We start from the raw sequence: 484,297 nt of genomic DNA on the forward strand, positions 1-484,297 counted from the left end.
CTGGAGAGAAAAACCTGTGACAGAAACACAGGTTAAGCTTTGAGCATTTGTAAAAGCTAATTTCTCTACAACTGAAGTGTAACCTTGAGAGGAGATGTGTGGATAATTGAGTGACAAATGCACATTTATTGCTGGTGCACACACACCCTGACCTGAACTTCACAGCATTCCTGGTGCCTCATTTTCCCCTTCCACTACATCAGGAAGACTAATTTCTCCCTTCTCTGCAGGCTGCTGGAGGGTTAATTAGTCACTGGCTGCTTAGTTCTTGGTTGAGGTGAAGTAAGACAAATTTATGATTAATAATGCTCCATTGGCAAAGAGCTTAGCGGGAATCAAAGAAGGATTAGACATTTATATGAGCACACAGACTATCAGCTGCTACATTAAGTCTGATGGAAAGCCAGAGAGGAGAGGAACTTTCAGACAGGGCCAAAGACCCAACAGAGTTTTCCTTGAGATTTGGGAAAGATTTTCCTCTTTCAGAGCAAGAAAGAGCCTAGCTATACATTCAGACGATTTGGAGCCTTCCCAAAAGGTAGGATTGAGCAAATCTGTCAATCTCAGTTTCCCATTTTTCCAGACTTAAATTCAACCCTCCACATTTTCACATCAGTTTGTGGTGGTGTTGTTGTTGTTTTAAAAAAAACCTCATGAAAATTCATCAGCATTTTAGTGTGAATTTCTCCTAATACGCACGTTTCTGTGCAATTTTGCATAATATAAACATTTTTGTAAAAATTTCTCAAATAAAATGCATTTTTTGTCTGTTATTTGCACTGCTACATGTATTTTATGCACACTTTACAGCAGTGTGTGCATTTTTGTACACTTTGGCTGGAGGACTGCATTGCAAATTTTGGAAATTGTACATTTCAAAGAATGGCTGTATTTCATTCCTCACACTGTTTCAGGAAGTGTGGATTAGGAAGGTTTGAATTAAATGGAATTCCTCTCACTCCCCTCAGTTCCTAGCAGAAGAACCGGTTCGTGGTTTTAGAATAAGCAATCCCAGTTCCTTGCATGTTTGTAGGTCCTTAAGCTTCAGCTGACACAGGCTTGGATACGCTTTACAAAAAAAGAGAAGGAAAAGGAAAAGGGTTCACATCCTTAAATTTCACATGGTTCGGGAGCAGAGTTTTCTCTGGGACAAGGCTCTGAAAAATGTGGCTATCCAAAATGGAAGAAAAGTAGAGAAGTAATGGAACATAATGAATAAAAATTCATTTGCCCAAAAGGAAATGGGATTGGGAGAGAGAAGAAGAAGAAAGTAAACTCAGGCACCAGTTCCAGGGGCAGAATTATTGTAATGACCAGCTGGCGTGGAAAGGGCTCAAGGAGAGGAGGAACCAAAAGCTGTTGGTCTCTCAGTTGAGCTGATGGCGAAGCTCTGCAGTCCCACCTCTCCCTCTGCTGCTGCCTGATGGAATGGCTGCTGATACAAGGTGGCAGTTGCCAGAGAAACCTGATGAAGCTGGTCTCTCAGCAAAGCTGATGGAAGGGTCTTGAAGTCTCATTTCTCACCCTCTCCGGTAGCCTGGTAGAATGGCTGCTGATGGATGACTGGGGAGGGAGGAGCCTGAGGGAGATGGTCTCTCAGCAGAACTGATGACTACGTCCCGGTGTGCTCCCTGCATTCACATGAGTTTATTCCATACCCTACCTTAATTTCTGCATTGTGTTTGAGTTGTCACACAATGTAAAAGCCTCTTCTAGACTACTCACAGAATACAGGGCATGTTCAGTGCTCATGTCCATGTTCTCTGATGCCAGAAGAACAAAAATCATTTGCATCCCCCTTAATTGGGATTACTCCTAGGAAATTGCAGGAGTAACATGATGAAAATTGGAGTGGTATAATGGCATTCAATTATTTCCTGTGAGTTTCATGGGGTGGGGGGACTCTTGGGGAAGCTGAGTGCGGAAAGGATTTGGGAGTAGTGATGTTGTCCAGTGATATGGGTCATTGAGTCACACTGTGCCTGCTGGTGTGAATGAAATTTAGCACCCATATCTGTATACAGGGGTGCCAATTTGAATGAAATATTGTGGGGGCCAGGTAAACCCTGTCCCACATCACTGATCACAAGACGTGGCACATGAACACCATTTGAATGGCAATGCCAATCAACTGGAGGGGGTGGCTCCCAATAATAATAATAATAATAATAATAATAATAATAATAATAATTTAGTATTTATACCCCGCCCATCTGGCTGGGCTTCCCCAGCCACTCTGGACAGCTTCCAACCAAATATTAAAATACAGTAATACATCAAACATTAAAAGCTTCCCTCCACAGGGCTGCCTTCAGATGTCTTCTAAAAGTTTGGTAGTTGTTGTTCTCTTTGACATCTGGTGGGAGGGCATTCCACAGGGCGGGCGCCACTACCGAGAAGGACTTCTGCCTGGTTCCCTGTAAATATTTTATTGGGGGGCCCAAGAGGACCTTGGCCCTTAGGAAATGGCTCTGATGCTGGTATATCAGTCAGAGACCAGAGTTCCCAGTAAAGAGGGATTGTTAAACCGCTCTGGCAACTGTAGCTCAGGGTGGGGTGTGTGGAGATACTTAACAAGTCTCAGCACCCTTAACAAACCACAGCTCCCATAATTCTTTGTGGGGAGTGGCATCATAGTGCTTTAAATATTTATGTGGCCACAGTTCCATAATGGTAATGCATAGTGAAAAGACCATTAGAAAATAGACAGGAGCACTAGCAGTATAAGAAGGGAAACTAACATAATATTTCCATCTGAATGCATGCCCCATCTCTCTCACACACACCTACAGCCTCATGGAAAGTGAGATGAACTGGGTTTTTTTTTTTTTAAAAAAAAAATAATATTTATTAAAGATTTTCAAATATAACAAAAAAGAAAAGCATCCAAATTTAAGGCCTTATTTTCAATATCATCTTTCCAGGACTTCCCCTCCCCACCCCCTCTTATATTCCAATTCTTTCAAATAGATTCAGCAAATTCTTACCCCAAATTTTAAAATTATTATCATTAACCCAATTTAAAAAATATTTTCCCATCCCCTAAAATCGACCTGTTCCCTTCCACGAGTTCCCCTCTTTAATATAAAATACAGATTAACATAAAAAAAATAGAAAAAAGAATAAAATGCAATTTAACACCCTTTGGATTCCAAATTTCCCTCCCCCCTTTCCCGGTTGCATCCCCAATGTCCGTCAATATCTACTGTCTCCTGGAGCTCCCACATCTAAGCCATAATCCTTCACCAGTCCGCTTTGCCGTCTTTTTAATAGTCTTTACCGTCTTTTAATCATCTTTAATTTCGAATGTCCAATCTTGGAAGGGGTCTATCTTCCAACTTTGTCCAGTTCTTGTTATTCTTGTTGTTCTTGTTGTTCTCTCTTCTCCTCTTTTTTTTTTTTCCCCCCTGCTCTCCTGCACAAATGTTCTAATTCCAAAAAGCTTGTAATTCCTCTACAGAGGCTTTGTTATTCAGGAACACAACATTACGTCAAGTCCCTTCCATTCTTCAATAGATAAATCTATTGTCTCCTTTAGTGTGTAGACCTCTGTAGACAAAATAGTGTTCCATTTCTGCAGTTTCCCAGGAGATAAAAAGTCTGATTCAAATTCCATGCCAGCAATACTTGTAATAACCCACAGCTCCTCTAGAGGGATTATAGTAACTCAGTTTCATTCCCGATCACACCCACCAGTCAAAGTAACTTATTATTCCTTGTTTTAAACAGTTTATATCCAATTTATAACAAATGTAACCAGCAAAGTCCTCGTAACAAAGTTCTCTTTTTGTTCTTCAGTTTGGCAGCTCCTTTGACAGCTGTCAAAACCTCTATTTCTCCTCTCCAGGCGCTCTCACGGATCGCTCCCGGGGTTTCCGGGGGGGGGGGGTTGTATTTTAATTCACATTCCACTTTTCTCCTCCAGCCCAGCTTATAGTTTTCCATCGCGAAATTAATAACTTTATCAAAAAAAAAGGTTGCACTCGATCTTAGTTGTCAGGTCCTTTGCTTTAGCTCCTCTACAACAGGGGGGAGGCTGACTTCCTTTTTGTACCTCCCCCGCTCGCTCCGAATTTAAGAAAAAAATTATTCCCCTTTTTAATCCAAGTTCCAATTACTCACGGGTTATTCTTTTAAGTCCAGATTTTCAATGGAAGGAGTCAGCGCTCTCCGCCAAATGGCATGCGGCTTCACTCGGCAGGGGAAGCGGAGGACTCACAGCACCCCCCCCCCTGTCACCCGCTCCGCAGCCTTTAAAAAGGCTCCTTCGCGTGGTCGGGGGGGGCGCAAACGGTGCCCGCCGAGTCACCATGCCCATGGGTTTCAGCGCCCATGGTTTTTGAGGGTCCCCGCGTCGCTGGCGCGGTAGAACCCAGCCCCTGCCGAGCAGGCTCCCTCCGGAGCTCGGAGGGAGTCTGCCATTCGGCGATGGCGCCAACCCGGAAGGAAGAGATGAACTGGGTTTTGTTTGGGTAGCAGGTAACCATGTGAAGGCTTGCTCTTGCTCCTTCATGCCCCTTTCCCTCCTTTCTAGCACTGCTCAACCAAGCACAATTCAAATATATTTATTCAGAAGAAACCAATTTGAGGAGATCATCAAAACATGTTTGCATCAACCTTGGGGCACCACCAGTCTAGTCCTGGTGATCAGGGGATATCAGCTCTCGATCTGCAACCCAGAGATCTATGAAAAAATCATGAGCTTCTTTGCTTCTCTTTCAAAACTTTCTTCAATAGATCTCGGAGGACAGCTTGATTTGTAGGTTACCAGTGAGCCCTAAAGCTAAAAATTCTTTTTTTAAAAAATGAAGTGCTTTTTCTTTGCTTAAAATTAAAAGTGAGCCAAAATGACTCACCGTTTCTCATTTTCAGCTGCACAGAAAAAGCCCCCACTCTTGACAGTTTATTCAGGCCTCCATTTGAAAGTGTTCCCATGTTCATCTGAATTGCCCTTCCTTGCCCTCATTATGCAGCCATGCCCGACTGCCTATATATTGTTTTAACGTGACCTGCGTGAATCCCGATTGGTTAGGGCCGCAATGTGACTAATCCATGGAAAAGGATGGAGAAGCTGCCAGAGGCAGGAGGAACTGAGTACTGTAGCTTTGAGACTCTGATTTAACTAGGAGAATTCGTAATTCCAGAATATAAGCGGGCTCAGAGTGCTGTAAGGTCTCTATGCAGTGAGTGTGCCTATGATAAGCTCCTTACTGGCAGGAGTAACAAGTGGGGTCAGCTGTTTTGGTGGCATCCCTTTAGGAGCTGACCGACTTTGAGGTGTTCAGTGACATGTGTGGGACATCTCTCTGAGAGTCCACACCTTCCAAGAGACATAGACACCTTTCTTTAAGTATGTTATGTTCACGACCAAAATCAGGATCTACTTATAGCAACCACACAATATTCTCAGTGGAGAGGTTACATTACATTGAATGTTGAATGCTGGGTAAGTGTTTAATGGTTATTGTATTTGTATTGGTTTAAAAACCAATACTACTACTACTACTATTACTACTACTAATAATAGAAAATGTTGCCCATCTGATCTGGGTTTCCCCAGACACTCTGCGTGGCTTTTCAACAGAACCTTAAAAACAGAATAAAACTTCATACATTAAAAACTTCCCTAATCAGGGCTGCCTTCAGATGTCTTATAAAAGTAGGATAGTTGTTTATTTGCTTGACATTTGATGGGAGGGTGTTCCACAGGGTGGGCACCACCACTGAGAAGGCTCTCTGCCTGGTTCCCTGTAACCTCACTTTTTGCAATGAGGGAACTGCCAGAAGGCCCTCAAAGCTGTATCCCAGTGCCCAGGCTAAACGATGGGGGTGGAGACGCTCCTTCAGGTATACTGAAGGTATACTCAGGTATACTAGGCTTGGAAATGTAGTGGGAGCCAATGTAGAACCTTCCCCAGGATGTAGCTCCTGTCTTGATCACTGGCCCCGTTCTTCCACCTCCAACATTTCTCTAGGCTCAGATTTCATCTCCCTCATCCCACTTGGAGCCTCCCTGGGGTGTGTCTATCTTCAGCTCCTTGATCTCTCCTCCACCCCTTGGAACCCACCCATCCCTTCCTTGACATCTCCATGGGGCTCATTTAGGGGGAAGAGAGAACCTTTGAAGCATCCTTCCCACAAACTAAAAGTGGGGTGTGGGCCTCGAAGGCTCACCCACATGCAAACCTATTCCAACTCTCCAGAACTCCCTTCTGACATTTAACAGGAGATTTGGTGCGCTTGTCCCTGTATTATGCCTTGACTGTCAATTCACTTTTGCAACATTAGCATACAACTACCTTATTTATTCACCGAGAAGAAGTGATGGCCAATTTGTGTCATTATTAGAATGTATATTTGAATATATTACGTAGAAACCAATTAGATAATGGGAGCCCAGGAGAAAAAGAGCGGAGAGGGGAAGGGTGGGTTTTTTGGGGGGGTTTTCTTTTCTTTTTTGCATTATGATGATTTTTTAAAAAGCCAGAGAAGCTCAGTCATATAATGGCTCTGAACATAACAAATGCGGCATGCAGTCAAAAGGGATGTCCTACGTGCTTCGCTAGGACTGGCATTGTGAAGCTGCCCACGTTAAGTACTGGTTAATGTGCACTTAACATAAAGTATTATCTGAAAGGGATATTCAGGAAGATGACACCGGCATAATGCAGAAAGATTGATTATTTGAGAATGGCATACTTCACAAGCATTATGATAACAAGACATTTCTCTCTCCCTGAGAGTCTGCTAGTGAGAACTGAATGAGAAAAGAGAGAAGGTTGAAATGCGTCTGGCAGCCCAACACAGCTTGGAGGGTTTTCAATTAAAGGCAGCAACAGGGAGCCTGTGACCCACAAGGTGTTGCAGGACTCCAGCTCCCATCAGCCCCAGCCAGGATGGCCGATGGTTATGGAAGATGGGAGTTGTAGTACGCAACATTTGAAGGGCCGCAGGTGCTTCACTCCTGTTTTAAGAACTGCATTGAAGAGAGATTCCACAGCTGGGAGCAGCAATGCTTCTGAATACAAGTTACTGGAAACCACAGGCAGGGAGAGGGCTCTTGTGCTCAGATTCTGCTTGCAGCCCCTCCCCCACAAAAAACACACAACTCACAACAATATAGTTGTAAGGAGATAGTGCAGCTGTCACAACCCACTTTAGATCAGACCATAGCCTGGTAGTGGATCTCAACTCTATCAGTTGAAGTCCAGTGACCTGGACCCTCTTTTCCAGGGATGTCCCTGATTTAGAGAAGCTGCCCCAGTTTCTGATTTGATCCCAGAATGCGCCACTTCTCCTTTGGATGTCCCCATTTTCATTGGAGGGTACTGGAGTCTCCACCCCTGGGCCATCTGAAGGCAATCCTGGGGATGTTTTTATTATGTTTTCATATATGTTGGATTTTGAATTATGGTGCTGGAGGAGACTCTTGAGAGTCCCATGGACTGCAAGAAGATCAAACCTATCCATTCTGAAGGAAATCAGCCCGGAGTGCTCACTGGAAGGACAGATCCTGAAGCTGAGGCTCCAATACTTTGGCCACCTCCTGAGAAGAGAAGACTCCCTGGAAAAGAGCCTGATGTTGGGAAAGATGGAGGGCACAAGGAGAAGGGGACGACAGAGGACAAGATGGTTGGATAGTGTTCTCGAAGCTACCAGCATGAGTTTGACCAAACTGCGGGAGGCAGTGGAAGACAGGAGTGCCTGGTGTGCTCTGGTCCATGGGGTCACAAAGAGTCGGACACGACTAAACGACTAAACAACAACATATGTTGGAAGCTACTCAGAGGGGGTGGAGCAACCCAGTAAGATGTGTTGGGTATGAATAGTAAAATTATCGTTATGGAATGGGATGTCCCTATTTTCATCAGAGAATTGGAGGGCATGGTGATCTAGAACATCTCCACTGTATTACCCTCCATATCTTAGTCTGAGAGGGGCATCCATCTTTTGGAAAGTATGTTCTTCAAGTCACATTTCACTTGGGCTGTCTTTCTGGCTACACGTTTCTTTTTCTGGCTGCACAAAGCTGCACACAGCAGAAAGAGCTCAGCAAGAGAGGGGAGAACTGAGACTTGCAACAAGTTAAAGCAGCTGCCTTGTTGCCTGATCGAAGACAGTTCTCCATTGCTCTCCTGCTTGCTTATTGATGGGCACTCAGGCAGGGCTTGGCCTGCAGATTGGCAAAGCATCCAGCTGACACCAGTATTGGAGATATCGTTATATATTATAGATCAAGCCTTCGGGGAGGTCGACCAAACAGTTGAATTTTAATAGGAGGAAATTCAAAGATGAACTTGCTGGAGGTGGCCCCGGTACATGGCGTCCAGTCCAGATTCAAAAGAAGCCCTTGGGCAAGATGCCACTTTTTCCATGTCATAGTCATCATTTTTTCCTTTCCTTTTGGGACCAAGCCACACCATTGTCCAGAAGGAAAGGCTGCTCTCCTCCCCTTTGCTTTTCTCACTTGGAGGAGGCAACAGCAAGTAAGGGCAAAGACAGTGGTGCTCTGAGGTTCAACAGCGGGGTAACCTCAAGACTGGATTACTGCAATGCATTCTATGTGGGCCCCCCCTTGAGCCAAGTTGAGAAGCTCCAACTGGTGTGGAATGAGATGGCCAGATTGATGAAGGGGGCATCTGGCTGACAACATGTGTCATTGTTGTTACAACATCTGCACTGGCTGCCCATCTACTAACAAGACAGGTTCAAGGTCCTTGTATTAATTGAACAACTGAGAGGTACTGTGATGGCCTGGGATTCGGAGTCAGATGCTGAGCCTGAGGAATCCCAGCCTGCACAAGATTCCCTGCCTCCAGAACCAGCTGAGCCAGGGTTGGGTCATGAGTCCTCACCTGTGCTGGATCCTCATCACTTGGTCTTTCCAGTTGTTGAGAGTTAATCCCTTTGGGATCTGCTGCTGACATAAGGATATGTATGAAGACACTGTAAGGCTGTGATGCTTCACACCAGGCAGGTTCTAGAGATCTATGGCCCTCCAGATGTTGTTGGTTGCCATCTCCAATCAGCCTTGGACAACATGAGATGATGGGAGTTCTTACCCAGCAATGTCTGAAGGACCCCTGATTCCTCACCTCTGCTATAGAGACTCAGGCTCATAGATTTATGCAATTGTAGAGTTGTAAGGGACCCCCAGGGGTCATCTAATTCAACCCCCTGCAATGGAGGTATCTCAGCTAAAGCATCAATGACAGGTGTCTATCCAACCTCTGCTTAAAAACCTCCAGGGAAGAAGAGTCCACAATCACCTGAGGGAGACTGTTCCACTGTCAAACAGCTCTTCCTATCAGAAAATTCTTGCTGATGTTTAGTCAGAATATCCTTTCTTGCCTGGGAGTAAGCACCATTGGACACAGTAATAGGTAAAAATAGATAAAAGGTAAAGGACCCCTGGACGGTTAAGTCCAGGCAAAGGCAGTTATGGGGTGTGGCACTCATCTCGCTGAGGAAGCCAGTGTTTGCTCACATATAGCTTTCCAGATCATGTGGCCAGCATGACTAAATCACTACTGGCACACAGAGGACTGTGACGGAAGCCAGAGTGCACAGAAACACCGTTTACCTTCCCGCCGCAGTGGTACCTATTTATCTACTTGCACTGTGTGCTTTTGAACGGCGAGGTGGCAGAAGTTGGGACAGAGCAACGGGATCTCACTCTGTTGTGGGGATTCGAACCGCTGACCTTCCGATCAGCAAGCCCAAGAAGCTCAGTGGTTTAGACCACAGCGTCACCGGCTCCCTTGCACACAGTAATGCCTCCAAGTAAACATGGAGAAGATGATACTGCCATTTGACATAGCTAGATCCTAACACCCCTGATTCAAACAGACGCAAGCAGTTTCTTGTAAGTGCCTCAGAACCTTTCCCCAAACCCAGCTTCGTGCGCGCACACACAAAATCTTGCCAACCCAGTGTCCCTAAATGAATGCTATGGTAGCCATGTATCTAATTCAGATCTCTGCTCACTTGACCCAGAACACACAGCTTCAGAGTTACATCTGGGGAAGGTAGGAGGATTAACTGCCCTATAACCCAATAGAGGAAGTGTGTGTGTGTTTGTGTGTTTGTGTGTGTGTCTTTGCCCTCTTTTCTTTCTAAAATCTGCAATCTGGCTGGGTCCCCTTTCCCCTACTTTGTCCCCCAGGCCACCTCCACCAGCACAGTCCTACCAACTGCGCCACTGTTCTGCCGGCACACACTGTTAAGTCACCGTTATAAATCCTCTTTGCCATTTCATTCAGTTCAAAGCTCCCTCTTACCAGCTTCAGTCCTTAATCTTGTGCTCCATAAATCAATCAGCTGGGGAGCTGGGCGGAATATCGAATTAGGTACTTTTGACTCGGCACTCCTGCTTCTGTTGAGCCTTGGCTGCAAGATGAGAAGGCAGGGAGGGCACCTAGCATCACCACACCAAAAAGGTGCCCACATTTGTGTGTATCAGAAGTGCGTGTGGTGTCCAGGTGTGTGCATGTCAGAGGTAAGGTCAATTATATTAGAAGGTTTTATTTGCCCCAGGAGCAAGTTCCCTAAGTTGATTTGCTGAGCCTAATTAACTCTCTCTGTTCTCTTGAGGCTTGCACTATTGATAACTGAAAGGCACTTAGTCACCCTCCATCTAAAATCTATCCCACCGTGTGCCCCCCCCCCATCCCTGAGGTGTTGGGGACGTGGCATTGCTCCAACCCATGAATGCCATATTTGATTTGGTCTAAGGAGCTAAGATGCAGGGCTTGACACTCGCTTCAATGATAGATCCTTCCCAAAAAGGAAAGTGCACCTTTGGTAGCCATTAAACAGACACTTTGTTTAACTACGTGGCAAGGTGTTTTATTATGCTCGCTCTAGGGTTTTCTTTGAATCAGGGAGAACAGATTGGGTACTGTGATTGGAGCTAAAAGCAAATGTTGATCTATATATGGTGAATGAGAAAGCCGTTGGTGCAAAGCTGACACTGCCCATTTCAATAAAGAACTAACTAACTGGCAAAGGATGAGACCAACCATAAAATGATAGCTTTCATCCCTACCTATCTGACCATTCTTTGTTTATTTCCAAGGTTAATAATAATAATAATAATAATAATAATAATAATAATAATAATTTTATTATTTGCACCCCACCCATTTGACTGGGTTGCCCCAGCTGGGTGGCTTCCAGCATATATAAAAGAGTAATAAAACATTGCACATTAAAAACTTCCCTATACAGGGCTGCCTTCAGATATCTTCTAAAGGTTGTATAGTTACTTATCTCCTTAGCATCTGATAGGAGGGTGCCATTACCGAGAAGGCCCTCTGCCTAGTTCCCTGTAACCTCACTTCTTGCAATGAGGGAACTGCCAGAAGACCCTCGGAGCCAGACCTCAGTGTCTAGGCTGAACAACGGGTATATATATATATACAGGTTGCAGGTTCTGATCCCCATATGGGAATGCCTGCATATTCCTGCATTGCAGGGGGTTGGACAAGATGTTCCTCAGGGTCCCTTCCAACTCTACAGTTCTATGATTCTTGCATTTATTATATAATTACAGCTTGCCCTTTTCTTTTCTTTTTTGCATAGTACATTCAAGGTGCCTGATCGGCAGACTTTACATAACAAAAGACAACACCCGAAATTTACAGAAATCATTAAGACAAGCGGAAACAGATAGCAGCATCCGCATGGCAAAATCTCAGCTGATCAAATCTATATAAAACAGAGGTATTGAACCTCAGGCTGGTGAGCTGAGACCCGAAACCTAGCCATAGGCAACGCAGGAATGAAATCAAGAGGTAGAGATGTAGCTCAGTGGTAGAGCACCTGCTTGTCATGCACAAACCCCCATGATCTGCTCCTGGAAAGCCCCTGCCAGTCAGTGTAGACAATACTGAATTAGATGGACCAGCTGTCCTGACTTGGCATAAGACAGCTTCCTGTGTGCCTATGAGCCATGCTTGACCCATGCTGAGGTTGTTGGAGTGCAACAGAAGAGCTGATTGACCGCCATCCCTGGGGGGAAGCCCCGCACGACCAAGCCACGCTCTCAACTCTGCAACACCCGGGGACCTTCTTGGGTCTCCTCTTGGCACTCAGCTGCGTCTCTTCCTGGTGGGGCACCTTTGACTTTACTCCCGCAGTCTCCTTGCCCCCAGCTCTCATGTCAGTCCAGCTTCCTATCCCTCGCTGGTGACAGTCATTCGAAGCGCAGAGTCGGTCTCTCTCTCTCCTTCTCCTTTTTGTCTAAAGGTTCCCTTTGCAATAACTCTCCTTTATTTCAAAGCACTTAAACACCCGGCTCTGTAAATCCCTATTACCCCAGCTCAGAGAGTGCTCTTTAAGTACTGCTTTGAATTAAGGTTCTCAAATATGCATTCAATTTCCCTTTTAAAGGGGTAGTTAACGTAGGTTACATAAATAGCTATTATTAAATACGTGCGCTGAAGATTAGCCACTGCTGAGAGTAATGGATATGTGTCTAACTAGTATGATATATACCGCATTTCCCTATTACATAGCTGTTGGATGTACGTCCGCTTAGAACCCTGAATGGGAGTTTGCAGGGAATGAGGGAGGGTATTAAATGACTTGAGGCTCTTTCGCCTGCGTGCAGAACAGCCTCAGGTAGGATCATGCATTGCAGCCCCCCATCACTTCCCCAGACACAGGGCTAGGTCTTTATTTTAAATGCTCTCCAGTCCTTATACCTGGCCAGGGATGTTGCTCCTGGGTGTTCTACCCAGAAGTGTTGTGTTGCGAACCTCTTAGCACCTGAGATTTCTTTGAAGGAGGAAACTTGAAACAAATAGAAAAGTCTCTCAAAGTAATCTTGAACAACACAGTCCTATATATGTTTGTTGCATTCAGCAGGGCTTACTCCCTATTAAATGCATTTAGGATTGCAGCCTTGGAATGTTCTCTCTCCTCTTTAATTTAATTCCCACTTTTCCATCAAGTAGTTCTGCGCGACTCCCTCCTTTTTATCTCCACAGCAACCATGTGAGGTAGACTGCATTTTTATATGGCTGAATGGAACCTCCTTGGAGAACTGAACCAGAGAAGCTATCTATGAACTTTCTTAAATCCTATGAGAACTGAAACACAAACACCTTACAAAATTCACATTTCTCTCAATTCCACAGTGCAGTTCTCCAGCCAGGTAATCTCTACCCACAAAATCATACACTGGGGGTAAAGCGTCCATACATTAGCTCAAACAATACACAGAAAGCATTATTTTAGGGGAAATAACTTTGTAAAAATGTGTAAGGTAAAGGTAAAGGGACCCCTGACCATTAGGTTCAGTCGTGACCGACTCTGGGGTTACGGCGCTCATCTCGCTTTATTGGCCGAGGGAGCCAGCATTTGTCCGCAGACAGCTTCCAGGTCATGTGGCCAGCATGACTAAGCTGTTTACCTTCCTGCTGGAGGGGTACCTATTTATCTACTTGCACTTCGACGTGCTTTCGAACTGCTAGGTTGTCAGGAGCAGGGACCGAGCAATGGGAGCTCACCCTGTCACGGGGATTCGAACCGCCGAGCTTCTGACCGGCAAGTCCTCGGCTCTATGCCAAATTGCACACACAAGAGTGTACATTGGGAGGAAATTGCACTAAAATGCTGATGGATTTACATGAGAACATTTAAAAAGAGAAAATCACAAACTGAAGTGGAAATGTGGATAGATGAATTTAAGATGGGGGGGGTGAGAAACAGAGAAACTGAAATCAACAGAGTTGCCCATCCCTACTTTATTGTCAGCCCCATTGAACTGAGTGAGAGCTACTTCTGGGTAAACACGTCCAGGATTGCATTGTACGACCGAAATCAACTCATTAATAAGATATTTGTTGGTTTTAGTGCTGGCTTTTATTGGTTCTTCGCTCCTTTATGAGAGTTTTATGCTGGTCTCTTGTTGATCTTTGAACTGCCATCATTTCTTTTGTACTGGCTGTTTTAGCTCTGAATGTATTTTGCATTTAGTTGCCTTTGAATTTGTGAGCTGTCCCAGAGCATGTGGCTAATTGGACAGCATATAAATGATAATCAATAACAATAACAATTGTCCCACAACCAGAATAAGGACTCAGTAAAAGGAACAGGTTGAAGGCTATATTTATTAAAATGCAACGAGGAATAATTTGCACCAAACTCACACAACAAATGTGTGCAAGTAAAACCCCACACAGACAATGGGGAAATATCACACTTGCAGCTCAGGTATAAATCTCCCCAGATCAGCTCCATCACCCAAGTTGGTGCGATATGAAGGCAAATACAATCTCCCATAAAGGGAATCCATGGGTTTGTGAACTGAACAGGGCTACTCACCTGCACTCTACAGCATTCAGCAGGTGGCACATGCCAGATATTGAGTGCACAGACCAAACCATCCCACAACTCACCTGATCAACAATAGGGTTAGTGAAGTGCCCTCCACCTAGCAGTTAGCAAAGTCACTTAAAATAACACAGAGGCCATAGAGAAAAGTCCTGAAAACACTTTACTGAACAAAAAACAGTCTTTGAGGAGAAAGGAACAGAGAGGTTATGACTACTGCAGACTTTGTACAAAGCAGGGAGACACTCAACCAAACATACAGAAGAAAGCTCCCTCCAAACTACATAGCCAATCAGACTTACCATAGTTGCCACTGTGTCTGGTTGCTATGTAAGACTTCCATCGATCCATCCCCATCTTAGCTAGTTGACTTTAACACTAACAGGATTAACCTTTCAGTTTCAAACTGGGTGATCCGCACTGTTGCTCTTCCAACACCAGCATGGCCCTGGGTACTGACCATGCTCTACACCAGGCATAGGCAAACTCGGCCCTCCAGATGTTTTGGGACTACAACTCCCATCATCCCTGACCACTGGTCCTGTTAGCTAGGGATGAGGGGAGTTGTGGTCCCAAAACATCTGGAGGGCCGAGTTTGCCTATGCCTGCTCTACACCACTTACCTGCCCTGACTGAATGTCAATATACAACAGCCAAATCAAAAACCAAACCCACCACAAGCCTATGGAAATCAGAGCAGTATGAAGCAGGTGAAAAAAGGTGTGTGCAAAGCCAATCAGAATGCACCCCCAAAATTCCTACCTAGCCCTGGATGTTGTTGTTGTTTAGTCATTTAGTCGTGTCCGACTCTTCATGACCCCATGGACCAGAGCACACCAGGCACTCCTGTCTTCCACTGCCTCCCGCAGTTTGGTCAGACTCATGTTTGTGGCTTCGAGAACACTGTCCAACCATCTCGTCCTCTGTCGTCCCCTTCTCCTTGTGCCCTCCATCTTTCCCAGGATCAGGATCTTTTCCAGGGAGTCTTCTCTTCTCATGAGGTGGCCAAAGTATTGGAGTCTCAGCTTCATGATCTGTCCTTCCAGTGACCACTTAGGGCTGGTTTCCTTAAGAATGGATGCGTTTGATCTTCTTGCAGTCCATGGGACTCTCAAGAGTCTCCTCCAGCACCATAATTCAAAAGCATCAATTCTTCGGCGATCAGCCTTCTTTATGGTCCAGCTCTCACTTCCATACATCACTACTGGGAAAACCATGGCTTTAACTATACGGACAACCCCACAAAGGGAGTGGGGACAGGATATTGAAGAGAGAAGAAGAATGGAGCGCTCATAGGAGGGGCCACCTTTTATGGGCAGCCTGCTCCCTCAAAGGCAGCCCCAGATTTGGGGCACTGTGGCTGGTTCCCCCAAACAGGGCATCAAGCCAAGAGGGTGCAAAACTGAGAAGATCCATAATTGAGAAGATCCATTTTGGGACACCAATTTTTGGCCTCACTCAGGGTGCCATATTATGAATGATTGCCAAAATCCACCACTGCTGAGGCTATCAACCAATGTCTCCCACATGAATGTAGCCCCCACCTCTTTGCTTTGGGTGCCTCTCCTTCATTGGGATGGAACAATGGTGTGGCCCATGGGGATGGAAGGCAAGATAGTCAACAACCAGGATGGAACTTCCATTTCATCAGCTGCTTGTGTGGGGAGTCCAGCCCTGCTTTCTGTAAGTATTGTCCATATAAGCAGATCCAGCCATGTCTCTCCACCTACTGAGCTAGACAGACCTGCATTGCAGGGGGTGGGACTAGATGACACTTTGGGTCCCTTCCAAATCTATAATTCTTTGACCAATGGTCTGACTCAGTATAACACAGCTTCCTGTGTTCCTATGTGGTGGGGAAATAGCATTCAAACCTAAGTATTTCATGTTGATTATTTTTTTTTAATAATATTTTTATTCATTTTCCACAAAAGAGAAAAAAAAACAAAAAAACATTTTTATACAATCAATTCACATTTTATCACACATTCATCTCTTTTTTTGACTTCCCTCAGCTCCTCTGCCGATCTTTCATTTGCATCAATATTATTAACGCACTTCTTAACTTAGTATTGCCTTTAGATATCTCCTTCCCTCCTCTTATTTTCTTTTTAACAATATTCCTCTGTTTTTCACAGAGTCTCTTGAAAACCAACAAACGTTATCTGTTTATCACATATGCCTTTCAGATAATCTGTAAATCTTCCCCAGTCCTCGATGAACTTTTGGTCTCGTTGATACCGAATCTTCCCTGTTAGTTTGTCCAGTTCTGCATAATCAGTCAACTTCAGTCTCCATTCTTCCACCATCGGTAATTCTTCCTGTTTCCATTTTTGGGCCAGAGGTATTCTTGCTGCTGTAACTGCGTATTGAAAAAGTTTACAATCTCTCACTTATCTCATTTCCTACCAATCCCAATAAGAAGGCCTCCGGTTTCTTAATAAACGTATATTTCAACATCTTTTTCAATTCATTATATATCATTTCCCAGAAGCCTCTCACCTTTTTACACTCCCACCACATATGATAGAATGTCCCTTCTTTTTCTTTACATTTCCAACACTTATTACATGTTTTGTACATTTTAGCTAGTTTTACTGGCGTTATATACCATCTATATACCATTTTCATCACATTTTCCTTTAACGCAGTACATGCCATAAATTTAGTCTTTCATTCCATAATTTTGACCATTCATCATATTGTATATTATAACCAAAATCTCTGGCCCAGTGTATCATTACCGATTTAACCTCTCACATCTTTTGTATACCACTCCAGCAACATTTTATACATTTTAGACAAATTTTTATACTCATTATTCAATATCTCTAGTTGAAATTTTGATTCTTTTTCTCCATATCCATATATTTTACAGTCTTTTTTAAACATTTCACAGACCTGATAGTAATGCAACCAATCATAGACAAATTCTTCTTCATAGCGTTTCATTTTCCATTTCCCCCCTTCTTTAACTGTCAATTCTCCATGTGTTATCCACCTCCCCCTCATATTGATCTTTTTTACGCTCATCACTTCTAAGGGTGAAATCCAGTGGGGGAGTTTAAATTCCAACAAATTTTTATACCTGTCCCATACATTTATTAACGACCTTCGGAAGATGTGGTTTTCAAACCCTTTATGAATTTTCTTCTTTTCATACCATATATAGGCGTGCCAACCAAATCTATTATCAAACCCTTCCAGATCCAACAATTCTGCATTTTCTAATTTAATCCACTCCTTTAACCAGCGTAAGCAAGATGTTTCATAATATAGTTTCAAATCTGGCAGGGCGAAGCCACCTCTTTCCTTCGCATCTGTTAGTAACTTAAACTTATTTCATGTTGATTATTAGGATTTTTTTAAATCATAGATTAATGTGGAGATGGACTAGACCAGTGCTTTTTTTTCTAAAACAATGTTTAGGGGTACTCTCATTTTGACTCCATGAAATCACCATTTTATAGTTCAGATCAGGGGAAATAAATACAGTAAATGGACAAAAGTACAAAGATTCACAAAATGTTTAAGAGCATGCATCCCCCTGCATCCCCCCAGGAAAAAAAGCACTGGACTTGACCAAACTAATAAACGAATGAACATTCTCAAGAGTAGCCTGAATCAGAAACAGATCAATCAGCCCATCACCACCAAAAGCATCCCTGATAGACTCTTAGGTGCCGCTTGGACTCTGAAAGTTTGGTTTGACGTTCCCTTTTCTTTCTTAGCTTTGCTTTTTGCACTCTCTGAATCCTTAGCTATTCTTTCTCCTCTCGCCTTCTCAATCTTCTATCTTTGGCAGCCTTTAGACTCTCCGGAGGGTAGCGGTAGCAGGGAGTAGGGTACTAATGGGCTTGCCGATTCCTGACTACAAGCATATCACAGCAAAGGCATTCTCTGTGCTTTGACGAAGTCTCCCACCAGTTTTGTGCTGTCTTTTTCAATGAGGTTGGGGAAATGAGAGACGCGCGCGTGCACACACACACACACACACACTTGCACACAAAGCATAAGACTAAAAAAAGGATGTGAGATGAAAATAACTCGCCGAGCCGCATCCCATGTGTTGGGAAAGATCAAGCGCTAATGATGATTCTCGTGTGTCGGTGACAGTTGTGTCTGTTGCGTGTATATATGTTTTTAACTGTGAGACCACATGGGAAGCTCTTTATGCAGCCAGGGTGTCTTTGACAGCCGCTGTGAACACATTGGATTCTAACTGCTGGCAAAAAGACTCATCCCATTAAAAGCTGTCGATAAAGGGAAGGGAAATGACAACGGGGCTTGGAAGGGGAGCCAGGCAGCAGGAGGAGACGGGAGCTGCCACTGCCAATGTCATTACTAGGAATGAGAAGGAGCTTTTGCATAAAGGCACCATGTGTTTCTATTAGCAGCAGCAGGAAGGAGCCTCTCTGCATTGGCTGTGCTTATGCCATAGAAGGAAAGGAGAGAGAGAGAGAGAGAGAGAGAGAGAGAGAGAGAGAGAGAGACTTATAATGTGACACAGATGAAAAAGGCATGATGGGCTTGTCTGGCACTGCAAGATTCGGCCCCAGAAGTGTGGGTCAGAGTGTAAGGTTGGGGGAGCAATTAGTTTCCTTTTGCATTCACACTTCCCGAAACAATTCAAGAACCAAAATGCAACCATCCTTTGAAACGCTCCAAATTTTGCAATGCAGCCAAGTCGCATGCAGAAAAACCTAAATGCTGGCGTAAAGAGTCCAAAAAGTTGAAATTACAGTGGTACCTCGGTTTACATATGCTTCAGGTTACATACGCTTCAGGTTACAGACTCCGCTAACCCAGAAATAGTACCTCAGGTTAATAACTTTGCTTCAAGATGAGAACAGAAATCACGAGGCAGCGGCACGATAGCAGCGGGAGGCGCCATTAGGTAAAGTGGTGCTTCAGGTTAAGAACAGTTTCAGGTTAAGAACAGACCTCTGGAACAAATTAAGAGATGCCTGGCACATACATTATGCAGCTTCCAGAGAGTGCTGAGGATTTTACTCTGGTTTTTGATTCTGGCGACACTGTGATTGTAAGCTGTTTAAAACTGTTTGTGGTTCGAGGACCCGACCCCCGCAATGTGAAAAATGTGAAATGAATACGCAAGGACACGTGATATAAGGTTGATGGGCAAGAAAAAGGCCACAACTTTATTGATTACAGCAGTGAAAAGGTATTGGCTTAGGCATTGGGTGTCTAAAACAAGGAGGGTTTATTCACCAGTAGGTGGAGCCTGTTGATGCTAATCCAACTATAGGCTCTCCCCTGATGTCACCGAGGGTCGTGCCACGGCCTCCCGCCAAGCAGGTATCGGACAGAGTACACGACCGCCGGATTCCTTTAACGGAATACCCAAAAATTGAAGGCATAGGCGATGGCCACACCTAGCCCTTCGACACACCACAACACATTATTCCAATGCCTAACCTACCCACCAATACCACAAAAGTTGTGACGATTGCTACGAGGTAGGTGAAAAAACCCAAAAGCCTAATGCCAAATGGAAAAATTCCTACCAGGCCCCCTGGGCGACCAGGGCGACCAACCTAAGGTCCATAGCAAGGCCAATGAACTAAGACCCTGAGCTCAAAGGGAGTGGAGGGTGGGTGACTCACGACGAGACGACGGAGAAGAATGAGGCCGGGGAAAGGCTGGCGCCGCAGCAAAAGGCTGCTGGAAACGCCCCCTCGGAGGCACCTGGTTGGGAGCCTGCTGAGGGGCATGGGCGCCAGCCAGGTGATAGGATGAGGCAGGGGGCTAATGCCCTCTGCTAGGGGCGGAGCTTGGGCTCCCACCCACAACCACTTCCCTCTCTTCCAGGGAGGAGAGTCTTTGTAACATTGTGTTTTAATTGTTGTAATCTTCCCTGGGACTTGGGGTGAAGGATGGGATAATGATGGTGATGGTGATATAAATGTGACGTAATCTTGATAAGATCTTTATTGGCACTGGCTGGCTAATTACTTTATGGCCCCAATTAGCCCCAGCATAATGCGGTCCGGCACGCTTCCCAGCCAAGCTGCTCTCACCTTCTTCTCTCCGGTTTCGCCTTGCAGAGTAAAAACACAGCGGATCAAAACCGTTGCAGTCTGCTTCAGATCCAAACACACCAAGCACTGTGTATGTCCAAATTCATCAGTTCTTTATTGCAGCAAATATTTACAGCTCAGCATTTCTCAGATTCTCCTGGACTGCTAGCATTCATGGCGTCCTTCTCTCTCAGAGACACAGAGAGAACAACAAGTAGAGCTCCTCCCTCCTTCTAAAACGTCAGAATGGGAGGCACAACTCAGAACACAATTAACCCAGTAAGTTCTGAACCCCAACACCCCCTCTTGTCGAGCATTCTGACAAGACCTGTGGATGTACCTTTGCAGACCTCTGTGAGATCAATCCCTTCCCCAATGCCTTGCGCCCTCTCCTGGCGTTCCTGTCAGGCATCTGTGGAACATCCTCACAACTCTCAGATTCGCACTGTGCGAAACTTACCCACGCACCTGTGGCCTGATACCTCTCAGGTGGAATTCCCTTCGTTGTGCGACTGGACCGCCTGGGCACAAACTCAGGCACTTCCTCTGACTCACTGTGGTCAGCAGGTGTGTCCTTTGCATCCTGGGATTCCCCCTCTGACTTAACGCGTCTTCGAACCTTTGGAATTACCCTCACAGGAGAACTAGGCTCACTCTTGGGCTCCCTTTTTACAACTTGTGGAGATGCCCCATCCTGCTCCTGACTTTGGTCAGTGAGCTGATCGTCATCAGCAGACTCAGCCCCTGGCTCTCCTTCCTCCTCATCAGAACCTTCCTGCTCTGAATCGGAAAGACATTCTGAAAGAATATCGCGTCTGGCAGGGGTCTTTGACCTTTCCTCCTGCTTACAGAACTCAGCGTGTTTACTGATCAGCAGCTTACTCTGATCACCTGACGGATATGCAAACCTCCATGCACGAGCCGTTGGCTCATACCCACAGAAGATCATTTTCTGGAACTTAGGTTCACCTGGCCCTCGCAAAGCTTCAGGCACCGGCAGCGAGGCCGTTGATCCGAACGCACGGAGGAAGTGAACCTGCGGTTTCCTCCCGTGAAGCATGAAAAACGGTGTGTCTCCTACCACTGAATTGTAGGACCGATTCCAGGTGAAGCTCACATATTTAACTGCCTCCATCCAAAACTTTGGAGATAACCCAGAATCTGACAGCATCACCTGTGCAGCCTTAACCAGAGCCTCACTTCTTAGCTCTGCCACCCCCCTCTGTTGAGGAGAAGTCACTGTGTGACTTATCCCTTTCTTGTGAAAGAACTTCTGCAAAGCAGACCCAGTAAACTGTGAACCTCTGTCACTAGCAATTTCCCTGACTCTGGTGGAGAACCTTAGTTCCACCTCCTCAATCCAACGTCTAATCAGCTGTGCTGCATCTTCCTTGGATTTGAGACCATGTGTCCAGGTGTTCTGCGAAAAATCATCCTGCAGTGTCAGCAGAAACCTGGCCCCTCCCAAACTTGGTTCCTTCATGGGACCCAACAGATCTATGTGCACAAGATCAAAAGGTTTTGTGGTTACCCTCTCCACCCTGGGGTAACTGCACCCTCTTACCTTTGCCTGTCTGCAAGCCTGACAATCTAGGACTCTTGCACATTCCTCAATTCTACAGCCTTTGGAAACCTCAGGTAGCACCTGTAGTTCTTCAAGACAAGCATGCGCTGTCTTCTTATGCCACGCACACGAACATGAAACATGAGTGGGAACTGTAGCACGCAGGGCTTGTGCTTTCTCAACCTTCCCCTCACCCTCCAGAGACGTTTTAAGAATGAAGAGATCATTCTCCCCCTTTGCAACTCTGACCAGTTGCTTCCCTCCTTTGGAGATTGTACAAACATCGTGTTCAAAGCAAACCTGAAACCCCTTTTTCAACAAATCAGGCACAGATAAAATACAGTGTTGCACTCCTGGCACAATGCAAACTTCCATCTGCTCCTGCAAAACAGAAAACAATACATTTGCAATATTATTCACACTTTTCTTTTCCCCACTTGCAAACTGAACAGTTTTCCCAGCCGGAATTGCCTTGCAATTCCACATCTCGACTGCAGGGGTCTCTGGGATCAGGTTGCAGTTAGCTGCTGAGTCGATTAGAAAGCGAAAATCAGTGTGTCTCTCAGAGCTGTCCTCAAACAAAGCCATACTGGCCACAAACGTCCCGCTGCCCCCTCTCTCTGGGCTTTTGCAGCAGTTCTCTCTGGTTGTCTTGGCAACCAACTCCCCCTTGCTCAGGGCCTTGGCAGCTTCCGTAGAAGTAGCCTCCTCCGTTGCCTTGGAGACCGGACTGGCCTCTGCGTTCCCACGCGACTCTTTAGGCCTTATCTTCACTTTGTCCAGGTGGCCGACCTTGAAGCGTCTAGCTCTCCGGAGCTCTTCATGACTTGCCCAGGGCCCTGGCCTCCTGCTGAAGTTTCACACAAACTTCTCAGCACCTCCCAGGCAGCCCTTGCTGACTTTACGCCCTCCAAACTGGGCAAAAGTGATGCGTGTACGCATGCTTTTAGCATAGCAAGCTCTCTTTGCATTCTCTGCTGGCTATCTTCAGGCAACGCAGCCTCAAAGCCTGTAATGTCTGTCAGGGGAAGTGGCTCTTTCTGGCTTACATCCCAAAGCCCAGTAACCAGAAACCAACCCCTTACTCTTCTGGACCAGGTTGCCCAACTTCTTAAAGTGAGCTTCTCAAGCGGAACGTCCTCAACGACCTGGCTGTCTGCCATTCTCTCCTCTTTCCCGGGGCCCCAGCTGCTGTACTCACGTTTCACCAGTCAGCCCTCCGGCACCCGATTCCTCAGCTGCCTTCCCAGCTCTCTGCCTCAGCAACTCTTGCCTCTCTGCATCAGGCAAAACACAGAACGCAGACCTCCACTCTGCTTCAGTAGCGTCTTCCAGCTATTGCCAAGCAGACTTCAAACTTCAAAGCTCACCGGCAGACTCACAGCAACAGTTTTATTAGCGGTAATTAGGTCCTCCATAACCTGTGACGTAATCTTGATAAGATCTTTATTGGCACTGGCTGGCTAATTACTTTATGGCCCCAATTAGCCCCAGCATAATGCGGTCCGGCACGCTTCCCAGCCAAGCTGCTCTCACCTTCTTCTCTCCGGTTTCGCCTTGCAGAGTAAAAACACAGCGGATCAAAACCGTTGCAGTCTGCTTCAGATCCAAACACACCAAGCACTGTGTATGTCCAAATTCATCAGTTCTTTATTGCAGCAAATATTTACAGCTCAGCATTTCTCAGATTCTCCTGGACTGCTAGCATTCATGGCGTCCTTCTCTCTCAGAGACACAGAGAGAACAACAAGTAGAGCTCCTCCCTCCTTCTAAAACGTCAGAATGGGAGGCACAACTCAGAACACAATTAACCCAGTAAGTTCTGAACCCCAACAATAAATTGTTCTTCCAAAAAATGTGCATATTAGGCAAAATGCATATGGATAGGTGTATATTAGGAGAAATTCACACTAAAATGTTGGTTCATTTTCATGACCACTTTTTTTTAAAAAAAAAAATCATGATATGGAAAAGTGAATAACTGAAATTTAGATTGCAAAAATGAGAAACAATGAGAACCCGCAATTGACACATTCGCCTCTTCCTATCTGAATTGCAGTTCTAAAACACCTAATCTCACAAGATCCAAGACTTTATGATGAGGGAATCTGGGGTCGCTTCCAGACTATCAGTATTTTTGCAGGAGGGATTCATGTGCATACTGGACCTTTGGGTTTGCACCAAGAAGTGCTCCGTCATATGGGCAGTGGCAGAACAAGTCCACTTTTAAAGAACGAACAGTTTTTGCAGTTTGGAAAGTGATGAGGAAATGCATTGAAAAGTCTGGGTGAACAAATGATTAATGGAAAGATCACACAAGCAAATCAGTATGAATGAGTATTGTTGTATAGCCTCCCCGCAAACAAATCAAAATGAATGCTCAGCAAAGATGAGATATACTCTATCCTTCATGTAAGCTATGTGCAAGAAAATACAGGTTAATTCTGAATAAATAGGTGGTCTGGAGGAGCCTTGGCTTGTTCCCTTCCTCATCCCAAGTAACCCCTAAAAGGGTAATTGTCTCTTCTGGAGGAAAAAAAAATACTTGTTGCAGGAAAGGGAAGGTTGTGTTATGCACCTGTGATATTGGCTTGCATCAAAGATGCTCTTGGCTTTTCCCAAAGCTCAGGTTGTGGTGTGAACAGTCCTTAAGTGCCTTGAGGGTTGTGTCCAGAATAATTATCATCTGTTTCTTTGGTGGCTCTCCTAAGACTTTTTCTTCTTCTCCTTCTCCTTGCAAATGAGAGGCCAGCAATGTTAGCTGTAAACTTTTGCTGACAGCGCTCGGGTAATTTGCAAACCTCTAGGCATGCCAATACCTGTTCAGCTTACTTGCAGGTAAATTGATACACAGGAGAGTCCCGGAGACACTCTCTCAGGATGAAGAATCCATAGGCTCATTAAAACGGTGATGCAACAATACAGTCAAGTTGCACTGCGCGGGGAGCTCCAGCCCTTTGAAATGAATAAGCAATTTCTTTGTGGCAGAAGACACACATCTCTTAGCAATGTAGCATTATCACATCCTCTCGCAAGACAAGCTGTACTAATGCAGAAAGAGGGTACAGTGTTTGGGGACACAAAGAAGGAATGGAAAGTGGTCTCTCGCCCCCCCCCCCCAGGGAAGAAGAACTTGTCAAAGGGGGAATGCATCTGGTCTAGTGATTAATTGGTCTGATTTGGGGTAAGGGGTCAGCAAACTTTTTCAGTCCACTGTCCCTCAGACCTTGTTGGGGGTTGGACTATATTTTTTTTTGGGGGGGGGGATGATGCAAGAGCGCCATGAGCCCCGGTGGCTGCTTACCTGTGTCTTGTGAGTGGCAGGGGCTGGCAATGGCAGCGGAGGGATGATGAGCAGCGTGCGATATGGCTCCGGAGAGGGGCTTCTTAAAATGGCGGCTGCTCGAGCGCTGCTGCTGCTGCTGGCACCAACAAAGCCCAGCCCCCTTCCTCCTCTAGTCAGGGCAGGGAGAAGCCAGGAGGAGGGAGGGAGGAGGTGCCACGACTGTCATGTGAGAGAGAGGGAGGGGGAGGGAAAGAACACTGGCGATCCACACGGCGATTCCCAGACCGTCCGTGAGCCGGATCCAGAAGGCAATTTGGCCTGATCTGGTCCGCGGGCCTTAGTTTGCCTAGCCATGATATACACCTATCTGCCAATGTAGCCCAGGGTTGCCTGTACTGACTAGCAGGAAGGAGAGTTCCCCCCACCTCACCTTCTACCTTGATCCTTTCACGTCATAGATGGAGGACATGTGGAACATAAGAAGAAGAATGCTAGATCAAGACAAGGGGCATCCTTATTCCTATAGAAAGTCCACAAACAGGGCCTGAGGGCAACAGTGGTCTCCACTCTTCTGATTCCCAGAAACTGATATTCAGAGGCATACTGCTTCAAATTGTGAAGTTAGAGCATAGCCATTATGGCTGGAAGCCATCAATACATTCAGGTGCTGTTGGGCTTCAACTCTCATCATCCCTGAGCATTTGCATCGAGGATCACAGAGCAGTTGACAATACTAAAAGAAGAAAAATACATACCATAGTAACAAGCAATAACAATAACTTATAACTCCCCCTCCTGTTAAAAAGCCATAGATTTTGTTTAATTAGCCAAAGACCTGAGAGAAGAGGAATGCTTTTGCCTAATGCCTAAAAATATGTGATGAAGGTGCCAGGTGAGCCTTCCTGGGGAGAGCATTCCACAAATGGGGAGCCACCACAGAAAAGGCCCTTTCTCATGTTGCCACCCTCCAGACCTCTCTTGGAGGAAGCACACGAAGGAGGGCCTCAGATGATGATTGCAGGAACCAGATCAGTTCATATGGGGAGAGGCAGTCTTCAAGGTATTGTGGGCTTGAACCATTTAAGGCTTTATAGGTCAAAACCAGCACTTTCATTGAATTGGGCGTGGAAGCTAAATGGCAGCCCATGCAGTTGGGCCAGGATAGGTGTCATGCGCTCAAACTGTCTTTGTCCTGGGACTCAGCTTGTTGTTTAGTCATTTAGTCATGTCCGACTCTTCGTGACCCCATGGACCAGGGAGTCTTCTCTTCTCATGAGGTGGCCAAAGTATTGGAGCCTCAGCTTTAGGATCTGTCCTTCCACTGAACACTCAGGGCTGATTTCCTTCAGAATGAATAGGTTTGATCTTCTTGCAGACCATGGGACTCTCAAGCGTCTCCCCCAGCACCATAATTCAAAAGCATCAATTATTTGGTGATCAGTCTTCTTTATGATCCAGCTCTCACTTCTATTCATCACTACTGGGAAAACCATATACGTACCTTTGTCGGCAAGGGGCTCAGCTACATAGCAGCAAATAAAACGTTTTAAAACTGTTGTAAAATGCAATATACAAATGTGACACCAGATGGCGACAGCGAGCTATGCCAAATTCAATGTCTTTTTTCAAAACACATTTTCACAGCGTTTTTATGTGTGTGGATTCCACCCAGGTGAGAAATCTGGCTTCTGAATTCTGCACCAGCTGAAGTTTCAGAACCATCTTCAGAAGCAGCCCCATGTATAACGTTTTGCTGTAATCTAACCTTGAGGTTACCAGAGCATAGATGACAGAAGTTAGGTTACCCCTGTCCAGATAAGGGTGTAGGTGGGAGTTGGAGTCCAACAACTTATGGGGGATGCAGGTTCCCCACCCCCATTTTAACTGAAGATGCCAGGGATTGAACCTAGACCCGCCCTGCGTGCAAATATCTGCTGTACTCCAGAACTACAGTCCACCCCCTGGCCAGTTTTTATGGACAGCAACAAGACTATATATTAATCAGTCTAAGAGAACAGAGGTTTGTGAAGCAAGATACACAGGAGATGCTATAGGAAAGATCAAACCCATCAATGATCAAAGACTGGCAAACTGGAGGTTTAAAGGAGGTTTCCCCCAAAGAGAGAGAGAGGAAGAATTCAAAAGAAATTGTGGGAGTGGGGGGCACTGCAGAAACATATCAATAACATTTCCTTTCCCCACAGAGATGAATGACTATGGAATTAAAACAAGTGCAATGATAATTCCAATAATTACTGGAGCACTTGAAGCAGACGCCAAAAACCACAAAGGAGAAGTTCAATTACATGGTGGAAGTGCAAGAAATTAGTCAATTACTTCCCAATCCCTGTGACATTGGCTTAGTTCTTAGGGAGATGGTAGGGCTCTGGGCTGAATCTCTTCAGACGGCAGGTAGTGGCTCATATGCCTTAATGTTTATCCATATAAAACAGTTCCTTCCATATTTAAAATGATGTGCTTGGAAGATAGCTTGCAGCTTAGCCAATCTCTCTCTCTGGTGGACCAGTTTTATATGTGGAGAGATTTAAATGATTTTTCCCTCCCCCCTCCAAGTGGAAGATATATTAAAGGATGTGGTTCCTACCGCAAGTCTAAAGTTGTTGTTGTCAATGTTGCTTGTTTGTTTTTCCCCCTGTTATCAGCTCAGACACTGGTTTAACACATGTTGTTGTTGTTGTTTAGTCGTTTAGTCGTGTCCGACTCTTCGTGACCCCATGGACCAGAGCACGCCAGGCCCTCCTGTCTTCCACTGCCTCCCGCAGTTTGGTCAGACTCATGTTTGTAGCTTCGAAGACACTATCCAACCATCTCGTCCTCTGTCGTCCCCTTCTCCTTGTGCCCTCCATCTTTCCCAACATGGTTTAACACATAGGTAAAGCTAAAGGTAAAGGATCCCTGGATAGTTAAGTCCAGTCAAAGATGACTATTGGGTTGCGCCACTCATCTTGCTTTCAGGCTAAGGGAGCCGGCATTTGTCCACAAACAGCCTTCCAGGTCATGTGGCCAGCAGGACTAAACCGCTTCTGGTGCAATAGAACACCAGGATGGAAACCAGAGCACACAGAAACACCGTTTTCCTTCCTGCCACAGTGGTACCTATTTATCTACTTGCACTGGCATGCTTTCGAACTGCTAGGTTGGCAGGAGCTGGGACTGAGCAATGGGAGCTCACCCCATTGCGGGGATTCAAACTGCCGACCTACTGATTGGAAAGCCCAAGAGGCTCAGTGGTTTAGACCACAGTGAAACCCTGTCTAAGCCCTGAACAAACATTGCATTTAAGATCTTCAAAAGTCCCAGGTAAAAATAACAATAAATGTGTTATTGAGAAGTTTATGTTAACTGGAGTATTTTGGATTTTCTCTGAACGATCAACACAGTGCCATTGCAAAGAAATCAGAAAGACCTGCAGTGGTCCAAGTCGCTTTTCATTAAAGGAAGCCCTGGTGGTTTCTGCTAAATAGCCTCTCCATCATTGCTGCAGTACTGGGAGTTCTTCCTCACCATAGAGCAAAAAGGTAAAAGTACCCCTGCCCATATGGGCCAGTCTTGACAGACTCTAGGGTTGTGGCGCTCATCTCACTCTAGAGGCTGGGAGCCAGCGCTGTCCGCAGACACTTCCGGGTCACGTGGCCAGCGTGACGAAGCTGCTCTAGCGAACCGGCACCAGAGCAGCACATGGAAACGCCATTTACCTTCCCACTATAAAGCGATACCTATTTATCTACTTGCACTTAAGGGTGCTTTCGAACTGCTAGGTGGGCAGGAGCTGGGACCGAAAGACGGGAGCTCACCCCGCCGCGGGGATTCGAACCGCCAACCTTCTGATCGGCAAGTCCTAGGCACTGAGGTTTTACCCACAGCGCCACCCGCATCCCATAGAGCAAAAAAGTCATACCTAATTAGTCCCTGAAACCTTTGCCATATCTAATTCACCTCTATGTCCTCATTGCTCCCAGTATTATTATTATTATTTCGGGAGGGTGTGGGGAAGAGTAGCAACAGAGATAAGGCAGATAATCAGCATCAATGTAAGATAACCATCAACAAATGCTAAACAGTAGATAGAACTGAAATCCACAAATCTTGAAACTTGGCTTGCCAGCAAAGCTAAGTACCGTTAAAGACATGTTCACTAACCATAACGGAAATAAAGTACAATTTAAGGCAATTAACAAATCTGCAAATAGAGTGTGTTATGTAAGCGTGAAGAAAGTCCTATACAGTGGTACCTTGTGTTAAGAACTTAATTCGTTCTGGAATTCTGTTCTTAACCTGAAACTGTTCTTAACCAGAGGTACCACTTTAGCTAATGGGGCCTCCCGCTGCCACCGCGCCGCCACTGCACAATTTCTGTTCTCATCCTGAAGCAAAGTTCTTAACCCAAGGTACTATTTCCGGGTTAGCAGAGTCTGTAACCTGAAGCGTCTGTAACCTGAAGCATCTGTAACCCGAGGTACCACTGTAGTTGCCTTGCTGGATCCATGAATTAGAAGGGATTCATGCATGCAGCCTAATACAGCCACCCCAAACTCACAACAGTATCATCAACACATAATAGTGCACCAATCAGGGGGGCCAACTTGAATAAGGTAAGGCCACATAACTGATCACATGACTTGGTGCGTGTAACCATTTGAATTGCAATGCCCATCAACTTTGGGGGCGGTGGCCCCCTCAAATATTTTACGGGGGGGGCAAAGACCCCTCAGCCCCTAGGAGTTAGCTCCTATGATGCAAATTCTCCCTCGCAGCCAAATTTCAAGAGAATGTCCATATTTTTTCCTGGCAGCCATTGGGATACTTTAAATTTATATTCCTGCCTCATTTCACCACATGTTCCTTAATATTCTTTACCTTGTTCTGTGTTGCTTTAGCAATAGTATGTTTATTTTTGATAGCATATGATAAGTATTATTGATAATGGGTAATTTCTCAAACTCTATTAAACCTCCTATTTGCTGACGCACACTAAGATACTCCCCTAAAAGCAATCTAATCTGAAAATATTCAAATGAAGGAAGATTTCCCCCATGGAGTCTTCTATGTATTAACAAATATTAATTAACTCCAGGGAAATTACAGTGGGGCATCCTACAGCAAGCATCTTCCAATGATAATTAGATTAAGTCTAAATTTACATTTCCTGGCAAATGTCTCCAGTTTTCTTCACAAGCGGCACATGATTGGCCAGAAACCCTTTGTGACTCCCCCACCACCACTTTCCATGGAAAAATCACATTGTGGTAGCTAATGATGCTGTACTAGCTTTGTCCCTTATCGCTGAGTGTCCCTTCCATCCAGCCCTGTCTTTAATGAGATTTTATTTTTTTTAGACCATACACTCACTAGATAGTCTCTTTCCTATAATTGGACATCTCCCAAAGCACATTTTGTTCACCTTTTTGGAATCCTCCAGGAGGCTGTGCCATAACAGACTTTCAAGTCTGTTCCAACCACATTGATACTCGCAGCAGCAAGCCCTTTTTCTTCAGGCTAGCCAGATCCCTTTACCCTTGTATCCTCTTCTCTTGCCCTCCTTGGATTAGCAAGAACCCTTGCAGGAAGCACAGGCCAGTGGGTGATGCTTGCTGTAGGATTTTTCCATTTTTGAATTTTATTGGGAGGATTTCAAAATTGAGTATATTTAACTCAAGGGTGGTATATGAAGGTAGGCCACTTTCAGCCACCTGATCATCTCTTGAGACTATGGACCCAACTCCTGAAAGTCCATCAATAACAAGAGGCATGCTTCTTGTTAGCTGATAAACAGGGGGACTAGCCACCAACATTTTATGCTTAGATTTTTTGCTGCCTATGTTCCTGTTTTGTGGGAAAATACATTCAAATGTAAGTATTTGAATAATCCTTTTATGTCTAGAATCACTCTCTACGTTTCAATACTGGCATTTCCAAAGTGATCCAATCTCAAACCTGTACCTGGTAAATGGCTTAAACACCCCTGTCCCCCTAGCTGCAAGAATGCTTCTTGTCCAGAGTTGGAAAGACATTTAGAAGACATCTGAAGGCAGCCCTGTTTAGGGAAGTTTTTAATGACTGATGTTTTAATGTATTTTTAATCTCTGTTGGAAGCAGCCCAGAGTGGAAACCCATCCAGATGGGCAGGGTACGAAGAAGAAGAAGAAGAAGAAGAAGAAGAAGAAGAAGAAGAAGAAGAGGAAGAAGAAGAAGAAGAAGAGGAAGAAGAAGAAGAAGAAGAAGAAGAAGAAGAAGAAGAAGAAGAAGAAGAAGAAGAAGATGATACCTACCAGGGTGGACTGGCAGATGAAACTTGAAACTATTGGACTATGCAGAGATGGCAAGGCTAACGCGGAAAATCAGAAATCAGGAGGATCAAAACTTCAACAAAGATTGGGACAAATTTATATCATATTTGAAAGACCACTGCAAACACTCAAACTCCTTGGCAGGTGTTAAATAACTCTTGCAATGATGCATAGATTACGAATACAATGGACAACTGTAAACTAGATGGACTTATAATAGGCAGTTTAAAAAGTTACCTAAAGATCACACGGAGGGGAGGAGGGAAGTCTTGAGATTCAGAAGAATCTTGTGTAATTTTTTTTCTATGGGTGATTCTGAGTGTGAATGAATTTGTAAATACAAATAAAAACTATAAATAAAAAAATAAACACCCCAGTCCCCTATATCAAACACACACAGACTCCAATGAAGCTTGACCCCTTGCTGTCCTTCACAGAGATCAACTACATCCCTTTATGGCCCATAGCCAAGTGAGGAAGGCAAATTGATTGGAGAAGACTTGCCAGTATCCGGACAGGGTTCTGAGGTCTGCTAGACAGACTTTGGGGTGGTGGTGTAAAGAATGTTAATATCCTTTTTAAGGTTCCCACCACTCCACACCCTCTTTCTCTGTGTCCGCAGTTCTGAGCAGCTCCCGTGCTTTGGAGTTTGGATTTGATATCCTGCTTTATCACTACCCTAAGGAGTCTCAAAGTGGCTAACAATCTCCTTTTCCCTTCCTCCCCCACAACAAACACTCTGTGAGGTGAGTGAGGCTGAGACACTTCAGAGAAGTGTGACTGGCCCAAGGTCACCCAGCAGCTGCATCTGGAGGAGCGGGGAAGCGAACCCAGTTCACCAGATTACGAGCCCACCGCTCTTAACCACTACACCACACTGGCTCTCACTTTGTTAGTGTAGATAAATTAATTTTAAAAATCATCATAACTCACTGCAGAAAATGCAAAAGGTCACAAAGATATTCTGGGAGACTTGAGTGAATCAAAACAAATTGTGTCTCCAGCAGCTGGCATTTTGATCGCTCTGTACAAGGCAGTTTTGGTAGGGGAAGGAAGATGTCAAAAGGCAAGGAGATAAGCCATGGGTGCCAGGGTGATGGCTTTCTGTTCTGCTTTCATGGGTTATTGTCTGGGTGATGTTGGATGGGTTGCCAGCATGATTCCAGTGCTTTCTTTGGCCTAGTAGGGGACAACTCAAGAAGTGTGTATGGCACCAGAAGCCTGACATGGCTTGATTTTCAAATCCTCCAAGTGAGATTTGCAGCTTCCAACCTATCCCCAAATGGGTCATGCTGGGTAACCTTCCCTGGGCCACATGCCAGTCAAGTAGGCTAGTTTCTGCACACGCTCCTCTCAATCCTACACCCAGGCAAGCAAGTCACATTATCAGAGTTCAAAGACGCATTCCAGCCAGCCAGAAAAAAACCTCAAGGAGGGTGTGAAACAGGACCATAGATGAGTGTGGCCTGGGGAGAGAAGGTGTGGTGGAGAAGGGGATGAGTCTCGAGGTTTTGGAAGGATGGTGGGATCTCCACTGGAAACCTTCAAGCAGAAGCTGTGGTGAGGGCAAAAACAGAAAAGAGATAAAAATGCAATACACAATAGCAGTAATTGGGGAGGGGAAAGTAGCCAGGACTATGCGGCTTGTGGCCATCAGTCCCATGAAAAGATTGACATCTGACTTAGTCAAAGTTCCTGTGTCGAAAAGAGGAAATCACTGAACTTCAGATGTTTGATTTTTCTTCCTAGTGCTGGGTTTTCTTTTGAAGTAGCATAGCTAGCCGAGAGATCTGCATTTTTTGTATTATTATTTTTTACCCATGTGGCTGTTTGCTGCTTGTCTTCCGTCCTTTTCCCTGAGATGTTTCATCTTGGACATAACAAACTGCTCCCTTTGTTCTGGAGAAGAGGCCTCTCAATTCATCTGATACCCTGATGCTAATTGAGAGTCTCCACGGCTGCTTCTGAGGATGGAGAGCCTGACAGGGGAGGGAGAAAATATTCTCTTTTAAATCCCATCACTTCTCGGTCTTCAAAAGGCACAGCCAGCAGCAGTGCAGAAAAAGAAGAGGATTTTGCCATTGCATTTAACAGCCACAGGGTCAAATCTTTTCAGGGACATGAAATTGCTTCAATGAATAACAAGGCAATGCAGACAAGTTTGTGTGTTGTGTGTGTGTGTGTGTGAGAGAGAGAGAGAGAGAGAGAGAGAGAGATTTGAATAGCATGTAAAAGCCAGCATATTTCATTATTTGCGTTCCATTGCCAATAAAGATGCCTTGCCTGTTTAGAAAAATAAATTTTATTATCTTTAAAAAATAAATATTATTTTTTTAAAAAAGGCAAAATACAGTGGTACCTCTACTTACGTTGCCTTCGGGCAGCGTAATTTCAGGTTATGGACTGCACCGAACCCGGAAATACTAGGACGGGTTACTTCCATGTTTGGCGCTTTGCACATGTGCAGAAGTGCTAAACTGCCCCACACACATGTGCATACACAGCGCTTTGGGATGTGGAAGTTTCATGTTACAGACAGGCCTCCGGAATGGATCCCATCCCTAATACGAGGTACCACTGTACAAACAACATTGAACATACAAGTTCATACAAGGGGGTGGGGGCTAGAATGGATAAGAGAGAAAGGAAGAAAAGGGTGAATAATACCCTAAATCAATTCATGTGATGCACCTTATATAATCGCAATCCAAGGCATCGAGGAATCACCTTATGATAATGTCAATCGGAAGCAAATTATCCTCACTAAGATATTGCTGAAGCCCAGATCCCAGACCCAAACAGGCCAATTCAGGTCAACCTGGGATTTGGCTGGATCAAGATGAGTCTCCCCTGGATCATCACATGTTGAATCGGGTCCACCTGGAGGAATCTAGGGCTGTCAAAAGGGCAACAGCCTGGCAGCAAGAAGAGAGTGCGAGAAAGAGATGTGGCTGCATGCATCTCCTTCCCCTCTTCCCAACCACAGGTATCATAAGGGTTCCAAACTCTGATAAAATGTACAGTTGGGATGGGACAGGCGGGAAGAAGTGGAGTCATGTGTCCACCTCTCTTCCCTCCAGCTCCTGACCACATGACTGTGCGAGGTCCCAGAATTGGGCTGGAATATCCCAGCTCAGATCAAGGTTGCTCTATGATTCATGGTGAACTCACAGAAATTAATGGACTTGACTAACTCGGGTCCATTAATTTAAATGGGTGTACTCTGAGTAGAACTGAGCTGCATGCATCCCTATGTTTTTCAGATGTTGGCTTGTAATCTCTTTAGATAATATAGAGTTGTACTGTAAGTCAAAGTTTCCAATGTTAACTGTTGAAAACTGCTGGTGATGATGATTTGAAATCACATTTTATTTTTCCATGAGGCTGCTCTTTTGAGTAGCTAAGCCTGCAGTGATGCTCCCCACTGCTGGTGCCTAGACCAGGAGTGGGGAACCTCAGGCCCAGGGACCAAATGTATCCTACCCCAACTTTCCAGGTTACACCTAGTCCTCAGTCACACCTCTCTTCCTAGACTCAGTAGACTCAGTAATAGTGCCACTGTATTCTGCTCTGGTCAGACCTCACCTGGAGTACTGTGTCCAGTTCTGGGCACCACAGTTCAAGAAGGACACTGACAAACTGGAACGTGTCCAGAGGAGGGCAACCAAAATGGTCAAAGGCCTGGAAACGATGCCTTATGAGGAATGGCTAAGGGAGCTGGGCATGTTTAGCCTGGAGAAGAGGAGGTTAAGGGGTGATATGATAGCCATGTTCAAATATATAAAAGGATGTCACATAGAGGGAGAAAGGTTGTTTTCTGCTGCTCCAGAGAAGCGGACACAGAACAATGGTTCCAAACTACAAGAAAGAAGATTCCACCTAAACATTAGGAAGAACTTCCTGACAGTAAGAGCTGTTCGACAGTGGAATTTGCTGCCAAGGAGTGTGGTGGAGTCTCCTTCTTTGGAGGTCTTTAAGCAGAGGCTTGACAACCATATGTCAGGAGTGCTCTGATGGTGTTTCCTGCTTGGCAGGGGGTTGGACTCGATGGCCCTTGTGGTCTCTTCCAACTCTATGATTGTATGATTCTATGATTCTATGACTACACCCCTCACCAAATCTCGTTTGCACCCTCTACAATTGGTTTTGCCTGGCTGGAAGGGTTCATTATCTGACCTCTGCTAATGCCTTGCTTGCCTGGATAGTGGATAGAGAGGTATGCATGAGGGTGTACAGAAACTAGTCTAGCGTCCAACAATAAAATGTGCATGCCTTGCTCCACCCCATTTCGGCTCTGGCACAACCTGCCATGTGGCTCTTGGAAGGTTGCCAAGATGGGAATGTTGCTCTCAAACTGAAAAAGATTTCCGACCCCTGCTACACACACTTAGCCATGAGTTAGCCCCATGAAACTCAACGTGTCTTTAGATGTTGGTTGTTGTTGTTGCTGCTGCTGTTTAGTTGTTTAGTTGTGTCTGACTCTTCGTGACCCCATGGACCAGAGCACACCAGGCACTCCTGTCTTCCACTGCCTCCCGCAGTTTGGTCAAACTCATGCTGGTAGCTTCGAGAACACTGTCCAACCATCTCATCCTCTGTCGTCCCCTTCTCCTTGTGCCCTCCATCTTTCCCAACATCAGGGTCTTTTCCAGGGAGTCTTCTCTTCTCATGAGGTGGCCAAAGTATTGGAGTCTCAGCTTCAGGATCTGTCCTTCCAGTGAGCACTCAGGGCTGATTTCCTTCAGAATGGAGAGGTTTGATCTTCTTGCAGTCCATGGAATTCTCAAGAGTCTCCTCCAGCACCATAATTCAAAAGCATCAATTCTTCGGCGATCAGCCTTCTTTATGGCTTTAGATGTTAACCTGCACAAAATCTCTGACGCAAGTGAGTCCAAAATTCCCAGAGGACTTCCATTTCCCCCTATCTCCCCCATTTAGATCCCCCATCTCCAAACACACACCCTGTGACACACACACGCACCAAGCGTGCCACTTTGGAAGGAAGTTGCCATAGTTACTAGTGCCTCACAGCAGTAGACAGAGCTCATTAAAATGATTCGACTGGCTACTCTGTAATCAAGGCATGTGGAGAGGGGGAACAGACCCTATCAGTGCCATACAAGGAAGGGATCAGCCCCCTCTCTTGCCCAAAAGGACCATCACGCCTTCGGTTGTGCCCAGTCATAGGCAGCTTCTGATTTCCAGGCTCATAGCCCCAGGCTCACAATTTGCTACTTTTTGTTTGTTTCGGTTCCTTGACAGAAAGATGCGACCAGAAAGAGAACACTGAAGAACGTGAGTATGAAAGGGGTGGACATGGGAAATGTAGGCATCCCAGGGACCCCAAGGAATTGTGCTCTTTGGGAAGACACCTAAACAGGAAACCGATCTGCTGTCCACATTTCCTAAAGGACATTGGAGAAATGCTTTGCAGGTTCTTGCTTTGGCAAGTTGATATTATGACACAATTTGCCCTAAAACAAATCAACAACATTTAATATTTGTCAGAGCTGCCTCCAGGTCCCAGCTCACAGAGGACCAACGCTAGGCTGTAGTTATGTACAAAAGTCTTTATTGAGATTCAGTCTCCATTTTAAAGCCGCAGCGTGCAGCTCTACGTCCCGACCTTAGACCGGCGAAGTCCTGTCTGAGTCTCCTCCCCCTCCACACCAGTTTAAGACTCTCGCTTTGCTCCACCTCTTCCTAAATTCCTTTCTCCTCTGGGCCCTCCTGCCCGCTAGGGTCTCATCCTTCCTGGACTCCTCTGACGCTGACCCTGACGATTCTTGCCCCTCCTTCCGGCGGGCTTTAGGACCTGGTTCCCTATCCGGGCTACCTTCTGTGCCGCTCGCCTGTACCTTTGAACTTGGCGCGCGCGCCCAGCCTGCAACTTTCCTCTTAACCGTTAACTCGCTCTCCGATGGAGGCGTGGTCCACCCTGACTCATCTTCTCTCGCTGGTGGTGCATATGTGGGCTCTGACACCTGGGACTCCTCCCCCCCACTACGCTCTGGTGGGGAAGCTGGTCCTGATTTGCAACTGCTGCTCTGGGAGTCCCCGCTGGCCCCTTGCTTCTGGGGTGTCCCCCTTGGGTCGCCCCTTGCCCTGCCCATCGGCGCCCCCTTCTGTGAATCTTCCGATTCGCTGGAGAGGCTCATGGAATCTATCGGGCTGCTGTCATATTCTCCTACGCTGCCCTCGGATTGCTCCCCCTCGCTTTCCATCTCCTCTCCTCCCTGCGCTCCCGCTGAGTCCCTGACATCCATCCCCCCCTCGAAGCCCCCCCTTCCCCCTCCCCCTCTTCTGGCGTGGGTTCCGGGTGCTCCAATGCTGTGGGGGTGCATGCCGGATACCGGTTTTCCCCCCTGGCATGCTGCCAGTCCGTGACGGGTACATCGACGTCGCTCTCCTCCGCTTCCATCTCGTTGCCGGCGTGCTCGAAACCAAGATCCTCCCCCAACCCGTCCATGCCCCCTTGTTCCCCCATTTCCTCTGGGTAGTCTGCGTGCCAGGGCCCTCTGAGCAGTCTCCTGCGCCACTCCTCCTCGGGTTGAGTGTCCCACCAATAAGAGCGCTCCGCACCCAAGTCTGAGACCGACCCCTCCGGCGAGGTAGTCTCTGGAACCGTCTCCTCAACCGAGGAGAACCCCTGAAACGTACTGGCTGAGAGTGTGGGGGTGAAAAGATATTCGTCAAAATAATCCTCCGGCATTGGCCTGTGTGGGAAGAGTGCGTGGAACTCGTCTTTGAGGTAGTGCTCCTCCACCGCATAGTACGGCACCCAGCTGTTGGCGCTGGCCGGGGCACCTTCCCTTGCGATGAGATATTCGACTCCCTCTTCCCCCCATCTCGAGTCCAAAATCTCCGTCACCTCGTTGAGTGGCCCCTCCCTCGGCGACCCCCCTGTCATGGGTGCATCTCTAAGCGAACTGGGAGCTGTTCCTGGCTCCTGAAACCTGTGAGGTGCCTTGTAGGGCGTTAGCACCGATCTATGAAAGACCGGGTGCATTCTGGAACCCTCCGGTAGTGTCAAACGGAAAGCCACTGGGTTGATCTGTGCCTCGACTAGGTAAGGGCCCAACTGCTTGTGTCCTAGCTTCTTCTTAGCTAAGGATCTGGCCGGCACTGCCTGGGCCGCTAACGAGACCCAGTCCCCTACCCGTATGTCCTCCCCCACTCTTCTGTGTTTGTCTGCTTGCATCTTGTATACGTGTTTTGCTAGGTCTAACTGTCTACGGAGCTGTTCATGGACCTCCTGTAACTCCTCTGCCAATGCCTCTGCTCCCTGTGGCTCCCCCTCCCCCTCTTTCTCTAAGCCCGGGAAGGTCCTGGGATGTCGCCCGTGGTTGGCAAAAAACGGTGTCACCCCCGTGGACACGTGTTGTGTGTTGTTGTAGGCAAACTCGGCCAGGGGCAGATAGTCCACCCAGGTCGAGGGCTGCTGGTTGGCGTAACATCTCAGGTACTGCTGCATGACGGCGTTGACCCTCTCCGCTTGTCCGTTGGTCTGTGGGTGTCTTGCCGACGCTAGGTTGACCTTGACGTTCAGGATCCCCATCAGCTTCCGCCAGAAACTCGAGATGAACTGGCGCCCCCTGTCAGACAGGATAGACCGTGGCAGGCCGTGTACCTTGAACACGTGGTCTATGAACAGCTTGGCTGTCTGTTCCGCTGTGGCCACCTTCGCGCAAGGAATGAAGTGCGCCATCTTGGTGAACATGTCGACTACCACGAGTACTGCTGTTTTGCCCCTCGAGCTGGGCAGGTCAGTGACAAAGTCCAAGGCTACCCTCTCCCACGGTTCGGACGGGGTCTGTAGCGGTTCTAACAGTCCCGCCGGCGGTCTGTGTACTGGCTTGGCCCTTTGGCAGGTGTCGCACCTCGTGACGTATTCCGCGACTTCTCCCCGCATCTTGGGCCACCAAAAGTCTCTGGCTACTAATTCCACCGTCTTTTCCCTGCCGAAATGTCCGGCGCTGGGTGCGTCGTGTAGCTGTTGCAGTACTGTTGCGCGGAGTTCATCTCCCGGTACGTAGATGGCCCCCTTGCGGAGGAGCAGTCCGTCGCGTATCTGGAACTCGTCGTCCTTTGCCGTGCCGCTGCGCACCTCCTCCATCTTGGAGCGCGCGAAGGAATCTGTTTGCAGCTCGCGCCGTATCGCTTCCAGGTCTATTGTGGCAGAAGCGCATGCCCACGCCTTGGGTGCGAAAATGTGTTTGGCCGCTACCGGTGCTGCTTCCTCCAGATACTGCAGCTTCCTGGATAGCGCATCAGCCATGACGTTGTTGTCTCCGGGGATATATTCTATCCTGAAGTCGAAATCCGCAAAGAACTCCGCCCAGCGGATGTGTCTCTGGTTCAGGAACCGCGCCGTGCGCCAGTACTCCAGGTTCTTATGGTCCGTGCGAACTTGCACCGTGTGTTTGGCTCCGATGAGGAAGTGCCGCCACGCCTTGAATGCTGCATGAATGGCCAGCAACTCTCTGTCCCAGATGGTGTAGTTCTGCTCCGACTTGCTGAGCTTCCTGGAGTAGAAAGCACACGGCCTCCAATCCCCTTGCGGGTCTCGCTGCAACAGGACTGCCCCCACGGCTCTGTCGGAGGCATCCGTCTCCACCCTCATGGGCTTGCTGGGGTTCACATGCAGCAGTTGTTCCTCGGAAGCGAAAAGACGCTTGAGTTTCTGAAAGGACTGCTCCGCCTGGTCCGTCCAGATGAACTTCTTCTTCTTGGAGCTGAGGGTGTCCGTGATGGCCGCCGTCTGCATAGCGAAACCCTTGATGAACTTGCGATAAAAGTTAGCAAAGCCGACAAACCTCTGGACCTCCTTCCGATTGCGCGGGCTCTTCCAGTCCAGTACTGATCGAACCTTGGCGCTGTCCATGGCGATTCCCTTGTCGGACAGCTTGTAGCCCAGGAAATCCACCTCCGTCATGTCGAACTGGCATTTCTCCAGCTTGGCGTAAAGCCTGTGCTCCCGTAGTCTTTGCAGGACTTCCTTGACATCTCTCTCGTGAGCCTCCTGCGATTCCGAGAAGATCAGAATGTCGTCCAGGAAGCAGACGCACTTCTTGTATAGGAGCCCCGCTAACACGTGATGCATGAAGGCTTGGAAGCAGTGGGAGCCATTTTGTAAACCGAAAGGCATAACCCTATACTCATAGGTGCCCAAGGGCGTGAACATGGCCGTCTTCCACTCGTCGCCCTCCCGCATGCGTATAAGATTGTACGCCCCTCGTAGATCCAGCTTGGTGAAGATGCGTCCCTTCCTCACCGTCGCGAGCAAGTCGTCGATCTTGGGCATCGGGAAAGCCGTGGGCTTGGTTTTCGAATTTAAAATTCTGAAATCAACTACAAGCCTCTTCTGGGGCGTGTCTTTTTTCTTCACAAAGAAAACAGGACTGCCCCCCACTGCTTTGGACTCTCGGATGAATCCCCGCTTCAAATTGTGATCTATGAACTCCCTGAGCTCTTGCAGTTCGTCTTCAGACATGGAGTACAGTTTTCCGGTCGGCAGCATTGCCCCCGGCAGGAGGTCAATCTTGCAGTCGTAGGGTCTGTGGGGAGGCAGCTTGTCCGCTTCCTTCTCGCAGAAGACCTCCAAAAACGCCTTGTACTTGTCGGGTACAGCTTGCAGCATGCCCAGTTGTAGCTGTGGGTCATCCTCTTGCCCCTCGTCCTCCTGGTTAGTCATGATGCAATGTTCTGCGCAGTAGGAGGAGCAGAAGGTCAATTTACGCTGGTACCATGCCAATGCCGGGCTGTGCCTGTCCAACCAGCTCATGCCCAACACTATGGGCGTGTCTGACAGTTGGGTGACGTTGAAGCTGATGACTTCGCGGTGATTTCCAATGCGCATCACCATTGGCGGCGTTTGCTGTACCACCTGTCCCCCCAGCAATTCTCTTCCATCGACTGTCACTACTTTCAGGGGCATCGTGGCAGGCAGGAGCACTATGCTATGTTGCTTGATGAAATCCACCCCCATAAAGTCTGCATTGCTACCAGAGTCAATGGTAATAGGCACTTCCATGGTGAGCCCATTGGGAAGCTGGAGTGTTGCGGTGAGCTGCACCACTGGTTTGGGCGGGAGGGGGTCTGTGGGCTGTAAGATTCCTGGGGACTGCTTCACTGATTCGTCTGGCTGGGCCCCAGCGGCTCTGCTTCCAGCCAGACTTCGTCGTTTCCCTGCTGCGGTTCCCTCTGCTGAGCTGCTTCTGTTACTTTTGCTGAGGCTGCATTGTGCTTGTGGAGCCTCTGGGGGCACTCTTTTGCCATATGCTGAGCACTTTCGCAGATGTAACACTTCCTGTTCCCTCTAGGAGGCTTCACCTTGGCTGCTCCTGGTGTGAGGGCTCTGGTCGCTGACTGAGCCTTGGCACCACCTATCTCCATCGGCTCCTCTCCCCCTCCCAGTGGAGGCGTGGATTGAGCGCGCGCTGAGTCCCTGGGAAAGAAGGGAGGTGCCCTTGCTGGCGTGCGTCCCCAACGCCCTTCATCTTTGCTCCAGGGACGTTCTTCCAGCCGCACACCAATCGTCAACGCCTTCTGGACCACTTCTTGAGTGCTCCGTGGCCTCTCCCCCCTTGCGATTTCGTCTTTCACAGCCCCGTTGAGCCCCTCCCAGAACAGGTCCCTGACGGACGCTGAGTCCTTTTCCCATCCCAGCGCGTTGACCAATGCAAAAAAGCGGGAATGATATTGCCTTACAGTGGCTCTGCCTTGTTTCAGACCGTGAATCTCTTTTCTAGCGACATCTACATCTATCTCCGATAAAAAACAATCGTCCATCGCCTTAATGAAGGCTTTTGCGTTTTGGAGGGCTGGATCATTATCTCTCCACATTGCGCAACCACGCTTTAGCTTCTCCATGGAGATGCGTTAGTATGAAGCCTACTTTCGGGACTTCCGGTTTGGAACGCTAGCAGTGAGGGAGCACGGAGAAGTTTCTCCGAACTTCATGGGGTTTTTGAGGGGCAACGCATAGGCACTGCGACCCCAAATCTCAAGGGGGGCCCCCTTGAGAGAAGCGCAACCAGCAGCGTTGGAGTGGTCCAGAAGCTTTCTCGGTTTTCTCTATTTTTGGGGGGGAAGGTCCGGGAAGCGACGGATCGAGAAGCGCGTTCCGGTAAGCTCTGCGAACCTCATGCGGTAATGCCTCTAGCTCCCTTTGAAAAAGCGTCAAACCTCTGCAAATTTAAATCCAGATGCCCTTGGTGGTGTGTGATAAACGTGGGGACTGAAATTTAAAAGATAGAAACCAAGGAGCGAAGGATGTTAAGAGATTAAACAAAAGAGCTCGACCTGTTTTTTCGGATCTAAGATGGCGCTGAAACCGAAATCGGAAGAGTGAAACAATGAATTGCTTTTGCCCGCTGTAGCAACAGAAAAGTGAAAGTCCCTGCCGGCAGCTCAGCGGGGCGAGAAAATAACTGAAAGAAAGTAGCTAAACTAAAGAAAACTTTTAAAGACTTTGTTGCATTTTGGGTGAAGTGAAGAAGTGTGGCGGATATAAGAGGAGGATATAAAGGGTTACCGAAAGACAGAGTTTGGGAGTGGAAGAAACAAGAGGGAGAAGGGGAGAGCGGAGTAAAAGGGTCGAAGTAAATGGCGTTGAATTAAATATATCTCCCCTTTCCACCTGCCCGGTCGGCGGCTCTTTTTTTTTCTATTCCTCCTTCTTTATAGATCTTGTGGTTCTTTGTCTTCGGTTTTTTTTTCTTAACAACGGGAGGGAATATTTGCATAAGACCCACGTCCATATGATCCGCTAGAGCATGTTTTGGAACTATAGTAACCCAGTTGGTCTTTATGTACCCCGTCGGTCCGTAAGGGACCTAATTAAAAATATTATATCTGGAAAAATAACCCGCGCGACGAAGGCTGCTACAGTGCAACAACGCTGCCAGGTTTCAACTGACCCGTGAGCGGATTAATGTTCTCAGGAGAAACAGAAGCCTCACTTACGACCCCTCTCCTTTTGTTGGATTAATAAAAGATAACTGTGACCTGAAGGCTCCAGTAGAGAAGCGCAAAGCTAGGAAACTTGTTTTCTCTTTTCCGTGGACTATTGGCAGACTACAACGGGACCTGAATTATTTGTGGACTATAAAGAGACTTCGAAAGGCTTCAAATCTAAACTCTTCTTTCTTCCTCGACGCACCACTTCTTTTTTGTAATTTTTGAACCCTTTGGCTCCCCGGATCCTTCCCCTGCCCCCCCCTCCGTTTGGTTTTTTTTTTTCCCACTTTCTCTCTTTGTCTCTGCCCTCCCCCTCTCCCCTTTCCAACCTTGACAAGAATATAACCTGGAGAATTTTCTCAACAATCACTCCCAGTACGTGAAAATGGACTAGGCCAAACAAGTGGCTGAAGTCTAACCAAAGGAAGGGAACGTAACCACAACTCTTTCACTTATTTAACTCTGGGTTTTTGTTTTCTCCCTTTGCCTTCCCCACCTTTTCTGATTCTATACCCCCAGGCCATCCCCCCTCCCTACCTCTTTCCCCTACCCCTCTTTTTTTTTCTTAATTAATTTTTTCTTCTTCTTTCTTTTGAGTGCTCCCCTAACACGCAAGTGTAACAACTTCTAGGTGGTAGTGCACTACCAAATAGTGGAGTGGTTAATAAGCCTACAATTTTGCCTAATTGCTGGGAATTAGTTGAGCAGTAGACGAGATATTGTGAGGAAAAAAAACAGGACTTGCGTTTTGAATAAGGCAGTCTTACCTGATTTAAAATACAGCACTCAGAGCCGGCTTAAAGGCAAACCTGTAAAGCATTTGAATCAAATAGACTTGTAGAAGATTGTGCGCCCCTTAGGGGAGAGTCATAAGAAACTAAATTAAAACTTTGTTCATAATTTAAGGGGGTGGAGGAGATGGCGGGAAAGGATGGGAAGAAGTCAATAGGCACACCGATAGAGAGAAAAACCTCACGACAAGAAGAAATTAAAGACCTAGACGTACTATGGCTGAAAATAAAAGAAGAATTTAAACAGAATGAAATCCATATGGAGAAAAAGCTAGGAGAGATGCAGGAGTCGATTGATAAAAAAATAGAAGGTGTGGTTGGAGAATTGTCAAATAAGATAAAAGAGCTAACGACTCGAACAAAGTCCGTAGAAGACTCTAACAAAAAAATGCAAAGAGAGATGAGAGATCAGAGAAAGGAAACTGAGAAAATGAAGGAGAACTTTAAAGATTTGAGTAAGAGTCAGGACCAAGTTCTGGACAATTTAGCATTGATGGAAATGAAACAAAAGCAGGCAAATTTAAAATTTAGAGGAGTAGGGGAGGAAATCAACGAAGACATTAAAGGAAAAATGATTAAAGAACTGGCAAAGTGGCTAACCTTAAAAGAGGAAGAAGTAGCCCAAGCTATAGAAAATGCTTTTAGAATAAAAATAAGATCTAAACAAAACAAATTGAAAAAGGTTCCAGGAGACTGTCTAGTAATCTTTAAATCGATAGAATTGAGAAACATAATACTGCGAGAAAGCTACCAGAAGAAACTGATAATTGATGGAAGACCAATTATTATTTTCAAAGAAATTCCGATCAGACTTCTTCGAAAGAGAGAAGGGTACAAACAGCTAGTCAACATCCTAAAAAGGAATGGTATACAACACAGATGGGAATTCCCAGAAGGGATTTCCTTTTTTTACAAAGAAAAAAGATTCAAGATTACTGAAAGTCAGGAAGTCAGTAAATTCCTACGTAGATATGAGAGAGATCTTGGGAAGACGGAGGAGAGGAGTGGGGGGAGAGGTGGAGGGGTGGAGGAGGGGGATGATGCGGGACTGGGGGTTGTGGGGGGGGAGGGTGGGGGGGAGAGGGGGGGAGAGATAGGAGACGAAGAAGTAGGTGAGGAGGAAGAAGGAACAGAAAGTAAAACCACCCGAATTTAAATCGGAGAAACTTAAATTAGTAATTTACTGACTTAATTGTAGATAAATACGATAATGAATCTTAAAATTCTAACATGGAATGTAAATGGTTTGAATGACAAAACTAAAAGGAATAAAATTGTAAATGTTTTGAAAAAGAAAAAATTGGACGTAATCTGTATTCAAGAGACACATGTAGCCAAAAAGCACAAACACGTATTGTTAAATAAGAATTTAGGAACGGAATTTATAAGCTCCATGACGGAAAAAAAAAGGGGAGTTGTAATATATGTTAACGCAAAATGGGAACCTAAATTGATATATAAAGATAAAGAAGGAAGGATATTAGGGGTGCAAATCAACTTTCAGGGGGAAAAGATTAATGTGGTAAATATATATGCCCCAAATTCTAATAGGCCAGAGTTCTTTAAGAAATTAGAACAAGTCTTGATGAATTTAGAAAACAATAGGACGATATTATTGGGAGATTTCAATGCGGTGCCAACACCAGAGATTGATAGACAAACAGAAAGGGGAAAACGAAACCAAGGGAAATTACCAAAATCATTCCAAGACCTGGAAGAGAATATGGATCTAATAGACATATGGAGACACAAGCACCCAACGGAAAAGCAGTTTACTTTTTTCTCAGAGGTACATAAAAGCTGGGCCAGAATAGATCAAATTTGGACCTCAAGGGAGTTAACCTTAAGAGCTACTAAATGTGAAATCCAACCAAGAACCCTTTCTGACCATAATTCAATAACACTGGAATTAAAGGGCACTTCACAAAGGGGTTTTAGATGGAGGTTAAATGAATACTTGTTAGACAATGATGAGGTTGTAGAAAAAGCTAAAGCCACATTAAAAGAGTATTTTGACTTGAACCTAAATACAGGAACAAATTTAGAAGTGGTATGGGATGCCAGTAAGGCGGTCCTAAGAGGTTTCTTTATCCAACAAAATAGTTATAAGAAGAAAATGAGACAGCAAAAGAAGGAAGAAATCCTTAGACAGATAAGGGAGGCTGAAAAAAAATTAATTGAGAATCCAAAAGATGACCAAAGTATACAAATTATAAAAATATTACAAACACAATATTCGATGTTAACGAATCAAGAAATTGAATGGAAAGTCAAGCAAACGAAACAAAGATATTTCGAATCAGCAAATAAAACTGGAAAACTATTGGCTTGGCAATTGAGGAAAAGGCAAAAGCAAAATGTGATAAATAAAATAAAAGTAGAAGAAGAAGTGATAGAAGACCCAAAAAGGATACAAAAAAATTTTCTTAAATTCTACGAGGGATTATATAAAAAAGGAGAAGAAGACCTAACCCAAATAGAAAGGTATTTGGAGAATTGTAAAGGAAAGGTCATAACGGAAGAAGAAAAATCCCAACTAAATAGACCTATAAATATAGAGGAGATCCAGAACGCGATTAAAAAAATGAAATTAGGGAAAGCACCGGGACCGGATGGTTTATCGGCAAAATATTATAAAGTTTTGGGAGATGAATTGGCAACAACGCTCTGCGAGACCATGAATAATATACTAAGAGGAGGAAAGATTCCTGAGTCCTGGAGGGAGGCTTTTATAACGTTGATTCCAAAACCGGATACAGAAAAATTGAACATTAAGAACTATAGGCCAATATCGCTATTGAATAACGATTATAAAATATACGCAGATATCATGGCAAATAGACTGAAAAAATGTTTAATAAACTTAATCCATAAGGACCAGGCGGGTTTCCTCCCAAATAGGTTCATGAAAGATAATTTGAGACACATTATAAACATAATTGAATATTTGGAGATTAATAATAATATACCTGCGGCATTGATTTTCATAGATGCCGAAAAGGCGTTCGATAATGTCTCTTGGTTGTTCCTAATAAAATCTTTGGAGGTGGCAGGAATAGAGGGTGAATTCTTGAAAGGAATACAGGCAATATACTCAACCCAATTTGCCAAATTGGTAATAAATAATAATCTTACAAACATATTTAAAATCGAGAAGGGTACAAGACAGGGGTGCCCCCTCTCTCCGCTATTATTTATTATAGTATTGGAAGTACTGGCGAACAGAATAAGATCGAAATGAGAGATTCAAGGAATTAAAATAGGAGTGAAGGAATTTAAACTAAGAGCTTATGCGGACGACCTAATGTTGTCTTTAGAAGAACCACAAGGTAGTTTGGGCAAGGCGCTGGAGATCTTAGAAGAATATGGTAAACTATCCGGTTTTAAACTGAATAAACTAAAAACCAAAATGTTGACAAAAAACCTGGGTGCTGAGGAAAGAGAAGAACTAGAGAGAAAACATGGGATAAAGGTGGTAAAAAAAATAAAATACTTAGGAATATGGCTTACACCAAAAAACATAAACTTAATTGAAGATAATTATACAACCACATGGAAGGAAATTAAAAAAGATTTGGATGTTTGGAACAGAGCTAACCTCTCGTGGATGGGCAGGATGGAGACAATAAAAATGAATGTCCTTCCAAGAATGCTGTTCTTGTTTCAAAATATTCCAGTAATTAGGGGGTCAAAATTATTTAAAGATTGGCAGAAAACCCTCTCAAGATTCATTTGGCAGGGAAGGAGGCCAAGGATAAGATTTAAATTACTTACAGACCGAAAGGAGAGAGGGGGACTCGCAGTCCCTAACTTGAAACTATACTACGAGGCCTCCTCCCTATGCTGGGTTAAAGACTGGATAACCTTGGAAAACACTGATTTATTGGATCTTGAAGGTGCAGACAACAGGTTCGGATGGCATGCCTACCTCTGGGCAAATAAAGAGAAGGCTCATAAAGGGTTCTCAAATCACATTATTAGGGGCCCATTATACGAAGTTTGGGAAAAAAATAAAAAACTGTTAGAATGGAGAACGCCCTGGTGGTTGTCCCCAGTAAACATCGTAACTATTAAAAAAATAAATATGGAGGAACAGAAATTAACATATGAAGATTTACTGATAAGATCGGAAGACAGCTGGAAATTAAAGCCATATGAGGAGCTGAAGGGAAAGTTGACAAGCTGGTTACAGTACCATCAAATTAACGCGATTTGGTCAAAAGATAAAAAAATTGGAATGAATGAAAAGAAATCAAAATTTCAAATTGAAATAATAGAAAATAAATTTAAATTATTATCCAAAATGTACAATTTATTACTGGAATGGGACACAAAAGACGAAGAAATTAAGGAGGTTATGGTAAAATGGGCGATAGACCTGGGGCACAACATAGAATATGAAAAATGGTCAAAATTGTGGAAGGAGGGATTAAAATTCACGGCGAGTGTTGCAATCAGAGAAAATCTAGAGAAGATGATATATAGATGGTATATTACATCAGAGAAGCTAAGTAGGATGTACAAAACTGGAAATAAGGCCTGCTGGAAATGTAAAACAAAAGAAGGCAATTTCATACACATGTGGTGGACATGTGAGGAAATAAAAAAATTTTGGGATACGATATATAATGAATTAAAAAAAATATTGAGATATACATTCCCGAAAAAGCCAGAGGCCTTCCTATTAGGTATCATCGGAGAAGAAATTAAGAAAGAAGATAGAGTCTTATTTCAATACTCAACAGCAGCGGCCAGAATGTTAATTGCCCAAAATTGGAAAAACAGAAATATACCAACGATGAGAGATTGGCAAACGAAACTATATAACTTCGTCGAATTAGCTAAAATGACGCAGAGAATTAGAAACCAAAAGAATACAAAGTCAAATAACGACTGGATTAAATTTATGACATATATTGAAGGTAATTATAGTAACCTACCAAATATAGCAGGCTTGTTATGAAACTTTCGATGTATAGATAGATCAAATAACCCAACATCAGCTGTAAAAATGAAACTTTTAAAATTAAGAACCCGAAATCAGGAGGGAAGGAAGTCAGCAAGTATGTGCTATTTATCAGTTTTTTTTTATTTTTTATTTTTTTCATTGCTGTGGTGCTTTTTTTTTTCTTTTCTTTTTTTTTTCTTTTTGTCACTATTTTCTGTTATTTAAGTTAATAAGTATTGGGCTTAATGTAAATTTTTTCTTTTCTGTATTAGTTGTTGTCTAAGATGGTTTTGTTTTTTCTTTATGTGTGTGTGATAAATGAAACTTAATAAAAAAGAATATTAAAAAAAAAAAAAAAGTATGAAGCCTACTTTCTCCTGCTCATCTCTAAAGTCCTTCTCCAGCAACTTTAGCGCAAAAACTACGTCTGCTCTGAAGTTAGGATATTGCTGCAGACTCCCATCGAAATGCGACACCAGGCTCCGCCCTCTCTTCCCGAGCCCGATCCCTTCTGATTTGGCTGCCGGTGGCCCCTGTTTAGTCAACATTTCCAACCTGTTTTGCAGATCCTTGCAGACAGCATCTGATTCCTCTTCTCTCCTCCTTGCCGCTCGTATTTCTGCGTTAAGTTGTACCACGGCTTCTTGCAAAGCTGCCAGTCGTTCTTCTGTAGTCATCTTGTGCTGCTTTTGTGAGCTCGCGAAGCACCAATCTTCGCCCCTCGCTGCGTCCTCTCACGTTGCGAGGTTCTTTGAAATTTGAGACAGGACTTACTGTCAGAGCTGCCTCCAGGTCCCAGCTCACAGAGGACCAACGCTAGGCTGTAGTTATGTACAAAAGTCTTTATTGAGATTCAGTCTCCATTTCAAAGCCGCAGCGTGCAGCTCTACGTCCCGACCTTAGACCGGCGAAGTCCTGTCTGAGTCTCCTCCCCCTCCACACCAGTTTAAGACTCTCGCTTTGCTCCACCTCTTCCTAAATTCCTTTCTCCTCTGGGCCCTCCTGCCCGCTAGGGTCTCATCCTTCCTGGACTCCTCTGACGCTGACCCTGACGATTCTTGCCCCTCCTTCCGGCGGGCTTTAGGACCTGGTTCCCTATCCGGGCTACCTTCTGTGCCGCTCGCCTGTACCTTTGAACTTGGCGCGCGCGCCCAGCCTGCAACTTTCCTCTTAACCGTTAACTCGCTCTCCGATGGAGGCGTGGTCCACCCTGACTCATCTTCTCTCGCTGGTGGTGCATATGTGGGCTCTGACACCTGGGACTCCTCCCCCCCACTACGCTCTGGTGGGGAAGCTGGTCCTGATTTGCAACTGCTGCTCTGGGAGTCCCCGCTGGCCCCTTGCTTCTGGGGTGTCCCCCTTGGGTCGCCCCTTGCCCTGCCCATCGGCGCCCCCTTCTGTGAATCTTCCGATTCGCTGGAGAGGCTCATGGAATCTATCGGGCTGCTGTCATATTCTCCTACGCTGCCCTCGGATTGCTCCCCCTCGCTTTCCATCTCCTCTCCTCCCTGCGCTCCCGCTGAGTCCCTGACAATATTATTTCAATTTGATATTATGGCATGATTTGCCTTAAATCAACAGAATGTAATATTATTTCAAACTTTTGCCAGGTGTGCATTTTTTTAAATTAATTCAAAGTCAGTGCCTGAAATTCTACTGAATTGTTTGGAATCATGCAGAATAGGATTGTGAATTGCAATTGGTCATTGTGGCTCCAATGATAGCATTCAAGTTCAGTGACAGGCTCACAAGAACATAGGAAGCTGTCTTATATAGAGAGCATTTGCTCATTTAGGGTTTGGGACAGAAATCTCTCTTATGTGGAGATGTCAATGACAGAACCTGGCACCTTTGGCATCCAAACACATGTGCTCCACCACTGAACTGTACGCTTTCGGCAACTTCAAGAAAGGACAGATGCTGTCATAGTCCATTTGTGGAGTTTTAGGAGCATCTGGCTGGTCACAGCTGGAAACCAAACTGAAACAAAATGTATGGAAAAGTTCTGTGTAGGATAGTCCTTTTTTTGCATGCTAAGGCCCCGGGACCCGCAGTTCCATAGTGGATAATAAACACACACGGACACAAATATTTAGGTTTATGGGTTCAAATAGGCCACAACTTTATTGGTTACAGTTGTGAGCAGTTTGATTTAGGCACTGGGTGAAGCCAGGCTATATTGCTCCTTCTGCAGGGTGTCCATCTAAGGGTAAACCACCAATAAAGGGAGTCCTATGATTTGATGTAAAATAGGGACACCTCAAGAGGTCCCCACTGGGGTCATGGCATGGCCCTGGCCCATGTCCAGGTATCAGACAAAATCTACACACCCAGATCCCTTTAACAGGATACTTAATGAGGAGGGGCAGGCAGACCATAAAAGATTGCCATGATATTACTTCCCTCTGCTCTCCAGCTTTTCCTTAGGATGCCTGTATTATTATCAGAGAAATATTGGAGGGTATGGAATAGGATGTCCCTATTACCATCGGAGAAAAGCTGGAGGGGATGTCTGTATTTTCACTGGAGAAATATTGGAGGGTATGGCACCACTGAATACACACTGAAAGTCTCAGTCTATGCTTTGCTTTTTTCATTTATATCTCACCTTCCCTCCAAGCACAAAGGGGTGTATATGGTTCCCCATTCCATCCTCACAACAACCTTGTGAGGTAGGCTATGTTGGGATTCACAGGATGATGAGTAAGTCTGCAGGCTTCAACAGGCTGATGCAATACTCTGTGAAGTGCTGGGTCAGAGTGACTCAGCAGGAATGTGATTGGCTATCACCTGTTTTAAAAGGAAAGCCTGTTCAACAGTAATGGTGGTTGTGCTGTGGTCCTGTGCTGCTGTGGTGGAGAGTATTCATTTGCCCTAAGGTGCAGGTACTCTGTATGAACTGCTTTTGTAAATACTTGTGTCAGGGACTCAGCAGGAGCGCAGGGAGGAGAGGAGATGGAAAGCGAGGGGGAGCAATCCGAGGGCAGCGTAGGAGAATATGACAGCAGCCCGATAGATTCCATGAGCCTCTCCAGCGAATCGGAAGATTCACAGAAGGGGGCGCCGATGGGCAGGGCAAGGGGCGACCCAAGGGGGACACCCCAGAAGCAAGGGGCCAGCGGGGACTCCCAGAGCAGCAGTTGCAAATCAGGACCAGCTTCCCCACCAGAGCGTAGTGGGGGGGAGGAGTCCCAGGTGTCAGAGCCCACATATGCACCACCAGCAAGAGAAGATGAGTCAGGGTGGACCACGCCTCCATCGGAGAGCGAGTTAACGGTTAAGAGGAAAGTTGCAGGCTGGGCGCGCGCGCCAAGTTCAAAGGTACAGGCGAGCGGCACAGAAGGTAGCCCGGATAGGGAACCAGGTCCTAAAGCCCGCCGGAAGGAGGGGCAAGAATCGTCAGGGTCAGCGTCAGAGGAGTCCAGGAAGGATGATACCCTAGCGGGCAGGAGGGCCCAGAGGAGAAAGGAATTTAGGAAGAGGTGGAGCAAAGCGAGAGTCTTAAACTGGTGTGGAGGGGGAGGAGACTCAGACAGGACTTCGCCGGTCTAAGGTCGGGACGTAGAGCTGCACGCTGCGGCTTTGAAATGGAGACTGAATCTCAATAAAGACTTTTGTACATAACTACAGCCTAGCGTTGGTCCTCTGTGAGCTGGGACCTGGAGGCAGCTCTGACAACTTGTATATAGCTCACATTAAAAAGACTGCAACAGGGTTATGGGCCCAGCACGCTTCCGCTGCGCAAGAGTACAGGTGGCAGTTATCTAGCCGTGGGTGCTGGAGGTGAGCTGCAGGTATGGAGCAGTCCAGAACTGGCGTGTTGCTGGAGAAGCTGACAGCCACGAACTACAGCACCTGGTCGGTCCGCATGCAACACTTCCTCAAGTGTGAGGGCCTGTGGAAGGTGGTGGAAACTCCACCGCAGCCCCCTGAGGAGGATGAGGACGACGATGAAATGCTAGCACTAGCAGAGGCTCAGCTAGAAAAGGATGAGAAAGCTTTGGCTACGATCATTCTTGGAGTGGGTGACAGCCAGCTAGTCTACGTAGCTGATAAGGTGATGGCAAGTGAGGCGTGGAATGCGCTAAAGGCTGTCCATGTGCGAGAGACAGCTGGCTCACTGATAACATTGACCAGGAGACTGTACCGGTGTCGGAAGAAACCGGGGGACTCCCTGGTGAACCACCTAAAATTCCTAACAGGCTGTTTCCAGGAGCTAGCCTTAAGAGGGAGGCCTGTGAGGGAAGAGGACAAAGTCTTTATAGTCCTGAGTTCCCTTGATGACAGCTATGATATGCTGGTCAATTCCCTCGAGTCTGTAGAGACTGATAAGCTGACTCTGGAATACGTTACTGGACGGTTTATGCAGAGGAGGACAGGCGTGCAGAGCGAAAGATGACCTCAGCCCAGCTGTTGGAGCATCCCAGAGGGAACAACAGCTGAGAAGAGCAGAGGTGTTGGGAGCTGGAGAAACAGCCAGGAGGAGCTGCTGCAGACCAGCCGGTGGTCAACAAAGTAAAAAGGTGTTTTTGCTGCAAGTCCAGTGGACATCTGCTGCAGGACTGCCCGAGAAAACAACAAAAACAGCAGAAGCACAGGAGGCAGCAGAGAGAGTCTACCGCTTGGGTGTCTGCAGATGGTCAAGAAAATGAAGAGCTGTGGGTTCTGGACAGTGGAGCTTCTCAAACCTTTTGTAAAAGAAAAGGATTGCAAACTGATGCTAGGGCTTCAAACAAAAAACATGTAAGTCTTGCTACGGGCCAGAAAGCTAATGTGGTTTGTGAGGGGGAGGTTGTGTTCCCACAGCTGGGACACACATTCAGGAATGTGTTGTGTGTGCCTAGTTTGCAAAACAATCTCCTGAGTATTCCAGACTTGGCAAAAGCAGGCTTTGAAGTAAACTTTGTGGGAGATCAGTGCCAGATAAAGCAAAATGGGGCAGTGTTGGCAAATGCTAACCTTAGAACTAATATGTATGTACTGCAGTGTGAGTCTAAGGTTGTGAATGTGCAAAATGTCCCAACCCATGATATGTGTATTCATCTCCTGCACAGGCGTCTGGCTCATGCTAGCTTTAAGGTGCTGAACAAAACATTGGAGTTGTGTGGGGGGATGAAAAACATTAAAAGTTGTGATAATTACTTAGACTGCAATATCTGCAAGGAGGTTAAAAGCAGGGCTTGCCCAGTAGCAAGAGCAAGCCAGAGAGAAACCAAAAAACCACTGGAGTTGATTCATGCTGATGTAACTGGTCCTTTTCCACCAAGTGTCTCCCATAACAAGTACTGTTTGATCCTAGTGGATGACTATTCTAGATTTGGCTGGGTCTATCCATTAAAGCAAAAGTCTGACGTTGCCCAAACTTTGAAGTTCTGGGTAAGAAGGGTAGAAAGGCAACTTGGCGAAAAGGTGTGCTCTATTCAGACAGACAGGGGAGGAGAGTTTATGGCAAGCTCCCTAAGAAACTGGTTGCGTTCCCAAGGAATTAAACATAGGCTTACCAATGTGGCAACACCTCAGGAGAACGGAGTAGCAGAGCGTAGGGGAGGTGTCTTGCAGACACAAATGAAAGCATTGTTAGCAGATGCAAATCTTCCAATTAAGTACTGGGCTGAGAGTATTAAGACCGTGAATTATATTGGGAATCGCTTGTGGTCAAGGGTACTAGATGACATGCCCTATAAAATTCTCTATAACAAAAGTCCCAGTTTGCAACATTTGAGAATCTTTGGGACAAAGGCGTGGGTTGACATACCTGTAAAGAACTGAAGAAAAGGTGGGAAAAGGGCACAGCAGTTGCTATATCTTGGGTATGAAAGTGGTACGAAAGCCTACCGGTTTGAAGATGATAAAAATCTTTTGAGTTATAGTCGATCAGCCAGCTTTAATGAGCAAAGAAATTGGCCCAAGATACGTGCAAACCTGCTGCCAGAAAAAGTTTTACTGCCGAGCGTACCTGATAAGACAGCTGAAACAAAACTAAGAATTGGCAGCTCTCCCAGAGAAACTGAAAGGGAGGAGGTAAAGGTTGAGCATTTTTCTCTAGGTGCTAGCATGGAGCAGGGGGGGGAAGAAAGTGCAACAGGGACAGGAGGAGGTAAATCTCCAGAATCAATCCACCCCAAAAGCAGTCCTGAAGGTAGCCCAGGGGGTGAGATTAATGAACCAAGGAGGTCTGCAAGAAGTAATAAAGGTCAACCTCCAGACCGTTATGGGTTCCCAGCCACCATAAACCAGGTTTGTGTAACTGAGCCAGAAAACTTTGAAGAAGTGCAAGAGTTACCTACTCTAGAGAAAGAGGCATGGTTAAAGGCAATGCAGGCAGAGTATAACTCTCTGCTAAACAACAATGTGTTTGTACCTACAGAATTGCCTGAAGGTAAAAAGCCCATAAGCTGTAAGTGGGTTTTTAAAGTGAAAAAGCTGGCTGATGGAAGTTGTCAGAGGAAAGCCAGGTTGGTTGCAAGGGGCTTTACACAAAGGAAAATGATACATTATGATGAAGTGTTTGCCCCAACAGCAAAGGCTGAAACAGCAAAATCAGTTTTAGCAATGGCAAGTCTGAGAGGGTTAAAAGTTAATCATTTTGATGTTGCCTCAGCATATTTAAATGCTCCTATTAACACCGAGGTGTATTTACAGCAAATACCAAGTTATGAGCTGGAAAAAGACAGCATGGTGTTAAAGCTGCAAAGGGCACTATACGGTTTACACCAAAGTGCACGTCTATGGCATGAATGCATAGACACAACTTTGAAAAAGATGGGATTCAAACAAAGCCTGGCTAATTCCTGTTTATATTCAGCAATGGTGCAAGGAAGTATTTGTTATTTACTTTTGTATGTTGACGATATCTGTCTAATAACAACTGCACAAAAGCAAGTGTCTTGGTTTATAAACAGTCTAGGTAACAAATCCAAACTGAAGTATTTGGGAGAGATTCAGAATTACTTAGGAGTAGAGTTTCAGAGAAATGAAGAGGGCGTCTACTATCTGAGTCAGAAGGAAAAAATCGAAAAGTTACTGAAGACATATGGGATGGAGAGGGCAAATGAGGTTGACACTCCCATAACTACCCAGTACAAAAATGAACCAGAAGGACAAAAATGTGAGAATGCAACAGTATTTCATTCTCTGTTGGGTTCTCTGTTATATTTAAGTTGTTGGACAAGACCCGACATAACATTGGCAGTGCACATGTTAAGCCAAAGAAGTGCAGACCCGGCTCAGAGAGATTGGGTAGCACTTAAAAGAATCCTAAGGTATCTGAAAGGCACAAAAGATTACAAACTGATGCTGGATACAGGATATGATCAGCAAGTGTATGCATACGCTGATGCCAGCTGGGGGGACAGAGAAAATGGAATACCTTCTGAAATGCCAATCGCTGTGCTAAGTGACAACATGGCTGCACAACAGCTTGCTAACCAACAGAACTTTAAGAGCAAGAGTAAACATATTACTATAAGATACGGAAATGTGAAAAATGCTTTGGAAAGAAATGTGTTAAAGGTACAGCACTATAACACAAAATGTAATGTGGCGGATTTGTATACAAAATGTTTGGATGCTCCTAAATTTCGAGACTTAAGAGAATTATTAGGTCTCAAGCCTTTGACTTAAGGAGGAGTGTTGGGATTCACAGGATGATGAGTAAGTCTGCAGGCTTCAACAGGCTGATGCAATACTCTGTGAAGTGCTGGGTCAGAGTGACTCAGCAGGAATGTGATTGGCTATCACCTGTTTTAAAAGGAAAGCCTGTTCAACAGTAATGGTGGTTGTGGTGTGGTGGAGAGTATTCGTTTGCCCTAAGGTGCAGGTACTCTGTATGAACTGCTTTTGTAAATACTTGTATATAGCTCACATTAAAAAGACTGCGACAGGCTAAGCTGAGAGTCAGAGACTGGATGATTTATTTATTTATTTGAGAACTGAGCAGTGCCTTGTTGGAGGAGCAGGATTTGATTCTTTTCTTTCTTCCTGAAGACAGCAAGCAATTGCCTCCTGCTTTTGATGAAGACCATGCCAATCTACTCTTTAAGGTAATTGGGCATGGGAAGAGATAATAGACATCAACTTACTGGGAGAGGAATGGAGAAGAAATTAGATTCACTTAGCATTTAAAGGCAAAGCAACAAAATCTACACTTTGCAAAAACAATACAGGAACTGAAAATCGACTCTCCTTCAAACACTGGCATGAATTTTGCGATGCAGCTCTCCAGCCAAATAATGTGTACAAAAAGGCATATGTTAAGGTAAAGCATGCATAAAGTGCACACATAGTGAGAATAACATGCCAAAATGCATTATGTTAGGGGAAATTGCTTTGCCAAAACATGTATACAAGGCAAAATTGCATACAAACGTGTGTGTAGTAGGAGATGTTTGCACTGCAGTGCTGATGGATTTTCTTTTTCTATATATAAATAATATTTATTGGTTTTACGTATAATCACACTATGTAACATCGTACCCTCTTGTTTTATCTTTTTGGCTCGGCCAAGCCTAGAGACTTCCCTCCCTCCCGCTGATGGTTTACAAAACTAAACTTTACATCTTTACATTTCGCTTCGTTTCCTATCCTTGTTATATCATTACCTCAGAAATTATATTACTCAACCTGAATAGGTAGCAATTTCACCTTACAGATCTTCAGATAACCCTGCTAATGATGTCAATTGCTTACAGTTGTCTTTCAAATATAATATAAATTTGTTCCAGTCCTTTTGGAATGCTTGGTCTTGCTGGTTCTGGATTCCTCCCATCAGTTTTGCCAGTTCTGCAAAGTCCATCATTTTCATCTGCCACTCTTCTTTTCATGAGGACTTGAAACATGGTTTCCCCATAAACATGTGCAAATGTGGAGAACTGAATTTAAGAGTGGGAGGGGAGGAAGAGAAATTGGATAGAATTGTCCATCCCTACTACAATAGGACCACTGAAATTGAGAGGAGAAGATTGGAAGAAGTGCTCAATGACTGGTGGGCCATGTTAATAGCATACCTTCCAACATTTCTCCAAAATCCTCTTTCATCATCATCATCATCATCATCAATTTATTATTGATACCCCACCCATCTGACTGGACTGCCCCACCCACTCTGGGCAGCTCCCAACATATATTAAAACATAATAAAACCTCAAAAGACTTCCCTCCACAGGGCTGCCTTCAAACGTCTTCTAAAGATTGTATAGTTACAGTAGTACCTTGGGTTACAGATGCTTCAGGTTACATACGCTTCAGGTTACAGACTCCACTAACCCAGAAATAGTGCTTCAGGTTAAGAACTTTGCTTCAGGATGAGAACAGAAATCACGCTCAGGCGGTGCGGCAGCAGCAGGAGGCCCCATTAGCTAAAGTGGTACCTCAGGTTAAAAACTGTTTCGGGTTAAGAACAGAATTAAGTTCTTAACCCGAAGTGCCACTGTACTTATCATATTGGCTCAGGGGGTCACATAACTCCATACCCTCCAACATTTCTCTGGTGAAAATAGGGGTGCCCTAAGGAAAAGAGGGACATTTCAGCATCAAATCAGAAACTGGGACAGCTTCTGTAAATCTGGGACTGTCCCTGGAAAATAGGGGCACTTGAAGGGTCTGTAATAGGGAATTATTAGCTGTAACCCAAAAACTCTTCAGGATGAGAGCTTTGGGCATCTCACCTGTGAGGTCCCCTTGCAAGAAAATCTCAACATTCAGAATCTCTTCTGTCTCCTCTCCTCTGCTGTTGTCTCCTGGGCTCCAGGATGGCCTTGATCTCTGTGTTCGTGCTGAGTAGAGAGCCGTCAAGCTCTGAAGATGATCATTTGCTTCCCATTTACAAATGATTCATCACATTAAAAATAACATCTTTTGGGTGAAGGGATTGCTTTTGGTATTTTTTTTTATGGGGGAAAAATGGTACTTTTGGAATCATTCCAGCTTACCCGCTGAGGCATTTTTCAAAAGTTCCATAATAAGCACTTAGGGAACTGGGCGGCTATTTTAGTCCTTTGAGATTGTTGAGAAGCTGATGGATCAAACTGGCTGCTGACAAGCTAACGGAATGCTCATAGACGCTAAAGCCCATTACAAAACAGGAGCCGGTGGAAATCACAGCGTCGCTTCTCTGAATAAGAGCACGCCAGGATTGAAGGCTCTCAGGGTACAAAGTCTCTGCAGCCAGAATGGGGTGTGTGGTAGGGAGGTGCTGTCTTGTTTTGTGTATGTGTGTCTCTATCTGCTATACCGTGTAGGCACCTTCCTCTATCCTCAGCAGAGAACAACAGAGCTTCTCATCTCATTTTCCCTAAACACCTCTGCTTACATGGATGAGAGTGGCAACACTCTTTGAAGACCTGAAGAGTTGCCATCTAGACGAGGGCAAAGGCTTATTCTCTGCTAGAGGGCAGGGCAAGGTATAATAGGCATGTTTAGAGGACCAGTGTTGTGTAGTGGTTTGAGTGTTGCACTGGAGTCTGAGAAACCAGGATTCAAATCCCCACTTTCACAGCAAGAAGCTACAAGACATAGGTAAAGGTAAAGGTTAAGTCCAGTCAAAGGCAGCACTCATCTCGCTTTCAAGCCAAAGGAGTCAGAGTTTGTCCACAGACAGCTTTCTGGGTCATGTGACCAGCATGACTAAACAGCTTCTGGCACAATGGAACATCGTGAAGGAAACCAGAGCGCATGAAGGATGGTGAAGGAAACCATTTACCTTCCCGCCGGAGTGGTATCTATTTATCTACTTGCACTGGCATGCTTTCGAACTGCTAGGTTGGCAGGAACTGGGACAGAGCAATGGGAGCTCACCCCGTTGTGGGGATTTGAACCGCCGACCTTCCAATCGGCAAGCCCAAGAGGCTCAGTGGTTTAAATCACAGTGCCACCCGTTTCTTTGTACATATGTCCCAGGACATATGCTGTTTTGAAATGAGGTGCTAGGTCCTCCCCAAATCTTTTGAAGGTACAAATAGTATGGAAAGCAGGATCGCCTATAACCACCAAGGCCAGGGCTTTTTTTTTCAGGGGGAACTCACTGGAACTCTGTTCCAGCACCTCTCAGGTGGGTGCCATTGCCATTCTAAAAGAAAGGCGGAGGTGTTCATGGTGAGGTCTGACACCTCTTTTTCTAGAAAAACAGCACTGGCCAAGGCCCTTGTGAGCACAAACGATCAGGAATGCACAATAAAGGAACAGCTGAGAGTCCTAGAAAGCCCATTCAAGGACCTCATGGAGTTTTCAGGAAGAGCAGAATGAAAAGGCTGTGGATTATACCAAGACGGGATTATACAATTGAAGATGACCCTCAGCTCCACCAACCAGCCACCTAACAGGTGAAATAAGTACAAACTCTGCTAAAGTGGAAATATAAATACATTATTTGACCTGCTATGCTGTTCTAAGTATTATGTTCTGAGAGATTTGACACTTTTTACGCATTTAATTATTGAGGTCTGCTTTAAAAATAAAATGATATGCTTTTAGATTCGTGTTTCATCACGTAGACACTGCTACATAGTTCCAACAAATCAAAATCTTAGCAATAATCAGTGCACATAATAAAAAAAAGAATAGAATTTCTCAAGAACCCCAAGAAAGAGGCAGAAAAGAGTCATGGGTTTATGGAAATCTGAGGGGAGAAGGTTTTTTGTGTTTTTGTTTGTTTGTTTGTTTGTTTGTCTGTTTGTTTGTTTTTCAGCCAACAGGCTATAACAATGGACTCATCAAAACCAACAGGAGAATTTAAACCTATGTTAAATATGTTGCTGAATATAGTAAGTGTATTGAACCTGTCTACTAAAATAAAGAGGGAACTAATTTTGGGCTGATTTATATTTTGTTCAATAAAGGTACGTAGAAAATTGTTCCATTTTCCTCTTGATGCCAAACGAAGCAATGTTATATTTTCATGTTTTAAAATCAAGCAAACTGATCTGTAATGTATTTGATCTTTTCCTTTCACTTAAAAGAACATTATTTTTATAGTCTTCTGGAGCTATGGCTAAGGGATAAGCCTTGTTCTACTCTTCCTTGTTGCATCAGAGCCCTGTATTGACACTCATTACTTATGCAATTCCAGTCTCAAGAACATAAGAAGAACCTTCTGGGTTAGACCAAAGTACCATCTGGTCCAGAGTTTTGTTCTCACAGTGGCCAAGCAGATGCCTATGAAAAGCCCACAAGAAAGAAGAGAGCACAACAGCAGTCTCCACATTTGCAATTCCCAGAAACTGGTGTTCAAATGAATATTGCCCCTGAAAGAGGAGGCAGAACTTCGCTGTCATGTGTAGCAGTCATTGATAGACTCACAATCCTCCATGACTTTAACTAATCCTATTTTAAAGCTGTCAAATCTGCTGATGATCATCGCAGCATCATGTGAATTGTATAGTTTGACTATGGGGTGTGTTAGGAAGCATTTTCTTTAGTCTCAAATCTTCCAAACTTTCAGCCTCATTTGAGACCCCTGAGATACAGAATTATGCAAGGAGAAAATGTATCCCTGTCTACTTGGCGTATTGCATAAGAGGGAGGGAGAGCAGGGAGGGAGAAGACATTTCATTTGGTTCGCGTTTTAACGCAAGCCAACTTCATTCCCAAAACTATACACAAACTGAAGCACACCTATCCTTAAAAAATAATAATCACATTGTGCTGTGTTTTTCATTGCTGTTCCACAATCAAAAAGGCAATACGGAGCTCTGATTTGAAGGAATGTGATGTATGAAAGTTTCTGAAGCTAAGCAGGTCTGAGTCTCATCAGTGCTTGGATGGAGAGATCAGTCATGAGCCTTAGGTATAGTACCTTGAGTTCAATAGGGAAAAGGTGGGGTACAAATGCAAAAACAGCCACAAAACCACCCATACATAATTGAATCCTCCAGAAGGAAATTTAGATGAAAATTCTGAATTACTCATCCAAGCTGTAAAGCTCATTAAAAGGTCCTGAACAAGTCTTTACCGTGGGAAAGAGAGATGTGCTCTCCCAAGTCCACATTCCGGGCATGCTCACAGTCCTGTCTCAGCCACAGAGTGGCTGGGTCATGTCCCCTACGGGGAGCTGGCTTCTGGCATCAGGCCAGTTAGCAGACCAACTCTGTGTTACAAAGATGTCTGCAAACGTGACATGAAGACTGGCAACAGTGTCTGGAGACAGGCAGTCAAGTCATGTATCCATAGCAGTGCCCAGAGGAGGAATGACCGCTGGAAGGAGTGCAGAAGGAAGAAAAACCATGGTGCATTTGCAGCAGCACAACCAGATGCCTTCAACTGCCCCAGCTGCAACAACATATGTCTCTCCTGCATCCGTCTCTAGAGCCACAGCAGGAGCTACAACTGTCCAACAGCTTGACCTCATCCCCAAAGGTGCTCCCCTGCAGTGTCTTCTAAGACAGATGGATGCCAGCATATGGATGTAGTGGACAGCATTAGCAAAGTCACTTAAATAATGCAGATGGAGCCCAGAGAGAGAGAGAGAAAATCCTGATAATAATTTACCAAGGAAACTGAATAAAAGCATTGTATTTGTCAGGCCTCGTACAAAGCAGGGAGTCATTCAACCAAATATATAGAGGAAAACTCCCTCAGAACTGTGCAGCCAATCAGAGCATGTGCTACCTCTGCACACCTCATGCCACACAGTTGCTAAGCACCACCCCCACCCATTGCCCTCTTGGCTAGTTCACTTTGACACTAATAGAGGCAACTCTTAATTTATAAATAGAATGATCCCTCCCGCTGCACTTCCAACAGCTAGAATGTCAGATGAGGACCAGGGAGACCCAATGGCAATCACCCAAAACAATGTGTCAGGGTTGTCGTGAGGCTAAAGTGAATGGGTCTTTGGAAGTCCTGTGGATACCAATATTTATGCCTTGAAGAAAGGGTGGCAGCAGTGGCAAAGACAATACATAAACAAATAAAAGATTTAGACAGCTGGGCTGAAGCCGGGTGGGATGCGAAGGTGTGTTGTTGTGAGGCTCAGTTACCTAACACACACAAACTAGCACCTCCACAGACTATAACTAGACTGATATTTATAGCACAACACCTTGAATAGATGCTATCACAACCTGCTCAGATTGAGCAACAGCTGCTACTTTTTCTTTGTGTGCTAGGGGGAAGGACTGTTTTTCCCCCCGACAGGTAAGCGAGTCTATATATATATATATATATATATATATATATATATATATATATATGACATATTTTCTTTGTCTCTGAGTGAAATCTTAGGCTTAGTATTTTGGTTATATTGTTTCCCGAGTCTGCTTGACCTTTGAGCAGTTTCAGACACATGCAAAGCCCCACACACCTGCCCAGCATCACATTCCACTGGTAGAATCTGTTTTGCGACTCCGTAGAGCATAAGACTCTCAGGGTTGAGCATAAGTCTCAGGGTTGTGGGTTCAAACCCTACGTCAGACAAAACATTCCTGCATTGGGGGTTGGACTAGATGATCCTCATTGTCCCTTCCAACTCCACAGTACTATGATTCTATGATTCAGTAGCCCATAAGTATGGTTCCTTCAAAACCTCTTCCAGCCGTAGTCTCCTATCTAGATTTTTGTATTCCAATACCTGGCCATCTTTCCAAAATGCAAATTACCCAGGAACCGTGGTTGTATCATTTTCACCTCAGGCTCACTGTGGTCACATTCACACCATATACGTAATCTTCCCCACTTTCAAGAGCCACTGTTTCTTCCAATGAGTTATGGAAACTGCAGTTTGTTAAGGGTGCTGCGTATTTAGGATACCCTTTATTTCCTGCATAGGACTACAGTTCTCAAAGTGGCTTAACAGTCAATCCCTCTTTCCACTGAACTCTGGAAACTGTAACTTTGGATCCAGCACTGAGGGCCTTCTGGCAGTTCCCTCACTGTGAGAAGTGAGGTTACAGGGAACCAGGCAGAGGACCTTCTTGGTAGTGGCACCCGCCCTGTGGAACGTCAAGGAAATAAGCAACTGTCTGACTTTTAGAAGACACCTGAAGGCAGCCCTGTTTAGGGAAGTTTTTAATGTTTGGTGTTTTATTGTGTTTTCAATATTCTGTTGGGAGCCACTCAGAGTGGCTGGGGAAACCCAGCCAGATGGGCGGAGTATAAATTATCATCATCATCACCATCAGGAAAATGCCAAACAGAACAATGCATAAGATCACATCAAGGTGTGTGCATGTGTGCAATGTTTAAGAATCCACACATGCACATTTCCCTAATTGCAGGATTAATTTGGAGAAATTTTAAATTTATCTGGCTGGTTCCAACTTTAGCCCTGTTGAGCTATTCTGGGTTAAATCAACTTGTGAAGGTGGAGGAAGCAGGAGAAACATGCTAGTTTCATCCTGTTGGTGACCCATGTAGCTACAATGACTGCCAGACACCCTCAAGGGGTAAAGACTGGGGTCTCTCCCAGTCCTTCCTGGGGATTTTGGGAACTGAACTTGAAACCTTCTGCAAGCAAAACAGATACTCTACCACTGAGCTACTGCCAAGACATCCTAGATTGGAGAGCCCAGACTATTTGTGAAGGAGTAGGAACCTATATGAGAACAGCAGGCTCCTTCCTGCCCTCTCTCCTCGCATGTCAATTTAACTCCAAAGATCTGAAGAGGGCTTTTATCATTCTGTTCCAAGAAATCTCTGCCTGGATTTTTCCTAGTTAAAAAGAGCAGCAAGCACTTTTGGACAGGTACGTCTGGAGCAGGAAGAGAGCCAGAACTTTTAAAAACAATTGTATTTATAGACATGATTGCAAAGGGGGCCAGCAGCTCCTAATCTGTCAGTAAATTGTAATGCAGTTTATATTCTTAATTTCATCCATTTGATCTTTGTAACGTTGGGTTTTCAAGAGGAAGCTGTAGAAAGCCAAGGTTAACTTCTTGGCTTGATCCCCTCTCCCACTGCCACAAAGTTTCTCCAATCTACACACAACACACAAGACCCCTTTACATTTGCCACAGAAGAAAATGAAGTAAGGGGTCTTTGCCAGTTCTGCTGATATGCAACATTTGGTTATATTCCCTAAGCTGCAAAACAGTGACCAAAGTTCATATATTAAACATTGCTAAACCCATAGATCTCTTCTACAGATCTAGGTTTATGTGTCCTTTAGGTAGCTCTCTGAACCTGCCTTAATTGATGTGCAGTTCTCCTAGAATCATAATTGTAGAGCTGTAAGGGACCCCAGGGACGTGGGTGGCGCTGTGGGTTAAACCACAGAGCCTAGGGCTTGCCGATCAGAAGGTCAGTGGTTCGAATCCCCACGACGAGGTGAGCTCCCGTTGTTCGGTCCCAGCTCCTGCCCACCTAACAGTTTGAAAGCACGCCAGTGCAAGTACATAAATAGGTACCACTCCGGTGGGAAGGTAAAGGGCATTTCCGTGCACTGCTCTGGTTCAACTGAAGTGGCTTAGTCATGCTGGCCACATGACCTGGAAGCTGTATGCTGGCTCCCTCGGCCAGTAAAGCGAGATGAGCGCCGCAACCCCAGAGTCGGTCACGACTGGACCTAATGGTCAGGGGTCCCTTTACCCTTTACCTTTTAAGGGACCCCAAAGGCCATCTAGTCCAACCCCCTGCAATGCAGGCATCCTGCTCAGAGCTGTCCCTGGGTGGGCTTGAACCACCAACCTTCTAGTGACCTGTAAGTCACAGTGACCCATTGTGCTACAGGGTGCAGTCATCTAATGATATCCTAATGGCAACAGGCTGTAGCTCCATGGGACAACATCTGCTCTGTATGCAGAAGGTCATGGGTTCTATCCCTGGCATCTCCAGGTAGAAATTGGAATATCCCCTGCCTCAAACCCTGGTTGTTTGAGATACGTCTGATCTTTGAATAAAAAGAAACTTTTTAAAAAACCCAAAGCCTTTTGGTTTTGTTTGCTTATTTGTTCATTTTTAGAAAAACAAAAGAGGAGCTCTTCTGGATCAGACCATAGGTCCGGCTAGTCCAACATCCCATTTGCAACAGAGGACAGCTAGGTGCCAACAGCGACAGATTTCTCTTGTTTTTAAATCATTTATTTTCTGTTCCCAACCCTTAATCAAGTTGTTCCCCCACTCAGTCACTGCCCTTCCCATGCTGCGCTTCTATACATCATTGCATCTCTGAAATCCTAGAAGCTTAAATGTACGTTAATGGTGCTATGATAATTAATGATAATCATTAGCATTAATAAATGTGATCGTAATAGAAATAGACTCTTGCCATTTTCAGTTTGTAGAAGAATCTGGGTTTAAATCAGGGGTTGACAGCTCTGCAAGTCACATGTCCAGCCAAGGTCAAGATCTACCTAAAGAGCTCTTTCTAGAAATATACGTATTAGGAGAACTTTGTGTTAAAATTATGATGCATTTTCATGCCTGTATATACAAAAACTGCAAACTGATGTGGAAGTGTGGAGAACCAAACTTCAGGTTGGAAAAATGAGAAACTGAGAGAAACCAAAATTGTTAGACTCCCCAGATTCCTTAGTAGAGATTCAACCAAGATGAGTTTGTGCATATGTAAGGGGGGGCATGAATAAGAGCATGAACTAATTTTGTATTGCCTAGTCCCAGCAGGAATTGTAGTTTTAGCTCAGGAGGCTAGGTTGTGCTTTTTTAAAGAGTTGTGTGGAAGTAATCTTTGGGATGCAGGTGGCATGATACGTGTGATTTACAAGAAGGATAACATAGCATCACTTTGCTGTTTAGCTGCTAGTGTTTGTTAATGATGGTATTAGTACTACCTTGCAGTGCCAAGTATCCTTTTTCATACCAGACACTCTAGGGGTGCCTCCAGAGTGTCATTATTTTGCTGGAGGGACTCAAGTGCCTGCTGGAACTTTGGGTTTGCACAGTTAAGGTGGATTTTTTTCATAGAATTGTAGAGTTGGAAGGAACCCCAGAGGTCATCTAGTCCAACCCCCTGTAATGCAGGAATCTCAGCTAAAGCATCCATGACGGATGGCCATCCAACCTCTGCTTGGAAACCTCCAAGGATGGAGAGTCCTCAACCTCCCAAGAGAGACCATTATTTATTAGCTTAATTTATTGCATTTTTCTCCCACCTTTTCCTCCAATGAACCCAAGGTGGCCTGCCTTGTTCTCTCCCCCCACCATCTCATTGAATCCCCCCCCCACGGCAACCCTGTGAGGTAGGTTAGGCTGAGCGGCAGGAACTTGCCCAAGATCTCCCAGGTTCTTATCTGATGCACAATCAGCACAATGAATCTACTTTCAAAAAAGAGTTGAATAGTCTGCAGTTTGGGCCTCATCTGTGCTACACATTTAAAGCAACATCATGTCGCCTGAAACAGTCCTGTCTTCCCCCAAAGTATTCTGGAACTGTATTTTGCTAAGGGTCCTGGGAATTTTTAGGGGACCCTGATTCCCCTCACAGAGCTGCAATTCCCAGAGTTCCTCAGGGAACGGCAGCATTGTGAGAGGAACAGGAGTCTCCTAACAACTTCCGCCATTGTTAGCAAACTACAGTTCCCAGGATACTTTTTGAAAGCCACAACTGTTTTGGGTGGCATGATAGTGCAGAAGAGCCCTTGGAAAGTGAGGGGAGAATGTGCTGCAAAGCAGGAGATGAATGGGTGACTAATGGGAAGATGTCTAAACGCCCTGTGAGCAAATCAGGATGAATGCTCATTGTCATATAACTGTCCTGCAAGGAAATCTGAATGAATGATCCAGAAAGACTAGATATAATCTAAACTTTGTGCGAGTTTGTGCAAGCAAATCTAGATAGATGCTCAATGAGCAGATCTTCTGAAGGCGTCCTGGCATTTTAACCACCGCCAGAGCTAATGTCCACTTTCCCTGTAAGTTTAATCAGGCTGGAATATTTCCTCACAATGACTGATAGATATGAGGTGAATGATGGGCAGTGGTGGCTTTGTTCTTTAATAGTATTATTTTGCACATAATTAACCGACAAGGCAGCAGATCAGCTGCCTCCACTGGCCTCCTGTCCCTCACACAGTGAATCAAACCCCCAACATCCCTTGTTAGGAGGAACTGGATGAGAAATTAATTGGTGGTAATTTAACTGAAGAGGAACCTCTGACTTGTGGTGACCCAGGGGCAAGGGGCAAGAGGGTTCTTAGGAGAAACTGTTCAACTTAAAATGGGAGCCAATGACTTTGGGAGGTGCAGGAGGAGATTTCCGAAGATGGGGAGTAGTTCAGAATCATAGCGTCATATAATTGTAAGTTGGAAGGGTCATCAAGGCCAACCTCCCTGCAATGCGGGGAATCTCAACTGAAGCATCCATGATGGATGGAATATCGTGTCCCATTCTGGGCACTACAATTTAAGAAGGATGTTGACAAGCTGGAATGTGTGCAGAGGAGGGCAACCAAGATGATCAAGGTTCTGGAGAAAATAATAATAATAATAATAATAATAATAATAATAATAATAATAATAATTTATTTATACCCCACCCATCTGGCCGGGCCTCCCCAGCCACTCTGGGCAGCTTCCAACAAAATATTAAAATACAGCAATGCATCAAACATTAAAAGCTTCCCTAAACAGGGCTGCCTTCAGATGTCTTCTAAAAGTCTGGTAGTTGTTCTTCTCTCTGACATCTGGTGGGAGGGCGTTCCACAGGGCCACTACCAAGAAGGCCCTCTGCCTGGTTCCCTGCAACTTGGCTTCTCACAGTGAGGGAACCGCCAGAAGACCCTCGGTGCTGGACCTCAGTGTCCGGGCAGAAGGATGGGGGTGGAGACGCTCCTTCAAATATACTGGACCAAGCCTGATGAGAAACAGTTGAAGGAGCTGGGAATGTTTAGCCTTGAAAAAAGAAGACTGAGATAGCCACCTTCAAATATCTCAAGAGCTGTCACATGGAAGAGGGAACAAGCTTGTTTTCTTCTGCTCTGGAGCACTCGAACCAATGGCTTCAAGTTTTAAGAAAGGAGATACAGAAGAACTTTCTGACAGGAAGAGCTGTTTGACAGTGGAACGGTCTCCCTTCGGAGGTTGTGGACTGTCCTTCCTTGGAGGCTTTTAAGCAGAGATTGGATGGCCATCTGTCATGGATGCTTTAGCTGAGATTCTTGCATTGCAAGGAGTTTGACTAGATGACCCTTAGGGTCCCTTCCAATTATTCAATTCTATGATTCCATGATTATCTGTATGTGTCTTCCTAGTTTTAACCACAGCAAACATGGGGCATGAATGCCCTTCCTAGGAACACACTGATTGAAAAGCAGGGGATATATCTGGTATATTTAAAAGTCCTTTGGAATGTGCTGATCATGATTCCTAACTGAGAAGCAAACTCCATTTTGTCATGAGCATTGCATTTCTCCTGAACCTTGTCAAATTTATTGAGCAGTCCAGTTAAGATCTAGCCCCTTTCTTCGTGTCTCTGTTTCTTTTCTTATGATGGAACGGCGAAGGGCATTTGCTGGATAGTCTCGGTCACGGGCTTGGCATTGCAACTCATTGCATTGCAGAAAAGGCTTTGTTAAGAGTTAATAATCTTCATCTCCCTTCCCTTTTGTTGCCGGTTGACACACTTTCACTAGTATCCATCAGCTCAGAACTGCTTTACTGGTTGAGTCTGCCTCCCCCTAGCGGGCATTATTAAAATGATGTGTGTACCATTTAAAGCGGGGATGAGGAGACTGTGGTTTTCCAGATGTAGTTGGACTCCAACTCCTGTCAGCCTCAGCCAGCAAGGCCAATTGTCATGGGTGATGGGCACTGAAGCCCATAAAAATCTGGAGGGCCACACACCCCTTATCCCTGATTTAATCTGTTTCGCCAAAGCAAACACAGTGTGCATTTCAGTCTGAATCTGCTGCAAATCATGCAGACTCCAATATGTGTGTGCATATGATTATAACCACAAAAATGGTTTATGGACGAGGAGCATGGACTCTCCCCCTGCCAACCACAGTTGACCTCCCTGCAGGTCCTCTCTCCACCACAAGTGCTTTGCTTCTAACTAGGCAATGGCTGCCTTGGATGGGCAACCTTAGGAAGCTGCCTTCTACGGAGGCAGATAATTGGTCCTTCTAGCTTAGCAGCTCTCTGGGTTTTCAGGCAGGACTGTTTTCCAGCCCTACCTGGAGATATCGGGGATTGAAGCTGGGACTTCCTGCAGGCAAAGCAGATCCTCTATCACTGAGCTATGGCCCTCCCTGTAGTCAAAATTTTGACCTTCCTGATCACAGTTAATCGGTGCATTTCATAGAATCATAGAATTGTAGACTTGGGGTTGGGTGAAGAGCTTCCAGACTCCTCCCTGTGGCTTATAAACCAGAGTACAGATTGGCATAAGCAGTCTTAAATCCATCCTGTTTCAGTATGTTGGAGAGCAATCCAAAGTCCATGGATTTGGGTTTTTCAAGAAAGCAAAATTGCATGCATTGTATGTATTTGGAGTCAGTGTGGTCAGAATGTAGGACTAGGAGAAACCAGAGTTTGAATGCTCAGTCACCTCCTGGCCAAGTTATCATCTCTCAACCCACCCTTCCACTCTCATCTCATGACACACTATTCAGGGCATGGAGGGGGAAAGATGGCAACACCCACTATTGAACACCCAAATTTACACAGCCCATCAACAGTTGATTTAAATTCCTCCCCCACATTCCCCCAAATTTATCAATGGAACATTAAAAAAATACACAAAAGGTGTCAGGGTGTGGCAGTGGGGGTGGGGACCAAGTAAAACAGAGTTGGCCAGCACAGGATGGATCCATGCCCCATAAGGACATAAGAAGGGTCTTCTGGATCAGGCCATTAATGGCCCATCAAGTCCAACATCTTATTCTCACAGTGGCCAACCAGATGCCTGTGGGAAACCTACAAGCAGAATTCAAGCACAACCACACACACACAACTTCCAGCAACTGGCACTCAGATACATTACTGCCTCTGAGCAGGGAGAAAGAGCATTTGCATTCTCTCAAGCAGCCATCAACAGCCCTCTCCTCTATGAATTCATCTAATCCACTTTTAAAGTTGTTGTTGTTTAGTCGTTTGATCGTGTCCGACTCTTTGTGACCCCATGGACCAGAGCACACCAGGCACTCCTGTCTTCCACTGCCTCCCACAGTTTGGTCAAACTCATGCTGGTAGCTTCAAGAACACTATCTAACCATCTCATCCTCTGTCATCCCCTTCTCCTTGTTTTTTCCAGGGAGTTTTCTCTTCTCGTGAGGTGGCCAAAGTATTGGAGCCTCAGCTTCAGGATCTGTCCTTCCAGTGAGCACTCAGGGATGATTTCCTTCAGAATGGATAGGTTTGATCTTCTTGCAGTCCATGGGACTCTCAAGAGTTTCCTCCAGCACCATAATTCAAAAGCATCAATTATTCGGCGATCAGCCTTCTTTATGGTCCAGCTCTCACTTCCATACATCACTACTGGGAAGACCATAGCTTTAACTATATGGACCTTTGTTGACAAGGCAATGTCTCTGCTTTTTAAGATGCTGTCTAGGTTTGTCATTGCTTTTCTCCCAAGTAGCAGGCGTCTTTTAATTTTGTGGCTGCTGTCACCATCTGCAGTGATCCTGGAGCCCAAGAAAGTAAAATCTCTCACTGCCTCCATTTCTTCCCCTTCTATTTGCCAGGAGGTGATGGGACCAGTGGCCATGATCTTCGTTTTTTTGATGTTGAGCTTCAAACCATATTTTGCACTCTCTTCTTTCACCCTCATTAAAAGGTTCTTTAATTCCTCCTCACTTTCTGCCATCAAGGTTGTGTCATCTTCATATCTGAGGTTGTTGATATTTCTTCCAGCAATCTTAATTCCGGCTTGGGTTTCATCCAGCCCAGCCTTTTGCTTGATAAATTCTGCATATAAGTTAAATAAACAGAGAGACAATATACAGCCTTGTCGTACTCCTTTCCCAATTTTGAACCAATCAGTTGTTCCATACCCAGTTCTAACTGTAGCTTCTTGTCCCACATAGAGATTTCTCAGGAGACAGATGAGGTGATCAGGCACTCCCATTTCTTTAAAAACTTGCCATAGTTTGCTGTGGTCGACACAGTCAACGGCTTTTGCATCGCCAACGAAGCAGAAGTAGATGTTTTTTTGGAACTCTCTATCTTTCTCCATAATCCAGCGCATGTTTGCAATTTGGTCTCTGGTTCCTCTGCCCCTTTGCACTTTTAAAGCTGATGCCCATCAATGCCTCCATTGTCTTCCTCCCAGTGCAAGCCTAACCATGCCTCCTCTGAAATACATCTTATTGAAATCACCAGGGCTTAGTCCTAGGTATTTTTTTTCTTTTCGATTTTATTGCATTAGCCATGTGGCCATAGCATAATATACATAGAAAGAACAACATGGAATAGGGGTGGGGAGATAAAAGTTGATGTCGTCCTGGGCAAATACTTTGAAAAAATGGGGATAACAAAAGTAACGGGGGATTTAAAACATCGAGTGACTGAGAATACAAAAACAGATTCGATTGTGCGGCGTATCGATTACATCTGTGATATTAAAGAAGAAGTTGGTGCCGCTTTCCTCTTCATCACACTAAGCAGGAAATTAGCTGTCATCTCGGTAATCCAACAGTCAGAATCCTGCAGAAGAAGGGACACTATCCAAGACTGGATTGGGAGATGACGCTTGTTCACGAGAGGAGTTAGAAACCGAGATCTTTTTTCTGTCCAGTTGGGACAGAAGAGCATTACATGTTCCATAGTCTCCAGAGCCGTGTCATTGCAGGTGCATGTTCTATTTGCGATGGAAACTCTGGAGTAACGACCCAACAGAACCGCTGTAGGAAAACAGTTGAGACGGGCACAGGTAAAGGCCCTTCGCTTAGCCTCCGAAGGAATTGTGAAGCAGTATAGAGGGATCCCTTCAGGGGGTGGAATAGCTAGGGCTAAGCCTGAACACGGCCCTCTTGCATGGGAAGCTGTGTTAGAGAAGTCAAGTTGCTGTAGCTTCATTTTGATTAGAGGTAGGGCTGCCGGACTAATATACTCTAAGTTAAAAACAGTTTTGCGGTTCAAATTGAGAAGAGAGCGGAATTTGAGATTAATTGTAGTTTTCCAAGGAGAATTATGAATATCTCTTAAGATCAGATTGGAGAAACCACCTCTCATTCGAGCATCCGATGCTAGTAGGTTGGAGCTATAGGAAATGGCTCGACTCCATGCTCGTTTTACAATTGAGGGCTGGGCGAACTCAAGTTGTAGGGCTGCACCTGAGACACATCTCAGGACACCGGAAAGAGATCTCAGAAACATGTGAAGTGGGCGATCCAAGTTACCTGATATTGCTGTAGTCCATACTTCGCAGCCATATAATAATTTAGGGACAACTTTGGCATTAAATATTTGAATTGCTGCTGGAAGGTGTTTGCCGCCCTTCTGATGATAAAATCGGACAATGGCATTAGAGGTCGTGGTTGCAGCAAGAGAGGCAGATTGTAGATGGGTGGTCCAGGAGAGATTATAGGTAAATATTAAGCCTAGATATTTAAAGGCTTTTACCTTTTCTAAGTAGCCACCTGTGATCTTAAGCGGCTCCAGCTTGAGTTTACGGGAACGAGTGAAGTGGAGGACTTTCGATTTTTTATAATTAATATTAAGAGCTTCCGCCTTACAATAGGCGATAAATGCATTAACTGCATTTGCTAGGTCCGCAGCTGTTCTGGATAAGATGATGGCATCATCTGCATAGAAAAGGGAAGCAACGGGGTGGCCTGCTAGGTGAGGAGGATACTTAGTTACTAGCTTCAAAGGGGAAAGAGCATCATGGAGATAAAGATTAAACAATAAAGGGGCCAAGAGACAACCTTGTCGGACGCCCCTGGCCGTTGGAAATGAAGTGGTAAGGGAGCCGTTGGGATCAATTCGAACGCGAGCTGTGGTGTTTGAATAAAGGGAAATAATTAGGGAGAGGAGGTGCAGATCAATTCCCAGATGGGCAAGTTTGGACCATAATCTTTGCCTAGGTATTTTTGGATTTAGGATTGCAGCGAGTGTGCCTCTACCTTCACCTTCCTTCCCATAAATGAAGACAGATGGAGATCCACTGCTGTGCTTGACCCAGCAAGTTTTCCGAACAATTTTGCAAGGTTGAGCACACAATGATTAACATTGAGCGCCGTGTGCTCATCCACTCCCCTTAATCTCTCTGTTGTTCTTGTCTTGATACATTATTTTTTTGGCAGCAACCCAGCCAACGCATATGAGATATTGAACTGACCTTACAAGTAGGCAATAAAGCACACATCTTATAAGGAAAGTCTTTTTCCCCTCCCGCCCCGTCTCAAAATCATTCTCACTCTTGAAGAGCTTAGAAACTCAAATCACTCCCCTGACATTAGTATTGTTGGATAGTCACTGCCAGCCAGTGTAGAAACTGCTGGGGTAAATGGACCAATGGTCTTGACTCCATCTATGGCAGCTTCCTACCTTCCCTACAAGAAAAAGTTGGGTGAGTTGAAGAAAGGAAAGGATGCATTTATTATGGACCAAGTGTTTTGAAATTTGTGTTCTTTTATTGCACTATTATAATTCAAATTTTTAAAAGCTTGTTCATTCATTCATTCATTCATTTAAAAATAAGGCCTTCCTTCCAATGTAAGAGAGAAAAGAGGGCATCTTTTCTAAGGTGCAATCTACTGTGAGCATGCTTGTTTTCCTTTAGAAAAGCTTGTTTTACTCACCTGCAAATTTATATAATCAGTTTATTGTTCTTTTTGTTTGCAATTGTATTTAAAAAGTGGGAGTATGGAGCTTTGTGCAGCTGAAAAGGGACATACACTTATTTTAACAACTGTAACAGCGGTAGCGCATTAAAGCTGCAGAGCAAAGTTGTTAATTTGTAGCTTAGCACAGTTGATTGTGGATTTGGGGTTTTTGTGATTTTTGAGTGTATGTATACACACACAAACACACACACTGAATTGGCCTGACCTCCTTTATGAAAGGAATGGCAGAGTACCAAAATCACAAAACAAACAAACAAGCACAAACAAGTCAAATAACTCACTGAAGCTCGTGTGAGGATCTGAGAAAGCCAACTTTGCTGCTGGTTTGGGTATAGCCATACTTGCAAGTAGTAAAAATGATTGAGGGGCTGGAGCAACTGCCATGTAAGGAGAGGTCACAAGATTTGGGGCTTTATAATAGTTTTTTTTAAAGGTGCATAAGGGACAGGCATGAGTGAGGGCCATCCAATGAACCCGAACAATGGAAAGTTCAAGACAGACAGAAAAAATAATAATACTTTGAGCAACACCTTGCTAAACTATGGGTGGTATTCAAATAAGCTTTATGCAGAAAAGACACATTTAAATGAATGAACATGAGTATGAGGGTAGCATCTGAACCAATGGATTCAAGTTACAAGGAAGGAGATTCAGACTAACCATCAGAAAAAACTTTCTGTGAGTAAGATCTGTCTGGAAGTGGAACGGACTCCCTCAGAAGGCAGCAAACCTTCCTTTGAGGTTTTTGAGCAGAGGTTGGCTGGCCATCTGTCATAGATGCTTTTAGCTAAGATTCCTGCAATGCAGGGAGCTGGATTAGAAGATCCTCAGGATCCCTTCCAACTTCACAATTATATGATTCTATGATTAAGTTAGGCCCATTAATTTTAATGGGACTACTCTGAGTAAAACTTCGTTAAATACCGCCCTAGGGAATTCATTCCCAGGAAGTGAAGAGACAGCCTCCAACCTCGATTGCTTTAAAAGAGGATCAGACAAATGCATGGAAGACAAGGCTTATCAATGGCTGCTGGCTGCCTCAGCCCAGGATACCTGAAGGAGCATCTGCACCTTCATCATTCAGCTCAGACACTGAGGTACAGCGCTGAGGGCCTTCTGGCGGTTCCCTCCCTGTGAGAAGCCAAGTTACAGGGAACCAGACAGAGGGCCTTATTGGTAGTGGCACCCGCCCTGTGGAACACCCTCCTATCAGATGTCAAGGAAATCAACAACTATCTGACTTTTAGAAGACATCTAAAGGCAGCCCTGTTTAGGGAGGTTTTTAATGTTTGATGTTTTATCATGTTTTTAATATTCTGTTGGGAGCTGCCCAGAGTGGCTGGGGAAACCCAGCCAGATGGGCGGAGTATAAATAATAAATGGTGATGGTGATGGCTTTGGATGACACCCAGTGTCAAAGTCAATATGCCTCTGGAGACCAACTGCTGGGAATCGCAGGTGAGGAGACTGCTGTTGTGCTCAGGTCTTGCTTGTGGGCTTCCCAAAAACATCTGGTTCGCCATTTTGAGAACAGAATGCTAAACTGAAGGGACCTTTACCCTGATTCAGTACATCTCTTCTGATGTTCTAAGCTGCTACAATCCTTGTGCCCATTCTTTTCCCTACCCACTGACTGCAATAGGAGGACATTTGCAAGACTAGCATAGAAGCCAACTCCTAGGGGTCATGGGGGCTTTGGCCTCCACAATAAATTTTTAAGGGCTCTTGTCAAAGTTGATGGGCATTGCCATTCATATGGTGTGCATGCACCGTATTATGTGATGGATTATGCGGGGTGGGGCTTACCTGGGTCCCCATGATGTTTCATTCAAGTTGGCACCCCTGAAGGCTAGTGTAGCATTAGGACAATACTGTGTGTGTATTGGGGTGAACAAATGGGCTATAGATTCAGCACCACAACATCTATGGGGCACCATTTCTGGAAGAGCTTAAACCAGTATACCAGCGGACCTCAGGCAGTGTGCTTGTTGTTCTTGTTTAGTCATTTAGTCGTGTCTGACTCTTCGTGACCCCATGGACCAGAGCACACCAGGCACTCCTGTCTTCCACTGCCTTCCGCAGTTTGGTCAAACTCATGCTGGTAGCTTCGAGAGCACTGTCCAACCATCTCGTCCTCTGTCGTCCCCTTCTCCTTGTGCCCTCCATCTTTCCCAACATCAGGGTCTTTTCCAGGGAGTCTTCTCTTCTCATGAGGTGGCCAAAGTATTGGAGCCTCAGCTTCAGGATCTGTCCTTCCAGTGAGCACTCAGGGCTGATTTCCTTCAGAATGGAGAGGTTTGATCTTCTTGCAGTGTGCATCTCTCCTTAAAGGCAGTTTCCACCCCCTGTTTCTGCCAGCAGAGCAGCACCTCTGCCCCTCCCTGAGCCCCCTCAGCGGACCTCCAGGTGAGCATCACTTTTCTCTCTCATATACCTTTAATCGAGTGACAGCCCTGCTTGAAATGTCATACAGTTTATTTTCTCGCAGGGAATGCAAAATGTTTTTCTCAAGGTGCAAAAGGTTGAAAAAAATCACTTTCTTTGGCATAATCAAAACCTACTGCCAAAATAATCCCTATAGCAATGGGAGAAAAATGACCTTTTAAAAATATATATATATATAAAAGATCTCTTCCCTTAGCTGTCTATTTATGATTTATTGCAATTAATGCCAGCTAAGTTGGGAATGTGACTCCACTTATCTAAATGGCAGGCATTCATAACATGGATGCAGAGATAGTGTAATAGAATTTGTTTTCTATTCCTGCTCTACACTTATTTCTGATTGCTTGCTGTCATTTATGATGCTCAAGCTTTTTCTTTTGCAAGGACTGTGAGCAACGTTGTGGACATTTCCATGACCTGTCCAGTAGATGGCAATGTTGACCAGATTATTACTATTTTTCTAAAAACCATCCTGCTTTGCCTCAGTTACAATGGTGGGGGGGGGCACTTCCACTGGAGATCAGCCAGCAAAGGCAATTCCTTCTGGCTAGAGTTATTGTTGAAATTTTTACTGCATGGTACTGCAGATCTGAAATAAGACCCCCAAAAGCCTGGTAAGGTAAAGGTAAAGGTACCCCTGCCCGTACGGGCCAGTCTTGACAGACTCTGGGGTTGTGCGCCCATCTCACTTAAGAGGCCAGGGGCCAGCGCTGTCCTGAGACACTTCCGGGTCACGTGGCCAGCGTGACATCGCTGCTCTGGCGAGCCAGAGCCGCACACGGAAACGCCGTTTACCTTCCCGCTGGTAAGCGGTCCCTATTTATCTACTTGCACCCGGAGGTGCTTTCGAACTGCTAGGTTGGCAGGCGCTGGGACCGAGCAGCGGGAGCGCACCCTGCCGCAGGGATTCGAACCGCCGACCTTTCGATCGGCAAGTCCTAGGCGCTGAGGCTTTAACCCACAGCGCCACCTGCGTCCCTATCAAAAGCCTGGTAATGTTTCCTAAATTTTGAAATCTTTCACTGAAGATTCTGCATTGTTATCCAATACATTTTTCAAAAACAATCAAGGCAAGAGTTGTTGCAAGCCATTTTGAGCATGATTTTTGTTGTTGTGGAAAAGTGGCATATAAATAAAAATAATAAATACACATACGTCTGTGCATGCAGCTTGCACGCTTCAGCCCAGCAGCAGTTGTCTGCTAATGATAGGATAGATCCTCCGGAGGCTCTGCGCTCTTCTACTCCCCTCTCCCAATTAACCTCCATCTCCAGGGTTGCTGCCCATGACATTACCAGGAGCCACCCCCAGTTCTCAGGTTTTGGCCCTAAGATCTGCTGTCATGCAGATTCTGGGAGATTCAGGCTTTGCCCGAGTCAGGAAGAAACAGCCTCAGATTGTCATGGGTCAAATCAGGAAGCTCAGAGTTACAGTGTATCAGACTGTCAGTGCTGTAGACTTATCAAGGTTAGGCTCTTGTCCGGAGTCTAGATGCAAAAGTGACATATATAATGTGGTTGTCATATAATGGGGATGTATATCGGGAATATCCCAGGCATAGCCAGAACACAGCAGCTGGAATTGCTGCAAAAATCCAGACATGTGGCAACCCATGTCAGAAGTCTAGATTTTGCAAAATTCACTTAAAAATAGCTCAAAAACATCATCATCATTATTATAACTATTATAATTATTGTGAGGTTTTGCAAAAACAGAAAAGAGGATTTTCACTGGATTTTCACTTTTTGAAATATGGCAACCCTAATATATAAAGACAGAGGCAGAGAGAAAAAAGTTTTATATATAACACTTTTTTCTGTCTTTTGTTGTTGTTGTTTAAAACCCAACCTGAACTCAGGGAGACAAGCCATCGCTTGGAGCAGTGATTTTTATGCAAGTGTGTAACTTTAAAAGAAACTGCACTTTAACACACACACACACACACACACACACACACATACAAAAACAGGAAACAAAATCAAAGGGCAGTTATCCAATAATGAGGCTGTAATTAATTCTGCTAAAGGGAAACAATTACCCTTTCAGTTCTAAATGCATTATAAAAAGGACAGTAATTTGCCGAATGATAAGTGAGGCACGAGGAGAAGAGGGGTAGATAATGTGTTGTTTACAGCAAAGTTCTACGTTCTTTGGTTCTTGATGAACAGCTTGAACTCTTTTCTCGAGAGGCACAGCCAGAGCTGGGCAGATGAGAAGCCTGGGACAAGTATGAAAATGGGCATGTGTGATCCATTTATTTGGAACCGGTTCGGAAAAGGGCAACCTTCAAGGAAAGGTTGCCTTGTTTGGAATTCTTTCGCTTAGAGAAAAGGTGCATAAAGAGATAAAATGATGTTGTTGTTGTTTAGTCATTTAGTCGTGTCAGACTCTTCGTGACCCCATGGACCAGAGCATGCCAGGCACTCCTGTCTTCCACTGCCTCCTGCAGTTTGGTCAAACTCATGCTGGTAGCTTCAAGAACACTATCCAACCATCTCATCCTCTGTCATCCCCTTCTCCTTGTGCCCTCCATCTTTCCCAGCATCAGGGTCTTTTCCAGGGAGTCTTCTCTTCTCATGAGGTGGCCAAAGTATTGGAGCCTCAGCTTCAGGATCTGTCCTTCCAGTGAGCACTCAGGGATGATTTCCTTCAGAATGGATAGGTTTGATCTTCTTGCAGTCCATGGGACTCTCAAGAGTCTCCTCCAGCACCATAATTCAAAAGCATCAATTCTTTGGTGATCAGCCTTCTTTATAGTCCAGCTCTCACTTCCATACATCACTACTGGGAAAACCATAGCTTTAACTATACAGACCTTTATCAGCAAGGTGATGTCTCTGCTTTTTAAGATGCTGTCTAGGTTTGTCATTGCTTTTCTCCCAGGAAGCAGACATCTTTTAATTTCGTGGCTGCTGTCACCATCTGCAGTGATCATGGAGCCCAAGAAAGTAAAATCTCAGTGCCTCCATTTCTTCCCCTTCTATTTGCCAGGAGGTGATGGGACCAGTGGCCATGATCTAGATAGATAGCATGATAGACATTTGCAAAATTAGGCATAGAGGAAGTCGATAGAGAAAAGGTGTCCTCCCCCTCTCATAACACTACTAGACCTTGTGGACTTCCAATGAAGCTGAATGTTGGGAGATTCAGGGTGGATTAAAGAATGTACTTCTGCACACAGTGCCTAGTTAAGCTATGGAACTCACACCCACTTGGATGCGATGATGGCTACTTCAATTCATGGAGGAAAAGGCTGTCCATGGCTACTAGCAACAGTGGCTGTGTTTTATCTCCACGGTCAGTGACATTGTACCTCTAAAAGCCTGTTGACAGGAATTATGGGTATGGTGCTGGAGGAGACTCTTGAGAGTCCCATGGACTGCAAGAAGATCAAACCTCTCCATTCTTAAGGAAATCAGCCCTGAGTGCTCACTGGAAGGACAGATCCTGAAGCTGAGACTCCAATATTTTGGCCACCTCATGAGAAGAGAAAACTCCCTGGAAAAGACCCTGATGTTGGGCACAAGGAGAAGGGGATGACAGAGGATGAGATGGTTGGACAGTGTTCTCGAAGCTACCAGCATGAGTTTGACCAAACTGCGGGAGGCAGTGGAAGACAGGAGTGCCTGGTGTGCTCTGGTCCATGGGGTCACAAAGAGTCGGACATGACTAAATGACTAAAAACAACAACAACAACAACAAAGTGCTGTTGCACTCATGTCCAGTTTGCAGTCTTCCCACAGGCTGGCCACTGTGAGATCAGGATGCTAGGGCAGATGGGCCACTGGCCTGATCCTGCAGGCTTACCTCATACTCTCAGGTTCTTCTTTGAATGTAGAATTCAGAAGAATGCCTGGGATCGTCAGAGGAGCATCAGTTAGCTAACTCTCAAGGGCATGGTTTAAAATTGGTTCAGTATCTACCAATGTTCTTTTAAAACCCAACTCATTATCACTCCTTGTCAGGATGTCTTTGGAAGCATGCTTCCTGAGCTGGCGGTGCCCTCTCTGTTTCCCTAAAGGGATGTAGGAAACTACTTTTTATTGAGTCTGACCATTGATCCATCTAGCTCAGAAGTGGCTGTGCTTCTCTGAGGTTTTGAGTCTTTCCCAGCCCTAACTAGAGAGGCTGGAGATTGAACCCAGGCTCGTCTCCGTGCCAAGTGATGCAAAAGAACAAAGTGATGGGAGGCTGCATCTCACTAAGCCGGAGAATTGGTCCATCTATAGTTCCGTGTCGTCAACGCTGAAAGACAGTGGCTAGTCAGGGTTGTAGGCTGGAACCGCAGAATCATAGAATTGTAGAGTTGGACCAACCCCCTGCAAGGAAGTCTTTTCCAGCCATACCCGGAGATGTTGGGGACTGAACCTGGGACCTTTTGCATGCAAAGCAGGTGCTCTATTGCCAGCTCTGCAGCTCTATTTACCCGCTCCAAAGGAGCAGAGATCTATGAAGCTGCCTTATACTCAATTGGACAATTGGTCCAGTATTGTCAACACTGGCAATGGCTAGTCTGGTGTTTAGGCAGCAGATGCTGGGAACCTTCTGCATTCAAAGCATGCACACTACCACTAAGCAAGAGCCCGTCACTAATAACAACACTGGCTGACCTGTAGCTTGGCAACAGCAGTTTCCCTCAATAATTTTCACCCTGAGGCTCTTTCAGGCAACTGTGAATTGATGACATTCCCCTCCTTCCTCTTCATTTTTTCTCAGTATTGTCACTTAACCGCTCTGCCTTACCAAGCTGTTAATCTTTCACACACATGCTTATGTTAAGAAGCTTAAGCGCCCGACAAACACTTTATTCTCATAAAGATTGAAGGGCCTTGATATAAAACTCGCAGTTCCAGAAAGGGACAAAATTTGCGTATGCAAATAAAAGATGAAGGTCAGGAGCAGGCAGGGAGGCTGTAAATAAAATGTGCCTCCCTTTGTTTTTCAGAGGGCAAGGAGAGGGTTGAGTCTCGGAGACTCAGTTTCTGCAGAAGAATCAAAAGAAACAGGTTTTCCCTAGCTGCTTTACTTCAGACAGCAGGCAGTTGACTGATGCCCTGCAAAAAAGCAAAGTAAAGCATCTCTTCACATCTGGAATGCAAGCATGTTAGGAGGAATGGTTCAGTCTAGCCTTCCTCCTTGCATTATATTTCTCTATGTGAATGTAGGTTTTCTCTGCAGAGGATGGATTATGTATCTCCATTTCATTTCACATTTAATTTGTATATCGCCTTTCTATTTTGTAAGGTGGCTTACAAGCTGAAGAAACAAAGAATGTACACCTTTTAACAATCTAACCCCATACAAAAATGTGGTAACAAAACACAACTTTAAAATAAGCAACTTATATCAAATAAAGTAATATTCAACAATCCATTAGAATAGCGTAGAATATTAAATATCTTCATAAAAAAATTAAACAAAAATCCACTCTTAACAATTACGATAAATATTTTCTAAACTATAATCAATGAAAACAATGGCAAGTCACAGTGCATAAAATAATACTATACAAATTGAGAAGCAGAGAGTGGAGGGTGGGGCAAGGCAGGTGGAAGAAGGCCTTGCCTCATGGACGGCTGGAAGTCTCTCCCTTCTCCAGTCATGGAAGGCTGTTGGCTCCAGTGGGGGCTTCTATGAATGGAAGTGGAAGGGGGAGTTTTGAATTGGTTTGGGTCCCCCCCCAAAAAACCCTTTCTTTCCAAGCCCCTTCTTCCCCACACCATAATCCACACTGTCCTGAAGCAATTCCCAACTCTGGATGGAGAAAACAGGAGTCACATGGAGCAACCGAGGGAAGCAGGATAAGCAATGAGTACCTTCCACTTGATTCTCAGAATCCTGCCTTGGACCAAACACCCCTCTGTGACAGAAGAAGAAGAGGAGGAGGAGGAGGAGTTTGTATTCTATATCCTGCTTTATCACTACCCGAAGGAGTCTCAAAGCGGCTAACATTCTCCTTTCCCTTCCTCCCCCACAACAAACACTCTGTGAGGTGAGTGGAGCTGAGAGACTTCAGAGAAGTGTGACAAGCCCAAGGTCACCCAGCAGCTGCATGTGGAGGAGCGGGGAAGCGAACCCGGTTCACCATATTATGAGTCCACCGCTCTTAACCACTACACAACACTGGCTCTCTTGTTAGGAGAGAAAGGACCCTACAACTCTTTCCATTTCATCTGGACATTTCGACAACGTTGCAAAAAAGGGCAAGCAAAAGAATTGGGTAGACAACAGAGGAAAGTTTTTTTCCCTCTCTAGTAACACTAAAGCATGAGGACATTCAGTGAAACTCATTATTGGAAGATTCAGGACAGATTTTTAAAAATATCACTTCTTCACACAGTGCATAATTAAACCATGGAACTTGCTGTGACAGGAGACAGTAATGGCCACCAACTTGGCGAGCTTTAAAAGAGGATTAGTCCAATTCATGGAGGGCAAAGCTCTCAGTGGCTACTAGACATCATGACTATGTTCTGTCTCCACTGCCTGGGACTCTATGCTTCTGGATAATTGATTCCGACTAACACAAGTGAGGAGAGGGCTATTGTGCTTACTACGTTCTGCTTACTGGCTTCCCATCAACATCTGGTTGGCCACTATGAGAACAGCTTGGCCTGATTCATTAGGGCTCTTCTTGGATCCTTATGATTATTGCTTCTCCAAAATAGAGACTGGTTTGTAGCATATCCCTTCTCATCCTGTAGTTGAAGGTTCCCTCCCTGCTAGAGATGCACAAATTGGTCAGTTTTGGTTCTCTCGGTTTCTCGTTTTTTTCAGTCTTAAATTCAGTTCTCCCCATTTCTGCAGCAGTTTGGAAATTTTAGTTCTTTGTGAAAATTTATCAGCATTTCAATGCAAATTTCTCCTAATAAACACATTTTTGTGCATTTTTTTTTTTTTACTAATATGCACATGTTTGGAACCAATTCCCCCGATATAATACAAGCTCCTTGTATGTACGCTATTTTCACAAATACTCTAACATATGAATTTTTGTACACATTACTTGGCTGGGGAACTGCAAAATTCAGATAAGTGCAAATTTCAAAGGGTGGCTGAATTTGTGTATTGAAGGCATGGCCAAACTTAGCCCTCCAGCTGTTTTGGGACTACAATTCCCATCATCCCTGACCACTGGTCCTGTCACCTAGGGATGATGGGAAGTTGTAGTCCCAAAACAGCTGGAGGGCCAAGTTTGGCCATGCCTGGTGAATTGGAAAGTACAACTACTGGGTAATTTTCCTTAAAATGAAAGCTGAATTTCTCCTCCATCTCTACTCCCTGCACAACCTGTTACATATTGGCCAGAGAGTCTACTTCACTAATTACACACTGTAATCATTTGCCCTTTGATAGCCCTGCCCTCTATTGGTGTTCTAGTGAAGAGAGTATTTGTTCTTTTTGTTTAATGATGTACTGGGGAAAAACCATAATTACCCGACAATGTGTCAGCAGGAACTCAAAACACACCTCTGCAACTACGCTATGTGAAGTGGTAGGTTGTGCAAGAATGGATCTTTGTAGTGAGAGTAATTTTTATCGTTTAACTAAAAGCTATAACAAAAGCATTCCAAGTAGAGCTGGGAATCTAGCTCTTGATTTCCTGGCTGCCCAAGCAAATAAAGAAATAGGCAAAATATATGTGAGAGGGTTCGTGTGCATGCATTCCCATGCATGCACATTAGAGGGGCCCTCTGAATGCCTCTTTAGTGACCTGCTTATCGTTTTTGACTCTTGCTGCAGTATTAGCCTCTTGAAATTGACTACAGGCATCCCCCTAATGTGTGATCGACTTGTGTGCAACTGTGTATACACACAGTGCCAAGAAATAATTAAATAATTCCATTCAATCCCAGAAATGGCGGGAAAGAGCTGGAGAGTCCTCGTGCAATCTCACTTATTTCTATTTAATGAGATTTAAAGGTAAGGGTACCCCTGACAGTTAAGTCCAGTCGCGAATGACTCTGGAGTTGCGGCACTCATCTCGCTTTACAGGCCAAGGGAGCCGGCGTTTGCCCACTTCTGCAGACAGTTTTTCCAGGTCATGTGGCCAGCATGACTAAGCTGCTTCTGTCAAAACCAGAGCAGCACACAGAAATGCCGTTTACCTTCCCGCCGGAGTGGTACCTATTTATCTAATTGCACTTTGATGTACTTTCGAACTGCTAGGTTGGCAGGAGCTAGGACTGAACAACAGGAGCTTACCCCATCACAGGGCATCGAACCGCCAACCTTCTGATCAGCAAGTCCAAATGGTGCAGTGGTTTAAACCACAGCGCCACCCGTGTCCCTAACGAGATTTACACACCACTAGACTGGCCCGTACGGGCAGGGGTACCTTTACCTTTTTAATTGTAAAAATGTCTAAGTGGTTTTACCTAGAACATCCATTAGAATTACCAATGAAATTTAAGGTGCATCAAGAGTTGGGACCAAGAGAGGACTAAAGAGCACAGACAAAGGATGGACCAGATGTCAAGATGTCAAGACCACCCAGTGACACACTGGGCCGTATCACCCAAGCACAGAACTGGTCACCCTTTATCCTCTTTCCTGGCTAAGAGGGTGCAATAGCCACTTTGCGTTGGTGCAGTCAATGCAGAGCAGTAAGGGACTTCATGGAGAAGCTGCCACCTGCAGTTCAGCAGCTCACCACATGGGGAGCTGCACACAGATCCAGTTCCTCCTCTTGTCTTCTTCCCAATATCCCTGACTGCCCTGGGACTGCATAGGAAGTGCTACCATTTCTTGTTCTTAGGTAGTTTTCCAGCATATCCACCCAAGGGGGTAAGGTCATAGCTTAGTGGTAATGCACCTTCATTGTGTGCAAAGGGTCATAGGTTTAATCCCTGGTATCTCCATGCAGAGCTAGGAGAGAACCCTCTCTGAGACAGAGCCACCGCTGGTCAGTGTTGACAATAGGGACTAATGGCCTGACTTTCACAGAGCAGCTTCCTAAGTTCCTGTTTCCAAAAGCGTTTCTCCATGTTCTCTGAGAAAGCTGTAAAGTTGCCTTCTTTCAGTTGCCCAGAAATAGGGTGCAATTCAACCAATTACAACGGGTAGCTTCTGACCTACTTGTTGAAAACAGGCATTAAAGCCTGCAGTTACTGATTTAAAGGGTTATAGCCAGGGAAGGGACACAGTGCATCACTTAACCCTCCCCTCCCTGGGGCTTGCTAAAGCCTGTGGGGAGTTGAGAAAGATCTGGCAAGGTAGCTAAGAGTGTTGGATTACAGAGCAGGTAAAGGCAGATTTGCAATGCAAGAAGCTGCCTTATACCAAATCAATCTGTGTAACCCAGAGGTTTTCAATCTTTTTGAGTCCATGGCTCCCTTGACCATTCCCTCTCCATTCTTTCTGTGGCACCCCTGTGGGGCTCAGGAGCCCAGTTATGTCACCCCTTGCCTGCAGAGCTGGCAGCCTCTCACCCTTTTTTGAACAACCTCCTTTGTGGAGTGTTCCCTCAGCCTCCTCTCCTCTTCCCTCTCCTTGAGAGTCCTTCAGACAGCTGCTGCTGCCATCCCTGGTCTCTGAGCTGCTCTTCCCCCCAGCCCCAAAGAGAGGTGTCTCCCAAAGGCACCGTTCGCCCACAGAGCTTATAGCCAGGGCTGCTGCAATAAACAGTTGTGCAAGCCTTTGGGAGGCAGAGAAATGAGAGGGAAGTTTTTAATATTTAATTATAATATTTAATTATATTTAATTATATTTAATATTGTTTTTAACACTTGTTTGGAAGCCGCCCAGAGTGGCTGGGGAAACTCAGCCAGATGGGCGGGGTATAAATAATAAATAATAAATTATTATTATTATTATTATTATTATTATTATTATTATTATTATCATCAGAGGAGGGAGGAAAGGAAAGAGGCACAGAGACCAGTGTTGCCCGAGACACCCCTGACCATCATTCAAGGCACCCCAGGGTGCCACGGCACACTGGTTGAAAATCACTGGCATAACCCATCCAAGTCCAGTGATGTCTACTCTGATGGTCAGCTACTCTCCAGGCAAGGAGGGGTCTCTTCCATCAACATCTCCCTGGTATTTCCAACTGGAGATAACAGAGACTAAAGTCGAACCAGGGACTTTCTGCATGCAAAGCATAAGCACTTCTACTAAGCTGTGGATGACTGTTCCTAAAACCTCTGCAATTCTAACCCAAGTGAATACGCAACCCCAACACCTTTCCCCCTCATACCTGAGTACACAGGCAACCGCAGCATCTTTTCCAGATTTTACCTGGGCCCAACGACAACCTCGGTTTCTTTTTCAGCACTAACACATAGACAATCCCATTGTCCTTTCCTGCTCAGAGGCCTTTGACCAAATGATGATGATGATGACGACGTTAATATTTACCAGTATATGCCGTCCATCTGTGTGGGTTCCTTAGCCACCCTGGACAGCTTCCAGAAAAACATCAAACACAATAAAACATTAAAAACTTCCCTATACAGAGCTGCCTTAAGATGTTTTTATATAAGATAGTTGCTTATCTGTTTGACATCTGATGGGATGGCAATAAGAATGCAATTCTGTTCATTAAACTTCTCAAAATCCTGAACCAAGTTGGCCAGTCAGTTTAAGAAGAGTAAAAGTAAAGTTTCTCAAAGAAAACATGCACACATACCATTTTTTCTTTAAAAAACCTATTCTATTACAAGCAATACAGAAAATAGAAATACAAGTGTGCAAACATTTGCCTACGGAGGTGGCCAATAAACACAGGGCATGATTACCTCAATTTGCAGAATAAGAAATACGCAGGTTCCTAGGTGGGTAATAGACTCCTGGGTACAATAAAATACACATAGCATCAGTCATGAATAGCATGTACATGTTTAAATCACCACTTTCATTGGCAAAATAAACAGAAGTGGCAATTTGGGAGAAATCTAGCTCCATGCATCTTTTTTTTCCTGAAAAGAAAATTCAGGCAGCACTCACGTGAGGCTTTTGAACCCTGGTCTCTCATGTCCTAGTCCAACACTCTAACCAGAATATAACACTGACTTAGGTGTAACTCTTGGTTGAAGAGCAGTATAAGAATACATAAGAGATGAATCTAAATTAGGGCCTACCAAAAGCTTTCATCCAAAAATATCTCAGTTGCATGGCATTTCTGACCCTGGCTTTCAGACCTTTAATGTACCTCTAATGTACTGGAAGAAGCAAAGATCACAAGTGTCGAAGCAATGATTCTTCAACATCAACTTTGTTGGACTGGTCATGTTGTTCGGGTGCCTGATTATTGTCTTCCAAAGCAACTATTCTATTGTGAACTTAAAAATGGAAAGCGTACTGCCGATGGTCAACAAAAGAGGTTTAAAGACTCTCTCAAGGGAAATCTAAAAAAATGTAGTATAAACACTGACAACTGGGAAACACTGGCCTGCGAGCTCTCCAATTGGAGAACAGCCTTTACCAAAGGTGCCATCGACTTTGAAGACGCTCAAACTCAGAACGAAAAGTGAAAATGTGTTAAGAGGAAGGCATGTTTGGCAAACCGTCGCTGTGATCAACTCCTGCCCAGAAACCTATGTCCCCACAGTGGAAGGACGTGTGGATTCAGAATTGGCCTCCACAGTCACTTATGGACTCACTGCTAAGACTGTGTTCATGGAAGATAATCTTACTCAGCTACGAGTGACCGCCAAAGAATAAGAATGCTAGATCCCTAAACTGGAGCCTCTCTCATCTTTTACAGGGTTCTAATAAATAAATAACTAAATCTTGTTTGAAATGCTGGAGAGCTGCTATCCAACAGTGTAGACAATACTGTCCCTTGTAGATGAATGATCTGATTTGGCATAAGGCTCCTTCTCTATGTTCCTATGACCATGAGAGGGCAGCAGAGAAGCATGTAGCCTGCAGTTTTGTCACTGCCGCATGTTGGTATCCATCAAGATGTGATATTCAGTGACTGCAGAGCAGGGGGTCACCAACTTCTTTGAACCAGTGGGCACATTTTTGGATTTTGAGTGGGTGCTGAAGGTGCCAGGGTCCCATAATGACTACCATGGAGACAGAGTGTCATAACACAAAGAGGCTGATTTGGAGAATGTGGCATGATGCAGAATTAGAGAGGCAACTACCCCAGAGAACCTTATGCCTACTGTGGGGCTATGTCCTGCTGGTCCTGACTATGGAGATCACACACACAATGGTAATAACAGCAAGAAGTGAGATACCAGGGGGAGGGACATGGAATGGGGTTTCCAAGGTTGGACCACTGGGCAGGTGCACTCCACACTGCAATAGTTTGTTGCAGGTTCCATTTGTGCCTTGTGGATTAGGCCATAGCTGTCAACTTTGCCCTTTTCTTGTGAGGAATCCTATTTGGAATAAGGGAATTTCCCTTTAAAAAAGGGAAACGTTGAAAACTATGGATCAGACCCATGTCCTTGCCATCTTGGGGTGGTACTTGTTCCATCATATTCTAGGCAGACAATGGGTGCTCATGTCTAACATGTAAACAGGTGTTGTGACCATACACATAAGACTGATATACGTCTTCACTGCCACCTGCGTAGAATTGGCTGCCCTGCACATCTTGCTTCTTTATTCAAAGCAGCATTAGTATTACTTGGTCGTTGGTTATTATCTGGGGAAGGGATGGGGTTTGTCTTTGCTCCTAACTCTTTGAGAAACATCTTAGCTTTGCAATACTTTGCATGCATCAGCTCCAAGTTCAGTCCTTGGCATCTCTGGGAAAAGATGAGAAACATTCCCATCTGAAATCCCAGAGAGCCACAGCGAGTCAGCCTAGCAGACCACACTGAGCTAGATGGACCAAATAGTCGAATCTGGTATAAGGCAGCTTCCTATTACCTCCATTGAGCATTGCTTCTGAGCCAAGCAGGTTACCCTTTCTATAGCAGCTGCTTTAGAAGCGGTTCTGAGCCTTGATTTCATCCTGGGTGGCTTCTCCTTGTCACCAGGAACATGACGGCTCCGCTAAGGCATACCACAGTCTCTGAGAGCCTGTTTGCCCCTCAGGTTGAAAGCTCTGCTCCTTCCATTGGCAGCCAGCCAGTTGCATGTTACAGTTAATTAAATTATCTGAGCAACTGAAATAGCAGCAATGTTAAAAGGAAGGAGAAAAGAAAGAAAGAAGTGGACCGACTGTCTAGAATCAGCACAGCAGCTGCCCTCCTGAATTTAGCATAGAGCAAAATGTACTGGCCACATCTGGCTCATGGGCCAGAGGTTTTGCACCCTTGTTCTTGATGCCTGTCTCACCTGTTTAAGAATGGTTTGCACAGTAATGATGGATGGGGACTCATACAGAAAGTTCAGCTTGATAGTAGATTTTTAATTTTCAGTGGAAAACCATGGCTAAAGAATAGATAGTGAAAACTGCCCTTGCATTCTGAAAAGCAGGTATGTATGAGTGAGAAAAATACCTTGGGCCCTTCCAGATGACTTATTTTTTGAGGATTCATCCTGGTTTGCTTGCCGGGCATTTACATGTCTTTGGCTGCATCTGCAGTACACATCTATCATACCATTTTAAACTGTCATGGCTTCCCCCAAGGAATCCTGGGAAGTCCTGGAGTTTGTTAAGGTTGCCCTATTCCCCTCAGAGCTGCAATTTTCAGAGGTCACTGGGAAAAGGAATTGTTTAACAGCCACTCAGAATTGTAGCTCTGTGAAAGGAATGAAGTCTCCTAACAGCTCCTTGCACCCTTAACAAACTACAGTCTCCAGGATCATTTGGGGAAGCCACAGTTGTGTAAAGTGGGGTGATATTGCCTTAAATGTATAGTGCAGATGGGTCCTTACCATTAGTCATTTGTTCATCCCACACTCTTCAGTGGACTTTCCAAACCGCAAAAAGTCAGTTTCTTTCTTTTGAAGTGACTTTGTTGAAACCAAGCAGCCTTTCTCAAACCTGGGTCCCCAGATGTTGCTGGACTGCAACTCCCATCATACCTGACCACTGTTCCTGATAGCTAGGAATGATAGGATTTGTAGTCTGACAACATCTGGGGACCCAATGCTGAGAGAGAGGCTGCACTAGAGTAACACAGCCCTTTAATCTACTATAACTGTGCAAAGTTAATATTTTGGTATGCGCTTGAATCCCTTCTGCAAAGCTGTAACTATTGGAAGATGCCCCTGCTTTTTTCAGTCTCCCATGATGCCCAGGACAATATTTCTTGACTGGCGATGGGGGTGTTTTTCCTGTAAATCTCAAAGGAAAGCCAGTGCTTATTGAGACCACCTGACATGTAGCCAAGGAGGACCACTTTGCAGGAAGTTCACACTGTGCACATCCGCTTCTGGAGTAAGTCCATTGTGCTCCGCGCCAAGAACAGAGACACTCTGTGTGAGCCACCCAGCGCCAATCAAACCAAACAGAGACAGTCGTTTTGGAGTGGAAATAACAAAGGCAGGAGCTTGGGAAGCATTTGAATTAAATATTTGGCTTGCAGAACCCCACCCACTTAGTCCTGCAATTCACAAGGCACTCTCGAAACAACTGGGTTCAAGACCACTGCCCCACCTCTTTGTCCTGATCCATGCTGTCATTACTCAGGAAATCTGCAGGGTCAGATCTGCCAAGCTGAAAGACCTATAACATGGGGTGCTTGCTGTTGGCTGTTGCTAACACAGCTTTGCAAACGAAGAAGTGGCATTATCCTGAGCCAGAGTATTGGTCCATCTGGTTCAGCACTGTCTGTACCAGGGGTGAGAAAACCTTTCTGGATGTCAAGACACACCTTAATCTTAATCTCCTCATTCCTGGTGTGACAAATCTGGCAAAATCAACCATTTTATATTTGGGTGTGTTTTAGATTGTATGTCCTTCAGGGTGGAATTTCTTAGTTTAATTATGTACAGAGTCATGCACATTGATGGTGCTGTATAAATAAATGTTAATAATGATATGGATCAGTAGTAGTGGTCGTAGTAGCCCTGCTATTCAAGATTCCAGCCACTCCTGCTAGAAAGAAAGAAAGGAAGGAAGGAAGGAAGGAAGGAAGGAAGGAAGGAAGGAAGGAAGGAAGGACGGACCCATTGGCATCCCATTGTAGGCTTTCTAAATATTTTTTAATTGTTGTAGCCTTGCAAATTAAGGGTTCTCCCAAGCTATCCTGATACTGTACTGTGTCTGCAGTGTTATTCTAACTAGAAAATCAACGGCACTCACACCTGAACATCAGAAATAAAGGGAATGATATCTCACACCTGAAATGTCATCACGTTGCATGTGTATAGAGAGAATTATTTATTGACTCAATGGAATGTGGCACATATACAGGTCCTGGGTAATCTTCCATATGGGCACTGGCTATCCCTAGAGCTGTTCAGCATAATTTCTGCATAATATGCTAGCCGTCCATACTTTGGAATTAAAGGTATCTCTACAATGTATGGTTTTGTGATTAGGGATTGTGGGAGAAATTCAAATTTGTTTGCAGTTAAAGACAAACCTCCTTAATTCACACTTTCCAAAACAATATGGGAACCAAAACAAAGCCATACTTCTGAATTTTTCAAAAGAGGTCAATGTCCAAGAAACAAGTGCAAAAAGTGCACATACATGCATAAACATGTATGTATTTGTGAAAATAATGTACAATCATATTGGGGGAAATGCTCTGCGAAAATGTATATGTTAGGCAAAATTGCAGATGCGTGCATATTAGGTGAAATTTGCACTAAAATGCTAACAGATTTCCATGAGGACTTTTAAAGAAAATCACTCACTCATGTGAAATATGGAAAACTGAATTTAAGATTGGAAAAAATAAAAACGGAAAGATTTTGGAATTGACAAATTTGCTCGTGCATGCTCTTATAATTTACTAGATGTAATTTTGTTGGCTTTCCCTTTTAAAGAAAGGTTTTTTATGAGAGAGAGAGCGCATAACTCCTAGCAGATTCTGTCTGCTCTGCAAAAGTTCACCCATTGTTCACAATATATTCCCTGGTCCAACATAAACAGAGACATTGTGAAAGGCTTTCTTGCCCCAAATAATTATTGTTGCTTTTGAAGTTTCAGTGATTCTTGTCCTCCCCAATGGATGAATCATTATGTTTTGCAATATTTTTTCCTCTTCCAAGCTAACTGGCCCCCCAGCCTGCCACTTCTGCTTTGGAATTCCTGGCCCCCAGCCCCTGTATTCAGCAAATCACAATGGAAAGAATGTCATGAGCTTTTATTTTGACTTACTGGCACTTCCTCCTCTCACCTGTTTACATAGCCGGCTCCCTAAGGAGGGCACCACCGGGGGTCATGGCAGCAGCTCCCTTAAAAGACTCCCTGGCAGAACTTCACTTCCATCCAGAGAAGGTGGTGACCTCCTAATTAAATAGACAGTGCTCTCGCACTCTTTGCTGGCATTTCTCATTGTGGTCCTTCCTTGCCCCAATCACTTCTCCATAGCAGACAAAAAACAAACAAACGCAACAACAAACCCAAAATGCTTCAGTGTTAGAACCTTTGTTCCAGGGGCTAGAATAGTACGCTTGGTCCCACAGCACTTCAGTTGCCTTCAGTTGCCACCATTTATGGTATGTCCAGGACATACTGTAAATTTAGGTTCACTGGCCAAAGTGAATTAAAGCCCTCTGTTGCCCTATCCCTCTTGCAGAGAGGTTTAACAATCAAGTCCCCTTCTTGGGGAACTCTGGGAAATGTGGCTCCACGAGAGGAATACTCTCCTCACAACTCTCAGCAGCTTAACAAACTACAGTTCTCCCACTTCTGTCAGGGGAACAGGATATCCTAACAACTCTTAGCACCCTTAATAAACTACAGCTCCCAGAATTCTCTGGGGGAAAGCCATGGCTGTTTAAAGTGGCATCATAGTGCTTTAACTGTATAGTGCAGATGGGTTCACTGTCATACACAAACAAACATATCTCAAATTGTGTTGTACCTCTGTGTTGGTTTTAATTGGAAGCTGCTTTGGGGGAGTCGATCTTGGCTAACAATCAGACTATGGATGCAATTCATGGCTTAGGCAATGATCCAGCTTCTTCCTGGCCTCAACCCCAGCGACATTATGACCCAGAAAACTCCGAGCCTTGCCCTGATGACCAACAAATCAAGGAAAAAGAATTGCACATTGCCTGCTATCAGTCCCGCACCCTCCACCCCGCAGAGACTGGCCCTCCGATTTGAGAAGCCCTAGAATAAGTGGATTGTGAATGGCAGCCGCTGGCATTCGGTAAAGATTCCATTTAACAAGCTAATCTTGCCCTGAGTGCTAACTGGCACCGGTCCTTTGCCAGCAAGAGATTTTAGATATGCCTGGGATCACGTCTCATTTATTTGGACATATTTGTGGTTTTGATGATATAAATGAAACCAACTGATTCTAGGCTTCCTTTCTTCCTTATCGAGGGAGGTTTGTGGAGTACATGCATGCTCCTGCATGCCAGCCACAGTGAAACCACCGCTGTCACTCCAGAAATCAACAATTCAGCCTGGATCGTGCACTTTTCAGTCTTGCCCCAGTTTCAGTGGAGAAATGTAACATAAACTGTGGAGGTTGCTGTTTCGGGGGGGGGGGGGAGAGAGACACACCACCCTGTGCTGTCTCCCCAAAGGTTAAAGACCTGTACAGGTGCAAGCCAAAAAGCAGGGGGACGTTTTAGGTCTGGAGATAGGGAACATTTTCAACTCGAACGCCACATTCCCTTCTGTACAGCCATAGAAACTAACAAATCACACTACCCATTTCTAAGTCTCAGTATTATTTAGTTTTTATGAATTCCTGGAAAACGTCTGGTGCTTTTCTTGCCACCAAGGCCACTAATTGATGTGGAAATTAGATGAATGACAGTTAAGATTATAAAAATGAGAACCTGAACAGACCCACCTTACAAGCCCGCTGTACAGATTGCTCCTTTGCTTTATTTTCGCTTTTATTTTATTTTTTACAACATACCTTTCCTCCAAAGAGCTGAAGGTGGCATACCTGGCTCTTCCACTCTCCACATTATCCCCACAACAATAATGTGAGATAGGTTAGGCTGAGAGATGGTGAGCTTCAAGGCTGAGTGGGGATTTGAACCCTGCTCTCCCAGGTCCTGGTCCAACACCCTAACCACTGCACCACACTGGCTCTGACATGACCCTGATTGCCATAATCCTAATCTGTAGATGTCACTGCTGTTCCTGCTGCTACGGTTATTGTTGTTAATCATAGTAATTGAGTAGGAGCAGCGGCAGGGCCTGATTCAGGAGGTTATGCACTGGTGACATGTTATTAGTCTGTGAGCCTGTTTTTTTAATCGAAAAGTATTATGTCTTTTACCAGGTCATGTTATCATTTCTCACTGTGGTGGATTGCATTGTGGCTCCACATTTTTATTTAAAATATAGTATCAGTCATCAGCGTGGTTAGAGGAAACCATCACTGTTTGATCACTTGTTCATCACAGCTTTAACAAGGCGTGTGGTTGAACATTACCCCAAATTTTATTATTCCATTAGGTTTATGACTGAAGTCCATTTCCTTATAAGCAAACTGCCCATTGGCAAGACTTTTGATGTGTCTGTTTTTAAGGCCCTACCCTGGTGTTTCCCATGGTTGAGAGAGATTGGGGTCATCTGCATGGGGAAGAACAAAATTAGAACTGGAACCTTTGGGGGGGGGGTCTGCTTTCTGCTGTTGCTTTGTGGTGAGCTTTGTACACCCACCTCCCACCCCAAATCAGTCTCTAATTTTTTTTAACTGCCTCTGCTTCCTCCAAAACAACGGAACTTTTTCCTCCACCCCCGCCAAGAAGGTTGTTAATGAATTCCCTCCCATTTTTATAGCCTGTGGAAGTACATTCTTTGACCTAGTCCCATGAATCCATTTGTTATTATCTCATTTCTCTTTTGTTACAGTTTCATTCACACACACACACACACACACAGTTCGTCTGCTTTCATTTCTGCTTGATTATAATGGGACCCAGCTGAATTTGCGATGCTTATAACTTTGGTGCTTTCCATCCAAATAACATGACATTTTCAGATGTCGTGCTACTTGTTGGAAAAAAAGTGAATACTTTTCCTTCTCTTATCTTCTACTTAATGCATGTGTTACTTTAAAATAGAGCTTTCCAAACTGTGTGTCATGACACATTTATGTGTCGGCTGCAGTGTGTAGTTGTGTCGTGTGAATGCTCCCTGTCCTTCTCCTGGGGCTGGAAAGGGGTTAGTTTAACCTCTGGTTTGTTACTAAAACTGACTTACTGTGTCGTGAAATGATGCAGGTCTTCAAAAGTATGTCACCAACATGCAAGGGCACTGTTTGTTGAGCAATCTAGCCAGCACTCGTTTGCTGCTTCTTTGTTTGAGTTAACACCAACCCTAAAAGCTGAGCCATTTTGTTTGTTGTTCTCTCCAGACCAGATATCTGCTTCTTTCTCTCTCACTTCTCCACTCAGACTGCAATTGTTTCCTGCATGAATAAATCATTTTAACCCCAGAAACTGTAAGTGATGATTCTAATTGAATTCACCCAAGTTGCAAGGGGAGGTCTGCTACCACTACTCCCTTACAGCCTCTGATCTGCCAAGTTTCAGGCAGGTTTAACCAGTCTCCCCAACCTGGTTAAATCTTTGCGTTCTGGGAGTTAGTGGGGCTGGAGCGTCTTCAGCAAAGAAGTGTTGCTGAAGCTGTTGGAGCTGCAGAAGAGCAGCAGGGTCTGGCTCCCCTCTGTCGTCTCTGTTGGGGCCTGCATCCAAACAGCGAATCTCACCGCCCTGCGCTGTGCTGGATCACCTGCCTGCTTCTGCCTCTCCACAATCTCTCAAGCTTCCTGCTTCTAGTACCTCTCATCTTGACCCCTCCTCTGAGTTGTGGCTGGTATCCCACCACCAGGATCTGGGCTCTAAGTCATCTTCTTCTGTGCCCTCTCTGGGGGGCTCTTGGGCAGGTGGTTCCCAACACTCCTCCTCATCCAGCCCACCCATGGCAATGTGGGGAATAAATATCTACATCAGGAAGACAGGATAAGGACCAGCACCTCCTATTTACCACGAGGCTGCTGTAATATAATAATAATATAATAATAATTTATTATTTATACCTCTCCCATCTGGCTGAGTTTCCCCAGACACTCTGGGTGGCTCCCAATTGAGTGTTAAAAACAATACAGCATTAAATATTAAAAACTTCCCTAAACAGGGCTGCCTTCAGATGTCTTTTAAAGACAGGATAGCTGCTTATTTTCTTCACATCTGAAGGGAGTGCATTCCACACGGCGGGCGCCACTACCGAGAAGGCCCTCTGTCTGGTTCCCTGTAACCTCACTTCTCGCAATGAGGGAACCGCCAGAAGGCCCTCGGCGCTGGATCTCAGTGTCTGGGCTGAACGATGGGGGTGGAGACACTCCTTCAGGTATACTGGACCGAGGCCATTTAGGGCTTTAAAGGTCAGCACCAACACTTTGAATTGTGCTCGGAAACGTACTGGGAGCCAATGCAGATCTCTCAGGTGTAAAGGTGGCATAGCGGGTACCAAGGAGGAGGCAGTTCCAGCCTCTAAGAAATGTGCCACAGTCACTGATATCACCATGGCAGCAGCAGCAGGGAGTGAAACATTCATTGGAAGCCAGATTTGCTGTCCCTGTGGATCTTGTTGCCTGAGGCAGTCACCTCACCTTGCCTCATGGGTGGTCCGGCCCAGCTGGGAACTGTAATTTGTTAAGGGTGCTGGGAGTTGTTAGGAAACTCCCTCTTCCCCTTACAGAGCTATATTATTGGTGTGGTCTCTTGACCATGCACAGCCTGCCATTTCAAGGACTGCTGCTGTTGACGTCTCTTTGGAGCCATTAATGACATATTGCACATTATAGGAAGGTGAGGCTTTCTTCCCCACCCCTAGTATAACTTTAACCAAAGGAAAACCACCTCTTGACTTGCAAACATGTGGAGCACATGGCTACTGCAATGTAAATAAATGCAGCCTACAGTGGGCTGTGTAGATTTCAAGTCAACACTGTGTAAAAAATCTAGGCCCAGGACTCGCACAGAGATCCTTAATGTGAGAAAATGGGGGTGTTGCAGTCCTTTCCCAGTCTTTATCTGTGAAATGTTGGCGGGCATGAAAAAACCGAGAGACCTGATTTCCCTCTGCACAGAGCCAGGTTTCGTGTAACATCTTGTCTGGTTTCAGACGTCAGCACCCAGACTAGCCCTGTGAACTGTGCCACAGTTGCAAAGGAGAACAATGAGGGGATCTCCGTGACATGCTCCAATATTGTGCTAGTGCATAACGGTTCATTGATCAAACCCATCTCCCCACCCTTACACATCCAGCCTCATGTTTCCACCATCAATCGGAGTCATCAGACGATGCTCGTTGACCCAAGTGCCTGTAACTGAAGCTGTTTGTGGAGCTGCGATGGCTTCACTTAGGGGAGAGTGAGCAAGGCTACCTAGGCCCTTTGTATGCAAAAATGCATTAGTTCCCAGACTGGCTGAGCCCATAAATGGAGGTGGCATTTTCAAAGGTCAGAGAGAGCTTAGCAAACAAAAGCATCTCTCAGAGGGGGGGGGGGGGGAAACAGGAAGAGAACAAAAATAGCTCTGGAATTTTAGGCGGCTGCACGTCAAGCCAGCAATGACGTTTGACAACAGCTCTCTTGGCAGACAGCAGAGGGATCAAGACTGCTCAGGTGAGATTCCATTTCACTGCATGAAGAACCCTTGGACTCCATCCTTGGAAATGTTATTTAAGAAGGCCCGGGCGGAATTTACAAAGTCATTAGGTAACCCTTCTGCCTGTTTACTATGCAGACAATTTTGGCTCAGCCTTTTTCTCTTGTGGAGCAAAATACACGCAACTACCAGGTATCACCAAAAGTCGATTGGTGGAAGTGACCCACCTTATTAATGGTGTAGAATGCCCAGCATTAAAAATGATTATAGAAAGCTTAGAATTTGGAGAACGGTTTAAGGGATTAATAAATCAATTATATTTGAGGAACAAGGAATATGTCATAGTGAATGATGGTATAACAGAACAAATGACACTAGCCATGTGACAAGACAAGGATGCCCCCTTTCCCCAATCTTATTTGTATTGGAACTCTGGCCAATGCAATTAGAGAAGATGGAACTATAAAAGGAATAAGCAATAAAGGAAAAGAGAAAATAAGCTTATTTGCAGATGACACCTTGCTAACAATTGGAAGTCCATTGGAAAATATGCAGGTAATAGAGGCACATTGGGAAACAATTGGAGATATAACAGGGTTGCAAATTAATTGGTCCAAACCTTATTAAAGCCACAATATTAAATCAATGAATCGGTTGGATGAAGTAACCCAAATGTTGAATAGATTACAAAGGTCATTTTAAGATAATTTCTCTGTCCTCCAAAAAATGTAACCCTCTTTTTTATATTAGATTAACCCCACCTTTCCCCATACTTGGGTGTTGTATCAGGCTCTGGATGAGGAGCAGGGAATCCAGATATTCAGGTGCATCCACATACTGTACCACAATACCAACCAACATGAGAACATGTCATGGAGGAGCTACATCAGTCCAGCCTAATCCTGCTTCCCCATTGGTATTCATGCCCTGTCACTCACTCCAGTTCATCAGGGCAAGTAGTATTTCCCCATCCAGATTAGCCAAAGGTTGTGCTCCCCCCCCCCATGTGCCATGGAGGGGAAACTGGCAATTTGTGCCTGGGGGTGTTGGTAGGATGGCCGGTTTTACATTGCCAAAAAAAAATTGTTTCCATCAGCAAAAAGTGGGGACACTAATTTGCATAAAATTTGCATAAACACTCTAGGTGCAAAGCCTGTCCAGCGAGTGGGGAGATGGGATGTAGCCTGGGGAGAGTCGTAAGGGCCAGACCAAGGGGCCTGGGGGCCATATTCAGACCCCAGGCCTGAAGTAACCCTCCCCTCTATAATAGGATAGTTTTATCACACTGTTTTATTGAACTGATTGTAACAATACTTTGAGATCTGCTGTTAGGGCATGGTTCGTGGCTGAAACAACAAAGTGAAAGTGAACTGAATCCCGGTCTGCGTCAGTTCAACTCCCTTAATCCCAGCGAAGGTATATATTTCCTCTAAACTACTAACCCATTGCTTTCCATCACCCCATGTCATGATTATACAGAAATCCCTTGCCTGTAGCCTCGATTTGCATCACCCCAGAGGAGGACCCCTCAGTACAAGGAGTTACTCTTTAATTATATCACAAATGTCATCGTGGCTGTGGCATGCGGTAGGAAAGACAGGTTCCTGCAAGTTGCCTTCTAATTACTATCCTTCAAGTTAGAGAGTAATCCCAGGGTGAATTACTGCATAATTTGTAGCCTGTAGTGCAAATAGTGCCATCCGACTTCAGTTGGGGAGGCATAGTTTATTCCTGTCCCATGGCTGTTCACAGGCAACATTTATTAAATATGATGTGCACATCAAGGATGAAACAATGTCCTAAAGCTGGAAACAATCTTGTGAAAAAGCAGGAGAAAGAAGCTGGTAACTTGCTAATTGTTGCAAGTACTGAATAATGCACAACATTTTGGGGGGGGGGGGGGGCGGGGAGAAGTTATTTTTGAATACAAAATAACCTTTGCAGAAAATAACTTTAACCACATCAACACCATGCATTTTAAGTACTATTATGCCACTTTAACAGCCATGGCTTCCCCCAAAGAATTCTGGGAACTGTAGTTTGTTAAGGATGTTGATATTTGCTGGGAGACTCATAGTCCCCTCTCAGAGCCACAGTTCCCCAGGGTCGTTTATGAAACTAATCCCTTTTCTTAGGGAACTCTAGAAATTGTAGCTCAGTGAGGGGAACTGGGGTCTCTTAATAATGATCAGCACCCCTAACAAACTACAGTCACTAGGATTGATTGGCAGAAGTCACGACTCTTAAAGTGGTGCAATACTGCTTTAAATGTGTGGTGCAGATGCAACTTTTATCCCAGGTTGTGCTCTGCACAACACAGACCATTAATTTACATAGGAAAACCCTCTGCATCTGTTTCAGAGTGATTTCTGCCACTCATCAACATGATGTTGTCATGGGGAATAGCATATCACTATGAGTTTGTGGGTGCCTTGACTCCCCTAAATTCTTGGGTCTAATGGGTGCTGCCTGTAGTAGATGTTGGAGTTTAATCTATGCTTGGAGAATTATGATGGGCTGCCAGGCGCTGAATTTAGCATTGTCAAAATAGAGGCCAGCCTGACAAGTATGAGTCAATAAGGAGAACAGAGACAAGAGGGGATAAGCCATCAGCAAAGCTCAGGCTAAGTACCAGCCAGCAAATGGGTGGAGCTTCACCCTGGGCTCTGGGTAGTTAGCAGAAGGCAATGCTAGAGTTTTTAGGAGAGGGTTCAAGATTGCACTTGGGAATGATGTAAAATGAAGGAAAGATTTGCAAGCTGAAGGCAGGGGGGAGGGAGTCAGAGCACAATGTGGGCTGGCAGTTTAAATCCAAGGCATCCGCAATGGGAGAAACAGGACCCTCTTGGAATGTAATGCTAGGAAGCCCTCCATCGTATGCTCAGGTTGAATATATATGTAAATAAGCCATATATCATAAAGACACCCAGTCTTTGCTGTTGTTGTCCAAAAGCAAACACAGACTCTGCGTAAGTGCCTGGGACACCCTGGAATCTTGCACTGTTGTGGAGATTGAGAATGGGGTGTAACAATATGAAATGAGAAGTACCGCTGACTGATTCTTCTGAATCAGTCAATAATGAATATTTCTGATGGGTTGATGAGTCAGAAACTGCTGAATATTCATGTGTTGTGTTATGGATTTTTGAAGCTGTCCTACACTGAATGAAACTACTGCCAGGGCCATCCCAGCAACACAGTGGAGAAGAAATGGTATGGGACAGTTAATTGCCCCCCCCCCCCCATCTGGAGTTCCCCCCTCCAGACTGATTCTTCAAGAGGCTTCCACCAACAGGGTTCAAAATATATGCTTGAAGATTTGTATTGAAGATTTGGGGATTTGTAGCGGGGAAATGGTGGCTTGGGAAAAGGTAAAGCTTCTCATTGTCCTTCACTCTCAATCAGGATGTAGGATCTGAAGGCAGCAAGCAGAACTCTGCGATCTGTGATCTGTCTGTGATGTCTGTCTGTGACGACCCTGGGGAACTGTGGCTCTGAGAGGGGACTATGAGTCTCCCAGCAAATATCAACATGCTTAACAAAGTCTGTGATCCTGCTGCTGTGATCCTATTCTCTGGGCCAAGGAGATTCTTTTTAAATTTCCCACCATGTCTGAGAATGATGCTGTGTCAGGGACATTGAAGGGAATAGTTGCAGCTCAGGGGTAGAACATCTGCTTTGCATGCAGAAGATCTCAGGTTCAATCCCTGCCGATCAGTGTAAACCAGTGGTGGAGGGTGCCCATTAGGTGGAGCCAGGTGCAATGGCAGGCAGAGCCAACTCATTCTAGTTTTGCCCTATCTTCCTGCCTACTGAGTTTTGCAAGGGTAACACTGAGGCTAAGGAGGAGGAAACTGACGGACAGTGCCACCTCCTGGTCTATGTGTAAATAAGAAGGCAGGCAGGTAGGACTGGCTGAGAATAGGTAGAGGTTGGTGGGGCAGTGGACAAGCCTCCATGGCTGAAAACTGAGCTAGATGAAACCTTGGCCTGATTCAGTATAAGGTGGCTTCCCATGTTCCTATGAAATTTATATGGTGGATTCCATCCATCTGACACTGATTCTGAACACTGATGCTGCCCATTGATGCCACCATCACCAGGTGAGCCCTGTGAGATAGGAAGAAGGTCAGACTAGGAGTGATGGTGGGAACTTGTAGCCTTCTTGATGTTGTTGGTCTCTATCTCCCATTAACTCCAGTCAGCATGGCCAATGGTGAGGGCTGATGGGAGTTGTAGTCTTACAAGGTCTGGAGGTCCATCCCTGCAGCTGAGGGATCTTTATCGTGGTCCCCCTCAAACCTGCAGGTGTCCCTGATTCCCCTCCCAAATTGGCTTTTCCAGGTAGAAATATGTTGTTGGGCTCCAATTTCCAAAAACATGCATTTGATGCAGTGTGTACTTTGGCCCTTAGACTGTATTATTCTCCATCTGACTCAGTCTTGGCAAGGAAATATCTGCAAACAATTTGTCATAATTCCTATGAAGTCATTTGTTCATTTGGGGGGAGGGGCTTCATAAAGGACAGAGATCACCTTTCTTCTTTCAATTCCTCCCTGATCTGTTGCCCCAAAATTGCCCTGGGGACAGGGGCTAATAATACCACCAAACTTTTATGGCTTCTGTTGCTGTCAGATAATTGTATGGTTGCTATCAGGCATCCCTTATACCAGGTAGCTGTTTTAATGATGGAACACCCCTTCGGATAAATAAAAGCAATATATCTCTTTTATTGCAAGGGAGGGAAATAGTTAGCTTGCCCAAATTACAGCATCGGCAAACAGAAAGATGACGAACTGACTGGCCCAATTGCATATGACATCACCTGCCGCAGAATCGATTGGCTGATGCTGACAATAGGAGTCTTAGATCTTCCATTACTGCTGGTGGAATTTTTATGGGGCTCCGGAATAGGTTGATGACTACATCAGGTATATATGTCTACATAATGAGCTAGTCCCTGTATAGATGTGGGGAAAGTGATCTCAGGAAGGTCTTTTTGGGGAGGGACCATTGCTCAGTGGTAGAGTTCATGCTTTGCGTATAAAATATAGGAAAATAAGATTGTTACCCTTGGTCCATCTACCTTAGTATTGATGGGTAATGGCTCTCATGGGATTCAAAAGAAGGGTTCTCTGCTACCCCTCCCTAAAGATGACAGGGATTCAATCTCTGCCCTTCTGAATGCAAGGCAGATGCTCTACCACTGAGTTTTGGTACCATGTTTGGGTTTTGACAGTTCCCCTAAGCAGAATGACATACCCCATACAGATAGGTAGCCGTGTTGGTCTGCCATAGTCAAAACAAAAAAAATTCCTTCCAGTAGCACCTTAAAGACCAACTAAGTTAGTTCTTGGTATGAGCTTTCGTGTGCATGCACACTTCTTCAGATACACTGAAACAGAAGTTTCCAGACCCTTCTATATAGTGAGAAGGTGGGGACCGGGACATACACCCGGACAACACCATTACTGGCCCCAACAACATCACACATACCATCTCGGGACTATTTAATTGCTCATCGTCTAACATTGTGTATGCCATCAAATGCCGACAGTGTCCTTCAGCTCTCTATATTGGACAAACAGGCCAGACCTTACGCCAAAGAATAAACGGACATAAATCAGACATCAGGAATCACAAGACAGAGAAACCAGTAGGAGAACACTTCAATCTCCCAGGACATTTTATACAAGATCTCAAAGTAGCTGTTTTACTACAAAGGAATTTCAGAAATAGACTGGAAAGAGAAGCTGCTGAATTGCAACTTATCACCAAACTTAAAACCATGGAGAGTCCTGGTCTGAACAAAGACCTTGGATTCTTATCTCATTATACATGACAAAGCCATTTTTCACCTTCTCACCCCTTGCTTTTTCCTGTAAGACCTATTGCAGTCGTTAAGAGTCGTCAACAGGCTCATCACAGCTATCTGCCAATCACCCATTCCCACCACCCTTCTGAGTAATACCCCTCCCCACCTTCTCACTATATAGAAGGGTCTGGAAACTTCTGTTTCAGTGTATCTGAAGAAGTGTGCATGCACACGAAAGCTCATACCAAGAACTAACTTAGTTGGTCTTTAAGGTGCTACTGGAAGGAATTTTTTTTTGTTTTGACATACCCCATAGTCTTCAAACCTGAGACCTTGGCAAGCTGCTGATAGTTGACATAGACTGGCCATCTGCACATCACCATTTATTCTGGCTCCTGTGCACTCCCACTGCTAGTGTTTGAAGCCAAGCGCACATGATGTTAGCCACAATCCATCTGTATCCTGTAGTTTCTTGAAAAACCCTACTTTCCCTCAAACCAGTTTCTGTGCAGTGGAGGCTGTTCCATTGGGGCTAATGGGACAGTACCCTACCAACCTCAGTCTGTCCTCAGCCACCAGCCTTCCTTCTTACGTATAAGCAGTGCAGGGTTTGGTCCTGTCTGTCAGTGTCTACTCCTCCTAATTCTCAGCATTGCCCTTGTAGAGCTCAGCGGGGAAGAGGATGAAGATGAAACTAGAATCACTTGGCACTATGCGCCATCTACTGTTGGGCTCCCTGCCTTCTGCCCTGCCAGTTCCAATGGGCACCAGACACCACTTATTCCACCCTATTAGAAAATGTAAACTGTGGGTAAGATGGAATGCAGATTGTAGACATCTGTTGCTCATGTGCAGATGACAGCAGATGTACAGGTGATGACTTTGTTGAGTAGGAGATGCAGGGGGATGCAGGAGCAGGGAAACAAACCAGGTAATGGTGTGAAGCTTGACTTGAAATGCAGGTGGGGGAAGCAACCTTGCTGCCATTTAGGCTGTTAATGTGTACATTTCCATAATCTGGCCTGCTATAATGTAGCTTCTTCCTAGCCATGTGCACTGTGATCTACTGATAACTACTGGCTAGCTCAGGGATAGGCAAACCCAGCCCTCCAGATGTTTTAGGACTACAACTCCCATCATTCCTGGTCACTGGTCCTGTTAGCTAGGGATCATGGGAGTTGTAGTCCCAAAACATCTGGAGGGCCAAGTTTGCCTATGCCTGGGCTAGCTATTCCATAATAATCTGGCTCACCTCACTGTCTTCAAATATATCATCTGGGTTGTTTTGCTGATGGAATTTCCTCACCTTCTTTGCTACGCAGTTCATTTTTTCCTTGATTTTCCTTTCATTGCAGGGAGTTGTGGTTCACCAACATCTGGGGAGCTACAGGTTCCCCATCCCTGGTGCTGAGAATACTGAGCTAGATAGACCCAATAAAAAAGGTAAAGGGGCCCCTGAGCATTAGGTCCAGTCATGGCCGACTCTGGGGTTGCGGCGCTCATCTCGCTTTATTGGCCAAGGGAGCCAGCATACAGCTTCCGGGTCATGTGGCCAGCCGCTTCTGGCGAAACAGAGCAGCACACAGAAACGCCGTTTACCTTCCCGCCGGAGCGGTACCTATTTATCTACTTGCACTTTGACGTGCTTTCGAACTGCTAGGTTGGCAGGAGCAGGGACCGAGCAACGGGAGCTCACCCTGTTGTGGGGATTCGAACCGCGACCTTCTGATCGGCAAGTCCTAGGCTCTGCGGTTTAACCCACAGCGCCACCCGCGTCCCTCGATACCAATAGTCTGGCATAAAACAGCTTCCTGTGTAATCAGGGATTGTAATAATATAATAAACGGATCAGGCCAATTGCCCATCTAGTCAAGCATCCTGTTCTCACAGTGGCCAATCAGATCATCATCCCCTACGTATGTAGCTGTTTCTTTGCAACTACAAAGGTCAGAAATCTTATTGCTATATTACTACTACTACTAATTTTAACAGTGCTGAGCAAAACCTGACTCATAGCATTTTGAGTAATGCCTTTCTTCTTGTCACTGCCTAGATGAACAGATTATCTGCCTCGCTAGCTCCTGTTGAAGCCCTATTTACCCTGTTTTACCTTCTTCTGGCTTCTCATCACTTTTTATGTTTGCTAAGTCAAGCCACCAAAACATTCTTTTTATGTTTCTCTCCCTCCATGCTTAGCTGAAGGAGATCAGCTAATCTTATGTATCCAAATTAGCATCTTGTTTTCTCAGTTCACCCTCCTCTCCTCTGAAGGCAGCTGGCCCTTGAGTCATTTCCATTTTAGGACCGGCCCGCTGGAGGTGTTTGGCGCTCGAGGCAGAATGATCCTGGCCTTTTCTTAAAAGGAGTTAACGGCACATACCTTAAGGAGGTGGGAACCTCCTTCCTTTTCATATCTACGATGTTGGGGCTACTGCAGAACTGGATGAAGCCATTTATGGAAATGCGTTACTAGGAGGGGGAAATGTCCACATCACTTCTTCTAATAGAGAGCTTAGGTGGTGCATGCCAACAGGATTGCAAACAAAATGGGGCCATGGATGGCACCATGGAGAAGAAGATCAGCAGCTTATGGGGGTTGCTTGTTATTGTAATTTTGTAATTTTGTTTTGTTGACTTGACACCTATAGTCTCCTGGATAAAGGAATGGCTGGCTGGAATCATGAACAGGAGCATTCTTGTTGTGGGGTGAGGAAACAAGTTGGGCCTACGACAATGTTTCGCAGCATAAGTCCCCTTATTGCAAAGTTTTGAAATGTAATGTGTAAGATGCCAGGGTTATGATCTGTTCAAGGCCCCAAACCTTTTAGAAATGGTCAATACGAAAAAATAATTTGCTGAAATTCATGTTGTACTGTTGCCTTAATTATGGTATTTATTGATTTGGGGCTATTACTGCTTGGCTTTTGTATGCCTAGGGCACACAAAGTTATAAAAGGGGGGGGGGACACCCAAAAAAAGAAAAGAAAGAAATCTCAGTTAAGCTGTGAATGTGTACAGCCTCCCGCTACATGATATAATAGAATTAACTGGTAAAAGTTATAATAAACCATAATTCTATAAGCAAACCACTTAGATATCTCCCTAGAAAGCACTTTGCGAAAATATGTTGTGTAGACCTGCACAGTATGTTACTCCATTCTTGGAAATGACTTAATAGATTTGAACAAACACCAGAAAATAAAAAAAAAACCTCTCAGTCTTTTTTTTTTTTTAATGTTCTCACTGGCTGAGCTCATTCTATCTTGGGTGGGGTGGGGCATGGGGAGGAAATTTAGACAGATAAATGAAGTAGAAGGGGCGCTCATGTGCATGGCAGGGGGCTCAGACATGTTCTGCTTTACTGTTCCTACCAGAATAATTTCATTTTTAAAATAGCCAACCTATCTGATGCACTTCCTGCACTGCAAGGCAGGTATTTGGGTTCAGGAGAAGGCAGTGACTGGTTTGGTGGACTAGGTGTCAGGAGCTTGGTATGTATCTTCGGCCAGTGGTACTCAGCCTTGGACTCAGCCAGCTCATCCTGGCTTCAATCTTGGAAGACATTACAGCCCTCTTCTTCTTCCTCCTCCTCCTCCTCCTCCTCCTCCTCCTCCTCCTCCTCCTATTTTGGTGACCACTCATAGCTGAGTAAGATTGTCTTCCATAAACATGGTTTTAAGAGTGAATCCAGTGGAGATCAACAGTGAGTGACTGCGGAGACCAATTCTGGATCCACACGTCCTTCCACAGTGGGGACATAGGTTTCTGGGCGGGAGTTGATCACGGTGAGGGTTTGCCATGCATGCCTTCCTCTTAGCACATTTCTCCCTTTCGTCCTGAGTTCGAGTGTCTTCAAAGCCCACGACACCTTTGGTAAAGGCTGTTCTCCAACTGGAGCATTTGCAGGCCAGTGTTTCCCAGTTGTCAGTGTTTATACTACATTTGTTTAGACTTGCCTTGAGAGGGTCTTTAAACCTCTTTCATTGACCACCAGCATTGCGCTTTCCATTTTAAAGTTTGGAATAGAGTAGTTGCTTTGGAAGGGGATAGTCAGGCATCTGAACAACATGACCATTATTGACCAATCCAATGAAGCTGATGCTGAAGAATCATTTATGTTATATCAAGCACAACGTGCAATTTAGAAAATCTGAAGTGTTGATTTTTAAACCCAGCCGTGCAATCAAATACCATTCTTCTTAGGTGTTAAGATTGGCAGAGAGGGCCCAACTGGTTGTTCTACCATCCTCAGAAGCTCAGGTGGCGATGGCCTGGGAGAGGGAGTTCTCTGTGACAGCCCCTAAGTTGTGGAACTCCCTCCCCATATACTGATGGATCACACCATCTAATCCAGAAGCCCACTCTCAGCAGTGGCCAACCAGATGCCTACAGGAAGCCTGCAAATGGAACCTGAGTGCAACAGCATTTTCCTGACTCTTGACTCCCAGCAACTGTGAGTCAACAGTGTGGAGCCAATGGACCACCCCTGCCACTGCGTTTGTGCAGCACTGATAGCCCCACTGTCTCACTAAGCAGCAGTAACTCTGCTGCCAGGAGATTAGGTAAGCACCATCCATCCATCCATCCATCCATCCATCCATCCATCCATCCATGGCTGCTCTGCAGTATATAAAGCCAGTGCACATGCCCCAGCTCAGTGTAACATCTGGCAACAGTTTAGGTGTCCTCCAGCCTAGGGATGTGTGAATCTGTCACTTTCCGTTCCTTTCAGTTTCTCGCTGTTCCAGCATTAAACCCAGTTCTCCACATTTCCACATCAGTTTGCATCTTTTATCTTTAGGAAAATCCTCATGAAGATTGATTGGCCTTTTGGTACAAACTTCTCCTGGTGTACACATTTTTACAATGCAATTTCCCCAGATGTAATGCATTTTTTCCCATGAACATATGCATCTTCATGCACACTTTATCTTCTCGTGTATGCATTATTGCCTAAAATACTCGGCTGGTGAGCAACTTTGGGGGGGGGGATGGAAAAAGAAAAATCCCAAAGGATGGTGATACTTCCATTCCTGAACTGTCTTGGAAAGTGCAAAATTGAGTCAGTTTCCTCTTCAAGTGAAAACTATTTTGAATTTCCAGTACGATGGGAATTGCTCAAAACAATAAACCGGGGCAAATAGCACAACCATCTATCTGTTCAGTTCTTATTTTGCAGCCTCAAGTTACAGCAACTCGCTATTCCCCAAGGAAATCAAGGGCGTTGCTGGAGTACCGCGAACAGATCTGTAGTCATCTTAAGATGACATACACAACTGGCATCAGAGAGGTGGTGAGGCTTTTTTCCAGTTTGAAATCAAACAAGTAAGATCACTTCCCTCTTTGTCTGTGCTGCTGTGATGGGACTGCCACCCCCCCCCCCCCCCAGGCTCAGCTGCTTGCCAACTGCCGAGAATTATAGTATGGTTTTGCAGGCAGCCCATTAAAAATAATTGGTGTATGGAGAATAGGTGAAACGGAGGGAGGAGAAATTCAAATTTGTTTGCATTTTAATGAGAAACTGCCTAATCCACACTTCTCAAACCAAAATGTGAACCAAAACACAGATACCATTTGAAACTGACACTTTTCTGAAATTTTCAATGCAGTTCTGCAAACAAATAATATGAACAAAAATGAATATTTTTTTGGGGGGGGGGAATGTGCATAAAAGCACATAATGGGGTAACTGTGCCCCTGAAGGACCAGGTGCGCAGCCTGGGAGTCATTTTGGACTCACAGCTGTCCATGGAGGCACAGGTCAAATCCGTGTCCAGGGCAGCTGTTTACCAGCTCCATCTGGTACGTAGGCTGAGACCCTATCTGCCTGCGGACTGTCTCGCCAGAGTGGTGCATGCTCTGGTTATCTCCCGCTTGGACTACTGCAATGCACTCTACGTGGGGCTACCTTTGAAGGTGACTCGGAAACTACAACTAATCCAGAATGCGGCAGCTAGACTGGTGACTGGGAGCGGCCGCCGAGACCATATAACACCGGTCTTGAAAGACCTACATTGGCTCCCAGTATGTTTCCGAGCACAATTCAAAGTGTTGGTGCTGACCTTTAAAGCCCTAAACGGCCTCGGTCCAGTATACCTGAAGGAGCGTCTCCACCCCCATCATTCTGCCCAGACGCTGAGGTCCAGGGCCGAGGGCCTTCTGGCGGTTCCCTCATTGCGAGAAGCAAAGCTACAGGGAACCAGGCAGAGGGCCTTCTCGGTAGTGGCGCCCACCCTGTGGAATGCCCTTCCAGCAGATGTCAAAGCGATAAACAACTACCTGACATTCAGAAGACATCTTAAGGTAGCCCTGTTCAGGGAAGTTTTTAACGTGTGATTTTACTGTATTTTTGGTTTTTATGGAAGCCGCCCAGAGTGGCTGGGAAGGCCCAGCCAGATGGGCGGGATATAAATAATAAATTATTATTATTATTATTATTATTATACCGGTATATCTGTGAAACGTTCATACAGGAATGCATTATATTGCATGACATTGCTTGCAAAAATGTGTATCAAAACTGCAATGCACAAATATGTTTATTTTTGAGAAATCTGCACCAAAATGCTAACGAATTTTCATGGGAAGTTTTTCCTTATAAAAATAAACCATAAAATGCTGTGGAAATGTGGGTAACTGAAATTCAGTTTGGAAAAATTTGAAATTTGGAGAACCAAATTGACAGATTTGTCCATCTGCAAAAGGGCATTATAGATGCATCAGGTCATTGTCAGAAAGGTGGATTCATAGTCCAGGACCTTTCTCTTAGGAATGTTTGGGAAAATAGGATTGGCATAATCATAGAATTATAGAGTTGGGAGGGAACCCAAGGTTCATCTAGTCCATGGATAGGCAAACTAAGGCCCAGGGGCCAGATCCAGCCCAATCGCCTTCTAAATCCTGCCCGCAGATGGTCCTTGAAGCAGCGTGTTTTTACATGAGTAGAATGTGTGCTTTTATTTAAAATGCATCTCTGGGTTATTTGTGGGTCACAGAAATTCGTTCATTTTTTCTTCTTCAAAATATAGTCCGCCCCCCCCCCCACAAGGTCTGAGGGACAATGGACTGGCCCCCTGCTTTAAAAGTTTGCTGATCCCTGATCTAGCCCAACCCCCTGCAATGCAGGAACCTCAACTAAAACACCCATGACAGATGGCCACCCAACCTCTGCTTAAACATCTCCAAGGAAGGAGAGTCCACAACCTGCCGGGGGAGACTGTTCCTCTGCCAAACAGCTCTTACTCTCAGAAAGTTCTTCCAGATATTTAGGCAGAATCTCCTTTCTTATACAGTGGTACCTTGGGTTACATACACTTCAGGTTACATGCGCTTCAGGTTACAGACTCCACTAACCCAGAAATTGTGCTTCAGGTTAAGAACTTTGCTTCAGGATGAGAACAGAAATCGTGCTCCGGCGGCGTGACAGCAGCAGGAGGCCCCATTAGCTAAAGTGGTGCTTCAGGTTAAGTACAGTTTCAGGTTAAGTACAGACCTCCGGAACGAATTAAGTACTTAACCCGAGGTACCACTGTAATTTGATGGCCACCAACTTGGATGACTTTTAAAAAGGATTAGAAATATTCACAGGGATAAGACTATCAATGGCTTCTAGCTATCTCTGCTGTTCCTCCACTGTCTGAAGGCATTGTGCTAGGGATTGCAAGTGAGCAGAGTGCTGCTATGCTGAGCTCCAGTTTTTGAGGTTCCCACTGCTGTTTCGTTTGAGAACAGGCTGCTGGACTAGATAGGCCATTGGCTTGAGCCAGCAGGTTCATCTAATGTTCTTATGTGTTGGAACATCTCAGTAGATTTTTGATAGTTGTGGACATACATACATTGGGCCTTCCATTGACAGAAGATGGTGTTGCTAGATTTACACCTACCGAAATCTGTATTGCCAAACACTATATTTAATGTAGCAGTTCCCTATTAAATGTGGGTGATTGTCAGGATGCTGTCAGAGGCTTCCGGCTGGTTGCCCAGGAAAGCATAAAGACAAGGAAAAGTTTCTTGGCATCCTTTTTTAATTTCCATCTTTACAGAGAGCGGCTATGGAACCCTGCCTCTTGGTTAATGGCATTGTCCTGAGTGAATCTCCACCCCCTTCCCTCCCACTTCCTCATTCATCATCATCATCATCTCTGCTATGAGTGCTGCTACGTGCCCTTTGTCTTTGAGCTCTTTGCTCTCCTACTTTTAAGGCTCACCAGGTTCAGGGAGATGGAGGGTCTGGAATGTTTTCTAAGGACAACATGTCATCTGGGTGTTGTTCTGGCTCTCTTATGATTTCCCAGCTTTCCCCCTCATCTGCCTCTGAGCTGTGACCACCCACAAACCACTGTTGTAAATCTAGACTGTCTTCCTCTTTCTCCACCCTGGTACAGGATGGGGAGGCAGTCTCCACCATTCCTCCTCTGCCCAGTCCCTGACTTTTGCCTTTGTTGCAAGGAGACAACAGATACAGAGATGGGATCACTGGCACCTTGGAAGTGGAGGTCTTTGCCATTCACTACTCCACACTGGGCTAGCTGGATTCTTAACATGGGCCTAACCCTAAAGGGGATCTTGAAATGCAGCCAGAGATCACTGGTACTTTCTGACTCAGAATTCTCTACTGCCAGGTAGATCCCTCTGATGACCTCATGGATGTTTTCTTTCACTCATCGCAATGACTCCACGATTGGGTGAGACAAGAAGCTTTAAAATATACATCAGAGTGAAAAGTCATTTTTATGACTGCGATTACTGGGAATAGCTGCCAAAGCACCTCAGGTGAGAAACTTCCATAAAAACTGACACCCAGCCAACATTGCTGCAGAGAGGAAAGGTGCAAAATGGCTTTATAATGTCCATGATGAGATATTTTGGCTTCACATTAGGACAGTAAGCCCCCAACAGACAAATTAGATAGGACGTTAAATGTTGTGGGTGCCCAAACACGGTGTGGTGTAGGAGAGGGGAAGCTTAACCCTTCTGGTCTACTATGGTCCTAGGGAAAATTGACTCTTAAATCCTCTAGAAGACTGTGGAAGGAAGCTGCCATTGTCATCAATGGAAACTTCAGGGTGGGATGGGCAATTTTTAATTGGCCTTCTGGCGGTTCCTTCCCTGCGAGAAGCCAAGTTACAGGGAAGCAGGCAGAAGGCCTTCTCAGTAGTGGCGCCCGCCCTGTGGAACGCCCTCCCACCAGATGTCAAAGAGAACAACAACTACCAAACTTTTAGAAGACATCTGAAGGCAGCCCTGTTTAGGGAAGCTTTTAATGTTTGATCCATCACTGTATTTTAATATTTGGTTGGAAGCCACCCAGAGTGGCTGGGGAAGCCCAGCCAGATGGGCGGGGTATAAATAATAAATTATTATTATTATTATTATTATTATTATTATTATTATCATCATCATCATCATCATCATCATCATTATTGGACGATGGGGAGAAAAAATAACCCCATCATTCCACTGGCAACTGTAGTTTGGGCAAAACAAACAAGCACACAAACAAGGCATGCTAAATACACTGAGACATTTAATGCCACATTAAATGTGACATTTGCAAGCAAAGAGTTACATGGCCTAATACCCAACATCTCCATGTAGGGCAGGCCTGAAACAATAGACGGCCATTGCCAGCCTGTGTAGAAAATACTGAGCTAGATAAAACATTAGTTCGATTCCATCAAATGAAACTTCCTCGGTTCCCTGTTTTCCTCTTTGTGCCAAGACCTAGCTGAATCTCGCCTCTCTTGACATCAATAACCTGAAACATTTCACTGCATGCCTACACTATTCGTGGCCCATTTATAAGAATCCAGCCTCCAAGCATTGTTGGCCTGCCATAGGTTTGATACACCTCTCTGTTTTTGCAGTTACTTTCGCCATTTCTGTAAACATGCCACATATACAGGAATCTCTCTTTACGAAATGATATGAGTTATTTCCAGCAGTTTTTGGCAGCAAACATGTTTATTTTCCAAATAATTTGAGTAAGTCTTTATATAGAACTTCTGTAGCCATGGCTCTTTTTTTTTCCAAGAAAACATTCTTTTGGATTTATTTCACTAACAGTACACAAGTGTTAATCAGTGGTGGCAGCATCGGGGTGATTGTGTATTATTAGTTTTTGCACCAAAGAGCGAAAAAACAGGGGAGATGTTCTTCTCCAGCCTAAGTAGCACCAGACTGTCCCCTGTCATCACCACTGGGGAGAGACAAAGAGGAAGAAAATGGTGCTGAACAAAAATCCCCACGTCAGGAGTTATGATCAATTGTTATTTATCACCTACCCTTTGTCATGAGGTCCCATGGAGGGTACAACAATTAAAACACTATGTTGAAACCAATTTGAAACAGAATTACAGAATTAAATGTGAAGAAGTCTGGTGAAACTCAAATGGTTTCCCAGTTTCAACAGAGTCCTCTAATTTTCTGCTTAGAGTAAAAAGACCATGCCAGTTTCATCAAGGATTCCAGTATTAATTTCCAATGGCACTTACTTCCAAGTAATTATGCTTAAGAATTTAGCATTTGGCTGCAAATGTATACTCAAGTCTGTTTGAAAATAAAATTTAGGCTAACAACTAATTCACGCTTTTCTAGAAAAAGAGGTGCCAGAGCTCACCATGAACAGCTTCCTCATTCTCTTAGAAAGGCAACAGTGGACCCCAAGAGGTGCTGGAACTGAGTTCAAGTGAGTTCCAGCTGAAAAAAAGCCCTGTCCAGAAGAATATGCAAACTGAAACACAGCTTTTCATTGAAACATGCACTTTTCTGAATTTTGCAACGCAATTCTCCAGCCAATTTATCTACACAAAATGCATGTACTATGAAATAGTGTGCATAAAATGAAAATATTTGTGAAAATAGCATACACTGTATTAGTGAAAATTGCTTTGCAAAAAAATATGTATATTAGGATAAGATCAACAAAGATGCTGCTGATGAACTTTCATGAGGACATAAAAAGAAAAAGAAAACTCACAATTTTTTAGTCTTAGGAAGTTGCTCCTAATGTTAAGCAGTTTTCCTATTAGATGTGGTCTGGAGCAACGTAAATTAAAGGGGAAGGCAGAATGGAGAGAGGTGGAAGGTAAGACGAATGTTGGCCCAGCAGAGGGCAGCGTTGCAGTGTCTACAGACTTAAAGACCACAGTGCTTTGCATCAATATGAATGCATAAAGCTGCCTTGGACCAAGTCAAGCGATTCATCTGAAATTCACTGGACAGAGCCCTCATAAGCAGGGTCCAGGTGGAAATTGTTGAAAAGTTCAGGAAAATCCAGACGTTTGGCGAATGTAATCAAAAATAGCTCAGAAACTCTCTCTCTCTTTTTGAGCCAAAACTCAATAACTTTGGGCAAAACTAAAAAAAAAAGCTCAAGAACTTTTGTGTCCGTATTTTCACCTTTTCAAAGATGGCAACCCTAGTCCTTACCCAGCCTTAGAAGCTGGGGATTGAACCTGCAACCTTTTGCAAGCAAAGCTATGACCCTTCCCCGTCCTTTTGTGATGATGACTTATCAATGCACCAAACATGCACTCCTGTGAACTGATAAAATCACATAAATAAGCAAACTTGGAGGAATTGGAGTTCTTGTTCTCTGGCATGCTTTTCTGGTTTTCTGATGTGGCGTGTTCCTCATGTACAGGAATGTACATCTGCACAACAAAACACTGCATAAAATGAATATGGATGCAATCATCTACAAGGTCACATTAAAAATTGAGGGGGTTGTTTTAATTTAGGCTGTGGTCTTATACATATACACACACACACACACACACACACAGAGGAAGAACAAGCAAATTAACAGAAATAATAGACAAACTGAACAAAGTCCATTTCTGGAATTAGTTTTGTGAAATTCCCATAGTTGAACTGGAAACTGAGGAGGATTTCAACACAGGGGAGAGTGAACCATCGGGAAATAGAATGGGCTAAATCAGGCATATGCAAACTTGGCCCTCCAGATGTTTTGGGATGACAACTCCCATCATCCCTAGCTAACAGGACCAGTGGTCAGGGATGATGGGAGTTGCAGTACCGAAACATCTGGAGGGCTGAGTTTGCCTATGACTGGGCTAAATTCTCCAGGTTAAACAGTACATTAGACTGATGAACATCTGTTGAGGACTGAAACCGGGAAAAGGGTGGGTGGAGTCTGGGAATCCAAAGGGTACATAACTATAACTTGCTTTGTTTTTATTTTGTTTTGCTATTTGTATGGAATTTGGGAAAGCCGTGGAAGGGAAATTTTGGTCGACTTTAGGAAAAATGTTTAAAAATGAGCAACGATGTATAAGTATTGAGGTTTAAGTTTGGTTATAAGGATTTGTTGAATTAATAATTTAAATTGGAATACAGGAAGGCGAGGTGTGAGGAGGTCTGAGAAATAAGTTAAATGAAAATAAGTAATTGAAATTTTATGTGTTCTTTTTTTAATTGTTTTTTTTAAGTTTTGGATTTTTGTATTTCTGTTATTTTTTGTCTAATTTTTGTTTTTGTGTGGTTTTTGAAAATGCTAATAAACATTTATTAAAAAATAAAATAAAATAAATGACTGGGCTAAATTCATACAACCTTACAAAGAAGCACCTCTCTAATTGGTGAAGGGCTGTAGCTCAGTGGTTAAGCATTTGCTTTGCATACAGAAGGTCCATGGTCTAATCCCTAATATCTCCAGGTACAGCTGGAAGAGAATTTTGCTTGGAACTTCAGAGATAATACTGAGCTAGACAGACCAGTATGCAGTGCTGTATTTATGTATAAGCTAAACAAACTATAGCTTAGGGCCCCACTCTCTTGAGGCCCCCCCAAAAAACTAAAGGAAAAAAATTGGATGTATATTTCCAAAATATAAGATAAAAAAACAAATAAAATAAAACCTACATACAGCAACAGTGTTTTGTGTTGTGTAGGCTCCTATGAGGTAAGTAATGTGCCCCGCCTGCTAGCAGGCTCCATGAAATATCACTGGTTTGCTCATTTCTATATATAGGGTGCCTACATTCTGCATGAACTGGTTGCACGGCCACATGTAGCATGCAGCTGCAGACTGCAGTGCAGCACAGTTGAATGTAGGTGAAGCTGTTGTACCTGTTAATAGGTAAAGGTACCCCTGCTCGTACAGGCCAGTCTTGCCAGACTCTAGGGTTGTGCGCTCATCTCACTCTATAGGCCGGGAGCCAGCGCTGTCCGCAGACACTTCCAGGTCATGTGGCCAGCGTGACAAGCTGCATCTGGCGAGCCAGCACAGCACACGGAACGCCATTTACCTTCCTGCTAGTAAGCAGTCCCTATTTATCTACTTGCACTTAGGGGTGCTTTCAAACTGCTAGGTTGGCAGGCATGGGACCGAGCGACGGGAGCGCACCCCGTCGAACCGCCGACCTTTCGATCAGCAAGTCCTAGGCACTCTGGCTTTTACCCACAGCGCCACCCAGTTGTACCTGTTATGTAACATTAAAAAGTGCTTGTAGACTGATGATCAGGCAGCCTACACTAAGGGTATGAATCTTATGCCTACTGATTGATTTCATGTAACAATTACTTTGATAAAATACGTATTTTGTTATGTGCAAATGGCCTTAGATACCTATTAGGTCCATAAATTACAGTATAGCATATATTCAACACAAAATACAGTGACAATCTGTTGTTGACAAAGGACAGCTGGACATATAAAGGGCCCCATTACCTTCAGTAGCTCAGGGCCTCATCAAACCTAAATCCGGCCCTGCCAGTATGGTCCTAACTGTAACCCAGAAAAGCACAATCCTTCCTTCTGCTCCTGATGTTCAAGATGTGTGTGCTGCTGCTGCTTATGTAGCCAAATCTTCCTCCCATCTATGCACAAGAGGGAGGTATCAGCAGGCTTCAAGGAACTCCAAGGTTCTCAGAAATATACAAGTTTGCTGGGGGGGGGGCTAAAGGGAGGAAACTGCCCCCCTCAAACCTATGATTAGGCTGCAAATTCTTTAATCATCCTTGACACACCTCATGCACAGGCAGTATCCTATAGTGTTTCCAACAAAATCAAATCTCTTAGCAAAGCCCAAAGGGGCTAATTTAAAATATTAGTACAGAAGAGTGTTGTGTGTAGGCCTCCCTGAGAAGCTTACACACAAGTTAAGAGGAATACAACATAAGGACACTTTGGCCGAAGGATGGTGGAATTCTGTCATCTTTAGAAACACAGCAGGAAGTGTAAGAGCAGTCCCTAGGGTTTATACTTACAGCGTGGCGTAGTGGTTAGAGTATTGGGCTAGGAGCTGGGAGACCCGAGATAAATAATAAATGTTGAAAATGTAAAGAAAAAGAAGGAACATTTTATCATATGTGGTGGGAATGTAAAAAAGTAAAGAACTTATGGGAAATGATATATAACGAGATGAAAAAGATGTTGAAATATACATTATTTAAAAAACCAGAAGCATTTTTACTTGGTATTATAGGTCAGGACATTAATAGGCAAGATGTTAAATTGCTTTTATATGCAACAACTGTGGCAAGAGTATTATTAGCCAAGAAACGGAAACAAGAAGAAATTCCAACGAAAGAAGAATGGCAGACGAAATTAATGGACTACGCAGAATTGGACAAAATGACAGGAAGGATTCAAAACCTGCAGGACCAGAGATTTACAGAAGATTGGAAGAAGTATATGAATTATTTGAAGAGCAACTGTAATCAACAAATTACGCTAGTAGGACTACAAGAAGTTTTAGTTACAGATAGGTAGCCGTGTTGGTCTGCCATAGTCAAAACAAAATAAAAGAAAAAAATTCCTTCCAGTAGCACCTTAAAGACCAACTAAGTTAGTTCTAGGTATGAGCTTTCGTGTGCATGCACACTTCTTCAGATACACTGAAACAGAAGTCACCAGACCCTTCTATATAGTGATGAGGTGGGGAGGGGTATTACTCAGAAGGGTGGTGAGAATGGGTGATTGGCAGATAGCTGTGATGAGCCTATTGACGACTCTTAACGACTGCAATAGGTCTTACAGGAAAAAGCAAGGGGTGAGAAGGTGAAAAATGGTTTTGTCATGTATAATGAGATAAGAATCCAATGTCTTTGTTCAGACCAGGTCTCTCCATGGTTTTAAGTTTGGTAATAAGTTGCAATTCAGCAGCTTCTCTTTCCAGTCTATTTCTGAAATTCCTTTGTAATAGAACAGCTACTTTGAGATCTTGTATAGAATGTCCTGGGAGATTGAAGTGTTCTCCTACTGGTTTCTCTGTCTTGTGATTCCTGATGTCGGATTTATGTCCATTTATCCTTTGGCGTAAGGTTTGGCCTGTTTGTCCAATATAGAGAGCTGAAGGACACTGTTGGCATTTGATGGCATACACAATGTTAGACGATGAGCAATTAAATAGTCCCGAGATGGTATGTGTGATGTTGTTGGGGCCAGTAATGGTGTTGTCCGGGTGTATGTGGCAGCAAAGTTGGCATCTGGGTTTATTGCAGGCTCTGGTGCCAGTGTCCGTGTTAAGTCTGGTAGTAGTATTATTGTGGGTTAGGAGTTGTTTAAGATTGGGTGGCTGTCTGTAGGCAATGAAAGGTCTTCCTCCCAGAGCTTGAGAAAGAGAACTGTCATTGTCCAGGAGAGGTTGTAGATCTCTGATGATGTGTTGTACTGTTTTAACTTGGGAGCTGTATGTGATGACTAGAGGTGTTCTGTTATTTTCTTTTTTGGGTCTGTCTTGCAGCAAGTTCTCTCTGGGTATCAGTCTGGCTCTGTTGATCTGTTGTCTAACTTCATCTGCTGGGTATTATAGTTCTAAAAAGGTTCGCTGTAGATGCCCCCTGAGGGAAGATCTGATCATTGTCCTTTGTTCCAGTCCATGCTGAATCCATTCCCATATGTAAGTTCTTTGTGATCTTGATTGTCTTCTGTCTAGGACCATCAGGGTTGGCATAGCAACTGGGCAGGGCTCCTGTGGATGGGCTGGGATGGTGAAGGGATTATGGTGCCCTGTATCAAACCTTCCCCATTTTGTAGTCCTTCCTTCATGGAGTAAAATAAAAGTAGAACAGTGCAAATCCGATGCATGGTTGATTTTCTATGAATTTATAACAGAAGTGTAGCGTATGTAGTGTGTGAGTGTGAGTGTGTGTGAAGTTTGTACAAACTGAATGATGGGGGGGTGTTTCCTGCTACACTGTTGAAAATGATATGATAATAAAAAATTATATATCTATCTATCTATCTATCTATCTATATATATATATATATATATCTGGGAGCTTTAACCCCAAAGAGGCAAATGGAGGATTACAACTTGAGGCCTTATATGACTGTAATTAGGAGAAGCCAGTTTTTGAAGATGGGTGCCTGGCCTGATCTGGAAAAGGAAAAGTGGAGAGATCCCTTTATGCAGGGATCAAATGACTTTTGGAATATGAATTTGAGCCAGGAGGAGATTGGAGCTTCGGGGGCCTTTGGACTTTGAAGAACTGTGAAACAAGGTTTGGAATACTTTATGGGTCCTAGCTTTAATTATGGAAACCTGGCAGACTTGTCAAGAAGGAATATAATCATCGTTGGGATGGAGCTCCCCCGAGATCTGCTTTTTAGCACCAAAGTTTATCAAGAAGATCGGCAGAAGGGAAATGAAGAAGAGTTAAGAGCCTCGGCTATCAGATCTCCAGGTTGATGGACGCTGGGAGGTTGATGGAACTGAGGGCAGGGGCTGGGACCGGGGAGGGGAGACGGAGGAAAGAAATTGGGAATTTAAAGTGTATATAAGGATTTTTTAAAAAAAATAATAATAATTAATGAGAAATGGAAAAATCGTGGAATGAAATTTTTATGACCCTAGGGGAAATGTCTTAAGAGATTAAGTTCAATATATTAGTTTTAATGAGAAATAAGATTAAATAAAGTAAAAATGGATGATTAATTGGTGAAAGAAGAGAATGTCAAACTACAGTATATTAAGATAAATTATTAGGATAAAAACAAGGATGAAGGATTTGCTGGAATATCTAACTGAATCAGAATACAAAGAGGGGAGGTGTGAGGAGGTCAAGGAAATAAGTTAAAGAAGGAAAGTTATGTAAAGGTTTGATTTGGGTTTTTTTCTCTCTTTTTTCTTTTTCTCTGGATTCTAGGCATTTTTTTGCTTGTTTTTTGTCTGTTTTCCATTTTTTATCTTTTTCTTTTGATGTGACTTGTTTTTATGTATTGCTTTTTTGGGGGGGTTAATTGGGTGGTTTTTTTGTTGTGACTTATGTAACCTTTAAAATTTTAATAAAAATCTTTTTTTTGAAAAAAAAAGATAATAAAAAATTATTTTGAAGGGGGGAAAAGGAGCTGGGAGACCCGAGTTCAAATCCCTTCTCAACCAGGAAGCTCACCTTGGGCCAGACAGTGTCTCTCAGCCTGACCTACCTCACAGGGTTGTTGTGGGCTTATGAGCAGGGGGAGAACTGTTTACACCAGCTTGAGCTCCTTGGAGGAGAGGTTGGGATATAAATGTAATAAATAAGGGGAAGGGGATATAGCAGGTTTGGGGAACCTTTGGCCCTCCAGATGTTGCTGAACTACGACTCGCACTATGCCTTGCCATTGGCCATGCTTGCTGGGCATGATGGGAGCTGTAGTTCAGCAAATTATGAATGGCCAAAGGTTCCGCACAATGGACTAGAGAAAGGAGTTACTGGCCGGAGTCCCTTATCATCTAGGGTTCAGTCTCCTCATGATAATAATGTAGGGAAAATGATTCACAACTCACCCAACAGCACAGAGCACCTCTGGGTTAAGCTACATCCTTGAAGCAGAAAAAAGCAGAGGCACAGGCACACCCATTTGTGCAACAAGTCCCTCAATGATCCCCTCTCCGCCCTTTTGGCACACAGGAACAAAATTGGTGATTTATGACCAGGAAGGAAATGGGGAAATTCCCATAGATTTCCGCCCTGGCCTAGGAATTGGCCAATGTGAATTTCTTGCTCTGTAATATATGATTCTTGACCCAAGAAGGGATTTCTAGAGCAAAGGAACAAGTGCTGTGACACGAGTCTCTCCTTCTTTACCTGCACAAAAAGATGCAAAGGAAAAGGAAGAGAGGAGGCAGTTCTCCAGCAAAATGATGGGTCCAAAATGCATATGCCAAGATGAAGTGCGCATACTTTAATGCTGATAGTGTACAAAAATACATTATATCACGGGAAACTGCTTTGCAGCAATGTGTATATCTGGGGGGATATTGACACAAAAATGTCTATATAAATTAAAATGCTGATTAATCTTCACAAGGACTACTTTTTAAAGTTGCAAATTGGTGTTGAAATGACCGTAAGATTGGGAAACTGAGAGAAACTGAAATCGACAGATTCACCCATCCCTAATTAAGCAGTACAGTGGTACCTCTGGTTAAGAACTTAATTCGTTCTGGAGGTCCGTTCTTAACCTGAAACTGTTCTTAACCTGAAGCACCACCTTAGCTAATGGGGCCTCCTGCTGCTGCTGTGCCGCTGCTGCACAATTTCTGTTCTCATCCTGAGGTAAAGATCTTAACCCGAGGTACTATTTCTGGGTTAGCGGAGTCTGTAACCTGAAGTGTCTGTAACCTGAAGTGTATGTAACCCGAGGTACCACTGTATATACATCTTGTTAAATAAATAACAAAGAAGTCCTGCTGTCTTATCCAGTTTGATCAGTGGTGGCTGGTGCCAATTGGGACTGGTAGGGTAAAAGGAACAGCTGGTGGAGCAACGATAGGCAGAGCCAAGTAATTTTAGTTTTGCCGGTATCTCTTCCCTGCTGAGTTCTACAAGGGCAACACAGACAGTCTCCTCCTCATACTGTCATTAAGTAAGGTGGCATGCAGATGGGGGCAGGCTGAGGTTGGTGGGGCAACACCTGATTTGCCCCACTGCACCAGTCTCCACAGGGACGTGGGTGGCACTGTGGGTTAAACCACAGAGCCTAGGACTTGCCGATCAGAAGGTCAGTGGTTCGAATCCCTGTGAAGGGGTGAGCTCCCATTGTTTGGTCCCTGCTTCTGCCAACCTAGCAGTTCGAAAGCATGTCAAAGTGCAAGTATATAAATAGGTACCGCTCTGGCAGGAAGGTAAACGGTGTTTCCGTGCACTGCTCTGGTTCGCCAGAAGCGGCTTAGTCATGCTGGCCACATGACCCAGAAGCTGTACGCCAGCTCCCTAGGCCAATAAAGCGAGATGAGTGCCACAACCCCAGAGTTGGTCACGACTGGACCTAATGGTCAGGGGTCCCTTTGCCTTTACCTTTACCAGTCTCAACAGAGTTTGATATCAAAGAGGGGAGAGAATAAAGTGCCAGTGAAACCAGCTGCCGCAGTGCAGAGCAATGGGACTCAAATAGAATAAAAGGCACTGGATGAACACAGCTGCTTTCAGTCTGGATGACGCAAGCACCGGAAGACACACTGTGCCATGGGATGTCCCCTTCTCTGTTTTCTTTTTCAACACACCCCTTCCCCATTCCGATCAGGAGGCACCTCCCAGAAAAAGCAACAAAAAAACAAAGCCTTTTTTTAAAGCAGTTACCCATTATTTTCTCCAACACAATAGAACACTTCTTGGGTTGGAGAGAAAACAATTCGCCTTGTGTGTCACAACTCCTGTGGAGGCGTTCCAGTGCGTCAGTCAGAACCATTAGCATGAAGAATTGCTGGAGAATAAGAAAGGGAAGGGTCATTTTCAAGTAGTAGCAGAGGCCATCCACTCAGTGGGGGCTGGTCCATTAATGGGGATTCCCCTCCCCACCTGACCTCTACCATCACTGGCATCACTGTGGGTTGCCAGGAGAGAGAAGGGGAGGAGCCAAGTGTTGGTGAGGTGGGCATGGTGCGGGCACACAGGCAAGCATCCCAGATTGCCTCCATTTGTACCTTTGAACCTCACTGACCTTCCCAATGTTCTTCTTGTTGTTTAGTCATTTAGTCATGTCCGACTCTTTGTGACCCCCATGGACCAGAGCACACCAGGCACTCCTGTCTTCCACTGCCTCCCGCAGTTTGGTCAAACTCATGCTGGTAGCTTCAAGAACACTGTCCAACCATCTCATCCTCTGTTGTCCCCTTCTCCGTGTGCCCTCCATCTTTCCCAACATCAGGGTCTTCTCCAGGGAGTCTTCTCTTCTCATGAGGTGGCCAAAATATTGGAGCCTCAGCTTCAGGATCTGTCCTTCCAGTGAGCACTCAGGGCTGATTTCCTTAAGAATGGAGAGGTTTGATCTTCTTGCAGTCCATGGGACTCTCAAGAGTCTTCTCCAGCACCAGAATTCAAAAGCATCAATTCTTCGGCGATCAGCCCAATAAGCAGCTGCAATTCTAGTGACAGGAGGTCAGGAAAAGCACCATTACCCCATGCAGCTGTTCACTGCTGAAATTCCTTCTCCTGCACAGCTATGGAAGGTGCAGAAGTCCTGTCTTCTTTTGCACCTCTCCACTTGATTGTTACAACAAAAACTCACAAAACTAAAGAGCAAGAAAATCAAGACAAATCTACAGCCCTACTTCAAAGCATACGCAAGTTAAAATACTAAAACAGCTTGACATTGCCACCACTTTCTGAGCATCTGGGTCGACTTGATTAAACAAGCATGTTTTTACCAGGCACTGAAAAAAGCACAGTGAATGTAATCTCAACAAGCCAGGAGTTCCAAAGTGCATGGGCTGCCACACCAAATGATTGACTTCTTACAAATGTGGAGTGGCTATTTTTCTTTCTTTGAAGATTTTCTTCTGTTACAAAACAAACAAATAAACGAGGAAAAGTACACATGGCGCCTGCAGCTTTCAGAGCCTTTTTCACAGTTCATTTACATTTAGTGTGAGATGCTTGTCACAGACATTGTGCGGTTGGGGAAAAGAGAGGGAAGAGAGAGAAGGAGGGAGAGAGATGGGAGGATGTGGAATGGGTATTATGTGGCACCTGCAGTAGTGCCAATTCTGCTGATTGAAGAGATTGAGTGAGCACCTGAGGGGTAAGGTGAGCTCTTGGTAAGCTGGCCCCAAGTTGTTTAGGACTTTCTATACTAACAGTAACGCCTTGAACTTGGCCCAGTAGCAAATAGGCAGCCAGTGCAGATCTCAGAGCACAGGTGATACATGCTGACAAGGCCTCACTCCTGTCAGCAATCGTGCTGCAGCATTCTGCGCTAACTGCAGCTTCCGAATCAAACGAGAGGGAAGCCCCACTATAGCACTGTTCCAGTCTGAACTTCCGCAGGCCTATTGTAAGCCATTTGCGTCGATCAAGTATATCTTTAACCATAGGACAAACACTCCCCTGCTGCCGAAATCAGTGAAAGACAGCAGATTGTGGAGTAAACAAATAGTGCGTTGAGCCAGCAGAGTCAACCCTTCAATGAAGTACAGTGGTACCTCTGGTTACGAACTTAATTCGTTCCGGAGGTCCGTTCTTAACCTGAAACTGTTCTTAACCTGAAGCACCACTTTAGCTAATGGGGCCTCCCGCTGCTGTTGCTGCGCCACCGCCGCATGATTTCTGTTCTCATCCTGAAGCAAAGTTCTTAAACGGAGGTACTATTTCTGGGTTAGCGGAGTCTGTAACCTGAAGCGTCTGTAACCCGAGGTACCACTGTATTCAGAAGCATTCGGAGTTTGGCCTATTTGGGAGGCTTTATAGCTCCAGCATTGTGGATGCACCCGTGGATGGGCCCAGTGGTGAAGCTGCATGCTCCGGCACCAGGGGTGGAGAGCAGGTGGGGGCGTGGCCGGAGTGCATCCCGGGGGCGTGGCGTGTCACCTGCGGGGGCAGGAGCATGGCATCCGGCGCAATGGGGGTGCATGCGCGTGTCCAGGGGGCAGCTGCGATGGTACCACCCTCCCCGATGGTGCCGGGGGCAGTGCCTCCACCAGTGAATGGGTCCACTTCTACAGTCATGGGTCTCTCCACGCTGGGGATGGGAGCTGCCTTGGGTGAGATCCTGGTCTGGAATGCATGTTTAGAAGCTATTTATGATGCTGGGGGAAGGTTCCTCCCCTACAGGTGCCTGCAGTTCCATCTCGCTCCAGCGCACACCAGTCCTTTGAGGGACAGATTCCAAAGAAACAGGGTGTACAAGCCAGACAGGCAGCCTTTCAAGTCCCTCACTTTCCCCCCTCCCTCCCGAGAGAGCCTTTACGGGAAGAAGACAAGGACTATTTCCCAGTCCCTCCCACATGTTCCCTGCCACTAGCAATTCAGCCCTTCCATAAAGGCAGTCTGCCCATTATTTGATGGCAAATCAAACCTTGGGCAACAGGATCTAACTGGATCTCCCCCCCCCAAAAAAACTTGGCAACTTTTGCATTAGTTGTAGTTATGTGTATGCAGTGACCATCTCCATCTCTAAAATTCTATTATTCTAGCCAAAGTTGTGCACCACTGGCCTCTTGAAATCCCCCATCCCTTTTCTTGGACTGCAGAATTGGAGGTGGGCAAGGCTAGTAGGTAGGAAATGTCCCAACAGCTTCTTCAGGGCGGGACTTACGGTATATTTAGGCAACAGCACAGCTTCTTTCTGTCCCTCTTATCTCCTCCCCTCCCAATCTGGTGCTGTTGAAACTGGTGGAAGCATCATCTTAGTAATCTAATCACCATTCCGCATCCTCCGCAGTTGCCCTGACCTAAGCCACCTAGGACCCATTGGCACTATATGTTTAAAAACAGTGTCCTATCATTTTCATCCTGGGGCATATAATTTGTTACAGGTGCTGGGAGTCGTTAGGAGACCCCCTGATCCCCTCACAGAGCTACAGTTCTTTGAGTGTTTAACAGTCCCTCTTCCCAGTGAACTTTTGAGATTGCAGCTCCATGAGGGGAAATAGGGGTGTCCATGATCACCGCAGATGGTGACAGCAGCCACGAAATTAAAAGATGCCTGCTTCTTGGGAGAAAAGTGATGACAAACCTAGACAGCATCTTAAAAAGTAGAGACATCACCTTGCCAACAAAGGTCTGTATAGTTAAAGCTATGGTTTTCCCAGTAGTGATGTATGGAAGTGAGAGCTGGACCATAAAGAAGGCTGATTGCCGAAGAATTGATGCTTTTGAATTATGGTGCTGGAGGAGACTCTTGAGAGTCCCATGGATGGCAAGAAGATCAAACCTCTCCATTCTTAAGGAAATCAGCCCTGAGTGCTCACTGGAAGGGCAGATCCTGAAGCTGAGACTCCAATACTTTGGCCACCTCATGAGAAGAGAAGACTCCCTGGAAAAGACCCTGATGTTGGGAAAGATGGAGGGCACAAGGAGAAGGGGACGACAGAGGATGAGATGGTTGGACAGTGTTCTCGAAGCTACCAGCATGAGTTTGACCAAACTGCGGGAGGCAGTGGAAGACAGAAGTGCCTGGTGTGCTCTAGTCCATGGGGTCACGAAGAGTCGGACACGACTAAACAACAGTGTTCTTGAAGCTACCAAACTGCGGGAAGCAGTGGAGGACAGGAGTGCCTGGCATGCTTTGGTCCATGGGGTCACGAAGAGTAGGACACCACTAAATGACTAAACAGCAACAAGAACTCTCAGTACCCTTCATGATCCACAGCACCCAAGATGCTTTGGGGAAAGCCATTATTGGTTGCAGTGATGTAATGCAAACAGTATAATTCTGGGGCCTTATGCGTGGGGTGGTGGTGGTAGAATAGTGGCTGCGGCAAAAAAATTGGTGGAGGAATTCCAAATAACATTTTGCAAAGTGGCCTTCCTTTTCTAGGGAATGAGGGTGGGGAGAAGAGAATGCAAATCTTCTCAGAAAGAAACATGTCTCCTGAGAAATCTTGGGTCAACTGAAATTCTGTCACCGTCTATAACCCACATTTCTGATTTGAAAACCAGGTTTCCTACCATCCCTGGTTAAGCAGGTGCTTTTTATCGAAAGCCACAGGACTCTCCAAAACAGAAATTCAGTAAGAGAGAGGCCTTCTTTCTTGCGAAGGAGTAAATAAAAATAAGGTGAAAATTCTCATTGTGACTATAATGTAACTTTTCCATTGCCTGATTCAATAAGAGCACACAACAATTAGGGGGATGAAGATTGAGGAAACATGTTGTGATTAATACTTGTTTCTACTGAAGTTTCCCATGGAGTGGATGGTCACAAAACACACTGAAAACTGCAAGAGTGCAGGGGTAGGGAACCTGTGGCCCTTCAAATCTGGGTTGGACAACAACTCCCATCATCTCTGACCATGGGCCACACTGGCTGAGGGTGAGGGAGCTTAACAACATCTGGAGGGTCACAGCTTCCCCACCCCTTCACTAGTAAGATGACCACTGTGTGGTGTGCAGTGTCCATGCTTATACTCCCATTACATCCCTGACCTGGGGGGGGGGGAGGAGCAGGGGAAACCAGTATGGCCTGATGCAGTAATTGACAGTAACAATGGTGCCAGGCAAACTTCTCTAGGAGCACGCCACACTGTCATCTGTCTAACCTTGGAAGGAGAAGGATCTCAACAGATTATCTTAACTGATGGGCATCTCTGTTTGGGAGAAGACCAATGAGAGCTGCAAGCAGACTAGAAGCAAACCAGCTTCTTCCAGCACTGATGAAATACAATTGCTATGATCAGCAGTCTAGCAACCGTATTGTGAATATCTGAAGTTTCCTTTTATCAAAAAATAAAAGACCATTGGAGACCTTCTTAGGATGCCAAGGAGGTGACTAATTGCATAGACCGAGCAAGCTACTGTGATTTATGTACCCTGTTGGAAATGAATTTATATTGGTCATTTTGGCTTAAATGAATGTGTGACTCCTCTTTCTTCCTCCATCCCCTGACTTTTCACCGGCGAAGCCCATCGAGCTACATTTTTTGGCAGGCAGACAGATGGAAAGATACCTCTTTGCCCTTTTCCCATGCTGAGCAGAACGGATGGAATTTGCTTTAAACTACCAAAGCATTGGTAAGAGACCAGGAGACATGGTGACCTCTGCATTTCTCAAGGAACTAAATTGCCAGTGGCAACCCCACAAAAAGCTATTATCAGTCAGGAATCGCTCCCCTGCATCACATAATCCTGACCCATATCTGCGGCATTACACTCTGTGCCACATTTTTCTGTTTAGCTGACTTCAATCCAGCTGCACACCTTGATGAGTTCAAAGGCCTGACTAGACGATAAAATGCCGCTTTTGGATCACACATTGCTGCATTTTTCATTAGCTGCCTGAAGCACAGTAAGCTCCATGGGGTGTCTGAGCTGGTTTCACATAATCATACAAGGAAAAGTATTCTGCACAGCTCAGCCACGCTAAGGGCTTGTTGTTGTTGTTGTTGTTTAATATAATACACTGCCCATATCAATACACATAGGTCTAGGTTTTGTGCAAATGGAGATACAGTTATACCTTGGGTTACAGATGCTTTAGGTTGCGTTTTTTCAGGTTAGGGACTCGCCAAAACCTGGAAGTACTAGAATGGGTTACTTCCAGGTTTCAGGGGTCGCGCATGCGCAGAAGCGCCAAATCACAACCCACGCATTTGCAGACGCATCGCTACGGGTTGTGAACGTGCATCCTGCACTGATCACATTCACAACCCAAGCGCCCACTGTAGTTTAGAGACGTTGCATTTTTCAAACCATCAAAGCACTGCATTTTCTACTTAGGAAAATACATTTGCATGGCCAGGCAGGGACCCCCGGGTGGAATAATGACTCGTGACAACGTGTTATTGGATTATAATTGGCCACAGCTTTATTAAACTTTCAGATGTAGGAAGACCTTGCCTTAGGCATTGGGCGTTTATCCCTCCCAGTCCCTGGCCAGGGATCTGGGGCACATCAAGGTTAACCAATCTGTCTGGCGATTGGGCTGGCTCTGGAAGACATATGTTTAAGCAGAGAGCCCCCCCCCCATTTCACCGCAACAAAGGGGAGTGCACTGACAACCTTTCAGCATATGGCCAGTGATTCCTCTCAACATAACCCAACCCCTTTAACGGGGAACCCTGGGATCACCGCCATGGGGGGGGCTTCAAACCCTCCCCCCCATTTAGGGAAAATATAGCTCCCTGGTAGGCTCCGCCCCCTTTTATGCTTACAGAAAGGACTGGAGTGAAGATTATTCCTTCTCAGTCCGCTCCCCTGCCTCCGCCTCCCCAGTCACGATTGGTTATTTGAATTGAGGTTTGGCGGGAACCTCAAGGTTCATGACTTGGGGAGGTGGTCCAGGAGCTCTCTGCCGGGAGTCATGGAGGATCAGGGGTACTGCGCATGGGCACACAAAGGGGGCCCTCCGTTTGATGTGGAGAGTGGTCATTCTGAGATAACACAGAAATTGTCCCACCCTTCTTGGATCAGAAGGATTTCACTATGCTGAGTCGTGCTTCTGTACCCTCCAGGATCAATGCTGGTTCTGCTCTTGTACTTGAAGATGACTCCAAAGCTTCGGCCAACACATACAGCCAATGATCACCTTCTGACAAAAGTTGGGAGGCAGAACAAGAAAGTCCAGTCATTAGGCAAAGTGAGGCAGCTGCTTCTGGCAATGGGTGCAGGGGAACAGATTGCAGACAGAGCAGTGTGTACTAGTCTTGCACCCCCTAAAATAGATTGCTGTTCTCAGATTCTGTGGAGAATCCACAAGGCAAAGTGTGGATACAGCACCCCTGCCAGATGTCCACCCAGTACAGGCAAATATATAGGCAAAACAACACTTCAGATATGCCATACATCCAGAGTTTCCCAGACATATCCAGTGTTCATCTCCCCAAAATAATGTCCAGGCAGAATTTCCAAAAATCAGTTAAAAGGTCCAGGAAAATCTGGGTGTATGGCATATTGGAAGTGTTGTTGCTTTGCCTAATTTAATATAGTTTGTGCCCGGGTTTTCACTTTTGGAAATATAGGCAATGCTAACCTAGTAGCTCTGACTGTTAGGAAAAATTCCTCCTGAAGCAACTCTCCTTTTTGACAGAAGCAACTGAGAACAATATAAAAGGAAACATACCACATAGAAGAAGCCAGCTGCCACTCAGGGCCCTCCCCCAATCCATCATGTCATGGAAAGGTACACCGAAACCGATCTCTGCCTCTCCCACCTTCAGATTACAAAACCGATGACAAAATGTATTGCAATGACTCTCTGCTGGTGGTGCCCCATTTGTCAGGTTCGTCTTCACTAGACCAAAGGCGATCGTGGACTTTGTTCCATCTCAACCGCTTTGGCCAGTTTGCATCCAGGGATGGTGGTGAGATTTGGTCCAGCTTTGATTCGGATGCAGACCTACCTGAATCACACTTCCCCAAACAATGTGTGAACAAAAACGCAGCTCTGCTTTGACATTCCTCCTCCTCCATATATAGCATCTAAGTCTCAAAGTGGCTCTCAGATGCAAAGAAACAGGCAACGTTCAAAATTTAAAGCATAAATTAAAATAGAAAAAAATTAAAAACTCAGAGATTTATACCCCAAAATCAGAAAACTACGAACATAAGGAAAGCCGTTTGCGATGCAAAAACTTCCTAGAACAAAATGGTTTTAATCAGGTACATGGAACTCAGCAGGGACAGTGCCTGTCTAATGATCTTTGCAGTTCTCCTACCAAATAATATGCACAAAAAGCAGGGGTGTGTGTGTTTCAGCCAGAACTCACAGGAACTCAGTTCCGGAACCTCTCAGGTGTGTGACATTGTCATGATAAGAGAACAAGGGAGGCATTTATGGTGCGTTCCAGCACCTCTTTTTTATATAGAAAAACAGCACTTACAAAAAGGTATATTTGGGGGGAAAGTGTACACAAATTATATTATATTATATTATATTATATTATATTATATTATATTATATTATATTATATTATATTAATGTTAGGTTAGGTTATGATATGATATGATATGATATGATATGATATGATATGATATGATATGATATGATATGATATTATATTATATTATATTATATTATATTATATTATATTATATTATATTATATTATTATGGAAAATAATATACAAAAATCCTTGGAAGAAAATTGCTTGAAAGCATGTGTATAAGTAAAACACACACACACACACACAAATTAAGCAGCTTAGAATGTTTTTTATATCATTAAATAAATTAGATAAAGCCGCATACAAAAATGTGCAGGTTAGGAGGAATTTGCACTAAAATGCCGGTGAATTTTCACAAGGACATTTTTAAAAATGCAATCCGGTTTGGTAATGTGGAGAAATGAACTTCAGAACCGAAAAGTGAGAAACTGAAATAAACAGTTTTGCCCGTCCCTCCTTGCTTCCAATTCCTCTGACTTTTCTCTCCTTTGACATTCTGTTTAGCAAAGACCTCTGCAGGACCACAAGGGCTCAGCCGCTCAGATGCCAGGCATGCTCCGTTTCCTCTGCTTGCTATGGGTCTTCAGCACAGCTTCCTGGCTGAGCGGCCTGTGCAGCCCCTGAGCCCATAAGTCGTACATGACATGTGCATCCTACTTCAGTGCCAGGCTGGAAATGGGAATCTAGAGGCACAGTCCAGGGCCTTGTGAAATGCTGACGATCTGTACTCTGATAAGAAGGAGAGAATGTGCTTTCTTCTCTAATCTGGCTATTTCCCTGCCAAAAAGCAAACCACTCAAGCAGAGCTCAGCAAAGGTGCAACTGTCTGAAACGAGAGGCAGGTGCCTCCAACACAAACAACATGCGCTGGGACTGAGCGCATGCCTACCAGTGGAGGGAAGGGGGCCATGTGGCGATGATTAAAAGTAGGGACGCATTGCACATTGCAAATTGCACACAGGTGCTGGATATACATTCCTACTTTAGTTCAACCCAGCAGATCAGTGCACACATCTTTGGCCCTGTGTAGATGTTTCCCCAGGGTACAAATTAAGGTATAGATGGGCAGAGGTGGGAACATGTCCACTGGCCCTGCTCCTTAGCTCCTTGGGCTCAAGAGGCAGTGTGATGTAGTGGTTAGAGTGTCAGACCAAGACCCAGGAGACCAGGGGTGGATCTACACACAGGGGGAAACACGCTGTAAATAAGTCAGAAATTAAATTGTTATAACGAAAGGGGGGAACCCCTATGTAAAAATCACATAGAAAAATTGTTTGCTCTCTGGTGCCATCTGGTGTTGCATGTTTATAACACATTCAAAATGTTGTTTTTTGATTAATGTAGCTGAGTCCCAGGGTTCAAATCCATGGTGTCCATTAGATGACCTCAGGGAAGTCACTGTCTCCCAGCATGACCCACCTCACAGGGATATTGCGGGGATTAAATGAAGAGGAAGAGGAAGGAAGGAAGATGCTCATCAAAGACCTGTTTGCAAACTGCCAAGAAAAAAATCTGCTTTTGCTGCAGTATTGTACAGTAGGGTTGCTAGGTCAGGACCATCCCAAAGTCTGAGATTTCAGGGCTGGAGCTTGAGACCCAGAAGTGACCCCTGTTGAAGTCATGGGCAGGGCTGGTGATGTTCCAGTGGTGGCCTCTCATGATTCTTCCTCAGTGCTGTCTCTCACCACTGAGCCCTGGAGATGGAGGTTAATTGGGAGAGGGGAGGAGGACAGACTCACCCAGCAATAATTTGTAACTGGCTCCTGCTGGGCTTAACCTTGCAAGCCACATGCATAGCCTTTTGAATAAAAAGAAAATAAAGGCAGTCTCACCCACCTGGAGATTCAGTGCCTCTCCCTGCCACGTGGAGCAGGTGAGGCAACCTGGAAACTTCAGGTCAGTCGTGGAGATCTGGCAACCCTATTGTTCGGCCACAGGGTACTGAGGAGGCTATTGAGCCTAACCATTCACTTCAGCCCTTTTACTTGTAAAGTAGGGGTGGGAGTCTGTGATCCTTCAGATTTTGTTGGACTCCAACCCCCATCAGGTCTAGCCAGCATGGACTGGATGGGCTTTTGGGCTCATCCAACAGGGCTCTTCTTAGGTTCTTCCTTCTGGTCCTTTATTCTTCATTTCTCACTAAAGCTCATCCAGAAGGTGAAAATGCACATGCACAAATTCTGCTGTGATGACTGGGTCATGCTCAATATCAAGTCCAAGAATCAGCTAGGTCATTTTGAGTTAAGTTCCTTGCATGCCTTAGATTCACCTTTGGCAAGAGTGGCATTTGCAAGCCCACCACAATGCTTTCATCTGCATGCCAGGTACACTGTGGCACAACCTGGTATGCATGATCAAGCTGACTATATACAGGATAAGGGTGCTCTCTTTTCTCCCTCCTCCTTTATAAGGTGCAGAAGTTGTTCGTTGCTGCCCGTTTCAAGCACAGAGCAGAGGAACCCAGAAGTAGCAGCATCCTAGAGAGTCAGATCAGCCTCTTGAATGTTGGTTAGTTTAAGACAGGAACACGACCTTCCAGATCCTGTCAATCTCCAACTCCCAACAGGCCCACCGCCAGCATGGTCAATGCTCAGGGATGCTCACTGGGTGACCTTGGGCCAGTCACTCACTCTCTGTCTAGTCTACCGTACAAAGGTAAAATTAGCATGTTTGCTCCACTCATTTTCCCCATTGGCTCTGCCCACTACTGGTACATGCCTCTTGGAAGGTTTCCCAAAAAGGCACCGATACTGCAACTGCTATGCATATTGTCACATTTGCCAATGGCGTCGACACACAACAAGATTAGGGATGTGCTTTTCTCATCTTTAAAAAATAATATATTAATTATTTTTTTCGTGCTGCAGTTTATCAAAGAACAGTAAAACAAACAAACCCATCACCAACTCACACTCCCCAAGATATGAGATTGCAGATTACCACAAGGCCAATTACCATTAAAATAACACAAATCCAGTCACTTATCCAAATAAACAAACAAATTATAGTTTCACATTACACTAAACAGAAAATTTTATAGTGTGAGGGAGGATCTACAATGACCTCTTTAGCTGTATACAAAATAAAGTTACACCAATCTGTTGCAAGCATGTCCTTCCCTATCAAACCTCTCACAAGATTTAATTTGTTAGTCAATTTTGCTACCATAGCTAACTGCTCTACTTTCTTACACCATGTGGGAATTGATGCTCCTTCCAGAAATTTCCAATACCCTACTAGCCTAAAGGTAAAGGGACCCCTGACCGTTAAGTCCAGTTGCAGATGACATCTCGCTCTATAGGCCGAGGGAGCCTGCTTTTATCCGCAGACAGCTTCTGGGTCATGTGGCCAGCATGACTAAGCTGCTTCTGGTGAACCAGAGCAGTGCACAGAAACATCGTTTACCTTCCCGCCAGAGCGGTACCTATTTATCTACTTGCACTTTGACGTGCTTTCAAACTGCCAGGTTGGCAGGAGCAGGGACCGAGCAACAGGAGCTCACCCCATCACAGTGATTCGAACTGCTGACCATCTGATCGGCAAGCCCTAGGCTCAGTGGTTAAGACTACAGCACCACCCGCGTCCACCCTACTAGCCTAGCTACCAACAATAAATAACTAATATGACATTTGAAATGCAGGTTCATGTTATCTCTCTAGGGAAGGCAGAGTAAGGTCAGCTCTGGTGATTCCATAGTGTTTTGTCCTGCTAGGGCATGAAATTCTCTAAGGACCGACTTCCAAAATGTGGCCTTCTTTTTTGCAGGTCCACCTCATGTGCTGGTGTGACCCAATCCATGTGACCCCCTCCAAGAAATGTGGGGGTGAGTGCAACTGATATGGGCTATTCTGCATTCTGTGTGGGAGTTCTGCTGTGCCTGAAATGGTGTTTGGCGTAGCTGAAGTGATGCCTCACTGCAGTGAAATCTCATGTGGTATTTGTCTTTGTGTTTCCAAAGTACCGTACTTTTCTGTGTATAAGACTATGTTTTTTTATTCAAAAATCATGTTCAAAATTTGGGGTCATCTTATACATGGGTAGTGCATTGTGGGGGCCTGGGATTGGTTGCTGCTGCAAAGGCTGTTGTTGATTAGCTACTGTTGCAGCCATTGGGCGGCCAATTTGCTGCTTTCTTCAGCGATGGGGCAGAGGATCGGTTGATTCATTGACACACACAATTGGCATTGTTAGCCTGGCGGGTGGGTGATTTTTGGCATTTCCCCTAAGAAAAGCTCCCAAAAAAAGCTCAACGACTTTAGTGAATCTCCCCCCCCCCCCAATTTCTAAATTTTGAGTCCCCCCAAATAGGGGGCATGTTATACACGGAAAAGTATGGTGTTATGCTGCTGCCCATGCTACATTCATGGATAGCGACTCATAAGACTCACTAGAGCTTCTTTCGAAATGCACAACTTAATTCCCTCTGCTTAGCAGAGGGACAGGAAGGAAATAAGTAAGATGTTCCTTAGATTGCCCTTAAATTGTAATGTTAGAGATCAAATGCAAATCATAACCGTCTTCCACAGTTTCCTAGTCTCCAAAACCAGAAGACACGTTTGCCATTCCACTGACGTCTGTGCAAGCTTGTCCAAACTAGCAAGTAATTTAAGCAAGTTGAGAATTAAGTGGATTCGCTGTGTTCTAATTTGAGAGGGTTTAAAATTAATTGTGCCCAGACCCAAATTGCGAAGATCAATTAACGTGAGCATATCCCCAACAATATTAGTCATAGGTGTTGTAACTGATTTGGTCAGTTTCCACCCTGCATATCTCAGCCGTGTAAGCTTTTCATAACACAAAACAATGATCAGCCACATTCCATGTGACTTTAGCTAACTGGTTAGACTAGTGTTATGCTGAAATCTGCCCTCTGTTTGTTTTATAAAAAGAGGTGCCCATTTTTAAAAGATGGCCAACTTTATTTACAGTGGTGGCAACCATGAAAATACTGCAGCCATTTATATGTAATAAGCAAGGGTAGCCAAAACCTGGGCAGAGGGGGGAGAGGAGCCTCATTCTGTGCCTTTTAACAAATGTGTAATAAGTAAAAAGATAGAGGTGAGGTTTCCTCTCTCGCTGCATCTCTATCCTGTACAGAAAAAATAAAATAAAATAATGTGAATTTCTGCTTGCTTGGGAGTTGCTTATTGAAGCCACAGCCTGTTGAATGGGTAAAGGCAAAGGTAATAATAATAATAATAATAATAATAATAATAATAATAATTTATTATTTATATCCCGCCCATCTGGCTGGGTTCCCCAGCCACTCTGGGCGGCTTCCAACAGAATAGACTTACCGTTAGGTCTAGTCACAGAGGACTCTGGGATTGCGCTCTCATCTCGCTCTATAGGCTGAGGGAGCCAACGTTTGTCAGCAGACAGTTTCCACATCATGTGGCCAGCATGACTAAGCTGCTTCTGGTGAACCAGAGCAGCGCACGGAAATGCAGTTCACCTTCCTGCCGGAGCAGTACCTATTTATCTACTTGCACTTGACGTGCTTTCGAACTGCTAGGTGGGCAAGAGCAGGGACCGAGCAATGGGAGCTCACCCTGTTGCAGGGATTCGAACCGCCGACCTTCTGAACGGCAAGCCCTAGGCTCTGTGGTTTAGATCACAGCGCCACTCTCACTGTAAGGGTAGTTTGGACCAATTTCTTCAGGACATGCTTATCTCAGGATGGGTCATTTGGTAGGCAGGGCTATTCCACACCCTCTCTGCTCACTTTGAAACTAAAATATATATTTGGGGAAAGGCTGTAGCTTCCCTGTAGAGCACCAGATTTCCTTGTAAAGGATGTTAAGTTCAATGCCTCACATAAAAACCCTGGAAAATCACTGCTGATTAGAGTAAACAGTACAGCACTAGATGGAACACTGGCGTGACTCACAGCAGATATTAGTGGCATGGTAAAATCTATCCAGCGATTTCTCCAAATATATTTTTTCCTGCGAAGGAGGCTTCCATTTTCCTGCTTCTTTCACAGACCCTGATTTTTTTTTAATCTCAAGGGAAGAATTATCTCATGATGTCTTCCTTGGGCTTTGACTGAAATGCAGGCACCTGAGGAGGCTGCAGTGTGCAGTGAGATGATTTGTTGAATGAAAGAAGAGGCACTCAGCAAAGCACACCACAAATCCTGAACCCAACGCAATAGAGTTTCAGCAGAAATTGCCTTCCGCTTTGATATTTTTCTAGTGCATTTTCATTTTTCATTAATGGTTGGGGGAATGGTTGCAGGGAAAGCACAGGATAATTTTTTGGCACAACACTAATATGGCCCCGCCTTTGCCAACATTCTAAAAGCAATCTTAAGACCTTATTTTTTATATCAATCCACATTGTACTAATTGCTGTGATGAATTATTTGTCACTGCTCAGTTTCCAAGGCGGGAAAGAGGTTTCAGTCTGACAGTTCTGCATACTAATGTCTTGGATGCATTTTGTACGCTGCTTGAAAGGCAGTTAATGACTCACCTAATTAAGTAAGTAAATAAATATGTCATCACTTACACATAGCTCTATCTTTGACAGTAGGGTGTCACCAAACCCAAAAATTCATTTGGGGAGGAATTCTAAAACAAACCATCCAAATTGCCTCCCATACTATTTTTATGCCATCCTTAGGGAGCATTCCTATGCACAAAAAGCTGGCATAAAGCAAGGCGGTTTAATTGAAGTTGGCATAGTGTTACACTAGATCCAAAACCTATTCAGCAGTGGGGCTGCTGCTGTACTGCAGAAAACTTTAAAACAGTGTTCTATGTTGTATCACTGGACTATATATATAACCAAACTGAACAGGCACAGGATCCAACCTAAGTCCCCCCTCTCTTGTCCTGTCCCTGACTGTTGCTAAGATTGGTGGAGAAGTTCGGTTTGGTGAGGATTTTGATGCAAAGCCTCATCTGCACATTCCAAAACCACATTCACAATGACACACAGCTATCTTTTGCAATTTAAACTTCTGTGAGTTCTTCTTCAACCAATAATAATAATAATAATAATAATAATAATAATAATAATAATAAATGTATTACTTATACCCCCAGCCAGTCTGGGCGGCTTCCAACAGAATATTAAAACACAAGAAAACAGATATCTTCAGAAATGTGTATATTAGGGGATAGTGTACATAAATATGCCTAAGGGACTGAAAACAACCTAAAATGTACCACATTCATATAAATTGTTTGCCACAAAAATGTACATATTATGAGAAATTTGCACAACAATCCTGATGCATTTCCCTGAGAACTCCTTTTTTTTAAAAAAAGGCAAACTCATGCAGGGATATGGCGAACAGAAGTTAAGACTGGGGGGGGGGGACAGAGAGAAGCTGAAACTGATTTATCCATCCTTAGTTGTTGCTATGACAGCTACATCATCCTGCTCCTCCAAAAATTTAGTGCACAGCATTTTACAGTTTCTGTCCCCAAAAGCTTACAATCTAATTTTTGGCAACTGACAGCATCTCTAGCCCAGGTGTTGTCAGACTACATCTCCCATCATACCTAGCCAATGGCTGTACTGGCTAGAGCTGATGGGAGTTGTAGTTCAACAGCATCTTGAGCGCTCGATCTCAGCTATCCCTGCTTGGTTCCCATCTTTCCTGAAGCATCAGCCAACAATTTGCATGACTTAAGATAAGAAGCAATGCCGGATTTACGTATAGGCTAAACAAACTATAGCTTAGGGCCCCACTCTCTTGGGGGTCCAAAAAAGTTAAAGGAAAAAAACCTAGACGTATATTTCCAAAATATAAGATAAAAAAACAAATAAAATAAAACCTACATACAGCAACAGTATGTTGTGTTGTGTAGGCTCCTATGATGTAAGTAATGGGCCCCGCCTGCTAGCCTGCTCCCTAAAATATCACTGGTTTGCTGATTTCTACATATAGGGTGCCTACATTCTGCATCGACTGGTTGCATGGCAGCATGGGCAAATGGCTTTAGATACCTATTAGGTCCATAAATTACCATGTAGCATATGTTCAACACAAAAAACAGCGACAATTTGTTGTTGACAAAGGACAGCTGGGCATATAAAGGGCCCCATTACCCTGAGTAGCTTAGGGCCTCATCAAACCTAAATCCAGCCCTGATAAGAAGCCATATGGTGGCATTAAACTACATTTTACTCAGAGTAAGGTAAAGGTAAAGGTGACCCCTGACCATTAGGTCCAGTCGTGACCGACTGTAGGGTTGCGGCGCTCATCTTGCTTTATTGGCCGAGGGAGCCAGCGTACAGCTTCCGGGTCATGTGGCCAGCATGACTAAGCCACTTCTGGCAAATCAGAGCAGCGCACGGAAACGCTGTTTACCTTCACACCAGAGCGGTACCTATTTATCTACTTGCACTTTGACGTGCTTTCAAACTGCTAGGTTGGCAGGAGCAGGGACCGAGCAACGGGAGCTCACCCCGTCGTGGGGATTCAAACCACCAACCTTCTGATCGGCAAGCCCAAGGCTCCGTGGTTTAACCCACAGCGCCACCCACGTCCCTTTACTCAGAGTAGGTGTATTGAAATTAATGGACCTAACTTATGTCCAAAGGGTCTACTCTGAGTATAACTTCCCTGAATACCACCCGCAACTATATATTTACCAAAATAGCTATTTCTCATAAGTCCCTTTGTTCCCAACTGCCTTTCTCCCTTTTTGCTGTTCTTGAATAAAGATGTTGTTAATACTTCTCCCTTCAGTGTGATGATTTCCGTGTGATGACAGCAGCCACCTGGGATCTCTGTTGGTGAGATAATTATTTTTTGGATTAATTCCCTTCCTCCATTTTTTTCCTGAGCAATTACCAGCTAAAGTGTCATCCAGATATCAGCACATTTTTATTATTATTTCACCTTGATGGTGGGTGGTTGCAAGAAGCTGCACTTTTCTCTGACATTCCAGAATGCAGAGAGGTTCCTGTACCTGGATCTGGCCCCAGAAATTTGAGAGTGAGCCTATCTTTCAAAGCCTTCAGTTTGATCCTTGGTTTTGCCATGCCAGCAAGTGGCAGCCCTCCAAGTTATTTGAAGATGGCTATGATCTTCTGTTCTCCAAACCAAACACAACCAACTCTTTCAACCGTTCTTCATAAGACTTCGTTTTTCCAGTCTTGTATGCTAACACAATTTCACACCTGTTTGCCATTAAAAAAAAAAGTTATTGTGAAAATGTGTTAGCATTTTAGTGAGAATTTCTCCTAATATCAACATTCTGATATTTTGCCTTATTTTGTCTGATATACACTATTTTGCAAAACATATTCCCCAACTATAAACCATTGTTGTATGTTATTTTCACTATTATAGGAATTTCTGCACACTTTTTCTATACACTTTTCTTTAAAAAAAAATTACTTGGCTGGAGAATAGCATTGTAAAATTCAGTATGAGTTTTGATGAGTGGTTGTGTTTCAATACATGTGTTGTTTTCGAAAGCCCAAATTAGATGGACTCACTTATAAATGTGAACTAAATAAAAAATTTAAAAATCCCTGTATGTGATCATGTTTCCACTGAAGATCTGCCACCACTATATACTGATAGCAAACTCAGATCTCCAAGGTAAGATCTTTATATTGCCCAAATGGTACAGGATTGGGAGAATCCCAACTATGCAAAAGTGTGAGACATCAAAAAAAAAAAAAAAAAAAAAAAAACATGCAGGCAGGTGGACACCCCCCCCCCCAGAAAAAAAAACCACCCTGCCATTGCTGGCTGAGTGTGCTCCTAAGCATTGTTGTTTCTTGAAGAAAAAGCTATTAACTATTGTTATCTGATGCCACTAGTACCTGAAAGTATTATAATGTGAAAAATAAACTTAACCCCACTACCACCACAAAAAAATAAAGTTCAGGTGAAAAGGCAGACTTTGCCTGGGGTCTAAGAGACAGTAAAGATGGCAAATGAGATAGTTCTGCAACATCTAATCCTTGTGCGAAGGAAATGTTCAGTGCCGGATTTACATATAAGCTAAACAATCTACTTTTCAGCACAAAAAAGCGGCAATTTGTTGTTGACAAAGGACAGCTGGACATATAAAGGGCCCTATTACCTTCAGTAGCTTAGGGCCTCATCAAACCTAAATCCAGCCCTGGAGATGTGCATTGTTTGGGGTCTTTTTCTTAGCAAAACCAATGCATTCTGAAAATGCTCGGTGGTTTGGTCATTAGATCCCATAATCTGGGGCTCAGCCCTGCCATTTAGAAGAGGTTCTGGGGCAAGGTGTTGGCAGGTTGTGGTGCACTTTAAATGCCTGCCAGCGGTTCTGGCTTAGCCCGGGGTGGGAAGGAGGACGGAGGCCTAGGGAGAATCCTCAGGTCTTGTGCAAGCGTCACTGAAATGAATAGAGGGTGTGGTGCAGCTGTACTTTGTAGATTGCCACCACCACTGTGGGTAGCGAAACGACACTGAATCTAGGCTTCTAATGCATTCCAGAGAGCTGTATTATCTTTCCAACAAATGGCTGAATCATCTTGTGCACATACAAGTGAGATCTGCGACCAAATGTTGCCATGTGGAGTGTTACTGTCTAGGGTTCCAGCCAGCCAGGCAAAGGGGCCTTTTTCTGTTTTAACTGCTCCTCCTGTTTTGGGGGGATACCTTATTAAAATCTTGCTCGTGTCTGTTGTTAGAGTTGCATTTTTTCAAAAGATGGAAATCACTCAGGAAGATTTGCCAGAAAAGAAACAACAGAGAAAAAAGCCTTAAATCAGGAGCAGGGGGCTCCCCCCCCCATCCAAGGGCTGCATTCCTTTCTATGCAACCTTCCAGGGGCCACATAGTGGTGGGCAGGGCCAGGAGTAAAAGTGGGTGAGGCAAGAAATGTTAATTTACTTGCACGCTGCTTTCTGTCCTCCAGCCAGGAAAGGAAGAAGTGATCACAGTTCAAGGGCACATTTCAACTAGCAGAAGCCCTCAAGGAAGGGCCAAAGAGTTGTGGTTCAAGAGGATGGGAAGAGCCTCAGGGGTCAGGTAGAGACGTCTGGAAAGCACATTAAACCCCTATACCTTAAGTGATGGCCACCAACTCATATGGCTTTAGAATAGGATTAAACAATTGAGGACAAAGCTATCAATTGGCTATTAGTATAAAAAAGAAATAAAACAGATGTTGTTGATCGTGTGTGAGAGAGATACCCAAACACCTCTGTTATTCTACATTTCGGCTCCCAAATGCCGAAAACCCGGAAGTAAATGCTCCAGTTTTTGAGCGTTTTTCAGAACCTGAACGTCCGTCGCAGCTTCCGCTTGAGTGCAAGAAGCTCTTGCAACCAATCAGAAGCCAAGCCTTGGTTGTTGAACATTTTGGAAGCCAAACGGTCTTCCGGATTGGATTATGTTCGACAACCAAGGTTTGATTGTATATATATACAGTGGTACCTCGCAAGACGAATGCCTCGTAAGACGAAAAACTCGCAAAACGAAATAGTTTTTCGTTTTTTGAGTTGCTTCGCAAGATGGATTTCCCTATGGGCTTGCTTTGCAAGACGAAAACGTCTTGCAAGTTTGTTTCCTTTGTCTTGCAAGTTTGTTTCCTTTTTCTTAAAACCGTGCATTCACTTCGAGGAGCAACTCATAGCACGCGGTGTGGTAGCCTTTTTTGAGGTTTTTGAAGACTTTGGTGATTTTTGAAGCTTTTCCAAAGTCCGTGCTTCGCAAGACGAAAAAATCGCAAGACGAAAAAACTCGTGAAATGAATTAATTTCGTCTTGTGAGGCACCACTGTACCAGAATTGCTTTCTAAAAGTTTCTGCTCCCATAAGGCATATAGAGTTTGAATTTCTAAATAGCCTTAAGCATGCCCAACTCTGTTGCATATAGGCCAATGTCTTTATTGAGCAGGTATGTCAAAGAACGTAGGTGCACAAAATCTAAGCTTACTGCCGAGTATGGGTGAGCAACTCTGTCAATTTCATTTCCCCCCTTACTTTTGCATTTTCCTAATTTTGATTTCAGGCCTATCTTTCCACAGAAATTTTTGATTTAAGGGTATTGTGGCCGAGTGGTCTAAGGGGCTGGCTTAAGGCTCCAGTCTCTTCTCGGCTATGGGTTTGAATCCCACCACCGCCAGCGGGTTACTTTTCATTCTCAAATATTCCCAGATAATGTAAGTGAAAGAGATCATGGAAAACTTTCCCAAACCTTCAGAAATTTGTGTTTTTAAAAATGAAAAAAGCTTAATGAAAATTCATCAGCATTTTCTTGCAAATTTCTCCCACTGAACGCATGACGTTTCCACCAATATACACATTTTTTTTTTCAAGTAATCTTCCCTAATATAATGTATATCTGTGTTTTATTTTCACTACATATGGATGCATTCTTATGCTCACTTTCCTCTAGCACATTCTTTTTTGTACACGGAGAACTGCATCACAAAATTCAGAGAAATGTGATATATTTATTCATTTATTTAGCATTCCCCTATATGTGAGATGGGACGCAGGTGGCGCTGTGGGTTAAAGCCTCAGCGCCTAGGGCTTGCCGATCGAAAGGTCGGCGGTTCGAATCCCTGCGGCGGGGTGCGCTCCCGCTGCTCGGTCCCAGCGCCTGCCAACCTAGCAGTTCGAAAGCACCTCCGGGTGCAAGTAGATAAATAGGGACCGCTTACCAGCGGGAAGGTAAACGGCGTTTCCGTGTGCGGCTCTGGCTCTGGCTCTGGCTCTGGCTCTGGCTCTGGCTCTGGCTCTGGCTCTGGCCAGAGCAGCGATGTCACGCTGGCCACGTGACCCGGAAGTGTCTCCGGACAGCGCTGGCCCCTGGCCTCTTAAGTGAGATGAGCGCACAACCCCAGAGTCTGTCAAGACTGGCCCGTACGGGCAGGGGTACCTTTACCTTTACCTATATGTGAGATAAAAACACAAAAATAAGAAAGAGACAGATATATATATATATATATATATATATATATATATATATATATATACTAAATCAATTGTGTCTTGAATTGTTATGTGTCAGGGAACTGCCATCAGCTCAGGGGTGAGAGGGGGAAAGGCGGATGGATTACGGAGAGCCCCCAAAGATCGTGGGAAGCAGCACTTGCTCAGCGGAGAAGCCACGCCTCTAGTGGAGAGGAGATGCAGGGCTCGGAGGAGGCAAGGCGGTGCCAGGACACCTTGCTTGAGCAAAGCGGGGAGGAGGGAGGCCTCCCTTTACCCAAGCCTTCCTTGCGCAGTAGGCTCTCCCACAGTAGTCAAGAAACTACTCTGCTGGGGAAGGTTTAAGGACCGCCCACTCTCAGATTCTGCCAGTTAGTGAGCAAGACATGGAATAGAGGTGCTCTGCCTTTGTAAAGGTTTTAGCACCAATAATAAAGCTTTTGGAAAAGACCAGTGAGGCATCTTCCCTGATCGCTCTCAAGCAACCACCCGATAGCCATAACAGCATGCTTTAAAACAACCCTCTGTCCCAGTTGGAACATTTAAAGCATGAAATAACTCACCTTGGGTATTTTTCTCCAACATGTACAAATCCCAGGGGGTTCCAGTTTAAGATTTGACACCTTTCAAGGTTGCTTTGGCACTGATGAATAAGTTCTTATCTTGTAGAACTAAAATAGGTTTGCTAGCCTTAATATAGCACAGAGTTTTGCCTTCCAAAAGTGGGGAGTTCTGTAGCATTTTATAAAGTCCCCTTTGGACAGAATGTTCAGGAACAAATCCAGAGATATAACAACGTGGTGAAAAGTAATCAACATAAGAAAACAACACCAAAAGCACTTGTTGATTGTTACTCTGGCCTTTTCTTTTCTGCAGCTATAGTGAGAGTCAAGCTGCCCTCTTTTATTTTATTTTTACCCCATTGTTCTGCTCCTGTTTTGAATTGAACACACACACACACAAAGAAGCACAATCACGTGAATCAACAACAAGTAGCATTATGGACATCTGGAAAATCAGGTGTGTGCTCTATCTCATGAATGTCAGGGTGACTTGCAAGATGTTGCTAGAATCCATCTCCCATCAGTCCCAAAACACACGGCCAGTCTTCAAGGATGATAGGAGCTGCAGGACTGCATTGACTATGTTATGGCATTCATTAGCATCATCTCCAACATTTACTAGTTGCTCCTATTTATATTTGATGCCAACAACAAAAAAGAAGTTTATAAAAACTCTCTTTAAGATTGGTACTCAGAGTTTGCTGTGAAAATATTAATAGTATTACAGTGGTACCCTGGTTCTCAAATGCCTTGGTACTCAAACAACTTGGAACCCAAACACTACAAACCCGGAAGTAAGTGTTCTGGTTTGTGAACTTTTTTCGGAAGCCAAACATGCTCCATTTTGAGTGCTATGCTTCCGATTTGAGTGTTATGCTGAGGTCTGTTTGTTCTTGCTGTTTATTTTGAGTTTTGGTGGCTCTTCTTTGTTTTGTTTTTGTGACTGTGTGGAACCCAGTTCAGCTACTGATTGATTGATTGTGTAACTGCGGTACATTGTTTATTGCTTTCATTTTATGGATCAATGGTCTCATTAGATAGTGAAATTCATGCTAAATTGCTGTTTTAGGGGTTGTTTTTAAAAGTCTGGAATGGATTAATCCTTTTTGCATTACTTTCTATGGGAAGCATGCCTTGGTTTTGGAACACTTTGGTTTTGGAACGGACTTCTGGAACAGATTAAGTTTGAGAACCAAGGTAGCACTGTAGTAGTAACAGTATTGAATATACCTCCTCTTTCTTCTAACAGGATCCCAGGATGTCTAACTGTTTGGGTTTTCTTTAAGCTACATTAAAACAAAGTTAAAGCCTTCAGACAAAGGAAAATACATCATATGTAAGGTATCTTGCCAGTCAGAGATAGATTACGTATTAGCCTTTAAGGTGCCACAAGAAGAAAGGAACACAGGAAGCTGCCTTGTACCAAATCAGATCTTTGGTCCATCTTGCTCAATATTATATCACAAAATAATTATTGAAAATGTTAAAACAACAGCTGTGCATTCTTTACAACCACAGGTAATTCAGCACAGAGGAAAGAGAATGCTAACCGTTGGACCCCAGAAAATTATTGCAGATAAGGAGCATAGGAACCCAAGGGTAGAGGGGGATGTGATGGGCAAACCACCCAAAGGGCCAGATATAGAAACTTGAAAGGCTGAATTTGGCCCCCATGACTGTGATTCCACATCCGTATTCCAGTCACTTGGGTATCGGGGGGGAGAAGGGGACTCTGAAATTATACACACACCCTCCTAAAAGGCAATTCTTAGAAGTGCTGCAGTTATCAGAGTGTGGAGTGCAGGACCCTGGAAGCCTAATCTTCCTTGTTTAGTCTCAGCAAATGTGCAGCCGGAAAACATTGCCATCCTGTTTTTCAGGTGGCAGCTGGCAAATAAGAATGAAGGAAAATACCGCAGCCCTCTGACAGACTGTGATTAATTTCCATTGTGCCTGACTTTTCCCTACGCTTTTCTGGAAGAGTGCTGCTCTTGCCTGAATCTCCCAGGCTTCTTTCAGTGCCCTTGAACCTAGGGAAGCTTCTGATAAGTGACTGCTGTGGACCCTTTCGCACCCTTCAAAATGGCAGCTTCTTTGCATAGGTTTTTTTTTTAACTACAGTAGGTATAGCCTGTTATGCATTCTCTAGCTGCTGAATGGCTAACTGCCATTAACAGCCATATCAGGCACACCAACACTAGTAGGCAGAGGTGTCATCAGCCCCCACTATATTCCTTAGCAGGGGGCTCAGCCCTCCCATTATAGAGGGGATAGAGGAGGCTGAACCGTTGAGCGGAGCGCAGCACAACATCAATGGCATGCCCCTCCTAAGTGGGGAAAAGGAGGAACCGTGCTCATAGAAGCTGCATGGTGCTGGGCAAGGCCTCCTCCCTCCTGAGGCATGCATAATACCAGTGATGCGCACGTCACAGGCGAGCGACGCATGAAACCCATGTGACATCACAGGTGTGTGACGTGACACTATGCCCCCTCCCAAATATTTGGCCCAAAGCAGTGCCTCCTGGCCTTACCCTCCACAAATTTATCTAATCCTCTTTTAAGGTCATACAAGTGGTTGGCTGTCACTGCCTCTAGCGGAAGCAAGTTCCTTAGTTGAACTTTGTGCTGCGTGAAGAATGTCTATCTTGTTGTTGTTGTTGTTGTTGTTTAGTCATTTAGTCGTGTCTGACTCTTCATGACCCCATGGACCAGAGCATGCCAGGCACTCCTGTCTTCCACTGCCTCCCACAGTTTGGTCAAACTCATGTTCATAGCTTCGAGAACACTGTCCAACCATCTCTTCCTCTGTTGTCCCCTTCTACTTGTGCCCTCGATCTTTCCCAACATCAGGGTCTTTTCCAAGGAGTCTTCTCTTCTCATGAGGTGGCCAAAGTATTGGAGCCTCAGCTTCAGGATCTGTCCTTCCAGTGAGCACTCCGGGCTGATTTCCATAAGAATGGATAGGTTTGATCTTCTTGCAGTCTATGGGACTCTCAAGAGTCTCTTCCAGCACCATAATTCAAAAGCATCAATTCTTCAGCGATCAGCCTTCTTTATGGTCCTTTAACTATATGGACCTTTGTTGGCAAGGTGATGTCTCTGCTTTTTAAGATGCTGTCTAGGTTTGTCATTGCTTTTCTCCCAAGAAGCAGGCCACTGGATTGATTTGCGCCTCGACTTGGTAAGGCCCTAGCTGCTTGTGTCTGAGCTTCTTCTTAGCTAACGTCCTGGCCGGCACTGCCTGGGCTGCTAACCAGACCCAGTCCCCCACCTGGATGTCTTCCCCAACTCTCCTGTGCCTGTCTGCCTGCATTTTGTAGGCGTGTTTTGCTAGCTCCAAGTGCCTTCGGAGTTGCTCGTGGACCTCCTGTAACTCCGCTGCCAAGGCCTCTGCTCCCCGTGACTCCCCCTCCCCCTTCGTCTCTAACCCCGGGAAGGTTCATGGCTGCTGTCATCATGGAGCCCAAGAAAGTAAAATCTCTCACTTCCTCCATTTCTTCCCCTTCTATTTGCCAGGAGGTGATAGGCCCAGTGGCCATGATCTTTGTTTTTTTTTTTATGTTGAGCTTCAAACCAAGCTCAAACAAGACAGGTAATATCTATCTTTTTTTTCTTTTTTTTTATACATATTTATTAAATTTTTTTGAATACAAATGCATAAATAATAAACAACATTACTTATATCATAACATAATTTCGTCACTTCTTTGGACTCCCTCACGTCTCCCGCTCACACTTACATCGTTACAAAAAAAATTTCCAAGTAAATTACCCACTTGTTTACAATCTTATCTCTGCTCATTTAAATAAAATCTAGCAATTCTCCAAAAAGTTTGTATTTTCCTTAATCTCACTTATCGTCAAATTCAGATCTAATTCAGTGGTGGGCAATTATTTATGATCTAGCATCCTTCTTAACATTCAACCAAATTACAATATTTTTGTAAATAAATCTTAAATTTCCTCCAGTCTTCCTCAACCCTCTCCTCTCCCAGGTCTCGGATTCTACCAGTCATCTCGGCCAGTTGCATATAGTCCATCAGCTGCATCTGCCACTCTTCCAGTGTGGGTAGATCTTGAGTTTTCCAGCTCTTAGCGATGAGTATCCTTGCTGCCGTTGTTGCATACATAAAAAATGTTTGGTCCTTCTTTAGCACCTTCTGGCCGACAATACCCAGAAGGAAGGCCTCTGGTTTCTTAGTGAAGGTATACTTAAATACCTTTTTCAACTCATTATATATCATTTCCCAGAAGGCCTTCACTTTAGGGCAGGTCCACCAGAGGTGAAAGAATGTTCCTTCATGTTCTTTACATTTCCAAATTTATTATCAGACAAATGGTATATTTTGGCAAGTTTAACTGGGGTCATGTACCATCTATATATCATTTTCATTACATTTTCCTTCAGAGCATTACATGCAGTGAAGTTCAGCCCAGTGGTCCACAACCTTTCCTAGTCCTCAAACATAATATTATACCCAATGTCCTGAGCCCACTTTATCATAACCGATTTAACCATTTCGTCTTGTGTATTCCATTTTAACAGCAAGTTATACATTCTTGATAATACCTTAGTCTTTGGTTCTAACAATTCTGTTTCCAACTTCGATTTCTCCACCTGGAACCCTACCTTTTTATCATTTTTAAAGACTTCTTTAATCTGAGCGTAATGTAACCAGTCTCGCACTTTATCCTTCATTTTTTCCAAACTCTGCAATTTCCAATTGTCTCCATCTTTTTCTAATATTTCCCAATATTTTGGCCATTTGGCCTCCATATTGGGTCTTTTTCGGGCCTTAGCTTCCAGAGGTGAAAGCCACCTCGGAGTTTTGTTTTCCAATAAGTCTTTGTATTTTGTCCAGACATTAACAGGTAATATCTATCTTACCTGTCCTGAATCTTCCAACATTCAGCTACACTGAATATGCATGAGTTCTAGTGCATATGACAGAGGAAGAAAAACTTTTCTTTATCCACCTTCTCAATGCCCCCTTGTATAAATTTATATTGTGTCACCTCTTCTCTAATCTAAAAAGTCCCAAATGTGGGAAGGGGAATTGCCCCATCCCTATGGTCATTCTGGTTACCCTCCTCTCAGCCTTTTTCAACTGTGCAATGACCTTTTTAAGGTGAGGTGATCAGAAGTGTACACAGTATCCCAAACACAGCCACACCATAGATTTGCATAATGGCCTTGCGATATCAGCAGTTTTATTATCAATTCCTTTCCGAATGAAAGTAGGGAAATGCCACAGGCAAAATATTTGCGTTGCACAGGAAAGTGCCAAATTCCTCACATGGCTTTGTCATTGTGTCACTGTCTGAGATCTGGCCCCTCCGTGACTCAAGCTGGTGATAGGAAGAAGGGAGGCATAGTGTTAGCTCAGCTGATTATATCAAAGCCCTTGAACCGCGGGCTGCACAGTGCAAAGAGCACCTCCAGGCAAAGGAAACAGAAGTGCATTTTGTTATTCTCCTTTGAAGGAACTGTTTCTATGCAGTCAAGTAAATACTGCTCCCCCCCTTCCTAGATCTCACATTTGAAGTGGGAGTGCAAGAGATCTTTGGGATTTTCCCATGTGATATTCAGACTACTCTTTCCATTTCCACCATCCTCCCTTGTGTCGGCATATCAGGACAGATCATAGAAGGGGGCGAGGTGACCTGTTTTGCCACAAAAACAATGAAAAGTCTCGTGCCACCTTTAAGACTGGCCGATTTATGATGACATAAGCTTTTTGTCGACAGCAGTTCACCTCTCCCTCCTCCACCCCCCCCCCTCTCTCTCTCTCTCTTCATTCAAGGGAAAGGTTTGTTGCAGTGAAAGAATCAGACAGGACATGGTGTACAAATATGACATTTTTAAGAAGAAAGAAATGACTTGTGAAAGGCATAGTTGCAAACTGAGGAGGTAGAACTGCTGCTGGTGGTGTTTAAAAACTCAAAAGGGATTAAATGGTTTTGCTGGTTGTTGTGCTAAAATAATATTACACACACACACACATTCATTCTGGGGGATGTATTGCGTATTAAGGGAGGGGTAGTACCTCTGATGGAGAACATGCCATGCCCCTTCTGGTAGTTTGCCAACCTTTCAATGGTTTACTGTATTTTAATATTTTGTTGGAAGCTGCCCAGAGAGGCTGGGGAAGCCCAGCCAGATGGGCGGGGTATAAATTATTATTATTATTATTATTATTATTATTATTATTATTATTATTATTTCCACCCTGCAACTAGATCAAGCATAGGCAAACTCAGCCCTCCAGATGTTTTGGGACTACAACTCCCATCATCCCTAGCTAACAGGATCAGTGGTCGGGGATGATGGGAATTGTATATATATATATATAAAAAATTTTATTGAGTTTTCACATTTTATAAACACAAACACACACACACAGACAAAGACACATATAAAGTTTCATATCCTTACTTTCCTAACCCCAGTTCTTGACCTCCCCCCACCCACCCCTTCATACATCCTAATTCAATTAAATTAGCTCAGCAAGTTCATATCTCTCATCCTTTACATATTATTATTATTATATATATATTTTTAAAGAAATACTTAATTCTTATTACTTGGCCAAATTTACTTATCCAATTTTCTTATAAATATTAAATCCTTTTCTAAGGTCGACTCAAATTCCTTCCACGAATTTCCCTTTTATCTTAAAAATAGGTCATAATAATCAAACACAAAGGTCATAAACATTTTTTTTTGAAAATTCTTTCCCCCCCCCCGCCCCGGTTTCTGTCCCTTCCCAATGTCCCCATGTCCACAAAAACAGTTTTTAGCCTGGATTCCTCACATCTGAGGCCTTTAAATCTCTGTCAGTCTCTCTCTGCTGATTTTGTTGGTAGCCCTCTTTGTTGGTCCTCAGGTCTCGAAGGAGTTCTAGCTCAGTCTCGGCAGATTTTCTTCCATCCAAAGTGCTTGGTACCAGCTGCTGCGAAAGGTCAGCTAATCTTCCATACTCAAAGAGGAAGCCCCAATCATATTTCTTGCTTCTTTTAAATTCAAATATTCCAAGTGTTCCAGGGGCTTCCTCCCTCCTCTTTCGCATCTTTCGCAGATTTGTAATCCAAAGGTCTTCTTCTTTATGTTCTGACAATGTAGGCTTCTGGTTGGTACTCTCCATCTGTACTGGCCCGGGATGATGGGAATTGTAGTCCCAAAACATCTGGAGGGCTGAGTGTGCCTGTGCCTGAATTAGATATCACCTGTGGCTCCTAGAAGCTGTCAGCATTGGGCAGCAGCCACACCTCAGGAAACAGCTTTGACTGGCAGACTAAGGCGGTTGGGGGTCTCAAACCCTCAGTGAGTTAGCAACTTCCCCCGCATGCAAAGACAGGCTCCAGAGGATTGAGTGGATGAGACCAATAGTGGATCCATCAGTCAAGAGAGTCCATGTGCTGTAGAGGGAAGTGAGGGGCAGATGGGGCTGCTCAACCTGAGAAGGTAGCCCATCTAGGAGAAGGAAAACTCTGGTCCTAAACCTCTGCTGCCTTGCAGGATATCTTTGGGAGAAGAAAGAACTAATAGGTAAACCCTACACAAATTCAGGGTGGAGTCCCTGAAGTGGTTGGATGACGCCTTGTACGCCTATTCCTGGCGACTCCTACAGCCAAGTGGTGCCAAATGTATTACTCTGTTTTGCTTTGGACCATACCAGTAACAGAAGATGGACACATTAACATTAATATACATGACTAAATTAACATTGTCCTTCTGCATCTCTGCCATGAATACATTTTTTCAGCTTCCAAGACAGCCCGATACAAGTTCACATTACTGTCAGTCAAGCATTGTTCAATATTTGAATAACTAAGCAATCCACTCAATGAAAGACAAATTACCCATCAATTCAAATCGTGCTCAGTTAACTAGGCCAAAATGAAAGCAGATATGTACCCAACCTACTAGGAACGCATTCTAAACAAATTCTATATATGCTGCACACACAAAGTAATAGTAGATGTTTTGTTCCAGTTATGAACTAACCAATTCCATTACTGGATATGCTAACAAAGAAACTGAGTAAACCAAAGTCCAAAGTTTATATACACCTTCACCTTGGAATCACCAGGGACATGCCTCCCCTCAGAGCATGCAGTTTGCATCCTCTGCCCATGTGCTAAGACCTGGGGACAGGTGGAGGTGTTGCCGCAGGAACAATTAGATCAGCCCTGGTGTAGAGGCTAATAGGAAAAAGCAAGAGGTTTGCCAGGCAGATCAAAGGGAACTCCACTGCAAGATGCCAATAAGAACAAAGCACAGTCACAGAATGGAAAGGTGGGTATGATACTAAGAAGAAAAATGGGTGGGGCATTAAGTAAAGCAAGTGCCTACTGCTAAGTCAGGCACTTGCTCCTCCCTCCTACCCTGTACTCATCAGATAACATCATTTCTAAGGAAGTTGACTTTAGCCCTTTCAATGCATTAAAGTGCAGTTATCTAATCTTCAGTAGTGGATATACTGGTTGGCATGGAGGCATAGCTGTCAACTTTTCCCTTTTCTTGCGAGGAATCCTATTCGGAATAAGGGAATTTCCCTTTAAGAAAGGGAAACGTTGACAGCTATTCATGGAGGTTAGATGGAAATGAGAACCACCAAAAGTGAAAGCAACTTGCCTGGGACTGTGGGAAGAAAACAACAGCAATGGACAGTTGTTTTCTTCCCACAATCCCAGGCATGTGGCTTTCACTTTTGGTGTTTCTCATTTCCATCTGGCCTCCATGCCAACCAAGTGGATTCCTTCATCCTCTGTCTGGAGCTTTGCTGCTAAACAGAAGATCCAGGATCCCTGATAGGTTGGATGATAACAAGGTACACCACCTTGCTGCATTGGTACAACAGCTTCAATGCTACACTCAAAGCTGTAATCCATAGCAAATGCTGATGATACATGTTTAAAGCCACTAGCTTCACCGTCAAAACCTATCTTCACAGTCATAAGGTTTAGAACAGGGGTCAGCAAACTTTTAAAGCAGGGTGCTAGTCCACTGTCCCTCAGACCTTGTGGGGGGCTGGACTATTTTTTTTGGGGGGGGTGGGAATGATGCAAGAGCACCATAAGCCCCAGTGGCTGCTTACTTGTGTCTTGCGAGTGGCAGGGGCTGGCGGCAGTGGCACGATGAGCAGCACACAGAAGGGCTCCAGAGAGGGGCTGCTTAAAATTGCTGCCACTCAAGCACTGCTGCTGCTGGCACCAACAAAGCCCAGCCCCCTTCCTCCTCTAGGCAGGGCAAGGAGAAGCCAGGAGGAGGGAGGGAGGAGGCGCCGGCGCCGCCGTGTGAGGGAGAGGGAGGGAGAGGGAAAGAACGTGCGCGCTGGTGATCCACGCGGCGATTCCCGGACCGTCCGTGGGCCGGATCCAGAAGGCAATGGGGCCTGATCCAGCCCACGGGCCTTAGTTTGCCAACCCATGCTTTAGAATCAGCACCCCCCCCTTGTCTCCTCTTTTTTCTAAAAATAAAAATAAAAGCTGAGGTTCTCACAACTCTGATTTTTTCTTAATTCAGTGCCCAATCCCATATGTTTTCTATACTTGGAAACAACATATACTTGGATAGAATCAACAAATACTCCACGGCCCTGGGATTCACACTGCATGAACAGCCTCCAGCATTTCTTTGGCAGCGTTCCCCTGAAGTAGTAGCTAGACTTGTTAGCAAATGAGTTCTGATAACATCAATACCAGTGTCACATGGCCCTCAGCCCAAAATGTTGCATCCATTTCAGCAGCACCACTTTGCCCAGACTTGCATTCTCTGGTACAGAAGCCAAAGCAACCAATTCACAATGCAAAAATGTTGCAAGTGACCAGCTTCTTAGAAAGATGTGTTTGTGTGTGTGTAGGCATATTTATAGGCATATTTCTTGCGTGTTAGGCAATTTCGTGCCTGAATAAGAAACTACAACTCAGGAATGGGAAACCTGTGACCCTCCAGAAATTGTTTGACTCCGACTCCCATCAGTCCCAGCCAACATGGTCTATGGTCAGGGATGATGGGAGTTGTAGTCCATCTGGAGGGCATCAGCTTCCTCATCCCTGCTATAACCTGTTGATCTTAAAGTTTCCTATTTGCCAGAAGCAACTAGAATCTTTGTGTGGCTCTCCTTGTGGTCAACAACTGAACCAGAATGCAGAGAGCGCTAGTGCTCAGATTTTGCTTGCAGGTTCCCCATAGGAATCTGGTTGGCCACTGTGAGAACAGGATGCTGGACTAGATGGGCCATTGGCCTGATCCATCAGACTCTTCTTATGTTCACAAGACTTTCCCCAAAGAATGTTGGGAATGGCAGTTTCTTAAGGGGACTGAGGATTGTCTCTCTGTGATGGGGGAACTACAGTTCCTAGGATCCTTTGGGTGAAGCAATGTACCTTATTTGGAAGTCCTTTAAATGTATAGTTGCAGGGACGTGGGTGGCACTGTGGTGTAAACCACTGAGCCTTGGGCTTGCCTGTTGGAAGGTCGGCAGTTCGAATCCCTGCGACGGGGTGAGCTCCTGTTGTTCGGTCCCTGCTCCTGCCAACCTAGCAGTTCAAAAGCACATCAAAGTGCAAATAGATAAATAGGTACCACTCCGGCAGGAAGGTAAATGGCATTTCCATGCCTTGATCTGGTTTCTCCAGAAGCGGCTTAGTCAGGCTGGCCACATGACCCGGAAAAATAATCTGTGGACAAACATCAGCTTCCTCTGCCAGTAAAGCGAGATGAGTGCTGCAACCCCAGAGTCGTTCCTGACTGGACTTAACTGCCAGGGGTCCTTTACCTTTATCTTTTAAATGTATAGTGTAGCTCTGCCCTTGTGGCTAAGGAGGACGAAGCAGGCAAGCAGTGCCACCCCACTCCCAGACTGAATGTAGGTAAGAAGGCTGGCAGGTAAAGGCTGGCCAAGGGCAGACTGAGGTGGGTAGGGCCCCATTTGCTCTAGTCAGGGGCGAGCCCCCTGCCTCAGGCAGCAGAAATGCCCAAGGCAGCACTCCAATGGGTATCCTGTCTGCCCCTCCACCAGCAGCAGGTAAGCTGGACCTACATCAGAGATGACTTTGAACAAGATCGCATCCCTTTTGGATGAGATCTCACCCCAGATTGGTGTGATCCTGCCTGAGATTGGTGCTAACGGCAGCACCACTGTCCCAGCGGCAGATGTGGCATGGTGCTCAGTGGCAAAGTGGCTGGTGGAGGCAGCGGTGGCCAGGCAGCACTTCTCTCAAGTGGTGAAATGGGATGGCCCTAGTGCTAGATGGTAAAGTTCCAAGCCTAAAGGTCAGGCAGCAGCTCCATCAAACAAAAAAACACCATCTCTTGTATTTATTTTCCCCCAAACTGCATGGGGGCAACTTTTCCTCACTGAAGTACTTATTCACACTTTGCTTCACCAGTCTAGTATTTCCACCCCGAGCGATTCATTCTCTGCTTAAAAGTCACTGCAATAAATCACCGCAGGCAGGAGCCAAAATCCTTCCACTGAACTGATTTCAACAATGCCCAGCAGCACACAATTTATACCAACCAGGCATCTAAGTTGAGAAATGGGAGTTCATGGTACGGTTCTCTGGAAAGGAAAAGCTAAGGAGAGAAAACAAGCAAAGTAGCCAAGAAAGTTGCCCAAGGACCTTTCTCTGCCTCCCAGCCCTCATTATTTGCTGTGGCATTTCCCAAGAGAAGTATTCTCCATTCTTGTGCCAGGCTTGCAGTCTTCCCTGCGAAAGGTTGTGCCACCCACAGAGTGTTGGGCTCTGGACGGAGATCTTTCATTGTTGCATCTTCAGGAGGACTGGGACTGCTGGAGGCCTCCAGGGCATCTGGGCTGTGATTCCATATGCAAAGTTACAATTCGAGATCTGGGTCCCAAAATTAAATTTTAAACAAAAGTCCTTCTCTATAGACGTTCCCTTTGCGTATACCCTTCCAATCCCTGAACACTATGGAGGGACTGGGATGGACCTCTCTGAAGGTGTCTAAGAAGACATCTTCAACTTTACGTGATAACAGCATCTCTCAGTTTTAGGTGACAACAGCATAAAATACTTATCTGTCACATTCAGTGCACCGCAAAAAGAAACACAATGTTTAAGAAACCTGCCATACCGTATATCAGTGGCCTCCATCCATCCACCCATTGCTCCTACATTATGACATTCTCTGGGGCGCCCTGGGAAAATAAACTTGCAGCTACCATGAGATTATTAAAAATAATAATAATAAAATTTGTATAGTGTCCTTCATCTACAGATCTCAAGGCGGTTCACAACATTTGCCCATATACTTGCACAGAAAATACTATATCTAGCTGAATAGATCCTTGCAATGCATCCATAATTATCATTATTGTATAATTATAAGATTTTTAGACAGTTGTCTAATCTTAGAAGAGGGCATGGCTCTGAAGGTGCACGGCTGTGACTATCACAAAGAGACCCCGTACTTCTGAATTTGCCTTGCATGAATCCAACAACATCAGGAGGGCCCTCCATTAGAGATGGCTGCTCCAAGGGAAGCCCCTAGAGTTTACTTCTAGCAAAGGACCCAGAAAGGGTTTCTGCTCCTGCTGTGTTGGAATGTCCAAAGAGAACAGGGCAACCATTGAGGCATGCCTGGGTGGACCTTGGCCTTCAATGGTGCCACGTAGCTTTTGTTTTTCCTGAGAATTTCTGCTTATGCGTTGGACTCAAAATAGCTTCAAATTATGTGTGTTGCTTAATACTATACCATAATAGTGAACAGTAGGAACCAGCTAAGTTTTTAACGAAAGTTGTTTGGGGCCCAAAACACAAGTCAGACTGGACAGACTACAGAGCAACTCACAACAGATCAGATGCCAATCCGGAATGGATCTTGTGTCCTGTGCACACCCCTAACTGCTACAATTCCTACTACACAACACAGAAACAGGTTTATTCCTGGCTCCACAAGAACTGGTAGCTGGAGAGCTAAGATTGCTATCAGCTGTCTGGTGCTCAGTTCATGGTGCCAGCAAACATTATGAACTGAGCCAGCGATTACAAAACTTTTGTGGCATCGCTAATGAAAGCTGAACGTGGCAAACCTTGGTCTTATCTAGCAAGGACTTACGTTCACTTTTACAGAGGCTCATTGATAAAAGAATCCCATCAGAAGTCATGACATTGGAGGGGCCTTTCTTTGATCAACTGCTTCTTGGTTGCTGGAGTTGAGAACATTCTGACGAATAGTTCACGTTCTGAATGAGGAAATATTTCTAACTGCAGAATCAGCCACACTCTGTGTTACCCTACTTGACCAGGAGCGGAGAGAGTGGAAGAAGCTGCTTCACCTGCTCATGGATTAATTAATTTTGTACAGGTTACCAGATTGTGGGTCAGGAGTCTATTTCTAGTTCACATTCTAGGCCTGTAAGTGATTTTAGGCTCAGAGTTGGTTCATGGGGGCAGGGAAGCTTTCGGGAGCTGGGCCACGGTGTGTGTGCTGGATTTTAGGATTTATTGCAAAGGGTGGTATCCAGCTAACTTGTTCCATCAGCACAGGAATTTATGCTTGCATGACGGAACTGCCCCTCTTTCCAGTGCATACTCCACAGAGAGTTGAGGGAAAACCTAGAACTGATTTTTGGGGGTGCAATGAGAGAGAGGAGAAGGGAGTTTTGTTGCACAAGAATAACTCCTGGTGCTGATGGAATGAGCCCGAGGGTAATTGCACCTGGAATATCACAGGTCACCCTTCCATTAAATATATATCAAGAGCCTGGTAAATACCAGGGATTGTGGATTCCTCTGAAAAGGTCCTACGGGTTCCTGGATCCACTTTTTCACAGTGCTTGATCTTTTGTGCCAGCTCTGGGCCCTGTTTAATTTGTAACCAGCCCTCATTAGTGTTCCCCCTGTTCCAGTTCCACTCAGCTAGGAGAAAAACAATACTTGCAACTCCCCAGTTGCAATAACAGGGAAGTTATCTTGTGTGAGTGTGTTTTGCATTGAAAATGAAACTGCTTCTCTTGTGTGTGTGTGTTTGTATTTGTTTGTGTGTGTGTGTTTGTTTATATGCTAACTTGGCAAAAGGACCTTTCCCACTTTGCAAACAAAGCCTGCAAGTGCAAACCCAAGCACCCCTGATACAGATACATAGGAATAGATATCATATATAGAACAGATGTCATAAACACTGACTGATAAGGACCTCCCTAAACTCTTATCTTATATAATTCCCTTATGCGAGATAAGGGTTTAAGATGGACCTTATCTGTGTGTATTTAGGAAATCTGTGTGTACAGTGTGTGTATGTGTTGCTGGCATCCGTCTGTCTCAAGTATACACACCAGGCAGGGGTGCCAATTTAAATAAAATATTGGGGGCCCCCGCACCTCGCTTTCCACCTGAAAAAACCCACAGTGTGCTTTTGGGTACCACGTGGGATTGAAACCCCAAAAAAGCACTTGGGGGTGCAAGAGCATGCAAGATCATGGCACCCAAAATGGCCACTGAGATATCATGCAAAAAAAAGGGGATGTCCTGGTTTTTATTTGCGGGGGGTGGGGGGAGGGGAATTGGAAGTTATGCAGGTGGAGACAGAGCAACCCATTGACTGATATGAGGAATGGTTCAAGGAAATGCTGCTCATTCCTCATAGCTGTTCCAGGAATTTATCCCCATAGAGCTGGGAACAATATTATGCATCAAGCTCAGAAGCAGAGCACCTGCTTTTCACGAAGAAGGTCCCAGGTAAGTCTGGAAGAGACTCCTGCCTGAAACCCCACACAGCTGCTGTCAGTCAGTGTCGCTCGACGGACTGAGCTAGATGGACCAATGTTCTGACTTGGTATAAGGCAGCTTTCGTTGTTCCTGTCCTGATTTGGATGCTCTGCTGCACATCCACAGCATGGTATGAGCTTATCTTTTGAATCAAGAACCCAATGCCAGGCCAACAGGTGTCATTCCACTGCCTGTAGGGAAAGAAGTAGTCAGAATCAGCTCACAGCCAAGCTGCCAAAGCAACAACAACATCTCCACGGTGGTCTCCGGGCAAACTGGCACACTTTCAAAGGTGACACAAAAGAAAAGCAGCCATGGCTGAAAGCACTGGGCTGGGCGATGGTGTGTTTCAACTTGTCTGGCCTCTCTTGCTCTCAGCCACCCCTAATCCTGGAATGGCAGATCAGTCACGGTCTCTCAATAGGCAATGTGTTAGGCTTCTCACATCACCAGATAAGGAGAGCCTTATAAACATCTTTTTTCTGTTTGTGGACAACACATCACTGGGAATGTAGAAAACCTACTTTATACCAGGTGGTACTATTTGCCTATCTAACCCAATATCGTCTCTTCCAGGAACTGGGAAGTTATGTCCCTCCAGGTCAGCCTTTCCCAACCTGTGGGTCCCCAGATGTTGTTGAACTACAACTCCCATCACCCCTAGCTAGCAAGGCCAGAGCTCAGGGATGATGGGAGTTGTAGTCCAACAACTAATGGAGGGTCACAGCAACCCCAACCCTGGTCTTCTTTGACTTAACAGCAGCTCTCCCAGATCCCAGGCAGAGGTCTTCCCTATTACCTGCTGCCTAACACTTTTAACTCCAGGTGACAAAGCTTGAAAATGGAAGCTTCAGACCATGCACTGTAACACCAAGATACAGTACCTCCCCAAGTGAATAATAATAATAATAAATTTTTATTTATATCCCGCCCTCCCCAGCCGAAGCTGGGCTCAGGGCAGCTAACAACATGAATGAAGCCAGAAAAGATTGACATCTGCAGTCATCTCACTGGCTGTCCTGTCTACCACACTGTGTCATCATGACCCCTGAATCCAGCAGGAGTCTGGACATGGAGTTGGAGGCTGCAGAAGACCAAATGGGGAGTGCTCAGAACTGAAGATTGGGAGACCCATTGTGTCTCAGCCTGTTGGCCAGGAGCCTGCAGAGGAACTTCCAAAACCACCAAGCCCTGTAGGGGCGGGCACCTTCCCCATAGTCTGTAAAAAAACAGGTGCTTCCCATCACACACCACCAGTCCCTCAGCACAGGAAGAACACTGGGTTGGGGGTCGGTCTATGGAATGGAGAAAGAGTGGCCATATTAAGGCTAGAAGGCTGACTCTTTAAGCCTATGATGTTCTCTACAAGGGGATGGAGCCTGGAGGAGGTAGTCTGGAGACAGAGACTTAAAGGGTCTGAGTCTGCTCCCACTTGTTGTCAGAGCAAGTTGCTCACTTGGAGCTGTCCATGGTGTGATAGCCCTTGACCTGTCTTGTTGATGAATGTTGGATGATTCAGGAGAGACAGAGAATGAGGAACAGAAATGAATAGATTCACCCATTGCAAATTAAAAGTAAAGATTTCCTTTTTTAAAAAACAATCCCACCTAGTTCAAGCTCTGAAGAAAAAGCTTGACATGCAGACTTCTAATTCCATTGTCCCCCCAGAGGGCTTGGCAGGGAAAACACTCCCCAGTTGGGTTTCAGCAGCATTACCTGGAAGGATTGTTAGCTAATTAGTATGGCATGTGTGCTGCTGAACTGATGGAATGTTTTGGAGGCCTTGTTACTCATCCAAGCAACCAAGCACAGAAGGGATGAAAGAACCACCTTTCAGACTCTATGCCCTCCATTGCTTCCAATAGTTTCTTTTGTTTTGCTGTTTCGTTGCTATACATAACACTTCACTGTCTGGGGAAAACACACACATATATTTTTTTTTCCTGATTATGCTCTGTACCATGAGGTAATGCACAATGTACGGATTGCCAAGGTATGAGGTATAATCAGTCTCTTAAGCTTAAGCCAAGAAATAGCATTCTCCATGAAACTGAATATCAATATATGTTTCAAGGCTTTGAGATTAGACCACTGAAGAAGCCCAGAAAACTACCTTGGGAGTGTGCTACCTGCAAGCCCCAATAAAAGGGCCCCATCAGGGGCGAACAGCGGCCTCTTGATTACATGGACTGCCAGGGCGAAACAGGTGCAAAACGCCGGCACCCTGTCTACAACTTCATTATAATAATAATAATAATAAATTTTTATTTGTATCCCACTCTCCCCAGCCAAAGCCAGGCTCAGAGCGGCTAACATCATCTAAATAAGACAATATGCATAATACAATATACAATATGCAAATAAAATAACGTTCAACATTCATTAAAACAATATAGAATAATATTAAATATCAGCATTTCAAAATTAAACAGAAATCTACTCAACAGTTACAACAAGTAATTTCTAAACTCCAATCAATAAAACAACAGCAAACCACAGTGCACAACATAATACAATACAAAATGAGAAGCAGAGACTGGAGGGTGGGGCAAGGCAGGTGGAAGGAGGCCTTGCCTGATGGAGTCTCTCCCCTCACAGTTCTTCCTCCAGGCATAGCTTCCTTATGAAGAATCCCAGGGCCAGGGGGTGGAGCAAGGCAGGTGGAAGGAGGCCTTGCCTGATGAAGTCTCTCCCCTCATCTCATCCATCTACAACTTCATTAGCATCTCTTGGTATTGGGAACAACTTCGAACTTGATCTTTTGTTGGTATCTTCATGAACTTACCTGAAAAGATAAAGAAAACAAAAGACTGAGCTAAGCACTTGAAAAATCCATTGAAATCAGACATTATAAGTTCATCTTAGGTTGGGTAGTTCGTAAGTCTTTATGGCTTTGCATAAGTTTTTGTATTTTTCTCAGAAGATTGATAAAGGATGCATAATTATTTTGGTAATTATTGTGTGTATATTAGTCACCAACATGTTGCATGAGTCGTACTACTAAGGTATGATAGATAGCAGTTCTCAGATTTTTCAACCTTCGGTAAATACTCTTTTGGCCCAGTGGGCTCCCTGAGCATCTTCCATAGGATCAGACCTGGCATCAAGGGGCATCCTTGGGTAGCTACTTGGAAGATACCTGGTGCTGTGCCAAAACCTGACCTCCAATTTCTTGAAGAGTTTCTTCCCCTGCAAATGGGAACACAGGTTGAATTTGGTTCATTTTGCATTTAAAAGTAAGCTGAACCAATTTGTGCTTTCCAAAACAATACAGGAAGCAAAACAAATCCGTCTCCGGAAATTTGCATTCCTCCAAATTTTGAAATGCATTTCTCCAGTCAAGTAATGTGTAGAACAAGAATGCATATACTGTGCCAAAGTGTGCAAAAAACAAACACAACCAGCATATATTTTAGTGAAAATAACATGTAAATGCATACTGTTGGGGAAAGTGCTTTGCAAAAATGTATCTTGGCAGTGGCAGAGAAAGTGACAGAGCACAATGGGCAGGTTAGAAGTGCCAAAATGCAGAAATCTTTCTCAATTACCTGGTACCCCTTCACTGTTTATATGAGTAAACAATATGTTAAATAATTTCCTCCAATTTCACAAAGGCCCTTGTGGTCAGACATATTTCCTAAACATTTCTGGCCACTGGTTTGAAAACAACATAACCCATGCCTGCTTTATTTCACCTTACATTGTGTGTTCTGACTCAGTTGTGAGAGTTTACAATATTGGATGTCCTATCTGTACCAAGTATTGGGGGGGAAATAAGATTGCAATTGGAAAAATGAGATTCGTCCATCATTACTTGCAAAACAGGCTTCTATTTTTTCTGCCTCATTTACAGGGTGCTTTTGGGTTCCTTTTACATTTCTGCAGGTGTGGGATGAAACTTACCTTATCATTGCAAGGTGGTCACAGGTAGCGTGCATGTTTTTTTTTCCATTAAACATTTAACCAGTGCTTTGCTGCCTCTCCTGCTGCCTTTGTTTTCTGATCTAAAGAAGCTACAGGAAAGTGTTACCACCTGACATCTTCCCCTGAGTTTTAATTAAAGAATGGGAAGGCAGGAGGCAAGGGCCTGATGTTGATGTACTTGCTGATTTTGTTTTTCGGGTAAATCCTTCTTTTCACCTTGTTTGAGGGGGAAAAACATTTCTCCACCAATTCCTACAAAATTAAAAAGACTTTACTTTAAAAATAACAAATGACATATGTCAAGCACAAAGCAGGCAGCTTCCCCATCTTCCCATACTTACAGGAAAAAATGCAGCTAAGAACAGGATGGGATGGGTTCTGTGGAAGATGGAATTTCGGTAGGTGCAGCTTGCATGATCAGTTCACCTCGAAATTCCCTCTTCTACACAGGGATGCAGAAGCTTGCCCTCACCTGCATCTCTACACCTTCACCCAGGGGTAAGGTAAAAGGTAGGTAAAGGACCCCTGGACAGTTAAGTCCAGTCAAAATTGACTATGGGGTTGGGGTGCTCCTCTTGCTTTCAGGCCGAGGGAGCCGGCGTTTGTCCTCAGACAGCTTTCTGGGTCATGTGGCCAGCATGACTAAATGGCTTCTGGTGCAACGGGACACCGTGACAGAAACCAAAGCGTACGGAAACACCGTTTACCTTCCTGCCACAATGGTGCCTATTTATCTACTTGCACTGGTGTGCTTTCGAACTGCTAGATTGGCAGGAGCTGGGACAGAGCAACGGGAGCTCTCTCCGTTGCAGGGATTTGAACCGCCAACCTTCCGATCGGCAAGCCCAAGAGACTCAGTGGTTTAGACCACAGCAGCACAGTGCCTGACAGATGTTATTGGACATCCATTATTGGCCATGCTGGCTGGGGCTCATAAGAGGCCCATGGCCCATCTAGTCCAGCATCCTGTTTTCATAGTGGCCACCCATATACCTGTGGGAAACCTTCAAGCAGGACTTGAGGACAAGAGCACTCTGTCCTCCTGTTGTATTTGAATGCATTGCTCGCTTCTGACCATGGAGGCAGAAGCACAGACATCATGGCTTGTAGCCATTGATAGTCTTCTCCTCCATGAATTTGTCCAGTCCACTTTTAAAGCCATCCAAGTTGGTGACCATCACTGCTTCCTATTCCCATAGCAAGTTCCATAGTTTAACTATGCACTGCGTGAAGAAGCACTTTCTTTTATCAGTCCCGAATCTCCCAGCTTGCAGGATGTTCACAAGTTGTAGTGGTATGAGAGAGAAACTTTTCTCTTGCCACTTCCTCCATGCCACGCATCATTTCATAAACTTCTTAACTGCCTTTTCTCTAAACTAATAAATAAATAAATCTCAAATTCAGAAGCTTTTCCTCATAGGGGAGCTCCTCCATCCTCTTGATCATTCTGCTTACCCTTTTCTGAACCTTCCTGAACTTTTTAATACCCATTTTGAGGTGAGGTGGCCAGAACGGTGCACAGTATTCCATATGCGGTCACACCATAGATTTGCACGACGACATTCTGATTTGGGCAGTTCTCAGTTCCTTTCCTAAGGATTCCTTGCATAGATTTTGCCTTCATCACAGCTGCTATGTGCTGGGTCAGCATCTTCATGGAGCTATGACTCCAAAGTCTTGTTCCCAATCCATAGCTGCCAGTTCAGACCCCATGAGCATACAAGTGAGATCTATATCTATATATCAACTATATCTGTCTAATTTGCCCTCCCATGCATTTGTCATTTAACTTTCCTAGTGGGAAACGTTGCCCAAAAACATCTGGAGGACCCCCCCCAAAAGCAACCCTCTTCTAAAACAGAGCATGACTGCTGTTGTGTGGTTTTTAAAAAAGGTAATCTAAAGACTAAGATGGATATATACCGTACTTTTCTGTCTATAAGACGCCCCCATGTATAAGATGCCCCCTATTTTGGGTGACTCAAATTTAAGAAAATGAGGGGAGATGGCACAGAGTTGTGGAGCTTTTTTGTGGAGGATTGCGCAGAGTGGCTCAGCTTTTTTGTGTTGTGGGGGGATTACTCAGGGTTGTTTAGCTTTTTTTTAGGGGGGGTTGCCGAAAATCGCTCCCCCACACGCATCGCAAAACCTGCCTCCTGCCTGTCCCATCTCCAGCAGAAGCTGCCAATCACCTGCCCAACTGTCGGAGCGTCAGCCAATCAACACCCCCCATTGACACAGCAACCAATAGCACGCACAATAGCCGCTGACAGCCTCGGCAGCAACCAATCAAACGTCCACCCTATGCACTACCCATGTATAAGATGGCCCCCACTTTTAGCATGATTTTTAAAGAAAAAAACATAGTCTTATATATGGGAAAGTATGTATAGGTCTCGCTGCAAAAGGCTTTCCATAAGCATCCACCCCATTTGCTACTCTTGGTATTCGCTTGATGCATGAGAATGGCACCAGTTCATTTTGGCTGCTCATTTGTTCCAAAACGAGTGTGCACCCCATCAAACAAAGTTCAGGATGCCAGGGCAGGTGGGGCGTGTGCACGACTGACGCATGCCCTTGGCATTCTAAGCCAACAGCGTTCTCATCATCTCTTTGCATGGGCAAGGTGCTTTATGAGACTCGTTATTACCGAGGCAAATATTACTTTTGGATATTGACTCACTTGATGAGTTGATCAGCGCTTTATTGTAGCCTCCGGTTAGGGCAATCTTTATGACATCCAGGAGAACTTAACCATTAACAGGCTAAGAGGAAGAAGCGCCACAGCAGCTGATGGAGTTTCTGAAGGTCAGAGATAATTCTCTCAATTGCTCGACTTCCCTCCCATCCCCTCCAAACACACCTGTGAACTGGGCTGCAGCGAGATTGTTCAGTTTTAATAATGAACTTTGAGAGATAACTATGGGAGAGGATGGCATTTTAATCGCCATGATGCAATGCAATCCGTCAACTTCTCCTGCCATACAAAAGGGAAATACACTATTAGGGTGAGTTACTGCAGCAGTTACCGGTAATACACACTGCAGGCTCTGTGTTCTTTTGAACAGTTGCTATAACTCACAGGGAGACTATCAAGAAGATCAGGCCCATCTTCTTTGAGGGCCGTTTTGGGGGTCATTTAATGCGAAGTCCAAGGCAGTAGCCAGAAATCTTCTGGTGAGGAGGTAAGAAATCATTGCAGAACAGCCAGAACAAACTAGCCATGATGGCAAGCTTTACTTCCACTGGTGGAGACCGTATGCCTCTGAATTCCAATTGCTGACACTCACAAGTAGGAAGAGTGCTGTAACGCTGAGGTCCTGTTTGCAAGCTTCCTAAGGACATGTGGTTGGCAACTGAGAATGGGATGCTTAGCTAGGTGGGACTTTGGTCTGATCTTAAAAATGCAAATAAGAAAGATATTGGAGTTATTGCATGGCAGGAGAAGGTCGCAGAGATTTCATGAGCCTCTAATAACAAAGATGCATAGAGGAGTGCTTCCAAGCTGCATACCTGCTCTTTTAAAGGCAGCAAAATCCCATCCAGAACCGGAAGGTGGTCTATCTTAAGGAAACAGGAACCACCAACCCACAAAGCCTCTGTCTTCCCATGGTTCAGTCACAAACTTATAAGTTTTTAATGTTATTGACCGACCTGTGTGTTCACTAACAGGGCAGTTATATATATATATATATATATATATATATATATATATATATATGTCTTCTCAGGAAGGAAATCCAGTGAGTTCAGTATGCCTTATTCTTTAGTAGGTGGTTATAGCATTGTAACCTAAAGTTTGTATCATGGACTGTTTGGGTGGGACTGAGAAGCCAAACACCAGTTTCTGGCACCAGTTCCTACAGCACGGCTGGGGGTTTCATTACAGCATTAAGGCCAGAGCCCAAACTGGTCTTGTGAGATGCTGCAGAAGCAAAAGCCATCTGAGTTTCTTCACGATTATTGATTCAGGGGTACTTCTGTGGAAGGCACGAACATGGGAAGCTGCCACGTACCAAGTCAGGTCAATGGTCCATCTAGTTCAGCATGGTCTACACTGATTGGCAGTGGCTCTCCAGAGTTTTGGGCAGGATCTCCCCCAACCCTACCTGGAGACTCTGGGAATTGAACCTGGAACCTTCCACATGCAAGGCAGATGATATACCACTGAGCTATCGCCCTTCCCAAACAAAGCATTCCCCTCCCACATCACTATTTCCACCTATACCATCCCCACCCCATACTGTAAGGCAGGAGGACAGCCAGGCTCCCAGCATCTGAAGACACTTGTAGAATTTGGTCAGCGCCTGGATGGGCGACTCCTGGGGAACCACATGTTCGTCACCTTGGATTCCATGTTGGAAGAAGGGCAGGATAAAAATGCAATTAAATGAACAAACAATCTGCTTTTTTTTCTTTCCATTTATTACAACTTAAAGTTTGTATTTTACAGGGCTTTTTATATTAAAAAAGTTAAAAAAATAAATATATGTACATTTATGTCCAAACATTGGGATGCTACATATTGAGTTTGCATAGACAGAGATGCATTATGGACACAGAACTTTTCACCTGTTGCTTAAATTGCATCGATCTACCACAGCACTGGAAAAGGCTTGACATTGTCCTTTCTGCGAACCATTCCCACTTCCCAAGACAGCAGCAGATCCTTTGAGGCCAAACAAAATCTTCTCGAGTGCAAATACAAAACGGATCTCTTCTTATTTTAGATGCCATCACATTGTGATCTAAAGATTCACATGTGACGTATGCATCAGACTGGCTTCCCAAACCCCTCTTCGCCATAAGATCTGAAGCATATTTTAAGAACAGTATTTTGCTCATGCTCGGGTTACAACACAGACACCCCAGCATCAACAGACAGACTTTAAACCATAACAATAATGTGTTAAGCCTACAGCATCCAGACCGCAAACCCCAATATGCATTTATCTGGAGCACTGATGCGTTTGCATTAATTCAATGTGGGCTTTGTTTGTTTGTTCTCCATGCTTTGTATAACAGAAGCTATAGTGCATGAGGATAGTAAATAAAGTGCCTGGTGCTATAGGCGTAGAGGGGGTTCTACTAGCCAGGGGCTGAATTGCCTTGTTCCCATAGGATCAAGGAAATGCAATGATTATATTTGACTTTAAGCCATGTGGCAGAGGACCTGCATCATTCCAAAAGACACTGTCTACTGAAAGTCTTTATCCTCACCACCAATTGCCAAAATATATATATAGTGATCTGCTCATTGATAAATCTGTGCCCAATCCTGGTCCATTAGACAGACTAAGAGAAGAACTATGCATTTATTTGATTGTTTTGTGGGGCAGGAAATTATGGGATAGTTTTAAGACTGAGTCATATTATAGTCTTATTATATGTACAGGGTTCCATTTTTTGAAAAGTCCCCCGTGCAGAAAGCTAGCACATCAGGGAGAAACTTAGCTCAGATGTGCTACTTCTCCATATGCAGGATTTAATTATTTTTGACAGGAAGAAGCACTAAGCTGCAGCCCAGAGTCCAAAGTTCCAGAAGAATCTACTCTATAGTTTCCCTGAATATTTAGGCAGAACATGTCTCATTCAGAAACCTGGCAGAAAAGGCTTTCCCTTCTCTTGCCGAAACCCGTTTCTTCCTGGCATTGCATTTTCTGCACTTCAAAAAACTTGGGATGAATTCAAACTGGAGGTTTCTTAAAAGCCCAGGATATGACAGCTCTAACTCAAAGGTGGAGAACCAGTGGTCCTCCAGATATTGCTGGACTCTAATTCTCATTGACACCAGCCAATGTGTCCCATGGTCAGGGATGATAGGAACTGTATTCCACCAACATCTGGAGGACCACAGGCTCCCCCATGACATCTATAAGGAGGCCAGTTGTTTCACTGAATACAAAGGAAGTTGCCTCTAATAAAATCTGTGCTTCTTCAGATTTCCAAACAGTTTTGAGAGCACAGTAACAGTTGCCTTACCATGTATTCCACAACCTACCAGTGATATTATCCTCATGTGATCTGAACTGCCAAATCAAGTGACCATGCAGTGTTTATAGACGCCCCCTCTAAGGACGCTATGCTAAAAGTAATCTTGTCAGAAGCATTCTAACCCACCCATAATATATCCATATGATATCGTGGGGGATAAACACCACAACCAAGCCAACTTAGACATGCCAAGATGATTGTGTGTCTGCCTTATAATTCAACCCACCACCACCACTGCCATTTACAGTGCCACTGCAAAGGTTGCGAGATGAGCAGCGACAGAGTAAAGATGGCCCAAACAGTAAATTGGCCATGTAGCCAAGCAATGCTATGACCACTTTAGCACATGAAATTGACCTCTGTTGTGGAACCCCTCAGCCCAAGTTCTACAGTGCACCAACCTGGCTGAGTAACTGGCCCTCACTATGGGCACATCTGTATGACACATTTAAACCAGTTTAAACCATCACAGCTCCAAAGAAGAACCCTCAGGGACTTTGGCTAAAGAAAGCCTTTGTTAGGGGTGTATGGACCTTGATTCTCAGTTCCATGGAGTTCTCCATTCACTGTTCCCACCTCATTGTGTACAAAATTCACTGAAACTCCACTGAGTAGGCTAGATATCTGAGGAGTGTCTGAGCAACTTTCTTCCTCTTTGAGGGCCTTCTGCCAATCCATGAAGAAGACCTCTCTTTTACAGATGGCATTTGATCTGCCAAGTCATTAGTCAGCTCCCTGAAATATTGGCTTTCTCTGCTGTTACTTCTCTCAGTGATCTGTTATTGTTACTTGTATTTTGCTAGTGTTTTATTGTTACTGTATTTTACTGTTATTTGTTGTATTTTTAGGGAAAGGCAAGTTAAAATATTTTTAACACCTAAAATCAGGTGGCTCTCTGGATGTCGCTGGGACTCCAAACCCCATCATCCCTAACCATTAACTCCCAGCAGTTGCTGTGAGTTGGAGTCCAATAGCATTTGGAGGGCCACATCCCTGAAATGAGCAAGCATCCCTGAACTATAAACAAGAAAGCTCCTGCAAACATTTGGGATGTTAATGCTACCTGAGCACAATTTGAGCCACCTCTTCAAGCAGCCCAGAGAAGGTCATGTGAAATTGACAGGCAGGTTGAAACTAACGATCAGTTTCATGCCTATAGTGAAGAGGCTTTTCAAAAGTCAAGTTTTGTGATTCTAACCATTTCAGCATTTGCAGTGTGGAACTTGATAATGCAGGACATGTTGTTTAAACTTGTAGAGTTGTGTTCAAGGTCTTTAAAGAACAGCAGTGGAACTGGGAGGCTCGCACATAGACACACAAATGGTCCGAGAATTCTCTACTCTGTGCAAGTGAAATTGACAGGCAACCAACAACTCCGTAATGAAGTGTATGTGTTGCAAATGCCTGGCCTCTCCACTTCAAGGAACTCAAGCAGCAACACTTAGAAGTTATCTATCTGAGACCTTGGAGAGCCTTCACTCACCAATGGCAGAGGGCTGGATGAAATAATGGCCTGATTCAACTGGAGCAGCTTCATGTGTAGTTCTGTGAAATGGCTAATGAACTCTACCAAAGGCTTAGTTCCCTCACACAGCTATTATTCCTGGGGCTTCTTATGGGGGTGGTGATGGCTAAATTGGTTTAAATGTGCAATGAAGATGTGCTTTTCGACTCCTGCCTCCACCCCTGCTTTGCTGATCCTTTTCTGGTCCTACCCCCTGCCCCCCCCCCCCGCTTTTCTGAGCCATCAACTTCATCAAGGCTTAAGTTACTCGCTGAGAACAAGATTTCAGATTAACTAAGTAGAGCTAAGTTGCTGCAAAGCAGGCTGATCCATCAGGGCAAATGGGACACTGCCCCACCAATCTCAGTATTGATTCCTCCAAGCCCATCTGCTGCCTTTCTTACAACCAGTCCAGAAGGTGACCCTGGCCCTGCCTGCCTGCCCATTCCTCAGCCTCCCTTTTGCCCTTGTAAAACTCAGCAAGGAGGAAGATCGAGACAACAGTAGAATTAGTTGGCTCCCCTCCACCTACTGATGTCTTCCTTGGTGCCTGCCATACCAGTCCCAATGGTCACTAGGCAACATTAAATTGACTTACTGGGGGGGGGGGTTGTTGTTACCAATAACAGACTTTTAGCAAATTCATTACCAGAAATAGGAATGTCTATTCAATGCACGCCTTTCCGTGTCGCGCAGGAGAGTAGAGGCAGATGTGAGCCAGGCAACGACAATGGGAATAAAAGCAGCAGTCGGTAAAACCAGCCAAACTATGTTTAAAGTCAAACGTTGGGAAAAGGAGAAGCAGACTAGACAAGGTCCTGAGGTAGGGGTGTTTGGAAGGATCCACATGTGGCGACGGAGTCCATAACTGCATTTGCCTTCCTCCAAAGTGCTGGCTCTTTACACTGAGATCTGCTATGAGTTCCTGTTGGTATCCAGGAAGAAGATCTCCTCTCTTGTCCCAACAAGCTGGACAGACCTTCCCAAGGTGCAGTAAAAAGGAGAGGCTATTGTCTCTTTAGGATCACCTCTGATGTACCAAGGGGGCTGTGCTACTGCCTGCACTGTTCCTTGCCCCTTTCTCCAACAGCTGTTTCCATGGATTTCTTTCCATCTCTTCCAATGGTCCTCCAATCTTTCATCTTCCCACAGAGTAGGAGATTCTTTGCAATGGCAGGACTCTGCGTGGTGAAGGCGAACAGCACCCCCACCCTTCTTGCTTTGTCTTCCATATGATCTCCCCTCATTTAAGTGCTGCTAGTTTGGAAGTCCTCAGCGAGTCCTGCTGCTTCCAGGTGAACGAGGCATTTGAAAGAGCAAGGCACCCTACAAAGCAGAAGAGATGAAAATGTCAGCACCTCGTCCAATGGCCTCTTGGCATTCTCTCTGGGGAGCTGGCCTTGAACTTGCCGGGCCCAGTCCAGAGAGCCCCTATTGTAGCTTTAAGGCAGGGATAAGGAACCAATGGCCCTCCTGATGTTGTTGCACTGCCAACTCCTGTCAGCCCCAACCAGCACTCCCAGTGGTTAAGGATGATGCGAGTGGTAGACTCCACATCACAGCTTTAAGGCTTGCAAAGAATTGCAAAAATTGCAAACATGTGTGGCTTCTGCTAAGCCCTGAAGCCCTATGATGGGAACACTAATTCCTGGGGAAATTCTGCCTTCTAATGCATTCCTAAAGGCAGAGGAACAACCTTAATTAGGTCTGTTTCTGCCCAGTTTTGTTTTCACACCTATGGAAACATAGCCGAAATTGTAGAAAATGGAGCAAGATATTCCGCTATAAATTATAGGGGTCTCAGTGTTAAATTGGGGAGCGGTCCTCCTTAGTGATGACTGAGCTTCCCTGGACTCTAATCAGACTGACTCAGATTAATCCTAGATGCTTCTCCAAATATAGTTTGTCAACTTAGTCTGAGTCAGTGCAAACCCATTCAGATTCGATCACACCCAGCAGAATCTGATCCCTACCCATCCCAACACAGCTCTTTGGAAAATGACATTTTCCATGTCTATTTGTGCTATGTAGGGTTAGTTTACTCTTCATCTTCCTCCCTGCTGAATTCTACAAGGACAACCCTGAGTCTAAGGAGGAGGCAGTTGGCAGCTGGTGCCAGCTTCTGGGCTGGATGGAAGAAATATAGCAGACAGCCAGAGCTAGCAGAGATCAAAGAGAGTGATAGGACAACGTCCCTGATTTGCTCTTGGAGGTAGAGCATCAGATTTGCATACAGAAAGTCTCAGGTTGAATCCCAAGCAACTCCAACTAGGGCTGGGAGAGACCTCTGCCTGAAACCCCGGAGAGCCACTGCCAGTCAGTGTAGACAATGCTGAAGTGGATGGCCATTGGTCTGCCTCAGTAAAAGGCAGCTTTTTATGTTCTGTGTCCCTCACTTGCCCTAATGGACGAGCCTCTGCTATGTTTACCTCCATGCTTCCCAATGAATGAACCCTGGTAACAGTGATATTGATACGTAGCAAAGAGTGACCAGAAAATTCATCCAAACTACAAGTAACTTTCACAGACAGGAATACAACAGACTACTTTTCCCTTTTATGAGGAAGCACCCCAGAATGGTGTCTGGAATATTTATTGGCTGATATAAATAAGCTAATAGTGGCCATGTTTCTCATTTCTGCACAAAGGTCTCGCAAGACGATACTTTCATTTCAATTGTAATTTCTGTGTTGTGTTTTTAGAAAACAGTGTTTTAAATATGTGTGTGTGTCACCCTTTGTATTATATTGTGTTTTAAACAAGCATTGTGTTTTAACGCTCACGCTTCTATTCTTTGTGTGCTCTGCTTTAGTGTGTCTGTGGCCATATGTATAATAGTTTGATCTGATCTCCCAAACTACAATTGCCTACGGGCTTCAAAGGTGAGGGGAAGCCACAACAGTTGAACATTTGTTTCAATGCATTTTGAAGTCATGCATTTATAGATGTGCCCAAGCATCTCTGAAAGCAGAGTGAGCACAAAATATGAAAAAGAGAGAGAGAGAGAGAGAGAGAGAGAGAGAGGACCTTTACCTGAGAACTTTCAGAAGTTTGTCTTGCGGGGCTTTGCACTACGGCTCTGGAGAAGTTTTACCAGCAGTCCCGTCTTCGTGGTAAGCCGTGGATTTCTGAAATCCCTGCAGAGTTGAAACAAGTTGGTGCATATCTTATGAGATAGTGCTCAAAGGAGTTCAGATAATTATTTTATTTTTGAAAGGCAGCACCCTGCAAACCATGCTAATCATATTCAGAGTGGACCAGTGGTGAGCCGTGGTGAGTAGAAACCAGGACTTGAGAGACCATGGTTGAAATCCCCACTAAACAATGGGGCAAGACTAACTTAGGTCCATTAGTTCCAATAGGTCTACCCTGAATAGAACCTAGCTGGATAACACCCAATATCAGCATTTCTTAAGTTCATTGATGGCCTAGCCACCCTTGAGGCAGCCACCTGTAGGTGAAAAGATTCACAGAGACAGCAGATCTGGCCTCCAAGGAATGCATTGTCCACTACCAATGCCAAAGTGCCAGTCAGTGACAGTTGCGACACCCTCTTTGGAGGCTAGATCTGCCACCTCCTTGGCAGTGTCCCTGCCCCCCCCCCCATACTGTCTCTAATTCCCACCCTTGTTCTCGATGTAGAGCTTTATTCCTCCCTCGTTCCAGATATACATCTTCGCTCACCTCGTCTTCCCTGACAGGTTGGGGTGGGGCGGCAGGAGGGCACCAGTTTAGGGTTAAAAACAGATTTTCTGTTTTGCTTTGTTTGGTTTTTTTATTTTGGCAACTAACCCATTCTCGGAAATTTTTACAGCCAGATTTATTACTCCTAGGTTTTCTAAGAAGACGGTAGAACGACATGGTGACCCTGCTTTCCCTTTCCATGACCTGAACACATCCTTACGTTATGCAACTCTCCATTTACGGCTTATAGACTGAGAAGGTGTGTCTCTGTTGCACAGCAAGGGGTTCAGAGTCTAAAAAGATAGTCGCTCCTTTTTACAAAAAGAAGGCAGGGTCATTCTAAAGGCTGAGAAGGCCTGGGCTGGTTTAGTTAGGGGCTGGCCGTGTTGAGAAAGGATGATAGAGTAGTTGGGCCACTGGCCCAATCCAGCAGCCTCTACTTATGCTCCTGAGGACAGAGAGAGGAAAAGAGGGAGCTGGATCTGTTGCCAAAGAGACTAATTTGCAAAACCTAACCACCCCTCTTCCTAGCCCCACAACACGAAGACAAAAAGTTTCAGCCCAACTCTCCTCTGTAAAGTAACACACATTCTCACTCCTTCCTCTCTCCAGAGTTTGTTTGTGAACAGACACACAGGCCTCTTTTCAGACAATTCATAACCTTTTGCATGTTCAATACTGAGCTTAGCCCTTGGCGGTGAACCCGTAGCTCTCCAGTAAAACTAAGCCATGCTTTAACTATGGTTAACTAAATCATGGTTTGTAACAATCATAGGAGCTAACTCCTGGGGCCAAGGGGTCTTCAGGGCCCTCAATAAAATATTTGAGGGGGTTGGGATCCCTAAAGTTGATGGGCATTCTCATTCAAATGGTGTACATGCACCGTGTCATGTGATCGATTATGTGGGGAGGAGCTTACCTGTCCTCCCCCCAATATTTTATTCAAGTTGGTATCCCTGGTAAGCTAACTGGATAAACTCAGCCCTGTGATATAACTATGGATTATTAACTAAGGATAGAAATGGAGTGAAAGTTGATTCAGTTCACTTTTAAAGGTGAAGGTCACTAATTCAACACCTTCTGAAACAGTATGTGAACCAAAACAATGGTCACCTTTTGAAATTTGCACTTCTCTGAATTTTGCAGTGAAGTTTACCAGAAAAGTAATGTGTACAAAGTATGCATAAAAATGCATAGATTGGTAAAAATGGCATACAAAAGGGGAAATTGCCTTGCCAAAATATGTATTGGGCAAAATTGCACAGATAAAATGTGTTTATTAGGAGAAATGTGCTGGTGAATTTTCATGAGTTTTTTTTTTTAAAAAAAAAATCACTGCAGAAGTATGGGGAAACTTAATCTACAACTGGGAAATATGAAAAACAGAAAGAAGCAAAACTGGCAGATCTATGGTTAACAGATGTGCATTAACTAAGGTCTGTAGTTGCTTTATAAACATTGGCTTACATTAACCATAGTTTAGCATTACATTCAAACCCAAACATCACTGAGTTGAGATCCCCATCATCCCTGATCATTAGCCATGGGAGTTAGAGATAAAAACATACGGAGGCCCCCGAGTTGAGAAAGACTGGTCTAAGGATAGGGACACATCTGAACACTTACCAAGGCTTGCCATGGCAGAAGGTCGCACAGACGCTGTCCTTTGAATGCGAGCACTCGCACCTGCTGAGTGATCTCTTCCGACGCCTTTGTGTATTACCCAGACCGTAGGGCGTGGAGTGGCTGATTAGGAAAAAACAAATTGTTAACTTCTATCCTTTATCAGAAAGGAAGGTTTATGGTGCGGGCCTGGCTGGGAGCCAAGCAAACTTGACAATAACAAGTCTCGTTTGCAGTTGCCATGTGAGTAAAAGCCATGTCATCTCACCCTCCCATTCTCATTCTATCGGCCTTTATTTCCACAGGCAAGCAGTAAGCTGCAAGTGGGTTGATGCCCTTGTTGTCCTTGCCTAACAATATCAAGATTTGGGGATTGCCTTTTTTAGGGAGGAAGGTGCAATGGGACCTCACCAAACAAAGGCTATCAGTGCTATGAGCATGGCTACTCAGAAGTAAGCTCCACTGAGGTCAATGGCACTTACTCCCAGGTAAGGGGGATGTAGGCTTGCAGGCAAAGTCAGGTGCCTATGGTTCCTATTGAAATAAATGTACAAAGTTCATTGGGGATAACTTGAATCCCATTATTTTTAATAGGATCAAAGTGTAATCCAACCCCAAACATCTGCACACCATATTTATATTTATATCCTACTTTTCCTCTCTGGAGCGCAAGAGCGCATACATGGTTCTCTTGCCCCCCCCCCCCAAATGCACACATTTGATCTTCATAACAACCCTGTGATGGTGCCTTGCCTGTGGTCACCAAGCAAGCTCCATTCAGAGTCTCCTCTCTTTTCTCCCTTTACCCATCCCCATTCCTCACAACAACCCTTTGAGGGAGGCTGGGCTTCCTAGGCAGGGGTGGATTTGAACTCGGATCTCTGGCGCTCTAGACACTGTGCCATGTCGGCAGAGAGGCCTCACTGTTCCAGCTGCACAGCAAGGCTTGTTCACATGCTCCATGCAGGCAGAACGTGCATCGGAGGTGTGTTTTTAACAATATAAATATCTCTTGCAAATTATAACAAAAGGCAGAAGATGCTTAAAGACAGGGTTGCTCTGTCATTCTCCGCCATCTAAATACAACCTCCTGTTAGGCTTGTCATGTTTCCTCCGTGAACACGTTTGAGAATGGCATGCTCTTTTTCAGAGTGAGTCGTTACTCAAGACCGCACGTTAGCAGGCATAATTAGAACCACACCTGAGCCCGTCGTCTCTTTGGCTCGGATCTTAAGCTGCTTGCAAGAGAGATTGCTTGAACGCTGCCCAGATCTCTGTTGTATCATGCAAGGGGCAAGTCTCCTTCCCAACCAAATGCAGGATCGAAAGGCCAGCCCACCTCAGCTCTTTAGAAACACCAGCTGGGAAGCAGCTGCCACGTAAAATATATGTGGCTGTTGCAAGAGAGAAGGACGGTGGCTCAGAGGTAAAACACATGCTTTTGGGTGCATACCGCAGGCTCCAGGTTCAATTCCTGGCATCGCCAGGTAGGGTTGGAAATGTCCTCTGCCTGAAACCTTGGAGAGCCAGTCACTTGTCCTGCTCTAGCCAGGGGCGCCTAGGACATTAGGGCAGCAGTCCAGCCCCCCCCCATGCTGAAGTCTAAGAGACAGGACCCCAAGATGCAGCAGGCTTGACCTACCACACTTAGAAGCATGGGACAGATGACCAACTTAAGATGGGAGGAGTGGAGAGAAGCCATAAGACCATTAAGTCCACTGTCTAAAAAGGTAGTCCATCTGCTTTGCATGCAGAAGGTGTTGGCATCAATCTCCTGGAGAGGCTGGGAAAGATTTCTTGCATGAAACCCCAGAGAGCTGCTGCCAGTTTGTGTAGACAGTACTGAGCTAGATGGACCAAGTCAGTGTTAAGGCAGCTTTCTATGTCCCAATGGATCTAACTGTGCCGCTAGCTCAGACCTAGCAATCTTCCCTCTGTGCTGGAGTCCCCTGTCCCCCGTCCCCCCCGCAATACTCACCCTGGTGTGTTGATCCAGATAATATCAAGGTGACAGAAGTAAACACACTCTTTGTCCATCCAGTTGAGGCAGGAGCAGCGCTTGGTCCTCAGGTGCCTGCCGCTGCCCGCTGCCAGGTGAGGCTCTGCCGGAGGAAGGCCCAGGCCTGCCAGAGGAGAAAATGACAGGCAGAGGGATCAGTCCCTGAACTCTCCAGACTGGAAGCACCAGGAATGCAGCATGGTATGTAAACAGAGCAATTAGCCTGCCACCTAGTTGAGAAGAGCATTTCTATTTTAGCCATTTTATAGCCGCCAAGACTTTACAGATTAGGGCTGCGGGGGTTGTAAAAGTGTTCTGCTGTTGCTGACAACGGTTTGCATACTGCAATTCTGAAGAGCTCAGTGAGAAGAAAACCGAAGTCAGGTGAAAACCTCGGAGGAGACCCACAATGAGAGCATACTGGAAGCAAGCACATTGGCAAACTATCAACAGCACCAGCAGTAGCTATTGCTCAGCATATGCCTACAGCACATGACTTAAGGTGATCATGAAATCACAGACTTGGGAGGGACCCCAATGGTCATTGCAATGCAGGAATAACATTTAGAGAATACGTAAGTATTATTTTTACTGCATTAATCAACATCATCATCACCACCACCATCATTGTCCTGGCTCCTTTGCCAACCATAGAACATGTGTACAAATTTTTGACATGCCAAGGATCGATTTTTGCATTCTCCCAAATGCACAGAGCACTCCCTCCCTCCCTCCCTTTCGTTATTTTTGGCAAGCAAGGGGGGAGGAGAATGCACACAAAGAGAGAAAATGCGAGCAAAAACTCTTTCCAAGAAAAGGGGGGAGGGATATGTTACGATTTCGCCACCTCTCTTGGCAAAGTCCTAAGGGAGCTGTTTCGGTCTCGCTCGCTGCTGGCATGTCACAGCGGCAGCGGCAAGGCATCCCTGCAAGGCGGGACAGGTTGACTTCGCTGCCTCTTGCTCTCCAAGCCAATTTGCTCTGGAAGTTGCAAGAACAACAGAGACGGAGCAGGAGCCGCTGTCAGAGATAGAGAGGGCGGACTGCTAAAAGGCAAAAAGGGAAATCTGGGAGCGGGGTTGCAGCCAATGCTAGTCCTACTCAGAGTAGACCCATCGAAGTTAATAGGCATGAGTAACTTAGGTTCACTAATGGGTCTACTTTGAGCAGAACTTGCTGGGCCACAGCCCATAGGGAAGTTGCCTTAGACAGAGTCAGACTACACATCCATCCAGGTCAGTATCATCTACTCTGATTGGCAGCAGGTCCCCAGGGTTTCAGACAGGGGTCTCACCTGGAGATGCTGCGGACTAAGCCTGGGACATTCTGCATGCAAAGCAGATGTTCTGCCACTGAGCTACAGGCAGATGCCCTGTGGAGCTACAATCTATGATCCTGCCTTATAGCGGTTCAGAACATCGGTCCATCCAGCTCAATAGTGCCTCCACTGACCGGCAGCAGCACCTCTCCAGAGTTTAAGGCAGGGAGGGAGCTTTCCCCAGCCCCCTCTCTGGAGATGCCGGGTATAGAACCTGGGATCTTCTGCCCCCCCCCCCCGTCCGCCCCTGCAAATCAGATGCTCTCCCCGCTGAAGCTAGCTTCGTTTGCAAAGTGCGCAGGGGATGCGGATTTTTAAAACCAGTGCAAAAAATTAAAATAACATCAGAACAGCAAAAAAGACGGAGAAGGAGAAAAAAAAATCCTGTTGATTCTCTCACCTTCTTCCAGCAGGACGCAAAGGGTGATTGCAAGGGAAAAGAAACAGGAGGGATTGTTTACCATTGTGGCGAACTTAATCCTTTAACTGGCAGAAAGCTGAGCTCTCTCTGGCCAGAGCTGCAAAGAGGCTCTTCTGAAGCTTCCCGGGCTCCGCTGCAGGTGCTTTATAGCTCCGGTGCCTGGCGCGTCACACAACAGGCACGCGGGCACGCCTCCTGCCTTCTCTCCCCCCCCCCCCCCCGCCCACCTTCCCTTGCCAAGGGACGGGGGCTCCCTCCGCAGTTGGCAAAGCATTGCAGGGCAGCGAGCCAAACAGTCGAGGCAAACGCAGCCACCGCGGTCCCTGCTGCGGAAAGAAGTCTCCGGCTGCCCTGCTGGGGCACGTAACGCGCCCTCAATAAGGCGCAGTGGTGGCAGAGCGTTTGTTTGGCTCGCAGGAAGTCCTGGGTTCTAATTCTTCCTGAAACCCTGGAGAGCCGCTGCCGGCCAGTGTTGACAAGACTGAGTCGGAGAGAAAGCAGCTTCACGTGCTCCTCCTGCCTTGTGGCAGGTTAGACCCAGCTAGTTCAATTTTGCTGACACTGTCCGGCAGTGGTTCCCCAAGGTTTCGGCCTGGTTTCCCCACTGCCCTGCCCTCCCATTGAACCTGGGATTGAACCTGGTGGGTGTTCTAGCACTGAGCCTTTTCTCCCAATGAACGGTGATGCCCTTTGAGGGACTGCTGCTCTATCTTTGAGCAGGAAGAGATGATCACTGTCCTACTGCATGAAGCCTCGTTGCACCCCTGTGAGATCACTTGATCTGAGAATGAGAAGATGGGAGATTCCAAAGGGGTGGGTGGGTATCTGAACCCAAGCAGTGGCCGAGATGGTGCCATGGATGCAAATTGCCTAAAGTCACAATACAGTGCGTGCCCACACAAACACACACAATTGCTGGAGACCACCTTGGCTCTTCATATTGATTGATTGATTGATTGATTGATTGATTGCATTTATACCTTTCTTCTCCAAGGAGCTCAAGGTGGTGCCAAGGTGCAAACTTAAATAAAATATTGGGGGAAAGGTCAGCCCCACGCCACATAATCAATCACAAGATGAGGCACGCACACATAACATTTGAATGGCAATGAGCATCAACTATGGGGCAGCCCCTCAAATATTTTATTGAAGGGGTAGGCAAAGGGACCTTGGCCCTTAGGAGTTGGCTCCTATTGATGGTGTATACATGGTTGTTCTCACACCCCTATTTCATCCCCTCAAACACCCTGCGAGGTAGGTTAGGCTGAGAGGCAGTGACTGGCCCAAGTTCACCTTGGCAGGGCCGGATTTAGGTTTGATGAGGCCCTAAGCTACTGAAGGTAATGGGGCCCTTTATATATCCAGCTGCCCTTTGTCAACAACAAATTGTCGCTGTTTTTTGCGTTGAATATATGCTATGTGGTAATTTATGTACCTAAAAGGTATCTAAAGCCATTTGCACATAACAAATAGGAGCCCACACAACACAAAATGTTGTTGCTGTATGTAGGTTTTATTTTATTTGTTTTTTTATCTTATATTTTGGAAATGTACATCCAGGCTTTTTCCCTTTAATTTTTTTTTGGGGGGGGGCCAAGAGAGTGGGGCCCTAAGCTATAGCTTGCTTAGCTTGTACGTAAATCCGGCACTGCACCTTGGTGAGTTTTATGGTTAAGTGGGGATCTGAACCCTACTCTCCCAGGTCCTAGTCTGATATGCTAACCATTACCCTACACTGGCTCTCTGTGATTTGAACCACAATTCATATTCAGCCAGGGGCCTGGTAACTGGATGAAGGCAGGTGATACTTCAACTTCCAAGCTCTGTTTTGTGGATGATTTTTATCTTTGCATTACTGCATTGAATTTCACCTCTGGGTTTCATTTTAAGATTGCTGGGGGTTGGGGTTGGGTTGTTGTTTTAAGGCTCATCCCATGTCCTGGATTCCCTTAATGCCAAATGCATGCAACCCAGCCGCGGTGACTTATGAGTCATTTTTGCCAAGAATGCACTCTGAACATGCCTATGGGTGGGATCTCCAGTTTTCCCCATGCGAATTTGTGCGAGGTGTAGTCATGCTTATGGATCAAGCTCTCCGCAAAGCTTTTTTTCATGGTGACTGTGGGAAAAACAAGAGATTATCACGCCTGTGGTTTAGGGAATGTCTGCATTCTAAAGGCATATCCATGTAAGAGACTCCCAAGCCACTGGTCCACCTTCTGGCACAAACCCAGAAGTGAATCACAGGAATGAAGGGAGCTGCTTTATACAGAGCCAGACCACTGGTCCATCTAGCTCCATATTGCCTACACTGACTGGCAGCAGCTGCCCAGGATTGCAGGCTGAGGTCTTCCCCCAGTCCAAGCTGGAGATGCCAAGGATCGGATCTGCATGCAAAGCAATGCTCAAACACTGAGCTCCAGCCATCCCTCTTATGTTTTGGATGTGATTCCACACCCCCCCCCCAATTTGGTAAATAGGAAGGAGGGGAACATACAGCAGGAGCGAGGGGTAGCACAGCACTACATACCCACAAGAAGGGCTGTAGCTGAGAGGTAGAGCTCCTGGGTTCAATCCCCAGCATCTCCAGGTAAGGCTGGGAAAGATTCCAGAAAGGCTGGTGAATGGCTGCCCACTGAATTTAACAGCCCTAACGTAAGTTCATTAATTCCAGTGGGCCTACACTGAGTAAAACTTCACTGAATACCACCCTGTGTACCTACTATGAGTTCATCCCACATCCCACATTATCCCACATTTGCTCCAAGCAGCTCAAGTTGAGTCTTTTCCATCCCCCTGCCATTTCAACCTTCAAAAACAACCTTGCAAGGTAGGGTAAACTGAGAGGTAGTGATTGGCCCAAGTTCATAAAATGCACTTCCCAGCTAAGCAGAGGCTTTCTGATATAATAATAATAATAATAATAATAATAATAATAATAATAATAATATAATTTTATTTATACATACATACATACATACATACATACATACATACATACATACATACCCCACCCATCTGGCTGGGTTTCCCCAGCCACTCTGGGCGGTTTCCAACAAAAGATTAAAAATACATTAAAACATCAGTCATTAAAAACTTCCCTAAACAGGGAATATGTTTTTCTGATATGCACAGGATACAACTCACACAAAGTTTCATCATCCAAGGAGTCCTCTCTCTCTCTCTCTCTCTCTCTCTCTCTCTCTCTCTCACACACACACACACACACACCCCTACAAATTTTAATCTGTGTCCATTGTATAATTTGAAAGGCAGCTCCTGCTGGGCTGAATCTTGCTAGCAGTTTGCACAGTTTACTATTATCTTTTGAAAGGCCCTCTCACCCACCTGGGGGTTCAAGCCCTCCACCTGCCACCTGAAGTGGGGGGGGGCAATCAAACCTAGGTCAGGTCAGACCTGGAGGTGTGGCAACTCTACACAGCTGAAGAGTCGCTTGGGTTTGAAGCTCTCCATTTATGAACATAATGTATGTGCACTCACTTTCGTTCCCCTATTATCATACCCACCAGATGTTGTTGAACTTCCACTCCCATCATCCTTGACCATTGGCTATGTTGGCTGGGGCTGGTGGGAGTTGAAGGGTGGCAGTTTGGTCACCCCTGCTCTAACCACTGCACTATGATGTTTCTCTAACCGACAAGAGTGCAACCTACATATTCAACCTTGAACCCTTTGTTGGGATAAATATGGGAAGCATCTGGAACTCTATAACAGCTGTAAACCATAGGAAGGGAGAGGGCTCTTGTGCAGGCTTTTGGGTTTCCCAAAGGCACCTGTTTGGTCACTGTGGACAAAAAGGATGCTGGACTTCTGGCCATTGGCCTGATCCTGCAGGCTCTTCATATATTCTTACGTTAATTTCTTATCCTCATCTGCTTGTAGAAAGCTTATAAATTAGATCAGTCCTTTTTCACACATTCATTCTGATTTATTTCAGCGGGTGGTTATATAACAATGAGCATTCAACCTGTATCCGTTCTGATGTGCTTGTGGAGTGTTTATTTACCTTCCCATTACATACCCTCCAACATTTCTCCGATGAAAAAAAATTGGGACGTCTTCTTTCATCATCATCATCATAAAACATTAAACATTTTTTAAAAAACCCTTCCCTAAACAGGGCTGCCTTCAGATGTCTTCCAAAGGTTGAATAGTTACTTATCTCCTCGGCTCAGGGGGTTGCATGATTCCATACCCTCCAACATTTCTCCGGTGTCCCAGGAGGACAGAGAACTTTTAGTCCACTTTAAACATGCACATGAAAAAGTCCAGTATGCCCCGGAATCCTTCCCACAAAATAGTGACCATGTGGAGGCACCCATAAATACTTGCTTTGCTTATTTGGACTGCAGATTAAATCCACATCCTGGCTGCCAGCTCTGACCCACCGCTTTTCACCTCTGATATCTGGCAAGATCGGCTTTTGCTTTGCTTTGTCTTTGAAGTGAGTGTTGGGGAGAGAAAGTGGGAGCTTTGGGGGACCTGTTTCACCCCGAAAAGTCCTGAGCACCAGTTCTCTGAGAGGGAAGGGAGGGAAAGAATCGAGGAGGAAGGCGGAAATGAAGGAAGAGGCTCAGAATACAAAGGTATCCAGTTAACATCGCATAATCCTCTCCTGCCTGGGAGACCGAAGGCCATGTAGGGGCATGTTCAGTCAGGCTGGTGTAAGGTGGCAAGGCAAGGGAGAGATCACTTACATTTTGTACGAAATAAGGGATATGTGATGATTTCATTTTTGAAATCTTTCAGCTGTGACGGGGCAGCAGAGGAGAGAATGTAAGGGAGGCCTGTCTCTAAGAATGACCAAATTGACAACGTCTTGCACCAGTTGGAAACACCATGCAGATATAAATATTGAAACAAGGCGGGAACGTATGTACACTGGTACTCAAGCTGACAAACCTTTTCATAGCTAAGAATCTTGGAGCGGAGTTCACTGGGTGACTGGTTTTGCCCCATTTTTTTTTCACCCTCTTGACTAAACTTTTCCGCCTGCCCTTTCCTCCAAAGAACTCAGGAGACACACACCTTTCCTTCTCTGAAATCCACATAATGGCCCACATTAGTGAGCTAGCCAATAAAGATACACTGCTGCGTGATTGTAGTGGGCCATTTCCCTTTTGCTGTTTTCTTAATAACATTCACTCACTACACACACACACACACACACACACACACACACACACACACACTTTTTCCCATATGGGCATTTAGCAGGAGATTATTATTGATTTTATTGGTTGATTTTATCCTTCCTCCTCAAGGAGCCCAGGGAAGCAAAGAGATGTGCAATTTAAACACAAAAACAGAGCAAGAGCAACAGCTAAAATAATCTAAAATTTCAATGAAAAACATTTAAAAGGAGCTACAGTGGAGGAGAAAATCTGAAAGCAGAAAAACTGAGCAAGAGACAGGTTTCACCCTTCCCTTCTTGCCAAAGCTGAATTTTAACAAATTTTGAATTTTCTGCATTGATTTTCCTCTACACTGCATCGATAAATCCGTTTGAAGCGACATCCAGCATTGTGAAGCTGCCTTACACTGAGTCACACCATTGCTTCATCTAGTTCAGTCAATGGCCTGCATTGTAAAGCATCCACACTGACCAGCAGTGTCTCTCCTGGGTTTCAGACAGAGAGTTCTCACCAGCCCTACATGGAGATTCTGGAAACTGAACCCAGAACTTTCTGCATGCAAAGCAGATGCTCCATCACTGAGCTATGGCCAGGGCTGGGCCACCTATGAGAAGGACTGAGGCAGCTGCCTTGGTCAGCAGAATCCCAGGGGATTCCCAGGTGCCTTGCCTGCTCTTGTTGCTGCTGCCAGAGAAGCAAGGAGATGTTGTGATGAGGGCTTCCAGAAAGATCTCACAGAACTCTTGCAAGATCTTGCCAGAAGCTGCCATTGTGCAACCCCAGAAAGCAAGGCTTTGGTAGTGGTGGCACCTTGCTTCAGGTGGTGATGGAAGTGCTCCAACAATGAAGGACCATGAAATCCAGCCACCATTTGAAATCATCCCACTCAGATGGCAGTAGCTCTTCCGGTTTCAGACTGAGAGTCTTCCCCTTCACTAACTGGGAAAGTCACTTGAATCCAGGTCTAACGCTCTGACCACTAGACCTTTGAGCATCTTTATTGTTGAAAGGTCTCAAGTCTTTGAGATATGCTCCACTAGCAATCCTTATCCATGGCAGGCTGCTTTGAATGAGTTTCCCTTCCCTTTCACCCAGTGTGACCACCCTGTTTCTTTGAAACATTCTGAGAGAGCTATTTTTAGATAGCTTTTCAACCTGGAGGCCAAAGGAAAAGTCAATGTTCCATTCATACCAGCAGGTGGCACATATGAGGCGCAAGGAGCAGCCATTGATCACAAGCTGATTGCTTTATTCTACTGCAACAAAAACAGATTTTGGGACACCAGATCATGCTCTGCTTCTTGCCTTAAACAGCCCCCTCTATTTATTGATCTCCCAGTACCCTGCAAAAATAGTCAGAAACCTTTCTGGTTTAACAAAGGGATTTTAGTCTTCTGCAGCAAAAAAAAAAAAAAGGGGGGGGGAGAATTGTAGCACCATAAATCTGTTTTTGGTTTGTTTGTTTTAATTGCATTTATATCCCACCTTTTTCTCCAAAGGAACTCAAGATGGTATACGTTGTTCTCCCCCTTTTCATTTAATTATTTTATGATACTACGATTCTACTGCTTCAAGGCACCAGACAAGAGCTATCTGCAGTCAGGACTTTTTTTAAAAAAAGAAAAGCTTAGACTAGCAATTTTGTTATCTGTTTGCCCTGCGTTGTTTGGCTTTTATTGAACCATTGTCATGGCTTCAGCACAAATTGCCCTCAACTTAACATTGTATACTTGCTTATCCTGGCATAAAAATATAACAAGTTCTAAGAGTGCTCTAAATTGTGGGCAAGTATGCAGAGTGGAATGCGATCAGATTTATTTATGTGTCAGTGTGCATGGGTGTGACTTTGTTAGAAAGGAGGAAGAGCCTGTTGCATTGCTACATTTAAAGGGAGTAAATGTGCATGCAAATACAATATCTTACATGCCCTTGCAAATAGAACTTTGAGTTCTACTTCAATAAAGCCTCCCTCCACCAACAGTGTCATAGGTAGAAACTACTACCACACAGTATTGAATTATGGTGCTGGAGGAGACTCTTGAGAGTCCCATGGACTGCAAGAAGATCAAACCTCTCCATTCTTAAGGAAATCAGCCCTGAGTGCTCACTGGAAGGACAGATCGTGAAACTGAGGTTCCAATACTTTGGCTACCTCATGAGAAGAGAAGACTCCCTGGAAAAGACCCTGATGTTAGGAAAGATGGAGGGCACAAGGAGAAGGGGACAACAGAGGACGAGATGGTTGGACAGTGTTCTCGAAGCTACGAACATGAGTTTAACCAAACCACGGGAGGCAGTGGAAGACAGGAGTGCCTGGCGTCCATGGGGTCATGAAGAGTCGGACACGACTAAACGACTAAACAACAACAACACTACTACACAGTATTTGCGTGAAAGGATGTACACTTCTTCGTCTGTACATCTCACTTGCTGTGTGCACCGGTACACCAATTGAACATTCAGTTGCTAATGTCCTCATGTTTACATCTTTCTCCTATGCTTTGAGTGAGCTATCCTTCCATCCTCCCAATCTCCCTTTTTTAAAAGACAAATTTATAAAGCATTAGAAATCCATTCATGAAATCAAATGTTTGTTTGCCCTTTCTTTTTTAAAAAGTAGAATCAATGTAATAGGTAGGGGGGATTCTGATTTGAGGAGATGGAGAGTGCTTAATTGATGTCACTAATTTAAGCCAATCAGTGCTGCACACAGCCAACTTCTACTGCAGTTGTGCCCAAGGACTGACCATGCTAGTTTATTTTGTAGTAAAACTAACAATTAATCTTGTGGCTCCTCATAGAGTTAATGCATCTATTATACCAGGCATAGGCAAACTCGACCCTCCAGATGTTTTGGGACTACAACTCCCATCATCCCTGACCACTGGTCCTATTAGCTAGGGATGATGGGAGTTGTAGTCCCAAAACATCTGGAGGGCCAAGTTTGCCTATGCATGTATTATATCATAAGCTTTCATGAACTAGACTCACTTTGAGAAAGAAGATGGTCTGTCTGAATAAAAAGTAATCAAGTGAGCTTCTACAGTGGGCTCCTGCTTCAGCATATACTTTAAATATTTTTTCAAATGGTGTTAATCTTACTGAATATTTTTGATGGTACAAATGTCAATATATTGTCAAAAGAACGGGAGTTACATATGGTATTCACAGCTCAAATAGTTACTGCATTTCAATGAAAAACAGCTCAAAATCTTACATAGGACTCTTGGTAAAACTCACTCTGGAATATAGCTATAATGAAGGAAATTACATATAATATGACATTTTGACAAGGATTGTTGTTTAGTTGTTTAGTCGTGTCTGACTCTTCATGACCCCATGCACCAGAGCACACCAGGCACTCCTGTCTTCCACTGCCTCCCGCAGTTTGGTCAAACTCATGCTGGTAGCTTCGAGGACACTGTCCAACCATCTCGTCCTCTGTTGTCCCCTTCTCCTTGTGCCCTCCATCTTTCCCAACATCAGGGTCTTTTCCAGGGAGTCTTCTCTTCTCATGAGGTGGCCAAAGCACTGGAGCCTCAGCTTCATGATCTGTCCTTCCAGTGAGCACTCAGGGCTGATTTCCTTAAGAATGGATAGGTTTGATCTTCTTGCAGTCCATGGGACTCTCAAGAGTCTCCTCCAGCACCATAATTCAAAAGCATCAATTCTTTGGCGATCAGCCTTCTTTATGGTCCAGCTCTCACTTCCATACATCACTACTGGGAAAACCATAGCTTTAACTATATGGACCTTTGTTGCCAAGGTGATGTCTCTGCTTTTTAAGATGCTGTCTAGGTTTGCTATATGACTTGGCCTTCCTTTATTACATGAACAACAGAACCATCAAGGCAGTTGTCGTCACAAACCTGAAAAATCTGGAATTATGCTTTCATGACCTGGACTTTGCTACTTAACCCTATGTAACTGCATTTATTTTACATGCTTATTTTATGGGTTTGGGTTTTTTATCTTTTAATTTTTATGTTGTTCACACACGCACCATGAAATGAAATTAAAATGATTCACAAAAGCAAACATAAGTAGGTACATCTGTATGATCCAAGCAGACCACCATTGTCAATAAAATGAAACATGAAGTTGAAGAAACATTGGGTGACTGTGCTGACATGAGTGTGGATGCAATAACCAGCCAACATTTACACAAAGACATGGACAGGACTAGATCTTATGGGCTGAAAATACAGGAAGACACATTCTAGTTGAACATTAAGGGAAAGTTCTTCATGGCAAGAGGGGTTTGACAATTTCATAGACTGACCAGTGGATTGAGCCTATGATCCAGTTCTATGATCCTGCGTTCTTCCGAGAGACAGATCTGGTCTTAATATCTAGGTTTTAACCCCAGTATGTTTTTTTTTAAATAACTGATTTCAAATAATACACACCTCTTAACAAAAAAATATGTGAGGGATATAGTGAAAATACGGCATAAGAATACACAGTCATCAGTCCAAAGTGAAGAATATGATTTACCCAAACCAACCAAAGAAGTCTGGTTGTTTGAAAAAGTTCAGGATTGATTTTTCCTTATTTATGTAATCAATAAAACAGTGCCAGCAAATAAGCCTCTGTATCTCTGTTCCTTAATGAGCCATATTTTATCGGTCGATTTCTCTGTTAGGGCCAGTTGCCAAACTGTTACAGTTTGATTAGGATGCCCCTTTGAAGTCCTTCCAAAACCAGGTTATAATAAGTCTAGTTGCTCACAATCAATAAGCAATAAGGTCTTTGAAGAAGAGATCTGCATACCGACTCTGAACTATATTCAACAAATCTAACTCAGGGGAATGGATGACTTGTTGGTCAGTATATTACAAATCTCTAAAACAATGTCTCCCCAAAACCCAACACTTAGCCCAGTAATAATACATATGCAAGTTCCTGCCAACCTAGCAGTTCAAAAGCACGTCAAAGTGCAAGTAGATAAAGAGGTACCACTCCTGGACCTAATGGTCAGGGGTCCCTTTACCTTTTTAAGTTCCTATTAGTGCTGTATCAACCCTTTCTCCTGTGTGCATGTGTCATTGATATTTTTTGCCATTCTCCAGTGAGGAAAGAAATTCCATTCAATAATTATCAAAGAGAAGATGTTGGTGAAATGAATTGGATGCTGGGCTTTTGATGTGCATCCTTTTGAGGTGGCCAAAGGTAAGCGTCCTTTCTTTCATTCTGCAAATCATCTCAGCCAATGGAGACTGCCACACAATCCTGTCTGCCTTCACCACATGCCTGGAGTGGAGGACAACCACTCCAGGGTAGTGTAAGGTTACCAGATTTTTTTCAAAGAATTCGGGGACACTTTTTTAAAAAAAGAAAAAGAAAAAAAGTTATTTAAAAAGTTTTTTTAAAAAAAATTAAGAAGTAATATCTTCTCTTCTGTGGTCTCCTCTGTCGCGCAGCCTTCCTCTGGGCTCTGGGCTGTTCTCTTGGAGCTCTAGCCACCGTGGAGTTGGCTCGGGTTGGGCCTAGGCTTGGGTTGGGCCGAGGCTCGGCCATGTGTCCTTGCCCTCCTGGTGCTCTCCTACCTCTCCTCCTCAGTGGTGGTGGCGGCAGCGGTGTGGCAAGGTCGGGGCTTCCCTCTTTTTTCTCCTTCCTCTTCCTCTTTCTTCCTTCTCCTTCTCCCCCCCTCCTTCTCCCTGCATTGGCTCCGGGGTTTTTACTGGCCCCGGAGAGCCGCTGGGCAGTCAGCCGGGTGGCCAGGCACTCTCACTCCCAGCTCAATTTGGGTTGCAGGGGGGTCAGTGGTTCCCCCAGTTGATGCGCCGGGTGTCCTCGGTTCCCGCTTGGTGGTGGCAGTGGCAGCAGCAACAGCAACTGCAGTCTCAGCAGTCCATAGCCAGCCTGGTAGCCTGGAAGAAGAGATGCCATCAGTAGCAAAGAACTGAAGTATTTTTTTCTGATTTCCCAAAGGCAGGTGACTTGGGAGGCAGAGCTGCAGCATGCCAGCCAAATGCTCATCTACTGTTCAGCTCAGTCTCAATCACATCTAGGAAACACAGGAAAGAGACACAGTGAGAAAAGATTTGCTGGCAAGGTTGCACCCCAAGATTACGTCTTTCGATGATGTTAAGAAGAAGCAGCCAGTCTGAATCCAACTTTGCCTAAACCAGGGATAGGCGAGTCTGTCGATTTTGACTTCTCATTTTTCCAAAGCAGATGCTCGACTGCTGAGCCACGGTGCTTCGGAGCTGATAGCAAAAGGCACCAGAAAACAGAGCCAATAATAATAATATTTCCAAAAGGTCTATAGTGTTTCTGGACTGCCAAGACCCAACGGGCAACCAGTTCCAACACCGTGGGGCTAGCATGGAGAATGTCCCCTCCCTTGTGCCCACCAGTTTAACTGGTCCTGGTTGCAGGCAAATGATAAGGGTAATTGTTGCTAACCTTGGAGTGTGGGCAGCTTGCTACGGATGTGGGAAGCCCTTCAAACAACTCAGACCCAGATAATCTAAGACTACACTTGCACCAGCAGAGACACTGACCTCTTGTACCGCAGGGTGTGGTATATTTAAATTTCCTGCACCTGGAAAGGCATGAATAACATGCTCTTGTGATAAAAGGGGTGCATGCCAGCACATTCCTTAAGTGCCAAGCGACCCACACGGAACAGGTGGTAAAATATATTAATAAAGGTACACCATTAGAAGCCAAAATTGAGCTGTAGTTGCAGTCCTCAATATTTCTGCTTGCAAGGAAGTGAGTCATGTCCATGGGATTGGGCCGGAAGGTATTTCACACCAATCTTCAGTATAAACTTTTAACTTGCTTGCTTTTCCTTTCCTTTTTTTAAAAAACAATACACATCTTCAGAAATGAAACTTTTCAGGAGCTATTGTTTTTAATGAAGAAAACATGAGTTTTAAGACTGCAATCATATTCAGACTTATGTAGAAGTCAGCCCACTGAACCCAGTAGGGCTTACCTCTGAGTAAACCTAATTAGGAATGGGAGAAAAGGGGATTATTATTACTATTATCTATTGAAGTTATATACTGCCCTATACCCAGAGGTCTCAGGGTGGTTCACAGAATAAAAATCAAAATATAAAACCACAAAATACATAATCAAAATTAAAACAACAACCCAATAACCCCTGCAGTTGTTGCATGACAGCTCTCATTAGCTCTGACCATTGGCCATGCTGCTGAAGTATGGTGTAGTGGTTAGTGTGTTGGACTACGTCCTGGGAGACCAGGGTTCAAGCCTCCACTCAGCCATGAAACTCACTAGTTGACCTTGAGCCAGTGACTTTCTCTCAGCCTAACCTCCCTCACAGGGCTGTTGTGAGGACAAAACAAATAATTCTAACATAAATAATTATGTAACCCAAACTGCAGTGGAAGGGAAACAGCACCGATTGCAATGAATACAGGTTGGAATGGAAACCACTGCTTTCTTGAATCTCTAGTTGCAACAGAGCATTCCAATCTCAGGATTATCACAGGCAGTGGGGTGTGTGTCACAATACTCACTGGTAGGAAGTACCATCACCTCTTTTCTTCGGCAGCCCGTGGCGGCCATTTTGTGATGGCACCTACAACACCCTTATCAGGATATGAATCCTAGCACGCCATTTTATACCCACTTCCCTACAAAAGCACTGAGCATAGGCCAGGGGTGGGGGATCTTTTTTTTAGATCAAGGGCCACATGCTCTTTTGTGCAACCTTCCAGTAGCCATGAATCCCCTGGGTAATCCCAATCCCTGAACTCTCCAATTAGGGCTGGAAATGACTTCCACCAGAAAGCATGGACAGCAAATCAGTATTGTTATAGACCAATCTCTGCTCCAACACCATACAAAGCAGTTTCCTCCATTCTTCTTCAAATTGGATCAGAAATCATCCAAACAATTTCCTCTTTTCCACCACCCTCGGAGCGAGTTCGAAGGGAGAGCTCACATCCTTAGCTTTTATTATCTTTATTGTGGGGACACACACCAACAGCAACAGCAATAAACTTTACGCACGTTGTGGCCTTGAAAGGCAATTTCTATGCAGAGGTGTAGCGTGAGGGAGCCAGGAAGGCCGTGGCCCTAGGTGCCCATTTTTGAGAGGGTGCAATCAGGCACCCCCCTGACAAGCACAGAGCCCTGGCAGCTGAAATGCAGCAGCAGGCCGGTTGGTCTAGTGGGCAGGTGGATGGAGTAGTGGGCAAGAAATCTGTTGGAGAGGGGCTTAGTTTACCCTCCACATGTGCTCCACATGCCCCCCTTTGCTGCGCACCCCCACCCCAGCTGCCCAGTACACAAGGGGGCACAACACTTGCTGTGCCCTGGGCACCGGCAACCCGTGCTATGTTGCTGTGTCTATATACTTCAGGCAACATTTTGCTTCCATAAAATCATAAGAAGCAATGAGATTTTCCCCCCAGTCAACTGAGATTCTGGCCTTGACATAACAGCTGCATGAAGATACAAGGTCCCGGGAGGTGAGGACTGATGGGAAGATTATCTCCCTCTTGTTTTGGGAAAGGCTCTGACTGTACAAACATTTGCTCACCCAAATGAACAAAAACACTCCTTTGTTTCGCCATGCCTTCTCCTTACACAAAGTCTTTCTGCCCGGGACCCGATATGCAAATCCTGCTGGGGCACAGGGCTGACCCTGTGGCTTGCGGTTGGCAACTCTTCTGTACCAACCACGGTCATAGATTCCTATGTGACTCTGGTGTGAGTAAGCAAAGAGGAATGAGCAGAGAACTATTTGTTCTTCGACAACACAGGCGAAATATGAACACGCTGGTCTGACCGAAGAGGAAAACTAGAGCTGCCTCTTTGCATGCAGGAAATACAGAGCCCAGGAAGGGTGGCGAGTGACATCACCCAAACCCTTGGTGAAACAGGAAGGCAGCAGGCAGCTAAAACAATTGATTAGCTAAGGTGTGACTGTACGCCAGCCAAGGGCTGCACACTTCACTTCTGAGCAGTGTCTTCAGCAAGGATCAGCCAGCCTGTGACTTGGCAGGAGGCAAAGCCCAGGCATTGCAAGCAAATAGGCAAAGTTGGTCCAGAAAAGGAGTTGTGCCCCTGCAGGGGGTAGTGGTAGGGGCACCAGAGGGATAAAGGGCATTTCAGTGCACTTAGTGGAGACCCTCCAAGTGTCCCTATTTCCCAGGAACATCCCAGATTTAGAGAAGCCATCCAGTTTTTTATTTGATCCCAGAATATCCCACTTTTCCTTAGGATGTCTCTATTTTCATTGGACATTGGAGGGTATGGAGTTATCTGACTCCTGAGCCATCTGAAGGCAATCCTGTATAGGGAAGTTTTTTTGTTTTTGTTTTTTTAAAAAAAGCTTTTAATGTTTTTATATATGTTGGAAGCTGCCCAGAGTGGCTGGGGCAATCCAGAAATATATGTGGGGTATAAATAGGAAAAATATTGTGGAATGGGATGTCCCTATTTATATTGGAGAAATGTTGGAGGATATGTAATAGTCCCATCTGTTAGCCTTCCGAAAGAGAAATAATGGTCTACTATTTCCAACTTAACCAAGCTTTGTCGCTGAGTATTTTAGGATTCAAGGGATGCAAATGCTCTTGTGTTAGGGATGAGCGAATCTGTCAATTTAAGTTTCTCTCCGTTTCACATTTTTCCATTCATAAATTCAGTCCTCCACATTTATAAATCAATTTGAAATTTGTTTATTCTTTCAAAGTCCTAATGAAAATTCATTGGGATTTTAGTATGAATTTCTCCCAATATATTTGCTTTTAGTGTGTGCCATTTTCTCTAAAGTACATATTTTTGTAAAGCGGTTTCACATAATAGAATTCATCACCCCAATTTTGAACTTTTGATGATGCAATTCCTGAGATGCTCTGAGTACCTTTTGTGAGTTTAATGTAAGGGGGTTGAATCATGGCCAAAGGTTTTTGAGCCCATTCCATGATCAGCAGCCAGCAGTGTGAGATGGTATGCTGAACACTGCCTGCCTGTTCTTACCTGATTGTACCAGGGTGGGAAGGAATGGAGGACTCAAAGTTATGGTGATCAGCATCTTCAGAGAAGGCACCTGCAGATTCCTTCTCTGTTGAGGGGCTAAGAGTCTACCAGTGAAAAGTGTGTTCACCTGGTTCTTTATGGCACCTTCTCTCTGATACCTGGAATGTGCTCCCACATTGTACCTTCTGCTGTGTTTCTTCAGATACCAATCAGTACACTGTGCATCAAGAAGATCTGAAATGGACCATCTGAGGACCAAAAATATTTGGCTATAATGCAGAATGGGAAATGGTTGCAATTGCTGGAAGGGTTCCATTAAAAAGAGCCCCGTATGGATCAAGTTGAAGGTCCATTTAGTCCACAGTGTTATAATACATATGTTGTTGTTGTTGTTGTTGTTGTTGTTGTTGTTGTTGTTTTGCATGCAAAAGTTCCCAGGTTCAATCCTTGGCATATCCAGGTAAGGCTGGGGAAGACCTCAGTCTGAAATTCTGGAGAACCACTGTCAGTCAGTTCTGAGCTAGATGGACCAAGAACCTGACTCATAAGACAGCTTCCTATAGAGGGTGACCAGTGCCGGATTTACTTATAAACTAAACAAGCTATAGCTTAGGGCCCCACTCTCTTGGGGGCCCCAAAAAAATGTAAAGGGAAAAAAACCTGGATGTACATTTCCAAAATATAAGATAAAAAACAAATAAAATAAAACCTACATACAGCAACAGTGTTTTGTGTTGTGTGGGCTCCTGTGATGTAAGTAATGGGCCCTGCCTGCTAGCCTGCTCCCTAAAATATCACTATCACTATTAATATACTTATTCTTAATTGTATTTCACTATTAATATACTTATTCTTAATTGTATTTCAGTTCAACAATTACTTTGATAGAATACATATTTTGTTATGTGCAAATGGCTTTAGCTACCTATTAGGTCCATAAATGACCATATAACAAAAAATAGCAACAATTTGTTGTTGACAAAGGACACCTGGACATATAAAGGGCCCCATAACCTTCAGTAGCTTAGGGCCTCATCAAACCTAAATCTGGCCCTGAGGGTGATACATGTATATAAAAGCATATCACAATGAAAGTAGCATACACAGTAAGAGTTGTTTGACAGTGGAATGGACTACCTTGGAAGGTGGTGGAATCTCCTCCACCGCACAATTTTTAAATGTCACAGAGGGTTGGCCTAGATGACCCTTGGGCTGCTGTTCCAACTCTAAACTTCAATGATTCTACATTATATGAAGGTAAATCACTCTGCAAAAATGTTTATGTTAAGCAAAACTGCATGTAAAAATATGCAGGTCAGGAGAAATTCACCCTAAAATGCAAGTGAGTTTTAAAAAATGCAAACAGAGGTGAAAATTCAGTGAACTGCAGATCAGACAGGAAACCAAAATTGACATATATTTGCATCCCTGCACTTGAGAGCTTCCTCCTATGAATGGATTCCCTACTATTGTTGGATCAGATTAAGTGTATTTGGGGATCTGCATTTAAGGGAAAACAAGAATTCCAGCTTTTGCAAGCTGGCTATATACCGTATTTTTTGCTCTATAAGACTCACTTTTTCCCTCCTAAAAAGTAAGGGGAAATGTGTGTGCGTCTTATGGAGCGAATGCAGGCTGTGCAGCTATCCCAGAAGCCAGAACAGCAAGAGGGATTGCTGCTTTCACTGCACAGCGATCCCTCTTGCTGTTCTGGCTTCCGATATTCAGACTATTTTTTTTCTTGTTTTCCTCCTCCAAAAACTAGATGCGTCTTGTGGTCTGGTGCGCCTTATAGAGCGAAAAATATGGTAGATTGTGCCATACCCCTGTGACCTTTTCCCCTCCACACAAGCTGGGGGAAAGGATTATTACTAATAATTTATTTATTTGTTGTTGCCCTAAACCTGTATCCACACATAATGTGCCAGCAGCACTGTGCTGCTCTTATCATTTAGTTATCTGCTTAATGGGTTTGGCTGAGTAACTCTTCGAGCTTCTGTGGGATGGTGTGTGGAGTTGCCTTGCCACTCACACCCACACAATTACACTAAAAGGCCAAAAAAAATCAGTGGCAGCAAGAAGCCAATAGAATATACACTACCCCTATGCCATCCCTGTTGCTGCCAGATATGGAAGAGGGGGTCTTTGCTCTTCTGTGTCACCTGTGTTACATTTTGAGACAAAAGATCTGATTTAATAAAGTGTTATTTTAAAAAAGAAAGAAAAGGATTGAGAGGGAACTCCAGAAACCGCTGCATGTTTCCCCACCCATGTCTGCTCCCGTATTAGTCATTAAGAGGCCATAGTCCATTTATAGCACCACTTTTATTGACTCCAATTGAGCAAATTGAAAGGAATCTGAGCTATTTCCCTTATCACACACAATTCTTTCGATGAGAGATGCTGGAATGTGCATTGTTGTCCTGTTGGATGGCAAGGAAGCGCCTCCGATTAGTTGGTGGAGGGGCTGAACTTCTAATGGCTGCCACACAGAACACTTGCATTCAACTGTAGGCTGTGAAAGATGGAGATGGAGGCATTGAGTTTTTATTTATTATTATTATTATTATTATTATTATTATTATTATTGGGATAACTGTGCCAATTGCCTTTTGGAACCCTTTAGTATGCAATGTGAGCAGTCTTTGGCTAGTGAATCTGGTTAGAAATTAGCCTTTACAATCACACAGAGAAAGATGCTTGTAAAGACAAAAAAAAAGTGGTTTATTGTAGGAAGTACATCACTTGGGTAGAATTTTTTTTCTAATTCTAGCCTAGCTAGCTGATCTATAGAAGACAAAGGCAGCCATGCTTGCTCCTTTGTTCTCAGGGGATGGCTCCAACAGGACGCAACCAGAGAGCATCAATCTAAACATCAGAGAGAGAGAGAGCACATAGTAATAATAATAATATCGCTGTGGTCTAAACCACAGAGCCTAGGGCTTGCCAATCAGAAGGTCAGCAGTTCGAATCCCTGCGCCGGGGTTGTTCGGTCCAAGCTCCTGCCAACCTAGAAGTTTGAAAGCATGTCAAGTGCAAGTAGATAAATAGGTACCACTACAGCAGGAAGGTAAACGGCGTTTCCGTGCACTGCTCTGGTTTCATGCTGGCCACATGATCCAGAAAAACTGTCTGTGGACAAACGCCGGCTCCCTTGGCCTACAGAGCGAGATGAGCACCGCAATCCCAGAGTCGTCTGCGACTTGACCTAATGGTCAGGGGTACCTTTATCTACACACACAAAAATACACTCACACATATACCCCACCCATCTGGCTGGGTTTCCCTAGCCACTCTGGGCAGCTCCCAACAGAATATTAAAAACACAATAAAACATCAGACAACTTCCCTAAACAGGGCTGCTTTCAGATGTCTTCTAAAAGTCAGATAGTTGTTTATTTCCTTGACATCTGATGGGAGGGTGTTCCACAGGGTGAGTGCCACTACCGAGAAGGCCCTCTGCCTGGTTTCCTGTAACATCACTTCTCGCAAAGAGAGAACTGCCAGAAGGCCCTTGGAGCTGGACCTCAGTGTCTGGGCAGAATGATGGGGGTGGAGACGCTCCTTCAGGTATACTGGGCCAAGGCCATTTAGGGCTTTAAAGGTACATAAAGATACAGAGATAGTCTGGGAATCTGGATGTCCCTAACTCTATCTGCCTTAACCCCAAGAGTCCAACTTTTTTGAGGGCAGGTGTTATTTCCCCAGAGCTTTTGAAGTTGTGTGCCAGGTGGTTGTCTGAATTATTAGCCCTCTTGCTCACAGTGGTGAACAAGACAGGATGACTGGAATGAACATAGGAAGTTGCCTTAAACCAGCTCAGACTGTTGTCCATCTAGCTGCATATTGCCTACACTGACCAGAAGCAACCCTCCAGACTTTCGGGAAAGGAGTCTCTCCTGTCCCTACCTAAAAATATCAGGGAATTCAACCTGGGATCTTCTTCATGCAAACAGATGCTCTACCACTGAGCTATGGCCGTTTGATGAAGGAATGAAGGGGTTGTGGTCTCAATGTCTAAAAAGGTGATAATACAGACCCAAGGAATTTTAGACCAATCTCTTTGCTGTTAGTTGTGAGTAAAGTCACCCATAGCAAACTCACCCATAAGCCCAATATCAACACTCTGTACAGGGAGAATATCAAAACAAGCTCTTCAGTTTTCAAGGGGCAGGAAAAAGAGGTTCATCTTCAGCTACAGACAGAAATTGCAAAGAGATAGTGTCAATGATAGGGGCCATCCCCAAGAAGGCCCTCTCATGAGCTTCTGCCACTCAAATTTTGGAGAGTGGCAGAACCACCAAGAAGGCTTCTGTTGCTGATCTTAATGCCTAGAGTGGTCCATAGGCAAGGAAGCACTCTTTTAAGTATATGCACACACACAAAAATATTTTTACCATCTTATCTAGTACTTCTTATAGTCCAGTCTATCTGTGGAAAAGGCCAATTTTATTACTGCAGTATAGTGATGATGTGGTCCTGTTGTCCTTCTTACAAGAGGGTTTCAGGGGGCTGTTCATCTTTTATTTTATTTTATTTATCCATTTCTTCTGTTCCTTCCCTACCATTGCTGCCACCACACACACAAAGGGCTCTGATAGCATGAAGGTCTTTCCTTTCCTACGAATTTGTATGTTGGTATGTTGACACCGGGTGGCAGCTGGTGACGAGACCGAAAGGAAGGCTCTGATTGGCTGGCAGTGAGTCACGTCCACAGTATGTGTTTCAGCTTCCTCCTAGACCTCAGAGGTTTGGCGATATCGCTGTCAGCGACTCCATTGAGCTGAGGAACTCAAGCAGAATGAGCCGACGGCTTCAAGCCCTGCTGCTCTTTTCTTCCCCTAAAAGGGAAAAGGGAGCCAAAGAGCTGGAAAACGTGATGAAAGCAAACATACAGGTAATGCGCCACAGGTAGATGGATTTTCAGCGACGGAGAGGAAACCCAACAAAGCCAAATATACAATCACAGGTCAGCTTAGGGTGAGATCTTCCAGGCAAGTGTGACCTCACTGGAGGATTATCATAGGTCAACTCTACACCATCCATTTAAAGCACTTTGACAGCCATGGTGTTCCCCAAAAGAATCCTCCAAGCACGCCATTTCCACGAAAAAGAAACTTCAGCAGAGCTGAAATATTAACTTAGAGGAAATGCACTTTTCTGGGGCTTTCCCCCCCATCCGGAACTCATTTCCGGCCACTCTCAGGTGGTCACCATTGCCATTACAGTGGTACCTCGGGTTACATACGCTTCAGGTTACGGACTCTGCTAACCCAAAAATAGTTGTTGTTGTTTAGTCGTTTAGTCGTGTCCGACTCTTCGTGACCCCATGGACCAGAGAACGCCAGGCACTCCTGTCCTCCACTGCCCCCGCAGCTTGGTCAGACTCATGCTGGTAACCTCGAAAACACTATCCAACCATCTCGTCCTCTGTCGCCCCCTTCTCCTTGTGCCCTCCATCTTTCCCAACATCAGGGTCTTCTCCAGGGAGTCTTCTCTTCTCATGAGGTGGCCAAAGTACTGGAGCCTCAGCTTCACAATCTGTCCTTCCAGTGAGCACTCAGGGCTGATTTCCTTCAGAATGGAGAGGTTTGATCTTCTTGCAGTCCATGGGACTCTCAAGAGTCTCCTCCAGCACCATAATTCAAAAGCATCAATTCTTCGGCGATCAGCCTTCTTTATGGTCCAGCTCTCACTTCCATACATCACTACTGGGAAAACCATAGCTTTAACTATACGGACCTTTGTTGGCAAGGTGATGTCTCTACTTCTCAAGATGCTGTCTAGGCCTGTCATTGCCCTTCTCCCAAGAAGCAGGCGTCTTTTAATTTCGTGGCTGCTGTCACCATCTGCAGTGATCATGAAGCCCAAGAAAGTAAAATCTCTCACTGCCTCCATTTCTTCCCCTTCTATTTGCCAGGAGGTGATGGGACCAGTAGCCATGATCTTCGTTTTTTTGATGTTGAGCTTCAGACCATATTTTGCACTCTCCTCTTTCACCCTCAATAAAAGGTTATTTAATTCCTCCTCACTTTCTGCCATCAAGGTTGTGTCATCTGCATATCTGAGGTTGTTGATATTTCTTCCGGCAATCTTAATTCCGGCTAGGGATTCATCCAGCCCAGCCTTTCGCATGATGAATTCTGCATATAAGTTAAATAAGCAGGGAGACAAAATGCAGCCTTGTCGTACTCCTTTCCCAATTTTGAACCAGTCAGTTGTTCCATATCCAGTTCTAACTGTAGCTTCTTGTCCCACATAGAGATTTCTCAGGAGACAGATGAGGTGATCAGGCACTCCCATTTCTTTAAGAACTTGCCATAGTTTGCCATGGTCGACACAGTCAAAGGCTTTTGCATAGTCAATGAAGCAGAAGTAAATGTCTTTCTGGAACTCTCTAGCTTTCTCCATAATCCAGCGCATGTTTGCAATTTGGTCTCTGGTTCCTCTGCCTCTTCTAAATCCAGCTTGCACTTCTGGGAGTTCTCGGTCCACATACTGCTTGAGCCTTCCTTGTAGAATTTTAAGCATAACCTTGCTAGCGTGAGAAATTAGTGCAATTGTGCGATAGTTGGAGCATTCTTTGGCACTGCCCTTCTTTGGGATTGGGATGTAGACTGATCTTCTCCAATCTTCTGGCCACTGCTGAGTTTTCCAAACTTGCTGGCATATTGAGTGTAGCACCTTAACAGCATCATCTTTTAAAATTTTAAATAATTCAGCTGGAATACCATCACTTCCACTGGCCTTGTTATTTGCAGTGCTTTCTAAGGCCCATTTGACTTCACTCTCCAGGATGTCTGGCTCAAGGTCAGCAACCACACTACCTGGGGTATATGAGACATCCGTTTCTTTCTGGTATAATTCCTCTGTGTATGCTTGCCACCTCTTCTTGATGTCTTCTGCTTCTGTTAGGTCCTTTCCACTTTTGTCCTTTATTATGGAAATCTTTGTACGAAATGTTCCTTTCATATCTCCAATTTTCTTGAACAGATCTCTGGTTCTTCCCATTCTATTGCTTTCCTCTATTTCTTTGCATTGCTTGTTTAAGAAGGTCTTCTTGTCTCTCCTTGCTATTCTTTGGAAATCTGCATTCAATTTCCTGTATGTTTCACGATCTCCCTTGCATTTTGCTTGCCTTCTCTCCCCCGCTATTTGTAAGGCCTCATTGGACAGCCACTTTGCTTTCTTGCATTTCCTTTTCATTGGGATGGTTTTCGTTGCTGCCTCCTGTATAATGTTACGAGCCTCCATCCATAGTTCTTCAGGCACTCTGTCCACCAAATCTAAATCCTTAAACCTGTTCCTCACTTCCACTGTGTATTCATAAGGGATTTGACTTAGATTGTATCTTACCGGCCCAGTGGTTTTTCCTACTTTCTTCAGTTTAAGCTTGAATTTTGCTATAAGAAGCTGATGATCTGAGCCACAGTCAGCTCCAGGTCTTGTTTTTGCTGACTGTATAGAGCTTCTCCATCTTTGGCTGCAGAGAATATAATCAATCTGATTTCGATGCTGCCCATCTGGTGATGTCCATGTGTAGAGTCGTCTCTTGTGTTGTTGGAAAAGCGTGTTTGTGATGACCAGCTTGTTCTCTTGACAGAACTCTATTAGTCTTTGCCCTGCTTCGTTTTGATCTCCAAGGCCAAACTTGCCAGTTGTTCCTTTTATCTCTTGACTCCCTACTTTAGCATTCCAATCCCCTATAATGAGAAGAACATCCTTCTTTGGTGTCACTTCTATAAGGTGTTGTAAGTCTTCATAGAATTGGTCAATTTCAGTTTCTTCAGCACCAGTAGTTGGTGCATAAACTTGGATTACTGTGATGTTAAAAGGTCTGCCTTGGATTCGTATCGAGATCATTCTATCATTTTTGAGATTGCACCCCAGTACAGCTTTTGCCACTCTTTTGTTGACTATGAGGGCCACTCCATTTCTTTTACGGGTTTCTTGCCCACAGTAGTAGATATGATGGTCATCTGAACTGAATTCACCCATTCCCGTCCATTTTAGTTCACTGATGCCCAGGATGTCAATATTTATTCTTGCCATCTCATTTTTGACCACCTCCAACTTACCCATGTTCATGGTTCTTACATTCCAGGTTCCTATGCAATATTTTTCTTTACAGCATTGGACTTTGCTTTCGCTTCCAGGCATATCCGCAACTGAGCGTCCTTTCGGCTTTGGCCCAGCCGCTTCTTCAGCTCTGGATCTACTTGTACTTGCCCTCCGCTCTTCCCCAGTAGCATGTTGGACGCCTTCCGACCTGAGGGGCTCATCTTCCAGCGTCATAACTTTTATATGCCTGTTGTCTTTGTCCATGGAGTTTTCTTGGCAGGGATACTGGAGTGGCTTGCCGGTTCCTCCTCCAGGTGGATCACGTTTGGTCAAAACTCTCCACTATGACCTGTTCATCTTGGGTGCCCTGCTCGGCATAGTTCATAGCTTCTCTGAGTTCTTCAAGCCCCTTCGCCACGGCAAGGCAGTGATCCATGAAGTGATCCAAAAATAGTACCTCAGGTTAATAACTTTGCTTCAGGATGAGAACAGAAATTGTGCTTCAGTGGCATGGCAGCAGCGGGAGGCCCCATTAGCTAAAGTGGTGCTTCAGGTTAAGAACAGTTTCAGGTTAAGAACGAATTAAGTTCTTAACCCGAGGTACCACTGTATAAGAGAACAAGGGAGACATTCATGGTGAGTTTCAGTATCTCTTTTTCTAGAAAAATAGCCCTGCACTTATGCAATATTAATGGGAACTGAGTCATAAATGGGATCTCTGATCTAAACAATTACAGCAGTGCCATACCGCTTTAAAAACGCATGGCTTCCCCCAAAGAATTCTGGAAGCTTTTGTTGAGGGTGCTGGGAGTTTTTAGGAGACCCCTATTCCCCTCGCAGAGCTATAATTTCCAAAGTTCCTGGGGGAAAGGGATTGATTGTGAAACCACTCTGGAGACTGTAGCTTTGTGAGGGCACAAACTTGAAACCTAAGAGTAGCCCTTGGTGATGTCATGGGGGGGGGTGAGGCCCAGAGAGTCTTTGCAATAATTTGCAGCCAGCTCTTGCTGGGTTGAAGCTCACAAGAAGCACACCCAGATTGAGCTGGGACACTTAGCCGCTTGAGGGGGGTGGCGAGAAACCCTGCCACCGCTGTTGCCCACTGTGGCAACACCCCTTCACACATTGCCCTATGTCCTCCTCCCCCATGGCTGTGCTAGGGTAAGGTTACCAAATTTTTTTCAAAGAATCCGGGGACTTTTTTTTTTTTTTTTGGAAAATAAAATAAAATAATTTTTTAAAAGTTATTTAAAAATAATAATTAAGAAGTAATTTCTTCTCTTCTGTGGTCTCCTCTGTCACGCGGCTTTCCTCTGGGCCCCAGCCTGCTCTCTTGGAGCGCTAGTTGCCATGGAGTAGACTCGGGCCAGGCCTGGGCTTGGCCACGTTTCCTTGCCCTCCTGGTGCTCTCCTATCTCTCCTCCTCAGCAGTGGTGGCAGTGCAGCAAAGTCGGGGCTCCCCTCTTTTTTCTCCTTCCTCTTTCTCTGTCTTCCTTCTCCTTCTCCTCTCCTCCTTCTCCCTACATTGGCTTTGGGGTATTTCCTGGCCCCGGAGTGCCACTGGGCAGTCAGCCGGGTGGCCGGGCGCTCTCACTCCCGGCTCAATTTGGGTCGCAAGGGGGTCAGCGGTTCCCCCAGTTGATGTGCCAGGCATCCCTGCTTCCCCCTTGGCAGTGGCAGCGGAAGTCTCAGCAGCCCGCAGCCAGCCTGGTAGCGCAGTTGGCTTTGGCTGGCTTCAGGAGCTGCTCACTGCCGTGGCATCCACCATTTTGCCTTGCCAGAAGTCCCCATATGATGTGTCTTATGCCGTTGAACCCATCACACAACATTCATTCCCTACTAATAAATCTGCAACACTTAAAATATAAATCCGGGGACATTAAATGAAATCCGGGCACATTCCGGGGATGGATTTTGTCCAGGGACAGATTTGTAAATCCGGGGACTGTCCCTGGGAAACAGGGACATCTGGTAACCATATGCTAGGGTTGCCGTGCCAATGGGTAGCACACCTAGGGGAGAGGAAGCAGAGGCGGAGGTGTGGGTGAATTTATTTATTTAATTTGTATACCATCCTTCATCCAAAGATCCCAGGGCAGTTCACAACAGGGGGGGGGGGGAATACAAAATGAGAATACAAAATACATTTTTTAAAAAACCAAAGTCAAAACAATCCTGGCTCAGATTAAACCCAGACACAATGTCCTTCTAAAGCATTTCATTGCCAAGCACTTGGTATTTGTCACTCTGGTTGATTAATGATTTCCAGTCTTGTAGGTGGCACTGGAAGTATTATGTATCCTGCTGTTGGATTCTGCAGCAGCTGACTCTGCAAAGGGTTATCAGATTCTCTTTCGTGCTGTGAAGGGATCTGAAACTGCTGCTAGACAGCACCCTCTTGAGGCAAGAGAATGAGCTAAGGAGGCCAGCAATTGCTCATTTCCTTGCATATTAGAGGCAACCACTGCTCAGATTAGGGCATCTACAAACTGTCAATATTTTTTGGGAGGGATTCAAGAGCATCTCAGGAAATACAGGTTTTCCTCCCCTTTGGCAACCTCCGACATTCAAGCCAAATCTTCTCGTTGAAGAACACTAGTCTCAACTCTAGTCCGCAATACTTAATGAGTTGCTGTGACCAAAGTGGCCCAGCAGATGGTGCCAACAGACAGAGCTACAACTCCAAGAATGACCCAATGGTTGTTTTAAATTTGCTGTGACAATTTTATTTCGCTTGTGGTCCAGGACTTCCAGGACCACAACAGGCCATACTTTTGCAAGTCAGAGTTGGGCACAGATGAGTGACAGCATCAGATTCTTCTATCTGCAAAGTACATGAGGATGATCCCACCAGGGATTCTGGAACTTGCACGCGCAATCCCATTCCCGATGGGAATAAGATGCTGAGCTGCAGCAGATGTCAGTGGGACATCGAGATGCAGGGAAGCTTCATGTACATTGGAGGGATGGAGAAACAGGCTATGCATGTTTGAGGCAGGCTGCACAGAGGACCTTTTCCCATTCAAAACCTGCTTGTGTCTTCAAATGTATTGTTAAGAACATTGGGGGGGGGGGAGAGAAACCTCCCCTAAACCAAAGAAATTAATGAATGTCAGATCTAGCGAGTATTTGGGGTATTGAGGGGGGAAGTACAGGGTGCAGAAGTACTCCTGAACTGTGCCAAAGGAAATTCCTGGGTTTAGCTTATGAAAACTATCCTGGCTGGGTTGATTAACTGCAGGCCATTATGAAACAATGTCCAGGAAGCTACACATTAAAGAAGGTGCTCAGGTCTGTGCAAAATAGAGGTTGCCAAGGTGATGGTGAGAGAGAGGGGGGTGACAGGGAAAAGTGTCATTTTATGGGATGCTTGGGTTTGTTTGTGTTTTGCAAAAGATGTGCTGGGAAGGAGGAGAACAAAGCAGAACTGCATATGGTGCTGGCTGGAGGAGGCTGCACTATGAGACTGGGATCCAAAGAAACTTTGAAACCCAAGCTTGCTGAAGCTATGAAATCGACACTCATGGGGTATAATGTTCTGCACCCCCTCCATTGCAGATTTCCAAGTGTATATATGTGTCAACACATCATATTCCACAAGGCCAACGTTGATGCCGAAATCCAGCATCTCCTGAGTTCTGCAAGTGAGGCTTTCTCCCAATTGAAGTGCAGAGTGCTTGAGGACTGGGACATTTGCAGGGAAACCAAAATGCTTGTTTACAAAGTGATAGTACTAGCAATCTACTACTACATGCTTGTGAAACATGGACCACTTATAAACACCATCTCCAACTCCTCGAAAGATTCCATCAACGGTGTCTCCAAAAAATTTTTACAGGCGAACTAATACCACTATACTGGAAAAAGCAAAGATCACCAGTGTTGAAGCAATGGTTCTTCAACATCAACTTTGTTGGACTGGTCATGTTGTGTGGATGCCTGATTATCGTCTTCCAAAGCAACTACTCTATTCCGAACTTAAAAATGGAAAGCGTAATGCTGGTGGTCAACAAAAGAGGTTTAAACACTGTCTTAGGCAAGTTTTTAAAAATGTAGTATAAACACCAACAAGTGAGAAACACTGGCCTGCAAGTGCTCCAATTGGAGAACAGCCTTTACCAAAGGTGTCATGGGCTTTGAAGACACTCGAACTCAGGATGAAAGGGAGAAACGTGCTAAGAGGAAGGCACGTTTGGCAAATCCACACCGTGATCAACTCCCGCCCGGAAACCAATGTCCCCACTGTGGAAGGACGTGTGGATCCAGAACTGGCCTCCACAGTCACTTACGGACTCATTGTTAAAACCGTGTTCATGGAAGACAATCTTACTCGGCTACGAGTGATTGCCAAAGAAGAAGATGATTTCTTAAAGACACTAGCCTCTGCTGTGGCCTGATCTTCTCAATGGAAACACAACCCTGGGGAGTGCCTGGAAGCCCTGGAATCTGGCACCTCTTGTGAAGACTGTGGTGGTGTTTAACAGCATGGCTCACATCCCTAGCACTCGTGTTGTTGAGATTGCATTACTCTGATGCACTGAGTGCTCTTGAATGTAATTTGCCATTGCCATTTGCATCCCAGAAAAAGAAACCATCAGCTCTTTGCAAGCCTGAAACACAAATATCCTGGGCAGCATCTCTGATCATATAATGCCCCCCCCTTCCCAAATTTTTAAGGTGAAACTGAGGATGGAACTGCTTCGGTTTCATCCCCAAGAAGCAGGGTGATTACCAATCATCACACAGCTCCAGGATGCTCTGAGCTTCAGCAAAATATCTGCACGCCTCTCTCCCTGTTATCTTTCCAGAGAGGAGTCTGTGAATGCTGGAAGGAGGAAATGAAAGATAATTCAGTTTATTGGATTTGTCGGCTGTGCAGACTTGAAGTATGCTCAGAGCTCCCCCATGTGGAAAGTCATCAGCATTCATTTTGACCAAGGGAGGAAGTGATCTTCACACCCCCATTGGTGGGACTTGAAATAAATCCTAAAAGTTCACCATGTAAAGTATTAATATGGGTCTCTGGGTTGAGGAACAAGCATAAAGTATGAACTTATGATAAGTGGGACCTGCAACCTGTACGCAATCGAGCTTCCACCCTCCTCCTATTCTCTTGCAGCCCCTAAATCTGTTCTGCCCCTCCAATCCACTGTAATAGATTTGGAGAGGGTGCAAAGTTCTATTGTGCAAATCCTTGTGCTTATGGGATGAGCATGTTGGATGCCAAGGAAACTTTGCAGTGTTTCTGCAGACACCTGAAACCAGGAAACACCCCCTAAATCATTCTAGCAAATAAATGACCACAGAGAGGCTGCTAGTGATATGTTGGGACTTTAAAATTTATTCCAACGTGCTGTTTTTTTAAAAAATAGGCTCAGACTGAATAGACAATCTGAACTGTAGTAAAGGCAATATACGTGTAAAAACTTTTTTTTTCATTCACAGTACAGATGTCATTTACAATAAAGTTCACAAACATCAAATGCTGAGTATTTTTTTCTCTTTTTTTCTTAACATTATGTTCTGTGCTTTTTACCTGCATTTTTTTTTTTTTTGCTTTGCACTCTTATAACCATACAGACATTGCAAGATGCAAGTGTAGAAACTGAATTTAAAATAAAATTACAGGCAAAACTACCAAATTACACTGTACTCTGAGTCTGTACATATTTACAGTACCTTTTTTGGAATGTATTGCCATTTTTTTTAAAGAACATATAGAAACTTTCTAAAGACTATTCCACTTACAGAATACATACACCTTTTAGAAAAAAAGGCAAATATTTATCTTACATGAGACCATGTATATTAAATTTGCGTACACATCATCAATATTATTAATATTTTACATTACATTTACTAAAGTGAGCATAAGTGCCATAATATCTCAATAATGAAAACTTGTTTTATGTCATCGTTAGGACCCAAATTTGGTATTTATTTAAAAACATTTTACCTTTTAAAATTCACAAATACTGTGCAATAACAGGAGGGCGAAAAATCCGTAAGGAACACAGACAATAAAAATCAAGTGTATGTTAGGGTTTGGGAATAAAAGCGAGGAACACATTGGGGGGCGGGGGGAGATTGTAGAAGGGCTAGATCACAATGCTTCATGCTTAGCTCATAAATGGTTTGTCGGTATCAAGAACATATTGCTTGAATGCTTTTTAAAAGCCAATTGCAATGACTTGGCATTGTATTTTTTTTTTAATAAAAAAAATGATGGCCAAAGTTGGCAAAGCCAGACACAGAAAAACAAGAGGTTCTCACCTATGAAGAATCACTGGGCTGAGTTCTGTGAGTGAGGGCATATTAGGGAGATGGAAAAGGTCGCTCTCAATGTTAAAGAGTGCAGAAGCCAAATCAGTTAGGTCACTTTTCCTGGAATATATTGTGGTTCCCGCCATGGTCTCTTCCAGTAAAAAAATAAATAAAATCCAGTTACAATAATCTGGGCAATTTTATCTCAAATGTAGTGGGGATTTCAATTCGGTTTCTGTTATTGTGTTATTTCTTACTTTAAAATAATACAGTCGTGCCTTGGACCCCGAATGCCTTGGTACTCCCATACGTTTTGGCTTTCAAACGCCACAAACCCGGAAGTGAGTGTTCCGGTTTGCAAACGTTCTTTGGAACCCAAGCATCTGACGGGGCTTCCTGCAGCCAATCAGAAGCTGTGCTTTGGTTTCTGAATGTTTTGGAAGTCGAACGGACATCCGGAACAGATTCTGTTCGACTTCCAAGGTACGACTGTAATATTATTATTATTCGGGGCTTTTCTTCAGCCAGAACTTGCCAAAACTCAGTTCCGACACCTCTCAAGGCAGGCACCATTGTCATTACAAGAGAACAAGGTGAGTTCTGGCACCTCTCTTTCTAGAAAAACAGCACTGATAATAATGTCAAAGTCTCGAGAGCCAATCACAAATATAAACAGCAAATGTGCTCTCTTTGGGAAACTCCATTAACTCAGTGGGAAAGTATCTGCTTTGAATGCTGAAGGTCCCAAATTCAATCCTCAACATTTCCAGGTATGGCTGGGAGTTGTCCCCTACCTGGAACCCTGGAGAGCTAGGAAGACAGTACTGAGCTGGATGGACTGATTTGACTCAGTATAAGGCAGCTTTCTATGTTCCTTGAGGTTTCTCATTTTTTGAAGACTATCTTCTTAAATATAAAGGGTGGCGGGGGGGGAGGGGATTCAGTCTAAAATAAAATTAGATTGAGTCATAAATCTGTTAGAAAATGGCCCTTGGAATCACAGGTCAGCAGAAACTGCCATAGGTATTGCAACATAGAATGGTTGATGGATGGAGTATTGGCCATCACTGAACTGAATGTGGCAGCCATGATTTAACCTTGGGAAAGTCCAAGCCAGGCATAGGCAAACTCGGCCCTCCAGATGTTTTGGGACTACAACTCCCATCACGCCTAGCTAACAGGACCATTGGGCGGGGATTATGGGATTTGCAGTCTCAAAACATCTGGAGGGCAGAGTTTGCCTATGCCTGGTCCAAGCATTTATCAGAGCCTTGTGGATACCATAGCCAAGGGATTCATTTGGCTTACATACAATGACTTAAACTGTACTGGCTTGTGGACTATTCAACAGATTTTAAATCCCTGGGATGTCCCATAGAGATGATTCAGAATTAACAGCAAACCATGGTTTTTCAAGATGTCTAAACCCATGCCATCCAACAAACAATGGTTTGCTAGTGGCTTCCACACTGAGATATGAAAGTACTGTTTGAGAGGGTGTTTATTTCTGAACCAACAAACCATAGCTTGGGCCTCTTGTCAAGAGTCTGCTTTTCGGGGGGGGGGGGTAATGGCTATGAATTCTCAGGGAAAGTGAAGGAAAGACAGCAATCCCACAAACCATGGTTTTCCTCTACATCTGGACTAAGTCTCAGAGCAACCGTGTATGGTATTGCACTTTAAGTTGCAGTTAGAGCAAACCATGGTGTGATATTATACCCAAGATGGCTCACTTTCTGAAGTCAATTACAGTTTAACCCAGACTGCTAGGTAGGTGACCAACTGGCCTGAAACTGACATTCCAAATGGCTTTCTGCTACTAATCCTATGCACGCTTATTTGGGAGTAAGTCCCAATGAGCACCGTGGAATTTACTTCTGAGTAAACCTGCATAGGGTTACATAGTAAAAGAAGTAATTAATTACTGATTCTCAGAACACTGGGAAACCAGGAAGGTGCTTAAATATAGAGGAAAAGTCCTTTACAGATTATAAATCTAGGAATAAAGTGCTCCAAAAATAAAAAGTGATCAACTCTCACAGATGCCATCAACATTTCAAAATAATTTTCTTTGTCTCTTTGGGATGAAAAGGGATAAAAATAGGAGAGATGTTGAAGTAACCAAAATACAGAGGTCTTGTCTCAGCCAGTAATAATAACTAAGAAGGTCTGACTTAGCCAATGAATAACAGTACCCAGAATTTGCAAAAAAATAATAATAGTCAAAATAGTTTTGCAAGGGTTTTTCTTTTCTTTTCTTTCTTGTTTTTCCAACTATGCAAAGCTAGATAAAAAAGGAAAGCAATTGCAGAAGTAACCTATGGAAAGTGCAGCCCAATATTTCACATGCTTACTCTGAAGAAAATATCACTATGCTGGGTAAGATTTACTCCCAAGAAAGTGCATATAGGATTGCAGCTTTGGGAAGGGTGGTTTGCAAGGGTGAGGGGTGGGGGAGAGAGATTAAAATTTGATCTCTGAAAAATAAACCTTTCAACAACAGCAAAATAATGAATGGCAGGAAATGTCAGGTCTAGCAACATATTTGACACATGACTGCAGGCTTCTGTTATAGCACCACACCGGGGGAACCACACAGGGACTTTGTGATGGGCTCAGGACTTTACCTTCAGTGGGGCAAGTTAAGTGCTTGAGGCGAAGCACATTCTTAAGGCTTTGCTAGGTCTGCCTGGAGTGCTCAGCACCTTGCAGTTTGAGCCCTTAGTTTGTTTAGCATCTTGCCCTAAGGAGAGCCAGCTCCACCTGGCCAGCCAGTGCAATTGGACAGGCCACCAGGAAATGCCCCAGAGACATTCAGGAGACTTGCGATGGGTGGAAGGAGATTGTTGCATCCATTGGTTTGCTTGCATCACAAAGCTTCTTTGCCGTGTGAGACCTCTGCCAACTGTGGCTTCAATTTATATGGAAATGCAAAAGCTACCCTGGCAAAAAAAAAAAGAGGTCAATTTCTGCATTCGCAACTGCCACCCATTGTGGCATGGTTTCTTCTATGTCCAGCAAAACCACTGGAGAGAGTGGTTGTTACAAAAGGGCAAAAGGTTGCTGCAGGCAGGTACACCGGCATAAATACTCAGGATCTAGGCACTTTGCAGATCCCAACCAGAAAGTGAAAGGAAGAGTTCAAGTAGAGTCCTCTGCAGTGGATGTTGCCATCCAAAGCTACAGAGCTTTGCATGGTGTCTAGTCTGCCAGCCTATTCAAACAGCATTGGGGTCCTGTGCTGTCCTGTCCTTTCTACCCCAGATGCAAATACCCCCCCTAGATGACACTATATTTACATTTGCAGTGCTTGCCTCACAGAGGATTAAGAAAGGTTCGAGAGCAATAGGTAAACATACCCAGAAGGTTATTATTGTTATTAGCTCCGGGTTGTTTGCAGATGTCATCAGAACAGATCCTGTCCAATGCACCCAAAGCAGAGTTCAATCCAAAGGCTGAAAACTGAGCACCAGGTTGCATTTGATCTAGCCTTAAAACAAAACCAGAGCGTGAATGGATAATTGAAGAGCAAATGCCCAGTGAAGGCTCAATACCGAAAACCATTTGGTCCTAAAAGAGCTGCATGACTAGCTGGTTAAGGGGGGGGGGGAGGAGAAAGGAAGGAGGGGATGAGGGGGAAATCAACCACCTGGAATTCAAAGTCATGGCAGAGACAAGGTGCGGCTTTTCGACAATGACCACCGACGTTCTGGTCCAGGCTTTGCTCATTCCATTAAGTTGATGGGTGCCATTCTGAATCTTTTGAAGGTATCATGACCATGATACCAATTTCCATTGGAGCCAGACTTTAACTCAGTGATTGATGTTCATCCCCATGACCTGTTGACAAAGGGGATTGTATTGGACCTTCAATAAAGTCTCGGGTTAGGTACCGGATGCCAGTGCAGACTCTATAAGCAAGATCTTTCCGGACCTTAGCACTGAAAGAGGTATTGGAAGCAGAAGTAAACCAAGGGGGAAACAAAACAGAACACTGTCTGCTGTTAATGGAGTTTTCCAGGGAAATCCCAGCGTCAGTTTGGTCACCTTCACATCATGTCAGTCACAACATCATTTCGACCAAAGAAAATCAAAAGAGCTCCACCAAAACTATTCAACACAACACAAAAATGAAATGATACATTGCAGAAGATTATTCAACTCAAAGCCCCATCCATTCCACGTTATTCAGCTATGCCTTGGCAACAGTTCATGGCTTTCCATGCCTGCTTAAAATAAAAATATTGTTCAGGACATTGTTGTGTGGAGCATGCACATAATAAATGGGAACATCTCAGAAAGGACTGGTCCATTGGTTAAATATTTGTGGAACTGATTCATTTTGCCTAGTTAATTTCAAAAACTGTGTGTACAGACTCGATCCAGAGCAAGACACTCTCCAAATAAGCGAGCTTGCTCTCGATTAGAGTAAACGTCTGCTATTAAATGCAGTGTGTATATATTAAAAGACCTGTATGGCTCTGGCCCTGATCTTTCTATAGGTGACACCAGGTTGGTTAGCCATTGGAGCCACTGCATTCTTCTTCCCCTTTGCTAAAACACCATTCATTGCAACCTATTGCTCTGAAATGCAAACAGCTCAATGGAAATTCACTGGGACCTTTGCATAAAGTAGACTAACATCTGCAGTTATTCCATTAAATGGGGGGGGGGGGAAATAACAGTATGCAAAAAAACAAAACAAAACAAAAGCCCTTAATTACTTCTTTGTGGACTCTATGCAGTTGAATGCATGGCTGATTTGATAGACATAGAACACATCTAGGACTAGTAGCAGTAGTTCAGGGTGGTAACGAGGCAAGAATGAACTCAGCCTTGATTTCTGGGCTGGGTGGGAAATCTGTGGTGCTTCAAATGTTGCTGGACTCCAACTCCCATCACTCCTGACCATTAGCCATGCTGGCTGGGGCTGATGGGAGTTGTAGTCCAGATCAGTAAGCAACTTATTTCTATTTTTCTCTTACAATGTCCAAATGTGTGATAAGAGAAGGTGTTTCCTCCCTCCCAAAACATTCATTTGGGGGGGGGGAGAGAAATTAAAAGTGAAAACAAAAGATCTCCAACTAGAAAGCAGATTTCCAAAGGGCAGGATCCACAGGGATGACAGCCAAGCCACTACCATCTAGCGGCTGGCAAAGGGCACCCCTTGGAGATTGTGCGTATCAGTCAAAGCAGCAGCCAGGTCACGGAATGTCAGTATTAAAGCAAGAATGGTGGTCAGAAAGCAAAGATCTACCATTCCCAGAACATTATTATTTTATTTTTACATTCAATATATTCCTATTTTCTTGCAATTTCTCTTTTTTATTTCCCTTTGTGGGGCAGGGTAGAGGGACCTTTTGCTTATGTGCGTGTCCCTTTTTTAAAAAAAAGTGCTTGGGGGGGTAATTTGTACGGGGGGAGGCACATTCTGAGATTCTTTCTTTGTTTTGGAGAGATTACCTTTTATCACCATCAGGGCCTCCCCATAGAAAACAAGTGCTAGTTTAAGTTACAATCGGAGGGTAAACATTCCTTTCTTCTTCTTCTTCTTCTTCTTCTTCTTCTTCTTCTTCTTCTTCTTCTTCTTCTTCTTCTTTCAGATTAAAGCAGTCACATCTGTCTTTAAAGCACATTTAGAGGCAACCAGAGTAATGCAAATAATAAAAGGAATAATTATAAAACACTTTGCCACATATTAAATAAAGCAAGTAATAAATAAGGGGTACGGTCGTTGTGGGGTGGGGGCAGGTTGTACCTGTCTGTACATGAGAGAGGTGGTGGTTGTCCCCCTCCCCTAAAAAAAATTCAGCCAATCTCTTTGAAGAGGTGTTTGTTTTCCTTTAAAAAGAAAAAGAAAAAGCTTTTCAGTGCATCCACTGGAAATTCTTCTCAACTCTTTCCACATGTCTGCATGTGGTTGAGACAAGACCTCATCGTGGGGAATGGAGACACGCTCTAAGAATAAGCCCCTTTTCCGATAAAAGAAAGCAATAAAACAATAACAATAAATTCATAGCTTCAATTTGTCGGTGCATTTCAAGCAACAACCAAAACACACGCAAACACACACGCAAATGAAAGAAAGACTAGAAAAAGGCACACAATTACGATGGAAATAATAGCAGACTGAAACAGAGAGAGAGAGAGAGAGAACCAGCAACAGTCTCCGTGGGTTTGGTCGTATGCTAGAGCATTGGGTCTTTTCGTTTCTTTTCCTTTAAGCAATGATTATTCGAAAACCAATCGCACTGACAAAGGTTTGTTGATCTTATGGGGAAGCCGGGGTCAAAAGCTGGGAGGGAGGGCTCAAGCACTTCCTGTATTGTGATCCACTTGCCTTTGCAGTAGGCTGAAGCTGACTTGCTCCAAGGGAGGGCTCCTCCTCCTCTGTACCCCTGTGGTGGGGGGAGCTGGCTCTCCAGAGAGGTTCCTTCTCCTGGTGGGAGGCTGGGAGGAGGACTGGCTCGAGGACAAGGGCTCCAGCAGGCAGCCAGTGCTGCTGCTCCTGTCCAGTGTCTGGGTAGGGAAGTCCGAAATCAAAGTGCAGGGCGGTTCCAAGGAGGCAGTTGAGCTGCTACGTGGTTTCTTCCCCTTCTCCCACCGGACGCCTTCCCCGCTGGCCGAAGGCTCATCCTCCGGGCAGGAACCGTCTCGGCTGGGCGTACGGCTTCCCCACTCTGGGCCGCCGGGTTCGGTGCTGGCTGTCACCCCGTGTTCCTCCTCCTGCTGGCGCTCGCTAGTCCTTATTGTCCCTTCCAAGCAGCTGCTGCTATGAAGCGGTGGGGTTGTGGATGAGGAGCGAGCTTCTCGGATGCCTTGCGCCACCTTGCTGGGATCGTTCGCTCGGCTCGATTCAGAGGTGTCACCGCTGGGGGAGAAGTAGCTGGCATGCAGCGACATCACTGATCCATGCCCCAAGCCGGGATGGCCGCTGGGCCTTGCCTGGACCATCTGGATGCCCCCGATTGGGATCATGGGGAAGGGGCTCCGGGGTAGCTGCTGGGAGTGCAATGGGAGGTGGCTAAAGATGTAGTCTTCCACCCGGCTCGGGGCATGGGCGTGCGTGTCGTGGGGCGATTGCAAAGGCCTAACGCAGTGATGCTGAGTGACGCCCGGTGAACTCGCTGGGCTCCTGGATTCTGTCTTCTGTAATGACAGGAGGTATATATTGTGGAATGTGAAACACAAGAGCAGTCAAGTACAACATTCCTAGAGTGAACATGTTTACACATGGGGAGGAATGTTTGTCCAGCCAGCAGGTAAACTTCCTGTTGCCTTCTGAACTGGGACAGACTTCCTCTGCATGTGACTAGAGGTGGGCGTGGCCTCACCTGTGCAGGTAATGACAAAAACACAGGGCTGAGCAGCCATCTGTCTCTCTATGACTACATGCATCAAAGAAGCAACATCTGCTTAGCCAAAGATGCTCTCTTGGCTTCCAGCCAAGAGAGGACAAAGGGACTGTCTCCTTATGAGATAGTTTCCAGGTGTATGTTACTTTTCTAAGCTAAGTCTGCCTACTGGGATCTGTTTGTGAACAGAATGTGAGTAAACTCTTTTTTATACTTTTATGGAAGACTGTGTCGTGTCTTATCTTTTATGAGGGAATAAGGGGAAAATACCAGAACAGTTATTATAGAGGCTTTACCAAGCCTGAGCCTTGCCTTCTTATTTTTAAAGACACTGTCCCCTTCCAAAACACACACACACACACACACACACACGTAAACAGTGGTGATCTCACAGCTGTAACCCTCCTTAGATTTGTGGGTCCAGACTCACTGCTTGGAAGACCAAGGCTGAAGAACTTACCAGTTTAGGTTCTTCATACAGTTCTGTATTCTTGCCGAGGGACCTGTGAGGTAGAGGCACTGAAGACGAGATCCCATGCAGAGTTTTACCCAGGCTTTGAACTTTTTCATCTGCTGCCGACTGGCCATGGGAAGGCAAGTCCTCTCTTCCTGGGGACGGGTACCTCGAAGGTGGCTCTGAATAGCTCTGGGACAACATCTTCTTCAGGGATAAGTATCTGGCTGTAGAGACATCCCTGCTTGGAGACAAATGTCTCACAGGAGACACGCCTCTCTCTGGCGGGAGGTACATTCGTGACGACAGCTCTCTTTTCAGAGATATGTACCTGCTGGGCGAGAGCTCGAGTCTCGGGGACAGACTACGGAGGGTAAACGCCTCTCTCCTCGGAGACATTCGGTGACCAGAGGACCTCCCCCTCGCTGGAGAGAAGCTCCTCAGAGAAGGTGTTTCTCCAGCTGTCGAAAACCTTTTCGGAGACATTTCGTTTTTGGATAACAGGTGCTTCCTAGCCAACATGGAACGGTTGTTGTTGCCACCACTGCCAAAGCCAGAGTCCTTGCTTGGAGACCCCTTCCTCCTCAGAGAGGTGTCTTTGGAGATTGACAAGTCCATCGCTAAGAGCATCTGTGGCCTTGTAACGGGTTCCTTCTCAGCAGAAGAAGCCACGGGTCCACTGGAGGTCAAAACCGGCCGGTGGAGTCTCAAGAAGCTGTGGCAGACGGCAACTTCAGTGCTGTCAGCCGACCATTTCGTTTCTGGCCCCGAGGAGGTGGTCTGGTGACGCCGATCAGCACGCTTGCTAGTGGAGACAACATCTTCCAAGATGGACAGTGCTCTCCTGGTGCCTTTCTCCTGGGCGGAGTGAGAACCTCTTGGAGAATGTCCTGGGAGGGAGATGTTCTTCATTTCTGAAAGCTTCACTGGTGGCTCCTCTTGGCTTTCCTCCTCCTCTTCCTCTTCCTCCTCCTCTTCCTCGTCGTCATTGTCATCATCAGACTCTCCCAAGTCTGAAAACTGGTGTTCTTCAAGTGGCTCAGATCCCTCCTGCCCTTCTGAATCTTGGAAGAGATCTTCACTGGTTCCTAAGGGGAATGGGGGGGGGGGGATACTGCATTAGATCACACAGAATATAGCAAAATCACCCATCCGGAAAAAAATCTTGCATAAGTTCAAAAGTCCTCAAGATCGCTTCTTTGCCATTTGGTCAAATTTTGTTTTATAAAAGGCACCACAGCTGTATGAGAGTGTTTGGATTGAGCATAGAAACCACTCTTTTATAGTGTGGCAACACCTAGACTTTGGAACTCCCTGCTTATTGATATCAGGCAGGTACCTTCAACTGAGCCTTTCCAGCATCCGCTAAAAACACTTTTATTTAGATAAGCCTATCTGGATATCTCGAATGCTGATGTGCATTTTAATCTGTTTTTAGTTTATTGCAGAGGATTACAATGGTACCTCGGGTTAAGTACTTAATTAATTCCGGAGGTCCGTTCTTAACCTGAAATTGTTCTTAACCTGAAGCACCACTAATGGGGCCTCCCGCTGCCGCCGCGCAGCCAGAGCATGATTTCTGTTCTCATCCTGAAGAAAAGTTCTTAACCTGAAGCAATATTTCTGGATTAGCAGAGTCTGTAACCTGAAGCATATGTAACCTGAAGCGTATGTAACCCGAGGTACCACTGTATTGGCAATCCTCACAGAACTCTAGCCCAATGGTTGCCATTAATTTAATTTGAACTGATTTTATAATGAAATGATTTTAGAATGTTGTGTTATTTTATTGTTGTTAGCTGCTCTGAGCCCGGCTTCAGCTGGGGAGGGCAGGATATAAATAAAAAAAATATTATTATTATTATTACTTTTTAATTCTTTTTGTAAACTGCTTTGCATTTTTATTTTTATTTTTACAATCAAGTAGTGTAAGAATTTTAGGAAATAAAAAAACCCCTAAATAACAGAATGCCTTGGGAGGCAGTGGGCTCTCCTTCCCTGGAAGCGTTTAAACAGAGGCTGGACGGCAATCCATCAAAATGATTCAGCATTCTGGTTTGGCAGAGGGAAAAGAGAAACATGCTAGGAAGTCTTTCAGTGTGAGCCACTTGGAAACAAAAGAGAATGGCACAGGAACCCCACTGAGTTCTAAGCCGCTTGCATTCATAAAAATTAAAATAAAAAAGTGTAGTGCAGGAAAACTTCTCAGTGGATTCCCCCACCCACCCCATATTATGTTGTTATTCATTCGTTTTTCACTGACTGTCATGGATGCTTATTCATCTGGGTGACAGATGGATGATTTATGCTCCCATCATCATTACTCCGGGTGTTACTCTTCCACAGAGAGGCACTATTAGAATAACATTGAGCAAAGCTGCTGGGTGGGAATGGTTTCAGCTTTATCAGATAGAAGACGCTACAAGATGGGAGACAAGGGGGATATAAAATGGCCTTTTATGTGCTACAAGAAACAGATTAAATGGACCAACATCTCATTTAAGAGTCTATAAACAAGCTTCCCATTGCAATTTCTTCAGCAGGCAGCAAAATACGGGAGCAGTGGTGCAATTTCCCCGGGTTGATTGGACAGCCTCGTTAGGCGCACTGTTGCATTAGGGATGCAGGAGACATTTATGCAGGGCACATTTGAAAGTGAACTGAGGTCAAACCTGCACCATACGTTTAAAGCCCTCTTTTGCCACCTTAACAGTCATGGAGAATTGTGGGAAATGTAGTTTGCCGAAGGTGCTGGCCTCACAGACTTGCCACTCCCAGCACCCTTAGCAAACTACAGTTCCCATGATTCTCCATGGCTGCAACAGTTGTATAAGGTAAACGTAAAGGGCCCCTGACCATTAGGTCCAGTCGTGGCCGACTCTGGGGTTGCGGCACTCATCTCGCTTTATTGGCCGAGGGAGCTTCTGGGTCATGTGGCCAGCATGACTAAGCTGCTTCTGGTGAACCAGAGCAGCGCACGGAAATGCAGCTTACCTTCCTGCCAGAGTGGTACCTATTTATCTACTTGCACTTTGATGTGCTTTCGAACTGCTAGGTTGGCAGGAGCAGGGACCGAGCAACGGGAACTCACCCCGTCGCGCGGATTTGAGCCACCGACCTTCTGATCAGCAAGTTCTAGGCTCTGTGGTTTCACCCGCGTCCCTGCAACAGTTGTATAAGAGGGTTTAAAATGTACAGCACAAATGTGTCCTGACTTAATTTTCACTTCCTGGGTGACTTACACAGATCAGAATGTAGTTATTCTTTGGGTTTCATATCTGCCTAAATTTTGCAATATAGTTCCCGGCTTAAAAACATATGACAGGGCATTTAAATATTGAATGTTTTAGGAGAAAACACACTTAGAAATATGTTCTTTATGATAAATTACATATTTGATGGTCACACCCTTTAAGACCTAAGTTCAACAGACTTTCTTTAAAGTCATGTTGAATGCAAATTTTCACATTATGAAAAGTAAGAGATTAGTGCAGAAAAGGATGCTCTGAATGAAGACAGGTAAGATTGACATGAAGGGGAAATAGATCAATCTGGCCAACTCTGTCCTCCCCCCCCCCCCATTTTTAAACTCCTTCTTCATGGGCAGCTCGTCGGTACAAGCACGAGTGCCTTTCAGCCAAAAGTGGAAATGAGTTGAGTGTGCGAGTGAGTTGTAATTCTAAAATTACATGTCTTGTTGCATAAAGCGGCAAAGCCCAGACAGCTAAACACATTCCAGTGGACAGAGGCTGCAGCCAACATCAACAGACCAGGGAGGATTCCATTCTGAATACCAGCGGATTCCTGCCACAGACTTGAGATCAGCTCTCACGGTGGAGCTCTGCAGGTGCCTGTGGACTAAGAACGTCCCCTGGACAAGCTCTTTGGAAACAGGGAATGGGAGACCTCAGGCTGCTGCTTAGGGTTCACTCCAGCCACACCGCCCTTCGAAGTGCACAAGGCAGAATTGTGGTGGGGGCTCTGAAAAGTGTTAATCCCTGCCTTGTTTTAAAGAAAGCAGATGCCCTCATGCTCCCCTGAGCATGCTCCCCCTTTCGCAAGCAAATGCCCTGTTGGCTCGAAGCCTCGAATAATTGCTGAGGTGGTGACACACTGCGCCACTTGCAATGTGTCACCATTAGCCGAGCGGGGATGTGGGAAACGATGGGAAGGACCAAGTCCTTGAGAGCAAGACCCACAAAATCTCTCCTGTGTCAGCAGGACTGGATTTAGGTTTGATGAGGCCCTAAGCTACTGAAAGTAATGGGGCTCTTTATATGTCCAGCTGTCCTTTGTCAACAACAAATTGTCATTTTTGTGTGTGTTGAATATATGAATATGAATATATGCTATATGGTAATTTATGGACCTAAAGCCATTTGCACATGCAGAATGTAGGCACCCTATATATAGAAATGAGCAAACCAGTGATATTTTAGGGAACAGGCTAGCAGGCGGGGCCCATTACTTACAACATAGGAGCCTACACAACACAAAACACTGTTGCTGTATGTAGGCTTTATTTTATTTATTTTTTATCTTATCTTTTGGAAATGTACATCCAGTTCTTTTTTCCTTTAATTTTTTTTGGGCCCCCAAGAGAGTGGGGCCCTAAGCTATGGCTTGTTTAGCTTACACATAAATCTGGCACTGTGTGTCGTCGTCCACATTCTACAGCTCTCCACCGCACAGAGCAGCATTTGCAGGTTTTCAACGCACCACTAACGTGACTACGACCAAAAAGAAATGAGGACCAAACCGCAGCTGAAATCCATCTGTCGTGGATGCTTTAGTTTAGATTCCTGCATTGCCAGCATTGCCAGGGGGTCGGGCAAGATGGTCCTTGGAATCCCTTCCAACTCTACTGTTTCTAAGATTCTGTGAAATGGGGATGTGGCCGCTTGGTTTGCCGTTCAGTCTCAGAAAGAAGTCAGGCTAAGAGCAGCGAAGACTTTTCGAGGGGCTCTCAAAGCTAATCAGTTATTCTGAGTAAGTTAGCAGGCTCCGCAACTCCTCCAGCAATCTGACACTGGAGCAGATGTCCGCTGGCTGACACCAGCATGAATGCATCTCCCTTGTGACTGACACGATACTGGACTCAATCCTCTCCCTCCCCCCCCCCCCCCCCGTTTTTTTTTCTTTTGCACGTTCTTTCCTCCCCAGGGTAAAACTCTGGCAAAGCACCATCTATTTCGAATGTGGAACGTTTTCCTTTTTTCATGATGTAAAGCAGCAAGAGAGAGAGAGAGAAGGGGTAGAGGAAAGCCTGGATTTCAAAGAAGGAAAGCTGTACCGTGTCAAGCAAGCGAAAATCACAGTGTCTGCTGTCTTAAGGCTGTAAGTTCATAAAAGCACAGGACATACTCTGATGGGTCAGGCCAAAGGCCCAGTTCCAGTTCAGCATCTCACAGCCAGACAGATGCCCCAGTGAAATCCAGAAGCAGAGCAGACAGTAGCCCTCCCTCAATGTTTTAGGAAGAGTCTAGACAATGCCCCCCGCTGTGGGTTAAACCACAGAGCCTAGGGCTTGCTGATCGGAAGGTCAGCGGTTCGAATCTCCGCGACAGGGTGAGCTCGCTCCCATTGCTCGGTCCCTGCTCCTGCCAACCTAGCAGTTCGAAAGCACATCAAAGTGCAAGTAGATAAATAGGTGAGAAGGTAAATGGCGTTTCCGTGCGCTGCTCTGGTTCGCCAGAAGCGGCTTAGTCATGCTGGCCACATGACCCGGAAGCTGTACGTTGGCTCCCTCGGCCAATAAAGCGAGATGAGTGCCGCAACCCCAGAGTCGGCCACGACTGGACCTAATGGTCAGGGGTCCTTTTACCTTTAGACAATGCCCCCAACATGGGAATTGGTGGTAGTTTCTTCAGTGGTGTAGCAAGGTCAGGTGGTACCCAGTGCGGGAAATTTCTTGTCACACACCACCATTGAAATCTAGTTGTCATTGTCATTGCTGGGAGTTGTTGAGCTTTTTTAAGGGGAGAGGTGGCCAAAATTGTTGAGCTTCTTCTGGGATTCCAGGGTTGAGTCCACATTTGAGGGAGCTTCTGCTTCTCTCCTTCCCACCCCCCTCTGCTCGTTTGCTTGCATGACTCCTTCCCATCCTCTCCCTGCCTGCATGCCTCCTCCAGCAGCCTGGGAGTGCGGGGCTGTCAAAACACTGCAGCTCCCCACCTGCCCCCAACGAGTCATGGGCGGGTGGTGTGCCACAGGTCACCCCCTCGGAGATGACACCCGGGGCACTCCACCCCCACCTCACCCACCTTGCTCCGCCCCTGGGTTTCTTTTGTGAACGTAAGAGCATAAGAACATTCAGCATAGCGACTTTTGAGCTCAGGTGTCATAAGGACGTAAAAAGACCCTGCTGAATCAGGCCAATTGCCCACCTACTCCAGCATTCTGTTCTCACAATGGCCAACCAGAAACTCACAAGCGGGGTTCAAGCACCAGAGCACTCTCCCCTCCTGTGGTCTCCAGCAACTGGTATTCGGAAGCACGACTGCCCCTAGCTGTGGAGGAAGAGCCCAGCCACTGTGGCTATTAGCCATGGATAACTTTCTTCCCCATGAACACCAGCCACCAGGGAGCAGGGGATCAAATCCAGAATGGGACTGCTCATGGGCACAGCCAGGATTTATTGGGGGGCAGGTTTCATATTTAGGGGGCAGAACCTCAGTTAGTTAAGTATTTTTACTGATTTACTTTATTTGGGTGATAGCTACCCTCCCGCCTCCCCTGGCTATGCCCATGGGACTGCTACAATGCACAGGGAGATCTGTTTAACCCTTTCCCTCCTGCAGCAGTCCCAATGAGCCCCTCAGCTGCTTTTTGCATAAAAAAGCTCCAATAGCATGTGATAAAAACAGTAGCTTCTGGCGAAGTGGCGCGGTATTCTTTGCAGCTGCACTGCAGTGAGGAAATGCCCCCTCCCCATCTCGTGTGCCACAGTCCTAATCCTGTTACCACCACCACCGCAGCTGCTATTTAGCAGCGATGCAGAAACATCAACCAGCAACAATATCTATTTCGTATGATGCCGTTTGGCCCAAAGTGATACCATCTACCTGGCAGGGTGGTGAAAAGGGAGTTCCCCAGGCTGCTTTCTGTGGAATGCTGGAAGCAGACAGATTTTATAGTGCAAATGCCACCTAGTTGGCGGACTACATGGCCCCATAGCTAGGTTAGTTGGGTCACTAGTGGGAGGCCATGCCCTCTACCGCTCTGTGCTCAGGTCAGCTGCACAGCATAGTCATCAGGATAATGACTCTCCGAAGGTTATTTGTGGTACTTAGTGCAGGATGCCACACTGAGTACAGCCTCCCTCAAAAATCCAGCTCTCCTAAACTCCACACTCATCGACACTGCCCATTGTTGCAAGTGCCGGGGAGTAGGCAGGCAAATAACAACCACTTCAGAATGGAAAAAAAAAGTATTTTCTGTGTTCAAATCCCTGCTCACTCCTGAAGTGCAATGAGTGACCTTGAGCCAGTCACAGTCTCTCAGCCAAACCTACTTCACAGGTTGTTCTGAGGACAACATGGAGAGGAAGAGGATGGTGTATGCTTTTTGGAGGAAAAGCGAGGTGTAAGATCAATGAAATAAATAAATAAATAAATAAATGACAGCACTCCCAAGTATGAAACTTCACCCCACCTCCATTTTAAAGTTAGACTGGCATCATCTTTCTTAGTTTTCATTGGACCATTAAAACCTGATTTGCTCTCTATGACCTTTGAATGATTTTAAATGTAAATCAATTCTGTTCCATCTGTTTGTCTGTGCCCCCACCCCCATCTGTTGGCCATGAAATTGTTTTTCTCATGCGGTTCTGTGTGTGTGTGCAATGAGTACTATAGTTTTACATCTCATAAAATATATTGGATAGATATATTTATTAGATATTGCAATGGATAAAAGTTATTGGTGGGTTTTAATCCAATTTTGAGTAGTTCTACATTTTTTTACTATACTGTTGTATGACTGATGATGGCCTTTGGCTAAGCAATAAAGATTTGGATTCAATGTTGTTTTTAGGTTAAAGGTTTTTAAATTGTTACGTCACCTTGGGGTCCTTTGGGGGCTGAAAGACGACTCGTAAATAATTTTATAACAGGAACATTTATGTGTAACTCGGTCCTCTTGCTTGACTTCTTAATTTTATACCAGATTTCATCCCCAGAAAGTAACATGAGGTAGTAATAAATGCTCTAGTGAATGCTAGACTGGTTTACGCTGATCACTGGAAATGTAAGACGATACCTTTGAAACAAGTACAGCTGGGAAAATCGTAGGATACTCTTTTATTGGTTAAATGGATGGCATTCTGTAAATCTTCAGACGCACTCAAACACACAGTGAAATATGGAATGCAGCACATGTGCACATATGTGTGTTTCTGTATATCTGCTCACCAGATCCAGCCAAGTCACAAATCAAATTGGGCTAACCTGGGATTCGGTCAGACCAGGTTGAAGCAGCCCCAGATCGTCCCAGGTTGGATGAGTTCCACCTGGAGCAATCCAGGGCGGCCAAAAGAGGGGGCAGGGGTGGTCTAACAGGAAGGGTGAGGAGAAGGCAGCTTCTATGTGGCCCCATCTTTAAAGCTGCATCATGCCACTTTAACCAGTCATGGCTTTCCCCCAAAGAATCCTGGGAAGAGAAATCTGTTAAGAGTGCTGAGAGTTCTTAGAAGACCTCTATTCCCCTCACAGATCTAAAATTCCCAGAGTGGCTCAACAACCCATCTCTCTTCCCAGGGAATTGTAACTCTGGGATGAAAACAAGAGACTCCTAACAACTCTTGGCAACTTTAACTAACTTCAGTTTCCCAAATTCTTTGGAGGAAGCCATGGCTGTTGAAAGTGGTATAATAGTGATTTAAATAGTGTCTCCTGCTCTCCCTCGCCCCTGACTACATATTTAATTTGGGTTTTATGTGCTGGGTGACCTTGGGCCAGTTACTGTCTTTCAGCCTAAGCTGCCTCACAGGGTTGTTTGTGAGAATAAAATGGGAGAGGGGGAAGAAGTATAGGGGCCACCTTGAGCTCCTTGGAGGAACAGTGGGATAAAAATGTGATGATAAAAGAAATACAGTCATACCTCGGGTTACAGATGCTTCAAGTTGCACATTTTCGGGTTGTGCCCACGCCGAACCCGGAAGTACCGGAATGGGTTACTTCCGGGTTTTGGCACTCACGCATGTGCAGAAGCGCTAAATCACACTTTGCGCATGCGCAGAAGCACCAAATCATGACCCGTGCGTGCGCAGATGGGTTGCGAACGTGCCTCCAGCACGGATCATGTTCGCAACCTGATGAATTAATTCAAATCCAATTCTAACTGGCATCAGGAATGTGATATGTAGACAGTAAGAAATGAATGAATGAATCGGTATGAGCTTTACCTTCATCTGCTTCTTGCTCCACCAGCGAAGACACCAACACACCCATCTCCTGACATTTTTTGCTGTGGGCTTTTGACTTCATATGTTTAGTCAGATTCCCTGAAACAAAAAAGAACATACACGTTTGTCGACACGGGCTTCCTTTCTGCATAGGAACCAGTGACATTCTCTGCATTATTTTGCCAGAACTGGAGGCAGGCGCCCACAAACCACACATTATTCTCTCAGCGGGCTGAGCGTAAGGTTAGTCGTTTGCTTCCTTGGGAAGATTAAGGCACAACCTTCACAATGGCTAGCAGTCATGCAACGCAGAAAAGCAGGCAGGCACTTTGCTTTGCAATGTAGGAAAGGAATGCTGGTGGCCTGGCCCATCTTTCTCTCCAGATTTGCCAGAGCATAGACAGCAATCGCACACTGTCAAACAAAAGGCAAAGCCTCCTTGTGGAGATCAAGCAACAAATATGGCCATTCAGTAGCAGTTCAGTTGAGAACAGGAGGCCATAAGCAGAGCCCTGCTGGATCAGGCCCAAGGCCCATCTGGTCCAGAATTCTGTTTCCGCAGCGGCCAAAAGATGTCCCCACAAGCAGAACATGAGCACAAACGATGCTCCCTCAGTAACTGGTACCAGAGGTAATTATGTAGCCTTTATGACTAAGCACCATTGACAAGCTTATCCTCTATGAATTACCCTAATCCCTTTTTAAAGGTGACCATCATTACATTTCGTGGTAGCAAATTCCATAGTTAGCTACGTGCTATGTCAAGTAGTATATTTATTTTTTTGGGGGGGGGAGAGAAGAATTCAGAGGGAAAATAAAGGCTCAAGAGTCAAGCAACAGAGCAGATATTAAGAAGGAAACAATCTCAGCTCAGATTGGTTACTCCACTTTTAATTTAAGACTCATGTTATTATATACAAGCCTTATTTATGCCTGGCTTGTTCTTGCATCCTTGCACACTTTGCATCTTCTGTGCCTGCCCCCCTCCCAAGTTCTGACACAATGGCAAACCAGAGTTTGGTGGCATACCAGCTCAAGGTGCCAAGATGCCCTCAAGTGTTGCCCCCATTCCAAAAAGCCCTCATCCTTTTCACTACCACTGCTGTTGGCTGAATGCCTGTCAGGAGAATGACTGGTGAAAAAGCAGAGGGCAGAGGTACTGCTACCCACCACTTCTCATCCACTATGGGCCAGAGGGTACGTAAACAAATAGGTGACCACAAGAAGTAGGAGGAATCAGGATGATTCCTCTGTACCTTGAGCTATGGCCCTTCCCCAGATCGATGAATCTGCATGGCAGTTCTATTCTTCCTTTGAGGCTGTAGCACTGCTGTGGGTACTTACTGGTCATAATACAATTTGTGCGCAGCTAATACGCAGCTGCTCTAAGGCTCGGATTAGTCTCCAAAAGTGGGGAAGGCAGGCATCAGGATGTAAGAAGAGTCTTGGCGGATCAATATAAAAGTTGGTTCCATCTAGCCCAACCTTTTGTTGTTGTGGAGGACTGCAACCTCAATCTTGGTATGAAGATCAGCCCAGCAAGACACCACAACCCAAGGCTACCTTTGACAGCATGATTCAACCAAGAGAAACCTCATTTAATAATAATAATAATAATAATAATAATAGTAATAATAATTTATACCCCGCCCATCAGGCTGGGTTTCTCTAGCCACTCTGGGCAGCTTACAGCATATCTAAAAACATAATAAACCTCTCTTGCCCTGGTGAAGGCTTGTCAGCTGGAGGTTTGGTGGCTGGGAAAGAGTCATTCTTCTCAGAAATCTGAACCAGAGAAGAATTCATGGGTTTAACGTGTTCCTCTTCTTTGAGGCACACATTATGAACCCCAGAAGTCTGCATCTGATCTCTGACACACCAAGCTTTGTGAGCGCCTGTTACCAGTGATCTTTGCACTGAAAGTCTCCCTGGTTGCACTGATGGCTTCAAATCACACAAGTGACCAGGAAAGGTGTCTATCCTCTGGTAAACAGGAGAATGGAATGTGGCAGCTTTTGACAAGGAAGAGAGAATGCAGGTGCATGAAAGGAGAGAAGTGAAGAGAGAGAGTTAAAGAACAAGAGAATGATAGAATATTTCCTTTCTCTCCCTTACCCTTCTCCCTTCACGCGCCCCCTCTCTCCCCCCTCCACTTCCAGGGACTGAATATAAGAAGTCATGCATGTCCTCAGTGAAACTCCTTCAAGGTTTTGTTAGCTCCTGAGTATGTCTCAGTATCTAGCTTGGTTCTCCAAGTGCACTGTAACAAGATGACATAGCCAAAGCTCTCCTGACTGTTGGCAAAATACCTGCAACCCGAAAAACTGGAACATTACAGTAAGCAAAGGAAACCAGCCAACTGGTCCTTCTGAGACCTGTTTCAGCTCAGCACTAATAAGGATCCCACTTCTCTGGAGGGTGCTTGTACAAAGCCACCATCACAACTGCTTTACTAGGGAAGGAACCACAGCGCAGTGATAGAATGCACACTCAGGGTTTACTATTGTTTACCAATATAGTCATTCCGGTCCATTTGACTGAAATGATAAAGAGGTGGTGTTATGGACTTAGGAGGAGTGGACTCAATTTTCTGGTTTCAGACAAATCCCTCTTTCAGAACTCATCTCTCCATCTTTAAATTGAAAATGTTAATGATCTGCAAGTTATTCTTGCCACTTGTTTTTTCAGATAATTGTTTTCCCCTAATAAATACAGATCACAAGGAAATTTGCATATGAAAAATGTGTTAAGGAGAAAAGATTCACAGGATTCATAGTCATAAAGAAATCATCACGTGAAATTTGGAGTTTGTCCAGTGCTGAATTGCAGTCAAAAATGGGAATAATTGCTCTCTATGAGCACACTGGATGAGCTCAGATGGTGGCTTTGACCACAACATAGAGCATTGACCTCAGCTTAGAAGTCACATTCACACCGTCTGTTTAAAGCACTTTTACCATTGTAACAGCCAGGCTCCTGGGTCCTATACTTTGTTACAGGTGCTGAGGGCAATTTGGAGAACCCTCACAGAGCTATAACACCCTTGAAAAATGATAGTTCCAAGGATTCTTTGGTGGAAGCCATGACTATTAACACAGTATGTATGATGTAGATGTGAGGATATTCTTTTCAAAACAAAATAGTTTTCTCACAATGTCAAATTTCACATTCAAAAAAGGTTCAGGGTCAAAAAAAGGTTCAAGCAACTGTTGCATCTCAACTCTTTTCATCCCCTCTTGGCCACCCATTCACAGCTGCTTCTTTAATAATTTTAAAAACTGAACCCCCGGCTGTGACTAAAATTTGTCCCAGTTCGAGTTCATAATGGACAGTATCATCATTCAAATGGATGCTTGTCATTGAGATCAATCATGCCTCGAAGAGTCCTGAGTCCTGTTCCACTGGCTAACTTTAATTCCATCAGCACACAAACAAAAGCAGGAGGGACTAGAAGCATGCGGCAGCAACATAGTCAAGACATGCCACACAGACACACATAAAGGTCTCCATCATTGCCTGCTTGTCAATGAACATTATTAGCTGCTTAAGCTCTTTTGTCAAGACATCTTTCATGGGACTTAAGCGGTTGCCTTGAGACAGCTAATATGCTTTTGCATCCTTAAACCTCAAAAGCAGCTTAGCGAGCACAGGAAGTGCTTTCCGTTCCTCTCAGAACCAAATGCAAAGGAAGGGAACCTGATAGACATCTTATTTGCAGAGCTGAAAAAGGTCAGTCATGAGGAACGTTGAGGGGAGACATAACCCAAATGCACATCAGTATGCTATCCGTAAGAAGCCAAGCTAGACACATTGGACAATGTCAAGGGAGCCCCTTCTTTTCCCCTTACTTCTCACCAATGACAACACATTATATTAACGGCTTCTTTAAGGTTGATATAAGAGTAGCATAATGATGTCACCTACAAGTCATGGAACCCAACTGTAACCTTAGGCAAAGCATATTTAAATTCATTCTCCTGCAGAGCAGAATGTCACAGAAGGGAAGGAGACTTAGGTTTAACTGAAAATGGCCTTATGTGTTTTCAACTAACCTTTCATAAAGAAGAGGTGAGGAACCTGTGGCCCTCCAAATGTTGTTGGACGGCCCCTTCTGCCACTGATGACCCTTGACCATGCTGACGGGCACTGAGGTCCAACAGAATCTGGAGGGCACCAGGTTCTCCACCCTTGACCAAAGGAAGATAAGTCTGCCAATTTCAGTTTCTCTCTGTTTCTCATTTTTCCAATCTTAATTTCAGTTCCAATTTAAATCTTCAAAAATTAAAAGACGAAAAACCACTGGCATTCTAGTACACATTTTTTGTATGCACATTTGCCTTATATAATGTGTTTATTATATATGTTATTTTCATGAAAATGTGCATTTTGTGCACATTGTCCCCTAGCGGGTGCATTTTAAAGCCCTTTATTGTTGTCACAGAAATTTCAGAATTCAGAAAAGTGTGAATTTTGAAAGGAGAGCTGTGCTTCGGCTCACAGATTGTTTTGGGAAGTGAGAATCACAAAGCCAAATTTCTCTCCAGGCCTGCCATATGGGATTTCCATCATTCTTTCAAAATAAAATTGAAAATAATTTTCTTAGTGATCTTCCGTAGGGGGCATGGCTAGCCAGTCACTTGGGTATTTGAGGAGCCTGTAGAAATTCCTTCTAAATCCGTGATAATCAATATGGTATTAAGGATATCCTGATGTTTCTCACTGTTGCATAGTGGATTGTTCTTCATCCTGGTATGCAGAGGCAAATTCAGATTCCTGCCTGAACATTTGGGTGTTCAGCTGCCATCTCTTTTTTGTGCAATCACATGGGCCCAGGCTACTTGAAAGACCCCATCTCCCTATATGAAACTGCTCAGGTGCTAAGATACTCAGGTGAGTATCTTGGTCCCATCAACATCAGAAAGCACAGTTGGTGGTGACAAAAGATAGCTGCTCTCTGATTGTAGAATTCCCTCCCAGCCTGGCATTCCCGGGGGACTCTGGACTACATCTCCCATCAGCCCCTAGCCAGCACTGAATGGCTAGCTGGGGGATGATGGGAATTGTAGTCCAAAGCCTCTGGAGAGCACCAGGTTGAGGAATCCTGCTTTAACTTTTCTGAAAAGCAACTTGCTTCTTTTGCTATGTGATGATGGGACTTGGGGTGGCCAAAAAGGGAGGCCAGGAAGGGTCTCGATGTTGCCCATTAACAATGACCACCTGGGCAGCCAACTGAGTATGCCCACAGGCAACCTGGTGAAACCTTCCCCTTTATGGTGGTCTATGCTGCATTTCCATTAAAATTATAGGAATTATTTCTACATGTGCATCAAGGCATATAAAATTGGTAGGTGCAACTTCTATGCAAATCTGAGCCCTAATTCTCCTCTTTCTTGGGGATGCATTTTGTTTTGCTTTGATGCCACCTTAGATGGGGCATTACATTAAAATAAGTGATGCCTGAATGAAGCTGTTGGGAGTAGACAGTGACGGGAGCAGGGTTTCTAATCCTACCTAGAGGGGACCCATTGAAATTAATAGACACGGCTAACATAGGCCCATTAATTTCAATGGGTCTACTCTTGAGTAAAACTTCTCTGGATACAACCCACGATTTGGAACGGTCCTTAGAGCACACCTTCTTTCCACTTCTTTTGAGCTCAGCTAATTAAGACCAGCCCAAGCTTTGGGTGGGGGGCAGTTCCCAATATAGCAGTGCACATTTTAACCTTTTACATACACAAGACTACCACCTGAAGAGTACAAAGCTGAGCACTGGGAGGGGGGGGGGGAACCAAAACAGCAAATCAAATAAAATTTCTATGAGATACTTTTTAAAAAAGAAAGAAAGAAAGCAGCTAATTTGCTTTTGGAACTTTCAAACAAACATTTCTAAGGCAGGATTTCTTTTTTAAAAATAGGCCCTTTTTGCAACAGAGATAGAAAAGGGGCAAGGGGGAGATAAAAATGAAAAGACTTGTTTGCTACAGATAAAGGGCATGCACCAGCTACTGTTAAGCACTTAAACCCTATTTATTTCAGGGGCAGAGAATTAAGTATGTGTTTTAACATTATGATTGCAATCCGGGAAGCTTAGAAGTGCTTCGCGGCGGTTAGAGTGCGCCGAAATAATCTTGCAGCTCAGAATAAGCTTTTTACCAGCTTTTGTAACACAGGCCCATTATATTTAATCTTCGCAATCCGCTAAAGATGAATCATATTTTAAATGGTTCCAATTTACCTGAGGGCCTCTCCCCAGCGTGACACACAAATGCATCTAACAGAACTCCAGTAGCTGTTTAAAAGGCACTTTAGGAAGGGGCACTTGTGGGGTGGGTGGGTAGGGAGAAACAACATTTCTCCCCATTTCTTCTCTCCAAACTGCCTCCTCTAGAAGCTGCTTTTCCCTTTAAAAAGAAGAAAAGCCCACTGGGGATTGGTTACAAATCTTTGCGTTTAATTAGGCTTGGAATCTCTATAGCAGAGGCAGGGAAAGCGATCCGGCCAGCGGTCCAGATTTTTATTTCTCCCATGAAGCAGGATTGACAGGTGGGAGGGACCAGCCTCCTACCAATCACCTGATGTTGCAATGATGCAAAGGGACCATTTTTGCCTGCATGGTTTGAAACCCAGCCGTGGGGTTTGCAAAGCACCACACACAGGGTTTGTTTCTGCAAGTGCTGCCAATCAGTTGATTGGCGGTGACTGCAATGTCCATTTGGCCCAGCTGTGTTTCTCCTTGACCCACACCTGGTGCCACATATGATATCAAGTGTAGAGGCAGCGGTGTGTGGCTTGGCCTCACAGACCAGGTTAGGTCTGCAAGCTGCAAGTTCTCTGCCCCTGGTTTATAGCATCGTGCTGTGCTGGAAAGATAGAGGAGAACTGACCTGAAAACCATTCTCCATATCTTGTAGTGTTGGTGCAAATGAATGACAGTCCCCTTTCATGCAAATTCAACCCCAGAGAATGTGGAAATTCAGATACATGCAATTTCCTAGCTGACAATACAGCGGACACACCACATCCCCAAATCTAAGAAACGGGAGGGTTGCACCTCTGACTTTTTTTCCTGGCTACTACAAATCTGCAAGCAAAACTTTGAAGCTGAAACCAATTTCAAAGCCTATTCACAGGTGGCGGCTCTCAAAGCAAGCTGTCAAGCAGGTCGCTATAATAAGATTCAGTGATCCTATCCTACTGATACTCATAAAACTATAATTCTCTGGTTCTTCAGGAGAAGCTAGGGCAATCAAAAAACTATGGTGCCTGTTTAAATTTGTAGTGGAACTAAATTCCCAGGCACCTCTGATGTTTACACCTCCCTCCTTCTGTCAAACTCCGCAAATGAAATCACTACAAAAATGGCAAATTCTCTCCATCAACATGCATTTCTAGGAATTGGATGGTTAAATCTCCTTACCAACTAGACTAGCACTCAGCAATCCATTCTAAGTATGGTTGTGAATGTTCAACAATGCACACACAACAGCCTAGACCTTGACTGTGCTGCTAATTCCTAACAGTCTTTTGCTGGCATGTAAATTGCAAGTCGTATTTGTCAGATTGTAACTTAGTGGCTGATCCGTGATGGTAATAATAAAGATTGATTGACTGAATCGGTAGCATACGTGTGCCCTGAGACAGAAGACAGCACGATAAGCTCTTTGTTAACTGTGTTGAATCACAGTGCAAATCAAAGCATGTAGAGAGGACCCAAATTTGACCCCAAACTCAGTCTTTTTGATTTCCCATTTTTATACAAGACAGTCAGCGAGAGGCAATGAGGCATCAGCTGATCCACATTACATTACTATTCAGATTGTTAAAATGGGTTGAGCTTGACAACGCAGGTAACATGAGTAGATCTTATTAACTCTGCAGCTCTGGGCTTCAAGAAAAATGTGCCTGTGAAAGTGTTGATTTATTTTCCTGACGTTAGTTTTCCAAGCACTATTTCTATCACAGCAATGGCCTGCAATGGTCATTCATTCAATGGCCTAGACTGAGTGTAGGAGCTGTGACTCTGATCCAAAACTCTGTGTCCTTTGATGTGTGCATAAAGATAAATTACCAATAAGAATAACCCCATTCATTTCAAGAGAGGGACTCCATTGATACACGCGTTTGTTTACATTCACAAATTAGAACCCACCATTACAGATGCCAGCAAAGCTTTCAATTTCTGGGTTCATCTTAGAGCTTGAGGGGCTCATAATTTGAGCTTCAAGGGATTTACAAGCCACCGAGTTATTCTCTGGCTCAGATTAAAATCCAAGCCAGGGACTAAATATTGGTTTCCCGCCCCACCTGCCTACACTGCGAACCCTTAATCCATTTCCCCATTTGAAGTCTTATTAGGCAGCACCTTCTGTGCCGTGGAGCATGAGAAGAGAGGAAAAGGGTCGTCTGCCCTTTCTCCCTCCTTCTCTCTAGTGTCATGGAACATAGCTAGGACATCTAGAGGTAGAGGGAAGGGGCAAGCCTTCCTCCTTCCTTCTTCTTGTACAGAACCAGTGTGCCTCCTGTCGGCCAGCAAGTATTTAAGGGGAAAGGTGTTGGGAATTAAGAAGGCTGATGAGAAGAGTATTTGAGGAATCAAGGAGAGATGGCAGGAGGGGGTGGGGAGCCAATTCCAAACATGCAATTGGTTTACTTTGCACATTTCCAAGCTGACAGGAGCAGGGGCAAGATTGCACATCTGTACCCTCTGTTGAAGTGAATGGTGGCAAACTCAGTACTTGTGGGATGGAATACATAAGTAGCAGTCAAATACAACATTCCTTGATTTCCTAGAGTGGACCTGTGGGGGAATGTTTGGTCCACCCAGTCAAGAACTTCCTGTTTCCTCCTGGCTGGGACATACTTCCTTTGCATGTGACTAGAGGGGGCATGACCTTACCGGTCCAGGTAACAAAAGGACAAGGCACACAGCACTCTCCCTCTCTTTGACTTCCTCTGTCGTTGGAGCAGCTTTCTAGCTAGAGATGCTCTGTTGGCTCTCAGCCAACAGACAACACTGGGATTATCCCCATATGGGATAGACCCACATGTATATACTTTGTAACTAAGTCTGCCTTCAGGGATCCAACTGCGAACTGAATGTGAGTAAACTTTGTTTCTATACTTTATACAAGATTGTGGGATATAAGGGAACTTACCAGGAACCTAATAGTGAGGGGCTTACAGAAGCCTGCAACCAGTTATCCATTGTGCGTTTAAAAGGGGAATGTGAAACTCTGCTAAGTAAAGGAAGTTGCTAGCGCAAGTTGGGAAGGATATTAATAAACAATATACCCTCTCCTGCATCCCTGAACATCCCCACAGTTCCCACATCAGAACTCAAGTACCTGAAAGCAAACTAGATCAGAGCACATGGATGCCTTTATGTTTTCTTGCACACGGAAGATGTTGGACAAGGGTGCATATATTTCTGATTTACCCAACAGTTGATGGTGGTGGGGAATATGACGATGGTGCAGCTACCCTGAAATTGTCAGGACTTCCTTCTGCCTAGGCTAGCAGTCTGTTTGTTGACTGGCAATACCTCCCCCAAGGTTTCAGGCAGAAGCTTCTCTCAGTTCTGCTATCTTTCAACAAAGAGCAGCTGGAAATCAAAAAATTGGGACCATCTGCACATAAAGCGCACACTCTACCACTGGGAACATGGTAAAAAAGGAATCTGCCTTATACTGAGTTAGATTGTTGGCCATCAACATTCTCTGCATTGACTGGAAGTGGATCTCTGGAATTTCAGAGAAGAAATCTCTCATGGCCATACCTGGAGATGCAGGGGATTGAACCTGGAAGCTTCTGGAAGCAACACAATACTCTATCACTGAGCCATGGCCCTTCCTTGCTGAGGTATGACTCCTCATAGCTAGAAGTGGGGGTTGAGGATAGAACCAGTGGAAAAGATCCACAGATAATAATGCACACTCAAATTTCCACAACAGCTTCATCCACCCCCATTTGGATTCTGTCCAAATGAAGCTTCTATTTCTTTTTTACTGGAGTCTGTAGCTTTCCCTGATATCCTGGGCAAGGCCTTCTAAGTGTGGTGGAGGACGTCAATGCCAGCTGGCACCCAGAGGCCTCTGCCAAAGCCCAACACAAGAGTTACCTACCAGAACCTGTAACTGATTCCTGCCAGCTCCTCCGCTCTCCCTGCTGAAAATTCACTCCAATTCCACTCGAGGTATAACATCAACACCAGGCCAAATTCCACTTTCTGCAGGATTTGTTTGCAACGCTGAGAACTGCCTGGTGGATGACTCCACTGAATGACTAAGCCGCTATATGGTCATTGCAGCTGGAACAATTCGCAGGAAACATGTCTTGCTTATGTCCCACTGAAAGGAGAACTTTATGTCCCTGAGCATGATGGGGCTTGCACAGTCCACTATGGCTTACAAAGACCACTATGAGCACAATATGCTGGCTGGTGCTATGCTCAGTAAATAATAGTGGGTTGTATGCAATATTAGTCCTAATCAAAGTAGATCCATTGAAATTAATGAACACGGCAAGGCCACATTCACACCATACATTTAAAGCACTATGCTACACAGTCATGGCTTCCCCCAAAGAATTCTGGGAGCTATAGTTTGTTGAAGGTGCTGAGAGTTGTTAGGAGACCCCTTTTCCCCTCACAGAGCTTCAGGTCCCAGAGTGGTTTAACAGTCAATCCCTCTTTCCCAGGGAACTCTGACAATTGAGATTTGCCTTCTAACGAATCTCAGTACTCATAACAAACTACAGCTCCCAGAATTCTTAGGGGGAAGCCATGACTGTTTAAAGTGGCCTGACACTATTTCTAAATGTATGCTATGAAAGCGGCCTGAGTTAGGTCCGTGAATTTTAGCGGGTCTACTCTTCACAAAACTTAAGTTGGCTACCACCCGATAATTCTGACTTTTCCTTTTAAATCCCAGTTGTGTGGGTTGGCCCAATTTCCTACCCTCTGGAGTTGTGACCCTCAGGGTTACAGCCCAGACATGCTGATCTCTGCCAGAAAGATTAGGAAGAACCTCCCTAGCTCAAAAGGAAATGAAAAGTGAGATTGTAACGAAACACTGTGGAGCTGGAAGCTTTAAAATGGGGTGTGTGGGAAGAGACCCAACATTCCCAAGAGCTGGCAATCCCACAGGTTTTGGATTGAAAGCACATTTGTTTTGGGGGGTAAAGTCTCTGGAGGAACAATTTTTGCAGACAAGGGAAGTAAGGGGTGAGGGAGGAGGAAGGCTTTAAGACATGGGTAGGCAAACTAAGGCCCAGGAGCCAGAGCCAGCCCAATCGCCTTCTAAATCTGGCCTGTGGATGGTCCGTGAAGCAGCGTGTTTTACATGAGTAGAATGTGTCCTTTTATTTAAAATGCATCTCTGGGTTATTTGTGGGGTCTGCCTGGTGTTTTCACATGAGTAGAAGGTGTGCTTTTATTTAAAATGCATCTCTGGGTTATTTGTGGGTCATAGGAATTCATTCTCCCCCCCCTTCAAAATATAGTCCGGCCCCCCACAAGGTCTGAGGGACAGTGGACTGGCCTCCTGCTGAAAAAGTCTGCTGACCCCTGCTTTAATAGCACCAGATACACTCAACAGCCCCGAGGGAACTCAGTGGAACCCCCATCACACCCTATTAAACACCTTCACTCTTGAAGCTAGTTGGTTGGTTGATCAATCAATCAATCAATCAATCAATCGTGGAATATATCGGATGGTGATGTGTGTGTGTGTGTGTGTGTGTGTGTTTTAGCCACAATTAAGGCTCAAACCCGCCTTTCTGCCAAAGCACAAGAACGGTTCATACCACACCGCAGGCAAACTCTTGACAGAAGCCATCTGGCAAAAATAGCACGTTACATACTCTTGCTTTAGCATGCTTCAGCCAAGTTAAAGGTTCCTCAAAGGATTGCAAGCATCCTTTCCTGTTACACTGGTGTCGTCCCCCACCCCAGCCCTGCCGAGAATGTCAACTAGCAAGCAAATGTGCTAAGAAGATGAGCGTGGAGCTGGCCGGTGCTTACCTTTGGTTTTAAAAGCAAAGTTACAGTACTTGCAGACATATGGCCTGACGTCTGTGTGCGTGCGAATGTGTTTCTTCAGCATGCTGGGCTTCTTGCAGCGAATTCCACACTCCTCACATACATACTTCCCTCGTCCACGGCCTCGCACATACACATACTCTTCGTTTGATTTGTACCTATGAGCAACAGGGTGTCATGGTAACAGAAATAAAAAAGATTCCCACCTTAAAGACGTAACAAGCCTCCTTTAAAGTTAAACAAAAACCCAGTGCATATCATTCATAGCCACAGACAAAAAAGTCTCGGCTAGCAAATTCACTACATTGTTTAGTCAAGGGAAAATGAAACTCCATGTTGTTGTTGTTGTTTTGTGGGGAGGGAGCATTGAGCATCATGAGCTGCTGGCGTGATGGAGCACTCCTTGATCTATGGCTCTTCCATTCATTTCAATGGGCGGGACAGTGAATGGAGAAATGCTGTTGTGATCAAGTCCTGGTTGCGGGCTTCCCCTATGCATTGGGCTGTTTGGATGCAGTAGGGCTCTTCTTATGTTCTTAATGGAGAGAGCCAATCTTTGGGCAAATTCCTTTCTTTTCCATTTTGGAGAAAGCCAGTGTGGCGTAGCAGTTGTGCAGGGGCAACCAAAGCAGTGTAGGACTCCCATCCTCCCTGACCACTGGTCACACTAATGGCAGCTAGGATCCAACAACTTCTGGAAGGCACCGCATTGACTATCCCTGAATTGGTGTGCCTAGAATCAAAGGGACTGGGTTCAAATCCACACTCAATCATGAAGCTCAGTTATCAAGGAAAAAACCTGCCAGTGGAAGAACCAAATGAGACAACTCAACCTCCGTGGAAGAAGAAGATCAAAAGCATTCTAAATGAATGCTCAAACTGGTCTCCCTGGCAGAATAGGAACAGCATGCCCATGATTGCACAGAGGTCTACAGCACTAAACTACTGCCTTTCACTTTCCTAACAAACACCTGCCACCTCAAATTTCATTTGGCCACATGCAATATAAGAACACTTTCTACTCTAACAGCCACATCACCTTCTGAATAACGCCTAAATGTTAAAGGCATGATGATCTGACACCTACGGCTAGAATAAGGTTACCAGATTTTTTCCCAATGAATCCGGGGGCACTTTTCAACTTCAATGGATTTTGTATGGGGACTGATTTGTAAATCCAGGGACTGTCCCCAAGAAACGGGAATGTCTGGTAACCTTAGGCTGGAAGCGCAAGCAAAACGTATCAGGGAAAGACATCACAGACCTGTAAACATAGTTAGCTTTGAGCTAAGACAGTGTGGGGAACTTCAGGCCCAGGGACTCAACGTGGCCCTCCAGGCACCTCTATCTGGCCCTTGGAACTGTTGCCATGCCCCCTCCCTGGTCCTGTTTCACCCCCAAGTGTTTTTTGCATAGCTGGAATGTGTTCCTGAACTCTGATAATGCTTCTTGCTTGTCTGGGTGGTGGATAGAGCTGTTTGAGTGTTTGTGCTATATAAACAGTGTATATCAACAGCATACACACTGTTTTTACTGTAAGGTTGCTCACAGAATTGTAGAATTGGATAGTTGGAAGGGACCACAAGGGTCTTCTAGTCCAACCCTCTGCGAGGCATGTTACATTCAATGAGCGTACGGTCCACGTAGCTGTGTATACAAACAATTGAGCTGTACAAATCAAAAAGTGTATACTCATACATGCATACTCATACATAACTTGTACCTGAGTTCAGTTTAATCTGAAAATAAGGCTCTTTTGTTTGCCATATAAAGGGGAAACTCACATTTGTTACTCTGCCCACTTTTTCCTCTGATCTTGCCCACCACTGGCACCTGGCCCTCAGAAGCTTGCCTAGGAGGGAATGTGGCCCTCCAGCTGAAAAAAAACGGTTCCCCACTCTTGAGATATACCATGCAATTCAAGTTCTCTTGCCCAAATCATCATTCATACAGGCACATTATATTTTGGCAGTTTTCGTGAAAGGAATGCCACAGCAGTTGATGGCTGCCGTTAGCAAAAAAATATGTGAGCAATTGCTTCCTACCATTTTCCTGCTTTCAATGCAGAGTGAAAAACATCATTTGGCCTCCTTGAATTTAAGAGATCACCACCAACTTTGGCCAACAATCTCAATAGAGTTGGGTGTCCAAATATTTGAAAGAGAATATGCATCTCAGGAGTTGCTCAAACCTTTCCTTTCCCATCCTATCCCATCCTAGCCTTTAAAAAGGAGTGGCACTCCCAACAATCAAATTGAAACACTCATAATTACTAGATGAAATATATTGGCTAATAAAACCAAGTAACCTTCAAAAATCACACCGACAGGGTGGTAGTGGGGAAGTCTCACTCTGTGCTGAGTTTTGGTTTACAAGTGATGTATTTACTAGAGACAAGGAAACAGACAACCAGTAAATGTCAAAGATATGTCAGACACTAGGAGGTAGAGAGAAAGCAGACCCTAAAGCCAATACTTTTCAATAAAGCTAGGTATAATTGCTAGGTATGAATGCAACTCATAATTTGTGGAGGAGTTGTAAATTTATTTCAAATGGAACGTTAGTATAATAGGCGGCTACGAACAAACAAAAACCCAGAGCAAATGTCATCCAGGGCCTAAGGATATTTATTCATTCAATTGTCCCCAGTCTTTCGTCCACCTATGGGGTGGTGGTGTTTCCATGTGCTCTGGTTTCCGTCACGGTGTCCCGTTGTGCCAGAAGCAGCTTAGTCATGCTGGCCACATGACCCAGAAAGCTGTCTGTGGACAAACATTGGCTGCCTTGGCCTGAAAGCGAGATGAGCGCCACACCTCATAGTCAAATTTGACTGGACTTAACCATCCAGGAGTCTTTTACCCACCGATGGAGCAAGCTGATTGGGCGCCTGGGGTGGAGCGTGTGCCCTGTGCCCAGGGGCAGGGCCAGCTGCCTGCAGGGCAGGGCAAGCCAGGGCAGGACTCTCCATGGCGTCTCCGAGGAGTCTGCCTGCCTCCTCCCATTCAGCCAGCCTACAGCTGAGGGGGAGGCGGTGGGCAGACTGTTTGGGGCAGTGCAGAGCCTGCAGGTGCCAAGCCACCATGTTATTCCCAGGAGAGACGTGTGGCTCGGGCACGCTGCAGGCCCCGCCGTGAGTGCCGCCCGCCATTTTGTCACCCCCTCAGTGGTGACACCCAGGGTGGCCCTCGCACACCCACCTTCCTCCACCCTGTCTTTACCTTTACCTATACAGTGGTACCTTGGTTCTCGAACGGCTTAGCTGTCAAACAAATCAGCTCCCAAATGCCGCACACCCAGAAATAAGTGTTCCAGTTTGCGAACGTTTTTCAGAAGCCGAACGTCCAACATGAGTGCAGGAAGCTCCTGCAGCCAATCGGAAGCCGTGCCTTGCTATTCGAACTGTTTCGGGAGTGGAACGGACTCCCGGAATGGATTAAGTTTGAGAACCAAGGTACCACCGTATTCCTCCACAAAGGTGAACCTTTGACACTGGACAGTCTTGCTGCCATTTATTTATATTTTTACACTTAAGGAATCTTCAGAATGGATTTATCCTACGTGTCTGGAAGGTCTTTAACCTTTGCACAGTGCGTCACTCTAGAATGTTTAATGAAAAGCAACGCAGACATTAAAATAAAATAAAATGAATGAATGAGACAGCCGCTGCCTACATCTCAATGAACCTGCTTCAACCATCACGCAAGGCCTCCTGCTCAGGCATTTGCCCCCTGGCAATCAATCATAGGACTCCATTTACAGCTGCCTTGTTCTTGTATTACTGGTAATTACTCTCTGACATGGACCCTTTATGAGCCATGCCTTTGTTATGCCGGAGTCCTGTGTCAGCTCCATTAGTGCTATCAACTGACAACATCTCCTGGCATTGCCGTTGTTTTTTTATCTGGGCCTTACTAAAAAGAGCTGTTCCTTCTCCAGCTCATTTATTCTGTGGTCAGAAAAGTGGGAAAGATGTGTGTGCATGACTAAACAAGGATTAAAGGAAAACAACATTTTAAAAGCACACAATTAGATTTGACTACAGAAGAAAAGGTGGTGTTCGAACCATGTCATGCAGAACTGTTGCTGTACTGAAAAAGAAGAGTTTTGTGTGACTCAGGTGGGGATTATTGCATGAGTCTTCCTGGGTACAATGGTAGTGGTTCTGTCACGATTTCCACTGTTTATTTTACATTGCATTACCTGCTGTATTGTGGAATTGGGGTCTTTTATAATTGAAGTTCTGCCCTCTATGATGTGTCACCCTCTCTGCACACGAGTGCTTCTGTTCCCCCATGATTCACTCATGAAAATGGCAGGAGGAAAGAACCATATGCTGGGATACCGGGCCAATTTTTGGCACGTGAGTGGGAGTGGCATGACACATGGAAACTGTGAGGAAATCACAGCACAAACTCCCACAATTTGTTGGGTTAACAGGGTTGCAAGCATATTTTGTTCGGGGAGAAAGTAACATGAAAATAAGCGTTGGATTCTGCTAGAGTTTCAGAAGTGGCACTTACGTCACGTAAAACATCACATAAAAGGCAAAAATTATAAGGCAAGGAAAAGTCAGGAAAATGAAATAAAGTGCAATCAGAAAGCATCCTCAGTTTGCATGTTAATGCTAAGCCAAACCAAACCATTGCTAAGTGGAAAGGAGGAAGCATGTTGAGGCACATTAAGTTGCTAAGTTTAAATAGAATATATTTAAAGCAGGCTTCCGCAACCTAGAGCCCTCCAAATGTTGCTACATTTAAGGCTACTTAAAAGTGAGCATTTTAAAGTTTACAAACATTAATAATCACAGAGTGGCTGGGGCTACACAGTCAGATGGGTGGGGTACAATTATTATTATTATTATTATTATTATTATTATTATTATTATTGGCATAACAACCCTTAACATTTGTATAGTACTTTTAAGTCTTCAGAATGTTTCACGTGAGTGTCTTACAGCACAGATGGGGAACCTGTTCCACTCAGATGCTGTTGGACTCTGGCTCCTCTCAACCCCAGCATGCATGGCCAATGGTCAAGGATTATGGGAGTTGTAGTCCGTCAACACCAGTAGGGCCTTAAAGCAAACCTGTAAAGCAGGCATAGGCAAACTCCGGCCCTCCAGATGTTTGGGACTACAATTCCCATCATCCCTGACCACTGGTCCTGTTAGCTAGGGAATTGTAGACCCAAACATCTGGAGGGCCGGAGTTTGCCTATGCCTGCTGTAAAGTGAGTTGGTGTTGTGAGTTAGTTAGTTAGTTAGTTAGTTATTTTCTATACTGCCCTATACCCAAAAGTCTCATATAATCCCCAGGCTGCAGATAGCAGCAGCTGTCCTAAGGTCATCTAGTGAGTTTCAAACCAGGGAGGTATTGCTTCATAACTCAGTCTCTTTGGTTGCAATCCTATACTCACTTACCTGGGTGTAAGCTCCATTGAACTCAACAGAGCTTGGATCAGAGTAGACAAGTCTAGGATTGCACTGTTAATCATTATGCAACCCCAGCTGGCCAAGAATAAGAGCATTTGCCGGACAACAGGCCGCAAACTTTCTCCTATCCTCTTTTCTTTTCTTTTTTTTAAACGTGGTTTATTGGTTTTCATGAGAATTTGCTATGTCAAGGAAGATCCTGGCACCCTGCACTCTCATGAACCAGCAGCGATTCTGCAGAAAGGCTGTGGCACAGCTGTGGCTGACTGGGTTCCTGCCAACAGACTGAAAAGCAAGACACAGACATCACATGGGGGGAGGGGGTAAGGAGAGAGAGTTTTAGAAGCAGATCAATCCTGCTCCAGCAAAAATAGCCTAGACTAGGACAATCTTGGCAAAGGTTCAGCTTCATTTGGAAAAAGCCACTGGGGGCATTTTGATACAGCAACACAATGCACAAGGGCGGAGTCTGATCTAGCCAGAGCGAAGTGCTTTGGAGACCCACGGTGAAAAACATAGTTGCATGCCCTGGCCGTGCTTAGGACTCACATACTCTCTGTTCCCCAATTGCTCTGGGCTCTCTGGTTGGAACAAGTTTGGCTTTCCCATGATGTCCAAATATGGCAGAACAGGGTTGGAAAAGGAGGTAACAAACAGAAAGAGGGCATCCTACCTACTTTGGGCTCTGACCCAGCCCATGCCATCTGCTGTTTTGGCCCCACCCACTCCTTGCATGCCACTCCTGATAGACCCCCCCCCCCAGAAATAAGGACAGAGGGAGAGAGAGAGGTGCCCCCCTCACCCTTGCATTAGTTAGTGAGTGGTCTGCTCCCATTTCAACCTGGGGCCCATCTGCATTATACATTTAAAGCAGTACCATCCCACAGCTGTGGCTTCCCCCAAAGAATCCTGGGAGATGTAGTTATTTAACTTGTTAGGACACCCGTTTTCCTCTCAGAGAACCACAGTTCCCAGAAATCCCTGGGAAGAGGGCTTGACTGTTAAGCCACTCTGGGCACTATAGCAAGGAGGAGTTTGGATTTGATATCCCGCTTTATCACTACCCGAAGGAGTCTCAAAGCGGCTAATATTCTCCTTTCCCTTCCTTCCCCACAACAAACACTCTGTGAGGTGAGTGGGGCTGAGAGACTTCAGAGAAGTGTAACTGGCCCAAGGTCACCCAGCAGCTGCATGTGGAGGAGCAGGGAATCGAACCCAGTTCACCAGATTACGAGTCTACCGCTCTTAACCACTACACCACACTGGAAACAGGGGAACAGGGGTCTCTAGACCACCACCTGTAGCTGGAGATGCCAGGGACTGAATTGTGATAACCTCCACATTAGCCTTGGCAGAAAGAGGTAGACACTGAACTAAAATTAACTGGCAATGTGTTCCTCCATTTAGGTGAGAGCCATGCATCACTGGGGCTCACTTATCCCAGTTAGGTAATGAAGAAGCTCTCCCAGGCTTGAATTGGGTTGGATTAAGTTGAGCCATTCTCTCTGCACCACATCACAAAATCAGGCCATTTGGTGTCCTTGGGAATATTACATTTCCCAGGGCTACTTAAGTTGGAACAGAACAGAGGGAGAGACTGCCCTCCCTCTACTTCACACCACCTCTGGAGATGCAAAGTTAAGTGGGCAAGTAGGAAAGGGATATTATTATTATTATTATTATTATTATTATTATTATTATTATTATTACCCCGCCTATCTGGCTGGGTTTCCCCAGCCACTCTGGACAGCTCCCAATAGAATATTAAAAACAAGATAAAACATCAGACATAAAAAACTTCCCTAAACAGGGCTGCCTTCAGATGTCTTCTAAAAGTCATATAGTTGTTTATTTCCTTCACATCTGATGGGAGGACTTTCCACAGGGCGGGCACCACTACTGAGAAGGCCCTCTGCCTGGTTCCCTGCAGCTTCACTTCTCACAGCAAGGGAACCGCCAGAAGGCCCTTGTAGCTGGACCTCATTGTCCAGGCTGAATGATGGGGGTGGAGACGCTCCTTCAGGTATACTAGGCCGTGGCCATTTAGGGCTTTAAAGGTCAGCTCCAACACTTTGAATTGTGCTCGGAAGCATACTGGGAGCCAATGTAGGTCTTTCAGGACCTGTGTTATGTGGTCTCTTGAAGGATCATCAGAGTGTGGAGGGTGAAGATTTGGGGTATGGCTGGCTGGGAGGGAAAGGAGTGCAGTATTTATTGTGTGGACAGGCGGAGTCCCCAGATCCCGAGTGGTCCCCCCCGTCATGTGGAATAACGACTCTAGACAACGTGCTATGGGATTAAATTGGCCACAACTTTATTAAATTTCAAATGTGGGTAGACCTTGGCTCAGGCATTGGGCGTTCTCCCTCCCCAGTCCCCAGCCGGGGACCTAGGGAGCATCAGGGTTATCCAGTGTGTGTGGGGGGGTATGGGCCGGCTCTGGAGAACATATGTTCAAGCAGAGATAGCCGCCCGCATTACGCCGCCGCAGGGGAGAGCAATGACGACCTTTCGGCGTATGGCCAAAGCCTCCCTTCAAAAACCCCTTTAACGGGGAACCCTGGTATCGCCGCTGCAAAGAGGAAGATGGACTAAAGGATTCCGCCCAAGGCCTGATACCGCCAAAGTTGTGACGTTTTGCTACGGGAAAGGCGAAACCTGCCAATGCAGGGAAATTCCTTTCCGGCCCTTTAACAGCGACCTTATCGTAGCAGCGCCCGCATACCTGTGGAGAAAGGTTAACCTGCAAAACCTATGAAGAAAAGTTAACCTGCAAAAGAAGACATTAACTGAGGGTGGGTAGGGTGGGAGAAGCTCTGGAGCCAAGTGAGGATTACCAGGTAGGATCCACCCTCTATTGTGTGGGCAGGTAATCCCTCCCCCTACCTGGCCTGGTTTCCCTGGCAACGCTTCCCCCAGGTGGGATTGGACAACTCACTGGGGTAGGCGGGGACCTCCAGGTATCCCCGTGAGGGAAGGCAAAGCCTATGCTGATGGGGCCACTCCAGATCCAGGGCTGCACGCGTCCACGCAAAGGGCGCCCCCATTTTAAGTGGGGAGCGGTCACTCCAGTAAGTTCCAATTAAAATCTGAGTGAGAAGCGTTGGGGACATAATGCTCACCTCGCCTTTGGGGTGAGCGTCACAAGTTCAAAGGCTTGTATTTCTGAGCCCAAAAATATACAAGTCTCTGCATTATCTCCACTTCTGGTCATTTATTTGAGAGGTAACGGTTGTAAAATGTGCCCTTTCCTCCCCCCCCCCAATTGGCACCACGTTGTTCTTCAGAAACCCAAAAACCATCCTCACCAACATTTACCTAGCTTCCCATTAGACTCAGTTGTTCTCAAGCGACTGCTCTCCGATGCAAATTGGAGCAGGTCATATTCCTGCAGACAGGGAACCCCAGGGCCAGGGAATTTTGCCAGTCTGTCTGTTCCCAGATGCTATACCACACCCACGTGCAAGAGCAGAGCCGCAAGCAGCTGGGAAACCTGACAAAACAGGAATGGAATCCCTTGCAGATCTCGCACGTTGGAAGGGCACGACTGCTGAGTGAGCAGGAAGGCAAGAAACAATTCCCAGGTCAGTGATGGGGAAAAAATGCTTCTGGGGTCTAGCCAGCTGCCCAGTAAGGTCTTAGCGGGGCTGTGAAATTGCCACTTGGAAGCTTTCCCATTCAGCTGCAGGGAGACACATTAACCCAACTCTCACAAAATGAAGCGATGGGGGCAAGCCTTATTGGTGACAAAAAGGTAAAGAAGCAAAAACATTTTTGTTTAGACAAGCTTGCCCAGATATGTAGAATGCAGACATATGTTTTAATGTGCTTTTAGCTTATTGCTAACTTTAATTATTTTAGGATGTTTTAAAAACCTGTTTTTAACCGTTTTTACAGATAATTTTACTGTTTTATTCTCAGTAAAACACACTGAGGGTTGTTGCTGTTGTTTTTACAATCAAGTGCTATATAAATTTAATGAAATTAATACCGATAAATAAACAAATTTACCAATGTGATTCAAAATATGGCAAACAAGGGAGCTGTAGTTTGTTAAAGGTATGGAGGGTTAGAAGATTCCCATTTCTCTCACACAGGTACAATTCCCAGAGTGGAACACAAGGTACTCTGGGAATTGTAGCTCTGTGAAGGGAAAGGGGGTCTCCTGACTACTCTCAGCACCCTTAGCAGACTACAATTCCCAGAATTCTTTGGGGGAAGATATGAATGTTTAAAGTGTCACCATAGTGTTCTAAATGTATGGCACGAATGTGGCCCAAGCTAGGAAAGGCTGTTCTGCACTGATGGGGAAAGGCACTTCCTGCCATTTCAGAAAGTGGTTTTTTCCAGCCCTACCAGGAGATGCTGGGGATTGAACCCAGGACCAAGAACTTCACCACTCAGCTGCTGCTGTTCCTCTCATCCACAGTGGAGAGACGAATGAGAAACTGGTGTAGAGGCAAAACGAGTAGATGATCAACGTCCCCCAAGAACTGCCCTGTGCAGGGCAGATGCCTGTTATCTGCTCATCTTGCATTATGGAACAGCATGCAATCTTGCAATCACCTGATATTCTCTTCCCCAAAATCTGCTCCTTTCCCAGTCACCAAGAGCAGCCACACACACACACAAACACACACAAAGAGTCTGTCATCTGTGCAGAAGGGATTTGCCTTGACAGAAGCATCTGTGGCCTAGCCAGAAGCCAGATGAATGAAGCCACAGTTTGCAAACCAGATTCACAATTCCAGATGGGACTCTTCATGTTAACAGTTTTCAGCTGCCCTAGTGACACAGGCCCAGAGAGGCTGCCTGACGCAGAAGCAACCAGCCACTATCGCTCCTGACGTCTTGCATAACCCAGACATCTTCTGGGTTGTCCAGGGATAAAATGGAACGGCTGTCACCCACGACAAAACACATGCTGGAGAAGAAGACAACCTCCTGCTTGACAGGGGGACAACAACATTATATAATTTCACCAAGAGTAACAAGCCACATTCCAGCAGCTACAGTCTTCTCCCTCCCCTTAACTTCCAATACATCTTTATAATGAGCTAATGGCTCACATTTATTTTTTCCTAAAAATGATTTTGCGAAGGCAACAGTCCTTATGCATTCTTTCCAATGGAAGAACATTAGAGGTCACAGCTAACCTAGTTTCACCACAGGTGCCTTGGGGCTTCCACACTTTCCCCCCTCCCTCCTTGCCTCACCTGCTACGACCCAATCCCTCTTCCTCCTTGTGGCGATCACACAGGGTCCCCAGACGTTTAACGGTTTATTGATCCCTGTGCCACCACTGTGCTCGCTTCCCCGCTGCCACCAACCCGTTACTCTTGGGTACACACTGAGTCCAGACAGTTGTTAAAATTGAACCAAATAAGCAAATAAGCAAGCAACCAAATAAGCAAAGGGACGCAGGTGGCGCTGTGGGTTAAAGCCTCAGCGCCTAGGGCTTGCTGATCGAAAGGTCGGCGGTTCGAATCCCTGCGGCGGGGTGCGCTCCCGCTGCTCGGTCCCAGCGCCTGCCAACCTAGCAGTTCGAAAGCACCTCCGGGTGCAAGTAGATAAATAGGGACCGCTTACCAGCGGGAAGGTAAACGGCGTTTCGGTGTGCGGCTCTGGCTCGCCAGAGCAGCGATGTCACGCTGGCCACGTGACCCGGAAGTGTCTCCGGACAGCGCTGGCCCCTGGCCTCTTAAGTGAGATGGGCGCACAACCCCAGAGTCTGTCAAGACTGGCCCGTACGGGCAGGGGTACCTTTACCTTTACCTTTAAGCAAGTTTAGTTTATAAGTATTAACAAGTTTATGGTTTCTCAGATAATATTCTTGTCAGTTTCTTAACTTTAGTTTCTTTACCAGTCTACACCTTCCTAATACCTTCTGACTGAATATCTCAACTGTTTGACTGACTCCTCTTAACAGATTCTCTCACTCTCTCACATCAGACTAGCCCAACCCACAGACTTATCCTCTCCGTCTCTTCTCTAACTCTAGACTGACTTCTTAACAACTCTAACTCTAACTCCTCCCCTTGGGTTCCTATTGGTTAGTCATTTTACAATTAGTTAACCCTTTCCCTATGAACCCAGTATGATGTCACACACATATGAGGGCAAACGTCACACTCCTTCCCACACCTCTAAGGGATTCCAGAGAAACTGAGTCAGGCTGCTCAAGGCGGCAAACAGTCCCGCTCAGTTTCATTGAGCAAAATCATGGAACTGTGAAGTTGAAAGGGAGGAGGACAGCTCATCTCAAGTGGACTGCCTGCCTCAATTTTTATTTATGCATTATATTCACTATGCCACCTTTCCTCCAAGAAATTACAGGGAATGTACAGGTTCTCCCCACATTCCCGTTTTATCCATACAACAACCCTGCTAGGCAGTGTGAGCTGAGAAGCAGTGACTGGCCCCAGGTTAACCAGAGTCACGGACACGGGGGAATGGTGGGAGGCACCAGGTGGGGAACCCCCAAGGGAAGAACCCCAGGGTTTGTTGGTGGGATGATGATGAGTGGTCAGAGGGAGAAGAGAGAAGCCTGGAAGGAGGAGGTGGTGGGAGCTGTGAAGGTAACAAGGTTTAGTGAGCAAGGAGAGTCTCTGGCAGAGAGAAGTCCAGAATCAGAGGCTGAAGCAGGAGAGGAATGAGGCCAAGAGGCAGAGAGCAATCTGGCTGGTGAAGAAGCCCCCTCCTGATGTGACAAGCTCCCCTCACCCCGGTCATCTCCTCTGCAGACAGCATAGAAATGCAGTGGGCAGTCAGCCACTGCACCCAGTCCTTTCTCGGGCAGCCCACTGGAGCGTTTATGTAAACCTCAACCCCTACATCCCTTCAAAGTTTTCTAAGTTCAAGTGGAAGGCTGGAAGGGCCCCCAATTCATTTGGGGGTCAATGGGTGGAATGCTTGTGCACCTCCACTCCCATCCTGGTTTGGACAAACCATAGTTGGATCAAACCATAGTTCGATTTAAATCATTGTTATCTGCTCTCTTTCCAGGCAAGAGAAGCCCGTCTCATAGCAGTTTACAAATAAATACACTGAAAACACGACTAATTAAGCTAGCTGCATAAAAAAACCCCCACAAATTTATTCCAAATAAATAAATATGATAGTTTTTTTAAAAATCACAGCTTCAGAATGCCAGCATGATTATTCAGTGAAAAGCAGATTGGCACAGCCATGTCCTGAAGGTCCACTTAAAAACAGTCAATGAGGGAGCCAAACACACATCCCATAGGAGGGAGTTCCACCATGATGGTGACACCACTGAAGAGGCCTTGTCTCTTGTGCACATCAACAGGATGGATCTTAATGGCGGGTCGATGAGCAGGACTGTTAATGTTAGGACTGGATATAATTTTTACAGGTGCCAGCAGCCCTTCAAACAACCTGATTCTGGACAATTTGGGGCTCCAAACGTAAGAACCAGCACTTTAAACTGGGCCCACAAATGCATGGGCAACCAGCTGGTATGGGACCAGTGCTACATGCTCTTACTGCTTGACGAACACAAGCAACCAAGAAGCTGCACCCTGCACTGCCTGTAATGTCCAAACTATCATTAAAGGCAGTCCCATGTGGAGTTCGTTGCAATAGTCTTGTCTGGAGATAACCAGGGTCTTCATTTGCCTCCCAACTAAAACTGGAACTCATGGTTGGAAGTGGGGTTGTTGCAAAATGACACACAGAAACACACATTTTTTAAAAAAATAAAATGGTCACCACATTTGTGAGACTTGCACAATTCAAGTAAGCATTAGTGAACAATGGTGGCCAGGGGGTTAGGTGATATTCACTGCCCATCATGGTAAGTTGCATCATGAGTAGTGGCAAAAGGAAAAGACCAGCCAATGGTAAGCACTTCATGGAAAGCGTTTTGCAAAAATTCACATGCACACCAAAATCTTTCTCAAACCCACCCCCCTGCCCCCCTGTCGGATCCCCTTCCAGAGAATTTTTCCACATGGAGGTGTTCTAACCATTACATTTAGAAGCAGCATATGGAAAGCAGAAATCCATCTCCTGGCATGTACAAGACATGGGACTGAATTCAAGACAAGTGAACCTGAGACGGGCGGCACAACAGTTTGGCTTCTTGGAAACCCTGAAAAACCACATAATTCCAGTTATTAAATTGTTTGTTTAAACAAGGATGTCAAAAAAATCCATAAGCCTCAAAAAGCCACGGGTTCCTCCATGCTCTGATGGAAAACATCTGCAAGTGATCTTGTCGCTCTGAAGGGACAGCTACTGCTTTGCAAGCAGGCTGAGGAGATAGCTAACGCTGACCGGTTAAATAATGTGAAGAGCAGAAGAAAGTTGGTGCAAGAATGAAACACAAACCAAAACACTCACCCACCTGGTAAAGAAAGAGGCAATATTCAGAAGCATGAAGTTGGAAGGTACTTTAGAGGTCGTGGTGTCCAAGCCCCTGCTCACTGCAGGACACAACCACAGCATCCATCTACTTAAACAACTCGAGTGAAGGAGAGCCCTCCTATATAAAAATCTGGGAAACCAGGAAGCAGACTGGCAGCAGCATTCTAGAACTTCAAGGAGGGGACATTTCTAGTCCTACCTGAAAATGCCAGAGCTGAATGTGGGACTTTTAGCAAGGACCCCAGATTCAATTCCTGCCAGCTCTGGTAGGAAACATATATTAAGGTGCAGGTCCAAATAAAAAAGAAGACCCGATGCACTGGAGAGCAGTTGCCAGTCAGAACCGATCATACTGAGCTGCTATAAGGCAACTTCTCATGTTGCTATAAGATACCCATCTGTACAGAACAAGCTGCAAATGTTAAAATCTGCAGATGGCCAGGCCTCTTAAGAAATTCCTCGCAGTTCGTTGCAGGGATTGCATCACAGAATCAATAATATGAAAGGTCTCCAATCCCTATGTCTGCCCGGACTTCTGAAACTTCATCTTAATATGGAGGTTTTTTTATTATTCCAGACGCTTGGCCTCCATTAAAATGGACTCATCTATCATGCCTGTGACTCCGGAATGGTAAAGACAGGCTAGAAAACCTCAGGCATACCAATATTCTAAACAGAGAAGTTTATTTCAATTTTATATGGCAGCAAAAAAAGGTCTAGAGCAGCTTCCCCAAACTTTGCACTCGCCAAATGTTCTGGACTACAACTGCAACCAACATACCTCACCATCAGTCACAAAGAGTTGTAGTCCAAAACAATCTTGAAGGTTCTGTGTTGGCTTCCCTTGGTGTATAGGACTGCAGGTTTAATTCTTGAACTTTGGGCCAAGTAGCGTGTTTGTAGGCTACCTCTCTTTCTTCTGCACTGTAACAAAAGGCTTCCAGAGACTCTTAACCCTAACTTCCTAGCCAGGATGGACCTTCTATGAAACTTAGGAAGCTTACGTTTCAGGGCCCTTAATCCCAGAGGGGGCCCAGAAGAAACTTTAGACCACATTGCTTTAAAAAATCTGGAGTTTAGTAGACCCAATCTGAGTAGCACGACTCAAATTGATTGATTTTTGTTGTTGCATACGTTTCAAACATCCCAAAGTTTGAGTGTCAGTAGCACAGATGTTGTAAAGGTGTTGTGATCTGTCATGGAACAACCCCATTGAAGAAGATAACTGTGGTTTCCCAGACCTCGTCGTTGGTCGTGAAGGACCCCCCCCCCCCATGACAGTTTAAGCTTCAGGGCCTCAAAAATGTAGGTCCGCCACTGCTTCCCTGGGAAACTGGTTCACTCCTGGGCTTCAATCCGGGATATGAAACCACATTATAGTACAAGAGTAAGTCATGATTTCCCGGTTCAGATATAATCAGAAACCAAGGCTTAACGAACTCCAGAAGTTTTCCATTGCAGTGAGAAAGAGGAGAGAGGAGAGCATGGGAGCATGATGCTCATTCTCTGTGTAGTACATTAAATCATAGTTTTCTGTTTCATCTGTGGTGGGAAACAGGGGTTCAACAAACAGTGAAAGGGAGATGAGGAGAGCATCTGGGTACTAAACTAAGTCTCAGTCTATTTGATTATATCATGGTTTCCTGGTTAAGATGCAAGGGGAAACCAAGGTTTAATAAACCATAAGGTTTTTATTTAAGGGGGGGGAGAAAGAGAGGAGGATACAATACCCATTCTAAGTCTATTAGATTGAGACTTCTCCATCTGAATCAGCGATTTGCCAGACTCACAAATATATTGTCAGCACAGAACACTTTAATATACAGCACTAGCTTACATTAATTTCTGTTGGTGAGAAGCATCACTTTTTTTTTTAATAGCACAGAACATCTATTTGAAGCATCAATTTGAAGGATCAAATTAGGTAAAATCTCATGAATCTTGGTGATAGCTCGCATCCAGCTGAGTAGTGCTTTATCGATTTGTATTGTCTGCCCACTTATGTCAAGGACAACTGAAATATTTTATCACGATAAAATAAAATAAAAAGTCATTCCATAACAGGCCATCCTTCTAATTTTATGCTGCCTGCTCCATTTTCTGCTATTTTTATTAGGAACAAAAGTTTCACCTAATCCATTTTAAGAGAGGTGGGGGAGAGAAGATAGCTTAGTTCTTCAGGCCACTCTATTGCTTTCCTTGCCAAGCCCATATTTATAAAAAGAATATAACTTACCAGTGTGTCCTTCGTATTAAAGCAAACAATTCTGTGAAGTGTTTCAGACATCAACTCTCTTTAAAAAATAAAATAAATCTCAGAATACTTTCAATTATCAGTCTTTTGGCTGTCTACTCTCTCCCATTTAGACTATGCTTTTACGCACAAAGAGTTTTTAAAAATTGTATAAGTCTTCTGCTATTAAAACAGGAACAGCGAACCTGTAGCCTCACCCTCGGCTGTTGTTGGATCACAAGTCTCACCATTCTTGAGTACTGGAGTCCAACAACATCTGGAGGGCTACAGGTTTTCTAACTCTACCTTAAAAGGTCAACACCTGATGGCAAAAAAATATTGTCAGGGAACATTCTCTCTCTAAGTATGGAGGGCTAAAGTTATTCCAGCTAGCAGCAATTCACATAAGCAAAATTGACTGGTCATTTATTTACTGATCAAGAAACTTTACGGACCACTAACCATTAGCAAATATCACGGCGCTGTACAAAAATAAAAAGACAACACGTAAGAGCGGTTTCCCAAAGGAAATCTGATACTGATCATGAGTCAGCTTATCCTTCTAGGAAAGCCAGTAGAAGAAACAGGAAAGTTTTTAGCATCCAATGAAACGTCTGTGATGTCCGAGGCTGTTGAACTTCAATGGGCAGTGTGTTTTGCAAAGTAGGTGTTATTGCACTGAAGAACTTCGCCTGAGTCACCATTAAATGAAATTCTGGTGTATGTGGTACCACCAGAAGGGCCCCAATAGATGACTGCAGAGAAATAGCTCGCAAAAATTCTTGTCAAATCTCTTAAGCCCACAAAACTATGTTGGACAACTTCTCAGGGTCCTTATTCCTACTGTCTCTTCAATATCTGAGACAGCATATGCAGTTTTCAATTGGTTCCTAAATAAAAACTAGACAGAATTCAAAAGCATTATTGCCTCTGACCATGGAGGCAGAGCACAGCCATCAGAGCTAACAGCCATTGATAGCCTTTGCCTCCATGCATTTGTCTGGTCCTCCATCAGAGTTGGTGGCCATCACTGCATCCTGGGGACTCCAACTCCCACTAGCCCCTGCCAGCACTGCCAATGGTCAAGGGTGATGGGAGCTGAGTCCAGCAACATCTGGAAGGCCACAGGATGCCCCATCCCTGGCCTATTCCGACTGGCAATGGCTAATGGCTCTCAGGTAAAATATCTGTCCCACCATTTGCTACCTGGAAATTAACACACTGGAAATGTATGTCTAATTAACAATTAACAACATAAACAACCTGGGACTTTTTGCAGAGGTAGTTTTAGGGTAGAGTAACCAGTTTGGCCACACTGGGTGCTGGCACCATAGGGGGTGCTGCAACAATTATGTTCAATGGAGCACAAAAGGCGGGAACATCAAATTTTAGCATCTCATAGGGCGTTGCTGAAATTTCAGGGTCCAAAATCTGCCACTGCTTTTCCTTGCATGTGCTCTACCATGAAGCCTTCCCAGTGTGGGTTGATAGTCTTTCCAGCTAACATTGCATATTGAACGGCAGTCATCTTGGTGTTTCAAGTGACTGGGGTGGGGGGTGGGGAAAGGATTTATCTTGCAGCTATTTTTAACTTTTCAATAACTATCACAAGCTCTTCAAAGCACTTTCTGAGAGAGCTGTCTGTCATGTATCATTGCTTGATGCATGCAGCATAAACCGGCTGTGCACAATGGAATGCCTCCATCTGGGTAAGAAATTGGAAAGTAAAGCCTTCATGATATTTGGGAGCAGCTCAGGGGTTGCAAACAGTTTCCAGGGGAGACACACACACAAAAAGAAAGAATAATAATTCAAAAGCACAAAAGGAAAACTCAAGCAATTACTTGTCCAAAAGCAACATTAAAACAAAAAACTACAAACTACAAACCTAAAGTTACACAGAATGACATCAGCGTTGTGCTACAATGTTCCAATATCTTTCCCCCAGACACATTTGGAATAAAACATTCAGGCTGCAACTCTCTCTTCACTCGAATTCAAGCAAAGCTACTACTGGAATCAATGGCACTTTGTAGGCCTGTCAATGTGCAATTGTTTTGAACACAGTCGACCTGAAATCAGGCAGCAAGTTTGGAATTCATTCTTATAGAGAATCCACAGGGCATGGGCTTCTCCCCCGCCTTGGTTTTTACTTCCTGGCCTGAGGATGTAACCTTTCTACCTCTCTCAGACTTAGAGAATGAGTCCCTAATGATATTGCATTAGAACCCTGTTAAGTACTGAGCTTGGATCCTAGAACAATAGGCAGTAGGATCCTAGAAGGCAGCAACCTGATTGGTCTGCAGGAGCCGCCCAATCCGGCTCCAGGAGGAAGTGAATCAGTATCCTGCATTTTGGGGGGGAAAGCACTCACTCACTGTTTACCATGAACTGAAATAAAGAGCATGAAATCAACACTCAACTCCAAGTATATTTCAAACCGGTGAGAAGCCTGCAAACAGGATATGAGCACAACAGCAACACCTGCATTTCCCAACAACTGGCATTCAGAAACATAACCATAGCCATAATGGTTAGTACCCACTGACAACCTCCCTGAATTTATTTAATCCTGTTTTAAAACTATCCAAGTTGGTGGTTCTCCCTGTCTCTTGCGGGAGCAAGTTCCAAGGTTTGTCTATGGGCTGCATAAAAAATACTTGCTTTTATTTTCCCTGAATCTTCCATCATTCAGTTCTAGTATTATAAGAGAGGAAGAAAAACTTCTCTTTATCCACATTCTCCATGTCATGTATAATTTTACAAACTTCTATCTTGTCACCTCTTACTTGCCCTTTCTCAAAACTAATCCTACTTCTTCCACAAGTGGGAGCAACTACAGAATGGGGCCCTTTAATACAGCACAGTCAACTCCTCCAAGGAGGTGGAGTAAACAGACTTGAGCTGTCTTCTTAAGTCTTCAGGGGGTCTCAGATCTTTGCTGAGATCTTCTTCCCACTGCTCAGCCAGTAAGGGGCCACTGGGAGCTGTCCATTGTCCTAGCTTCTTCTTAAAACAACTTGCCTTGCCATTATTTGTCTCAAAGAAACTCAGTATAATGGTTTCCACTTCCCCTGAGAGTGCCCACCCTGAGAAGAACAGGATACCCATCGTGGAAGAAAGGCAGGGTGGAAATCATATAATCATAGAATCATAGAGTTGGAAGAGACCACAAGGGCCATCGAGTCCAACCCCCTGCCAAGCAGGAAACAATGGAATTAATAAAGAGAAAACAAGAATTCTGAAATGAAAAAGCAGACTTTTCCCATTACATGCAAATATGTTATAGCAGGCAGCACCATAGAAGAGGAATTCCCTCCTGTGTATGTGAGAGAAGGAGAAACGCTGCTTCCCAAATGGTTCTTGCTATTTGCAGTTTTTATAAGTACCTGTATTAAAATTATGGTACTTGTATATCTATAAGTATTGTCCAGTTAATCAAGAACACTTTTTAAAACCAATCAAAGTAGGAATGGACAGACCCATGAATGTCCTAGTAAGGCATGGGGATGAGAAAAAGTCTGTCCCCTTCCATTTCCCAGGAAGATATTTAATGGAATTTAATTTTTAAAAAAACAATATGCACAGAAACAGATTTTTTTTAATAAGAACATGTGAGGAGGCCTAAGGGTTATGCACTGTCCCTGGTCCTCCAATAATGTTTCCTTCACTAAACAGGGCATCCAAATGCCCAGGGCCTGGAGCAGCTACCATAGAAGGCAACAACTAGGGGCTAAGAGGACTTTGGTCCCCCCATAAAATATTTGATGGGTCTGCCCCCCAAAGTTGATGGGCATTGCTGTTCCAATGGAGTATGTGCACCACATTATGTGATTGATTATGCAGGGTGGGGCTAACCTCGGTCTCCCCAATAATTTATTCAAGTTGGCACCCCTAGCAGCTGCTGCATAGGGCTTCTTGCCACTGCTTGCTTTAAGAACAAATATGGCAAGGACGCAGTGCCGGTGCGCTGAGCAGGTCTTAATGTAGCTGTGCTCAAAGTGTGCAGCAGCAAGAAGCCCTGGGTAGCCAGAGGCCCTATTTTGAAAAGTTTAAAAGATGAAGACATTTTTAGGAGGCAACGCGCAACTCTTGGTGATCCATGAACTGATCTGACTCATGATCCACCCAGATTCAGTCAGGGGATTCTGCTTTCCTGAATCTGAGCTCAAGAGCTCAGAATCTGAGCTCAATCCTTCCCTATTGCTAATCAAAACTGTTTAATCAATCAAACTGCTTTTATCAGTTACCCATGGCACCCATCTCTCTCTCTCTCTCTCTCTCTCTCTCTCTCTCTCTCTCTCTCTCTCACACACACACACACACACACACACACACACACGAAAGGATTGCTGACCTCTGGCTTGGCTATTCCAAGCAATATCATTGGGGGGGGGTGTTTCTGAGGTACTCCATGCTTCTGATATTGCAACAGTGCCCCAAACAATAGCCTCTTTAAAAATATATGCAGAAAATCAGCATTTGGATGATTTCCCTCCTTCTTCAACAAAAAAAGCTCATCCTGATTTACAAGTGAAGTTTGGGTGTTAAAGCAGAAACCAGTATTGAATTTAAACCATGCGGAGTGTGTGTCCCCCTAACCTTGAGTGGCAGCACCTTTATCTATTGTTTAAGAAGAACATAAGAAGAGTCTTCCTGGATCAGACCAAAGGCCTGTCTAGTCCAGCATCCTGTTTCACACAGTGGCCAACCAGCTGCCTCTGGGAAACCCACAAGCAGAACAGAAAGACAATAGCCCTTGCTTGCTATTGCTCCTTGGGAAACAGTAGCCCTGCTGCCTCTGACCCTAGAGATTTGCATATAGTTATCAAGACAGCTCATTATTCCCCATGAATTTATGTGGTTACCTTTTAAAGCTGTTCAAGTTGGTGGCCATTACACATATTGTGGCAACAAATTCCGTAACTAGGCACAGTAAAAGGAAGCACATCCTTATTGGCTACAGGGAGGTCTTGATATAGCTAAAATTGTGGGGAAGGGCTTAAGGATTTATTTAAGGGTGTCTATATTCTCCATTCCACACCGCTGCAGTTTGAGCACAAATCAAAACTCTTGATAATTCAGAAGAAATGAACACAAAATATTGTGGAGGGGAACATGTGGCCCACCAGATGTTGTCAGACTACAAAGCCTATCATCCCAGACCATTGGCCTTGGTGACTGGGGCTGATGGGAGTTGTAGTCCAACAATATCAGAAGCGCCACAGGTTCCCCACTCTTGGATGATATCTATGGATAAAATTGATAAACTTTGGGACAGATAGGACCCCAATCCAGAGAATAAAAATAATGTGTGGAAACATCTGGACTGTGCAAATGCTCTTAGAAGTTTGCTAGGGGTGGAGGAGGGTTGAGAGGACCTTATCCCAAAGTCTGGATAAAAGATGTGTGATGTCTTGCACAATCCAGTGTGTATGTTTTCGCACAAGTTTGTGTGGAAGCTTGGTGACCACGAGTGCGGTCGGTGATGTGTGATGCTTGCGCTATCTGGGCTGAAGAGCCAATGTGAACAAATGCAATCTGCCTCTAAGGTTTGAGATTATTGTCCTCTCAGCTTCTTCCAATATGATGCTTAAAAGAATTCAGTCCAAACTGAATGCTCTGGGGAAAATTGCCAAGGGACAATGCACCTTCACAACACAGTTCTCCAGAATTTCTATAGGCAAAGGGTTGAATGACAGATACATGTTTTCTGTCCAACTCTTTTGAAACTCAGTGCTTACTCCATTGGCATACAGATAATGAAAGTCAAAGAGAATTTAAAGGCGATGGACAGACTTGGAAAAGGAAACAATGGAAGGCCAGGCCTGATTGACTCCCTGCCGACTTCCATGTGGCATCTTTTACTGACAAGCTGCTTTCAAGAGGACAGCTTTCCATCAGACAGACACAACGGGAGATGGAGTGTGAAGCACAATACTCACCCTCCTTCAAAGATCTTGATCCGGGCTGGCTCCCCTCGTTTGGATATGGGAATGTCGTCTTCTGGTTTTCCTCTTTTCTCCTCTTCCTTTTCAGTTCTCATTTCGTCCTTTCGACCTTTGTTGGGGAGGAGCGAAGGCAGGTGAACCTACCTCGCCAAAGGATGAAAGTAACGGTTTTATTATTCTTCCAAAGGCTTGTTACCAAAGACAGACACATTGGACTAGGCTCTCTCTCTAGAGAGTGGGGGAGGAAACCCAGCAGCCACCCTAACTTCAGTGATAATTAAGTGTAAGATTTAAACCTGCTTTGGAAGGTTCTCATTTTAGACCTGGTGCTACTGGTCTGAGCTGCATGGGGTGGGTGGGAACAAGCAATGGGGCAGAACAATTGCTTTAAAGTTGCATAAAAAGAAGCTGAGGAATGTGGGCTGAGTACTCTGCTTGGCTTGCATGACTCTGTGCATTTTAGGAGTCGTACAGGAGATCACTGGACACAAGAGCGGCTGCGAGTTTTTCTATTGTGCAGTGAGTTCTGCACCTCCCACCTTCACTGTCCAGCCTCAAGACTGAACTCCAGTCCTTCCTCTCCACTCCTTCCCAGATTTCAGGTAGACAGTCTGTCCCCAGCCTCCATGAACATCTTGTATGGATAACTGTTCAAGCATTCATTCAGTGCTTGAAGTGGGAAGGGACAGGGCATTTCTGAACACTTCTGTCATGATAAGCATGCAGGACTAAGACCTGGTAGATCGGGGTTCAGGTCTCCACTCAGGCACTAAACGCACTGGGTGACTCTGGAACAAGTTGTGACCAATGGGTATGGGGCTGAATCATGAACACACACCCCAGCATCTCCCTGGCACTAAGAATCAAAACCTTCTGACCAGTCAAGGCCTGGGAAATCAGGTGGGAGGGTAGAACAGGATCCCCAGTGCCCAGGAATCCCTCGTCAGCTAGATAACTGTTTCTACAGGACAAGGGAAGAAAGGAAGTCAGGTATGAATCTGGTTAAGTTGCTGGGACCGTTCTCCAAAAGCAATCTGGATTTCATTTAAATTTTCGTCCTGGAGCGATGCCTTTAGCATGCTTTGAAGTTAACCAGTCCAGCACACAACCACCCCCTCCCCACAAAAAAAAAACACACCAAACATACCCCAAACATCCCTCTTTGAAGGACCCCCAAGTGGTTCTAAGCATTTGATCTTCTTTTCATCTCATTGGAAAATAGCCCAAACACAGCTTTTTCTCCAGGACAGTCATGTAACGCTATGATTTCTAGCATGTCTTCATAAACAGCAGCTATGTTTACCCCAGACTGATCTGTACCATGTGAAGCTCGGCTTAAGTGGCAGACTGTCTTGGATCTGCTCTAGTGATGAATGAACCTGTCAATTTCAGTTTACCTCCATTTCTCATTTCCCCAAAGTTAAGATGGCAACTTAAGAAACAAAAGATGGCAACTTAAGAAACAAAAAGCGTATATGAAAATTTGTGTGCATTCTAACAAACATTTCTTCTAATATGCACATTTTTGCATGCATCTTTCCAGGAAAATTTCCCACAGTACAATGCAATCTGGCACATTATTGTCACTTATCCAGTTTTGCTCATGCATTTCCCTAATATATCCACTTCTATATTTTAATGGCAGCATCCACGCCAATTCTTACTCACAAAACAGGTGAGGACAAAAGGAAAACCCAATTTCCTTACCTCTGACATTTTGGGGTTCCCGGCGCTTGAGGGCACAAGCCTCCCTGCCTCTGGACGTGGAGCAGCAGACATGGTGTAGGTTTCTTTGCTCACCTTTTGCTTGGAGCGCAGGAGCGAAAGGGCTGCTTTGGTGGACACACCGGGGAGGTTGGGATTATACAAACTAATGCACCAGCCGGCATACACCGAGGACCTTCGGTCAACTTGCTGGATGTGATTTGGCTTTGTGTAATTTAAATAGCACCAACTGACATTAGTAGTTGTATGGAGACTGGGGAACTGAAATACCTTCTTGACATCTGGCCCCTCTTGGGACTTCTTTGAACTTTGGGCAGCCTCAGAACGAAGAGCTGGACTTGGGGAGGTTGTTGCAGGTGGCTCCACAGGCTCTTTCGAATCTTCTTTCTTCACCATCTGCGGGGATTCCTTGCTTTGCAACTGCTTGCCAGCTGGATGCTTTGATTCTTCTTGCCCCTCAGAGCTCGATACCTCAGGCTGTGGAGAGGCTGGCCATAAAGTTCCCTGGACTTCTTCCAACTCAGACTGCTCAGGTGACACGTCCGGGGGCATTTCTGACTTGACTCTCCTCTGGTTGTGCTTCTTCCCTTCCTCTGATGCACTGGGGGCCACCACTGCTTCTGACTTCTCCTCCATCTCAGAGAACTCTTCCTCCTTCACCCTTTTTTGCTGCTGGGTTTCCATCGTGAGTTCCAAGCTTCCGGCCGGAGACAGCATCCGCTTGCTTCCTCCAATGGTCGACGGACTCCCTTCAAGATCCAACAGGCTTTCGGATGGCGAGTCAAGAGGAATGTAGCCTTTCTTTTCCGAGAGTGACAGCGGCAGCCTTAGGTAGGGTGTCTGGAAGATGCTCTTCTGCTCTTCAGTGATCATCTGTGCCAGATCAAGGCCGATTCCATGAACGTTAGCGGTGCAAACCAAAGTACCCTTGGCCTCATACTCGTCAAATCTCGGCAGGATGATAGAAGAGGCGCTGCAGTGTGACTGAGTGACCAGGATCTGAGAAAGGGTTGTATACATTGCGCTTCCATAGGAGGGCATATTCGTCTGAATGCGAACTGGGACCACTAGCGACACGACAGGCTCAGATCGTGCAGGCACCACCAACTGAGAGATGGAGACAGATGCAGAGGGGCTGCTAGGCCGGGCCAAAATATGCAGTCTGCTCTCAGAGCTGTAGTCTGCAAATGGGGAGAAGATGGGACTTCCGGTGGGTGGAGAGAGCCTGGATTTGAGCTGGGGCAAATGGGCACCAATGTCACTTGGCAACTGGAGAGCAAGCTGGGACTGGAGGGGCAGAAAAAAGGCAGAATGGAGTGGTGGGGAGCCTGGGTAGTGCACAGGGACAAGGGATGGGCTCTGCCTGAGGGCCACGTCCCCTGGGTGGGACAGCAGCGGAGGGGCAATGTGAAGCTGGCCTGGGTGCAGCAAAGCGTCTTGCAGCGGGATGGCTGCATTCTCAAAGATGGAGTGCGGTATTTGCGGGATGGAATACTGAGCGGGAAAGAGGTCGGTCATTGTCTGGCTGGAGAAGAGCTCCACCGTCTGTCCTGATGGTGGCAAAATATGTTGGAAGGGCAAGAGAGAAATCTGCGGGGCCATGTACTGTTTCTCGTGGAGCGTCAATTGGGCCGATGGGTGGTGAAACACCTGCAGAGCTTCAGTGTAGGGGTGGGTATATGTGCGCTCAGGGCAGTCTTTTGGCTCACCCTTGTCAGCTGGGTAGCCTCTTTGAGAAGAGGAGGAGGAAGAGGACGGTGGTTGCTGCTGGGGCAAACTTGCAGCTGAAGATTTGCTTGTGGACTGCAGCAGCTCTTCCGTTTCTGCCCCTCCTTTGGAGCCAGAGTCCGGCTCGTGCTCTGGGTGCCCAGCAAGAGACGCCTGCCTCACCAGGAAACATTTCCTCCTCTCCTGTGCTGCTGATGTTGTTGGTGGGCGGGGCAGGGAAGTGGGAGAGGAGGAGCATAAGCTCCCATAGTCAAACGATTTGCTGCGGGTCTCCGACATTGGAGAGGAGGGAGAGACGTTGGGCGTCTGCTCGGAGACGGACCTCCGCATTTCTCGGGTAGGGTGGTGAGGGTGGTGGTGGCCTGGCACTGTTAGCATGTGTGCGCCAAGCCCAATAGGTTTTATGTGGGATTCAGAGGACTGGGAAGCAGCTTCCTCGCGTTCAAATGACGTTGAGCGGCTGGAGGCATGGGAGATGCTGCTCTCCTGACTGGGGCTCCTCACTGACTCAAAGCTGGATTCTCCAGAAGACTGAGCCATTTCTGCAAGCCTCAGCCTCTTCTTTTTGGGTGGCAGTTTCTCTGCAGGAAGCTGGGAGAGAGACTGGCTTCTCTGTGGCCACTGAAACTCCTCCGTCTTCTCCGGCTCTTTAGAGGGAGGTTCGGGCTCTGTCTCTGGCCTGTCTGGCTCTTCTGTGACCAGGATCTCAGGGACTTGGATGTTGGGTTGACGCACAAGCTTTGGCTGCAGGGAATGAGTCGGCCGGCTCTGTTGTGCAGCTGACTGAGAAGTGTATGGCAACGGCAGCTTTTCCTCTCCTTCCAAGCTGCTCAGTTGTTCAATAGAATCCGACTTCTCAAAGGAGCTTGTGTGCTGGATGACAGAGATCTCCTTTGAGGTTGTCCTCCTCTCCTTGACCTCCGTACCAAAAGATGGTTTTGTAGTCCTAGAGTGGAAAGCGACACCGGCGTCAGAGAGCGGCATCGATTTGCTGAGGTCTGCTGGTGACGTCATGGACTCGGAAGTCAGGTTCAAGGCCACATCAGTGGGTTTCAAGCTAGTAAACTGAGCGGCTGCCCCAGAGCTACAGGAAGATGGACTGGTCAACTCAAAAGCCGGGGGGTCCTCATCATCACCGAGGCTCTTTTCCTTACGCCTTTTCCTCAGCGGAGTTAGTTCTAAACTGGTCCCCAGCTTATAATGCATCATCTGCGGCCAAGGATCAGATTCTACGGAACCCTTCTCGGCTTCCAACGAAAAATGAGAACTGGAAGATCGGGGCTTAGAGACCTGCAGTTCCGAACAGTAATACTTCTTGTGGGCTTCGTAATTATCCCGTTTCTTGTATCGAGCGCCGCAAACATTGCACTCGTACATGAACCCTTTTGTTTTCACACCCTTCCTTGACTTTTTGGTGAGCTCGCTCTCCTTGGTTTCTTGTTCCTCGGGAGGTTTGGAAGTGCTTTCTTTGCTCGCCGTGCCCACGTCCTCCGAACCATACTCCACCCCCAATGGAAGTTCGATGGCGGGCTGCCGTTTTAGCATGCGTGGGTGGGAAGACACCTGACCGCGGCTTTGGACCTCCGATTCGGTGATGTGGTCATCAAAAGAATAGCTACCTCTAAAGGTATGGGAGGAGCTGATGGTGCACGCAGCTGAAGGCATAGAGTGGCTTCGTAGGAGAGGCACTGTCTCTGTGGCACTGTGGGAATGCTGGAGTGATAGCAATGATTGTTCAGGCTTCATTTTTTCCATGTGGGGCATCAGTGACTTGGATGAATCAAGTTGGCTACCAGAGCCGGGTTTGATTTCTAACGCAAAGGGCTCTCTGTACGGGCCGGACCTTGGCGATTCAATGCTGCTGCGTCTGGACAATGAACTTCTTCTGGGCTTGACGCTATCTATCTCGCTGGTGTCAACAACGGCTTCGTTAATAGTGATCAGTTTGGTGATATGTTCAATAACCTGCGTTCTGGGCACAGACAAAGGAACTGTGCTGAGTTTCTCCTCGGACGATACCTGGGGAAATTCCTGGGCAGTGGCTGCCGCTAACATAGAAGTCCGTTGGCCAATTCTCCCACATTTGCCAAAAATAATCTCTGCATAAGACTTGGCGTTGGTGTTTGGTGGGCTGATTTGCTGCTCGGCACTCTCTGACCTGGAGAAATAGCCAGATTCTGTGCTCCCTTTGCTGCCAGGGCTAAGGAAAGCCTGCTCCTCGATCACCTTCTTTCTTTCACTCAATCGGAGAGCTAGCTTCTGCTTGATAGTATGCGTTTCCTCCGATTTATGACTTTGGGCATGCTCCGAAGCCGGCTCCACAAATGGGCTGCTTTCTTCCAGAGACTGAGACAGGCTGGAGTGAGAAAATGAGCAGCTCTCTAGGCTAGAGCTCTGGCTTCCCGACCCGTACAACATGGTTTGCTTTCTCCGGGGCGACAGTTCTGCCAAATGGCTCGGCGCGCTCCTGGTCTCCTCCTCCGAGTCGGTGCTTTCACCCTCGGTGGGCTCTTCAAATTCCTCTCCGGCCATCTTCTCCATTTCCAAACCGGAAGGGTACAGCTCGGTCCCAGTCCCCGAGGCGAGACCGGCTTTGATCCGGTGAGCGTGAGACTTCCGATGTTTATACAGATTGCTCTTGGTTTTGAAGGAAAAGCCGCAGGGGACGCAGGGATAGGGCCGCTCCCCTGTGTGCGAACGGATGTGTTTCTGGAGGACGCTGGGCTTGGCGCAAGGCCGGCTACAGTACTGGCAAATGTATTTGCCGGGTTTCTGGGGTTTCTTCTCTTTCTTGTGGCCTTCTTCCGAGGATTTCAAGGAAGCTTGCGAAGCGCGGGGAGTGTAGACCTTTGGAACAGAGGGCATGTCCTCTTCAGGGACGACAGGAGGACAGGACGGCAAGAGCTGGCCAGGGTGAAGCCCAGAGGATGGAAACGAACCGGAGGGACCTGCTCTGGCTGGGTCGACTAGCTGCCACGTCGTGGGGCCTTCAAGGACATGTTCCTGCTTCCGGGGAGGCATGAACGCTGGCGACAGGGGGTGCTGCTGAAGCTGGGAGATGTGCGGAGGGCGTTCAAAAGAGGGGCGTTTGAGCTGGGCTGGCCCTATCTTCTCCTGGGCCTCCTCCCTCGAAAAAGGCTGCTGCGCTGCAACGTCCCGGAGGGGAGAGCCTTGCAAAGGAGCTGAGCTCCCCGGATAGGTAGCGGCGGACGAAACACTGCTTTGGAAAGCCTGTCCTTTGACAAGCCTCCTCCTCGACCCTTCCTCGCCCTTCTTTGTGCTCCTCTGGCTTTGTTCAGGATCCATGACCTTGGAAAGGGAAAGGCGAGGAGGGAGGAGATGGTCTATTTCGGGAAGGTGTCGGCAGGCTTCATGGATAATGAAGGAAGGACTCCTCTGTGTTAGCTCGCCGGCATTTGCTGAGGGGCTGCCAAAGGTGGAGGCCAGAGAAAACGGTTGTTGACTCGAGATTTCAAAGCGTCACTCGCTGCTGTTTGATTCAGGTGGGGGGGGGGAGAAGGAACAGAGGGTGGGGAGGGAACAATGAAAAGGGGGAAAAAAGGTTGGTTGAGGGTCAAGAGAGTTCACACTGGTAAAGCATGACAAACTACTTCAAAGCAGGAAAACTGTCCAAAACCTGTAGTCCAAATATTTTCCTTGTGGATTTTGCAGAGGCTTTAAAGCGGGCCATTTTTATCACCGTTGATGGTGGCAAGCCTTCAAAGAGGAGAAGCAACCCAGAACACTGCCTCGGGTCCTTTTTCTCATGCAAACCTTGGTAAACGTGAGGCTCCCATGCTCATCTCGCAGCCATCTCTCTCCTTGGCTTGGAAAAACAGCACTTGGCAGTCCTCTGTTTCTCTCTGCATGTGTGCCCTGATTCCTTCTTTGCTTTCCTCTTCTTCCACTTTGCTGTTCAGAGACCTCGGGAAACAGACCGATCACAATCCTGCAACGACATTTGCCGAAGAGGTGAAAACACACACAAACACACTATTGCTACCGTTTGCATTCATCGTGTTTTAAAGCAATCCAATATTCAGAGTACATAGAAGGAACGCAGGAAGCTGCCCCCTACCAAGTCAGACCATTGCTCCATCTAGCTCAGTACTGTCTGCACGGACTGGCAGTGGCTCTCTAGAGTTTTCCCCAGCCCTACCTGGAGAGGCCAGTGATTGAACCTGGGACCTTTTGCATGCAGAGCAGGTGCTCTATCACTGAGGGAAAGTCCTTCCCCAATGGAACTGAAGACAACAGAACTCCCTTTTTGCATAAGCAGGCAGTGGATCATGCTTCCTGGCAGCAGTCCTAGGCAGACTTATTGCAGTTAAGTTCTCCCACACACACACACACACACACCATGCACACTTTTATAAAAAAAGTGCTAATGAACATAATCCAGGGCAGTAGATGTATTCCAGAAATCATGCACAGCCAAGATGACCTCAGACTGTAAACAGTCACCTGCATTTGATTACTCAAAATTAACTTTGATTCCGCCCCGCTTCCTGCAGCTGCTGTGAGCTGGACAACTTTATAGGTTAGATATTTGCATTTATTTATTTATTTATTTTAAAGAAAATCCTGTTCTCTCGTGAATGTCAGAAACCTTATCCAACCGAAGGGGCAAATAGGTGCTGCTCTGGGGTCTGCCTAGAAAAGGCAGGGAAATGAACAACATGGAAGGCCTTTAATAACAGAAAATACACAAATGCAGAACGTGTTCTCATTGTCTTTATGATATCACATAAAGTCGATTTTTATGGTATCAGACTTCTGGAGCTGGAGCTTGTACAATTCCAGATAAATATGGTTAGTATAAGGCTGTAGGGTTGGTGTTTATCACACGTGAGGTTTATAAATGTTAACTATGAATCACATAGTTTGAACCCCAATGAAGGTCCCTCCAAGCTGGTCCCTCCAGATCAGGGCTAGGGAACCTCTTCCATCCCAAGGGGCACATCCCCTCATAGGGAACATTTTGAGGGCTGCACGCCAGTAGCTTGCATGGCCACAGGCAAAAGTGGGTATGGCAACAGGTGCGACTTACCTTTGTAAAGTTCTGGCAACGCAAACATCAGAGGTTTCCAGATACATGTACAAACACACCTCTCCATTCTCTACCCAGGCAAGCAAGAGGCATTATCACAGTTCAGCAACATGTTCCAGACAGGCAAAAAGACTTGAGGTGGTTGTGGAGCAGGGCTGGGGAGCTGTGTAGCATGGGAAGAATCCTGAGGGCCAGACAGAGAGGCCTGGAGGGCTGCATTTGCCCCCGAGGTTCCCCACCCAATCTACACCACTGTTTTCTGACCTGTTTGTCCATAGTCGATTTGGGGCAGCTACAGAGGAAGAGGGGCGGGGCCACCACTCAGGGGTGGTCCCCACACTTCATATGCAAAAGATCCCGGGTTCAGTCCTTGGAAACTCCTGTCTAAGGAGTCAAGTGCCCAGTATACCTGAAGGAGCATCTCCACCCTCATCGTTCAGCCTGAGGTCCAGCGCCGAGGGCCTTCTGGCGGTTCCCTCACTGCAAGAAGTGAAGTTACTGGGAACCAGGCAGAGGACCTTCTCAGTAGTGGTACCCTCCCATCAGATGTCAAAGAAATAAACACCTATCTGATGTTTAGAAGACATCTGAAGGCAGCCCTGTTTAGAGAAGTTTTTAATGACTGATGTTTTAATCTTTTGTTGGAAGCTGCCCAGAGTGGCTGGGGAAACCCAGCCAGATGGATGGGGTATGTATGTATAAATTGTTGTTGTTGTTGTTGTTGTTGTTGTTGTTGTTGTTGTTGTTGTTGTTGAAAACCCCCCTAAATGAACTCCTAAAAAACCACTGCCAGCCAAAGAAGGTGAAATATTGGGCTAGTTGGGGAAATAGCCTGACCTGATATGAGGCACCTTCCAATGTGCCTAGAAGGTGATTTCTCATCATTTCTGTGAGTAATTGCTAACCTTCAAACCGTGACGCATTGTAGATAGCAGCGCCATTGTGACGTCTCCAGGCTCATCATTTCTGTGGAAAGAGAAAAACAATTTGCTCCAAGTTTGCTTCACTTTTAACCAACTATGGGGGGGGGGGCGGTTTGCAAACATATGAAGACCCGTGGGCCATTTGATGCAATAAGAGGCAAGCAACATAGCGCTCTTAGGATGCTGCTGGATACCAACTCCCATCAGCCTCAGCAACAGGAGTGCCAATGGACAGGGATCATGGGAGTTGCTGTCCAACAACTTCAGTCTATTGCTCCTGCCACAGATGCTTCTCTTAATAAACATCTGTGGCAACAAGACACTCATTTCAATCAATCAATGGCCAACAGCTGCTTCCACCAACCCAACAATCTGTGACTCAACCAGGGATGGGTGTATCAGTCAATTTCTTGACTCTCACATGAATTCATACTCAAATCTGTTCCATCCTGTTTCCGCATTAATCTGTATATATATATATTTAAAAGCATAGACAAAAAACGGCATTTAAATACGTATTGCTGTTTTGTCTCAAAGCAATCGTGCATTTCTGAAGCCGAGAGCATTTGAGGAATGTGAAACCTGGGGAATTAACTGTGAGTTGTGTCCAATGTTGACATGATTAACTTTCTACCTACTGTCACAGGGGCTGGCCCTGGGCATTCCTATCCTCATGGAAGGTAAGTCTATTGGTTCCCAGCTGCCATAATGGCTATGTTCTATCTCCACCATCAGAGGCTGTATGCCTCTGAATGCAGCTTCTGGGAATCACAGGTTTGGAGAGAGTGTTGTGCTCTCAGGTCCTGCTCACAGGCATCTGATTGGCCATTGTGAGAACAATGGACTAGAAGGCCCTTCAGTTGAGTCCACCAAGACTTTTCTAATGATCGTATGTGCCTGAGGATGTCCTATTGTGCCTGGGGATGGTTCCAAGGCCTGAGCACACACAACTCCCTACTGAAACCTCAGAACCTCCAATTACTAGCTTCACCTTCAAGTTCTCTCCCTGACAGATAGGGCAATGGTTCTCTAGCAAGCCAAAGGTCCTGGGTTTTTAAGACTGGACTGAAAGGGAGTTCTCAATAGAGTTTTCAGCTCAGCCCAAGTAACCACTGATTGCTAGGGTGGTTTTATCTTGTCTTATTTCTACGATGTCATTTTTGTGGTAAACACTGACCATGGAAAATATTGCACATTAAACACACAAGAGCACACACACAAACAAATCCAGGACACTACGGCCTTGATAAAACTCATTGAACGGACTGTAAATATTCCACCAAGGACCCCACCAGCACAAATGAATGCAACAGTGCCTTGATCAACAACATACACACACAAACACTCACACCCCTGCTCCATTTAATGGCAGGAGGGTGAGGAATACTTACAACGAATTTGATTTCTGCAGCTCAAATGGTGTTTGCGCTTTCCTTTATTTATTTTATTACTTCTGAAGGGCTTAATTCAGCCTGCAAAACAACAAAGGTGAATAGCAATCAGAGAAACACATTTAAAAGAAAACACATTTAAATGGAACACACACACACACAAACAAACAAACAAACAAACAAACATACATACAAACAAACGGTAATGGAAACCTTAAAACACAGGCTTGCTCCCAACAAGCTGACTTTTTCCATAGACTTTTTATCATATTTGGTGGGAATGTAGAGAAGTTAAAAATTTTTGAGAAATGATATATAATGAATTGAAAAAGATGTTTAAATTGACATTTGTAAAAAAAACCAGAAGCATTTTTGTTAGGGATTGTAGGACAAGACCTGCCAAGAAAAGTAAATAACTTATTTATGTATGCTGCAACAGTGGCAAGAGTCTTGTTAGCATAAGGATAGAAGAATGAGGAAATCCCAACGAAAGAACTGTGGCCAGAAAAATTGATGAGCTATGCAGAATTAGCCAAATTGACATATAAACTGCGTGAAAAGGACAACTGTGACTTCAAGGAAGAATGGGAACTTTTTACAAACTATCTAAAAAGACAACAAAATGAATTGGACTCTTTGGCAGGGTTTGAATAAACATTCACAAATTTATTAGCTGAACATATGATAGATAAAGTAAGGATATGTACAATTTTATAACATGCAGAAAACAATATATGTAAAGAAATCAGGGAGGGGAGCTGAGGGAAGTCCTTGGTGGGGGGGAGAGAGGGAGGGTTGAGGGGGGGAATAATGTAATTGATTAAGAGGATTGATAAATTGTTATGTGGAAATTGGTTAATAAAAATATTTTTTAAATAAAGCTGACTTTTCCCATAGAGAGATGCTGAACCCAAGCATTGAGTTGACAGTCGCAGAGGTGCACGTGTCTGTGATCAGATGTGTGGCGATGGACCTACCTGCACCAAGTGACCAGGGGAAGCATCACAAAAGAAGTTGGCCTCAAACAGACCTCTAGCTGCAATTAAGCAGGTGGAAATGAATTGCCTTACACTATGTGTCCATCTAGCAGTTCGAAAGCACGTCAAAGTGCAAGTAGATAAATAGGTACCTCTCCGGCGGGAAGGTAAAAGGTGTTTCCGTGTGCTGCTCTGGTTCGCCACAAGCAGCTTAGTCATGCTGGCCACATGACCCGGAAGCTGTACGCCGGCTCCCTCGGCCAATAAAGCGATATGAGCGCCGCAACCCCAGAGTCGGTCACGACTGGACCTAATGGTCAGGGGTCCCTTTACCTTTATGTGTCCATCTAACTTAGTGGGGGGGGGGACTCAGACTGGCAGTCGCTCTCCAAAAGATCTCAGAGAAAAGATCACATGTGGATGGTTCCAAGGTCAATTACAGGTAGGGCTTGGAGAGTTCCCTGCCTGAAGAAGAGCTGCTGCCAGTCAGTGCAGACAACACATAGCTGGATTGACCAAGGATCCAAATAACTATATGGTATGTTTCCAATGTTTCCGATACCTGTTACCTGACCTCTTTAGCTGTAGATTCTGGGGATCAAACCTGAAAACCTTCTGCATCTAAACGGTGCGATCTACTCAACAGGGCTAGGATTCTGTCTCCCTAAACCAAGGAGAGGCAACGTGAGGCCCTCCACCTTATTTCAAAAGTATCTTCAGTCAATCGGTTCAGACGTCTGGCAAGAAGTGGCCCTGCCCACTTTTTATTCTAGCCCCACCCATTCCTGGCTTCAGGCCCCGCCCACCACCAGCATGCATTCTCCATCAGTTTACCCCTCAACACTAAAAGGTGGTTGCCCACTAAAGGTTGCACCAAAGCAGGGGTATCCAACGTAGCTCTAGATGTTGTTGGACTCCAATTCTCATAAACCCCAGCCAGGATGACCAATAGTCAGAGATGATGTAGTCCAACAACATTTTGTGGCCATCCTTGCCCTAAAGGGCTGGAGGGTTGACGCAAGCTAGGGCTGCCTGCCATCTTGAGTTCCTTGGAAGAAAGTTGGGACATGTACATTTAAGAAATAAATTTTAAAACTAATCTAAGCCCTGTGTTGACAACGCAACTCAAAACAAATTTAAAAGAATAATAAAAAGGCAATAAAACAAATTAGTATCTTGAAATCAACAGAAAATATTCAGTGAAAGGGGTATTAGATTGCAATGGGGGTAGCATTTTCTGCATCCTGGGTTAGGTAGCATCTCAAGGTCAGAGAACTGAGACCCAAATCCACTGCAATTTACTTAGCATTCGTTTCTCCCTCTTATCTCTGCATTCCTGGCAAAGGGAAGGTGTTAAGAGAACTTCAGCTGAAGAGAGACCACTTTGTCATTTTAGTGAGGCCATAAAAGGATCTTAGTGGCTGTTTCTGTTTTTACTTTCCCTTTCCTTTTAATTGATTCTGCTTTCCTCCCTTAATGTGACAAAAAAGGCAATAGATTTCAAAGATGGAATGTGAATTAAAAAGTGTCTGCTGCATGGCTTTTATTACCATGACATTCGGCAGTTTGTGATCTTTTTGTTCCATTATTCCACAAGCTGTTTTACTTGGGAGTTTACAGAAGAACTCTTGCCAGTTATGTACCAGCCAGTTCAGATGCCCCTGCTCTTAATGGTCTTCTTCAGGTATTTGGGTGCCATTGGCTCAGTTCAGACATCTTGCCAAACAGGAAGCTTAACTATGGTTTGGTGTGATGTCTGACCTGACAAACCATGGTTGTTGTTGTTGTTGGGGGGTGGAATCTGCCAGCAACAGAATCCATGTCACAGGACCTGCTTGTGGGCCTGATACAGCAGGGCTCTGTGGATGTTTCTAGGTCCAGAGATTCACGGCTGGCTATTTTTCTAAGCAGCCTACAAACAAAGAGTGACTTCGTTTTAACAGTTCAAACTAAGAGGAGGAAGGGAGACCAGAAAACCTGAATTGGCAGTGTATTCATAAAGCGATCTTTAAATAGAGTTTCTGTGCTACCTCTTTATAATGTTGCTTCCCTATTTTGGTACATAGTAGTGACTCAAAGAAGGCAACTTTCTTCCCCCACGAGCTGAAAATTACTATGGCTGCACTTGGGCCAGTGGTGAAATATCACTTCAAACCAAGTGCCTTGGTGCTGAAATCCTATCAAAACAAAACTTCCTTAGCTTATCAGCCCTTGCAGAAAGTAGACAAGATTATTTGAAACGGCCCTTGAAGCATTGTTATTTGCTTTTACAGTTTCAGCAGATGATTTGTTGCTGACATATATCAAATTGAAAGCAATGGCATTTTGCTCCTTTATTTAGAAATATTTATACCTTGGCCTTTTGAACAGAGAACAATAATGCCTCCAAGTTGACCCACAATTTTTTATATATATGAACACGGGAAGCTGCCTTATATCAATGACTCATCCAGATGATCTGTTTATTGAGCATCCATCCTCATTTGCTTGCAGAAAGCTTACGCAGAGGTTAGATTATGTCTGGTCTTTGTTGAGCATTCATCCTGATTTGCGTGAGGGTGTTGAAACGCCTCCCCATTAATTATTTGTTCATTCCCCACTTTTCAGCACAACTGCCTGTCACTTTCCCAATCACAAAAGTCTCATTTTTTTATTTAAAATGGTGTTGTGGTGCTGGGGCAAGTGAGCACTTCAATCGACCTTAACTGTGCAAACCTAATTTTCCGGTGTGTGCTTGAATTGCTCCTGCAAAACCATGGCTGCCTAGATACAACCCAAGTCAACCATTGGTCTATCTCACTCCACTTGTGGAGGAAAGAGGGGCAGGGGGAGCGCACCGCCCCCTGCACCATCGGGGAGGGGGGTACCATCGTGGCCAACCCCTGACACACGCCACACACCTCACCGCGCCCCCAGGACCCACGCCACATCCCTGGGATACACGCCCAGGTAGGCGACATGCCACACCTACGGGATGCGCACCATGCCCCACAGGACACGCCAGCCATTCCCCCGCCTGCTCTCCGCCCCCAGTGCCGGAGCATGCAGCTTCACCACTGTCTCACTCAGTACTGTCTGCTCTGATTGGCAGCATCATTCCAGGGTTTCAGTCAGGGGTCCATCTCAGCTAGTGATGTCAAGAGAATTCCACCCGAAATGGGAGCAGAGATTCCCACAATTAACATCTTCACCCCCATCGTTCTGCCCGGACACTGAGGTCCATCGCCGAGGGCCTTCTGGAGGTGCCCTAACTGGGAGAAGCGAAGTTACAGAGAACTAGGCAGAGGGCCTTCTCGGTAGTGGCACCCGCCCTGTGGAATGCCCTCCCACCAGATGTCAAAGAAATAAACAACTATCTGACTTTTAGAAGACATCTGAAGGCTGTCCCTGTTTAGGGAAATTTTTTTATGTCTGATGTTTTATCGTGTTTTAATATTTTGCTGGACACCACCCAGAGTGGCTGGGGAAACCCAGCCAGATGAGCGGGGTATAAATAATAAGAAGTTGTTGTTGTTGTTGTTGTTGTTGTTGTTGTTGTTGTTGTTGTTGTCGTCGTCGTCGTCGTCGTCGTCATCTGGGGCCAGAACAAAAATCATGTAAGCAAATAATCACTAGTGTTATTTTATTTAGTCTGCAAATATCTCCTAAATAATTATTACATTATTTTCTACGCTGTGCTTGATGTTTCACTTCCATGGAAATGCACTGAAATTAATTGCTTAATTAATTAATTGAGTAAATGTCAGCTGTGGTGGACAGTGAGACAAATAATGTAGGTCTTATCAGAAGCTGAACTATAGTGTAACGGAAGCAGCGCTGATTGTGGTGAACCCAGGATGGGACCGAAATCACTGCCCCTTACACCCTACTCCTAGCCCTACCTGGAGATGCTTGAGGGTTGAACCAGGAACCTCCTGCTTGCATAGCAGATGCTCTGCTGCAGACCTCAGAGTCACTTGCATAAGGACTGTAGCTCAGTGGGACAGCATCTGCTTGGCATGCAGAAGGTTCCACGTTTGATCCCTGGCATTTCCAGGTAGGGCTTGGAAATATCCCATCTGAAATCCTGGAAAGCTTCTTCCAGTCACTGCAGACAAAGCTAGATGGACTAAAAGTCTGAACTTGGGATAAGGCAGCTGTTAAGTTGTGGGTGAACATATCAGATGACACAGCGATTCTTCAAACAGCTCTTGTTTATTCACAGGCCAGAACAGAAATGAACTGAAGGGTTCAGTCAGCCTGCTTATATAGAGCTCCAGTACAACGTAACTGTAACAAATTTCTAAAACTATCCAATCACTGAATGTCACTTTCGATCCCTTATTTGCATAACTATCTACAGTATCTCCCTGCTGGCCCAGGGTGAGAACTTCAGTACATAACAGCAGCTCCCTATGTTTTTTGTCCTCAGCAGGGAGGAGGATGGGGACAAACTTAGAATTAGCTGGCTCTGCCTGTCATTGGTTCTGTTGGCCTCTCTGCCTTCTGCCCTGGTAGGTGGGGATATCGTGATCAGAACTGTGGCGGGGCAAAGGATTAAATCCCCAATCGCCCCACTAAGCCTGGCCAGGATCGAGCCCCTCCTGGGTGCAATTTAGCAAGCAAGCCCAAGGATGTCAAGGCCAATCACAGGCTCATCATCACCGCATGTGGTTTAGTCTCATGTTTGTTCCTTCCTCGGTCCAAGTACCATGCCTCTGAACCAACGCGAGATGGTCTGTAATATTATGCCAACAGAGAGAAGCACATGTAATTCAATTACCGCCTGAAAATGGATTTTAAGTGGTTCTTATGCTTATGAAGCAGCACAATGAATAAATAAGGGGAAATGATTTATCCTCTCTGCAGGAAAAGCACGCAGCCTCCTTTCCACAGTATGCTCAGCTTTGTGAATTCACCAATTAGAGACCTTCATTGGCTTCCATCTTCTCCACACTACTTAGGGGCAAACTACTAAGCAAGGACAGTGAGTAGTGAAAGTGGTCTGATCAACAAATCGAGAGCAAATATGCATATTCTTTTGCCTAAAATAGAAAATCTGCAAGGGGTGGGGATTTTGAGCTGAGAAATGGCAGGTAAGTCACTTAGCCTAGGGCTGCCATACATCCGGACATTACCGGGATTTCCAAGGCGGAATTGACATCCGGGGGGAATTTTCTGGGTAACACTTCTTTATTCATAAATAAATGACATCCGGGAGGAATTTTTGAAAGGCAGTGCTTTGTCCTGGATCTTAGGCAGGTCAATCAAAAAATCAAAAAAAGCTCAACAATTTTGGGGGTTTCCTATTCGGGGTGTCCTGGTTTTTACTTTTTGAAACATGGCAACCCCTACCTGTTTCCACACTCCCATAATTTCTCAGTGTTAAACCCCTCCATGGGATTAAAAATATGGTAAAAGTTCATTTTAGGGATGCGGGTGGTGCTGTGGGTTAAACCACAGAGCCTAGGACTTGTCAATCAGAACGTCGGCAGTTCGAATCCCTGCAACGGGGTGAGCTCCCATTGCTCGGTCCCTGCTCCTGCCAACCTAGCAGTTCGAAAGCATGTCAAAGTGCAAGTAGATAAATAGGTACCGTTCTGGCGGGAAGGTAAACGGTGTTTCCGTGCGCTGCTCTGGTTCGCCAGAAGTGGCTTAGTCATGCTGGCCACATGACCCGGAAGCTGTACGCCGGCTCCCTCGGCCAATAAAGCGAGATGAGTGCCGCAATCCCAGAATTGGCCACGACTGGACCTAATGGTCAGGGGTCCCTTTACCTTTACCTTTAAACGTTCATTTTAAAAACCTGCTTATGTATGTGTGTGTGTGTGTGTGTGTGTGTGAGAGAGACAGAGAGAGAGAGAGAGAGAATTGGAACCCACAAATAACAGGCGGAAACAAGGTTAAACACCTCTCCCACATTCTTTCTCTGCTTAAAATCTCACCATGCTGCTTGTTTCCATTTTTTTCTTTTCAAAATGCCACTAGTGGCTCCTTTACACAGTTGACGCCAGCCCCATGAACATTCACCAGACAAAATGGATCTATCCAGCCACCCATGAGAAAATGTCTCAGAATATCACTCGCTTCCTGTCCCTGACAAATTTCCCTACTACTGCTCATCTGTATATACTTTGCTTTTCATTGCCAATTTGCTTTCCAAAAATAAAAACAAAAACCCTCCCAAATCCCAGTGAGATGGGGCATGTTTATTCCTCCCGTTCACCACCCCCCATATATATATTCCTTTCGTAGACTTAAGGCTGAGTCAGCGACTTGTCAAACTACTTCCTGAGTTCAAAGAAAAGATTGGTCCTGAACCCAAGACTATCTATCCACCTCTCTCTGTCTCCTGAATGTTTCAGCTGACCTTCCAACGGAATCCATTTAATTGTTGACTAGTTTCCGGCATAAAACCCAAGTCAGGATATTCTAAAAGAATTGTTGTTGAGAGAGAACTACACATTTGCCAGTGTCATGTAAGGAGAACCTTCATCAACAGGCCCCAGAAAATGGGACCTGTATAAAACACTGCAATGGAGAATGTTCTTGTTCAAAGTTTCAGCCAGCCATTCCCTTTTCCTACATACTCCATTACATTTCTGCCCACCTCCCAACACATACGGAGTGAAGCAACATTCTGTGCCCACTGAGCACGCTGTTTTGGAGTCCTGGAGCCCTTAAAACATTTGTCATTTTGGGGTAGTTTTCCAAATGTTTAGGTTTCCCCAAACCTGCCGCTTCTGTGAGTGGTTTGCTATGTAAGAATTGGCACTTGGAGAACAGAATTAGCTGTGTGTGTGTGTGTGTGTGTGTGTAAAATTGTCCCACAATCTCCTTCCCTTGCCTAATACCTGTGCATTATTATAGATATTAGACCAGGCATAGGCAAACTCAGCCCTCCAGATGTTTTTGGGACTACAACTCCCATCATCCCTGACCACTGGTCCTGTTAGCTAGGGATGATGGGAGTTGTAGTCCCAAAACATCTGAAGGGCCGAGTTTGCCTGTGCCTGTATTAGACTGTCCTACAGCCATTCATTCCCAACTCTCCATGCTAAAATTTACGCTCTTCCAACATGAGCCAGCTCTCACCTGATACTCACTTGTTACCAGCAGCTCAACAAGCAATTAAACAGCCCTGCCAATTAAGCCTTAGTTCGGGGTTAACTGCTGAACTCCAGTAGTCCATTAGTTGGAGCATTGTCTAAATAGCAGTTCAGATCTGAGAGCCCTGTGGCTCTATGACTAATCCAAATGTCTCTGCCACTTACGGGGCCCATAGCGGCTGAAACCAAGAAAGATGTTTCCTGCTTGGCGCGGCGTGGCAAATACTTCATCTGCAAGATTTAGTGTCTACCTTTAAATAGGCTAAAGGAGTTAAACAGCCCAAAAGGCTTCTGGGTTCCTGTGGAGGATGACTCACAGGAAGGATGGCCAAAATGCATCGCTATAAAATATTAAAGATAATAGGCCTCCCTGCCACAGAGGCAATATCCAACCTAGCTAATAGACCCCAGATCCTCCCACCGATTCCCAGAGTCGTTAATGGCCCTCAGGGTCTATGAGCAGATGTCAACTCTCTCTTACAGGTACCACTTTTTATTCGCTCCAAATTACAGCCTGGCATTTAATTAATTTTTTATTATGGCAATACAGATTGTCCCCCTCCTGCTGTCGTCCTCCTCCTCCTCCTCCGCCAAGGAAGCCAGAGGCTTTGGCCATGACTGCTGTTCCTCTGGAATCAAACCAAGCCAGGCAGAACAATGTCCCTGTCTGGTAAGAATGTCGGAGGAGGAAAATTCTTCTCCTTGAAGTTCAAAAACTGAAAAGTGGTTCAAACAGAGACAGCCATCTGATCAACAACAACTACAACAAATTAAAAACTAGAAGACCCAACAAACAGAAAGATCCTTTTAGCCAACAGAATTTTAATGGGAGAAATGCCATTTTTTTCAAAATGCACTGTTCTGAAAGGTCTCTGCTTGCTGAGAGACCTGGGTTCCTCGTGCTCTCTCTCTCTCACTCTCTCTCTCTCTCTCTCTCTCTCACACACACACACACACACGTAGATTCAAGCCTTCTACCTGCCACTTGCGAGGGACGCGGCTGGCGCTGTGGGTTAAACCACAGAGCCTAGGACTTGCTGATCAGAAGGTCGGTGGTTCGAATCCCTGCGACGGGGTGAGCTCCCGTTAATCGGTCCCTGCTCCTGCCAACCTAGCAGTTCGAAAGCACATCAAAGTGCAAGTAGATAAATAGGTACCGCTCTGGCGGGAAGGTAAACGCCGTTTCTGTGTGCTGCTCTGGTTTGCCAGAAGTGGCTTATGTCATGCTGGCCACATGACTCGGAAGCTGTACGCCGGCTCCCTTGGCCAATAAAGCGAGATGAGCGCCGCAACCCCAGAGTTGGTCACAACTGGACCTAATGGTCAGGGGTCCCTTTACCTTTACCTGCCACTTGCAGTAGGGGTGCAGGCAAACATGGAGACTTAGGTCAGACCTGGACATCTGGCAACCTAGTCTGGAGACTTGGAGAGCTGCCACCAGTCATAAGACCATAAGAAGAGCCTGCTAGGTCAGGGCAGCATCTCATCTATTCTAGTATCCTGTTCTCAAAGTGGCCAACCACTACAGTCAGTGCAGACCAGGGACAGGGAATCTGTGGCCCTCCAGATGTAGCTGGACTTCAACTCCCACCAGCCCCAGCCACCCTGTCTCTACTACTTCCTAGCAATTAGTCAAAATCCTCATTTTTTCTTGAACCCAGTAGAGCAGGCCTTCTCTTCAGGAGCAACAGAATCCAAATGTGCTCCCATCATCTATGCTTACCACCTTTCAAATAATCAAAGATGGCTATCACAACCTCTCTTCTACAGGCTAAACATGCCCAGCTCCTTCAACCTTTCCTCATACGGCTTTCTGGTCACCTGGAAGGAAGTTCAGTAGCAGAGGGACAAGCAGGCTCTGCCAGGACAGATTTTATCAGTCACTTTGATAGGGAATAGATCTCCCACCTGCAGTTGCTTGCTCTAAGACAGGTGAAATAAGGTTATCTGAATGCATGACTCAGCAGTAGAACAGATTGGCTGAGCCATATGAGTCAGCCACCAATTATTCACAGTCATCTTTAGAAACTGTGTTTTAAAATGTGCCTAAAATGTGAAGGACCAATATATATACATTCAGGAAAAATGAGTAGTAGTAGTAGTAGTAGTAATGATGATGGTGATGATGATAGGCAGACTAACTGAAATCCACTCTGAAATTTAGCAGAGATCCCTGGATTAATTGCCCAGTACTTGAATCCATCATTACAGCACCCAAATTTATCATTACAGTACTGGTACTACCATACTGTAATGTGCTGTACTACCAATACTACAGTACTGGTACAGAACTACAGTAGGGACACCCTGATTAATTACCGGTACTTCAATCCATCAGTGCAGTATTTACCACCATCTCTAATCATGTAATTATATGCCACCTTCTCGAATAAATAATGTAGCTCAGATATACCCACCCTGGAAAGCAAATGGGTGTTCTCATATTTGAATATTCCCCACATCAGAATTCCTATCTTGTGGTAACTTAGCACACTGAGAAGATGCAGTTTTCAACGAGTCTATGATCTGAGAGTTTCTGTATTTGAGAAATGAAGTTGTGACATACTGCCTAAGTTGCCCGAAGCTGCAACCAAAGCAAGCAACACACCAAGTATGAGGTCATCCGCCGAGGTCATGACATCATTTGATAACGTTGCTACTGGCAAAACTAAACATACATGCTCAGTCTTGAAACCACTAGAGGGAGCAATCTCATTGCGAAGAGTGAAAACACAGCCCCTGGGGTCCAGGAGAGAGGTCACTTTTACATCAGTGAAATAGTGACCCTACCATGGAACGTATAACTCTGTTACAGATCAAGCAGGGGAAATATGCATCATGCCATTGGTAAATATATGGTTCAGAGCAGAAGCTGGGGTGAGATGAGGTTGTGGCTTATTGCACCCCAGCAAAATCACATGCCACTGAAACCCACCACAGCTAGTGAGAAATATGTGGGTCACTGCAAGTCCGAACCCATTCACTGGAACCTTGCAAAGATCTAGTTTGGCTCGCAAACTGTGCTCTTTCAAACTACACAAATAGCATTAGGCCACATTCAATTCTAAAATGCCTCATCTGTGGTCTGAAGTGCAGACACAGGTTTCCCATCTCATAGACAACTAGGATGGGTACACACCATATGATTAAAGCACCTCACTTCCCCCAAAGAATCATGGGAGCTGTAGTTTGTTAAGGGTGCTGGGGATCATTGCTCTGTGAGGGGCAAACTACAGTTCCCAGGATTCTTGAGAGAGCTGTCATGTGCTTTCAACAGATGGCGTGCACAGCCCCAGCCTTATGCCAAAGCCTCTCCCTGCATTCCGAATAGGCAACATACATTCTGTTCTTATAGAAATCATATGGTAAGGCCCTTTCTTTGACTGCAACACATCAGACTACAGGCAGGGAATTGCATAGTCCCTAAATAAAATATAAACAGAAAGTCTGCGAACACTGAAAATCAGCAAAGTGCAGAGAAGCTAAGCTAACCCCATGTCCCTGAAATGTTAGCTTTCCAGAAGCAGGGACTTTTTCATTTGTGGATGGGTATGGAGACTCGAGTTTCTGTGGTGCCACGGCACTTGGGGTTGTGATATTTCAAGCTACAGTCCCTGCCAGGAAAAAAAAAGCTTCCAGTCAGCCACATGGTTTGTACATAAGCCAGCAAATGGAATATCCCCCGCATACCAAGTGAAATGGTATAATCCCAGGAGGACTTCACCATGTGCTCTTCTCTGCCCATTTTAACTTGCTTTCATTGCAGTACTCCAGGCTGCTACCCTATCGAACCGTACAAGAAGCAACTGGAGTGAGGGCCTTGCAATTAGAGGGAATAAAACATTTCAATGGCTGTGGTCAAATCCAATTAACGGAACTAACCTGTCAATCGTCCTCTTCCCTCGTTTAAATCAAGAAAAGTTCTGTTTCAGATATGGACAGAGCTTTCTATTAAAAAATATAAAAAAACCAACCGCCTAGCGCTAATGTTCCTGTTGGGTGCCACACAATAAATAACAGCAATAAATTGTTAAAACTAAGCATCTGAAAACCATCACGTACATATAGATCTCATCCTCTTTCCTATACCCACATCTCCAGAAGACTGCTTTCAGAAAGGACCCCAAACCAAACATGACCAAAGCTCTTCCTTAGTATCACAGTACCTTTCAGACACTTATGGATTTATTTATTTTTATCTCTGATTACTAACTTTGGGGCAGAGACATTTATTTTAAGAGGAGAGAGATTTCTCCCCCTCTCTCCTCCCTCCCTAACGCATAGGGGTTATCCTGTGAAACTGACTGGCAGAAGATTCAAAGCAAACAAAACGGAGAACTTCTTTTGGGAAGTGAAGTACCTAAGTGGTAGAGCATCTGCTTTTCATATAGAAGGTTCCGAGTTCAATTCCTGGCATTGCCAGGCAGGGCTTAAAAGCAGTGGACTCGTAATCTAGTGAACCGGGTTTGTGTCCCCGCGCCTCCAGATGCAGTTGATGGGTGACCTTGGGCTAGTCACACTTCTCTAAAGTTTCTCAGCCTCACTCACCTCACAGAGTGTTTGTTGTGGAGGAGGAAGGGAAAGGAGATTGTTAGCTGCTTTGAGACTCCTTAAAGGGAGTGAAAGGTGGGATATCAAGTCCAAACTACTCTTCTTCTTAAATGTTATATTCCTCCCTATACCCGCAGGTATACACTACTGGGCTAGATGGACCAAAGGTCTGACTCAATATAAGGCAGCTTGCTATCTTCTGTAGCTGGTTGGCATCCGTCTGTCTTGAAAGACAATGGAGTCTGTCCCCAAGGTCAAAGTCAAACCACTGAGGAATCACAGCACCTGCTGTGGCTGTTGCGTCCCACATTGTTTTTGCTGCATTAGCAAAACCAGTGGCCTCTCCAGGGCACAAGCCTGGTCAGTGTCTGTGGAGGCCCTGGGCTGCCCAGATGACAAGTCCTCAGCCTCGCTGATGTGGTCCAAAGGAAAGCAGAGCAATAAGTTTGTCACTAGCTTGGCAGCAGGAGTTGCAGGAAGGAGACGTACAAGGCTCCACCCAATGATCTTAGGGACTCCTTAGTCTTTTCTTCAGTCTTCTATTCTTATCAGAATAGCAACAAGAACAAGAATAAAAGTCCAACAACATTTCAAAGGTTTTAGGTGGGGGAAAGCTGGTTTCCTGTGACATGCAACGCCAGCCATTGCATATGGCCACCTACCACTCTGAGAAACAGCTGCAGTCATCAAGAGACAGATGGATGTTCACCCGTCTAGATGGATGCTTGCCCGTCTACAGCTGATCTCATCAAAAAGTAGACATTTTTAAAACTCACATAACAAACATCTTCACGCTAAAGTAGAAAATAAAAAAACTAACACCTTGCGTAAAAATAAGACTTTCCCTCTTCTATCAAAATAAAATATAATCTGGCTAATAAACCATCTGTTCAACTCATCAAACGTGCTTTGAATATATGAAGGTAGCTAGCTGTATGGCCTGAATCCCAAACCAGAATTAAGATTGCCAGAAGAAATATCAACAACCTCAGATATGCAGATGACACAACTTTGATGGCAGAAAGTGAGGAGGAATTAAATAACCTCTTAATGAGGGTGAAAGAGGAGAGTGCAAAATATGGTCTCAAGCTCAACATCAAAAAAACTAAGATCATGGCCACTAGTCCCATCACCTCCTGGCAAATAGAAGGGGAAGAAATGGAGGCAGTGAGAGATTTTACTTTCTTGGGCTCCATGTTCACTGCAGATGGTGACAGCAGTCACGAAATTAACGGTCTGCTTCTTGGGAGAAAAGCGATGACAAACCGAGACAGCATCTTAAAAACCAGAGACATCACCTTGCTGACAAAGGTCCATATAATTAAAGCTATGGTTTTCCCAGTAGTGATGTATGGAAGTGATAGCTGGACCATAAAGAAGGCTGATCGCCAAAGAATTGATGCTTTTGAATTATGGTGCTGGAGGAGACTCTTGAGAGTCCTATGGACTGAAGAAGATCAAACCTATCCATTCTGAAGGAAATCAGCCCTGAGTGCTCACTGGAAGGACAGATCCTGAAGCTGAGGCTCCAATACTTTGGCCACCTCATGAGAAGAGAAGACTCCCTGGAAAAGACCCTGATGCTGGGAAAGATGGAGAGAACAAGGAGAAGGGGATGACAGAGGATGAGATGGTTAGACAGCGTTCTCTAAGCTACTAACATGAGCTTGACCAAACTGCGGGAGGCAGTGGAAGACAGGAGTGCCTGGCGTGCTCTGGTCCATGGGGTCACAAAGAGTCGGACACGACTAAACGACTAAACAACAACAACAACAAAGCTGTATGGCCAGTTGAAAACGGGGTGGGAGGCACAAAATCCTGCCTTTGGATACCATTTCCTGACTCCGAAACATAGCTAGCCCCAGTGCTTTGAATTGAAAATGAGCCCAGAAGAAATCAGCGTAAGACAGAAACTTGCTTTATATAGCTGGTTCTGGACAAAGAAAAGAGCAGATGATCTACAGGCAAACCAGCTTCCACAGGGACAGGAGGTGTGGAGGAAAAGAAAAGGTATCCATACACTATACAGGGTGAAACAGAATGGATCCCCTGGGTCTAGGTCCCCCCCCCTCTCTCTCTCTCTCACACACACACAGAGATTTGGGCTTTGAGCTTTTCTTTGTTTGTTACATTCATATACCACTTTTTCTTCCAATAAGCTCAAGGTGGCATACACAATTTTCCTCCTTCCCATTTCCTCCTCACAGCAACCCTGTGAGGTTGGTTGGGTTGAGACAGTGACTGGCCCAAGGTCACCCAGTGAGCTTCACGGCTGAGCGGAGATTTGATCCCTGGCATCTCAAGTCATAGTGCAACACTCTGACCACTGCACCAAATCTACCTCGCAGCCCTTCCGCTTGGAGGCACCTTTGGTGGGCTCCAAGCCCACAACCAGCTTTTGTTGCACAGCCGTACAGACCAGAAGTAAAACAGGCTAAGCATTCCACTGTTTAAAGATAGCTTCTCTGCGTATATGGCCAGGGAGATGGGGTGGATGGAGTGGTGGCAGCTGATTGGGCAGGTGGCAGGGAGCCCAAACAGTAGGTGGTGCCAAAGCCAGTGGCAGGCAGAGCCAACCCATTCCAGTTGTGTCTCCATCCTACTCCCAGCTAAATTCTACAAGGCCACCACCGAAACCGAGGTGGAGGAAGCTGAGATGTAGTGCTGCCGCCTCCTGGACTGGTTGTAAGCAAGACCATTTCTCATTGGCCTAAAAGTCTCCACCAGGATAGAGGAAATGTCCAGTGATGGAAAGAGACCAGGAAGTCCTAGGTTCATAATCCCTGTTCAGTTCAGTTACAGAGGTTTATGGGAGACTTTGAGGCAGTCAATCAGCCCGGCTGAGACTGACTGCCATCTGATTCCTCCTCTTCCTCCTCTTCTAAGACTGTCTTCATCTGTGGCCATCCAACCTGGCTGTATCAGAGAAGCGAAACAAGGACATCCCCTCCAGCAGGTCTGCTGGGACCAACTGCAGCTTGGCTCCTCAACTCCAAGAACACTCTCCATCTGCGGCCATTCCACAAGCTGTGCTGTTTTTATTGTCATTATTTGTATATTTTAACTTTTATCTATGTATATGGTTTTAATTCTATTAATGTTTAATTGTTTTTTAATGATCTTTTTTCTTTTTAGCAATTCTTGTTTTTATCCATAAGCTGCCTGGAGTCTCATCAGGTGGAAAAGGCAGTGTATATAAATAAATATATCATCATCATCATCACTGAGAGCTAGCACAGTGCAATGGTTAGAACATTAGACTAGGACCTGGAAGACCAGGTTTTCACATCCCCACTCAGCCAAAGAGTTCCCTGTGTGATCTTGCCCTAGTCACAGTCTCGCAGCCTGACCTACTACACAAGGTGGTTGTGAGAATGGGGAGGAGGAGAAACACTCATGCCACCATGAGTTCCTTGGAGAAAAGGAGGGATATGAACGTGAAAATAAATAAACAACCAAAATTAACTATTAGGGTCAGTAGATAGCCCTACAACAGTAAACCAGGCAAAGGATAGTGTAATGGACTTTGGCTGGGGAGACCTGGATTTATATTCTTGCTGAGCCATGAATCTTGTTGGTTGACTCTGGGCCGGTCACTACTTGAGCATATAGCCTACCTTGTAGGGCTGTTAGTAAGAGGGCACGGTAGAATGTCCCACACCCAATGTGAGTGCTAATGCTCTGGCAGATGATGCCCTTGCTCCTAGGAAAATATGAAGGATTATAACCAGTGTTGGTGCTACTCAGAGTAGATCCACTGAAGTTATCGGGCATGGCTATGTTGGATTTGTTCATCTCAATGGATCAGTTCTAAGTAGGACCAGGAAAGAATACAAATCCAAAGTCCTGTGTTCTCCCACTTCTCTGCCTTAAGTAAAATGGAACTTGGGAGGCTCTTGTCAATTCTGCGTTGCTCACTTAGCCCCCAGATGATAGCATATATTTCCTTTTGCCTGAAGAGAGAGATGTGTGTGGACTGCGGGACTGGTTTTGTTATTGACAGCTTGACTGGTAAAAAAGAAGAGTTCAAGGGAGGAGGCGTCAAACACCGTACTCTCTACGGGGAACACACTTCCGTGTGGAGTCTGCCGATAATTCGTCACCGGCATACATGGTCCGCTGCTTGTGGGTTTTGATCTGTTCTACACCTGTGGAAGGGGACGCAGGTGGCGCTGTGGGTTAAAGCCTCAGCGCCTAGGACTTGCCGATCGAAAGGTCGGTGGTTCGAATCCCTGCGGCGGGGTGTGCTCCCGCTGCTCGGTCCCAGCGCCTGCCAACCTAGCAGTTCGAAAGCACCTCCGGGTGCAAGTAGATAAATAGGGACCGCTTACCAGCGGGAAGGTAAACGGCATTTCCGTGTGCGGCTCTGGCTCGCCAGAGCAGCGATGTCACACTGGCCACGTGACCCAGAAGTGTCTCCGGACAGCGCTGGCCCCCGGCCTCTTGAGTGAGATGGGCGCACAACCCCAGAGTCTGTCAAGACTGGCCTGTACGGGCAGGGGTACCTTTACCTTTACCTTTTACACCTGTGGAAACCTGCTACAAAGTTAGGAATTGCACAGCAGGGTGGGATGGCATTTGTATTCACCAGAACCTATGTTATTGAAGAGGAGACAGGGTGATTGTAATGTCAAAGAAAGAGAGAGTAAACAGGGTTCCTGGGTAAACATACAGTGATAGACAGGGATGAGAGAAAGAGAGAGGTTGCATAAACCAGACAGGCTCAATAACTGTGTGTTCAGCTCCAAATAATACAGCAGCACCACCCATAGAACCATAGAATTTCAGAGCTGGAAAGGAGCCTGGGGGTCATCTAGACCAACCCCCGGCACTGCAGGAATCTCAGCTAAAGCATCCATGGCAGATGGCCATCCAACCTCTGTTCAAAAACCTCCAAAGAAGGAGAGTTCATTGGATGCTGCCTATGCTGCTTTCAACTCAATCCCCCTTGTGCAAATGCGCAGGTGCAGGATCCCTCTGGAGAATAAAGGTATGTAGTTCTCAGAAGAGGAAGCAGATTCACCTAAGGATAACTGCACATTTGCTAGAGAATATATATGTGCATGGGACGCGGGTGGTGCTGTGGGTAAAACCTCAGTGCCTAGGACTTGCTGATTGTAAGGTCGGCAGTTTGAATCCCCGCAGTGGGGTGAGCTCCCGTCTTTCGGTCCTAGCTCCTGCCCACCTAGCAGTTCAAAAGCACCCCTAAGTGCAAGTAGATAAATAGGAACCGCTTTATAGCAAGAAGGTAAACGGCGTTTCCGTGTGCGGCACTGGTGCTGGTTCGCCAGTTGCAGCTTCGTCACGCTGGCCACGTGACCTGGAAGTGTCTTCGGACGGCGCCGGCTCCCGGCCTCTTGAGCAAGATGAACGCACAACCCTAGAGTCGGTCACGACTGGTCCGTACGGGCAGGGGTACCTTTACCTTACCTTTATATATGTGCATGTGGATGAGTTCCTCCACTTGGAAGAAATAGTAGGGGGAAGTGTTGATGAATATGAGATTGTGTATCCCGTTGATTCTCACATTTTTCTCCTTTTTTTCCTTAGGAGTCCCTCGGACAATCCTCTGTTTTCTGTATGTTCCATGCTTTCAAGACAGCTGCCAGAATTTTGACTGGAGGCAAGTGGAAGGACCATGCAACTCCTAATGTGAGTTCATCAGTACCGACTGCCATGCCAGTAAGTGCCCAAGCTCCTCAAAGGCTAAATCTTGAGCATGCTCCAGAAAGCAGAGAGGGCTTTCTTACAGAGGGACTCTTGCAACTGAGGTGCAGCAATGAAGAGGAGTTGGTTTTTGTGCCCATCCGCCAAACATCAGAGTGAGAGGAAGCAGGTCCTCTGATACTGAATGGCACAGGTGGGTTGATACTTCCAGGAGGAAGTTCTGTAGGTATTTTGGCACCGGAGCTTTAAGGAGAAGAACCCAGACTTTGAACTGAGCTTGGACACGATTTGACATGGCAACCTACACTGATGAGACAATTCTGCAAGATTCCTGTATAAAGTAGCGGGTGGATGAGCTCTAAGGATCCTTTCAGCTCTATAAATTCTTTGATTCTAGAAGGACTTCTGCTAGAAACCCTAGAGCAGGGGTGGGGAACCTCCAGCCCTTGGGCAAAAATGTGACCCACCAGGCATTTGTATTTGGCCAGTGAGGACATTATCCCCAAGCCATGCCCACCTGCAATGTCATATGTGTGGGGCAGGTAGAGACACTGGTGCCAATGAGCTACCCAGAGCCTTAAAGCACACTCCCAATTGTGTCCTGGCAAGAGAAAACAGGTTTTGGCTCTGCCACTCAACAGAGTCAAATTCTGCTGGATTGGCTGTGTGAGCAAGTTCCACACAGGGAACTTAACTCACACAGCTGATGCCTGCAATCACACTTATGTGGTGCTTTGAAGTCCTGACTTTGGGGGTTCAAAGCACCCAATCACCCGGCATCATTGTGGAATTAGGTGAAAGATAGATAGGCGAACAAAACTACCTGTCAAATTTGGGCCTGCAAGGCTAGGATCTGAGAAGGCTCTGGCCTGTGGAGGTAATAAGGGTCTCCACTGTTGCCTTAGAGGAAGCTACTCCCAGACACAGGGGACAGGCTTGGACCAGAGAGAAAACAACCATGGCTGGTAGAAGGCAGTTTCCTACCATCCAGAAGTGCAGAAACTGTGCTAAGTGTGTGTTGCCACTGAATGGGGGGAAATACAGTTCCTGTATGTCTGATAACCCAACAGCATGTGGGGAATGCTTTTTATAGAACCCCAAATATTTACTTCTTCCTATTTTATGCCCATTTCTTTTTGAGAACACAGTGTCTGCGGTGGGAGGCAGGTTTACTTAAGGTTGCCAGGTGAAATGTACCAAACATAACATCTGAGTCCCTCCGGGTCAATTTGCAAGAGGCTTTTGCTCTCTAGGGGAAGCCTCCCATCAGGTCTCTTTCAAAAGTGAATGTGTGAGATGCTAATAACTATGCCAGATCTTCCAGCAGGTTTCCTTTGACTGTGGCTTGTGGAAACAAAGGGAGCAATGCACCCCAGTTCTCACAATGAATAGCTATATCTGAAGGATCAAGGCAGGCAACAGCTGAGAACCAAGCTCACTGGCAAAACCAAATCAGGCCGAGACTGTAACTGCTACCAGTTCCCTTGGAATCCGCAGTCTAGGAATCTGAATATTTATGTTCCAAGCACCTGAGGGAATGGTAGTCACAAGTAGCATGGTGTTAGCAGCACCAGATTTGAGTCTGTGGTGTTCTCTGCCTCATTCCTGCTAGAATCAGCATGACTGGTATTCCAGTGATAATAATGGTTGCACTTTCTAGCTCCCCAGATTTCAGTTTTTTAAGAAGTTAATGTGCATTTTACAAGGGGAGTGTCACTAACCTGTTTGTAACAAAGACCAAAAGCATCTTGAGGAATCTTAAAGATTAACAAAGTTAGTGGAAGTTATGCCAGAATGGCCTTATTAAGCTAAGTTATGCTTTTCTTAAGCTGCCGTTAAACCAGGAACCGTCTAATTAACATAGTTTCCTGCTTCATTTAAACTAGAAAACTATGGCCACTAGCTTTGGAGAAAATAGGATGGCCTCCTACACTATTAAAGGCTGTGTAAAATAAGGAATTTCTGCAGATATATCTATCTTTTAGCACTGCTGAAATGTTTGCTTCGGCACAACAATTAAACATACAACAGTCTAGCAATTTTGTGTAACTGGCCACCCAAGAAATGAGCCTATTAAAGGTTCAGGAGTCCTGTCCTCTTGAACATCTAGTCACCTTGAGAGCAAGGTAGGAAAGTAAAACAATTTCAAACCGTAATTCAGTATCCTGGTGCATTCCAAATATGGTAGTCATAGTTTCCCAGTTTGGATGAAATGTGCAACTGTGATGAATTAGAGACTTTTTGCTCATTGTGGAAGGGCTGAGCATGTGGGCGAGAGGAGGCTTGTGCTATTTATTCATTCTATTTCTATACAGTGGTACCTCAGGTTACATACGCTTCAGGTTACAGACGCTTCAGGTTACAGACTCCGCTAACCCAGAAATAATGCTTCAGGTTAAGAACTTTGCTTCAGGATAAGAACAGAAATCATGCTCCGGTGGCGTGGCAGCAGCAGGAGGCCCCATTAGCTAAAGTGGTGCTTCAGGTTAAGAACAGTTTCAGATTAAGAATGGAATGAATTAAGTACTTAACCCGAGGTACCACTGTATTTGCACCAGTGACTTTGACATGTGAGATAATCCGGCAATTTGAACTGGAATCTGAGACCTAGTAGTTCATTAAAAACAAAACTGTCGTGATCTGTCATGAGACAAGAAGATAACAGTGGCTACCCGGACCTCATGGTTGGTTGTGAGTTCAAGGGAAGACACGGGGCAAGAAATAATAAGCAAATAAGAAACGGCTAAATGTTGGTACATAGTGAAATGTGAAAATGTGAAATTACAAATATAATGTATATGTACTACTATGTAAAGATTTCATATATGTATTGTGACATATAATAATATAATATAATATAATATAATATAATATAATATAATATAATATAATATAATATTAATATATAATATATCAGTTCAAGCTTCAGGGCTCCCAAAATGTAGGTCTGCCACCGCTCAGACTTCTCCAAGTAAGTTGCTAAACAAGGTGTGGGAGGAGAGAAGGAGGGGACACTCCTTTGGTGCTTTCTTTTTTAAAAAAAATCACAGTGTCTTTGCTCACTAAAGATAACTTTTAACATACCGTAAAGTTTACATTCAGCACGAGGGGAGGGGGAAGCTACACGGGGTTCTGCTCCGCACCAGAGTTTTACGTTGTTTATTCATTTCGAGCACGTTGGTCCCACTCTTCAGCCAAAAAGGCTCCCGGAGTGGCTTTTAAATCAAACCAAGCCTGGAACGGTAATTCACCCTCCACACAAATCACTTGATTTAGACTACTATCCAGGAGGTCCAGAAGAAACATTATTTACACGCAGTTTTCCTTTCCTGGGGATTCGTTATTAGTATTCTCTTCCGCATCTATAGAACCGGCTACAGAACTGGGGAAATTCTAATCCTGCGCAAGTGTAAATCCCTCTGGAGAGTTCTGTCTAGACATCGGTTATACAATGCTTAACCTGGTGGAGATTATTTCGGCATTCACATTCCAACCAAATGCACTAGGGTTTGGTTGTAACATTATTTTCCTTTCTTCTTTCCTTCAAAAGAAAGCCTATTTATTTTATTTTATTTTTTTAAAGCAGAAAGCTGGTACAAAATTGTAATCCAGGGACAGGGAACTTTGTTCTGGGCTGAGGGCCACATGATCTCCTGAGCAATGTTCCAAGGGCCACATGCCAGTGGTGGGCAGAGCCAGGAGGAAAAGGGGGCAGAGCAATGTATGCAAATTTCACCATCGCACAGTAGGCTAGTTTCTATACATACTCTTCTCCTCCATCTGGTTCAGCAGGAAGCCTTGACAGAAGCTAAGAACACATTCCAGCCAGACAAAATGACGGGAAACGGTGAAAAGTGTGATCTGAGAAGTGGGGGGCTGGGGGAGTTCTGAGGGCCAGGTAGAGACACTTGGAGGGCCACAATTGGCCCCCTGGGCCTGAGGCTCTCAGCTCCTGCTGTAATCCCTATCATGATTTCAGTAAAGTTGTGAATTGTTATAGCTACTCAAAACCTGAGGAAGCAAATTTTTTTATATACAGTGGTACCTTGGGTTACGAACTTAATTCATTCCGGAGATCCATTCTTAACCCAAAACCGTTCTTAATCTGAGGTGCGCTTTTGCTAATGTGGCCTCCCGCTGCTGCTGCATGATTTCCGTTCTCATCCTGGGGCAAAGTTCGCAACCCGAGGTACTACTTCTGCGTTAGTGGAGTTTGTAACCTAAAGTGTTTGTAACCCAAAGTGTTTGTAACCCGAGGTACCACTGTACAAACAAGTTTTTATTTGGTTTATTATTATTATTATTATTATTATTATTATTATTATTATGGTTTTTTGTTAGTTGCTTTCTTTTTCCCAGGGAAACCGACTTCCAAATTAAGTTATTAAATTGCATATATATACACGCAAAGGAGCAAAATACATACATACAATAAAGACATTGTGATTACCGGTATATTGCACTTTAGTATTTGTCCCTATTTATGCAGTCCTTTTCTTCTAGGAAAAAAGGTGTTGGAACTGTGTACCCTCAGAAAAAAGCACTGTGTTTATGCTATATTTATATTTTATGAATTCAATAAGCATTTTCCATTAACTTCAACTTTTTTTTCATTCTTGTCTACCTTGTCTCACTCTAATCAATTTCATCAGCTTATATACATACATTGTTGCTACCTTCCAAATTTTTGTTAGCCATTCCGTCACTGTCACTAATGACCTATTTCCCAATTTGTGCACCATAAGCATGTGGGCAGCTATTAAAATTCCACATTAACTCCTTATGTTCTATGCCCTAATAAAATTATCAGGAGATCCAACAGCAAAGTGTAAGCTGTTATTAATTATATTATCTTTACTACCTTTCCTCCCAACCCACAAAAAGATTTTAATTACTGCACAGTTCCACCAAATGTGTTCCATATTCACCTGCAAATGTTTACATTGCCATCACAGACGGCATAGATTTTACTCCATCTTTGTGGAGTCATGCACCACTTTCTCTAATGCTAACACAAAGAGATCATGCAAAACAAAAACAAACCATTTCTGTTCTGAAATTGGTTCTACCTGTTATTTTTACTCATTGTAAAAATGTACCCAAATGTGATTTCAAAGTAGTCAGAAGAACACATATTTTAGATAGAACCTGCTTCGGATTTTCCTCCTTGTAATCTGTTTGATCAAAACGTTACAGTACTCTCGCCACCTTGTTTCTTCTTATATTTTATTCTCTATATAACTTGTTTATACTGAGACCATTGTGGGAATGATCATTATTATTTTTTTGCAATGCCCATTATTTACAATATCTTTACATGTAATCAGATCATTACCCAACCAGTGTGTGTTTGTGTGTGTGTGTGTGTGTGTGTGTGTCCAGTAACACCTTAGAGACCAACTAAGTTTGTTCTTGGTATAAGCTTTCGTGTGCATGAAAGTGTGCAACACTAAGGGATGCAGGTGACGCTGTGGGTTAAACTACAGAGCCTAGGACTTGCTGATCAGAAGGTTGGAGGTTCGAATCCCCACGACGGAGTGAGCTCCTGTTGCTCTGTCCCTGCTCCTGCCAACCTAGCAGTTCAAAAGCACGTCAAAGTGCAAGTAGATAAATAGGTACCGCTCCGGTGGGAAGGTAAAGGGTGTTTCCGTGCACTGCTCTGGTTCACCAGAAGCGGCTTAGTCATCCTGGCCACATGACCCGGAAGCTGTACGCCAGCTCCTTCAGCCAATAAAGCGAGATGAGCGCTGCAACCCCAGAGTCAGCCACAACTGGACCTAACGGCCAGGGGTCCCTTTAACCTTTACCTTTGAGGCGCTACTGGACAATTTTTTTATTTATATATATAGTTCGACTGCGTCAGACCAACACAGCTACCTACCTGAACCATTATCCAGCCAATTAGATATTTGGCATCTGGTCAGGGGTGTCAACTTGAATAAAATATTTGGGGGACCTGATAAGTCCCACCGCACATAAACGATCACAAGACACTGCGCATACACACCATTTGAATTGCAGTGTCCATCAACTTTGGGTGGGGACTCGGACCCCCTCAAATATTTTATTGGGGGGGCAGAAGGATATCGGCACCCTATGCCTCCAGTCTTAAAATCTTTGTTAAAAATAAGATGTGAACAAGGATCTATGAGGTGTCAACATTATTTTTAAACCACTCCAACCTTCTAGTACAGCCTCTACGCAAGGATTAGACCAAAAAACTTCCTCACTATTCTGTGACATTATAGTTGGTCCTCCTAAAAGTATATGACCTGAATGCAGATTTTTGGGTTTCCGCCCTCACTCTGCTCTTACAACACGACCCTTGTTGCTTTATGTGTCTATTGTCCATGAGATAATGCTGGCTTGGATTCACCGCTGAAAATGTGACAGCTGAAGATTACTTTTTAAAAAATAAAATAAGAAAAGCTGAGAATTCTGCATTTTGAGAGAGAGGATATGAATGTCCATGCCACGAGCAAATTACAGGAAGCTGTCACGTCACCTATTTTTGTGGGTATCAGTCATTCAAAATGCAGACATGTGCATCTCTCGCACGAGAAATGTGCTGTGCCCAACACACACACACACACACACAGAGAGAGAGAGAGCTCCCAACATTAAGAGATTGATGAATCCCTGCTTTGAAAACTAATGATATGCATAAGCACAGAACGACTTACTCATGCTTCCTAGGTTTTCCACGCATTATTAATGTTCCAAGTTCCTGAAAGGTGTCAGGTGTAGTTTGACATTTCCACACAGTAGCACTTAACAGGGGCGGGGGGGGGCATATTTCACTTTCTAAATCTCTCTCTCCCCCCCCCCAATATTCAAAAGAACTTTACTTTCAGAAACATATAACCGAGAAGAATACATTTACAATCTCCTTTTTTTTGTATTTTAAATTGCTTTATTGAACTTAAAAAAGAGCATAACACAAAATCAAAATTGTCCATAACAAATAGGCTTCCAAGAATTATCAATATCCAAGAAGATCAAACCTATCTATTCTGAAGGAAATCAGCCCTGAGTGCTCACTGGAAGGACAGATCCTGAAGCTGAGGCTCCAATACTTTGGCCACCTCATGAGAAGAGAAGACGCCTTGGAAAAGACCCTGATGTTGGGAAAGATGGAGGGCACAAGGAGAAGGGGATGACAGAGGACGAGATGGTTGGACAGTGTTCTCGAAGCTATGAACATGAGTTTGACCAAACTGCGGGAGGCAGTGGAAGACAGGAGTGCCTGGCGTGCTCTGGTCCATGGGGTCACAAAGAGTCGGACACGACTAAACAACTAAACAACAACAACAAATTACACATTGTCACAGTCTTCTTCTAGTTCCATTAACTTCCCACCAACTCCATCTAACTTTAAATGTATATTTATCTAGTGCACTATTTGTATCTATTTTAAATAATTGCATAGCCGAGATACTGTACTTTCTCAAAGCTTTTCGGTATATAACAAAAGCTTTTAAAAGGCTGCCACAGATTTTATATTGTTGCAATCTTTTATGTAGTTTTTAAATGAACCCCATTTGTTAAAAAATACTTGATCTGCATGGTTTCTTATTCTTCCTGATAGCTTAGCTAATTCTGTGTACTCCATTAATTTTTGTTGCCACTCCAATTTTATATATGGTATATATATGTCATATATGGTAACAGAATTTGGCAAAGATTTAGAAAGTGGCAACAAAAATTTCACTTTCTAAATCTTTGCCAAGTTCTATTACCATATATAATGCTCGTTTTTTCTCTCAATTTCCATATGATGGCAGCCAACGAACTCTAACAATATCCCAAGTGCCACTGAACGTTATACAGTGGTATCTCGGGTTACATTCTCTTCAGAAACAGTGCTTCAGGTTAAGAACTTTGCTTCAGGATGAGAACAGAAATTGTGCTCCGGAGACGCAGCAGCAGAAGGCCCCATTAGCTAAAGTGGTGCTTCAGGTTAAGAACAGTTTCAGGTTAAGTACGGACCTCCAGAATGAATTATGGTATGTACTTAACCTGAGGTTCCACTGTATTTGAAGGCAAGCCCCAAAGACAGGCCAAAGACCTGCCCTGTATTTACTTATGTATTTTAAATATTTTTAAGTTGCCCATCTCCCAGACACAAAATGTTCCATCAAATACCAAAGAAAAGAGGGTCCAAAAATATGTGAACGTTGGTGCAAATCCCATCAGCCCAAACCACATAGCCAATACTGGAGGGCACCAGGTTGGGAAAAACTGTTTTAAGTTTTCCTAGCAGGACGGCACCCCAAATTTTTGATCATTGTAGGCTGTAAATCCTATAATCATTTTTTCTGGGAGCAATCCCCATTGAATTCAATAGGTTGTGCCTAACTAAGTTTTACTCAGAGTAGTCCCATTGAAATTAAAGGGCATGCTTGAGTAGGGTGTGTTGAATTTTTCAACTTTCAAATTCCCCAAAAATTAGGGGTACTAAAAATTTGTACCGTGACTCGGGAATTCTAAAGCTGTTCTGGTTAAAGCAATATAATTTAGTTTTGCTTCGTAAATAAGATGTGTGTAAAACTTCATAGAAACCAATGAAAGTGATCACCAAGTTCTTGCAGTTATATTACATATTAACATCATTCCTATTTAATATTATTAATTATTGAATTTATATACTGCCCTATACCCAAAGGTCTCAGTGCAGTTCACAGAACAAGATCAACATAAAAACCACAATATATATAATCAAAATAAAAACAACAACCCAATAACACACATATTTTATATTACTTGAGAGTTTCAGAAGGTATAATTAAAATTCTTTGATTTTCCGAGGGCAGTTTGTTTGCTTCTTAATCAAACATAGAGACTTACTAAACTAAATGTTGGCCAGTCACAAAAATAATAGCAGCTCTTAATTCCTCGCACCCAAAAACATATTTTTAAAACCCCTCACTGAAGAAATTTGCAAACAATTAAGTTTCACCCCATAAAATGACATGTCCTAATACCTCACTAAATTTCGGTGGGTCTCCTCAGACTAGGACTAGCACGGATACAGCTTCAATCTGCTGCCCACTTACTCAGGTAAAGAACCCCTGACAGTTAAGTCCAGTTGCGAACAACTCTGGGATTGTGGCGCTCATCTCGCTTTACTGGCCGAGGGAGCTGACATTTGTCCACAGACAGTTTTTGCAGGTCATGTGGCCAGCATGACTAAACCGCTTCTGGTAAATCAGAGCAGCACACGGAAACGCCGTTTACCTTCCCGCCAGAGCGGTACCTATTTATCTACTTGCACTTTGATGTGCTTTCGAACTGCTAGGTTGGCAGGAGCAGGGACCGAGCAACGGGAGCTCACCCCGTCATGGGGATTCGAACCGCTGACCTTCCGATCGGCAAGTCCTAGGCTCAGTGGTTTAGACCACAGCGCCACCCGCGTCCCTCCACTTACTCAGAAGGGAGTCCAATTGGACCAAGTGGTGCTTTCTTTTGAGCATAAGATCCACCTGCAACCACTTTCCTTTCTGCACCTTCTTAAGGGAGATCCTTTATAGAGGTGGGATAATTAGTAAGGCACACAATATTCTCTATGCAATCCACGTTTGTGCACACTTATACAGGGTGTGTGTGTGTGTGTGTGTGTGTGTGTGTGTGTGTGTCTATCTTCTGCAAAGAGCTAAAATTATGCTTCCTGTACATGTCATGCCAGTCAATGTAAAAAAAAAAAGATTTGGGGACAGGCATTCATTCAGCCCAGTCAATTGTCAAATATGACTGACAGCGTTCTTGAAGATGTGAGATCAGCACATGCATAACCAGTGTTTAAAAATATACATTTTTCTCTAGTTCAATATTTGTCATCTATGCATTTTGCAGGCGCTACGGTGCCATTGTAAAAGGGTGGCATTAATCAGACAGTGGCTGCCTACACTGCCTACATTTAAAGCCAATTTCCTGCCAAAGAATTTTAGGAAGTGTAGTTTCGTATGGCTGCTGGGAATTATAGCTCTTGGGGGGGGGGGTAAACTATGGTTCTCAGGATTCCTTGGGGGAAGCTATGCACTTCAAATGTGCGGTGTGTACACAGCCTGTGTAGATTATAGATCATTTGTATTTTTCAAAGCCAGTGACGGTTCAATGAGCAGCCACAACAGTCCACACACACACATCTTGGGCTAGCAGCAAGAATCAGAAAGGGCTGTTCCTCACCTCCGAGAAGTTAAAAAGTCTGGCTTGTAACTCAGAACTGTCTCAAATCTTAAACTAAACATACAGGTTGCCAGCGTGGAGAGCCGTTTCAGCACACAGGTATCACAAATGTGCAGAGCTGAGGAATGAACGAGGACACGGAAGCAGAATAGCCTATACTTGGATCCGACCCACGGTTGGAAAACCTTGTGACCTGCCAGGTGCTGCTGGCTTCCAACTCCTACCAGCGTAGCCAAAGCTCAGGGATAATGGGAGCTGCAGTGTGACAGTATATGAAAGGCCTCAGGCATGGTCCAAAGAGAGGAGATGCCTCACCACTCTTTGAATCTTCTCCCAGGGTACTCATTGGACTCTGACGCTACCTCTCTCTCCTCAGCTACAGCTCTCTCCTCCCATGCATACAGGAGCCCTGATGGAGCCGACCAAAGGTCCAACTCTTCCTCAGCATCCTGCTTCTCACAGTGGCCAGCTGGTTGCCTCAGGGAACCCCACAAGAAGGGCATAAAGGCAGTGGCTCTCTCCCACTGTGCAGCAGGTATTTCAGTGGCACACTAACACTGAATCTGCAACAATAAGACTGAAACTACATCTTGTGGCAACGTACTCACAGAATTCATACAAGTTGGAAGGGATCTCAACGTCCAGCCTGCATTCCGATACAGGGAACCCACTACTCCAGCATTCAAAGCATCAGTAAATCCCATACAACACACTGTGTGCCAAAGTACTTTTTATTTCATAGTAAGAACATAGGAAAGTGTCTTATACCACATCAGACAATTGATAGGTCTATCTACTTCAGTATACATGATGGACAGCCAGCGTAGTGCCCTCCATAATTTGTTGGAATACAGTTCCCAACATCCTTGGCCACTGTCTGTGCCAGCTGAGGCTGATGGGAGTTGTAGTCCAACATCACATGGAGGGAACCGTGCTGGCTAACTCTGGTCTGCCCTGAGGGGCTGAGTCTATCCAGGGTTTCTGACAGGGTTTCATTCCCAGTCCTACCTGGAGAAATCAAGGGCTGAACCGGAGACCTTCTGCATGCAAAACAGATGTTCCATCACTGAGCTAGGCACCCTTTCCCCAGTCTGTCTGCAACCCAATTGCCCATCAATTTCATAAGATGGCCCCAATACCACACAGGTTGTTTTTGATACATGCAACTGGCCCGTGGCTTTCTCATTATGTTACAGGAGCTTTCACTGTGCAAGGCAAGAAGATCGCTCCTAGCTGTGACCACAGCATGCTCCTTGTACAGGGACCCCATTTTCTCCTTCCTTCCTTCGTTTCCCAGAAGAGCTGCAGTGTGGCGGCAAAAGCGTTACAGCTAAACAGGACATAAATGTTTTCTGAGGTTGTGTAAAAAGCCCAGCAAGTGGGGGTGGGGAGGGAGGGAGGGAGAAGAAAGGGGGTGGGGAGACAGTGTCCAGTGAACAAGAACAGGTCTCTCTCCTGCACAAGGGGATCCTGGCTTCCAATAATAGAAGACAGAACTAGACATGAGGCAATGCATAAGAAAACAGCTGGTTTGGTTCTGCATTTTCTAGTCTCCAGCAGTGGAAATCTTAATTTCACAAGAAAAGAACACTCTCAGCTTCCTCCCAGCCCCAGGTCGCTTGTCAGCAGGTCCAGAGTTTGCCTTATAAATCACAGCACACTCTTAAGCTTTACATTTCTTCCAGGGGAACCTGACTCCAGTTATGTTCAGTTCTAAAAAGGGATGTTGTTCAGAGGTGGCCCATGGGGACCAGACCCTGGCGGGGTGTATCCAGTGCAAGTCCTACTCTGAGCAGAGCCACTGGAATTAATAGACGTGACGAACTTTGGTCCGTTGATGGCAGCCTCGCTCGGTGACAGAGCATCTGCTTTGCATGCAGAAGGTCCCAGGTTCAATCCCCAGGCATCTCCAGGTAGGGCTGGGAGGGGTTCCTGCCTGAAACCTTGTAGAGCCACTGCCAGTCAGTGTAGACAATACTGAACTAGATGGACCAGGTGTCTGAATCAGTAAAAGGAAGCTTCCTATGTTAATTTCAGTGGGTCTGCTCTGAAAAGAACTTAGCTGAACACCATTACCCATGGTCATACACAGCTAAGCGACTCAAACCCAATTGACAGAAATTAATGGGAATTAACTGAGTCATTTTTGTCTTTGTTTTCTATTATTATTATATTTTGATAAAGTAATAATGATAAATAAATAAGAATAAAAATGTGCACGAGACCATTCTATTATAACTATCCAACCTCCCAAAATTTCAATACCTCTTGCGATGGTTTGACTTCTTTTCGTTTTAACAGTTCAAATTCTACAAAGACCTTCCATATCTCTTCAAAATCATTTCTCCTGCATATTCCCCATCTTACCTTAATGGTACATGTTAATTTATTGTTAATAGCTATATCCCACACCTCTTTATACCATCTTCCATTTTATATTCTGCTTGCCCCTTCCACTTCCTGAATAGACCTTAGCTGAATACCAGCCTCACAGGCAGACCCAGCTAAGGTTTACCCAACCCCAATTGACAGAAATTAAGGGGCATTAACTTAGTCGTGTTCATTCATTTCAGGGAGTCTACTCTGCCCAAAACTTGGTTGTATACCACTCTGGGTCTCTTACCCCAGACCACTGATCTCTTGCCCTTCCCTTCTTTAAAACTTTTTTAAAACTTTACCTGCCGGATGGCTGCTGCCACCCACCATCTTAATTCACCCAGAGAGATCTATGCTTATAAATCAGCACCAGCAGTTTTTGCCCTGTACCTAGCATGGCCTCTGATCCAAAGGCTCGAGGATGGGAAAGCAGATGTGGAAGGGGAGAATGCTTTGCATCCCAACCAACTCTGGCCACGAATTTCCATGCATTTTATCCTCAGTCTGGAACATGCTTGTCAGTTTCAGGTCACATGTCTCGGTAAAGCAGCGCATATTAATTTCCACTGAGCAGGATTAAGCAGCTTAACTCATTACAGCTCATTTAGTGAGGCTTAATGCATTTTTAAAAATTATTTAGCTTTTAAATAACGATAATAATAATAATAAAGGTGCTCCATTCTATTGGCCTTAATCTGCAGCAGAACGTCACACACACCGGGCTGCTGCCACCCGGCCTTAAACATATTAATCAGCTAGCACATCCCTCTGATTTTAATAGAAATTTTTATTTCTAAGAAAACACGCTTAAGACCACCACAGTTTTTGAAATAAATAAATACACAACTTGAAACAAAGACAGGATTTGTCTGTCCCCTCTCAGCTTGGAAATGGAGCAGTTCTCTCACTGTAGCATCTTTTTAAAACGGTGACAAGAGCACCTTCACAAAAGGATCTTTTGCTGTTCTCAAGCACCATAACAACTTTTTGACATTTCTTCAAATTCTCTCTGCCTCTGAAGCTGGAGGCCCCCTGTGGCCACTGCCTGACCCCATCAACGTTCACGAAAATTGTCCAGTTCCTTTTCATACATCATCCACAACAGGACCACAACTAGCCTTAAGAGAAAGAGAGGAAGTTGCAACAACCGTGCCTCCGAATCTACGTGCTTCTTGTCTCTGGTACTAAACTCCATATTCGCCAAGCCTTAGATAAGCTACACACTTGCCATTCCATCTCCACCAACGAGGGGGAAGGTCATAGCTATTTGATCAGTTAGCTGTGACATTTTGATAGGTTGCTTCCTGCTGAAATGGGCAAACCTTTTTGAATATTATTCTATAGGAAAGCAACACAGAAATAATTCGAAAACATAAATGACCCCTGCATTGATTTCCCCTTTAACTGTCCCAAAGCAAACAGGCCTGTGGCCCTCCAGCCACTGCTGAACTACAATTCCCATCACCTGCAACCATTGGCTATGCTGGCCGGGGCTAATGGGAGCCAGAGTGCAGGAACTTCTGGATATCTTCAAGTTCCCCATCCCTTCTGTAAAAATCACTAGGAAGTTAACCGTTGAACTTAGTGGGACTTGCTGCTGAGTAAGCACACATAGGTTGTGTTTCTAAGACACTCCCCTTCATACCCAGACACACTTTAAAAAATAAAATAGGGGTGTTGATCAAGCAGAGAGCAGACCTTACTGGGTCCACACAAACCAAACCTATTTAATCCTGGCCTCGCGTCAAGGCTGGATAGACAAAAGAAAAGGAGCGGGGACAGCCTCCCTCTTCCCTCCGTCCCACAAATCTGGCCCAAATAAATCCCGATCCAGGACACGGATGACCACACACACTCCCCGATGCTCCGTGCCACAGCCCCCAACAGAGACTTTGCATCACATTCAAGACGACCATCCCGCTGCCCCGGCTGCAATTCCTGTCCGAGAGGCCGTGGCTCCCTTCGCCTGCTTTCGAGGGCTGGCGCTTGGCCTTCGCCTGGCAGAAGCTCAAGAGAAACAAGCCCCTTCGGGAAGAACAGGGCACGCGGGGCAGCCGTTTCTGCAGCTAGCTTTAAACAGAAAAGTCGAGTCCCGGTGTCGCATTCAAGGGGAGGGAGTGACCTCATCGGAGAGGAGACGCGCCCGAGTGTTACGGCAACCGGCCTCCGTCGGGGGACGCGGGGCTGCCTCCCCGATCCCTCCGGAGTCGCCACTCCTCCCTCTTTCCCAGCTGACCAGAGTTGATAAGGGAGAAGCACAGCCCATCAGCGCCACCCCCTTCCTCAGCATCTGCTTACCGAGACTTTGCCTCTGCTTCTGCCACTGCCGTCGGATCCCCTCTCCTCGCAGCCGCCTTCTTGCCCATGCCTGCTCTCCAGCTAAGTGAGGAACCCTGAGACGCCGGCGAAGGGGGTGGGGGGAGAGAAATTTCCCTCCGGCGAGCCTCGGCAGAAAAGGGTTATTTTAAAGCTCCTTATTTGGGCAGTGATGTCAAGGGAAGTTGTTCAGGCAGCACCACCCACTTTCCTCTCGCGCGCGTCCCTTCCAGTTTTTCTCTCCTCCTCCTTCGCCCTATTCACTACACATTTGTTTCTTGTGGTCCGGCAGCGGCTTTCGCTACGGGAAAAAAAGGACTCCTTCGATCAGCCCTTGTTGTCCGGTTCTCCTTTTTGCACCCCAAAAGTAACGGTACCCAAAATAAAAAGGAGGGGAAGTGTCCTTTTTTTCTGTGGTGGTTCGTTTACGCGCAGCAGGTGAGCGAAAGGAGGTATGCCGCCGGGGTAAGGCGACTCCAAGAATGAATGAAAAGCAGCAAATCCGTGTTCTGCAGCCAGATGGTCCCAGGCAGGTTTACTCGGAAGCAAGACGCGCTGTGTCAAATGGGGCTTTTTCCCAAGGAGGGTTGTACAGAATTGTAGCTTATGCACAGAGAGGGAGGCGTGGGGATTCTCTTTCACACACAGTCTCTACAAGAGGGAGAACGCCTGTGAGGCAGGCAGCCCATCCGAGAGAAGGGGGTTACTCTGCACATGCTCCGAGTAGGCGGAGCACAAGATCCTGTGGGGAGACACACGCGCGCACCCCTGGAATGTGTCACAGTCACCGTGAGAGGGAGGGGGTGGTGAGGATGCGAGGAGGAGGCACGATTTTCATTATTATTTTTACATGGACGAAGGCCAAATAGCGAGAACCAGCATTTCTTGGCGGATTCGAACTAGGAGCCACATAGGAAGCACGAGTTGACAGCTTCTCACAGACAGACACCGCGCGCTCCAGGGACGGGCTGATGGCTCGGGGAGACGCGTGGTGTTGATTGTCGGACGTGAACGCGGCTCACCCCGGGTTACCTCCTTAAAAGACCAGGAGGAAGGGAAAACTGAACACACACATATATACACCCGGGGGGAGTTTGGCAAGAAGGATCCGACGACGGAGCGCCCCCAAGGCAGGACAGTCACGGCCGATCGCGGTGGTGCCAGATCGCGCCTAGCTCGGGACGACGCCTGCCTGGGCTTCCCCGGTCCGCATCGTCTGAGTCAGCTCCGGCCACAGCTGAGCGCCCGCCTCCTGGGGCCGCCCCTAGGCCGGCCCGTCTCCTGCTTGGCTCTCCTGCGCAGAGCCTCCGACGGCGGTCTGGGCGCACCTGAAACGCCCGCCGACCGGATTTGCTGATCTGCCGTCTGCCCCGGCCTAGCCGCTTCCCAAAGCGCCCCATTCATCACTCTGGGGCACCGGCGGCTCCCCCGCCTCCATTGCTCAGCGCCAGCCCTCGCCGGCTTGACAAAAGTGAATTCAGCTCCGGCCTGGGCTCATTGAGTAAGCGCCGCCCACGGCTTCTCCCCCGCAGCGAGGAGATGAAAGGCGTTCTTGACTCATTTCCCCCTCCCGGCATGACTAACACCCTCCCTCAATGAGGAAACCAGATGAAGCTATTTAAAACACGCTCGCACACAAAGGCCTCTCGAGGGTGCAGGGATTTTGGTGCATGTGCGCCCGCACCACCCAACATGCATGCGCTCCTCGCCAAGGGCCGTGGGGGGTGGGCTAGGTTAAGCGGTGAGTGGCCGAAGGTCGCCTAGAGAGCCCTGTGGTTCGGTGAGGGATCTGAGCACAGCTTTCCCTTCTACTCTGAACAAGAAACAACATGCTGATAGCTGTAAAGGGACCCCTGAGCATTAGGTCCAGTCGTGACCGACTCTGGGGTTGTGGCGCTCATCTCGCTTTATTGGCCAAGGGAGCCAGCGTACAGCTTCCGGGTCATGTGGCCAGCATGACTAAGCTGCTTCTGGCGAACCAGAGCAGCGCACAGAAAGCCGTTTACCTTCCTGCCGGAGTGGTACCTATTTATCTACTCAAACTTTGACGTGCTTTCGAACTGCTAGGTTGACAGGAGCTGGGACAGAGCAACATGAGCTCACCCCATTGTGGGGATTTGAACCGCCAACCTTCTCATCGGCAAGTCCTAGGCTCTGTAGTTTAACCCACACCATAGTGTGGTGTTAAAAGTCTGACCTAGGAATGGGGAGAGGCAGGTTCAAAATCCCCACTCAGCTAGAAACCTCAGGCTGTCCCTGTTTCTCAGAATAATAATCTACCTTGCAGGGGTGTTGCAAGGACAAAACAAGGTGGAATAATGTGCAGCTGACTTGAACTTGATGGGGAGTGTGGGATCCAAAATTAAAAAAAAAAAAAACAAGAAGGGAGGGGCAGAAACAGGTGGGAAACATGTGGCCAACCAGAGGAGGTCACACTACAACTCCCATCATCCCTGGCTATTGAGTCCAACAACATCTGAAGAGATCCAGAAACTGTGCATTCCTAACCCACATCCCTAAACCACTTACCTGAGAGGGAAACACTCTGTACATGCTCAAAGTTACATTTTAATTGTTATGGGGGGGTTGGTGCTTTCCCTGCACCTGAAGTGAATATTCAGGCCCAGAGCAGACCTCAGGAGTCGCATAATGAAGGCATGATGTCCAGAGGGATTGTAATGCCTCCCTGCCATACTGTCGTAAGGCTCACAATATCCATTGCAAGGATTACCACAAAATAATACCCTCATCCGGGCAATTAAAGAGCATTTGAGAGCAGGAAGATCTGAAGGCTGCTTGTAAGCACGTTACCTAAATATGTTCAAAAGCTGCTTGTGGTCAGGAACCCTGTTTGAGTGTCCAGGGTGTGTCTCCCCCCCCCCCCATTTCGGAAATGCTACACAGGAATAACACAGTTCCCTCTAGACTAATGTGGATCACACCTTGGCTAGGGAGTGTTGCACAAGTTTCTGCTTGCCCCTTTGCATGCTCAAACTTAAAATGCCTGAAGAGGGCTAAGCTCTTTTTGGTTCCATTTGTTGCAGTTTTTTGAGGAGGTTGTTCCTGGCTTCTCCTCAGCTTAAACCTCTGGCTCTACTGTAAGGGTCACCAGCCTTTTTGGATCAGTAGGCATATTGTGATTTTTGAGAGGGTGCTGGAGGCTCCAGCCACAAAGCAGGTATGTGTGGCATAATGCAAAATTGCTGTTGGGGTGCAGAGATGTGGCATAATGCAGCATCAGAGTGACAGTCCCCTGCAACAACCTTATGCTTACTGTGAGAAATCAGCTGTGTCCTGCTGGTGAAGATCGCACACAGTGATTTTCTGGTGACTTTACACAGACACACACAGAGATGGAGTTGCTGTCAAATAGCAACAGGGAGTATTCCTCAGTACCAGAAAAAATGCACAAGATGACCACACCATGTTTACTCTCATTGCACAGAAAGCAACTGCATATTTTGTGCCAAAGCTTTCTTAGGTGGGCTAGAAACTTAATTAAAAAGAAAAAAAAGAAAGCTCAGGTTCTGTGGAATCTGCCCAGGTGAGCCACTAAAAGTCTTCATGGGTGCCCTGGCAATCACAGGCTCTGGCTTTTTGACACCTGCTCTAAGGGAAGGGCTGTAGCTCAATGGTAGAACATCTGTTTTGCCTGCAGAACATCCTAGGTTCCAGCACCAACTTCTCTTGGTAGAGCTGGGAATGTCCCCGTGGTGAAGCACTGCCAGTCAGTGAAGATGCTCCTAAGCTAGAGGAACCAATGATTTGACTCAGTATAAGGCCACTTTCTATGGTCCTTGCCTCTGACGCCTACTTACTTGCTTGCTCTTGGTTCCTAGCTCCTGATTTATCTTGGACAGCCACCCATGGCCCATCTCGGACAACACAAAGCTGCCAATTTTCCCTGTCAGAGTTTTAACAATGGGGACCTAAGGTACTTTGGGGAAATCCTTATTCTGGCTGACACACGTATGTGCTAAGAACTTCTGTTCTTGTTCCAGGCATCTTTGTCTTCAGAACATAGAGATTCCTGACAGCAAATTACAGGGCCTTCTCCATTATGGCCCCTTTCACTTGAAATTTCCTGTGAAGGAAAAGCCTATGAACCCCTTCTCTCCAGGACATTGGGAACTTCTGTGACATTTCCCTATTTCTGACTGAAAGGCAGGGAATATTATATCAAAGGTAGGAAACCTCCAGGTGCCGCTGGGACTCCCAACTTCCGTTGGCGCCAGCCTACATGAGCAATGGTCAGGGATGATGAGAGCAGCAGCCCAGGAACCCCTGGCAAGCCAAAGTTTCCCCTTCCCTGGTGTTTTACAGGTATGCAAATTGATTGTTTTTATGGTGTTAGGTAACTGAAAGGCAGTTATCAATAAAGGTAGGACAGACAGTTGCTAGATCTAACTTTTAAAGAAAGGCTCCGTCTTGGAAAACTGTCCCGATGTTTGCCTAGATGCAACCCTCAGCCTAGTCTTGCCATTTCAAGCCAGTCTTTGCCAGAGGCGGAAGGAGTTTGCCTCAAACTTGGAAAGTGCATGTTTACTTAGCAATAGAAAGTTGCCTCAAGCTTGGGACAATTGTTTGCTTTGTGGGGGCCTGGTATGCGCACTCAGCCCCCGCTGCAAACCATACACTCTTTTTTAATGACTCAGCAGGGCACACACCGTTAAGTTGCTCTCTGCAACTGGCATAAAATTTTGGGTGCCCTTTTTAATGTTCCCAACAACAGAGGCACATTTTCAATTGGAACACAAATCCACCCGTCAGCCAGAATTCATCTACTTACATGTTGCACTTTTCAAGCTATTTTTATTTGTTAAACTTATATGCCACCCTTCGTCCAGAGATCCCAGGGCGGTTCACAGAGTTTGGGGAACCCTTGTCTACATCCACTGACAGTCATTTTCCAGAGTTTCAGACAGGGATCTCTCTCAGCCCTATCTGGAAGTGCAGGTAGTGACTAGATGTGGGATATTTTGCATGCAATACTACAGAGCTACTGCCCTTCCCAGAAGGAAAAGGAGGGTGCCTAAAACTTTTGGAGATTGCAAGGTTGGGGAAGGCTGATCTACACTGTTAACTAGCAGCTCTCTGGCATTTCAGACACCCGGTCCTTACCTGGAGATGTCAGGGAATAAACTTGCCTGCTCAGCAGATGCCCCACCACTGAGCTACTGCTATTCAGGAATTATTTGGGCTAATGTCACCAGGCCAGTTGATTTGTCAGCACAGCATGATGCTCTCCTGCCCGATTTGTTTGCAAAAGAAAAAAGAAAAGGAGAGGCTGCAATTGCAGTTGGTTTGGAGGTGTTCCGAAACAAGGGCATCGCTTGTGGGCTGTGGAATGCCTGGCAAACGCTAGAGCGCTGGGAGGGACAGCAAAAAGCCTTGGGAAGTCTTCACACCCGATCTCACGGGACTTTTGCCAGCACAAAAACATGTTTCTAAGCTTGTACAGCCCAGTCCTCCAGGACTATATCGATGCCTGATCATGACGAGCAGCTGCTTCGGATGAGTGTACCATTTAAACAAATATCAGAGGGTTCCTTTCTTTTAGTCTGTGCGAAGACCTGGCAGAGCAGCGTCTCCACTATGCTGGCATAAAGCTGGCATTGAGGGGGAAAGTGGGAAATTCGCCATCAGCACTTAATTTCTAAAATGGAACATGCTGGCGTTCTTTCCCAGAGCCTTTTATTAGCCTGGCAGCAGATATTCCCCCAACAACAAATGGGTGGCAGACAGTCATGGTTGCCCAGAGGTTAAAACAAGACACATTTTATACATTACAAAAATTTCCCACCTTCCCTCCAAGGAGCTCATGAAAGCTTACATGATTCTTTCCCCACTCCTGCCATTTTATTGTCACAACAACCCTGCTAGGTTGGGCTATGAGATGGTGAGTGGTCACCCAGGGAACTTCATGGCTGAGAAGGGATCTGTGCCTTAGTCTTCCCAGTCCTAGTCCAAAGCTCTAACTGCTATAACCACACCAGCTCTGGATTTTGAACGCAATGACATTTGGTTGCAGAGCTGCTACATGTCTATACTCCTTAAGTCCATTTTTTTTTGGGTGATGTGCAAAACAGAGGTGAAAAAACATAAAATAGAAGAATGGTACAATAAGCCATCATGCAAAATGCAAAACAAACCCTAATTACAACAGCCACAGAACAAAACCAAAGTAATGGGGAGGGAGGAAATGAAAGATAATAGAATCATAGAATTGAGTTGGAAGGGACACTGACGATCATCTAATCCGTGGGTAGGCAAACTAAGGCCCGGGGGCTAGATCTGGCCCAATCACCTTCTAAATTGGCCCGTGGACAGTCCGGAAATTAGCATGTTTTTAAATGAGTAGAATGTGTCTTTTTATTTAAAATGCATCTCTGGGTTATTTGTGGGGCATAGGAATTCATTCATTTCCCCCAAAAAATATAGTCCGGCCCCCCCACAAGGTCTGAGGGACAGTGGACCGGCCCCCTGCTGTAAAAGTTTGCTGGCCCCTGATTCTAATCCAATTCCCTGCAGTGCAGAAATATCCAGCAGTCCCGTACGGGGATCAAAGCTGCAACCTTAGCATTATCAGCACCGTGCTCCAACCAACTGAGCTATCCAGGCCGATGTTCTCTACTTCTTTAAATATTTCAAATCTTGCCCTACTTTCCAAAAGTTAAGGCTTTGATCCAAAGGAACACACAACCCAAAAGACGTAAAGGTCTGCATTTGCCACCCCTGACACACAATCAAACTTGTTTTGACACTGGAGAGTATTTCCATAGCAATGATCATAATGCATGCGGCTTTCTCGTGTTCAAAATGGCAAATACAAAATTGACGCGTGGATGCTAGGTTTGCATTTCAAAAATCTAGGGTTTGAGCTGGAGCTCAAGGGGATGAAGCAACTCCCCTATGAAGAATGGTTCAAGCATTTGGAATTTTTGTTTTAGTCGAGGAAAGGTGAGTCAGAGGCAACAAGATAGAGAAGTTCATGGCATAGTGCATGGCATAGAAGTGCATGGCATAGAGAATGTGGAGAGAGGAAAATTTTCCTCCTGCTCTTATAACACAAGAATTCCAGGATGATGCAGGACAGATAAAAGTATTTCTTCACATGGTGCACTGTTAAACTATGGAACAAGCTTCCACAGGAGGCAGTAATAGCCAGCAAGCCTTAAAAGAGGATTAAACAAATTCATGGAAAAGAGGGCTATGGTAGCTACTAGCCAGAAGCGCTCTCCCTCTACAGTTGGAGGCAGTAATGCTTCTGAACAGCAGTTGTTAAAAATCACAGGAGGAGAGCATGCTCTTGTGCTCGGCGCCTGCTTGTGGGTTTCCCACAAGCATCTGGGTGGCCACTGTGAAAACTGGATGCTGGACTAGATGGGCCCAGTGGCATAGCGCGCGTGGGGGGGGTAGTTGCCCTGGGTGCAAAATTCCAACAGCTGTTGCTACCTCAATACAACTGTGCACTTCCATCACTGAGCTCTGTGGAAAAAGGCGAACCAGGAAAACCAGGAAGTGACCTCTACAGACAATGGAACAACTCTTCTTTTCTTATCTCTGTTGCTGTGATCTCATGGGTAACGTGGATGCAGTTAGGCAGTTGAATGTGCATGCATACTCTGTCTGTTTCCCTCCCACACTCTGTGTGGTCCTGGGCACTGGCAACTCACGCTACGCCACTGGATGAGCCATTGGCCTGATCCAACAGGGTTTTTTGTTTTTTTAAAAAATGTTTTATGACACCTGTACCCAAACCTAAGGGACGTGGGTGGTGCTGTGGGTTAAACCACAGAGCCTTGGGCTTGCTCATCAGAAGGTCGGCGGTTCAAATCCCCACAACGGGATGAGTTCCCATTGCTCGGTCCCTGCTCTTGCCAACCTAGCAGTTTGAAAACATGTCAAAGTGTGAATAGATAAATAGGGAAGGTAAATGGCGTTTCCATGTGCTGCTCTGGTTTGCCAGAAGTGGCCTAGTCATGCTGGCCACATGACCCGGAAGCTGTACACTGGCTCCCTTGGCCAATAAAGTGAGATGAGCACCGCAACCCCCCAGTCGGCCACGACTGGACCTAATGGTCAGGGGTCCCTTTACCTTTACCTTTATCTTTACCTTTACCCAAACCTCACAATACTGAATGTTCAGCTTGAAATCTGGGTGGGGCAGGCTGTTCAGGGGTGCAATGCTTTCCTCCAAACCACTGTCCCAGAATTACTCAGTGAATTTCATGGCCAAGCAGGGATTTAAACCCTGGTCTCCCAGGTCACCTAGCCCAACACTGAAAAAACTACCCAAAATTGGCCCTTATTCTTTGGACCTGTACCAGCTTTATACTGAGAATCTTCTGTAATTTGATATCTTTCTCTTGCAAGCAAGCACCACATTCATGCGCGGCCATCAGCACATAGGTCGGGCTCATTAAGAAAAGCTGGGTCAACTCCTACACCCGCCCCACTGCTACAGTTGACCCCAGAGAATACTTTTCTCTCTAATGCAATGCTTTCCCAGCGTCCCTGGAGATGTATTCATGCAGAGAATATTTCTGTGAACGAGCATCTCCATGGATACATACAACCTTGCGCTCGTGGTGGCACATTTTTCAGCAATCACAAGGTTCTGCTCCTAGGAAGTTAAGAAGGAGCCAGCACGCAAACCCTCAGCATGGATGGATGTCCCTAAGGGGACATGCTGCCTGCATTCCGAATCAGCTCTGGCTGGGAAGCAGGCAGGAGAAAGGGGCTACTGGAAAGCAGGAAGCCTGCCTGGAGCAGGAAGTAAAGAGCCTTGAAAATAACATTCCTTGCAGCCAGCGGAGACCTCCGTCATGCTGCTCACACCTCGGGATCAATGAGAGCACTGTGCTGCTTATGGAAGCAAAAGAACCCCACCCACTAGGTCCACAACTCTCAGGAACATATTGACCCTTGCGGATTCAGCAGCAGCTGGTGACAGGGAGTTACAGTTTGGCCCCAGCGTCCAATTCCAACTGTTTCTTCATTGCTCATGTGCCACAGTGTTCACAGGCTGTAATCGCAGCAGGGAAGCCCATATCCCCATCTTTAGAGGTGGAGAGCAGATACTCTGCAGGGAAATGGCGAGGTGGGGGGAATCGTTGACTCTGAGCTCCCAGCCGAAATGAGACAGGATTTCCAGCAGAGCCCATGTCGCATCACCACCCAAGCTTGGGCTTAATTAGGAACACTAACTTAATCAGTATGATATTGTACTTAATTAGAAATAGAGCAGAACATTCCATCTTGAGCTTCAGAATGGAATCGAAAGAAGCCCAAAGGGTGCTTGGAACCTATCTGCAAGTGTGTGTTTGCAGGGAGACACAAGACAGACTTTCTCCAGGACTGCAGTACGCTTCAGATTATGGATTTTCAGATTTTGAATGCTCCCATGCATCAAAAGCTAGCACATCAGGGAGAAAGGTGGATTAGAACCTTTCCCCGGGTATTTATGATTGATTGCTTGACTGTTAGATTTCCTCCAAAGAGCTCAAGGAGGCATGCACACTTCACCCCATTCACTATTCCACCCTACAACAACCCTGTGAGGTCAGTTAGGCTGAGGGACTGGGACTGACCCAAGGTCACCCAGCGAGCTTTATTGTTGAGTGGGGATTCAAATCTCTGGTCTCCCAGGTCCAACACTAGAGTTTTCTCCCCCTCTCCCTCCCTCCCCCCCCTCTCTCTCACACACACAAAGGTTGGCACACACACTTAAAAATGTGGTCCTGCATCATTGTCTGAAGGGGTTGATAAAGTTCTGTGAGGACTCTATCATGCGTTTTTGCTGAGCTTCACTAGGACTCATCTATCTGTCTATCTGTCTGTCTGTCTGTCTGTCTTTTATATAATACTTGTAAAGCACCTATAATTTGATGATGATGATGATGATACATGCTCTACAAATATTAAAAGATAAGCTACTCCCTGCTGGCAGGCTCACCATCAAATAGACATGACACAAAAGGAAAAGTGAATGCAGAGGGAAGAGGAAAAGCAGACATTCAAGCAGCCACTCCTTCGCTAGCCGATCAGCTTGGTCATCTCCCTGTTACCAGGATGGTCTTCCAGGGTGGGCAGGCGACCGTTGGTGCCCTGACACAAGAAAGAATCTAGACCACACCTCTTTTTATCTCTGCAGTCCCAGAGGAACTAGCGGTAAGAGCAGTGTGACCTTCCTTGCAAGACATGAAATCTATACCAGGCAGTGGATTTTTAAAATTAATACCGAGGGTAGGGAAATGATTTTCATCAGGACAACAACATCCCTTCACTCTCAGTATGGCAATTATTACTCTTATTTTTTAAAAGCAAGCAGTCCTCAAGCACGGTGGGGTCCTGATGAAAATCACCCTGCCAATGCTCAGTATTTATTTATTTATTTAAACTGCTGGGACACTGCACATTTAAAGTAACATGGAGTTAGGCCCTGACTGGTATAAGCTCTCAGGTCATATCTATGCTTTAGCCAATAAATGAGTAGATAAAAACTGCTTTGCACGAGACTTGATGGTTCGACCTCAATCTGCATTTCCTGGCATTGTGACAGCATTGTTGCATCGTTCTGATGGCCTGTGGCTGGCTTCAGAAACAAATACTTTTTATCTATTAATAATAAATATAGCACTTAGGCTACAATCCTAAACACACTTTGCAAGTGCCACTGAAGTCGGGGGGGGGGGGGGTAATTATGAGAAAACCTGCACAGGACCAGCCCTAAAAGTATGAATGTATCACTTGTTCTAAGTGGCCAAAACGCATCACTGTCATTAAAACGGATGGCACTTGGCTAACCGATAGAGACTACTGCAATCCTTACCCATGAAAGCACTGAGTTTGATCATCTGGAGTTTTGGAGCACATTGTCAGCAATATGCTGATGACACACAGCTCTGCTTCTCCTTTACATCTGCAGGTCTGGCAGAGGATGTGCTGGACCAGTGGCTTGCCTCGGTAATGGACTGACTGAGAGCCAATAAACTGAAGCTCAGTCCTGATAAGACCAAGGCACTGTTAGCTCCCAGTACATTTCTGAGCACAATTCAAAGTGTTAGTACCAACCTTTAAACCCCTAAACGGCCACAGCCCAGTACACTTGAAGGAGCATCTCCACCCCCATCGTTCTGCCTGGACACTGAGGCCCAGCTCTGAGGGCCTTCTGGTGGTTCCCTCACTGCCAGAAGTGAGGTTACAGGGAACCAGGCAGAGGGCCTTCTCCATAGTGGAACCCACCGTGTGGAACACCCTCTCATCAGATGTCAAAGAAATAACTATATGGCATTTAGAAGACATCTGAAGGCAGCCCTGTTTAGGGAAGTTTTTACTGACTGATGTTTTAATGTATTTTTAATCTTTTGTTGGAAGCTGCCCAGAGTGGCTGGGGAAACCCAGCCAGATGGGCAGGGTAGAAATAATAAGTTGTAGTAGTAGTAGTAGTAGTAGTAGTAGTAGTAGTAGTAGTTTCCTACACCAGATGGCTGGGAGACTGCCTGCTTTTGATGGGGTTACACTCCCTCTTGTATTTCCAGATCCATTGCTATCATTTGAGGCTCAGGTGGCCTCAGTGGCACAGAATGTCCTCCATCAGCTTTGGCTGGTGGCTCAACTGCACCCCTAACTGGGCAGGGATTGCCTAACTTCTGTCATATATTGCTCCTGTAACCTCTAAGGTTGGATTGCTGCAAAATGTTATACCTGGGGAACCTCTGAAGACAAAAATCAAGGCTCCTTTGCATGACCTGTTTATTGAGCATTCATCCCTGATTTGCTTATACAAAGCTTATGCAGTGGTTAGACTACGTCTGGTTTTTATCATTAAGCATTCCTCTCGATTTGCTTGTAGGAGGTTTCGTATGTCTTCCCATTCACCCCACACTTTTTGACGCATTTCACCATCACTTTCCTAACTGCTTAAAGTCTGCTGCTGCTGCTGCTGCTGTTTTTTAAAGTGGATTTGTTATGCTAAGGCAGCAAAGCATTTCAATTCACTTTAATTTTGCAGACCTCAAATTCCAGTAAGCACTTGATTTGCTCCCACAAAATAATGACAGTCTGGAACAACTCCTCATAAAGTCAAGACAGAAAATATGGTATTGGCAGAAAATTGTCCAGAGCCAATGAAATGGCATGGGATATACAGGAAGGGGGTGTTTATAAGCTTTGGATTAACTTAATATAGCATTTCACTATCCACAATGCATGCCTGTCCCTCTCTTCCAAATTGTGATCATGAACTCACTTGCCTTTGCCCGCTAGCTTGGAAGGAAGAAGCTTTCAGAAACTCATGAATTACTGTGCTCATAATTCTGTCCCGTAACAGTGCTCAGAGACAAGGTTATTCAAGTTTGAAATTGAAATGCTACCATATTCCCTTAAAAAAAAAAAAGCAGTTGGGAGAGATCACAAAGTCAAAGGAGTCAAATGCAAAAAAAATGAAATAAAAAATCCATGTGCCAGACTCTCCAGAGGCCAGAAAAAGAAGCAAAGCATCACTGTGGCTGACTGAAAATGCATATTCAATCCATTAGGTACAAGGGGTGACCAAAGGCTCCTGAAGGGAATTGTCTGTTTTCTTCCAGACGTACAGAGAAGCAGGATGTGCATACCAGATTCCAAAGCAAGGAAGTCGTTTTTTACTACTAGGAATCCTCCGCCCCAATACCACCACCACCCGCTTCAGGAATGCAAGGTATGCTAGCTTCTCCTTCCCTCCCCTATAGTCATGGTTGGATGGTGAGAAAACATGCCACAGAGCTGCTTACCTCTTGTCTAAGAAGCATTCCTGCTAGAAACCAGCCTCAGCAATGGACTTAGTGCATTTGCAGAAATGTAAGGATTGCAGACCCTAGATTGTGGGTGAGAAGCTGTAAGCTACTTAAGGGCCACTTTTCCTTCTGGGCATAGAATAGAAATAATAATAATAATAAAAACAGAAAAACAGAAAAATAGAAACAATTAAAAAACACAACGAACCTTCCCATAACTTATCTTTCATTTACTTGTTTCCTTGACCTCCTCGCACCTCCCTTTTTTTGTATTTTAGTTCGGTTAGCTATTTCAGGCCCTTCTGGGCACTTTCAGGGGCCACATACCAATGATGGGTGGGGCAAACATGGTCAGAGCAATCCATGTGATTCTGCCTCTGTACAGAAGGGTACAATCCACCCACACTACAGCCAGGAGTCTTCTATGTACCCACCCTCAAGCTTCTCCACCCAAGAGCTCCATCCAGCTCAAACCATAGCTCAGTTGGCAGAGCATGAGACTCTGAATCTTAGTGTCATGTTTGCGAGCCCCACATTGGGCAAAATATTCCTACACTGCAGGGGGGTTGGACTTGATGATTCTTGTGATGGTGCCTTCCAACTCTATAATTCTATGGAACAATGGATGTTATGATTGTTCAAGGACACATTCCAGCCAGGCAAAAGCACTTGAGGAGCTGGCAAGGGATCTCCATGTTTTCTTCTGGTCCTGTCCATCATTCTCATATGGCCTCCAGAAGGTTGACCAGAAAATAATGTGGTTGGGCTGAAAAAATTCCCTACCCCTGAGATAGATAGATGATAGATTGATATGAGAGAGAGAGAGAGAGAGAGAGAGAGAGAGAGAGAAGAAACTTTAGCAGAGAAGGGAGGCACCACTGCTGCAATCCTTTATAGTCCAAAGTTTGTTCCCTATTCCTTAAGAAACGGATCGTTGCTCAATGAGCTTGATGACTGCAGCTTACAAGTGATGCACTGAAAAAGCTAGTCAGTGAACACCCCCAGAGAACTGCATAAACTCGGACATTTATTGCTGACTCGCCGCCACAACGATTGCTAATCATATCCCTGCTGCTGCTGCTGCTGCTGCTGCAGGGTTTGTACTTGACCCACAGTAATGTTGTGTTAAATTACTGCTAGACGATCACATTTTTATTGCTTTCACCACCCCTGGGATGTTGGAAAGAGGCAGTGCAGAAGGCCTGGGAGTACAGGGGGGCTACTTCTGTCCTCCTAGGCAGGGGAGAAAACAAACAAATATTGAGCGGAGTGGAAAATCCTCCGTACTTCCTTGCATGCAAGGGAATTGCTACCCTTTTGCTTCTCAGCTTGGGAGGAGGAAGCGGAGAGGTGGGTGTCATCCAGAGGAATTTAGCCTCTACTGCAACCCTGATGTTATTAACCTTCAGTGTAAATTATTAGATTTTTAAAGAGGTTTTCAATTATTTTTTTCAAATGTTTTAAAACTTTTAAAATTGCATTCTATCATTGCTGTGCTTGCAATGCTGGGCTCCTCTGGGAAGGACAAGAAATGATAGATGATATATATATATAGAGAGAGAGAGAGAGATTAGATAGATAATAGATAAATGATAGATAGATAGATAGATAGATAGATAGATAGATAGATAGATAGATGATAGGTAGGCAGATGATAGAGATAGATGATAGATAGATAGATAGATAGATAGATAGATAGATGATAGATAGATAGATAGATAGATAGATAGATAGATAGATAGATAGAGATAGATGATAGATATAGATAGATGATGGATAGATGATAGATAGATGATAGATGATAGATAGATAGATGATAGATAGATAGATAGATGATAGATAGATGATAGATAGATAGATAGATAGATAGATAGATAGATGATGGAGAGAGAGAGATTAGATGATAGGTTAGATAGATAGATAGATAGATAGATAGATAGATTGATAGATGATAGATAGATAGATAGATGATAGATATAGATGATAGATAGATAGATGATAGATAGATAGATAGATAGATAGATAGATTTAGATGATATAGATATAGATAGATGATAGATAGATAGATAGATAGATAGATAGATAGATAGATAGATGATATAGATAGATGATGGATAGATAGATAGATAGATAGATAGATAGATGATGGAGAGATAGAGAGATTAGATAGATGATAGATAGATTATGATGATAGATAGATAGATAGATGATAGATAGATATAGATAGATGATAGATAGATAGATGATAGATAGATAGATAGATAGATAGATAGATAGATAGATATAGACAGACAGATAGATATAGATAAATGAGAGAGAGAGAGAAGGAGAGAGAAGGAGGGGGTGGACCATGAGCTGGCAAAGGGTCAGTATGCTGGATTATGACTAAGGAGACCTGGGCTCACATCCCTGATAAGCCATGAAAATCATCGAAGCAGTCACTGTCTGAGCCAACCTTCAGCCCCCAGTGGGCATTGGACTACAAAACCTATCATCCATAGCCAGCTTAGTCAACAGGGAAGATAGGAGTTGTAACAAGATTGAAGAACAGTGGTTTACGATACCTAACAAAGTGGGAATTATCTGCCAGGCCAGACCTGTCCTCCAACACTGGCAAATATCACCTGCTGGCATGTTTTCATCATTCTTTCTGGAAGGGGAGCCCACGAGTTAAGCTTCCCCAAATTCTTCCTCCACTACACCACTGCAGAGCACGTTTCTCATCTTGAACTCTCCAAGGTCCTGCAACTCGAGCCATACCTACAGCTAGCACTGTCCTCAGTTGACCTGTGTAAGGCCAGGACTGAACACACGGGACCTTCTGCATTTGGAGCATGTGCTTTGCCACTGAGCTATGATCTCTGCCTCTTCCAATAACATGACACTAAAAAGAGAGAGAAATGAATATCACAGACACCAAAAGAATGAGACAATGTGCTCAACAAGTTTTGCTCAAAAATTGCTCAGTTGGTCAATCCAAAATGATAATAATCTAACATTGATTGAATTGTTTAAGCAACCTTTAACAATTGATTAATTGTTTAAGCAACCTTTAAAAAGTATAAAAACCTAGAATGTATTGTAATAAAAATTCTAGTGAGTTAGACAACTAAGGAAAAAACCTATGTTGAACGATTATCATTATTATTTACTTATTTTTATACCGCCCTTTTCCTGCAGATCTCAGGGTGGTTCACGACAAACTAGAGGCAGCCACAACGCAACAGGAACAACCAACACCTAAGGCCTAAGATCATACTCCCTGCTTTGTTTCTTACTGAACCAATCCCAAACGTTTGTTTTGTGAAAAGAAACCAATAGAGCAAAATCTTCTTATAGGATGACCACCTCGACCCCTACCTTTAAATAAAGGTAAAGGTAAAGGTACCCCTGACCAACAGGTCCAGTCGTGACCGACTCTGGGGTTGCGCGCTCATCTCGCTCAAGAGGCCAGGAGCCGGCGCTTGTCCAAAGACAGCTTCCGGGTCACGTGGCCAGTGTGACTAAGCTGCAGCTGGCGAGCCAGCACCAGCGCAGCACACAGAAATGCCGTTTACCTTCCCGCTGGAGAGCAGTCCCTATTTATCTACTCGCACTTTGAGGTGCTTTCGAACTGCTAGGTGGGCAGGAGCTGGGACTGAGCAACGGGAGCTCACCCCGTCGCGGGGATTCGAACCACTGACCTTTCAATCAGCAAGTCCTAGGCTCTGTGGTTTAACCCACAGTGCCACCCGCGTCCCCTACCTTTAAATGCTTTCTATCAAATTCTGGTTTTGTATTGCCCTTGGTTTAAAACAAGATACTAATTTATAAGCAGTTGCATCTTCAGTGTCTATGCTTCCGTAAAAGTCTTGAAAAAAAGAGTGTGTGTGAATATGAGAGAGAGAGAGAGAAAGAAATATGAAAGGAAGGAAAGGAAGGAAGGAAGGAAGGAAGGAAGGAAGGAAGGAAGGAAGGAAGGAAGGAATATTTATGTATGCTACCACAGCTGCGAGAATATTTTTAGCCCAGAAATGGAAGCAGCAGGAACTTCCAACATTGGAAGAATGGCAGACTAAAATGATGGAACATGCAGAACTGAGAGTACTATTGGCACAGAAATGGAAACAAGAAGAACTATCGACGAAAGAAGAATGGCAGACGAAATTAATGGACTATGCAGAATTAGATAAGATGACAGGAAAGATTCAAAACCTGTGGGATCAGAGATTCTCAGAGGACTGGAGTAAATATGTGAATTATTTGAAAAGCAATTGTAACCAACAGATTACGCTAGTAGGATTGCAAGACGTTTTGTAAGGAGGACTATGCGAAATATTGCAGAGGAAAGTATGAAGAGAATTATTAGTGAAGGAATATTAAAAGTAATTGTGAAATTAATGAAATGCAGATTAAGTGATAAAGACTGAAAAATCTTCAGATGTGGTTGATGGAAATCCAAAACATTGTATAAGATAATAAAATATGTTATATGATTTGTGGAAATTTTGTGTGTGTGTATATGTATATATATATATATATATATATATATATATATATATACACAGAGAGAGAGAGAGAGAGAGAGAGAGAGAGAGACATATATATGGACTATGCAGAACTGGCAAAGCTGATGGGGAAGATCCGAAACCAGCTTGACGAGCTGTTTGAAAACGACTGGAGTAAATTTATACAATATATGAGAGAACATTGTAAACAGTTGAAAACATTTGCAGGTTTTGAGTTAAAATATTTTGTAATGTTAATTCTTGGAACTTCTTTACAATTCTTAAAGTAAATTGTATAAGTAAAGAAAGAAGATAAATAGATTGATAGAGAAATGCCAAGTTGTAAGTGAATATTTATGAATGCCAGGGAGCGGGGTAGGGGGCAAAGTTACTGGTGATGTTATGATTTTAATGGATTGTAACAAAATAATGTAAACTCAATAAGAATTATTATTAAAAAAGGGAAGAAAGAAAGAAAGAAAGAAAGAAAGAAAGAAAGAAAGTCCTCTGAAGGTGCTAACATTCATATACTTTTTGAATCACACCTCCAACCACTTTCCACTTGTACTCTACACTACTTTCCTTTTGTGGCTAATGTGGGAGTCGTGATGAACCTTAGCCTATGTGGGCTATGACTGCTTATATTGAGCTGTCTAGACACACACAAAAAGTTACAAACCTTCTTCTGGGACCCAGGAAAGCCCAGGAGCTGACAAAATCAGACACTCAAAACGGAAAATATACAGGGTGGCTAGTGTATCAGCGCACTTTCGCTTTGTCCTCCTGAATGTGGCAGAGGTTGCGCATCCCCCACAAGGAAACGCAGCCGCTCAAAACTCTTTTCCTGCCTGCTGAGTCCTTAATTAAAATGGTAATAGGCCATGTTGCTTTACAGAGGCACAGTTACCCACCAGCTGCATCTCACTTTGCACTAACTATTTTTAAAACTTTGGTTTATTTAGGGCAGCATCCAACAATGCGATACATGAGCGCAAGGATCTCTGCATGTGCAATGGAACTTTGAAGCCCCCACCTCATCCCTGGGCATGCCCCACACTATCCCCACATCTGACCCTGAACAGATTTAGGGGGCACGAAGGGGAGGAAGAGAGGGGATTTCCACTGAAATCCCTGTGCTGGGTGGGAAGAGATATGGAATGTTACACATTGGATACAATCCTTACTTAGTACATTTTTTTAAATATATCCTCTCTCTTCCCCCAAAGACCTTAATGCAGCAAAAGGGCCACATTCCTTTCTGGACAACTTTCTGAGGGCCACATGCCAGGGATCATTGGGGGCAGAGGCAGAAAGGCAATGAATTTAAAATTTATTTGTGCAGTCGTCTATTTTCTACTCTTCTAGAATCTTTTTCTAGATCTTCCGTATTTGAAGCTGGCTCTTTGTTAGCCAGTGATCCACATTTTATAGCACATACCTCATTAATACTCCCACAGCCACAGATAGAACCAACAATCCTCCAATCAACCCAGGAGGGAGAGGGGGATTGACAGTTAACGAAACACCATGGGACTGTCCTCCCTGCTTGGGGTGCGGTTGGTTGGGTCTTATCTTCTAGGGATACTTACCCTATCAAACCTCCACCTCTTCCCCATACCATTTTGACCCAGGAGTCCTGGCCCAAGGATGATTTGTTATTGAGGAGATGTTATCCCTCTATTGGGGAGGCTAGTATGGGGTCTGGGATCTCCACTATTGAAGGGCTAGGGAGGAATGGCAGTGGGGCTAGAAATCTCTATCGGCGAAGGGTTTCAAGATGCAGTGATCCTCGAACCCCTTCCAATCTACGCCCCATCCCAAGGGATGAGGGTAGGGAGAGCAAGGATTACCCACCTCCGTCATTAGTGCTGTGCAATGCCAGGTCCATAGGCAACAAAACCGCCACCATGCGTGACTTTTTTGTCTCACAGGGGATTGACCTGGCTTGCGTGACAGAGACCTGGGTACGGGAAGGCGAAGTTAGTCTCCCTACATGAGATAACACTACCAGGTTTCTCTGTCCTCCATCAATCGCGGACTGTGGGTCAGGGGGGGGGGAGGAGCGTTGTTAATCCGGGAGGATTGCTCTTTCAGAGCTTTGCCATCACCGGCGATCTCCGGCATTGAATGTGTTGGTCTCGTGTGGGGCACCAAGGAGAGCTTGGCTGTCTGGCTGGTGTACCGACCACCCAGCACACCGGCAGCCACCCTGTCAGACCTGCTAGAGGTGGTGGCAGGCTGGGCCTTGGAGTTCCCAAGCCTACTGGTTTTGGGAGACTTCAACGTCCATGCCGATGCCACTCCCTCCTCACAGGCTCTGGACCTAGTGACTTCCATGGCAACACTAGGGCTCTCTCAGTTTGTTTTGGGCCCCACTCATCAAGCAGGCCACACGCTGGATCTGATCTTTGGGGCTGGCATAGATGTGATCATGCTCCCCCCTGTGGAAGTGCCATGGTCTGATCACTACGCTCTGAAAGCCAAGATTGACTTCCCGCTCCTCCCCTGCTCGGGTGGTGAACCTATTTGGGCTCGTCCGCGAAAACTGATGGATCCTGATAGATTCCAACAAGCCTTGCGGGACCCTGCTCCTCCTGGCAACTCATTAGATAACCTTGTTGAGGACTGGAATAACCGGCTCTTGGCAGCCATTGATGTGATCACGCCTAAGCGCCCTCTGCGACCCTGTCGAAACTGGGCCCCTTGGTTTACTGAGGAGCTCCGGAAAATGAAGCGGGATCTCAGACGGCTAGAGTGAGTATGGCGACGGACTCGTGACGGAGCCTCAAGAACATCTTATAGGACGCTTATGAAAGCCTATGGGATGGCTATGAAAGCTGCTAAGAAATCTTACTTTGCAGCTTCCATTGCATCCGCTAGCTCTCGCCCGGCACAACTTTTTAGAATAATTAGATCAATAACGTCCTTAGGAGGACTTTTTTGCGGAGAAAGTCCTGTTGTTCTGCCGTGACCTCCCTGCCAATTTAGATACAGTGACTGAACTGGAGGCCCCTCGACTGACTTCAGGTCCAGTGTTGGACCATTTCGATCGAATACTCCCTGCTGATGTGGATACATTCCTTCAAGCTGGTAGGCCCACCACCTGCCTCCTTGATCCGTGCCCATCTTGGCTGATTAGGGAGTGTCCAGATGTTGCACGGACCCCCCTGGTTGAAATTATCAATTTGTCCCTTGACACGGGGACATTCCCAGGGGAACTGAAGGAAGCAGTGGTATGTCCACTCTTAAAGAATACTTCATTAGATCCCTTAGACCTATCCAATTACCGCCCAGTTTCAAATCTTCCACATCTGGGTAAGGTAATTGAGAGAGCGGTTGCTGAACAGCTTGGTAGGTTTCTGGAGGAAACATCGGCTTTAGATCCATTTCAGTCCGGTTTCCGTCCTGGTTTTGGGACCGAGACGGCTCTGGTTGCCCTAACAGACAATCTCCGTAGACAGCTGGATCAAGGCGGGTCAGGACTGGTGATCCTTTTAGATTTGTCAGCAGCCTTTGACATGGTCGATCATGATCTTCTGGACCACCGCCTCGCAGACGTGGGGATACAGGGCATAGCCCGTAACTGGCTGTGCTCTTTTATCTCTGGTTGGGGACAGAGGGTGGCACTAGGGAGGGAAATGTCGTCGCGCCACTCCTTGGTGTGCGGAGTGCCACAGCGCGCAATCCTCTCCTCAATGCTGTTTAACATCTTTATGCGCCCCCTTGCCCAGATTATCCGGAGCTTTGGGCTGGGTTGTCACCAATATGCTGATGACACTCAACTCTATCTGCTGATGGATGGCCACACCGACTCGGCCCCGAACGCACTGACCAGATGCTTGGAAGCTGTGGCTGGATGGTTTCGTGGGAGACGATTGAAACTAAATCCTTCGAAGACAGAGGTCCTATGGCTGGGTCGGGATGGCATGGGGATGAGGGACCAACTCCCTTCTCTTGCGGGTGTCCAATTAGTGCCATTGCCTTCTGTTAAGAGTTTGGGTGTAATCCTTGACGCCTCCCTTTCCATGGAGGTGCAAGTTACAGCAACAGCCAAGGCGACATTTTTCCACCTTCGCTGCATCAAGCAGTTGGTCCCTTACCTTTCCCGCCCCGACCTGGCCACAGTGATCCATGCGACGGTCATCTCCAGGCTTGACTACTGTAATTCGCTCTACATGGGGCTGCCCTTGAAGCTGACCCAGAAACTCCAGAGGGTGCAGAATGCTGCAGCGAGGCTCCTCACGGGGTCTCTGCCATGGGAGCATATTCACCCAGTGCTTTTCAAGCTGCACTGGCTCCCGGTGGAGTACAGGGTCAGATTTAAGGTGCTGCTTTTGACCTTTAAAGCCCTTCACGGCCTAGGACCCTCGTACCTACAAGACCGCCTCTCCCGGTATGCCCCACGGAGAGCCTCAAGGTCCATAAATAGCAACACCCTAGTGGTCCCGGGCCCTAAGGAAGTTAGATTGGCTTCAACCAGAGCCAGGGCCTTTTCAACTCTGGCGGAATGCTCTGCCTCATGAGACCAGGGCCCTGCAGGATCTGATTTCTTTCTGCAGGGCCTGTAAGACAGAGTTGTTCCGCCTGGCGTTTGGCTTGGAGCCAGTTTGATTCCCTCCCTCTCTTTCTTTTCCCTCTCCTCCTGCGATGGGGCTACATTTTAATATTTTAATGTTTCTATATTTTAATGTTGTATTTTAAATTTTGTTTTTAAGTTGTAATCATTTAACTTGTTTTTATTATTGCTTGTAAGCCGCTCTGAGCCCGGCCTTGGCTGGGGAGGGCGGGGTATAAATTATTATTATTATTATTATTATTATTATTATTATTACTACTACTACTACTACTACTACTCAAACACCTCCATCCCTCTCTCTACTCCATCCAGACAGGCAAAGGACTTATCTGAGTTCAAGGCCACGTGGATGACCAGGGGAGGGCCAGAGAGAGGTTTGGTTTTTTTAAAAATAATATTTATTATCATTTCTTGAAGGTACAAATAGCAAAAATACATACATAAAAACGAAAAAGGAAAATGAAAGAAAAAAAGAAGAAAGAAAAAGGAAAAAGAAAAGAAAAAGAAAAAGAGATTCCACCTTTTAAATCCCATTTTCAATAGCTTCTTTTCTGGACTTCCCCATGCCTCCCCTTCTTGTATTCCATTTCCCATATTTGTTCAGCAAGTTTTTACCTTAATATCATCACTTATTTTAGCCATTATTTCAATGTTATATTTACTTTAGTCTAATCAATGACACTTAAACTATATACCTTATTCATATATAAAAAAGATAAGAGAACAGAAGAAATAAAAAAAAAAAAATACTTTTCCTAAGGTTGTCCCTGGTTCCCATCCACGAATTCCCCATTTTATTACTAATGAATGACATAAAAAAAGAAAAAAGGATTTTTACACTGCATAGTGAAAATCAGGCCCCCTTCGGGCTCCCAAGCCCTCCTTTTCCATCCCCGGTTTCAACCCCAAACCTAAATCCGTAAGTCTATCTTTTTAGCCCAGTGCCCTTACGCCCGAGGCTCTCAAGTCCCCTTCAGTCCCTCTCAGCCGGCTTCTTTGGAAATCTTTTATGTTAAATACCCAAACTCGAAAAAGTACTTTCTCAATACTGTCAGTGATTTTTTCAACCAAGTCAAGTTGTTTAAATGTGAAGCTCCGTCTTTGTTTCTTAAGTTCATACATCCCAGCTAGTCCAACTTTCACTCTGGTCGGGTTTGAAATCATCTTGATAAGTCCTCGGCTCTCATTTGTCTTCTGTATCACTTCGGCCGTCCCTTGTTTAACAAGTGTCTTTTCCTCCTCTTCTTTCTTTAGTTTCATTTCTTGTCCAGCTGCCCGTGTTTTGAGTATCAGGCCCTTTTCCATCTCAGTAGCTATATTTTCTGTTAGTTTCGACTTTGAAGGGCTTGTAGACCAAACATGACCTTGCTCATACGTCTCTTGCAGCTTTCTCATGAGAACGACCAGCTCTTGCAGCTCTGCTCGTATTTCCCAACGTATTTCCATCTTGTAGTGTCCGTGAATCCCCTCTAGAGGGATTCTTGTTACTTAGTATTCCTTTCACTTCCGACCCAAAAGTCAATGTTGTTTGTATCAATCTTCCTTTACTTTAAGTTACTTTATATCAAAATAACCGGCTAAAGTTAAAACTTCCAGTTCTTTCCAGACTTTGACAGCTAATCTGACAGTTGTCAAAGGCTTCCTGTAAGTCCACCACAGGCTCTTTCACGAGTTACTCCCGGTCTCTAGAAAAGTGGTACTTAATCAAAACATATAAGCTCTTGCCCTCCAGCACGATAACTTGATCTTTTAAAGTCCGTGGAATTAATATCTTTTATCCAATCACCAAAGATAACCGACGACTCTTCTCACAACCTTAGTTGGCAGATCCTTGCTGTTAGACTGTTTACAATGGGGGTGAGGCGGACTTCCTCTTTTCACCTCCCCCCGCTCGTGCCAGATCCATAAACGAAATAATTTAAAAAGTTCGGTTCCAAATTACTCACGGGTTGTTGTTCTTAAATTTAAGTCCGAATTTTAGACGGAAGAAGTCAGCGCTGTCCGGCAAATGGCTTGTGGCTTCACTCAGCGGGGGAAGCAGAGGACTCACAGCACCACGCCGCTCCCCGGCACCTGTTCCGTAGCCTTTAAAAAGGCTCCTTCGCGGGTCGGGAGGGCGCTAACGGTGCCCGCCGAGTCACCACGTCCCCGGGCATTCGCGCCCACGGTTTTAAAGGGTCCCCGTGTCGCCGGCACGGCAAGACCCAGCCCCCGTTGAGCAGCTTCCCTCCGGAGCTCGGAGGGAATCCGCCATTAGCCGATTGCGCTAACCCGGGCCAGAGAGAGGTTTGGAGGGCCATGTTGGTCTCTGGGCCTGATTTCCCCCAACACTGAGTAAAAAGTAAATGGCTTTGTAGCACCCGCTTTCCTGTATGCGTGCTCACATGCAAACACAAGCATTTAATGTGTCTTGGATTCAGGAAAAGCATAATTTACCCCCTCTTATTCATTTGCTACTTAATCGCTGCCACTTATTTCTCCATAGATCATTCAGACAGCGGTGGGGGGATGTTTTATAGCAAACATAAACCTGCAGCATAGAAGACAGCTTAACAATGTAACTTGATCTCACCACACATGCGATACAGGAACTTTTGCATCAGTGACTTGGTAGAGGGGTATAAAAAAAATTCACTGCTTCTTCTTTGCCAGACAAGGGGTAGAGTGTTATAAGGAGCTAGCTTGCTTGGGATCAAAGAAATGGTTACTAGGGTGTTTGAAAACACACAAAGAAACAATTGTATGATTTACCCCAGGCATAGGCAAACTCGGCCCTCCAGATGTTTTGGGACTACAACTCGCATCATTCCTGACCAATGGTCCTGTTAGCTAGGGACCATGGGAGTTGTAGTCCCAAAACATCTGGAGGGCTGAGTTTGCCTATGCCTGATTTATCCTAACAGTACGCTGATTCTTTGCAATTATTGAGGCTGCAATCCTGAGCACAAAGAGTAAACTGGCTTCTGAGTAAACATGCATAAGGTTGAGCAGCAATGGTTATTTGGGCTAAGTGTACCCAATGTCCTCAACTGTTTCTCATAATGCTTGGTTTCCAGACATTGGTTGCCCTCCTTGCACACATTCCAGCTTATCAACATCCTTCTTAACTTGTGGTGTCCAGAATTGGCCACAATATTCCAGGTGTGATGTGCCCAAGGCAGAATAGAGTGGTGCTATTACTTCCCTTGATCTGGACACTATACCTCTCTCCATGCAGCTTAGAATAGCATTTGCTGTTTTTGCTGGTGCATCACAATGTTGACTTATGACAAGCTTGTGGTCTGCTAGGACCTTAAGATCCTTTTCACATGTGCTACTTACAAGCCAGGTGTCCCCCATCTTATATTTATGCAGCTGCTTCTTCCTGCCTAAGTGCAGAACCTTACATTTGTCCCTACTGAAATTCATTTTGTTAGTTTGGGCCCAGTTCTCCAATCTGTTAAGGTCATATTGAATCCCAATTCTGTCTTCTGTGTTTTGTGTTACCTGCACATTTGATGAGCATCCCCTCAATCCAAGTCATTTATAGAGACGTTGAACAATGATGGGCCCTGAAGCATCCTGCTTGTCACTTTTTTCCAGAGTGATGAAGAACCATTAGTGAGCCCTCTTGGGTTCGGTCAGTCAGCCAGCTACAAATCCACCTAACATTAAGCTCATCCAGCTCAGCTTCTCTGCAAGAACACTCCCAGTCCTACCTGGAAAAGATGGGAATGGAACAAACCTGGGAACTTCTGCATCCATAGCAGACACTTCACCACTGAGCTCTGTCTCTCCCACTACAAACATGTGTCAAGCATTTATGTCAAACAGTCTCTATGATAATTCATGGCAATGTCCCCACACTGAATCTTATGTCAAAACTATTTTGTACCTATTATCCATCTCTGAAGTTTAAGTAGTTCTGGCATTTTCAGACAAAATGTATTTATTTGGATAATTCATACCCCACACTTTCCGTCTCAAAAGAAATACTCAAGGCACCTTACATCCTTCAACAAATACAAAACAAATCCCTTTGATGCAAGCCCATTTGCAAACTGTCCTCCAACTCCCCATAGCAACGTATTTCTTTTTAAAATCCTGCTCTTCTGCTGCAAAAAGACTCCCATAGCAGCTTACAGAGATCTGTGGGGGGTGGGAAGCAGCCACTGTATTCATGCTTACAATTTAAAAGACGTGACATAAAAGGAAAAGTGATTGGGAGGGAGAGGGAAACAGCAAGTTCAGGCACTAGTTCTTTGCTTTTGAAATGACCAGGTTCATGGAAAGGTGGGGGGGGGGGACAGAGAATTGGAGAGGTGGAGCTAAATGTTCCTGGTATTTCAAGCAGAGCCAATGTACCCATTGGAGAGGTCTTCCAGTTACCTCCCTCCCTCCCTCTTTCTCTCCTGCTTCCTGATGGAATGGCTGCTTCCATGCCAGCTACTCTGTCTTTCTTGCTATCTTCCACATTGCCAATCCAAACACTTCAGGAGCCTCACCCTGCCAAACCCTTAAAATCCTCCACTGAGCCATCCCATCCATTTGCACAGACTTGCTTATTTACTAATCCCAACCCTTGCATCTGAGATCGCTAACTTGTGTCTCTTCCCTACCCCAGGAAGGGAGGGGAGTCGGGCGGCAATACTACCTGCATAGCAGCACTGGGGTGGGGTGGGGGGTGACTGAAGCAATGGAGCGCCATCATTCCCCACCCCCTGCAAGTCTCCAGAGTGAAAGCATGGAGCACTGGTGTCAAAGCACATCGCTCTAACCACAATTTGGTTCCATTATGATTTGGTTACGTGATGAAGCCATGTCATTAGGAAGAATTTTCTGGTGGTAAGAGCTGTTTGGCAGAGGAACAGAAGGTGGTGGACTCTCCTGTGGAGGTTTTTAAGCAGAGGCTGCATGGCCATCTGTCAGGGATGCTTTAGCTGAGATTCCTGCATTTCAGGGGGTTGGACTAAATGCCCACTGGTGTCCCTTCCAACTCTACAATTCTATGATCCAATCACCTGGGATTGGCATGAAGCCAAATCCAAGCGTAGGCAATGTTTCTCTGCCCCTACTCACTCTGAAGCCTTGTGGGAGAAATAATGGCACCTGCCATTGGCAAATTCTCCCCATCCTTCCCAACTGTTTGTGGTCGTGCCTCCAAAATCTCACCCTGGCTCATTCAGTGTGGGAGCATTTGGCTTCCACCCAGCAACAGAAAACCAGCAGGAGATACTTTCCCTTTCTCGTTCCTGTATCTCCATGGCAGGAAGTCCCTTCACCTGCAGGATTTCTGTATGCTGTGCAGCTGTCAGGCATAGGGGAGGAAGCGTAAATGACAAACCAAAATGAATAGCGGGGTTTGCACCATCTCCAGTCTCCTCTCAATGATCTCTTTCATTGTTTACCATGAGGCCTTCCAAATCCCAAACCAGGAAGGTAGGAGGGGCTCCAATTAAAACAGGCCGCTTCCAAACACAGTGGGGCAACAGTTTGCCTAGATAGGGGGATGGAACGAATCACCCTCCAGAATCTACAAATCTTCTCCTGCTCCCTGAAATATCTCACATTGCGATGGTTACAGACTTCCCCCTCTCACTTACAAGGGAAGGGCAGGCCAGTAAAAACAGAGCTCCATCCTGGTAGGAAATCATGCATGCATTTTAATGTGCCACCTGCTTATACAACTCACATCGGCACAGCCTTAAATATAAACAGACAGCCTCTTCCTGGCTGTTAGACGGAGCCCTTACCCTACCCTGACTTGTTCTCGGAACACGCCAAAATTACAGCTCCGTGGAGATCGGCATATTTAAGGGTAGGATGCATCTCCCCCTCCCTCCTCCCACCACCACCACATTTATTTATTTTTTAAGAGAGTTTGGAGGATAATAAATAGGGTATTCATCATATGCCGACCCTAAAGATTGTATCTTTGGAGAATATCCTAAAATTAGCACTCAAAGCGCCCTTACGAGCTGAAAGGGAAACAAATGGAGATTCCAGGCTGATCCTCAAGTTACAAACGCAACTCGCGCATGGAGAGGGGGACCCACAAACCTGCATTCAGTTTCGCACAAGAACAGCGTGTTGATGGGGTCTGCAATAAAGCTCAGTCTCCCAAGTCGGACAGAGCTCAGGCCACCCACTAGATTCAATTCACTGTGATAGGCAACTTTACCTAATTTGTACCTTCCAAAAAAAACCACGCAGATTGAAAAACAGACAGGGAGGTTTCAAAGCAGAGGCTGGATGACCATCTGTCTTGAATGCTTTTGCTGAGATTTCCTGCATTGCAGGGGTTGGACTAGATGACCCTCGGGGTCCCTTCCAACTCCACAATTCTATGACATCCTTCAAAATTTGCATTTTCTCAGGATTTTTCCAATGCAGTTATCCGGCCAAGTAAATGCATATAAAATAACGGGATAAAGGGTGCATAAAATGGTTTACATTCACCTGCATTTTACTCAGAGTAGACCGTTTTAAATACCTGGCCCTAAATTCACCATGTCCTTGATTTCTGTGCATGACTGATATTGTTTGTATCTGTCACTGTTACTTAAACTGTGTATTTTATTGCGTTTTTCAGGGAGTTATTTGAGTTTTCAATAAGTTATTGTAGTAACAAGAACAACAAAGTATATACAATAGAAGAAAACATGTTATCAATCATATGTCCATTGTGGGGAGGGGGGAGAATGGAGCATGCATTATAAAGAATTTCTGGCTATCTCCACTCATGGTGTCATGTTCACCTCCTGAACTGGTCTAGTCTATTATTATTATTATTATTATCATTATTAGAGTTGTACCTTGGATCTCGAACGCATTGCAAGTCGCACGTTTTGGCTCCTGAACACTGCAAACCCGCAAACCCGCAAACATTCTTTGGAACCTGAACGCCCAGTGCGGCTTCCATGGCTTCCGATTGGCTACAGGAGCTTCCTGCAGCCAATCGGAAGCTGCGCCAAGGTTTCTGAACGTTTTGGAAGTCGAACGAACTTCCAGAACAGATTCCGTTTGACTTCCGAGATACCACTGTATTATTACACACACACGGTTTGTGGGAAAAATCAAACAACAAAATTAAGCACTACAGTATGTAAAACATCAAGATCCATGGAATAAGCTTCCACTAATTTAATACACTTCCACTCACTCAATTGCTCACACAAATTCCACATGTACTGACACACCCATAGTTCAGTCAATCCACCTCTACACACATCCACCCACACAAACACACCATTCCTCACGTTCAACAATTACCCCGGCCCAGCACTGCCCTAAGTACATACATAGAAAATACCACACCGCAACCCTGGCAGCCTATAAGACTAAAACCAAATTCACTCTGAGACTCCAAGATCATGACCAGTGCATTTAAACAAACTGCTTTCCCTTATTCCATTTTGAAATATTGTTTCGTCTTTAAAAGTTTTATTTCCTAACATTTCTAGCTCGTCTTCCAACAACAAAAACTTACCAAAAGAAAAATTAGCATATGATGCACCAAAATAACAATAAAACCCACAGATAAAGGAGCAATTAAGAGAGAAGATGTACAGCAATTAAGAGAGCTTACAGCACCATTAACGAAAAAGAGGCAAGTGAACAAGCAGAGGAAAGCTGCCACCGTCAAGAAGATCCTGTCTCTAACAGCTATACAGCTAGTCACCAGAGGCAAGAACGTCCAGAGATGGTCCCCTGAGGATGGTGTTAATTGGCGGCAGATTCTCATAGGAGAAGGTGCCCTTACAGAAGCTGGGGGCCCTAAAGATATTTGCAGGTATGTCAATGTCATTAGCTTCACTGCACATCTCGGAAAATGGAAAGTGCTTCATACAGAGAGGACAGGAACCATGTTTTTACAGCGTTGGCATTTGACAGCGCGGGTAACAGGATGCGACACACAGCTCTGATAAAAAGGAGAGAAAGAATCGACTTCAAGACCAAGCAATCTGATGACGAAACATCCTTTAAAAAAAAAAACTCATCTCAGAATAAACAATTTGGCATCATGGAATTTCAGGATCAGTTAAAGCTGTACAAGGCAGAGGCGAGACAAGAAGAGAGCAGTTGCATTTGGACGATCATGTCTCGGTTTAATAAGGCAAAGTGTGAATGAATCTTTTGTGCCTTCGTGGTGTGAGCAAGCAGACCAGAAAGGCTAGAATTAATCATAGTTTCCTGTTACGTCCGAGTTGGGGAACTATGGTTACCAGTTTTAGCAGAAGCCCGGCCATGCTTTGGAATGGGTTCAGCATCCTGGCTTGTTCTGAAGGTGCTAGCCACAGTTTCCAGTGAGATTGAACAGGAAACTATGGCTACTGAAAGACTTCCTGGGTTGGTTATTCATCCCATAAAGGGAGCAGTGACGAGAGTAAATGCTTTTCATATCTCACTTCATTAAGTCAAGATATGACCAGCCAAACCAAGCCAGTGAGTCTCATACAACCAGTGATGTGGGAAGAATTCCCCACCCCCACCAGCTCTTTATTTTTGTTTGGGAAAAATTCTGTTTCATATATTTGTTAATAAAAATGAATGGATGCCAGTTGGGAAATACAGTGTTAGGCAGACCTGGCAGCTTTCGAGTTTTTAGCTTAGCTCATTAAATACAACTAAAATAAACATGTTAAATCAAGGCATCAAAAAAAATTCCAATGCAAATTATCTAGAAAATTCATTGCACTGCAAACAGCGGCAGCACCTCAACACCTAAAGTTTGGATGGGGAACCTGTGGCCCTCCAGATGTTGTTGGACTCCATTAACCATCAGCCCCAGCCAACGTGGCCAATGGTCAGGGATGATGGGAGTTGTAGTCCAACAGGGTTCCCCAGCCATGATCTAAAACAAACAAACAACTCTGCTTCCAGTGCCTGTCTCTTTGTGTGACCCTTAGAGGTCTTTGGCGTGTCCTTGGGCAGAGCATTAGAGCACAATTGCAACCATCTGCTGAATCTCATCCGGAAATAATTTCTCTCAGCATGCATAACAAGCAAACAAATATATTTTCCCTTACTTAGAGGTCTCTTACCTGTGAAGATGCAACCACAAGTCCCCACTGTATATTTCAGCAACAGTCTTTAAGGTGATCAGCAAGAGGAAGATGGTTTTTGAACAAGAGCCTGGTGAAGAAATGAGAAATTGTTTTGAACATGAAAACTATATTGGCCATGATACATGCATCACAGAGAGACACACACAGAAGGAGACCAGGTTCAGAGGTAATAGGAAACTATGGTTTCCTGCTACACAAACAAGTTTGCACAGATTTTCCCAGCCTTCTCCTCATCTGTTGTGGCCAAAAATTAGAGAACAGAAGCATCCATTTCCACTACCAAACAAATCACGGTTCCCTGTTACATCCGAAGTAGGGGGACTGTGGTTTGTTTAAACTGCGGGTAATGAAAACAAGCCAAGTTCACACAGGATTGATTTTACCTACGTATCACTTACCACGTTTTTCCTTGTTATGGCTTTCCAAGTTAATTAATTAAAGAAATATATAAAGAGAATAAGACCTTGGGCTTGCTCAATGGAACTCCCCCCCCCCCCCGGCCACTGCCTCCCCATGATGACACAGAATTCTCTCCAAAGCCGAAAATGTCTGGCGGAGACCCTAAGTGCTTATCTGTTGATGCAGCAAATATTAGGGTCAGTCTGAAAGCATGCCAGAAATTATGAGCCAGCGCCTCCTGGTATGTGGCACCAACCCAGAATTATGAAGTCACACACACGCACATGTGATATAATTAAGGCACATATTGGTATCTCCTCAATAACGTCAGATAAAAGACTTCACACAATGCGTTACTGAGGTCCGAATTTCCACCCACCCCAAGAGATGACAGCTAATACAGGGGATGATGTGGGTCCAACTTTACAGAGGACACAATTCTGTATCTGAAGGACGATTTGAAGGGCTTCCCGATCCAAATCAAGATTAAAGACATAAGAGTAGGGAGCAACAGGGGCCTTAGATATCTGAAAGAACTCCTCCTTCTCTACTGACCCTCTTGTGTGCTGAGACTGGCAAAGGGGACCCTCTTGGTAGTTCCTCCACCCTCAAAACCTCAGGGGGCAGCAAACCAAGAAAGGGCCTTTTCTGTGGTGGCCCCTAAACTGTGGAACACCCTCCCCACAGAGACACCTTCATTGTACAGTTTCTGAAGGACACTGAAGACATGTATCTTCACCTTGGCTATTGACACTTGAGGAGCATATTTTTAGGATCCACCTTATTTTTTATTGTTGTACTTTTTTGGTTGTTGTTTTTTAAAAAAACCTGTTCCTATTATTGTTTTAATGTTGTAACCCACCCCGGGACCTTAAGGTAAAGGGTGGGAAATGAAACAATGGTGATAATAATTGATGTTGCCCATCTGCAGTGAGGAGCACCTGGGCAGCAGAATGAACAGGCTCTCAGCTTACCCAGTCACATTCTTCCCCACTGTGGTGAGGTGTGTTGTCCTTGTAATTCAATCGTGGGTCGGGAACTTGTGGCTCTCCAGATGTTCAGAACTCCAACTCTCCTCATCACTAGGGCCAACAGGAAGGAGGACTCCAACAACATCCAGAGCACCACAAGTCCACCACCCATGATTTAATTTTTTTCTAAATCTGCATCTACATGTGTAAATTAGCTTCTGCATTTCCCCCTCCCTCCCAAAAAAAATCTCATTTTGGGTGATGTATGTCCTCATTTTGGGCAATGCACTAGCGGTCACTCTAGCAGCCAATGAAACTGAAGGGAACAGGGATAATAGAATCATAGGACTATACAGCTGGAAGAGACCTCAAGGGCCATCTGTAATACAAGATGCCCTGAACAGGAACAGGACCAGAGGATAAATCCCAGTCTTTTGGAACCTTAGCACCCCAGCCAAAGTGAATTCATTTATTCATTTTATGCCGACATCAGGGGCAGAGGAAGGGGGGCGGGGGGCGGGCCGCCCCTGGTGTCACCATTGAGGGGGGTGAAAAAATGCCACCCCTGGTGCCCAGTCAGCTTGTTCCACTGCTGGCCGACATACCTAGATTAGTCTCTTTCATTAAAAAAAAAAACCAGACTCTGGTTACTCGCAGTGGCAGCCACCATGGTGCTCTTGTGGTGTTGTTTGACTCCACCTCCCTTTAGGCCCAGCAAGCAGAACCAATGATCAGAGCTGATGGGATGTGCAACAGCCTCTGGAGAGCACACTGTACCTCTTTGGTCTCTGAACAAAGGGGAAATAGAAGCTCTTTAAAAAAATTATAGAGAGAGAAATATTATATCTGGGAGGTTTTTATTTTGGTCTGTTTGTATTTCGAAGGACCCCCTTGAAATTTTAAGGGAGTCATTCTGATTGGTGAGCTTGCAAGATTGCTTTCCAATAGTATCGGGTTGCTGTTATCACTGCCTGCAACATTTGATCCCTCAAGCCCCTGTTGTTCTCCAGCAACAGCCGCATCACATTGGTATACAAGCTGCTGGTCATCGGAGTCTCTGCCTGTGATTTATAATTCATCAGCCTCTGGTGATCTCATACTCCCCCCCTCCCCAGCCCGCTTTTCTGCTCCACATGCATGTATGTAATGAATTTTAACTCCAATAGTTCTAAGGTGCCGGAAAGGAGGAGGGGAGAGGACCACACATGCACGCATTCTCTCTCCCAGACACACATGCACACACAAAATCCCAGTCACTGCAGAATCCCTGCTGTAACGCAGGCTGGTCACTCCAGGCATCAAAACAACAGATGGAGCCCTAGGCATTACCCCTCTGTATGTCTCTCTCTCTCTTTCTTTTTCTTTCTCTCTCCCTCCCTCCACCCCCTGCTTCTCATGAGTAACAAGAGGGGTTTGCAGTCTCCTTTTCATATAATGAGCCCAAGCTTCTGTTTAATTTTATTTTGCTGAGCATTTTGCAAAAAGAACTGAAAGCAGCTGTTTGCATCTTGGATAGCAGAAGAACTTTGCTACCTCTCAAACTGGAAAGCTTCCTTCCTTTCTTTTTCTTTAAAAAAGAAATGATGGTTGTTATGGCAACTAAGGTTTCTATATTTAAATCCAGGTTTTTGCTGGCAAGTGGAGTCAGCAGCACTAGAACAAACAATAAGCCTCCTGGCTATTGTGCCCTGAGGGTTGCCCTCCTGAGACACTGGAAACAGGAGGCCACAAGGATGGTGGCCCAGTGTCATGGCCAGTGGCAAATGGAAGCTGGCTGCCCCTGTTGCCCAAAGTGAGACAGACGAGTCAATTTCTGATGAAAGGAGGAATCATTCTGCTTTCTCCATCCACCTCCCTCCCGCCTTTCCTCCCTCCCTCCCTCTCTCCCTCTCCACAGGCTGCCACAGTACATTACCTCATCTGGGTAACACAAAAGCTGCAGTGCCTGCCCAAACAGATGGCTGGATGGGAAAGCCCTGGCATAATTCTGCCCAGCAGTTCATGATCTTTTCAGTCAATCTCACTGGCTGGCAGGCTTTTCAAGGTCCACTTGCTGAAGGCAGATTGCTGAGGCTTGAGATGGGGAGATCTGAAGACCACCATGGTCAATCGATTGGTTTTTGTCCACAGGCTCTGTTTTCGTACACAGCTGGGGTTGGGACAGCACTGCTAGAGGACCGAGGATAACACCTGAGAAGGCAGCATGGCCTGCATTTCAGTGGCAGAGCAACTGCACTTGCATGCAGAAGCTCCCAGGTTTGTTCCTTGGCATCTCTAGTCGGGCTGAGAATGTCTGAATCTCTGGACAGCCAGAGCCAATCAATGTAAACAATACTGAGCTAGATGGACCAATGGTCTGGCTCAATATAAGGCAGTCTCCTATTCTCCCCTGCCCTCTCACCTGTGTTTTCACAAAGAGAAGGACCTCTCCATCTGAGAGCAGGTAAGTTGTTGCAGGAAGCGGTGATCCTTAAGGACCTAAGCCACTCAGGGCTCTACAAGATCATCACAAAAACACTCTGAATTGCACCTTGGAAGCAACATCTCTGAAGCTGCAATCTGGACCAAGTGAAGCTGGTTAAGACTCCTCAAAGATAAACCCCACAGAGAATTGCGTTGCAGTATTCAAACCTGGATATACAGTGGTACCTCGGGTTAAGTACTTAATTCGTTCCGGAGGTCCGTTCTTAACCTGAAACTGTTCTTAACCTGAAGCACCACTTTAGCTAGTGGGGCCTCCTGCTGCCGCCGCGCCGCCGGAGCACGATTTCTGTTCTCATCCTGAAGCAAAGTTCTTAACCTGAAGCACTATTTCTGGGTTAGCGGAGTCTGTAACCTGAAGCGTATGTAAACTGAAGCGTATGTAACCTGAGGTAAAGGTAAAGGTACCCCTGCCCGTACGGGCCAGTCTTGACAGACTCTGGGGTTGTGCGCCCATCTCACTTAAGAGGCCAGGGGCCAGCGCTGTCCGGAGACACTTCCGGGTCACGTGGCCAGCGTGACATCGCTGCTCTGGCCAGAGCCAGAGCCGCACACAGAAACGCCGTTTACCTTCCCGCTGGTAAGCGGTCCCTATTTATCTACTTGCACCCGGAGGTGCTTTCGAACTGCTAGGTTGGCAGGCGCTGGGACCGAGCAGCGGGAGCGCACCCCGCCACAGGGATTCGAACCGCCGACCTTTCGATCGGCAAGTCCTAGGCGCTGAGGCTTTAACCCACAGCGCCACCTGCGCCCCTTCAACCTGAGGTACCACTGTATAATGAAGGCAAGAGTAGCTAATGTAGAACCTTCCGGATGTCAACAACTTCTGTCATCCCTGGACACTGGCCATTCTGCCTAATGCTGATGGGAGTTGGAGTCTGACAGCATCTGGTGGCGCTACCTGTGGACTGAGGCAGGTGGTACCATTGTCAGGTCTGACTTCCTCAGTAATGTGGAACTCTTCCTAGCAGTACCTGGAGATGCTCTACCACTGTGCCTCTTTCCCACGGTACAACAGAAGTCCAAAGTACATATTTAATTTTGGGCTACCTGGCAGCAGATTTATTTTAAGAACTTACAAATACTAGGATGAGTTGATTTGTGGGGGTGGGAATGAAAAGAGTGCAATGAGAGAGCCTGAAAGGAAGCAAAAAAAGCACAAGGCTATTAGGAGCAATTTCTAGAGAGGTGATTGCCCTGGCATTAAAATCCTATGAGAAGACTAGAAGGAAACCTCACCACTTAAAATGCTTTAACACTAGACCAGAGAAAGCCCTTAGAAAGCATCAGAGGTAGACATTTTGCCGTGGCCCCCGGGACAAAGGCTAGACTTGATCTAATGGCTCTTAACACTGGCATCTTCAGGGAATCTTCAGTCTCCATTTTCACAGAGTGCAGATTATCAGGAGGTTCTCTCATTCTCTCTCTCTCTCTCTTTCTCTCTCTCTCTCTCTCTCTCCATTGTACACTTTAAAAGCACAAGCTGCTTATAAACAAAGCAAAAAAACCCATGCCCTCCAAATCAGCTGATTTGCCTTCCTTCAATTATCAGAGCATTTTGCACAGAGCTCCACATGGAACATTGTGAGCAATATGGAGAAAATGTATAAGCACCATGGAGGAAGCCATAGGTCCTTCTACCTTAAGGTCAGTTCTACTGTTAGGCAGAGTGTTTCCCCGCCCCTCCCCGGAGTGGGAAAAATGAGAAGTCAAATGAATTATGACATGCTTTCTTTTAGCATGATGAACAAAATGTTTAAGATAAGGTGTTCATATATTTACTCCCCCAAAATGATTTCTAAAACTGTGTAACAGGAAGACTTTCTGTAAGGCTACGTACAGGATCAGATCATTCCAATTTCTATACACTGAAGATAAGCAGGTCCTGGCCTGTATGCCGAGAACGCAACTCTCTGTACGCTGAGAACGCAACGTCGAGAACGCAAGATGCATTTCTGCCTCTGGGAGGGCACTGCCACTGTCACATGGGGGGGGGGGAGAGAGATTCAATTATTTGTTTGTGGCAAAAATGAAAATGGTGGGAGGAACCAGCTGGGGAACCATCAAGGGAGGAAGGCTCAGAGCCCAGGGATTGATGGGAAGATAATGAGAGGTCAGAGGGAGAAGACTGGGATGAGGAGGATGAAGAGCCAACAGGGTTTAGTAAGCGGAGAGAGTCTGGGGCAGAGGGAAGTCCAGAAGCAGGAGAGTGGGAGGGGGGTGGTCAAGAGGCAGAGATGAGTCAGGCTGCCGAAGAGGTCCCCTCCCCGCTGGTCTCACAGAACCAGGAGAGGCATGAAGAGGGCAAAGGAGAAGTTAGCAATCACACAGGCACAGTCTCTGATTGCTTGGGGCAAATCCTAGAGAGGAGGGGACTTATGCAGCTGTGGGAAGGTGAGACCTTCAGTCTTCACAACTGCTTCACAGGGGCAAGGCCTACTGAAGAAGAGTTGCTGTGCTCATGAGGCCTTGCACTCCTGTGCAGATCCTCTTTTTTTCTAATAAAGAGTTAATTCTTTGTGTGATTTACTGCTGGCTCACTCCTGCCACTTCCTCACTACAATGAGACATACTGTATTTCGATGATGCTGATGACAGCAGTTTGTTGTTGCTGTTACAGTCGTACCTTGGTTTCCGAACAGCTTAGTTCTCGAACGTTTTGGCTCCCAAACCAGAAAGTGACTGTCCCGGTTTGCAAACTATTTTTGGAAGCCGACTGTCCAATGGGGCTTTTGCAGCTTCCTGCAGCCAATCAGAAGATGCGCTTTGGTTTCCAAACGTTTTGGAAGTTGAACGGACTTCCGGAACGGATTCCGTTCGACTTCCAAGGTAAAGCTGTATTTTGATTGCTTAATTGGAATTCTTATCTACCCTACACCCCAGTGCAGGTTGCAACAATATGAAAAATGCAATGTTAAAACATTTAATTGAAATATTGGGGTGCTGGGATGTTATTTTATTGTTCATTTACTGAAAGAAGCTCTAGCGAGAGAGAAAATCTACCACTCACTGTTAGAAGTAATTATTAGTACAAATTTTAAAATTATGTATGTGGGTGATTTGATACATAATTTTGATATCCAATGTTAGTTCAGGTAGACCCATTGAAATGAACTGACTTAATTAGGTACCTGAGTGTGACTAATATTGGATACTCCCAAAGAATTATAAATTTGCAGCTATCTGTATAATTAACTCGTGGTCATTTTTTAAATTAAATATCCTCCTTTGCCCTCTTTTTCTGGCACTGAGTAAGTGGTCACCCTCAGACTCACCCATGTGGATAGCAGCCAAATTAACTGAGAGCATTATTGTACTGCTTGCGGTAAGCCAATTTAGGGGAAGGAGGAAGAGGGAAAGATTGAAGCCCGGATTAAACTGTGTCTGACTTAGGTTCCACAGGACCTGATTTTTGCTTCTGGGAAAAGTTTGGGCTGCTGTCTGGGCTGATAACAGTACTCAGTACCATGACCAACGGCGAGTTCAGTGCACATTCTGCAGCATTTAATGAAAAACAGGAAAAGGTCAGCCAATTGGGTTTATTTGGTCCGAGACCTCTGAAAGAGCCTATTTTAGTCATGTCATGTCATGTCACACACACACACACACACACACACACATATATATATATATACACACACACATTTATATATAAACACACACATATATAGATACACACACATTAATTTTTTTTAAGGCTCAAATTTAGTTTAAAGTCTTTCATTAAGAAATAAGGCTGGATTTTTCACGTACTTTTAAAACATGGGCTAATTTTCCTTAGGGATGAATAAATCTGCCCATTTCAGTGTCTCTAAATTTCTCATTCTTCTAGTCTTAGGTTCAGTCCTGCATCAGTTTGCAATTCTCTTTTATTTTTAAAAACATTTGCATTTTAATATACATTTTCCCTAGTATGCATATTTTGCAAGCAATTTCCCCTAATAAAATGCAGATTAATGCTATTTTCTAGAACACCTCCCCTTAATATAAGTATTTTGGTATGTATTGCATGACTGGAGAACTGCATCTCAAAATTTGGACAAGTGCACATTTTGAAGTAAAGCTGTATTTTTGTCCCCTGCATTATTTTGCAAAGTGCAAGTTAGGTAGTTCCGCATTAAAGCTCAGGTACTTGAAGCCCTCTGGGTGACCTTGAGCCAGCTGCTACCTGTCAGGGAACTGCAGGCAGCAAGGGAGGAAAGAATTAGAGGATACAGGGAACGACCTCCACTGGTCAGTACAGTACTGAGTCCTCCTCAGAAGACAGAGAAGAGGATAGTGAGTCTGGGGAGGAAGGGGTGCTTCAGAGAGAGGGGGATCCACGTCACAGGGGAAAATGGAAGGGGCTGAGCCGTTGGCTCTGTTGGTCTCGAGGGAGAGGGAAAAGAGAAAGTAGTTAGAGCAACACGTCATGGGAGACAGGTCGCTTTTTTTATTCTGCATGTAATCTTGTCAGAAGGAAATAAAGAAAGGAATTTATGGCTGGCTGCCGGGAGTGTTTCTCTGCTAAGTGCAGCAACGCAGCTAGCATTCAAACAGGACAGGAAAATAGACATTCAAACAGGACAGGAAAATAGGATTCCAGAAAGAGAGGTCAAAACTAGAAACAGAATTGTTGGAACCCAATACTAAGAATTTATCAGAAATGTATAACTTGCTGTTGAAATGGAATACACAGGATGAAACGGTGAAATCAGCTATGATTAAATGGGCACAAGATATTGGTCATGATATTATGTTTGCTGACTGGGAACAGTTATGGACCACCGGTATTAAATTTACTGCATGTAATGCTTTAAAAGAAAATATTATGAAAATGATCTATCGGTGGTACATGACCCCAGTCAAGCTTGCAAAAATTTACCATTTGCCTAATAATAAGTGTTGGAAATGTAATGAGGCTGAAGGCACTTTCTACCACCTTTGGTGGACCTGCCCAAAGGTTAAAGCTTTCTGGGAAATGATCTATAATGAAATTAAGAAGGTCCTTAAGTGGACTTTTCCTAAGAAACCAGAGGCTTTCCTTTTGGGCATGGTTGGCCAAATGGTGTTAAGGAAGGATAGGATTTTCTTTATGTACGCCACTACAGCAGCAAGAATTCTACTGGCAAAGTATTGGAAGACGCAAGAACTACCTACTCTGGAAGAATGGCAAACAAAGGTGATTGACTTTATGGGACTGGCCGAGATGACGGGCAGAATCCGTGACCAGGGGAAAGAGACAGTGGAAGAGGACTGGAAGAAATTTAAAATATATCTTAAAAATAACTGTAAAACTGAGGAATGTTAAGATGTCAGGGGGTAAGAGGTAAAGAATTGCAGCAGTAATAAAAAAAAAACTAAAGGAATCTTTATGAAAGGGAATTAAGATAATTGACCTAAGGGTTGCTAAAGAACCATCAAACAAGGATGCAGGGATGGGGAGGTATGGGGAAGTCAAAAGAAAGAAGGGTATGAAATGATGAGTTTGAAGTTATATTGTTTTGTATTGTTTTTGTTATCTGTTTGAAAAACGAATAAAAATTATTAAAAAAAAAAAAACACAGCTAGCTGGTGCTGACACTACCTCACAACCTAACCTACCTCACAGGGTTGTGGTGGAGATTTAATGAGGAGGGGGAGAAGAGGGTGTGCCACCTTGAGTTCTTTGGGGAGAAAAAGGCAAGATACAAATGCAATAAATAAATACAGTGGTACCTTGGGTTAAGAACTTAATTCGTTCTGGAGGTCTGTTCTTAACCTGAAACTGTTCTTAACCTGAGGTACCACTTTAGCTAATGGGGCCTCCCGCTGCCGCCACACGATTTCTGTTCTCATCCTGAGGTAAAGTTCTTAAACCGAGGTACTATTTCTGGGTTAGCGGAGTCTGTAACCTGAAGCGTCTGTAACCTGAGATACCACTGTAAACAAAAAGTGACCTGAATCAAGATTTCCCCCCATCCCTTCTGTAAATTTATTTTACTTATTAAATTTCTATACCGCCCTTCATCTGAGAAACACAGGGCAGTTTACAATATAAAAAATACAAAATGTAGCTACAAATGAAAACAATAACCCCTACACACACACAGTTTAAAAGGCTATGGGTTGATATTTCATATAAAGCAGTATAAAGCCCCTCAATAACAAACGAAGCATTCAGAGAAAGACACTCTCCACAACTTCCAAAAAGGGCAAACATTCTTAGTTGATCCTTCCCTGCACGTGTAAAAGCAAATCTAATAGTGAAATGAACTATAGCATCCCAATAAGCAAAAATGTCTTTAACTGAAGGGAGTACTCAGACACCCCTTTCCAAACCAAAATGTTCATGGAAACAGATACTACTTTCCCTGCCTTTTTTAAAAGCACGCACACTCACAAGCAAACAGGGCGATGTTGCTGTAAGAAATGGAATACTTCAGTGTCAAGTACATGCCACAATGCTGCCTTATACAGCGGCAATGTGATTAATTAAAATTTACAAGCGTAATCCGCACTCTTAACCGCGTTCCTTGGCTCCGTCCCCTCTAGCCCTGCGCCAATAACATCTTAAAACAAACGACAACCTCAGAGTTGACCTTTGGGAGCTGTGAAGAGCCTCTCTTAAGCTGCTCTGCAACCAGAGAAGGGAAAGGAGTGGTACAATTTCAGGGGGCGGAGGGAACGAAAGCTCGTAAAGACAATAAAACCGGGCTCATAAATCGCATCGGAAAGCTGTATGTCAACAGATGCCAGCAACTGCGGGTGCAGATAGGAGGGAATTTCATATGCAGAAGAGCATTCAAGCACCCCATGTGTGCGCAAAAGATACAAGAAGCTGCCAATTCACACCCTTTGCCCATCTATCCCAGTCATGTCTGCACTGGCCAGCAGCTGCTCTCCTGGTCATCTCAGGCAGGGATCTTTCCCACTGCCTGCTACCTGAACCTTTAAACCGGAGATGTCAGGAATCGAGCCTGGCATCCTCTGCAGTTACAGCATGTGCTCTGTTGCTGTTATTGTTTAGTCGTTTAGTCGTATCCGACTCTTCGTGACCCCGTGGACCAGAGCACGCCAGGAACTCCTGTCTTCCACTGCCTCCTGCAGTTTGGTCAATCTCATGTTCGTAGCTTTGAGAACACTGTCCAGCCATCTCGTCCTCTGTCGTCCCCTTCTCCTGGTGCCCTCCATCTTTCCCAACATCAGGGTCTTTTCCAGGGAGTCTTCTCTTCTCATGAGGTGGCCAAAGTATTGGAGCCTCAGCTTCAGGATCTGTCCTTCCAGTGAGCACTCAGGGCTGATTTCCTTCAGAATGGATAGGTTTGATCTTCTTGCAGTCCATGGGACTCTCAAGAGTCTCCTCCAGCACCATAATTCAAAAGCATCAATTCTTCGGCGATCAGCCTTCTTTACGGTCCAGCTCTCACTTCCATACATTACTACTGAGAAAACCATAGCTTTAGCTATATGGACCTTTGTTGGCAAGGTGAGGTCAAATTTAATAAATAAGAATAACAAGTCCCAAAGGGGTGAGTTGAGAGCCACCCACAGTGATGTAGTGTTTATACAGAGCAGCAGGGAAGCGTTTCCCCATGGTGCCCGGGGTGGGCATGGGGTGCGAAGGATCCTGCTGCACCTGGCCAGTCCTCACTGCCCAAGTGCTTGGAGAGGACGGAAGGAGAAGGATGCGTAGGAAAGAACGCAGCAGCCAGGTGCCCTCTGATTCTAGCCTCGTCTTTGTGAGGTTGGGGTCCTTCTCATTACGCCCTCCCCAGAAGCTTTGCAAGGCTGGAAACTGATTAGATCCCAGCCTAACAAAGGGAGGGCATCCTCCCCCCTCCCACCCAAAATGCACCTGGGGCAATTGCCCCACCTGCATGCATGCATGCACGCACACACACACACTCCAATTCTATGCCCCTGATATAGACTGCTTTAAGCTCTGACGTTTAGGGTGTTCAAAGCAGGGTGTGCCATTAACTTCTTGTGATCCTTACAACAGCCCTGTAAGGCAGGTCACAAGTGATGATTATTATTATTATTATTATTATTATTATTATTATTATTATTATTACTTCTATCCTTGTTACAGACGAGGCCAAGAGAAAAGCCACTTCGCGGGTACTCAGAAGGCAGCGGCAAGTCTTCCTGATTTGTAGCTCAATTCCTTAGCAGCTTCTTGGGGGCAGAAATGGCATTGCTTATCCCCCTGAACTACTTGGTGGTGGATGTATGTAACACAATCCCCCATATTATCCTCCTAATAACCCTGTGGGGTAGGTTAAGTTTCACGGGGATTTAAACCTAATATCGGGGCGATAGTGGGAACTGTACCCCAACCTGGAGGCCCTTGATCAACTCAGCAGACATACAGTGGGGACTTTCAGCTGTAAGGAGCACAAGGGGCGAAAATGAACAAATATTTAAATCTGCTCTGAGTGGCACCTACCCTCCCTGCTCTCCAATTATTAATGCAAGCAACACTGTTGCTATTTATCACCCTGCTGCTATTAAAAGGGTATTGTGTGTTGCAAAGAGCCATTTAAACTCTATTATAACTCCTTTTGATTGACAGCTAAAGTTTAATGAGTGTCGTTGCCTGGGAGGACCAGATGCGAAAGGAAGTTCTAAATAGACCTGTCACAGAGATGTCACATAGCCGCGGTCAGTGCTCAAATACCTGAAGTCTGGTGTTCTTTCTTTTTTCTTTTTTTACTGCTTTCAGTTAGAAATGTTTACTGGAGCCTGGAAGCTGTAATGCTGCCTAGTTTTTATTCTTCGTAATTAATTAGAATGGCCACTCTGCGTGGATTTATCGCTGGGTTCCTCCTCTACAGTGAAGAACAGCAATTATCCCCAAAACTCCAGAGAGTGTCGCCAGGATTATCCAGAGCTGGCTAAACAGATCTATCCTCTTCCAACTTATCTCCCACCATGAAGGTATCGGTTCCCTTTTAATCCAGGATGAGTGAGCCATGCCCTTCCCTATGTTGTAGGACTACTGGCCATACTGAAAGGGGCTGGTGGGAGTCCAACAACCCAAAGAAAAGGGCCATGAGTTGCCCATCCTGGATTTAAATCCATCTAAGCCATCCCACCTTATGGCAGTGAATTCCATAAACCAATTCCATAGCTTCCACTTGACTCGCTGATGGGCACCCGTTCCTGGAAAAAAAACCACCAACCTTATTTAGTGACGCTTTTTAGCGCAATTTAGCATAAATGAACAAGCTGCTCTGTGCCACAGAACAAACGGGTGGGTCTTTCCCCTCACCCTCTTCACCTAGCTGCTATGTAGGGAAACAATATGCCTGAATTCTAGAAGCAGCAAAGAGAAAGACATGCTGGATAGCTAAGTCAGTAGAGCACAAGACTCTTAATCCCAGGGTTGTGGGTTCAAATCCCACGTTGGGCAAGAAGATTCCTGCACTGCAGGGGGCTGGACTAGATGACCCTCGTGGTCCCTTCCAATGCTACAATTCTATAATTCTATGGCTTGCTCTGTGCTGAATGCTGCAGCTCCCCTGGAAACCTAAAGGGAAGCTCCATCCTACACTCAGGTTGTACATGGATGCACAGTCAAACATCGGCTCCTGAACACCTCCGTTTTGGAATGTTTTGGCTCCCGAATGCTGAAAACCCAGAAGTAAATGCTCTGGTTTTCAAGCTTTTTTTGGAAGTTGAACATCCGACACGGCTTTCGCTTGAGTGCAGCAAGCTCCTACAACCAATCGGAAGCCATGCCTTGGTTGTCGAACATTTCAGAAGCTGAATGGACTTCCGGAACGGATTCCGTTTGACAACCGACTATAACTAAAACCTTACATCCTAATGGCACCACAGTCTCTTCTGATCTTCATTCCAAGGAAACCTGACCCTGGGTAAAGCACAGGCATCCCTGGAGCCTCTCAGAGATTGGGGTGGTGCATAGCAAAATAATCTGCTTCTCTCTCACACACACACTGCACTGATTGGCTGGAGCTATTCTGCAAGAATGGAACAGATGGTAAGAAAACAAATGCACCTTATACCTTTTGCAATCATTTCAAGTCAGAGTAGGCTATTTGCTCATCTTTTCACTAAAACATCTAAAGCACTGAGAAAGGATAAACCTGCTCCTTTGACTTTTTTCTCCCTGCTGCCAACCATCACAGAGATCACCATTTGGAAGCTGCAGCTGTATTTGTGGAGGCACTGTTTCTATGCCAAGGGTGCAGGTGCACGAAAGGTGGATTGGCAAGGGTTTCCAACTCCTAGCTATTTTTAAATGGCAATAACGAAATGACTATTCCGCCCCATTCCACCTTGCAAAAAAACCCATACTTAAACAAACTACTGAAATGAAGACTGTTGGGGAAAACAGGTAGCCAGGGATGGATTTGTACATGGAAAGGCTGGTTTCATAATAATAATAATAATAATAATTTATTATTTATACCCCGCCCATCTGGCTGGGCCTCCCCAGCCACTCTGGGCGGCTTCCAAAAGAATATTAAAATACTATGATACATCAAACATTAAAAGCATCCCTGAACAGGGCTGCCTTCAGATGTCTTCTAAAAGTCTGGTAGTTGTTGTTCTCTTTGACATCTGGTGGGAGGGCATTCCACAAGGAGGGCGCCACTACCGAAAAGGCCCTCTGCCTGGTTCCCTGTAACTTGGCTTCTCGCAGTGAGGGAACCGCCAGAAGGCCCTTGGTGCTGGACCTCAGTGTCCGGGTAGAACGATGGGGGTGGAGACGCTCCTTCAGGTATAGTGGGAGCCATCATGACACCAGCAGGTCACAATCTCGTACACTGGCACTTCCAGTTAGAAGGTTCCAGGAGCAAGACCTCTTCCTGTAACTGAGGACAGTCACTATCGGACAACTTTGGGTATGACAGGCAAACAGTCTGAGCTGATATCAGGCAACTCTTGGTGGCCTTTTATTCTGCAAGAGTGCACGCCTAAACCAAAAGTAAAATGTGCAAAGTAACTTGATCGAGCTTATCAGAGAACCCAGCTTGCTGCACATTCTAAAGATTAAACGATTCACTTTAAAACAGAGCCAACCTGTTGCAAAAGCCAATCCCGCTGAGTCACCAATGGTGGCCTTACTCATCCCCTCCTTTCGCTTGCTGACTTCTTTTGTCACCTTACAATGCACTGGACACTTGGCCCCTACCGTTTACCTGCCCCCACTGCTGTGGTGTTCTCTGTATCATCCAACAACCTTGCTCCTTCCCAAGGCAGCCTGGCACTGGGACTGTATTGTACTCTGCCTAACCCGACTGAAACCATGTAGGCAACACAGGGCAGCTAGGGCATGGGTAGGCAAACTAAGGCCTGTGGGCCAGATGTGGCCCAATCGCCGCCTCAGTTCGGCCCACGGCCAGTCCGGGAATCAGTGTGTTTTTACATGAGTAGAATGTGTCCTTTTATTTAAAATGCATCTCAGGGTTATTTGTGGGCCCTGCCTGGTGTTTTTACATGAGTAGAATGTGTGCTTTTATTTAAAATGCATCTCTGGGTTATTTGTGGGGCATAGGAATTCGGTCATTTTTTCCCTTCAAAATATAGTCTGGCCCCCCACAAGGTCTGAGGGACAGTGGACTGGCCCCCTGCTGAAGAAGTTTGCTGACCCCTGAGCTAGGAAGCAAACACTTATGAACTGAAGGCTCAGCCTACACAGGCAATAGATTGGAGTGTTGGTCCTGTGTCAGCACCATGGTCAGCGCACAGTGGGAGACACAACTAGGTTGACAAGTAGGACCTCAACTATGGAGCAGGTATTCATGGTGGCGGCGGTGGGGTGTTAATCTAGTGCTGGTCTGGAGTCTATAGGGCCTTTATCCTGCAGGAACATGTGCATCCCAAGCCCTGTTTCCTGAGAGAAAATCTGCTCTCCCTGAAAGAGGACAAACTGTCTCCTGCTGCCTTTGGGACCTGGTGTGGTGGTGGTAGGAGCTATGTAGTCAACTGTCTCTGAGGACATTGGCAAGGGAACTTCCTTGGGAGCAAGGGATGAAGTCAGCACAGTCCTTTGGGCGTGTTCATCATTATCATCATATGTGACTATCTAGGGTAGACAGCTTGCCTTGATGACTATTTCCTAAAAGAGTGCAGGGAAGTTAATAGTCCCAAGTTTCTGATATGGCAGGGATGGGAAGCCTTTTTCAGACCATGGGCCACATTCCATTCTGGGCAACTTTCCTGGGGCCACGTATCAGGGGTGGGTGGGGCCAGAGGCAAAAGTGGATGGATAGATGTAAATATGACCTTTGTACAGTAAGCTAGTTTCTGAGACTCACATTAGAGGAGGCCTTCACCCAGGATCAGGATGATGATGATGATGATGATGATGGTGCTTATCTATACCACCCTTCATCTGAGGATCACAGGGCAGTTTACAGTGTAAAACCAGGCGAAGCTCTGTGCTGAATAGCAGCAGCTCTCCAGGGTTTCAGACAAGGAACATCACTAGAGATGCTGGGGATCAAACCTGGGACCTTGTGTTTGCAGAGAAGATGCTCTCCCACTGTGCTATGGCCCTGCCCTGCCATAAGATAAGAGGTGGTATAAGGCCAGATTACAATTCAGCACAAACACTTCGCTAATGTGGTTTCCCCTTCCTGCTGGAGATACATTTATGTAATATTAACTTTTGCCTAAGCCCCCTAATTTGCCAGCAATTCGTTGTTCAGAGAATTAAGCTCTCTTTTTTTTAAAAAAAAAAAATGAAAACACAAGAAAAGCTCCGTGACAGGAGGATGAAGGAAGTCTTTGCTATTCACCATCCACCCAGCCACCCACATGCTATCTTAATTCATCAGCAGACAAAGCCAGTTCTTTGTCTTTGCAGCTCCATCTCTGCCATTCATTCATGGTGAGATATCGCTCCGAGTAATCAGAGTCTGCCTATGGTGGGAGGCTGAGGAGGGAAAAGATTGGGGGGCGGGGACACAGAGAAACACATTTAATCGAGCCTTAAGAATGCTTCCTATTATTATTTTTTAAAAGTGAGGAGGGTGGGGTTGTATCAAACAAAGTTCTACTGAAAGAAAACCCACTGAAATTAACAAACTTAAGATAGTCACCTCCCTTCATTTCAGTGGTTCTACCCTGAGTAGGACATTGGATACCACCCAAGGTATTTCTCTCTGTGTGTACCTCTACAGACAAAAATAGGCTCAGTTGAATCAGTAGACTGGATACCTATCCCAGCATTCTTCAATCTTCGGTCCCTGGACTACAACTCCCATCATCCTGGGCCACTGACTACACTGGTTGTGGATGATGGGGTTTGAAGCCCAAGGTTGAATGACACTGTAAAAAGACCTTTTGACCAGTGTTCTTCAACGTTGTGTCCCCAGTTGTTGCTGGGCTACAACTCCCATAATCTCACCTTCCTTTGGCCAGGATTCTTCATATTTACATCACTTTTACAATCCCCATCTACACAGAGCTCTTTCCCTCGCAAGATTTAATGTTTTGCCGTTTGCAATCTTGCAAGGTAGATACTCAAAAATCCCATATTCTGAAAAGGCACTTGTGGCGCAAAACAGGTTAAATCCATTGCACACATTTTATTTCATTGCCCATTTTATGCAAAAATATAGAAGTGAGGGGATCTACCACACTGATTCTTCCAGGGTGACCTTATCTGTTGAATAATTGTAGGAATGACATTGTGGAGAATGTGGCAAGATTTTGGAGTGACGCCATGAAATTACGTTCCCATAAGTCCTAAGTGCCACCTTTGTATCTCACAATATCTGGACAGTTTTATCCTAAAGTGCCTCCTACTATGTTTTGCTACTTGTGTTGTGTTCCAATCCACGTATACGACACACTCTTACCATGCCAATAAAGGAGATTGATTGATTGAACAAACACCCATCACCCCCAGCCACCTTAGTCAATGGTTAGGGATGATTGGAGTTGCAATATAACAATGCCTGAGGACCCAACATTGAAGAACACTCCTTTAGATAATTTTGCCGTAACCTTTCCTAGCCAGTTTGATTCCATTTGTTCAAGTCTCAATGGAGATCAAGGTTTCTTTCCCCACTGCAGGTTAGCGTGGCAAACCTGGGAAGGTTGTGCCATTTCCAAAGCCTGGTGTTGTGAATAGCAGTTGTGCTTAGCTTGAATACACCAGACCTTTGCAGAGAAACATCATTGACATTGAGTTTATGGTGTTCTGACCACACTATTCAATTTCTCCCCTCTATATAAAGATGTATACATCTCTTTGTCAGTGGGGGATAACACTTCATGAATCTGATAAGTGTATATCAGCCTTGTTCATCACACTGTCTCATTCTCCACTGTATCCCCAAAATTGTAGACCCCCAGTGGGTATGTGAAGTTACACCTGTCTTACTTTTCTTGGTCCTCAAATCCATCCACCACTTTGCACTTGCATTAAATCTCATCTGTCACTCTGTCACTCATTCGCATGATTTGGAGAGCTCCTTTTGGAGCCATTCACAGTCTGCCTGGGATTTTACCATCCTGAATAATTCAGTGTCATCTGCAATCTTGGCTACTGGTTTACTGTCATATACTGGACCAGCTTGCAATGGAAGAAATTGGGGCTGAAAGCTTTAAAGAATTGATAGGTGCCATTGCATGAATTAAAGACAGTGTATGAATAACAATGTCCTTAATTGCCAAGGGCCCATCTGCACTATACACTTAAAGCAATATCATACCACTTTAAAGAGCTGCCCCTCTTTAAAGAAAAATCCTGGGAACTGTAGCTTGTGGAGGATGCTAAAAGCTGTTCAAGGGCAGAATCCTGCTTAGCACTGAGTTCAGGCATGCTGAGTTGTGGTGTGACTGAGCCCAGCACCAAACTGGATCTCTCCCCCTTTGTACTGGCTGCTGTGAAGGAAGATAGATCCTCCTCAGCACTGCATTCCTGCTTTGTGTTCCTGCTCTTCAGAGCCTCTCGGAAACCAGCTGGTTGTCTCAGGCTTTGGGAGCTGCTCAAAGCCCCACCCTTACCTGTGTATGATGTCAGGTATAGGTTGGGTGGGTGGGCGTGGCTTGCCCAAAAGGACCTCATGGGCCAAATGGGGGAAGCCTGGAGGGTAAAGTTTGCCACGTGGGCTAGAGGTTCCCGACCCCTTTTTTAAATTTTTTTGTTTTAATTGCTTCACAGAAGGGACACAGGTGGAGCTGTGGGTTAAACCACAGAGCCTAGGACTTGCCGATCAGAAGGTCGGCGGTTCGAATCCCCGTGACAGGGTGAGCTCCCATTGCTCGGTCCCTGCTCCTGCCAACCTAGCAGTTTGAAAGCACGTCCAAGTGCAAGTAGATAAATAGGTACCGCTCTGGCAGGAAGGTAAACGGTGTTTCCGTGCACTGCTCTAGTTCACCAGAAGCGGCTTAGTCATGCTGGCCACATGACCTGGAAGCTGTACGCTGGCTCCCTCGGCCAATAAAGCGAGATGAGTGCCACAACCCCAGAGTTGGCCATGATTGGACCTATTGGTCAGGAGTCCCTTTACCTTTAATTGCTTCACAGGTGGAGTTAAAAGGAGGATCAGGATGTTGCTTCTGTTTTAAGTCCAAAAAAGACCTTTGCTTGTGCACAGGACCAAACAGTTCAGGCAAGGAGAGCTGTATGCATCCCAGTCACAACAGGGGTGCACCAGAGATGGTGATACACGGCTTGGTACAGAGATAATGCTCAAAAGCAGGTAGGTTTTTAATCATGGCTGAACTCCAGCTGAGTGGGAGAAAGGAACCAGCCATGCTGTCATCTTCAGGCCACTTGAAAATATTCCCTTCCACTCTAAGTACATTTGACTGAGGAAAATAAGTAACTCCTGCTGATTTTGAGAAAGACAACTTTCCAAATAAGCGTTCTTAAGCTGAAGAGTGGCAGAGACCATTGTCTGCTTTGACAAAACTGATGATCTCTCTTCATGGGTTTCGTTTTGCCGAGGATAGAGGAGTACCATTTCTTGCTATTATCTCTGCCTATGAAAATAAACTGGTCACTTTATGTGACTTCTTCCTCCTGCCCCTCTTCATTATCATTGCACTGGATGAGCCCCAGCCAGTATGGCCAATGCTCAGAAATGATGGGAGTTGTAGTCCAGCAACTTCAGGAGAGTACCAGGTTGGAGAAGGGTGTTTCAGAGCAACAACTGGGGACCCATGGCCTTCCAAATGTTATAGATAGCTGGCCGTGTTGGTCTGCCATAGTCAAAACAAAATAAAAAAATTCCTTCCAGTAGCACCTTAAAGACCAACTAAGTTAGTTCTAGGTATGAGCTTTCGTGTAGTGTGCATGCACACGAAAGCTCATACCTAGAACTAACTTAGGTGGTCTTTAAGGTGCTACTGGAAGGAATTTTTTTATTTTGTTTTTTCTTCCAAATGTTGTTGGACTCCTGATTCCATCAGCCACAATGATCAGGGATGATGGGAGCTGGAGTCCAATAATAATAATAATAATAATAATAATAATAATAATAATTTATTATTTTTACCCCACCCATCTGGCTTGGCTTCCCCAGCCACTCTGGGCGGCCCCCAACACAATATTAAAAACATGATAAAACATCAAACATTAAAAACTTCCCTAAACAGGGCTGCCTTCAGATGTCTTCTAAAAGTCAGATAGTTGTTTATTTCCTTGACATCTGAGGGGAGGGCGTTCCACAGGGTGGGTGCCACTACCGAGAAGGCCCTCTGCCTGGTTCCCTGTAACCTCACTTCTTGCAGTGAGGGAACCGCCAGAAGGCCCTTGGTGCTGGACCTCAGTGTCCAGGTAGAACAATGGGGGTGGAGACGCTCCTTCAGATATACTGGACCGAGACCATTTAGGGCTTTAAAGGTCAGCACCAACACTTTGAATTGTGCTCGGAAACAGCAAGGGCCCCCCAGTGTGGAATTATATACCCATGAGTATGACTGGTTAAAATCAGTCAACTGAGTAAAAGCTAGATAATCAATTGAATGTCATATATGCAAGTACGTAAGTGCAAAATTAACATTTTAGATCTGTTTCCCCTCTTTCAGCTCAAAGCATAAAGCAAAACGTTCCTAGGGAACGTGATACTACATCTTGATGCAATGGAGGGCAGTGGTTGATGATTATCTGCATCAGCACCAATTGAGAACCTGCAGGTTGTCCCACAGCTGGCTGGGGAGGGGCTTGGCTGATGCTGAGGCAACTAGCCGGGCTTAGCTGATGATCGAAAGTGAACCGGGAATGTGGGGAACCTGAGCAGAGCTCAAAAAACAGCAGGAAGGAGAAAAGCTGGCATGCTGGAGTCTCACTAATTACATGCTGTGCTCTTCACAGAGTCCAGAAAGTCAGCTAAGGCTGGCTTCCTGATCTCTGGAGTCTAGGATGATTGGGACGCAATGGCTCTAAAACATTCAGTGCCCCAAACCTTCATTAGATGCAGGGATCTGGTGTCATGCCGGGTGTTAGAGACTGAGCTAAATTGGGAAGGGCCATAGCTCAGCAGGAGAGCATCTGCTTCGAATGCAAAATGCCCAAGGTTCTCTCACCAGCATCTGCAGGCAATGCTGAGAGTCCTTCTTGTCTGAAACCCTGGAGAGCCACTACCAGTCATTATAGACAATAGTGAGCTAGATGGACCAATTATCTGTCTCAGTAGAAGGAAGCTTCCTATGGTCCTATGAATAAGAACTTCAGAGGAGCCCTGTTGGATCAGAACAATGGCTGATCTAATCCAATGTTCTGTTGTTATTGTTTTGGCAGTGGCCAAGCTGACGCCTTCAGGAATCCTAGAAGGTGGGCATGAAGGTGAAAGCCCTCCCTCATTTTTTTCCTCTCACCGACAGATCATCCTCCATGAATTCATCTAATCCCCTTTTAAAGTCATGCGACCTAGAGATTGCATAGTTTACCCTTCAGAGAGATAGAATTCCTGGTTGCCTTCATGGAACTAGTTTCCAGGATGCTTTGAGGGAACAGATGTGCTTTAAATGTGTGTTCAGTGTGTGCTGTGGATATGACAGCACAATAATAAAATACAGTAATTCAATAATTATTATTCAATAAGTAATTCAATAATTACAGGGACGCGGGTGGCGCTGTGGGTTAAACCACAGAGCCTAGGACTTGCCGATCAGAAGGTTGTGATTCGAATCTCTGCGACGGGGTGAGCTCCCATTGCTCGGTCCCTGCTCCTGCCAACCCAGCAGGCAGGAAGGTAAATGGCATTTCCGTGTGCTGCTTTGGTTCACCAGAAGCGGCTTAGTCATGCTGGCCACATGCCCCGGAAGCTGTACGCCAGCTCCCTTGGCCAATAAAGTGAGATGAGCGCCGCAACCCCAGAGTCGTCCGCGACTGGACGTGATAGTCAGGGGTCCCTTTACCTTTTCCTTTAATTCAATAATAAAATACATTGAAATCACAGAATCACAAAATTGTAGAGTTGGAAAGGACCACGAGGGGGGTGTCCTGGGGAGAGCATTCCATAGACAGGGATGTACTACAGAAAATCCCTGTTGCCGTAGTGCCACTCTCTGGACTTCCCTTGGAGGCAGTACACAGAGAAAGGCCTGTGATGCTAATCTCAGGGTCTAAGCAGGTTCATTTGGGGAGATATTTCCTTTCTTTGTTCCTAACCTGCTAGCGATCAGATTTGTTAGAAGAAAGAGACAAATGTCAGGAAGTACCCAGTGCAGACATCCTCTCTGCCAAGAACTCACTGTGTAGCCTTAGGCAAGCCAGTGGTACCTCGGGTTACATACACTTCAGGTTACATACGCTTCAGATTACAGACTCCGCTAACCCAGAAATAGTGCTTCAGGTTAAGAACTTTGCTGCAGGATAAGAACAGAAATCGGGCTCCGGCAGCGCGGCAGCAGCAGGAGGCCGCATTAGCTAAAGTGGTGCTTCAGGTTAAGAACAGTTTCAGGTTAAGAACAGACCTCCGGAACGAATTAAGTACTTAACCTGAGGTACCACTGTATGGGGATAGTAAAATGACCGTTGTAACCAGACAATACAAGTAAATTGCCCCAAACCCTCTAGAAGGGCTTCCCCCAAATAACCCAAGGAAGTATAGTTGGTTATGGGCTGTGGGAGTTGTTAGGATACCTCTGTTGCCCCCAGAGAGCTACAGTTCCCAGCGTGGTTCAACCATAAATCCCTCTTCAGGGAACTGAAGGTATCATGGGTAATAGAAATGGGATTCTTTATCTGCTATCAAGTTAACTAATCTCCTTTGAAACTCAAGATGAAAGGTATTTTAAAAGCTGTGCCGTTTGGAAACGAATTGTTTCAAAGGAACAGGGAGCTTGTCTCATCTCTCTGAATTCAAACAGGTACTGATTACTATCCGCCCCCCTTAAATTTTAATACTAAGTATTAATCACAATAACTGATACTTCACTGATACCATTCCCTTCAATTAAAAACTTTGTAGGGCACCCTACAAAAATAAATAAATAAATAAATAATAAATCACCACCATCGTCATCACCATCATCTCCCTTCTAATAATAAACTGAGGTGCTGAATGCAAAGGGTAATGTAGCCAAAACATGGACACTAAGAAATGAGAGGGAGCTGTAAGCATGCTCATGGGTGAAGCCTGGGGTTTGCAGAAGTACTACAAAAGGAAATGGGGGGGGACCTGTGTTGGGAAAGGACAAAGCATGTTTGCAGGCCTGGAATGATCAGTGTCTGGTGGGAAGACAGAAAATGGCAAGGGGTGTCCTGGTTGGATGGAATGGCTGCCTAGAACCCTAAACAGGAATAGTCCTTGTAGGATGAAGGATACACATTTGCTGTGAGTCTTGGAAGATCTGCTCCCTGTCTTGTGGGCCTTTTCCACCTGGCCCTGACTGACTCCAGCTACAAAAGCTGTGGCAGTTGAACAGACTCTGGGGTTGATGGTATTGTGTTTGGGGGTGTTGTTTTTGATTTATTTTAATTTTTTGCATCTTTATTTTAGGTCTTCTTGTGATATATGTGGAAATTGTTTGATTTGATGTTGTCAGGCTTCAGGGAATCTCATCCCTCCCGCGGTAGCAGCCAAGAAGCAGATCAACAATAAAAGTTCTTACCAAGTTATTTATTCAATATTCACAGAGAGACATGAAGGAATGTAGTCTCCCCTACATCATGGTGTTGCTCTAAGTAAAGTCCCACTCCCTCCGTCTCTCCTATTCTACATCACCCCTGTGTCAGCTAATCTGAGCTTTCTGCCTCTGAGCTTTCTGCATGCTTGGTCCTGGGAAAGGGGGGTCAGGAATGCTTTCCAGAGACACTGATCTGTCTGCTGTCTCTCCCCTGGTGCTTCTTCTTCCTGCTGCTCCAATATTTCCCAGCTTCTCCCCTCTGCAGCCTCTAAACCATGCCCTTCTGCAAACCACTGTTCTAATTCTATACTGTCCTCCCATTCTCGGGAAGGTTCAGGAGAGGTGGGCAGCCCTCCCCACTCCTCTTCAGTTCAGTCCCTGACAGTTGTGTACTTTCTGATGTTTCATTTATTGTTGGTAGCTACTTTTGTTATGTTTGAAATTATGTACTTTTTTCATGTTTTACGCCGCCTTGAGCACGGTTTTAATTATGGAAAGGTGGCACATAAATAAAATTATGTATGTAAAACCATGCACCTGTGGCAGCAAAACCAGGCACCTTCATTTGCCCCACCTGCAATTAAACATGTCTCTCCCAAATTGGCCTCTACAGCTCCAGCAGGCACTGTAACTCTCCAATGGTTTATCTTTACCCCCAAAGGCACACTCTCAGATCCTCCATGTCCCTATTTTCCAGGGACATTCCAGATTGAGAGAAGCCTCCCCGGTTTCTGATTTGATCCCAGAATGCCCCGCTTTTCCTTAGGAAGTCCCTATTTTCACTGGAGAAACGTTGGATGGTATGGTAGGATGTCCCTAATTTTTATTGGAGAAATGTTGGAGGGTACGGAGTTATCTGACTCCTGAGCTGTCTGAAGGCAATCCTGTATAGGGAAGGTTTTTTTAAACGTTTAATTGTGTTTTTATATATGTTGGAAGCTGCCCAGAGTAGCTGGGACAACCCAGTAAGATGCATGGAGTATAAATAGTAAAGTTATGTTTATGGAATGGGACGTCCCTATTTTCTTTGGAGAAATGTTAGAGGGTATGCACTCTTCCATTGTAGCCCGAGACAGACAGATGCCAACAATACACTGCAACATTTTGTTGCAGGTTCCCCTTGCAAAATATAGAATGAAGAATTTTACTTGGGCGTCCTCAATGCTTATGATTTTCCCCCGCCAAACCAGACTGTCAGTCACCCTCCTGGCTGTTTCTACAACAATCAAACTCAGCCACTAAGAAAATGCGAAATTACATGGTATACATGAAAGCAGCTAACTCTTTCTATGCAACTCCTACCGTCTCCAACTATGAAGTTTGGTTTTTTTCCTGCTTCTGCCTAAGACTGCTTGGACACACAATGCCAGCTTGCATCCCACACTAATTATGGAACATTTTGCACGCTCATGAATTGCATCCTGTAGCACCAGTGCACAAATTGAGGATTCGTTGCAGAAATGGCAGATGGGGGGGGGGTAAGAAATATGCATGAAGCAATTTGACAAGCAGCAAGCCCTGGTGGGCTGAAAATGTGGACTGATTGCTGCTTAGCAGAAAACAATAATTTAGAATAGCAACAATGGAATGGAATGCCTGTGTTTGCAAACGCACTCAACCAGGGCAACCCTTTCCATGCAAGGAATAAAAGGTAAGTACAAATGGAACTGGAGGAAGAATTATTGCCTTCCATTCCAAACCCCAAGAAAGTTGACTGAGCCACATTAAATTTCAGTGAGACTGCGGGGAGAATGAGACTGTACATTTTTAACTTATTTTGGGTTACAGCACGTTCTGGGAATTAAGAACTGTTGGCTCTTTTTAGGATAATTTGCAATCAAAATAAGATCTAACATGTTGATGCCAGCATTCCCAGCAAGGTTGTGTAAAACCCCATGAGGAATGTCACACTCAAACCCCCACTGAAGGAACCATGGATTTTTGCAGATAGTTCCGTTGGCCCAGCGGATTCTCACTAGTTATGTTTGTACAGCTGCCAAACACCTCAGTGTAGGGATGGGGGTGAAATTTGATTCAGTTTGCCTTTAAACCCGCCCCTGAAACCGTATGAGAACTGAAAAACAGTCGTCCATGGACATTCACTTTTCTCCAGATTTTGCAATGTACTTCTCTAACCAAGCCATGTGTCAAAAATGCATATACTGCGGCCAAGTGTCCTTCTAAATGCATATATTAGGGGAAATACAAAAAGGCATTATATAAGAGGAAACTGCTTTGTGTCCTGGCTCCAGTCCCAAAACACGAAAGGAGATGCTTTTACTTGCAAGTAAGGAAAAGGATCTTTGTTAAGGCTGAGCAGCAGAATCAGGAAAAGAGCTATTCCATTCCCAGAGTTCTTTCAGAGTGAAAGGTTACCTGGGATGGGCCTGGTTTAAGAACAGTGGCCAAGAGGCACGAGTTCAAGGTCAATTGCGAGAAGTTCATGACTGCATGAAAGCTGAGAAGCTGTGCCAACCAGTTTTCCATGTCCACCCATCCAGCTTTGCTCACAGTCCGACTGCATAATGGATAGCTGGATAGCTCAGCTGGCTGGCAGCTTCCTATGATCCTAATCTGAAATACTAGGTGCTGAAACCAGGCCTATGTGCCACTGCCCCCAGAGGCTAACACTTTCTGGGTGGTCCTTGTGGGTGGGTGGGTGCGTGGGGCTGAGTTGGGGCATAGGAGCCAATTCCGAGGTGCCACGTTCCCCCAGTAAAATATCTGAGGGGACTGGAGGCCCCAAAAGTTGATGGCAATTGCTATTCAAATGCTGTGTGTGTGCTGCATCTTGTGACTGATTATTACCTGCTCCCCCCCCAAAAAAAAATAATTCATATAAATTGACTCCCCGTTTGAGGGGCCCTGGACATCTGACCCTAGGTCCAGCTTTAGCAACACTACTGATTATTAACCAGCACCAAAATAGCATGCATATATATATATATATATATATATATATATATATATATGCATTTGTGATAAAGCTGGGTCTGTGAAGACAGAAAACGAGGAAGCCTCAGGGCTGATTTTCTGCAGTGTTTTGGCAATATGCATCAGCAACATGGGGGAGGGATTGCAGGGGGGGGGAGAAAGAGAGAGAGAGTGGGAAGGAACTGAATGCTATTGTGCTCCTCTACCAAGACGTAAATGTAGTGGCAAGGGAACTTCTTGAGCCATCTCAACCTCAACTGTTTGCAGCATCTGTGAAAGGGGAATACTCAGGGCCTGTGCCAAAGGCCTGCAGTGAGGACAGACAAGATCAGGACTACAAAGCCTGTTCTATCTGCTCATCTAAATTGCTGGGTTTTAATTTGTAGACAGCAAAGATGAGACATTGTCAGACACTGAGGAGGTGTTGGAACAGGATGATCATTTAAATTGAAATTAGTCATCAGGATGAGATGGTTGCTCTTCAAAGAGGTTGCAAATGGTTTTCAAGTTACCAGCGACAAAACCATGCATCCACTTAAGCAAAGGGGAAATATGAAGGCCACTTCACACTTTTTATCCATAAGTGAACACGGGGGGGGGGGAGAGAAGGATGGAATAGAAGAAGTTGCCTTAAATCAGGTTATTTGTCCCTCTAGCCCAGTACTGCGTACTCTGACTGGCAGTGTCTCAGGCAGAAGTCACTCTTGCCACCTGGCCTTTTTAACTGGAGATCCCAGACTAGAATGTGACTCATTGGACAGCAGCAAGAATTGCACTGGTTGCCCCACCCACTCTTACCTTTGACTCCACCCACTCCACCAGTCAGCTTGACACTGACACCAGGAAAGGTCCTAGAACAGATAATTATGCATGGAAGAAAGGGGGAAGTAGCCAACAGTGGCTTGTCCACACTTCCCCTTGCCCCTTGCCTAGAAAGCATGGTCCCGAGCTGTTTTCCGCTTGACTTGTGCTTTCTAGGGATGGGTCCAAATGGTCTTCTCCTTGCTCCATTCCTTTCCCAAGGAAAACCCGCTCTTTAGTGCTAAATCAGAGCAAAGGTCAATCCGGAGAAAACCCGAGTTGCCGTTTGCTCTGGTTGAGCGCTTAAAGAGTGGCTTACTCGAGGCAAAAGCAGCAGAACAATAGGAAGTGTGGGTGAGGCCCTGGTCCTGTCAAAGTGATTATCAAAGCCATCTCCTTCCTCCTTCCACTTGCCTTTTTCACAAGGTCAAACAGGACCTAAGCACAACAGCACTCTGCCCTGCTCTGGTTTTCAGCAATTGGCATTCAGAAGAATTGCTGTCTCCAACTGTGGAGGCAGAACATAGCCAACATGGGTAGCAATCTTCATCATCCCTCTGCTCCATGAATGTGTCTCATTCTCTTTTAAAGTAATCTAGGTCGGTGCCCATCGCAGCCTCCTGTTGGAGCAAGTTCCCTGGTTTATGGGCTGCATACAAAAGTATTATCTTTTGTCTGTCTTGAATCTTCCAACATTTAGCTTCAGGGCTTTCCATCCAGGTTTTCTTTTCTTTTCTTTTTTTCTGTTGTAATGGCATGAGCCAATTCAGGATACAATACTGGTCTGAAAAGTGGGATGAAATAAAATCCCATCGGAAAATAAACAAAAGTGTCAAGCCCCATCGAGGCCAACAACCAGCACAGCTCCCGCATCAAAGCCTTGCTTCTGATTTGAAGTGGACTAAATGAGGAGGTAGGAGAACCAACCACCTTCCTCCCCTCTCCATCTGCGGGATGAAGCCTCCTTCTCCCTTTGTTCTTTTGCTGCAGACAAGAGATTCTGCCAGGAGGCATTCGCCTCATCTGCTCCTCTCTCTACCATCAGGTGGCTCTTAGGAGTTGTCATTTCATCTAGCAGGAGGCTTCCAAACTCGTTCTGCCAGCATTTGCTACTGCTGGCAACCGTACTTTGCAAATTCCTGTAACAGCCACCTCGGGGTTCCCAGAATCATTTTAAGAGGAGCTCGGCGTTGGCTACATATAAAGCATTTTGGAAAAGTGCTCGGAAAGAGCTGCCTCGGTGGTTATTTCTCTATTTGCAAGCTGGAAGCATATGCCAGTTTCCAATAAGTGCACCCCGTTTTCCTCCCCCAATGTCAGCAGGTGAGTTCCCCCACCCCTTTACTCCAATCATAAATGGGCCAATGGCAGCTGTTATTCCTCCACCAAAAAAGCAGGGGGGGAGACTTGAATTATTATCATTATCATTATTATTAGAATCATCATCAAATATAATAATAAACTCAACCTAGAATCATAATGACATGGTTTATGGCATTTTGTTTCTCTCTGCTTAATGTAACACATTTGTCTTCATCATACATGCCAAAAGGTCCTTGACTCTACGAAACCATCACCCAAGTTGCAAATTCATGGCATTACCAAAGATCACAAATACCAGGTCTGTCGAGAATATGAATTTGTTTAGCAGCTGATAGCCCTGGGGGATATGTAAAATCAAGGAACTTTCCTGCACTCAATTTTCTGCATAGCTCTATTTGATCTATGATCAGTGTCCAGGACTGAGGCAAAAAATAGATTTGGTGTTAAGTAGGGTTGCCATACTTTGAAGAGCAAAAAAGAGGACACATTTGCCAACTTCTACTTTTAACTATAGGTCACTATGACGACTCTACCCAAAAAGAAAGAGGATGTGTCCTGAAAAAAGAGGACATATGGCAACACTAAATTGACATCACAATATACCTCCAGACTAGTGCTTTCATTGTCTTCTTATTCTTCTGAATGCCAACATTTCTTTCTAAAAACATGTGTCCTGCCTTTCGGCCCAAAGAGCCTCAAGGGTTTGACAATAAAAAGACTTGCAAATTTTAAGAAATCACATAATAAGAACAGCCAACTACAGATAACAACAAACAGATAACAACAGCAGCAGCAACAAACTAACAAACAACAGGAACATAGGAAGATACATTATACAGAGTTAGAACATTAATCCATCTAGCTTAGCACTGACTACAGCCAGGGGCTAGCAAACCTTTTCAGCAGGGGGGTAGCTTCTGTAAACCAGGGACTGCCCTTGGAAAACAGGAACACTTGGAGGGTCTGAGACCAGGCATAGGCAAACTCAGCCCTCGGCCTTTTGGGACTACAACTCCCATCATCCCTAGCTAACAGGACCAGTGGTTGGGGATGATGAGAATTGTAGTCCCAAAACATCTGGAGGGCCAAGTTTGCCTATGCCTGGTCTGAGACCACTGGATCCACCTAACACAGCACAGTTGGCAATGCCTCTCCAGGCAGGGATTTCTCCCAGCCCTACAAGAAGATGCCGGGGATCAAAACTGGGACTTCCTGCTTACAAGACAAATCCTCTGCCACTGAGCTAATGGCAGATGCTCTCCATGCAGTCTAACCATCTAGGAAGCTGCCTTTTGCTGGTTCAGATCATTGGTCCATCCAGTTCAATCTTCTACCAGCTCTACTGAAAAAGATTCCAGGCATTGAACCCGGGACATTTTCATGCAACGCAGATGCTCTACCACTGAGCTGCCATCCCTCCCCTGCATGGACTTCCAGTTTGCTGTTGAAGGGCATCATAAATGGAGGCTCTATGCCTTTGGGTAAGGGCAGGCTCTTTCTGAGCCACAAGGAATGACAGCACCTTCCCCAGCTGGGAGCACCTGGCTATATTTAGAGCCATGGCTGCACTTTCCTTCCTAAGCACCGTGTGCAAATCGCTGACAGATGAGAAGACCAAAGGCTCACAGTGCTTTTGAACCACAATCAATTGGGATTAGGTCATTGACCTTTAAACAAGAACAGCGAGATCCATAAGCCACGGGCATGCTCCTGATCAAAGCAGTTGAGTTGGATTAAGATCAACGAGAAGAGGCTTAGCTTAGGGACAAATATGCCGTCCTAACTGGTTGATGGGTACCTAAAATGATACCAAGGGGTAATCATGACGCTGCTTTATAGGAGTTCACATGGTCAAGCCGAGTTTGGAAGCTGGGCGGGGGAAATCTGATGAAAGGTAGGTGAGCACAGAAGGATGAAACAAGAGGCAATTGAAAGTCAAATGAGCACAGGCCTTGTCAAACGGCCTTGACGGCAAGTTATTTGATGGTGGTTAGTATTTACGAGATTATGGCATGATATTCTGGGAGCCTTGACAGATCATTTATCCTTGTAAGTGGACAGAATGGCCTGAAGTGAGCAAACAACAAGGGGGCTTTGTAGCCTTCCAGTGTTTGCAGAGATAAAATGCTGGGGTGTACGAGTCCACTGATCTGCTCCTTTGTTTTTATGGACTAATGTTTGAGGCCAACAGAAGCAGACACAGTGATATTACAGATGGATGGGGACACATTATGCAGAAAAACCTTTGCTGCCTTTTAAAAGTGGATTGGGGGGAAAAAACCAAACATATTATCAAGGGTCAACCTTTTATTCTGATTTTTGTGCCAGGTGCTGTCTAGAGACAGCAACAACTGGAGGCCCCGCAAGTCTTCTTTCCTGATAAGAGGCGAGTGATTACAGGCACACCTCGTTTTATTGTGCTTCTCTTTATTGCGCTTTGCAGATATTGCGCCTTACGAGGATGTGAGCGCAGCTACAGGCAGCCCAGCTGCTTCCAGAGGAGGGTTTTTTCCCTTCCTGCCCCTGCAGCCAGAGGGGCTTGGCTTAATAGATGACAGCATAATGTAAACAAAAATTTTATATGCACTGTGGGGGGGGGAGTGTCTTGCTTTATTGCGAGATTCGCTTTACTGCGGTGGTCTGGATCAGAACCCACAAGATCTCCAAGGTATGCCTGTATAAGCAAAGCAAAGATTTCTAATCTCTAATGCGCAATACAAAAGAAGATTTTGGAAAATCCTGTGCTTCTAAGAAAACCCTACCAAAGAGGTACTAAGGAAATGGGAGCGACATTTCCAAAGTTCACAATTATCTCTCCCTTTTTGGTGCTGCTGGGGATGGGGAATTAATTTCCCCAGCTAGTAATGTTCAGCTGCATCAAGTGGCAAAAAGTGCTACTTTGCTCATAATGCAAAATGAGGTTTTGTGAGATTCATCACATTGCACCATCAGCATTCATTAGACCCGGCGCCCAAGCCCAGCTGCTGGGTAGTTTGTGGAGTTTGACGGCAATCAATGACAGTTTCAGTGAGAGGAAAGGAGCCAACATTAAAGGAGCTTCACACATGCACTTGCAAAGCCAGCTGCTTTGCAGAACAGTTTTTTAAAATGTTTACCCCATGCTCTCAATGAAAAACTGGTTGATTGATGGCAAACAAAACCATAGCATCAAAGAATCAGGAAGGAGTTTGGGTGTCATCTAGTTTAAGTTATTGTCATCAGCATGGGGCATAAATCAAATCCAGTCCCTCATTTATAGGCAAACCTACCTAACCTGCACTTTCTCACTTATGTGAGAACCGGAAAACGTCATGTCTTTGAAATTTGCACTTCTCTGAATTTTGTAGTGCTTATATTAGGGAAATTGAAAACAATGCATTATATAAGGGGAAATTGCTTTGTGTCCTGGCTCCAGTTCCAAAACACAACAGCAGATGTTTTTACTTGTAAGTAAACGAAGGTTCTTTATTGAGACAGCGTAATGCTGCGGACTCAGAAGCAGGGAAAGAGCTATTCAAGTCCCAGAGCTCTCGTAAGGCAAAAAGAAGGCTGGGAATAGGCCCAGTCTAGGAACAATGACCAAGGTGCCTGGATTCAGGGTCAATTAGAAGATGATCAAGATTGCACAACAGCTGAGAAGCTGCCTAAGAAGTAGGGAAATGCACTGTAGTAGGGAAATTTGTCATTGCAAGAAGATGCATGTTAGGAGAAATTGCTTACAAACATGTATGCACTGGGAGAAATTCACACTAAAATTGTTCAACTTTCATAAGTACATTTTAAAAAAATGCAAACTGGTCTAGAAGTGTGGAGAACTGAACTTAAGAACAGAAAAATGAGAAACCGAAACTGACAGATCCACCCGTTCCTATGTTAAATGCAGAGTCTACATCGGTTGGAGGTGGTTGGAGGATAGATGGTGGCTAACAGATTGAGGCTGAATCCTGACAAGTCAGAAGTATTGTTTGGGGGACAGGGGATGGGCAGGTGTGGAGGACTCCCTGGTCCTGAATGGGGTAACTGTGCCCCTGAGGGACAAGGGGAACAGCCTGGGAGTCATTTCAGACTCACAGCTGTCCATGGAGGCGCAGGTCAATTCTGTGTCCAGGGCAGCTGTCTACCAGCTCCATCTGGTACACAGGCTGAGTGCTACATGCTCTGGTTATCTTCTGCTTGAACTACTGTAATGTGCTGTATATGGAGCTACCTTTGAAGGTGACTTGGAAACTACAACTAATCCAGAATATGGCAAGTAGACTGATGAACAGGAGTGGCTGCCGGGACCATATAACCAGTCCTAAAGGATCTTCATTGGCTCCCAGTATGTTTCCAAGCACAATTCCAAGTGTTGGTGCTGACCTTTAAATCCCTAAATGGCCTCGGCCCAGTATACCTGAAGGAGCATCTCCACCCCCATTGCTTAGCCCAGACACTGAAATCCTCCTCCGAGGGTCTTCTGCTGGTTCCCTCACTGCAAGAAGGGAAGTAACAGGGAACCAGGCAAAGGGCCTTCTCAGTAGTGGTACTTCCCTATGGAACACAGTCCCTTCAGATGTCAAGGAGATAAAGAACTGCACAACTTTTAGGAGACATCTGAAGGCAGCTCCTTATCAGGAAATTTTTAATGCTTGATATTTTACTATGTTTTTATATATGCTGTAAGCTGCCCAGAGAGGCTGGAGAAATGCAATCAGATGGGTGGGGTATAAGTAATAAAATTGTTGTTGCTGCTGCTGCTGCTGTTGCTGTTACATTGCAAGATGGAGCCACAGCATCCCTGACAGATGCCCATCCAAGTCTCTGCTTAAATGCCTCCAGCAAAGGACAACCCTCCTCCACTGTCTTGGAATGTCCTCTGCCTGAGACCCTGGGGAGCCACTGCCTGCCAGTGTAGACAACACTGGGCTAGATGGACCAACTCTCTAACCTGTTATAAGTTTCCTTTACGCATGGGTCACAGAATTCATAGGTTCAAATCAGCCCAGTTGATTGGGACTGGAAGGTAAGAACCTCTGGCTAGTGAAATGCTACCAAATAGGCTGGATGAGACTCCACTTTTAAACCAATGAGGATCAAGCACTCTGGTCATTAACATACTGAGAAGCTAACATGCTATTTCACATAGATCTGGCACCATGAGTTCGTATTGTTGGCCGTCTCCTGAGGCCCTCTCCTCAGAGGGGCTCCAATGCTTAGTAGCAGGTCCTTCTCCTCCTTGCCTGGGGTGATAGAAAAAAGTGGAAAGTGAACAAGCAATGACATTGAATACCATGTCCCACTGAGGTCTCTTGCCCTGAAGCCAAAAGAGATTTCAACCAGGGGTCTCTTTTCACCACTTCTATATTTCAGGCTCTAAAGCACATCATTGTCCAACGGGCGGAAGTGACATCAGGTATTGCTGGCTGCCCAAATTCCAAAAAGAACTTTTTTTCTGATGCAATCCAGCAATACATGGCCTTGCAGATGAAGCACAGAGATTTACATTTCCACTCTCGAGCCCTGACACGTGCAGATGCAAAGCAAAAGGGGGGTCCTATTTTGGGGGGGAGGAGCAAAACAAGCCGCATCAGGCTGGCTCAATGACGTGTCAGGGGAGGAAAGGAAAAGGAAGTTGAGCTTGCCTAAAATTAGCAGGCACTCCTGCTCCCCAAGGAGCTTGCTCCAGCCCACGTATTTCACCGCAAGTAGGTGCTGGGCTATAAATAACTTCAGCAAGAAATATTTAACTTCAAATGAGGCACTGAAAACCCCAACAGGATATGGGCATTGTGTGTGGGGAGGGGAGTTCAGAAAATGTGATCTCTTAGCTGACATCACTTGAAAGAAATCTGACATTCAGATACTCTGGAATAGAAGAAAAAGGTACACGTTGCTCAGAAATATGAAGAAGTGAGTCCACCGAAGGGACTCTGCACAGGGGTCTGTTGAGACTGGTGGGGCAGAAAGCAGGGAAGCAAAAAGTTAAGTGGGGCCAGAGACACGACAGGCAGAGCCTAGTCATTCTAGTTTTGTCTCCATCCTTCCCCCTGCTGTGTTCTAGATGGCAACTCAAGAGACCAGGGAGGAGAAGCAGTCAGGAACACCTCCTGGACTGATAATGGTGAGAAGGCAGGCAGGCAGGTGGGAGTTAGCTAAGGGCAGACCGAGGTTTGCTAAAAAAAAAATTAAAAAAATATTTATATGCCGCTAATTCATAAAGAGGGACGCGGGTGGCGCTGTGGGTTAAACCATAGAGCCTAGGGCTTGCCGATCAGAAGGTCGGCAGTTCGAATCCCCATGACGGGGTGAGCTCCCGTTGCTCGGTCCCTGCTCCTGCCAACCTAGCAGTTCGAAAGCACATCAAGTGCAAGTAGATAAATAGGTACCACTCTGGCGGGAAGGTAAACGGCATTTCCGTGCGCTGCTCTGGTTCGCCAGAAGCGGCTTAGTCATGCTGGCCACATGACCCAGAAGCTGTAAGCCGCCGGCTCCCTCAGCCAGTAAAGCGAGATGAGCACCACAACCCCAGATTCGGCCACGACTGGACCTAATGGTCAGGGGTCCCTTTACCTTTATCTTTACCTTTAATTCGTAAAGAATATATGGAAGTGGTTCACAGCTGTGCATGAAACCATGCAATAAACAACCATATCAAAATGCAAAATGTTAAAATCAGAAATTGTGGGAAGATGTATTCTTAGCTGCCTGCATCTGCCTGACAGAACCGGAAAGTTTTCAGCAGGGCGTTTAACGTAAGAAATTTAACAACACTTTGTCCTACCGGTTCCTCGAAAATTTATTTGTGAGCAGTCGTAATCCATTTATGAGCCCGTTTCCACAAAAGTCTTGAAGCAATTTACAATCAATCAATCCAATAAAACAAAATAAAATATGGAGGGAATGGTGATAGTTTAGTCAGTAGAGCATGAAACTCTTATTCTCAGGGATACGGGTTCAAGTCTCACATTGGGCAAAAGATTGCTGCATTGCAGAGGGTTGGATTAGATTACCCTTCCAGATCTACAATTCTGTGATTCTATTATCATTTGCTTTGTTTTATATCCAGGTCTCTGCCCCAGCAGAATTACAATCTGAAATTTGGCACAGGTGAAACAATACAAGGAGGGGAGAGCTAAACAAGGAAGTGGCTGAGTAGTGACTGATATTGCTCATTTTTAAAAACCACCTTCACTCTGTCCCAGAGAACACAATCTGGGTACAAATAAAGGTTTTTGCACGTAGATCTCCTGCACTGAGGGGAAGAAACATTTTAAATAGTATTTAAGAGAGTGGTGACAACAAGATGCTTGCAGCTAAAGATGCTGATGCAAAATCAGCACATGAGGCTTATAACGTGCTATTAATTTTCATTGTGGATATGTAAAATGATTTCCAACCTTCTTGTTTTTGTTGTAATGCCAGAGTTTGTGGGCAGACACCCAGGGTGTATTTTGCTTAAGCTGGTGTACTTTGTTTGTTCCTGTTTGTTTTTATATTTTATTTTTTTGGAGACTTCAACAAAAAATAATATTTTTAAAAAATATTAATAATAATTAAACATTGCATTTTAAATGCATTGTTTGACCTTATGATTTTAAATGGTAATCCGACCAACTGAGTTGTACATACAGGTAGCACTCAAAGAGTGCAATAGAAATCCCTATCTAAATCTGCAGTAAGGAATCCTTGGCCCTCCAATTGTTGCTGAACTACAACTCCCATCAGCCTCAGCAAGCATGGCTAATGGTCATGGATAATGGGAGATGTCCTACGTCTGGAGGTTCCCAACACCTGATTTAAATGAATATTTTTTAAAAAAATTGAAGAGCAAACAAAACAAAATGCCTGGAATGAAGAGCAGCTTAACAGGAAGAATAAAAAAGAGAAGGTGCTTCTTTTGCGCTAAGAATAACCTCCTTGTGTCTTACACCTTCCCCCCCCCCACCCCAACTATGAATATGACCAAAGCAGGAAACCATCTTTTCTTTTTATTTCATTCAAATGACAAAATAGCCACACCATTTTGGTGTTTTCAGACTGTCACTATTTTGGGTGGGAATTCAATCACAAATTCAGGTTGCACAATCAAAGTTCATTTGGAGATCATCTGCAACAAACTTGCTCCTTCCAAAAGACTGAACTATTTGCAATAAGGAAAGTGATGGGGAATCGCACCGGAAAGTGTGGGGTAACATTTGCTTTGAGGCAATGTTTGCTTAACTTCCCTGCATACAAATCAGAACAAATGTTCATTCAATCTCCCTGCAAACAAAACATGGTGAATGCTCAGTAAACCACTCATGTGAGAGGGTCTGCAAATTGTGAAAACTTCCTATCTCAGCGTGCAGACTAAGGTGGCCACACGTCTTCTTTAGAGAGGACAGTCCTCTGTTTGAAGGGCTGTCTGGTCGAAGTTTGGCTTAAAATAAGAAAGAACCCTAAGCAGGGAGAGCACTGGCTTTCAGGTTCCCCAATAACAGTTCACAACACAGGTCACAACTTCCCTTTTAGGGTAAGATACACTTGAAGTGTGGCAATAATTTTTAAATCTGCACCTATACGTGGTTTGAACTCATAAAACTTTTGCACATCGAACTGTTTTGATGGTATTTTTAATATATATATATATAGTACGATGTTTTCATATATGAAATTGCGCCGTTGTTTTTCAACTGATGATGTTTTCGATGTGAAATCACTTCAGGATTATTCTTGAAATAATAAATATTTCAGAGGCCTGGCTTTTCCTGCTTTAAAATGCATAAAGTCTGCAATCCCTGAGTGGGTAAAGGAAGTCAGCATTTAAAACTGGGTTCGCCAGTGAGGTCCTGGGTGATGTCACTGCACAAACACGCAGGAGAAAAATGCATCTCTCGTGAAGGCAGCTTGACACACTGGCTGTCAAAACTTTCCTTCTGCAAACAACTGGACTTGGGGCAGAAAACACTTTTATTTATTTGTACTTAAGCATCTACTTTCAAGCAAGCATGCTGCCCTTCCAGTAATTTGTCCAAGGCGGCTTACAATAAAAACGTGTGTACAAAAAAATAAGAAAAACAAATCAGGAAAACGATCACAGCAGTTTTAATATGGTTTCATTGACTGCTTTAATAATGGATCCTTCAAAGATTGCCTTGAAAAGGAACTTTCATTGATTCATTACATTTTGGGGTCTCTTCCCAGAGATCTATATGGATTTTCCTCTACTTGTTTTGCTCTTCACAACACTCCTGTGAGGTAGGTAAGTTCAAGAGACAGTGGCAGGCCCATGTTCAGTCAGTGAGGTGTGTGGCTGGACAGGAACTTGAAACAAAATCTCCCTGGTATCCTAACCTAGGGGTAGGGAACATGTAGCCTGCTGGATTTTGCGGGACCACAACTCCATCAACCCTGACCGTTGGTTACTCTGGTTGATTCTGATAAGAACACCAGACTAGAGCCCTGCAGGATTTAACCTCCTTCCATCGGGCCTGTAGGACAGAGCTATTCCGCCTGGCTTTTAATTTGAATTCAGCCTAATCTTTTACTTCCCTTCTCTTCCCTCCCCCTCCCCTTTTTATGAAGATCACCCACTCTGAGACCCGACAGCTAATTTTCCCCTGGCCTCCTCGCTGGCCCAAGTAGGACCAATTAAGACAGCTAGCCCTGGGGATTATCTAATTGATTTTTGAATTTTGAATTTTATTGTTATTCGTGTTTTTATACTGTGTTTTATGCTGCTTTTATAATTAAGTGTTTTAAAGTGTTTTAAATTTGTTGTTAACTGTCCTGAGCCTGGTTTTTGAACTGGAAAGAGTGGGGTATAAATAAAAAATTATTATTATTATTATTATTATTATTATTATTATGTAAGAAGAGCATGGGTAGGCAAACTAAGGCCCGGGGGCCGGATCCGGCCCAATCACCTTCTAAATCCAGCCCACAGACGGTCCGGGAATCAGCGTGTTTTTATATGAGTAGAATATGTCCTTTTCTTTAAAATGCATCTCTGGGTTATTTGTGGGGCATAGGAATTTGGTCATATTTTTTTTCTTCAAAATATAGTCTGGCCCACCACATGGTCTGAGGGATGGTGGACCGGCTCCCTGCTGAAAAAGTTTGCCGGCCCCTGAAGAAGAGCCTGCTGCATCAGGCCAATGGCTCATCTTGTCCAGCACCTTGGCTGACAGATGCTTGTGGGAATCTGGCTAGTAGGACCTGAGCACAAGACCCCTTTTTCCTCCTGTGGTTTCCAGGAATTGATATTCAGAGGCCTGTAGAGGCAGAGCAGGAGCCATCATGTCTAATAGACACCAGTAGCCTTATCCTCCATGAATTTCTCTAATCCTCTTCCAAAGTCATCCAAGTTGGCAGCCATCGATGATTAATTTTTTTAAAAAAACCAATCTGGCATACTATAGAAGAACAAATAACAAACAAAGAAATGGATTTTTAGAATGAAAGTCTTTGTTTGATATATTTTAGAATGATAACTTCCACGCAGGGCCAGATTTAGGTTTGATGAGGCCCTAAGCTACTGAAGGTAACGGGGCCCTTTATATGTCCAGCTGTCTTTTGTCAACAACAAACTGTCACTGTTTTTGTGTTGAATATATGCTATATGGTCATTTACGGACCTAATAGGTATCTAAAGCCATTTGCACATAACAAAATATGTGTTTTATCAAAGTAATTGTTGAATTGAAATACAATTAAGAAGTAGTATATTAATTGGGGGGGATTTGGGGGGGGCTCCAAGAGAGTGGGGCCCTAAGCTATAGCTTGTTTAGCTTATACGTAAATCCGGCACTGCTTCTAGGACACTATTTATTCACATAATATGTTACAATAATGTTCCATGTACCGAATCATACTTATTTTATCTTAGCATTTATATATCACATTTACTAATAGAACCTCTGTGTGATTTTAAGAAGAGGAAATTAAACAAAGATTAAGGTTGCCAATAAAAGGCAAAGTTAAAAACAGCTATTTTTAAATAAATCAAAATATCAAGAGTTCATTTAATTCAAACCAACAGTTAAGCTTTAAAAGCTGATTGAAGCACTCAACTTTCCACATGTTTGGATAGGCTTGCCTGTGCAAAAAAAATGTCTTTATCAGGTGCCAAAAAGTACAATGAAGATGTGCTGCCTGAAGTCAAGAGGCAAGGAGTTCCAAAGGTTAGAAGCTGCCATGCTAAAAGAACAATTTCTTACAGGTGCAGAGTGAGTATTGTGTGGCACCTGTAACATTGCCTGTTCTGCAGAACAAATTGGTTGAATAGGCCAAAAATAGGTAAAGGATCCCCTAAGGTATATATCTTATATGGATGTATGGTGTATCTGCTCTCTCCATGATGGCGATGATGCTAAAAGCCTCATTTGTTGCTTGTGGGAACCGAAGATAGGATTTTTCCTCTCTGAGGATCCTTTATTAGCAGTGTTTGCTACCAACCACGGCTGGGGCTAAGGAAGGTTAAGCTGACTGAAGTGTAAAATGCATCCATCATCAGCAGCAAGGGGGAAATAAACCCCACAAAGATGTTCTCTGTTTCAGTATCATGTATTTTCTTATTCCTGTCCTAATTATAACTTTGGCCATGAATGAGGCAGTCAGCTCTTAGCCTCCAGGCAATGATTTGGTGGTTACCGAATATATTTTTGGATGAGAAACTTTAGTTTTGCCAAGTAGTTAAGGGGCTGATTGTGCTTATCTACCAAATCATATCACTTATCAACTTTTTGTGAAATGAAGCCTCAGTGTGCCAGACTGGGAGTGAAAAGAGGTCAACAGTGATGGAAACTGCCATTTTCTGTATCACTATATGTCAGTCTAACTCAGCAGCTCAGTCATCTGAGCATCCAGGACTTCCCTGAGATTTACTTGCAATCAAAATGGAGTTTACCTTTACAAAGTAGGATAGTTTACACACACTTCTTTCTAGCATCCATCTACAAGGAAGAGGCATCATCAGAATTCAAGCACATTATCAGCCAGGTAAGGTAAGGTAAAGGACCCCTGGACAGATAAGTCCACTCAAAGGTGACTATGGGGTTGCGGTGCTCCTCTCGCTTTTCAGGCTGAGGGAGCCAGTGTTTGTCCACAGACAGTTTTCTGGGTTATGTGGCCAGCATGACTAAACCGCTTCAGGCACGCAGAACACAGTGACGGAAACCAGAGCACACAGAAATGTTGTCTACCTTCCCGTCACAGTGGTACCTATTTATCTACTTGCACCGGCATACTTTTGAACTGCTAAGTTTGGCAGGAGCTGGGACAGAGCAACGGGAGCTCACCCTGTCACAGGGATTCGAACCACCGACCTTCTAATTGGCAAGCTCAAGAACAGGGGTAGGAAACCTAAGGCCTGGGGCCTGGATGCGGCCCAATCGCCTTCTCAATCCAGCCCGCGGATGGTCCAGGAATCAGCGTGTTTTTACATGAGTAGAATGTGTGCTTTTATTTAAAATGAATCTCTGGGTTATTTGTGGGGCATTGGAATTCGTTAATTTTTTTACCCAAAATATAGTCTGGCCCGCCACATGGTCTGAGGGACAGTGGACTGGCCCACAACTGAAAAAAGTTGCTGACCCCTGCTCAAGAGGCTCAGTGGTTTAGACCACAGCGTTGCCAGGTGAAAATACTCAAGGACGACACAGAGGAGGACTTGTTGAGTTTCCCAAGGGCCAGGTAAGAGTGGCTTAGAGGGCTGCATTTGGCTGCCTTGACCTGAGGTTCCTCACCTCTGGCTGTGCCAACTCCAGCCATGAATCAGGAATGTCATGATCCAAGGTTCGAGAGCACATGTAGCATGTAGAGTTGTAGAGTTGGAAGGGACCACAAGGGTGAACTAGTGCAACCTTCTGCAATGAAGGAATCTTTTACCCAACACGGGTGTCAAACCAATGACCCTGAGGTCAAGAGTCTCATGATCTACCAACTGAGCTATCCCAGTAGTCACATGCTTTATATATATATATATATATATATATATATATATATATATACACACACACACACACACACACACACACACACACATACACATAACCTGGCTGCTTTCATTTTGGAGAAAAAGCAACCATAGGGCCCCAAGCCCAGAAAATGCTCCTGCTCCTTGAATTGAGTAGGTAGGTAAGTAAGTAATTGGAGAATGTGTTCCCCACTCTTCAGCCAAAAAGGCTCACAGACTGTCTTACATAAGATGAGACAGTCCCTGCCCACAGGCTTATGGTCGGGAAATGCAGAAACACACCAAGAGAGCATATGTGGGGGGGGGGGAGCAGCAAAAAGCAGCCAGAAGGGTGCAATTTTCAGAAGAAAGTGCAGAACGACCATCCCCATGATACAATTAAAATTATTTAACTCAATACATGAAGAGTGCAGTTATTTCATTTTTATTTTAAATGTTGGGTGGTATATCTTCCCCATATTAAGCCACTGAAAATCTTAGAGAGGAGGGAATCCTGGATGGAGGGTGACAAGTTTGAAAGCGGAGACCTTTACAGGAGAGCTCATCCATGTGTTCTTAGGAGGGACCAAACCCATTGCCCCCCCCCCCCGCAAGACAACTACGTATTGAGCAGAACTTTCCCAAAAGTACAGCGGTACCTCTGGTTAACTACTTAATTCGTTCCGGAGGTCCGTTCTTAACCTGAAACTGTTCTTAACCTGAAGCACCACTTTAGCTAATGGGGCCTCCCGCTGCCGCCGTGCCGCTGAAGCACGATTTCTGTTCTCATCCTGAAGCAAAGTTCTTAACCCGAGGTACTATTTCTGGGTTAGCGGAGTCTGTAAGCTAAAGCATATGTAACCTGAAGCGTATGTAACCTGAGGTACCATTGTAGTTGCTTATGGAATTTGGTCTCTGTGAATTCAGATATGAAATTGACGGAATGCACCTCTTACCACGCCAAAAGATGAATTTTCTTACAAGGGTGGAATGAAGCCTGGATACTGTAGCTCAGTTGGTTAGAGTGTGGTGCTGATAATGCCAAGGTTGCAGGTTTGATCCCAGGCATGGGACAGTTGCAAATTCCTACATTGCAGGGGCAGGGGGTTGGATTGCTGATGATTCGCAGGTCCCTTCCAACTGCACACTTGTAACAATGCCAGTCCTGCAGATCCAATTGGTTGTGCTGGCAATGTGCACAGCTCTGATAAAACCATGTGCTGGTAGGGATATTAAAGGCGGAGCTTGTAGGGACACCGAGGGCGGGGCTTCCATCTGTACCCCAACCCACCCATTTTAGCAGCCTCCAGCAAAATGGAAGAGGGCTTGTGTAAAACAGGATACTGGAGTAGATGGGTCTACAGAGACATCCATCAGGACTGTTTTTACACTTCACCCTAGTTATGGCTGCACAGAGATATAAATTGCGAACTAACCACTGAAACTCAAATATATATTATATGCAAAAAAAGGGAGGGGAAGCCAGGTAAAACAACATGTTTGCTTAATTTTTGAAGGGTGGCGGGAAACAGATCATCCTAAAAATATATTTATTGTTAAACCACAAAATTACAACACCTTTCCCTCGCCGTCACCCCACCCAACGTATCTGAAAGCGCTTCCTAGACTTAAGAAGTCCCAATGGCACAGCTCCCAAAATAGAGTGACAGTCAACAAACAAGAAACCACACTGGAGTTGTGATGCAGAAATTTGGTTATAGGAGGAAAGCAGTTGGAGAATCATGACGCAGACTGCCCTTCAGCAGGCAGAAGAACATTTCTGTACAGGTCTTACGGAACTGTTGTATAACCAGCCGAAGCACTGGCTAATGGATCTCTCTGGAGGAAAACATGAACTCATCCTCCGGAGAATGTTAACAGACAATTCCTGTGGGTGTGTTCTGACAGCTGAGAATCATGTTTCTCCCATGCTTCTTGGAGCAGAAGAGAACCTCAACCCCTTAAGAATTAGAAAGCCAAGCTGCTTTCCAGGAGAATGGGAGCCGCAGTTCGGTTGACTTATTTTAACTCCATCACTTAATGGGAGAGTGTCATGAAACAGTTGGCAAATACAGTGGTACCTCTGGTTACGTACTTAATTCATTCCGGAGGTCCGTTCTTAACCTGAAACTGTTCTTAACCTGAAGCACCACTTTAGCTAATGGGGCCTCCCACTGCTGCCACGCCGCCACCACACGATTTCTGTTCTGATCCTGAAGCAAAGTTCTTAACCCAAGGTACTATTTCTGGGTTACCTGAAGCGTATGTAACCTGAAGCATATGTAACCCGAGGTACCACTGTAGTTAAAAAGACTTACAAATTATTCTCCTGCTAGATTTTGGAGATGGCTTAGCATCTCCTACTGCACAGTTTCAGACAGAGCTTGTCCAGCTGCACATGACTTCAGGTGACAAACTGTGGATGTGCGGACTTCCGGGTTAGCGCGATCTGGTTAATGGCGGATTCCCTCCGAGCTCCGGAGGGAATCGGCTCCGCTGGAGAAGGGTTCTACCGCGACGGCGACGCGGGGACCCTCAGAAACCGCAGGCGCTGAAGCCTGCGGACTTGGTGACTCGGCGGGCACCTTAAGCGCCCCCCCGACCCACGAAGAGCCTTTTTAAAGGCTGCGGAGAGGGTACGGGGAGCGGCGTGGTGCTGTGAGTGGACCGCTACTGCAGTGGAGCGAAGCCGCGAGCCATGGCCGGAGACCGCTGACTTTCTTCCCTGAAATTCGGACTTTAATTAATCCGTGAGTAGAATGGAATTGGGACTTTAAAATTTCTACCTTTGAATTCGGTACGATCGGGGGATGTGCTAAAGGGAAGTCCGCACCCCCCCCCCTATTTACAGAAGATTTAAAGCAAGGATCGAAGAACTTAGGTGGAGAGTTTTTTCTTTTTGGTGTTTTTTAAAAGATAATATTTTCATGAGTTTGACAGAAGAAGATTTGCGCTGGAGAGTAAGAGTGGAATTTTAGAAGCTTTTGTCTAAACCCCCCGCCCCCCCAGACCCGGGAGTGTCCTGTATGTGAGCTGGAGAAAAAGGAACAAGGAGTTTGACAGCTGTCAAAGGAGCTGTCAAACGGGCAGTGAAAGTTAAAAATCTTATTATTTAACACCTTTCTGGACTAAATTGGTTATATTTGAATTAAAGTGGTTGGGAACAAAGTAGTGAAATAACAAAGTAACGGACTGTTGGGAAAGGACTATTAAGTAACCAAAATCCCCCTAGGGGAAACATTGAAACACTACAATGGCTGCAGATGGAAAATTACAGGCAGAGATAGAAAGAATGTTTTTTCTCGTGGGAATGTTGCAGGAGCAGACTACGGCTATGAATAAACAACTTATAACCTTGAACTCTAAAATAAGTGACTCTGCTGAATGCACAATGGACTTGACCGGAAAAAAATCTGCAGCTGAATTAGAAGAGATAACTTTGGAACAGGAGGACAGGGAACAAGGAGTGGAGCCAGTACAGATGGAGAGTACCAACCAGAAGCCTACATTGTCAGAACATAAAGAAGAAGACCTTTGGATTACAAATCTGCGAAAGATGCGAAAGAGGAGGGAGGAAGCCCCTGGAACACTTGGAATATTTGAATTTAAAAGAAATAAGAAATATGATTGGGGCTTCCTCTTTGAGTATGGAAGATCAGCTGACCTTTCGCAGCAGCTGGTACCAAGTACTTTGGATGGAAGAAAATCTGATGAGACTGAGCTAGAACTCCTTCGAGACCCGATGACCAACAAAGAGGGCTACCAACAAAATCGGCAGAGAGAGACTGACAGAGACTTGAAGGCCTCAGATGTGAGGAATCCAGGCTAAAAATTGTTTTTGTGGACATTGGGACATTGGGAAGGGACAGAAACCGGGGCGGGGGGGGGGAAGAAAGAATTTTTAAAATGTTTATGACCTTTGTGTTTGATTATTATGACCTATTTTTAAGATAAAAGGGAAATTCGTGGAAGGAATTTGGGTCGACCTTAGAAAAGGATTTAATATTTATAAGAAAATTGGATAAGTAAAATTCGGCCAAGTAATAAGAATCAAGTATTTTTTTAATATATATATATATATATATATATATATATATATATATATATAACAACAATATGTAAAGGATGAGAGATATGAGCTTGCTGAGCTATTTCAATTGAATTAGGATGTATGAGGGGGGGTGGGGGGAGGTCAAGAACTGGGGTTAGGAATGTAAGGACATGAAACTTTATATGTGTTGTCTTTGTCTGTGTGTGTCTGTGTTTATAAAGTGTGAAAACCCAATAAAAATTTTATATAAAAAAACAAACAAACTGTGGATGTGCTTGTACTGCATTTGGGGAGCACATGGATTGAGCTCAGAGGAAACCTATGTTCCACTTTGAAAATGGGGGCGGGGGATTTGCACAGTGGTCAGTCTTTGGTGGCTGAACCTCAGGGCTACAAGGGGCCATTGAAAGGGCCCCACCAGAAGACTTCAAATTTTAAATCACCTCATGTCAGGTGACTGGGCAGCCTGCCTAACTGTCAAAGTACCCCTCGCCCCAAGGAGTAGCTACATCTGCATTTCGGATAATACATGAATCAAACACAGTATTTGTAGAGGAATCAAAGACCAATTACAATTAAGGCTACAAAGTGTAGCCAATTAATCAGAATCACATTAAAAACAATGTAAATTGAATAATCAGTTTTAAAAACAACAACAACCATTCTGCAGAATTTGAGATCGTGTATTGTGATTTCATTACAAGGGGCATTTTTTTATTGTCTTAGCTGCAATATATTCTCTTTGCTGATTAATTAGCCGAACTGTTTCATTGTTTGCACTGCTGGCATCACAGGTTTTGTGATGTTGTGTTATGCACCATTACCCTGGTCAGCAATTACTGCAATAAGCCCTCTTTAAAGAGGATCGCCTAATTTTCACCCACCAGCCAATCTGCGACAAGTAACTGCATCAGTAACAAAATCCACATCTGTCCCCTCAATCACCAAGAACTACAACAGGAGGGAAACAGTTAATCAGCCTTAGTCCCTTCCCCGCCTACCCGTTTTCCACTGATTCACTCTGTTCCACGTTGTATGGGTTGAAACACACACACACACACACATTGTGGAACCCTGTTTAAGGCAGGAGTGGGGTGCTTTTTCCAGGCCAAAGGCCTCATTGCCTTACAAGCAGCTTTCCAGGGGCCGCATGCTGGTGATGGGCGAAAGGTGGGTGGAGCTGTGGAGCCGTACCTCTGACTTCGCACTTTCCAGCCAAGCAAAAAATCAGAAGGTTATAAACACACACTCCCCCATTCACATCTCTTCGCCCAAGCAAGAAGCATTATCACAGTTCCAGGACATATTCCAGCCAGGCAAAAAACACCAGAGAAGTCTGGTGAGAGATGTGGCCTGAGTAGATCCCCAAGGGCAAAACAGAAAGAACTAGAAGGCCATCTCCAGCTGCCAGGTTCCCCACCGCTTGTGCTGAGTGCTAAACTAGCTGTCATGGGGAGAGGAAGTGCTTCCTGCCTGCTTCTCTAATTATTTGATGCTGCATTGCAGGAAACACCACTTTCTGAACCTGGATAGCTCAGTTGGTTAGAGTGTGGTGCTGACAACGCCAAGGTTGCAGGTTCAATCCCCGCATGTGACAGATGCATATTCCTGTATTTCAAGGGACTAGATCAGCCTTTCTCAACCTGTGGGTCCCTAGATGTTGGACTACAACTCCCATCACCCCTAGCTAGCAAGGCCAGAGTTCAGGGATGATGGGAGTTGTAGTCCAACAACATCTGGGGACCCACAGGTTGAGAACTGCTGGACTAGATGATCCTAGGAGTCCCTTCCAACTCTACAATTCTGTGATTCTTTGACTACGCCAATGGCCCATCGAGTCCAGTGTCCTGCTCTCATAGTGGCCAACGAGATGCCTATGGGAAGCAGGCAAACAGCATTTGACTGCAGCAGCACCTTCTTGGTCCTGGTCTCCAGCAACTGCTACTCAGAGTTATTACGCTGCCTCTGATACTGGAATGAGTACATAGCCATAATGACTGGTAGCCACTGATCGCTTTACCCCTCCATGGATCTTTCTATCGGAACATAGGAAGAACATAGGAAGAGCATGTCTTTGTCAAGGACAGAATCAGCTGTGCAGCCCCAGCCCGACCTTCCCAAAGCAGCCAGAAGAACTTGTTGGTAGCCGGCAGTCACTGCTACCTCTTGCTGTTGGAATTAAACCAAGCATTGGCAACTTGAGAACAAGTATCACCATATTAACCATTTAAAGAAAGATGACGTTAAGGGTATGCATGCTTTCCGAACAACTAGGACAAATGGGATACATTTGGTTCAGGTTTTAGTCGTTCAGAAATCAATTCCCAGGGGAATAAATATGGATAGGACTTTAAACAACAACAACAAAAGGACTCCTAATGATAGTATTTGGGAGTGGGCAGAGGAGCTAATCTGTCTCCTATACCACCAGCAGCAACAGAGTTCATTCCGAAGACAATTGTCGGTGGCTGCCATATTTTCTTACCCAGAATGCTCTTGATGGAGTCATTCCAGGACATGTCAGGGACAAAAATGGTGGCAACCAGTGAGCACAGAACAGCTAGATAAATTAGCTCTGGATATAATAGTTACATAAACAAAAATGGAATACAAAAAGGAATTTAATGTGAGCAAAACAAATAATTCATTAAAAATATGCAATTTTAATGGTTGTGTTACAAAAGAAAAGCAGAGTTTGCAAAGAAAAGAAAAAACAAATCAAGTCACAAAAGGGGGGGAAAGAAATGGTTTCACAGTCCTGGTCTAAAAATGGGATGCACAGCATAGCATAAAACAAATGACATAATACATAGATCCGGGGGGGGGGGGATCTATAGACCTCCAGATGCTGTTGGACTCCATTTCCCATCAGCCCCAACTGGCATGGCCAATGGTCAGGGATTAAGGGGGTTGTAGTTCAGCCATATCCAATGGGGCTACAAGTTCACTGGTTCTGATTCAGATGAGCACACTTGATTCTTTTGTCCTAGTCCTGGTTCCCCATTATAACTCCAGTCAGTAACCTCCATCCTAGAAAGAAGGCAGAGATCTAGTTCAAAAGGACTTGCTGCGAATGCTTATGGCGGGTGGGGAGGGAAACGGTTGTGGGCGCCCACTTGCAGACAGGAAGGGTGTAGTGTATGGAATGCACCGCAGGTGCAACATTCAGAAACCCACATATTTTGCAACAAACAGGAAACCATGTAACCAGCATCAAAAATAGAAGACAGTGGCCAGGGGTGGGGGGAGGGGAGAGAGAGAGTGAGAGTGAGAAACAAGCAGTGGCCCAGATTGTTCTGGCTGCATTCCAAGTATTCATCATTCACTTTGGGGCTTCCCCCCACCCACAAACACACACACACACATATAAACCCCAAGTACGTAAAAATTGGATTTTCAGAGGAAAAAGCATCTCTAGAGTTCCTTTGTCACCACGGAAAAAAGTATTTCGAAAGCCATTTCAGGATCCCTCCTTCTCCTCTCCTCCATAACTCTGTGACATGTGCAGCAAACCCAGTTTCTTCACGGCACATAACCTCAGACCTGCGGGGAGGCCACATGTGGCCCTTGACACTTCTCTATCAGGCCCTCGGGACTTTCCCCCAGGCCACCCAACTTCCAAAGCCACCACCCCCCTCACCCAATGTACCCTGCACCATCCTTGAGTGTTTGTTCTTGGGGTGTGGGGGCTTCCCTAGCTGAAATGTGTCCCGGAACTCCTGCTAACCTGGCTGGAGGGTAGAGAAGGGTGTGCAATTGTGTGCAGAAACTACCTGCTGCATAAAACATGACATGAACATTAATTACTCCGGCCACTTTCACCTCTGGCCATGCCCACAATTGGTGTGGGGCCCCCAGAAGCTTGCCTAGAAGCAAATGTGCCCCCCCATCTGAAAAATATTCCCCAGTCCTGAAGTAGACACAGTCGTACCTTGGATCTCGAATGCCTTGGTTCCCGAACAAATCGGCTCCCGGACGATCAAAACCCATGTAAGTAAGTGTTTCCAGTTTTTGAACGGTTTTTGGAAGCCAAACATCCGACGGGGCTTCTGATTGGCTGCAGAAGGTTCCTGCAGCCAATCAGAAGTCATGCTTTGGTTTTTGAACATTTTGGAATTCTAGCGGACTTCCAAAGTAGATTCCCTTTGACTTCCAAGGTACGACTGTAGTTCATAACAGTCGCACCTCCAGCCTGGTGCCACTGTCCCCCACCCCTGCCAAAAAAACCAAACAGGTTTGGCACCCTGGGCAATGACATGATTTGCCTGCCTCTAAATCTCATCCCTGCAGCTGTCATAACATCTGCTCTGAGCCAGTATGTCCGGGATAAGGTGTGTCTGTAATGGACCATGAGGTCATCGTGCCATGTCTAATTTCATCCGTCAGCAAGAGAGAAGTTGCTGGGGGGATGGAGGGGGAATCATCTGGCATGGGTTGCATCTGGGAGTGCAATTAAGCCGCTCTCTTGCCAGATGTGTGGGAGAAATACCCACAAGGCCTCTGGCTACCCTGGGCACAATTCACCCCGCTTTCTCCAAGACCTCGAGGGAAGGATTGGAGAATCCTCTTGTCACTTGGCCGTGTGGTTCGGCAGCTACCAATTTGTTTACTTAATCGGATGCTCTATGATATGGTGGCTGCTGAAAAGTTTCTATTCCAAGTATTCAGACAGTAATTAAACCGGGCGACCCACACAGCCTCAATTACAGCGTGTCTACACAGGGCTCTGTTTACCAGACCAGTTAACCAGCAATTATAGTTCTTTGCATTGAGTATCCCGGCCAGTGAAAAGGGACTTTAAAAATACACCCCGCGTCCAAAGGAGATGGATGGTCTAGGAAGTTTTGAGGGTTTTCCGTCAGCCAAAGGAAAGTCTCTTGGAACCTTGCCCAAAACTGTGTTTCAAAACCGCTTGCAATCTTCACTTTTTAAAAAATGGGCCTTATATTAACTCCCCACAAAATCTAACAAGCTGTGCACATTAGTTTTTAAAGCCCTAAATGACTCAGGCTCCAAATACAGTGGTACCTCGGGTTACATACGCTTCAGGTTACATACACTTCAGGTTACAGAAGAGTTTGGATTTGATATCCCGCTTTATCACTACCCGAAGGAGTCTCAAAGCGGCTAACAATCTCCTTTCCCTTCCTCCCCCACAACAAACACTCTGCGAGGTGAGTGGGGCTGAGAGACTTCAGAGGAGTGTGGCTAGCCCAAGGTCACCCAGCAGCTGCATGTGGAGGAGCGGAGACGCGAACCCAGTTCCCCAGATTATGAGTCTATCGCTCTTAACCACTATACCACACTGGCTCTCCGCCAACCCAGAAATAGTGCTTCAGGTTAAGAACTTTGCTTCAGGATGAGAGCAGAAATTGTGCTCCGGCGTCGCAGCAGCAGCAGGAAGCCCCATTGGCTTAAGTGGTGCTTCAGGTTAAGAACAGTTTCAGGTTAAGTACGGACCTCCGGAACGAATTAAGTACTTAACCTGAGGTACCACTGTATTTGACACTAAGCAGGAGAAAGTTGTGAGGCAGGGCCACGCTTGAGGCTGACTGTAAGTACATAGAAAGACTGGCAGGGGCAGAGCTAGCTGCTGTGGCACTCGGAGCGGCACACATGCTGTGCACCCAGGGGCGGGGCTAGCCACCTGCAGGGGCGGGCCCAGCATCCCAGGGGGGCGGGGCGGCGATGTCACCCCCCTTCAGGGATGACACTCGGAGCAGACCGCATCCACCACACACCCCTTCTTCCGCCAGTGGGTAGGGGCCAGCACCCCATTAGCCAAATGAACAGTCCTCCATCGGTGCCATCTCTGTTTGATCAAAGGTTTTGCTAAACATGCACATACTCCATTTAAGTGCTAAAACTTAAATAAATAAATAAAACCAAATAAATAAATAACCAAATAATAAAGCCAAAAAAGTTGAAAAACATCTTCATGTATGCGACAACGGCCGCGAGAGTTCTGGTAACACAAGGATGGAAGACTGAAGAAACCCCAACTAAAGAATCATGGCAAGAAAAATTGATGGGACTATGCACAACTGGCAAAATTGACATATTGACTGGACTCCTTGGCAGGTTTTGAAAAGACATTCACAATTTTTTTACTGATAATAATTAGCTAAATAGTTTGAAGATCTATAGAACTCTGTAACATGCAGAAAATAGCATTACTGGATAAAGCAAAGACTGGAACTGAGGGAAGTCGGGGGTGGGGTGGGGGAATGGGTTCTGTGGGGGGGAGGGGGAGGGAGGAAAAATGGGGGGGGGGGGAATAGGGATATGTTTTTGGAAAATATGTTTTGTTATAACTTTGAATAATAATAAAAACCAACCAAACCTGCACCTACGTGACCAGCATACAGAACATTTGTAAGGCAGCACCTTACCACAAAAAGGAAAAGGAAAAAGTGTGTGTGAGAGAGAGAGACACACACAGAGCCTTGAGAGGCATATTAGGAGACAACCTTATTTGCAGTCACCCAAGTCCAACAGATCAGCAAACAATTTAATTACACACCAGTATGGTTTGGTTTTATTTTATTTTATTTTTAAAAAATGTTTATTCAGCACTTTTCCTCTAATCTGCTGCGTGTCCCAACCTGCAGTCCATTTAATTACTGTCCCATCCAAAGCCGGGCCATCAAAAACTCAGCAAAATAAAACAGAGAACCTCTTGTGCAGCCTTCTGGTGCGAAGACACAGCCAAAATAGTATGATAATATAAAACAGGAAATCAAAACTTGCTATTGGCAGAGGGCTCAGTGCCTGCTCTAACCTTATCGTAACAGCAAATTGAGGCTGCAATGTATCAGAAGAGAAATTAAGTAAAGGCAGGGTGGGGGGTCACTCGTATTAGTATGTGGTCAGTATCCCAGCATCAAAATAGTACAACTGCTGCCAATCTAGACATTTCACTGTGACAATGCCTTTGTCATGCCGGGATGGAAGGGGGAGAGATGCGAGAGATGCATGTATGAATGGTTGGCTTGTATCCTGCCTTTCCCCCAGAACAGGGACTAGAGGCAGCTCACAAAAATTAAAACAAACACACGTAGCTAAAAACATATAAATGGTCATGGTTAAACTATAGAATTAAAACAATGCAAAAAACCCCAAAGAAATTAAAATGCAGGTAGCAAAACAACAACAACCAAGTACGGCACACTATTTAAGAGCCCTTTCCTTTAACGAAGTCAGTTCCCCAAAGCCTGTTGGAATTATAATATATAATAATAACAATTTATTACTTATACCCCACCCATCTGGCCAGGCCTCCCCAGCCACTCTGGGCGGCTCCCAACAGAACATTAAAAACACGATAAAACATCAAACATTAAAAACTTCCCTAAACAGGGCTGCCTTCAGATGGCTTCGAAAAGTCAGATAGTTATTTATTTCGTTGACATCTGATGGGAGGGTGTTTCACAGGGCAGGCGCCACCACCGAGAAGGCCATCTGCCTAGTTCCCTGCAGCCTCACTTCTCCCATGGAGGGAACTGCCAGAAGGCCCTTGGAGCTGGACCTCAGTGTCCAGGCTGAACGATGGGGGTGGAGCCGCTCCTTCAGGTATACTGGGCTGAGGCCGTTTAGGGCAGGCTTCCTCAACCTCAGCCCTCCGGATGTTTTTGGCCTACAACTCCCATGATCCCTAGCTAGCAGGACCAGTGGTCAGGGATGATAGGAATTGTAGTCTCAAAACATCTGGAGGGCATGGTTGACGAAGCCTGGTTTAGGGCTTTAAAGGTCAAAACCAACACTTTGAATTGTGCTCAGAAACGTACTGGGAGCCAATGAAGGTCTTTCAGAATGGGTGTTATATGGTCTCGGTGGCCACTCCCAATCACCCCAATCACCAGTCTAGCTGCTGCATTCTGGTCTTCATCTGCTAGTGGAATGACAACAGGGAGGGAGCCAGACTAGCCTCCCTAGGAAGGAATTTTCAAAGTCTGGGAGCCGCCACCAAGAAGGCCCTCTCTCCTTTCTCTACCAAGTGTGCTTGTGAGAATGGCAAGGTGAAAGAAGTGCCTTTTCCCCCAAAGAACTCAGAGCCCAGGCAAGTTCCTATAAGAGAATCCAGCAGCCTGGGCCTAAGTTGTCTAGGTCATAACTAGCACTTTGAATTGTGCCTGGAAACAGGCTGGTATAAAACCCTCTGTGGCTTCTGCATGGCTGGGATATAGCATACTGTACAAAAATAAGAGTCACACCCATCATGTGGCCCCATAAGGGTTGCCCACAATGAAATGTGGCCTTTGGGGGCCAAAAGAAAAGCAAGGTTTCCCACTCCTGCTCTAAAGCGAAACTTTGCTAGCAAACATGAGAGTGACAGAACAAAAACCCGCTCGCAAAATGTTTCTTAAATTCAGTCTGCCGAGAACTTGACTCATCCGCTAATAAAGATTTATTATGCCAGCGGCCATCTAGGCCTATCCTGGGCCAAAGGCCCACAGACATGAAAGGCATGTCTCTTACAGAAAATGCCCTGTGGCCGCTTCTCTTCAAAATGTGAGGCACACACCTGGCAAGGGTTTGAGATGCATGTGGATTAGGGGGGGGGGGGAATCTGAGAAAGAGAACACTTCTGGGCACTGCAGCATTTCTGCTCGCCGGTTCGAGTCCAGAAGTCATAAAAGCGGAAAGGACAGCAAGGCAAGATGTGGGAAATGGAGCTGACACTCAGCCAAGACACCGAAGCCACCGTGCCAGCACCCAGACACAAGGCATGGACGGGTGCCAACATTGGAGACAAAGAGAGGCGATTATTTAAATCCCTCACTTCCTTACCTAGTGGAGCATTTTGAACATGGAAGTTCCCACCACAGCTTAAAAAACTGAACACAGACCCCGGAAAGGCCATGTCTTGCGCACTTCCTCAGCATTTTAAATCGGCTCATATACTGCTGAACCTAAAGCAGCTGAGATCACATTAGGAGAAATTTTTCAACAACGGGGATAAAAACAACCTGAAATAGCTGGAAAGAGGTTACTGCTGCTTGTGCCCAGGAGCTGGGATCTGCCTCTGTGGCAATCACACACAGGGGCCCCGGACGTTTGACGGTCTATTGACCCTGTGCTGCCACTGCGATTGCTTTTTCCGCTGCCACCACCCCGTATCTCACGGGGACACACGGAGTCCAGTCAGTTGTTAACATAAACAAATAATCAAGTTTATTTTTAAATGCAGGAACAAGCTTATGGTTACAGTTAATTTTTCTCTTGTCAGTTTCTTATTCTTAGTTCCTAACAACTCCAAACTGATTATTCCAACTATCTATCTGACTCCACCTAACAATTCCTCTCACTCTCTCACAATACAACTCTACCAACCCACACCAAACCTCCCTCTTCCTTCTTCAACTCCCAAAACTCAACCCCTAACTCCCAAACCTCAACTCGACTCAACTGACTTTCAAAACCTCCCACTCTTTTACTCCCCCCTTGCATTCTCACTGGCCAATCGCATCACAACCTATTTTAACTCTTTCCTTATGACCCAGCCTAGGAGGCAAACGCCACAGCCTCCAAGTAAAATTGAAGCCCGTGATGCAAAGGATCTATAGGTGTGACTTGAGCCAGGATTTTTCTTTTTAGTCACCCAGCATCATTGCAACATCAGGTGACAGATAGAGGGAAGTCCCACTCCCCTGTCAAAGAGGGTCATGGGGGGTGGGGAGGTCAGAATCTGCCTGCTAACTGCATCCTGTCCCCCCCCCCCCCCCGCCCGCCCGCCCTGGAAGAAGAGACAAGCAGAATCACAGAGTTACAGAGTTGTACGGACCCCGGGTCATCTAAACCAACCCCCTGAAATGAAGGAATTACAGCTAAAGAACCCCTGGCAGATGGCCATTCAAGCTCTGCTTAAAAACCTCCGGTGAATGAGAAGAGAGTCCTCCACCTTCCAGGGTATTCTGTTCCACAGTCAAACAGCCCTTTCTATTGGGAAGTCCTTCCTAATGTTTTCCCTACATTGCGGCTTTTGCATAGCACAAACACACACACACACACACACACACAATGAGTTGTGATATATCACCACATCAAAAATTATGTAACAAACATCATGATATGGACTTCAAACCAGTTTCGGATGATATTTCGATATATCACCCAGCCCTAATATGAACCAAACTTGTTCATTTTGTAAAAGGATGAATGTGAACTGGAAATAGTTCTTTTTTGGACAAGTTGAACCAGTTCCCTTTTAAAATGATCCTTCCAAGCTCCTGCATCACACAGAAGAATGGTTAGCTACAGCCTTCAATACAGCAAGCTTGTTCTTTGGTTATGTACCTTTATAATTTAAAAAAATCCACAAATTATTTTGGTATACAGTGGTACCTTGCACTGGCGGAGGAAGAGGGGGCGGGGGGAGCACACAACCCCCGGCAGCACAATCCCGGTGGGGTGTCATTGCAGCTGCACCCCCAGCCACACCCCCGGGACACGCGCCACACACCCCAGCCATGCCCCCGCCTGCTCTCTGCCCCCCGGTGCCGGAGCTTGAAGCACCGCCACTGGTACCTTGGTTCTCAAACTTAATCCATTCCAGAAGTCTGTTCCAAAACCAAAGTGTTCCAGAACCAACAACCCCCAAAACAGCAATTTAACATGAATTTTACTATCTAACAAGACCATTGATCCATAAAATGAAGGCAATGATCAATGTACTTTAAAGGTAAAGGTACCCCTGCCCGTACGGGCCAGTCTTGACAGACTCTGGGGTTGTGCGCCCATCTCACTTAAGAGGCCAAGGGCCAGCGCTGTCCGGAGACACTTCCGGGTCACGTGGCCAGCATGACATCGCTGCTCTGGCGAGCCAGAGCCGCACACGGAAACGCCGTTTACCTTCCCGCTGGTAAGCGGTCCCTATTTATCTACTTGCACCCGGAGGTGCTTTCGAACTGCTAGGTTGGCAGGCGCTGGGACCAAGCAGCGGGAGCGCACCCCGCCGCAGGGATTCGAACCGCCGACCTTTCGATCGGCAAGTCCTAGGCGCTGAGGCTTTAACCCACAGCGCCACCTGTGTCCCCTCAATGTACTTTACTATAAAACAAATAAGACAGTATTGTAGATGATAAAAAATAAAATTAAACTTTTTTCTTACTGCACTGATGATAGTCATTGTTTGGATGGGGGGGGGGCTTTCATCCATTTCCGCAGTCCCACAATCCATCACTCAGTAGCTAAACTGAGTTCCACACAAAACAAATGAAACGAAAAAGCCTCAAAAACAAAAACTCAAAATAAATAGCCAAAACAAAAGTGCCAAACTTAATTCATTCTGGAAGTCCGTTTGATTTCCGAAATCTTCAAAACCAAGGCGCAGCTTCTGATTATTGCAGGCGCCCCGGAAACAATAGCTGGCAGCCACACTGGATGTTTGGCTTCCGAAAAATGTTCAAAAACTGGAACACTTACTTCTGGCTTTTGAGAACCAAGGTACCACTGTATTGTTTTCCAAGCATTTCTGCAATAACTGTCAATTTCCTGGGATTAGTTTTCATTTTACCCCCTTTCCCTCCTCATTTTACTTGGGGTACTTTCAAATCTTCTTAGTACCAGACCACTGCTATCTTAAATAAATGTGCCTTTGATCCAGTCTTCCATATCACTAATGATATTGACTAAATTATTCAATAATTAAGTTATTCCTGTAAAAATTTAAAAGCCAAACATAACAGAAAGGTCTTTAAAATTAAAGAGGGAGGGAGGAAGGGAAATGTTCATTGTGGCCATTCGCATATAAAATGATCCTTGGAATAATATTCATTTCCTTCCTCGCTTTCAAAATTAATATTGGATATTACAGCAAGCAAAAGTGAGCACACAGACAAATTGAATTCTTCGAAGTTGAAAGGCAGGACTATGACTTTAATTAACGTACCTTCAAAGTTCATATAGATATAATTAGTTGCCAAGATACATTCTTCACTTTTTCAGAACTACATCTGAACAGTATCTTATGAAGAGAAGAGATGCTCAGTGGCAGAAGCACAAGTGCTACTTTCATGCAAAAAGTTCCCAGGTTTGATCCCTGCTATCTCCAGGTAGAGCTAGGTGGTCCACAGTGTGGGAATGTTCAGGGTGGCAAGAGAGGACGTATTCTTTATTAATATCCTTCCTAACTTGCACTAGCAAGTTTCTTTATGTAGCAGAGTTCACATTCCCCTTTCATACATGCACAGCAGATAGCTGGTTGCAGGCTTGTGTAAGCCTCTCACTATTATATACAATTCAGTATTGAATTGTATATTCCTGGTAAATTCCCTTTAATCCCTCTTAAAAGAATAAAGACACGACAATCTGATTCAAAGTCAATAAAAGAAGTTTACTCACATCAGTTCACAGCTGGACCCCATATGGCGGCATAATCCAGTGCTTCTGCTAGCTGAGAAGCTAGCAGGGCACTCTAAGCTAAGAAGCTGGTCCAACAAAGAAAGAAGCAAAAAGGGGAAAGGTGTGCTGCGTGACTCGTCCTTTTGTTACCTGGACAGGTAAGATCACACCCACCTTTAGTCACATGCAAAGGAAGGATGCTCCAGCCAGGAGGAACAGGAAGTTTCGACTGGCTGGACTAAACATTCCCCTGTGTGTCCACTCTAGCATTACAAGGAATGTTGTACTTGACTGCTCCCAGTTGATTACATCCCACACACAGAACCTCCTCTGTAGTCTGATCCAGTAGGAATTTATACTGCAAAAGAGATCCTCGCACTTCTATTTTTTTGCTTGCTTCTGTCCTGGATCTCACTAACTGAGTTAGAAACTAGAACAAGCTAGGGTCTTCTTTCTTCTTTAAAGGGGGAACCATCTCTCTTCCTGAAGCCATTTTTAAAAAAGCTTGTTTCCTGAAGCTAGTTCCCTCCAGATGTTTTAGACTACAACTTCCATCATTCCTAATCGTTGGCCCCTATGACTGCAGTGGATAGGAGTTGTAGTCCAGAACATCTAGAGGGAACCAGATTAGGAATCTGGCCCTTCAAGGACCCTCCCTAGACCTGCAAAGCTCTGCACATACAATCTATTCCTTAGCTCAGGGATAGCCAACAAGGTACTCCCCAGATGTTGTTGGGACTACAACTCCCATGAGTCCCAGCCAAAGCTCAGGGATGGCATGAGCTGTAATCCAGCAACCTCCGGAGGACACCAGTTGGCTACTCCTGCCCTAGATTAATCCTAGGCCAAATACCCACTAAGGAAAACAGATTCCCAAATGGAAACGATGAGTGATAGATAATATGTTGACATCTGCTCATGTCAGAGAACTGACTCACTGAATTTCCTCTTTTACTGGAATCAGAGGTTATTTATTATCAAATTTTTCATATTAAAAAAATAAGAATCAGCCCTTTTCTTCATCAGTGTTTTGCTCAAAATTGAAAACAGAGTTTCAACAGCAAATATACATCCCTGCAGTAAAGTGGACTGGCTAAAAGTACATCAAGATGAAGAGACAACAAGACATTGCAGCACCAGTTAATTGCACCAAATCAGCTGTTATCCATGTACCAGTTACAGGATTCCTGTAGCATTAATTCCTAAACATGTCCCTTGAGAATAAACATTTCATTGATTTCAGTGGAACGTATTTCCAAGTAAGCATACTTAAGACTTACATCTGCAGTAACAGGATCAGTTCCAAGGCCAATTCAAAATCCTGGGGTTGACCTTTGAAACCCTAAGCACACTGGGTCTGGCAGAACTAAAGAACAGTCTCCTAAACATTTATTAAACTCCTCCCTCCAAGGCCCTGGCTCCAAGTTACATAAGAACCCTGTTCGGTCTAACGAAAGACTCATCTAATCCAACATCCTGCTTCCTACAGTGGTCAGCCAGATGCCTCAGGGAAGCCCATGAGCAGGACATGAACACAACGGTACCCTCCTTCTTATGGCCCTAACAACTGGCATTGAGTCATGGTGCCTCTGATACCACAGTTAGCACATAGCTATAATGACTAGCTTTATCCCTCCATGGATTTGTCTGTAAGAACATAGGAAGAGTGTTTTTGCATCCAGCATCCCATTTCCCATGGTGGGAACTGAGAAGGCCACAAACAAGACATATTGCCCTGCACCATGCTGCCTCTGAACCTGTTGTTGTTTAGTCGTTTAGTCGTGTCCGACTCTTGTGATCCCATGGACCAGAGCATGCCAGGCACTCCTGTCTTCCACTGCCTCCCGCACTTTGGTCAAACTCATGCTGGTAGCTTGAACAACACTGTCCAACCATCTCGTCCTCTGTCATCCCCTTCTCCTTGTGCCCTCCATCAGGGTCTTTTGCAGGGAGTCTTCTCTTCTCATGAGGTGGCCAAAGTATTGGAGCCTCAGCTTCAGGATCTGTCCTTCCAGTGAGCACTCAGGGCTGATTTCCTTAAGAATGGATAGGTTTGATCTTCTTGCAGTCTGTGGGACTCTCAAGAGTCTCCTCCAGCACCATAATTCAAAAGCATCAATTCTTTGGCGATCAGCCTTCTTTATGGTCCAGCTCTCACTTCCATACATCACTACTGGGGAAGCCATAGCTTTAACTATACGGACGATTGTCAGCAAGGTGATGTCTCTGCTTTTTAAGATGCTGTCTAGGTTTGTCATTGCTTTTCTCCCAAGAAGCAGGAGTCTTTTAATTTCGTGGCTGCTGTCACCATCCATATAGCCATCCTGATGAACCATTCCGGATAACTCTATCCTCCGTGAATTTGTCTGATCCCCTGTTAAATCCTTCTAAGCTAGAGATTATCACCATATTTTGTGACAATGAATCCCTTAAACTGGTCGGTTTTACTCCGTGTGAAGAAGCACTGCTTTTTGCCTGTCCTGAATATCCACCCAATCAGCTTCATTGGATGACCCAGAGTTCTAAAATTATGGGGGAGGGGGGGAATGCTTCATCCACATCAAACATTTTCCCCCTCCCTCATAATTCTAGAACTCTGAGTCATCTAATGAAGCTGATTGGATGACCCAGAGTTCTAGATTTATCATACATTCTAAACCTCTGCTGCATTGTGGGAGATCTTTGGGAGAAGAAAGGGCTAAGGAGTAAACCCTGTGCAAATTCAGAGTGGAGTCCCAAAGACAGTTTGATGGCACCTTGTGCCATCTGGCGACTTCTGCAGTCAAGCTGGTGCCAAATGCATTGCTCTGCTTTCCTCTGAACCACATCAGTGAGGCCAAGAAGGAGGAGGGTCTTATCATCTGGGCAACCCTCCATACACACTGTGGCTTGTCTCTCCCCCCCCCCCCCCCGGCGATCACTTCAGTGCTGCTAACACAGCAATTTGACTTCACCCCTGGAGGTGCACTCCATTGCCTCTTGAGACAGGCGGATGTCAACTGTACATCATACGTTTTATTCACCTCTACCATTTCCTTCCCCCCCAAAAAAAAACACCTTTTCAAAGCCCAAACATTGTAACCTTTCTTCATGGGGGTTCACTGTGTGAATGATGGTGAAATATCATCTCGGACAGGACCGGCCTTTTCTACAGTGGCACCAATGCCCTGGAACTTTGTTCCACAAAAGAAGTTCATTTTGCACCAGCAACGTTGGTCTTCTAGTGACAGGAGTAGGCTGTGTAGTTTTGGAGGGCATTTGGAGCCCCCTAGTGTAGAAGGAATTTATTTTGTCTTAACTTTTGGACTAAGCTTCCCCTCCAGCTGTTGGATTTAGCTTTCCTGCTTCCTTCGTCCTTTCTTTCTTTCCATTTTCAGTTGTATTTTCAGTTTCTTTTTATTTTATTTATTGAATTTATATACCGCCCTATACCCGCATGTCTCATTTATACATTTTAAGCTGTCTTGAAAAGCTTCAAGCAGAAATGACAGACATCATGCATAATGAGAGAGAACACGTTGCCTTCCAGATGTTGTTGAACTACAGCTCCCATCAGCCCCAGAAAGTAGTGCCAATAGCCAAGGATGATGGGAGTTGCTGTTCAACATCTTCTGTAGGGTACTGTGTTGAGTACCCTTGATATATATTAATAGTAAATGCATTTCCCTAGGTGCTTTATGACCATGAGTGCAAAAATAGCATCCTGCCGATCAGAAAATCATTCTGCTTCTGAAGTCCAGGGGTAACTGTTGACCTTGATGTAGTCAAAACAGCAACACATGTACAAAAGGGGGGTATCAGTAGGTTGGGGGGAGCCCTAAAGTTTGAAGAAGTACACACACACATATTTATAAACAGAGAGAGAGAGAGAGAGAGAGATAGTAACCTCCCAGCACAAAAAATTCCAATGAGAACTAAGCATGCTCAGTGGACATTCAGTACTGGCTGAGTGTTCTAGGATGGGAATAGAAAACCAGAGGAAAATGGAATGGAGTATCCAGGCACAGGGCATGGCTGATAGGATAGAATCCTGGCCAGGAACACTCCGCAGTGCACTATCCCATCTTTCTTGTTTAAAATTAACACATGCAAACAAACAGAACTGGCTTTAAGTAATTCCGCAGAGGTCAAATCTGCAGGCACACTTCTGTCCCGTTTTTACACTTTTTATGTAGATATGTCTACATTTTCCAAAATAAAATAAATAAATAAATGGTGTGGTTTTTTTTAAAGAAAATATTAAAAAGTTTCATCTCAAGTGTGGTCGTTGAGAACACCCCTGAGTTATATAGTCCCAGCAAGATCTAGAGGGCACCAGGTTGGGGAAGCTGCTCTACAGAGCATCAGTTCTAAGGCAAGCATCACTTCTGTGGGTCTGCAAGCCACTAAAACCACAAAACTCTCAGCATCCCTTGAGTACAGGTTTCTCGAGAGCAGAACAAGCTTGAGCTGTGTAGGACCATGGAGAGCTCCCAGCAAATGTCAGGTGTTGATCTGATAGGATCAAAAGCTTAACTGAACTCTTATGTGCCCAAGTCAGTGCCCATATTGCTATAGTGCAGACTCGTAGTAAGATTGCCAGGAATTTAAAAGGGCAGCAATGTGGAAGTATTGAATAGCCACTGTTGCAGATTTATTGGAGAACAAGCAGTGCTGGTTTGGAGGACAGAATCAGATGAGTTACTAACAAAAGAATTTGGGTATTACGTCAGACATTCCACTGTCCCCCCCCCCAACCTGCCATGGTCGATAGATAAAAAATACCGTAGTGAGGAAGGACTCCAAAGACTTATAACCCAACAACCAAATAGATGTGAATATGGAGTCAGCTATACAGCTGCAAATAAAATGTATAAAATGTGTTGTAAAGTGCAATATACAAATGTGACACTAGATGGCGACAGTGAGCTATGCCAAATTTAATGTATTCATCTAAAGGCTTTTTTTAAAAGCATTTTTACAGCGTTTTTTCTGTGTGTGTAGATTCCACCAAAGTCCTCAGTTTCTGGCAACATTTTGCTCAAGCAGCATTATGTGGATTCTCAACATTTAAAATAGTAGGCCCTTAGCTCTCCTGCCTTACTAATTCATATTGGCATTCCAAAAACTAGCTTTGTTTTTAATGAAGTAATACAGAAACTAGCTTGCAATAAATTCAACATGAAGATCCCAGGACCAGGCTGGCCCTGGCAACAGAAGCCATGAGACTCCATCTTGCTTCTTCCAAGTACCTCCAAAGTCATGAACCTACATACATGCCTGGGGAAAGGGTTGTAGAAGTCATAATAAAGTAATAAGGGGTTGCTGTTGTTTAGTCATTTAGTTGTTTCCGACTCTTGTGACCCCATGGACCAGAGCACGCCAGGCACTTCTGTCTTCCACTGCCTCCCGCAGTTTGGTCAAACTCATGCTGGTAGCTTCGAGAACATTATCCAACCATCTCGTCCTCTGTCGTCCGCTTCTCCTTGTACCCTCCATCTTTCCCAACATCAGGGTCTTTTTCAGGGAGTCTTCTCTTCTCATGAGGTAGCCAAAGTATTGGAGCCTCAGCTTCATGATCTGTCCTTCCAGTGAGCACTCAGGGCTGATTTCCTGAAGAATGGAGAAGTTTGATCTTCTTGCAGTCCATGGGACTCTCAAGAGTCTCCTCCAGCACCATAATTCAAAAGCATTAATTCTTTGGCGATCAACCTTCTTTATGGTCCAGCTCTCACTTCCATATATCACTACTGGGGAAACCATAGCTTTAACTATACGTACTTTTGTTGGCAAGGTGATGTCTCTGCTTTTTAAGATGCTGTCTTAAGGGTTGTAGAAGTTATAAATAAATATGTTGATCTAGTAAGCCTCATGTGATTACTTTCCCCGGAATAATGTTGGAAATGGGGTTTTTTTAAAAGCTTTTGATTTTTATGTCTTCAGTCCAAAGGACCCCACGATAAACTCCACGCTGTTTCTGCTGCCTCCCTTATTTTATTTATTTAAGGCATTTATATATTACCATTCATAAGTGCATAAGAGCCATGCATTCACCCTTCCTGCAGTTCCCAGTAACTGATATTCAGAAGCATTGCTGCTTCTAAGCATGGAGGCAGAGCACAGCTGTCATGGCTAGTAGCCATTGATCGGTTTCTCCTCCATGAATTTATCCACACTTATTTTAAAGCCATCCAAGTTGGTGGCCCTCACTGCTGACAGTGGGAGCAAGTGCCCTAGTTTAATTATGCACTGTGTGGAGAAGTACTTTCTTTTTTATCTACCCTTAATCTTCCAGCGTTCAGTTTCCTTAGATGCTCACAAGTTCTAGAGAGGGGAGAACAGACTGGAAAGTGCAGCTGCTCATCAAGAAAAAATAAATATATATCTCAGATAGAGAGGAAGGAGGGAAAAAACAAGAACAACTTGTGTTCAGGTTTAAAAATTGCATCTCCACCTTCTAGACCCTAAAACTGCACCAGACGTCAAAAATCTCCAGAAGGCAAATTAATAAGCAGCAAATTTATAGCTCTTTAGAACTTTATAGCAACATTAATCAAATTGCTTAACATCGGAATACAGTAAAACACCACACTGAGTTCTCCTAAGCAGTCATTTATGGGAATTGAGACAAAACATAAATGCAGTAAAAAGGATTTTATACAAAGTGGGGTTTTTCCTAGGGCCTGAACTCCCAACTTGTCAGAGGAATATAATACAGTGGTACCTCAAGTTACAAACGCCTCAGATTACAAACGCTTCAGGTTACAAACTCCGCTAACCTGGAAGAGTTACCTTGAGTTGAGAACTTTGCCCCAGGATGAGAATGGAAATCATGTGCCGGTGGTGCAGCGGCAACAAGAGGCCCCATTAGAGAAAGCACACCTCTAGTTAAGAACAGTTTCAGGTTAAGAACGGACCTCTGGAACGAATTAAGTTCGTAACTAGAGGTACCACTGTACTTAGTACATATCTCCCATGACCCCAGAAAGTGAATTTTCAGCATTTCAAAAAGATGAACTCCCAAGCTTGGGAAATGGGCGGTGCAACCAATTTGTATTAGTCACAATATACATTTTAGGCATCATATTTTTACCACAATTGAGAGGACATTCCTGAAGCCTTCCCAGATGTGAAAATTACAAGCAGGGTGGTGAAACATTTTTGAGGTGCTATCTGAGGATGCTCTTCAAAATGGGGCCTACAGGCCTACTCTGAGTAGGGCTTAGTTGGGTACAACCCAACATCTGGAGGGTGCCACATTGGTTACCCCTGTTGAGAAGAAAGGCAGGACATCAGTGAAATAAACCACTACTCATTATTATTATTACTACTATTTACAAAGTGGTAAAGCCATGCATTTAAAAAATAAAACAAAAGCACATTTAAAACACTTAAAGGCATCTAAAAGTATTTTTGATTAATACTTTTCTTCCACTGAATAACTGTATTCCTAATTGTGGGGTGCAGATTGTTCTACAGAACCTTTAAAAAATAAATCAGATGCACCTCAGGGTTGAGGGGTTGTGGTGGCATTGCAGGGGTTAGACCAGATGGGCTCTTTTCCAACTCAACAATTCTATGATTTCATGACATGTTGCCAAAGAGAGACTGGTGAGAGTGTGAAGCTAGGCTGAGAATGTAGAACTGAAAAACAAGCCAATAATAGAGTCGGCTCATTTGCTTTCCGAAGCATCCTTGCCTTCTCCCATTTTAGCTAATAAAATATGAGCTCAACCACAGTGGAGTGGAAACAGCACGAGAGACACCATTCAAATCCCAGTTGCTCAGCATATGTGTGTGTGGTTTTTTTCCAGACAACTGTATGCATATGCCCAATAGCACATTGGTAGAGTGATAATTAGTGGCAGACATATTATGAATATTCCATAAAACATCACTCCCCCAATCTGGAAAGGAGGGTGTCAATTAAGGACAACATTCTGAACATCTAGGAATAACTGGAAGGCAGGGGTGGGGTTGGAGAGGAAGGGAACACATTTGAACAGCAGCAACTTTATTAAAAGTTTTTTCCCCGCCTTCGACACTGAAAGAGCCTTTGAAATACGGTCAGCCATGCTGTGATCTGAATTAAGAACAACTGCCGGCCACCTGGCACAGTTCGGCAATCGTGTCATGAGCTCCTGCCATGGAGTCATTCCATCCTTCAGTCATCACCTCAAGGCTACATCACCATAGGGTTACATCTGCAAAACACTGGACAGGATCCAAAGAAACACACAATCAGCTCAACGTTTTGGGTGGCCAAGTGCAGAGGAGCCTTCTGCACCTTCAATTGCTGCTGCAACCCCCTCCTTCTATACAATCATTAAAGACGTAGCAGCCCCTGTCCTCCTCTGAACATTGGGACCCTGTCTACTCGCCCAATGGAAGGTTGGGCTAGCATTTTCTTGGAAGGAGTCCTCCCTCCCTATGTTGTTGCATAGGGGGGACGCAGGACAGCACAGCTCATGGTTTGGAGTTTGTTTGTGCTTTAAGACCAGGAGCCATGGCATCTTAAGAATGTAAGATGAGCCTGCTGGATCTGGTCAATTATCCGTGTAGCCCAGAATCCTATGCTCACAGTGGCCAGCCTATGGGAAACCTGCAAGCAGGATTTGAGAACAAGCACACTCCTGCTTCTTGTGGCTTCCAGCAGGTGGTATTCAGAAGCATCTCTGACTCTGGAGGTACGGCACAGCCATCGTGACAAGTTACAATCAATAGCCCTCTCCTCCATTAATTTGTCTAGTCATCTGCTGAAGTGCCAGCGTAATAGGACCATGACTTGCTCTGGCAAAGGGATAATGAGGCTTCCAGGCTGGTTCGCGACAGATTAGCACCGAGGGAGCCAGAGAAAGAGGGAAATATTCACGCAGACACTGGGTATGGCCATCCTTGCCTTCAAAGAGGCTCCTACTTCATGCTAAAACATCACACTTCTTTGCAAGATGGCTGCCAATTAAAACCCAACACCTGCATCACAACTGGAGATGTGTTAAAGCTCAATGTGTTTTATAAGCCGAATTGGCTATGTCTCTTATTACAGCTTCAAATGAGTATTCACTGGTTATGCCATTTGTTTCTGTTTGTCATCTAAAGTTGCTTTGCAGAGCTACTTCATATTTTTCTGCTTTGTAGGATTTTGATGTTGTGATTTGCGGTTGTTGCTTTTACCTGTGTTCATGGGAACGTGGGAACACTGCCTCACACTGAGTCGCAACATTGGTCAATCTAACTCACTGTTGTCTACACTCAGCTGCAGAGTTTCAGGAAAGGGCCATTCCTAGCCTACCTAGAGATGCTGGGAATTGAATTTGGGACCTTCTGTTTGCAAAGCAGATGCTCTACCCCAGTGTCACAGTCTTTCCCCAAACCTGTTGGGCTGGGGCATAATTTCCTCCTTGCTGAGCTGGAAGTCCAGCAAAATAAGGAGGATACCACATTGCCTACGGCTGATGTACGCCAAAGTCATTTGGTCGTATCCAGTGTTAGTCATTGGAGTAGGCCCACTGAAATTAACGGACCTAAGTTAGTCTCCTCCGTAATTTCAATAGATTTGTTCTGCATATGGCTAATGTTAAATACAACCCAATGCTGAGGCTTTTCGCCAGGTGCCCATGACAAGTGAGATATGACATGTGTCAAACAGGAATATAACCTACAGAGGTACTAGTTGCCAGTCTGAGTGACATGCATTGGACTTGATGGGCAAATAAGAACATACCAGTATAAGGCAGCCCCCAACATTTGTAGAATTATTTGGTAAGCATGGAACACAGGAAAGAAACTGAGATAGAGATGATAGATGATAGATAGATAGATAGATAGATAGATAGATAGATAGATAGATAGATGATAGATAGATAGATAGATGATTGATAGATAGATAGATAGATGATAGATAGATAGATAGATAGATAGATAGATAGATAGATAGATAGATAGATAGATAGATGATAGATAGATGATAGATAGATATAGATAGATGATAGATAGATATAGATAGATGATAGATAGATAGATGATAGATATAAATAGATGATAGATTAGATAGATAGATAGATAGATAGATAGATAGATAGATGATAGATGATAGATAGATAGATAGATAGATAGATAGATAGATAGATGATAGATAGATGATAGATAGATAGATAGAGAGATGATAGATAGATAGATAGATGATAGATAGATAGATAGATAGATAGATAGATAGATAGATAGATAGATAGATAGATGATAGATAGATAGATATAGATAGATAGATAGATAGATAGATAGATAGATAGATAGATAGATGATAGATAGATAGATAGATAGATAGATAGATAGATAGATAGATAGTTAGTAGTGGGGGAAGGTACGTCCCCACCACAAGGAGATTACATTCTAAAATGTGATGCAGCAGAGATAATAGGGGCGACAGGAAGGAAGATGGAAGAGAGCAAACAAGGGAAGGCCATTCATGCTGTCTTGTACTTTACAGTAGTCAGAGTAGGATGCATATTTGCAATACAAGCAGAGATAGGAAAATCTGCCAGTTTTGGTTTCTCCCACTTTGTCTTTTTTCCAGCCATAAACACATTTCCAAATCAAATGTTTGCGAAAACAACAAGTCCTTGTGTGACTTCATCAGCATTTTAGTGCATTTCTCCTAATATATACTTTTTTTGCATGCAATGTTGCCTGGTTTAATAACTTTTTGGTATGCAGTTGTCAGTAACAGATGCATTTTCACACACCTTCCTTGACTGAATAACTGCATGGCAAAATTCAGAGAAGTGTGAATATCAAAGGACAGGTGTTTCAGAAAGCGTGAATTAGGCAGGTTTGCCTTAAAACGTGAACCAAATCCATTTTCCCCCTCCACCCTCAAGTAAAGGGAAAGCAAAAGCAAATTTGAGCTCCATTTACTCATCCTCCGAAGTCTGTTCCCCTGGTCCACTCAAACGCTCCTGCTAGAGTGTCAAAGACTGCAGCCATTCGAAAACACATTTTAAAAGATTTAACTTGATCTCCTTTGACATAAAAAGTACTTAGAGGTATGAGCTTGAAACCTTTCACCAGAGTGCAGAACAAATCCAAGAAGCCAAGATAAATAATAGCTTGATTCATTAGAAGGTGAAGCCATTAACACGAACTGTGAAAAATCAACACTGTTTTTCATCTACATAGCCCACGCGTTCCTATCCAATTCTGCCAAGAGACCTTGTGGTGGCAGCTAAGTTAGGCGACTTTAAAAGCAGATACACGGAGGAAGGTAAGTCTTAGGAGACATGATGGCTAAGTGGATCCTCCATATTCAGAGGTACTACACCTTTGAAAGGCAGTTGCCAGCAGGGATGGAGGAAAAATCTGAATTGCGCAGATCTCAAAGCAGACTCAACCTGATCCACTCCAGGAAAATCATGGCACAGACCAGATCAATGGTTTACTTCAGAATCAGCAGATTCAGTTTTATTTATTGATTGCCCTTGTATCCTACCTTTGCTCCAAGGAGCTCAAGGTGGTGTTCCTGGTTGTCCCCTTCCTCGTTGAATCCCCACAACAACCCTGTAAGGTAGGTCATGCCGCGAAGAAGTGACTAGACCAAGATCACCCAGTGAGCTTGATGGCCAAGTGAGGATTTGATCTAGTCTCCCAGGACCTAGTCCAGTACACTAACCATTACACCATACTGGTTCTCATGAGGCTGGCATGCTGCCCTGCCTCTGTTCCCTTTCCCCTCCCATTTCCTCCTCTTTAAACTTCTTAAAATAGCAACTGGTGTGTGAGGCTCCTTGCCAACATGGGCTTCAGTGTACAGAGAGCAAAGCCCCCTGGGAGTGATGAGGCTTGGTGACATTCCAGGGTGAGTGGGAACATGGCTGCACCAATGTTTAAATGGGGACAACTGTGTTCCCCTCCCTCTAGGAGATACAGAACATCGTCAAGCCCTATCAAGCCCAGGGTGCACAGAAAAAGCCTTTTTGTTTCTGAAATGCATTCCAATTGTGAAGATGAAATATAACTGATAGAATTCTACAGGATGGGGTATTAGTGTGTGAAAATAGTCCCAATCCAATGATCCCCAGGCATGCGCCTCCAGATGGGGGAGATTTCAGATGTCATCCTGTCACCCAGGCAGCTTCACTTGGTCGCAGATGGCCAATAGTCCAGTGCAAAATGTGCCTGGCTAATTTCGAACACTGGGCAGCAGGCAACTCGTAGACCATCTTAAGTACCTTTTGATTTTATTCTTAAATGTGTGCTCCTGATAAAAATCTGCCTGGAAATGGAACAAGACAGACCTAGCCCCATTCTGTTTTAAAAATGGGGTGGACTAGACCTCAGGAGGTCCATCCATCCATCCCTAGATGCCGGAGAACAACAATGAGAGAAGGATCTAGCACAGGGGTCAGCAAACTTTTTCAGCAGGGGGCCAGTCCACTGTCCCTCAGACCTTGTGGGGGGGCCGGCCTATATTTTGAAGGGGGGAAAATGAACGAATTCCTAAGCCCCACAAATAACCCAGAGATGCATTTTGTAATAAAGGAACACATTCTACTCATGTAAAAACACGCAGATTCCTGGACCGTCCGCGGGCCGGATTTAGAAGGCGATTGGGCCAGATCGGGGTCCCGGGCCTTAGTTTGCCTACCCATGAATTCTAGCAGTAATTCTTGTGTTTGGGGACAGAACAGCCATGCTATAAACATCCGTTTCCACCTGTAAAATGTTGGAGGGTACAGCATGCCCACCCCCGCCATGACTACGCAACATTTAGAATGACAACAACAAGTTATTTCGGGATGTGGCTTTTTTTTTTATTGGGGTGGGGGAGAGTATTCCTGAACTAGTCACAACACAGTTGCTCAAGCTAAAATTAGCCCCTTTGTGTACTTTGAATCTTTCCCAAACCTTGCCAAGTTGTGTGAGACTTATCCCCCGCCCCCAGGTAAACATCCAGAAACCTGTCTCCTGTCCCACTTCAGAGGCTTGCTTTCACCTTGCCCACTACTGAATAGGCTCTTTTGTAGCAATCCAGATTTCTGCATAGCCTTAGTTACTCTCTGGTGCTCCCAAGAAGCGTGACCTCAGCTACAAAAAGCGTTTGTCACAGCTACAGTTGCCATCAGAAGCTTTATTCGTAGCTTGTGCTGACTCGCAGTGCCGTCTGGTGCCCATTAGGATGGGGGGAGCAGGAGGCAGGGTAGGACAGAAGCCCACCAGGGGGTGGAGCCAGAGCCAATGACGGGCAGGGCTGACTAATTCCAATTTTGTCCCCATCCTCCTCCCTGCTGAGTTCCTCAAGGTTCAAAACTGAGACTAAGAAGGAAAAAGCTGGCTGGCAAGACCACCCCCTTAAAGGTAAAGGTAAAGGGATCCCTGACCGTTAGGTCCAGTCGTGACCGACTCTGGGGGTTGCGGCGCTCATCTCGCTTTATTGGCCGAGGGAGCCGGCGTACAGCTTCCGGGTCATGTGGCCAGCATGACTAAGCCACTTCTGGTGAACCAGAGCAGCACATGGAAACGCCGTTTACCTTCCCACCGGAGCAGTACCTATTTATCTACTTGTACTTTGTGCTTTTGAACTGCTAGGTTGGCAGGAGCAGGAACTGAGCAATGGGAGCTCACCCCGTTGCGGGGATTCGAACCACCAACCTTCTGATCGGCAAGTCCTAGGCTCTGTGGTTTAACCCACAGCGCCACCCGCATCCCTGACCTCCCCCTTAATAGCTAAATGAGGATGCAGGCAGGTGGAGGCTGTTGATGATGGAATGGGTTGGGAGGTCATTTGCCACAATGTGCTTCCTCCACTGCTGTCCTGTACAACGCGGGATCCAAGCCACTGCTGTGTCATCTATACACCTAGTGGGTCAGGATCAGGTATATGCAATTTCACTTCAGTAGAAGTGTTTAAGCGGGGGTTGGATGCCATCTGTCGAGGATTCTTCAGCTGCGACTCCTGCATTCTGCCGGGGCTGGACTAGACAACCTTTGAGGTACCTTCCAACTTTACAGTTCAATGATTTAATAAATAATGCTTCCAAGGTTGCCAGGGTCACACACCCGTGCTCCTCCAGCAGGAGGGATTTCCAGCCATCCCCAACAGGCACTCCGACATTGCAGTTTCTCTCTTGTTTTCTTCCCTTCTCCAAAGTGCATTGCGAGCGAGGGAAAACTCCACCCATTTCTGCCCTACACTTGCGAAAGACATCCAGGGAGAGACACAGCCTTCTCTCACTTGTGCTGTTCCTTTTACTTGAATCTCCACAAAAGCTTATCCATATTCTTTACTGCTGTGGTTATGAGTCTGAGCCACAGATGCAAACAGAGGGCTGGGACTTCTTTCCAGCCAGTCATTATTTCATACTTCTCAGCAGTGGACCATTGCCCCAATCACAGGACCAGGCTGCTTGTCCTCCCTCGTATTTCTTTTATCACGTTCCCTTAACTCAGGTCCAGGGGATGAATGTGGCCCTCCAAAACTCTTTACCAGGCCCTTGGAACTCTCCCTGAGCCACACACCCCTCTTCCCAAGACATACCGCTCTCACTGGCCCTGCTAAACAACCAGTGTGTATATGCCTAGCTGGAATGTGTCCTCCAGCTCTGGTAATGCAAACAGAGAGCAAGTGCACAGTGCAGAACCTAGCTTGCTGCACAAAGGTAACATTTGCATCTGTTGTTCCGCCCACATTTGCTCCAGGCCCCACCCACCACTAGCATGCAACCCTCAGAAGGTTGCCCAGGAGGGAATGCAGCCCTCAGCCTGAAAAATGTACCTTGCCCCATCCAAGTGGTGGACGTAAACATTTCCGCCGGAATCTGTCATGCACCAGACCAAATGCTCTAAAAATGCATGCGAGAGAGTCACCTGCAGAGAAGGTTTAAGGCATATGCATGGCAAGAGCTTTCACCAAAAGCACCTCCTTGACCTTAAGGGAGTGCAGAAGCAGAGACCTCTCTCTCCACTCAGAAGAAAGCTCTTGGTGCCACTGGAGCACGAGAGAACCACCCCCCACCCTTGCCAGAAAACAGCAGAGGGATTGTTGCCTAACCTACCTTGATTATTTGCTTACATGTCTTTCCCAGACCTAAATAGGGCACACAAAGCTTCTCAGCTGCTCCACTCTCAAAGCCTGTGCAAATAACTAAGAATAGCAGGGGACTCACCGTATAGCACAAATCGCTTTAAACACAAATGATAACCCTGTTTGCTCTGTGAACCAAGAAGCACCCAAGAAGGAACTTCAGAAGAAAGTTTTTTAAAAAAAATAATAATAAAAGTCAAAGCTAGCAGACTTGATCTCCTCCCTAAATACAAACCAGCTGGGAAGAAGGACCAGGATGCCCATTAGTAAGATGCAGCCTGATGCCTCTTCTTTAAAATGTGGACAACAAGATTATTGAAAAGTAGACTTCATAATTCACTGCAATATGAAATATCTAGATAACATTCAACCATACAGATTATTTTAATAGATGTACCATTTTTTTTAGCTCTATAAGACGCACCAGACCACAAGACGCACCTAGTTTCGGAGGAGGAAAGCAAGAAAAAAAATATTCTGAATCTCAGAAGCCAGAACAGCAAGAGGGATCGCTGCGCAGTGAAAGCAGCAATCCCTCTTGCTGTTCTGGCTTCTGTGATAGCTGCGCAGCCTGCATTCACTCCATAAGACGCACACACATTTCCCCTTACTTTTTAGGAGGGGAAAAGTGAGTTATAGAGCAAAAAATACGGTAAGTATTATCTGCCTCGTTAGTGCTGTGTATGGGGTGTTAGGGGAGAGGTAGTACCTCGGGAGGGGAAAATGTCATAATCCTTCTGGTGTAGTTTGTTCAGCTTTGGCTTGCAGCCTGTACTCAGCTCTCAGGTGTGGCTCCTAGAAGCTATCAGCATGCAACAGCGGCCACACCTTGGGAAATGGATTCAACTGGCCGGCTAAACCAGGTGAGGATAGCTGATGGTTCTCAACCCCTCAGTGCGTTAGGGACTTCCCCTGCATGCAAAGGCAGGCTCTGGCAGATTGGCCCGTCAACCTGGAAAGGGAGCCCATCTAGGAGAAGGAAAGCTCTGCTGCCTTGTGGGATATATTCAGGAGAAGAAGAGCTAATGAGTAAACCAGTGGCGTAGCGTGGGTTGTCAGCACCCGGGGCAAGGCAAGTAATTTGCGCCCCCTAACCCGTGGATTTTAGCAGGGGGCAGAGAGCTGTGAGTGCAAGTGCGCCCCCCCAGATGTTGCGGCCGGTGCGGCTGGCCCCCCCTGCACCCCCCACGCTACGCCACTGGAGTAAACACTACACAATTCTGGAGTGGAGCTCCTAAGATGCTAATGAGCCTTCCTCCCCCTCCGGGGGGGGTTACCTTGGGGGGTTCCCCAGCTGTTTCCTTTCCCCACTCCTCTGCATGCAGCCAATCCATGGCTAGGGCAATTTCAAGTGCATAGGGCCTGTTGCAAGTTTTGTTCTTCACCTTTGTCATGGTGGGGAGCTGAGGGTCCAAGGGTGAAATTATCTACCCAAAGGAGCCTCCACAACCCTCCACACCCCTCCCCTGACACACCCCTCATAAGGTCCTCCTTGCACGCTTACCACTGGTTGACCACTGCAAGAACAGGATGCTGGACGAGATAGGCCTTTAGCCTGGTTCAGCAATGCTCTTCCTATGCTCATTTGGAAGCATAAGAACTGGTCTGGTACCCTTCCTTTCAAGGCTGAACCCTTGGAAGCAAAGAAAGCCATGCTAGCCAGGGCAGTTTCAGCAGCCCATGTCTGCTAAGCATGCCAAGGCAGCCCAAGATGGCATTTTAAGGACGCTATCTTGTATGGTGGTCAAGTGTCCTACTTTACAGAGTTTAGCTCTCTATTTGGAGGGCTGTGAGGTCCAAGCTTGGTTTGAAGATAAAATGGCCTTGAAGTTGCCCAACAACAGTGGGCAGCACCTGGGCAGCAGGTTGAGCCAGCAGACAAGTCATCTGGCCACAGTCTTCCCCCTACAGCAATATGAACTGATTTTCTTGTTAAATTAGAAGCAATAATTTCAAAGTTTGCATTGGTAGATCTGGTAAACTCTCTGAGGGGTGTACTATTTGTTGGGGGAGGTGCAAAGAGCACCTAACTGGGACCCCTTCACTTCTGGCACCAGAGCTAAGTTCAAATGCAAAATACCAGTTAATACCCAGAAGTGCTTTCTGTGTTCACCCAGGAACTTCACAGTGTTTGCTATCTGTCAGCCAGCATTTTGCTAATCAGATAATGACACACTCTAAATAACTACTTAATCGACTACTTACTCTAGATTTCCTGGTAGGGTCTACGTAGCTTAGAAGGTGCAGGCACCAAGCCTTACCAAAAGGTACAGGAACTGAAACAGATTAACTGCTAAGGAAATCCTCCTTCCTCACCTCCCTCTCTTTTCCACCCTATTATAGATGTTATGTCTGAGGGACCCAGATTTAAAACGTTAGCACTGAAGTAGGGATGGGATGGGCAAATCTATCCATCTTGGTTTCTCATTCTTCCAGCTTGTTGTTGTTTAGACGCTTAGTCGTGTCCGACTCTTCGTGACCCCATGGACCAGGTCACGCCAGGCACTCCTGTCTTCCACTACCTCCCGCAGTTTGGTCAAACTCATGTTCATAGCTTTGAGAACACTGTCCAACCATCTCGTCCTCTGTCGTCCCCTTCTCCTTGTGCCCTCCATCTTTCCCAACATCAGGGTCTTTTCCGGGGAGTCTTCTCTTCTCATGAGGTGGCCAAAGTATTGGAGTCTCAGCTTCATGATCTGTCCTTCCAGTGAGCACTCAGGGCTGATTCCCACTTTTTAGTTCTCCCCATTTTTGCATACATTTGCAATGAGGGGTTTTAAAAAATGCATAGTTGCGCACTGTTATGTGTATTTCTCCTAAGTCATGCATGTTTGTATTCAATTTTGTCTAGTGTGTGCATTTTTACAAGCCATAGCCATCTAACAGAATGACTTTTTCTGCATTTTAAAAATTAATATAAGCATTCTTTGGTTGGGGGTGTGCATCGCAAAATTCAGAAAGTGTGAATTTCGAAGGCGAGTGTAGGACAGTATCTGTTTTGCATACAGAAGGTCCAAGGTTCAGCATCTCCATGTAGGACTTGGAAGGACTCACTCCTCAAAGCCCAGGAGAGCCTCTGTCAGTCCAGCAAGACTGAGCTACATGGACCAATGTTCTGAGTCAATATAAGGTAGGTTCCTCTACAACCTTTGAAAATCCACACCGGAACCACACAGAGAGAGGGGGAGAGAGACAGAATTCAGAACATACTAAGGGTTTTTAAGAGTTGAAAGGATTTCAAGGGTTTTATGAACAAATATTTAACACATTGGTCCAATGTTTAATATGTTGGAAGAAGAAGTTGGGGTATATGCCAGTACCTAATTTCAATATTTGTTATTCCTTCATTTCTGTTATCAGTCTTAAGCAAGAATACCTTAATCTTGATTTCAGTATTTGCCTAGTCCAGGGGTGAGAAACCTGGTGGCCTGCAGATATTGTTGGACTACAATTCCCATCATCCCTGTCTGTTTGTAACACTCACTGGGGCAGATGGAATCCAGAGTCCGGCAATATCTGCAGGGCCACATGTTCTCCATCCCTAGCTTAGTGATGAGTTTAAATTTAAATAAGTACATTACACAAGCATTCAGTGTTGGGGGAAGGGCCATAGCTCAGCATTAGAGCTTTTGCTTTGGACGCATAAAGTCCCAGGTTCAATCCCCAGCATCTCCAGGTAGGGTTTGGAGAAACCCCTGTTCCAAACCCTCAGGAGCCACTGCCAGTCAATGTAGGCAAGACTGAACTAGATGGGCAAATGATCTGACTCAGTATAAGGTAGCTTCCTATGTTATACCAGGAAATAGCATTGAATGTAAAGCACATGTCTAATCAGAAAAGTTTTGTTAAAGGTTCCAGGTCTAGTAGGCTGCCTCTTTCCACCAACATATCCTAAGCCTTAGAAAAATAAAAATGCTGTGATCCTCCAGAAGTTGATTATTATTATTATTATTAAAAAAACAACAACAACCCACAATCTGAAGACATGCTGTGTTTAAAGGGTTGGAGACCTTTTAAAAAATAATCTGAAAAGACACCACTGAAAACAGACGTGTAAAGGGAACAACACCCAGGAAATATCAGCCAGAAGAAACAGACTTGGTGATGTGTGTTTCCCCCCCCCCCCCCACTAAAAATCCAAATACTAACGGGCGATATAGTGAGTCAGCACCAAAGAGGAGCATGACAATATTGCAGGCCACAAATGACTTCTTAATACTTCTCTGGTTTAGCAAACCGCACCGGGTTTCTGTTTGCAATCCAAGGAATGACTTGGGGCCAATGTACACAACCACTCTGCTTGCGTTGGCCACTCTGGGCTCCTGCTTGTGGCAAAGGCATCTCTTGAGACATCTGCTGCAAGCCCAAGCTGCCATTTGCATAAGAACATAAGAAGAGCTTGCTGGATCAGGCCAATGGCCCATCTAGTCCAGCATCCTGTTCTCACAGTGGCCAACCAGAGGCCTAGGGGAAACCTGCCAGCAGGATTTGAGCACACGAGCCCTCTGCCCTCCTGTAGTTTCCAGCAACTAGTGTTCAGAAGCATTACAGTGGTACCTCGGGTTACAGACGCTTCAGGTTACAGACTCCGCTAACCCAGAAATAGTACTTGGGTTAAGAACTTTGCTTCAGGATGAGAACAGAAAACGTGCAACAGCAGCATGGCGGCAGCAGGAGGCCCCATTAGCTAAAGTGGTACCTCAGGTTAAGAACAGTTTCAGGTTAAGAACAGACCTCCAGAACGAATTAAGTTCTTAACCTGAGGTACCACTGTACTGCCTCCAGCTATGTAGGCAAAGAATAGTCGTGATTACTAGAATTCACAGCGAATCCAAAATGCTTCTTTACAAAGCTATTGTACTACCAGTCTTACTGTATGCTTGTGAAACATGGACCACTTATAAACACCATCTTCAACTCCTCAAAAGATTCCATCAACGGTGTCTCTGAAAATTTTTGCACATCACTTGGGAAGACAGGCGAACTAATACCAATGTACTGGAAGAAGCAAAGATCACCAGTGTTGAAGCAATGATTCTTCAACATCATCTTCGTTGGACTGGTCATGTTGTGCAGATGCCTGATTATCATCTCCCAAAGCAACTACTCTATTCCGAACTTAAAAATGGAAAACGTAATGCTGGTGGTCAACAAAAGAGGTTTAAAGAATGTCTTAGGCAAGTTTTTTAAAATGTAGTATAAACACCAACAATTGGGAAACACTGGCCTGCAAGTGCTCCAACTGGAGAACAGCCTTTACCAAAGGTGTCATGGGCTTTGAAGACATTCAAACTCAGGACGCAAGGGAGAAACGCGTTAAGAGGAAGGCACGCTTGGCAAATCCACACCGTGATCAACTCCCACCTGGAAACCAATGTCCCCACTGTGGAAGGATATGTGGATCTAGAATTGGCTTCCACAGTCACTTCCGGACTCATTGTTAAAACCGTGTTTATGGAAGACAATCTTACTCAGCTATGAGCGATCACCAAAGAAGAAGATTGCTAGAAGCCATCAACAGCTCTCTCCTTCATTAATTTGACTAATCCTCTTTTAAAGTGGGTCGTCATCATTGCCTCCTGCGGAAGCGAGTTCCATAGTTTAACTATGTGCAACTTGAAGAAGAACTTTTTTTTCTATTGTCCTGAATCTTCCAACATTTGGCTTCATTGGACATCTGCGAGTTCTAGCACTATGACAGAGGGAAACTTCATTCAACATGGCAAAGGGAGCAGAGATCACACCGGCTGCAGCATTAAGTACAATTCAGCAAGCAATTAATTACAACTCCAGTGCAGTTTGGGAGTTAATTACAGTCTAAATAGAAAGCTGTTTTATACCAGGTGAGATTATTTAACCAACTAGTCCTATATTGCCTGACTGGGACTCTTGGCAGCTCACTACTGTCTCTGGAAGATGTCTTTCACATTGCCCGCTGCCTCACTCTTTATCTGGAGATGCCAGGGATTGAACCTGGCACCTTCTGTGTGCAAACAATGCACAATACCAGAGCCAAGGTCCACTGGCACTGCACTGGATGAAAATAACCTTTGAGAATCCACACCTATATATAATGCTTCTTTATTTTTAGTATGTCCAAAAGTATACGCAACCACTTGGGAGCGTAGGCAGCTCCAGGGTAAGGATGTAAGAGGACATCATTTTCCATGCCACGCTGCGTTTGTCCCATGCAACACTGTTTCCTTTCCACTGCAGTTCCTTGCCACCAAAAACTATTTCACTGTTTCCCATACATCCGTAAGGTGCATTACATTGTCATTCCATTATTCATTTCAATGCAAATGAAATACAACTCAAACAGGGAAAGCTGTAATGCATTGAAAGCAACACCTGTGAACACCAATTGCATTCTCCAATTGATTTCTGTTCTGGACATGGCACAAATAAGCAAACATCTGCAATTTCCACTTCTGTTTTCATTGGAATTCCCCAGCATCCCAATTCCAGAGGCAGGAGCAGTTGGACAAAGGCTCGGGCCTTATAAAAGCTAGGATATTTGGGGTCATGCCCAATAGCACCGTGCGCTCATACATACTTCTTAGAGCTTGGCCACTGCCTGATTAAATCCTCTTTTCTTTGTCACCTTCCTTGCATCCATCTAATATGCAAACACCCTCTCTTTCCATACACCAAACTTGTTCTTCTGCCATTCAGATTTGCAAGAGAGATGCATCTTGTCCATTGCTACCATGTATGGGTCATGGAACAAAAGGATCATAACCACTAGCACAGGGGCGAGGCAGCAAAGCTCAGCAGTAAATAAAACATACGCATTACATGAGGAAGGACTCAGACAGTCTGGTGATGTGAATGTTCAAGACCCAGCCAAGCTGCTGCTAAACAGAGAAGGCTAAAGGGCTAAATAAATAGCCTAACCTGGTATAAAGTCAGCTTCCTATGTTCACAGAGCTTGTCAGAGACTCGGTGCGACTGGCAGGTTCCCGTTATGCATTCACAATAGTGCAAGCGCTCATGTGAGCTCTTCCAGAGGCAGTGTGGTGTAGTGGCTAGAGTGCACGACTAGGACCTAGCAGACCAGGGTTCAAATCCCCATTTACCTGTTTATTTTATTTATTCAGAGATTATTTATAAACCACCCTTTGCACAAGCCACAGGGAGTTTAAAAGGTCAAATAGATAAACCTAATATAAAATACATAAAAATGATACAATCCTTTTTTAAAACACACACACAACAACAACAAAACACTAAACGGTAATTGCTAACATCAGCAGCCACAGCTGCCATGAAGCTCGCTGAGTGACCATATGCCTATCTCAATCTCTCAGCCTAACTTACCTCACAGGGTTGTTGTAAGGATTAAAATAAGGGAGGGGGAAAACTGAGTCCCCAACCCTGAACTCATAGGAGGAAAGGTGGGATATAAATGGAATAATTCGTAATTGAAGCATTTTGGGTTGAGATGTGCTTGTTCTGCACAATGCCCTAGCATGAGTTATAAAACAACCGTTTCCTGAGTGGAAGATTCCTTCTGCCTGCAGATATCCCCCTTTCTCTGGAGTGAGGATTTCTAAATGGTGCTTGTGAAAGCAGAACCACACCATGGCAGAAACAGATCTCGCTTTCTGAGATCGCAGAGGTCCTGCTTAGCAAATCAAAGGCTGAAAAAGGCACCCATCAGCCTGGGTAGCAAATGCCGATGTGGTTGAAAATCAATCCCATATAGTCTTTCACTGAACCTGAAAAGATTACATAATAATTTTGAGAAGCTTAGCTACAAGGAAATCCCCAACCGTCACAGGGTTCAGGTCATACTGATGGTCTCTTGCCAAGGGTCTGAAGCAATCAACGTTTGAAAATATAGTGCGGAGCAATGGTAGCCCCTGGACCTGGAGAAGTGGCCTGTGACGATGGCTATTAAATCTGAGACCTTCTGCATGCAAACCTTCCGCTTTACCATTCTGAGTGATGGAACGTTCCTTGAAAAGCACCAATCAGGGATTTGAGAACTTTCCTACAAAACCTACCATGAATCCCATCAGAGAATAACATGGAATACAACTACTCTATTTTAAAAGGAAAAAAAGAATGGAATAAAGCTGTACGCAATGATCCCCTGCTGCTATTAAAACAGACAGCAGTAAAATTATGGCAGCCATGCAAAACGAGCAAAGAATTGTTTGTTTAGAGCCTTTCACACCAGCACACAGAACGCTTATTGTACGACTAATAGCCACAAACTTTATTTTTAATTATGTTATGTGGAAGGCACTCCCCCCCCCCCATTCCCCACCCTACATTCAAAGCAACCAGCTGCTTTTATTACTATTCGGGACTAATTTATTCCTCAGAATAAAATAGCAGTGGTCTCTTAAAAACTGAGGCAACATGTGTATGAAAAAGGCTCCCTTATCGCTTTAAGGAAAAGTGGAGGGGAGGAGTAAAAACATATGCAACCCCCTCCTCCTGCTCCCAGGCTCTCTAGACCAAATTGGATTAACATTTTTAATGTGTATTCTAATTTTAATTGAGGCATGCATAATGCATCGTATTCTTTTTAGGAGGGCTGTATTTATTTCATAAGCCTATTACAGTACAATGAGTTTTAGCGAATGCTAGTCCCTACTCAGAGTAGATTCATTGAAATTAATGGACACAACTAACAGGCTCATTAATTTCACTGAGCCTACTCTTAACAGCTTAACTGGACACAACCTAACACATTTTATAATAAAGTATTAGATTTAACATATTGAGTATTAAAAATCTTCGGACTGCTCATATGTGTGTGAGGGGGGGCTTGTCTGTGTGTGTGTGTGTGTGTGTGTGTGTGTGTGTAACAAAACGCATAACACTGTTAACCATCATTTTTCTCTTACACCTTTAATGGCAATTACTTAAACATTCAGTTTATGAAACAATCTACACATATGCAAAAATCAGCAGCTTGCCCTGGAATTCTTAGTTCTCTCTTTAAAAACTGAGTTACCAGACACCAGTGAACAAAGCTTCTCTAAAATTCCTATTTTTCCTACAGCAGAACGGCAATTTCATAATATTTACAAGTTCTAGTTCATTAGGTTTCCAAATATTTTTCCATAACTTTGCAGGCAGAATCCTGTATTGTGCATTTTATTGAGAGAAACTTTGAGGTTTTCTTTTTGTAAAAAGCAACAGATGGAACAACAACAATAATAGCAATAAAAAACTATTAATATTATTTTTAATTAAAACATTTAATATTTTCATTATTTTATTTATATCTTGCCTTTCCCCCCAGAACTGGGAATCAAGTCACATCCCAAAATTAAGACAATCACGGATAAAACAAAAATAACTGAAAACATATAAAAGATAGATAAAGTACATTAAAGTGGTGCTTGTCACATAGGTTCTTCATTGTTGGTAATATATATTAAAAATCTGTATCTGGTATAGAGAAGTGGGCCAGATCAAGGCCATATGTGTGAAGGGGACTTAACCCTTTGCTCCCCCCCCCCGTCCTAACTGAAATTGAACACACATACACACCAAAAAAAACCCACACCCCAAATAGGGAAAAAAGGCAAACTCTTTTCCTCCCATTGCAAATAGCAGGTATGAGGAGGAGCAACTCTTGATCTCGATAATGGGTTCAAGTGCCTCTCCCCTTACACAATGTTACCAATCATCCCCCCCCCCAAAAAAAAAAAATCCTGGCTAGTAATATTTTTTTTGCAACACAGACATGAAGGGGCAAAACTATGAACTTCACATCTAAACTTTGGTTCTTTAAAAAATAATAACATACAAGCACACCTTTGGGTGTGATCAGTGCCGGATTTACGTATAAGCTAAACAAGCTTAGGGCCCCACTCTCTTGAGGGCATCAAAAAGAATTAAAGGGGAAAAAACTGGATGTACATTTCCACAATGTAAGATAAAAAACAAATAAAATAAAACCTACATACAGCAACAGTGTTTTGTGTTGTGGAGGCTCCTATGACGTAAGTATTGGGCCCCGCCTGCTAGCCTGCTCCCTAAAATATCACTGGTTTGCTCATTTCTGTATCAGTTACTTTTATTAAATACATATTTTGTTATGTGCAAATGGCTTTAGATACCTATTAGGTCCATAAGTTTAGATACCTATTAGGTCCATATAGCATATATTCAACACAAAAAACAGCGGCAATTTGTTGTTGACAAAGGACAGCTGGAAATATAAAGGGCCCCATTACCTTCAGTAGCATAGGGCCTCATCAAATCTAAAACCAGCCATGGGTATGATGCATTCTTGCTTACACATACATGGATCTATTACAAACAGAGATCTTTCCATGTTTCTTGATTGCAACATGGGAATCACCCATACCTGACCCTGGAAATAAAGAGCCAAAGCCGGAACATCTCAACTCTTTAATGCTTTTATCTTTGGCATCAGGAACTTGCAAGAGCTGCCCTGACAGGTTACAAACAGAAATTCACTTGTCATCATCCTGGATTTTATTCCAGATGTAGGATAAGGAGGAGGAGGAGAACTCCCAACAAGAATGGGGAAAGAAGCAGAAAATGTCAATGCTTGCTTATTCGTCCCACGTCCTGAACAGAAATCAAACCAGTGAATACAAGCAGTATTCAACATTGTTATTTTTAACCACGCAAAACAGTACGTAACTGATCGCTTCTCCCTTCTAACTCCCTTCTAACACCACCACCACCACCATTTGCATGTAAATGATGGTCTTTGCTTAGAAACAAATGGCTTGGAATAATGCAATGATGACCTTTATTTAAATACATAAAATTCTGCCACCGTGGACAGTGAGATGAATAACATAGCTGTCAGCAGTTAAACTGCAGCGGAACAGAAACAGTGCTGCATGCGACAAAAAATGGGCTGGAACGGAATTGCTCCTTTAGACCCCTAAGTGAGGCAGATGCTTTGCCTAGTGCCCACTTTTGTAAGGAGCACCCAGCTGATTTTTTATCAGAATATTCTAGTTAGGTTCTAGAATACCTGCATCATCATGGCGCTAACTTCATGGGAAGGGTGTTTTCAGCTAAACCGCACACACACACGCACACACTGCCTTTGCAAGCCTTATAAGAAGCTGCTGCAGGAGACGGACTGTGAGCAACATCTCCAGAGGGATGTTTATAGGACCAGGATGAAGCTATTAAGCTTCCTTGTTATTTTTTGCTACTGCCAGGAGGTGTAATCTTTTTGTATTTATAGTACTGAAATGTCATTGTTTTTTGTAATGTGCTATTGTGTTGCTATTTTATGCTGCCATGAAATGGATTTCTCACGGTTTGATTTTGAAACACGTTCCTGTTTCCTTTGCCGCAAGCTGTTAGGAGCATGGTTCTTCTTTGTGGAAAAGCGGCATACAAATAAAATTATGAATGAAAATTGCTCCATTGTCACATCCCCCCTCCCCCGCACACACAATAGGATCAGTCAGGTTATGGAACAGCTGTTCCTTGTAAAGTAAGCAAGGATTGCAATTAGGGCGGGGAGATACCTGGTTTTCAACATCATGATGTATCACCAGCTAAACATCATGATATACTGATATATCATGATGTCTGATATAAGGATGGAACTATGCATTGGCTAGCTTCACGGTTATTGCCACGTTGTGGGTTTTTCATAACATGCACACACAATATATTGTCAGGTCAAAAATTATTAAACCAGTATGACGATACGGACTTCAAACTGGTATTAGATGATACATCAATCTATCATCCAGCCCTACTTACATTAGGATCCGTCAAGACGCATGATCCATGCAGCTCTCACGGGGTTAGCAGCAGGAAAGGCTCATCAATCCATATGCATTGCTACCGTTCATGCTGTTCTATTTATTATGTAATGCTCCTGAGATGCTATAATTGACAACATACACTTTCACAGGCAGGAAGCTATTCCTTGTGTTGCCTGCCAGGGCAGGAGCTCAATAGCCATCAAATTTGCCACTGTGATTTTTTGTTAGGAATTGTAGGTGCCAATATCCCAAAGGAGCAGAAAAGACCTTTTTATGTATGCGACAACAGCCGCATGGATGCTACTATTCCAGAGATTGAAAGAAGATAAATTCCTACCAGAGAGGAATGCCAAACCAAGCTGTTGGAGTACAGCGAAATGGCAAAATTGACCAGAATCCAAGAAGACAAAAACTTCAATAACGAATGGGAAATTTTAAAAATTTATTTAGGAGACCACTGTAAGCAGATGGAAACATAAGAAGGATTTTAGTAATAATATAATAATAATAATAAATTTTTATTTATATCCCGCCCTTCCCGGATCAAAAACCGGGCTCAGGGTGGCTAACAACAAATTTAAACCACTTAATTATAAAAGCAGCATAAAATGCAGTATATAAACATGAATAACAATAAAATTCAAAAATCAATTTAGGGGAAATAAGCATTAGATAATCCCCAGGGCTAGCTGGCTGAATTGTTGGGCCAGTGAGGAGGCCAGGAGAGAATTAGCTGTGGGGTCTCAGAGTGGGTGATCTTCATAAAAGGGGAGGGGAAGGGAAGGGAAATAAAAGATCCGGCTGAATTCAAATTAAAGGCCAGGCGGAATAGCTCTTTCTTACAGGCCTGACGGAAGGAGGTTAAATCCTGAAGGGCCCTAGTCTCATGGGACAGAGCATTCCACCAGGTCGGAGTAACACTTGTGATGTAGCAAATACCATGGACAATATGGAGATATAAAATATGAACTATGAAATAATATGCAGTAGAAAAGGTGGACAACAGGACCCGTGGAGGGGAAGGTGAGAAGTCTGGAGATTCGGAGAAATCTCTAAATATGGGTGTGCATTTTGTTTTCTTATAGTTCTACACTTGTAAAATAATAATAAAATTTTAAAAAATTAAATGCCAGTGTTACTAAAACCAGTGTGATGCAGTAGACAAGGGTGGTTCACAAAGATAGGGGCAGAGAACATTTCTTCTGTCCAAGGCAGCATTCCTTTCTGGTCAAATCCTCCACAGGTCATATGATAGTGGTAAACAGGGCCAGAAGCAATGGAGGCAAATTAGACCTTTATAGAGTAGGGTAGCTTCTACACACACCCTTCTCTATGCTCCATCCAAGCAACTCAGAGCCATTATCAAAGTTCAAGGACATATTCCAGACAAAACTTTGCAAAAAGATTCTGCCAAGGAGGAAGGAAGAGAAAGCAAGAGGCACAGTAGGATTCCAGAAAGAAAAAAAGACCCAAGCACAACATGACAAACCCTTGAATAGGCTCCACGTTCTTCCTGGTTGGCTCTGGAAGGCATCTCCCAGTTGAAAGCCCAGGCATAAAAGAGGCAGGCAGCAAAACAATGATTTTATTGTCCAGCAGAGGAAATGTCAAGTCATAGATAGGCACTCTGTTGTGTTTGTTTTTCTTCACTTTGCATGAGCTTTGGGGCTGCTTCGCTTCTGATACAGTACGCCTTAGGAAGCATCCCCCCCCCCAAATAGCTGCAGACCCAAAGGGTTTGTTACTAGGGACGGGGAAGAAATTTGGTTGAGTTTGCATTTGAAGGCAAAGCTATCTAGTTCACACTTACTGAAACAATATGGGACCGAAACTTAGCTGGTCTTCAAAATTTGCACTTCACTGAATTTTGCAATGCAGCTCTTCGGCCAAGCAACATGTACAAAATTGCATTTGCTAGACATAGAAATGAATCTATTAGTGAAAAGAGCATACACAATCCATGATATCATGGGGAATTTCTTTGCAAAAGAATACCGGGCGCAATTGCATGCAATGCAATACAACCTAACATTGTCTGGAACGGATTTGGGGGGGGGGGTTCCTCCTGAAGAGGGATTGCCTCTGAGAATTGTAGCTCTCTGAAGGGAGCAGGGGTTTCCTAACAGCTCTCAACAGCCTTAACAAACTACAGCTCCCAGAATTCTTTGGGGGAATGCCATGACTATTTAAAGTGATAACATAAAGCTTTAAATGTTAGGTGTGAATGTGGCCTTAATCAGACCCTGCCCCCTGGATCAAAAATGCTTTGGGAAATAGGAACGCATTAAAAGATTGCATTATTTTGATGCAAGACATGTCTGGATGCTACTACAGATAAAATACTTAATGCACCCCTGCTACCAAAGATACATGGGGAAGGCCTCTAAGGACAATCTTAGTAAACAAGCATGCTGGTATAGGAATTGGCTTTCCCTTGTGTACCTAGGTCCCGAGCCATTTAGAGACTGAAAGGAACACAGCAAGCTGCCTTGCGCCAAGTCAGACCACTGGGTCCATCTAACTCAGCACTGTCAACACTGACTGGACTGAGTGGCAGCGTACCTCCAGGCTGTCAGACAGGATCTCTCTAAGTCCTACCTAGAGATGGCAGGGACTGGATTTGCGTTTGCAATGAGCCATGGTTCTTTCCCCTTAGAAGATGCTCACCGTCAAGGATACCAAATGGCTTTCGCATTTCATCCAGACTCTCCTTACTATATTTCACAAGCTTGGGGAGGGAGGGAGGGAGGGAGGGAGGGAGGGAGGGAGGGAGGGAGGGAAGAAAGAAAGAAAGAAAGAAAGAAAGAAAGAAAGAAAGAAAGAAAGAAAGAAAGAAAGAAAGAAGGCTATGAGCATAAACACATTTGTATCTTACGTTCATCAGACTCCAGTCATATGGTGTCTGGTACATTGAGACCTTGAAACCTAGAATCATAGAATCATAGAGTTGGAAGAGACCACAAGGGCCATCGAGTCCAACCCCCTGCCAAGCAGGAAACACCATCAGAGCACTCCTGACATATGGTTGTCAAGCCTCTGCTTAAAGACCTCCAAAGAAGGAGACTCCAACCCTCTCCTTGGCAGCAAATTCCACTGTCGAACAGCTCTTACTGTCAGGAAGTTCTTCCTAATGTTTAGGTGGAATCTTCTTTCTTGTAGTTTGGAACCATTGCTCCGTGTCTGCTTCTCTGGAGCAGCAGAAAACAACCTTTCTCCCTCCTCTATGTGACATCCTTTTATATATTTGAACATGGCTATTATGTTCACCTGACTGAGAGGAGAGAAACTTTCTGCAGGCAATGGCTTCACCTGTTTTGCTCCACCCTCCAGCCCTGAGAGCCTTTCCCAGACCTTGACTTTGAGAACAGCAGAAGCATGAGGGGAAAGAGGAGTTCAGGGATAGTATATATATATATATATATATATATATATATATATATATATATATATATGTTGTGTGTCCTTGTTTCTCAATTTGATCCTTTTACATGGTTTTGTATGTTTTTGTGCATTAAAAAATAGGTCCATAAATATTGATTATTGCCTTATAAGAACTGGTCTTAAATAGAGAGTGAATTGAGGGGGGGTTGCAGGAGAGGGGGGTTGCAAGAGAGGCAGAAAGAAGAGCTAATTTGTCTGTGGCTGGGGGGGAGTAATCTGGACGGTTTTGCCAGGGGTGCAAGATCACCTAATAAATAATAATAATAATAATAATAATAATAATAATAATAATAATAATAAATTGTTATTTGTACCCCACCCTCCCCAGCCAGAGCCGGGTTCAAAGTGGCTAACATCATATAAATAATAAGGTAAAGGTACCCCTGCCCGTACGGGCCAGTCTTGACAGACTCTGGAGTTGTGCGCCCATCTCACTTAAGAGGCCAGGGGCCAGCGCTGTCCGGAGACACTTCCGGGTCACGTGGCCAGCGTGACATCGCTGCTCTGGCGAGCCAGAGTCGCACACGGAAACGCCGTTTACCTTCCCGCTGGTAAGCGGTCCCTATTTATCTACTTGCACCCGGAGGTGCTTTCGAACTGCTAGGTTGGCAGGCGCTGGGACCGAGCAGCAGGAGCGCACCCCGCCGCAGGGATTCGAACCGCCGACCTTTCGATCGGCAAGTCCTAGGCACTGAGGCTTTAACCCACAGCGCCACCTGCGTCCCCATATAAATAATACAGTATGCATAAAAACAAGCATTCAATCAATTAAAATGCATCCCAAAATTAATTCAAATAAATTATGATTAAAACTGGACAAATGACAATCCTCAGGTTAAAATTGAAAGCGGTTAATACTCGCCAGGACCAACTGTTTCCACTGATATTATAAGGACCTGTGAGTAGGCTGGGAAACCTCCTTCGTGCTTGTTCTTATACAAAGAGAAAATGAGTCAGACTGAACCCTGGCCAAAGGCCTGGTGGAACAACTCTGTCTTGCAGGCCCTGCGGAAGGATGCCAAATCTCGCAGGGCCCTGGTCTCTTGTGAGAGAGCGTTCCACCAGACCTAGCTACGGCTCTGTACCTGGGAGGTGCCAGAACTGAGTTCTGGAGAGTTCCCACTGAAAAAAAGCCCTGCTTCTCTGTATCCCAGAAGATCATCTGGATATTATGGTTTTATCCTTCACTCCAATTCAAATAAGATTACAAGCAGGAAATATAGCGAAGTTCCTATCGAGAGCAATAAAGATAAGATTTTTTAATTTTAAAAAACCACCTGTGGTCCTCCAGAGAATGTTGGACTACAAACCCCATCATCCCTGACCATTCCCTGTATTGGCTGGGACTGAGGAGAGTTATGGTATCTAAAACACCTGGAGGGCACCAGGTTGGGGAAGGCTAATGGAGGCAATTCTGGAACAGATGGACTAATGATCCCTGACTCAGTAGAGAGGCAGCTTCCTAAAGGGGAAATGGGGGGGGGGGGCACCTTCCAGATTGGAAAACAGATCTGAGAGCAGAGACAGGAATTCAGAAGCTTGCTGTTTTCAATGGTTGTTGCCTAGTAGGAGCTGTATTTTTATCCTGTGGCTTTCTTCTGTTTTCTTAGATGCATATATATATATATATATATATGCATGACACACACACATGCATGCATACACACACAAACACTTCACAAAAGGGCACTGTTTATTTTAAGGGATATAACATTTTCCTGCGGGTACAATTCAAGCTTCTACAGGAAGCAGCGAAGTAGCAGGTGTTGGTGTCTCAGCATAGCCTACAGAAGACCCTGTTCCCTCCACTAAGTATTATATACTCTTAACAGACACAAAATAAAGTGCCTTGCAAATTTCTGCTCATTAGCAGGGACGTGGGTGGTGCTGTGGGTTAAACCACAGAGCCTAGGACTTGCCGATCAGAAGGTCGGTGGTTTGAATCCCCATGACGGGGTGAGCTCCTGTTGCTCGGTCCCTGCTCCTGCCAACCTAGCAGTTCGAAAGCACCTCAAAGTGCAAGTAGATAAATAGGGACCTCTCTGGCGGGAAGGTAAATGGCGTTTCTGTGCGCTGCTCTGGTTCGCCAGAAGCGGCTTAGTCATGCTGGCCACATGACCCGGAAGCTGTACGCCGGCTCCCTCGGCCAGTAAAGCGAGATGAGTGCCGCAACCCCAGAGTCAGTCACGACTAGACCTAATGGTCAGGGGTCCCTTTACCTTTACCTTACCAGTGCAGAATAAATGCTAAATAGCAGCAAAGGTAATCGAGGGAGAAGGGGGGGGGTTCCTTAAAATAAAAAAAAAACTTTCCACAGGGCTAATGAACAGTGGCCCAAGTTAATTTACAGCCTGGGCTGAACAGTCTTGTGGCGCGACCTCCCCTTAGCCTGCAACGTTTATTACTTTAAAATGTGGGTAAGCCAGCCCGACTGCATTGGCATTCTGCTGAGTGGAGCCCTGGCTCCTTCCCCAAAGTCCTGCCCTGATGGCACCATTGTTAACCAGGGCTAGTCTGCCCCAGAAAAGGGTCACACCCACCTAGCAGAAGAAAGCAACAGTTGAGGACTCCAAGCCAAACCTCTGTTGTATATTTGCACACGGGCAAAGCAAGCCCGTGCAATTTGCAAGCTTCCAGCCTGGATGCAGGCCATTCGCCAACGACTGTGGTTGGACGGATACTTGACTGTGCAGTTCTCGGCGGTGGCTAGGGACGGGCTCTCCATTTCACATTTTCCCACTCCTAAATTCACTTCTCCATATATAGCTGGAAGTAATTCACAATTTTCTTTTTTAAAAAACCAGTAGCAGCATTTTAGTGCGAATGTCACCTGAATACACATACTTGTATACAGTTTGGAGCAATGTACACATTTTTCCAAGCAATTTCCCCTAGCATGACACTCTTTTGCAGGTTATTTTCACAAACACATGCATTTCCATGCTAGGGTTGCCATGCATCCTCTTTTCCCAGGACATGTCCTCATTTTCAGGGGTAAAATTTCGGTGCAGGTGAATTTTTTGAATTTGCCAAAATGTGTACAGAGGTGTGGGAGCCAGCTACATACTATGTGAGCTTTGCATGGTGCAAGAAAGGACCAGTTCCTTGTTTTTGTATATTTTTAAGGGGCATTGTGGGACGCGGGTGGTGCTGTGGGTTAAACCACAGAGCCTAGGACTTGCCGATAAGAAGGTCAGTGGTTCAAATTCCCGCGACGGGGTGAGCTCCTGTTGCTCGGTCCCAGCTCCTGCCACCCTAGCAATTCGAAAGCACGTCAAGTAGATAAATAGGTACCACTCCAGTGAGAAGGTAAACAGCATTTCCGTGCACTGCTCTGGTTTCACCAGAAGCGGCTTAGTCATGCTGGCCACATGACCCAGAAAAACTGCAGACAAACGTCGGCTCCATCGGCCAGTAAAGCGAGATGAGCACCACAACCCCAGAGTTGTTCACGACTGGACTTAACTGTCAGGGGTCCTTTACCTTTACCTTTTTAATGTGATGACAGCAAGAGTAAGAGCTGTTTGACAGTGGAACAGACACCCACAGAAGGTGGCAGACTCCCTGGAGGTTTTTAAGCAGAGGCTGGATGGCCATCTGTCATGGACGCTATAGTTAAGAATCCTGCATTGTAGGGGGTTGGACTAGATGACCCCTGTAGTCCCTCCCCATTTCCATGATTCTATGATGGCCACCAGTTTAGACATCTCTAAAATGGCAGGGGAAACCGAGATAATTCATGGAGGAGAAGTGGAAAAAATTGGCCACAATGGGGACAAGCTAAAGTGTTTGTCCTCAACCTGGTACCCAATAGATATATTGGACTACAACTCTCAGGAAGAATAATAGTACTGTGTTGGATTCAGATTGTTTTCATAAACATATGGTGGTATGCTGCTGGTTTGTGAATCGCTTTCAACTGCTTCTTAAAGGGCGGCATTTTCTTGAAACAACATATTAGTGTAGGAGCACCTACATTTTGGAACTCCCTGCTGATTAGAATCAGGCAGGTGCCTTCACGGTACTCTCTTACAGTGTCTGCTAAAAACATTTCTGTTTAGATAAGCCTACTCCAATATCTCACTTCCATATGGAAGTGAGAGCTGGACCATAAAGAAGGCTGATCGCCAAAGAATTGATGCTTTTGAATTATGGTGCTGGAGGAGACTCTTGAGAGTCCCATGGACTGCAAGAAGATCAAACCTCTCCATTCTGAAGGAAATCAGCCCTGAGTGCTCACTGGAAGGACAGATTGTGAAGCTGAGGCTCCAGTACTTTGGCCACCTCATGAGAAGAGAAGACTCCCTGGAAAAGACCCTGATGTTGGGAAAGATGGAGGGCACAAGGAGAAGGGGGCGACAGAGGATGAGATGGTTGGATAGTGTTTTCGAGGTTACCAGCATGAGTCTGACCAAGCTGCGGGGTGCAGTGGAGGACAGGAGTGCCTGGCGTTCTCTGGTCCATGGGGTCACGAAGAGTCGGACACGACTAAACGACTAAACAACACTCCAATATCTAGAATGCTGATGTGTGCTTTAATCTATAATTTATTTATTATTTATATTTATATTTATATTTATATTTATATTATTTATATTTATATTATTTATATTTATATTATTTATATTTATATTTATATTTATATTTATATTTATATTTATATTATGTCACCCAACTGACTGGGTAGCCCCACCCACTCCGGTTCTGCTGGTTTTAATTTCTGAATGTTTAAAATTATTTCTGAATGTTTAAAATTATTTCTTTTCAAATGTCATTTTATTGTTTTATTGGTGTGGGTTTTTTTGTAAACTGCTTCAAGAGTTTGTTTCTTTATTTTATAATCAAGCAGTGAATAAAGCTTATGAAATAAAGCCTCAGCGCCTAGGGCTTGCCGATCGAAAGGTCGGCGGTTCGAATCCCTGCGGCGGGGTGCGCTCCCGCTGCTCGGTCCCAGCGCCTGCCAACCTAGCAGTTCGAAAGCATCTCCGGGTGCAAGTAGATAAATAGGGACCGCTTACCAGCGGGAAGGTAAACGGCGTTTCCGTGTGCGCCTTTGGCTCGCCAGAGCAGCGATGTCACGCTGGCCACGTGACCCGGAAGTGTCTCCGGACAGCGCTGGCCCCTGGCCTCTTAAGTGAGATGGGCGCACAACCCCAGAGTCTGTCAAGACTGGCCCGTACGGGCAGGGGTACCTTTACCTTTACTTTTTTACAGTGTGTTTTACAAAAGTCAGTTTATGGATCCTTTCCCCTAAAAGCTGGTCAGCTAGAAATATTTAAATGAAATACAAATAAAAGCAACAGTATATATATATATATATAGAGAGAGAGAGAGAGAGAGAGAGAGAGAGAGAGAGAGAGAGAGAGAGAGAAATATATGCCTTTTTGTCCTACTGTGTAAAAGAGATCAGATCAGACTCATTTAATTGCTTCTAGTCCTTGGATGACTACAAAACAAATTTTTGACCATATAAAAGTAAGAGAAGGCAGCAGACGCAGAAGTTAATTTGTGCGCAAACACCAAAAACTACAACAACATGAACAAACTTGGAATGCTCAGTATCCTGGGCAGTTCACGCCTTGCCCCTTAAATAAGGGGAAGGAAACAGGAAGACAATAATTCCCCCTCCCAAAGCAAACATGGAGAAACAGAGAATGCCCATCTTGCAAAGTGCTGCCTTTAAAAAAAAGAAAGTGGATTGCAAGCTTCCACAAAGCACAAGGCATGGCTGCCCTTCCGGCATTCCCTCCACAGCCTTACAGGCAACTTAAAATTCACAGCAGGGAAAAGAACCCTTTGCCAAATTAGTTCCCAATTCAAAAAAAAGGGGGGAGCAGCTTGTTGTGAAAGCTCAGCTACAGCTGTGCACAGCTGGAGTAGTTATAGCCCCGGCTTGCCTAATCCTGTTTGGGAAGCTTTTGGCATTAGGAACATCTGCCACCACTTGCCTCTCCCCCTCCAGCCGCCAACTACTGTTACCAACACTCCTTCCACTAGCCAGAGGGGCAGAGCTCAGTATCACGCAGCGGATCACTGAGCAGGACTCTGTAACGCTGAGGATGCCAAGAGCAGGGAACCAACCGGCCAGCCAGCCAGGCTAGATGCCTGCTCTGTGTGCGGGGTCATGCTGCTCCCCCAACACAAGGGAGCCAGCCCGTGGCTCAACTAAATCCCTTCCTGGCTCACGGCCCGCCGATCAAAGTGAGTTCTCAAATGCAGACCTTCCACCATCCCAAGTCATTGTGCAGCTCGTCGCTGCCCTGGCAACAGGCGAGCCACGGTGACAGCAAAAACAGGCTTGACAAGAGGAGTCACACTCTCACAGAGAAGCACCGAAGAACTGTGCAAAGCGCTGAGGACCAGCCTCTCGTGGGAAGCAACCAGAACTTAATGAAATGCAATGAGAAGTAACTTTTTGCAATGCGGCCAGCACAGCACAGCATACCAGCTACGCAATGGACAGAAAGCAAAGCAAAACAAACACACCCATTATTTATTATTATTATTATTATTATTATTATTATTATTATTATTATTATTATTACAGTGGTACCTCCAGTTACAAACGGGATCTGTTCCGGAGGCCCAGCCATCTCCCGAAATTTTCATAACCAGAGGTGCCTGTTCTGCGCATGCACACAGCGCCATAGAGTGCTTCTGCGCATGCGCAAGCGGCAAACCCACTTCTAGGTTTGTTGCGTTCGGAACCTAAAAGTTACGTTACCTGAAGGTAATGTAACCCGAGGGTCCACTGTATTATTATTATTATTATTATTATTATTATTATTATTCCGATCTGACCGGGTTATCCCAGCCACTCTGGGCAACTTCCATCACATTAAAACACAGTAAGACATCAAACATTAAAAACTTCCCTGGCAGGGCTGATTTCAGATGTCTTCTAAAATCAGATAGTTGTTTATTTCCTTGACATCTGATGGGAGGGTGTTCCACAGGGCGGGCGCCACCACCGAGAAGGCCCTCTGCCTGGTTCCTTGTAAACTCGCTTCTTGCAATGAGGGAACCACCAGAAGGCCCTCGGAGCTGGACCTCAGTGTCCAGGCTGAATGATGGAGGTGGAGATGCTCCTTCAGGTATTCAGGGCCAAAGCTTTGAAGGTCAGCACCAATACTTTGAATTGTGCTTGGAAATGTACTGAGAGCCACTGTAGATCTTTTTTTTAGGAAAACATTATAAGTGCTTTCACACAACCTGTTTAAATCCAGTATTCATCCTGATTTGTTTGGAGATTAAACGACGTTGGCTGCTCAATGCATTCATTCGGATTTGTTTTGCAGGGAGGTTAGATGAAACTGTGCCAATGTAAGTATTATCCCAAACTTTCCAGCACATTTTCTCGTCACTTCCCTTCTTGCAAAACCACTCTATCTTTCGGGAAAGCAGGTTTGTTGCACCTGATCGCCACCTACATTTCCAGCAAATGATCGAATCCTACCCCAAAACACAAACAGTCTGAAAGGGCCATACGTTTCAGGAAATGCCAGTGATCCTTCACTGACACACATCTGATCCAACTATAAGATCTTTCAAAAATCAATAGAACCATAGGTGCCATCTCTGGGAAGCTGTGGGTGCCTGTCCAGAGTGGCTGGAGCAAACCAGTCAGATGGGTGGCATATAAATAATAAAATTGTTGTTGTTGTTATAAAGAATACTATCTGGAATACTTCATTGCCCTCTCTGTAGTTCAGCCCTCCTTCCTTTAATACCCCACCTTCGTCTGCAAGCAGACAACACTTTCACCATGAAGCAGCATAACTTGGAGCATCTGCGATCATGTCGCAGTTTTAGAATTAGAGAAAGAGAGACCATACCAGTATCACCAACAATAGTAAACCTGCCCACCCTGTGAATCCTTTAGAAAATCTCAAACACACACAAGAACACCCCACCAAAATTGCTCCCCATAATTCACTCCTTTCAAATGGGCAGTGAATCAGTATAAGCCAGTTTCATTCAGAACACTGTAATGCCTCTCTACATCTGTAGAAGAGGATCAAAGCACACTTCTTATCCTGGTCCAACAAACCCTCTAAATTATTTCTCCCCACTCAAAATGGTAATAGAGCTAATTTTGAAAATGAAGATGCTGTTCTTGTTGAGCTATGATTTACTCAGCTGCAGCGTGTTGACACTGCTAGTAAAGTTAATCCAAACCTCCTCGGAGCCAGCCTTCCAACAGAAAGGTAAATTTATTTGCTTTGAACCGGGGGTCTGGACCTTCAGTCTGATGCAAAGGAAGCTAGGCTTGAGTCAACCACATCGGACGGCTCCCCCAGGACACATGCCATTCAGGCAACATGTTGTTCACTTCCACTGCCGCCCCCCTCATCCGCCACCTCCACGCAGGAGAAGAGGACTCGACAAAAACAATTCTGCATTCACACAGAGGACCACAGAAATCTCTGTAGCGTGGACATTAAATGCTTGCGCACAAGGGTAAACAGGCTGCACCGCCCTCACCTCCACAATAAATATAACAGGGAGCTTACAAAGCAGGAGATGGGGCTGAAAGATCCTGCCATTGGTTTTGGCATCGTCCTGCTTTCCTTTCACCCTTCCTAGGCTAGCGTGCCCTCCAGTGTGTCGCAGATGCCGAGAACAGTCATGTTTCTATTTAAGAGACATGTCTCAAACTGTCCATCCCCAAGTTGAGCAGTCTAATTTGCAAGTCGGAAACTGAAGGGGTGTCGCATTGGGGAAGAAGAAGAGGAGTTTGGATTTGATATCCCGCTTTATCACTACCCTGAGGAGTCTCAAAGCGGCTAAAATTCTACTTTCCCTTCCTCCCTCACAACAAACACTCTGTGAGGTGAGTGAGGCTGAGAGACTTCAGAGAAGTGTGACTAGCCCAAGGTCACTCAGCAGCTGCATGTGGAGGAGCGGGGAATCGAACCCGGTTCACCAGATTACGAGTCTACTGTTCTTAACCACTACAGCACACTGGTGTAGAGTCTGCTTGGTTTCCCTCCCCATCTGGAAAGGTGGAGGGGCCAAACCAACTCAGTAGTTCAGGTGGGAGGGAGGCATTAAAATCAGAGTTGGAAGGGACACCAAAATTCATCTAGTCTAACCTTTGCGTCTACCTTAGAGGTATTGATGGCTTCTCCCTCTCCTCCCTCCCTCACTCCTACCACACAGACCATGGCTTAGCAGGAACATGCAGGTTCCCAGGAAAGAGATTCACAGCTGCTTTGCTCCTCTTCTCATCCTACTGCAGCTACATTGCTGTGAGGCAAGCCATGTGTCCTGGGCACAGGGGTTAACCTGAGCCACGCGGTCCAGGTCTGGTCCCGAATCCAAGGATTCCACAAAGAGTCAGTCCAACAGGGCCAAGGCAGGAAACCGGGCTAGGTCAGGCACAAGGTTTCAGGCATGTTCCAGCAAGCAGCAATGTTGCTCCTGGAACCTGGGGCGGGGTCTGGCAGCCTTTTATCTCTGACAGGATAACGGCCGGTCCTGATCCCCCAGTGACTCACCTCCCTGTCTCGGCCGAAGGTGAGCACTCCTCCTGCGAGTACTCAGGTCTCTCCTTCTCTCAGACCTGAGTCTCAGCAGCTCGGGAGATGTTGGTGGGTTACTAGACCCAGAGGCTGCCTCGGCCTCTCCTGACCCAACTGGTAGTGGAGCAGCAGAGGGCAATGAGGTAATCCCCACATCTGGAGCCAGGGCAGGCTCAGGCTCCTGACTCAGCCCAGTTGGTGCTTGTTGCAGGGGAACCTGTGCAGACTGGGGCTCTTCAGAATTAGGCCCCAGATTTGGTTCAGATGCTGCCTGAGGCAGAGGATCCAGTGCGGACTGAGACTCCCCTGGTTCCGAGTCCGAGCCCGAGTCCCAGGCCATCACACCATGGTTTAGCTTATCGTTTCATCCAAACCTAGGGTTGTGATGTTCCAGACAAACCACAAGTAGCAATTCCAAGAAAAAAGAGCTTGGTTACAACTTGTGGCTTGTCTAGAGCGAGAAAGACCATGAGCCCAATGTCACAGCTGCAGGAAGATCAGAGGAGTGCAACTGTGACAATCTCCTCTCCAGGAACCTACACGCTCATTCAAAGTCATGATTTGCTGGGAATCACAAGTGGGTAGATTATGTAGATCATGCTTTAGCTCTTCCTATACATATCTGGTTGGCCAACTGGGAGAATAGGATGCTGGACTAGATGGGCCACTGGTCCAATCCAGCAGGCTCTTACTCTTATTATTGTGTCTGTAATGTATACACTAGACAAGACAGCAACAAAGGAAACAGGAGGTGCACGTCAACACAAATCTCTCAATCTGCAGCCAAGATCTTACTTGGAATAAAATTCTGCTGAGCTAATAGGACCCAATTCCAAGTAAACATGCTTACAATTAAAGCATGAGAGATTACACACCAGAACTGAAAAGGAATGGAAAACTCTAGGTAATAAATCATTGCCAGTCTTTCTTGGAGTACCACAGACAAGAGGGACCAATTTCTTTCAGAGGTAAGAAAGCCAAAATGGAAACTTCCAACAGCTGGGATTTTAAATAGTACTTATGTGCTTCAGTTTTGCAGCCCAAATATCCAGTGGTTTTCTGTGGGAATTCCCCCCCCCAATACTTGTGCAATTACCAGTAAATATGAAATATTGTATTATTACTTTTTAAAGAAAAATAGAGTTCTTTAAAGAAAATGCCATGAGGTATCCAAAGCTCACTGGCTTAAAATAAATTTTGCAGCACAATCCTAATGATGTCTAATCAGAAGTGAGCCCTGTTGAATTCAGTGGGACTTCCTCCCAGGTAAATGGGATTGCAGCAGTAGACAATCAGTTGTGTGGCTTTTACTCAATGGAATCCACATAAATTTCCAAATCAGAAAAATTAACAGTTCATAGATGATAGATGGATACATAGATGATAGATAGATGATAGATAGATGATAGATAGATAGAAAGATGATAGAGATAGATAGATGATAGATAGATAGATAGATAGATAGATAGATAGATAGATAGATAGATTGATAGATGATAGATGATAGATGATTGATAGATAGATAGATAGATAGATAGATAGATAGATAGATAGATAGATAGATGATAGATAGATATAGAACCCTTCCAATTTCTATCCATTACAGACAGAACAAACTGCCTCTTGTAAGTGGATGCTTGTCACCTTCAGCTAAGGCACCAGTATTAACAGGAATTCTTAAAAGATAACAACAAACCACATGTTATTTAAGTCTTAGGTAGTCAAAATAAACTGTTTTTCAACAGTTTATCTATCTGATCCATCAGCTAATCCATCAGCTATCCCATCTATCAGCAGCCCTATTCATGAAGCATCAGAAGCAACCTACCGTACGTTTTAGGACCCACTTTATTTCTTTGACTGCAGGGCATTTTAAACTGTTTTCAACACTGTGTTTCAACTGTTGTAACCTGTGCTGGAACCTGAGAGTGAAAGACAGGTAACTGATGGTGGGGGTGGTGAAGATGATTTTGTACAGGGCTCTGTTTCCATTTTTTATTTTTATATTTTTGTTTTTCCGCCTGAATCTCTTTTGGGAGGTACGAAAGATCTTGGATTGGCCAATTCTTGTTTGCTGCTTTTTGTCTTGTTTTGTTTCTACCACCTAACTGGAAACATGTGCTTGGAGCCAAAGGACGCTGAACTCATGCCTTCCTCCAGATTTGTAAATGGACTTGGGACTCTTCAGACCCCCAAAAAGTGTGGACCCTCAGGGTAAAGAACTTTTTAAGGAATCTCTGTTTCTTTTATGCTTTGAAATCAAGGGATCGGATTTCCAAATAATAAAACTGTGCTTAAATGCTGCAAACAACCCCTGGATCACAGCCTTCTGCATGTACCGTGAAAGAGCTTTAACTGGCAGTAGCCAAAGCGGGGACTGCATCCAGGGTCTCACAAGTTCTCATCAGGAATCCTCTTCCATGGGAAAATCCTTATTTGCTATGCTTTTATAATGAATTGTAGTAACTGCTGTCCAAAGGGAATTTTGTAGACCGCCAGGGGCAGGCTAATGGAAACATAAGACAGCTATACAGTGGTACCTCAGGTTAAGTACTTAATTCATTCCGGAGGTCCATTCTTAACCTGAAACTGTTCTTAACCTGAAGCACCACTTTAGCTAATGGGGCCTCTTGCTGCTGCCGCGCCGTCGGAGCACGATTTCTGTTCTCATCTTGAAGCAAAGTTCTTAACCTGAAGCACTATTTCTGGGTTAGCGGAGTCTGTAACCTGAAGCGTATGTAACCTGAAGCATATGTAACCTGAGGTACCACTGTATAGCTGTGGTACCTCAGTTTAAGAACAGTCCTGTTTACGAACGATTCGGTTTACAAACTCCGCAAAACCAGAAGTAGTGTCCCAGTTTGCAAACTTTACCTCGGTCTAAGAACGGAATCCGAATGGTAGAAGGGCACCAGCAGTGAGAGGCCTCGTTAGGGAAAGCACACCTCAGTTTAAGAACAGTTTCGGTTTAAGAACTGACTTCCAAAATGGATTAAGTTCGTAAACCAAGGTACCACTGTATACTAAAATACTATGCATTATGCTATTGTCAGGGGGATTTTGATTTATATAAGGCACGGCTGTATGCCTGCAGAGCTAAGAAAAGAAGACAGGCCCATTTGGAAAAGCAGCAAGTAGGGCTGGGCATGGGGAACAGGAGAGAAATTCAATTCAGTTTACATTTAAAACTGAATCTATCAGATTTCCACTTTTCCAAAATGCAATGAGAACAGCAAGCCTTCGAAACTGCACATATCCAGAAATTTGTGGTGCACTTCTCAAACCCAAAAATATTTACATATATGCACACATTAGGTAAAAGTGTGCATAAAAATGAATATATGTGTAAGAACAACGTACCAAAATGCTTTCTTATTTGTTGTGAAAATGTGCAAGTGTATACAAAAATGTGATTTTAGGAGTAATCTACACTAAAACACTAGAGGATTGGGAGGTATTTTAAAAAAATAATAATAATCACAAGTTGCTGTGGAAATGTGGAGAGCTGAATGTAAGACTGGGGGGGGGAATCATAAACTGAGAGGACTGAAATTGACAGATCCATCCATCTCTAGCAGCAATTTCCATCTGTTGGATTTTAAACATGGAAAACAGATGGCTTGAATGCTAGGAAGTGGGTTTAAAACACACACACACACACACACACACACACACACAGCGCCATATTGGCCCTGAGATCCCCATGCAAGGTCCAACTATTAAACACCTGGCTTCACATTCAGTTCTTCTATATTTTAAAAATAAAAATAAGTTCAGGTACATTTCCCAGACATCAGTGTCCAACCCTTCTGATTGCAGTGCATCTCTTTTCATTTTACAGATTGATAAATACTTAACCTGAGGTAGGGAGAACCTTTTTTCCCAACATTTGCTATTGGCATGCAATAATACTGCATCTTCTAGCACTGCCAGTCATAGCTGGCCAATAAGATGGCATAATGAATTTCTATCCAACTATCCTTTCTTCATTATGACTTGCATGGATGAGATGCCCTTTTTAGCGCCTTTCAAGAAAGCATTTATTACGCTGCCTCTTCTTGCAGTGAAATACAGCAAGTATGTTGCCATTATATAAATCCGTGTCCAGCCAAATTTAGAATGCTGTGTATGGTTCCAGTTACCCCATCTCAAAAACAGTATTGCATAGCTGAAGGAGGTAAACAAAGGGGAGGTTACAGGGAACCAGGCAGAGGGCCTTCTCGGTAGGGGCATCCCATCAGATGTCAAGGAAATAAACAACTATCTGACTTTTAGCAGACATCTGCAATGCAAGCAGCCGTGTTTAGGGAATTTTTCTATGTCAGATCTTTTATCATGTTTTTAATATTCTGTTGGGAGCCGCCCAGAGTGGCTGGGGAAGCCCCGCCAGATGGGCAGGGTATAAATAATAAATTATTATTATTAAATTATTAAAGCAGCTTTTAAAAGAATGATCAGAGGATTGGACCAGTTTCCAATCCATCAACTCTAAAGCACCAATCAGTGCCGGCCTTAGGGGTGGGTGCTCACCCTGGGCACCAAACTGGCAGAGGTGGCAAGCTGAGCTCATTGCTGGTTGAGTGTACTCTTTGCAAAGAGAGAGAGTGAAGAAAGCAGGGTATTCAAAACCAAAACCAAAACACACACACACACACAAAACCTCTACAGCAGGGGTGGGAAAACTATAGCCCTCCTGATGTTGTTGCCTTCTTACCCCCATCACACCTGGTCAACATAGCCAATGGTCAGGGACAATAATCCATCACCTCCACTCCTCATCTGCAAGTTGTCTGGATACTAATCTCCAATATGAACTTCAACAGGACAAGGAAAGAACCACAAAGTCCAAATCCTGGACAGGTGATCACCAACGAGGGAGGTGGGGTGGTTTTTTAACCTTTTCTGCTTTCTCGGGCAGTATTTTCTCTCTTCCATTTGTTCTAGAGGAAGGGGAAATCAGTAAACCAGTTGCAGGGCTGATCTTCTGGAATGGTGCAGGAGGAAATCCAGAAAAGGTAAATGTCTTGCATCGCGTGGCTCTAAATGTTCCCCTGCTACATCCCCATTAATAACGATGACCAAAGGTCAACAGTGGCAGAGCTCTCTGCCAGAAATATAGAAAAGCATCCAAGAAGAGACTTCCCTCTTTGCCCCAGAGATCCACAGCATCATACAGCTCCTAAGACACCCTCCATAATTTTACCTATATATATAGTGTATATACTCTCTCTCTCTCTCTCTCTCTCTCTCTCACACACACACACACACACACACACACACACACACACATACACACTGTATATATTTAATAGAAAATTTCTGTTTTGTTTTTGTTAAAAATTAGCAGAACATGGGTTGACTGAGTTGACATGACCAAGCAACAATAATGAGAGGCAGCTCTAAGAGACCAATTTCAAAATTATTTCCTTTATAACATTTATTTATTATTTTCAAAGATAAAAATGCAACCACCTTGTCCACATTATGAAGATAAATAATGTAACAAATCCAAAATACCCTGCTGAAGTGATGGGGAATGTTGTCTTTAGTTCTAATAAAAAATAAAACAGTTTCATTGCAAAAACAAACTTTGTCAAGGCCATCAATCTACCTTGTCTAAAATGATAAACAGCAGCTAACTAACACTTCAATATAACTCAGCAGGGAAGGCATGAAAATGGGATAACGTTAAAATAAATTGTAGATGAAAATGTTGCTATCTCGGGTGATGGATTTCCTGATATAAAGAATGCTTCCAAAAACTGATTGCTACAAAACTAAGCAAAAGTAAAACCTGCAATCATTCCATCGTCTTGCTTAGTGCAGATGTGGAGACCCTTTGACCCTCCAGATGTTGATGAACTACAACTCCAATCATCCCTGAACACTGACTATGCTTGCCAGGGCCGATGGGAGTTTTAGTTCAGTAACATCTAGCATGTCAAAGCTTTCCCCCACTACTGCCCCAGTGCAATAACCCCATGCAGAAAGTGAACTTGTAAAGCTTTGGTTTGTGCAAACTGCAGCTGAGTGGCTGAGAAAAACAGGTTTCAGGAGCTGTCAGTCAGAATGGATTGGTTAGCCTGTGATGCAAGCCTCTCGCCCGCCATAACAGATAACCAGTACATTTTGATGAGCTTCAAGTTTGAGGAAGCACCCTCACCACTGACAACTGTATCTGGAAATGTCAGGAGAGTTCGTAGTGCTGCCCAGACATTTGGGAAGATGCTGCTCAACTTTGGTATCATCTATGTACTGCCGGGCATCTCGTGAGACCAGTAGGGTCTCTCTGTTACACTGCTAGGTTTTGCAATCTGCAGAAGTCACACAACTTGGGAATACTTGCAAAAGTGACCGGGATGAGGTGGGGGGTGATGAGTGCCAAAGGCACTCCCAGTCCAGAGCGCTATTTCACCCAGGGCCAACTCTGGTCACAATCCCACACATACTTTTCTGGGATTTGGGCTTACTAGAATACAGTCATACCTCGGGTTAAAGACACTTCAGGTTGCGTGCTTTTGAGTTACGGACGCGCCAAAACCCAGAAGTACCGCAACGGGTTACTTCCAGGTTTTGGCGCTCGCGCATGCGCAGAAGCACTAAATCATGCTTTGTGCATGCGCAGAAGCGCCGAATCGCAACCCACATATGCGCAGACACGGTGCTGTGGGTTGCAGATGCTGCGGGTTGTGAACTTGCCTCTCGCACGGATCATGTTCACAACCCGAGCGTCCACTATATATGAAGGTCCCGGATACCAAGTCAAACCACTGGTCAGTCTAATCTTCAGTAGGGGTGTAAGGCTCTGTGAATTCTGGTTCTCTCAATTTCTATTCCCACCCCCATTTTAAATTCAGTTCTCCACATTTTTGCAGCAATTTGTGATTTTCGCTCCCCTCAAAGAAAACACTAATGAAGTTTCTTCGGTATTTTAACATGATTTTTTTCCCCTAATAACCCTTTTTTTCTGTGCATACATTTTTACAAGCAATTTCTCCTAATACCATGCATTTCTGCAACCCATTTTCTCTACTAAACTTTCATTCCCCCCCCCCCCTACTTTTTACCTAGTAGATGCATTTCTGTAAGCACTGTTTGGCTCCAGAGCTGCATCGCAAAATTCATTCCAGTGCAAATTTTGAAGGACAGCTGTATTTCAGTTCTCCTACTGTTTTGAAAAGTGCAGCTTTGATATATTTGCCTTTCAGCATGAACAGAATCAAATGTCTCTTCCCTCCCCCCCCCCATCCCCAGTCCTCAATATTGTTGACAATGATCAACAGCAACTCCTCAAGATTTTGGGCAGGGGATATTCCCAGGAATCCCCTACTCCAGGGTTTGAGTCTTGAGGCCTTTTGCATGCAAAACATGTGATCTACCACTAACCTGCAGCCCTCCTGCAATGAACTCAATGGGACTAAGTAGATACATGTCAGATGACCACAAAGGCTGTGGTGTGTGAGGGTTTTATAGTCCCTCCTTCTCTTTCTGATGCATCGGGGGGTATTTTATTCTTATCTCCTGATATTGTCACCTTACATTTGTATATTTGATTGATCTACTGTATTACTACTGTTTAAAGTGAAAGAAAGAGTCAGGGTAGTTTGACAGTTAAGAGTGCTGGACTAAGACCTAGCAGACCGCAGTTCAAACCCCCACTCAGCCATAAACACTCACTGGGTGACCTTGAGCCAGTCGCCATCTACCTCACAGGGCTGTTGTAAGGATAAAATGGAAAGGGGGAGAAACTCCCCAACTTGAAGGGAAAGGGGGAATATAAATGTAATACATAGATATAATACAGAGGTACCTCGGGTTACAGACACTTTAGGTTACAGACGCTTCAGGTTACAGACTCCACTAACCCAGAAATAGTACCTCGGGTTAAGAACTTTGCTTCAGGATGAGAATAGAAAAAGTGCAGCAGCAGTGTGGCGGCGGCAGGAGGCCAATTAGCTAAAGTGGTACCTCAGGTTAAGAACAGTTTCAGGTTAAGAACAGACCTCCAGAACAAATTAAGTTCTTAACCCGAGGTACCGCTGTATTTTTACTGTAATTCAGCCTTTCTCAACCTGTGGGTCCCCAGATGTTGTTGAACTACAGCTCCCATCACCCCTAGCTAGCAAGGGTCCCATCACCCCTAGCTAGCAAGGCCAGAGCTCAGGGATGATGGGAGTTGTAGTCCAACAACATCTGGGGACCCACAGGTTGAGAACCGCTGCGTGTAATTTAATATATATTTTCACAGCTTTGGGGGTCCTTTTGGCCAAACAATGCCAAATAATAATTAATCATAACAATAACTTATAGATACAACAGGGAGGAAAACAAAACCGAGGTATTATGTAGGTTTATAAGGCTATGGCTAGCCCTCAGACAGCACAGAGAGAATTTTTCCTCCCTCTCTCATCACACCACAGCTCTCAGTCACTCAATTAAGTTAATTGACAACACATTCAGGATTGACAAAAGAGCACTACTTCAGACAGTGAATAATTAACTTACAGTGATGGCATTACGTTAGATGGCTTTTTTAAAGGACCAGACAGATTCGTGGAGGACAGGTCTCTCAAAAAGACTATCCGCCTCAACAGTTTATATAAAGCCTCCATATTCACAGGGAGTCTATCTCCAATGACCAGGTGAAAAGGACAAAGGCCAGGGAGTAGGCATTGGCTTGGTGTCTGCATTGTGAATTCCCATAGGCACTTGACTGGCTACTACTGGAAGCAGAAAGCTTGAGCTTCAGAGCCCAAGTCTTTGCCATGGACTATTAAGAACATGGCATAAGAACAGCGCTGCTGAATCAGACCAAAGGCCTATCTAGTCACTGAATCTAGTTCTCACAGTGTCCAACAGTGTGCTCCTAGAGAATTTGTAACCCTATGCAACATTCAGCTACTCCTGCAGTTAAATATGGGGCTGGGTTAAGTACGTATATAGACTTGCAATGTGTATTTGCATCCCTCTGGTTGATTAAACATCTGGCCTTTAAAAACCGAGGGGAGAGGGTCTCAGTTCTGTAATTAGTTGGCTTAGCTGGGTAAGGCCCTCTGGTGTCACCGAGAAGCTAAACGCCATGCTCTAGTTTGGTCACAGTCTTATACTAAAGCTTTAGATCTGTTTAAGGTGCTTAGGAAACTCTAAGCCATTTTATTGGTACAAGCTGTTTAGCTGATCTGGGGGTTTAAGGTTGGCTTAAACGGCTTAAAACAGCTTCAGCGCTTAGTCGTGATTTTAAAATGCTAAAATGTGGTCGTGGGACCCTCCGGAAGTGGTTGCCATTGTATGAGGGCTACAGCGTCCTTAATGCATAGGTCCCAATAGCAAATTCAAGTCTCCAAACACTGACCCTTCTGTAGCCAAAAATGGCACAAGAGGGGAGTGCCAGAAGATTTGAAAGAATCCCAAGATTTGCAAAAGTAACCCTTCCAAAAGAAATTAAAAACAAAACGGGAGGGGGGGGGAGATCCTAAAAAGAGCTTGTGGCTAATACCATGTGTCCACTGCAGGGAGGGGAAACAGAAATAGAGTATCCTGGAAAGGGCATCTCTCCTTACCCCCAGATGGCAAATTTGATACCCTGTGCAAAATTACGAGCTTGTGTAGGGCAGTAAGGGACTTTGACTGCACAATTATTATTTTCAAGCTTTTAGGATCATTTTTCAGGTGTGCTCCTCTGAAGGACAGGTATTTTTTCACATACAGTTTTAGAAGGTACATGGCTGGATCTTCTGCGGTGATCAAATGTGGTGGCCGCATCCAGCAGCAGAATTCAGGCACAAAGACAGCAGATTTGCCAAGGTTGTTTTCTGTGGGGTTTTTTTTACTTTGTGGGTTAACTCCATCATTTGGATATTGCAACCCTGGCAACAAAATGGGTTTCTTTCTTCCTTTTCCTTGCTTTATTGCAATATTTATATAGTGCTTGTCACAAGCTTATCAAAGCACTGCACAAGTTTGAATGCAAAAAATGTGCTCTATGTGGGGTTTCCCTTGTGCTGCCTTGCCTACAAGTTTCAAATGGGAAAAGGAAAGCAAGCTATATCCACGCTTAGATTCCACATTATACTCACGGTGGAAATGAAACAGAGCTTGGATTTAGCAGACCAGATGAGGACCGAAGTAAAGAATTGAACTGGAATGACACCGAACGGATCCAAAACAGATCGGGCTGCTTCCAAAGGCTACAGAGGCAAAGCAAATCTTGCAGTAACTGCACACTTCTGGCTGGCACTTGTCACATTCCTACTGGAAGCAAGGCAATTTCATTTCACCCATGCCCCACCAACTGCAGCTTTTTATCACTCCTAGTAACTCTTGCAATAGCGACGAGTAGTCCAAGAAATAATCACACCCAAGCAACAAGGAGCAGGCAATCCAGCACTCAATACTTGAAGGCAAAACAAGTTTAACAAAGCATCTCTAGATTGATCCATGTCTCAGGCTGGAAACAGAGGGAGGCAAAAGTCCACCAGAGTCTCCTGCACACAAATATGCATGATTGTGGGAGGGTGTGGGGGGAAACACTGAAGAAGCCAAGCAGCCTTTTGTAAAGGTAAAGGCACCCCTGACCATTAGGTCCAGTCGCGGATGACTCTGGGGTTGCGGCGCTTATCTCACTTTACTGGCCAAGAGAGCCGGCGTACAGCTTTTGGGTCATGTGGCCAGCATGACTAAGCCACTTCTGGTGAACCAGAGCAGCGCACTGAAATGCTGTTTACCTTCCCACCAGAGCAGTACCTATTTATCTGCTCGCACTTTGACGTGCTTTTGAACTGCTAGGTTGGCAGGAGCAGGAACCGAACAACAGGAGCTCACCCTGTCGCGGGGATTCGAACTGCCGACCTTCTGATAGACAAGCCCTAGGCTCTGTGGTTTAGACCACAGCGCCACCCACCAGCAGCAGCCTTTAACCTGAAGCAATTGCTATAGATAGCTTATTACAGAAAGTATGATATTTTCTCACCTCCAACTCTTATCATTAACAAAGTGCAGAGCAGCGGGAGTTTCAAATTTTCATTTTAGGTACCTAAAGAAGTATATCAGTATCTAAGAATGATGGAGGAAGGACAGGATATTTTTGTGGTGAGAGTTTTCTTTGAAGAGAGAGTGACTTGCCATGCATGCTACTAGCCCAACAAAATCTACACCAATTGTGCTCTTTAAAAATAAAGCCTCAACCTCTAATCCTAAAGTGTCCCCAATCTTTGGGCACCTGGGGGCAAATCTCACTTGCCCAGGCAACCAGAGGAGTGGCAATTTGAAAGCCTAGGAGTGAACTCTGTCAACTCACAAGTATCAATGCCCCTACTGTTCCAAGTACAGTCATAGCGTAGGATGCAGACAGCTGCTGCCCTGCCCTCTCTCTTCCTTACTTCTAAATAAAATAGGCCATGAGGCCATGCAACCTCATTGGCCCCTAGAAGGAGAAGTCTGAAGGCTGCACAGAATGGAACCACCTGGTTGAAGCTAAGCAAGTGAGAGTATCAGAAAGCACCTGGATACCAAAATATACCACCTTGAGCACCTGGCAGAAAGGTGGGGTATAAATGCAGCTAAAACAAACATCAATATAACCTTTGCAAGCAACTCAGAGAGAAAACATGATGGGCATGAAGGTATGACAAGAGAAATTTAATTTAGGAAAAATATGCAAACTGATACCTTCTAAATTCACACTTCTCAGAATTCTGCAATGCAATTCTCCAAGTGTATAAAAATGCAGGTATGTGTGTAAGGGAGTGCATATATTGGAGTAAACAGCACACAGAACTGCATTACATTAGGGGAAACAGCATACAGAATTGCATTATATTAGGGGGGAATTGCACAGTAAAAAGTGCTGCTGGGTTTGTATGACTTCTTTTAAGAAAATAAATTCCAAACTTATATGGGTATGTACCAAACTAAATTTAAGATTGTGTTGGGGGGGGGGGATAAAGAGAGACACAGAAACTAAAACTGACGGATTCAGTCATACCTAGTGACAAGTACACCAACAAAATCGCTAAGCATCCAACGAAAGAAGCATGGAAGAACCCATGGACTGAAGTAAGAAGCTGCCATATACGAGGTCAGACTATTTATCCATCTAGCCTAGTCCACATTGACAGATGGTAGCTCTCCAAGGTCTGAAGCAGAGGTCTTTCTCTGTCTCATCACTGGCTACCAGAGCCTTTCTCAAAATTGGAAATACTAGAGTTTGAACATATGACTCTCAACCGGCAAATCATGTGCAGATCCGCCACTGATCTCTTTTCTACCCCCTATAGTTGCCAGAGGTCATGTTGCCTTTAAAAATCACGGGAGGTCTAACCAGATTTGCCTTTCTCAAATGTTTATAAAATAAGACTTATCTCCCAACATATAAAAGGTAAAGGTAAAGGTACCCCTGCCCGTACGGGCCAGTCTTGACAGACTCTGGGGTTGTGCGCCCATCTCACTTAAGAGGCCAGGGGCCAGCGCTGTCCGGAGACACTTCCGGGTCACGTGGCCAGCGTGACATCGCTGCTCTGGCGAGCCAGAGCCGCACACGGAAACGCCGTTTACCTTCCCGCTGGTAAGCGGTCCCTATTTATCTACTTGCACCCGGAGGTGCTTTCGAACTGCTAGGTTGGCAGGCGCTGGGACCGAGCAGCGGGAGCGCACCCCGCCGCAGGGATTCGAACCGCCGACCTTTCGATCGGCAAGCCCTAGGCGCTGAGGCTTTAACCCACAGCGCCACCTGCGTCCCTCTCCCAACATATAGGATGGGTTAAACCACAGAGCCTAGGACTTGCCAATCAGAAGGTCGGCAGTTCGAATCCCCGTGATGGGGTGATCTCCCGTTGCTCGGTCCCTGCTCCTGCCAACCTAGCAGTTCGAAAGCACATCAAAGTGTAAGTAGATAAATAGGGACCGCTCCAGCGGGAAGGTAAACGGCGTTTCTGTGCGCTGCTCTGGTTCACCAGAAGTGGCTTAGTCATGTTGGCCACATGACCCAGAAGCTGTGTGCCGGCTCTCTCGGCCACGACTGGACCTAATGGTCAGGGGTCCCTTTACCTTAACCCAACATACATTTTCAAGGGTTGTGGACAAGTTGGTTGATGGTGTCTCTGCAGCTTCTGCTGACCATAGACAGTGGTGGTGAGCAGCTCTATGCTGTTTCTCTAGTGATGGGCAAAGAAAAGTCCACCTCATGGACAGTCAAGGTGAACTCAGCGCTTACAAGCATTCCCTCTTCTAGATGCCACACAGTCAACTTTGTCCTCAGACCCTTAGGAGAGGCTTCTTGAAATGCAGAGGGAAAGAGAAGACCCCATCCAGGAGTCCAACATTTCCCACTCCCTCCTGTTTTCTGACAATATTACCCACATGGAAATCGGCAACCAATTTTCTGCTGTTTTGCTTGGAATTTTTCCAATCTTCCAAAGGAGGTCGCCACTTATCTCATTGGGTCTCACCAGTAAGTGTGGATGATGGGAAACTGCAGAGAGAACCTTGTGCTCCTTCCCACCAACCACACTTCCTGGACTGCCTTGAGAACACAAGGTAATGTAGTGTGGTTTCCAATGTGTTTCAGCTGGGAAGAGATTCCCAGTGCATTCCAATGGCCAGCAGGGCAGAGATTGCCTTCCACCGCTGAAAGCAGCAGGGGGTAAAAAAAACTGGGAAACTCTTGGCTACCTCATATTAACCCCCAACAACAGCCCCACCACACACAAAAAAGAATTAGAGAAATTTATGCTCCTCTTCCCCCCCCCCCACAATGATTTTCAAGGGAGTTTTGTTTCCTCTTAATGGTTGAAAAGGGTGTTCTTAAGAGAGCTTCTACTTCTGCCACCTTCCTTCTGCAAACAGTGCTTAAAATCCAACCCTGTATAACCAGCTTTCCTATTAGACCATTATGATTAGATACTAGATTAATATTATCTGCTCTTTGCAGAGTTAATATCAGTTTCAAAATCTGGGACTTTGGTAGGCAACCAGCGTCTACAGAACCTAGGAAGATATTCAGACTTCGGAATTTAAAAAGTGTTTCCTTCCCATCACGCTTCTGTTATGTAACACGGTAATAAATACTCAAGATGTACAAAATCACAGCTAGCACTTCCACTCGGCATTGTCAGGGCATGCTTTCACTTTTATGTTAGCAAGTTGCATTCCAACCGAATGAGTTGGAATTTAGTCCCCCCCCCCCCCCCCCCGCACAGTGTCCCCTATAAAAACTGACTTTCCGGGAGATTCCTGAATTGCAGCACCATCCATAACTTTTTCTGTTTTACACATTTGTCCTAATGCACCCCTACCACCCTCAGAAGAAAAAGATTATGGGCAACACTGACAATGGAGCATCCATTTGAAATAGGGTGGAGAGCTGCTCAGGATTATAATCAGATTATTAATTACACATATTCTACCTTCCTCCAAGGAGCCCAAGGAGAAATACATAAAGTTAAGAGCCAACCAGATGCCCATGGGGAATGTGATGTGAGTGGAACAGCACTGTTCACACTTGTTTTACCCAGCAATTCAGAGGCATATTGTCTCTAGCAATTGAGATAGAAAACTGTTCCTCTCACCATATTATTCTCCTTTCTCCTAGGAAATGAGCAGGACCTAACTGTTGATATGGCCACTGTATACATGACCCATACAGAAACCGAGAGGAGGCTGCTTGAAGTGTGATCTAGTGTGAGGCAAAAGGAGAGCCCATCAATTGTCTAAAGGGGCCGCCCCTACCATTCAGCAGAGTGAGGAAACAGAAGTGTCTGCAGGAGCAGCATCCAGAATCAGAGATGAACTTTTAATTCTAACCACCCGGAGCAGTTTAGATAGATAAAACTTTATTCGCATTAGCCAATGGCCATAGCAACGGTAAAACATTACAGTATACGCAGAAAAGGAAATTTGATATAAGAGCACAATTTAAAGTCCTGAATCAGCAGTCAGTTAGTGGCCCTCATTCTGACTGCCCCTGCTATGAACCCGGAGCAGTTTTCTGAAGCCTTTTGATGGACCAGAACTTAGGCAGTCATGAGCCATTTGACATCACGCGGTCTCTTCTGGCTAAAGGATGTGACACTTGGCATGCAAGGCTTCCAGTTTAGGCTCTCAGGTTTTGTGGAGCAATAAGACACTTGCAGACTTTCTGACCCAGCAGCGCCATTGCCAGAAGATGACGGTTGTTTTGCCAAACTCAAAGCCACACAAAAGGCAGCTTGTCACTTCGTCAAAGAGTCAGAAAGCAAAATTGCACAACCATGTTCCAAGTTAATGTTTTCCTAATACTTTAAGGAACGTGGATGCCTAAGGAGCATCATCAAGCAAAGTCACTGTTATTCTACGAGAGAGAAAAGAAGAAACTGGGGCCCAATCTACTGCCAGCTGAAATCAATTGCAAAACCACCGTTGTTCGGTGCTGGGTGGAATGCAAAGACTTTGGTTAGAACTTAGCTCTGTGGTAGAGAACATGCAGAAGATTCCCGCTTTAATCCCTGGCATCACCAGGTAGGACTGGAAAAGATTCCATGTCTGGAATGCTGGAGAGCTGCTGCCAGTCCGTGTTGACAATACTGAACTAGATGGTCTGACTTAGCATAAGGCAGCTTCCTATATTTCTATGTTCCTAAGCCTACAATATATTTGAGAATAAATATTCAGCAGTTACACTGAATCACAGGCAAACCTCCCTTAGCTGGAATGCACAATGTGCCGTTTCACCTGTGATTCAGTGCAATCACTGTACACTGAACCACAAGCAAACCTCCACTTTGTTCGGTTAGACCAGGGTTTCCCAAACTCAGGTCGCCAGCTGTTTAGGGAAATAATGGAAACAATAAAGAAACAAGGAGTGGCTACTCACTCAAGGCTGCACAGATTCTTCCATCATGCTACATAATCACAGCGTTATAAACAGCAAAACACAGCATCCTGTGAAGTTTTCATTATTGTTGTTTTTGTTTGCTACCTGTTTCTGGCCCTTAAGGATGCTGAGGCAGGTTCAGCATATGTGGACTATTTGTGTGGAAATTGCAGAAGCTAAAGATGCCACTAGCTTTTAGTGGCAAGGACTTCATAGCTAGATTGTACCTTCCCAGAGCTATTGAAACAAAATAAATTACCGGTATGTAAAATAAATACAAGCAAATGCATGAAATGTACAAGTCACAGCAATTTGTGAGACAGAATTTGAGTTACTTTGGAAAGGAATTTATTTGCTTTACTATGGATTACGTTTTACATCCTTACAACAATTCTGTGAGGTAGCTTCAGCAAGGGAGGAGACCAACTGATCTAAGGCCACCCACTTCATTACTGACTTGGCATTTGAACTTGGGTCTCTCTGGTCCTAGGTCCTCATCAGACACTCTAAGCACTCCTACTCCAGCCTTCTGCAAACTGTAGCCCTCCAAATGTTTTGGACTGCAATTCGCATTAGCACCAGCTGGCAACATTTAGGGGAAGGCTGAACTATACCACATACCCCACAAGTGTCCCAGAAAAAAACCAGAACATTCTGTTTTTTATTGTGAGAGAATGGCAGCCATTTTGGTTGCTGGGATTCTGCAACCAAATCACGCGAGATCACAGCAACCAAAATGGCGGCCATGCTCTCACAGTTAAAAGAATGGAAAGATGGTCTCCCATATTTGGGCTTCAAAGTGTTGGAGGGTATTGTACAGAACCCCTGGGGCATAGCAGTGATAAAATAACACCCATGCATACAAGAGCACGGTGCAGTTACCTTTTGCAGATAACTGAAACTTTGTGGCACCAATTGTAGCAAAAAAAGTGTACTGTCCCCAATTCCATCCTTTCCTGGTGGACCAAGAGAGTCTCCTGGAACACTAGGCCAATGGCAAAAGAGCCACCATGTCTTCCATTGCCATGGCAATGATGGGCCTCAGCCAAGTCAGCAGAAGGAACAGCACAGCCATGTTACCATGGCAATGCCAGCCATGTTCCTACAGGAAACTGGAGAGGAGGACAGGAAGTGGGAGTTTGCAAGGCTCTCCTGCAGGTATTTAAAGGCAGGCAAGCCAAGACGGAAGACAACTCCAATATGGCTCCTGGTGGGCTCTGCAGCACAGAGCTCATATGATACAATACACCTAAAGCACTATTATATATATTTAACAGCCACGGCTTCTCCCAAAGAATCCTGGGAACTGTAGTTAGTTAAAGGTTCTGAGAGTTGTTAGGAGATTCCCAATTTCCCTCACAGAGCTACGGTTCTCAGAATGCCAGTCCTCTTTCCTGGGGAGCTCTGGGAACTGTAGCTCTGTGAGGGGAATAGGGGTCTCCTGACAACTTTCAGCACCCTTAACGAATTACAGTTCCTGGGATTCTGTGTGGGAAGGCATGGCACTTTTAAGCGTATGGTGTGGATGGATGGATGGAGAGAGAGTGAGAGAATGAGAGAGAGAGAGAGAGAGAGAGAGAGAGAGAGAATGAGAATTGTCCCATCTTAAGAACAGGGACATATTCAGTTCCTTTTGGCAAAACTAAGAAGTTATTTTAAAATGATAGCGTTCCCCTGAAGAAGTACAGTTGCAGTTCAGAATTCAGGCATGGGACTCACTGAACACAGCTGACATCAGAACAATTTCATGGACCTTATTACCTTATGACCTTAATGGTTAGCAACTTGCCCTTCAACTCGTGGAATGACAGCAGTACCAGTTACACAACTATTGGCTACAAAAAATGCAAGGGGGCAGCTCATCCTGGATGCAGGAGTCCTCCACTTATGCGTTCATAAGGACTCTCCTCCCTGAAAGAGAGGGGAGTGGTTGTGGACGGGAGCCCGAGCATCGCTCCTAGCAGGGGGCGTTGCCCCCTGCCTCCAGCTCACCTGGCTGGCACTCACGCCCCCCCCCCCCGGTGGCCGTCCAACCAGGTGCAATGGGGGGCGTGTCCAGCAGCCTTTATGCTGCAGTGCCAGCCTCCCCCCCGGCCTCATTTCTCTTTGTCGTCCTGGGCGAGTCACCCACCCTCCACTCCCTTTGAGTTAGGGCTTAGGTCATTGGCCTTGCTATGGACCTTAGGTTGGTCGCCCCGGTTGCCCGGGGGGCCTGGTAGAAGTTTTTCCATTTGGCATTAGGCTTTTTGGTTTTTTCGCCTACCTCGTAGCAATCGTCACAACTTTTTGGTGGTATTGGTGGGTAGGTTAGGCATTGGAATAATGTGTTGTGGTGTGTCGAAGTGCTAGGTGTGGCCATCGCCTATGCCTTCAATTTCTAGGGGTATTCCGTTAATGGAATCTGGCGGTCGTGTATTCCGTCCGAAGCCTGCTTGGCGGGAGGCCATGGCATGACCCTCGGTGACATCAGGGGTGAGCCTATAGTTGGATTAGCATCAACAGGTGATGAACCCCTGGTGAATAAACCCACTTGTTTCGCGATCCAATGCCTAAGCCAATACCTTTTCACTGCTGTAATCAATAAAGTTGTGGCCTTTTCTAGCCCATTAACCTTATATCACGTGTCCCTGTGTCTTCATTTTACTTCGCGGGGGTCGGGTCCTCGAACCACAATATGCATATACCATATCTTACCGTCTATAAGACACCCCCATGTATAAGACGCCCCCTATTTTGGGGGAGTCAGATTTAAGAAAATGGGGGGAGATGGCCCCATGTATAAGATGCCCCCTAATTTTTGATATTATTTTTTAGGGAAAAAACCTAGTCTTATACACGGAAAAATACGGTAGTTGCTATCACCGTGGCTAGTAACCATTGTGATGTTGTTGTTGTTTTGCTATGCTATTATGAAACTGTTACTATGCTATTGTTTTGCTATGTTATTATGAAATTTACTTTGTTGTGTTTATTTGAAATACATCCCTGTTTCTTTGTTGCAAGCTGCTTTGAGCATGGATTTTTTTTGGGGGGGGGGGAGAAAATCGACACACAAATAAAACAGATAAATGGGTGGAAACTTGCTCATGTAAATGTCCCTGGCCAGAGGTCTGCACCACCCAGCACACACATCATCACAATGGATCAGAAAATCTACAAATACCAATACAGTGGTACCTCGGGTTAAGTACTTAAGTCATTCCGGAGGTCCGTTCTTAACCTGAAACTGTTCTTAACCTGAAGCACCACTTTAGCTAATGAGGCCTCCTGCTGCTGCGCTGCCGCCGGAGCACGATTTCTGTTCTCATCCTGAAGCAAAGTTCTTAACCTGAAGCACTATTTCTGGGTTAGCGGAGTCTGTAACCTGAAGCGTATGTAACCCGAGGTACCACTGTAACTGCAGAGGCAGGTTACATTACAAGAAGACCCAATGGGTTTCATGCTGGATCCAACTCCTTGTGAGGGTTATATTCAACAAAAGGAACAATGCAATCATTTAAACTATGCAATACAAACTTTTTTTAAAGGCATCTTTAATGACTCTGGTGCTAACCAACATCAAACGTTTCCCCTGCTGAAGACCCAAATGCTGGCAGCCAGACTGTGACCTTCTACCAAATGTGGTTTTACACTCTGTTACTAAGCATGTGATAAATTTGCCTAGATTAGGGATGGGGGAACTTGGTGTCTAACAACATCCGGCAAGACCAAAACTCCCATCAGGCTCAGCCAGAAGGGCCAATGGCAAGGGGTGGCACGACTCGCAGACCAAAACCTGGAGGGTCACATGATCCACATCCCCGGCCTACTCCTTGTTTACCAAGCGTAATGAACACCTCGGCGGAGACAATAGGCTCAGGTGACTTTTCTATGAAGACGCAGGTTAGGACGACAATAAGCCTATATTTGTTTTGTTAAAAGAGCCTTTGGGGACATTCGTTTTGCCAGCAGAATACAGTGGTACCTCGGGTTAAGTACTTAATTCATTCCGGAGGTCCGTTCTTAACCTGAAACTGTTCTTAACCTGAAGCACCACTTTAGCTAATGGGGCCTGCCACTGCTGCCGTGCCGCTAGAGCACGATTTCTGTTCTCATCCTGAAGCAAAGTTCTTAACCCGAGATACTATTTCTGGGTTAGCAGAGTTTGTAACCTGAAGCGTATGTAACCTGAAGCGTATGTAACCCGAGGTACCACTGTATATCCCCTGTCGTTCACAGTCATGTGAATGGTAAACCCTAACAGGAAATGGTTAACTGATCAGAAAAAAGCAAGCCCCTTTTTCCTCTTATATAGAGTTCTCATTAATCCAGTACAGTATAAGGTAGCACTTTGCTTACACTGCATCTGCCTCTCTGTTGTTATGTAATAACTGGGCCAATTACCACCCAACAATCGACTTGCCAGATTGTGCACTCGGGTGCCCTTTTTTTCTTTACCTCCAACTGAGAACAGCCCTCTGCAGTCACTGCTGCAATCACAGCTTTGCAGTTCCCTTGAAACCCAGCAGGGAAAAAGGAAGGGGGGGAGGGGGGGAAATCTCATGCATGGGTAAAGATAGGCAGTCAAGCAGGTACTGCATGAGGTTGGTGGATAAAGGTTGCCATCTCCTTCTGCAGGGCTTTCAGGAGCATCTTCCCACAGGGCAAGATCCTGGAAATCGACCCCCGGTGAATGCAAAGCCCAAATGTCTGAATGCTGCTTAGATATCTCTTGGATAAGATCATATCCAGCAGCTTTGGTGGTGGGCCAATGGGGGGGGGGGAGACAAGGGGTGCCCGGACAGAGATAGAGCATGAAGCACAAGTCAGAACCCACCACCGGGTGCAATACACTGAAGCCAAGGCCGCACATCTGCGCTCAGGAACCCAAATACAACCAGCAGGAGGGAAACACTTCCTCTGTGGTCAGTCATTTGCACTCAACTCATGGGGGGCTGCAGGGAGAGGAGCTTACAGCGCAATCCTACCCATGCCTACTCAGAAGTAAGCCCCAATGCATTCAGTGGGGTTTGCTCCCAGGTAAACCTTAGCCTTCCCCCACCGGACTAGCAGCTGCCCACCCTTCCTGACAGCAAGAGACACAACCACATAACTCAGAGACCTCCTTCGGACCCACCAGCAGAATAAACGAAGCCTGGCTACACCAAGCAGAGGAGCAGCGCATCCACAACAAGGCTCCTTGATCAGATCACTGCAGCAGCGGAGGGCAGCAGGCTCCTGGCAACATTTCCCCAACAAGCACAGGGCGAAAGGCACCGCCAGCCTCTCTGCACACAAGCGGTATGCAAGGGGAAAACTGCACATATTTGCAAGTGAAGCTGCATAGGAAGGCCTGGTCACTTTGCAACTTGGTGTGCCTCACTTCTCTGCCTCCTGCTCTCTCCCTTCCACCCACCCACCCCTTTTTTTTTCTTTTCTTTCGGTTTTTTTGTTTTTGTTTTTGTTTTTTGCAAGATCATTCGCCCACCTGAGACTTGTTTTTGGCCCTCCTGTGGCCAGCAGGCCTCCTCAAACATTCCCTCAACACACACACACACACATCGCTGCCCTCCCCGGCGCACGCTCCAGCCCCCTATAGACCACCGACATCAACACCACCTTTGCGCAGGCCTTCCTGGGCGCAAGGCGCGGAGAGGGTTAACAGCCGCCGATTGACACCGCAAGAGGTTACTTCAGGCACCCAGGCATCAGCCCTGCAAGAGGAGCCACCTCGCAAACTCAAACCCACCCAGGGGAGACACACACACACACGCACACACACTTGACAACAGTCCCGAAAGGCAGCGAGGAGCGTCCTGTTAAAATAAATAAAAATAAAGGAAGAAAAGCAACCTGACACCTCTTCAGAAGCCCAGGCAAAATGGAATCTGCTGCTGCTGCTGCTGCTGCCTCCCTCCACCAGCGAGGAACAGCGGCTGCGGCAGCAACAGCAATAGTCAAAACACACACAACGGCACGAGGGGGCAGCGAGATAAATGGGCGAAACACCATCGCCTTACCTTGGCTGTCTGGCTGCAAGCAGAGCCCGATCCCCTCCACTTTTGCGATTCTCACGATGCTGGCAATTTCCTGAGAGGCTCTGCAGCCTCGCTCTCCCCTCCTGGAGGAAGCGTTCCGCTGAGCTGCCGGGTAGCTTATTTCCTATTCTTTTTAATAACACCTGTTTCAAAAAGAGGTGGGGGGGAGAGGGTGGGGGGAGGGAGGATCGGGGATGGGGATTATTATGTCATATTGCTGGGAGAAGAAGGTGCGCGATGTTTTCCTTCTCCGAGGGAGGAAGGGGGGAGGCAGGTCGTCCCCCGCAACCCTGCCCTGATGGTTTGTAGCTCAGCTTCAAAACAAAATCAATGTGGGAAAGAGAGAGGAGGGGAGGGGGGGAGAGGAGAAAAAGAAGAAGAAGGGGGGGAACCACAACACCCTAGGCAAGCTTAATCATGGGAGACTGTGCAGTTTGTGAGCATGCTCCAGCCGGAACCAATCCTCCTCTGTTATTCTTCGGAATAAAAATAATCCACGCTGGAGAAGAAGGAGAAGGAGAAGCCCACGCGGAAGCTTCTTCCTGCCGCCTCTGGACAGCGAGGAATAAATTCCGCCCGGAGAAGCCGCATCACAATCGGAATTGCTGCTTGCTTTCCTTTGCCTCCTCTGCTTCTAAGAGGCAAAACAGCCGAGCTTCTCCGTCTATCTCCGCGGCGGTGGCTTTTTCATTTTTTTTCTCCTTCCCCCACCCCCCGGCTATCTCTAGGCCTTTTGGAAAGAGGTTTGAACCTTTTAAAGATACAGTACACCGATTAGCCTTTTAAGGGAGGCCGGTGGAGGTGGAGGGTGTCGGGTCTTTTAGTGGAGAGGGAGGGGGGCCTGGCTGGCTGGCCGGCCTAAAATACCCAAGCTAGTGCCACGCCATTGAGCGCCAGAAGCTGGCATCGTGGGTGGCGAGGGGAGGAGCCGGGGAAGCGAATGTGTTACTTTCTCCTTCTTTTGCAGCCGTCTCGAAGACTTTCCACTCATGTCCTACTTGGAAGTAAGCTCCCTTTGCATTTGATGCAACTTCCTTATTATTATTGAAAACAAAACACCAAACCCTCAGCAGTCGAGCCCTCTGGATATTTATCAATGGAAGTGCACTGTACTTCAAAGCAGAAGGAGGCGACAATCCTTCACATCCGCTTCCTTGGGAGCAAACCCCGCTCAACTCAATGGGGCTTGCTTCCAAAGTAAGGCATGCACAGGATTGCCCTGGTGGTAGCGGACTTCCTCCAGTGCAAGGCTCAGGCTGCGATCCCTCAGCTTGTTCATTTACAAAACAAAGGCAAAAGGCCGATCCCTACGCCTGATGTCTCGGAAGGAAGCCCCGCTGTATTCAAAGGGTCCAATCCAACTTCATGGCGCAACCAGGCTGCGCATTGACTGAAGAATAATGTCCATTGAGCAAACTAATGGGGATTTGCTTCTGCATAAGCGCGCGTAGAATTGCGCTTGTATCTCTTTTGGCTGGCCACAGAAGTTTTTTCATGCGTTTACACGTATTACGCTTAACTAGGGGGTAAGTTTCCCTGAACACAATGGAGCTTACTTGCGAGTAAATATACATAGCCTTGCACGACAAGGCTGAAATCCTATGCGCATTTACCTGTTAGGTAAGTTCCGTGGAGTGCAGTGGGGTTTACGATCCGAGTAACCACGCGGAGGATTGCTTCGCAATTGAGTTGTCTTGCAACAGAGTTCAACGGGGCTTACTCCAAAGTAGCCGTGCATCGGATTGCCGTTTTACTCCTGAGTGAATTCAATAGGACTTTGTCTGAGTAGGCATGGCTAGGCTTGCGCTGTTTAAGAACTGTATCACCCAGCTGCTGGTGTTATCCTCAGTCGCCTCCTATTGGTATGCGGCCCTACAACACAATCCTGTACGTGCAACAAGAGCCTATACATGTCTACGCAGAAGTAAATCCTAATGACTTTAATGGAACTTGCTCTCTGCTAAGTGTGCGTAAAATTGCAGCACTAATTGACACTCACACGAAAAGAACTATACCCACCGCACATTTAAAGCATATTTCTGCCCCACCCCAAGAATCTTGGGAAACCAACACGCAGGATTACTTCCGTCGTGTCCACACACCCATTTTCATTGTGTGGGGGGCAATTAAAATGACCGCTGTAGTCTAACCACCCACCCACTTGGTTTAGGTTCATTTGTTGTTGCAAACCGACCACCCTCCTCAAGGACAACTTACCCTGTCAAAAGGAGGCTGAGGTGCTTTTTGAGGGGATTTCCCCCTTTCTCTTCCCCCCGCCTCTCCAAATTTGGCCACCAGAACCACATCAGCCGCCAGGCCACCCGTCGCGATCCAAACCGATGCGCCAGCTGGGTCCACTTTTTATTGTTAGGATGGTTAGTGGAGCAGCGCGCGCTTTGCGCTCGGATCGCCGCCTCTGTACTGTTCAGCAAGCCTAATGAGGTCCCGGGAAAAAGCCACGAAGCCCCTGTGCCGCCCGAGACGCCTTAAGGAACTTGGACGAAGACCTGAGCTACTCTCTGGGCACGTGCTCCGACGCCTCCCTAGGGCCGCTCCATCTTTCTCTTCCGGCGCCACACGTCGAGCCGCCGAGCCACCACCGGACCGGACTCATCCCACAAATGCCCAATCTTTCGCGGGTGGCTGGGTGGGTGTATTCCTCAATCGCAGGCCTCCCCAGCAATCCTTAGGCTTCGGACCTAGTTTCGAGCCCAAAGCTCAGCCCAGAAGACAGGGAGGGGATGGGCCCCCCGAGCATCGGCCACGCCAGAGCTTTCTAGGAGCCCTCGAGGGGCACTAAGTGATGGTTTGGGGACAGTTTTCCAACAACACCAAAACTCAGCCCTGGAGAGTGACCACATCTAATTGGGGTTGGTGGGCGTCTGCTGAGCCCGTTGACCGCAGCAGGTGGGCAGGAGCTCCAAAGAGAACTTGGAGACCTGTTCAGAATCTGTTTTCAAATTCGAGGTAGCTTCCGGGCATGTGCAGAATGCATTATACTGCTGCGGGGAGCGTTTTTTCCAAGGCCCTCTTCATAGGAGTTGAGCCCTGGGTGTCCTCTCTCTCTTCTTGCTTCCCTCCTCCCTCCCTCCCTCCCTGCTTGCCCGTCTCTCTCTCTCTTTTTCTTTCAGCAGGACGAAATTATCATATTCCGTGTCTCGCTGCTCCGGCGATCGCCAATTGGCTGCGGGATTGCAACCGGAAATGTCAACAGCCTCTGCTCGGCTGGCTACAGCAGCAGCGCGCCTAAGCTCAGCAAAATCTTGGCACCGACGGCTGCCGTTCCTCCTCTCTCCCCTGGGTTCGCGCGCGCCCTCGCTCTCGTCCACCCAGTGTCAGGTCACTGTGTCAATCCAGGCGAGAGAACCTTCATCAGAAAGGGGTTTTGGGATTGGCCAACGCCTCGGGGAGAAAGGGAAAGTGCAACCAAGGCTCTCCCTAACCAGCTCCAGACTCTGGTTGGGAATCTGCTACTCTGATCGTCCAAGCGAGGAAGGAAGAGAAGAACACAAGGCCTCTGGTCCCCAAGGAAGGAGAGACGTTTCAGTGATAAGATTTCTTATCCGCCCTTTTCTATAAAGGCCCTGGCATGGGTTGCAAGGATATAATCTATATTTATGAGAAAACATAATATGAAATGATGCAACAATATACAGAGAGTTTTATTTTTATTTTTTGAACTATTAAGCAGTTTATAAATTGCAGAAGTTTTTGATTTAAAAAATACTAAGCAGTTTATAAAACATAGAAATGTGGAGTGGGAAGGGACCCCAAGGGTCATCTAGTCCAGCCCCCCCCAATGTGGGAATCATGGCTAAAGAATCCCTGAAATATGAGCATCCAACCTCTGTTTAAAAACCTTCAGTGAAGAAGAAGAGTCCACCACCTTTTGATGGAGTTCGTTCCACTGTCAAAAAGCTCTTTCTCTTAAAATGCAAAGAATTTTAGAATGATTTTTAAAAGAATTTAAAAAACAACAACAGAGAAGCATACAAGAATAAAAAGCAAAATCATTCCAAACGGAACAGAAGAATATAAACTCAGCAATAGAGGCGGGGGTTCTCACAAAAGAAAATAGCTTAAATCATAGCTCAGACTCTTAATCTCAGGGTCATCCATGGGTTCAAGCCTCACACTGGGCAAAAGTATACCTGCATTGCAGGGCGTTGGACTCGATGACCCTCGTGATCCATTCCAGCTATACGCTTCTCTGATTCTATGAAACTGTCAAAGGCCAGGGTAAAGTGGTGTGTCTTCAGCATAGGCAGAAGCTATGGAATGAAGGTATACCGGATGCATCCCTGTGCAGGAGGGAATTCCACACTTTAGGGGCTGCCACAGAGAAAGCCCTTTCATGAGCCCACCATTCCCCACATTTTTGTGGGTGGCGGAATGGCCAAGAGAGGCCCCTTTGCCGATCTTAACACTTGAGAAGGTCCATAGAAATGGAGAGTGACTTTCAGATATTTGAGGTATAACTTGTTTAGTGCCATAGGCATGCATATGAGCAGGGCAAGCAATTGCCCTTCCTGGATGAACTGTAATCCCCAGGTTCCCAGTTTCCATTTGGGGTGGGAAGCGATAGGTTTCTTGCATTGGTAGAACCTGCAATGCAGGAATCATTTGCCCAACATGGGGCTCAAACTCACAACCCTGAAATTCAGAGACTCGTGCTCCATCAACTGAGCTGTGAGACAAAATGTGTAGGCACTGATTGATTGTTTGTTTGTGAAAAATCATTGTCTAAAAAACCCCTGAAAGAGCTATCCAGGACTTTAAAATATTTAGAGCAGAGGTCAGGAATAGCCTGGATTTTCTCTTTCCTGCCAGACCAGCTTACTTTTATCAGATTTCACAAAAACACAAGAATTTAGGCTATGTCAGACTATCTCTACTCAGAGTGAATCTGCAGGATCTTCTGCCTTGCTGTATGAGACCTTTCACTAAAGATCCCAGGGCTTCAACCTGGAGGCCTCTGCTGCAGAGATGAGGCTTTTATTTCTTTGTTTCCATCTTTTAGGGCAGGAGTGGAGAAACTTTTTTGGCTCAGCAGGCCAGATCCTTATCGAGTCAACTTTCATAGGCCAAATTTGATGGGTGGGTGAGACTGCCCACCTGTCAGTCTATCACCTGACATCACAATGACACTAGGTGATTGGGAGCTTGGAAGTTCCAGAGTTGGTGAGTTATTACTACCAGTTCTCCAGATTGAACTCACCTTAGTCGGCAGAGCACGTCACTCTTAATATAAGGGTCGTGGTTTTGAGCCACACGTTGAGCAAAAGAATCCTATATTGCAGGGGGTTGTATTAGATGACCCTCGTGATCCATTCCAACCCTACAGTTCTATGATTCTATGACCTTTCAATCCTAAAACCACCCTGAATCTATGGGATACCATATGGACCATCTTCTGGCATCTTCACATTATGAATTAAGGTAAACTTGAAGGCATTTGGCCAGTACCTTTTATTTATTTTATGCAACACAAATTTGGCCAGTGGGCACATTTTGAATTTTGAGAGAGGGGCACCAGTCCGAAAATAGCTACCTAGTGGCATGGGATGTCATGACACAAAATTAGAGAGACATCCATCTCCAACAACCTGATGCTTACCACAGCAGCTAGGTCCTGCTGGCCCTGGTTGTGGAGATCACACAATATTTATTGCACATACGCACACACACACACACACACACACACAGAGAGAGAGAGAGAGAGAGAGAGAGAGACCATTGCTGTCTAATAGCAACAGGCAGCATTCCTTAGTACCAGAAAAAATATACAAGGTGGTCACATCACGCAGCGCTCGCGTGACGTCACAGGTACGCAGCACACCGCTGCCCCCAATTATTTGGTCCAAAGCAGTGCCTCTGATACAGAGGACTGCACAACAAAGATTTTTCCTGAACACTCTGTACTATTCAGCGTCAGGGTTAGGCCCTTGTATGCTTAAATCCCTGACAGCCTCACCATCTAGAAAGCTGAAATTTGGTACACTATATGCAGTGGCGTAGCGTGGGGGTGCAGGGGGGCCCGGCCGCACCGGGCGCAACATCTGGGGGTTAGGGTTAGGGGGCGCAAATCCATGGGTTAGGGGCGCAAATCCACGGGTTAGGGGGCGCAAATTACTTGCCTTGCCCCGGGTGCTGACAACCCATGCTACGCCACTGACTATATGGACTTTCAGTTTCTCTCAGTTCAGTGGCGGAGTTTCATGCTCCAGCACTGGGGAGCAGAGAGCATCCTGGGGTTGTGGTGCGCCGCCTGCAGGGGTGTGGTGCACTCCTGGGGGTGGGGCACCCAGCAGGGGGGCAGCTGCGATGGCACCCCACCGGGATTGCGCTGCTGGGGGTGGTGTGCTCCCCTCACACTCCTCTTCCTCTTCCTCTGCCAGTGTCTCAGTTTCTCATTTTTTCCACCCTGACATTCATATTTCCACATCAGTTTGCAAAGTGTCCTCAAGGAAATGCACCAGCATTTCAGTGCAAATTTCTCCTGGGCTACACATTTTTGTATGCAATTTTGCATAAGATACACATTTTTTGCAAAGCAATTTCCCCTATATATGACACATACTGATACACATTCTCACTTATATATGCATCTCTGTGCACACTTTGCCCCTGTTATTTATTTATTTATTTATTGTACACATTACTTAGCTGTAGAGCTTCGTTCCTACTTTGGAGAAGTGCACATTTCAAAGGAGAGCTATGTCTTGATTTGCGTATCCTTTTGGAAAGTGAAGATTTGCGAGATCCACCGTTAACTGTGAGCTGAGTCCCTGCCCTCCTAAGTCCAAGGCACTAGAATGACTGACAAAAGTCTGCAAATGAGATGTGGAAGAGTGCATCTCTCCCTCAAAAGGGCTGAATTATAAAAAGAACTCAAAACACTGAGTGCACTTTGACATTGCTGAGAAAGATGAAATAGGCTACATGCGTTGCCCCAGTTATTAGTGAAGTCTGGAAGATGAGACATTTTAAAATATCTAGCAACTAAGCCTCCGGACATGATATTTACCTCCTAAGAGAGTGCAGGAGTCCAGCAAAGAACACAGAAAGCTCCCACACGTGTGGGGGTGTGAGACAGAGACAAGTTCCCTTTCTCCTTTAAGCACTTGAATCACCCTTGAGGGGAATTCCAGCATCAGCTGTCAACATGGCGCTATGTTTGCAGGGTGGACGTTAACTTTACCAGGAGTCTAGAATAGCACAGATGCCAAATAATATTATTAATAATAATCACCAAACTGAATCCACTGGATGACTAGAGGAAGCTCGGGTTGTGTGCTTGGGTTATTTTTTTGGGAGGTGGTATATTACCTGTTGCTCACCAGCCCCCTTGCAATACAGTTGACTGAAAAACAGGGCATCAATCTTCCAAATAAATCAATGAGGAAGCTATTGTGGGTGGGTGGAATGTGACTCACTGGTGACGCTAAATACCCCCCTGAGCTGATGGCTGCTGTTTTGAATTCCCGAGAATGCCTGGAATGATGTCTCATCATGACAAATTATCTTTCCATGGGGTGTTGCGTGTGGGAGAGGGAGAGAGAATGCCGTCAGCATAGGTCATCATTTCCCAGCAGAATGTCCCTTGGAGCGAAACTACATTGTGGTTGGGCCGGCCCACCCATGAGGCAACAGGAGGCAACTGCTTCAGGCGGCAGGATCCACAGGGGCAGCAGATATGGCCTTCAAGGAATGCTGTTGCTACTGCAGCAGCGGTGACAACTGTGGTGTATCATCTGCTTGGCATCCCTCCACATGCTGCCTCCACAATGGCCCATGGCAACTAGGGGGAGCTGCTAGTCTCCTCCCCCCTCTTGTTCCCAATGTAGATCTTTATACCCACCTTGTTCCTGATGTAGATCTTCACTCAATTCTTCTTTCCTGGTGGTCAACCATTTTGTGGTTCGCCTCAGATGCCAAAACGTCTTGGGCCAGCCCTGATCATGACTTAGCCTGCAGAAATACAGTTGAGAACTTCCAGTCCAGAACTTGCTGGAAGTGTGGGGTTTGGTTTTTGGATCCTGCAGTGGGCCTGCAAGGGGTTATCATTTTATATTTCACTAATTCTCTCCCTCCAGTGTGGGTGCCCTATCAGATGGAGGTAGATGAGCCTTTTCTGGGCATGGTCCCCTGCCTCAGTGGGACCAGTGGCTTGTCTGTAGCCTCCCTTACATTGATGTGCCAAGGGCCAATCTGCCCACATCCCAAGGAAGATTGGAAGTTGCCTTATTTTGAGTCAGACCATTGCTCCATCAAGCTCAGCACTGTCTACTCTGAATGGCAGCAGCCAGTGGCCTGAGGAGAGTTAGGAGGGCCAGACAGAGAAAAATTGAGGGACACATTTGGCCCCAGTGCCTGAGGCTTCCCACCTCTCCTATACTACCCACACCTCCAGTTTTGCTGGACCTCTTCCTCTGACCATGACCTCCTTGCCTTGGCACAAGGAGTTTCCCCCTCACTGCGAATGGAAGAGAAGAATTGAAAAGTCTTCTTCATGGTAAGCCACTCCTTCCACTGCAGAGAAATGGCTGCAAGGCCTTTGCTGTCACGTGCCATTTGGCCCGAAGATCTTACAAAACCGAGGCCAGCCATCCTCACCATCCAGCAGCCCTTATTAAAGCCCGCCTGCATTACCTAAGCAGGCTGCAGGCGGGCTTTAATCAGATGACTCTGTCGGGTTAATCGAATCCATGCAGTAATTGACAAAACGGTGGAGACAAATTGTAACCGGTGGGTCCGAGACCGAAGGGTATAATGGCATGTTTGCTTTCCTGCAGCAGTGGGGAGGCAACACTCACCTGACCACTGATTGGTTGCTGCTGGTTACCAGGAGGAAGAAGGAAAGGAGTGAGGTAGCAGTGAGTCTGTGTGAGGCAAATGTACCAGTGGGGCATTTCTGGTACCTCACCACCACCTCTCCTTTGCCCCCTGGTAAGTGGCAGCAACACAGCCAAGCAGAGCAGGGGTGGCGTGTCCCGTTTTTGCTGCCTAAGGCAAAAAGGGAACCGTGCCACACTGCAGCCCTGTTGTGCCCTCTGCAACATCTCAAGCGATTTCAGTGAAATCTCACCAGATATTGCAAGCTGGCGCTGCTTCTCCAGGGGCAGTGGCAATGGGGGGGGGCATCCACAGATGCACTGCCTGTGGGGCTTCCTCCATCCAAGGCAGCTACCTCATCCTATCTTAGAGGTGGACCAGCCCCAGACCAGCTGGTTTTGCTATACTGGAAGCAGACGGTTCAGGGCAGGTTTTGGAATATACGGATATCCTTTACTGGTCAAAGGTAGCACAGAAAGGGCAACTGTATTGTTTTAGCATCCTGCAGAGATAACAAATTTTGCTCCTTGGTGATAACATTTGCAGAGTATATTCAGGGCATAATAAGCGTAAGAACGGGACACAGCTGGGAATGGGGCAGTATTAACAGTGATAGTTAAAGGTACCCCTGCCCGTACGGGCCAGTTGTGTCCGACTCTAGAGTTGTGCGCCCATCTCACTTAAGAGGCTGGGAGCCAGCACTGTCCAGGAACACTTCCGGGTCACGTGGCCAGCGTGACATAGCTGCTCTGGCGAGCCAGCACCAGCGCAGCACATGGAAACGCCGTTTTACCTTCCCGCTATAAAGCGGTACCTATTTATCTACTTGCACTTAAGGGTTCTTTCAAACTGCTAGGTGGGCAGGAGCTGGGACCGAAAGACGGGAGCTCACCCTGCCGCGGGGATTCGAACCGCCGACCATGTGATCGGCAAGCCCTAGGCACTGAGGTTTTACCCACAGCGCCACCCGCGTCCCTAACAGTGATAGTTACAATAGTCATAATATTAATTATATACTTCTTCTGAAAAATAGTCAGATCTGGTACAAAACAGCTTGGTATAAGGTATTCAGTGTAGGACTGGGCACGGTTACTACTATATTTTTGTCTCAGTAACTTAGGGTTTGTATGCTTCATAAAAGGTAAAGGTAAAGGACCCCTGACAGTTAAGTCCAGTTGCAAACGACTCTGGGGTTGCAGCACTCATCTCGCTTTACTGGCCGAGGGAGCTGATGTTTGTCCGCAGACAGTTTTTCCGGGTCATGTGGCCAGCATGACTAAGCCGTTTCTGGCCAACCAGAGCAGCACATGGAAACACCATTTACCTTCCCTCCAGAGTGGTATCTATTTATCTACTTGCACTTTGACGTTCTTTCGAACTGCTATGTTGGCAGGAGCAGGGACCGAGCAACAGGAGCTCACCGCGTCACGGGGATTCGAACCGCCGACCTTCTGATTAGCAAGCCCTAGGCTCAGTGGTTTAGACCACAGCACCACCCGCGTCCCCATGCTTGGTATTCCAATGCTTTTAAACAAATAGTGGTGTCTCCCAGGAGCCACTTGATTACAACTGCCATCAGAAGAAATTCACCTGATGATGTGGAGCTGCAGTCTGGCTTCCTGGCAGAGGTATGGTTGTCTGTTCAGAAGCATCCCAGACCCTGAGATTTCAGGGCTGAAGCCTAAGGCCTAGGGGCAGCCTCTGGTGATGTCACAGGGTGGCCCCCTGGTGACGTCGTAAGGGTAAGCCCTGGTGATTCTGCCTATGCGCTTCCCCTGCATCACGGAGCCATTAAGATGGCGGTTAATTGGAAGAGGGGAGGGTTTGTGAAAGAAGGCGGAGAGTCCATGCAATGATTTGCCCCCTTGAAGCTTGCAAGCTGTGCACAAAGTCTTCTTAATTAAAAAATAGATAGAGGCACTCTCACCCAGCTGGCGATTCAGGTCACCACCCCTGTCACTACCCTGGAGGTCTGGCAGCCCTACTGGCAGCCAGTCATTGCTGTTTACCAGGAAGGAGAAAGATACAAGTGAGGAGGAGAGGTTGGTGTGGTGCAATAGCACCGGCAGGAACACCAGATTGGCTCCACTGGTGTGTCTGCACTGCAGCAGCCTCTCCACCACTTCTTCCCTTCCAGTTTTGGTATGCAACAGCGGCCCACTTGCTGGGAAGCTAGCGCAGTGGCTCTGCCCCCATTTCTGCTTCTGACTACCATCAGCTCCAGCCTGCATGGCTACCTGCCAGGGGTGGTGGGAACTGTGGTTCAACAACATCTGGAGAACATCATACATCGGATACCCAGCCTATAAGAAAATGGCAGCTCTGCAAAAGGAACCAAACTATGGGAGAGCGAGGCAGACGAGAGGAGGCGAGGTCTTGTCTGTGAAAATGATGAGGAAGTGAGATAGGCTGGCTGGTGAGGGGGAGGGGGGCACCCTTCTGAATCCAATTACTGGGGCCCTCCAAATTCTGGATCTGGGCCTGTCCAAACAACATGGTTTGCCAAAGGCTACAAAAGAGAAATTTGGCAGCAGTTTCCTTTTTGCTAAGAGCTTGTAATAACGGCAGGATTTGGTACACAAGTCTGTAACGACTCGTGAGTTGTCACAAATGCCTTTAAAAAGAAAAGTCCCATGGGGAAATCTGAAACTTGCCATTGAATTGAATAGTTTATTGAAAACTTTTTTTTGGCATTTATACAAATTACTTTTTAAATACAGTCATGAGAATGGTCGCGCTCTCTCTCTTTTTCCTGACTGTCAGGAGAAAACATAAGCAGAAAGTCCTATGCAACGCTCCAGAGGAGGCGTTTTAACATTCCCAACATCCTTTGCTTCCTTTTCACTGAAATTATTCTGTCCACCTGACTTTTGCTCCCCAAAGCCATGAAGTTGACACCATTCAGCAGCCACAAACCTGTCCAGGAGGTGTGAGAGACAGAAAACAGCAAACCTTTCTAACTTGTTGGGTTTGTGGTTATCGCTCTCCCTGCGTAGAAAGCTGCTCTGATGACCTCTCCACTCTGCTGGTTTCCAATTTAAATAAAGTCATGTCTTTTATTAATATTTCTATTTATTACATTCAAATCTCAACTTTTTCCCCATGGAGCTCAAGGTGGTGTACATAATTCTCTTTCGCCCCATCTTATCCACACAACAGCCCTGTGCATTAGGTTAGGCTGGGAGATGGTGACAGGCCTAAGGTCAGCCAATGAACTTCATGGGTTTGAAGCCTGGCCTCCCAAGTCCTAGTCTGACACTCTAACCACTACACCACACAACATAGACAACAATGAAGAAATATCTTACAGCTGAATAATCTGAATGATGCAATGGGTATTCTGAAAAGGCATCAGCATGAGTGCTCCGATTCAGCAGTGGGGAAACCGAGGGCCACATTTCCTTCTGAGAAACCTTCCAGGGGCCACAGCCTTGTGGTGGGAGAGGCCAGAAGCAAAAGTGAGAGGAGTGGTCCCACTTTGTACAGTAGAAGTCAGAGGTTCCTATGTACACCCACACTCAATGTATCCAAGGCATACCCTCCAACCATTATTATTTGTCCAGGACATTCCCAGAATTACAGAAGCCATCCTGGCTTCTGATATGATCCTGGAATATCCCAGGGATGAGTTGGTGCTGGTGCGTGAGAGCTTGGCACCAAAAGATGCGCGTCCCGATTTTCATCAAAGTGATTTGTTTTTTTGTTTTATAAAATTAATATTTATTACCTTTTCCAACAATTTAAACACTACAAAAAATAAAAACCATACAATACAATACAATACAATACAAAAACAAAAAACAAAAACAAAAAAACTACATTACACTAACAAAACACTAACATTAAACTAACAAAACAAAACAAACACAATTTAAAACACATCAAATAATTTCAAAATCTTATCTTTCATTCCCTTATTTCCACGACCTCCTCACACCTCCCTTTTTGTATTCCACTTCTATTAATTTTTTCAGCAATTCCTTTCCATCTTCCTCTATTTTTAATCCTATAATTATCTTAACACATTCTAACCTTATTTTCCCTTTAATACTCTATTAATCTATTTATCCTTAATTCCTTATAACATTTCTACTAAAGCCATATAACTTCATTCCAACATTTTTCTAACATTCATTAATTTTACAGTATTTCCGTAAACAGTCTTTAAACTTTTTCCAGTCTTCTTCCACCGACTCTTCTCCCTGGTCTCAGATTCTGCCAGTCATTTCCGCTAATTCCATGTAGCCCATCAACTTCATCTGCCATTCTTCCTGGGTGGGTAAATCTTGTGTCTTCCAATATTTTGCTATGAGTATTCTTGCTGCTGTTGTTGCATACATAAAAAATGTTCTATCCTTCTTTGGCACCAATTGGCCGACCATGCCCAGGAGAAAGGCCTCTGGTTTCTTCAGGAAGGTCTATTTGAATACCTTTTTCATTTCGTTATAAATCATCTCCCAGAATGTCTTAATCCTTGGGCATGTCCACCAAAGGTGAAAGAATGTACCTTCAATCTCATTACATTTCCAACATTTATTATCGGGCAAATGGTAAATTTTTGCAAGCTTGACTGGTGTCATGTACCACCTGTAAATCATTTTCATTAAGTTTTCTCTTAGGGCATTACATGCCGTAAATTTCATACCTGTGGTCCATAACTGTTCCCAGTCAGCCATCATTATGTTATGTCCAACATCTTGTGCCCATTTAATCATAACTGATTTCACCATTTCATCCTGAGTGTTCCATCTCAGCAACAAGTTATACATTCTTGACAAATGCTTAGTTTTTGGATCAAACAATTCAGTTTCCAATTTTGACTTTTCCACCTGGAAGCCAACTTTTTTGTCCAAATTATATGCCTCCATTGTTTGGTAATAATGAAGTCAATCTCGCACTTTATTTTTCAATTTTTCAAAACTCTGCAATTTTATTCTGTCTCCATCTTGTTCCAAAATTTCCCAATATTTCAGCCATTTGGCCTCCATATTGAGTTTTTTTCTGTGCCTTCGCTTCCATTGGTGACAACCATCTTGGGGTTTTCTTTCCTAACAAATCCTTACATCTTATCCAAACATTAAACAATGTTTTTCTAACAATGTGATTTTTAAACGCTTTATGTGCTTTTACCTTATCATACCACAAATATGCATGCCAACCAAATACATTATTAAAACCTTCTAAATCCAACACGTCAGTGTTTTCAAGAAGCAGCCATTCTCTCAGCCAGCAAAAAGCAGCTGATTCATAATATAGTTTAAGGTCTGGCAAGGCAAATCCACCTCTTTCTTTTGCGTCGGTTAATATCTTAAATTTTATTCGAGGCTTTTTGCCCTGCCAGACAAATCTAGAAATATCTTTCTGCCACTTCTTGAAACAATCCATCTTATCCAAAATTTGCAATGTTTGAAACAAAAACAACATCCTTGGCAGCACATTCATTTTTATCACAGCAATTCGGCCTAACAATGATAACCTCAAATTTGTCCATATTTCTAAATCCTTTTTCACTTCAGTCCAACATTTTTCATAATTATCCTTAAATAAATTCACATTTTTGGTTGTCATATTAACCCCTAAATATTTTACTTTCTTAACCAATGTTAATCCTGTCTCCTCCTGAAACTTTTCTCTCTCATTCACAGTTAAATTTTTCTCTAAAACCTTAGTTTTCATCTTGTTCAACTTAGAGCCTGCTACCTGTCCAAATTCTTGAATCAGTTCCAATACCCTTTTAGTACTAGATTCTGGCTCCTGTAAAGTCAACACTAAGTCATCAACAAATGCTTTCAGTTTGTACTGTTTAACTCCCACTTGTATACCTTTAACCTCTTGGTCCTTTCTAATCATAATCATAATCAAATCATAATCAAAACCTCAAGGACCGATATAAAGAGCAATGGAGAGATTGGGCAACCTTGTCGTGTCCCTTTCTCAATCTTGAATTCTTCTGTCACCACATTGTTCACAATTCGTTTTGCCTTTTGTTCTGAGTAAATTGCACCTATACCATTTTCAAAACCTTGGCCTACCCCCATCCCCTGTAGATTCTTCTTCATAAAACTCCATGAGATGTTGTCAAAGGCTTTCTCTGCATCCACAAATATCAAAACTGCCTTGGTACCGATTTTCATCAAAGTGATTTGGAGGGCATGCCATGGTCAGAAGCAAAAATGTGTGAAGAATCGGGTGTCAATTTACGCAAGTATCCCTTTATAGTCTCCATCCCAGTCTTCTGCTTTTGTCACTGCTTGCAGGCTCAGAGCGTGTAGGTGAACAGCTGAGACTAGCAGCAGGTGCATGAGGCAGTGGGGTTCAACAGTGGGGGCCCTGCAGATGTATGGGCATCAGCAGATGTTTAACAAAGTTCTGGTGATGCTTCTTATTTCCAGATGTTCTGGGAACTGCAAGAGGGCAGAACATGGTTGCTCTTAGGCCCAGTTTATGAGAACAGGACACTGGACCAGGTTGGCCTATGGATTGATCCTGGGCACTTCTGATGCTATTTACACCAGTCACTGGTTGTATGTATCCAAGAGGCAGCCAGCTGCTCACTGACAGAGGCAGAGAGCTGGTTTAAGTGGACCTTTGCTCTAAGCTGGTAAGATGCGCTCTCGCCATTCTGATAATCTGGATGAGAGAACAACAGAGAAAGTGCAGTGACCAAGAGGAGTAGGAGGCAACCACCCACAAAAGCCAACCAAGTAAGGCTTAAGTCAGCAGCCACAATGACTGCGCAGCTGGCATTATCTTCAGATCCTCTTTGCCATCCATTCGTTTGTCATCCAGCCACAGGGCAGGTGAAACATTTCTTGAGCAGTCAACTTTCCTCTCCCACATACACTCACACACCCCTTTTGTGATGATTGCTATGTTTTCAAGCCTATCATCACATGCAGTGAGCAAGGTGTCCAAAATGAAAAAGCAAAACCTTTGATCTTCTAAGACAGGTTCCACTAAGGGGCTGGGCCAGGAGCAGGATTAAAGCCCAGATCATGGGTTGATGCAGGGGTGCTAACGAATAAAATATTGAGGGGGCAGGTAAGCCCCATCCCGCATAATTGATGCCATGATTCGGTGCACTCACACCATTTGAATGGCAATGCCCATCAACTTGTGGGGGAGCTGCCCCCTCAAATATTTTATGGGGGGGCTAATAATAATAATAATAATAATTTATACCCCATCGACCTGGCTGGGTCTCCCCAACCACTCTGGACGGCTCCCAACAGAATATTAAAAACACAATAAAACATCAAACATTAAAAACTTCGCTAAACAGGGCTGCCTTCAGATGTCTTCTAAAAGTCAGATAGTTGTTTATTTCCTTGACATCTGATGGGAGGGCGTTCCACAGGGCAGGCACCACTACCGAAAAGGCCCTCTGACTGGTTCCCTGTAACCTCACTTCTCACAGGGAGGTAACCGCCAGAAGGCTCTTGGCGCTGGACCTCAGTGTCCAGGCAGAACGATGGGGGTGGAGACGCTCCTTCAGGTATACTGGGCCGAGGCTGTTTAGGGCTTTAAAGGTCAGCACCAACACTTTGAATTGTGCTCGGAAACCAATGTATGCCTTTCAGGACTAGTGTTACATGGTCTCGGCGGCCCCTCTGCCCCTAGGAGTTGACTCCTATGAGTTGATGACATGATCTACGCTTGTTTGAGTCTGGGTGGATGGACAGCATCATAAGAACCAAGAGTGTCCCTGCTAGATCCGGCCAAAGACACGTCTAATCCAGCATCTTCTTAATGGCCAAAGAGATGCCTGTGGGAAACTTGGAAGCAGGGCCTGAGAGCAACAGCATTCTCCCTACCTGTGATTCCCAGTCACTGGTATTCATTGGTGTTCAGTGGTACAACATAACCATGATGGCTACTGGGGGATATGGAGCTGCCTTTCATGAACGATTCAACACTTGAAAGGTATCATAGGTGTCAGAACTACAAACTCATCCCAGCTTTCAACAACCACCCATCATTCCAAAATCCATTATCACAGAAGATTAAAGGACCTTTTTATCATCCTCGGGCACCTAAGCTGTATGTATCCTCCTTTCAGATATTGAAATTCATGGAACTTTCACTTACTTTGCTGGGGCTCTGGGATTACAAAGCCACGTCCTTATTAATTAATTTTCAAGTGATCTCAATACGTGATCAAAGATGCCTTAATTCCTACTGCATGTTTTGTACGCTGTCAGCGGAATTATGGGACTGTGCAAATTCGCTTGACTCTGTTGCTGCAATGCGTGCAGGTAGCAGAAGCCCAGCAGCTAGGCAGGAACATGGTGTCCTTGCAGTGTTTTAGCAGTCCATGAGGTTTGCACATGTGGATCTGTCTACTCCTTGCTGCAGCCATGACAACAGACATCATTAGATTAATCTGAGAAGACACGTGTTCCAAGGAAATAAGGAATGGCCTTGTTCAGAGTACTGTACTGTCTTTCTGTACCAGGGACGAAGAACCTGTGGATGCTAAACTAGGTGGACCTAATCCATCCAGGACTTCTTCTTTTCTATTTGTGGGGGCTCATTTACCTTTTGCCCTACGTTTTCTAGACATAGGTCTGTCTTTAAAGTGCAGAGCTTTTTTTCTTTTGCTCTTTGACGCTGAATCGGAACAAACAGCAATTTGTGTCTTCTGTGGGTTGCTGTTTGCTCTGATTAAGCAGTAAAGAGTTGGTTTTCATGGGGAAAGTGCCAGGAAAAGCACTCAAACATGGTGCTTTAAAGCATGGATGTGTGCCTAGAAATGCTGCACAAAAGGAAGTCTGGATGAGCCCTAAGACTTACTCTGATTACTTTCAAGGTGGCTGAGGCCAAACTGCATGGGAGTTCTATCGGGAGATCTTGCTGGAGGTAAATATTGTTCCCCCTCTGATTTCAAATGGCACCTCCACCAGTCATAGCACTGGATTCTCACAAAGCAAGTTCTGGGTCTCTTTCTGACTCTGTTCCACCACTGCCAGTCTGCCAGTCTCTTTCCCATTGGGACCTAGAGGACATTGCCTCAAGCCAGGGGAGTGAGGGGGGAAAAGACACACCCCTCCCAGAAGGATATCCAACCATTAACTCCATTTATTTATTAAATAACACACACAACACACACACACAATCTCTGGGCAGTTTCCTAAGATACCAAATCACTTGTACTTGGCCCTCTTTTAAGTTCAGTAAATACCCTTCCTTCAAAGAATCTGCCCAGTTAAGCTCATCTAACCAGTTTGACCTCTTTAAAAAACACTTTTTATAACTAGCTTCATGGGAGGGGAATCCCCGAGAGATCACTCAAACCAACCCCGTTTCATCTCAGTGTGTATAAAGACAGCTAATCTTTTTTAAAAAGCATATGCTTTTGTGCTGCAAACCTTTTCAGGCTTACTTGGGTGCAACATTAAACTCTCTCTGACTTACTTCTTAATAAACAACTTGCATAGGACCAGACTGCTCCATACGACAACTGCAACAAGAAAATAAAGATCTGTGCCCTGCATTATGCAATATGTCAAGCTCATTCGATCATCCTAATAGCATCATGTGGTCTAAATAAAAATAAAAATCCATGGGTGCACTGCCAGCACACTCTGAAAGTGATTAACTTTGTTTTCAGTGTGGCTGTTAACTGGCTTACACGCATAAATGCAGTACTTGTTGACTGCTCCAGAATTCTTCTTCCGTTTCATTTCCAATATATTGCCAACACAAGATATTTCCTAGGAAAAATGGGAGGATACAGTCCATTAGATAATGGTCTTCAATAATAGCTTTATCATTTACAGGCAGATATTGTGATTCTCAGGAGCAGTAAGCAGCTGAATACTGTCACTTTGGCTCAGAATGGCCCTGATATGCTTTGGCCAGCTATTCTGCTTCTCCTCCAGACAGGGCAGACCCAAGACATTTTGACACCGAAGGCAAACCCAAGGAAAGGTTGTGAGTAAAGATGTACATCAGGAACAAGAACTACATTGAGATCTGTTGCTCCTTGGATCTTGTCGCCTGCGGTAGTTGCCTCACGGCTGGACTGCTCCTGCCTCCAGCGGAATATGGGGTTTGTGGAGGGAAGTACAGCACTTGCTTTCCTTGCAGAAGATCCCAGTTTTGATCCACAGGTTCTCCAGATGAAGGATCTCAGGTTGAAGAGGGTGAGAAAGAGACTCTGCCCAAGACTTAGGAGAATCGACTGCTGCCAAACAGAGTCTTCACCTAAAGAAGGAGCATCTGCAACAAAATGTTGTGGTGTGGATTGCTCCTGTCTATCGTTCTAGCCAGCCATGTTCTCTTCTAGGAAACTCCATTCCATTCCTTCTCGCCCTGCTTTTCCATTTCCTCCTCGGAACAGACACTCAGTATTCGTAGCCACTGAGCATGCTCAGTGCTCACTGAGCCATTCTGGAGATGTTCTTTTTCCTCCTCAAAATCCCTTTGTAACCTCGTCTTCCTCCCAAACATACCAGTACTTCTCCTCTTGCTTCTCAGCCAGCCCGTTGTGGCTCTGCCATCCTGTTGGCACTTACCAGCTGAGTTTGCTATTAAAGGGAGCAACAGTCCCATGATCTGACTCACTGTGACATAATATACATTGGTACCTCGGGTTAAGTACTTAATTCGTTCCAGAGGTCCGTTCCTAACCTAAAACTGTTCTTAACCTGAAGCACCACTTTAGCTAATGGGACCTCCTGCTGCTGCCGCACCACCGGAGCACAATTTCTGTTCTCATCCTGAAGCAAAGTTCTTAACCCAAGGTAATATTTCTGGGTTAACGGAGTCTATAACCTGAAGCGTATGTAACCTCCTGAAGTGTATGTAACCCGAGGTACCACTGTAGTTGCATGGAATTAGCTCCTTCTACCTCCTAATGCACTGAACTTTCTCTCTTGAGACCAAGGCTCTCTGCACATGTTTTAATTCATTCTCTCTCTCTCTCTCTCTCTCTCTCTCTCTCTCTCTCTCTCTCTCCCTCCCTCCCTCCCTCCCTCCCTCCCCCCCCCCCAAATAAGTGATGCACAACTCCTAGTGTAGGGAATGCAGGAGTTTAAAAACAACAGCCACGCCAACTCAAAAAGTCGCCACTAATGTCCTCCATTTGACCTGCCTGGCTCTGTATACTTTGCTCATGCCAAACAAGCATGGACAACATTTCAATTACTCCTATTTCTAAGACAAGGGGTTCTTGAAAGCAGAAAACACTTAGAAAACCATTAAGCCCACTGGAGTCATCAGAAAGTTGTTCAAGGTTGCATGCAGTGGCTGGAACAGACCCCTATCTATTCATTGTATGCCATCATCTATTTAGTGTCTATCTGCATTTGTCAAAGAAAGATGCTCATTACTGCCCATCCTTTCAAAACCAATTTTTGCTGACATCAGTAAGCTAATAAAGAACTGCCTGCCTGGGTCTCTGAGTAGGCAAAGAAGGGGGGGGGGACCACACATAATAGATTGTTCTTCACTTATGCCACCAATTGGATTAGGAACATAATTCTGGCTTAATTAATTAACAAATTTGATGCGCCCAGCAAAACAGGCTGCAGTCTCGTAAGCATTGCTCCAGGTCCCAACTGAATCCTTTCAGAAGAGTAACTTGGAGCAGGGATAATCATATGAGTTTATTTGTTTCTGCCATAAGCCGTAACAACATTACAAAACGATGCCCAACTTCGCACTAAAAAACAGCATGAACACACAAATTATACAGACACACACACACACACACACACACACACAATGGTACCTCGGGTTACAGACGCTTCAAGTTACAGACTCCGCTAACCCAGAAATAGTACCTCGGGTTAAGAACTTTGCTTCAGGATGAGAACAGAAATTGCGTGGCTGCAGCAGGAGGCCCCATTAGCTAAAGTGGTACCTCAGGTTAAGAACAGTTTCAGGTTAAGAATGGACCTCCAGAATGAACTAAGTTCTTAACCTGAGGTACCACTACACACACACACACACACACACACACACTGGCCCTGTCATTAGGCAGAATGAAACAGGTGCCTTAGGTGGGTTCATTGTAATTAATTCCAAATATCAGTTCCTGGAAATCACATGAGAGGAGAATGCTTTTGTGGCTGGGTCCTGCTTGCCTCCCAAAGGCATCTGGTTGGCCACTGTGAGAACAAGATGCTGGATTAGATGGACCATTGGCCTGATCCAGCAGGCTCTTATTTGCTTCAGTTTGTTGGTTTGTTAGATTTATAAACCACCCTTCATCAAGAAAACTCAGGATGGTTCGCAAGATAAAACGTGAGATAAATCCACAAACAGATAACTACAACAAAAATCGACAAAGCAATAGCCCCTCCTTCTCCCACAAACCCATTTAAACGGCTGTAGAATATTAGTCAGCCAAAGGCCTTGTTGAAGAGGAACGTTTTTGCCGGGTGGCGAAAGAGTTATAAGGAAGGTGCCAGGTGAGCCTCAGTGGGGAGAGCATTCCACAAACGGGGAGCCACTGAAGAAAAGGCCCATTCGCGTCTTGCCACTGTCCAGACCTCATGTGAAAGAGGCACACAATGAAAGGCCTCAGATGAGGAACACAAGAGTCTGGGTCGGTTTATATGGGGAGAGGCGGTCCTTGAGCCATTGAAGGCTTTATAGGTCAAAACCAGCACTTTGAATTGGGCCTGGGAGCTAATTGGCAGCTAGTGCAGTCAGGCCAGAATCTTCTCATGCTCTTGTGTTTTCTTTGTGTTTTTCAAAACTGCTATATACATGGAAACGTGCAGTGTTGTTGCTACTATTAAAATGAGGCTGCATTTTAAATTGTATTTTAACCTGTATTTTAATAAACTGGTTTTTTTGTTTGTTTGTTTGTTTCCCCCCCATTAGGTTTTATTGTAATTTTATTGGTGTTAGCCGCCCTTAGCCCGGCTCCGGCTGGGGAGGGCAGGGTATAAATTATTATTATTATTATTATTATTATTATTATTATTATTATTATTATTAACATTTCACGGTTCTCTAGGGTTTGAGGTAGGAGATGCTCCCAGCCTTACCTGGAGATGCCAAGAATCGAACCCAGTGCCTTTTGCATGCAAAGGAGGTGCTCTACTACTGAGCTGTGGGCCTGCCCTCTACAGATCTCTTCTTCCAATGGAATTGTTTAAATAATAAATATTATTACTATTATTATTATTAATTTCTACCCTGCCCATCTGGCTGGGTTTCCCCAGCCACTCTGGGCAGCTATTAAAAATATTAATATTAAAAAAGAGTGTGCACTGCTTTAAAATCCCATTAGTGGCCAATACCAATGATGTCACTGAGTCTGCCTCCTTGAGATTATTGGAAAGGCACTAATCGGCTTCTTACTTTGTCCAGCGACCACATCAGAAGAGGCACGTCAATACATGCTGCTCGATAAACAATTGCACTGGAAGCCTTTTAATTCTCTTAAGCGGTATCGCCGCCTAGGAGAGACGGACAGGACAGGTCATGCTCACCACATCATGTGATGAGAGCACAGCAGAGGAATCGGCTTCAAGCAGGAAGCTGCCTGCATCTGAGTGGCAATGGGGCTTTAGAGAGGTACCACTGAAGTTAGAGCTGAGAGGGTGGACCAAGAGATCGATCGATCGCGTCCTGTGCTTGCAACCAGGCTGGGACAACACATAGAACTGTGGGCTGCCTGCAACTTAGCAGATTGCAAGTCACACCTGGCCACACCAGAAGAAGAGAAGAGTTTGGATTTGATATCCCGCTTTATCACTACCTGAAGGAGTCTCGAAGCAGCTAACATTCTCCCTTCCCTTCCTCCCTCACAACAAACACTCTGTGGGGCTGAGACACTTCAGAGAAGTGTGACTAACCCAAGGTCACCCAGCAGCTGCAGGTGGCGGAGCGGGGAATCGAACCCGGTTCACCAGATTACGAGTAAGGCCAAACAAGAGGTCTACAGAAAGAGAGACTTTTGATGGGCAGGTCTATTCACATCTATTTGCTGTCCAGATGCTTTTTGCATACATGGAGATTGAACATCTAGAGTGGGCAATCACCTCACGCCCTCCTTTTGAACCTTCAGAGAAATCAGGAGGGCTGAGACTGTTCTGAACTATCCAGCAAGATAATATCTTGCAAAATTGGTTCCTTCCCCAGTATAGAAAGCTACTTTGACTGCTATGCAAAAAGGACCTCAGCTGCCCTGTGTTTTTAGCACACTTTTAGCAAAACATACCATGGTTCCTTGTCCTAGGCTGGTGCTACCCTCTAGTGTTCATGAGAGTGATAGCAGCCTTTCTTGCACAGCTGTAGCTCAAATCTGCCTTCTAATAATGATGGCCTTTGAAAAATCCAAATTCATTTTGGACATTGGTTATGGACACTGACAAGGAGGTGGAGTCTGAAATCAGGGAAACCCAATGTAACCCTAAAACCATAATACATCAAATGTCCATTGTTATAGCAAAAGATATTACGCCAAATTTGTGCACACAGCACTAAACCATGGTTTAGCATGAAGTGACAAGTTGTGACACAGCCCTGGCATGATTAGAAGCTTCCACTTATGTTTTAGATTAACCAGAGTTTAGTGTTGCAGCCAAATCGTAATCTCCAACCTGCTTTGCAGAAACAAAGCTAGCTTCTCAAGCAATGGTCAGTAAGTGGCTCGGTTCAACAAACCAATCAGTGGGGAACATTTTTCAGCCAGAGGATGGCATTGCTTTCTGGGTACCCTTTCTGAGACCCATATGCTACTGGTGAATGGGATCAGAGGCAAAATTATTATCGGTGTTCAAGGACAAATTCCAATCAGGCAAAAACACCTGGGATAAGAGAGGTGTGTGGCTTGGGCAGAGTTCCAAGGGTCAGAAAGAGAGATTCAGATGTCCACATTCAGCCCCCAGGCATGAAGTTCCTGGTCCTGGGGTAGTCTATGAACAGAGAAGCAATGCTGCAAACTCTGGTGGCTTGGGCACCTGCACAGACTGTGCTGAAGGTCTCCAAGGCCAAATGACACTCAGATGCTGCCCACATGTGCTCTAATGGGAGCGAGAGCATCTCCTGGTCTTCAAGCAAAGACTGGACAGCCATGGACTTCCTGCATCAAGGCAAGGGATGGTCTCAGCAGGTTACAAGGTCTCCTCCAGCCCCGTTACTATGAGCTTCTCGTTGTCATAATTCAGGGCCGGTCAGAGGTATGTGCCTATCTCTCCAGGCACCGGCTGAATTCTTTCGACCTCCCTCCGGCGACTCCCGGTAGGAAAAACACACGAGGTCCGTTCCGGCGATTTTCCTCAGGCTGTGAGAAAAACACACCAAACTGCTTCTCCTCCTCCCTGCTCTCCAGCATATCCCCAGGGAGGGGAATCAGACTCAGACAGAAATGTATCTACATGTTTTATTCCTGTCTTCAGCAGTCACACAGTGAAAGATGTCCGCTCTCTTCAGCAAACAGAGAGAAACTCCAAACTCCACCCATGTACATCCTGTACAGGTCATATGACACACACACTGAGCTAACATCCGGTGCTCAGTACAGAATGGACTGCCCCTTTGTTTCCATGGCAACAGTCACACACATCCTGTTTGGCTTTGCAGCCACAAGCAGCTGACTTGGCTGCTACAGCCTTTGCTTGCTGCAGCATTGCTGCTTTAGAATAACATACTCCCCCTAAAGTATCAATGCGTGCTGCGAGCAAAGCGTCATCCAGAGAAGAAAACAAACAGTTGTTATACTTATAACACTCCCCTGTTGTTTCAGTTCCACCCTTGGAACTACCCGCCACTGGTTTTACCAATGTACCTCTCTGGTTGTGTGACTTCCAAGGAATGAGTGCTTCTACATTACCTTGGTTAGCAACTCTCTGTTGTGACTTTGTCTCTGACTCAGACACAGCTTCAATTTGACCTTGGTCATTTACAACAGCAACACACGCAATGGCTTGGTTGGCAAACTCTTTTGAATACCTCTTGGGTGGTACACCCTTCGTTGCTCTCTCAGACCTACGTAAGAGGTGCTGCTCTTCTCTGCTTTCTGGTTCAGCCTCTGAACTCTCTGGAGAACCAGTACTAAGCTTAATCAGTGGTTCATCCTCGTCTTCTGAGGGTCTAGTCATTATGTGAGATTTCCTCTCAATGACTGTGACAACTGAGCTGTCTGAGCTATCGCTGTCATCATCAGTACTACTGAACTCAATAAGATCAAACTCATCATCATCATCATCAGTGGGAAATGTGTGAACAATCACTCGCTCCTGTTCAGGAGCACTCTCTAGAAGTTTTGTGAGAATCACCTTACCAGATTCAGACAAAATTACTCTGTAGAGACCCTTTTCATAACCCACAAAAATGCCTCTGGCATTCTTTACTCCACCCGGAGCTTCTGTCCTCACATGAGACCCAAAAACTTTGAAATGGGCAACAGAAGGTTTTCTGTGGAACAGTTTCTCAAAAGGAGAACATCCCAAGTCTTTTGAAACCTTTCTCAACCACGTGTAACAAAATGACATTAGCGACTCAGCCCAGTACTCATGTGGCAGATGCGAACTAAGCAATTGCGCATGCATTCCCTTTTGCAATTCTTTGTTCACCCTAACACAGATACATCTGTTCCAAGCTTCTTCGGAAGCTGCAAGTTTGTGTCTTATCCCTTTCTTCTTCAGGAACCTCTGGAAATCCTGTAAGAGAAAAATTGGCTTCTCATCTGTGCAAAGACAATCTATGTCAGCATCATGCATATTTTTAACCTTGTCACAAAACTCTTTAAACCTTTCTAAGGCTTCTTTCGGTCTCTCTAAAAGATAAATCCAGACAAAACCTGTGAAAGAATCAACACATATTAGGTAATACTTTGCATTGCCTCTAGATGGTGCTAAAGGACCAATCACATCAGCATACACCCGCTGAAATGCCTTGTCGACCCTCGAGGTGACCTGCTTGGCGTTCTTCTTGGCTACACCTGCAAAAGAAATCATGTTAGAATCACAAGAATTACATTCCATGTAATCACTTTGATCAAAAGTCAACAAATACAGTCCATCTTTCTCTTCGGCAGAAAGATACAACTCTCCATCTTTGTAGATCTCGCAGTGTTGATCATCATAGGACAGTTTTAGTCCTTTCTTGGCGATCTGCGAAACGCTGAGCAGATTGTACTTCAACTCTGGAACCAAATAAACATTGTTTATAGTCAAGTTCAGACTTTTAAGATACACAGTCCCAATTCCGGTGGCTTCCAGCTCTTGACCGTTGGCTTGTTGTACAACGAAGCTTTGCTTCTTAAACGACGAAAACAAATCCCTGCGATGGGTCATGTGAACCGTCGCTCCCGTGTCTAAAACAAAGGAATTCCCCACTTGTGGTGTGGCTTTTAGGGACATCAAAGCCCTTGCAGGTTTCGCCTGTGACTTGGCATGACTTCTGCCTGACGCCTCAGACTTCGTGGAGCTTCCCTTGGCTCCTTTGTTCTGACGTGGCTTCCTGCAGTTCCGCTGAAGATGCCCAGTCTGTGCACAATTGAAACATCGGACAACGTTCAAAGCTACAGCGTCTCCTCCAGTAGCAACAGCAGTGGGGGTGTCTGAACTCCGTTCTTCCCTCCCCCTGTCCTTGACTTCCAGGGCGGCAAGTCTGTCATGTTCGTTCAGGACCACGGCAAAGACCCTGTCCGACGTTAGATCTTGCGCTGGGAGAGACCCCAGCTGACTGGCAACCGTTTTGTAAGTCCGATTCAGGCTGTTGATCACCATGAAGCAAAACACTTCCTCATCCAGACGGAAATTGCGTTCCACCATCTGCTGACGCAGAAATTTCATTTCCGTCAGGTGCGCTTGAACATCTCCATCAGGCGCAAGCCTCAGGTTAGTCAGCTTTTCAAAATACAGCAACGCTGAAGAACCTGCATCTCTCTGATGTGTCCTTCTCAGCGTGTCCCAAACATCTTTCGCGTGCTCTAAATCTTGTATATGAACAAGCTGAGAGTCTGACACGCACAGAATTATAGCAGTTCTGGCCTTCATATCCTGTGACTCCCAAACAGGCGTTGGTGCTGCAGGGATGGGGTTCTCAATCACCCTAAACAGTCTCTGATTCTGCAGCAAGGCCTTCATCTTAATAGACCAAGATGCATAATTGTCACTGGTCAAGAGGGGTGGAGAAGGCAGGCCTTCCCCCTTCTTGGCATCCATTTTGAGTCCTTGCATTGACTCTCAAACACAAGCCTCTAAAATCCAATAGCTGGCTTGTTTACACTCTGTGCACCTGGCAGCAATAACACTGGCCGCTTGGAAAGTCCCCTTTCACAGTTCCTTTGTAAAGGCCTAGTCAAAACACGAGCTGTTTGTGCCTCTTTGGGCATAGCCTGACTTCCATCCCTTATCTGCGTTGCTAAGCAACCACATTCCTTTCCGTGGACAGGAAAAACCACAGGAATGTTTGGAATGCAGACTCTTCTCTCTCGGAGCTGTTTTTCCCAAACGTTGCTCCCATGAAGCAGAGAATTAATCCATCTGCATTCACATTCTTAAGCCCGAAAATCTCATACCTGGGCTCTGTAGCTTGGCTTTCAGCTTCTTCTGGTCAGCTTCTAGCTGCAGAGAATCAGCATCCATCTCAGGCTTCCATGGAGAGGGATGAATACAGTCTCCTTGATGCAGACTCCCATGGATCGTAGCAACCGTCAACTGCTACCAATGTCAGAATTCAGGGCCGGTCAGAGGTATGTGCCTATCTCTCCAGGCACCGGCTGAATTCTTTCGACCTCCCTCCGGCGACTCCCGGTAGGAAAAACACACGAGGTCCGTTCCGGCGATTTTCCTCAGGCTGTGAGAAAAACACACCAAACTGCTTCTCCT

At 45.1% G+C, this 484,297-nt stretch overlaps 2 protein-coding genes and 1 long non-coding RNA gene across 6 annotated transcripts; 1 reads left to right on the plus strand and 2 right to left on the minus strand.

Moving 5' to 3' along the window:
• The first annotated feature begins 109,981 nt into the window (after window positions 1–109,981).
• On the plus strand, window positions 109,982–115,951 carry LOC307221793. 2 transcript variants are annotated; one of them, XR_013841522.1, is made up of 3 exons: window positions 109,982–110,124; window positions 113,421–113,571; window positions 115,830–115,951. It is a non-coding gene; the product is annotated as an uncharacterized lncRNA (long non-coding RNA). The 2 variants fall into 2 exon arrangements; XR_013841523.1 differs by having other exon boundaries at window positions 109,982–110,092.
• A 53,154-nt stretch (window positions 115,952–169,105) lies between these two features.
• Window positions 169,106–181,334, minus strand: EDN2 (endothelin 2). Its single transcript, XM_079989259.1, has 5 exons — window positions 181,212–181,334; window positions 179,473–179,617; window positions 177,498–177,617; window positions 175,221–175,324; window positions 169,106–173,513 (listed from the first exon to the last, which is right to left on the minus strand). Exons 1-4 carry the CDS (start codon window positions 181,273–181,275, stop codon window positions 175,231–175,233), a joined length of 423 nt encoding a protein of 140 aa, XP_079845385.1. The 5' UTR covers window positions 181,276–181,334; the 3' UTR covers window positions 169,106–173,513; window positions 175,221–175,230.
• A 30,911-nt stretch (window positions 181,335–212,245) lies between these two features.
• Window positions 212,246–456,804, minus strand: HIVEP3 (HIVEP zinc finger 3). 3 transcript variants are annotated; one of them, XR_013841420.1, is made up of 11 exons: window positions 456,648–456,788; window positions 336,783–336,873; window positions 272,758–272,838; window positions 271,349–271,409; window positions 263,648–269,342; window positions 261,935–262,080; window positions 239,920–240,095; window positions 227,898–227,996; window positions 218,501–219,582; window positions 216,149–217,834; window positions 212,246–214,911 (listed from the first exon to the last, which is right to left on the minus strand). XR_013841420.1 is itself a non-coding variant. In XM_079985880.1 (10 exons), the coding sequence occupies exons 5-10, from the start codon at window positions 268,697–268,699 to the stop codon at window positions 216,995–216,997; spliced, it is 7,395 nt and encodes a 2,464-aa protein (XP_079842006.1). In that variant the 5' UTR covers window positions 268,700–269,342; window positions 271,349–271,409; window positions 272,758–272,838; window positions 336,783–336,873; window positions 456,648–456,804; the 3' UTR covers window positions 212,246–216,994. The 3 variants fall into 3 exon arrangements, 2 of the variants coding, with proteins under 2 accessions (XP_079842006.1, XP_079842007.1); XM_079985880.1 differs by having other exon boundaries at window positions 212,246–217,834; window positions 456,648–456,804; XM_079985881.1 differs by having other exon boundaries at window positions 212,246–217,834; window positions 263,936–269,342.
• Between the last annotated feature and the right edge of the window lie 27,493 nt (window positions 456,805–484,297).

Source organism: Podarcis cretensis (assembly GCF_951804945.1).
Source record: "Podarcis cretensis genome assembly, chromosome: 8".
NCBI classification, from domain to species: Eukaryota; Metazoa; Chordata; class Lepidosauria; order Squamata; family Lacertidae; genus Podarcis; species Podarcis cretensis.

Coding starts and splice junctions, on each gene's coding strand:
- EDN2 (XM_079989259.1), bottom strand. CDS start 181,275: ATGGTAAACAATCCCTCCTGTTTCTTTTCCCTTGCAATCACCCTTTGC. Junction 179,618..181,211: donor TTGCGTCCTGCTGGAAGAAG/GTGAGAGAATCA, acceptor CTCCTCTGGCAG/GCCTGGGCCTTCCTCCGGCA. Junction 175,325..177,497: donor TTCTGCCATGGCAAGCCTTG/GTAAGTGTTCAG, acceptor TCAACTCTGCAG/GGATTTCAGAAATCCACGGC.
- HIVEP3 (XM_079985880.1), bottom strand. CDS start 268,699: ATGGATCCTGAACAAAGCCAGAGGAGCACAAAGAAGGGCGAGGAAGGG. Junction 262,081..263,647: donor GGAACCCCAAAATGTCAGAG/GTAAGGAAATTG, acceptor TTGGCGAGGTAG/GTTCACCTGCCTTCGCTCCT. Junction 227,997..239,919: donor CTTTGCTTTTAAAACCAAAG/GTAAGCACCGGC, acceptor TTTTTGTTTCAG/GGAATCTGACTAAACATATG.